The 576,716-nt window shown below is 39.8% G+C and overlaps 1 protein-coding gene across 1 annotated transcript; it reads right to left on the bottom strand.

Annotated features, from left to right (window-relative positions):
- Positions 1–107,137: 107,137 nt before the first annotated feature.
- On the bottom strand, positions 107,138–536,876 carry FBXL7 (F-box and leucine rich repeat protein 7). Its single transcript, XM_033178823.1, has 4 exons — positions 536,342–536,876; positions 423,311–423,400; positions 118,196–118,807; positions 107,138–110,492 (listed from the first exon to the last, which is right to left on the bottom strand). The coding sequence occupies exons 1-4, from the start codon at positions 536,376–536,378 to the stop codon at positions 109,756–109,758; spliced, it is 1,476 nt and encodes a 491-aa protein (XP_033034714.1). The 5' UTR covers positions 536,379–536,876; the 3' UTR covers positions 107,138–109,755.
- Positions 536,877–576,716: the final 39,840 nt, after the last annotated feature.

The raw sequence follows: 576,716 nt of genomic DNA, 5'->3' as shown, positions 1-576,716 counted from the left end.
TATAGTATGCATCCTCGATAGTAAAAAGTTCCAGATGGGCATGTGAGATCTTACAGGTAATTACAACTATGTTAGGAAAACATCCTCTATAGTAGACTCACACATTTCTGCTCTTACCAGGTGAATTGTCTAATAGTTAGTTCTGAGATCTCTTAATACTAGTTGTCATCACATAATTTAATTATATGTGATAACATATAATTAAAATCTGAATGTGAAAAGAATGCTTTTTTCCCCAGTGAAAACTAGGCCGAATGTATTGGAAGGACAGGACCTGAGCAAGCCATGCAAAGTGGGCACTGGAAAAATGACTATAAAAGATTAGAGAACAGTGAAAGAGAAATCTAGAAGGATTTTGCGTCAGATTTCTTTACACATATCTTCAGGTTTATTTCACATTAAAGGAACTAAAACTAGATAATGGTGAGCGTATGTTATCTGTGTGGTTTATTCCAGAAAAGCAGCGCTGAATTGCAATTAGCAGACCCTCTACTGAAAGAAAATGCCTTGCCAAATTGATGTACATTCATATGTTTTAAAGAAAATAAAATGTTTAAGATTTGCATAAATCAGCTTTTAACAATTCCCAATTTTTATTGGCATTTTCAATTAGTTTATTGTGGATACTTCTTGCTTTCAATAAGAAGGCTACCATCGTACTTGACTCCCTTTTTCTTCCATTTTCTCATCTGTAAAATAGATATCAGAATTATGATACCGACTTCATAGAGTCTTTGAAATAATTAGCTAAAACAATCTACTTAAACATGTGGCATATAGAAAACATTTGATTATTGTAGTTATTATTACTTTGCATTACATGGAGGAGAGACAGGCCTGTGATACTGTAGGTGATAGGAAGTTAACAATGAAGACTTGGGGAGGTGAGGAGGCTCAGAAGACCACCCTCCCATAGTCATTGTCTTGGAGAACTGAAGCAGCATTGCAGATCCTTAGGAATTCTATGTCCTCTTGTCCTCTTTGTCAATAGCACCTATTGGGACCCACTCTAGTGAATTTGTCATTTTCAACCTCTTTTCTAGCTGCTTCTTTTTCTACTCTTGGAGTCTCACTACAACTTCCCTGCCTCTGTTTCTTCTCTCTACTTCTTGTGTCACTCCTTCAACTAGTGCAGAGAGAGGCTGTCATTGGGTTGGCTGCTCTTTGTCCAAAGAAAGGGTTGTGTGTATTTGGCACTTGACCACCTTGTCAATCACGAGACTACCATATACATCATGTGGCCTTTACTTGAGAAGCAAGTATCTGGTACAATCTGTTGTGGCCAAGATATCTGTGTCTAATGACACAGGGAGCAAGACAACACATGAACTTCCCCTCTGACCATAGGTGTAGTAAGGGTATAGAGTCTCTGGAACATCAATTGATGGCTGATGGTCAGCCTGATATCTAGCTACAGTCATGGTGGACATTTATACTGGTGTTCACTCTGTTTGATCAGTGCTGGGGCTCTACCAGTTGTCTTGACATTCACCTCTGCATGGTGATTATTGGAAGATAACCACTTGGAAGAAGGGGCATTATACAGTAAAACATGGGTGGAAATCAGGCTGTAGTTTTTAATCTTGGCTTCATCATCAGTAACTCTCTCTCTTTCTCTCTGTCTCTCACACACACACACACACACACACACCCTACATTTCTCATTCCAGTTCTCCAAAAACTAACTTGAAATAAAAGTCATGTATTACTATCACAAAATATTCTCAAAGTATGCACTTGAGCAAAGGCATAGAAAATTTTTCCTCATTATTCCTCCTGTGGGCTACACTCTGCTAGAGTTACGGTCTTAGATGCCTCATAGAAACACCAAGAAAAATACAAGCATTGACGCCATTTGCCCAAGCGAAACCAGAATGTGACAACATTTGCCATTCCAACTGCTTAATATTTCAGCATCCTTCAATCGTTAGTGAATATGTACATTCTATCTTTAGGACACATCTAGAGAAAACAATTCCAAAAATGATGCAGAGGGAATCCATCTGGAATCAATTGTTTAAAATGCTCAGTAAAAATCTTCTTCTGTTTGGAACACTCCAATCCCCTAAATAAATTTAAGATTAAAATAACTCTCCTAGCTTACCTCTGGCCAGAAAGTTTGGGAAAAGGGGTGTTCCAACATTATGGAGTAAGAATTTCCATAGAAGATTCCGCTATGTTATGCCCAACATCTAGCTGATTTCTTCTGTCCTTACACCTCCCTAGTCTCCCCTACCTTGCATGAGCCTGGCAGTTCATTTCTTGTCTAAATAGAGTAAAGGAATAGTGAGTTCACCCTAAGAGAGAGAAGTTAGCGCCAGGAGGTACAAATAAAATGAATAATCAAATGGGCTATCTGGGCCTCACACCAACCTCAGCTAACAGTATCCAGAGCATTGCTCAGTGATGTGCATTTTATCACTTGGGGCAGAAGGAAAAATGTCTTTCCATACAGCCCAGGCCAAAAAAGTCATTTTTTAATAGGGAGCTAAACTCACTCTTCCCAGCATGGACCCTTAAGGCTCTTCTGGACTGGGTTTCACGGAATGTGGTTTTATCAGAAATATCCTTGGTTCTTACTTCGTGCATATTTCAGGGTATAAGTAATGAACCAGACATTACACGGAGTGATTTTCCAAAACATCAGGAAAAATACATTTCCTCCATCAAATCGCTTCCCCTACCCATAATCCTAAGCTTCACGTCTCCCAGTGTCTCCTTTTATTCATCCTAATTAGCAGTAAGTGAATCCAGTCCCATTCTGTAGTCAGCCAATTTACAATTGGATTTTATGTGCATTTTAGACTCAGCAACCTGCTGTTATCCAGCCCCAGATACCGCTTCATCTATGATCAAGGGAAGTGTCTGTTTTTGATTTATTTCTACTCAGCAAGAAAAGTTGATTCTACGCCTATATCTGACACACTATTACCTTGCACTTTTTGTATATTTCTCATTTTTGAGAAGTTTACAGTGTTAACATGTGATGGCTAATTCGTTGTTTGTTTTACTGCTGAGTTGACTGCACAGGGTGGGCATCAGGATCCATTCTGTAAAGAAAAGCTATCCAAGGTCAAGGTCACAAAGGACAGTGCGGAAGCAGGAGGGGTGTCAAATAACCAGACAGAGACAAGCAAGTTGTCCATTCTCCAAGTTATCGCCTCAGGATGACGTTTCTGAGCTAGGAGTTCTCTCTCCTAGAAGTTTACCTTATTGGCAAACTACTGGAGAACGTTCTCTGTATCCTCCTCTCTGCACTCCCCACCCCCCACCTTAATGCTTGAGGGTCACAAGGACTTTTATGAAAAGGAAGAAATGATCTTCACACACGTAATCCAATTCAGGATCAAAGAACCTCTCGAAACTAATGATTTGCTATCTGATACTCATGGGTCATTTTCCAAAGACATAAGTCAGAACCTGCTCCCTTTGGGGAGCTCTTATTTATCCCATACTGGGCTCAGACTGAGCCCTCTGGGATTTCTTAACTACTCCTTAGAATGAGACGGGCCTGCCTAAAAGTCCACAACACCCCTGATTGGTAGACCCAAGATGTGTGAACAAAAAGCAACCCCAGACTCTCAAAAGGCCATTGCCCTGGGTTCCTTTTGTGCCCGAATGTCCAATTTCATATCCACAATGACATGCTTGAAATTTCTCAGTGTGTCTTTTTATTCAGTTTAAATAGCAATGAGTAAATTTCTTCTAGAAGAAGCTTGAGAGGGAGAGTCTCCCTGTGGCTCGGCCAGAATTTGAACTGAAGGAGCCAATCCTTGTTATACAGCCATTTGGAATCAGCAACCCAGGCAGGCTGCCCGCACCCTAGGCGCGTCTGGTTCATCCTTGGATAGCCAATGTGGCCTTTACAGCATTGGGAATAGTGCCTTTTACTCTGTCCCGGGTACCACATGAAAGCCATGTCCTGCAGCAGCCTCAGGCCAGGACTACCCAAAGCCCTGCTATCTTCACCGAAGGTTTCTACCTACACTGACCACTCACCCCTCTGCACTGAACATAATGTCCATGACTGTCCGTGAAAACTTGTTCAGTCAAAGCCCATGGAAAGGACTCCTGGAACCAACCTTGTATGTTTTTATACTGGCACCTCTAGGGGAGCTCTCTTAGAGCCCTACTTCTCCTCTGTACCCCTCTCTCTGAAGACCTTGCATTACTATCCATTTCACAGTCTAGGCTAGTCATTTCCAAATCATCTGTACTTGAAAACATCTTTGGTAGGAGAAGGGAGGAACTAGATACAGAATTATGCATTTATCCATTCTGGCCGGGCATGGTGGCTCAAGCCTGTCATCCCAGCACTTTGGGAGGCCTAGGTGGGAGGATCTTTTAAGGTCAGGAGTTTGAGACCAGCCTGACCAACATGGGGGAAGCCCCATCTCTACTAAAAATACCAAAAAATTAGCCTAGCGTGGTGGTGCATGCCTGTAGTCCCAGCGACTTGGGAGGCTGAGGCAGGAGAATCACTTGAACTCGGGAGGTAAAGATTGCAGTGAGCCAAGATCATGGCACTGCACTCCAACCTGGGTGAAAGAGCAAGACTCCATCAAAAAAAAAAAAAAAAAACCCAGAAAACAAAAAACTTTGCATTTATCCATTCCAAAAAAATATGTATTGAGCACCTATTATAGGCAAGACATTATGGGTACATGAATTACAGTAATGAAGAAGTTACAGTCCCTGACAGCAAGGACACACCCAGCATGCAGCCTATGTCTAAGACAGTATGAGAAGTCTGGGGAACAATAGGCCCTAGGGCTGTGGAGGCAGAGGCGAGGGGGTCTAACCATATGTTACCAGGATAAGGGAGGCCGTCATAAGACATCCAAACACCCATGTGCTGCTTCACATGTGTTTATTAATTGAATAGCTAAATCCACAGGCGTATTATTTTTTGTCTGTATGAGATGAATTTAAAAGTGTACTAGATGTGTAGAAACCTTCTGTTCTGTGTGACTCATTCTTCGATGAAAGCACTCCTATCATGAGGAGGAACAGCAGGGATTGCGGAGCCGGCCTGCCTGGTGCACACCTCAATTCCCCCTTAACAGCTATGTGATGTTGGGGAAGTTACTTTAACTTCCCTGTGCCTTGGTATCTCATCTGTAAGACAGCATGATATTACTTACCTCTGAGGGATGGGATAAACAGTAATAGAATTAGTATGTAGAAAGGACTTAAGTGGGGCTTGGCACATGATAGGTCTTCTGAAAACATTAGCTATGGTTATAATCATGTGGGGGGGAGACATAAAATATTTTGTGGATTCAAATGGGCTGTGGTCAGAAAAATACAAATCAAAACCACAATGAGATATCATTTCACCTCAGTTAGAATGGCTATCTTGAAAAAGACAACAAATAACATATGTTGCCCAGAGAAAAGGGAACTCTTACACACTGTCGGTGGGAATGTAGATTGGTACAGCCATTACAAAAAAAACAGTAAGAAGATTTCTCAAAAAAACTAAAAATAGAACTACCTTTCAATCCAGCAATCCCGCTACTGGGTATTTATCCAAAGGGAAAGATATCAGTACATCAAAGGGATACCTGCCCTCTGATGTTTATTATAGCATTTCACAATAGCCAAGATACGGAATCAACCAAAGTGTCTATCAACGAGTGAGTGGATAAAGAAAATGTAATATATATATATACACAGACACACACACACACACATACAACGGAATACTATTCAGTCAAAAAAGAATGAAATCTTGTCATTTGCAGCAACATGGGTAGAACTGGAGGTTATTATATTAGGTGAAATAAGCCAGGTGCAGAAAAGCAAATATCCAGACTTGACCACCTTGTCAATCACAGGGCTACCATATACATCGTGTAGCATTCACTTGAGAAGCACATCTCTGGTACAGTCTGTTGTGGCCAAGATATCTGTATCTAACGACACAGGGAGCAAGACAACACATTTTCTCCCACTCTGGCCATAGGTGTAGTAAGGGTATAGAATCTCTGGAACATCAGTTGATAACTGATGGTCAGCCTGATGCCTAGCTACAGTCATGGTGGACATTTATACTGGTGTTCACTCTGTTTTATCAGTGCTGGAGCTCTACCAGTTGTCTTGACATTCATGTCTGCATGGTGATTATTTGAAGACAACCACTTGGAAGAAGGGGCATTATACTGTAAAACATGGGTGGAAATCAGGCTCTAGTTTTTAATCTTGGCTTCATCACCAGCAACTAGAGCTCTCTCTCTCTCTCTCTCTCTCTCTCTCACACACACACACACACACACACACACACATTCTTATTCATATGTGGGTGCTAAAGGTGTTGGTCTCATGAAGATAGAGAATGGAATGACCGTTACCAGAATGGGAAAGGGGGAAGGGAGGAAGAGAGGTTGGTTAAAGGGTGCAAATCTATAGTTAGTTAGAAGGAATATGTTCTAGTGTTCAATAGAACAGTGGAGTGCCTATAGTTAAAAATACCTTATTGTATATTCAAAAATAGCTAGAAGAAAAAATTTGAAATATTTCCAACCCAAAGAAATGATAAATGTTGGAAGTGATGGATATCCTAAATATTCTACTTTGATCTTTACACATTGTATGCATGTATCAAAATATCACATATATCCCAAACATATGTGCAATTATTATGTATCAATTAAAAAATAAATAACAAAAAACAGGCTTAAACACTGAGAAAATTTGGAAATGAAACTTTATTTCTAGGGGTCTGGCTGGAAAGAACTGAGTCAATTACATCAATGGGCATAAATCCTGTAAGCTGTTTTCCCCTGTCCTGAGGCAGCAATGCCTGGGCCAACTCTTCAATCTTGTCATGTTCATTCCTTACCTGGTGCTCCCTATACATTGGTAATAATCAGCGGGGATGCATTGCCTGAGACTCTTCCCTGATAAAGTTGTATGAGGCACAGGCAGATTATTCCAGGACATCCAGTCCTGAGGGACTCTTCTCTCCTATGATCTTTCTTCCAATAACGCTACTTGCTGCAGCCTCTATCTCCATTCACTAAGTTTAAACCTTCACATTCCTAGATTCCTAGATTCCACATCCACAGTAATTTCAGTTTCCTCCCAGCTACACAGTAAAAACTGAGGTCGTGGGCACTTTTGGCAGGGGAGAGGAGGCGTGGAAGTGAGGGGAGGAGGCCTTCCTTGAAGTCATCTCAGAGTTAGGGGGATGAAATTGCACAATTAGAGTGGTGAAAATCTATGTTCGTTGCTCTCCAATTTTTATTTGAGCTTATTTTTAGTATCTGAGTAGGGGTTTACAATTTTTCTCTCTTATCCATGACTTCCATTTTCCTGTGATGTTTCATTACCCAGGAACAAGAAATATAAATAACCAGGACCTGCAGTGAAACCTCCTAAGTCCAAATGTCATTTGCAATTACTCAGGCTTTGGCTTCAGCAAGATTAAATGCTACTGTCTCACAGAGGTCTGGGTGGGTCAAGAATAATACTTCAATTCTCTCTTTCTATATATCTGTCTATTTGACCATCTACCTATCTTTCTGTCTGTCTGTCTATCTAATCTCCAGCCACACATGTATGTATGCATGTATCTAACATCTATCTGTCTGTGCATCTGTATCTATTTATCTCTCTCTCTTTCCCTATCTATTATCATCTATCTATTTGTGTAATTAATGTATTTTGCCTCCAGACTGAAAAAAATGACAATAAGAGTGTTTTCAAGACACCTGGGCTTTGAGGAGCAAGACAATTTTTGGATATGTGTATGTTTACTACAGGCATAAGGGACAGGCATAAGAGTGCATGAAGAACCACTCAGGAAATTACTAGACAACTACTCGATGCCAAACACTGTTCTAGACACCTCACGTAGGTCATCTCATCTATCCTCACCACAATCCTGTGAGGCAGGTTGAAGTCTTTCTGCTTCACAAAAGCAGAAATACGAGGCTCAGATAAATGTTCTATTTCACATAGCCAACAAGTAGTAAATTTGTCCTCATTTAATTAACCTCATTTCCACAAGGAAGTGGATTCAGGAGAAAATAGTTTTCAAACAATTAAATAAATTTTAAAAACCTAGGCATGAATGCAAGTGTTTGTGATCTACATGGTACCCACAGACGCACACAGCAATTTAGTGCCCAGGGCCCAGGAGTTTGACATCACTCAACCCGTGTCTCTGTGGCATCCCCTTCTCTTTCTCCCATTAAGAATCCTTTTACCCACCACTTCTTCCTGGACAAATTTCCTCCTCTTTCAAAACAGAACACCAGTAGCTGCTTACCTAGTCTGGAGGCCCCACCCACAGTGACTGTGGGATTGTTTTCAGGCCCCCTCATTGGGACAGAAAAAGCCAGAAGCTCCCATAGTACTTGCTTCTTATGCCACCTTTATCCCCTCAAATCCTCACAAATGAATGAATGGGGAATATCCATTTGGATGAGATTTCAGTGAGGTAGTATTACTTAAATATTAAATATTTCAGGTAAATTTTTTGTTCCTAACAAAACTATTTCCATAAGTTCCTTAAGCCATGTGAACTAAAATATGAACCAAGTGCAGTTTTAAGAGCTACAGTCAAGTTCAGCAGCATCCATTGCCCTAAACTGGAACTGAGTCATTGAGGTTAAGTCTTTGCCTTTAGTATGCAAACCAGGTCAACCAGCAATTAAAGGGACTGACACCCTGTGAAAAGAGCCCTGAACATGCATCTGCCATTAACTATCTCAACCAGCTACGTGACCTTGGGGAAGACACCTTTCTGCCTTTCTTTCCTCTCTGTAAGATGAGACCCAGGAGGTGGATCCTGCTGGTCCTAAAAGGTGCTGTGTCTGTCATGTGAAATAGTGGCTGTAGAAGAGCTTCTGAAAAAATATTTTATGTAAGAAATATTAAGTACACAATAAACACCACTTCCGTTAAGCCGTGAGCTGAGTCACTTAGACTGGCAAGGAGGTAAATGATGAAGGACAAAAGGTCATGGCTGACTAGATGTCCTCCTGAGCTGAGTCACTCTCCTTGGGCCCTCTTTTCATTGGGGTGAGTCAACAGAGGGTGACAGCAAAGGGCCTGTCAGGTGAGCAGCAGGGGAGGGAGGGGGTTGGACTTTATCTAGGAAGTGATTGATGCAGTAGAAGGTGAGTGAAAAGGTAGGAACAAATAGGCAGCTAAAGACACTCCAGCAGTGAGAATTATGGTTTCATTCCAACAGTCACTCTCCTAATATGCACTGGGCACCTACTATGTGCAAGGCACCAGGCAGGAGGCTGTGGGGGATTCTGGCTGCATGGCATAGTTCTTGCCCTTGGTCATGTAAGTAACGAAGTCTAGCAAAATGCAGGATGAAATGAGTGCCCTTTATGAAGTAGAGTAACCTTTCCCTGGTCATGTATTAATCTGGGTGTACATTTTAGGCATGCTCAAAACACCATCCTTAGAAAGGAAGTAGGGCCGGTCCTTACCGTGCAGGGGAGAGTCAGATAGTCCCATCTGGGAGTTGGGCATGCAATGGAGAGGCAGACCAGGCAGCAATGCCAGAGTCGAGGTTTGCTTGTTTTGAAAGAAGACCTTAGGTGGAATTAGGAAGCTACGGATACTACTTGGTCACCAAATATGGCACAGAACAGCCTTCAAGTTGGTTTAGTGGGAGTCAATGGGACAGTTCAGTTCCTATTTCTGCTTCCAGAGTGCTGACCTATGAATACATGATCACTAATTCACTGACTAATCCATTCAAGCCCTCAGTGTCTCTACATCCCCATTTGTAAATTACAGAGCATGATATCTACCCTTTGGGAGAGCTACGACAATTAATATGGTAATACATGTAGATCACCAATCAGGCACTCAGTAGAATTCATGAACGAACTCCCATGCCAGCTTTTTCCAAAGAGTTGCTACTCCCTCAGTTATTGTCCTCTGGAAGTTAATGTGATTGGAAGGAAATGGATCTTAATAATACTTCCCTACCGAATAGGTTTCATTTTAAAAACCATATCAATATCAAATCCCCCCTCCCCTGGCTTTTTTGGATTTTCTCAATACATAGCAAAGACCCCTTCTTATGGAGACTGAAGTTATTCTTTATCTGGTAGAATGCATGATAGACTGATTTAGTGAACAGGGGGCTGATGTCTTGCTGCCTCTGCATTTATCCAAAGAGGGACAAATTATGTGGAAATATAATTTTCAAGTGTGTTATTTGACTGTTCTCTGAGTCTGCAGCATGCTGCAGTGGATGGAAATAATTTCTCCTGCAATATTAAGAGCTGGAGCTAATGAATCTTCATACTTTTCTAACTCATCTATTTTTATTTAAAGGGATGAATAGTGGCTGTTTGGAAAGGTACAATGTTCATTGGCACAATAAAAAATAGATGGCATTGCAGCACAAAAGTTCTTAATGTCCTTCCCCAAGGGGGAATAATAATTGCTACAAGGAATTAGAATTTAACTCCTTGCTCTTACTCCTTCAACAAGTTCACTATCGCTTTTACTTTTTTCCCTTACAGTTTGCCCAATTTACGTGCAGAACATATTACATTTACCTATACACGTTCATATTTTTATCTATATTTGGCATATTGATAACTAAAGAAACTTTCATTTTTTAAAATTTTTTTCTAAAGAACTCCAAGGGCTTTAGAGACTTAAATTCAACGTGTGGAATTCCGACTTTGGGTTTTACTCTCCTAATCGTACAGGTAAGTAAATAGTGGCAAGAAGCCACACATCTCAGAATTTCCAACATGAAAAGGGCCTCATGAAAAGAGGCTTTTCTAACATGAGAGAAGCCTCAGCAGAAAACATCTCCAAGTAACCGTAAAGTAGACATGCCCTTGAGGGAAGAAGGGGAACACTTGTGTTACGGAAGGAAGAATTTTAGTGCTATTTTCTGGATTACAGTTTCATTAGAGTATGAAGACCAGAATTAGCACCTGGAAAGCAGAATTACATTCTATTTATGTTGCTAGGATTTTTTTTTTTTCAATAGTGTGGTGGAAAGGAGAGTTCGGATGTATTGACTCTGACTTTGGCTTTTTTGTTAACTAATTATGTGATCCTGTGAATATCTTTTAGGTTTTTTTGAGCTCAGTTTTCTCATCTGTAAGAAGAAAGGGTTGGACTTCAATGGAACATCCTCGGCACAGTTTACTGCCTACCATTCCGTAATCTTGTGCCCACTTCAGACATCAACATCAGTCCCAGCATTGTTTCTCGTTGAGCCCACCCTTGACCTTGTCACATTTGTCAGTGTCATGCCCTAGGTAACCACCATCAACTTACCTTCAGTAAGAATTAACAGTTGAAATGAAATCTATTTGCCACCCCTGGCCTGGAAGATTTCAAAAGGTACCATCAAAATCCTAAGATTATCTTCCTTACACAGCCTGCCGATGTTTAGTGGCAATGATTTAAAACAACTGAACATTTGGAAAGCACTCATAATACCTTTTGTTAGATGAGAGCTCTGGGGAACAGGGCACCAGACTAATGAAGTACTTAAAACGTCTCACACATAGCCCTTGGCATTCCAGAACTAACTGATGGGCTGTTGGGGTCTGACCTCCGGATATAGAGATATCATCTGGTTTCTCCTAAATATAAGCTGCACTACGTGATTTTAAAACTATGCCACAAGCAAGGGAAAAAGAGAACATTTAGCAATAAAAAGATCCAGCTATTGGCAGCAATGCACTATTAGATCCCTGTGGAATTTTTGAAGTTATGGTTGTTGAGATGGCACTGCAAAGACATACAGCTCTGAGCATGATCTCCTTTAGCCTCCTGGACCTCACTGGGGAAGGGCACATTAGCAGTCTGGGTCCGTAGCAAGGAATTGCATATTTGCATACATTATCCAGTGTGAGTGATTTACGGGAAGCATATTGTTCATGATTGCACTGATTAGGACGCTATGAATAGATGCTGATACATATTGTCCTGGGTTGCTCTATTTAACTCTGGACTCTAAATTTCTTTGCCTAGAGAAATCAAGACATTCAAAAGAAACAACACATTTTGAAAACACGTTATTGATTTATACCTGCAAAAAAGGACAATAGCTCTAAGGGGAATCAGGGCCCCTTTTGGCTGGTGTGTTCCTTTTGGTATCGTTTGAAACTCAGTGTCCTTTCACACAAAATTCATAAATTAATCCAGATGGAGATGCTCTGCTTTTGTTCTGTCTGCAAGTAGCTGTGATTTTTTCCAGAATTTCCTCCCTGGCTTAAGAAGACAATCTGATGACACTGCTTTGGTACAGCAAAGATAGAGCTATCTAAGGTAGACCAGGGAGGTCCGCCCAAGAAGAAAGCTGCAGCCGTCTGTAATTCATCTGTGGTGTCCTGTGCACATTTTCATTTTTCCCTCCCTGCACTTCTCATCTCTGTGTAGCAAACACATATGAGCACTTGTATTAGTCTGCTAGTGCAGCCATAGCAAAATACCACACACCGGCGGCTTAAAATAACAGAATTAATTTTCTTACAGTTCTTGATGCTCCAAGTCCAACAGCAAGGCACCTGTAAAGTTGGTTCCTCTGAGGACCCTGAAAGAAGGATCTGATCCAGGCCTTTCTCCTTAGCTTGCAGATGGCCACTCTCTTGCTGCCCCTTCACATGGCAATCCTGTGTCTCACTCTGTGTCCTAATTTCCTTTTCTTATAAGGACACCATTCGAATTGGATTAGGGCCCTAATTCTCACAGCAACTCTAGTTCACAGTAAGTTAGGTGCTATTACTGGCAAGAAAACAGAGATACAGAGAGAAGATCTTGCCCACCCAAGATCTGAAACATACATGTATGCAGTTATTTTATTTGACAAAGAGTCATGTCTCATTTACGGCCATACCACCCTGAACATGCTCGACCTCACCTGATCTCAGATGCTAAGCAGGGCTAGGCCTGGTAAGTACTTGGATGGGAGTCATGCCTTAATTCTTTGAAGAATGTTTCATTATATTTGCTAACATCATAATAAATCTTGAACCTATGTGTCAACTTTCAAAATTGTCTTTTTTAAAACACAGGTGTCTACATCAGGTTTCCTTTTGGCATTCAGTATCGTGCATGGAGTAGATGCTCAATATTGAATAATTTGATGTGAAGCTTTTATTTTTATTTATTTGTTTGTTTATTTATTTATTTGAGATGGAGTTTCGCTCTTGTTGCCCAGGCTGGAATGCAATGGCGCAATCTCGGCTCACTGCAACCTCCGCCTCCTGGGTTCAAGTGATTCTCCTGCCTCAGCCTCCTGAGTATCTGGGATTACAGGTACCCCCTCACCACGCCCAGCTAAGTTTTTGTATTTTTAGTAGAGACGGAGTTTCACTATGTTGACCAGACTGGTCTCAAACTCTCGACCTCAGACTGTCCCGACCCGCAGGACAGTCGAACGGGCCCTGGAAGGGGGAGTGGGAATGGAGGAGACAAGAAAACACGAGAAATGAAGACAAGACAAATAGCCTGATCAAGTCTCGTTTATTGAATGCAGGGTCATGCCTTATATAGGCTGGCAGAGGAAGAGGTTGAGCCAGGGCGGTGACGGGGGGCCGGCCTTCTCAAATTACAATCGCGCATGCGCCGTGGGTTTGTACTTTTCCCGGGCGCGGGATCGCGCCTGCGCCCTAGGCTGCATATCTTCCTGGGCGGGAAAATGTTTGCGCACGCGCGGGAAAGGTTGGCGCGCGCGGGAACAGTTTAGGCGCGCCCGGGAAAAACCTAGGCGCGCGCGGGAAAAGCTTTGGGCGCGCGCGGGAACAGTTTTGGGCGCGCGCGGGAACAGTTTAGGCGCGCGCGGGAAGGGTTTATAATAAAGAACCCGGAAATGTGCCGTCTTGTCTCCGCTTTGCGGAGATCAAGCAACAGAGGTCAGCTAATTCCGGGTCTCATGGCTCCGGACATCAGACGATCCGCCCACCTCGGCCTCCCAAAGTGTTGGGATTACAGGCATGAGCCACTGCACCTGGCTTGGGAAGCTTTCTCAAAGGCAGAAATAGAATACAGAAACTTGGAAGAGATCAGGTGAGGGGACTAACTAGATGGTGGTTTAGTGTGCTGTAATAAAGATGCTACATGAATATCAGGATATTGAAACTGTGATCAACATCTATTTTTGAAAGTTTGGTGGATATACGGAGAAGCCATATTTTCCTTATTATGATTTAAAATGTTGATTGGTGGTGTTGGTGATACTCCAAGACCCTGAAGACATAGGCATACTTTTATCATTTTCTCTGGTAATTATCCCTATGCAATTAACAGAAGAGGTGACGTGCAGGAGGAAGGTTATTACTTCCCCAAGGTCATAAAGCAGAAATGAGGTGGGGTTAGAGCTGACACCCAGTGTAGCATGATAGGTCGATAAATGTTAAATATTTTTCACCATGGGGGATTTAGGGCCTAATATCTCAATTTCTTATGCAGTCACTTTCCTGAAATCAAAAGATCAATCAGGGCAGACATTGTTTCCTGTTACCTGCACCTACATAATTTAAGTGGAAAAGGATGTGATAAATCTAGATATGGAATACTTATATAATCAGTATGTAATTGTTATTTTGCTTGTTCAGACAAGGTATAAGGTGCTCAAAGCTGAAGCCTCCATCAGCAGCTCTGTCTATTCACACACAACCCCACAGCAAAATGTTTTTCTCTCTTCCTTACCATAGTCACAGGAAAACCTCTACATCCATTTCAAATACAGACTTTATTTAGATATAACACAAAGGTATCCCTTTGTTCCATATCCACAGTCCTTAGACAGAGACCCCATAATGTCATTCTGTGGACACTCCTTGCTCGGATCTGGCCTCCTCTTAATTCCAGCTGAGGCACAGTGATGAATACCGCCCTTCTTTTTCATTCACAATTTTCATCTCCTGGTCCTGACTCATTAGAAGTGCAAGTCCCCCACAGATGAAGGATTAGAAATTAATGCTGGTTCACTCCTAGACTTAGAACTGACTGCAAGGGATGAGAAAATGAAACCAAAGTTGAGTCTTGAACTCTAGCCTCTGCCTTCCAGATTTCCTGCTCTGGTACTCAAAATGATCAGTGACCAAACAACCCAGTGTAAAGAGCCAGATGAATGGCAGAACGTGGAGCGTTCCAGGGCTGGGAGACTTAGCGTAACCTTGATATTACCCAAACTTTGATAGATGCAAACCAGGCTCTTAATTCTATTTTAATATGTTTTTTGAGCTGGTGACACAAATTTACATATTATTTACAGCTGTGGCTGCTTGCAAAAGCAAATGCTTGTGATAATGACATTTTGTTTTGGAAAGAAATATTGTACTTGTAGTCTTCAATAAACCTCTAGACTTTTTCTCCATGAAACCAGCAGTTTTATCTAGCCTTTGATTCCCAGTTTATGTTCCTAATTTGGCTTTGATGTGAAAGGATGGTTTCTTCAAATGTTATTTCCCTTGAAGTCATCATTTGTCTAATCCCACTGTGAAGAAACAGATAGCTCTGTCTGTGCCTACATTATGCTCCAAAATCTATTTGTAGTTCCAAAACCCAAGTCTATTTGTCTTAAGAACACATATGCCTTTATGACTTGGTATGCTTAGAATTAAATATGAGATTATTTCTCAGGGTAGTGGGTAGAACAGTCCACTCTGAAAGCTGGCTTCTGTATACATCTATGTCATTTTAAGAAATCTAACTGCTAGGCAGGGCTGAGTCAGTTTCCCAGTCTTTGGTTGTGACTGTGTTTCTCTTGTGTTTCAAAAATCTAGAGAAGCCAACAAATCAACAGAACTATTATACTGAAAACCATAGGTTAGCAGGGTAATGCTTTGTAAAACGATTGTATTTCCCTTTTGGATAATCCAAGCTTTCCCCCATTTTCTCAGTCTGTTTTGTGCTTCTGTAATAGAATATCCAAGACTGAGTAATTTGTAAAGAACAGAAATTGATTCCTCATTGTTCTGGAGGCTGGGAAGTACAATATCAAAGTGCTGGCGCCACACAAGGGCCTTCATTGCTGCATCATCTTGTGGCAGAAGGTGAGAAAGAATGAGAGAATGCGAGAGATTAAACTTGCAACCTCCAAACCTTTTCCAATTGACATTAATCCATTGAAACGGTTTGGCTGTGTCACCACCTAAATCTCCTCTTGAATTGTAGCTCCCATAATTCCACATGTGTGGTAGGAGGGACCCAGTGGGAGGTAACTGAATCATGGCGGTGGGTCTTTCTCATGTTGTTCTCATGACAGTGAGTGAGTCCTCATGAGATCTGATGGTTTCATACGGAGGTTTTCCTCATTTTGCTTGGCACTTCTCTCTTGTCTGCCACCATGTAAGATGTGCCTTCTGCCTTCTGCCATAATTGTGAGGCCTCCCTAGCCACGTGGAACCGTGAGTCCATTAAACTTCTTTTTCTTTATAAATTACCCAGGCTTCCATATGTCTTTATCAGTAGCATGAGAACAGACTAATACATCCATTCATGAAGGTGGAGCCCTCAAGATCTAAACACCTCCCATCAGGCCACACATCCCAACAATGCTGCATTGGGAATTAAGTTTCAAGCACATGCTTTTTGGGGGTCATGTTCAAAGCATGGCACCCATTAAGTCTAGGCCAGGATACTGATATTGATTGCTTAAGAGATGAAGGTGGCTATCACTTAAAATAATAGTGATGATAAAAAGAGCAACTAATACATATAGGGTATATCATTATGTTCCTGGCACTGTTTTGTGCAGTTTTATGCATATTGACTATGAATCTAGTCTTTTTTAACACTTTGTGGGCAAACATCTACCTCTAGGCTCACACCTGAACAATCTTAGGGTACTAAAATAGAAAACAAGATGGAAGTTTGGGGTCAAAGTCTTCTTTTCCTGTAAAATACTATACTTCCCTGATGTTTTCTCTGTGCACACACCTGCCAGGAATCTCGTTTGAAAGTGAGAATCTGGTGATATATGTTTCAACAGACAACCTGAATATTTCGTGGGGCATGAATATCCTCAGTTGCATCCTCTTCTGCCCCATCTTTCAGGGCAATCTCCAGGGGTCTGAAAGGTTGTATAGGCATTGGATTTAGGTAAAAAGTCCCTAATTTAAAACACTCTACCTTTCGACAAACTCTGGACCACCAGGTATTCCTACTGACCTCTGTCTATGAACACAGGTTACCCAAGGTAGCTCTAGTGTTGATAGGAAATTCTGTCATTTTTATATTCTGTAATGGAAAGAATGTTCATTTTCTTCACAGAGTGCCTTAACATCTTACATTTATTCCAGTCTAAGATTTGTTCATCTTTCATTCAGCCTGAGCAAATACTGCTGCTAGGTAGAGTACATTTACTAAAATTTAGAAGTAAACTCCTGAGAGTCATCTAACAAGAGGCTGGGATATACAACAAGAGTATGTTTCTTTATCCAAGAAAGGAGTGTTATCTCAGAGGATTTCATGGTGCCAAAACACCTCATTAAGAAAATAAACATTCTCAACCTATTCATCCTCAACCCCTTCTTTGACGCATTTTCCCAAAGCCCCTGTAGATAGCCCTTTGAGAGGGGAGGAAGCAACCCCTTTGGTGAAAGTGACCCATGCCCTCTGGAGGAGGGGATGAGAGTGGGCGCAGGTGTGAGGTGGGGCGAGTCTTGGGGATGTCTCTGATGGACTCTGTCCTTTCTTGCCTCCCCCTGGGTTGGAAGTGAGTGAGTGCTGGGCCTGCCACACCATCCTAGGGAGATGTGGGGAGAGAATGGCCATGCTGAGACAGCAGTCAGAGACTGGAGGCTGGGTCTCTTCGGTATCTTTGCTCTGGGTGATCGGGAGAAGGGTCCGAGGACCTGTGTTTTCCACCGGGGACCAGCTATCACTAGAAGCATTGGAATCCAAGAGGGTGTTCTAGAAACTTCACAGCTGGGCACAGTTGTACAGGCTCCCTCCTATTCTATGGGTCCCAAAACAACCCGCCAGCTGCTTGCTTTAGCTGCATTATAGTTTATCCTGCACTGCCAAAGAACTCAGAGACCTTTCTTCAAAACATACATGTCACTTCTTTAAGAATAAAAATTCATTTTGTTACAACTGCTTCAAATAAAAAGTATTGAAAACATGCTGTATCTTTACCTGACTTGGAAAAAACCTACAGTGAAAAATAATCTTATTTCGATTACTTGCAATCATAATTATGAATGGTGGCCATATACAATATGTGTCACCCAGCCCTGTCAAAGCAAATTCAAGAGGAGAAAAGAGCATATTCTCCAGAGTCAGACAGTCCTGGGTTCAAATCCAGGCTCTCCCACACATAGTGTCTTCATCTAAAAGATGCAGTAGTAATCCCTTGCCATGTTAAGAGATCTACACATCAAGTATGTGCTTTGGTGTTTGGCATATACGAAGCACTCAGTGTATGTTGGCTTCTTTCCTTCAACTACCATTCTCCTTGACCTGTCTTCCCTGCAGTTTTTTCAGAATTTATAGATGTGTGGGGCTATTCCTGAAGTTATTTTATGATACCTCTAGTGAGTAACTGATGTCCAATATTCCAATATGTTCCAGGTGAAGAAGTCCATGTAGAGTGAAGTCCTTTTCTGCTCTGTACCCTAATGAAACATCGTCACTGGCCATCAGAGAAATGCAAATCAAAACCACAATGAGATACCATCTCACACCAGTTAGAATGGCAATCATTAAAAAGTCAGGAAACAACAGGTGCTGGAGAGGATGTGGAGAAATAGGAACACTTTTACACTGTTGGTGGGATTGTAAACTAGTTCAACCATTATGGAAAACAATATGGCGATTCCTCAAGGATCTAGAACTAGATGTACCATATGACCCAGCCATCCCACTACTGGGTATATACCCAAAGGATTATAAATCATGCTGCTATAAAGACACATGCACACGTATGTTTATTGTGGCACTATTCACAATAGCAAAGACTTGGAATCAACCCAAATGTCCATCTGTGACAGACTGGATTAAGAAAATGTGGCAAATATACACCATGGAATATTATGCAGCCATAAAAAAGGACGAGTTTGCATCCTTTGTAGGGACATGGATGCAGCTGGAAACCATCATTCTTAGCAAACTATCACAAGAACAGAAAACCAAACACCGCATGTTCTCACTCATAGGTGGGAACTGAACAATGAGATCACTTGGACTCGGGAAGGGGAACATCACACATCGGGGCCTATCATGGGGAGGGGGGAGGGGGGAGGGATTGCATTGGGAGTTATACCTGATATAAACGACGAATTGATGGGTGCTGACGAGTTGATGGGTGCAGCACACCAACATGGCACAAGTATACATATGTAACAAACCTGCACGTTATGCACATGTACCCTAGAACTTAAAGTATAATAAAAAAAAAATTGAAAAAAAAAAAAAAGCAATGATCTAGGCTTTTGTGAATGGGGTTTACCTGCCACCAGATTCACTCATGTTTCAACCTAAAAATTGGCTAAACTCTCCTGCACAGTCTATAGATGTAAGAGTTCACTTTTTTGTTAATAACTTTGTGTTAAGGAAAAGGAAAACATTTTTTTTTCTTCTGAGACAGAGTCTCGCTCTGTCGCCCAGGCTGGAGTGCAGTGGTGCAATCTCAGTTCACTGCAACCTCTGCCTTCTAGGTTCGAGAGATTCCCCTGACTCAGCCTCCCAAGTAGTTGGGACTACAGGCACGCACCACCATGCCCAGCTATTTTTTTTTTTTTTTTTTTTGGTATTTTTAGTAGAGACGGGGTTTCATCATGTTGGCCAGCATGGTCTCTATCTCCTGGTCTCGTTATCCACCTGACTTGGCCTCCCAAAGTGCTGGGATTACAGGTGTGAGCCACTGCGCCTGGCCAGGAAAACATTTTTAAAGCCATACATAGTTCATCTACACATATGCAAAAAAAAGAACAAAAACTGACACATATGAAGTTCCTGTTGTAAGTACTTTACAAATATTTGCTCACTTAACTCCCACAGTAGTTACATGAAATAGATATCACAGATGAGAAAAACTGAGGTACTGAGAGATGAAGTCCAAAGTCACAGTGCAGACTAGCAAGGGCTAGGGCCAGGATTTGAACCTGGGTTGTCTGGATCCAGAGGCCATGCTTTTAATCCGATGTTACATGTCATAACTTAATAGATATCCATCATAACATCATGAGTAGGGGTTATCATCAAGTAAAATTTGGAAAATACTTTAACTAGTAATGACTTTTCTATTGTATGAAATTCACGTCTTAAGGTAAGAGGTGGTTGGGGAAAAACAAGGCAATATTGGGGATGAGAGACTACATTCTGGTACTATAAATATGACAAGTGCCATACTCAAGGGCAAAAAGCCCCACGTTATTTCATATTAAAAAACATTATTTCAAATTAAAATTTGGGGGATTCTGTAAGAAAAATATAACCCTCTTTGTCTTCCCTTGAAGGTGCCACCTATTTGTGGATGACTCCTGTAGAGCAAGGACCCCTCCTTGCCCACACCTTCAGCAACGATCAAGGAAGTCAGCTCTGGAGACCAATGAGCAACATGTGTCAAAAGTAGGCAACCTTCATGTATGTCCATGTAAATCATGACTCTGCCCATATTCGCCCTCCATGAAAAGATTTTCTGGATAGAGGAAAAGGAAGGGTAACTAAATCTCAGGGCAGTGATATTCAACTAATAATTTTGCCTCAACTGTATAGAACCTTTAACGCCAAAGTCGGGTGAACTGGTCCAGCCTGGCCCAGAAGCAGGTACCAGGGAGCTTGGAGTTCTGCTTCTGAGTGTCTGAATTGGATTCAATATCTGTATGTTAAAGACTTCCCCACTAGTTTTTCTACCAATGATGTCTTGATCCATCCAAAAGCTTTGAGTTGACTATTGGATTTCTGCACCCAGACACAGACTCCCATACAGAGAACTCCGGGAGGCTCAGTACATTAAAAATCCTAACATGCTAATAAGGGTGTTATCATTAATTTTACATGTCAACATGACTGAACCATGGGATGCCCAGATAGCTGGTTAAACTGTATTTCTGGAGTGTGTCTATGAGGGGTTTCTGGAAGGGATTAGCATTTGAATGGATAGACTGAATAAAGCAGATGGTCCTCCCCAATGTGGGTGAGCACCATCCTACAACTGAGGCCTGGAATAGAACACGCAGGCTAGAAAGGTTGAATTTGCTCTCTCCCTCACCACTCATGCTGGGACATCAATCTTCTGCCCTTGACCCCCCTCGTTCTTGGGCCTTCAGACTTTGACTAGAATATATGCCATCAGCTTTCTTGTTCTCAGGCTTTCAAACTATGTTGCTGCTTTCCTGGATCTCCAGTTTGCAGACAGCAGATCGTGGCACTTCTCAGCTTCCATAATCATGTGAGGCAATTACTTATAATAAATCTCATTTATATATACCTCCTATTGGTTCTGTTTCTCTGGAGAACTCTGACTAATGCAAAGGGCAATGCTTCCACTAAGTGAACATTTTGCTTAATCTGTTCATTTAAAATAGAGACACACTATGCATCTGACAAGCTCCATAAACACACTAGAAAATCATGAAGTTTCTCCTCTTTTCACATCTGGCGTTGAGCTCTGCTCACTTCCCCTGATTTCTGGCTCTCCTGGCTGCATAAAGAACCTCTCAGGGTCTTGCCCAAGGCAAAGGGTCTATGGAGACAAGAGCCAGAGCACCAGAAGAGCATTAGTGTCTCATTGGTCAACTGTGACATCATGTTTTAAATATTTGACTCTGGGGATAAGGATAATTGAAAACATGTTTCCATTCTCAAACACCCTGTATAACACTAATTGACTCTTACGCTGTAAAATTTTTCTCCAAGTGATATCGTCAGTGTATCCATGTTTTTCCAAATGTAAGGTTTTACTTTACCCTGTTCATATGCAAGGACGGTGTTCAGTAACTAACTGATCAACCGACTTCTCCCTATTTTATGCTTGCCAAATGTCTTTGTATTCACTAGCTATTTCAGGAAAAACACGCATGAGCATGAGTATGGGCATGTGAGTGTGTGTGTGTGTGTGTCCATGTGAATGTACTGATCCTGGTTTTATTAGCTTAAATGTCTCAATTTAAATCCAGAACGAAGAGTGAAATGTTGCTGAAACTTTTTTATTGCTGTTTAAAATAATATATCATGACATGGCTAGTTTGAAATTCACAGAGGATCTTAGACTTGGAAGAAATAGGAGAGATCGTCTAGTTCAAAACCTTACACTGACTTTCACGTTACCAGATGAAAAGCAATTTTTAAAACTCTCAGATCTGAACCTGACGGTACCTTAGTTTGAAAAAAGCCTGCCCTGTTTGCTAGTGCTCTGTCTGTAGCTCTTTCTTTATGTTATTAAGCTTTTAAAATCTCACCTGCATATATTATACTTTGCATGTCCTTATTTCCTCTGCTTGACTGTTGCTATATCTGACAACTGTTCCTATTTTAAAGGCATCTTTTTTTCTTGTAGACTTTTATTTTGTTCCACACTATCCATGTTCTCTTTCCCTTTTAAAGAATACTATACACCCTAATTAATTTGAATCAGAAGAAAAAAGAGAACCACAGATTCTGGCCACCCTCATGCCAACCTCACCCCTGGTAGAATGTCAAATACTTTTGTATTAGGCCACTCTTGCATTGCTATAAAGAAATACCTGGCTGGGTGCAGTGGCTCACGCCTGTCATCCCAGCACTTTGGGAGGCCGAGGTGGGCAGATCACGAGGTCAGGAGTTCAAAATCAGCCTGTCCAACATGGCGAAACCCCATCTCTACTAAAAATACAAAACTTAGCCGCGTGTGGTGGTGCTCACCTGTAATCCCAGCTACTCAGGAGGCTGAGGTAGGAGAATCACTTGAACCTGGGAGGCAGAGGTTGCAGTGAGCTGAGATTGTGCCACTGCACTCCAGAGTGGGCAACAGAGTAAGACTCGGTCTCAAAAGAAAAGAAAAGAAAAGAAAAAAGAAATACCTGAGACTAGGTAATTTATAAGAGAAGAGATTATTTAATTGGCTTATGGTTCCACTAGTTGTTCAGGGAGCATCCTAGCATCATCTGCTTCTGGGGAGGCCTCAGGGAGCTTTTACTCATGTCAGAAGGTAAAGCAGGAGCAGGCGTATCACATGGTCATGGCCAGAGCAGGAGCAAGGCAGCGAGGGTGGCAGGGAAGAGAAAGAGAGAGAGAGAGACAGAGAGAGGGAGAGATGGAGAGAGAGAGAGAGAGAGAGAGAGTGGGAGGTGCTGCACACTTTAAAATGACCAGATGTCACAAGAACTCAGAGCTAGAGCTCACTTATTACCAAAGAGATGGTTCAAACTATTCATGAGGGATCCACCCCCATGATCCAAACACCTCCCACCAGGACCCACCTCCAACACTGGGAATTACATTTCCACATACGATTTGGGTGGGGACAAATCTCCTAACTATATCAGCTTTTCATGACTATTGGATGCTATCATGAGATAATTAAGTTTATCATTTACCAGGGTATCCAATGATGACCACATTTAGCCTTAGACTCATTATTTTCCCTAAGGAGCATCAAGGGAAAAAAGTCCCAGTGCAGTGGCTTGCAAATGGAAGGCGAAGTAACCCTGTAGTTAGCTGGGACTTTGTCACCAAACCCCCATGAGAAGTGCTAATAATATAGTTAAGCCATATGGAGAACTCCTAACAAGCCGCTTTACCTTCAAAGCCCAACCCAAATCTGCAATTCCATGTTTATAGGAAAAGGACTATCCAATGTGCATGAAGTAGGCCCAAGAGGCATAGAACCTGAAGCAGATATTGAGATCCAGGCCTATCTTACCTGTCTAGGTGGGAGTGGGGATGTCCACACATTTGAATTTAGCTCCTGAAAAGGGCCACTTCTAGAAACAGAAAGAGAATTCACGAATGTCCTGGAAACTTATAATACCGGTTAATATTCTCTTTGGAGATAGAAAAAAATGTCTAATTCTGGGAGTTAGAGTAATGCAGTGGGGGCTAGGGAAGTATTGGAGAAAGCGAGGCCTATATCAACATTTTAAGCTACTTTTAGGTCCTTTTAATGCTAAAATACAAAAACCAGCACAGTTTTAGCGGTAGTGAGCCTTAGACAGTGTCCTATTTAGCTTGTCACTGGGTGGATAGTATCAGTTCTGAATATAAAGTATACTTTTTTTTAACTTAATTTGTTTCCTAATTTTTTAAAACGATTTTTTTCAAAATTACAAAAACCACACAAGCCTGTATAATCAAATAGAAAGATATCAAAAAGCAAAGCAAATTATTCCCCAGTAACCCACCCACACAAATGGCATTCCTTTCCAATCTGCTTCTGCAAATACTTCACATATGCCCAGATTTTACTGATTGATTGATTTCTACTAAAGTGGGGTCATGCTACATACAGACTTGGCAATTTGCCAGTTAATAATAGTCTGTTATTTAGCAATATTTCATGGTTACCTCTCCAAATGGGTAGCTTTAGTTCTAACTTTATCTTTTTTCCCCAATATCTCTATGAGTTTACATACACAAATGTAAGTAAATACCTAAATGTGATTGCATGTATGTGCTATTTTCTTCTTTTTTGTTCACCTCACGTCTGCCTTCTTCCTTTTCCACTCTACCTACAACACCCCCACGGCCTGCCAAGCCACTGCAGTATCCACCTGATGTACATCTTTTGGTACAGCTTCCATATTTATAAAACTAGATCATAAAGTGTGCTTGATAAATAGACATGTATGTGCATGATTTTATTTAAACAATTTTGGTGTCATTAAGGAACAAGTTCATTTTTAAGGCAACATTGTGGTGATGGAATAACTTGGTGAATTAGAAAGAGGAATTCTGTATGTTCATAAAATCCATGTTTCTCTTAGGTTAAAAATTCGAATACAAGATTGCTAAGAACTTGGCTTATTTAAGGTGAAACAGGAAGGACTCTATTCTGATGTAAGAATACATAATATGTTTCATGAGTTGCCAGGAAAGAGAAGCTGCCATGACATCGGTCCTCAAAGCAGGTCATTTGCAAACCTCTGCTTTGTGGGAGAAAATCCTTCCTCATCAGCCAATTAGCTCCAATTAGGAACTTTGGATGGTAGTGAGGGGAGTGTGAAAAAAAGTTAATGTGAATTGAGTGTCCACAACATAAAAGGCATTTTGACATATTTTATTTCATTTAACTTTCAAAAACCCTGTGATGTAGACATTTGCATCCTCACTTTATAGACAAAGAAACTGAAGATTAAAAAACTTAAGCAATCTTGTCCAAGATGATATAGCTCGTAAGTGATGGAAATGACATTTCAGTGGGATCTGTCTGGCTCCAAATACCATATTATGTCTGGTACATCATTGCTGTTATCTTCACTGAATAAAATGCCTCTTCTGGTACTACTCTCATCAATATCGGAATGGGGATGAGCAAGCCTTGGCATGAATGCCAGTGAAGGTCATCTGAGGTCATGGTCTTACTGTCTGAGCTCTTTTCCTTTATCTCTCTTCCTTTTCTACATTTCTTTCTTTTTTTCTGCATTGAAGACTATCAGGGGCATCTAAGAGGATTAACAGAGTAAAATAGGAATGCAGGGAAAACTTGTCTTCCTCCATCAATCGTCCTTGTTCCCCACCCCATCATTACTTGACATGTCTCATCTACAGTGATGGAAATGACATTTCAGTGGGGTCTGTCTGGCTCCAAATACCAGGTTCTGTCTGGTACATCATTGCTGTTATAAAAATGCCTCTTCTGGTACTACTCTCATCAATATCGGAATGGGGATGAGCAAGCCTTGGCATGAATGCCAGTGAAGGTCATTGGGGTCATGGTCTTACTGTCCAAGCTCTTTTCCTTTATCTCTCTTCCTTTTCTACATTTCTTTTTTTTTTTTTTCTGCATTGAAGACTACCAGGGGCATCTAAGAGGATTCACAGAATAAAAGAATAATACAGGGAAAACTTGTCTTCCTCCAGCAATCGTCCTTGTTCCCCATCCCACCATTACTTGACAGGTCTCATCCACAGATGGCTGGCTGGACACATAATCCACATTATCACACTAAATGAGAAGGTTAGAAAAGTGCCCTCTCTCTCTGGGACTCATTTGATGACTGTTTTCTGTAGAATATGACGGAGCAACGCTAGTGATGGTGACTTCTAACTAGACTAGATAAAAGGGCTAGAAGAGGGGAAGTATTTTGGGAGGACAGTTCCAGGGAAACTCACTCCTGGGCTCCACCATACTGCCAAATTGTAATTGTGAGTAAGGACCACTTTAGGCTTAGCCTCAATCCTGACAGCCAGGTCAAAAACAAGATCTTTGGAGCTACTCTTCAGACATTGATGGTGCAACAGAGACGGCCAGCTGGTCACCAGAGCAGACAGCACTTTTCTCCAGTCCTCTTGCAGTTCAGTATGTCCACATGTGGTAAATGTAGGGAATTTGGGGCTTTGAGTTGATGCAGTAATGGGTTAAGACTTTGCAAGGTGTTTGGGTAGAGTGAATGTTTTTGTATGTGGGATATATGTGAATTTTGGGGACCAGAGAACAGACTATGGTAGACTGAATAATAGCCCCCAAAGATATCCAGGCCCTAATTTATGAAATCTGTAACTGTTATGTAGCAACAGAAACTCTGCAGATACAACAAATTTAAAAATCTTTAGGTGGAAGGTTTATCCTGTGTTGTCACAGTAGACACTAAATGCAATCACAAGTGTCTTATAAGAGAAAGGTTAAAAAAGATTTGCCAAAGAAGAAGAAAGCATGGTGACCACCAAAGAAAGAGGCTTACATCACTGGCTTTGAAGACAGAGGTGGGGGCAGGAACAAGGAGGGGTCAGCAATGCAGCTCTAGCAGCTGGTGAAGGCTGAGCACAAGTTTTCCTCCGTCCCTCTAGGGTGAACGTGGTTCTGCCAGCATCTTGATTTCAGCCCATAGAAAGTGATTTCGGATTTCTGACCTCCAAAATTGTAAAAGAATAGATGCATATTGTTTTAATCCATGGTATTTGTGGCAATTTCCAACAGCAGCAACATGAAATTGATACACCATGTGACTGAGTGTTAGCGAAGGAATTGTGTCCAGATTGTGCAGACTTTCAGGTCAGATCTGTAAAAACTACCCCAATGGTCTTCTAAAACCCTTTTTGACTGGATGCAGGAAACCCCAGTGACTGTAGAAATCACACATTGAAGATGGCAGAGCTTCCTGAGCCCTGAAATTCCTGTGTGAAGAACAGGACTTTTTGACTTAGAACTACTCAGCAAGAAATAAACTGCCACTACATGTGAGCTATTACTCCTTTTGTGGTTGATTTGGTACAATGGTTTGTGTGACCCTAACTAGTACAGCCGATGCATGCTTTCTTCAACCCACGGTATCGCTCTTTTACTGATTGATAGATTTACTTGCGTCCTTCCTGGGCAAAGCCAGGCATGGCCCTCGCTGAGCAAAATTCTTGAGATAGCTGATCTTACCAGGGATGCACACAAAATTGTGTTTTGTGTTATTTTTACCTATGCTGGCACTGCTCCTGAGAATATACACGCAGAGGAGGCTGATGGTCTGAAGAAGCATTATGGCATTTTATAATTGTCAGTTGGATGTTTACTATGGGGCATTTCATATTCCACAGGGAAATGGCAAAAAGTGCAAGACTATCTATTATCTATCTATCTATCTATCTATCTATCCATCCATCCACCTACCTCCCTACCTATCTACCTACCTACCTACATACCTATTTATCTGTTTATCTATTCCATTGCTGCTATGTACTCATTTGATCCTCAACTGAACCTAGATAGTTAGATACATATATAGACATGTAGGTATATGAATATGTGTGTTGTGTATGAGTGTGTGCAGGTTCTTAGAGCAGTGTCTAGCACCCTGTGTTGTATGAGTGTTCACCATTATTCTGATGAAGACAAAGAACATTGAAGGTGCTATAAAATTGCATAGCAAGAGAATATAATTTTATCTAGGGTTGAAAAATGCCTCCCACAGAAAATTTTCTTCCAAGCTGATACCTGAAGATCAGAGGGAGGGAAGGCTACAGCTAGATAAAACAGAATATGCAAAATCTCTGAGACAGGAAGGAGCGCAGTGTTGTAGAAAGAAAAACCAGTTCATTGTGTCTGGTGCAGCATGAAGGGAAGGGGAAAAGGCAAGAAGAAGCCAGAGGGTAAGTGAAGACCAAAGGTAGAGTAAAAGCCACATGGTATTTATATATACTATTCGCAGTCACCAAGACAGGCTACAACAAACCACAAAACTGATTAAAAAAAAAAAATAATAACAATAATTGATAAACCAGTATCTTCAGAACTGTTATGTCGAATGATATACATAGAAAATTTGGTGGACTCAATTTGTCTTTCTGGTTTGTTTTTGGCATTTCTAAATTAAACATGACAAACTAAAAGTTACTGAAAAAAGAAAGGAAGAGCAAGACCAGCCTCCCACAGCATTTCCCTTCCCCGCCACCTCCTGATGTGAGTGCGAGGGAGCAGCCCTGTCCATCTAGCAGCACCTCTGTGGCTGAGAGACTGTTCTGGACCAGGAGAGAACTGTCCATCATGTCAACCATGCAAAGAAGGAAACTTCAGCTAGTGTCGATTTACTTGTCCTCCAAACCCCATCTCTCTTCAGTGAGTTCCTGGGTTGCACAGTGCACAGTGCACTCCAGGAAATGGCTCATTGACCTGAGCTAACCCCAGCTTAGGAACTCAAAGATGTAAAAAGCACTTTGCTGGTCTAAAAGCCAGCAGAAAGGCTTTGCAATGTCATGCAGAGCAGTATCTGAGAGGAGCTGGCCTTGTTTTTCCTATGGGAACTGAATTGCCCCCCATGGTCTTGCAAACACCTGCTTAGACACACAGCTGCAACCCACACGCACTCCTGACCGTGGCCATGGTTGCTTTACGTTTCCCAGCTAGAGCATCACGTGTTATCTCAGTATTGGGAGCCTGTGTTCTGCCTCAAAAAAAAAAAAAAAAAAAAAAATCAATGCTTTCGATTTTCATAGCATCCCCATTGTGTAATTTTGTCTGCTCAGTCTATAATTTGGGTTAGTTTGATTTCTGTCAAGAAGACCTGGAGCTATTTTCCCTTTTTTCTTTAAGAACAATTGCTGAACTTCTACTGAGACTGCTGTAGAATTGATTTTTCTGTTAAAGAAAAATATTGTAATAATCATTGTAATAATCATTATTTGCTCCAGGTTGACATTTGGGCTGGATGAAGCAACTCCAAAGTGGGCTGGAAGATTTAGGTTTTTTTTTGTTCATAAAAAAACACTTTGAAATTGTCCAAGTGTTTTTGCGAATAGTAATTGTTATTGCTGTTGTTCACATGATGACCATTTATCAGACCTTCCACAGACTGGGGAAGTTGCAATTACTGAAATGTGCCATGATTTTAACACTTACGTGTCAACCTTGACCAGCCAATGTCAAAGGAAAAAAATCAAACAAAACATTCTTTATGTGTTCAAAGAGGTGGGAATCCTGCTTTTTAAGATGATAGACGTCAGTGTAGATTTCATAGCTTAAAGGAATTGCTTTCAGAATCTGAAGGAGGAAAGATAATTAAAAGTTAGAGTGTCTGTTCTGGATACAGGATAGCATCAGTAATAAACCTATTCAAAAGAATGCTTTTTATAATTACCATGTGTATGCATTGCAGTGAGAGAGAGAATGTAGCCTATTACAAAATACTGGTTACTACCATGGGTCTCCCTGCTTGTTTGAATTGGTGATCACTGAGCAAATGAAGAAAGAGTTGAAGATGATTAGTAGGTGAAATCTTGGCTTTGCGAGATGTTAAATAATGTTCCTCCTTTTTATAGATGAGATCCTTTATTTCTCTGGGGACTTTTGTGACATTGATTATGGAATAAATTTTGATGATTCTCAAGAGGAATAAAGGCCAGGCTAGTCACAATTCATCCTCTACTTAAGAAAAATGATGCAATCATTTTATCTGATCAGATATTAAATTCAGCTGGAAAAGTTCAAGCTGAAAGCTTCCATCTCCTGGCACTGTGGCATCTGTGACCAGCATTTGCCACAGAAGAGGCATATCTATGCTGCCCATGTGGACATCACTCTGAGGGAGGACTTTGTTTTCACCTTAGCTTGATAACTTTAACTGAGAGGTGACTTTGCCTCTCCAAAGGACGTCACCCACTGTTGTTGCCAGGCAGGGTCAGAGTTGCACAGTAGGTGCTGATGGAGACCAGCCCCCACCAGACCCTCTGTAAAAACCTAGAATAACGTCCACTCAAATTTTTGACATTGGCGTGCGGAAGAATTTTAGCAAGTGTCTGCATGCTTCTTTTTTTTTTTAAAAAAAAAAAAGCTGGATGGTAAACACATTCTGCTTTGCAGGCCTTGTGTCTGAAACCGTATGTTGATCACAACACTTAGCACTGAGGGTGAAGGAGAAATAAGAGGAAAAGAGCCTGGATCTCCAACAGCCTGGAGCCCCCTGCACTCTGCACCACTCTAGTTTATGGGAAAGAGAAACACTCTTCTAAATTTCTTAGGTCATGGATATTTTGAGTTTAAGGTCCCTCTTTGTCTAATCTATTCTCACTAATACAGGCCCCTAAATTTTTACTTACTGTACAGTGAATGCCTATATTAGTGAGAAATGTAAACTGATCATATATTCTATCTTACTTTGTTTATTCCTTCACTTTGAATGTAGCGAAAAGGCAAAGATATTATAGCATTTCCCAGCAAAAAGTAGAGAATAAGATGAGAAAAGACATTAATATAAAAAGAGCAAGGTTGGTGCCCTGAGTAAATCACACAGGGCTAAGGTTTAAGTAGCCCCAGCCCCAGCTCTGCTACAAGAGCCTATTGATTATTTCTACCCAGTGAACCACATATAGTTAGAGGTCTGGGATGCAAGAAACTAAAAACCAAAACAAAAGCATAAGAACAAAAAAACTAAAACTTTGACTGACTTAAGCAGATAAAGATTTTATTAAGAAGACATGAGGTAGCTCTCGGGACAACCAGGAAGGGCATAGAACAAGGCTTGGAAAATGCTCAGGAACATGAGGTCCTGGCAACAACTAGGACCGAAACCAAACCATGCAACAAAACCAGTCAGGGAGGACACCATTGCTGCTGCCAGAACTGAGCAGGAATACTGCGTTGCAGCATCAAGCCTGGAGCTCCTGAAATCACAACTGTCACCGCCCACCATCAGAAGGGAATCTCCCTGCCTCTTGACTCCTCAAGCTCCCAATTCAGAGTTTGGGACAGGTACCTCTGATTAGTGCTGCCTTGGTCATGTGCCCATACTTAGCTGCAAGGGAGGCTGAGAAGGTGAAAGTTTGAGGTTTTCAGCATCTAGAGTGAAAATCAAGCTTTGCTTCCTGCTGAGACTCATGAGCTGAGGAATCTCCCATTTGTAAGGGGGCTTCAGATGCCCAATAGCTACAGAGAGAGAGAGAGAGAGAGAAACTTTACCATAAGAGTCAACTTCCTCTTCTGCAAAATGAACAGGTCTCCAAAGTTGTTCTAACTTTTCAGACGTTCTGATTCGATAGCAGTAACACCTAGATGCTTATGCATATCGTGAATATGTTTCTTGTCATATTTTTTAAAATGTGGGAGGAAAAAAATATGGGAGGAAGCAGCTCATAGAGCTTATGCTTTCTGAACTCCTTGGATCTGGCCAAGAATCTTGATAGCAAGTAGGTTTCATTTTGCATGCTAACACCTATTGATTGATTGCAGTTTCCAAAACTATTATGCAAAAATAATTTAGAGAATGACTCTATGTTCACCAGGAAAGACAGTCTGGATCAATTAGCAGGGACTTCCATGCAGGGGTAAGAGTGAGGGAGGGCACCACCTGTGTGACCCATCTACAAATTATAGCCAAACTCAGAAATATTAAGGGCCAGAGCCTCTCCTCACATTGTTCTTTCTCACCAAAGAGGGAGCTACAAGTGTGAACCAGTCCCTGAGGAGAGCTTCAGATCGAGGTTGAAAGTAGCCAGGACTCTGCCCAACAGGGACAGAGGGCCAGTACTCAGCCAGACCAATCGCCTCACAGTTCTGCAGCCAGCCTCCAGGCCGTCAGTCATAGTGTAGACACTTGTCCAGACAAGTGACCTTAAGCGACCTCAGCAGAGACATTTTAGAAGACCTTAGTATCATGATCAAGGCCAGCTTTGCTTGCACTGGGGAGTTCTTTACCAAGAACACAAGTCCTGAGGTGATACCACTCTGTGGTGGATTTCAGAGAAAATGTGAATCTGCTGAGGTGGAGGGAGGCTGGAGAAGCAGATCCAAAAAAAAAAAAAAAGGATAAAATTCTTGGCTTAGAAAACTTTGGGGACTCTCCACACAATTTTTTTTGCTCTTGGTGAATTCTGTATTCCCTTCCAATTCGTCTGCCTAATTCACTCTTGGGTTTGGTCCCTCTGGGATGAACTAACTTGGTTCATCAGAATGGCAGGCACACCAATGATGCAGAGGACAGCTAGCATCCTGTGATTTGGCACATGGATCAGTCATTAGTATTCATCTAAATACCCAGCAGGAATGTGAGTGTGTCCTGTGGCAGTTGGTTGGAAATGTGAGATTCTGGTAGCAAAGGCAGTGGAAGCTTTAATCATTGGCAATCCTCACTAGATAAGGCTCCCCGCTAATCAGGTGTGAGTCTTAAATAGATGGAATCCATCTGTTAAGGGAGATTAGAAATATTTCCCAATAAATAGGCTCTGGATGTGACCACATCATGAGGGAGTTAGGGAAGCAAATTACGAGATTCTGGAAGCAGTTAAGAAGGAGTGGCTTTTGGGGAATCCAGATTCCCAATGGTTTTTGGCTTCAAAAATTAGTCGCTTAAAAAGACTTTTTATTATATTTCAGGCTCGCCACAAAGGATAGAGAACATTATAAACAATTGTGTGTCAACTATCCAAGAAAAAAAACACACAGGTTCCAGGGCATTTGCAGGTAAAGCATCATATATAAGATGTAAAGTTCTTCTCATTTCTAATCTCTTCATATAAAGAATGCATGAATGCAAATCTCAGTGCAAGTATTTGAGCTACACAAGATTCTTTCTCATTGTATAGTCCCCTCTCTTTACTGGTTTTGAATGACTTTTGCTTGTTTCTAAAAGTCACATCAGCTCTGAGAAGATGATGGTTTTACTCTATAAAGGGATGTTGAAGGGAAAACATTACATGCTCTGAAGGCCATTTTAGTGATGAGATACCAAAGAAAGTTTGCTCAAAAGCAATATCATTGGAATCAGGGTATAAATCTCCAAGGTGGTGACTTTGAGGGGATGACAGCCACTTACTCGACTGTGTAAATTCTTGAGTGGCCAGAAACAACCATCACATAATTTTATAGTCAGTATTATTGTCAAAGCCTCCATGGAAGGAGTTTCTATAATTTTTCACAGTAATATTTGTAACTCTTCCTGCAGGGGCATTCCTTTTTATGTCAACTTTAAACCTATTCTCCTGCAATTCAGCTGATTACATTCTGCTTGACCCTGAAGCATAACAATAGCTATCATTCGAATCTCAAAATGGCTCTCCACCTATGAGGTGGGTACTATTATAGGCCTTGTTTACAGATTAGCAGCATCAGGTTTAGTGAGATTAAGCACTTTTCCCAAAGTCAAACAATTAGGAATGAAGAAAGCTGAAGATTCACACCCCTGACTGAGCCCCTTAACCATTGTTCTTCAGAGTCCCATGGCAAGAAATGACTTCTCAGACACAAAAGCTTATTTTTCATGGAGGTGAAATGGATACACATTTCTCCAACACATAAATTGAGCCCATTTTTGATTGGGTTGCTATGGTCTCAGATTCCACCAGGTCTTCCAAATCTTATAAAAGTGAGTGGTCTAGGGCAGAGCTGTACATAGAATATGTGTCACATATTCAGAGTGAGCTGTCATCTCTAACCATGGCTTCCCTAGAGAAGCTTAACTCCATCTCCTTGGAAATAGGTGGATTTGGTTCCTTGGCATCAGTTGCTAGGTGACTCATTGCATCAGTCAGCCAGAATTACAGATGCAAGGCAGAATACAGGCATACGTCGTTTGACTGCACTTTGCTTTATTTTTTTTTTAATAATTGAAGGTTTAGGACAACCCTGTGTCAAGCAAGTCTACTGATGCCATTTTTCCAACAGCATGGACTCACTTCACGTCTCTGTGTCACATTTTAGTCATTCTCATAAAATTTCAAACTTTTTCATTATTACTATATTTGTCATGATGATCTGTGACCAGCGATCTTTAGTGCTCCTATTGTAGTTGCTTTGGGGCATTATGAATCATACCCATATGAAACAGAAAATTTAACCCATAAATGTGTGTTCTGACTGCTCCACTGACCAACTGTTTTCCCCATCTCTCTCCCTCTTCTCAGTCATCCCTATCCCCTGAGACACAAAATATTGAAATTATACCAATCAATAAGGCTACAATAGCCTCTAAATGTTTAGGTGAAAGGATGAGTGGCATGTCTCTCACTTTAAATCAAAAGCTAGAAATGACTAAGCTTAGTGAGAAAAGTATGTTGAAAGCCAAGATAGGCTGAAAGCTAGGCCTCTTGAGTCAAATAGTTAGGTGAATTGTGAATGCAAAGAAAATGTTCCTGAAGGAAATTAAAAGACCCATTCCAGTGAGCACACAAATGATATGAAGGAAAACAGCTTTCCTGCTAATACAGGGGAAGTTTTAGTGGTCTAGAAAGAAGATCAAACTGGCAACACTCCCTTAAGTCAGAGCCCAATCCAGAGCATGGCCCTAACTGTCTTCAATTCTTTGAAGGCTGAGGAGAGATGAGGGAGTTGCAGTAGAAAAGTTTGAAGCTAGCAGTGGATGGATCATGAGGTTTAAGGAAATAAGTGACTTCCAGAACATGAAAGTACAAGGTGAAGCTGTAGGTGCTAATGCAGAAGGTGTAGCACGTTACTGAGAACATCTAGCTAAGATCACTGGTGAAGGTGGCTACATTAAACAACAGATTTTCCATGTAGATAAAACAGTCAATGCCTGGCTTCAAAGCTTGAGAAGACAGGCTAACTCTCTTGTTAGCGGCTAATGCAGCTGAGGACTTTAAGTTGAAGCTAATGCACATTTATAATTCCCAAAATCCTAAGGTTCTTAAGAGTTATATTAAATGTATTCTGCCTTTGCTCTATAAATGGAACAACAAAACCTGGATGACAGCTTATCTGTTTACGATATGGTTTTTTTGAATATTTTAAGTCCACTGGTAAGACCCACTGTTTAGAAAAGAAGATTATTTTCCAAATTCTATTCCTTATTAGCAATGCACCTGGTCACTCAAGAGCTCTGATGGAGATATAAAAGGAGATTAATTGCTGTTTTCATGCCTATTAACACAACATCCATCCTAAAGCCCATGGATCAAGGAATAATTTCAAATATCTAGTCTTATTATTTAAGAAATACTTTTTGTAAAGCTACAGCTGCCATAAATAATGATTTCTCTGATGGATCTGGGTAAAGTAAATTGAAAACCTTCTGGAAAAGATTTACTATTCTAGATGCCATTTTAAGAACAGGCATGATTCATGAGATTAGGTTAAAATAACAACATGAATAAGAGTTTGGAAGAAGTTGATTCCAACTCTCATGATGGCTTTGAGGGATTCAAGACTTCAGTGTGGAGGAAGTCACTGCAGCTGTGGTGGAAAAAAGCAAGATAACTAGAGTTAAAAGTGGACTGTGAAGCTGGGACTGAATTGCTGCAATCTCATGGTAAAATTTGAGTAGGTAAGTAGTTACTTCTAGGTAAGCAAAGAAAGTGGTTTCTTGAGACGGAAACTACTCCCGATGAAGATGCTATGAACACTGTTGAAATGAAAACAAAGGACTTAGAATATTCAATAACCATATTTAATAAAGCAGTGGCAGGGTTGAAGAAGACTGACTTCAATTTTGAAGGAAGTTCTACTGTGGGTAAAATGCTACCAAATATCATCACCTGTTACAGAGAAATCTTTTGTGAAAGAAGAAGTCAACAAATGTGGCTAAACCTTATTTTAAGAAATTGCCACAGCCACCTCAGCTTCCAGCAACCACCACACTAATTAGTCAGCAGCCATCAACATCAAGGTAAGACCCTTTACTAGCAAAAAGATGATCATTTGCTGAAGGCTCAGGTGATCACTGACATTTTTCATTTAAAGATATTTTAAATTAATATTTGTACATTTTATGCATAATGCTATTGCACACTTAAACTACAGTATAGCGTAAATGTAACTTTTATAGGCACTGGGAAACCAAAGAATTTGTGTAATCACTTTATTGCTATATTTGCTTTATTGTGGTATTCTTAATCCGAACTCACAGTATCGCTGCAGTATGCCTGTAGGGTCTAGATTTTCTGTCATGCATATTTAGAATCTGCCCCTGGAATACAACAAGCTTGCATTAATAATTTGCTGAGAAAATCTCAAAGGACAAACTACAAAGGTCAATAAATGACAGAGCCTTAATTGGTTGGGATTTCACCCAACATTATCAATTTTACAACATTAACAGCTACTCCCTATCAGCACCATAAACACGCTCTCATTTTTGGGGAAATATACAAACCTGACTTTCCAACCCTACCTTTCCATCCCCGCCCCAGTTTCAGATGAAAACCAAAAAGCACTTGGAAACTTCTCTGGTTTGATAGCTTATTTAAATATCTCTTGTTTCTAGGCTTTTGTATTTTGAGAAAGGTTTTTCTAACAGCCTCCCCACATCCCAGTCATTTTAACTAAACTTCCTCTGGACAGGAGTGTTCTCCTTTCAATTCAGTTTGATGGAGAAGTTTGAAGTGTTGGTCCAAATTTTTCACTATCCTGCTGTATGACAATCAACATTGGCCATGGCCAAACATTAGGCGGAAAGGCTTTCCTTGACCCTGGTCTTTGGAATTGGTCATGTGACTTTCATTGTCTGTATTTTTTTTATTGCTGTCATAACAAATTATCACAAAGATATTAGCTTAAAACAACTTCCATTTATTATCTCATAGTTTCTGTAGGTCGGAAGTTCAGTGGTCTCTACTGCATCCTCTGCTTAGGATCTCATAAGGTCTAAATCAGCAGAGCTGGATCTTTTATGTAGGTTCAAGGATATGAATCCACTTCCAACCTCACTCTAATTGCTGGTTGAGTTCAGTTCTTTGTAATGTTAAGACTGATCTCCCTTTCTTGCTAGCTGTCACCAGGAAGCCAGTCTTTGGTCCTACAGGCTATGTGCATTTCTTCCCATGCTTTCCATGTGGCCTCTTCCAACAATGGTGGGTTGTGTTCCTTTCACACTTCAAATCTCTTTGACTTCTCTATGGCTGCATCTTTCTCATTCAAGCTGGAAAAAGTTCTCTGCTTTTAAGGACACGTGATTAAATTGAGTCCACTCAGGTAATCCTAGATAATTCCCCTATTTTAAGGTTTACAATATTAAATACATAATATTAATTACATCTGTAAAGTCCCGTTTGCCATAAAATATGACATACTCACAGGTTTTGGGAATTAAGGTATGGACATCTTCGGAGGTCATTCTGACTACCACATTGACCAATGGGGCATTAGCACAGGACATGCAGGCAGAGGCTTGAAATATGAGTGCAAGGATGGTTTGATCTCTGGTTCCTCACTCATCACCATAAGAATAACTTCCCCAGGTAGCTGATGACCCTTCTCTATGGGTCCCAGAATAAATACATTTGGAAGAATTCTGAGCCCAACATGTAAGAAGGAAGCAAAGGCAACTCAATCAGCAGCTAGAACCAGAGCCACCCAGCTGAGCCCAGTTTGTATTAATCCATCTGCTCTGAGTTGACCTACAGACCTGTTATCCTAAAAAGAAACACTTATTATTGTCTGCCACTGAATCTGAGGGACTCAGACTTATTGTGGCAATTGCTCACTGATACAACAATTGACCTTAAAAAGTAAGGCAAAGTATCTCTTTTTTTGTTTTATTTTCTACACCCAATATAAGTTTCATTTCAAGATCCATTCCAATCCTAAGTTATCCAAGAATCTGAACTTTGTTACCATAAAAAGGCCCTGGCTAAGGACAGAAAACTTGGACTGAAATTCTGGCTCTACTTTTGGCTCATGTGATTTTGCATAAGTTATTTACTCTGTATATGTCTTGAAATCTTCATATATTAAACCAAGATAATAAATCCAAGCTCATAGAATTATAGTAAAAATTAAATAAAATAGTAAATTTAGTCACTCAACTCTTTAGTATAGTCATGAAACTAATACTTGTTGATTTACTACCATTAGTTAGGCATTATGTTAAGAATTGAGGAACCAAAGATAATTAAGACAAATTTGTGTATATTCTAGTGATAAGAGCATTTTATAAATGTTAAAGCAGCCTACAAACCCAGGGCATCATTGTGGTGGCGGTTCTTTCTTGCCACCCCATACCTCTTCCTCGTCTGCCACCTTCTTCTTCTCCTTCTTCTTCTCCTTCTTCTTCTCCTTCTCCTCCTCCTCCTCCTCCTTCTCCTCCTCCTTTCTCTCCTCCTCCTCTTCTCCTCCTTCCTCTTCTTCTTCTTCTTCTCTTCCTTTTCTTCCTTCTCATCAGTCATAAACCACTTTTCCATATCTCCTGTCCCATTTTCTTCTAACTTTTCAATCAACCATTGGCTTATTAAAAACATTAACATCTCTCAAATCCTACCTTCACATTATTTACATGAAATAAAAGATAATTATCTTTATGCATTGGAGAAACAGCATTTGATTTCAGGAAGACTCAAATTCACTAATCCCTTTAGGTAAGCACAGTGGCTTTTCAGTTGAAAAGTGTTAATCATTCTTAAATCTATTCAAAATCCTCTTTTTTATTTTCTTCACTCAAAAAATGTATCTCAGGGTATATATGTCTCTGTACCAAAACCCAACAATAACACAAATGAGTTACATGAACTCCATAGAAAATATAATAATGGAAATGGTCCAACTGCCTTTGTTCCTTTAATCTTCGAAAATCCGTTCCAACTAGTCATCTTTTCCTCTGGATGGGAGCATTTCCATAAATACATATGGCCCTTGATAGTTCTCTTTCCCAGACACAGTTATTATTATTATTATTATTTTTTGAGATGGAGTCTCGCTCTGTGGCCCAGGCTGGAGTGCAATGGCCGGATCTCTGCTCACTGCAAGCTCCGCCTCCCGGGTTTACGCCATTCTCCTGACTCAGCCTCCCGAGTAGCTGGAACTACAGGCACCCGCCACCTTGCCCAGCTAGTTTTTTGTATTTCTTAGTAGAGACGGGGTTTCATCATGTTAGCCAGAATGGTCTTAATCTCCTGACCTCGTGATCCACCCATCTTGGCCTCCCAAAGTGCTGGGATTACAGGCTTGAGCCACCGTGCCCAGCTACACAGTTATTATTTAAAGTATATAACCCAAGAGAGTGTTTTTGGAGATTTGTGTTCTTGTCATTCGCCATGGTACTGGAGCTGTTGGTTTGCTTCTCTACCTCTTTCTGTCTTCTTTTCCCCTTGTATTGTGTCCCTGGATGAGAGAAAATTTTCTTTTTGTTGGGTTACTCCTAATAGTAAAAAATAATGCTAAGTGTGCGTAGCTTGACCTGCTCTGGAACAATTCACCAACAGCCCAACTGACAGAATATTGGCATTGAAATTCACCTCAGGGACACATTAACACCCTCCTAAGAGCTGCCAGGAGGGCTGCTACACTGTGATAAAATTCTTCTTCTCTCCAATATGAAAATTAGACAGTGTTTCCATGGAGCCCTCTTAACTCTGTCTCCAGGGGGGCCTCTGGTCTAGGCTCAAAGTTCACTCAAAAGCCACTGGGATGGTCAATCATTCATGTCCCTCACTGCTCTCAAAGACTTTCTTACTATGAAGATATTTCTATACAGAATGATTGATTAGATGGTAACAGGCACTCAGCACCATCATGCTTTCAGAGGAGACAGTCAAGAGAGTATAATTTGCAGCCATGCTCAGTGAAGGGAGAGGTCACTCGTTGTTCAGGTAGGGTCCTCTGAGAAGTGCAATGTATTTTTGTCATTCTGGTCATCACTTGTACCAGAATATAACATCCAACCTTTGGGCATAAGATCCAGAAAAGATAAGATGCATTTGGGAATGGGAAATGCTGTTTACTGGTCCTGGGGGACATTGTGAGGCATGTCAAAGAGGCACAGCACCCAAATGAGTCTCAAACACCTTGAGTCAAGAAAAGAAAACACTTTTTGTGCAAGGCAACAAGAACAGGAAAGGTCAGAATCTGAAGGGATAAGTAAGCAAAGAAAACCAGGATGCAAAGGGAAGCTTGCAGAGATAAAGAGAAAGCAAAGATGAAATAAAATGTGAGTTTATAATAAGGCAGTTTGGCTGCACTGTACTCTGGCTGTCCCATTTCCCCTGAAGCTTGGTGTACAGTGTCTTCATCAGTCAAGGATAGGAGGTCCTGAATTGGCAGACTTTGAACAAATCCCACATCCTAGTTCTTCTGTAGCTCAAACAAGTGGGTTCAGTAAAAGTAAGACTCCTTCAGACTCCTTCAGCTTCCTTCTCACCCAAGTGCATGATGAAACTTCAGAGGATTGATTTGTCTGTCAATGCCTTACAACATTACGTTTAAAAGAGACCTTAAAGGCCATGTGGATTAATCTTGTGCCTTCAGGCAGGTTTCTCTTGGCCATCCAAGAATATTCTTCATATTAATATGAAGCTATTAGTACACAAATCAAACCAGAGAAGTTATGGCCCTCACAGATATGTGGTCAAGGCCTTACGTCTTCTTGAGGAAGGTCTAACTAGTCAGCTTTAATCTAATGGCATAAACCCCAGTTGGTAGCATTTCCAAGATGGATTATCATCACCTATTCTTACCTCTATCTTCTATTGGGCTTTCCAGTGCTTGGCACATAGTAGGTACTTCAGAAATATTTGTGGCATGAATAAAAGCCTCAGGTCCAGATCCTTGGTTCCCACATAGCTGACAAGGTCAATTAAGAGGGGTTATAAAGCAGGGCACAGTGGCTCATGCCTGTATTCCCAGAACTTTGGGAGGCTAAGGTGGGTGGATTGCTTGAGTCCAGGAGTTTGAGGTCAGCCTGGACAACACGGAGAAGCCCATCTCTCCTAAAAATACAAAAATTAGCTGGGTGTGGTGGCATATGCCTGTAAACCCAGCTACCGGGGAGGCTAAGGCACAAGAATCACTTGAATCTGGGAGGCGGAGGTTGCTTTGAGCTGGGATCATGCCACCGCACTCCAGCCTGGGTGACAGAGGTAGACTCCCTCTTTAAAAATAAAACAAAAAAGATAATCAGACTAGGCCAACCAGGCATGAAAATCCTCACTGTGAAGTTTCCACTACTGGGAAACGAAAACCTGTCTGGCTCTTATTAGAAGGGAATATGGTTTACATTTCAAAAACATTGCATAGATAAGCTGTGGTGGATAAGCAGGTGTGCAAGCAAAGAGGAAATACTTATTGTTTAAATCTCAACGCACATTGTGATGAATAACAATTGGCAAATTGTGTCTATGAAATTGGATTCCCAACAAAAAACCTGTATGACCATCTCGATGCTGCTCACAAGCAGAATGGAGACTGGACACAAGGAAGCTGGCTTTCTGGACTGAGTTGAGATTCCAGTGCCATGCCTTGAACCTGCAGGGAGCCATTTGGGAGTAAGCTGAGCTGGGGTTTTTTGCTTTGGGGAATGGGGGACTTTTATCCATAGGTCATTTCTTTTTTTTTTTTTTTTTGAGACGGAGCCTTGCTCTGTCCCCCCGGCCGGAGTGCAGTGGCCGGATCTCACTCAGCTCACTGCAAGCTCCGCCTCCCGGGTTTACGCCATTCTCCTGCCTCAGCCTCCGGAGTAGCTGGGACTACAGGCGCCCGCCACCTCACCCGGCTAGTTTTTTGCATTTTTAGTAGAGACGGGGTTTCACCGTGTTAGCCAGGATGGTCTCGATCTCCTGACCTCGTGATCCGCCCGTCTCGGCCTCCCAAAGTGCTGGGATTACAGGCTTGAACCACGGCGCCCAGCCTCCATAGGTCATTTCTGCCTGTAACATGGTACGGGGATAGATGTCATGGAGGACACTGATCCATACACAAACTCCTTTCTGCAAATTAGGAAACACACTCACTCTTGGTGAATGTAGCCCAACTTAGCAGTGGGCTGGCAAGCAGGACATGAGCTGGACTCCAGTTCCTTCTCATCTCCCTGGTGAGCCACACTTGCGCAGAGCTCCAATTGCATGCCTGAATGTGGTGGCTTTGGTGATGTGGCTGGGGCTTCCCGGTATTCATTCTGAGAAGTCAAGGAGATGGAGCCAGGAGAAGATGTTTCTTTGGTTTCTGAGTCTTTCATTTCTGGTGTTTGCTGAATACAAGGGAGGAATCTGAATTTATTTGACCAAAGTAGAAGTATGTAATATGGGTTCCTCAGATTCTTAAACTTCACAGACAGGCTTCTTCTGTAAATCTTCCAACATTCATATATTAATAGCTTTTCTGATCATGTGGATATAAAGATTTTTCTAGAAAAAGAGTTCAAAGGTTTCACTAGTCTCTAAGGGATGAGTAACCCCAAAAAGGTTAAAGTGACTGGTCTAAGTATCTGTAGTAGTTCAAGCATAAAATCAATCAACATGAAAGAGAAGGAAACAGAATCTGACAAGGACCTACTCTCTATTTCGGTTTAACTGTCATGGTCCAATGAGCATAACATAAACATGAACCACATTGTGAACCTATTCAAGGAAACTTGCCCTCCTTACCGTACACAGCCTGGACTGTAACTCTCAGCCCTCTAATGAATATGTTATTAAATTAATGGAGCTGAAAGCCTTCCAAACACAGAAAAAAAAAGCCCTTTTAATATGCAATCCCTTAGAAAAGCTGGCAAACAAACCGTGTGCCCTGGGAAGGCAAAAGAAAGCCCAACTTGTGATGACTAGGGGCTCCTGTTTGGAGTCAAGTTTAATTCCTGTTCCTGCTATTAACTAACTGAGGTTGGGAGGCAGGGACTTAGGCACTTAGTTAATTTCTCACATGCAAAATGAGGCTGAGTAAAAGATCTACCCACCACAGAGGGCTGTTTTAAGGGAACAATGCAATAATACATGGGAAGTGCTTTATACAATCCTTGATACATAATAAGGACTGTAAATGTAAGGTGTTTAATATTTTTATTTTTATTGTTGAAAAAGTTAACTTATCGGAGGCAGTTGGGAAGTTCTATAATTTGTGGTGGCATTTTCTTTTTCTTTCTCCTGCTTTTCTCAGAGCTGGTCTCATTTTATGTAATTTTAGGAGGAAACGACCAAATTTCCTTTCAAATAAGGTAAGAGATATATCCCCTTTATTATGCTTTTGAGATCTGTTAAAGTAAATTTACTTTTTAAATAATTTAGCAGCGATTAATAACGTACACTGCATGGGATTCAGAAGTGCGGACTTTGACAAATGGGCAGAGAGAGTAAGGATCAGTTGGCGGAAGGAATGTATCCACTGAGTGAAACGATGCTCAGTACATTGAGGACTGAATGTCCAGAGAACGTGATGGCCGGCTTAGTCCTAAAACTCTCCTCAGTCCCAGTTGACATTCTTGTGTGGACAGCGCACTTTCAATATCAAAGAGTCTCTTAAGCCTATTTTCCTGGTCTTTTGGCTAGTGATAGTTAAGAGATTGTGTGCCTAGGTCCTGGACATATTTATTGGGAAAGATTTTGGGACATAGTCTAGCTAAACTCTGAGGGGTAGTTGAAAATTTACAATAATAATTAGACACATGGGACCAGGAAGCAGTAAGGCAGTCATTCCTAATTCAGGTTGCCCGTCACCACCAAGGGGCACATATTTACAAATAAACATTCGTGGGCCTGTCCCAAGGTTGGTCTGTGTAGTAAGTCTATGGTGAGACCTCGGACATCTTCAAAAGGAAAGGAAAAATATATTATCTTACTAGTACCATATCATGAAAATGAAATTCCCATACCTTTTGAGGAATGACTAATAAATATGCACCTGCATGGGAGGGAATGTATGCCTATGGCTAACAAGCAGCATGAGCTTGAAAATAGAGAGCTATGGTCACCTACACTCTGGGTAGAATAGGACTCAAGATTTAAATGTGGTTATAGAAGGGGGCACCTATTAAACAGAAACTGGGGTATAGAAAAGGAGGCAGAACAGTGTTAGGCTCCCATGGGTCCTGCCAGGGCCATTTCTGTGCCATTTTTCTTACTTATTATAGAGAACCATTTCTCCCAACTCCAACTCTAATACAAACGGGAGTTACAGTTTGCTCTTCCTGCCTAAACATACTGGGATAAAGGCGGACACCTACCTCTGGGTTAGCCAATCATAATTTCTCAGACCCCAAGCCACAATGATTGGCCCATAGTTGTGCTTTCCAATATGGCCGCCCTGACACAGGGGGTCCTCAGGCCGCAAACTTGAACCGCGCTCCAGTCGAAGGAGAGTCTTTTTTCAGGATTTGTTGAAACAGAGTTGGCAAATAGATGCACCTTTCTTCACAGCTGTCAAAGATGGGAAGATGGAAGCTATTGAAGGTTGAAGACCCTGGGAAGTAGATTTTGAGACAGACACTGGCTATAAGTTTGTTTGTTTGTTTTGTTTTGTTTTGGAATCCTTTTGCAATTAAGAGTTGTGGAAGAAAGGGATGAAAGCAGGACTGGGAAGTGAACAATGTTGGGCTGAAATGTCTTCTCAGCGATGGCTTTGGCTGACCACACAGGGGGCTCAGAATGAGGAAGGCTAAGAGAATTAATCTTTATACCATTGCACTGGCCAGTGATTGACTGTGGGTTGTGCTGGAAGGTGGGCATAGACTTGGGCTAGGTGACTGTATTTAGTCAAAGAAATTCCTAAAGATGGCTGACAGTTGGGCATCTGGAGAAATAAGTGTTTTTGACCTAGAGGTGGCATGTCACAAAAGTCATTACAGAGTCCCAGTGCTACTGATAAAGGAAGAAATGAAACCCAAAAAGAGTTCTGATAGCATGATTCTATACACCCTTGTACTTCCTGTGGTTTGCTTACAAAAGCCAATTAGGCCTTTTTATCTCTAACCTAGTTCAAATTGGGTTTTTCTCATCTTCTACCAAAAGAATCACGTCTAATATACTTGCTTGGAATCTATAAAATGGAAGTATATCAGAAAAAAACATGGGACTAGATAAAGGGAGAGAATAATAAAACTATTAGTGTTTTAGCATACTAGACATAGCTTTACTAGGTGAAAGAAATAGAAGGTCTTTTGCAGGCATGGGTAGCTGAGTAGGGATTAGAGGAGAATTCTTTGAGGGAATTCAACCTAAGACTGTCTGCCGGAATATTACTGGGCTTAAAGCAGAATGTCTGATTTCTCCAAAGAAGACATAAAATTTCCTAGCGAGTATCTGAAAAAATGCTCAATGTCACTAATCATTAAGTAAATGCAAATTAAAACCACAATGAGACATCACCTCACACCTGTGAGGATGGATGTTATAAAAAAGGAGCAAGTATTGACAAGGGTATGGAGAAAAAGGAGCTCTTGAACATTGTTGGTGGGAATATAGATTAGTGCAACCACTGTGGAAAACAGTATGGAGATTCCTAAAGAAATTAAAAATAGAACCATCACACGAGCCAGCAATTCCTCTTTTGGATAAACCAAAGGAAGTGAAATCACTATCAGAAAGATAGCTGCACTCTCATGTTTATTGGAGCACCATTCACAGTAGCCAAGATCTGGACTCAACCTAACTGTCCATCAATGAATAAATAGATAAAGGAAATGTGGTATATATACACAATGAAATACTATTCAGCCATAAAATAGAATGAAATCCTGTTATTTGCAGCAACATAAATGGAACTGGGAGACATTATGTGAAGTAAAATAAGCCAGGCACAGAGAGAAAAATATTGCATGTTCTTATTTATATGTGGGAGCTAAAAAAGTTGATCTCATGGAAGTAAAGAGTAAAATGATAGTTACCAGGGAATGATTGGGGGAGGGGAATGAAGAGGGATAGGTTAATGGGCACAAACACGTAGTTAGGTAGAAGAAGTAGGTTTTTGTGTTCAACAATGCAGTAGGGTGACTATAGTTAGCAACAATTTATTGTACATTTCAAAATCGCTGAAAGATTTGAAATGCTCCCAATCCGAAGAAATGATAAATGGGAGGTAACTACTCTGATTTTATCATTACACATTATACACATGTATCAAAATTTCACATTTGCTCCCTAAATATGCACAATTATTGTATACCAATAAAACTTAAGAAAATGAAAACACAGAAATTGAGAATAAAATGGTTATTACCAGGAGTGGAAGGGCTGGAGAAAAAATGGGAAAATGTAGGTCAAAGCATACAATGTTGCAGATATGTAGGGTGAACAAGTCTAGAGATTTAATCTACCACACGAAAACTCGTTAATAATATTGTGTTGTATTTGTTATTTTTGCCAAAAGAGTAGATTTAAGGTGCTCTTGCCACAAAATAACACAGAGTAATTGTGTGAAATGACAGACATGTTGATTTGCTTGACAATAGTGACCATTTCACTATGTATATGTATATCAAAACATCATATTGTGTGCCTTAAATACATAAAATACTGTAAAATATTTTTTTTTTTTTTTTTTTTGAGATGGAGTCTCGCTCTGTCACCAGGCCGGAATACAGTGGCGTGATCTCAGCTCACTGCAACTTCTGCCTTCTGGGTTCAAGTGATTCTCCTGCCTCAGCCTCCCGAGTGGCTGGGACTACAGGTGTGCACCACTATGCCCAGATAACTTTTGTATTTTTAGTAGAGACGGATTTTCACCATGTTGACCAGGATGGTCTCGATCTCTTGACCTCATGATCTGCCCACCTTGCCCTCCCAAAGTGCTGGGATTACAGGTATGAGCCATCGCGCCCAGCCAAAAGATTTTTTTTTAAGAGACACTGGAGAGCATGCTTTTTCTCTCCAGCATGGAAGAACATAACAAGAATGTCTGCAAGCCTGGAAGAGAAACTACCAGGAACCACACCCTGCTAGAACCTTGACCTTGGACTTTTCAGCTTCCAGAAATGTAAGAAAATAAATTTCTGTAGTTTAAGTCAAAAAAAAAAAAAAAAAGGGCAAGAGGGCAAGATGTCTGATACACTCTGGATCAGCCTTTCTTCCAAGTTGATTTTCCCCAAGAGAGAAGAAACAAATAGAATTGCTCCGATGGCCTCAATTCTGATGAACAAGGGGAGTTTAATTGCAGAGGAGGAAGTTAGAGGAATCTTTGAATAAAGTGTCTATATCACTTTGGAAAATTTTTGATTGCTTGGGAAGATAAGGCTTGGCAGATGTGGGATCTATATTTAAAGAAATGTATAATTGCATGCTATGAGAATTGAATGGGGAAAGGGCTCAAGGGAGTTGGAGAACTCTTAAAACTCAAATTCTGAGCATTTAGCCCCAACACAGAGGGAAATCGAGAGGAAGCAAAGCTGTATTCCCAAGACAGAAAAAAGCTTTAAGAATTGTGCCAATGAGACTAAAACCCTAAAGACAGTAACACTGGCTTTCTAAATTCTCTTTGAAAGAAAATGATCATTGATTCATTGTTTGAGCACACCTAGTATAATTGTGTTATATTACTAGGTGGCAGTTAAATCAAGACCATCAATGGCAATTTTTTGTTGTTTTATTTGCATTTTAAACATAGGGAACCCCCATTGGTAGATGAGGATTGAAATATAGGATGTATGAAGAAATGAAAATGAGACTTTGGCTGTTCTACTTTCTTGGCTTGGTCTGCTGGCTTCCAGGGACCAGAAGTAATAATAACTATGATTTGTTAGATTCCTACAAAGTTCCAGGAATTGTGTTAAGTGTTTTATGTGAACTATCTCATGTAATCTTTACAGAAATGCTTTGGGAATTGGTATTCTTTAATATCCTCATTTTACATATGATAAAAGTCAGGCTCAGAGAGGTCATATGACCTGTTCCAAGGGGCAAAGATAAAAGTTAAGACAAAACCAATGTTTCCAACTGTTATACAGAAAAAAACTGCAAAAGAAAATGGTAAATCATTTTCCATGATCTTCAAGGACGTGCAAAGAAAAGGAATTGCACTCCTTAGGAGGGACACAGAGCACAAGGGTGGTAGACAGAGGGTGTCTAGTGAGGGTTGACACGTGACCAACTCTGTCACTGCCCTGCAGTGACATTCCAGATGAAAGGAATCCTCTGGTCTATTTTGAAGGTCTTCTACCTGAAAGTGGAAACATTCTAACTCTTGCAGAAGTCTTTTGAGGTCCTGGACAAAAGGCAGAATAAATGAATCAATGAATGAATATGAGAAGATTAAAGAGGAGAGAAAATGTTAATGCAATTTGCAACAAGATGAATAAGGTAGATTTTGAAAACTAGCAGCCAGTGCAATTGACTTCCATCCTGGGCAAGATTCCTGGAAAGACTCATTAAGGAAATGATTTGTAATGCAGTCTTCCACTGCCCTACTTGTCCGAAGGTAATTTCTGAACTAATAAAGTCAAGAGCGGGGATTTTGTTATGTTATACGTCTATCCCAGTAGAGGGAGTCTTACATGAAGCTTAGCATGTATATTTAAAACACTTATCTGTGTATGTTTGTATGTATTTATTTCAAGAATAATACGAGAATGAGATCAAAGTGAATCCAAATATTGATATAGATGTCCTCAAAATTTATTTAGTCTTAGGATATATTAATCAACATAGTTACAACAATAATCTCATTCATTTTTCTGGTCTTAGATTCAATGTTCCTTCCTTAGAGAAACCTTCCGTGACCTCAAAATCTAAATCATATCTCTGCTCATTGTTTTCATTTAAAGCATCTACATTTTTGTCTTCACTTCCCTTCATGAGCTGTCATTTATTTCTACCATCGTACGTTCATTCAAAGCTGTTCACCACAGCAGGGGCTGTGTCTTGTGGTTCATGTTGAACCTCCAACACCCTGCATGGAGTTCAGCACACAGTAGCTGCCCAATAAAATTTTAGTGAATTAAAAATATGACTAAAAGAGGAGGTAACATCACTGCTCACTAGATCAGAAGACTACTGGGATATTGCTGTCATTCTGGATGTCACACTTTGCACAAAGAGTTTGTAGAGAAGAGAGGAAGCAACTCATTGCCAAAGTTAATCCTGAGCTACAGAGGAGATTTGATTCTCAGTTGTATGAAGAAAAGGAGTCATTTAGCCCATTGAGAAAGTCTCAAACTGAGGAATGGAACCGTGGGCAATGACCGCTGGCTAGCTGCCTACAGGTGTTGCAAGGGTTGTCTGTGAGGAAGTCAGTATTCACACACACACACATTTTTTGTTTGTTTTTGAGATGGAGTCTCGCTCTGTCACCCAGGCTGGAATGCAATGGCACAATCTTGGCTCACTGCAAGCTCTGCCTCCCGTGTTCACGCCATTCTCCTGCCTCAGCCTCCTAAGTAGCTGGGACTACAGGCGCCCGCCACCAAGTCCGGCTAATTTTTTTTTTTTGTATTTTTAGTAGAGACGGGGTTTCACCATGTTAGCCAGGATGGTCTCCATCTCCTGACCTCGTGATCCGCCCGCCTCAGCCTCCCAAAGTGCTGGGATTACGATGTGAGCCACCGCGCCCGGCCACATTTTTTAATATAGTCATAAGGGATGGTCTAGGACCAAAGTTGATAATAATCATTGCTAGAAGATAAACAGTTGGGCTCAATGTAAAAAACATTGGTTTTAGTATTTAAATCTGCCCTCCAAATAGAATGAACATCCTAAGGAAATCCCCAAATCTTCAATGAGATAAGCCATTAGTGGGCACATTAAAACAGAGACAATTAAGAAACGGCATGGGTGTTGGACAAGTAGGATATGCACAGCATGGAGGACTCCCATCTGGTAATAGCTGCCTTGACCTTGTCTGTGCTGGTCACATTATCTTTGACTTCTTCTACCTCTAAAATTCTGCAAAACTATCATAAAACTCATGATTTCTTAGAACTTAGAACTATGTCTTTCTTGAAAGAGACTAAGCAGAAATTCTGGCCTTTTATATTTGAAGTATATAGGTATGGCACTGAAACTGTAGCACTTTATAAACTCATAACAAATGGGTTATGATTTAATAAATTTCACTTTTTTAAATGGAACATGAGAAATCTAAGCAATTGCCCCAAACTGCATAACTGTTAACCTTGATTTATTGGTAACAAAAGCAATTATGTATTCTTGGTAATATAAGCATGATCTAGACACAGTATTAATATTTATTAAAACATTTTTCTCCGTACAGAAAAAACAAGTGAACTATTTTTTTCTAGCAACCCAAAATTTCCAGCCATTTTGAGCAAATAATATTGTTACAAACAACTATGGGTGTCATTCAGACTTTTTATCATTTTCAAATTCCATCATCTTTGATTAAATGGTTGTGAACTGATCTTCTAGGAATAGACACAGCCCTACCCGGTTGTCTTAGTTCTTCATCTTTGTTTACTATGTTTTGGTAGTAGAATTTGTGTTTCAATATGCTGGAAAGTTCCTGTCCTTGGAACTAATATGATAATATGTTTCAATATTTCATTTTCTTTATATATCTATATCATTTACATTAATTTTCCCCTATCATTTCACCCTCCTTCAACCATTTCGCCGAGTCCTACTTGGGAAGAGAGTCAATACCTTTCACAGTTTATGGTGTTAGTAGGCATTGCGTTATTTTTTTCTGTCTTATATTTTTACACTTACAATTACTGAGACTATCATTTTAGAATTTGCTACTCATCAGATCCATGTGCTTGAAAGCAATGCTCATGCATCTGGTAGTTTGAAGGGTACTAGTTTCATCAGTGCTTATGGTGCATAAATATGCCTTGGATTCAGCAAAGACGTTCCCTTCTCAATTACAATTAATACTGCACAAGCTCTGTTGCCAATTTTTCTCAACTCATTTTTCCCTTCAAATTTATTTTTAATCTTGTTTCTTTCCTACAAATTATGAGGCAAAGTGGCTTGCTGTGGCAATATTCAGTACCAATAAATCAAGGGTTCCCATAAAACTGTACAATTTCTTGCTGATGGCACTTGAAGAGGAAAGTTATTAAATCATTACTCATTTAATACAAATTTCCAGGATGCTGAAATACTTCTCACTATGCACTTTGCTTACTATGTAGTGTAGAAATTTAGATGTTGTGTAGAAAACTTGGACAAGATCTTAACAACTTTTAGGGTTGAATAATTGGTCTGCTGTTGCTAATGACAAAATACATGAGGAGACAATGTTCGAGGATGTCTGCTTTCCTTAACTGCAATGTGCAAGGCCTTATGCCATACTACAATGGAAAAAAGGGCTGGAGTCAGGAAGTGCAGGTACAACACCCTTGCTTGGATATCCCACGTAGTGGGACTCTCATTCAGCTCTGCATTCTCATAGGTTGGTGCTATGCACATCACACTGAAGGTGCTCATTGTTTAATGAGATGAATTAATGCATAGTCATTAGAAATGACAGCTGTGACACAAACCCATATAAAGAAAGATGGTCATATTTCCAGGCACATGTGCTGATCATTTGCTTTTCTCGGTGTGGCTGCAGTGGGGTTGCAATGGACTATGCAGCTGAAACAAAGATTCCTCTTCAGGGGGCTGGACTTTGTCCCTGAGAAAGAGCACCTGAGGTTGTGATAATCTTGGATCTTGAGTCTTCAAAGTTTTACTCATAGTTCACAATTAGGGGACCACAGTTGACAAAAAATCCTGGCTCAGGGCTGTATTTTTAATAAAAGTCTCCTCTATTATAAACTCCAGGGGATATACCTGCCTCTGAGTGGACAGAAATAAAACCTCTTAGAAGCTGACTTAGTCTTTCGTCTTCTACAATGCTGTTTAGTAAACTGCTGCCCATTGCACTGAATGGAGACTTGCTGAACAGTATGTGTTAAGTGAAGTGTCTGAGGAAGCTGTATTTTTTTCCCACTGTTGTGTACGTATTATAAGGACCTTTACAACAATAACATCAACTACAATGGCTTGAACACCAGGTGATACAGTTTTATTTATATAGCCAGCCACAAGGGTAGGACCAACCTCTTGGAAGGCAAAGTATTGGTCCCATTTAGGGACTGGTACCTAAAACTCTACCAGTATAAATTCATCTCTTTGCCTTGAATATTCTCCTCTTTCTTTAATTCTCCTTCCCAAGTAGCAAAAATAAAGATAAATACGTGAAATCATTAACACCAAATCTATGGTCAATAGGTAAAGTTAGGGAGATGAGAAGCTTAAAGTGGTGGTGAGGGAATATGGAATGATTTAAATAAAATTTTTTTGCCTTGGATGGCAGAATCAGAGACATCTGTAAGCATAAATCCTACCAATTCTCTTGTTCACAAGCAGAGTTTCTCAGTCTTGTCCTTACCATTGGAAAACTCTCTATTGTAGGGCCTCTCATGTGCATTGTAGGATGTTGAGCAGCATCACTGCCCTCTACCTACCAGATCGTACCTGCATCCCTAATCTAGTTATGACAACCAAAAGTGTTCCCGGACATTGCCAAATGCCCCCTGGGCAGCAAAATCACCCTCAGTTGAGAACCACAATCTTTGATGTGTTAAGGGCAGAAGTCCATATAATTGATTTCTCCCGTAGATGGAGCTCTTGTTCAACAAAGTGCTCTTTTAAAAGGATAAAGGCAAGTTTAAACAAAGGGAATAACAACAGTTCATCAGCCACTTAATCAACTGTAAATTAGCCCTAGGTTTTGCCCCCTTCTGAATCAGCAGGAAATCGACAGAACTGGGGAGCTCTGGTTTGTGATGGCTGCCTTGTCCCCTCTATGAGCCGTCAGAAAACCTGATTTTGAAGACGAAGGTGCTGCTATCTAAGCCTGCTCTCATCCAGAGGGGCTCCCAGGAGGGGCTGGGTGGACGCCAAAGTTTACAGAGCATTGCCCAAAGCAGCAAGTCACTCATATGCTTTCAATATTGCCAGACTGTTTCTCTTACTCTGAAAGTTTTGTCTTTAAATTGTTTTTATTGTTTCATGTGGTCTGTGGCACACACCTCATTTCTTTCCCTTTGCAGCCATAGTATTTCTAGCAGTTAGCTCATTTAACAGAACTTCCCTGTATTTTTAGGGCAAGGAGTCAACATTAAGTTAAGTGGTGAAGGTGAAAGTTTTGAATAGACCTGAGATAAGGGGTAACTACTTCCAATAAAATGTGCCATTTCCCAAAGACATAAGGAATGTTCTTTGAGCACCCAAAGCAATGCTTAAAAATCTCTTTGAGATTTTGTTGAGATTACATGGGACTGGTTATGCATTAGACAAGTCGAAGTTCTCACGAACTGGCTTGGGGCAGGTTATGCTACTGAGAAGCAACAGTGATACTTCTTCCAAGCTGAAACACAGCGTAATCCTAATGCTTTCCCCCTTCTACCTGTTAAGTGAATGAGTTGACAGGTACCCAATAGAGTGAACACTCAGGCTGACATTCTCTTAATTTGTCACTAACAGCAGAGTACTCAGTGTCAAAACTGAGATTCATTGTAACCGGAAACTGCCGGCCTAGCCCGTTTATGACCAGTAAACTCTTTTTAATAAATTCCATAAGGAGTTGTGTTGCTCAGACACATGCAACAGAAGCCAGAGGTTCAGGTCCGTAGGAAACTTTCTTTTAAGATTAATTCAACAAGTCCTTTCTGAGGGTCTACCATGTGTAGATGCGAACTTTGTCCCATCTTAGGCAATTATGTCACTCGCAGACATGAGCACTACACATAGGCCCACCTTGGGGCACATCAACCCATGTGCAGGACACCATCTGCTTTTCAACACTCCAGAGTTTCCTCAGAAACTTGCTGGGGATCTTTTTTTCCTCTCTTCACAGCAGCAGGAGCTCCACGTGACAGAATGCTCTACCTTTAATGGGGTGTGAAGATTTCAAGAAAGCAAACCTAGTAGACTGCTCCCATGAATGCTGTCCTCTAAGGCCAGTAGCAGATGGAAGTGGGAGTTTTGCAAAGTAAAGAACCTGATTTAAGTCCAGGGTGCTACCTGAATTTGTACTTTTACAAATCTCCTTGAGTGTTTCTTGGATGTGCAACTGGCCTGGAACCACTGCTGTGATGCAGAGATTCTCAATCGAGGCTCTACATTGTAGTCACCAGGGGGATCTGGCCAGTGCACTCCAGCTTGGGTGACAGAGCAAGACTCCGTCTCAAAAAAAAAAAAAAAAAAAAAAATACTACTGCCTGGGCCTCATCCCTAGAGACTCTCATTTCATTAGTCTGAGTGGAGTTTTCTCCATGGAAAAGTAGTAAATTTTACATCAGTAATTCTCAATCCTAGCTACACATTAATGTCACCTGGGGACAATATAAGTATCCTGATGCCTGAATCTCATCTCAAACCAATTAAAAATAAATCTCTGGGCTTGAGCAATGGCATCGTAGCATTTTTAAAGTTCCTCAATGTATGTACATAGGCTAATTTTAGCCTATTGATGAAAACTATAGGATTTTCACATCAAAATAGTCTATACCAACAATAAAAAATGCAGAAAGAGTCAGTAAAAATATAAATACAAATTGGGGTGGTTCGTTGTGCACCATGAGTCAAGAACTGGGCATTCTGCTGGAACTCATGAGGAGTGTGTGTATGTGTGCATGTGTTTATGAAAACTGGCAGGACAGGTTTTGTACAGCTGCAAGTAGGAGTAGGATGCTCATGATTAAGAAACAGTAAATCTTACACCACAAACAACTCTTAACACCTCTTGTATGCCATGTGCTGTCAGGAAACATAAGATGAGTAAGATTTAATCCTTTTGCATGATTCAGAAGCTTGCAATCTCAGAGGAATATATCCTTTTGACAGACCTAGTAGAGAGGGAGGAAAGATAGAGCAAAGTCCTATATTCGAACTTGTGTCTCCAAAATATGTCACTTGTGTGACCTTGGAGGAAGTTTAATATCTTTCTGAGCCCCTGCTGGTCACCTGCTGATGATCTCATTTAGATTGGTGACGCTGATTTTCTGTATCCTCCTTTTTTTTTCTATAATTCTTCTTCCTCGGAGCAGCTTCGTACTGCTTGTACATCATACACCTGTGTTCATCCATGTCCCCTGCTACAGGCATATTCCTGAACCCACCTTCCACTGCTCCCAAATGACTCACTCTGACTTATATTTCCTCTTCCCAGAGGACACTGTCGTCTGAAGTTCTCAGTGACATTGATGAGTCATGAAATTCTCTAGAGGTGAGGTGCTGGTTAATAAACAGGATACTTTGTTTCCCTTTCAAGGATGTGCAGTTGGAAGCAAAATATCCAGAAAGCGTATTTCCTGGTGGAAATTGATGAGATGTTTTGGAAAATGTGAGCTACTTGATCTGCTTGGAATCTGCCTCTGTAAGGGAGCATTCAACGAGCATGTCCGCTAGTTCCCTAACTCCAGAAAACTGAGGTCCTGCAGTAAGAAAAGAATTAGTGTTCTTCACTCTGCTGGGATTTGTTAATGTAGAAAGTTTAGTAAGGTTAAAGGGCCAGAATTTTATAACTTTGTGAATAGTAACTAATTTCAAATAACTATATTTTTAATTGAAAAGAATCCAAGGTGTAATGTGAAGGTAACATTTTTAGAAATAGATAGCAATATTATATCTTTCTAAGGAGAGGGAAATATTACTTGACTCAGTTTGCACATAAAACCAAGGAGTTAAGGAATGAGGGGAATGTTAGTATCATAAAATTGACTATGGAGGAGAATTTATACTTTGAAAATAGCAAACACTACAGTTAGGACTTTTTAAACAGATAGTTGTCAAATATTTACCAACACAACAATGCTGCAGGAACTACCCTTTGGGGTTCCAAAGGCAACTGCCTACGTTAAATTTTTTGTGTTCATAAAATGCTAGGTCCATAGGACACAAATAGACAACTCAACAAAATCAGTAAAACAATATGTGAACAAAACTAGAAGAGATAGAAATTATGTAAAGGAAGCAAACAAATCTAGAGTTAAAAATACAGTAGATACAATGAAAATGCAATAGAGAACTTCTACGACAGGTGCGATTAAGCAGAATAAAGAACCTGTGACCTCAAAGACAGGTCATTTGAAAGTATCTAGTCAGTGGAAGAAAAACAAGAAAAGAGTGAAGAAAACCTATAGGATTTATAGGACACCATTAAGTGATGGAGCATGATTGAAGTCCCAGAGGAGAAACAGAGAGAGAAAGAGGCAGAAAGTTTATTTAAAGAAAGAGTGGCTGAAAACTTTTAAAATCTTAGGTGGAAAATGGACATCTAGATTCATGAAGTTGAAAGAACTCTGAAACAGATCGATCCAAAGAAGATTACACCAAGACATATTATAACCAAACTCTCAAAGTCAAAGAGAGAAGAGAATTTTGAAAGCATCAGGAACAAAGCAACTCATCACACACAAGGGAAGCCATCTGACACTATCAGTGGATTGCTCAGCAGAAACCTTGCAGGCCAGGAAACAGTGGCATGATATATTCAAATTACTGAAAGAGAAAAAACTGCCAACAAAGAATACTATACCAAGCAAAATTGACCTTTCAAAATGAAGGTGAAATAAAGCTTTTGTCAGACAAACAAAAACTGAGGGAGTTCATCACCACTAGACCTGCCTTGCAAGAAATACTTAAGAGAGTTATTCAAATTGCAGTGAAAACATGCTAAATAGCAATGTGAAAGCATATGGTATCATAACTCTCACTGGTAATGGTAAATATGTAAACAAATACAGAATAATATAACACAGTAATAGAGGTATGTAAACTACTTTTAACTCTAATGTAAAAGTTAGAAAATAAAGATTTATTAATAGATATACAATGTAAAAGTAGCAAACTGGCTACAAGAACACAAAGTATGTGTTGGGGTGAGGGGTGCAAAAGTATAGAGGTTTTGTACATAAATGAAGTTAAGTTATTATGAACTTAAAATAGGTGGTTATAACTACAAGATACTTTACTCAAGCCTTGAGCTAGCCACAAAAAAAAAATCTGTAATAGATACACACTGGAAAAAGAAAAAGGAATCAAAGCAAAGCACTCCAAAAGTTATCAAATTAAAAAGAAAGCAAAAGAGGAAAAGAAGGCCAAAACAATGGCAAATCAGACAGAAAACAATTAACAAAATGGCAGTAGTAAGTCTCCACCTGTCAATTATTGCTTTAAATGTAAATGGCTTAAAATCTCTAACCAAAAGACAACGTGACTGAATGAAAAAAAAACAAACAAGATCTAGTGACATGCTGAATTAAAGTGATTCACTTTATGTTTAAAGTTATACATAGGCTGAAAGGAAAGGGATGGAAAAAGATATTTCATGCAAATGGTAACCAAAAGAAAGCAGAGGTGGCTATACTTAGACAAACTAGACTTTAAATCAAACAGCATCTGTTGAGACAAGGAAGATCACTCTGCAATAATAAAATGGCCAATTTAACAGAAAGATGTAAAAATTATAAATATATGCACACCTAGCACCAGAAGATCAAAATATATAAAGCAAATGCTAATATATCTGAAGGGAGAAATTGACAGTGATACAATAATAGTAGGGGACATTAATATGCCATTTATATTAATGGATAGAAGAACATCCAGACAGAAAATGAAAAAAGAAATAGCTGACTTCAACAACACTATCAAATGGACCTAACAAAGACATACAGAACTTTCCACAGATAGCATAAGATAACATATTCTTCTCAAGCACACACAGAACATTCTCTAGGATGGATCACATGTTAGGTCTTAACTGATTTGTGAAGTTTTGACCACGATGGAATGAAACTAAAAATGATAAAAAGAAACAGAATTCATCAATGTGTGTAAGCAAAATAAAACATTCCTGAACAACTATTGGGTCTTCATGCTCATGTGTTTGGTGTAGTATTATTCACAATAACCAAGATCTAGAAACAATCAAAATGACCAGTGATGGATGAATGGATAAAGTAACACACACACATACACACACAAATGGAATATTATTCAACTTTAAAAAAGGAAACCCTGCCTTTTACAATAACATGGATAAACCTGAAGGACATTATGCTAAGTGAAATAGCCAGATGCAGAAAGAAAAATACTGCATTATCTCATCTATACGTGGAATGTAACCTAGTCAAACTCACAGAAGCAGAGAGTAGTATGGTGGTTAACAGGCTGAGGGTAGGGGGAAAATAGGGTGGTGTTCAAGGTGCACAAAGCTTCAACTATTCAAGAAGAATAAATTCTGGAGACCCCAAGTATAGCAATGTGAATATAGTTAACAATACTGTACTGTATACTTGAAATATACTATGAGAATAGATCTTAAGCATGATACCCACTGAAAAGAAAATAAAAATATAACTATGTGAGGTGATGAATTTGCTAATTAGTTTGTGGAGATTATTTCAGAATGTATATGTAAATCAAAACATTAAGTTGTACATCTTAAGTATATACAATTCTAATTTTTCAATTAAAACTCAGTAAAGATAGGGGGAAGGGGATAAGGGCATCTGGCTAAATTCCAGTTAAAATAAGCATAATTTACCAAAAGGTACCTGAAGTCATCAGGACATTCAACTCTCATACCAATTATAAATACATCGCTAGGAAAGTGATCCTTTAAATGAGGCCTAAGGAGCAGCTTATCACTCTCCTTTTTCCACAAAACAAGTTTTTTGCCTCAGAAATCCAAACATGAGGATCAATCATCATTCATGATACTAGGAGTGTCTGAGATGCTGAGGCAAACATTGGTAAATAATAAAAAAGTTTCTTTCCTTCCTTCCTTTCTTCTTTTTTGCAGTATGTGCATTTTTAAGAGGGATGTGATGTTAGAACTTGTACTAGAAAGTCAGGAAAAGGTAGAAGAAAAAAATTGAACTAGAAATGCAGTGGGATGAGCCACAAAGAGGAAGCAAAATAAGCAAAGAATATTATTAAAAAACTGTTAGAAACATTAATCTAATATCCAAAGAAGAAATGTTTCCAATGAGGAAATTAATTAAAGCCCATAGATCCTTTGGTAATTTTTAAGTTGCCAATTGTCTTCCTAAAATCGATAAGGTATAATTCACATTTTGATGCTTTGTTCAAAGTTGTGATCCTTCAGTGCCCAAATATTTAGGAGACAATATGCAGTTGGAGCTAATTTCAGGAACAGGCACTGACAAGATCTCTTGATGGGCAACAAGACACCCTTGCTACCCTACCAAGTCTTCTGTCACTCCCATTCTCATCTGCTTCAAGCAGCCTTCTAAGGGGAGAATATTAACAATTAAGTCAAAGGAAGGCCAAAGCAGGCAAAACATGAACAAATCTTGACTTATGAACATTATTTTAGCCCAAGGTTATTTGTAATAAAGGAAAATATTAGAAAATATGACAAATAAGATTTGGCATTATCATTGGCACTTGAACTATTCAAAAGATTCAGGGTCTTTTCTTTCCATCTGAAACAGTTACCATTTAGTGATTATTTTAGTCTTGCTGGAGACATTAACATAAAAAATGACAATATAAAAATAAATTTTATCTTTTTATTGGTCTACCTCTTGCATTCAGCCTTAATGTCATCTTAGATCTAAGCCAGCCAGGAGAGTAAGGGCCTAAAGGAAATGGCTACATGGCAGGAGGGAAGCATATTGTTAATTTCTCCCTTTGCTAAAGTTATTGGCCTTGGCCTTCCTTGCTCAAAGGACTTTGGGACAGTAACTCAGAAGTACCATGAAAAATAAATTTGGATTCTGTCCAGTTCCTAAATTCAGTCTTGTTTGGTGGACTCTCTCCCCTCAGCTGATGCATAAAATGCTTCACCAATGTTCCCAAAAGTCACCATGTATCAAAACTCAACAAATGTGTCCAAGTATGATGCTCCAGTGGTTGTATAAATTAAAGTTCAGTCAGGATTCCAGATAAATTAAAAAATACTAAGATTTCCTTTTCTGTAAGTCTGTGGCTCTGTACAATTGGATCTCCATAAGCAACTTGTTATACTAGTCTCATGACATTTTGAAAAACTTCATGTATGCCCAAGGAGACAGACTACCAAATCACAGATTCCTCAATTTGCTTTTCCAAAAAAGCCTTAGTGGTTCTTTGAACCAAGAGATTATTTAATCTCCAACATTTTAAGTCATGGAAAAAGTTGAATTTTAAAATTAAGTTAGAGTAAGTGTTGAATAATATATAATTTCAAGGTTCCAAATTACTGGTGATTTTAAGATAATTCTGTATATAAATACAAGCTCAAAACATTAATGTAATAGCAACTATTTGCTTTAACTGAAGACATGTTAAAAATGGAAAAAGTAGTGGATAATAGTTTTAAAATCATTCAATAACTGTAAAAAAGATAATAAAAATCATTCTTCATTCTACTACTTAGAGATTACCACTAAAGTCTTTATTTAGACATGTTGTATCAGTCAGTTGTTACTGTAATAATGTTGTGTAACAAAAGCCATAAAATTTCAGTGCATTATGAAAATAAACATTTATTTTTATCACTCACGAGTGTACAGGTTGATGATTTGGCTGGAATTGGCTTGCTGGGCTCAGCAACTTCACCTGACCAGGCTGCAGGCCATAGGTAGGTTTGGATGTAAACCACATGCCTCATTCTGTGAATACCTGAAGCCTATTTCTAGCTTGGTGATGGCAGAAGCAAAGAAAGCAAGCCTAAACCATGCAAACTCATTGGTAGTGTCTGCTCACATCACATCTACTAGTGGTTCATTAAACTAAAGCTACTTACATGATCTATCAGAGTCCATGGGGCAGGGAGTATACTTCTCTCACGAAGAGGGGACCATAGCAAGGTGAGGGGTAAATTATATAGGGTAAAATATATAATTGTGAATAAATTATATAATTTTATTTGTACCTACATATGTATACATATGTAGTACATAGAACGTGTATGTATATACAGAGACATGTATATAAATATGTAAACACGTGTATATATGTGTATGTGTGTATATAAGTATGTATATATTCTGTATATACATGCTCACTAATCGCATCTATTTCATTTGGCAGTTTGGAGATTTAGATAGATTAATACATGTAAAACTTTTTTAAATTAACTTGCAGTAAACACTCAGTAAATGTTCAGAATTGTTATGAACTAAACGTTTGTGTCCCCCCAAAATTTATACGTTGAAACTATAACCCCCAATGTGATAGTATTTGGACCTGGGTTCTCGGGGAAGTAATTAGGTTTAGATAAAGTCATAAGGTAGGGCCCCATGATGGGATTATTGTCCTTATTAGGAAAGGAAGGCAGAGCTCACTCACTTGACATCTGCCATGTGAGTACACAGTGAGAAGGTGGCTGTCTACAAGCCAGGGAGAGAGCCTTCACCAGAAACCGAATCTGAAAGCACTTTCATTTTGGCCTTTCCACTCTCTAGGATTATGGGAAGTAAATATCTGTTGTGTAAGCCACCCAGTCTATGGTATTTTATTATAACAGCCCAGCTAAGACCATATTATCACATATTTAAGGAAATAGAGTCCCATTCAGCCCATTTATATGAGCAATTATTATATTTCACAAATCATTAAGATTTACCATTTTAATGTTATATATTATTGTACAGATATGTCAACTCATTTAACATTTTCTATTGTTTGCACATTGACATTGTTACCTTTTTTTGCTAATACAAATAATGCTGTGATGACCACCCTCAGGTTCCCATGTGTAAACCTTTGAACATCCAGTGATCCATTCCTAAAAGAGGATTCCTAACTCAAACACTACAGACATTTTAAAACTCTCATCAAAGTGATCTTCTGCCCAAGGAGACTAGCCCAGTACCTTTCAACTTCAAGTCTGTGAACAGCATAACTGCCTCGGCCGCCTGCTCTCAGCTGTACTTTTACATGGTCAGGATTAATCAGATTTACATTTTGTTTTGTTTTCATTAGTAAGCATTTCATGATTGATTCACCATTGTTCCTAAAAATTGAAAATCAATATTTATATTACTTGACTACATTTAATATTATTTACAAAATCATCAAATAGTAGTAATAGAGTTGTTTTAGTTTTTGTTTTTAAGAGCCGTAGTCTTCCTGTGTTGCCAAGGATGGATTAAAATCTCTGGCTTCAAGCAATTGTCTCACCTCAGTCTCCTGAGTAGCTGGGACTCAGTATCATGTCACTGCGCCTGACCTTAGTTTTGTAGTTTTAAAGCCACAATCTATTGGCCAATGAAAGAAGAATGCCAAAACAAATTCTGATTTTTATTCTTCACAATTGATCAAAATAATGTAATGTTTTGATCTAGTTTATATTTTGTTCATTCCTTTCTTGTACACATTTTGATGGGTTTTTAAAAAATTATTTCTCTGGCATTCTGGTTGTCTTTTTTTGTATGTGAAGTGCAAGATATGTGCAAACCCCAGCATATTGCAAATAATGTTCTAACTTTCCACTACGTTTTCTGTTACATAAAATATGACTTAGAATCCACTATATTTGTTTTGAAAATCCACTGACCTTCTATTCTAGTTTTTACTTGTTATCTCATAGCTGTACTACAACTATTTTGTAACTCTCTTCCATCCAAGAGTTTCTAGTTACCTTTCATTTCTGTGCTTCAATCGGGACTGATGGCTCTGCAGCAGAATGAGAGAACAATCAACACAAAACTGTTTTTCACTACTTTTTTGGATTTGTTGAATATTTTTTGAATTGCTTTTTTTTGTTTGTTTGTTTATACCGTTTTGCCAAAGTATATTCTGATGCGACTTCTAAGGAAGGTTATACGAAATATAAACTTTCTAAATCCGTGTATGTCTGAAAATGTTTTATTGGACATTCTGGCTAAAATTTCTAGTTTAAAATTTTTCTTCAATTTTATTTTTATATTTGTCTGTATTACTTGGTGTTTTTTTCCTCCCCCTGTCCTCTCCTGGGACCTTTTAAGATGATCTCTTGTTTTCTTGTTGTACAAAATATGGAGATGTGATGAACTGTGCCAGCACTTGGGACACTTTTCCAAATATAAGACACTTGCATCCCTTTATCTTTTGGAAATTGTTTTTATTGTTTTTTGAGAGTCCCTCATCTCTATTTCCTCTCTCCCTCCCTTTCCCCCTTTCTTCCCTCTTTATTCATTTCTTTTCTCTTAGTTGGATCTTGTATGTTGTATCAGATGGCATTATTTTAAGATAATATCTGATTATTCTAGATACCATTATTTCTGCTTCCAGACAAACAGAAATATGACTGAAGTGGCTCATTCAACAAAATACGGTCTTAAATTTTCATGTAATTAGAAATCTATAGGGGAGAAGTCTTGGTCTGGTGTGGCGATTCCATGATGTTATAAAAATCCAGGGTCAGTCCCTCTTCCGGAGTCATCATCTTTAGCATGTAGCTTTCACCCTCAGATCCCAATCTGGTTATTCTTTCTCCATCTGTGTTTCCTGTGGCCCAGTCAGAGAGTGGAGGGAAGGGTGAAGGGGATAAGGAGAAACCATCAGAGGTCCCTAAATATTAACAAGAAGGAGGCAGAGAGTTGATGTTGAGTAGGCAGCCACCCATTTTTGCTGGATACCTTCTGATTTCATATCTATGCCTCTTATCACATCTTCCATAATCATGGTCTCAGGTTTTTTTTTGGTTGTTGTTGTTTTTGTTCTTATAGATTCCCTTAAATGTATTTTTCCAACTCTTCATTTGAACCTTTTAGAATCTGAGCAACCTTGATTTTGTGAAAGTTCACCTATTCTTGCTTTATGAATGCAAAAAATCTTTTTGTGTTTTTCAGAGGGACTAATCGGAGGGTTGAAGTGTCCTTAAGTTACTGGAATTATCTTTCTTTGCTGTGGGATAGAAGTTTGTATCTTGAGCTTTCTGTTTCCCATTTCAGATTTCCTCCAGTGTCTGGTTATTTTGGTTGTTCCTTAGAACAAACTGTGGTTGAGAGCTCTGCACAAAGCTGAGGTATTTCAATCAGCTTGCTATTCTAAATATAGAATAATATTTCTGTAATCCAGGTTTCACTCCTCCAACCCATGCAGGCAACACATACATACTTACATACACACACCTGGAGTTTACTCTCTTTTCCTGTATTTGGTGTTCACTTCTGTCCAGGGCTAGATATGAGAAGAATTGGGAAGTGAATGAAAAATAGGTTAGGAAACCTAATACTAATATATTTGAGAAATGCTATATAGTATTTGATTTCACTTTCTAAGCATAGGTTCCTTCCTATCCTTCTTCATCTTTATGACCTTTGTTGATCAGACTCTCTCTGAGCTAAATTAGAGGTAATTCAACTAAGGAAGTCAATAGCAAAATAAAACAAAAGTAACAGTTTGCATCCCCCAACGAAGGTATTTAGGATGACAGCCAGATTTTGAAAGTGCTCAAGCCCCACTTGAAATTAATTTTTTAAATAAATTATGGGGCAGCTAACTCAGGGAGCACCTCTTGTCTGTCTAATCTGTACCATATTAGCAATCAATATATATTTTTTTTTCTGAAAATGTAGTGGAGATGGAGAAGGAAATGTAACATAATTTGATTAACTCTTCTATTGCAAGTAAAAATTGTGCTCTTCTATGAAAAAGAATGATCAAATTTTGAAATTACTCCTATTTTAACTGGCCATCTATATATTGTATTACCTTGCACCATGATTATGAACAAGAAGGTAAAAACTGAATTGATTTACAATGTTAAAGAATAAAATCTCTGTGTGCTGTGTGCTGTTAGTTTTTTTTTTTTTTGTCTATTTCAAAGCATCACATGAAAATACATTCTGATAGCATCATTCTGAATGGACTTCTAAGATTTTTGCCAGAGAAAAGAAAACATTTCCTACCAAGAGCCAGTAATCTCACACATGCTATATCAATTTAAGACTTACATGGAAGAACAATCACCATAATGCAGCTTTAGCTTTTTATTTTGGAAGACAGAAACTTTTTAAAAGCTTCAGTAGAGAAGCTCTGGGACTTGATAGCAATATCAGTTACTTAAAAATATACTTCAGTTCTATACTGTATATGATCATAATTCTGAAGTATGAGTAAAAGTAGAGGAGGAGAGAAAGAGAGAGACAGATGGAAAGAAAGAGAGAGAGAGAACAACAGATTTGGAGACCAGAGAGAAACAGAGAGGAGTTCCATAGATTATGAAGTGTGAAAATATTTTCGTTACATGATGCTGTCTCCTTGGGTTGTTATGCATTACCAGCACCATCTGAGTTATTAACTTATTACCATCTATTCACACATCCTTAATTATTCTTTATTCTTAAACGCAGTGAATAGTCACAGTAGCCCACCATGGGGGCTTCATTCTTAGACATTACAGTAACTAGGGGAATTTTATTAAGGAGCCAGCACCCAAACCATTATTGTTATTATTATTATTATTATTCTTTAAACCAAACTACAGACTTACTCAGATTCATCAGTCTTCCCACCAGTGTTCTCTTTCTGGTCCATGACCCAATGTAGGATTCCACATCACAGTGAGTTTTTACATCTCCATGTCCTCTCCCACTCTGTGATGGTTCCTCAGTATCTCTTTGTGTTCCAGGACCTGACACTTTTGAAGAGCATTGGACAGCTATTTTGAAGAATGTGCTGCAATTTGGATCTGCCTAATTTTTTTTTTCATGAATAAATGTTAATTGTGCATTGTTAGCCAAGAGTACCACAGAAATGATAGGCCCTTCTTAGTGTATCAAATCAGGAAGTGTGGGGTGTCAATATGTCTTATTACTGATGATGTTAATCTTGATCACTTGGCTAAGATGGCATCTGCCAGGTGTTTCCATTTTTAAAATTACTGTTTTTCCTTTAGCAATTAATGGATATCTTGAGGGTGATAATTTTGCACTAGGCAAATATAATCTTTCTTCTCAAAGTTTTACCCTTCACTTTTCGCTTTCATTGGTACATTTTGCCTGCAACAATTATTACTGTGGTATTCTACTGGTGAATTCATATTTCCGTCTTCTTTCTACATTTATTCATTGTGAGAACTGTTATCTCCCATTCATTCATTCATTTCTTTACGTCATAGACTCATGGATGCTTATTCTATTCTCTTGGTAATAAATAATCTATCGTTAACTTGCTCAAGCTTGGGACATTGGGAGCTCTTTCATGTTGGCTCCTGTGAGCTTTTGACATGCCCCCATTCTGTTTTGACCACTTTCTTACTTTCTAGCACCACAAGATGCTCTAGGCTTATCTTAAGTTTTCCCTGTCCTATCCTGGGATTCAACTAATTCTACAAGGAGGTCTGGTTTTTTCTATTGGAAAATGGCATTTAGAAACAAATACCTGGGCTGTAGGTTTGTTCATTATTATTGGGAAGTCACTGAGTCTAGACCCATCAGTTTGATTCATGCGTTCACCAACACCATGCTGTCTTGATTAATGTGGCTTTATATTAAGTCTTGAAATTAGGTAGTGTGAGGGTTCTATCTTTATTATTTTATCAAAATTGCTTTGGCTATTGAGGTTTCTTCGCATTTAAATATGAGTTTTAGAATCAGCTTGTCATTATCCACAAAAAAACTTACTGAGATTTTTATTGTTTGCATTGAATGTGTACATAAATTAATTTGGAGTAAATTGACATTTTAACAAGACTGAGTCTTCCAGATCTTTAATATTTTACAACTCTGATTTCTTTGTTTGTTTGTTTGTTTTTGAGGCAGAGTCTTGCTCTGTCACCCAGGCTGGAGTGCAGTGGCCTGATCTCAGCTCACTGCAAGCTCCGCCTCCCAGGCCCACGCCATTCTCCTGCCTCAGCCTCCGGAGTAGCTGGGAACACAGGCGCCCGCTACCGCGCCCGGCTAATTTTTTTGTATTTTTAGTAGAGACGGGGTTTCACCGTGTCAGCCAGGATGGTCTCGATCTCCTGACCTTGTGATCCACCTGCCTCAGCCTCCCAAAGTGCTGGGATTACAGGCGTAAGCCACCGCGCCCGGCTACAACTCTGATTTCTATAAAATTCAAGCCAATACATGGAAACATATTTATAGAGGCTAATTCAAGAACTGGGTCTCTATACAAAAAATAGGCCACAATGTTAGGCAACCAAGAGTTGGGTGACAAGCAGTTCACACATCATTTTTAACTTGATTTTGTCTCTCCCAAGTCAACAATGAATTAAACTGAGGGGAAAAATAAAAATATTTCCATGTGGATGGTAGAATAGTAACAGAACTCATAACAGAATTTAGCTATTTACTTCTAATGCCCTTGATAGCATCTACACCAGATGTCCTGCAAAATCGGAAATATTGTCAAAACATTTTGCATTCACAGAACCAAAAAATTTTCCTTTTTGCTTTGTCAACATTGCAAACATCCCTCCTGCTTCTTTTTTTTTTTATTGCCCCCTCTCCCAAACTATGTATTTTTTGGAGAGAAAACAAAACATAGGATAAGACAGCAAATGAGTGAAATTATTTTTCCACCATGAATTCATCATTTGTTGGAACTACCTCAGATTTCATTTATTGCAGGGACCTCAGAATAATCATGCCTAGTACATCTATTGTGGTTTGGAAACTAAATAAGACTTACATATGGTCTTTTAAAGCCTGTTTTGTTTTTGATGTTTAAAAAATAATATGTTCATTGACATCTTCTTTCATCTTCATCTCCTTATTATACACAAGTTGGAAGGATGCTCGGTGGGGAGAATGTAATGAGGCCTATGTGGTGGTTTAGAAATCAGCCATGTAAGTCAGGATGGCCCAGAGCAGGGGATAAATTGATATCTTTCACTTCTAGAAGCCCCTGTTTCCAGTGCCAGCTTTGTGGAAAACTTTCTAATGAAGTAAATTATGTTGTGGGGTGGTAGATAAGTTTTTGTGATTTCAGCTGCTGGTTACCCTGGGCTAGAACATAAAAGAGATAGAATTAGATTTAGAAGGAAAATGGCTTTTTGACAGTGAACTTTACTATTAGTTTATAAAGTTTTTTTCTCAATTTTTAAAACATTGTGGTAAAATCCAATTAATATAAAATTTACCATCTTAAGCATTTTAAGTGTACAGATCAGTGGTATGAAGTACATCCATATTGCCTACCCTATACCTTCATCCATCTCCAAAACTCTTCATCTTTCAAAACTGAAATTCTATATCCACAAAACAATAACTACTCATTCCTGTCTCCTCCCAGCCCAAGTAGCCATCATTCTATTTTCTGCCTCTGTAATTTTGAGTACTCTAAGCACCTCATGTAAGTGGAATTATATAGTATTTAGCTTTTTTCAACTGGCTGATTTCACTTTTCACTTATTTTACCCTTCAAAGTTCATCCATATTATAGCTTGAGCATGGGTAGAAGGATTTTATTCTTTCAAAAGGCTAAATAATATTTCATTGTAGGTATATATCACATTTTACTGATTCACTCCACCATTGATGGACACTTGAATTGCTCCTACATTTTAGCTATTAAGAATAATACTGCTGGCGGAGCATGTTGGCTCACGCCTGTACTCCCAGCAGTTTGGGAGGCCGAGATGGGCAGATCACCAGAGGTCAGGAGTTCAAGACCAGCCTGGCCAACATGGTGAAAACCAGTCTCTACTAAAAATACAAAACTTAGCCAGGTGTGGTGGTGAGTGCCTGTAATCCCAGCTACTTAGGAGGCTGAGGGAGGAGAATCACTGGAACCAGGGAGGCAGAGGTTGCAGTGAGCCAAGGTCGCACAACTGCACTCCAGCCTGGGTGGCAGAGTGATACTCCATCACAAAAAAAAAAAAAAAATTATACTGCCATGAAAATGGGTATTCAAAGCAACGATATCTCCTTGAGACACTACTTTCAATTCTTTTGGGTACATACCTATAAGTAGAATTATTGGATCATATGGTAATTCTCTTTTAAGTTTTTCGAGGACTCACCACACCATCTTCCACAGCAGCTATACCATTTAACATTCCCACCCACAGTGTACAAATGTTCTTATTTCCTGGAAAATGCCCCATGTGCATTTAAACATGTGAATTCTGTGTCTGTTTCACAGAGTGTTCCTTATATGTCTGTTAGAGCTAGCTGGCTTATTGTGTTGTTTAAGTCCTCTATTTCTTTACCTATCTTCTTTCTGCCTAGTTATTCTATCTATTATTGAGAGTGAGGCACTAAATCTCCCAATATTATTGTAGAACTATCTATTTATCCATTTAAGTTTGTTAATTTTTGCTACGTGTATGTCAAGAGTCTGTTATTAGGTCTGAAAAATGTTTAAAAAAGCAATATATTCTTGCTATAGTATGTTGTATTAGTATATAAATTAGTATATAGGATCCTTCTTTGTCTCTTGTAATCTTTTTAAATTTGAAATTTTTTTTGTCTGAAATTAGTATATCCACCCTTACTGTCTTTTATAACTATTTGCTTAAAATACCTTCTTTCATGCTTTTGCTTTCAACCTATTTTTGTATTTGGATCCCAAGTGAGTTTCTTGTAGACAGCATGTAGTTAGATTGTGTGTGTGTGTGTGTGTGTGTGTTTTGAAATTCATAGTGTCAATATCTGTCTTTTGATCGCAGAGTTTAGTCCAGTTACATTTAAAATAATTACTAATAAAAAGGGACTTCTGTCATTTTGCTCTGTTTTCTATAATCCGTATGGCTTTTTTTTGTCCCTCATTTCCTGTATTACTGTCTTCTTTTATATTTAGTTGATTTTTGGTAGTGAAATGATAACATTTCTTTCTCATTTCCTTTTGTGTATATTCTATAGCTATTTTCTTTGTGGTTACCATGGAATTACATTAAACATACTAACTATAAATAAGTTATAAAACTCGAATTTGAATTTAGGACAGTTTAATAACATACAAAATCTCTGCTCCTTAACAGCTTCGCCCTCACCTGTCGGTGGTTGATATCGCGGAATTGCATCATCATACATTGTGTGTCCAAAAGCGTAAGTTAATCATTTTTAATACATTAGTCACTTCAGTTATGTAGAAAACAAAGTGCGGAATCACAAACCAAAGTTAAAATAACACTGGCTTTTAAACTGGTAATTTTATAAAATGTATTACTCTCAAATCATGTAGAAAACAAAAAGTGAAGTTACAATAAAAAGTTTTTATCATTTTCGTGTATTTACCTGTACTGAGGTTTTTTTATTTCTTCATATAGTTTCTAGTTACTGTCTAGTCCTTTCAGTTTTTCCTTTCAGGACTCCCTTGAGCATTCCTACAGAGCAGGCCTATTGGTAATAAACCTCTTCAGTTTTTGCTTACTGAAAATGTATGTCTTAATTTCTCCTTCACTGTGAAAGGACAGTTTTGCTGGATATAAGATTCTTGCTTGACTATTTTTTTTTTCTTTTAGAACTTCTATGAGCTCTAAAGAGAAAGTCTGCTGCATTCTGGCCTCAAAAGTTTTTAATCAGAAGTATGCTGATAATCTTATTGAAGATCTTTTGTATGTGATGAATCCTCTCTTTTGCCACTTTCAAGATTCTCTTTGTCTTTTGGCAGTTTATGATGTGTTTCAGTGTGGGTCTCTTTGAGTTCATCTTCTTTGGAGTTTGTCAAGCTTCTTATACACTTATATGTATGTCTTTTATTACATTTCGGAAGTATGGAGGATCTGGAACTTTCATATACTTCTGGTAGGAATTCTAAATGCTCTAGCCACTTTGAAAAACTGTTAGGCAGTTTCTTAACAAGTTAATCATGCACTTACCTTATGATGCGGTCATTCACTCCTAGGTATTTATCCAAGAGAAAAGGAACTCTCTCTCTATATATATACACAAAGATTTATATGTTCATGTTTATAGCAACTTTATTTGTATGTTGCTTTTTGAGTTTGGCATCTGTATTTGAGATTCACACAATGAGAGTTTTAAAATGAACTTTATATTCTCTACTCAGTTGTTTTGTCAATTCCTTAACGTGATCAATGTAACTTTGAAGCGAATGTGCTCTATGGTAGACAAACCTGTGGTTCCTGACCTTGAAGGAGCTTACAGTCTAGCAGAGACTGTGGGCTGTATGCAAATGTTATGGAGAACACCAAGAAATTCAGGTTTCAAGATAAACTCAAAATTGGAGAATCACCTCTAGTGTGGGAATATGAGACTTCTCTGAAAATGAGTCATGTAAAAGTAAGCATTTACTCAGATAGTGGTTTCTACATGCATGCTTGTCCATGAACTAGTGCTGTTCCATAATGAAGTGTTTTACTAGTCCATGATAAAATAACAAAATGTAAGAACAATATTGTGAAGTTATTAAAAATATGGGATTTGCTTAATTCTGAGATTTGTTCACCTTCTAATTTTGTGTTAAAATTTTTATTTCAATAATAAATATATCAATTTTGCATATATATATTAAGAGAGAGAGAAGGATAAAGTTAAATATAGGTGAATCTGGATATATTGTATATGAGAGTTCTTTATTCTTGTAAGTCTTCTGTAAATTTGATTATTTCAAAATAAAAAGTGAAAAGTTCTTTCTTTCATGAAAATCAGGATATAATGGTAATTATTTTTATTTTAAAAAGTAGAAAGTAGATAGCATCTTGCCAGTTTGGGAATTTTACTGCTGGCAGGAATTCCCAATTGTAGATATAATAGTTTCCTTTTGCTGTTCTAACAATTACTACAGACTTTGGTAGCTTAAAATGCTCAAATTTATTATCCTAAAATTTTAGAGGTCAGAAGTCTAAAATAGATCTCACTGGGCTAAAATTAAAATGTTTGCAGGATTGTTTTCCTTTTGAAGGCTGAGTAAAAGAATCTAGTTTTTGGGCTTTTCCAGCATTTAGAGATCATCTTTATTCTTTGGATCATGGCCCCTTCCTCTATCTCCAAAGCCAGCAGTGTAATATCTTCAAATCTCTCTTGTACTCTGACTCTAACTCTCCTGCTTCCTCATTCACTAGTAAGTACACTTGTAACAGCATTGGGACCACCCACATAGTCCAGGATCATCTCCTTGTGCAAAGATCAGTTGATTAGCATCAGCAACCTTGGTTCTACCTCGCCATATCACAGAACATACTCGGAGTTTCCAGAGATTAGGACATGGACATCTTCAGAAGACTATTATTCTGCCTACCCTGTGGAGAATGTTGGAAGAACTTTTAGGGTACTGAATGGAAAGGCAGAGTGAGGATGAAAGAAGACTGGAGTGGTGGGAAAAGACCAGGCAGTGCAGAAGCTTTTAGGGTATGTTTGAGATCTGAGACTTCACCCAGTGGGAAACCACAGATTGGTTTTAAGTGGGGGCTCACATGTTCAGATTTGTATTTATGGAAGTTTACCCTCTAGCCAACAAGGAATATAGGTTGGATATCAATGGCTTGCTGAGTACAGGAAAGAAGGCCCTTCTAATCATTCTGGTAAAAGCTGATGGCATCTGGTCTTTGCTATTGACAGTGGGAACAGGCAGAAATAAATTGCTCTATATTAGCACCAGGAGAAGTAAAAATTGGAATTGGATTCCCCAGGTGGCAGTGTCATCTCTAGTGACAGTAAGATACTACTTTAGAAGGGAGAATTCTCAGAACTTGGAGAATGACTGGACAATGGGCTTTGACAGGGAGTATACCAGGGTTCAACAGAGAAGCAGAATCAGTAGGAGATATGGTTTTTACATGCAGATTTATTACGAGGAATTGCCTTCACAATTGTGCAGTTGGTTAAGCAGCCATGAAGACAAGAAGACAGGCAGTTAGGAAAGCAAGATCATGAACAGGCAAGGAAACACAAGGTAAAAGGGGAACAACGGCAGACTCAGCTGCTGTTTGGAGTCTCTGGGCTCACGGAAGATCTAATGTCACTGTTAAAGGCTTATTTTGATAAAGTCAACTGATCAAGGACTTTAATTACATCTGAAAAATCCCTTCACTTCACAGGAACACAGTAGTGTTTGATCAAATATTTGCGAGGTGTGTGAATGCTACAAATTGGCTGCTGCCTTTCTTCTCTCCTTTATCTCTTCTGAGAGATTATCCCTTGTAGCTCCTCCCAACCAGAAACATACTATTAAATAGAAAGAAAATGGTGGGGACTGTAGTTCAGTTTAGCTAAGTTAACTGACACATCACAAAGCTGTCACAAGGAGGAAGGTGTGCAGGATGAAAGATTCCTGGTTGGAGTCACTAGGAGCAGGCTTTGTGGAGACATTCATACATGCGAGTCTCAGAGTTACACAGTGTGGTGGGGGAGACTTCTATTTAATGTCTTTTGTTGCTATCATGATCCTACACAGAAAGATGGGGATGGGAGAGTCCGAGCATGGAAAGAACAGCACTTCCAGATCACTTCGCCTCATTCTGGACTCCCCTTTTCCAGGGTGTGCTGTGACTCCACCTCATGTCTGCAGAAACCCGGAGGCATTCACCCCAGTGAGCTGACAGATAACACCATGACTAACAGTTTCATCTGGGACTTTAGGGCCTGGTAGTATCTTCAAACCTCTTGAATTCTTGACCTCCTGGCTATGCTATAAAAATGGCATCTACTCTACTTATTGTTTGGGTGAGGGAGAAGGGACAAGATGGAGGAAGGTGAACAAGATGGAGCAGTCCCTGTTGTTTCCGGGTTCTGCATCACAGATTTTCCGGCGCCCGGGAAAAGAACCAAATCAACTGAGCATGCGCAGAGAGACGTCAAGCCGGGGACACCGAAATTCAAGAAGCCACTCCTGCACACATGCCCCAAACTCCTCCCCTTCCAGCTCCCAGGCATAAAAGTCCGCCACTGGTAAGCGCTGGTGTGACTTCTTCGGACCCCGCATTCGTGGACGGGGAACCTCACCCGAGAGCGCCGGCATGACTTCCCTGACCCCCCACACCTGAGGGCCAGAGAACCTCACCCGAGAGTGTGTGCATATTTGCAATAAAGGGCTGCCGCTTTCTTATGTACTTTGGCCTCATGTTTAATTACTTAGCTCTCCTAAATTAAGTTACATTAAATTAAATTAAGACACTTATCTCTCTGCGGTGTGCTCACAGGAAGCTGGAGCAGGAATTTGAAAAGGGTGGTGATGGTGTGGATGAAAAGTTATTGTCTTGGCTCCCTATTGCATGGGAGTGCACATATTGATGGCGCAAGACAGCCACTCACTCTCAGCCACAGAGACCTCTTGGCATCCTGTGAAAGGGCAGGGTTTTCTCTTTGATGTCACATTAGAAAGTTAGACGTGTATCTACCCCAAGCATCCCTTGCTTCCTGAAACATACTTAACTTAATATCCTAGCATTTAAAAGTGTCCCCAAGGTGCTTTCTAATGTATTTACTCCAAGTTATAAAGTTTCATGATTTTTAAAATTAATGAATTTAGTGTGAAAATTAGGAAAAAATGTTTCAAATAATCATGAATTGAGTGTGGACTGTGTGCTGTTTTTCACATGCCTTTTATTTTTTTTCTTCACGGCCAATCCAAGACATGAGTGTTATTATCCACACTGGAAATGAGGATTTGCAAAGTCACACTCTTAGTAAATGGGAGAACACATGTCTGCCTAAAATAATGAAAATATTTTATCCACTATGACACACCGTGCATCTAACCCCTCACTGGCAGCTTAATAACTTTACCCTATAATAAGGTAACACATTTGACATCAATGATGTTCTTTTAAAAATTAATAGGAAAAACTTATTTTTAAGGGTTCCATTACTGAAAAGTGGGATTAAATATAAGGAAGTCATAAACTCCTAGGGAAAACATAACATAATGGCTAGAGCAGTAATGAAATTGAATTGTCAAGCAATGGAAAGATCCTCAAATTTATTGCTTGATATATTCAAGAATACTTAGCAGATATCTATGATAAATAAAAAGATAAGTCTGATACAAACTCTGAGCTAAAGGAAGTTTATATCTGAGTGGAGAGAGAAGATACGACATAGATTATCACGGCATATGATAGCAAAGGCTGGATATCAGAAGAGAAGAGCAGATGAGGTGCTTTGGTAAGACAAAGAATGAAGAAAGGAGATTTATAGAACATGGACCAAATGTCATAACATCAGCAGTCTGTGTTGATGAGACAGAGAGTTTCATCTTACAGAGACAAAGTGGGACAGATTATTTCCTCTCTAGAAAATTCTCCTAGAGAATTTTTATATTTGTATATTTGTAAATACAACTGTCCCAAACTTGGATCAATCAAGTGTGATCCTGGTAGTTTATGCAGTCAAACTGCCTGGCATACAGTGGGACAAGTAGATGCAATATGGTAAATCAAAGTGTCATCAATAGTCTTACAGAGGCAGGGCACCCTCAAATGGCTTTTATTGGGTGGAAGCATGTATTTGGCTCAATATGGTATGGGTTGGTTTGTTGACTATCTTATTCTATTCTCAGATTCTGCATCAACATTTAAATAATGATGTGTGTGTTGCTGGAGGGAAGGGAGAGATAAAGAGACAGACAGAGATAAGCAAGAGAGAGATAAAGAGACAGAGAGAAGAGAGAGAGATAAAGAGAAAAAGAGAGAGAGAGAAATGAGGGAGAAAGAGAAGAACATGATAGACACAGAGAAAGACAGGGACAGAGAGGGATCAAGATCACAACAGGCCCTACGGATAGAGGAAGACAGCAGCAGACAATAAATCCAGATGCTATGCCTGAATTGCAGCTCCTACACCTTGTTGCTATCACAAATTGTACCCATATTTTTGAACTCTCACTTGTTCTCAGTTGGTCATTGTAACTTCCTGTCTATGTGATTTTGAATACAACTTCATGGCCACACATTCTTAATAATACATTTGCCGATCAAATCGTCATCTGTGCTGTGCTGTCTGGCTCTCTCCTGCATGTTTGTGTACCGGTTTTGGTTCTCCCCACCCAATGCTAACTGGATATCTGAAAGTATGGCCAAGGAAAGGTTGGGTGGACATTTCTTATGATCTGATGATCTAAAGTTTGGCAGCTTTAACCAGGACTGGGATCCCTAAAGACACAGTGCCTGCGCTTCTTGATTTCAATCCCTAGAAGTTGATTAAAAACTTAAGAATTATTTTCCCTCCCTATTGATAAAAGCAGTATTTACACGGTGATTAGGCACCCCAAAACACTTGCAGAAACATTCAGGTACTACAGTGTAAGCATAATTTTGATCCCACCATCATAAGTGTAAGGGTTTGTTTTCTTTTCCAGGAGAAGTACTGCCCTCCTAAGCCTCAGTCCTTTTCCTCAATTAAACCTTGCAAGGTAAACAGGAACAATAATGAAGGTTTGGGTACACGAAGAACATGAACAAATATTGCTTTCTTTTTCAGAGACAAGCTCAGAATTGGAACCAGTCACTCGGGACATTTCATCTTAGGACCAGATGCAGGACCATTTGAGAAGCCTGTGAAATACCGAGGCAGACCAAGAGTGCCACAGATAAAAGGAGTAATGTACATGCAAGGACAGAGGGACAGAGGAAAGACATGTGGGTTTGTGCTATGTCAACTTGGTTATACAAAAACCCTGTGTTCCAGATTCCAATTCCCTGCATGGTCTTGAGGTATCTTGAGCAGAGATGAACTGATGTGAACTTTGGAAGCAATAGTGAACTCCCAGCCGTCATTCTCTGGAGGTTGTGGGGACCCCCCCATGCTTGCCATGAGCTTCCCTTTATGGTCTCACTTTAGCGATGACACACTCGTGGCTTCACAGCTTGAACAAGTCCCTTAGTCACCCAATCTTTCCTAGACCTTCACTTCCCAGCTTCTTCCACAGTTGTGTGAGATTTATTTCTCCTGTTAAATACCCAATCCCAGGTCAGATGTGGTGGCTCATGCCCATAATCCCAGCACTTGGGGAGGCCAAGGCGGGTGGATCACGTGAAGTCAGGAGTTTGAGACCAGCTTGGCCAACATGGTGAAACCCCATCTCTACTAAAAATACAAAAATTAGCCAAGTGCGGTGGCAGGTGCCTGTGATCCCAGCTACTCATTAGGCTGAGGCAGGAGAATGGTTTGAACCCAGGAGGGGGAAGTTGCAGTGAGCCGAGATTGGGCCACTGGACTCCAGCCTGGGTAACAGAGCAAGACTCCATCTCAAAAAATAAATAAATGAAAGAATAAATAAATAAATACATGATCCCATAATTTTAAATCGTTGTGCTTTCCGGGTTGAGCCCTGACAAGTACTGGATGTGACAAGGGGGCTAGATGTCTCATTTCAATTCACCATCATGACAACTAACTCAACAAAACCTTCCTATGGAAAGCTCTCGCTTAGCACTGGAAACAATGACCAATTGGAACCTGAGTTCCCAGGTGGCAGTGGACAGGAGTGGGAATCTTCATTCATTAGTTCATCCATTCAACGTATGTGTAGATAGCTCCCCAAATGTGCCGGGTACCCTAGGCAGTGAAGATACTCTTAAGCCAAAACAGACTTACCATCTAATTCATTATCCAAACCACATCTGTTTGAGAGTGAAAGGGGAGACTATTAATAAATATACCAGAAAACCACGCATAAAAACTGGGGCTGTGCTAGACCCACCAGGATACAGAAGTGGGGTCAGCCAGGATTGCCAAGTGTGTAATCCTGTGGGGAGTCTGTGGGCAGCAAAGACCATGTGAAAGTGTAAAAGTCAGACATTGATGAGTTGGGCTATGCCCACCCTGGAAGATGAGCCTTGCCCTTGGAAGCTAATCTGGCTTAGGGAAACAAGTCTTGACCTTGGTGGGAGAAAGCCTTTTCCACATACTGAATTTTAATCTTTATCCTTTTGCTTTTAGATCAGAGATTTTGGTCTAAACATTGGGCTCACTCTTCACCAGCTGTGGGACAAGTTATTTACTCCCATTTGCTCCCTTTGAGCCTGAATTCTCATCTGTGAAATGTTTATCAAACTAGTAACACACCTCATAAGATTGTTTCAGTGATAAAATAAGGCTAAGAATGTAAATGCTTAGACAATGCTTGGCACAGAACACTGCATATATGGTACTTCTTCCTATAAATGGTACTTCTTGTCATTGTGTTTATGAGTGTAATTATTATTATTATTAGGTCATAAAACTCCTCAGTGAAACACATGGGATATTCTTTCATATAGTTGTTCCTTGAAGAACAAAGATAAATCATGGTTAAAATGCTTCCAGGTTTCCTTCATTTATTCCCTTATAAATCTAAAACATGATTATTATCAAAATGTCTAAAACATTGCAAAAATGAAAAAAAAGTATATATTTCTACAACTTAGAGATATATGCTATTAACACTTTGATTTATTTTCTTTCCATGTTGTGCTGTGAATATGTGGTTGTGTTAAATTATATAACGTATTGTATATGCTGAATTTTTCAAGTTTTCAGATTTAAAAATTATAAATGTTCATTATAGAAACAGTAGAAATGCTTACAAAATCCATACTCAAAGCCTTGAAAGTACACATCTGTTAATATTTTGAGTTTATTTTCTTATGACCCGCTTCTATGCTTCTTAAGAGACAGTTGAAATTATACAATGTGCACGAATTGTTAAGCATCACTAACAAGAAGACATTTATAGATCCCATATATGAAAAATTTTGTAAAGAACTGTTTGGTCACAGCTAATGTCAGCCTCTGAGTGGATTTATTAGGATTCCCTAACTTAAAATCTCCAATCACTGCTGTCTTCAACATGAATTTTAGAGAGGCCCAAAATGATTACTCAAGTAACTTGCAGTGCATTTGGGCGTCATATTATTCATACATTTTTTCTTTTAAAGGAAACAAACAAAACTTATAGTACTCCTTCTAATTCAATGTCCCAAATACCCAAAAGTTTTGCCATTTGGCAGTGGCCAGTACAAAATTAAAACAGTTATTGTTTCAGGTATCGTCAACCATGACTTTAAGATGATGATAAAAACACACTTCTGTTTCTAAATGAGTTAAAACTGAGAGGACGCTTTAGGGTCAAGCTTCACTCTGAGCTGCAGCATGGACTGATAACACACAAACCTTCTCAATTCTAAATTTAGGATGAATGCTGAGGAAGGGAAACCTTAACAAAATTTTTATACCCTTCACTTCCATGCCCAGTTGTCTGTAAGTGATGGGATAAAAAAGATGAGTCAGACAAATGTGTTTGAGGTTATTTTGTAAAGAACATTAGAGTTTGCTGACTACATGTTAGATTTAAATTTTGAGTCATCTCTCATCCAATTAAAACTATTCAAAATGCAAGGGTAATTTTCTGAGCAACTAGATGTATAAGTCTTTCTCTTTAACTTGACTACGTTAAAATTGTCAAGTAATAAAATGCTCACGCTGCATATTTTGCTCTATGTACGTGGCAAGTTGTCTTCTGGTACTTAGAGTTGCAGAGGAGAAGATCAACTTCCAAACACAACTTTCATAAAATCTTTTCCAAAGGCTTATGAAATTTTTCTTCACTTTTAAGACTCAAAACTTCTGCTATGATGTAGGTACTTTTTGCCCTTGATTTTTTTTTTTTTTTTTCCTGGAAAGCAGTAAACCCTTTAAATTTGTATCCTCACAATTTAAAACTGAAACTCAGCAAAGTGTATAAGATAAAAAGTTGTTTTCTCAAATATGCCGTTGATCTTTGCTTTCAGAGTTTCTCGAGATTCTCTCCCATATCACTTTTATTTTATTTATTTTATTTTTATTTATTTATTTGAGACAGAGTTTCTGCTCTGTCACCCAGGCTAGAGTGCAGTAGTGCAGTCTCGGCTCACTGCAACTTCCACCTCCTGGATTGAAGTGATTCTCATGCCTCAACCTCGGGATTACAGGCATGCACCACCACAATGGGTTAATTTTTGTATTTTTAGTAGAGGTGAGGTTTCACCATGATGGCCAGGCTGGTCTCGAACTCTGGCCTCAAGTGATCCACCTGCCTCGGGCTCCCAAAGTGCTGGGATTACAGGCATGAGCCACTGCGCCCAGCCCACTTTTATTTTTTACTACATTTTCAATTCTGTATTTTACTGCCTCCAGTAGAAAATTTAACTTTGCAATTATGTTGGTAACTTCCTTGTAATAATTCCCCATCCACTTCATCTGCTGTACATATTACTGTGTTATCTTTTTTTCTCAGTCTTTTTACCCCGTCTAATTTTTTCATTTTTTTCTGTCAGGATCACATTTGCATACATCCATTAGGTGACACCAGATTTCTAAAGTTTTCTTGTGGCTCCCAGAGCAAATAAAAAAAGAATTTGTTTTGGTCTCTCTGAGTCTTCAGGATGATGTTCCCTTTATCTAAGTCTGCTTCATTTAATCACGGGTTTAATGTTAGCACATCCTCCAGCAACTTGAGGCATAATCAGATCCATTGTGAAATTACAGGAGGGATGTAGATTGTTTTCTGGCTCTGCCAGTGTGTTTTCTGGCCAAAGACTTGCAAACATTTTCCGTGTCACCTCCTGCTGCTCTGAAGTTCTTGGGGCATCGTTGGCTTCTGGTTTTCTGGCCTCAGCTAATAGGAATCTCCATCGAGATTAGAGGAGGGGAGAAGAGAATGGTTGGGGTATTCCTGCTCTGACTCCCTTCCTGAGGTTGCTGGGCTCTTTACTCAACACCATGATTCTCCTAAGGCACCCCTATCACACGATTCTCTCTGCCCAGATTCTAGTAACTCCAAACCTTCCCCTTTCAGGCCTACAGGTAATGATAGCCCCACTGTTTTTAACCCTTATTGTCATTTTCGGATTACCCATGTCTTAGTCTGTTTCTGCTCCTATAAAAAATACATGAGACTGGGTAATTTATAAGGAACAGAAATGTATTTCTCACAGTTTTAGAGGGTGGAAGTGGAAGACCAGGGCACTGGTGGGTTTGGTGTCTAGTGAGAGCCTGCTCACTGCTTCCAAGATGGAACCTTGCTTGCTGCTGGTCCCTCCGGAGGGAACAAATGTTGTGTCCTGACATGGCAAATGGGTGGAAGTGAAAAGGGGGCTGAGCTAGTTCTCTCTAGTCCTTTTATAAGAGCACTAATGAGGGCAGAGCCTTCATGACCAAATCAACTCTCAAAGGCCACACTTCTTAATAGTGTTGCATTGGGGATTAAGTTTCAACACGGATTTCAGAGGGACACAAATATTCAAACCATAGTGCCTTACTCTGTCCACATATATATAAATACAGGCACACCTTGGAGATAACTGTAGTCTTAATTCCATACCACTACAATAAAGTGAATATATCCACAAAGTGAGTCACATAAATTTCTGGTTTCTCAGTGCATATAGAAGCTATGGTTACAATTTACTAGAGATCAAGTGTACAGTGGCATTATGTCTAAGTAAACAATGTAAATACCTCAATTAGAAGAACATTATACCAAAATAAAAATACCCACTAACAATCATCTGAGCCTTCAGCAAAGTCGTAATCTTTTTTTTGGTGAAAGATCGTGTCTTGATGTTGATGGCTGCTAACTGATGTGGGTGGTGGTTGCTGAAAGTTGGGGTGGCTGTAGCAATTTCTTAAAATAAGACAACAATAAAGTTTGCTGTATTGATTGACTCTTTCAGGAAAGAGATTTCTCTGTGGGATGTGATGCTAGTTGATCGCATTTTACCACAGTAGAACTTCTTTCTAAATTACATTGGATATTCTTCAAACATGCCATTGCTTTATCAAATAAACTTATGTAATATTCCAAATTATTTGCTGTCATTTCAACAATGTTCACAACATCTTCTCCAGGAGTAGATTCCAACACAAGAAACTACTTTCTTGGCTAGTTCATAAGAAGCAACTCCTCAACTGTTAATTCTTTGTCATGAGATCAGAGAAACTCCGCTCCACCTTCAGGGTCCACTTCTAATCCCAGTTCTCTTGCTATTTTCACCACATCTGCAGTGACTTCCTCCAAAGAGGTCTTGAATCCCTCAATATCATCCATGAAGGATGGAACCAGCTTCTTCCAAATTCTTATTCATGTTGATATTTTGACCTTGTCCCATTAATCACAAATGTTCTTAATGGCATCTTGAATTATGAATTCTTTCCAGGAGGTTTTCAATTTACTTTAACCAGATCTATCAGAGAAATCACTACTTATGGCAGCTATAGAGTTACAGAAAGGTGTTGCTTAAATATACAATTAGAGAGCTGAAATTACTCCTTGATCCAAGAGCTTTATGTTGGATGTTGTGTTAGCAGGCAGGAACACAACATTAATTGGCTGGTTGCAGTGGCTCACGCCTATAATCCCAGCACTTTGGGAAGTCGACGCAGGTGGATCATCTGAGGTCAGGAGTTCAAGGCCAGCCTGGCCAACATGGTGAAACCCCATCTCTACTAAAAATACAAAAAACCTAGCTGAGTGTGGTGGTGGGCACCTGTAATTCCAGCTACTCAAGAGGCTGAGGCAGGAGAATTGCCTGAACCTGGGAGGCGGAGGTTGCAGTGAGAGAGCCAAAATTTCACCATTGCACTCTAGTCTAGTTAACAGAGTTAAACTCCATCTCAAACAAATGAACAAAATCAATCAAACAAACAAACAAAAACCCCACTGATCTCTTTTTATATTGCCATTAGAGTTTTTTCTAAGCGGTAGGTCCCACTAGTGGGTTTAAAATATTCAGCAAACCATGTTGTAAACAGATGTTCTGTCATCTAGGCTTTATTGTTCTATTTATAGAGCACAGGCAGAGTAGATTTAGCATAATTCTTAAGGACTCTAGAATTTTTGAATGATGAATGGTTATAAATGGACTGGTGACTTATACCCACTAGCTACATTACCCCCAATGAGAGAGTCAGCTTGTCCTTTGATGTTTGAAGTCAGGCATTTGTCTCCCCCTCTCTAGCTATGAAAGTCCTAGATGACATCTTCTTTGAATAGAACAGTGTTTAGTCTGTATTAAAAATCTGTTGTGTAGTGTGGCCACCTTTATCAATCATCTTAGTTAGCTGTTCTTGATAACTTTCTGCAGCTTCTATATCAGGACTTCTTTCTTGACCTTGCAATTTTATGTTAGGGAGATGGCTTCTTTCTGTATACCTCATGAATCATCCTCGGCCAGCTTCAAACTTTTCTTCTGCAGATTCCTCATCTCTCTCAGGCCTCATAGAATTGAAGAGTTAGGGCCTTGTTCTTAAGTTCTTGGCTTAAGGGAATGTTGTGGCTGGTTTGATCTTCTATCCAGACCACTAAAACTTTTTCCCTATCAGTAATAAGGTTGTTTTGCGTTCTTATCATTTGTGTGTTCACTGGAGTAGCACTTTTAATTTCCTTCAAGAACTTTTTCTTTGCATTCACAAGTTAGCTATTTTGTGCAAGAAGCCTAGTGTTTGGTCTATCTTAGCTTTCAATGTACTTTCCTCACTAAACTTCATCATTTTGATTTAAAGTAAGATACATACTACTCTTCACTTGAACACTTAGAAGCCATTATAAGGTTATTAATGAATCTAATTTCAATATTGTGTCTTAGGAAATAGGGAAGCTGGAGGAGAGGAGGACAGATGGGGGAATGACCAATGTTGATGAAGGAGTCAGAAGACACACAACACTTATTAGTTAAGTTCTTAGTCTTATTATGGTGTGGTTTAAGGTGTCCCAAAACAATTACCATAGTAATAGTAAAGATCACTGGTCACAGATCATCAGTACAGGTATAATGATAGTAAAAAAGCTTGAAATATTGCAAGAATTACCAGAATGGGACACAGAGACACAAAGCGAGCATTTGTATTTGAAAAAATAGGACCAAGAGACTTGTTAGACACAGGGTTGCTACAAACCTTCAATTTGTGAAAAACAATATTTGCAAAATGAAATAAAGTGAAGCACAATGAAACACAGTATGTCGGTAGTCCCTTTACTAACCCTCCTTTGATAGTTAATTTTATGTCAAGTTGGCAAGGCTGTGATGTTGCTGTGAAGACATTTTGTAGGCGTGATGAGCATCTACAATCAGTTGACTTTAAGTAAAGCAGATTTTCCTCCATAATGTGAGTGGGCCTCATCTAATCAGTTGAAGTCCTTAAGAGCTGAATTAGGTTTCTTAGAGGAGAAGGAATTATCTCTTAAGACTGTAGTATAGAAATCATAGCTGAGTTTTCACCTGCCAACCTTCCCTACAGCCTTGGCAGCCCTATACTTGTGTAAGCCAGTTCCCTAAATCTCTTAAATCTCTTAAATCACTCATTCTCTCTCCCTCTTTCTTTCTCTCTCTCTCTCTTTCTCTCTCTCTCTATATGTATAATATATATATACATATAAAATATGTGTGTATATGTATACACACACATACAATCTCATATATATGTACATGTATACTTATGTGTGTGTATGTGTGTGTATGAGTATCTATATGTACTCATATACATACATATGAGTAGATTTCTTCTGGGAATTGGCTCATTTGATTAAGGACGCCCAGACATCTCATGATATGTCAAATGCAAGACGGAGTATCAGGAAAGCCAGTAGTGTATTTTAGTCCTAGTTTGAAACTCTGAGAACCAGGGAAGCTGATGTTGTAACTCCTAGACCAAGAACAAACCCTGAGAACTAAGTGGTGAGGACTGCTGGTTTAAGTCCTGGAGTTGCAAAATCTGACAACCAGGAGCTCCAGTGTTTGAGGGTGGGAGAACTTGACGTCCCAACTCAAGAAAAGAGAGAAGTCACTCTTCCTCTGCCTTTTTGTTTTATTCAGGCAGGCCCTTGATGGATTGGAAAATGCCCCCCGCCCCATGTTAATAAAAGTGGATCTTGTTAGTCTATTGATTCGAATGTGAACCTCTTCTGAAAACACCTTCATAGGCACATCCAGAAATAATGCTCTATCAGTTATCTGGGTATTCCTTAATCCCGTCAAGTTGACACATAAAATTAACCATCACATTGTGTAAATATAAACATGTAGCAGATGCTACATGTTTATGCTTATTTTCCCAATCTTTTCTCCCTGGCTCTCTGAAACTTTACAAAAAGATAGACCACAGGAGAAACCATACCCTTGAGTAGGCCCTGCTTCCTGGGCAGTTTGGTTTTCTGTGCCCAGAGCACTTTACTCAGGTGACCTCCCCTCCCAGGGTGCTCACCTTCAACCCTCCCTTTGTTGCTCAGAAGTCTGTGGGGAATTTCAGGCACCAACTAATCTAAGCATAAAGTAACTACCAAGTCTACACAATCGTATCGAGTGCCTCAGCTGGCATTTCCATGTAGATGGGAAACTATGGGCCAGTTTTCTGACTGGTATCATCCCTGCCTTTCTGAGTCAGAAGCGGACATGACACCAGTTTCCCTCAGTTTTATAGTCATTGGAAATTCCCTCAAATTATGGAAAACCTTAACCATCAGTTTTTGTTTTCAGAGGTGTTTTGAGTCTTTATTAATTGATTAATGATTGGATTAATTAATTGTTGGCAACAACCTTACAAAAAGTGAAACAAAATTTTAGAGGATAGTGGGGGATGCTTTTTCAAAAGATGCCAGCCAGATGTCACTTTCAGACAAGAAGTCTAGGCCCCTCTTCTTCGATAAGGGGATGAGATACAATTCCGTTTATATAAATTGTATCTGTCTACTAAAGCAGACGCTTGATTGAATCAAAGAGGACTTTTCTTGGACATTCTGAATAATTGCCCAGTTCTCCATTTAGCACACGTATATTGTAGTAATGGTGTTCAGTGGTGGGGGGATGGTAGGTCTAGTTGGCGACTCTGGTTTATAAGCAGGCTGCTTTCATCTTGCTCTTCTTTGGAAATAATGAGGTTTGTAAAATTACTGTAAATATATGTCTGAACACGTAACCCCCCTCACCTCTCTCTCCTCATAATTTCATAAGCAGCTGGTGTTGCCGTGGCAGTTGAACAGAACAAACTTGCTCCTTTCGGGACATCTGTATCCAATATAGATATCTGGCATGTCTGTGTCCCTTCTCTGTGTGTAACATGATGGAAAGCAGGCTTAGAGTTTTGGGTTCTTGCCCCATGTACTCCTCTGTATCATGAAGTGAACAGCCACTTCCTCTCCAAGTCTCATAAATGCTACAGGGATTTTCATTTTCCATAAAGGGGATGAGATTTTCTTTCTCCCTGTGATCTCAGAAGTCCTTGCAGCTGGTACTCCGCAGAAAGTGAAGAAAAGCCCGCTAGGCCCTTGATCAGACCATCTGTTCCACAGTCTCATAATTCCAAAAACACAGCAAGTCCCAGCTTTTCATTTTGGCTTTGTAAATAAAAACAATAGACATAAAATAAGCCATAATTGATACCCAAAGTTCAGCAAGATTGGGTGATGGCTATGTATAAAGACCAAATTCATATCCATATCCTAAATTTGTTACCCATTTTCTTTCTCGAATTTCCCATTCAAAAGAGTTGACTGCTAAAAGAGCCTTGGAAAGTATATTTTTGCTTATACATTCAAATGAGTTATTTGAATGAAGTCATAAATAGATTAATACACTTTAACCTGATCTTAACTTATTTAGAACAAAGGAGTTTATCTAAGAGAGATAATATTTAACAAAGCTAATCATCTATAACAGTCGATCTCAATGTGTGGTCCCCAAACCAGCAACATCAGAGTTCCCTGGAAACTTCCTAGAAAGCAAGTTCTCAGGCCCCATTAAAATCAGAAAATCCAGAGATGGGGATCATCAATCTGTGTTTTAAGAAACGCTCCAGGCTGGGCGTGGTGGCTCACGCCTGTAATCCCAGCACTTTGGGAGGCCGAGGCGGGAGGATCGCAAGGTCAGGAGATCGAGACTATCCTGGTTAACACAGTGAAAGCCCGTCTTTACTAAAAATACAAAAAATTAGCCGGGCGTGGTGGTGGGCGTCTGTAGTCCCAGCCACTCGGGAGGCTGAGGCAGGAGAATGGCCTGAATCCAGGAGGCGGAGCTTGCAGAAAAAAAAAAAAAAGAAACGCTCCAGGTAATTCTGATGCATTCTAAAATTTGAGAAGCTCTGGTCTCTAAAAGGTGGCTGATGAAGCAGAATTAAAAATAAAACAAATAAACAAATAAAATAAAACAAAAAAATAAAAAACAAAACAAAACAAACCTTTACAATGTGTTTGTTTAGGTAGTGACTAAGTAACTTTGGAGTGGATCCACCTTCTCTGTGAGGACTCACTTGAATGATTTTCTGACTTACCTGTATCAGTGTAATGAATCCTTACAACAATCCTATGTGGTAGGTCCTATTACTCTTATTTACAAGATGAGGAAAGAAGGTTAGGTGCCTTGTACAAGGTCACCGAGCTGACTCAGTAGTGGATGTGCAATTCAACACAGGAAATCTGAGGTTAAGCAATGGTCACTCTTCCCTGGTTTTGTAGGGTTCTCAAAGGAGTTGGAGTCTTCTCGATAAGAAACTAGGGGCTCTCTAGGTGTGAGTATGAGCCCAGACCTGCTCCCAGAAGTGTGGAGATAGGGAAGCTTCTTAGGAAAAGTAGGATCCAACTTCACATTGAATGGCACAGAACTTGGCTCTCTGATGTATAAGCATCTTTGTCCCTAGAATCACACGCAGGCAAGTCCATTTCTCTATGCTACAGCTCACACTGATGAAATACCTTTTATATTTTACTCTTACTGGAACTCTTTTCAGTAGTTCCCATTGCTCAGATTTGGTGTCACAGATGGCTAGAAAGTTCTGCATCACTGTGGATGGAGAATAAAGCCCCCCTGGTGGTTTGGTTTTCCTGGGGACTATTTTAAGGGTGTCAGCTCAATTTCAATCTACTTATGAGTATTCGGAGGGGCCTGCTTATGTACTCTTTAAATGGTAGTTTGCTTTCCTTCTGCCTTGACCATGTGCTATGGTCTAAATGTGTCCCCAAAATTCATATGTTAAAACTTAATCACCAATGTATATTAAGAGATGGGGCTTTCAGTAGATAACTAAGTCACCAGGAGCCCTCATGAGTGGGATTAAGGTGCTTATAAAAGGGCTTGAGGGAGTGAATTCCTTGTCTTCTTCTCTTTCACCATGTTAGAACATAATGTTCACCCCCTCCAGATAACGCCCCAACAAGGCGCCGTCTTGGAAGCAGAGAGCAGCCGTCATCAGACACTGAACCAGCTGCCTCCTTTATCTTGGACTTTCCAGTCCCCAGAACAGCAAGAAACAAATTTCTATTGCTAATAAATTACCCAATCTATGGTTTTTCTGGTCACAGCAGCACAAATGGACTAAGACACAATAAACTTTTGTTTGTCTAGAATGAAAGCAAATGGAAAGTTCTAATCTTATAATCCCTCCTGGATTGTCACCATAAGGTAACATCACATTGTTTGAAGTATTATTGATAAGAGCATTTTATTGCATTATTTTGTGCACCTATAAAAATTTCCAGAAATGGTTCAGTATGGGGAAACTGTGGAGTAATGATTTAATGGAGATCTATTATTTTCTTCTGTCTGTTTATAGCCATCATTTGGATAGTTCTTTCTTGGCGCCTTACTTGGACAGCTCAAGTCATGAATGCTCTTCTCAACCTTTCTAGGACAGGTGAGCAGCACCCAGGTTCCTGGAATCCCCTTTGTATCCAGCACCCACCTTCTCCTCCACAAACCCTAGCCAGGTTTTGGATGCTTCTTCCATAGATGGGTGTGGTCTACCCTGCTCACGAACTCACCACAGCTGGGGCTGCTCAAGTGTCCAGTGCTGCTGGATAAACACAGTCCTGCAGGGTGGCTGCTGGGGTCACCTTCTGTCCTCATAGGCGAACGTGGCCAGTGCTATCTGCAGTGGTCAGGCCCTCTGTCAGTGTTGCCCAGGCCCTCTCAGTCGCTGCCACTTCTCTTTCCTCTGGGCTTCCTGTTGCCACCATGACACTGCTCTCTCCTGTCTTTTATTTTTCTTTCCCATGGGTCAACACAGAACAGAACAGGACTTGGGGTACAGTTAGTTATTTAGGGCTGAGAATACAAAGGTACTTGATTCCCTGTCTTCCCATTCTCCACCATGAGCCTGTTGACCTCCTTTGTCCCCCGGTAACATTACAGTGTCTATTTCTAAGCCAGCTTCTTCGAGTAGGAGAGTGATAGGTTACCAAGTGGGAAAGGAAGACCAAATTCAGAACAATTTGGCATTGTTACAAACTCAATCCCAAAAGACTAAGTTAACTCTGAATGTTTTTAAAACTGCACCAGCCTAGGTATTTGCTTACTCAGTAGGTGAAGAATTGCCATAACAGAATTAAGCAGCAAAGTTCATTCTCGAATCATAAAGATGTTACAATTAGACTTATGGGTTTGTTGGTATTGTTGTTTGTAAGAATATCACCTTGGTGTTCAGAAATGCAGATTATAAATTGCTTTAAAATAGAAAAGAAATGGAAAGAATTCTTACAAAGTTTTCTGACACAACTATTTTCCTTTGTGGAAGGTTATTTGGATGTCAAAAGTATTACATTTTTAGAAACTTTTCAGGAAATAGGCTACAATGAACTGACTTTATACCTCATGTAGGTAAGGTAAGTTTGGGGTCCTACATGCACCAAGAAATGTATTGCAGCAGGAAAGTTAATAAATCAATACTCCATCAGTACTTAAATTCAAATCTCACCATTTTTGAGTTATAGTCAGTGTTCTTCAATTCAGTCATGATATCTGAAGGTGGCTGCAGCTATACTACATGATTATGCAGCCAGAAATCTATCCAAATAAAGACAAGTGAGCAGAGTATTCCTGAAGACAACCATGGACAGCTTGGTGGAGCAGAGTGTGAAAACAGATACAAGAGCCTTCTGGATTTGCAGGCTGAAGACTTTGGTGGCTGTGCACATGCATTCCTTAGTCCTTACACTTTCACAGGGTTTTGAGGTTAACAAAACACTTTTGTTTATCATCTCTTACATTTCTCACCTTATCACTTAGGGAAGAGACCTGGCTCAAATTCCATAAGTGAGAGATGAGGTTGTAGGGGAGAAAAAATTCTTTTTCCCATGATTCTCTTAGGTTCTCTACCTGGGATCTTGTAAATTAGTCTGACAAAAGACAGATGAACATGAGAATAAGAAACAGAAGTCTATTAACATGTGCATGATGCACACACATGGGAGTTTTCAGAGAGGAGGAACTCCAAGAGGTAGTGAGAATGTGGGGTCCATGTACCTAACTTGATGGGGAAGTGCCAGGGGGTAAAGTTCACTTATGGAAAGAAAAATGACTATTCAGAAAGACAAATGGTCACTTAGGAAAATAAATGGGAAATGTGACAGTTTGTGACTATGTCTGTCTCGATGTGGTGCTGACTTCTCTCTGAGAAGAGAAGGTTAGAGTTGCTCTCAGGGAGGACATTTATGGACATTGAGTTGTTTGGGGAGGCTTTGTTTTTAGGCACATAAAAAGATTTCAGAAGCCAGATGCCTTCAGCACAAAATAAATCATTATGCAACAGTGGCATATGTTGAGGTGACATATTCTGATCCCCTTGATCCTCTTCAAGGCCACTGAGGATAGAAAGATTAAGTGGTCTGTTCCTCGTCATATAGCTAATTAGGCATAGAGCTGGTACTTCTTCCCCAAGCCTATTGGTGTCTCCATGATTCCAGCCCTCTCAGGAGGTGGCAGTGAGTGCCATGCATTGACCATCACTTCTTTATCCTAATAAATGATGAAGGAAGCAGTTATAGGAAGCAGCCAGTCATGCTATAGGAGTTGAGTGATGGTGATGTGGAATGGCATTTTCACAGCCACTATTCATACTTCCTGATCCCTCTAGCTAAAAAGTGGTGGCTGATGACCTGCACTTATTAGTCCTGCTGTCATAACAGATACTGAGGAAGGAACACTCCTGTCATCAACGCTTTAGAGGTATATATGTCTGACACCTGTGTACTTGAGTCAGCAGATAAACATTCCATTTTCTTCACTGAAAGGTTTGTATCCTTTCATGGATGGGTTCAACTGATGTCTTGTGAAAAAAATATCACCATGTACCTTTAGGAGAAATCAGAAAAGAATAGATCCAGGGTCTCATTTGTCAAAGTTGGCCATTGGCATAACAGCATGGAAATATTTGGAAGGACTCTGTCTGCAGCACATTCTGAAGATGATAATAGAAGCTGAGTGTCACCAGCAACACCATCATGTGATGCATAAATATTCACATCCCTTTTCTGGAAAGAAAATATTACTGTAGTTTTTTTTAAGAGTAAGAAGAGAAGAAAATGAAATATTTTTGTGTCTTCTAACGTATCTACAGGGTACTTTTTTTTCCTGGTCTTGAATTTCTAGTCATTACTTGTCCTCACCCACTCCCTGACAGTCCTCACGTTGCTAAATTCTGATATCAAATTAGATACTGGAAATATTATCCAGCTATGATTTCAGCAGATCTGTACTACTGTAAAAATCCTCTGGGTCAAAAAGTGCTCCTCTGTCTCTCCTTGGGGAAGCAAGAAGGATGTGTCATTGGGTTCTTAATGTGAAGATCAGCCTGTGACGTCCAACTTTCAGAGTGTCTCCGCATCCCTTTCCCCAGAAGGCCTTATGCCTCCCTACCAGTCTGCAGGTTTAGAAAAGCAATTTAACACATGCAGTGATTTAAAGTAATGTCAAAAAATGAAAAGAAGATAACTACAGGTGGGTTCAAGCCATAAAGGACACAGCCAACTGTGGTATTTCAGCATCACATGGAGAAATAAGACCTTTGGGCCTTAGAGAAAAGAATATTCTCTTGGATATTTGTCCCGCATCCCAACCTCTCACCCTCCATTAGTGTTACCTTACCTCAGTGGAGTTCAGAGGAGTGAGCTGTTGATCAGGCTGATGGTGTCTTTGACACTTTCAGAAGTTCACTTGGGATGTAATTGACACCTGCTAGTCTGATTGGTTTCTGCTATTCTATTCCCTGTGTCCAGCTTCTATATGATTTTATATCTTCAAACCAAATTGTGGCCAATTATAGTTTGACCCTGATTATAAAAATAATTGACAACTTCAGCTTTTACTCCTCTGCGGGAGGACATGACAGCGTGTTAGTTTGCAAGGGCCACCACTACAAAGTAGCAGAGACTGGGTAGCTGAAACAACAGAAATTTATGTTTTCACAGTTTGGAAGTTAAATGTTCAAGATCAAGGTGTCTTCAGGGTAGTTTCTCCTAAGGCCTCTTTTCTTGAGTTGTAGATAGCTGTCTTCTTGTGTGTCTTCACGTGGTCTTCTCTCTGTACAAGTCTGTGTCCAAATTTCCTCTTCGTAAAATGACACCAATCATACTGAACTAGGGCGCACCTGAATGAACTCATTTTAACTTAATTACCTCTTTAAAGACCCTATCACTAAACATAGTGACATTCTAAAGTACTAGGCATTAGAATTTCACCATGTGAATTTGGGAAAGTGGGGAGATACAATTTATCCCTTAATAAACAGTACCCGTGTTGACACAGAACTCAGAAAAGGCACTAATCTGAATCATCGCATGCTGGTTCCATGAATGTCAAGAAGGAATACAGGTAAAAGACAGTATTCTCAAGATAGTAGCGGGATCTACTAGGAGTTTTTCATATTCAGCAGCATCACTGGAACTATTGATGATGAGGATGACGATGATGATGATGATGATTTAAAGCAGCACGGCTCTTCCTCACAGCGATAGTCCTTGTGAGTGTGGATCTAAGCTTTGGAGCCGGAGTCAAGAATTGTTTACTGTGGGTTGAAACTATCATCATTTACTATTTAATTGAAATATAAAGAAATGCAAAAGCACTGGAGGTGGTATACAACCTTAAACATAATGAAAAAGGATAACAGTCAAACGAAATTCAGCGGCAGGAATAGACTCTACTAGTTATCTGGGAAAGAGCTAAAGATTATACTGTTTGGCCTTTAATTTTTTAAATATATTTCCTGGAAACAAAGGAAGATAAAAATATAATGAGATATGTCATTTGCATGGATTGCTAAAGGAAAGCAGGCAAACTTGTCTGCAGGGTAAATTTTTTCCCTGGAACTAAACCCAAAGAGAAATTTATTGTGTGAGACATTTTGCAGAGAACTAAGTGAGTTAAAAGTGTCAGATGTTGAATAAAGGATAATGGATCATAAAATAGATAATGTCTTCAAATAGGTTTAATGAAAATGTTTTTTTTTTTTTTTTGAGACGGAGTTTCACTCTTGTAGCCCAGACTGGAGTGCAATGGCATGATCTTGGCTCACTGCAACCTCCGCCACTCAGGTTCAAGTGATCCTGCGGTCTCAGCCTCCTGAGTAGCTGAGATTACAGGTGTGCACCACCACACCTGGCTAGTTTTTGTATTTTTATTTTTTTAGTAGAGATGGGGTTTCACCATATTGACCAGGCTGGTTTTGAACTCCTGGCCTCAGGTGATCTGTCCTCCTCGGCCTCCCAAAGCGCTGGGATTACAGAAATGAGCCCCAGTACCCAGCCAAAAGTAATTATTTATAATAAAAACTATCTTATATCTAACTTTAGTCTCATAAAGGGAACATTTGGCATAATTTGTATATTTGAGAGAACAAAATTCTTAGAAAATGCACTTATCCTTGTGATGTCTGGCATGACAGTTAGTGGGAGAAAGAAACCTTGAGATACTGAGTAAGCCACCTCATTGCAGCAAAGTCCAATAATGGGTCCTTGGACACGCAACAGCATGTCTAGAAATGATCTGGGCTTAGGAGTTGACAGAATTGAACGGATTTTCAAAAGAAAATGCAAACATTTTTCTGTCATTTTTTCCTTTTCATTTTATATCTCTTCCTTCTCCTTCTCCAATCTTCCTCCTTTTCTTCTCTTAGCCTCTGAGAGACAGAGGGATTAAAGAGCCAGTCAGTGGCGTGACTGAGTGACAAAAAGCTGAATGTCTCTCAAGAATGGGATGCTCTGTATTTGATACAGCCAGTCTCCAAGATCTTTCCCCAGTGATCTTCAACTCTTAGAATTCATGCCTTTTATAGTTTTCTCCACATTGCATCAGGGACAGTTTGTGGGACCTTTAGGATACAGCAGAAGTGATATATCTTAGTGCTCATTCCATGAAAGGGTCGTAAAAGACCAATGGCTTCCAGCTTGCCATCTCTTGGCCACTTGTCTGGATCACTCACTCTGGGGGAAACTGTCAGCAGCCAATGAATGAGACTGAAAGTGGGTTCTCCAGCCCCTCAAGCCTTCACACAATGACTGCCTGGGTCAGTATCTTCACTGAGAGACTCTCAACCAGAAGCACCCAGCTAAACTGCTGCCAATTCCTGACCTACAGAAACTGTCAGATAATAAATGTTTGTTGTTTCAAATTGCCAAATGTTGGGACAATGTGTAATCTGTAACAGGAAACTAATAACAGCATTCAATTGCAAAATTGTTTGCATTGCTATAATGCAAATACATTCTCTCTCCTGATGAAATATCATCTTCAGAGAAGCCTTCCCTGAGCATCCTGTCAGAAATAGGCCCTTCACATCCTTGGGCACACAGTCTTCCCTTAACCTCTTTAGTTCTCCTCATAGTCCTCATCACTACCTGCTATTATGGTATGCTTTTGTTTGTTTATTATTTGTCTTTACTTCAGCAAAGTAAATTTCACAGGGCTATGGAATCGTCTGTTCTGTTCACAATTTTAGAACCTAAAAAAGTGCTTGGTCTACAGCTGGTACTTAGTAAATATTAGCTGAATAAGTTAAATGATTGACCAAGTCTTTCAAAACTGTTGGCTTACAAGAACTGAATTCTGAGCAGAGCAGGGCAACCAGGAGAAGCCAATGAGGAGATGGTCAGAGGGGATTTGATGAGTGCAGGATTGGCCAGGACCCAATGGAGGATGGCAGATGGAGGTGTCAAGCAGTCTCCGTGTTGCTTTCCAGAAATTTCCTTGGTAGGAGAACTGGTAGACACTGGTGACTAATAATTTCTGTAAGGGTTGGGAGGTAATCTGGCCGAAGATGAGCTTCCATAGGTTCTTCTATGAAAGACAGAAAACTCAAGTGTCCATATCAAAGAAAGCAGTGTGATGGAGGCTTGGCTACAGTCCTTCTATGTGTTATCTGCTTAGATTGCCAATAGGGATAGATTAGTGGACTTCCTCTCAGGAACAGGACAGAGCCTTGAAGCTTTTGTCATGTAGATAGTGCAGGAAATGATGTCTGACTCTATTTTGTAGTCTATTGATAAAGCCAGAAAATGTGTCAGCTAGCTTGGAGTCATCCTTGTTCTCTTTGTCTCCCAATCTGTAAGCAAATCCTATTTGGTATTATCTTAAAAACATACCCAGAATCTGACCACTTCTCATCACTTCCATCGTCACCAACGTGGTCCAAAGTACCCTTATCTCTCACTTGGATTGCTGCAATAGTTTCCTAGCTAGTCCCTGCTTTTTCCCTGGTGCCACTCAAGACTGTTTCAGCACAAAGTCAGAGGGTGCACAATTAAATGTAAGTCAAATCATACTATTCATTTTGTTTATGATCCCCCTACTCACTGGGGGTAAATGCCAAATTCCTTACAATGACACCAGCCTCTCACAAGCTGCTCCTATTACTTCTGTACTCCCATCATCTACCACAGTGTCCCCAGGCACCCTGCCCCAGCTTTGTGGCCTCCTGCCAGTTCCTGGAACACGCCAGGCGGTCTTTGCTCCTGCCTCAAGGTCTTTGTTTTTGCTGCTTTAGCTGTCTGGAATGCTCTTCCAGAAGATATCCACTTGTCTGTTCCCTCATCATGTGGTTTTGCTGTGTCCCCACCCAAATCTCATCTTGAATTATAGTTCCCATAATCTCCATGTGTCCTGGGAGGTACCCTGTGGGAGGTAATTGAATCACGGGGATGGTTACCCTTATGCTGTTCTCGTGACAGTAAGTGAGTTCTCATGAGATCCAATGGTTTTATAAGGGGCGTTCCCCCTCCTTCACTCTCATTCTCCTTCCTGCCACCATGTGAAGAAGGATGTGTTTGCTTCCCCTTCTGCCATGGTTGTAAGCTTCCTGAGGTCTCCCCAGCACTGTGGAACTGTGAGTCAATTAAACCTCTTTCCTTTATAAATTACCCAGTCTCTGCTATGTCTTTATTAGCAGCATGAGAATGGATTAATACATCTCATCTCCTGCAAGTCTTTTCTCCATGGTTACCTTTTCAGTGAAAACTTTTCTGAATGTCTTCTAAACATTAAAGTTTCTTCACACTATACTCCTTGTCCTCCTTCCTTGCTTTATTTTGTATCATAGAATGTTCTCATCATCGTCCATACACATGCATATTCTCATACATACCATGTTCTCACCCATACATGCAGATATACCTGCATGTATGTATACACACACATATAATTCATTTACTTTGTTTTATGCCTTATCTTTCTCTAACTGACAAGTGCTTTTCACACTTTAATCTGAGGTCCCTGCTAAAATGCAGGGGCTGAATTTTTTTTTTTTTTGAGACAGACTCTTGCTCTGTTGCCCAGGTTGGAGAGCAGTGGCGTGATCTCAGCTCACTGCAAGCTCCACCTCCCAGGTTCACACCATTCTCCTGCCTCAGCCTCCCAAGTAGCTGGGACTATAGGCACCCACCACTACGCCTGGCTAATTTTTTGTATTTTTTAGTACAGACGGGGTTTCACTGTGTTAGCCAGGATGGTCTCGATCTCCTGACCTCGTGATCCACCTGCCTTGGCCTCCCAGAGTGCTGGGATTACAGGCGTGAGCCACCGTGCCCGGCCAGGGGCTCAATTTTTAACATGCAGATGTTGCTGGTTCATGGACCACACTTTGAGAAGCAAGTCTCCAGAACTGTGCTAATGCAGCAGTCACTAGTCACATGTGTTTTCATAAATTTAGATTAATTAAAATGCAATAAAATTTAATATTCAGTTCCTCAGCCACCATAGCCACATTTCAGGTGGTCACTAACCACACATGACTTGTGGCTACCCTGTTGGGCGGCACAGGTACAGAACATTTCATTATCACTGAAAGTACAATGAGTGCTTCTCTAACCATGTGTGACTACTTAAATTGAAATTAATTAAAATTAAAAGAAATTTAAGAGGTCAGTTCTTCATTCACACTAGCCACATTCCAAGTGCTCAGTAACCACACATGGCAAGTGGCTTCTGTATTGGACAGTGGACGTACAGAACCTTTCTACCATCATAGAAAGTTCTGTTGGACAGGATTGAAATTGCTGTGGAATATAAACTCCAGGAGGGCATGATCTTCTGTCTGTCTTGTTCTCTGTGATCTCTAGTGCCTAAAGCAGTAGAACCCTTCAGTGGACCCTCAAGAAGTATTTGTTGATTTGAATCAAAATGCCATTTACATTTTGGTCTTTCCCCAATAGGTGGGTGTCTCAAAGGCAGAAATTGTGTTTGCTTTTTGTTATATCTCCAACAGCTAGCACAAGGAAGACCATCAATAAACACTTGCTGGATTGAATGTTCAGAACACTTTCAATTTTAAAGGCTACTGAGAGATCAATGTGTGGCAGAATCATATGCAAGCTGAATACCTGGCACAGGTAGAGCCTTTAGACTCTCATCTATGGCTCTAGTCCTCCTTTTTTGTCAGATAGAGACAGGGTTCAGGAACTGCTGCATTTGACACTTTAAGAGAAAAATTGCACAAGTCAACCATAGAAATCAATCCTCCTTATGTCTGAGAGATGCCTGAGATCTCTGATGTGAACAAGTTATCCATGAACAGTCCTTTCCCTTTTCTGAACAGCACTCCACACTTCCAGGTATGCCATTTCATATAAATACCCTTCGTTCTGAGATAGCAGCAATGTGAGACTTACATGACCGTGTTTCTTTCACATCTTTAGAATATTCATCTCCAGCACTTTAATTATGTCTTTCCATAGTCAGCTCTAACTGCTCTATCAAAAAGAAAACACTAAGAGGCAGCACATGCAAAAGTTTGGTTGTGTTCTTTGGACATTGTTTCCCTAGAAGGCTGGCTACTTCTGAATTATCAATGGTACTCATCCTGCTATATTTTTCCGGAAAAAAAAAAGTCTGGCTAGAAAATTTTAAGTCAATACAAAAGACACATTTCTCTACTACCACATTGGAAAAAATATTGTGTTTGGCAAAGGGGAGACGTCTGAATGCCATCAATAAATACCCTCATCTTTGGTCTCAGTAACTAGAACTGAGAAAAAAATTTAGGCCATGAAGTCCTGTCTGTTTCCTAATTCAGATGGGTTATTTATCCCCTTGGCTGCCTCCTATAGCATTTCAATTTACTGGCTGAGTCAAACATCTTTTTTGTCCTTATTCCAGCATCAGTAGAATATCTTATTATTTTACTCTTTTTAGTTGGACAGACTGGCAAGATTTAGAGTGATTTCAATAAAAATTGAGGGCAGATGCAGCACTCAATATTTTTGATAGACAGGGCTCCATTCCCGTTTTGTTCTGTGTCCCAAAGCTAATGTGTTTTTTTTTTTTTTCTTTTGAGACAGAGTCTCGCTCTGTCACCCAGGCTGGAGTGCAGTGGTGCGATCTTGGCTCACTGCAAGCTCTGCCTCCCGGGTTCACACCATTCTCCTGCCTCAGCCTCCCGAGTAGCTGGGACTACAGTCACCTGCCACCATGCTCGGCTAATATTTTTGTATTTTTAGTAGAGACGGGGTTTCACTGTGTTAGCCAGGATGGTCTTGATCTCCTGACCTCGTGATCCACCCGCCTCAACCTCCCAAAGTGCTGGGATTGCTAATGTGTCTTTTAAAGCTAAATAAAACACCAATTAAGCGAGAATTTCAGGAACACCAGAAGCTTTTGTGAAATGGCATTAACGCTGGGTACTCCTCTACCAAATATTTATATATGTACATATGTATATGTCTATCAATTAACCTATCATCCACCTACCTACTATCATCTATCTATCTATCTATCTATCTATCTATCTATCTATCTATCTATCATCTATCTATCTCTATCATGTTTTTTATATAAAAACCAGCCCCCAATATAAAATATAAATTATGGTAATACTTCCAAAGAACTTGATTCCTTAATCACTGTTGTTGTCATATCCTCTTATATAGAAGTTAAATAATTCTTCCAAATCCTAATAATAATTAGTTAACCAGATCTGATCATATTATAAAGCTAAAGACAACTCTTTTGCTTTGTGTGTGTAACATGTATGAGGGGAAGAGTTGGTCCCTATTTCTTGGTTAGCTCTTTTGTGATCTGTGATGACTTAGGGTGAAAATTTAACCTAGTACAAGGCCATATCGAGGCCCGGCTATCATAGACTTCTAATTTCAAGAGGAATACTAATGAGAGACATGAAGTTATTATTTTAGAAAGTCCCCGGGAGACAATCTGATTCCTGAGCCATGGGAAATTCGGGGACATTTGGAAGTTGTTATTAAAGAAGTAGAGAATGAGGCCGGGCGCGGTGGCTCAAGCCTGTAATCCCAGCACTTTGGGAGGCCGAGACGGGCGGATCACGAGGTCAGGAGATCGAGACCATCCTGGCTAACACTGTGAAACCCCGTCTCTACTAAAAAAATACAAAAAATTAGCTGGGCGAGATGGCGGGCGCCTGTAGTCCCAGCTACTCGGGAGGCTGAGGCGAGAGAATGGCGTAAACCCAGGAGGCGGAGCTTGCAGTGAGCTGAGATCCGGCCACTGCACTCCAGCCTGGGCGACAGAGCGAGACTCCGTCTCAAAAAAAAAAAAAAAAAAAGAAGTAGAGAATGAATGAACTGTTTGTTCTGAAACTTCTGGTCCATCCTTTGCTCTCAGGTTGGAGTGGTGGTAGGAGTTTATAGGAAGCTTGGGAAATGGGCCCTAAATACGTTCTATTATTTATTCTGATTCTGCTAAGACAGAAGAATGGTGGCTAAAAGTAGTTTTCTGGAGGATTAGGTGTTCAGATGTGCATAAATCCTGCTGAAGTGAGCTGCTTGATCCTAACTTGAAGCAGATTCAAACTTATTCATATACTATGGTATCTTGGAATAAGATAGAGATAATATCTAGAGCTCTTCCACTACATTATCCCTGTGTATTTTATTCATTAAAACTCAACAAAAAGACACACAAGGTTTTTCAGTTATATAAAGCAGTGAGATCAGCAGGTAATCCCATGTCATATGCAAACCGAAATGTGAAGTTTCTAATTACAATCTTTTCAACCAAATTGGATCACTTCTAAAATGCAAGTTAATGTTTTCAAAGTTCAGCTATACGTATTTCTAGTTCATTGCCGGACATATGGAAAGAATATGTTTGGGCATAAAAACAAAACAAAATACCCACAAATCTCTCGTTGTTGTGATATTCTCCTTCTAACAAGTGTCATAAAGAACTTCGACACATTTCCCTACGCGGCTTTTTGAAATTATTGGACCACATCTATCACAGGGCTGATCTGTAGTTTAGCAACAGTTTTCAAGACAAGCTGATCGCCACTAATAGTTTACATGAGGGGCCTTGGATTCTAACAGAAATAAAATTTAACCTTCTAAATGCCACACAAGGAGCAGGAAAATTAGGAGGAAATTATGAGTAACGAATAAACATCTACAAACAGATCACAAAGTTTCTGGAGCTAAAATACCCCTACAAATTTGTTAAACACAGTTTATAGTTATGGGGTAATTAAGTCTCTGCATACAGTTTGGAATTCACCTGCCAGGAATGGAGTGGAATATTTCTGTGGCTTTCCATATTGAGGCTGGTTATCTTTCCAGGATTAACTCCAAAAATGTTCTGTGCTCCTGACAAATTAACCTTCATGTTCTGACAGTGGTATTTTCTGCTGGACATTGAGCAATCTATATGTAGTACTGTTGCCTGAGGAGCTCTTTGACACTATCATAGACCCGTATGGAGACACATCTTCTGAAAACGGTGTACAATGTAAGGAGCCAATCTCAGCTAGCACAACTAGTTATTCATCTCCATCAGAAAGAAAGAAAAATAGGACCAAAATATAAAGCACCAAAACCCCAAAATATGGGACTAAAAATCTAGATTGAAACATGAATTTGGGTTTCGTCAGTCGCCAAAGGGTACTCTATTGGCAGCACTATACACATGGAAATAAATACATGAAATTTATGCGACTAAAATAAGAAATAACCTTTAAAAAACGTTTTAAAAGATGCATTTGTTATCCCCATGAGAATTAACAATGCCTCTTAGTTTCAGCCAAAGGAAATTTCCAGGCTTTGCTTGGATCCATGCTACCCACAAGGCTTAGCATTGGGTTCCCAAGCACACGAGAGAGGAGCTTTGCTATGGAGCTGCCGATATAAAACTTTTGCATGGGTGGGCGTGGTGGCTCACACCTGTAATCCCAGCACTTTGGGAGGCCCAGGTGGGCAGATCACCTGAGGTCAGGAGTTCAAGACAAGCCTGGCCAACAAGGTGAAACCCCATCTCTACTAAAAATACAAAAATTAGCCAGGCATGGTGGCACGTGCCTGTAATCCCAGCTACTCAGGAGGGTGAGGCAGGAGAATCGCGTGAATCCGGAGTCAGAGATTGCAGTGAGCTGAGATAGCACCATTGTACTCCAGCCTGGGCAACATAGTGAGACTTCATCTCAACAAACAAACAAACAAAAACTTTTGCATCATTCAGAAAATCTGATAGAAAGGGTTACTTGTCTTCTTGGCCAGAACAAGTTATTGGCTGTGAAGAATTAGTTATCAGCCTGGGCATGGTGCTTCACACCTATAATCCTAGCACTTTGGGAGGCCAAGGTAGTTGGATTGCCTGAGCTCAGGAGTTTGAGACCAGCCTGGGCAACATGGCAAAAACCCATCTCTACTAAAAATACAAAAAATTAGGTGGGTGTGGTGGTGCACTCCTGTAGTCCCAGCTACTCAGGAGGTTGAGGCATGAGAATCGCTTGAACCTGGGAGGCGGAGGAGGTTGCATTGAACCAAGACCACGCCACTGCACTCCAGCCTGGACAACAGAGTGAGACTCCGTCTCAAAAAAAAAAAAAAAAAAAATTAGTCACCGGTGCTCTTAACCCATAAGGCCAGTGAGTGAAGTTAAAGAAACAGAAATACTCAATGCTCGACACCTAAGAATGTGTGGCTTTTCTTTTGTAAATGCAAAAGGAGTCGTTACATAATATGATCACCTTTAAGATTATTTTGCCACTTGCTTTTGGGACTAAGCACAAGTTTTAAAAGAAAAGGAGATTAATGCTCTCCCGTGGCAGTGTTTGTATTTCTCATTGCCTTCCTGCATGTGATATTTTCAAAAGAAACATTACACACAGGAGCCCCCAGGCGAAGGTACCAGGGAAACAATGCCAGCTTGGAAATCCGGAGGAGATTCTGTTTCTCATTATGTGAGTGAGAGGTCATTACTTGAATGTTTCTTTCTCTCTCGTTTTTTTTTTTTTTCTTTATATCTACAACCTCTTGATCTTTAGCCCTCCAGCACATCCATGGTCATTATTATTTGCGTGTTTAAAAATTGGGAAAGTAGAGAAGAGCCAACTGGACTCCCATATCCCTGACTAGCTAATGGAAAGATCTGTTGCTTGGGCACCATTCACACAGATCCACCATTTCATAAATCACATATTTGCCTGTGTGGTTGTAAAGAGAACAAGAGAAATAGTCTGAATTCTTCCTCTCTAGTTCTTCTACTCAAGCAAGGATTTGCTGAGCAAAATGATGTCTTCAGGGACTTTGCTAAGTGGCAGTGGAGTATGAAAAACCAACATCTGCCTATTGTTAAGGGGTGAGATTGCGAAATGAGGAATTGTACAGTTGAAATCTGGGGCATTTGTGTAGTCACTCTGGAAGTGTGGAAAATGTAAAATTGTACCAAGGTAATTATATCTACTTGGTCTCCATGTCCAAAAGAAAGGCTTTGAGAAGAAATAGAGAAGGCTATTCGTCAGTTGTGACCATTTTCTCCCATTATCTACTTTCTTATAAATGAAAAGGGCCTTGGTAAGTTTGTTTAAATTTTAAATGTAAACACCCATGAAGAATGCATTCATGATGTAAAACCTGTATTTTTAAAAAGTTTTATGTATAGAGGGTGGCTGTGTTCATTAGTGGTTGGAAGAAGACTGGAGAAAAAGGAAGAACCAATTATTGGCTCATCTTTGTAATTAGGAATCCTCTCTCCTGTATCTTTTGCATGTCTCTCTGGAAATGGGCTTAATGAGCTTACTCAGATTCTGGGAGACTCTTGGGGCCCTGAAAAGTCACAAGGACTGTCGGCTTTGACTGCAGAGAATGGGATTTAAAAGCCTTCCTCTCTCTTTCTCTCTCACTTCCTAATGGCTGTTACTGTTTAGTTTATTATTACTGTGGACAGATACTTTCACATTCATAACCCTGATGGAATTTGAGGTTTCAAAGAACTTTTCCTCAGTGAGTTGGCAAGTAAAATTCATTTCTTGGCAACTTTAAAGGCTATTTAATTAATCTCACTTGAGCCACAGTGTATTTTGAAAATTATTGACATAGTCTAGTTTTTAGTAAAGGAGTATGTTAAATTCAGAAATCTCAGTTATTCTGATCATTCCCGTTACAGGTGTGTAGCAATTAGAGTGACGTCAAAGAGTGCCCATGTGGGCTGAAAAATCCCAAGATTATTGAGGGAGGGAGTTCCTATACATTTCTCTTTGAGCAAGATTCTGGAGAATCATGACTGCCGGTTCATGTACACACACGTGTACACGGTATGTGTCTGTGCATGTATGTACACACAGGGATTAATCTTTGGGAATGCTGGGCAGGGTGCCTCACACTTTAAATCCCAGCACTTTAGGAAGTCAAGATGGGGAGATGGCTTGAGCTCAGCAGTTTGAGACTAGCCTGGGTAATATGAGGAAACTCTGACGCTACCAAAAAAAATGAAAAAAAAAAAAAAAAAAAACCTGGTGTGGTGGCAAGTGTTGGTGGCCCTAGCTACTCAAGAGGCTGAGGCAGGAGGATTACTTGAGCCTAGGAGGTAGAGGCTGCTGTGAGCTGTGATTGTGCCACTGCCCTCTAGCCTGGCCAAAAGAGTGAGACCCTGTCTCTCACACACACAAAAATCTGTGAAGACACTAGAACAAAAGAACTTGCCATGTTTCCACATGACCAACCTAAAGCAATGACCATGTTAACCTATAGTTGGTATAGTTAATGTTTTGATAATATCAAACAGTAGAGATACATTATTTTACTAACCTTATTAAATATTTTTTTCCCGAGTGGGCTCCATGTACTGTTTTGGATGTTAAAGAGCGTCATTCCTCCAAGCCCACCTTGTCTGAGTATATAAAACCCTGCTCAAGGATCTTCTCTAAGAGGTGAGCCTAAGCCTTGTTCTTCTCTCCCAATAATGTGCTGGACATTATTTCCTTAGTAAGTTCCATCAGGGCAGAACTCCCAGTGATGAAACAGTATCTGCCATCTCTTAAGTTATTAATAAATACTTGTTGGATGAATGAATGAATGCTGTCATATTCTTTTTTATATTCCACTCTTCCATCCTACCTTACTATATAACATTACTCTTATTTGATTGGAGTTTCTTTGGGATAAGGATATTGTATTTGTTCACTCAGAACTTATCATAAAACTTGGCATAGAGTAAATGGTCAATACATCATTGTTAAAGGTTTTTTTTTTTTTTTTTTTTTTTTTTTGATGGAGTCTCGCTCCGTTGCCAGGCTGGAGTGCAATGGCGTGATCTCGGCTCACTGCAACCTCTGCCTCCTGAGTTCAAGCGATTCTCCTGCCTCAGCCTCCCAAGTAGCTGGGACTACAGGTGCACGCCACCATGCCCAGCTGATTTTTTGTATTTTTAGTAGAGACGAGGTTTCACAACATTGGCCAGGATGGTCTCAATCTCTTGAACTCGTGATCTGCCTGTCTCAGCCTCCCAAAGTGCTGAGATTACAGGTGTGAGCCACCGCACCCGGCCTGTTAAAGGTTTTTAAAAACATAATTGGTACTTCTTGGGCATCTTTTGTATGTGAAGAATGTTGCCACTTCCAGTCACAATCATATGTTGATCATCACATGGGGCAGGATAAAATTTGGATCTACTGATCTCATCAGAGTAAAATACAGTGGTTGAAGGGCTGCAAAGACAAACATTCCATAACACAGAAATGACTGGTTTGGAAATATTTAAGTCAAGAATTTTTTAAAATGACCCTTCCAGGCTTTCCTGTGACACCTGGATGATGCTGATTGCTTATACTTGAATAATAATCTAGAGCTCGAAGGCTTCCTTCCTGAGTAGTCTATGTGATCAGCATCTGAGATGCAGGCACTTCCTGGGACAGCTCTGCAGGAGATGCCACAACTGTTCTGTTGACACGCAGGGACTGTACCTTGTCCTGTTCCCAAATGGAGATGTTTTTGCATCCTGTGTGGTTTAAAATGCAAACTGATCTACTAACTTGAGAGGATAAAAAGGATCTTACAAGATGGACCTGTGACTTTAGGAGATAATGATGCTCTCAAAGAAAAAAGGAGGAATAATCATATCCTGGGTGATTCCTGGATGTGGTGCCCCCAATTCAAGTGTCTATGAGAGTATTTCTTATTTTGGGTAAATGTCTTTTGCCCACCTGGTGGTCATCTGAATGAGACTTGCCCGAGTTGCTCTTTAGCAAAGTGGAGCTGTGTTTAGGCAAGTTTGGTGACAACATGGACATCGACTGTGGACAAATAATGATGGGCACTCCTCCTACCCCCACACCCCTCCCCGCTGCAGAAGGACGGCTTCTGGTGTAAAGACCAAAAAGCAGAAAAGCAAGAGAAAAACTAATTTTGTGTTACAGATTTTCAGTGTGAACCTTCTAACTGCAACATTTACCTAGTCTTTCAATATTCTTTCTCCCTATTCCACTGTCTAGTCAGCATTTCTTCCAATTAGCTTCTCTCTAATCATGATTGCCAGCTATTGAACAAATGCACTACTTTTGGTGACTTCCTTGTGATAATTTAGACACAATAAGCACTTTTATTATATTACTTTTCCCTTGAAAATACTCAATCCTTTCTTTTTATTTTGTATGCTCTAGATATCAAACTTCCTGAAAACTTTTTCTAATGAAGTCTGAACAAATGTCAATTTAAGAAGTCATGAACCTCAAGGGTGAATGCATTTTACTTACTTCTAGACTTATTCCAGGATCTTGACAAGAATGGCATGGGGCATCCTCAAATTAATGTTGCAAGGTATTCAAGGGTCCTATTGGTTTATGTGAGAGTTGTTTAGGCAGCTAACACAGGACGAGAAGGTCAAAGAAAAATACAGTTAAAATTAGTATCCCTTAACACCTTTTCAGTTGCTAAGAATGAAGTTTCCCATTCATCTATCAGTACTTGCTTTTTGCCATATTGATTTCTCAGATGGAAAGGTCTGGGTGGGGAAGAAGGGATTTGGCATTTCACTTTTTCTAACTGACTTAGATCAGGTTTCCATCTTCTCCTTTCAGGTTCTGTTAGGATGGTGCAAAAGCAATTGCAATTTTGCTATTAAAAGTAATGGCAAAAATAATTACTTTTGTACCAATCTAATAGTACTCTAAGACACTTAAAAAAATTATAACAAGGAATGGTCAGCATAATTTTGAAGTTTCTTCCAATGTTTGTAACCAGTGCCAAGGTAAATCTATTCATGTCCTTAGCTCTTCATAATTCTGAAATCCCAGCTCTGAACAAAATAGAAGTTTTTTTTGTTGTTGTTATTTATGGTATAAATTAATTTCCTGACAAAACTGGATCTCAACTGATGCAAGGCTATTTATAGTCTATAATAATCTCATGTCATGTGACTGTTCAGATCTACTGCTGAAGAAATATTAATATGACTGGTTAAGGGTGATGTCCCAGTGGTTGATGTAGTTACAAAACCCACCATAGATAAATTTTGTATTTTTTGGAGACAGAGTCTCACAGGGTTTGGGTTAAGGAACTGAAGACCTGAACTATACTGTGAAAGTAATGTTTTTTCACTTACCTGCCAATTTTAAGCCACAATCATTGGTCCAAAGGAGATGAGAAAACCATTGATGTATCTTCAAGCAGGCAACAGTGGCAATGACCCGGCTTGCTCTGTCCTTCAAAGAAAGTTTTCTGCATACTTTTGAGTGCCCCCCAACCAAACAGCACTCTCCTCTGGCAAGGTTATTAAAAATGAAGCTGAGGCTGATTAAGAACATATTGCTTTATTTCTTGGTGGTAGTAATTTAAGGCTTTCTAGATTCATACAGCACGCAGTGATTTGAACATTAGAATTAAAAAAAAAAAAAAAACAGAAACAAACAAAAAAAAAACAATGAGCATTCAATTTAGCAGAGCCAGGAAGGAAGCAATGTTTTAAAACAGATAAATTTCCCACTGAGGCCTTTGGTTTGGTCTCTAAAAATCTGCTGGGCTGTTTCCCCAGTAACCTCCACCATAGATTCCCACCCCAAGGGAGAACAGAATGGATGAAAAGGAGACTGGGAGAAAAGGAGAAACTGGCAAGATGGTATGTGTTGGGCAATCAGTGTGAACAGTCAACTTTGTCTCATGCTTGAAGACAGTTTAGGCGATGTGGTCAGGGGTTCATTATCTGGATCTGCCTGCTCATTCTCAGAGTATTAAACTAGCTCACTCGGAAAACCCCAGGGCCAAGGATTAGAGACAATTATTTGTGACACCCAAATCCTGAAACTTCAAATAGGGTCACAAGTCACAGAGCTGAAGAATGCTACCTTCAACTTCTTTCATGGTTCTAAACTCTGTGGCTGTCACTAGATCCTGGCCTAGCTAAATGACTCATTTCCCCCATGGCACAGAGCCTTAATTACACATGTAAGTTGATGATGTTGATTGGATGGGAGGCCATGATGTATGAAAGAAACCTCCTGGGCAGATGCCACCTCATCACACTAACCTCTCCATCCCCCACAGAAGACGCCAGTATGCACAGGAGCCTACAGTAGGAGTGCAGTTGTCAAGGATGTCTAAGTTTGACAAATTCAGCATAACTGGCTTGGAGATGCAGAGGTTCTGCGTTTGGATAATGGGCACTTTGAGAAGGAAATAAATGAGAGGTTTCAACAGTAATGAAGGCGGGACTTGGCTAGAGAATAATTTGGGAAAGGCCCTGTGTTAATTAACAAAAGACAAGTGAATTTCGTGAAAACGAGCAATGGAATTTCTTCTGGCTATCTGACTTCAGGCAAATGAGGCTAGAATATAGACTTCCATCCAAATAAGATAATTTGAAATTTCATCCATTCAAAATTCATACCTTGTAATGATTTTAATATTCCATTCGAAGGGTCTGGTTGGTGGACCAGAGTCTAAGTCATCTCAGTGTGTTCCCTCTTCCATTCATCTGGTATTTTTGAGTGAACAGAATTTAAACACCTGGAAGTCTGCTTTGCATTCTTTGATGGAAAACACGCAGACAGCCATGGAGGAGGCACACAGGGTGGCAAGTCGCAAAACTAAACACTTACAAACTTAACCCCAATAGGCTTCATGTGATGAACTCTGGATGTATAAAGAAATAAATAGATGAGAAGAGGCCAAATGCAATCTGAATGACAAAGAACCGAGGCATCTGTCTCTGCCAGCTGTAGGACAGATGTGCCTGAAGCATGCCAGGTGTGCAAGGCGAGGGATTAGAAAAACTTTTGAAGATATGTGTTCCCTTGGGCCTTGCTTGTTAATTAGAAATTGCAAGGGCCTTTACTCCTATTTGAAAACGCTGAGTAAAAGCAACTGAGGGAGGATCTGGGCTTTGCTGTGATTAGGCGTGCTGGTGCCTCACTAGGATGGTGTGGAGGGGGGAATGCAGAAAGTATTTGTGTACAGAAATGACAGCATCCAGCCTGGCAAAAGAGGATGTGAGGAGGTGGGAGAGGAAATTCTCCCACTGAAACACACAGGGAAGTGGGTGATTTGCAGCCAAAGGACATACAGGACCCTTTGTGCACTGATGTTGGCCCTGCACAATCTCCTGAAATCACGCCTATCCTCAGAATCAATTCTCCTGGAAGAGGAAGATGCCTGGGTGCTTCTATGCCAAGGTGGTTCTGTGTATGGGCATCTCTGTTCCCTCAATGCTATAATGGACATGAAGCTAATCTTTGGGCTGTGTGGCTTCTGACTCGGTGCTGGAAGCTGCAGCCCAGAGCAGTGAATTGCTCTGGCCAAGGTCACAGTCATTGGCAGAGCCGGGGGTAGACTGCATGTCTTTCCCCAGTTGTTTGCCGTAATGAATTTTTAAAAAAGACCTGAAAAGTATTTTGCGTATGCAAAGTGCTATGATATTGAGTTGACCAGAATGCCCATGGTTGTGGGATTGAAGAGGGTGACTTAGGTCAATGAAGCAGTTTAGAAAGGAGGTCTGGAGAGCACTGTGATTCTGATGATGGGTCCTGGCTGCTGCTTTAGGAAGGGAGGGTGTGGCCTTAGAGAGGGGTTTGGAACTGGGGGTGTGTGGCCTGTGTGTGAGGGACAAGGCGGCCTCGGGGGCCTGAGCGGAGGAGAGTAGGAACCGTGATCAGCCTGCTGAAGTACATCTTTCGTGAGAAGAGAAACTTCCTACAAATGACCTGACCAAAATGCCTGTTCACTGTTTGCCTTGCTTCGTTTCTTTGGCCTCTGTTGCCCATGAGAAATGAGGAAAAATAAAGGCCAGATTCCTAATAACCTTCCTGGAAGAAAGAGCTGCTATGACTCGGTGTCGGTGCTTACATAAGCTGCTTTTAAAAAACATTTGCTTTGTTCAGGTTTGTGTGAATACAACGCCGGATGAACTCTGTCCCTTCAGAAGAAAGCCGGGTTGGTGTGCTCGATGACACAGCGCTTGCAGTGGCGTTTGACAAAGCGCAGGGCCTCCACGGAGACCTCGCAGTCCTGGACATTCAGCGTCTGGAGGTCAAAGCAGTTGGCGGCCACGATCTGCAAGCCCTGGCCGGTGATGCTCTCGCAGGACTTGAGGCTGAGCCGCTTGAGGTTGAAGCAGTTCAGGGCCAGGCACTCCAGGCCCGTGTCGGATACCAAAGGGCATTTGCCGATATCCAGGGACTTGAGTTTGGTGCAGTTCTTGGCGAGGTACTCCACGCCGTGGTCCGTGATGCCCTCGCAGCCCCTCGCGTTGAGGTAGCGCAGCTTGCTGCAGTACTTGGCCACGTAGCGGATGCCCACGTCTGTGACCCGGCCGCAGTGCGCGATGCTCAGGTACCGCAGGCGGGACTCCAGTTTGGCGATCTCCCGCAGGCCGAAGTCGCTGACGAAGCGGCAGTCGCTGACGCTCAGCTCCTTGATAGAGGCGCAATAGATCATCAGGTAGCGCAGTCCCTCGTCGGTCAGGCGGACGCAGCGGCGCAGGTAGAGGTGGGTGAGCTGCGTGCAGTGTGCCGCGATGGTGTGCAGGCCTTCGTCCTCCAGCACGAAGCAGTCCGTCATGTCCAGGTAGCGGATGGAAATCTGTTTGCCATGTAAGGGGGACAGTTTAATGGAGGCCTCCCGGGTCAAGCTGATGCAGGTCACTTTGGAGCACCCTGCACAAAGAGACAGAACACAGGCTCAGAGCAACCTGCGAGCAAGGGAGCCACGCCCGGGGATTCCCTGGGGGATTCCTGACCCTCGCCCAAGTCTGGGTCCGAGGCTGACGTTACCCCTTCCTGTCTTGGTCTCTAAGAGAAGAAAAGCAAGAATGGGTTCCCCATATTTATCTGATTATTTAACTACATTATTTCTATTATCTGGGCTTAAGGGGATTGGATCAGAAAAACCACGGTTCCAATTTTCCAATTCCTGATCTGTCGTCTGTCCCTGCTTGCCTGACATTTAGCAAATCAATCCTTCTGAGTATTTCCTTTGTCTTAAAATAGGAAGGATCACATTCCCTGGGAGGCAGCTGGGATGGAGAAATGAGAGGATGTGTGTAAATATCTTGCCTTGGCCCTGGAAAGTTCCAGGAGCTCAGTAAAAGTGAGTTCTCGCACTGCCGTGGTTTGGAAGCTCCCTGGTCCAAAGTGAGGTATCAAAGACAAAGCTCGGGCATGTACCTTGGTTTAGCAGAAAGAGCACTGGGTTGGGAGTCACACCTGGTTCAGGCAGGAGGCTTAACGTTGCTGCTTCTCAGAACTGTCCTTTATGCAATGGGAATGAATAGGTGGTGAGCCGACATTTCAGATATAATGAGGATGCAACGAGAGAACAGATATGCATGTGCTCTGAAAACGCTATGGGAAGTGAATATATTAGTCTAGCAAGGTGACCTTCTGTCAATTGAACAGGCCTTCTGAGTCAATTCAACCCTCTTTAGCTGAGAAAGAACAACTGTGTTATCTGGATTGTTGCTGTAGCCCTTGAACCAGACTCCCTTCCCTGCCCTTAGCTCCTGCAGTCAATTCCCCACACCCCTATCTGCCAGAGGCGTCTTGGAAAACGGAACTGGAAGCTTGCCCCTGTGCAAAGCCTCAGGATGGCGCCCGTTCACTCCAAGTGTCCTTGAACCAGACTCCCTCCCCTGCCCTTAGCTCCTACAGTCAATTCCCCACACACCTATCTGCCAGAGGCGTCTTGGAAAATGGAACTCGAAGCTTGCCCCTGTGCAAAGCCTCGGGATGGCGCCCGTTCACTCCAAGTGTAAAATCCAGAGTCTAACAGGGCTCCCAAGGATCTGCATCCCGGGGCTCTCTGACGGCATCTTTTACCTCATTCTTCCAACCCCACTGGCCTGCTTGCCATTTCCCGGACACCACAAATGCTCTCCAGCCTCTGAACACTGGAAATGGCTTCCCTTAGCCCTCCCCACTTCCCTAGGTCTCAGAGCCAATCTCAGCTTATTGAAAAATTTTCCCCAACCATGCTTGTGTAAAGTAGCATCCCCTGCTTCCCTCCCCTTTATTTTCAGGAGTCTTGAACCCTGGGTGGCATTATAGATTTATTTATTCACTTATTTATTTGCTGTCTTCTCACTCTGGAATGTAAGTTTTGAGAAAAGGGACTTGGGGCTGTTGACTGCTGTCTCTTTCATTCATGGTTCATAGCTGGTGCTAAGTATCTGCTGAATGAATGAGTGGTTTATAGAGGGAAAAGAGTCTTCCATAAGAGAATCAGATGAGATCATCCAATTTCCAACATTTAAGTGTCTTCAGGACTTTGACCTTGGCTGAAGTATACCTACATTGAAAAACAGTTGTCTGTTTTATAGTTAATGATAATGTCTTTTATTTGTATTGAAACACGAAGTTCACAAAGGGCTTTTATAAACATTTTCTTACCTGATTGTTAGAACAATATTTATGCTCAGGAAGGTATCTTTAGATGCCTCTCTAAACATCGTTTCTAATCTCCTAAAAAATATGTGTGCATAAGTTATATATGTACATACTATATGTTATAATTTATATATTTATATATAATAAATGAAACACTCATTTCATGTATATTTAAGTTCTCTATACATTACTTTATAAAAACATGTACAGCATATTTATAGTATATTAATATAACTAATACCCATAGTCTATATTAGGTTAGTGTAAAAGTAACTGCGATTTTTGCAATTAAAATAGCAAAAACCGACTGGGTGTGTTGGCTAATGCCTGTAATCCCAGCACTTTGGGAGGCCCAGTCGGGTGGACTGCTTGAGCCCAGGAGTTCAAGACCACCCTGGGCCACATGGCAAAACCCTGTCTCTACTGAAAACACAAAAATTAGATGGGCATGGTGGCGCGTGCCTATAATCCCAGCTATTCAGGAGGCTGAGGCATGAGAATCGCTTCAACTTGAGAGGCGGAGGTTGCAGAAAACCAAGACCGCACCACTGCACTCCAGCCTTGGTGACAGAGCAAGACTTGATCTCAAAATAAATAAATAAATAAAAGACAAAAACTGCGATTACTTTTGTACCAACCTAATACTTTATAAATAAATGTATATTTTTATGTATTTCATTCTACTACCGAGGCTGTATGTATATTTTTCATTTTCTCTCTGCTCTTCTCCAATCTCTTGGGCAGTTCTACAGCTAGGTGCCTCATTTCCGACACTTCTGCACCTTGGCTGTTTCACGCAATATCCAAGGCTTCCCAGCAGCCTCATAATAGTGCTAACAAGGACCTTCCTCCCACCTCCTGGTAGGCTGCCCAGGAAACTCTTAGGCACTCAGGCCCTGGGAATAATGAGGTTCAAAAGCCACGTGCTACCAAGTCAAAGAATTTCAGGAAGGAGTGAAGCACACACTCCAAAAATGGAGAAGAAAAACAGCTTGTCAGAGGCAGGTCACACTGTTCCAGTGGGCTTTGTGGTTTTGCAAAAGGTCCCTTTTAGCTTTGCAATTTCCCTTTGTTTCGAGTTTCTTTCTTGAGGCTGACTGTAATCCTGCTTGCACTGAATTTGTTTGTCTATAGTAGTGATTGGCCATCTGTGACGTCTGTGACACCCATAAAGCCACTTTGTTTTTCAAGATCATATGATAACCTTCGCTCCTAAACTTTTGGTTCTAGTTTCCTTTCTTTAAAAACAAGATTAGCAAAATCTGCTACACTCCAGGGAAGATAATATATTCAGTCCAGGAAAATGTATACTTTGCTTTTGAAACTGAATTCCAAATTTCATGAAATACTTGTTCAGTTCAGTTTTGGTAAAGAGACTATTTTATAGGCTTGTATTATTTTAGATCAATAATTTTAGATTTTAAATTTTGCCCAAACTCTTACAGATTTGCTAGGTTTGGGTTGAAAAGAAAGTAAATTGGTTCATGGCTCAGCAGGTATTATTTATGATTAGTTCACACATTCAAACATTATAGACATGGAGAGAACCTTAGAAATCATCTAAAATAAACATCATTTTTTAAAGATGAAGCATTGCAGGCTCAGTGAGATTATATGACTTGTACAACCAGACTACAGATAAGTTTCTTGGCTCCTCATTCCAAGACTTCAATTTAGAAAGGGAGGTAAGAAATGACTATGATGTACCATAGAGCTGATAAATTACACAAGAGATATACAGTAGAAAATGAAGTGAACATTCAGACACTGGGCATCCAGGGGTCTTTGGAAACTTGGAAGCCACCAAGGCATGATTTCCAAAGGGGTCCTTGAAAGAGAGAAATAATTTGGATGCATAGATGTGGAGTGAAAAACAATTTGTATATACATTAATAGATATGGGGTCCAGGTAGTAAGATAATAGACAAATTCCAGAGAAAGGAAAGCAAGGGGCAAGTCCATGGGGGGCTTAGGGTATCCATGAGGTGAAATTTAGGGTGTCTGAAAGGATTTAATCAAAACCAAGGCAAGAATCGTCTCTTGGGATGAGATCAGGGGCCTGCTTTGACATCTAGGGTAAGTATATAAATATTATTCAATAGGGAATAGACAACATAGGTTGAACAAATCTGTGCGGTTTCTTCAATTAGTCCCAGATTTCATTTAGCTTTCACAAATATGCTCTTTATTACCACTTCCTCTCATTATTAGGGTGATATCTCTACCTCTTCTGGGGTGTAAGATGATTAAATCAATGAGGAGCAACTACTGACTTCCAGGCAGGTTAATAACAAGGACAATACGACAATGACAATGACAGCTGTGATTTATTGAGTGCCTACTACATGGTTCTCATCAGAGCATGTGTTTGAGAACTTAACAAGTCTTAACTCACTTAATCCTCCCAACCACCTCATTTTTACTGATGAGGAATTTTTAACTGTTGCACTGCAGCTTCCTAAATGCCTGCTTACAGTATTAACCAAAGGGAACTTTAAACCTTTTAGAAGCCAAAATGACCATTTAAAACTTTGAGACGACTCTGTTCACTTAATTACAATGTCATAAAAGTGCAAAAATGAAATATGACATATTTCCGCCCTTATAAAGCTCAAAGCTCATCATGAGTTGAGAATTGCAAGTCCATCAGTGCTCTAGCTTTCCGTACCCAAAAGGCAGACACCCAGAAAAAAAACCCTTAGCTCACTGGGGGCGAGGCAGGGAAGGCTACATTCAGGGGATGCCTGACTGGAGGTTAAGCAATGAAAAGTCTGTTCAGAGAGTTCTCAAGGAGGGGCAGTAGGCAGAGGAGGAAGAGGCACACAAGCCAGAGAGGCATGCACACATCATTGTATGCAGAGACAGGATGTGTTTGGGGACATGCAGATAAGATGGTTCCACAGAAGGGATCATTGAGTGTATGCAGGAAAGAGATGAAGTTTGCACCTAAGAAGAGCATCTTATGAAGGCCGTTACATGCTCTGTGAAGGAACTTGAATTTTTCCTGTAGGTCATAGGGAGCAATTATTGGAGGTTTCATGCAGGACAGTGAATGGTTAGACTTGTAGTTTGAAACAATTCCTCTGGAGGCAATGGAGATGGGTATAAGAAGGAATGGTTGGGGAAGCCTGCATCCAGGCAGTCAGACAGAGATGGACTCAAGGCACTGGGGAAATAGAGTCACCGGAACAGGATTCTACTGATTGGGTAGGATTAGAAGGAGAAACAAGGATGATTCCAGGTCTCCAGTTAGAGAGGTTCTTTCTGAAGCAATATTATTTTTAACACTTATGACATTTTATATTTTGAAAACTGGTTGAACAAACCTATGGGGTTTCTTCAGTTAATTCCAGATTTCATACAGCTTTCACAAATATGTTATTATCCATTCCTCTCGTTATTGCAATATATTCATCAATATAGTGCATTGATGTTTAATGCTACCATCAATAAAAGGTAATATGTGATAATGACAAAACAATACAGTTGTAGTCATTTTCAGTGACTTTAAAGATAGCTTCCCAGATAAACATTTTCTGCATGCTAGGGATGGGATAGGCAGTCTCATCTCCTTTGGGAGAATTAAGCTCTAGACCAGTGATGAGTCTTCCAAAGTCAAGTTTACTGCCACTGAGAACATGGCCACTATCAGAGCCCAGCTGTAAAACTAAAGAGAACCAGGCATAATGAAATCAACTGTGGTAGCTCTCTGGCCTCTCTGCATCAACATAACAATTTCCAGATGCCCCCAGAACAGGAGGGCACCCTTAGTAGGTGCTGATGACAAATCCATCCTCATGGCCTGTTGAGTCTTTCAAGATCATCTATCTGAAACTTTCTCCCATATGTGGGATTCTGTGTTCTTAACCTGGTGAGCTGCAGATTCCTGTCACTTTTATCTCTATGTATACAGATCACTATTGTCATCAGGAGACATGAGGGGAGGCTACACAAATATATTTGAACTTTCAAAATAAGCAGGTTAACATACAGGACAGATATCAAGGCTTAACAATGGTTAGTCAAGGGGCCAGGCAGGATCACACAGGCTAGAAATGCAAGAATTTCCATCCCAAATAGCAAAAGTGGTTTCTGCATTTCTGAACTTCAAAAGGACCCTCCAAAAGAGGGTACAATTAGTTGCAGTCTGTATTAAGAGTGCATAGGAAGCACCTTTAACAAAGATAGGGATTCCAAAACTGAATCATTTTCTAATCTAAGAAAATAAAATAAAATGAAATGTTTATAAAATGCTCCAATTCTTAGATGTTAAAGAACCCAGTCCTTTGTCATTTTTTTTTTAAATGAAGAGGAAACACATCTAGAAAAAGCTGTGAATTTTCCTAAATCACAAAGTTTTGAAACTTGTTTCCGCCACATCACAACATTTTCTCTTTCCAGAATTCCTTGGAGGAAAAATGTAAGAAAACCTCGTGGTTTCCTGCTTCTTGATGCCACTGGCTACTCATGACTAACTGAACATATGGCTGCTATGGTTTTGTCTTGAAGCCAGCTGAAGTAGAGGAGCAGCGAGTTGCTCTCTAGCACGGAAAACAATCTGCAAAAAGTAATGGGCTGTCATCTGAAATATTTTCAGATGTTGGCTTTTGAAAGAGAGAGCAAGCTGAGAGCCGGCTTTAGCTCGGATTTTGTTGGAGGGCATCACTGGCCTCAGATGCTTGTAAATCCCAGATTCTGTTTATTCACCCATCATAGTGGTTTTTACTTCTTGACCCTTCCCCCAAACTCCCTGAGGTTGCTGGTCGTGCTGTTGGTTTTTTTTTTTTTAAGTCCCTGATGCATCTTACATATTGCAGCCTCTCGAATGTCCATTTTGTGACTAGGCAGCAAATGAGATAAGAAGGGGCTGTTAGTCCAGCCAGATCATGTCTGGCGCCTAAGTGTGAGTCTGGGCTTTAATTCTTCCTGCCTGAGAGAGGTTTCCAAGCAAAGCAGCCATGCTGGGATTTCCTTCGACTTTTTTATTTTTATTTTTTCCAGAGACAGGGTCTCACTCTGTCCTCCAGGCTGGAGTGCAGTGGTATGATCATAGTTCACTGCAGCCTCAAACTCCCGGGCTCAAGTAATCCTCCTGCCTCAGTCTCTGAGCAGAATAGCTGGGACCACAGTCTCATACCACTGTGCCCGGCTAATAATTCCAGTTTTTGTGGAGAGAGGGGTCTCACTTTGTTGCTCAGGCTGGTCTCTAACTCCTAGTTTCAAGTAATCCTCACGCCTCAGCCTCCCAAAGTGCTGGGATTACAGGCGTGGGCCTCTGCGCCCGACTTCCTTCAGTTTTTAAAAGAACTAAAGATTTAATTCAATGGACCTTGCCCTTGCACTATGTAATTGAGAATTTGTTTGAGAAAAGATGCAGGATTAACCCAGAGGTAAGGAGAATGCTGGTGAAATCTAAGGAGACACTACAAAATGGCAAGTGATTGTGAGCACAGCCCACAGCTGAGTGTTTTACCACCCACAGTGTGCACCGTCTGGCCCATGGTATGAAAACACATGAGGTCATATTTACAGCTTGGACACAGATTCCAGGCTCCAGGGACCAACAGTAAGCGGGTGCAAGAGTAGTTTCTAAGCTAACTGTGCTTGAGTTAGCCCTTTGTTTCCTATTTCTCCACAATTAGATACCCTGTTTGTGTTATTTATGGTTGCTGTGAAGTAACTGTGAGAGTTATGAAGAGTAAAGACATTTAAAAGTCATACTAACCTCAACTCCCAGGCAAAATGTGCTAGAATTCCCCTAAGAACTCCCCTAAGAAGTGGACATTATTTGATGAAAGGGGAACTTGTGGCCTGCAGGGTCATGATTCCATAGAGACAGTTTCTCTGCAAAAGCCAGCCTCCCTACCACCCCCTCCCTCATCTCTGATGGCTTGCAAGAAGAGGACCTTCCGGTGGTGGCATTGTAGGATGGTGCACCAGGAGGGCCCATAGCTGGTAGGTCAGTGTCCATTTACCTGACACATCCAGGTGCTCCAGATTGGGGCAGAGGGACACCACGTCAAAGACGGCCTCGTTGGAGATATTGTAACAGCCTGAGACTTCCAGTCGCCTCAGTTCGGGGCAGCACTGGGCGATGGTGTACAGCCCTCGGTCTGTGAGCCGCCTGCAGCCACTGACAGTAACGGTTTCCAGCATGAGACACACGTTGGGGGTGTCCTGGCAGAGCCTGCGGGTCAGCACCTTGAGGGCGCGGTCCACGTGGATGGTCTCGCCCGTCAGGCGGATAGTCCTCCAGAGCCGCGGGTCCCAGGCTAGGTTGTACCAGCGGCGGCACACGCGCGCGCAGCGGCACAGCTGGTTGGTGGGCAGGAAGGAGAAGATCTGCACCATGGAGTGGTCTGGGAGCCGGTCTATGCTGGCCTGCTCCTTCTGGGGTCTGGAGGCGAGCCGGATGAGCGGGTGTGTGAGGCGGGTCGGGGGCGGGGAGTGGACCATGGCCACCGTCTCCCCAGTGATGGAGGACGAGGAGGTGGACGAGCCCCTTCCATTCTGAAATCCTGGCAGATTCGGTGGACATATCAGGGCTGGGCTGGGCGTGCTCAGTGTGCGCATGCTCAGGTCGGAGTCTGGCAAAGGACAGAGAACAAAGGGTTAAGGATGACGGCCTCAGCAGAGCCCCAGGGAGGCAGCAAAAGCACGGGTTTCTTTTTTCTTTTCTTTTTTTAAAAGATCTTTTGCCCAGGCTTTAGTGCAATGGCGTGATCTCGGCTCACGGCAACCTCTGCCTCCTGGGTTCAAGCGATTCTCCTGACTCAGCCTCCGGAGTAGCTGGAATTACAGGCATGCGCCATCACGCCCGGCTTTTTTTTTTTTCTTTTTTTTTTCTTTCTATTTTTAGTAGAGACGGGGTTTCACCATGTTGGCCAGGTTGGTCTCAAACTCCTGACCTCAGGTCATCCGCCCACCTTGGCCTACTAAAATGCTGATATTATAGGCGTGAGCCACCGCGCCCGGCCAGCACCGGTTTCTTTCTTAGAGAAAACATTCATGGGGGCAACATTCTCATTCCACAGATGTCCTCCCCGGCCGACTCCTGTCAATGCCATCCCAGAGGACCAAGCACATGCACGAGTCGCCCATTCCAGAAAGCGCCAATTCCCCGTGGTCTACACCAGGAGTAGGCAGACTGCAATGAACAGGGTCAGATATTAAATACTGAGGCTTTGCAGGCCATGGGCTCTGTCCCCCTTGCAACGACAAGCCCTGCCATTGTTGTGCAAAAGCTACCATGAACAATGTGTAAACAAAGGAGAGTGGCTGTTTTAATAAAACCTAATTTATAAAAGCAGACCAGCTGGACCAGTCCCTGTCCAGACCAGGGAACAAATCCCATCAGGTCATAGTTCGACCACTTCCAGTCTACACAAACTGGGATTATGGAAAGGAAACAACTTCAAAGTTTCATTGTTTCTATTCTGGAGAAACCTCATATATTAGATACACAAACTGGTTTACCTCCCTAATTATATTTTGGTTAAACGGGTGATTACGTTGTATTTACAAATGAGGGGAGTGAATTTCAGAAGACAGGAAGACTAGTGAGTCGGCACAGAGGACACCTGCTGCCCTGGCGCACTTCTCCCAGTGTCTGTTCCCCTTTTTGCTGATAACAGTGCCCCAGACTAGGGGAGCCAATGAAAGGCCTCCGCTAGATCAGGCATTACACAGGGCATTTCCAGTCCTTGGGTAACTGAAAACATAGTTATTTTTTCTTCTTATTAACAACCTCCCCTATGCATTTGAATAGTATGAGCCATATTGCATTCCTTGGAACTAGAAAGATCGCTGATAAGGACACAGAAGTTTTAAAATTTGTGAGGAATTAAGAATTCTTTAGAATACCACTTCAAGAAGACTCATTTCCCCTCTCTTTTTCTCAATATACACAGAAGAAGAATTTAGTCTTTCTCTCTAAATACAGTTATATAGTATATATTTTGGATATATATGATATCCAATGTATATTATATATAACCATATACATGGTATTATTAGCATATATATCCAATGTACATATTAGATTCAATATAAATTTTATATCTACATAATATACATTGATATTATATAATATATATTAAATAATATACTTAATACACATTTGATATATACAATATACATTGGATATAGTAATACATTTATACATTGGATATATGTGGTAATAATACAATGTATATTATATATAACTACATACATGGTATTATTACCATATATATCCAATGTATATATGCATTATTAGATTCAATATAATATAAATTTTATATCTACATAATGTACATTGATATATATTATATAAATAATATACTTAATAATACAGATTGGATATTATATACAATATACATTGGATATATGTGGTAATAATACAATGTATATTATATATAACCATATACATGGTATTATTACCATATATATCCAATGTATATATGCATTATTAGATTCAATATAAATTTTATATCTACATAATGTACATTGATATATATTATATAAATAATATACTTAATACACATTTGATATATACAATATACATTGGATATAGTAATACATTTATACATTGGATATATGTGGTAATAATACAATGTATATTATATATAACTACATACATGGTATTATTAGCATATATATCCAATGTACATATTAGATTCAATATAATATAAATTTTATATCTACATAATATACATTGATATTATATAATATATATTAAATAATATACTTAATAATACAGATTGGATATTATATACAATATACATTGGATATATGTGGTAATAATACAATGTATATTATATAACCATATACATGGTATTATTAGCATATATATCCAATGTATATATGCATTATTAGATTCAATATAAATTTTATATCTACATAATGTACATTGATATATATTATATAAATAATATACTTAATACACATTTGATATATACAATATACATTGGATATAGTAATACATTTATACATTGGATATAGTAATACATTTATACATTGGATATAGTAATACATTTATACATTGGATATATATGGTAATAATACCACATCTATGGTTTTATTTAGGAGTAAATGTATTTTCTCTGTTAATATATTTATATATTTTATATATTTTACACACATACATATACCCACACACATGAAGATGCTCCTCAACTTACCATGGGGTTTTTGGGCCATAAGCCCATCATAAATTTAAAATATCCCAGGTTGAAAATGCATTTAAAACATCTAATCTGCCAAACGTCATTGCTTATCCTAGCCTACCTTAAATGTGCTCAGAAGGCTTACAATAGCCTACAGTAACAAAGTCATTTAACACAAAGCCTATTTTATAATGAAGTGTTGAATATCTCATGTGACTTATTGAATACTGTACTGAAGGTAAAAAACAGGATGGTTGAACGGGTACTCGAAGTACAGTTTTTACTGAATGTGTATCACTTTTGTACCATCATAAAGTCTGAAAATTATACTTAAGCCATAGTAAAATCAGGAACTATCTGTATAGGTATGTATCTATATAGATATACATACATATCCACACACAGAGAATTTATCTTCAAAATACATATTTCCTCATCTATAAACTGAGCTGAGCTAAACAATTTCTAAGTCATTTCCAGCTCTAATTATAGTTCTCAAGATTTAAACAAAAGCTCTATGCTTATATGCTTTTGCATATTTCATACCCTGGAAATTAACACTCATACCATCTTCTCAAAGAACTTCCAGCAATAACACACAAGACAAAAATTTCTGAGACCTGAAGTCTCCCCCTGCTTGTAGTTTTCTTACAGATTTCCTTTTTCTATTGCTGCAATTTTTCTCTTCAGTTACTTCTTTATAACCTAACACTGAGAATGGCTTATGTGTGTCCACACTCTGCTCATGGAGCATCTTTGAATTATGTGCTGCCCCAACCTCCCATGTTAGCCAAGTCTTGAAATACAAACACCTTTCCTGAGTGGCTGCAAGTGTCATCTCCTTTAAGAAGTTTTCTTCCTGTCTTTGAGATAGGATCCCTTCCCTTGTGAAGCCCCCACATTTGTGAATTTATCTTTTCCTAATGTGGTTGATTGTATTATTTTTGACATATTAGCATTTCTATTCAATTCAAGACATTTGCGCACCTGCTATATATTTTCCTAATTTTGCATCCCTCCCTGTGTCCCCATATCCTTTGTCATATACTTTGCAGTTCACCTCAGAAAGAGTATATTTCCTTATTCTAGTGACATAGGGCTTGTCCATGTGACTTGCTTTGGCAGAAAATGTTAGAGGAAAGCCATTTGTGCAGTTGGGCTTGACCTCTCAATCTTCTACCATCACAATGAGGAGAACATGCCTCACTAGCCCCTTCCAGGTGTAGTGGCTCATGCCTATAATCCCAGTACTTTGGGAGGCTGAGGCGGGTTGATCACTTGAGGCCAAGAGTTTGAGACCAGCCTGGCCAGAATGGCAAAAACTTGTCTCTACTAAAAATACAAAAATTAGTCAGGTGTGGTGGCACACCTCTATGATCCCAGCTACTCAGGAGGGTGAGGCACGTGAATTTTTGCTTGAACCCAGGAGGCAGAGGTTGGAGGTTGCAGTGAGCTGAAATCACATCACTGCACAGTGAAATTGTAAAATAATAATAATAATGATGAGAGACCCGTGAAGTAGACAGAACTTCCTCCAATCTGTACCTTACAGACAAGCTCAACCAAGGCCAGCTTGGTTCAGCCAATACCCAAATGAACCACAGATGCATAAACAATGTTTTTAAACCACTGAATTTGGGGGTGATTTTTTTACACAGTATTACTGTGGCAACAGATGATGGACCTACCTTCTATGACACTAAAAACTCCTTTGAGACAAGGATTGCATCCTTTCCTTGTTTCTGTCCCGGCAGCACCTGTCATTGTTTATGATATATAGTAGGTGCACAACAAACATCTTGAATTGAATGGAAGCATATGTTAAAAAAAAATTCTAGCTTGGCATGTATTTTTCTATCCCAGGTGGTACACATGCTGCATTTTAAATCATTCATAAGAAATCGTACTTCCCTTTGGTAATCATCTAGAATGAAGAGCAAATCTTTAAGGAAAATCTCAAATATAAAACAATTTTGGACTTCAAAACTGCCATCCAAGTTACCACGGTACCCACCTTCATTATTATGGGTACTCAGAGAATTATCGCGGAAGCCAGTGTTTCTCAGAGGCAGGTGAACAACTTATTTCGGGCCAGGAGGGAAAGACAATCCTAGGCTCTCAGCTCTCACATTTTAGCAGCTGTGAGGGTGCTGAACTCCCTCTGCTGCCTGCCTAGGTTGTATTCATCTGGAAGGAGAAGACACTACCTGCCTAGAGGTGGGCCCTGAGGAATGAAAGATACTTACCTGGTGCGTGGGGGCAGAGGGGAGAGGGTGAAGTGGATTTCTAAAACCCGCCGCTCTTTCATACTCCAAGCACTTAGGAAAGCTGGATGCTGCTTTTACCAGAAGACACACCAAGAGTCTCTGATTCCTTCCTGCTATTCCTACAGCAGGCCAACAACCTCAGAGAACTTTTGAAAAGATGATACAATTTGTCTCAATTAAATAAATAGCACTTGATAATTAAAAAAAAGAATGACAAATAAAAACTACAGAGATGTATACCTAGAAGCTGTCACAAAATATATTTTCTTGATATTTTCCACAAACACATTAAATGTATTTCCAAATTAAAAATATACATATATATATGTATTTACATTTGAAAATAAATTTTATTATGGATAAACTATGCACAGCTTGTCATACAATGTATTTTATCCTTTGATATCAGCAGCTATTTACTGTCACGAGATACTATTATAAAGAGTACCAGAATATGTCTCTATAGCAGGAAAATAAAGCATGGCTTCAAATTCAAAACAAGGACTAATCTGCCTCCCACATAGTATATTTCGTTTACAGAAGAGGATGTAGAAAGACCAAGTGTACTCTTTGTATACAATTCTTTTCTCCTGTGTTTCTTTCAGAAGACTGGTAGCTAAATGGACATTGGCAATAGCTGCTAATTCTTTTGAGAGTAGAAACAGGGACCCTGATGCAGGGGTACCAGCACACACACTCAGAGAGGAGAACATCAGAGGCAAATATTAAGATGACAGAGGTAGAAGAATGCTGTAACCCTCCTCCTGGTCTTATGACGCTGCAATACAAACAGACGCAGAGAGAAAGCTGACTATATTTGAACTTAGATTATGGATTTAGAATATTTTGTAGGTATGAACACTTTCATGCCTGAATATCTATTCCAAGTGAATTTCTACCTATCTGATGCCTTGGGGCAAAACTGTCATTTATCGTAGTAGTAAGGATATGCATTGGGCTAAAATACAGTTTAGCAGTAACACTAAGGGGATATTATTGTTCATTTTAATATATTTTATATTTTTATGTAAATTTATATGAAAATCAGCTGTTTAGACTACATCTTCCTTTACTTTTCCCTTAGGCAAGATGGTGAGATGCATGAGTGGTATTTGGAAGAACACTACAACATTCCAGGAATTATTCTGAACAGGGAAAGTGAGATTTGCAAAAATGCCAAGTGAAATATACATGGCCAAAAGCTTCTATCTGGAATTAAATTAATTGCTGCCTGCTTTGAGCATCCTTAAATTCTGAGAAGACCTTTTGGTAATTGAAAATGGGGATCATGATGAAACTGTAGCATAGTTCCTCGAAATGCCTCCCTTCCCTGCAGCTTCTGTTCTCCGAGGTGGTATCCTTATCACTGAGGAGCAGATATCACCCACAGCATCCTTGGCAAGAAACAATGCAAAGCAGTATACATAAAAAGCTCTTGATCATTTCACTTGAAGATAAGATATTCCCTGAAATATCAGGAAAAAAATGTCCCAATTTTTAAGAGAGCAGTACATTTTCATAACACATAAAAAACTTCCAGAACATACATAGAGCAGGTGGCTTTTTAAAATCCACCAAGACCTCTGGATCCATCTATATTGTGGAAAATGGCAGGATCTCCTCCTTTTTAATGGCAGAATAGTATTTCATATATATAACATATGATGTGTATATATATTAAATATAACAATATTTCATAAATATAAAATAGTTTCTTTACCCATTCATCTATTGATGAACCCTAGGTTGTTTCAGTATCTTGGCTGCTGTGAGCAGTGCTGTAATGAACATGAGAATGCACATATATTTACAAGCTGGTGATTTCATCTCTTTTGGGTATGTGCCCAAAAGAGGGATTGCTGGGACATACGGTATTCTACTTTCAATTTATTTAGAAAGCTCCATACTGTTTTCCATAATGGCCGCAACAATCTAGATTTCAAGGATTCTCTTTTCTTTACACCCTCCGTCACATTTATTATCTTGTCTTTTTGATAATAGATATCCTAACAGATGTGACATGATATTTCACAGTAGTTTTAATTTGCATCTCCCTGATGATTAGTGATATTGAGCACCTTTTCATGTACTTGTTGGCCATTTTCATGACATCTTTAGAAAAATTTCTATTTAAGTCTTTTGTTCATTTTAAATATTGGATTATATGTTTTCTTGCTATTGAGTTGCATGAGTTCTTTATCAATCTTAGATATTAGCCCCTTATCTTCCAGCAGGCAGTCTTTGAGCAAACTTTTTCCCTGGGAACAACTGCATGAATTGATAATGAAATCTGTTAAAGGTGAACTCAATGAGTTACTGTGTATTAGCGCGGATGGGTGGATGGATGAATGGAGATATGGACAGACAAATCTGAAAAGAGAAAAATTATAAAATCTGCAAAGTAAAAGGGATACTGCTGATTAATTTATTTTATTTCTTTCTTTCTTTTATTTATTTATTTATTTATTTATGATGGAGTCTTGCTCTGTCACCCAGGCTGGACTGCAATGGTGCCATCTCAGCTCACTGCAACCTCCACCTCCCCGGTTGAAGTGACTCACCTGCCTCAGTCTCCTGAGTAGCTGGGACTACAGGCACACACCTCCACGCCTGGCTAATCTTTGTATTTTTAGTAGAGAGAGGGTTTCAGCATTTTGGCCAGGCTGGTCTTGAACTCCTGACCTCAAGTCATCTGCCTGCCTCGGCCTCCCAAATTGCTGAGATTACAGGCGTGAGCCACCGTTCCCAGCTAATTTCAAATATAAGACTTGAAAAAGGTAGCAATTATAAAATTGTAAAATTTTATTAAAATTATAAAATTTCCTCTCGAGGAAAGACAGATGAGCACACTAAAAGTGTCATGAAAGTACAATGGGGAATTTAAAGGAGAAATGACTGCATACTTTTGCAATAGGATGTATATTTTGTGGATTGTCTCCTAATAATATCTAGTGTATTTTGTGATTTAACTGTCACTCAATGGTATCAGAAAGCTGAATACAACCAAAAGACACAAAAAGAACCAAAGAGGCTGAGCACAGTGGCTCACGCCTGTAATCCCAGCACTTTGGGCAGCCGAGGCGGATCACCTGAGGTCAGGAGTTTGAGACCAGCCTGGCCAACACAGTGAAACCCCATCTCTACTAAAAATACAGAAATTAGCTGGCATGGTGGCAGGTGCCTGTAATCCCAGCTACTCAGGTGGCTGAGGCAGAAGAATTGCTTGAACCCAGGAGGTGGAGGTTGAAGTGAGCCGAGATTGAGCCACGGCACTCCAGCCTGGGTGGCAGAGTGAGACTCTGTTTCAAAACAAAAAACAAAAAAAAACAGACCCACACTGATGCCTGCAGGAAGATATACAGAGTAGATGGCAAGGAATATACAGCGATAGACATTTGGCATTAAAATTCAGTAAACTGCACTGCTACATACTTTTGCATTACAGATTGATAGGCAAAAGAGACCATTCATTTATTGGATCATTTAATACACATTGTAACTGCTGCCCAAGTGCCCAGTTGGGTCTAGAAAGGGAGGAGTTATTGCATTTAACTAGATTATAAAGCAATTTTTTCTTTTTTTGAGATGGAGTCTCGCTCTGTCATTTAGGCTGGAGTGCAGTGGCATGATCTCGGCTCACTGCAACCTCTGCCTCCTGGGTTCAAGCGATTCTCCTGCCTCAGCCTCTCGAGTAGCTGGGATTACAGGCACCTGCCAGCATGCCCAGCTAATTTTTGTATTTTCAGTAGAGACGGGATTTCACCATGTTGGTCAGGCCGGTCTGGAACTCCTGACCTCGTGATCTGCCCACCTTAGCCTCCCAAAGTCCTCGGACTACAGGCGTGAGCTACCACCCTCGGCCTAAAGCAAATATTTTTACCCCACCTCCTTTCTGCACCACAGTCCCATTAAAGTACCTGCACACCACTGTTCTTACATCTCTAATTTCTTTCTTGAGTCCTTCAGGGTGAGAGAAAAATGGCTCTATGTTGAGAACGCCACCAAATCATGCAAAACCCAGCATGGTAAAGAACAGAAAAGTTTGTGCAAGTCTGAGAAAAAGTCAGTTTTCAGAAGTCAAAGATGAAGACAATAAATATAACGTTTGAATTAAACAATATTTTTAGTGAACTTTTGGATTTTCTCAATATAAATGTAATCTTTGTTTGACACAATGATGATCCTTAACTCAAATATATATATATATAACTGTACTTTTTAATGTTGATATAATCATCTGTTGGCTAAACTAAGAGACAGAGGATTCTTTAAAGATTACGAACTTGTGGTCCCATTAATAATTTAAAATACTTTCAAGTACATAATTTGTGTGGGAACAGTATGCTTTTTATTCTTAAATTACTTTAAATGTGTAAAGAGTACCAAAAGAGTATAGCTGTCTTTTTCTTGGGAAAGAAAATCCTAAAAACTTTCTCATGGCTTCAAAAGTCTTGGAAATTTTATATCGTTAGTAATTACAGTATAGTATCAAAATATTCAAGACATCTCAGACACACATGCTTATTAGACACATTTTCTTTTAACTAGATAGCTGCCTGTTTTGTACAAATTTTTATTTTCAAACCACTGCTGTTTACATTCTAGGAAGTCATATTTACATTACACTCATCTTTCAAAGTCAAAATTTACAAAGCTCCTCTTCATCTCTCCCCTCTGATTACCAAAACTTTTGTGCAAGATGCTTTCTATTATAAGTTGTCTTTTTTCTCAAGAACTCTTACCATAAAAAGCAAGGTTTCTTTTCTTAGCTTAAACTCAAGCTTAAAAAAATATATCAATAAAACCTAGTTAGTGAGAAAAGAACACAATCTAAAATATCATTTTTCTTCGTTTCACTTAAAAATATTTTCTTTTCATGTGGTTCAGATCATCTATACAACCTAGAACCTACTTAAGGCATTAGTTGTGATAAAGTAGAAATGTATGCAGATGTTAATCTTGCATTTCACCTGGAGGGAGTTAGCTTTAGGGCTCAAGAGTTCTTGTTGAGAATATCGTCCAGAAGTTGGTACCCGCAGGATCAGATGATGGCGGAGACTCCTGTCCAAGGACAAAAGACCTGCTCTGTTGGTCACATGGACCAGTCTGATAAGGGTAGCATTGAGGTGAGTGATGTGTGGGAACTTGACGAGGATGGTGGAAGTCATCTATTATCAGTCACACGGGCCAGTCCACTGTCCAGCTCTTTGCTGAGGCACAAACCCCGGTTTTCCAGTGTTGCCCAGTTTCTGAGTCTGATCCGAACTGAGCATGGGTTTTGCTTTTCCTTTAGCTCTTCTAGAAGGGAATATTCATACAGCTAAGGAAACGTTTAAGCCACATTGTTCTAAAATCCATAAATATATCGATGAAATGTACAGACTGCACTTTTGAAATCTATGATACAGTTTGATTTTTGCCTCCAATTTGAGTATCTAGAAAGTATCTCAAGAAATTTCTGTGTGAATAAAGATCAGGTGGCCTCAGAAAGTGTGTGAGTCCTAGATTATAATTCATCAGACTCTTTATGGTTTTATCAAACAACTTCTTAGCACCCTCTTTTTCCTTAAATGGCAGAGGGACTTTATTCTTTTCTTTTTTTCTTTTGAGACAGAGTCTCACCCTGTTACCCAGGTTGGAGTGCAGTGGTGCGATCGCGGCTTATTGCAACTTCTGCCTCCAAGGTTCCAGCGATTCTCCTGCCTCAGCCTCCTGAGTAGCTGGGATTATAGGCCCGCGCCACCACACCCAGCTAATTTTTGTATTTTTTGTAGAGATGGGGTTTCACCATATTGGCCAGGCTGGCTTCGAACTCCTGACCTCCAGTGATCTCCCACGTCAGCCTCCCAACGTGCTGGGATTACAGGCATGAGCCACTGCGTCTGGCCTATACTATTTACTCTTTAATGGAAAGCAGGAAGTTTCATTTTCATCCCTGGGCTAGAGTAGCATTGCTATTAGAGGTCACTTTTTTCATGAGGCAAGGGGTTAATCTCCCATGGTAGAGAATGTTTCTAGAATATCTTTAAACATTTGCTGATCTCCCTTTTCAATGGAAAAAAAAAAAAAAGGCATAAACCTCTGATTTAAAGTCTTTGGCAGGCAGTAGTATTTAAATAGCTCCCTCCCTCCCTCCCTCCCTCCCTTTACTTGCTTTACTTGCTTTCATTTTGTTTTATTCTTGAGACAGGGTCTTACTCTGTCACCCTGGCTGGAGTGCAGTGACATGATCAAAGCTCACTGCAACCTTGAACCCCTGGACTCAAGGGATCCTCCTGCTTCAGCTTCCCGAGTAGCTGGGACTACAGGCACATGCCACCATGCCTGGCTCATTTTTAAAATTTTCTGTAGAGACGAGATCTTGCTATATTGCCCATGTCTTGAACTCCTGGGCTCAAGTGATCTTCCCACCTTAGCCTCCATAAAGTGTTGGGATTATTACAGGTGTGATTTTTTTAAATTTCAAAATCACCATATATTTATGGCAAGCAATACTGGTTTTCCAAGTAAAACTATAATATTCAGCTTTTAAATAATAATTTGTTTACTTTAAAGAATATTAAGTGAATATCAGTTGAAGTGGTGAGCACATATGGAAAAAATCATGAGAGCAGAATGTCAATGTCTTAAGTTTAGAAAACATTGTTGAGGTGGAAAGAGCATGGACAGATAAACCTGGATTCCTAACTCTATTATGTGCAGCTTGTATCATCTGCGGCAAGACACTGAAACTTCATGAGTCACAGATTCCTCTTATGTAAACTGGAAATAAGTCTACCCACTTCACAGAGTATTTAGGCAGAGTCTATGAAAAGTGAGGCCTTAAAACAATTACACGACTTGTATTGAGGACTTCATGGGAAATGCATTCTGGGCCATCCTGCTATAGGGCAATGTTTTTAGGGGTATGTTATTCTGGATTCCCTGGAATAGTCCCATCTTTATAAATTCCTTATTGTTGTCTCAATAAACCTTTGGCTGGAAATGGAAGGAAGATAAAAATAAATTCCATGGTTAGAGCACAACGTACTTACTCTTTGTTAACAAAATATGGCTATTTCATTATTGGTTTAAAAAATATTGTAATTGTGAAAGTCCTTTTTCATAGTTTATTAAATGAAATTTGTTTTTCTCGGACATGGTGAACTGCTTTCTCCTTGAAATTTTTCCTCTGCCTTCTGCAACACTGTCCTCTCTTCTGCTTTTCCTTTCTCCTTCTCAGGTGTCGTTTGCTCACTCTCTTTTGTGGTGTACAACTTACACATTGGTGTTCCCCAAGGGTTGCATTCTTAACTCATCTCTGTATCTGGATCCCTGCTTGATGGGCTTATGGCCCACAAGCCTTCAGCAATTGCCAATAAGCTAATGACTCCCCAAATTCGACTTTCAATCCAGATCATGCTCCTACTATCTCTGCATCTCTCTCAAATATCAAACACACATGTCTAAGTACCTAGGTCAGTGCTCTCTAATATGGTAACCACTAGACACAGGTAGCAACTAGAAATTAAATTTATTGCATTAAGCTGAAAGTTCAGCTCCTCAGGTGTACTAGCCACATTTCAAGGGCTCAGCAGTCACAAAACAGTATTTTACACAGCACAGGCACAGAATGATTCCATCAAACGAGAGAGTTCTATGGACAACTAGTCCTCTCCCCACAAGTGTATTTGATGTATCTCCAATACAGTGTGTACAAGGGTGAACTCATCAACATCCTTTGCAAAACAAACATTCTATATTATCATTAGTGGCATCACCATTCATCGAGTCAGCCTCCCAGGACGGAACCCTAGGAATCATCTTGAATCCTCCCTGACCTTCATCTACCTATATCTAATCAGTCCCCAAGTCCCTCACTCTGAATGAGTGATTTCAGGTCTCTTTCCCTTCTCTCTCTACGGCTCCCACCTCTGCTCAAGAGCTCATCATCTCTCGTCTCCTTTCAACAACTCGTTAACTGAGACTCCTGATTCTGGTCTTCCTTCCCGCCCTCCACCTTACTAATATGGACTCCATCCTACATTCAGGGTTCACTTTCTAAAATATGGACCATTTTCCCTGGCATCAAAACCTTGACGAGCTCATTCATTCTGTTGTGGGTTGCACTGTGTCCCCTGCAAAAGATATGATGAAGTCTTAACCACCCCTGTGTCTGTGAAAGTGACCTGATTTGGAAATACGGTCTATTGATATATTAGGTTAAGATGAGGTCATGCTTGATTAGAGTAGACTCTTCATCCAATATGACTAGTGTCTTCATAAGCAGGCAAGAGAGAGACACAGGGTAGAGACACAGAAAGACTCAGATGCAGAGGGAGATGGCAGTGTGAAGACGGAGGCTGAAACTAGAGTTATACTGCGGCACTCCAGAAACATCTGGGGCTACCAGAAGCTGCAAGAGGCAAGAAAGGATCCTACCCCACATCTCTGTCAACACCTTGGTTTGGGAATTCCAACCTCTAGAACTGTGAGACAATAAATTCTGTTGCTTTACGCCACCTGTTTGCAGTACTTGGTTACAGCAGCCCCAGGAAGCCATACAGCTCTTTCCACACTTCTGTATTGAATGCTTACTATATGCCAGGCATTGTATGGAACACTACCCAGGGAACAAAATCCATTTTTTTAGAGTGTGTATGAGATTCTTCCCCAAAATTTACATCTCAGAGCACATGTTCATATTCTTCCAGCCCTGTTTCTCCAGATTAACTGCTGAATTTTCAGTCATCACTCAAGTTCCTGGTCAGAAGTCAGCTTTTCTGCCAAGCCTTCCCAGATCCAGTAAGGCCGAATTATTAATTGTAGCTACGTTTAGTGTTTCCACTGAATTCAAATATATCTGCATCATAGCCCTTTGCACAGAGTGCCTCTCCATTCAGTAGACTGGGAGCACTTCGAGGCCAGGAGATGCCTCCTTCATCTCTTGAGTCAGTCCAAAGTCTTATTTGGTTTCAACCACCCAGAAGCTCCTCAACTAATGCACCAAGGGGAGAATGTGCTCACTCGCTCCTACAACAAATCACTTTCATTTTCTTTTTGGTTGCAGCTGGAAATATTTATAGGAATTACTTGGAGGAACCAGATGTTTCAGATTGAAGAAGTTGGAACATTTCCGTGATTTATCAACATTTCATTTTTAGGTATTTTGTTTTTGCCCCTCCACTTAATTTAGGCTGAGCTAGTACATACAGGTAGTTCAATAGAATTAATCTATGCAGAAGATATTTAAAAAGACACATGTACACCCAAAAACAATCTCATGCAGCCCACATGACCTAAAGCATCTCAGAGCCAAATGTTTAGTGCTTTTTTCTTCACAATACCTGCTATCATAGACTATCCAGATTCCCTGCTCATTTATTTTTCTCTCTTTCTTTTGTATGTGTGTGTGTGTGTGTGTGTGTGTGTGTGTGTGTGTGTGTGACGGAGTCTCGCTCTGTCGCCCAGGCTGGAAGTGTAGCGGCAAGATCTCAGCTCACTGCAAGCTCCGCCTCCCAGGTTCATGCCATTCTCCTGCCTCAGCCTCCCGAGTAGCTGGAATTACCGGCGCCCGCCACCATGTCTGGCTAGTTTTTTGTATTTTTAGTAGAGATGGGGTTTCGCGGTGTTAGCCAGGATGGTCTTCATCTCCTGACCTCGTGATCTGCCCGCCTCAGCCTCCCAAAGTGCTGGAATTACAGGTGTGAGCCACTGCGCCCGGCCCCCTGCTCAGAAAACTCACAATAAATAAAAATGAGTAACGCTTTTATACTGGCCCAGAATTTTAAGATTTATACCGTTGAAATTTAGTTACCTAAGATGTAACAGAAACTTTTGTTTGTATTCCTGCCCCCACACCCCCTCACCCCCGAACTAAGTCACAGATCAACTGTAATAACTGGAACTGGCTTCTCTTTGACAGTGTGGCAGCCACAGTATTTCTAATTCCCCATCTTCCAGAGAGCTCACAATAGTTTTGCAACGCTTGGGAAAGGAGCCAGCTCTTGTCTTGACAAGAGAAGAAATACATATTTTCATGCAAAGGTTTGCAATCCATAATTTTCAACCTTCGAGTTGCACTTTATATAGCAGCCTTAATTATTTTCTATCTTCCACTGTCAGATAATTCTTTAGTCTCATTTCCCCATGAATAGTTACAAAATCCCAACGTTTGCATCTTTACAATAGATGGTATAGTATTGAATTCAGAGTCTAGTAAAAGGATACTAACACATTTCCAGTTCACCGCAGAAAACAAGCCCCACAGGGAGCAATAGTCTAGCTCACAAATTCAACTTTCGATGAGAAAAAAAGAGAAATCTCCACTAAACTTACGACCATGTAAAAGATCAATAATTAATTAGAATACTTTCATAGCATAGTGAATCCTTGAATTTCCTTAGTCATTTGAAAATACGATCCACTGTTGTTGAAAATCTTTACAACAATTTCTTTTAACATAAAGACTTGTGTAAAACACTGACTATATCCAAGGCACTGTTCTAAGTGCTAAACGAACATAAACTCATAAATATCACATTCCCATTAACATTTTTAAATGCTTGGAAAAACCAGTGACCCGAGGATAGACAGAAACATTTTATTCTTTCTATATTACCAAATATAGACAGAAAGAACAAATATAGACAGAAAGAGACTTAGTACAATTAAACACTGTTTAATTTCTCTGCTAAGGGTCTCTCTGCAGCATGGTGGGCTCTGATTCTAAAGGCCACCTTATACTGACCTGGGATAAATTTTGCATGGGTAGTTCCCTGGGCCTACTACAGTCTAAGTTCATAACCTCTTCTTTAAAGACCCCATAGCCTCGTTCTAGGGCAGGGCTTTTCCAGTGAATGGACCCAACATTAAGTGGCACAAAGAGTGGCATTTCAATGGGTCCCTGAGTGTGGGAGGCAGGACTTTCAAGGCAGAGTAACATGGACCTAATTATAGACTGACCATCTTAGTTTTCAGAACTTGTCATATATATATATTTTTTTATAGAACGTCCCATTTTAACGCAAAGTGAATAATAATGTTCTGGAAATTCAGTTGTGGAGTAGAATTCAAGCAAACTGAAATACTTCTGGAAAATCCTTCTACGTCAACTCCATAAAATAGCTCTATAGAATGGCGACCTATCATAAACTCTGCAAAGCACCCATATCTCAACAGCCTATAATTTCTGAGTCATGCTTCTCTTTAGAAAGATACTTTGAAGTTTATATTTAGTGGCTATATTTCTTAACAGCATTTAGATCAAGTTCGAAAAAAATAAATTTAAATGTAACTAGCAATAACATAGCACCGACCAATGTGTAAAGCTGCCCAATAAAATTTTGCAATATCATTAAAAAAAAAAAAAGTGCTTGAGGTGGAGGTTTGGAACCAGGAGGGAAGGAAGTATATATCTGATACGTTGGTGATGATCTTTATTTAGAATCACTTTTCTAGGCAACCTTTGCTTTTAGTTCCCTTTTAAGCAAATTCAAGGCTTATAACTCAATCATACAATAAACAGAATGGTGGATTCTGGCTCATCATTTATGTTGATATTTTACATACTAGGATGTTGCATATTCAGCATCCTAGTATGGTAACATCCTAGTTGGTTACAGCTCCAGTTCCCTCTAGGAAGTTAGGATTTTACATTGTGACATGGATGGGGTCGGGGTTGGGGTCAGAGAGGAAGTAAAAGGGTAGATTGGGTATATTAATTGTGACCCATCCCCTCCATCCCTGCCTTCTGTTTTCTTTCCTGTGCGTCCCCCAACCCATATCACAATATTCACACTTTTCTGATGGGCGGAACACTTTGTTTATCTTCATAAGTTTAGAACTGAACTGAAAATACTTAATTTTTGCCAGCAAATGTTAACAGTCTGACATTATATTCCAGGCTGGTGGCCTGAGCTTTCTTCAAGATTTTGTTGTTGTTACTTTTGTTTGTTTGGTTTTTAAACATCTCTCTGTTAAATTAGTAAAATTAGTAAAAGCAAAGAGGACTGAAGATACAAAACAACAACAACAACAACAACAACAAAAAACCACTTTTCCATATTAATTATTTGTGGGACTGAACAGAAGTTGACCAGATGGAAGCCTCAGGGTGGAAATTGTTTTGGTTCATTCAGTACAAACTATCTTTAAAAGGATTCCTCACTCTAGGCCAGATTATTTACAGGCTGGCCTCCAAGCAATAGGTTAGTCCTCTTTGGTAAAAAGACCACATCTTTTAAAATGGTTTGAAAAGAGAAAATAAAATGAAAATAACACCTTAATTTTAGCTTAAAAAGAGAAATTTCAGTGTTTTATTGTCTTAGAATTAATTTTAAGTTCATTTGAAGGAAGCAAGCATGGCTTATAGCTAAAAGATTGCTTCATGTTGCTTTATGGATCAGGAAAATAAAAAGTTGATTAAAACAGCATCTTGCAAAATGGCCAAGTTGGCTCTTTTGGCCATGTCAAGAGCCTTGTGAAATAACAGAGCTGAATATCCAGTGATTGACTACGGTGATGCTTAAATGTAGTGCAGAGAACCACAGGCCACAAAGAACAACCTTTGCTTTCAGTTCCCTTTTAAGCAAATTCAAGGCTTATAACTCAATCATACAATAAACAGAATGGTGGATTCTGGTTCATCATTTATGTTGATATTTTACATACTAGGATGTTGCATATTCAGCATCCTCGTATGGTAACATCCTAGTTGGTGTACAGCTCTAGTTCCCTCTAGGAAGTTAGGATTTTACATTGTGACATGGGTGGCCAGATATTAGTACTTTTAACATTTTTCTTAGGTACTAATGTCAACTAAAGGGCACACATTATCATTATTATTAAAAATTAACTCATATAAATACAGCCAAATATATATGAAATAGATATTTTTTAAGGGAAAATTTTAGGAACATCTTGACAAAGATTAATGTGCAAGATATCAAATAGTTATTAATATGACTGCTCTTTGTGGGTGTCTTGCATTCCTGACAAATAATTTTGACTTTTGACCACAGTTGTTCTTTATCCTTGGAAACGGTTTTTATCCTTATGATGTGAATTGCGTAAAGACCAACATAAAATTAGAAGCAACCCATTCCAACCATAATCTATCTAATACTCAATCACAGCAAGGAATCTCTGTTTTTGCCACAAAATCCACAAAGAGTTTATAATTATCCCTCTTTAGAGTCTGGCATTGCCCTGTAATCAAAAGAGGGAGCAAAGTGTACTGTGTATTCACATGAAGGTTATGAGTTTTGCATTGTTTCACTGTATATGAGTACACAAGATGTTAGAAAGGGTCTGTTGCTGTTTCCATTTGATTAACAGGTAATCGAGTAGGAACAAATCCGGCTCAAATCTTGAAAACCTATCAAAACACAAGAGTACATCTTTAAATTAGAGTTGCTAAGAAAAATAATGCTTGCAGTAGTCTTATGACTTTACTGATAAAAATTAAGACAAATAGAAAAATGTATCTATGAAGATTTAGAGACACTATTATATTGTGCCTCAAAATGCAGTAACTATTGTAAGGTGTACTAACAGTGCTGTATTTCACAGTGTCAACCTTACACTTAGATCCCTAAAATAACCATTGTTTCTTCCCTTCCCTTACCACGGGCTATAAAAAAGTACTCTCCAAAAGTTACATCAAAAGAAGGCTTAACTACAATTCTGATTTTTATCTTGGGAAAGGGCAGGAGATATAAAGATAAAAGAGTTCTGCCACCCCTGTACTGGACTTCCTTGAATGAATTAATGGCACTGTCCTCTAACCTGTTTGTTTTAATTTAATTTAATAAAAATCCTTAAGTTGACAAATAATAATCATTTATATTCATGGGGTACATAGGGATCTTTTGATACATATAATGTATAATGATCAGATCAGGGTGATTAGAACAGCCATCACAATCTGAGTTGGGTGAGAAAAAGAAACATTAAGTTGTTACACTGTCAAGTTTTCTAACCTCCTTTAAAGGATATTCCAAAAAAGAAATCGCTATTAAAATTAAGAACTAAAAGCAAAAAAATGTCAAAGTTGGAATAAATTGTGGGTTTCCCTACTCCTTCTCAATTTCTGTATGAAGGAAGGAATAATTATTGCTAGTCAGAAAGACTTTACACATTTATACATAGGCCACGGGTCAGAAGACAGTAAAACCATGGTAATCCAGAGGGTGCTGGTCTTTCTGGAGAGAATGTGCCAGAATTTGGAAAGATGGCGAGAACCTTAGTTAGATTTCATGGTGCTTACTCTAAACCCCTTCCCCCAACCCCTGAATCAGAGTGAACTCCAGGCAGGCAGGATTTATTTGTCAGAATCCTTCAATGAAAGAGTTTAGAGTCTGATCTTTTAACAAACATTTTCTTCCCTCGATGGGTCCCATTTTCCACTTGATCATTCCTGAAATGTTATACACGAAGTTTAATATCAACTTTGAAATGGCCTCTACCCCTCAGTGTAGTCACTTAGCTTGCTTGGCCTTCAACCCAATGGATTTTCTGCAAGTGGCTCCCAGTGGTCCTCACAGTGGTGATGCTCTATCTTTCCCACCCAAGCACTTTTGTAGAAGAGCTCTGGAGCCCAGACCCGTGGGTTGGACACTAGTCAATCCCACAGGGCTTGCCCCGCTCTGACTGCCTAGAGCTACTGCTCAAAGCCTTCATCATTAACATCATTGCAACTGTGCCAAGAGGCTGTGCTGTGCTCACCTAGAAATCCCGAGGTGAAAATACTGAATTCACCCCAAAAGACTGACAATGACAACATGATCTTGGATTTCTGAGTACAGCTCTATTATTTCTTTCAATTTGAAGGACTTGCTGAACAAACTCTATTGCTATTTCCTGAATGGTTCCAAGCCAACTTGAAATCTACTTAAGTGGCCTCAAAAAAGCAGCTAGCAAATTCTCTCATCAAGAGTAAGCTTTCCACACAAACATAGGCAAATGTTGAAAGCCACTGTCACCAATGGAGCCATACACTGGGATTATAAGAGCAGACAAAAGTATATCACATGTGAAATCTGGATTGTACCAACTTCCTCAAGTCATCTGGACACTTTTTTCTTTTAATCAAAGCCTCTGAGTTCTTCTTTGTATATTATTCAGTTGTCTTCATTACGTCAACATAATGGCAGCAAATGGCAAAAAGATGCTGGCTGAAAACATCAGCCCATTTAGATAATAATAGTAATGACTGTGTGGACACGGATGCAATGTTGGGCGCTCTGTACTATGGAGACAGGAAGAACTCTAGGGCTTCACAGTTGGGGCTTCTGAGCCTTCTAAAGGAAACAAACTAATAACTCCATAGCTGTAAACATCCCGTTCCAACCCAAATATTAAACATGCTGTGGGGGAAGGGGAAAACAGCCATGTGGAAGCAAGACAACCAATATAAAACCATCACTGTGTACTCCCCGGTACACAGAGAAGGTTAAGAGCAACAAGATGGGAGGCAGCTGCATGGAACCTGTCCCACTGAGGAAGAAAAACAGGTAATGGGGTGGCAGCGTGATAGCAGTGGAGTGTTTATGGGGCCTATTATATGCAAGTTTTCTGGCCATATAATCATCACATCACTTTTGCTAGTCTGAACAATGTAAGTTAAATGTTGAAGAATGCAGTTAAATTTCCTAGGTCCTTGCATTCTGAAATAGGTATTTACCTGAAAAATAAACCTATACAATATACACCAAGACATGGCAATCATATCCAGATTAAAACTCTTCAAGAAAGAAAAACCAAGTATTTACACTCATGAATGAGTATTTAGTGCACTGTGCTATGTATGAATCAAAAATCTTCTTGAAGTGAGAGAAATTATCCAGGCCTTCGTCCCACTCAGAAGGGTAATACTTTGTGAAAAATTTAGCAATAAGATCTACCTTTAGCTTCATCCCATTTTTGTTTGTTCTGGTGTCTTGTGGGTCACTTAGAATCTTGTGGGGAAATAAATTATGGATTATTAATTTAAAAACATGACAACAAGGGAAGGAAATTTTGGTCCTCCCAGCATTCATCATTTAGTGCAATAGACTGAATGTGTTTATATCCTTGCAAAATTCATGTGTTGAAACCTGATCCCTGATGTGCTGATATTTGCAGGTGGGGTCTTTGGGATGTGATTAGGTCATGTGGGCAGAGCTTTCATGAATGGGATTCGTGCTCTTATAAAAGGGACCTTAGAGAGTTCTCTTGCGCTTCTTCTTTCATGTGAAGACACAGTGAGAAGATGGTCATCCATGACTCTAAAAGCAGGTCCCCACCAGGCACTGAATCTGCAGAGGCTTGATTTTTGGACACCTCATCCTCCAGCTGTGATAAATACATTTCTGTTGTTTATAAGCCATCTAGTCTGTGGTATTTTTGTTACAGCATCCTGAACAGACTAAGACATTGAGCGAAATGTAGTGGTGGAGTATACATGAATAGCTTTTAGAAATTGGGGTAGTCACTGAAGAATCAATTTTTAGAGTGGCTACTAAAGAATTTACTGTCTAATTTTTCCACATGTGTTTTTGAGGTTAAGTAGGTTTCTACTTGATACTTTTGAAGAATTTAGGTTTCAACAAGAGTCCAGAGTACTCTAAAGATTCTTAATTTCAATGAAGCACTTTTTAAGAGTTATCTAATTTTTCTTCAGATTGTAAAGTAAACTTGTTCTGAAGAAAACTGGAAGTCTGAAAATCAGGCCAATGAGTACATGCTCTTCTAAATATTACCAGAAGTTAGAGTAGCAATGATTTTCTTTGTCCTTCAACCAAACTGTTTACATTTCAGACAGTCCATACTACTTCAGTTTTTATAATCATCATTTTTAGTTTTATTATTCATTTGTTATTTGGAGATATTTATGATGCACTATGATGTTTGTTCATAAGGTTATAAAGTTTATACATTTGATTTGCTTTTATATGCTGCCTTGACTTCTAAAGGAATCCACAATAATATGTTTGCTGGGAATTATAAAGTATTTCATTGAGAAAGTAAAAGATAAAAATCTATGCAAAAGAAGTGACTCTCTTGTTTAATGCCATCACCCGTCATTCTGTCTCTTACCATGGCTGGCTTGGCTAATAGCACCACAAACAGATCCTACAGACCCCAACACCAAGAAAAGTAGGTTTTTCTTCTTTCTTTGCAGTTCTTTGGTATAATTGATCTTACTAGGGTGGTGGAAGGCCATTGTGTGAGAAAAGATGACACTTAGTATTGAGGAATGTGGGGAGGATGACTTCCTTTTTCTTACCCCAATAATGGACTTTGGTTTTTAGAGATGCTCTCCTGTGACCTCAGGTTTAAGATGAGGATATTTCTGGATCCAGTGTTTGTAAAGTACTATTAATCATTTATTTCTTCATGTAAAAAATAAATTGATTATATTCTTGTGAGTTTAGACAACAGAAGGCTGCCCCAAGTAGGATCATTCCCTATATGCTGGAAGAAAAAAAAAACTTGAGCTGACTAGGCTGAGAACCGGAGCTGTATCATAGCGCGCTTACCATGTAGACTTCCCCAACAGATATTCTAATGGCCAGTTAATCTTGATACTAATTCTTAGTACCAAGGGCAAATTTCTGCATCAAAGACCCTGAAGAAATACTTGGTGATGTTTTCTTAGGTGTATATCTTTAAAAAGCATGAAAGATAAGTCTCATATCTTTGGTCATTACCACCAACATTCTTATAAGTCTGTTGAAAGCTCCTTCCCTTCTCAGTTATTTGCAGAAACATCTTTCTGGGCTCCTGCAATTTTTTCTTCCCATTAATGATTTAGGTTATGGGTCTTTTTGTTTCAGGTTGCCCTTTCAGGCCTCTGAATAGTTCCTGACTGTGGAGACTGCATGACGTCACCCTTCTGAGTTTCTCTAAGGCATTGACATGGTTGTTCCCCAGGTTTTAAGCACTGCTGGGGCAAAACTAGGGTTTTTTGGTTTGGTTTGGTTTCTTGAATTATTTTCTGAAGTTATTCAGACCAAAGTGTATAAAAAAATCTTATAAAACTTTGCTTTTCAAATCTGTTGATCTCAATGACAACTCCTTTTTCATAGAAGTGATCTCACACGTTATCATTTCAATCAGCAGAACACTTGAATCATTACAGTGTTTCAGAATTAAAGAGTTAAAAATATTGTAATGATTGGCCAGGCGCAGTGGCTCACACCTGTTAACCCCAGCACTTTGGGAGGACGAGGTGGGCAGATCACCTGAGGTTGGGAGCTCAAGACCAGCCTGACCAACATGGAGAAATCCCGTCTCTACTAAAAATACAAAATTAGCCGGGCATGGCTGCACATGCCTGTAATCCCAGCTACTTGGGAGGCTGAGGCCGGAGAATCGCTTGAACCAAGGAGGCGGAGGTTGCGGTGAGCCGAGATCACGTCATTGCACTCCAACCTGGGCAACAAGAGCAAAACTCCATCTCTCTCTCTCTCTCTCTCTCTCTCTCTCTCTCTATGTATATATATATATACACATATATAATAGAATTTGTGTATATATATGTGTATATGTGTGTGTGTATATATATAAAACACACATTTATATTACACACAGATAATCTTGGTTTTGAAAGCTCTGTGACTTATTCAGTCGTTTCAAAAAGAAAGGAGAAAAACAAATCCCTGTAATTTGCTGGCCAAAAAATAAGTACTTGGCAGAGGCTGAGCAAGTGCAATGAAGTGACTTCCCGGATGAAAGGGAATAGAAACTGAGGAAACGGCACTGCAAATGCATGTGGTATTGAACGGGTTCATAATACAGCTCTGAGCTGCCATTTTTCTACGGACATAATGGATTAGTTTAGCTGAGAATACATTGAGTTTTCTCCATGTGTCTATGGCAACTATTTCAGGTGAAGAACTGTATCCTGCAACACATATTTTTAGCTTGAGGCTAAAATCTAAATTTTACCATAAAAACACTCTTCACATTTCTGTGCTTAAGAACAATTTTGTTGGAATCAATGCACAAATCTCCTTTGAGAAGGATGAGTGCTCAAGTCAATCTCTTCATTCTCTCTTTTAATGCTGACTGATAGGCAGGATATCCCTTCTGCTCTCTCCCTTTTTCTCTCTCACACACATAAATGTTATGTGTCCATCAATCAGTCTAGCTGTTGGCTGGCATTGCACTACCCTATATATCACTACCAGGTTTTTGGTGACCATTGCTTAGGCCTTTTCATCATGTTTTCAAGTAAATTAACAGAATTTTGAACGTGGTTGGGGAGAAGGAGGCTCAGACATTTTCGCTCCACCAGAAATAAGTAGCTGATGGAGAGTTGCTGGCTGAACAAATGTTCTAGCTCATGAAGTCCCTGGCTGGGGATGAGTTTACTTTCCGAGTATCTTCACTCTGCCTGTAGGTGAAATCCTGGTTTCTCTTACTTTGGATGCAATAGCTATACTAAACAAGGCTGAAGACAGATCTTCATAGTCATAAATTTGGAAAACATGGGATTTCTGTTGAGGAGGAGGTGGAAGTGAATGGGAAACTCTGGCTATATACATCGCTAAGTCTATCACATTTGCATGCTGGCTTTGCAATGTGTCTCATTATTTTATTAGTCACAGTCTCATTATTTTATTAGTCACAGTCTCATTATTTTATTAGTCACATTATTTTATTAGACATTATGAAATATATTGATTGATAGTGATGACCTCCCAATGGGTTTCACATCCTCTACTCTTTTCCAACTCTAGTCCATTCCATTGGATTAATTTTTTAAAAACACAGCTGCTAGCTATCCACTGATCCCTTACACGACATCTTTCATTGCCTGCTGAATTCCAAACAAACTTCTTGCCTATCCACATAAGGCAGGCCTGGCTGGGGCTTCGACACAATTTTTCATCCTCTTCTCCTATACCTTTCTGACCTCTAGAAAAACTAGACTATTCCCTATTTCCTGGAGCATGATCTAAACTCGCCCACCCTTCAGACATTACTCATGTTGTCCCCTCTTCCTTCTCATCCTTGGGAATTTATGTTTTTACTTTAAAATCTTTTCACATCTGACTCAATTGGTATCTTCTTCATAAAGTATTTCCTGGGATCTTCAGCATCTGATGTGCACCTCATTTAAACTATTACAGCATGTTCTATGTTAATTAAGACATTTATTCATCAGCCTACTACCAGACTGTAAACTCCATGATCATGCATGCCCTGATGATCCTGTTCAAAACTATTTTCCAGCATCTACAGAAGTGCCTCACACTTAAGAGGCAAATACAATAAGTATTTGTTGAACAAATGAGTGAGATGAATAAAGGTTTTAGATTTAGTTCCTTAAAATCTTTCTTTTTATCTCTTGTAGCATCAAGGTGAGTGATTGCATAGAAGACTGGATACATATTTGTTAAATTTAGAAGACACTTCAAAATTTTGTTTAATTAGGAAAAACTATGTTTATGAAAAAAATATATATAGAGAGAGAGACAGAGATAGGGTCTCACTCCATCACCCAGGCTGGAGTGCAGTGGTACAATTTCAGTTCACTGCAACCTCTGCTTCCAGGTTCAAGCAATTCTTGTGCCTCACCCTCCGGAGCAGCTGGGATTACAGGCACATGCCACCACGTCTGGCTAATTTTTATGTCTTTAGTAGAGATGGGGTTTTGCCATGTTGGCTAAACTGATCTTGAACTCCTGGCCTCAAGTGATTTGCCCACCTGAGCCTTCCAAAATGCCAGGATTACAGGCAAGGCCCACCATGCCAGGTCATCCTATTACGTATTAGAAAGTACCTTTAAATAGTTACCTTTCTTCAGACTTAAGGCCTTAAGTTGGGCAAATATGTTTTTTTTTCTTCCCATATTCAGATTGAGTTATTAAGGTATACACAGAAATGGAAACAGTAGCCCTGGGATAGGACTGCTGGTTTTCTGATGCTTGTCAATAACAACAGATGCCTGAGTAACCCATCCAGATAATCTCCATTTCAAAGTGGCAGAGGAAGGAGAAACTGGCAGGAGTTATTCTCCTAGGCCTGTGATCTGGGCTTTCCAGCTGGAGAACTGGCGGCACAAGCCACTTGTGGTCCGCCAGAACCACAATATACAGATTAGCTTAAAGACCATCATCTTCACACCCAGTGAGATTCTCCCACACCCTAGCTGGAACTACGAGATAGGTCATTTTAGAGGCTTTTCTGAATGTTCTGATAGCTTATTCATTTGGAGTAGGTTTCAGAAATGAGGAATAGATGACTGATCAACAATTTTAGTATCCATGTCCCTCTACCTAAACTCTGACATTTCTGACCAAAACAACTAAGGTCAAAAGTAGACAAGATGGTTGGATCACCTGAGGTCAGGAGTTCTAGACCAGGCTGGCTAACCTGGTGAAACCCTATCTCTATAAAAATACAAAAAATTAGCCAGGCATGGTGGCATATGCCTGTAATCCCAGATACTTGGGAGGCTGAGGCAGGAGAATTGTTTGAGGAGGCAGAGGTTGCAGTGAGCTGAGATCGTGCCATTGCACTGCAGCCTGGGCAACAGATTGAGACTCTGTCTCAAAAAAAAAAAAGGGAGACTCAGTCATTCAGCTGACTCTGAGCTCATGTCTTAAATTCCAATTTTACAGCTGGCCTTGGGTTTAAAAGTATGAAAAATGGCCCTATGCATCAAAAATGGATGATCATTTCTAAGGCAACAGAGTTTAAAGAATTGGAGATGTTCAAGTTGTAATGTTTGCAAATGCAACATTCACTAAATGCAATATATCTAGCTTATAGCACCTTCTTTACTTATGATATTTTAATCTCACATTCTTTTCTGGAAAGAAAATTTTAAAGGACTTTTAAGGATTTCTATAAGAGTGCCAATTATGACCTATTCCATATATTTTATGCTAAGCATGATGCTTGGTTTCCTTGCCTTCAAAATTAACTAGATTAAAAAAAGGTTTAAATAGCTTTATGGAATGCCAGTTTTAGAAATAATACATGCACAATGCTAAAAATTCAGGAAATAATATCAAAAAGAAGAAAAATGATTACCTATAATCCCCTCACTCATCGGTAATCATTTTAACTTTTTGATATGCATCTTTCCAAATGTAGGTAGGTAATTGCGGTTTTTGCCACTACTTTTAATGGCAAAAACCACAATTACTTTTGCGCCAACCTAATAGATTAACTAGTAGAACAGACAGGACAAATGTATTTTAGAATACTGACAGTTTTGAACTATTTTTGAAACACTTTCATTTGGTAATTTGTTTTATAGATATTAATGAGTCAATACCTGAAACATCACACAATGAAATCCAAATTCTTAAAACCATTAAACTGTTTAGAAGGCTTATTTTTTCTTCTGTGAAGCAATTTGCTGTCACCTTTTTAAAAATTAGCATTCACTCTGTCCAATTCTAACACTAAAAAAAAATAATAATAATAACTTTAAAAAAAGATTTAAATTTCTCACTAGGCCTGATGGCACAGCTAGAATTGAGTTGGGTGTTAGCTGTTGGGCCAAATCCAGATATTCTCTTCTATGAATCGACCTTTTTTTGAGGCTTAATAACAGTAAAAATCTACCTCATAAATATTGTGTCAAGATTTGACATTCCATACATACCTACACCTACTGAAAATGTGGCAGAATGTTCTCCTTAGAAGGAATCTTTTAGGTAACTCCCATAGACCTCAGTAAAACTTCATCTAAACCCTAAAAAGAAAATGCAATAGAAAATACAATTTCATATGTAAAGGTGATATGTCATTGCTATCAATCAGTAACTTCTCTATAGTTCTTATAACCTGCGTGATATCTGTCATTGAAATTTACTGTTTGTGCTTCCATAAGGATTTGGTTAGATAAGTCTCATATATCAATACGCCCTGAAATAAAAATGGTATCAGCTTTTATTTTTGTTATTAGAACATTCTTTATGAGCTGTGTGTTGCAATAACCAGCTACATATTCCAGGAGTCCATTTGGCACTTCTGTTACTGGGACTGATATTCTTTTATTTATTTATGTTTTTTTGAGGTGAAGTTTCACTCTTGTTGCCCAGGCTGGAGTGCAATGGTGCAATCTCAGCTCACTGCAACCTCTGCCTCCCGGGTTCAAGTGATTCTCCTGCCTCAGCCTCCTGAGTAGCTGGGACTACAGGCGCCCGCCACCACGCTTGGCTAATTTTTTGTATTTTTAGTAGAGACGGGGTTTCACCGTGTTAGCCAGGATGGTCTCCATCTCCTGACCTCGTGATCCGTCCACCTTGGCCTCCCAAAGTGCTGGGATTACAGGCGCCACCACACCTGGCCTAAGCCTTGACTTCTTAATCTGTAAAATGAGGAAAATAGTTTCCACCTCACAGTATTGTTAAAAAATGAAACAGAAAACAAATGGGCCCAGGTGAAATACTTAATGAAGGGTCAGGCACACTGCATTCCCTTCCTCTTTCGCTTGAGCTGAGGAACTGTCTGAATTTCCTGCCTTGCACATAGTAGTTGCTTAATCAATGTCTTTAAAATGAATGAGAATATGATATAATATGTTTTCAGATGTAATAAGTTGCGAACCCAAAGCACAGTAGAATCAATTTCATCAACCCTGCTCATAACTTCTGCCGCTACCACCTTATTTCAAACTACCACAATCTCCCATCTGACCTTCCACTGTGACTTCTGAGTTCCTGCAGCCATTGCCATTGTAGCCCCCTGAGGATTTGTCTTCCACATAGCTGCCATGTCCTGCCTCTGCTCTAAACTCTCCAGCAACATCTTCAACTCACCTCTTAGCATAAGAGCCACAGTCTTTGTAGAATGCACCTGGTTCCACGTCATCACGTCATCTGCCCCTACATATGTCAATCACCTGGCTTTCTACATGCCTTCCTCTTGCTCACAGGGATCCCCTTGCTGTTCCCAGAATGTGCCATGCACACTTCCCTCAGGACCTGCCCTCTGGTTGGAGTGTTGTCTTCAGATATGGGAGGGTTCACTCCATTTGTTCCCCTCTCCTGCAGGCTTTCTCTGTGCTCTGCTCTTTGTGCTGCAGGAGGCTAACCTCCACGAACTGCTTCTTCTGGCTCCCTAGTGCTGTGGCTCCCAGGGAGCACTGGCAGGAGGCTGGTGAGCAGGAGGAGGCAGGGAGCACTAATCTCCCCTGCAACCTGGGGCTGTTCCCTCCTGCCTGGTGCTTTGGGCAGTGGCTGAGTTCCTTTACTTCTGGCCCCACTGCAGTCAAGCAGACTTTTCCTCTTGGCTACAGCTCTTGCTAAGTCCCAACACCTCCACTCTCTTCCTCTGCCCCTTCAGGACTGTGGGTGGTAACGGCTTCCCACTGTAGCTAGTCCCTGGGTACTGTCTATACCTGTGTAAATAGCACCTTAATTCAGTTCTCTTCGATTTCTCCTTTGAATGCACCATCTGTTCCTGCTGGGATCTAAACAGGGCTCAGAGGTCACCTCCAGAGGGAAGCCTTCCACAATAACCTCTTTAAAATAATAATCCTCTCACTCATTTATGATACTTTATCCCGGTGGTACTTACCACCATCTGATATATAATATACTCATTTATATTTGCTAATTGTGTCTCCCTCTACTAGACTGTAAGCTCAAAGGACATCATCTTTCGTTTCCTGATGTGTCTCCAGTTCCTATAACAGAGTCTAGTTTACATAAAATGTGTACTTTAATAAATGTTTGTTGAGTGGAAGGATTCTAAAATGTAGACAATTACATTGGGGATTTCATTTCTTTCCAAGATGTTAAATGGTAAGGGCAGTGAACCAATAGACACAGAAACTACTCTGATCCATGCAGAGCAGAATGTAAGGAGAGGATGGGATATAAAATCACTGAAAACCTGACTGTCCCTAGGTTAGGCTTGTAGTAAAAGTAACTGGTACATCTCTGACTTGAGCAAGAACTTGAAGATATTTAAAGAGTCTACTCTCTTGACATATCTGAGTGCCTACAGTAGAATTAGCAAGTGATGCATTAGATGCTTTCACTGGAGGCCTTTTAAAAGTACTCCATCTCAGTATTTCTCATCGTGAGTATCTACATGATAATAGGTTATGGCACCAACAATACCACAAAAAAGGTACATTATGCAGAGAAAACAGCAAGGATAATATGGCCATCAGTAAGCTAGAATCTCTCTGAACAGAAAATAGATTTTCAAGGTTTTTTTTTTTTTTCTAATTATCTAGATTACCTTTTTAAATGTATGACTATTCAAGTAATTGTATTTTATACTAAATATCACCAAATTTATGATCAGAAATTAGTTAATAAACTCTTGATCTCCTTCTGAATTTGTTTATGGCATTTCGAATATACATGTTAAAAGGTAGGGCTAATCTCAAGACTTCAATCACGTAGATCTTCATTTTCAGATCAGCCTTAGAGCAGCGGTCCCCAAACTTTTCGGCACCAGAGGCTAGTTGCATGGAAGACAATTTTTCCACAGATGTGGGGAAGGGCAGAGAATGGTTTCAGGATGAAGCTTTTCCATCTCAGATCATCAGGAATTAGAGTTTCATAAAGGGTGTGCAACCTAGGTCCATTGCATGTGCAGTTCACAATAGGGTTCACACTCCTGTAAGAATTGAAAGCCATCAGGGCGTGGTGACTCCCACCTGTAATCCCAGCACTTCGAGAGGCTAAGGTGGGTGGATCACCTGAGGTCAGGAGTTCAAGACTAGCCTGACCAACATGGAGAAACTCCATCTCTACCAAAAATACAAAATTAGCTGGGCATGGTGGCGCATGCCTGTAATCCCAGCTACTTGGGAGGCTGAGGCAGGAGAACTGCTTGAACCTGGGAGGCGGAGGTTGTGGTGAGCAGAGATAGTGCTGAGATTCAGCCTGGGCAACAAGAGCAAAACTATCTCAAAAATAAATAAATAAATACATAAATAAATAAAATAAAAGAATCGAATGCCTCGCTGATCTGACAGGTGGTGGAGCTCAGACTGTAATGCTCCCTCACCTGCTACTCACCTCCTGCTGTGTGGCCCAGGTCCTAACTGGCCACAGACTGGTAGTGGTCCGCGGCCCAGGGGCTAGGGGACCTCTGCCTTACAAGATACCAAAGTTGAGTTCTGTCAATGTTCTGTTCTTCATTTGAAGTGAGAGAATGAAGCCTGATAGGCCCAAGAACTTTTTATTCATTCTAAAGTCGGCGCTATCAGAAATCTCCCTCAGGTTAGGAATGGTCCACCTCCTCCCATCTCACTTTTTTTAAAGTTGGCCTGGGTTATAGCACCTGGTTTTTTTGTTTGTGTATTGTTTGTATCTTACAAGTCTTGTCCTGGTTTTTAGTTGGGAATAGCTGTTGAACGATCATATGTCTGTGGAAGAAAAGAATAAATGGACCCCGGAGACAGAAATGTTCAAAGCACAGTGCCGTATGCCTGCAGTCATTTACAAATGCACCTATTCTCAGACTTGGCTGTATGTTGAAATCACCTGGGGGCGTTTTAGAACAACACTGATGCCTGGATCCTATCCCTAGAGATCATGATTTAATTGATATGGGGTACATCACGGACACTGGAGGTTTTCAAAGCTCCTGGGTGTTCTAATATGGCAGGGAGTTGGTGAACTGCTGATTTAGGCCATCAGAACGTCACTGGCATATTTTTAATGCAGGTTTTGCTGAATCTAGTCACAAGTAGCTTCTGCTGTTTTAACTCTAGAGACACTACAGTTCCTCCTGCATTCTCCCACTTTGGTTCAATAGGAAATTCTCTGCTGCTCGGTGATTTTCCAAGAAACACGAGCTTTTGCCTTTCAACGAGGAAGACACTCAGAAAGTAATGTTCGAGCACGCCGATAAGTCACACAGGAAGGAATCTCAATCCCAGGTAGGGATGTCTGGGGTGTATCAGAAGAACGGATAATCACTCCCTGAGAAAAATAACCTCTCAGCCTGTGAATCTTTAACCACTGAAGCCCAGACAGGAGTGTTTGCATTAGCTTGTGGCCAGTCATTGGTAAGATCTGGGCACGTACCAGTTCCCTTCACAGTGGGTTATACCATTCCTCGTCTCTGAGAGGTTGTGAATGTCCCTTCTTACCCTGCCGTCCCACTTTTTTCTCCTTGTTTCTCTGCTTCCTTGACTATTTATGATGTGGAGAGACCAAGGTCCAGATATTTCTACAGGGACTCAGAAAGAACAAACTCTTAGAGGAACCACAGTACTGGTAGTGCCAAGGATAATACAGCTCTACATAAGCTAGAATTCTCTCTGCACAGATAATAGATTTTTGAAGATTCTTTTTTTGGTTCTTCTAATTGTCTAGATTACCTTTTTAAATATATCACTATTCAAGTAATTTTAATTTATCCAAAATATTTTCAGAATTTAGTTAATCAACTCTTGATCGAAGGCAAAAGACCAACTTTACCATTTTTTTGTAAAGTAGAGGGAAATATGCAAGAGTGGCAGAGTGGGCCCTGAGAGGGAAGTGCAGAAGGTTATTGCTCTTAGACCTCATTTCCTTGGAAGATTTTTTTCTAAACCTGACCAAATGGTCTACTCAAGTACTTACGTGGTTTAAAAAATCACTTTACAAAAATTAAAATCAATGGGGAAAAAGCTCAGTGGCTTCTGGAAGGCATTTGTACTAGCATTTAGGGTGGTGTTTATAGCTCACACCTGTAATCCCAGCACTTTGGGAGGCCGAGGTGGGCAGATCACTTGAGGTCAGAAGTTCGAGACCAACCTGGCCAACACGGCGAAATCCCATCTCTACTAAAAAATACAAAAATTAGCCGGGCGTGGTGGTACTTATCTGTGATTCCTGCTACTCAGGAGGCTGAGGCAGGAGAATCGTTTGAACCCGGGAGGCGGAGGTTGCAGTGAGCTGAGATTGCGCCATTGCACTGCAGCCTGGGTGACAGAGCGAATCTCCATCTCAAAAATAAATAAATAAATAAATAAATAAATAAATAAGTGGTGTTTATAAAGGGATCAGTAATAATCAGTTCATCAGAATTTGGAGGGCAAAATTGATTCTTATTGACAATTTCCTGGATGATAGTGCAATATGAATTAGTTACTATAAAAGGACTTTATAAAATCTCCTTTAATTTAATTTGCTGTCTCAGATTGTCCATCAGGGGATTTTTGAGGAAAAGTGTTCAAGGATATTCTGAATTTTGGTTCTGTTATGATGTCAGACACAGGAGACCCAGTCAGGTGTTTGGACTCTGGAAGAGCAGGTCTATGCTGAGACAGAGAACATGGGAGCCACTGGCGGAGCAAAGAATCCAAAAAATTTATTGTTTTTTAACATTGGCGTTTCCTCCCCACTCCACTGGAAACAACATGTATGTATTTAAAATAGTTTCACATATACTAATGCACAGCCAAGCTTCTAGAGTGTACCAAAAGATACTGTCTAGTTCCCATAAAAGGGCTTTATTATGCCTGGATAACACCTAGACTGTGGAGTGACAACCCTCATGAGTAGCAGAGTTAATATTCTAATACTCTACATGTCTACTGAGGTACTTGTTAGCTCCCTATCTTCAGAGATACCCCTTAGCAATGCCTAGAAGCACACATGGCCAATATTTATACTTGTTAGACATGCCTCGAGGGTTTGGAGCCATTTCCAACAACTGCTGTACAAATGGTTGATGTTTTGGTGCTTTCTCAGACTTAAATCCCATTTGACAATTCCTATGTATGTGCAAACACTGAAAATATTTTCATTTTTGACATGTAGGGGAATTCAATTTGGGATTTAAATGTTAACCCAAAAGGGATCATCCATTCTCCTGCTTGCCCTTCCACATATGTTCCTCCCTTGCTCTCCCTCTCAGTGACACTGCTGACTGCCATGATTTCCCCTCAAGAAATTCCCAGAGCCTGCTCTTTTGTGCTGTCATAAACATAAGGAGTGAAACACTGGCTGGAAATGTAAACTTGGATCAAGTTTCCAAAACACAACAGAACAATTGGTGGTCTTGTCAAGTCCAGTCCTTTAATTGGACAAAACCATAGCCTTGACTATTCTGTTGTTTATAAGGTTCATCTCATATATAAACTATTTTTTAAAATTATGGGAGATACACGTTTATAAGTGCAATGAGTCTTTGTTTAGAAAAAGCAATTTATCTGTCTCTTGAATTGGTAAGCTTTTTCTCTTTCCTTTTTCCAGCCCAAAGTAAAACAAAGCACTGTTTGGCTTTGTAATTGAGGGTGAGCCACAATGAACTTGCTCAATGTAAAGAAATCTTCATGGCACTTTAAATCAACTTGGGGAGAATATAGTTGTTAGATCAGAGGTGTTGCCTTGTGAGCCACGATTCTTGGAAAATGTCCTTCTGAGACTTAGGCACACACATGTGCACATGCAAACACTTGGGCAAACACATAATGCAGCTTCCAAAGTTTTATCAGATTTTATTAGAAGAGGATTTTCTCCTTGGCTCCGTATACACTGCTTGTACCCTGCTAGTTAAGGGAAGTGCAAGATCCTTGGTTTATAGAGTGAAAAGCCTAACTGGCAGGATAACCATCCATAAGCCAGCCTCAGGAAGGGGCCACGTAGGGGTAACTGAAATTAGCCACTAACCGATGATAATGAGGATTATCTGGGGGTAACTTTGGAGATGCACTAAGCAATATACATTGGGGTTGCTTTTTAAAGAAAAAACAGTGTACTTGTGAGAAAAGAAATGCTTTTTGGAGTCAGGACAAATTTAGGCCTCTCTAACCTAAAAAGTCCCTTTGCCCGATTTTACAGCCACAGTTGAGAAAAGAGGATGGTAAATATTCAAGGCCACCCACAGGGACACAGAGCCTTTCCCCTGCCTGTGTCCTCACTGTGAAAATATGCATGGCCACACGCACACAGACACACACACGTGCATTCACGGACACACACAGGTATGCACATATACGTTCGCATGCACATACACACCTCAAAATTATTTCTTGATACTGCTTTGTAGAAACAGAAACAGGAACACACCATATCCAGGCTACGTTTGGTACACAACATTCCAGCTTTTTGCCTCAGTTGATTTCCTTCTCTCTTCCTCTTGCTCTCTTTTGGTAATTTATTCACATACATATCAAACAAGAGAATATCATTTAAAAAAATGTGACTAGGCTGGGCCCAGCGGCTCATGCCTGTAATCCCAGCACTTTGAGAGGCTGAGTCAGGCAGATCACTTGAGCTTAGGCATTCGAGACCAGCCTGGGCAACATGGTGAAACCTCATCTCTATAAAAAATAAAATTAAAAAAATTAAAAAATTCTGGTGAGGTGGTACACACCTGTATTCCCAGCTACTCAGGAGGCTGAGGTAGGAGGATTGCTTAAACCTGGGAGGTTGAGGCTGTGGTGAGCCGTGATCACACTACTGCCTGCCTGGGTGGAAGAGCAAGACCTGTCTCAAAAAATAAAAAAAAAAGTGACTAACAATAATATGGATATCTTGCCAGTGTGACTTATAAATATGGCCACAGATATAGAACCAAGCATTAGAAAGAGAATTATCTGTATGTTTTGAACATTCTGCAGGAAAATATTCTTGGAGTTTCAACATTTCTTTAGTCTTCCACATTTCATTTTGTCCTGATTAAAGAGGAAGCCAGTTGCTGTGTGTGGCAGGTGCTCCCTGACGTGGGTGCCAGTGGAATCTCACCTCCTGGAATTTATATACTTGTGTAATCGCCTCCCCTGGAGTGTGTGGATTGGATGTAGTGGTGTGTCTCTAATAAATGAAATTTGGAAAAAGTGGTAAGATGTTACTTCCAAGATTAGATTATGAAAGACGACTACTTCCTTCTTGGTTGCACCCTCTCTCTCGTCCTCTCATTTGCTCACTCTGATGAAGCAAGATGCCATGCTGGGACCTGCCTGTGGAGAGGCACATGTGGTGAAAAATCAGGGAAGGCCTCTGAGCAACAGCTCTTGAGAAACTAAAGCCCTAAACCCATCACCTCGCAAGGAAGTGCATCTTGCCACCAACTGTGTGAAAGAGGTCAGGTGGATCTTTCTCTGGTCCAGCCTTGAGATCACTGCAGTCCCAGACAACACCTTGACTGCTGCCTTGTGATGCAGCTGGCGCCAAGTGGTGCCAATTCCTGACCCTCAAAAACTGTGAGATAATGAATGTTGTTGCTGTAGGTCACCCAAGTTTGTGGTAATTTGTTATTCAGCAGTAGATAGCCAATACGTCAAACTAGAAACATTCTCCATCATTGATGGGAAGACTTTGGATTTTTAAAAAGGGTAAACACATATACACAGCTTATTATATTTCCTTCCACATTTATTTTGGAGGGTAAATGTTTTATTTTATCCCACCACTTTTCCCTTTCTCAAAGAATGTGTTAGGATTACTGTGATTCAAATGGTAAAAATTTTCCCAGTGAAATAAAGACTTTATGCCACCTGGATTTCTTACTTAGAAAGCTGTATTTTCTCCACTAACATCTTGAATTTGATATTTTCAACTATCTCGATTGAATTCACTTGTCAATGAATTGTGTTTTTCCCTCTGTTATGAACTGAATGTTTGTATCTCTTCAGCGTTCATATGTTGAGGCTGTAATTCCCAGTGTGGCTCTATTTAAAGATGGGGCCTCTAAGGAAGTAATTCTGGTTAAATTTGGCCATAAGATTCCCTGATCCCATAGTAGTAGTGTCCTCCTAAGAAGAGAAACCAGGGGAGCTCACTCTTTCTCTCCCAGTGGTCATGTGAGCATGCAGGGAGATGGTGGCTGCCTAGAAGCCAAGAGAAGTGGCCTCAAGATGAAACAGAACTTGCTGGTACTTTGATCTTGGACTTGCAGCCTCCAGAACTGTGAGGTAAGTTTCTGTTAAGTATGTGGGATTTTGTTACAGCAGCCTAAGTTGACTTCTGTACCCTCTCAGTCTGGTTTTGTTTGATCACTTCAGCAATAGAATATAGAGAAGACAAATGCAGTTATTTAGAGGAAAGATTATAATTTTAATTATACAAAATTAATCCCATAGTATTTATTAGGCAGTTATCCATGTTTGAAATTGTACTAGACACTTTAGGAAATAGTTTGGTATTTACAGATTATCTCTACTTGGAATGGTCTGTCAAAAATAGGTTTTAGAATTTAATTAGGTTGAATGGCTCAGCCACATATTCTTGTCCACTACCACCCACTGAAAAAATTGTCTCCAGATGTTCAACAAGGCTGAGTGATCAATAGAACTGGCAATTTGACCAGCAGATCCGGGACTTAAGGGAATATACCTACAATCACATTTTGGAATTTCTGCCTCAATTTTTCCAACAAAAATGATGCATATCTCACTACCTGAAGAATGGTGAGTGAATTTGTGGTGCCCAACTTGGGGTTCTAAAACCCATTTCTTCTAACACCAAACAACTGTTATGCATAAAACTTGTGATGAGAAACCAATGTGTGGGAAATCTAGTTTGGTGAATCACAGTTTTTCTACACATGGGTTTAGAAACCATTGAGTATCTCATGGTCTATTTTTCAATAAGAGTGGGGCAAACTGGTAGTATTTTATCTTCCAGAAAAACCAAAAATTAAAGAAAAACAAATCAAACCTTAAAACTTCTCTATCTAAAATAAATGTACATTCCTCTGAATTCCCTGCCCCAACACATAATTTTAAAAATCTCCCCAGCTTTCTGATACTAATGCAAAATGATGGAGAACCATTGCTTTCTGGTTTCTGGTGGAGACTCTGGGTTCTGCTTTCCCTTCTTGGGGGAGATGCAGCCAGAGTTCAGGTCAGCCAAGGGCAGCTTGAAAAGTGAGGAGGAGGCTAGGAAAGAATATATGAAAAGGATAAGCTCATTTAATCTCCTTCAAAATGTAGTGTATGGATAGAAAAATTCAGCCTGGCTGCGTCTCCATTTTTCTCTAGCTTCCATCACATTCTTTAATTGACTGTATGAGCTGTGCTTTAGTATGGATGAAAGGCAGTGCGGTTTAATAAAAAGGGTCATCATTAGAAAGGGTTCCAGATTTTCTGTAGGAAATACATATGTCCAAACATTAGAGAATTCCTCAAGGAGTTGGAGATCTGGAAACTAGATCACAACTTGAGAATTAATTATAAATAGTTTGAAGATCAGTTCCAGGCTCTCTCTCCTGGGTTGTGAAGATTAAATCCAGAGCCCAAACTGGTCTATCTTCATGCAGAGTTGCTGGAGACCATGGAGATAGATTTGGCGGGAAAGAAGCCATCAGTGGGTATTTGGTTAACGGCTCAAAAAGGCATTATTTGTAGGGCATCACTTTGAGTTTATTGCGTGTTTCCGTATGTATAAGTATCAGGAGTTTATCGACAGAAATATTGACATCTCCTTAAACAGCTTCCATTATAGCTACTGTGGGAGTGACTTCAGTTCTCCATAATCCCCAACCCCCTGCAACTTCTGCAGTGTTCTTTGTTCAAAAAGATGTGGCTGACCTTGAGGGTGGGGTGCTCTGTGAAGTGCCTGCCAGGACAACTGAAGGATTTACATAGCCTTTTCACACTCACATTGTCCTCAGAGTCCAGCACTTTTGGGAGCTCACTGATCTGGGATCTGGTCTGCATTTGTAGCCAAGCTACACTCCCAGAGGCCTGAAAGTCCGGTAAGGCCAGAAGGTCATGCGAGAAACTGTATGAAGAGACACAGAGTAAGGATGGACCTTGAGAGATGAACATGAACAAGTGTGGAAGATCAGAATTTTTTCAGAGGGTAACTGGTTATAAGTGCTATGTTTCTCTTTTGAAACATATTAAATATTAATGTTTATTAATATTAAAAATATAGTAATATTAAAAATATAATAATATAGTAAATATAAACATAATAAAATATAGTAAACATTTTATAATATAGTAAAAATATAAATAAAAATATAAAAATATAGTAAAATATAGGAATATTAAAAATATAGTAATTTCTTTAGCAAACAGGTGATTAGATCAGCAGAAATTTAGAAAGCGTTACAAGTTATTTTTAAAAGAGAAACTCAGTACCACAGATAGGCTTGGTAATGCAGAGACTAACAGTAGACTAAAAATTAATGATATTACTAATTTTCTCTCTTTGCTTTATTAATTTCCTCTATTACAGAAACTGTCTTTTGCTACTTACAGAGAGATGACTCCACAGAATCATTTTACATTATTTTATTATTCAGTGTTATTTACCTTACCAAGTGCACAGATCTAAACAGCAAAAAATTACAATGACAAAGATAGATTGTTCGTGTCTTCCCAATTGCATCTCTTCAATCTCTATGGGATTGAAATACGATTAAATGAATCCTTCACATACATTAACAGGCAACAAGAAGGAAATTATTATTTCTGCTACCATTTCACATTAGTCTAACTTTTCTTTGAATCGTGCATTATAAAGTCAATAGAAACTATGCAAAGTGACTGAGCAAGAGTTTTCCATTCAAATTCTCAAACAGGCTCATTCATTTTCATAACCCAAATATAATCATGGAATAAGTCGGAGGATTTCTGGAGACTTGAAACAATTTTTACATGTTACTGAAAACTGCTGCAAATGTCAAGAGTTGCAGATACGCTGTGAAGCTAGCAACAGCTTTTCAGGAAAAATGGGATGCTATATGCCGGAGGTTTGATTTGTCTTTGGTAGTAACTAGCTATGTGATCAGATATAAGCCAGCTGACCTTTCTGAATTTGCAATAAATTCTGATATCTAGAAAAAGCAAATTCACAGTGATGTTAAATATTTAAAATCTCTGCTCTTTGACATATAAAACTTTCGAGGAATGAACCCAGGTTTAGAATGCCTTTCCAGTTCTTCATTCATCAATTCACAAAATACTTAGTAACCATCTCCCACCAGTAGGGTTCAGTGCCTCACACTGATAAATTTGTTTCATTCTGCAAACTATCAGGCACCATGTTATGAAAACACTTTCTAAAAGGCATTGCCTGACTTTAGTCTTCTAACTGTTTATTTTAAACAAATAGAAATAAGAGCTCCCATAAGTGGAACTTAGATGACAAATATACCTAACTATAACATAGAACGGTTAGAAAACGGATACAGGTTAATAGTTTCTTACTGTAAGAAGTAAAGTCAGTTTCTTATTTTGATGTTCATGTGCAGAAACTGGTAGAGTTTCTAGGTTCCATGTGTCTAATACTCAAATGAAGAGAAATCTTTGAACGTGGAGCTTAAAAGCAATGCCCTTGCTGAGTGCAAAATCAACAGATTAGCTATAAATTAATCAACTAAAATGGTCATATTTTCAAACTAACTTTAAATGCAACATAATAAGTATCTAGTTTAAAATAACGGGAGTGCTTTTCTTTAATTATTATACTTTAAGTTCTGTGATACATGTGCAGAACGTTCAGGTTACATAGATATACACGTGCCATGGTGGTTTGCTGCACCCATCAACCCATCATCTACATTAGGTATCTCTCCTAATGCTATCCTTCCCCTAATCCCCCACCCTCTGACAGGCCCTGGTGTGTGATGTTCCCCTCCCTATGTCCATGTGTTCTCATTGTTCAACTCCCACTTATGAGTGAGAACATGCGGTGTTGGGTTTTCTGTTCTTCTGTTGGTTTGCTGAGAATGATGATTTCCAGCCTCATCCGTGTCCCTGCAAAGGACATGAACTCACTCTGTTTTATGGCTGCATATTATTCCACGGCATATATGTGCTACATTTTCTTTATCCAGTTTATCACTGATGGGCATTTGGGTTGGTTCCAATCTTTAATACTGTGAATAGTGCTTTAATAAACATACATGTGCATCTGTCTTTATAGTAGAATGATTCATAATCCTTTGAGTATGTACCCAGTAATGGGATTGCTGGGTCAAATGGTATTTCTAGTTTCAGATCCTTGAGGAATCACCACACTGTCTTCCACAGTGGTCAAACTAATTTACACTCCCACCAGCAGTGTAAAAGCTTTCTTATTTCTCCACATCCTCTCCAGGACCTGTTGTTTCCTGACTTTTTAATGATTGCCATTCTAACTGGCATGAGATGGTATCCCACTGTGGTTTTGATTTGCATTTCTCTAATGACCAGCAATGATGAGCTTTTTTTTTTTTTTTTTTTTTTTTTTTGAGGCGGAGTCTCGCTCTGTCGCCCGGACTGGAGTGCACTGGCCAGATCTCAGCTCACTGCAAGCTCCGCCTCCCGGGTTTACGCCATTCTCCTGCCTCAGCCTCCCGAGTAGCTGGGACTACAGGTGCCCACCACCTCGCCCGGCTAGTTTTTGTATTTTTAGTAGAGACGGGGTTTCACCGTGTTAGCCAGGATGGTCTCGATCTCCTGACCTCGTGATCCGCCCGTCTCAGCCTCCCAAAGTGCTGGGATTACAGGCTTGAGCCACCGCGCCCGGCCATGATGAGCTTTTATTTCATGTTTGTTGGCCATATAAATGTCTTCTTTTGAAACGTGTCTGTTCATGTACTCTGCCCACTTTTTGATGGGGTTGTTTTTTTCTTGTAAATTTGCTTAAGTTCCTTGTAGATTCTGGATATTAGCCCTTTGTCAGATGGATAGATTGCAAAAATTTTCTCCCATTCTGTAGGTTGCCTGTTCACTCTGATGATAGTTTCTTTTGCTGTGCAGAAGCTCTTTAGTTTAATTAGATCCCGTTTGTCAATTATGGCTTTTGTTGCAATTGCTTTGGTGTTTTAGTCATGAAGTCTTTGCACAAGCAATGGTATTGTCTAGGTTTTCTTCGAGGGTTTTTATGGTTTTAGAGCTCACGTTTACATCTTTAATCCATCTGGAGTTAATTTTTGCATAGTGGTGTAAGGAAGAGGTCCAGTGTCAGCTTTCTGCATATGGCTAGCCAATTTTCCTAGCACCATTTATTAAATAGGGAATCCTTTCCCCATTTCTTGTTTTTGTCAGGTTTGTCAAAGATCAGACGTGTGTAGATGTGTGATGTTATTTCTGAGGCCTCTATTCTGTTTCATTGGTCAATATATCTGTTTTGGTACCAGTACTATGCTGTTTTGGTTACCGTAGCCTTGTAGTATAGTTTGAAGTCAGGTAGCATGATACCTCCAGCTTTGTTCCTTTTGCTTAGGATTGTCTTGACTATATGGGCTCTTTTTACATTCCATATGAAATTTAAAGTAGTTTTTTCTAATTCTTTGAAGAAAGTCAATGGTAGCTTGATGGGGATAGCATTGAATCTATAAATTACTTTGGGCAGTATGGCCATTTTCACGATATTGATTCTTCCTATCCATGAGCATGCAATGTTCTTCCATTTGTTTATGTCCTCTCTGATTTCCTTGAGCAGTGGTTTGTAGTTCTCCTTGAAGAGGTCCTTCACATCCCTTGTAAGTTGTATTCCTAGGTATTTTATTCTCTTTGTAGCAATCGTGAATGGGAGTTCTGCTTTAATCTTCATTACTTCTTGTCTTCTGCTAGCTTTTGAATTTGTTTGCTCTTGCTTCTCTAGTTCTTTTAATTGTGATGTTAGGGTGTCAATTTTAGATCTTGCCCGCTTTCTCCTGTGGGCATTTAGTGCTATAAATTTCCCTCTAAACACTGCTTTAGCTGTGTCCCACAGATTCTGGTACATTGTGTCTTTGTTCTCATTGGTTTCAAAGAACTTATTCATTTCTGCCTTAACGTCATTCAGGAGCAGGTTGTTCAGTTTCCATGTAGTTGTGTGATTTTGAGTGAGTTTCTTAATCCTGAGTTCTAATTTGATTGCACTGTGGTCTGAGAGACTCTTTCGTATGATTTCTGTTCTTTTGCATTTGCCGAGGAGTGTTTCACTTCCAATTATGTGGTCGATTTTAGAATAAGTGCTATGTGGTGCTGAGAAGAATGTATATTCTGTTGATTTGGGGTGGAGAGTTCTCTAGATGTCTATTAGGTCCACTTGGTACAGAGTTGAGTTCAAGTCCTAAATATCCTTCTTAATTTTCTGTCTTGTTGATATGTCTAATATTGATAGTGGGGTGTTAAGGTCTCCCACTATTATTGTGTGGGAGTCTATGTCTCTATGCAGGTCTCTAAGAACTTGCTTTATGAATCTGGGTGCTTCTGTATTGGGTGCATATATATTTAGGATAGTTAATTCTTCTTGTTGCAGTGATCCCTTTACCAATACGTGATGACCTTCTTTGTCTTCTTTGATCTTTGTTGGTTTAAAGTCTGTTTTATCAGAGACTAGGATTGCAACCCCTGGTTTTTTTTCTTGCATTACATTTGCTCAGTAAATCTTCCTCTATCCCCTTATTTTGAGCCTGTGTGTCTCTGCGCATGAGATGGGTCTCCTGAATACAGCACAGCGATGGGCCTTGACTCTTTATCCAATTTGCCAGTCTGTATCTTTTAATTGGGGCATTTAGCACATTTACATTTAAGGTTAATATTGTTATGTGTGAACTTGATCCTGTCATTATGATGCTAGTTGGTTAATTGATGCAGCTTCTTCATAGTGTTGATTGTCTTTACAAGTTGGTATGTTTTTGCAATGGCTGGTACCAGTTTTTCCTTTCCGTATTTAGTACTTCCTTCAGGAGCTCTTGTAAGGCAGGCCTGGTGGTGACAAAATCCCTCAGTGTTTGCTTGTCTGGAAAGCATTTTATTTCTCCTTTGCTTATGAAGCTTAGTTTGGCTGGATATGAAATTCTAGGTTGAAAATTCTTTTAAGAATGTTGAATATTGTCCCCTACTGTCTTCTGGGTTGTAGGGTTTCTGCAGAGAAATCTGCTGTTAGTCTGATGGGCTTCCCTTTGTGGGTAACCTGACCTTTCCCTTTGGCTGCCCTTAACATTTTTTCCTTCATTTCAGCTTTGGGGAATCTGATGATTATGTGTCTTGGGGTTGCTTTTCTTGAGGATTATCTTTGTGGCGTTCTCTGTGTTTCATAAATTTGAATGTTGGCCTATCTTGGTATGGTGAGTAAGTTCTCTTGGATAATATCCTGAAGTGTGTTGTCCAACTTGGTTCCATTCTCCCCATCACTTTCAGGTACATCAATCAAATGTTGGTGTTTTCACACAGTCCCATATTTCTTGGAGGCTTTTTTTGTTCCTTTTCAGTCTTTTTTGTCTAATCTTGTCTTCATGCTTTATTGATCTTCAATCTCTGATATCCTTTCTTCCACTTGATCAGTTCAGCTATTGATACTTGTATATGCTCCATGAAGTTCTCGTGCTGTTTTTCAGCTCCATCAGATCATTTAAGTTCTTCTGTAAACTGGTTATTCTAGTTAGCAATTCCTCTAACCTTTTATCAAGGTTCTTAGCTTCCTTGCATTGGGTTAGAACATGCTCCTTTAGCTTGGAGGAGTTTATTATTATCCACCTTCTGAAGCCTAGTTCTGTCAATTCATCAAATTCATTCTCCATCCAGTTTTGTTCCCTTGCTGGCAAGGAGCTATGATCTTTTGGAGGAGAAGAGGCATCAGGGTTTTTGCAATTTTCAACCTTTTTGTGCTGGTTTTTCCTCATCTTCATGGATTTATCTACCTTTGGTCTTTTGTGTTGGTAACCTTTGGATGGAGCTTTTGCATGGTCATCCTTTTTGTTGATGTTGATGCTATTGCTTTCCATTTGTTAGTTTTCCTTCTAACAGGCCCCTTTTCTGCAGGTCTGCTGCAGTTTGCTGGGGGTCCACTCCAGACCCTGTTTGCCTGGGTATTACCAGTAGAGGCTGCAGAACAGCAGATATTGCTGCCTGCTCCTTCCTTTGGAAGCTTCATCCCACAGGGGCACCTGCCAGATAGCAGCCGGAGCTCTCCCATATGAGGTGTCTGTCAGCTCCTGCTGGGAGATGTCTCCCCATCAGGAGGCACATGGGTCAGGGACACACTTGAAGAGGAAGTCTGTCCCTTAGCAGAGCTTGAGCACTGTGCTGGGAGATCTCCTGCTCTCTTCAGAGCTGGCAGGAAGGAACATTTAAGTCTGCTGAAGCTATGCCCACAGCCACCCCTTCCCCCAGGTGCTTGCCCAAGTGAGATGGGAGTTTTATCTATAAACCCCTGATTGAGGCTGCTGCCTTTCTTTCAGAGATGCCCTGCTCAGAGAGGAGGAATCTAGAGAGGCTGTCTGGCTACAGTGACTCTCCGGCGCTGTGGTGGGCTCCACCCAGTCCAAACTTAGTGGGAACAGTTTTAATATAACCTCTTTAATTTTGCAAGTGATATAACTACATCATAAAAATGTAATAGAAAAACTAATTTATAGTCACTATACCCAGTAAAACCAGCACGAACATGTTTGAGCAATCCACCCCCGCCCCCATCTTTTTCTTACTATATTTCCCTCTACCCTAACTGACACTCCAAAAAACCCCTAATCTTTTCCTTCCTTCCAGGTGTACCTAACTTCATCCTCTCTCCTGCTGTGAAAGGGGCTTTTCTGTTCCATGCATTTGATTCTCCATTCTCCCTCTTCAAATGCTCCAGCAGTGCCTTGGAGTCTTTGGGATAAGTCCACACTCCATAGCATGGTCTTTAAACCTCTTGATTTTGTCTGTGCCACCTCACCAACCTCTTCTCTTCATACATCACTACACCCCCATCTCCATGCAACCCCTGAATGCCTGCTTATGATTTTAAACTCAACTCTGGCTCACCAACTCCAAAACATCATCCCCATCCCACCCTCATTGATCATTTCGGCTGGTAGGGTCCCTTCTTCTGCCCCCTCACCATACCTTGACACTAGCAACTAACTTATTATTGACACAGGGTCTCACGCTGTCACCCATCCTGGAGTACAGTGGCGCAATCACAGATCCTATATCCCGGGTTCAAGTGATCCTTCCACCTCAGCCCCCTGAGTAGCTGATACTACAGGAGTGTGCCACTACATCCAGTTAATTTTTGTATTTTTTGTACAGACAGAGTTTCATCATGTTGCCCAGGCTGGTCTGGAACTTCTGGACTCAAGTGATCTCAGTCTCCCAAAGTGTTGGGATTACAGGTGTGAGCCACCATGGCCAGCTTAATTATTATTTTGATGATTCCCCAAAACAGTATTGATGAAAACTGTGAGATTACATAGCAACAATATGTATTTCCAAAACACCAATTTTACTCAGTGGTGTAGTTTTAAACACTTCATGACAAAATATACGCTCAAAATATGTTTTGAAGATCAGCTACTAATCTGGGCACTGGGGATACAGCAACAAACAAAACATACAAAAATCTCCATTTAGGGATCCGTAAATCCTACTTAGGAATCTGCTATTTAGGGAAGGATTTGGATAAGATACCAAAACAAATTAGTAAATTCTATATTATATTGGAAAGCATTAAGAGGGAAGATGATGTAATTTATTGTCTAAGCCTGGGCAACTCTTGCGTGAAAGAAATGCCCCTGATAATTACACCAGGGCCACATATGTCGGCTGGAAGTACAGCTGATAATTACATTAAAGCAGTGTTTGTAAATAGGGACTCTCCCATTTGGCCTAGGGAGCATGATGTGGTAGGCAGCTTCTGACAAGGCTCCCCCAAATGCCTGCTTCCTGGTATTCACACCCTTGTGTAATCACCTCTAAATATGGGCTAGACCTAGTGACTTCCTTCTAACAAAGAAAATATAGGCAAAGTGAAGGGATAGCACTTCCAAGATTAGGCTACAAAGTCTGTGACTCCCGTCTTACTAGCACTCTCTCTTGCCTTCTAGACTTGTACATTTTAATGAGAAAGCTTATGTGGCATGAAACTGAGGTCAGCTCCCAACTAGCAGCTGGTGAGGAATGGGGCTCTTTGTTCAATGACTCAAAATGAGCTCTGAGACAACCAAAGCCCCCTAGCTAATCTGTGCCTGGATTCCTGACCCACAAAGGCAGTGAGAGAGTAAGTGCGTATTGTTTGAAGTCCCTTAGTTTTGGGGTGATTTGTTACACAGTGATAGTTAACTCATATACAATTACTCTAGTGATAAGTACTACGGGGAAAAATGAAGCAGGGAAGAGAACTAGAATGTGATGAGGTTGGGGGTGAGGGATGAGTTAAAATTTTAAGTAGCGTGACCAAGGAAGGACTTCAAGGAGGAGGTTCCATTGAATGGAAACTTAACGAAGGTGAGATTGTGTCATGTAGACATCTGCAGGGAGATCCTTCCAGGCTGAGGGGCATAGATTTGTAATGAGGTGGAGGTAAAAATTCATATATGCCAACCATCTTCTGAGTGCTTTACCTATACTTTCACATGCTGTCCACACAGAAGCCTAAGAGACAGGTTCTGGATTCTATCCATGTACAGAATGTGGCCACTCAGGTTTAGTTCCCCAAATCGCACTGCAGTAGCATTGGTGCTGGGACTCAACACAATTCTGTTGAGTCCAAGTCCATGCCTGAGAAGGTATCTTAGTTTCCTTTTGCTGTTGTAATGAACTATCATGGACTTAGTGGCTTAAAACATGCAAATTTATAATCCTACAGTTTTGTAGGTCAGAATTCTGGCATGGATCTCACCAGACTAAGATCAAGGCATCAGGAGAGCAACAGCTGCATTCTTTTCTGCAGGTTCCAGGGGCAAACTCATTTCTCTGCTTATTCAGACTGTTGGCAGAATTCCATTATAGGCCTTGGCTTTGCAAGTTGTAGGTTCCTGTTGCCTTGCTGGCTTGCCAGCCAGGGGCTGCTCCCGGATTCTAGAGGACACCCACATTCCTTGGTCCATGGTCCCTTTCCTTTTTTTTTTTTTTTTTTTTTTTTGAGACGGAGTCTTGCTCTGTCGCCAGGCTGGAGTGCAGTGGTACGATCTCGGCTCACTGCAACCTCTGCCTCCCGGGTTCAAGTGATTCTCCCGCCTCAGCCTCCCAAGTAGCTGGGACTACAGGTGCACACCACCACACCCAGCTAATTTTTGTATTTTTACCAGAGAAGGGGGGTTTCACTATGTTGGCCAGGATGGTCTTGATCTCTTGACCTTGTGATCCACCAGCCTCAGCCTCCCAAAGTGCTGGAATTACAGGTGTGAGCCACTGAGCCCAGCCCTTTTCCTCCATTTTAAAAGCCAGCAATAGTGGGTAGAGTCCCTCTCACACTTTGAATCTTTCCTGCCTCTTTTTTGTGGTTGTGTTGCTTCTGCCTGTCTCTTCCACTTTAAGGACCCAGGTGATCAGACCGAGCCCACTTAAGTAATCAAGGTTAATCTCCCTCTATTAAGTTCAGTAATCTTAATTCAATCTGCAAAATCCTTTTTGCCATTTAATAGAACATATTCACAGATTCCAGAGATTGGCATACAGACATTTTGGGGCTTCCCAGAGGGGCATTTTGGGAAAACAATATCAGAATTACTGAAGATAACAAGGATGCTCTGTTGGAGTTGAAACACAAGTAAACCAGTCACTGCTAGGACAGGTCTATGTGATAGATGTTATTTATGGGACTGACACCATCTTCCTTAGACTGAAGGACTGTCAAGACAGGCTTTCTATAGGATGTGTGTTTGAGTTAAGTCTTAAGGATAGTGAGGAGAAGGTGGAGATGACAGGTAGTCTTCTAGAGAGAGGAAGCCTGAAGCAAAGTCACTACGTTGATGAACAGCATGCCCAGTTTAAAGAACTGCATGCTAAGAACTGAAAGCCACCTGCTCTAGGGAAGGGAAGACTGTGAGTGATTCCAAGTCTGAGAGAACAGGGGATTTTAGTGCATAGTGAGTGCTGAAACTTTATCCTGAAGGATATGGATTTGAATTTACAAGGTCTTCTAATTAAAGAGATTTGAATATCAGGATTTAAATGTAGAGTGGAAAAAACGTGCTGCTCTATGCCTCACCTCCAAATTTATTTCCTACCATAATGTATCTTTCTCAAGTTTCTAACTTAACTCTCAAGTTAGACATGGACAAAAGTTGATTCATTGTACCCCATTCCATAGAAGTGATGGGCATTAATAGACTGGGTTAAAAAAATGTGGTACATATACACCATGGAATACTATGCAGCCATAAAAAGGAATGAGATTGTGTCTTTTGCAGGGATATGGATAAAGCTGGAAGCCATCATCCTCAGCAAACTAACACAGTAACAGAAAACCAAATACCGCATGTTCTCACCCATAAGTGGGAGTTGAACCATGAAAACACATGGACACACGGGGGGAACAACACACACCAGGGCCTGTTGGGGGGTGGCGGGTGAGGGGAGGGAACTTAGAGGATGGGTCAATAGGTGCAGCAAACCACCATGGCACACATATGCCTATGTAACAAACCTGCACGTTCTGCACATGTATCCTGATTTTTTAAAGAAGAAATAAAAAAAATGATGGGCATTAGCTACAGATAAAATTAACAGAAAAAATACAGGAACAATTTCTCAGAAGTATCATTTGAAAACGTCTGATCATGAGTGGCTGTCTGTCTGCACATATGTGTTATATTACTGTATTCACAACCTGTAAATGTTTTGGTGGTTTTCTCTGATATGTACATTATACATTAGACATTGATGTCAGTGGCTTAACTAATTCTAGCAATGGTTAGGAAAACATCTTGGTCCAGTAACATTTTTCACTCAGCTAATAATTCCTCAGTTGCAGGGCTCATTCCTGTGTCTACACGTGACAAATAACATGTAGAACTGCAGCCATAATTGAAAACAAAATCCACCTCTGTCTCATTTGCACACAATTTCTAGGGAAAAGGAAACATTTTTTTCCAGTAACAAAATTATCATATAGATTTTATCCTAGGAGAAAAAATACACACAATTGTATTTCTGTGAGAATTGTTTGGCTATGGTGGGCCTTCTGGTCTAAGGGGTCCCATTGTTGTCATCTTTAAAGATAATAAGAATGGGTAGGAGATCTATTCTTAACGTAAAGTAGAGAATTACATGTTCTGGTGTCAGGAAGGGAGCAGTTACTTTACACGGGCATTTTCCCTGTAGCTGTTATTTAGGGGATTGTTTTCTCTGACCTTTGAAGCACTTTTAATTTTCTCAACATGTAAAGAAAGGTCAGCATTTCATCTCAGCAACAATTACAATGAAAATAGCTCTAAGTAAAAGTGGGTTGAAAGGAACTGTCCTCACTGCATGGTTCTATTGTATATTGTTTTCAAGAGGGTATTTTAAGGAGAGAGAAGGGAGGAGGGAAGAAGAAAGGAAAAGAAAGGGAGAGAGAAATAGAAGTAGGGCTGCGGGGAGAGACAGAGAGACCCAGAGACCAAGAACGGAGTAAGCAAAACGCTGAGTGAAGATGTAAAGGGATAGGAGAGAGGGTGCTAAGAGTAAGAGGCTTGCTGTCAATTCTTTGCTTCTTCCATGGGTCTGTGAAGCGTGATGGAGAGGCAGAATTACGCAGTGCAGGAGTTAAGTCTAAGTTATAGAAGTATCTTTGCTTCTGGATCCTTCTGATATATATAATCTCAATTCGAATCTTTCTCTCTTTAAAGCCCTCTTCCAAAATCCAGGTAAGCTCCAATTTGCTTTTAAGCTGTTTTTCTCCCTGTGGGACCAGGATCTAATCAGTCTCATTATAGATAGCTATGGTACTCATTCATCCTCCTTGAAACCTTTCCTTTGGGATCAGCTCTTCCTTCAGCTCACAGCATTTAGATGGAGCTGTCAGTCAGGGCGTTACTCCTCTCCTACAGAAGCTGGACAAATGATGCTTACTTACCCATCAGAGACCTTTTGGGGGCTGGAATGGATGTTTGGAGCCAGAGATGGTTTCTCTCCTTATGAAGTTTTGAATTATAAGGACCACTTAAGTTTAAAATGGTAATCTTTCCCATCATGTAAAGAGAATCCTTCAGCAAATGAAAGCAGCACTGCCAGAAATCAGAGTCAAGTCTTGGAGGGAGAATCATTCCTGAGATCATTCATAGAATGTCTGAATTTAGCCAGCCTAAAGGAAGACAATACCAGACCTTTTTATTTGCACCAGCCAATAGACTCCATTTTAAGTTGAGGCTACTTTGAGCTTGCATTCTATTTCTTGCAATGAAAAAGGCCTTAGATATAATAATATTTCTTTAATATTTTCTTGTCAGATTTTGATAGAAATTAGAATCTACTGATATTGCTGAACCTTCTGACTTATTCTACTGCAACGTAAACTATGTGTCTTAGCTACATTTCAGCATTAAAAAATCTGCACTACTTTTCTGGTTCCTACCAGTGAGTTTATTCAACTTGTTCTGTGACACTCGTGTTAAGCGATTTCTGCCAAGTTTGGTTACTTTTCTCTGAGAGACCTGACAGATAATCTTATTTTCATCCATTCTTAGCACCTCGCAGTCCTCAATACCCATCCCTAACTCTAGTTAATAGACCATCAGTGATAGGGAACCATCTACAACTCAAGAATATCAATGACAGAGCTTCTAGAAATGGTATCTCAGTCCACTTGGTTTGCTATAAAGGAATACCTGAGACTGAATAATTCAGAATGAAAAAAAGTTTGTTTGATTTACAATTCTAATGGCTGCCAAGATCAAGGTTGGGCATCTAGTGAGGGCCTATAGCTGCTTCCACTCATGGCTGAAGGCAAGGGGGACCCTGCATGGGCAGAGAGCATACAGAGAAAGAGGAAGCATGAGAGAGTGAGGACGTACCAGGTTCTTTTTAACAACCAGCTCTCTTGGTGAATTAATAGGGTGAGAACTCACTCATCACTAAAAGAGAGCATTATTCTATTCATGAGGGGTATGTCTCCATGACTCAAATACCCCCTACTAGGCCCCACCTCCCAGGACTGCCACACTGATGAAATTTCAACATGAGATTTGGTGGGGACAAATAAACCATATCCAAACTATAGGAGATAGCAATAGGAACAAAGAAATGGTGCCAGACAGTAAAGGGAATTTTGTCACCAATGTGAGGTCACATCAACCATTCTCCATGGCTCCCATGTAGCTATTTTATGACTCTAGCCCATGTGGATCACACCAGACTGGTACCAAATTCCTGCCTTGATTTATGTGAATATAACCCTATATTCTCTTCTTGCAATGAAATGCAAAAGCACAAACATCAAGACATTTTCTTCTTAAATAAAAATGGGCCCTTAAAAAGAAAATGATGATCAGAAAGCACATGTTCCAAGTGGAAAAGGTTAATACTGGAAATCTTTAATTATTAGGGATTTTCTCAGTTCTTCTCTAAAGCTTCTATTTCTGGCTTTCCATCCTTGGGTTTTTACTACTTATTGTTACCTGCACTAGAGAGCAAATAAAATGAGATCTAATTTAGAGTGGACAGTCTGCTACCTGGCAGTGCCCTTTGGGAAATTTTAGTACAAGAGGTCACTGTTTAAACAGTTTGCTATACATCATGTGTGGGGACTGCAGTCAACCAAGATACCCCTGTGCAGTGTAAACACACCTATACATAAGACACACCAACACGCTCTCAATACACACAGATGTGCACATGCAGTAAAATGTTCGAGGTCCCCAGGGGCTTTCTTAGATGGGAATGAGCAGCCCTGCTGGCCTCAGGTTTTGGAGTTGGCATAGGATGGGGAGTATGGGACACAATCCCTTTCCTCTATGTCAGTAAGGACGAGGCTCCACCCCAGCTGAACTCAAAGGGAGTTGAGGTTCCTTTCTGCTGCACATCAGCACTCCCTGCTTATGCCCCAAATCAGCCTTGCCCACCTTCCCGCTGCTACATCATACAGTTGCTTCAGTGGCATGTTCCTGTTCTGCATGGCAGGGGGCCCAACTCAGCCCCTGAAGCCACTGAAGTAAAGAAAAGAACATTCTTCATTGAAGCCGCTGGAGCATGGGAAAGAGCACCACCAGCTCTCTGCTCACTAGCTGTGAACCTCAGGCACTCTCCAGATCTTTGAGTTTGTTAATTGAGAATAAAAATGACTGCCTAATAAGAGTCTTGTGAGGACTCAGTGCAGTAATATACATAAAATGCCCGGTTTTTGTGGATGTTCAATAAAGGTCTGTATTAGTCTGTTTTTCATGCTGCATACCCCAGACAGGGCAATTTACAAATGAAAGGGGTTTAATGGACTCACAGTTCCACGTAGCTGGAGAGGCCTTACAATCATGGTGGAAGGTGAAAGGCACATCTCACATGGTGGCAGACAAGAGAAGAATGAGAGCCAAGTGAAAGGGGTTTCCCCTTATAAAACCATCAGCTCTTGTGGGACTTACTCACTACCATGAGAACAGTATGGGGGAAACTGCCCCCATGATTCAATTATCTTCCACAGAGTCCCTCCCACAACACAAGGGAATTATGGGAGCTACAACTCAAGATGAGATTTGGGTGGGGACACAGCCAAACCATATCAAGGTAATTTCTCCATTCTTTTCTTTCCATTCTCAAAGACAGTGTTAAAACTCTATCCATAAGTTTAATTTTCCATGTTATCTTATACCACTAATTATACCTGGCCTATAGTAGATACTCCATAAATAAATGTTTAATAATTAAATGAAGTCTGGCTGATCATATATTAAAATATGTATCTGTAGAAGATTAATGCAACCTCCGTCCTTAGACAAATGGAGTTGGAATGTGGTGGATATAACAGGGTAAACACGAGCCTCATTTTTCAGGAGGACCCCAACAATGTGCCACATTGTAGAGGATGACCTAAAGAGGGCTGCTGATTTTCTGTGGTCCACAACCCACCACTTCAGGACACCAGCAGGGCTGATTATGTTAATAGGACTATGCTACCGGCTCTCTCTCTTCTGTTCTTATCCCTGCTGCTGTATTCTAGAGAAGCCTGTGTTTCTATCTTTACTTGGTCTTAAAATCAGAGGTTGGGAAGAATGGGTAATGAAGTCTGCTCCACGCAGTCCTCTGTGCTCAGTGGCTCTGAGAATCACCAAGTACAGTGTACTTTCCCACTGAGTCAGTATAGATGTCCTGTGTTGGGTGTCCATGCAGCTGTCACTACCTTATGCCCCATCACTCTGCGCCATAGCAAAGATGCCTTTTGCCTTCAACTATGTAGGTGGCTGAGCAAGGGAGGGCTTTGGCTTGACAGAATATCTCAAGGATTTGCTTTCTGCCTTCTAGTTTGAGTGGCTGTTGTTACTCTTTTCAAAGACCTCAGATACATGGACAATGTAAATGTCAGTCATTCTGGTAACACCCTTGCATATGTGGTCTATGAGGCAGCTGTCCTTGGGAGCTTGTGCCTGTGTCTGACTTATAAGAAAGTGTGATGACAATGGCACTCCTGTTTCAAGTTCTAGGTATCAGCACTACCATGGTCACACCTGGGCCTAAGAAACCACCTATTATCTTGGTAAGGCCAATGAAGCCACAAAACATGCAGCGTTAAAGAATACACAGTGGATACCGACATACCACCGTGGAATGCCACGTAGCAAATATTATCTTGAAGCACATTCTAGTGTATCAAAAAGTGTGGTGTAGACAGCCTAGAAATGAGAATCAGCAGATAAGAACTGTGGTTCCACCATAACTGCTAACCAGCTGTTTGACCTCGGCAAAGATACTTAACCTCTTTGGACCTTAGCTTCTCTAAGTATATAATTAGACGTCTGGTCTAGACACTTAGTTTCTAAATCTCCTGTCAGCTCTAACACTCTATGATTATTTCGGCCCATAGTCCAGTAATTTTCCAAGACAAGTCCAATAATAAGAACCATACCACCCCTAAGTATCTAATTGGTTAAAGAAGGCTTGGATTTGTTGACAACTATGAAAATGAGGAACTAAAAAGCCAGGTTAAGGGAAACTAATACACTGATGAGGATGAATGTGAGAAGACAACAAAGACTGGAATAAGTGTTTTGCAAGGACTGGCTCCAAGGGACCTGAATTTGCATAAGCTTACCAGACACTAAAATACGCCCACCTTCCCAAAGAATTAAATATTATCTCTGCAACTAGGATTTTTCAATATGATGTGCAAGACTTGGGTCAGAATTCCTTATTGGTAGCCTGGATGCACTGGACTTCTTTGACTAGAGATATAAAGAATAAACTAAATCAAGCAGGACAGCCAGAGGGCATTTCTCAATATTTACAAACTAAAAACGAAGAGTTCTGGAAATAATATTGAATATAAAATATCTGACTCAATTTCCTCATACTTAATAAATTTTGGTAACTCTAGGCTGTCAGATAGGAGAATATGTGTCCACATAAATAGAAGAGTACAAGGAATGAAATGTTCTTACCAATAAATTGTTCGAAAACTGGAAATCTATGTATGCCTATATATTTTCCCAAGCCTTCTCATGTGAACTTTGATTTCCTAGAAGTATTTACTTTTAATAGTTCTGGATATAAATATTCAATGGATCTAAAATCTCTATGATGTATTGTCCCTTAATATTTAAAACTGTCTGCAACTTGATGTTGATCTGCATTTTCTGATTATATTTCTAACTATCCATGAAGGAATGAGTTTTATTGATAAAGAGGGTAAACTTATGAGTTAAGCCTGGGTTTGATGCTAGCTCTGCCATTCACAAATTGTGGGCCTTGGTCAACTTACTAAAATTTTTATATCCTCAGGGTCCTTATCTGTAAAATGGGGCAGGGTTTCTCAGCCTTGGCACTATTGATATCTTTTTTTTTTTTTTTTTTGAGACGGAGTCTCGCTCTGTCGCCCAGGCTGGAGTGCAGTGGCCGGATCTCAGCTCACTGCAAGCTCCACCTCCCAGGTTCACGCCCGAGTAGCTGGGACTACAGGCGCCCGCCACCTCACCCGGCTAGTTTTTTGTATTTTTTAGTAGAGACGGGGTTTCAACGGGTTAGCCAGGATGGTCTTGATCTCCTGACCTTGTGATTCGCCCGTCTCGGCCTCCCAAAGCGCTGGGATTACAGGCGAGGGCCACCGCGCCCGGCCAGCGCTATTGATATCTTGAGTGGTGACATGGTTTGGCTGTGTCCTCACCCAAATCTCATCTTGAATTGTAGTTTCTGTAATCCCCACATGTCGTGGGAAGGACCCAATGGGAGGTAATTGAATAATGGGGGCAGGTCTTTCCTGTGCTGTTCTCATGATAGTGAATAAGACTCATGAGATCTCATTGTTTTTATAAAGGGGAGTTCCTCTGCACACACTCTCCTGTCTGCCTCCATGCGAGACGTGACTTTGCTCCTCCTGTGCCTTCTGCCATGATTGTGAGACCTCCCGAGCCATGTGGAACTGTGAGTTAATTAAACCCCTTTCCTTTATAAGTTACCTTGTCTGGGGTATGTCTTTATTATCAGCACAGAAGAAACTAATACAGGTGAGATAATTTGTCAGCATCCCTTATCTTTACTCTGTAGATATCAGTTGTATACCAGCAGTTGTGACAACCAACAATGTCTCTAGACATTGTTCCATGTCCCCTGTGGGGCAAAATCACCCTAGCTTGAGGATCTCTGATGCTCGTCTCAACTGGGGTAATCATGCTTATCTTATTGTGTCACTGGGAAGATGGAATAAAAGATGGATAAAAAGCTTCTGCTGCAGCCTGGGCCCAGTTCACTTTCTCTCTTGGCTCCAATCCTGGTGGACACAGTAGGGGCTCCTCAAAAGCTCCACCCATCACCACCTTGAGTCACTGCATCATCTATTTCACACTGGGGCATAGACAATTGGATGGCTTCTTTGATCTCTGTCCAGCACTTGAGCATAAGGATTGGATTTGAAAACCTAACTTTAAGTAATGTGAGGAAGAGGATTCAAAGTATGTTTTATCTCAGGATATTAAAAATGGATATCAGATATAAAAATATTGGTTAAGTTATATTAGTAGGATTGTTTCCAGACCATATTGTGTATTAATTATATTCTAGTTCATAGCCATAAAACAATACTTTATTATATTACATTTCTGGTGATCGTTGAGTATAGTAAGTGAAAAAATGGTAAAATCTTCAAAATGGTTCTATATTAGATTTTACTAAATAAGAGAAGCAACAACTTAAATCAGATATAAAAAATCAAAATAATTGGGCTCTTTTAAAAAGCAAAGAAAGATCAACAAAAACTAACATCTGGCTGAGGTAGCTTGCTCCCTGGTGGATTTAGAGCTGAAAGTTACTGAAGACATATGAGTACAAATGTGCACATTAGATAATTCCCACCAAAGCATCTCTTGCAAATAAAATTTATGGACATCTGACAGTATTTATTGCCTGTCCTTTATAAACACAGTACTTAACAACAAATGCCCTCAAAGAATTCTCCAGTTCTCAGATCCCACTACAAAAGGCCTTAAGCTTCAAAACTACTGACTTTCTTCTGAAAACCTTTTTTTCATCCAATAAATACCAAAAGAACCTCTTTCCTGAATAAAATATAAGCTGAATGGTTTACTGTAGAATAATCCTTTATCTTAGGTATCAATGCTGATGTGTCATTTATGTTTATTTGTTATATGATAGACAAAATGTTTGAATGTTTGACAAATCCTAAATAAGTTTGAGTATGTATTATATATAATCTGCATATATTATATATTATGTAAAGTATATATACTTTTTCCTCCCTGCTCCATTTTTTCCCATCTCTAATAATAAAATTTCCAACAATTCTTTTACAGTGTTACAGAATTCTAGTGTGAATAAGAAAAAAAAGAATAAGACTGGAATACCAAGCCATGAACTTGGAAAGACATCCAAACTGGCATACTGGTGAATACTACATTTTCTTGAAGCAGTGTGCCAATTTAGAACAATTGTTTAACTTATCTGTTTCTATTTTCTCAACTTATATCTATTGGTCCTCACAATAGAGACATGTCAAACATACACATTCAATAATTATACACATATACGCATACATCAGCTGCTGTAACATTTACAATGAAGTCACCCTTTGCAAATCATTTTCACATATATCCGCTAGTAGTTAAAAAGATACCTAACTTTATTAGAGGAAAAATAAATCATCTATTTCTGTATAATTAAGCTAAGCTCAAATATGTTTTCTGATCTCAATCTAATTGTATTGATTGCTCACTTTGCCTAAGACCACAAGAAAACATTCACTACTTTTGCCACCTTTAAAATCTTTGATCCTGATCTTCTCATGTGTTTGATGGTACCTACAACTCTCTTATGCTCACAACATTTCAGTGAACTTCGCTAGGTGACTTTGTTGGAATGCCTCTTGGAAACAACTTACTTTATAGAAAATAAGTATAACATAGAAATACAGCATGCGAGTGAAGAGCATGGACTCTGGGAACATATCGCCTGATTCTAATGGTGCCTCAGCCTCTCAGGAGATGTGCTGATGGGAAAAGTCATTTAGGCTCCCTCTCTGTTCTTCAGCTTCCTTATCTGCAATCTGGGTATAGTAATTGTACCCAACTCACAGAGTTGACATGAGAATTAAATGAGTTTAAAATTAGAGCAGTGCTTGGAACTCTTAAGTGTTGGCTGTTTATTATTATACTTTACATAGTTAATACTATAAGTCAGCTGGGCTTGACCCCAGTACTTTCTACAGGTGTAAGGATGAGGAAACCCCTACTCCTCTCAAGCTCAGTGTTTTGATAAGTAAAATTGAGGTGGGATGAATGATCTTCTCTATATCTGTCATTTGGTTAGGGTTTACTGATAATGCCTGGGGCAGTGCCATGGGAGTATAAATTGCTAAGATGTTATGGAAGGCAATGTTACAGTATGGTTTATAATGTAATGTGTTCAGGCCGGGCGCGGTGGCTCAAGCCTGTAATCCCAGCACTTTGGGAGGCCGAGACAGGCGGATCACGAGGTCAGGAGATCGAGACCATCCTGGCTAACACGGTGAAACCCCGTCTCTACTAAAAAATACAAAAATCTAGCCGGGCGAGGTGGCGGGCGCCTGTAGTCCCAGCTACTCGGGAGGCTGAGGCAGGAGAATGGTGTAAACCCGGGAGGCGGAGCTTGCAGTGAGCTGAGATCCGGCCACTGCACTCTAGCCCGGGCGACAGAGCGAGACTCTGTCTCAAAAAAAAAAAAAAAAAAAAAAAAAAAATGTAATATGTTCATACTTTTAGTCTTGGAAATTTGTAGTGTAGGTAATTTATCTTACAAAAATATGTGCATACATACATAAAGATAAATATATATGAATGCTTATGAAAACATTATTTAAAATTACCCCAATATGCATTTATTAGTAAGTGGCTAACTATGATAAATAATGCTACTTTAATTTATAGCCATTCAAAAGGAGTTTGGAAGGAGTCATGGAAGTAAACAGCCAAGTGGAAAAACACAAGTTGCAAAATAGTGTGTATATCATGGTCACATTTTGAAAAGAAAGAAAAAAAAGGAAGGAAAGAAGGAACGAAGGAAGGAAGGAATGAAGGAAGGAAGGAAAGAAAAAAGGAAGGAAGGAAGGAACGAAGGAAGGAAGGAAAAGTGAATAAGTAAAAAAATACATGTGTATCTTAGCATATGGGCAGAACACAGATTTTAAAAACATATGCCAGATAATTAACAGTAGTTAATCCGGAGTGGATTTACTGATGTCTTTATCTTTTTTGTCATGTATTTCTTTATTCTGTAAATAGTTTTTTAAATTTTACTTTGAGTTCAGGGGTACATGTGCAGGTTTGTTATACAGGTTAAGCTGGGTGGTGGGTGTTTGTTGTGCAGATTATTTCAATCACCCAGGTATTAAGCCTAGCACCCATTAGTTATTTCTCCTGATCCTCTCCTACCTCCCACCCTCCACCCTCTGATAGGCCCCAGAGTGTGCTTTTCCCCTGGTGGTGTCCCCACTCAAATCTCATCTTGAATTGTAGCTCCCATAATTCCCATGCGTTGTGGGAGGGACCAGGTGGGAAACAACTTGAATTATGGGGCGGTTTTCCCCATGCTGTTCTTGTGATAGTGAATAAGTCTCACAAGATCTGATGGTTTTATCAGGGGTTTCCGCTTTTGCATCTTCTTCATTTTCTCTTGCCACCACCATGTAAGAAGTGCCTTTCACCTCCCGTCATGATTCTGAGATCTCCCCAGCCACGTGGAAGTGTATGTCCAATGAAACCTCTTTTTCTTCCCAGTCTCGGGTGTGTCTTTATCAGCAGTGTGAAAATGGACTAATACATCCCCTCCATTTGTCCGTAAGTAAATATTACTTTGGTAGTTTGAAACAAAAAAGCTATTAAGTTTTTCTTTTTAAGAACAATCATAGACTTTGGAATCAGACAAGCTTGGGTTCAAATTGTATCTTTATAGCTTTAAAGCAGTGTGATCAAGTTTAAATTATTTAAACTCTGTTCTTACTTTCCTTAGTTGTAAAATGGATAACACTGAACTCTCCTTGTTACGTAAAAATTAGTTTAGAAAGTACATTTAAATTTACTATCACAAAGCCTGGCAAATTGTAAATGTTCCATAAATGTTGGTTCTCTTCCCTCCACTCCCTGCTAATTACAAAATATCTGCATATGAAGCTGGTTATAGTTTAAAAATAGAAATATATTTCTCTACAAAGATTTTTATTTAGCTCTAGGTGTGATACAAATTTAACACATTAAATTTTTTGTGATAACTTTTACCTTAAATGTGTCACTTTGCCTACAATCAGTGTTATTTTAGGAGGAATAAGAAAATATACAACCTAAGATCTGAAAAAAATGGTTAACATTTAGCACTATTTTACAGTAGGTCCATCCAGAATAAAGTATAGGTGTCTACTGTCTCAATCCATCTATAAAACAGTAAAGCACCACATAGTGAAGTGAGAGTTATTTCATTTTATATATATGTATGTGTGTGTATATATATACACATATATATATGCAGAAAAACATCTGAAAAGGTAAGCACCTCAGCTTCAAGTGTCTATTTTTCAGAGGTAAATTTACAAGTAAATTTCTTTTGAGCTTTTTTATATTTTACATATTAATAAAATTTATGTTTTTTGAAATAAAAATGCACAAAATTTTGTTTATACCTAAAATATGTAGAGTTATGCAATGATGAAAAATAAACCATGGCCCTTGATAATGATTTTGCTTTAATTTTCTATGAAAATTAGCAGGGCAAACTTTCAAGCTAAGTGTTTTCTTAATTTGGATGAGGTCAACTAAACTCTGCAAAGGAAGTAGAGACAATGGATTTTGACTTGTTTCTAATATTAGGAAATACCCTGGTCTTATCATTACGACAGTAGATTGTTACTTTTGTTTTATTGTAAACAATTCAAAAACACATTAATGAAGAAATTGATGGGTATTATTTAGGGAATAACATCTGTTTTTTCGGTTTGACTGAGTCTGTTAAGATTGAATAGTTTAGTATATTTGTGAGAAGGGAATAACCATCAAAAATGCTTACTCAAAATAGGACTTGACTCAAAAATTTGGGTAACTTAATGCAATGGGAAATTGTCAAAAATGGGTGAAGGATGTTTGTCACTGGCTTCAGCCAGAATGACTTGTTTCAAGCTGAAAGTATGAGCCTGAAACAGGTGGGAGAGTGCGTGAGAAAGTATGAAGTATTATACTCTTAGTATGTTCAAATTCAAAAGCATGTTCAAATTAAAAAAGGATTTAAAAATCATGCAGTTTAATTTCTCCTGTTTCTAGAAAAGCACTTGAGTTGAACTTGAACTGGTTCTGGAACTGACATCTCCCATTTCAAATTTCTTCCTTCTTTCCTTTCCACTAAAGCATGCTAATGTAATTAACATTCAGGTAAAGTCACATGGCACATAGGCTGAAGATTACCCAGACAGACTTCAGATCCTACTGAAAGATAGGATAATTAACATGATGTCTAACAGGAGATTTGTTAAAATTATATTTTTGGAATTTGATTTTTTTTTCACCTTTAGGCTGACCTATTAATTACAGTCAATTACCACATGTACACACTTAAGAGGAAAAAAACACATCTTAGTGTTGCATGTCCAAATGAATCCACCGTGCCAAGGCCCTATATAAATATGTGTCTGATAAATTATTAATAGATGGTTGTTTATTATATGGATTTCACAGCTCCTTTGCCTTTCTCTCTTATTTCTGCTGAGTATTCTGGTAACAGAACCATTTCTCTCTAAACACAGAAAGATGAAATCAGAGTAAGGAAACTCCCAAGTGGTCCACTTTATTCTACTGAATATTTTGGTCCAACGGCTTGGCAGAGAGGACCTTTGTAGATGTTGATGAAAACAATCTGTTACATCGCTGTCACTGTTCATTAAGAGATTACAAAGATCAAATATCCATATGTCATTCAAGAAGATAGCCAATTATTATAAATGTGGAATTTAGAGCTGTGTACTGAACAAATTCAAACTCCACATAGCTACTGCATAGATTTTTCTAAAACCATCACTATAAGGAAAATTCATATTCCTGGTCACAAACACAAAACTCTTTAGATCTTACCCTTGCCCATGCTTTGCCCCTTCTTGCCTTGTATTAATACTTAAAAATCCAGCCCTGTGAATGGCGTTTCTTAAGTCAGAGCATGCATCCACCTGCCTGCTTGGGGCATGAAGGGCTTGGACTGAAAGGACAATGTGATATGTTCCTCAACAACATCTCCTCCCAGTTATTCCACGTTGAACATCCCCATCACAAGGATACTTGTCCAGGATTGAGTCTCATTACTAAGTCCCAGGAATAGATGTTCCCCACTCATCTCTTGCTATCTCTGCCACTAGCCCCAAGTACCATCTCTCAACTCGAGGTCTCTGCCCAGCCATGCCTTCTCCATGGCAGGCTCCTCAGATCTCTTCATTCAACTAGCAACCCCTTTCTCATCCTATAAATTTCCCTTCGAGATATCACCTCCTTGAAAAGACAAAGCACAGCCAGAGATTGCTCATGGACCCCCTATCTCAAACCCCACTTCACTGAATCGGCCCTGGGGTGTGCTGGCTGACTCTTCTCCATGCCCTATGGCACCTAGTGCTTGCATGTTCAACACATTTGCTGTGTTCCACTGTAGCACAGTGGTTCTGAGTATGGACTCTGGAACAAGTGCACCGGGTCTTGAATTCTGGCTCTTCATTTGCCAGCAGGATTACATAAGACAAGTGACTTGCTTCACCTTCCTTATTTGTAAATCAGATATAAATAGCATGATCTGCCTCATAGAGAAGAGGATTAAATAAACCAATATATCTAAAGCTTACAGTAGTGAGCCCTCCATGAGTCACAGCCCTCCATGAGTAACTATATTTGTGCTTTACCCTTGATGTCAGGATTTAGTTTTCCCAGGAAAGTCTTACTTATTTGAACATCCATTGCCCCTCACAGAGTGCTTGGCATCTATAAGCTCCATATGTACAGTGGCCAAACTGAACCAGTGAGAACAAGGAGAATAAACTCAGGGTGAGAAAATCCTAGAACTGGAATTATCTAAACACCTAGGTTTAGTTCCAAATTCATGAAGCAAGGAGGAGATCTATGTAGGCATATATGGCCATGTATTTTTTTCCAGGGGAAACTATTTCAGATGATTCTACCCTTGACTGTAAACGTAGTCTTCTCCAACAGCAGTCAGTACGTAGCTTCTAATACCCAAAGGTTTCATGTCTATGCAGGGTATTCTATTATAGTTTTCAACAGAAAGTGTAAATTACCGGATGCCTGATAAATTCATCCAGAAACCCTAAGAAAAACAGATGCTATTTTCCAAACCTTATCAAATGATTCCCTTTCTCCTCACTCACCAGGGTAGTTTAGGGCCAAATATTATGGAAAAGTAATTTGCTGACTTCTGACCACACCACTTGCACACTCCAGAGGGAGGGGCTGGGGGAGTAAGGCAGATGTATCCATTTCCCACACTCTACTCTCTTCCTTCTCTGCGTGGTTAAAAACAAAACAAAGTATTTGATTTCCCCATTTTTTCTGCTAATGAAAGATGACAGATCCAATGGTTGAGCTCACAAATGAAAATCTTTATTTTGTATGATCAGAATCTTTGTTTCCACTGTAACCAATCCAATACCAGAGAGATATTCCAAAGTTTGCAAGGATAGTGCAAGTGAGCTACGATCTAGCATGTACTGAAGGACTTTTCACCAAGATACCAGCTCCCTACACACTCAAAGACTTAGCTAGCTTTGACCTTGAAGACATTGACAGGGCATGCAAAAGAGAGATAATGGGTTGTTCCTGCTTAGTGGTTTGTATTCTAGATATACCTTTATTATATTATAGACATTCTTCACTAGTAAAAAGTAAACTGGTTACCTTAGGGGGAGGCCACAGGGTAGCTACACATAGGAAATATATATATATTACAAAAAAACTAGTCAAGGAACTTCTTTTATATATATACATATATGTGTGTGTGTGTGTGTGTATTAGTTTGCAGAATTATTTTTTATTTGCTATTTATTTGCATGAGAATAGCAATACACAGGCTTATATTTATCCTTAGCCCTCCCTAGCTCTCCCAAACTACATTGACTACCTGACTCTTAAAAAGAACTATGAAGGAACTAAAACAATAATGCAAAGAGACATGGAAAATAATATTTATTTAATTTATATGGATTTAGCCTTGAGAATTACCGTATGCTAAGAGACTCAGTGTGACAACAGCCCCCACTCATGGACAGAACAAGAGGCTAAACATGTCCTTATGCTGCAGAGTATATTTCAAGCTATTAGAGTGACCCATTATTTCTTAATTTAAGTAGATTTCTGGTTGCTGATAAAATGAATTCTAGCCTGTTAGAGGACAAGAAGAGAAGAACAAGGCTTTACTCCTATGGTTAGGTGCCGTTGCGACCTGAGGCACATGCTATTGTAGGAGTGATTCTGACAAAGAGAATATCTGTTTTCAACTTGCACTCCATTTTGCACACAGGCTAAAATAGGAAAAGAGGCCACTTATGCATCGCTTTCAAACACAAAGTGCTTGATAGAGGAAAAAAAGTTCTCTGAACAGTGGTCAGACTCTCTTAATAGACAAGCTGATGCCAAATAAAAGGAATGATTGTGAACGAACCTGGCAGCACGTTCTTCAGGAAATGACTGAGTGTGTGTATCCTTGCTGATTACACATATAATAGCTCCACAAGCAATGCTGTCTATCAAGAAAGGCTGCATCTCAGAGTCGTGTTTTCGAAAGGAAAGAGAATGAGCACTCAGCTGAGCCTGTCTGGAAAGAGGCAAAGCGGTTCTAGGAGAGGGGAAGGAGTTGGGAGTTCTTACATGCTGGTGATAGCCAAGCCGCAAGAGATGAGCAGGGCACACAGCACACGTTCAAAGGAAAATCCAGTGTTGACTTTTACCACTACAGGATGTTTGAAAAAGGATTCAGGAAAATAAAAAGTCACAGATCAGCCTGTGGAAAGTCCAGCATGTCTTTCCACTTTGTAGATGAACTCTTTGGAACAAAAAGTGACATTCAGATTTCAAGTCACAACTAGGATATCTGAGCCCTGTGGGTAATGGGAACATATCCGGACAGCATTGGGAAATGAGTGGGCTGCTGCCCTGCAAGAACGGAATGAGACCCAATGCTGGAACATACTTGCCACAATGCCTAGCAGTAAATTCTATGAAAACATTATTCCCAACATTAATACTAATCATTATAACAAACATCTAAATTTTAAGAGGTCCTTCTACCTTTGTTACCCTGTAAATGACATGGATAAAGTCATAGTTTATGTGGCTGGGCTGATTTACCTTGGGTTACCCCCTTTCTCTGTGGAAGCTGTGGTTCAAAGGGACCATAGATAGAAGCTACTCTGCAAGGCAGGCCATGAGCTTAGCTCTTAGAGCCCAACTGGGAAAGAATATTGTACAATAATGTCTCTACAGAATGACTGCTTTTCAGCCTGGAATCACATTTGTGATTTTCTTTTGAACTTACCAATGCAAAGCTTCATAATAACGGAATGTTTTCCTATTGTTGCTTGGATTGCCTTAATCTTTTACCATAACTTTTTCACCCCCCAACATTTAAAGTTTTTGTAAACTAAAAAGTAATAGCTATTTATTTAATTTAAAATATTTTACCAACTTTGAAGTTACAGTGTGTGGATATCTAAGATATCAATCTAAGCTCTAATCTATACAGGCAGAAGTGCTGGTGCTTGTGAAAGCAGGACCTGGAAATAGACTGGGTTCAAGTCCTAAGTCCACCCCCACTAGCTCATATGTCAGAGGAGTTGATTAATCATTCCATGCTTCAGTTTTCTCATCTATATAATGGAAAAAATGAGAGTGCTTCACTCATAGGAGAATTGAAGGAGTTCTTTTTTTTTTTTTTTGTTGAGACGGAGTCTCGCTCTGTCACCCAGGCTGGAGTGCAGTGGCCGAATCTCAGCTCACTGCAAGCTCCACCTCCCGGGTTTACGCCATTCTCCTGCCTCAGCCTCCCGAGTAGCTGGGACTACAGGCGCCCACCACCTCGCCGGGCTAGTTTTTTGTATTTTTTAGTAGAGACGGGGTTTCACCGTGTTAGCCAGGATGGTCTCGATCTCCTGACCTCGTGATCCGCCCATCTCGGCCTCCCAAAGTGAAGGAGTTCTTAGTAATTATCAAGCTCTAAAAACAGATGAGGCAGAAGCTGAAAGATTTTAATGAATCTCACATTTTTACAGGTACGAATTTAGGTAAACCGTCATAATAGTATGAATCATTTCAAGAGGTAAAACAAACATGAAAATTTGCATTTTCAATTTGTAGGGATGTCAGTCCGTTTTCATGCTGCTAGTAAAGACACACCTGAGACTGGATAATTTATAAAGAAAAAGAAGTTTAATGGACTCACAGTTCCACATGGCTAGGGAGGCCTCATGATCATGGCAGAAGGTGAAAGACACGTCCTACGTGGTGGCAGACAAGAGAGAACTTGTGCAAGGAAACTTCCCCTTATAAAACCATCAGATCTTGTGAGACTTATTCACTACCACGAGAACAGTATGGGGGAAACCACTCCCACAATTCAATTATCTCCCATCAAGTCCCTCCTACAACAGGTGGTAATTATGGGAGCTAAAATTCAAGATGGGATTTGGTTGGGGGCACAGCCAAACCATATCAAGAAATTTGTTTCTAATTCACTAATTCTATTCATCCATTCACCAAAGACTATTAGCCTCTCCTAGAGGGTCCCTTTCAGATATAATGAAAAGAAAAAACAAACTGACACTAAACTGTAATAGGCAGATCAAGAGAGGAGTCACACACTGCATTCACTGCACAGTTGGCTTTAATTAAATTTGGCTTCGAGTTTGCAAATATTAAAATCACAATCCAAAGGATAAAAGGAGTAGGTGAAGGCGATTAAGATTTTAATGTGTGGAAGAATCACCTGCACAAACCATGTATCAGTGGAGTTCATGAAACTGCACATTACTAGAGCAATCGTTTATACACTAAGCGCTAAGAACACCCAAAGAAACATTCCATCTTAGCAGCTGCCATCTTGGATTTACTTTTCCAAAAGAGACAATAATCCAGACCACAGCATTTGAAAACATTCACTCGGGCTTTGTTTCCTTTTAAACAGTCAAAAATTAAGTGCTCCTGAAAAATATTGTTGGAAATAACTGAGGCCCTTAAAGTTTCTGCAGAAAGAACAGCGGCTCTTCCTTTTTCATGAAATAAATTTTGGGCTCTCAGCCACAACAAAATACCACAGTTACTTTAGTTACATTAGAAAGGTTTACTTTTGACTTAAAGTTCTTAGTTAAATAATTCCATTAAAACATGCGGCCGGGGACGGTGGCTCAAGCTTGTAATCCCAGCACTTTGGGAGGCCGAGGCAAGCAGATCATGAGGTCAGGATTTCAAGACCAGCCTGGCTAACATGGTGAAACCCCATCTCTACTAAAAATACAAATATTAGTTGGGCGTGGTGGCAGGCACCAGTAATCCCAGCTACTCGGCAGGCTGAGGCAGGAGAATCACTTGAACCTGGGATGTGGAGGTTTCAGTGAGCCGAAATCACGCCACTGCACTCCAGCCTGGGTGACAGAGCGAGACTCCGTCTCAAAAAAACAAAAACGAAATGCATGCATGCATATGCACTCAGAAAACTGTTTAAGCTTCAAAGAATGTTGTGTCTGCCATATATATATATATTTTTTTTAAGAAAGGAGAATCAAGCAATTGAGGTAGCCCTGATGACACAAAGCATCAGAAAAGCCTTCCAAATTATCGTGGAAAGAAGAGATTATTATAAATAATTCTTCAAAGAACATAATTGTACATACAACATTGTACACTTTGACTATTATTGTCCAATACATTTCTAGCAATACAACTGCTGGATGGAGTAGCTGCCTGTTGCTGTGTAAAAAATTATCATAAACTCAATGGCTTTAAACAAAGCCATTTATTTTCCCACAGTTTTTGTGGGGTCAGGAATATTGTTTGGGCACTCAGCAAGGGCCTCACAAGACTGCAATCAGTGTTAGCTGGGCTGTGTTCTTCTCCAGTGCTAAGAGTACCCCTTCAAACTTAGGTGTTGTTAGAATTCAGGTCCTTCTGGCAGTAAAACTATAGCCCGTGTTTTCTTGCTGTCTGCCCACTGAGGGCTGCTCTCTGCTCCAAGAGGCTCCCAAAACCTCTCCTACAACATGGCAGTTTACTTCTTAAAGGCCAGCAGGAGGATTTTTCTCTTTAGCAAGGCCCCAGTCTCTCTTCTGAGGGCTTTCACCTGATTAGCTCAGGCCCACTTTGGATAATCTCCCTTTCAATTAAATCAAAATCAACTGGTTTGAAAGCTTTCTTATAGCTGCAAGGTCCCCTCACCTTTTCTATATAATGAAACCTAATCAAGAGAGTGAAATTCTTTCATATGCATAGGTCTTACTTGCCCTAAAAGGGGTGAATTATATACAGGATGTACACAGAGGACAGATATTTTGGGGGCCGATATGGTTTGGCTCGTTCCCACTCAAATCTCATCTTGAATGGTAGTTCCCATAATCCCCATGTGTCATGGGAGGGACCCAGTGAGAGGTAATCAAATCATAGGGGTGGTTACCCTCATGCTGCTGTTCTTGTTATAGTGGACGAGTTCTCATGAAATCTGTTGGTTTTATAAGGGGCTTTCCCCGCTTTTGCTTGGCATTTCTTGCTGCTGCCACGTGAAGAAGGACGTGTTTGCTTCCCCTTCCATCATGACTGTAAGTTTCCTGAGGCCTCCTCAGCCATGTTGAACTGTGAGTCAATTAAACCTCTTCCCTTTATAAATTACCCAGTCTTGGGTATGTCTTTACTAGTAGCATGAGAATGGATTAATACAGGGACCATCTGGGAATTCTGCCTACCACACTGGGTAAAGCAGTGTTTACTTTAAAACTCCGGATCAGTACGCTACATTGTCCTCTAAAGAGGATGGGATAATTACAAGTTCACCAAGAGTGTATGATTTATATTTTCTCATACTTCATCAATTCAAGATTATTGGTTCTTTAATTTTCCCCCCAATCTAGTAGAAAAAAAATATTTTCTTATAATTTTAATTTCTATATCTTTGAAAAAAAGATTGAGCATAATTTCATGTGTTCACAATTCTGTGAATTGACTTTTTATAGCATTTGCTTTCATTTTAAATGGATCATTTATTTTTTGTTTTTACTGATAAAAGCTATCTGAATATAACAGATGACAACCTTCTCTTTTTCATCTGCTGCAACTATTCTCTCTCTCTCTCCCTCCCCCAAGAATGTAACTTGACCTGTGTCTTGTAAATGCCACTTTTAAAGAAAAATCAGATTTTAAGCTCAACCAATCAGAAGAGCCAACAACCTGTATAATTATGGACTTTTCAACAACATGGACCAAATAAGACAACGGTATAACTGTAACAAATCAAATATTTTCTTGGCTTTCCTTTGCAGTTCATCCTACCCTTGCATTCTTTTGGTGAAACTCCAGAACCACTTCTGGTTTGCAGCTACCTGGATTCATAAATTGCTGTTTGCTCAGATAAACTCTTGAAAATTTTATTGTGCCTCAGTTCACATATTTAAGAGATTCTATGACATATATTCCTTTTTCTCTTTTTGCCATGGAGAGATTTTTATAACAAATATATAACAGTGAAATAAAAACAATGTAAACATCCATTAATTTGTTAAAAAACTGACATAGTAATACTCTTCAAACATTAGAAAATGAGATGAATTTATAAGATATGGACATGGAAAGAACTCAATATTACAATCAGTAGAAAAGCAAGTTATAAAAAAGGATTCATTAATTGTGATACCCTGCTTGATCAAATGCTATCTACATATTTGAATAATTGTGTATTCATTAAAAAATGTCCGGAATGGCACATGCCAAGATATACCCACACACCATAGTGGATATATTTGGAAAATTGGACTTGGTGGCTTTGGCTTTTTACTTTATTCATTTTTGTATTTTTAAATTCAATTTGTAATAAATAATCTTTGATTTTATCATTAAAAATATGTAATGACAGAATGTTTATCTACTTTTAATATGAAATGGCATTTTGCTGTATCTTAATTATCCAAATAATGTCATATTTAATATTTAACAGATATTTATTTAGCAATATGAGCTTCTTCCAATTATTTATACTAGATGGGTTAGTCCTAATTTTCTCAGCTTGTAAGAGGAGGTGAAAGTATGTTACTCGGCTATGGTTCAGGGGCTGGTTAGTAGGTAAAGGGGAACTATAACCCAGACACTTATCTATAGACACCTATCAGAATATCTATTCTACATGTCACCCACCAATGGGAACTTATTGAATGCATTCAAGTTGTATTTGGCTGGTATGTGCAGAAAGACAAACTAGAAACACTCAGTCAATTCACCGCATTAGAAGAGTACACAGAAATAACCATTACCAGCATAAGGAAATTGTCCAAATGTGTGCTTCAAGTTGAAAGAAACCATTTCTCAGAAGGAAGAATTTTCACCTAGCAGTTAAATCAGAGGGATAAACACAATTAGGTACTAACTTGTGCAAGGCAGAAGAGAAAGTGGGAAGCAGTCCCAGGCTGCTGGATGGTTTCATGTCTGGAAGCACAGCACAGAAGGCCGATGGCTAAGCTGAAGGCTGAGATGTGTCGTATGCAAAGAAGGACAGATTTGGAGGCTACAGTGGCTTAAGGGAAAGTTGTTTCTTACAGGGTCCTTGGCCATTGAGCTTTCTTATATTCATGACTTAGCTATTTCTGAAGTCTTTTTTTAGGGAGAGGATGCAGGAGGAGTCTGTAAATGACTGAGATTTATCCCTTGTACAGAAATATTGTCATTTTTTTTCTGCTGAAGCATTGGTTCTCTGTCAAGCACACCTGCCTTGGCTTCCTCCCCGAGGCTCTATCATGTTTCCAAAGGTAGACACTCCCTTCATGGTGTTGGGTTTTCTCTCACACTCCCACCTGTATCCTCTTCTTGGGTTTGAGTGACGCTGTCCAGAGGGGTAAGACACTCGGGGCTGTGGCCCCATAATCCTTCCTGACTTCTGACCATTCCTCTTCATGTGGCTCCGTTATCCTTCATACTCTATACTCAGCTATGCTCTAGTGTTCATAAGAGATGGCCTGGCCACCCCACCTGGTTTTCTTTCCCTGCTCCACAGGAAGAATTGGAAAGAAGCCTGAGGAACTGTCCAGCAGTGCCAAGAGCTGCCATGCAGTCTTAGGAACAGGGCAGGTTTCAGAATATTACTGCTGTGTATTTGGAGCCACTCAAGCCCAACTCCTCTCACAGTGGGTTTTCACGGGAGGGCATCTCTGGAAAGAAAGCGAGGCTTGCTTCAGCAGCTAAGTGGAAGCAGACCTCCGGTGTGAGCAGTGGAGGTAATACTTCCCCTTCCCTGGCACTTGAACGGAAAAGACTAAAGCAAAATCAAAGGCCAATCTGTGTGCAATTAAATGCTTCTACTGGCAATTGCTTTTCCTTCCCCTGTTAAAAAAGCAGAAATCCAGATTTCCCACCTTCTTGGCCTGTCCCCGCTCCTGTGCTAAATTGCCACAGTTGGGAGTAGTGTCTTCAGGCAGTTACTGGCAAGAGTAGATGCATCAAAAGAATGAAGATTTTTGTTTTTGCTTTTAATTAAAAAAAAACAGAACTTCTCTAGAGATGTAGTTACCAAGCTTTTTAGCTTAGTCTTTAGAAACTACACATATATATTTTTTGGAAACTATGTATATTCAAAACTATATATAGTTCTAAATATATTAAGAAACTATATATATCCTATTTAGAAACTATATATATTCTAAACTATATATAGTTTCTAAATATATAGCTTAATATATACATATAAAGCTTAAATATATATAGTATAGCTTAATATACATATTAAGCTATATATTTAAGAACTATATATATAGTTTAATGTATACATAGCTACATGTATATTGCTGCTCCTGTGTGTAGATTCTTCATTAAAGATTATTCATCTGACACCCCTTTTAAGGGTTTTAAATTAGCTTTAAGATGTTAAAATTTTGATGAAACCTGACAATAAAATCACATCAATTATTCAGTAATTTGTAATGTGTCTCGAATTCTTAGAAATTTTAGAGATTTTGAAGTCCTCTTTTAAACTGCATTCATCAGATATGGCAATTAGAGAAGAGCAATTTACGGACATTTATTGTCTTCTGAACACTACTGTTCTTTGCATTCTTAGACTATGGTGCTTTATGCATAGTTTTAATTCCATGATCACTTAACCAAATAGAATGAAAGATTCATATTTTCAATTGTATTCATTCGAATATTTACTAAATTCATACTGTGTGGCAGGAATACAGCACTGAAAAAGAGGCAAAATCTATGACTTTGAAGCTTTCATCTAGACAAGAAAGACAGAAAGACTACAGGTCAATAAGCAAATGTGTGTGTGTGCTGTGGTGAAAAGGGTTATGAAGAACCAAAGGGGGTAATAAGGACAGAAAAATGGGAGTTTATTTTATACTATGTATGTTAAAAGAAGAGAAGAATACACTTTGACAAAGGCAAAAGCTTATATGACTCATCATTTTATATTAGCATATAGAAATATCTTAACCCTATACATATGTAGAAAATTTGAGGAAATAAACAAGAGATAGATGTTTCCTGAAAATTATATAGAGAATCACCTAAAAACATAAGCCTGATATAAAGATGTTTCAAAATATAACCTGTTATTTGTATATAACCTTGTATTTGTACATTTGTATATAACCTTATATTTGTAGCAAAGGTAAAACTTTGCTAATGATAGGTAGTAATAAAATGTGGTACAGCTTTGTATTATTCTGTTCTCCTGCTGCTAATAAAGACATAATCAAGACTGGGTAATTTGAATTTATAAAGAAAGGAGATTTAATTGACTCACAGTTCCACATAGCTGGGAGGCCTCACAATCATGGTGGAAGGCAAATGAGCAAAATAACGTCTTACATAGTGGCAGAGAAGAGCTTGTGCAGGGAAACTTACATTTATAAAACCATCAGATATTGTGAGATTTAATCACTATGATGAGAACAATATGTGGGAAACTGCCTCCATGATTCAATTATCTCCACCTGTCCCCACCCTTAACACATGGGCATTACTACAATTCAAGGCAAGATTTGGGTGGGGACACATCCAAACCATATCATTACACCCTAGGACCTTCCCAAATCTCATGTCCTCACATTTCAAAACCAATCATGCTTTTCTAACAGTCTCCCAAAGTCTTAACTCATTTCAGTATTAACTCAAAAGTGCACAGTCAAAAGTCTCATCTGAGACAAGGCAAGTCCCTTCCACCTATGAGCCTGTAAGTTCAAAAGCAAGTTAGTTACTTCCTAGGTAAAATGTGGGTACAGGTATTGGGTGAATACACCCTTTCCAAACGGGAGAAATTGGCCAAAATGAAGGGGCTACACGTCCCATGCAAGTCTGATATCCAGTAGGGTAGTCATTAAATCTTCAAGTTCCAAAATGATCTCCTTTGACTCCATATTCCACATCCAGGTCATGCTGATGCAAGAGGTGGGCTCCCACAGCCTTGGGCAGATTGGTCTCTGTGGTCCCTTGGGCACACTGGTCCCAGGGTTCAGCCTGCCTCCCCCACCCCCCACCAGCTGCTTTCATGGATGGCATTGAGTGTCTGTGGCTTTTCCATGCACACGGTGCAAGCTGTTGGTGGATCTACCATTCTGGGTTCTGGAGGATGGTTGCCCTTTTATCACAGCTCCACTAAGCAGTGCCCCAGTGGGGATGTGGTGTGGGGTCTCCAATCCCACATTTCTCTTTTGCACTGCCCTAGCAAAGGTTCTCTATGAGGGCTCCACCCCGAAACAGACCTCTGCTTGGACATCCAGGTGTTTCCATATATCCTCTGAAATCTAGACAAAGGTTCCCAAACCTCAATTCTTGATATCTGTGCACCTGCAGGACCAACACCATGTGGAATCTGCAAAGGCTTGGGGCTTGCATCCTCTGAAGCCATGGCCCCAGCCTTATATTGGCCCCTTTCAGCTATAGCTGGAGTGGCTGGGACACTGGACACCAAGTCCCTAGGCTGCACACAGCAAGGGGTCTCTGGACCTGGAGTCCTTGTAGGCCTCAGGGCCTGTGATGGAAGGGGCTGCCACAAAGGTCTCTGATATGCTCGGGAGACATTTTCCCCATTGACTTGGTGATTAGCCTTTGGCTCTTTATTATATATGCAAATTTCTGCACCTGGCTTGAATTTCACCCCAGAAATTTTTTTTGTACTGCATCATTAGGCTGCACATTTTTCAAACTTTTATGCTGTGCTTCCTCTTGAACACGTTGCTGCTTAGAAATTTCTTCTGCCAAATACCCTAAATCATCTCTCTCAAGTTCAAAGTTCCACAGATCCCTAGGGCAGGGGGAAAATGCTGCCAGTCTCTTTGCATAGCAAGAGTGACCTTTACTCCAGTTCCTAACAAGTTCCTCATCTCCATCTGAGACCACCTCATCCTGGACTTTATTGTCCATATCACCATCAGCATTTTGGTCAAAGCCATTCAACAAGTCTTCAGAAGTTCCAAACCTTCCTAAATCTTCCTGTCTTCTGAGCACTCCACATCTCTAGGAAGTTCCAAACTTTCCCATATTTTCCCATCCTCTTTTGAGCCCTCCAAACTGTTCCAGCCTCTGCCTCTTACCCAGTTCCAATGTCACTTCCACATTTCCAGGAATCTTTACAGCAGCACCCCACTACTGAGTACCAATTTACGGTATTAGTCTGTCATCATGTTGCTAATAAAGACATACCCAAGACTGGGTAATTTATAAAGGAAAGAGGTTTAATTGACTCAGAGTTCCACATGGCTGGGGAGGCCTCACAATCATGGCAGAAGGTGAATGAGGAGCAAAGTCATATCTTACATTGTGTCAGGCAAGAGCTTGTGTAGGAGAACTCCCATTTATAAAACCATCAGATCTCATGAGACTTATTCACTACACTGAGAACAGTATGGGGAAAACTACCCCCCCATGATTTAATTATCTCCACCTGGCCCCACCCTTTTTACATGGGGATTATTACAATTTAAGGTGATATTGGAAGCTAAGGGTTTTTTTGTCCTTGTTACAGTGACAAGCACCAATTCGTAAAATAAATTTTTCTTTATCAGAATTAATCATGAATACACAATGAATTTGCTACAACATTATTCAAAAGAGTTGTGGAAAATGAAGCTATTCTCACTGGCTTCCTGAAGCTACTACTCATTCCACACTGGCTGTTCCACTTAAAAAGAAGCTTCCCTTTATCCACACTCCATCTAAACCTCCACTTAGCAAGTTATATTGATTTCAGCAGAGCTGAATGAGACTTTCATTCATTGAATAAATATCATCCATTGACTTTCATTGAATAAATTTCATTGAAAAGAGGGTCTGTAACATAGTTTGACTTTTTGATAGAACTTACTGCAAGATCTTGCACCGCTTTCGTGTGCCAATGTATACCATGGATTGCCATGGAAGTGACATGTGCAAAACTTTTCAAAATTATTGAAACACACAATCATTTCTGGTTGCATATTTTAAGCAATAAATATTCACACAAAAATATTTTGAGAAATCATGGATTGACATAAGTCCCATAAACAGGCTTTTATACATTTAACTCTTTGCAGTTTTTGTGCCCCCCACAAAAAAGTATTGGCATTCTCCAAAAATCTCTAACTAGGGATATTTATTAAAAAATTATGCTTGATCCGGAGGACCTTCAAATGCCTTGTTACTATTACTATTCTAAGGTATCTCCTCCAAGACTATATGTAATCTCAGTAGGAAATAAAATACACAGAATCAGCTCTGTCCCCTAAATACCGACCTTTGCCCCCCCATTTATACTACTCTACATGTACATATAGACGTATCTGCAAGTGTGCCAACACACACACGCACAACTTTGTAAGCAATTTTGTATCCTATGAGATTTGAATAAAATAGTTATTGTTTGAAGAAAGTATGATTTGACCTGTATGTGTAGTGAGTGTGTGTATGTGTTGCTATAAAAGTAAAAGATAATTCTCTCAGGTAGAGTCAGGGAATGTTTTCTGGATATGATTTCTGAGTCTAATCTTGAATATTAAATAAGAGTCACTCAAGGTAGTAGGAAGTGGAGATGAGGGAAGGAGAATGTGTTCCTACAAGGAGAAATTATGTAAGTAGCTATATCAACTGCTGATACATACAATGTGGATGTGAATTACAAAAAATGGATAATATTTGTGTGTAAAATACAAAGTAGTTCAAGCAATTTATAGAAACTTTAATATATTATGATAATGTTGGGACATGTTTCAGGAATGCAAGAAGGTGGTTCAACATCAGAAAATCAACCACTGCAATCTACCAGAAAAAAAAAAAAATAGAACATCTTTCTGGATTCTGCTGAAGGATTCAACAAAATTCAACACTCATTCATAATAGAAACTCGTAGCAAACGATAAAGGGAGGGACATTTTATAACTGAGATTTATGTGCAACTGCTAACAAAGGTCAAATTTAGTAGGGAAACTTTGGCATTTCTATGAATCAGAAACAAAAATGATTCTTATATCATTCTGACTATACAACATTATACTAGAAATTCCAACCACTACCAAAACAACCAACCAACAAAACAAAAAATAAATTAAAAAAGAAGTTAATAGTATAAGAATTGGGAAAAAAGAGCAAAGTTATACTAATTGATAAATGTCATTACACAAAAAAATTTCAAGGGGAACTATAGATAAACTTTTGGAACTAATGGGAAAGTTCTATAGTGTTGTCAGATACAAGACACACAAAAGCCAGTGACATTGCTATATGCCTTAATTGACTAGTGTGATAAAAAGTATAAACACATGATAATAAAATTGACTAAATGACTACAAGTATTTATATTAAAAATGTTACAAAATGTTCCTGAACAATCTATTACTTTTTTTTTTTTTTTTTTTGAGACAGAGTCTTGCTCTGTTGCCAGGCTGGAGTGCAGTGGCGTGATCTCAGCTCACTGCAACCTCCACCTCCTGGGTTCAAGTGATTCTCCTGCCTCAGCCTCCTGAGTAGCTGGGACTACATGCGTGTGCCACCATGCCCAGCTAATTTTTGTATTTTTAGTAGAGACGGGGTTTCACCATGCTGGCCAGGATGGTCTTGATCTCTTGACCATTCTCCTCGGCCTCCCAAAGTGCTGGGATTACAGGCCACTGTGCCCAGTCAATAATCTATTATTAAATAGCAATATTTATCATATTCAAGGCAGAAAATGTTCAATATCATAACGGTGTTAATCTTCTCCAAATTATTCCATAAATTCAATTGACCACAAATCAAAATCCCAATGGAATTACATGTGGAACTTGATAAACTGATTCCAAAATTGATATGAAAGAGCAAAACTAAGCTCTATTCTTAACTTGGAAAATAATGAGGAGGAAGGGTTTTTATTAATAGATGTCATAATTACTATTGAGTTTGAGTAAATAAGACTGTGTGATATTGGCACAGGGAGAGAAAAATAGATCAGTGAGACAGAATAAAAAGCACATAAACAAGACTTTTCAAGGCACACTTGAAGGATCTTCCTTTGCAGCCTCAGGTCTTCTAGGACATTTACATTATGACACTCTTTCTCTGAGGAAAGAATGGGGTGGAACAAATGTCAGTATTGCTCCTACAGCATGTACTTCAAGGCTTAGGCCATTTCACCCTAAGAAATAATTTATAAAAATGGAACAAGAAAAGGACATAAAGACACAAGATATCCTGCAGAAATTTCATCTTTTACTCTGGAAAAAAAATGGTTTATTCGTAGCCCATGTAATAAAATAAAAGTTGTAACTGAAAGTAATCAATGTAATCATTTAGTTGTAAAAGAGTAAGCAGATTTTTTCTTCTTTTGTTAAGCAGTCGCCTTGTTAGGGTAAAACACTGCAACTCTCCTTCCAAAAGCGGGGGGCTTGGATCTACTTGAGCATTGGGAGAAAAAGAAGGACAGGGAGGGGAGGTAGGAGTAAGAGGAAGAGGAAGAGAAGAAAAAGAAAAGGAGGAAGAAGAGAGATAAGAGAAATGATCTTATTAAGTAAATATTAAATTTAGTGTGGCCCAAATGTAATTTGTCTTTTATTATTATTTTGTTAGTAAATAAAAAAGAACTAATATCAACAACAAAAATATCCTTTTGGTTGTTCTTAGTGCATTAAATATTCATTTCGCTATTCATTAGAATGAACCAATACATTGATCAGGGCACATACAGAAATTTGGAATAAAATAAAAGAAGCAATAGAATTCAATTGAAAAAAAAACAGGACATATTCAATATTTAGTAATGACAAACTGGTTCCCCATTTAAAAAAAAATCTGATAGATTGCTACATTTTATCATACAGTGAATAAACTCTAGACTAAAGACCTAAATACAAATAACAAAATTTTATAATTTTAGAATAAAATACATGAGAGTATCTCCTTGATGTCAGGGAAGAGAATTATTTTTAAAAGGAACACAAAAAGCAGAAATCACAAAATGATAGATAAATTTGACTACATGAAAATTAAAATCTTTATATGACAAATAACCTGAATGAAAGATAAATTATAAAACGGAGAAAGAAATTAGAAAATTGTATGATAGTCAAAAAATTAGTACTCAGAATCTGAGTATTAACAGTAGGATTCCTACGAATTAGAAAAACCAAAAAAAGATGACTCAACACAAAAATGGGTACAGTGTACGAAGAAGCAGTCCATAGCAGAGGAAACTTGAGTGGCACTGCAATGCATGAAAAGCTTTTAGAAACAAACAAGCAAAACCAAATACAAAATTATAGTAATTTAGTGGTAGTTACTGTTATAAATACATCTGTGGATAGAGCCATACTTAGAATTTAGGGCAAAAAATAATGTAAAGATAACAACTTTAAAGTCATTAATTTTCAAGTAGTTCAAACTCTCAGTGTGCAGTAGAAAGGGATGTGTGAGATAAACACAGGGCCCAGGGAGATTCCCCAAGGAAGAAGAGCATTTTGAATGTGTAGTTGAAGAGGAAGAGATGTCAATAAAGGAAGACTGGGAGTTGAGAAAGACCAAGAAATCAAGGGTAAAAGAAGGAGGAGGTCAGGTCATCAGTGCCAAATACAGCCGAAATACGCATTGACATAAAGATACAAATCCTTGTAGATCTTTTACATTCAGCATTGAGGATGGTCTCGATATCCATCTAGGGTGTGCTTATCTAAATCCCTAATGTGGTGCTATAGACTGAATGTTGTGTCCCCACAAAAATTCGTATGTTGAAATCCTAACCCCCAATGTTATGGCATTAGGAGGTGGGGTGCCTGGGAGGTGATTAGGTCATGAGGGTGGAGCCTTCATGAGTGGGATTAGTGCTCTTATAAAAGAGACCCCTTGCACCTTCCACTATGTGAGGTCACAATGAAATGATGGCCATCTATGAGGAATTGAGCTGTTACCAGGCACTGAACCTGCCAGCACTTCGATCTAGGATTCTCCAGCCTCTAGAACTGTACAAAGTAAATTTCTGTTGTTTATAAGTCACCCAATCTATGGCACTTTGTTATAGCAGCTTGAATGGACTAAGACAGAGGAGTGAGCTGCCTGGGACAACCTGGAGCCTCATCCATCCACATCTCCCACTTGGACGCCAACATACTGAACTCTGACTAGAGTAAGGCGACAGTCCTGCAGTATGACACCACACCAGACAACAGCTCTCTTGCTCCATGGCCTAACAACCCAATTCCACAGAAGTAGCTTCAAAATATCAGGAGAAATGATTATATCTCTTTTGCTCCTGAACACAACTTATTTATCCATTTATAGTTCTGTATTGTGCTGAGTGATTAAGTTTCAAAACTCTCTAAAAATAAATGCTACTGCTGATCTGACAGAAACATAAACACCACTGAGAACAGAGTTTCAACGAGCCCTGAGAACTGAAGCTGTCAGATGCAGACCTCACATTCCTTTCTCTCCACCAAGTTATTTTCAAGGACAACGAACTACGTTCATGGTCTTTGACTAACTTGACCTCTGGCTGCCATCTGTGGCTCTCATAATATCTTAACACTAAACACACTAAGATTTTTTAAAAATAGGAAGTGATTAGATAATAAATTATCTACAGAGGGTGGTCTAAATGAGCTCTATCTAGAATTTGGCTCAATTTCACTTTGCTGGATTCAATCTAAGCATGCTTTTCCTAAATGCCAATTGTAACCAGACATAAATGTCTTGTTAAAACAAGTTTATCATCACTAAACTTAACTGTAGTCTCTGATTAGCTCTTTAGAGCCTAAATAAGGCATATTTATGGTTGCTTTTTTTCCTCTTGATGGTATGTCAGCTACATATGGGAAAAACTGTATGGCTCAGATCCCTTAAAATGCTTTAGAATTTTCTGTGAACTTTGAAAGAACAAGTGTCATATTTAATTTTATCCTCCATATGCAGTTAAAGACCAATTAAAAGTATTTACCTGCTCTATGAAAGGACTAAGATTCTCTTTAAGTTTCTAATATAAAGCAAGTATCCAACTTCATGAGAGACTATCATTTACATTTCAATTAATGTTGGCTTTTTACATTTGAGTGTTATGATGGCTTTAGTCTGAATTGGTCAAGTGCTCTAGATTTGTCACTAAAGTATTAGGGACCTTGCTGTCATAGATTAATGAGTGACACAACATTTCAGCTGTAGGCTATGTAATTCTATCTAATTCTGGATATTTATCTGGTGGACACAAGGGAGGGGACTAAAAACACAAAGTCTGGATGCTTCATTGCTTTCTTATAAGTGAAGTAGCAGAAGATGCCAACAGCTAACAAGACGGGTCTTGCCTGGAGAAAGGGTGAGGACACAGCTGATGGCTAATTTATCCCATTTCTCTTGATAAAGTTTGTCACTAAGCTTCCATCATAATATACGATGTGGATGGCCACAGCATTTGGCTGACAGAAGGCTGAAACCTGACACAGGCCAGTCACATTGCCCTCTGCTCCTAAACTTGAAGAGTACCCCTGACTAAATGGGGCATACTGCATCACACATTCTGGCCTCCTATTGCCTCCCGAACTCAGTTCTTATTACTGTTCTTTTCCAACTTGTTCTAGTGAATTGCTCCTCACTGTTCTTCAAACAGATGAGGCACACTCCCACTTAGAAGTTTGGGACTATCTGTCTAGGCTGTTCTGATCACAAACATCTACAAGGCTCACTCCCTCACCTCATGCAAATCTTTATTCCAACATGACCTCCTAATGAGGTTAACCTAGGGCATCTTATTTCAAGCTGCAAACTGGTTCCCTGCTACCCTGATCTTCCCAATCTCTCTTAACATGATCTAGTTTTTCTTTTTCTTCTTGTTCTGTATAGCTCTCATCACCTTCCAAAATACTATATAATTTGTCTCATTTTTCATGCCTATTTCTTATTGTCCATCTTCCTTTGTTAGAGCCTAGAAAAGCAGATCTTTTGCTCACTGATATATTCCAAAGCTTTTAAAACAATATCTGGCATGTAGTAAGTGTAAAATAAATATTTGACAGATGAATAAAGGAGTGAATGAAGGAACTTGATAGAATATTGTACAATGATAAGACACAAGAACCATGAAAGGCAGAGACCATCTGAATTTTGTTTACCCTGACATCCTCAACACCTAGGACAGTGCCCAGGAAGACTATTTTTTGAACGAGTAAAAAAGCAAATAAATGTTATTGGGAAGGAGGAGGGTTCCTATAACCTATCTAAGTATCAGTGGAAAAATAAATTATTTTGACCAGGCTGGAGGTACTTCTGTGTCTAAAATCCTGCCCACAGTTCTTTAGCTTCCTGCAGATCATAAAATTACCCAGGATGCCACAAGACAGATATATATATATATATATATATATATATTTTTTTTAGTTACTTGAGAACTCCAAAGGACTACAACTGAACAGAAAGTCCTAACACAAGTGACAGTGCCTCTTATGCAAAGCAAAAGCATATGAAGATGATTTTTGTCCTGTAACAGAAATGCTTGGGATTCCGCTGCAGTATGAAACTGTCCAGTGCTATTTTCTTGAGTGGTAATAGGAGATGCCCAACTTTAGAGTCAGACCTGCATCAAATGGCCTCCATGTTCTACAGTGCGTGACCCTCAGAAAGTCACTTACATTCTCCGGGCCTCTATTTATCATATTTTAAAGTAATATCCATTCTTCCAGGATACTGTGAGGCTGAGAAGCATGTGTCAAGTATAGCGCTTAGTAGACATTCAAAAAAAGTCACTCTGCTCTGCCCTCTGTGTCCTTTCTAAACATGCTTCTAATGGTTCCATTCTAATATTGGTTCTTAAAAATTCTATCGCATACCATAATTGCATAATAATGCATAATTACATATTATAATTCTAAGTAAGATTTTGTTTTTCTCATTCAAGGTCTAATTATCAGACCACTTTCTTCTCTTAATTTCTTCTTGCACTTTGCATTGGTGCTACATAGCAGAAAAATGCCACAAGAAATGGAGCTAAAGTACAGGCCATTTCATTTCTTTCCTCAATTCAAATCCTGCTGGTGATAGCCAAGAGTGGTTATTCATGCTGAGTTCCTTAAAAATTACAGCATTCATCAGAATATTTACTAAAAGGGCAGAACAATGATTCACAAATCACCCACTATTTACATTTGCAAGAAGCTAATGGTGTATATCCCTGATAAGTCATGACTTGATTACTAGCAAAAGTGACCATTAAAATATGAAACTGTAGTTTACAATAGTAGCCCAGCTCATTACTTGGAAGGATTTCCTACTGAAATGTGATTAACACATAGCTTCTGGAATTAAAGGATAAGCAATTCAGCAACCAATGAATTTGCTAATTTTTTTGTTGCCAACTTAGGTTTTTAACAATACCATTTGCAGGATGTAAATCTTACGGAGAAAGGAGCACTTCTGTAATCTGCATACTCGCAGAAGTCTAGGTTTTCAGCCTCAAGGCTACAAAACAGGCACGTTGAAAGAAAAGGAAATGAGAGCACCAAAGCATTAAGAACTTTGTCAGGTTCATACAGCTTCTAAGTGGCAGACTTGTGATATGAACTTCTTAAAGAGAAGCCAGTTAAGGCCACAGGATTTATAATCAGAAAGATGTGCATTTAAGATTGTTTGGAGAGCTTCTCCTCCATCGGGTTCAGAGAAACAATACTTTTATCCCTTTTATGTATGTGTCTTTCATGGAAGATGGAGATGTGAAAAAAATAAAGCTACCTGTGCCAAAGAATAATTTTCAAAGTTTAAAAACATGGCCCTCATATAAGCAGAGAATGAACTGATGTAAAAATACTCTTTAACTCTTTATGAGGGAGCCAACCCGATGAATATGCTGATTCAAAAGTGCATAAGAAGAATATATAGGCAGAGAAGAAAAAAATTTGGAATACAGTTGCTGGGCCAGATACAAAATTGGACAAAAATCTGCATAGTAACATGTAACATCCTAAAATCTAGGCTTTTAGTTAATAGTTCGTGATTAAAACAAAGTTATGTTTCCTAAATAAGCATACAGTTCTTGTGTGGATTTGTTAACCAATGCTCCACCTATAAGATACCGAAATGACATGCTGCCCTCTGTTTGCCTTATTTCCAAGTTTTGGATAACTTTTCTTAACTCCTGGTAAACATTTTCCTGGAAACTGAAAATAGACTAACAAGTACAATAAAGATACTAACGTTTTATTTACAGATGGCTCTACAGTTCAACATTTTGTAATTTATACAATTGCCTAGATGGTAAAAAGAGCATCTGGATGTTTCTGATGCGATTTCTTATGACTTATATTCTAAGAGTAGAAATCAGACCTTCCCTATAAAAGTGTTACTTAAATATGTGTTTCAAATGAAAATGCTTATTTTTGTCAAAGTAGTCACTATCATCATGAAAATTTTAGAATGTCCATGCCCTTCCTCTCAAACAGTACCAAAAAGCCAATGCAAGAAAGGGAAAGTGATGGATTTAAGGTGATATTCCCCATCTGGATAGAAAGACAAGCCTCCTTCCAGTGTTACAACCTCTCTTAGCTTGAATATGGGTCTCTGTGCATTATAGAGAAAAATGGCAAAGCCCTGCCTCATCAGCTAATAACAAGGTTGAGGGTAAATCTGGAAAGACTTGTCTTGTGTGACTACTGCTTTAGAGAGGAGAGTCTTGTTCCATGCTCGCTGAAATTCAAGCATCAGGGAAGATACTGGAGCTGTTCTGCCTCAGCAAAGCTGAGTCAATAACACACTCTGGGACTGCTCTCATCTCAATGTTTGTGTCCCCCTAAAATTCATATGCTGAAACTTCACTAATCGGTGATGGTATTAGAAAATGGGGCCTTTGGGAAGTGATTAGGTTATGAGGGCTCTGACCTCATGAATGAGATGAGTGCCCTTATCAAAGGGACCCCAGAGAGCTTCCCGTCCTTCCACCATGTGAGGACACAGCAAGAAGGTGCCATCTCTCAGCCAGAGACTGAGCCCTACTGGGGCCTTGATCATGGACTCCCCGCCTTCTAGAACTGTAAGAAGTAGATTTCTGTTGTTGTATTGGTCTGCTTTCATTCTGCTGATAAAGACATACCTGAGACTTGGCAATTTACAAAAGAAAGCGGTTTAATGGATTCACAGTTCCACATGGCTGGGGAGGCTTCACAATCATGGTGGAAGGTGAAAGGCATGTCTCATATGAGGGCAGACAAGAGAAGAGAACTTGTGCAGGAAAACTGTCCTTTATAAAACCATCAGATCTCATGAGGCTTATTCACTATCACGAGAATAGCATGGGAAAGACCTGCCCCCATGATTCAAATACCTTCTACTGGGTCCCTTCCACAACATGTGGGAATTGTGGGAGCTACAATTCAAGATGAGATTTGGGTGGGGACCCAGCCAAATGATATCAACAGGCCACCTAGTTTATGGTATTTTGTTACAGGCAGCCCAAAAGGACTAAGACAGGGACTGTCTTTGAATTTCTGTCTCAATCGTCCCGACGTGCAGAACGAAGCCCTCTGAGATCTCTTATTGCCTTGGTTCCTCTCTGTCTTTGGATAAAGAGAGTTTCTACAAACTCAGTGTTGTTTGTCACCAAAGTGTCTGCCTTAGCTTTCCTTGTTCTACTGATAGCCACTTGCAAAACCTCCTTAAACTAGCTGTTTTCAAGATGGTTAACTCAAATGCCTTGTATTAAGAAGGTTCAATTGAACCTGACATGAAATCAAGATGTTTTTAGTCATATTTCTGATAATTATTCCAAAGTCTGTTACCTTTGAATATGTAACTTCACACGGAGGTCTAACAAACTGGTATTTGTTAAGGAACAAATGACTCCCTTACTTGATTTATTCCCTAGTGTCATTTCTAGGATTTGAAAAACAAGCTTTAAACAGATGTAACAAAATAATATTTCATGATATTACAAGGCTGCTATTCTCAAAGATTACTTGCTCCTATTATCTTTTTTCTTCACTGCTGAGGCAGCATAAATAGCTTCCTCCATGTACTGCCCTTAGGGAAAGGGTGATACAAGGAGAGCTTCAAAACAAGCTCTCGAAAGTCTTAGTAGAAATAAGACTCTTTAAAGCCAGAATAATCTAAATTCATTAGAAAGGTCCAGGACTTCCCAGAAAGAAAAAGATGTGTAGGTTCCATTAACCAGAGTCTAAAGTATTTAGAGTAGAGAGTTTATAGCATAAATGCTGGAGATCAGGGGGAAGCAGTTAAGACCAGGGGCTGCTTTCTTATCCTGAAGGCCAGGGATGGGAAGGACTTCCCATCCTTGGAAGAGGGCTTGAGGGGTGTGGACAGAGCAAGGGCCATGGGCAATGGCAAGGCATGGTGGTTTTACCAAGGGGCAAGTCACAACCTGGGGCTGCCATGGGTTCAGATAGGTGTCTACTGTCTTCATTCCTAATGTAAAGATGTTGTCCATGTCCCCTTCTCATATCCTGCCCCTTCCCTCCCCTCCACTATCCCTCCAGAATTTACACCTATGAAGGGAAATTTCTCTATAAAGGGGAATTTTCTCTCCATGTTCCACGAGAGCAGCCTGGAGTTCTCCAACAATGTTTCCCAGAGTGCGTTTCACAGAACACGGTCTGTGGAAAACAGAATTCTTGGCTCACCCTGCACATTAGCCAATTAAAGCTTTTATTAGAGTTCTGTGCTTAACAGGGTCATGTCCTAGTGTTTTCCCCCAGTGTTGGACCACAGAAATCCATTAAAACACAGACACCTCTTTCCCGGGAATTGTACTGACACCCTGTGAGGCTAGCTGTTGTTTGAATGGCACTTTGGAGACCACCGGGCCAGGTCCCTGGCTATGCAGTCAGTGTGCCCTGGGTTTGCCTCCTCTTCCAGGTCTTCCCCAAATAGGGAGAATACCACTTAGTATTACTGGAGCTATCAGGAGAGACTGTGCCATGTAAAATGCACGAACTGGCATGTGGTAAGGTCTGAAAAATGCCCTGTCTCCTCCCTTTCCTACCTCTTCTCAGATACCTGAGAACAAAACAATCACAAATTCCCTTCACAAGCTACTTATTCCATCATGCAAGGGGTGAGATTATAGGCAGTTTGAGAAGACTGTTGCAGTACCAAGAGTCACAATGATAGCAGCAGCAGTTCATGAGTGATGCCAGTTAACCCTGTAACTGCTGTATTTTCAGCAAAGGCATGGATGATAAGGATGCCACTGGGTTTCACATTTTGTCCACAGATTCAGAGAAGAGCTAGACTCCAGGACCGAGGCCTCACTGCTTGAGACTCTCCAGATACAGTAAATGGAGGAAAGTAGACTCTAAGGGTAAAAACAACAAGGGGAGGGAATCTGCCCTGGGGTGGGCAGTGGGCAGCTCCAGGGAGAGGACTGGGCATTGAGCCTGAGTGCTGGGCCTGGGTGCTCCACTGGCATCCCCCCTCCCCTCCACCATCTTCTCTCCCTTTGGGCAAAGGAGATAGGGAGCAAAACTGGCCTCAAGGTCAACATATGACTAATAAACATAAATCAGAAAAGGTTCAACCTCACTAGTAATGCAGGATATGTGTGATAATTAAAACAATAAGCTGCACTTTGGGAACAGTGGTGGACCCCAGTCTGGTGGGGCCTGAGGTTTGTACGACTTGAGGGTCTCCTTTAACGTTGGAGAAGAAAGAGATTGAAGTCTTACCTGATTGTGTTAAAAATGTCTAACCTTTGCAAAATTTTCCTTTTTGTTTTGTTTTGCTTTGTTTAGATGGAGTCTCACTCTGTGATCCAGACTGGAGTGCAGTGGCATGATCTTGGCTTACTGCAACCTCTGCCTCCCAGGTTCAAGTGATTCTCCTGCCTCAACCTCCTGAGTAGCTGGGATTACAGGTATGTGCCACCATGCCCCATTAATTTTTGTATTTTTAGTAGAGATGGGGTTTCACCATGTGGGCCAGGCTGGTCTCGAACTCCTGACCTCAAGTGATCTGCCCGCCTTGGCCTCCCAAAGTGCTGGGGTTACAGGTATGAGCCACCACACCCAGCCACCTTTGCTAAATTTTCAAAAACCTATGTGAATACACTCCCAAGACTGTGGAAGGACCCAGGTTTGGAGAAGGGATGAGGCTGGGAAGCTGAAGTGTAAGTCTCACTGGCTTCAGAATAAATGCAGCTTTGCTGGGGAGAGTTTGAAACAGGGGGAGATGTGGGCAAAAAACGTGCTAAATGGGTTTTTCTTTGCTCATTTGTCATCATAACATATAATTCTCTGGGTATGTCTCCAGATGTAAATGATTCAGATTTCAGTTTTATTTTAAATTACCCAAATTATTATACTATACTAGAGAAGACAGAAAACGTGAAGGCAATCACTTTTCAGGATCTTTACAAAGGAAATATCCAAGTGTCGCACCTTATTATTTTAATAATAAAATGGTGATATATTAAAAGCAAATTTTGATGTTCAACTTTTCAAAGTTATGATCCCACTGCAGAATAATAATTAATATTCTTTACTTTCAGGAGCACTTTTAGGAAAATACAGACTGAGTGAGGACAGGCAAACTTATATGCTGGTGAATTTTAAAGCAAAGAAAGTCAGTGCTATTAAGATGAAAATAATTGCATACGATTTTGAATCTTAAACCATTACCATATGTTACTTGGGTAACTCCCAACATTAGAAAAAATGTAGGAATGGAAAAAAATCTGTTTCATTTTTAACCATTGATTTCTTGAGATGATGTTGGACCATGCTTCTGTTTGTTTGTTTTATAATTTCAACTTTTATTTTACATGCAGAGGGTACATATAGAACATTTAAATGCACATCAACAGCAGCTGCAGCTTTTCATAATTATAAGAAGACTTATTTAAAAATTCTACAGTATTTTTGCAGTTACCAATTTCTAGGGACTAATGGCAAACAAACAGTACAACAAGCAAAAACAAAAGAAGTGGTAACCAATGAGTTGCAAAAACAACAGCAGCAACAACAACAAAGACAATGACTGTAGCAGACAAGGATAAAAATGAAGACTTAAGATGACTCTGAAGGTTGAATGGTTAATTCAGGGTCACCATTAAATAAGAATATGAAAATCCATTGTCATTTAATTATCTGGTTAATGCAACCTGAAAACCCAAGCTATATTAAACACCTAATAATGCGGGGCAGTGACCTGGGCTTCAGTAGGTCATGAATCTTTCACCATTCAAATTAAGGGTGCATGACTAACACTGATCTTTGTGCATGCTTCACTTCAGCTATTTAATTAAAAATGCTAATAGCCTAAAGGTCAGATAACTTTTCAGAAATCAAAAAGTGTTAGCATTTGTGGCCTTGTCTTCAATCTGTTTCTCAGATCCACTGAAGCTGTTTCCTGTAAGTTGACAAATGATTTGGCAAACACTATGTATGAATTATATCCAGACTGGCCATATTCTGGTTATCAACTATATCTAAGATTTCTACCAAATTCTGTTCAGCCTTTCCAACATAACATGGCAAGTCAGGGAGAGACTAAACCTAAAAGTCCTTCCTTGGCACTGAAGGTCTGCTGGATCCCCAGAACTTTAAGTCCTTGGGTCTCCCAGAGTTCTTGATGCATTTTCTGGTGCCTCCCACCTTGTTACCTGAGTCTACAGTGCAGACAGTCGAGAAGCCATCTCAGAAGGTGTTCAATTAATAGAGAAGGTTCCCAGCTGGAGGGGATTTATATGTTTTATTCAGTTAACGAAAACAACCCTTTAAAGCTATATTTAAAAAATTCAACTAGGGTTCATTCATTCATTCAACCTAAGATTGCTAGATTAAATACAAGACACTCAGTTAAACCCGAATTTCATGTAATAAATTATTTCTTAGTACATGTGTGTCCCAAATAATGCATGAGATATATTTATACTAAACAAATACTATGTCATTTTCTTAAAAATCAAATCTATCTGGGTGTTTTATATCTTTATTTGCTAAGTCTGGCAATTCTAACTCAATCTTAGTCAGCAACAACTATTATGACAATCTAATAACAGTCAGCAACAACACCTACATAGTACTGACTACACTTGGCACTTAAAATGTTTTATGTGTTCTTAATTCTTGCAATAACCTCATAAGATAGGTATTATTTCCATTTTTCAGGTATGATGTGAAATTGGAAGCACAGAGGAATCGAACAAACATTGTCTTATGAAATTCGGTATCTTCCACCCGAATGCCTAAAGCCTGGATGGTTGCCTCTCTTGCAGAGATGGGCAGGGCCAAGGTTTTCCACAGAAAACAGTTCTGAGCTGCTTGAACATAAGGACAAATGCTTGATCAAGGTCCTTAACAATTTTTGGCATGGAGTGTTGTTGTATAATTGTAGTCTGGAAAATATTCACAGCAGGTGTTACCAATTGCCCTCATAAGGATATTGAATTTTAAGAAATTAAATTCTGGGTGAGCCTTCCAAGATAAACTGGCTGCAATGCATGCCTCTTAGTAGCAGCCATGGTTTGAATGTTTGCCTCCTCCCAGACTCATGGTGAGATTTGATTGCCATTGTAATGGTATACGGAGGGGAGACCTCTGAGTGGTGATTGGGCTGTGAGGGCTCTGTCCTCCGGAATGGATTAACGTCGTTATCGTGGAGTGGATTCACTGGTAAGTTCAGACCCATTCCTCTCTTTCTCTCACTCTGTTGCCTTTCACCATGTGATGACATACCAAGAAGGCCCTCACCAGATACTGATACCTTGATATTGAGCTTCCCAGCCTAAAGAACTTTGAACCAATAAATTTCTGTTTATTATAAATTACTATTTTTTAAGCATTCTGTTATAGAAGAACAAAATCAACTAAAACAATAGCTGATGATTTGACCTGCTATTTTTTTGGTATAAGCTATTCAATTGAGCTCCAATGACCCCAAAAATGAAGATTTCTGTTTTAACATAATTTCATTTATTATACACTTCCCATATATCAGGTCTAGGAAAACCAAAGATACCTAAGGAATTTTAATGTAATATACTGAATGTTAGGATAGAGATACACACAGAATCTATACAAAGGCAGAGCAGAGCAGGGTGATGCATCTCCAGATTAGGGGACTGTAAGGACGTCTTTGTGGAGGAGATGATGGCTGAACTAAACCATAAGGAATGAGGAAGAGTTCATGGGGCAGGAAGTGGGGAAGGTGATTATAGGTGAAGAAGACAGAAAAATGGAGAGAACCTTGTCTCTCATCATTATTAGGCAGCTAGATCCATCATCCTTTGTGCACATTTCTCATAGGAAAAAAAAGAAAAAAAGCCACAGGTACAGCCCAGAGGAGAATATCTCATTCTGTGCAATGGCAGGAGACTATGAGAAGAAGCACAGTTTTACTCTGGTATTTCAAAAGTCTCCTCATTTTAACATTATTTTTGATGGTGCTGAAATAGCCTAAGGCACACTACTAGGTCTCAGGGTATGTTGCACGAATCAAAGACAAAGTCACAGAAAATGTTAGTGCTGGCTGGGTGCAGTGGATCACGTGTGTAATCCCAGCACTTAGGGAGACTGAGGCGGGCAGATCACTTGAGGACAGGAGTTCGGGACAGGAGTTCGGGGCCAACATGGTGAAACTCCGTCTTTACTGAAAATACAAAAATTAGCTGGGCGTGGTGGCAGGTGCCTGTAATCTCAGCTACCCAAGAGGCTGAGGCACAAGAATTGCTAGAACCTGGGAGATGGAGGTTGCAGTGGGCAGAGATTGAAACATTGCACTCCAGCCTGGGTGACAGAGTGAGACTGTCTCAACAAAATAAAAGAAAAAGGAAAAAGAAAATGTTGGTGCTATCTTTCCTCACTCTGTACTTAAAAGATTGAACTCTACACCCTATAGATGTTATTTTCTCAAAGTACAAACGTTTTTAAAGCTAAATACTTTAAGAGTTTCTCAACTTTAGACATTTAGCATTAGATATGGACTCTTTTAAAATGTTTTCAAATGTGAACTCTCTCTAGCATTTTCATATTAAGCTGTCGCTAAGGAGTGAAAGTAAAGACTTCGAAAAGAACTGGAGCTGATGTTGGTTAGACATCCCAAAATATCACAAAAATGTTGGCTTCAATGTATTTAATTTTGCCCCTTAAAAGAAGTCTTATTCTAGGCCTGGTGCCTGCTACCTAGCAAAGAAATGTTGGCTGTGTCCTCAAAACTTCCAACTCCCATCTCATAATTTTAAGTTTACAAAAAAATCTCCTTAAGGAAGCTTATAGGATATACTTCAGGCATAGTGCAGTGAGCACTAGCCAGGGAATCAGTGGAACCTGGGTTTGCTCCTGGTTTTGTTTCTTACTTGGGCAAATCAAACCGTTGAGGTTCTCCTTTTCTTCCTCTCTTAAATAAGACAACTGAAGTCGACACTTACTCTAAATAATTCTAATGCTATAACTTGAGCTGTTAGATGGAATTACTTTTACCTGGTTGTATTTCAAATCTTTTGGCAATTTAGAAAAACCATACAAGAACTGGGATAGTATCCAGGAAACAGATGACAATGCCTTCCACCCATCCTACTGTGTAGGAATTCAGAAATTAAGAAACACTTCAAATAAAATTTCCACAGTTTTATATATTACAACAGAATTGAGAATAATTAATTCCTTTGATACAAATATGACAGGTCTACTTTATTCAAATGCACAGGTGAGTTCTTTCTGCTGGCTAGAAGCTGGTGAAAACCTCTAACAATTCTAAATAAGCAAATTACAAAGTTGTTCTACTAATGAGTTGTAAGATCTATTTGATATTTTACAACAAGGTATATGGTGTTTAATGAATTGAGACCTTATATTCCATATAAAGTTTTTTTCTTTTTCCCAAATAAAGATGGTTTCACTGGACCAAGTTCAGATAATATTAACATTCCTGGACAAATTCCAAACTTTCTTTGGTTTTTAGTAATCATACAGGAATAAGAATGACTACAACAGTTCTATTAATACATTTACTTCTGTCAGAAGCCATATTAGCAAGCATAACACGAAAACATAAGAAAATAAACACTGAAAATTGGACTTTTAAGGCATCCATCATAGCTTATGGATTTTATTAACTAAATGCCAAAATAATTAAATTAGTGTGAAATTTTAACTAAATGTTTATTATTTACTTTGGCTTAAAATAAAAAACCCAGAAAGTTTATAATATCTCATGTTCCAAAATTAATATATTTGATTTATGAAAATAAAAACATATCACAATGAATTAGGTTCACATCTAAAACTCACAGACTGGCTTTGACACTGCTTGTGCATTTTGGAAACTCTTCTAGCTTCTCAGAATCTTGGTTTCAAAACTGAAAAAATTGGCCTAACAATTTTAAAACTGTCTTCAAGCTATGAAAGTTTATGATTCAGGAAACAGCTTTCAAAAACTACTGAGAGGACCCTGAAACTCTTCTGCTAGATCAATTCCAAATATCTAGTGTAAAAAATGTAAAAAACACCCAGTGTTTTCCAACATGACTCAGTGGATGAGACTGGATTATTTTAGACCAAGCAATATCGATAAAGGAAACTTAGAAGGTTTGTCTTCCATGAGAAAGAAAATTGCTATTGTTTTAAATCAAGTCTTAGACGGTACATTTTCCTTTGAATTGCACTTAGCTTTTTAATAGTTAATTTAAGCTATAGAAAACCTTTTAACTTTTTTTTCTATTTTAAAAGTTTTCAATCTGGAACTTTCTTTTTTTTTTTTTTTTTTTTTTTGAGGCGGAGTCTCGCTCTGTCGCCCGGACTGGAGTGCAGTGGCCGGATCTCAGCTCACTGCAAGCTCCGCCTCCCGGGTTTCCGCCATTCTCCTGCCTCAGCCTCCCGAGTAGCTGGGACTACAGGCGCCCGCCACCTCGCCCGGCTAGTTTTTGTATTTTTTAGTAGAGACGGGGTTTCACCGTATTAGCCAGGATGGTCTCGATCTCCTGACCTCGTGATCCGCCCGTCTCGGCCTCCCAAAGTGCTGGGATTACAGGCTTGAGCCACCGCGCCCGGCCCAATCTGGAACTTTCTTGAGAAAGGCACTTTAGCAACTCTGGAGAACAGTAGAGGGTGCCATGGTCACAAGCAAAACAAACAAACAAAAACCTTGGCATCATAGAGGGGGCCGGGAAGTGCCAGGACCGCATCTGAGCAAATAAGCGACAGTCAGGTGGGAGCAACACATTTTCTTTTTTCTTTTTTCTTTTTTTTGAGACGGAGTCTCGCTCTGTGGCCCAGGCTGGAGTGCAGTGGCGCGATCTCGGCTCACTGCAAGCTCCGCCTCCCGGGTTTACGCCATTCTCCTGCCTCAGCCTCCCGAGTAACTGGGACTACAGGCGCCTGCCATCTCGCCTGGCTAATTTTTTGTATTTTTTAGTAGAGACGGGGTTTCACCGTGTTAGCCAGGATGGTCTCGATCTCCTGACCTCGTGATCTACCTGTCTTGGCCTCCCAAAGTGCTGGGATTACAGGCTTGAGCCACCGCACCCGGCCGAGAGCAACACATTTTCAAAATGCATTTAAGAAACTGCCAGTGAAAATTGTCTACTTTTTTTTTTTTTGAGATGGAGTCTTGCTCTGTCGCCCAGGCTGGAGTGCAGTGGCATGATCTCTGCTCACTGCAACCTCCGCCTCTCAGGTTCAAGAGATTCTCCTGCCTCAGCCTCCCGAGTAACTGGGATTACAGCTGCACGCCACCACGCCTGGCTAATTTTTATATTTTTAGTAGAGGCAGGGTTTCAACATGTTGGTCAGGCTGGTCTCGTTGGTCAGGCTGGTCTCGAACTCCTGATCTCATGTGATCTGCCCGTGCCTCAGCCTCCCAAAGTGCTGGGATTACAGGTGTGAGCCACCGTGCCCGGCTAAAATGGTCTACGTTTAATCTCAGTATCCATTTCCAGATCAAGTGTTAGGATTCTCATTCTTGGATATTTGCTGGAACATTTCATTCACTTTGGGACACTGTATTTGAAAGGGGAGACAATGCCAGGTTGAAGTGTGTTCAGGGCAGGTGGAACTGGAGGCAGAAAGAGGGTGTGGGTCTCTGAGGAGTCACTGAAGACACAGGCTGGGTCATTGAAGGCTAGAATCCTTGGGGTGGCATCTTTGTACACTTGAGATGGTTTCATGTGAGACATCAGTACGGCTTGCTGGAGGGCACAGGTTTAGGGCAGATGAAACTCACAGGAAGGCAGGTCTGGGTTAACTGAGCGAAAGAGCTTTCAAGCCACTAGAGCAGCAGAGCTGCCCACAAGTGACTCAGATAACTTGGGAAGCCTCCAAGCAATGGCTACCAGCACCACATTCACAGATCTCAAAATTTATGAATCTGATGAGAGGCTGAATTTGATAACTAAGAGTCTACAAATCTACAGCATTAATTACACTTGTCATTAGGTCAAATTATAGAGTCTGATTTTCTTCTAGGAAGTATGTGTGAGATTATACATGCTTTTAAACATAAACCCATTATTTCCAAATGACAGGTTATAATGACTGTGATGAGCTCAGAGATCTGTTATTGAAACAAACTAATGATTATACTTGTTAAATTAAGTATGGGAATGATTAAAGAATTTGCTAATAGATATTCTCTGTTGACACACATTGGACTCAGTGGAATGTCTGGTTATAATGTAAATGTGTCTACTCATCCGCAAATAAGCACATACACCCACAAAGACATGCACATTTATATGCAGAAAAATAGAAAACGGTTTATATGGCAACAGGCATTCTTCTTGTGAGGCATATTAGACCTGTCTAGTTATCACAAGAGGTAATGCAAACACATTTAAAGGTTGATTCCTTGGGTTTGAATCCAGCCTTTATGTTTTATTGACTGCGTGGCCCTGGACAACTTAATCTATCTCAAGGGTCCCTGGAATGGTAGGATGGTCATAAGCATCACCTGGGCACCTGCTAGAAATACAAATTCTCAGGCCCCACTGTGGCCCTCCCAAATCAGAAACCCTGGTGGTGAGACCCAGAGATCTATTTCAACAAGTCTTCTAGGTGACTTACTATGCACACTAACATCTGGGAACCGCTATTCTATCTCTGTGTGCCTCAGTGTCCTCATCATAAAATGGGGGCAAATAGGGTTATTTTGAGATATGAGCTAATGCACATCTACAGTGATGAGAACAGTGTATGGTACCTGGTAAGCCATATGAAAGGGTGGGATAATATTACTATACTAACACCCTGCAAGAAAAAGAAAAAGAAAAAAAAAGAGCAACCAGCTCAAATGTTCATCCTGTTTAGAATAGAAAAATGGGGGAAAACTGCTATTGTGCTAAGTACGATAATTAAAATAATGAGACCCACTGGAATGTGGAATGGAGAAATATCCAGGCTTCTTAATCCAGGGCTTACAGGAATTTCTAGGGAGGAAAGGCTGGTCAAGCTGCCCTGGAAAGCAGCCTCTTGCCCTCATTGCCTGGGTCTGCACACTCCACTTTTGCATGTTTCTTTCTTTTTTTCTTTTTTTTGTTTTGTTTTGTTTTGTTTTTGAGACGGAGTCGTGCTGTCACCCAGGCCAGAGTGCAATGGTGCGATCTCGGTTCACTGCAACCTCTGCTCCTGGGTTCAAGCGATTCTCCTGCCTCAGCCTCCTGCGTAGCTGGGACTACAGGCATGCGCCACCATGCCCAGCTATTTTTTTTTTGTATTTCTAGTAGAGACAGCTTTCACTATGTTGGCTGGGATGGTCTCGGTCTCCTGACCTTGTGATCTGCCTGACTCAGCCTCCCAAAGTGCTGGGTTTACAGGCATGAGCCACCACACTGGGTCATACTTTTCCATGTTTTCGGGGACATGATTTGGTTGAAAGCTAGTCCACACCAAACCCTACAGAAAGTGGTTTTTACTGAGGCAGCAAACAGAGCTTGGTCTAAAATGTTAGGCTCTCGTGTCCACTCCCAAGATAGAGGTTAATTGGGAGCTTGGCAGTTCTTGTAACTAAGAAATTAGAGATCAGCTAATTCAGGCACCATAAGGATAAGGGGGAAATGAGGACCTTGGAGATGTTCAGTTCATACTCCCGACAGCTCAGATAAGTCCCTGCTGCTTTCTCCTTTGAGAGGAAGTAGAGCTTGGTGGGGATGAGTGAGGGCTCTGGAATTTCTTTACTCTTAAAATCTGGAAAGTCTTTCGTCTCAGAAACGTGTAAACCATGGAAAGTGGTGACGGTGACAATTATATTACTTCCTCATAGATCTGAGAAAGAATAAACTGACAACCACCAAGCAAGTCCTTAATAGGCATTCACTGTTGCTGAATTATTAATTTTCACAGCTAAGGAAAACGATACTTAGAGGTTTCTTCTGAGAGGTTAAGTAAATCACCCAATATCCAACTGCCTAACAGTGGCAGGGGTGGAATTCCAAGCTGGGGCTGTCGGACTCTAGAATTCATGTTCTTCTCCCTGTGCGACGGGTTTTTGAGAGCTGTCATGCTACGGCAACCTGAGATTGGGCTCTCTCAGTGTAACTCACACACAATGATGTAATTAAAAAGAAATCTTTTTTTTTTTTTTTTTTTTTTGAGACGGAGTCTGGCTCTGTCGCCCAGGCTGGAGTGCAGTGGCGCGATCTCGGCTCACTGCAAGCTCCGCCTCCCGGGTTTATGCCATTCTCCTGCCTCAGCCTCCCGAGTAGCTGGGACTACAGGCGCCCGCCATCTCGCCCGGCTAATTTTTTTGTATTTTTTAGTAGAGACGGGGTTTCACCGTGTTAGCCAGGATGGTCTCGATCTCCTGACCTCGTGATCCACCCGTCTCGGCCTCCCAAAGTGCTGGGATTACAGGCTTGAGCCACCGCGCCCGGCCAAAAAGAAATCTTTACAACAGGAAGACTGATGCTAATAACCTAAAAAATTATTTTATGAAAAGATATTTCTAAAAAAATTATGTTATGAAATTTTTCTAAAAAATTATTTTAGGAAAAAATAAAAAATTGTTTTATGAAAAGATATGAAAAGATATTTCTATACTACATTTTATGAAAAGGTAGTATAAGTAAAATAACTCCAATTTGTGAAATTCCCAGTGATTTGTTACCTTTGGAAATAAACTCACAATGAAGCTATGTAACAAACCATTTACTGAGGACCTACCATGTGTCCGACCCTATTCAGTGGGATGGGGAAGCAAAGTTGAGTAAGGGGTATCCTTGCCATCAGGGAGACAGTACTGCAGCAGGATGGCAGCCCAGTTCAACAACAGCACTTAATACCCGAGACCATGACATTGGGATTTGCAGGGTGGGGGAGGGGTGTGTAGGCATCTGTATTTTCTAAAAGCTCTTTAGATGACAAGGACAGCCAGAGCAAGGGTGGAGTTTGGGGGTGCAGGGTGAGTGTACCCAGGTTGCTGTAACATGACAGCTCTCAAGAACGCATCTCACAGGGAGGAGAACATTCATTCTAGAGTCAGGGTTCAGAACCATGATAGGGGAAAGGAGCTGAATCCTTCCTGGAACCCATTCAAGTTCTGGTATACATCCTTTCTTCACTGGTCTGTGTGGAGCCAGGCATCCCCTTTCCTAACCAGTCATTTTTTTGATGGGGAGAAATCCAGAACTACCACTAGATCTTGGGGTGTGGTCAAATCCTCAAAAAGAAAAGCATAAATAAGGCTCAGAGGAGATAATTCAGTTGAAAGGAAACAGGAAAACTGAAATTGGATGCTGTGGAGGAAATCCACAAACATCCAGGAGACAAGGAGGAGCCTGCGAGGTGTCCTGCCTGGGGCTTGACCTAGAGGGGAGGGGAGAAAGAGAGATGGGAGAGGCTGCACCGAGTTTAAGTGATTATATAAGAAAAGTGAAAGGGAGGGTAAGACAGGAGAATTAACGGAGCCCTCTCGGAAGACAGGATGGGATGGGATCCAGATCAGTTTCTGGGAGGACCCTCCAGGGAAAAAGGGGTCCCTCCCAATGACAGTACCTGAGGAGATGAGGACATACACAGACAAGAACAGACCCAGAGCAAGGGCGGAGTGTTGGAGTGCATAGTCAGCGTAGCTCTATAAGGAATGGCGCAGGTGCCCACAAGAGGCCTGGGTAGTCAACAGCTTTCTTCTACCATAAAATCATGGGAAAGAAGCTTCTAATGTTAAGTGTGAGGGGCTGGAGTTCATCCCACCAGCATACAAACAAGGACTCTGTGTTATTGCATTTGCAAAATGCAAATGCAAGGCAATCCTCATATTTCTTTTCCCTAGACTCTGAATAACAGAGCTGGTCAGTTTTCATTCTAGAATTCAATACGGAGGCAGCCTGGCCTCCCAATATTGTTTTGAAAAGGAGGATAAATCACCGGAAGAACTTTGCTGAAGGGCATAGTTTCCATATTCTACCACTGAAGACTAACAACCACCACTCAAGCTGGAACAACGTGACTCAGCTCACCCCTCCTTCTGGAGTAGCTATTTTCTTTGAAGGTTTCCTTTCCAGCATCAGAACTCAGACTGGGCTTGCGCAGTGAAGGACAGGGCTGGTGGCCACAGGTGTGTCCTCTTGGGGCTGCTTAGATGTCCTAACGAATAATCTGTAATTTGCAAACTGGTTGATATCAAACGCACTCCGTGCTTTTATGGTTTTCACTGTGATGATTTTAAGAGAGTATCTGATATTAAGAAATATATTGTCTTTTACTAGAAACACTCTCCCCCTCCATTGCCCTTTGTTTTCAAATATCAGATTCAAAGGGAATAGAAAAAAGGTATTCTTTTATTGTGTCTCCAGTTTTTTAAATATGTTGAGATCACTCTTGGAATGCAGTACACAAATGCTTAGCAGTAATCATAATGATAACATAATAGGTTGTTTTCAAATTTTAGTTTAGATTTCCAAACACCCAGATGTTTGGCCTTTGCTCACAGTATCCAGATGACTGATTACATTATTTTTCAGTTTTCATACATATATGAAATGTCCATATAAAGTATACTGATTTATGATAACTTCCAAAAGACAATCATAGGGAAGCCAATTAGCTGAGGAAAGGAGATGACCTACATAAAGGATTGGCCAACTTTTTCTGCAAAGGGCCAAATAGTAAATAGTGTAAAAATACAGCTACAGACCTTTACGGAGCCATAGCTCTTTCAGGTGCAACAGTGTCATTAGAAATTAAAATTATTCACCTATCTTACAGGACCCCTGAGAGCAAACTAAGGCTTGCAGGCCAACTCCAACCCAGGCCATTTCTGTACCTATAGTCTTTGGCTATTTTCACGCTATAAGGCAGAGCTGATGGAGTAGCTGCGACAGAGATACTATGGTTTGCAATGCAGGACATTATTTACTACTTGGCCCTTTGCAGAAATGTTGGCCAATCCTTTATGTAGGTCATCTCCTTTCCTCAGCTAATTGGCTTCCCTATGATTGTCTTTTGGAAGTTATCATAAATCAGTATACTTTATATGGACATTAACGATAAACAACTCTAGAGGATGCACTCATGACGGTGGCCATTGCTCAGAGGCAAGCTTAATGGAGTTTAGTATTTAGGAGGCCATTGGGTTAACTGCTCTTCACCTTGGAAATTGTTATGTATTCGGTGAGGAAAATGGCTAATTTCAGATGCACAGGTATATGAATAACTAATATGTTCTTCTTCGTTTCTATTTTTATAATTTATCCCATGGGAATTTTAAATAACACACACACACACACACACACACACACACACACACACACGAAATAATGGGACATTCAGATTAACTCCAATATAAAAATTTAAGTCCCATAAAATTTTATTATGTAGATTTTACTAATATGCTTATTTAATTACCAATGTTAAATTGACATGTAGATACAGGAAGCTAAGAAATAAGAAACACATTTAAAAATACTTATTTTATTATTTTTCCTATATCACTTAAAACTTTAAATTTTATAAAAGTTACCTTTTTAAATGGTTACTAAATGATTTTTTTAAAAGAAAGGATTCATTTGGCTACATTAATACTCAAAATTTCTAACTAATCTGATCACTATTTGCCAAAAAACTTAGAAATGGGCTTCCCCAGGAAGACATATGGATAAGAACAGATGGCACAATGTTTTCTCTTCTGTTTTAATGTCTCGTAGTTTAAAGTGATCCTTTCTCACTCGTTTGAAAAACAGGAGGAAAAAGCCACTGTATATCTAGTGTCTACAGGTTCTTATTTCTCTTTGGAGGATGGCCTGGGAATCTCTTCTAGTAAAGAAAGTGTTTTCTCAGATTTTACCCACACACACACACACGTACAAAAAGACATATGCACACATGCATACACAAAACTTACTAGATTAATATGATACTAACATTTTACATATAGGTCAAAATGCATCCTGTACTGGAGATGAAGAATGACAGCAATGCCTGCCAATATCCCCAGTTCCTAAAAGTCATGGACTCACTCCATGCCTCCTGAGCGCTAGGTGACCCTACTTTGTATGGAATTGCTCTAAGGGAAGCACACACATCTGAGGCTGGATCACGGAGACACATGATTTCCTTCGCCCTTGTATTAGTTCATTTTCATACTGCTATAAAGAAATACCTGAGACTGGGTAATCTGTAAAGAAAAAGAGGTTTAATGGACTCGCAGTTCCACATGGCTGGGGAGGCCTCACAATCATGGAGAAAGGTGAAGGAGGTGCAAAGGCAAGCTTTACATGGTGGCAGGCAAGAGGGCGTGTGCAGGGGAACTGCCCTTTATGAAACCATCAGATCTCGTGAGACTTATTCACTGTCACGAGAGCAGCATGGGAAAAACCAGCCCCATGATTTAGTTACCTCCCACTGGGACCCTTCCATGACACGTGGGGATAATAGGAACTACAATTCAAGATGAGATTTGGATTGGACACAGCCAAACCATATCAGCCCTTACTTCTCAGACGACTCTGTCAGTATCCAATCTCTAAATCCCAGTCTAGAATTTCTCACCTATTTGATCATCACTCTTATATCCTAACTCTAAACTCTCCTTATCTATTACTAAGCTAGGAAACTTGATCAGTTAGTCAGGGATTGTGATTCAGATATAAGTGAAATATCATTGCCTTTTATTTATTTTTTTTTAAGTTAGCAAGTCATGCATTTAGGAAAGAAGGTTTCCATTGCATTGTTTGTCTTTAAAAGACTATTTGTCTGCTTCTTGGGACCTGTCCATCCGTCCTCAAGAAAGCCTCAGACATTTCCTCTTACTATGTTTTGAAAGTTGTAAGGGATGTCATTCTCATTACACAGTGAGAAAAACTGGGGTTCAGTCAGAGTAAATGATTTGTTCAAAGTTTATAGTAGAATCTGGGCCTGCTCCCAGGTCTTTGGGCTCTAAGCTCCACAAACTTACTATTGTCTCATCATCAGCCACATAACTTCGCATGGAGCTAAGGAACAAAAACAACCTACACAGAAATTGAGAGGTGTGTTTGTACTTTTAAATAGAGATTGATTTGTTTCTGACAAAAGTAGATTTGTTTTGTTGACAAAAGTGGAATTATATTTTATTTTCTGACAAAATTCTTAATATGATTAATTTATTCTGAAAATGTGTATAGATTATCAACACTGTTGCCATCACAATAAAAAATTAGGTAGCTTTTCAAATTTACAGTTACAAAAAGTTCAGAGGTTAAATACTTTTTATTTGTATTCCAAAGAACAGAACAGAGTAGTAGACAGATTAAAAGGAACATAAGATATTTTAATTATTTGTTTCCACCAGTTATTTTTTTTTATTTCAGTAGCTTTAGGGGTACAAGTGTTTTTATACGGATGAATTGTATAGTGGCGAAATCTGAAATTTTACTGCACCTGTCACTGGAGTCATGTACACTGTACCCAATATGTAGTTTTTAACCCTTCCCCACTTCACCTCCCCACTTCTGGTCTCCAATGTCCATTATACCACTCTGTATGCTTTTGCATGCCAATAGCTTAGCTCCCACTTATAAGTCAGAACTTAGGGTATTTGGTTTTCCATTCTTGAGTTACTTCTCTTCGAATAATGGCCTCCAGCTCCATCCAAGTTGCTGCAAAAGACTTATTTTGTTCTTTTCTATGGCTGAGTACTAATCCATGGCATATATATACCAGATTTTTTTCTATCCACTCATGGGCTGATGGGCACTTTGGTTCATTTCATATCTCCGCAATTGTGAATTGTGCTGTGATAAACATACAGGTGCAGGTGTCTTTTTCATATAGTAACTTGTTTTCCTTTTCCATCAGTCAATTTCTGAGTACTTTCTAACAGTGATGAGATCAAGCATAAAGAAATGATAATAATAACTTGTATTATAATAATTTATTTTTGAGCATCCAAACATTTTCTAACACCTAATGTATTTTAATTATGACTTCTATCTAAATCATTAGGTAGCTGTGGAAATTCTGCATCACGTTGGTGAGAATGCTGCAGCATGTTTCACATATAAACATATTTCCATAGCTCTCTCTAGACAGTTTGAAATGAAACATACTATAAATTAATCTAAAATAAATTTTCTCAAATATAGCCATTGGCTATCACCCTACTAAAAACACCCTTCAGCCAAAACTCAGCATCTAGCCATTTGATTTAGTACAGGCTACTGGGGTCTGATGAAAGCAAGAAAGTGTGAAAATTTAAAACTCTTAAAGCAAATACAGGACATTTTATAGGTGATGAAAATAATTGAGTATAAATCCTGTATTTTATTTCAATTTCTCACAAAATTGTCCTGTCCTAAATAGTCAAGTCTCTTGATTGAGTAGATTCTTTAATGTTCCAAAAATAATCTATCAAGGCAGAATTTTCCCATCAGCAGCAGATGACTCTCATCACCTTCAAATATTTCTCATTAAATAGGGATTAATTCACGATGCCCCCACTCTGCTAAGGACCCGCTGTACATATGCAATAGTTGAGGAAAAGTTGCTAACATCATTATTAAAGGCACTAATGTCCCAAAGAGCTTAGCGAGTTTGCCTGCATAATGAGTCCATACAGAACTCTTTCCATGGAGGCTGGACAGCTATTTTACGTGGAAACTCTATTCACAGGTGTACATTTGTGTTTCCTTGTCTCCAAGAAGCATCTCATTGGATCCCTTCCTTCATTCCTTTCAATCAATGAGATAATTAGCTGCAAAAAATGTTATCAAATGCCAGTAGTTACAGAGAAAGAGAAATATTCCAATAGTACTTCCAAAACTGGAGAAAGCTGCTGGAAAAATTGGTACCAACTGGTTGGTATGACACACAAATGTAAAGTCATGATTTAATAAAGAATTATTAAATACAGAAAGAAAAGTCTTACCTCAATTAAGAGCGCATTTTGGACATGGGTATGGAGTTGGAAATAATTGCTTACCGGGGGGCTGCTTAGGATCCGGCAGAAGTCAATCAGCAGCCCTCAAACAACACTAGTGAAATGCAGGGCCATTCGCACAGCGCCAGGCCACCGCTGTGCTCTACCCAGCCGGTGCTCCAAGAAAAATCTGCTGGGATGTTAAAGGTGTTAGCAATTGGGGTGGGGAAGAAGTTTTTCAGTTTTTGTTTTCAGCAAAGCCAGAATCCTGTAGTCTTTTCTTGGAGATTCCTAATGCATAGTGGCATATTAAAGCAATTACTAAATTTGGTATCACGAAGTATTTCTCAAACCAATCTGATCATGGAACTTTTTTTTAATTCTACCATTTGAAAAACATTTTTACAATGCAAAAATTGTTTTTATTTCCATGTCATAAAAACCAAGTTTTATTCTTTTAATATATATATGCTTTAAGTTCTGGGATACATATGCAGAACGTGCAGGTTTGTTACATAGGTAGACATGTGCCATGTTAGTTTGATGCACCCATCAACCCATATTCTACATTAGGTATTTCTCCTAATGCTATCCCTCCCCTAGCCGCCCACCCCAACAGGCCCCAGTGTGTGATGTTCCCCTCCCTGTGTCCATGTGTTCTCATTGTTCAACTCCCACTTATGAGTGAGAACATGTGGTGTTTGGTTTTCTGTTCCTGTGTTAGTCTGCTGAGAATCATGGTTTCCAGCTTCATCCATGTCCCCGCAAAGGACATGAACTCATCCTTTTTTATGGCTGCATAGTATTCCATGGTGTATATGTGCTACATTTTTTATCCAGTTTATCACTGATGAGCATTTGGGTTGGTTCCAAATCTTTGCTCTTGTGAATAGTGCTGCAATAAACATAGGTGTGCATGTGTCTTTAGAGTGGAATGATTTATAATCCTTTGGGTATACACCCAGTAATGGGATTGCTGGGTCAAACAGTATTTCTGGTTCTAGATCCTTGAGGAATTGCCACACTGTCTTCCACAATGGCTGAACTAATTTACACTCTCACCAACAGTGTAAAAGCGTTCCTATTTCTCCATATCCTCTCCAGCATCTGTTGTTTCCTGACTTTTTAATGATTGCCATTCTAACTGGTGTGAGATGGTATCTCATTGTGGTTTTGATTTGCATTTCTCTAATAACTAGTGATGAGCTTTTTTTCATACGTTTGTTGACCGTATAAATGTCTTCTTTTGAGAAGTGTCTGTTCATATCCTTTGCCCATTTTTTGATGGGGTTGTTTATTTTTTTCGTGTAAATCTGTTCTTTGTAGATTCTAGATATTAGCCCTTTGTCAGATGGGTACATTGCAAAAATTTTCTCCCATTCTGTAGGTTGCCTGTTCACTCTGACGATAGTTTCTTTTGCTGTGCAGAAGCTCTTTAGTTTAATTAGATCCCGTTTGTCAATTTTGGCTTTTGTTGCCATTGCTTTTGGTGTTTTAGTCATGAAGTCTTTGCCCATGCCTATGTCCTGAATGGTATTGCCTAGGTTTTGTTCTAGGAATTTTTATGGTTTTAGGTCTTATGTGTAAGTCTTTAATCCATCTTGAATTAATTTTTTTTATAAGGTGTAAGGAAGGGGTCCAGTTTCAGTTTTCTGCATATGGCTAGCCAGTTTTCCCAACACCATTTATTAAATAGGGAATCCTTTCCCCATTTCTTGTTTTTGTCAGGTTGGTCAAAGAGCAGACAGCTGTAGATGTGTGGCGTTATTTCTGAGGCCTCTGTTCTGTTCCACTGCTCTATATATCTGTTTTGCTACCAGTACCACGCAAGACGAGGATGCCCTCCCTCGCCACTCCTATTCAACGTAGCATTGGAAGTTCTGGCCAGGGCAATCCAGCAAGAGAAAGAAATAAAGGTAGTCAAATGGGAAGAGATGAAGTCAAAGTGTCTCTGTTTGCAGATGACATGATTGTATGTTTAGAAAACTCCATCATCTCAGCCCAAAATCTCCTTAAGCTGATAAGCATCTTCAGCAAAGTCTCAGGATACAAAACCAATGTGAAAAAATCACAGGGATTCCTATACACCAATAATAGACAAACAGAGAGGCAAATCATGAGTGAACTTCCATTCACAATTGCCACAAAGAGAATAAAATACCTAGGAATACAACTTACAAGGATGTGAAGGACCTCTTCAAGGAGAACTACAAATCACTGCTCAAGGAAATAAGAGAGGACACAAATAAATGGAAAAACATTCCATGTTCATGGAGAGGAAGAATCAATATCGTGAAAATGGCCATACTGCCCAAAGTAATTTATACATTCAATGCTATCCCCATCAAGCTACCACTGACATTCTTCACAGAATTAGAAGAACTACTTTAAATTTCATATGGAACCAAAAAAGACCCCGTATAGCCAAGACAATCCTAAGCAAAAAGAACGAAGCTGGAGGCATCATGCCACCTGACTTCAAACTATACTACAAGGCCACAGTAATTTTTAAAAATTTTTAAAAATTTTACTTTACGTTCTGGGATACATGTGCAGAATGTGCAGGTTTCATAGGTATACATGTGCCACGGTGGTTTAATGAACCTATCAACTCATCATCTAGGTTTTAAGCCCTATATACTTGAGGTATTTGTCCTAATGCTCTCCTCCCACTTGTCCCCCATTTCCCCACAGGCCCCGGTGTGTGATGTTCCCCTCCCTCTGTCCATGTGTTCTCATTGTTCAACTCCCACTTATGAGTGAGAATATGTGGTGGTTTGTTTTTCCGTTCCTATGTTAGTTTGCTGAGAATGATGGTTTCCAGCTTCACCCATGTACCTGCAAAAAACATGAACTCATTCCTTTTTATGACTGCATAGTATTCCATGGTATATGTGTGCCACATTTTCTTTATCCAGTGTATCACTGATAGGCATTTGGGGTTGTTCCAAGTCTTTACTATTGTGAATAATGGTGCAATAAACATAAGTGTGCATGTGTCTTTAGAGTAGAATGATTTATAATCCTTTGGGTATATACCCAGTAATGGGATTGCGGGGTCAAATGGTATATCTGGGTCTAGGTCCTTGAGGAATTGCCACACTGTCTTCCACAATGGTTGAACTAATTTACACCCCCACCAACAATGTAAAAGTGTCCCTATTTCTCCACAGTCTCACCAGCATCTATTGTTTCCTGACTTTTTAATAACTGCCATTCTGATTGGTGTGAGATGGTATTTCATTGTGGTTTTGATTTGCATTTCTCTAGTGATCACTGATGATCAGCTTTTTTTCAAGTTTTTTGGCCACATAAATGTCTTCTTTTAAGAAGTGTCTGCTCATGTCCTTTGCCCACTTCTTGATAGGGTCATTTTTTTTCTTGTAAATTTGTTTAAGCATGGAACACTGTTACTGGCTGAATTGTATCCTTTCCCCAAAATCATATGTTAAAGTCTTATCCCCCAGGACCTCAGAATATGACTGTACTTGGATATAAGCTCTTGAAAAAGGTAAGTAACTTAAAGTGAGGTGTTCGGGTGGGCCCTAATCCAATATGACTGGTGTTCTTATAAAAAGAGATTAGGACACAGGCGCGCACACACACACCACACACACACACACACACACACAGAGAGAGAGAGAGGAGAGAGAGAGAGAGAGAGAAAGAAGAGCACATGAAAATACTGGGAGAAGAGGACCATTTCCAAGTCAAGGAAAGACTTCAGAGGAAACCAACTCTGCTGACACCTTCATCTTGGACTTCTCGACTCCAGAGCTGTGAGAAAATATATTTCCATTGTTTAAACACACAATCTTTGGTGCTTTGTTGTGGCAGCCTGAGAGACTAATAGACACACTTTAAAGATTCATCAGAACTGAATATGATCTCACAGCAAAAGTTTCCATAATCATAGAAAACTGTGGAGAGGAGTACATCAAGCCCATGCCTATTTTACTTTTGCATCTGACCACAGGAGTTACTGATACCAGCAGGATAGTTAATAAGTGTAAAGGTCATAATTTCTCATAGGCTTGTGAGCTATAAATTTAGAGATCCTTCTGCAGTTTCTTTTAACTTTGCTCAAGCATCAATTTGTGTGTTTGCCTTTGTTAGGAAAGATAGAAAGGGTAAAAACGCAGATATGTTTCTGTGTCTACATTGTCTTTGATTATTTACTTGAGAGATATGTGTTAAGTGTCTACTGGGAATCAAGAACTATGCTAAACAATGAAAATACAAAATAAATAAGAGAGATCTGTCCCTTGGATTTTAGAGTTGGGGAGAGAAGGAATGTATTAAACAAACACTATTACAATTTATTATTTCATTTCAGTTTTGATAAGTATTATAAAAGAAAAATATGGTGGCAGCTGAATTATAACTAACAACATAACAGCTTTCAGTGAACAAATCCAAGGCAAATAAAATAAAGATGCAAATTAAAAATTTACAATTGTGGCATTCAATATTAATAGGTTCAAATCTGTAATTCATGTTTTATACTTTTTTTTTTGAGACGGAGTTTTGCTCTTGTCGCCCAGGCTGGAGTGCAATGGCAGGATCTCAGCTCATTGTAACCTCTGCCTCCTGGGTTCAAGTGATTCTCCTGCCTCAGCCTCCCAAGTACCTGAGATTACAGGTATGTACCACCATGTCTTTTAGTAGAGACGGTGTTTCACCATGTTGGCCAGGCTGGTGTTGAACTCTTAACCTCAGGTGATCTGCCCACCACTTCGGCCTCCCAAAGTGCTGGGATTACAGGCATGAGCCACCATGCCTGCCTGTATACTTCTTAATATTAAATATGGTTCACTGATGATTATTCAATGGCACATGTTTATTCACCTTCTTAATATTATTTATGGTAAGACAGAACTAGAAAAAAATAAAAATAAGCAATAGACTTCAATTTTGAATATTTTAACCTCTATTATTTTTCACATAAATTGAAAAAAAGATCACTGTTGTCTGATTTTATTACTCATATGTATTTAAAGTTTAAAGAAATGAATACCCCACCAAAATAGATTAGAGTTATACTTGCTGAAATATTGAGCAAAATATTTTGTGTTTTCCAAAGAAATTCTAGGAATCTGGATTCACACATGAATGTTGCACATATAAATGACATCTGCCATTTATACATTAGGGAGAAATGTCAGAATTTGCAGCTTTGGTTGATAAAATATCATAACACTCAGATACTGTGTTTCAAACAGGCATGTTAACATTTATTAATTTATGCAAAATCAAAGTTATTTTCAAGTTGTCTTTCCTCATCCTTTGTTGTTCCATTTAGCCTAACGCCTCAGTTCTGTTTACTGTTTAACTAAATAATCTTACTCCCTCTTCTGCTGTAAACTGACTACCAGTGGTCTATCAAAATGTTTAAAGCTATTTTTTTCTTTAAATTGATTTGCGCTTTCCAGGAGTATAAAGCATTTATGTGCATGAATGATTATTTTAATAATGATTAGTTCTTCGAGACTCTAGCAATAATGCTGAGGCTAATAGTTATTGAATGTCCACTCTATATTAGGCTCAGTGCCGAAAACTTTATGTATCACCTATCAAATTTATTCCATCTAACAATCGTATGAAGTTAATTCTATTATTGGTCTTCTCTCTTACTTTTTGTAGAAGGAAATACATTTTAGGGAGAGAAAGCCATTGGGATTTCAATCCAGTTCTGTTGGGTCCCAGGTTCTGTGCTTTTAACCACAGCGATCATTTCCTAATTAAGCAAGTGGAACGATAACCCACGAAGGAGTCTGTAAGTTCAAAGGCATGGGGATTTCCCACAGGCAATCCCAAAGTTCAACATTCAAATAACCATCCGGGTAAGGTATCCAAAACATATGCACACACCGTCCTGCTTGAGAACAGGCAGGTCCATAGATGTTTGCGATATGCATACTCTGATGCACCACCTTTTTTTTTAGGTTTAGCAACTTCTCATGATGATGATTGGTGGAGATCACTAGCACGAAAATATTCCTGCATAGTTAAATCTATGACATTGGTTTAATATCAAAGTTGAGCAGTTCCTTCTGCTGAGTCCCACTTAAGGAAAATGACTGGGGTTTGGTTTATTGGGTAAAAATAATAGTCAGTTGTCTTCGGAAATTCAGGATGGGCGAAATGATATAATTAGTGCAAGTAGACTTTTAAAAAGGTGCCCGTATGAGGCCTGAAGGACAGTTATTTACAAACAAGAACAGGCATACATGAGTTCACGAGTCCTGCTGTATTTACATTGCACACCCCGCGTCCCTGCTGTGTGTCAGGAACTGTGCAAACACTGGCAGTCTAGCAGTGCGCAAGCGCCTGCCTGTGTGCAGAGTGCACGCTTTCACTTAAAAGGGAAACTCAAGAGAAGGAGGTCACCACTGGAAACTAGCCACTTGGGATAAACCTCTTTATACTTTATGAAGCTATAATGTGATCTTTACGTGTTTGGTTCTGGCTAGGGGAAGAGAAAGGGACAGAGGTCACCGTCGTTTACTCGACTAGGTACTCAAAAACTTGGTATCAGGATAGAGTGAGAAATACACAGTCATGCCCACGGTGTCGCCTGAAGATGAGAACAGGGTAAGTTCAGGCTGAGTGTGTGGAAGAGGTTCTAGGAAAAAACCCTCATTGGCTATCGCAAGTCCATGGCTAGATATGGAAGGATTTACAACTGGAAATATATGGTTTTATATATGAAGTTTTTACAGGGGCCCTTCTTATTCCACTTAAATATGAAGGCAGATTAATGTAAAAAAACATTTGACCTCGAAGAGATCTGTGGAATCTGATACGACACTGAGAAAGACAATGAAGGAAATCGGAAAAATGCCCATTGCTGTCTCAACAGGAAGCAGGCAGTGGGTTAGATCACTGCCACGTACATATTTCAGCTTATTTGGAAGAAAAAAAAAATCATAAATTAGCCAGGCCTCAGGAGCATGTGAGTAATTTCCCGCACAGATGTGCCCCCTGCTGCTGACAGACCTGGAAAGCCAATGTTGTCTCAACTGCCAAATCCTGGTCTACAGTCACGGGGGAAGACAGTGGACAGGCAGAGTCCTGTCTGCCTCAGAGCTCAAGCTTCACTTTACCATCTCGGAGAAGCTGCACGATTTTCAGCTCAGGACAGAGAAGCTGCACGATTTTCAGCTTGGGACAACCTGTAGATTTAGACCGGATTGTGTTGTAATGTTTATTTGTTCAGACTCAGGTGTTACTTGTAACCACGGGCAAAAATATCAACCCCGAATTGCTTCTGGGGGTGCCCTGCTGCTAGAAATCTGTGTAATTTGTGATTAGAGGACGTAAGCGAGAGCTATTTCTGGAAATGATGTTTGAGAATGTGGATGGATGTTCAATGTATAATAACTTCCTCAGCAATGTAAAAAAAAAGAAAAGAAAAACAACCCAAACAAACAAATATTGGGGCAAAAGTATCTGCAGTTAGGGAGGATTTGATTAGAAACAGTTTGCAATTAAGTTCTAATCAGGAGTGCTGAGTATTTAGTATTGCCAGAAATCTCAATTTCTAATACTCTGACCTACATATCATGATCATGTGCTGGGCTTTGTCCCCGGCTGATCTCTCCAGTCAGCGGGGATGGCTTCTGGCTTCTCCACAAGCTCTCTGGGATTTCTAGAACACAGTTCTTCCCTCCCCATGGTCATCTCCTTCCCAGTGCACACAGCACAATGGGTCAGAAGAGGCATGTGGAGGATCTCTAAGAGGCAGGGTGGCCTAACTCCAAGTACCAGTGTGGTGTATCTCACCATGTAGAAAGGGTCACTGTTTCTCATTAGGAAATATATTACTTACTGTTTAGAAATGCAATCAGGCTGGTCATGGTGGCTCACACCTGTAATCCCAGTACTTTGGGAGGCCAAGGAGGGTGGGTCACCTGAGGTCCAGAGTTCGAGACCAGCCTGACCAACGTGATGAAATATGAAAATACAGATATTAGCTAGGCGTGGTGGTATGCTTCTATAATCTCAGCTACTTGGGAGGCTGAGGCAGGAGAAACCCTTGAACCCAGGAGGCAGAGGTTGCAGTGAGCTGAGATTGTGCCGTTTGCACTCCAGCCTGGGTAACAAGAGTAAAACTCCGTCTCAAAAAAAAAAAAAAAAAAAGGGAAAAGAAAAGAAAAATGCAATTGTACCATAGATTTCAGAAATGCAAGAAGCCACAGGGACAGTGCACATTTGACAACAGGGCAGCTGTCACAGCGAGTCACAGAGGGAGAGGAGAAGGCGGAGCTCAGCTGTCCACCTCGCTCTGGGCTGCTTGTGCGGCATTCCCGAGGAAAGTGCTGCTTCCAACTATACGTGGGCCCCCTGTCTCTCCTGCGGCATATTCATCAGTCCCTGATCGGGCCAGTCTATCCCACTGCTTTCTGCTGGGTTAACCTTCCTAAAGAACAGGATGACCATATATCCAAGTTGGACAGGAAAAGCTCTGTTTTAAACCTGTTGTCCCAACCTGATAATTATCAGAGAACCCACACTCTACACTGTGCCCCAGTGTGGAAGATGAATCCATGCTGTTGCCCTAAGGTCACCTCCCCACTTGAAATCTTTTAAATGCCTTCCCATACACTTCTGACTCCTTAATTTTGCAAACAATTTTAAAACAATAATTTATTTTTAGGTTATTGATACTATTTTTTTTTCAGGCCATACGAGAGATTTATTTTGTTTTGTTGTTTTTACACTTGACAAAGTTAATTGCAGCAGATACATGGGAAGGTAATTTTGAGATGAATCATCCACAAATTAATGCACTGAGTGCTAGCATTTGGGGAGTTAATTTTTCTACTTTGACTAAAAAAAAAAAAAAAAAAAGAGTCCAAAGTGACAGTCTTTAAATTATTTGAAATAATAAAAACAACTGGCTTGCACAACCTCTAAACAAGCATACTGAAGTAGTGTAACAAAAGAGTTAAGTTTTAAATATTTCTGTTAAATTGTTCCATGTGTAGTTTAAGCCATTTTGTATTCCTCAGTCTTATTTACTACTTTTATAAATTATAGGGTTGGATTAGATGATCTTAAAGAGCCCTATCACTTGTAAAATTTTATTCTGTGATTACGAGGTTTTTTAAGTAGGTTAAACTTTGAGAAATGTAAAGGACTATACAACAAAAATCAATCTTCACTTTTTTCTTCCTCTTTATTCATAGCCTGAGAAAGGAAGATAAGCCTCTCATCTACTTCAATGCCCAAAGAATTCTGCAAGTTAAAATAAATTAGTAAACTTGAAGAAATCTATTTTATATCCACAGAAGTTATTATTGTAAACAGATTATTAAATAAATCCCATTAACTACTTAAGTTATCATAAAGAACTTAGCTTTCTTTTTAAAATCTGGTGATTAAATACACCCCTTTTTTCTGAATAGATTACCTCTCTCCTGGAATTTATTAGGCTGATATTCAGTGACCTTAGGGGTTGTATAGAGCCTTTGGGTCCCTGTGTGGACTAGTTATAAGAAGGAAGTTTTTATAGACTTCTAAATAGGTTTTCTCAAAGAACTTTGTAACTAGATATCATTATATGCGTCTATAGTGTTGACTTGGCCCTTAGGTAGATCTTAGGTTAAATCCATTAAAAAAAATTAAAATTCCACAAAATCAGAAAGTTAGGTTTCAACAAGATATTTTAAGATAAACTCCAAATTCACAGTTAACCCAATTTAAAGAGTGTGGATATCTATTTGGGAAGAGTGAAATTTGAGGATATAAAAGAGGTAACCTCCTTCCTCACTGGCCTAGAGAGAACAAGCCACATTGTGGAATCCAGCACAAAACCCTTCTCTATTCTGTCTCTATAAAGCTGTTGTGGGCAGAACTGTGCTCCCAGAAAATTCATACACTGCAGTCCTAACTTCCAGTACCTCAGAATGTGACTGTCATTGGAGACAGGGTCTTGAAAGAGGTAATTAAGGTTATAATCTCTAAGGCACTCATTAGTGTGGCCCCTGATCTAATGTGACTGGTGTCCTTATAAGAAGAGATGATTAAAACAGACACATACAGAGAGCAGGCGAGGTGAAGACACAGGGAGAAGAAGATGGCCATCCACAAGTCAAAGAGAGAGTTCTCAGAATAGGCCAGTCCTGCTGACATCTTGATCTTGGCCCTCTGGCACCCAGAGCTGTGAGAAAATATGTTTCTGTTATGTAAGCCAATGGTCCCCAATCGTTTTGGCACCAGGGGCTGGTTTCATGGAAGGCAGTTTTTCCACGGTTTGGCGGAAGGGTGCAGGGGGATGGTTTTGCGATGAAACAGTTTCATCTCAGATCATCAGGCATTAGATTCTCACAAGAAACACGCAACCTAGATCCCTCACATGTGCAGTTCACAATCTGGTGCTCACTCCTGCGAGAATCTAATGCTGCCGCTGATCTGACAGGAGGCAGAGCTCAGGCTGTAATGCTCCCTCACCAGAGCTCCCCTACTGTGTAGCTCTGTTCCTAACAGGTCATGGATGGGTACCAGTCTGCAGCCTGGGGGCTGGGGACCCCTGATGTAAGCTACGTAGTGTGGGGCACTTCGTTGGGTAATCTCAAAACTATTAATCATATAATGGTCAACTGTAAACATTTTATTTATTCTTTATTTATTTATTTATTATTTATTTTAGAGACAGGGTCTCATTTTGTTGTCCAGACTGGCCTGCAGTGGCATGATCATAGCTCACTGCAGCCTCTGACTCCTGGGCTCAAGGGATCCTCCTACCTCGGCCTCCAGAGTAGCTGGGACTATAGTTGTATGCCACCATGCCTGGATAGTTTTTAAATTTTTTTGTAAAGATTGGGTCTCTCTATGTTGTCCAGGCTGTTCTCAAACTCCTGGCCTCCAGAGATCCTCCCTCCTGGGCCTCCCAAAATGTTGGGATTATATGTGTGAGTCATTGTGCCTGGCTTATTTTAAATATGGAGAAGTAGAATAAGAATGCTGCAGTAAAAATATATTGCAAAATGTAAAATGTCCTGGAATTAACAAATACTATTAAGGTGTAAGATTAATTATTTTAATATTTGCGTCAGGAGGGACAGTCGTACATAACAGTATGTGGTTGTAAGAATCCTGTGATGTCGGGCTCAGGCAGAAGAGCAATAGCACTTGTATGGACGTGGCTGACTGGTGCTTCTTTGAATGACACAAAGGACCTGTATGGAGTGTTCTGATGGCTGGCCATGGAACACCAGGGCCTGTCCCTCAAACATGGTGGTTCTCAGGTATGTGACCCCCTACACATCTACTGGAGTGCCTGATTTCCTCACTTGCACAGAGTCCTTGCCCTGGTAAAGGGACAAGTTTGTGAATGCAGATATCAAACAAATACAGGACGAGGGGGAAAAGATGCTATCAAAATTTATCATCCCTATTTATTTCCAAAGAAAATAATCAAGCCTTTGGCGAAAGGGCTAGGTAGGTCATCTAATAAATTTTTACATCTGAGGTTGCATGAAATGTGTCACATTATAAAACATTAGAAGGAGCACAGAGAGAAAGAGAGAGAGGGAAGAAAAGAAGAAGGGAGGGAGAATGAAAGAGGGGGATGAGAAGGAGGAGGGAGGGAGAAAGAAAGAGAGAGGGGAAAATAAAAGTAACAAAGAATATTTAATTTGGCATAATATGTAATTTCAATCTCCAAATTCAATATGAAATTTATAGCAAGATAATCTATGCTTGGATTCATGCAAATTAACTGTGACCTCCCTTCAATTACTCATTTCCTGAAGCTTTTCTTTTTGATTTTTAAATGCATGTAGAAGACAATGTTATACTGAAGAAGAAGACAAAGTCCTGTGGGTAATACTAAGGTTGATTATGGGTGATACCAAACAGTGACTCAAACCCATTGTTCCATAGGTAAGTATTATAAGATTAGGGGGTCAAGGTTATACTTACGTTATATTTAGGAACAAACTATTGGCAAAATACTTATATTTTTGTGGCTGATTTCTCAATCAGCTGGTTCACAGATATTCAGCAACTGTTGCTATGTGTTATGTACAGATTAAAGCATTGAAGGGATGGGGAAAAACTAGATGGTGCCTGTCCTCGTGGGTATCATTTTCTCCAGAGGAATGATAAATAGACATGAAATTTGTCAACAGATAAAGAAAACAACAGAGGGTAATTGGTAAAGAATGACATGGTGGGGCCGGGTGCGGTGGCTCATGCCTGTAATCCCAGCACTTCAGGAGGCCGAGGCAGGCGAATCATCTGAGGTTGGGAGTTTGAAACCAGCCTGGCCAACATGGTGAAACCCTGTCTCTACTAAAATACAGAAATAGCCAGACACTGTGGTGCGCGCCTGCAATCCCAGCTACTTGGGAGGCTGAGGCAGGAGAATCACTGGAACCTGGGAGGCGGAGGTTGCAGTGAGCCAAGATCACGCTACTGTACTCCAGCCTGGACAACAGAGTGAGACTCTGTCTAAAAATTTAAAAAAAAAAAAAAAAGGATGATGTGGCGGTGCTGAGAGAGAGAGCAGTGCTAGTTTATCAGGGAGGGTGGAGGAAGTCACTTTGAGGAGATGACATTTAAGCTGAGATGGAAAGGAGAGAGCCAAGTCTGGAGAAAAAGTGTTCAAGAAAAAAGAGCCAGTGCCACTGTCGTGAGGCGGGGCTAAGCTAGCATGGTCCAGGGAGAGAGACACACGGCTAGACACTGTTTAGCAGTGAACAAACACAACATACACAAGGGTAGACATCTGGAATCAGAGGGGCAGGGGAAGTCATACAGACCCTACTTGGCCATGCAGAGAAACATGGACTTTACCTTAATTTGACTGAATTTTAAGCAGGGACCTGACGTGATCTGGGTCATGCTTCTCAAAGGTCACACTGGCTACTGGGTGGAAAGTGGATTGTTTAGGGGAGAAATAGAGGCAGGAAGATCCAAAGGAGGAAAAGGATGATGGTCTCTCAGTGTGATTGTCACAGAGGAGATGGTGAGAAGTACTAAGATCCAAGATAGATTTTGGAAGTAGAGCCAAGTGGGCTTGTTGATGAACCGGATGGGAGGTGTGAGGAAAAGGTGAGAATTGGGGATGCTTAACCACAAGTGTGGGGCCTTCTCTCATTTTGAAGGCTTTCTTTGTTCTACTGAGGTGAAAAATACCCCATCAGATTAAGTATGCCCTGTTAACTTGAAGTCCCTAACATCTCTTGAATTTCATCGATGAAATGGAGATAAATAAACATCTCTCAAAAAGTTCATCAAATGCAATAGAGTACTAGTAATCATGCTGACAAACTAACCCCCCCCCAAATATGGAATGAAATTATTACTGTAGACTATTTAGGGTTAGAACTTTAGTACTGTTAAGTAGATACAATGAAAGACACTTTCAGAGAAGACAGCCAAAGGTAGGAGGGCCAACCTGTCCCATGTTGATGTGCATCACACACACACACACACACACACACACACACACTGACTCCTCCTTCAATGAATATCTATAAGATCATAAGAGAATATTCAAAACTCTGGCTTTCTTATTTCACCAGATACCAAGATGAAGGATTCTGCATCAGTTGATAAAAGCCTACACTGCAGAAAAATTTTAACACTTTTCTAGACAAGCCATGTCTTGGCTTTTCTTGTCAAAATGAAACCTACACTTTTGACCCAATGATTTTTTTTATTACACATCATTTACAATTAGCTTTCCACTAAAAGCTCTCCATATGTGTGGCTCCCTTTGTAATCCTTTTAAATATAGTAGCCCTATGGACTTAACCTGTAAGTTACCATTGTCCCTCAACCAACTAAGAGTCAATGCCCCAATGAATCCCTTGTAATGATTAGTCTTATGTGTCAGCTTGGCCAGCCTATAGTATCCAGTTATTTAATCAAACATTAACCCAGGTATTATTGCAAAGGTATTTTGTAGATGTGGTTAACAAACACAATCAGTTGACTTTTGTAAGGAGATTACCCTTGATCACACAGGCAGGCCTTATGCAATCAGTTGAAAGTCGTAAGAGCAAAAGCTAAGGCTTCCCAGAGAAGAGTAAATTCTGCCTTTAGACCGTAACATCAGTTCTCGCCTGACTTTGCAAACTGCTATCCTGCCATTTGGATTTTAGATTTGACAACTTCCACATGAACCCTATTGGTTACGCGTGTAATACAAACAGAACTGTATTGTTTCTGTTTCTCTGGAGAATCCTGACTGACACATTCCCCAAAACAGTTGTGTTTATGTGCACCTTCTAATAAGGTCTGTCTGACCCTGAGATCTGGATGCAGGAACTTCCAAGGGGACTGGTCTTATGGCCTCCTGAGAGTTCTGTGATAACACCCTGGACATGCCTCCATCAAGCACAGTGATCTATATGCACCTCCAGATGCTGAAATATGGTCTCCCCCATCCACTTTCAGCATTTACTGCCCACTGGCAATGGTGATATGTTTCACCTTACTGAGTTGTCATTTTCTCATGTACAAAATAAAGATAAAATACCTGCCTTTTCAGGTTGTTGTGAAGATTAAATGAAATAATTTACATCAAGTGTCTGGCTTGCAGGAGTTCAGTCAACATTAGTGACCATTTTCCTCCCACTCTATTTTGGGAAGACTTGGTTTGTTTCTTTCATGAATTCCCTAAGCCTAGGCCTGTCTGTCATTCGATATAAATTTATTATTTTGTGTTCTTCTGTCCTTCATTTATGAAGACAGAACGTGCAATAGGAGTAGCCTTGCCTTTAGCAGTGCTGTGCTCCTATGTTTACAGCTTGGATGGTGTCTCCCTTCATCATGTAGCTGAGAAGCAAGATGAGCCTTCAGACGTGAAGCCTATTGAGACGAGGTGTGAGTTCCTGCTGCCCACCAGCCATCTGCTTTCATATCCATCGTTCTGCAGCAGATAAAACCAATCTACTTCCACTCTTAATATTCAGCGTGATGATATCTACATCACAACTGATATAGTCGCTGTTTTATTGTGTGTTCCTCCCTGTATTTCAAGGAATCTACGGAAATGGATAAGATATTGTTATTAAAATGATTCTTCTTTTGCTCACTCCAAAGCAGAAAACCCTTCCCAAAATCACTGTTTCCTGACCGATTCAAAAAGAAGCTTGCGTAAAATTGCTGGACTGTGATTTCAGTAATTAAAACAATAAAATTTTAAAAAACCCGAAACACTTTATGACAGTATACATTTTCAACTGCTGAGAATGATCATTGGGAAGAAACACTGTGACCTGGTTGGAACTGGTCAACCTTCTCATGACCTACCAATGAAACCCCAAGAGAGTACATTTTGCCAGACAATGGAACAGACTTTCTGAGGAGTTGCTGCTAATCCGTGTAGTGCTCTGTGATGATGTACTCAATATTTTCCTCAAGCTTTTGAATTAAGATACCCTCAGCGTTGTGATCTTTTTTCTTTTTTAGAAAGAGGTTTGGCAGGGCGCGGTGGTTCACTTTGGGAGGATGAGGCTGGTGGATCACCTGAGGTTGGGAGTTGGAGACCAGCCTCACCAACATGGAGAAACCCTGTCTCTACTAAAAATACAAAATTAGCCGGGCATGGTGGCACATGCCTGTAATCCCAGCTACTCAGGAGGCTGAGGTAGGAGAATCGCTTGAACCCAGGAGACTGAGGTTGCAGTGAGCCAAGATCATACCATTGCACTCCAGCCTGGGGAACAAATGTGAAACTCTGTCTCAAAAACAAAAGCGGGGTGGGGGAGGGGTTTAGGGCAGGCACCTAAAAGATCTTTTACAGCCATTCCAATGGGAATAAGATGCAGGCATGCATTCTTCTTACATCTGTCTCAAAGGAGGTCAGTCACTCCTGTCTATCCACAGAACCCTAGAGTCAGCTGTCTCATATTGCAACATGCATTCTACTTGTGACAGTGCATGGACATTGTGCATTTAGATTACTGTCTCCTCAATTACACTGACAGCTCCACTCAGCAGAGTAAAGCTCTTGTTCACTCTTACATTCAATCGCCTGGTCAGTGCTGAGCACCTGCCACCCATTTACAACTTATTTCTTGGTTGTCAGTACATAGAAAAATGTGTGATTATTTGCAATCGACTCCTGCAAAGGGGGCTGTATCAATGCACCATGTGATACCACAACTGCTTGGATATCATTACACTGAATTTTTCGTCTAAGTCAGAATCCTCATTTGCAAACAGGGAATTTCATCTTCCTCAAGGCTGACCAAAGTTAGAAAAAAAAATGAATCTACAACTTCTATTATAACAGTGACCACATTCTCTCAGAAATGTGGATATCTGCTGGACCTTCAAGGTTCTACTCAGGAGAGAAGGTTGATGAAGCATTTGTTCAGGTCACTGTTGTCTTTTTACTTGTGTTTTGATTTTTGAAATGTTTTGACTTAATTTTCTTGAAGAGGTAACATATTCATTTAGATCATAAATGAAAAAACAAGATACACAGTGAGAAGTCTTCTTCCAATTCCATCTCTTGTCTGATCAGCAAACGCCTTCCAAGTTCACCTCTCTTATTAGTTTTGTGCACCCTACAGACTTTTTTACATGCACAAATATAAACATAAATTATTTCTGCTCCCTTTTTTGGGAAAATGTTACTTAATTTTAAAAATGTTAATTCTTCAGTGCTAAAGGAAATTCAGAACAACGTGGAAGAACTATCAGATTCATAAGCAGAAGAAGTTAAATTAATCCAAAGGAAAGGGGAAACTGGAGGAAAAGAATGCATAGAGTAGAGTGCATAAGTGGCTTTTATTTGCTTTTCCAACATCCTTGAGCAAAAAGAAGACAGTCTCAGGTCAGCAGAGCGGTGGAGGGGCTTGGCAAGCCTGTGGGTGACCGTGTGCCTCAAGGCAGATACGTTTGCTGATCAGTCTTTCCAAATAGAAAGTGTAGAGTTTGCCAGGAACAGGAAGAACAATAGCAGACTAAGTGGTTTGCTACAGCTGTGGTCAGAAGAACTACGTGAAATGGCACCAATGCTCTTAATACGATGGCCATCTTGTGTTATTCCTCCCTCTCCAAGTTCACATTTTTCTTTGCTACCTCTCTTCTGTCATCTGGGCTATATTAATGGAGAAACGGGGAGGAACCACAGCAATTATCTGGAAAATTAAGTGGAAAAAAGTCCAAATTACTTTCCCCTGAAAGGTCCAGGCAAATCTAAAAGCCAGTATTTCCTATGATTGAGATGACTTCAAGTTTTCAGAACATATAATTTCTTTCAGGAGCATAAACGTGCATTTTTAAAAACACAGACATCACAAATTTCTTGTCTAAATTGTAGGCTATTACTGAAATCTGTCTTAATTTGTTTTTATTAAAATCTAGTCATTTCCAACTATTCACTATGTAACCATTCAACGAATACTGATTTTAGATCAAGGTTAAAATGCTGCATATTTTGAACAACATACATTCCCACAAACCTATTTTCAATATCATTACCACTGTCTGGTGCCAAGCCGAAAAGCCACATATGGTTGTGCCCTGCCAGACATTTGGCCAGGAGGCCCAACTGGGGAATCGAGATTCATTCTACCACTCTGTGAGCTATGTCCTATGGAACAGGAGAGCATCAGCCCAGAAGATGGGAGATCCTATTGCTAACTGGTCTCAGAAAGCAGTACCTTCTTCCAATTCTCACAAAGGTTCTGTATGTTCCAGCCCAGTTCTGAAGTCAAGCACTTTCAAACCATGGGCAGAAACAGGTATCACATGTTTACATAGAGAAACTACACATCACGTTTCTCTGGGAGAATCCTACATTACAGCTGTTGACCTGGTTTAATTAGTTCTAGTGGTACTTTCATAGTTAAGCATGTTGGGACTTGATGACCTATTTTATTGGTCACCCTAGTCTTGCATGCTGCGCCCAACCTGTTTTCATAGCAAGGAGATTAACCAACAAGGCAAAACTAAATCACTTTCAAAGCTATACACATGGCAAGAGCCAAGATGGTCAGTCAGCTAAGTCACATTTTTTTGAAACTTACGTTGTTGTGCAGACTATCTACAAATAATTGGTATTTTTTAAAACCAGCAAAAATAAATACTGGTTTATGATAATTATGATAAATGTGCTGTCCCTTCAACTACCACTTGTATGTATGTAAAAATAAAACTCAGTTACAGTAAAGCAACCATTCTGCAGTGCTTCTCTGAATCTCCCACTGAGTAGCTATGGATCTCATTATGCACATTCTAAAATCCATTCCATGCCTCCTAGTCTGTGCCTAATTTTAGCATTGACTTGGCCAACCTAATCAATACCTCAGGTTGTGGAAGGAATTCTGTAATCCTTATTGGCCTCACACAGTGGATCCCGGTGAGTCCTGGATGGTGCCAAAGAGAGGGAAAATATTCCCTGCTGAGGTGCTGTAAGCTCTGGATGCTTCTCTCACTTGTAAAGCATATGAGAAATGGACCTCACGGCAGGGTACAAAACTTGACTGCTTTGACGTTTTTCTCTCCTGCAATTACCTGTTTCTGTACCCAGGATTCTACTTTCATTTTGGAAGTTTGGATCAGGAACTGATGCCAATTCTAAACAGAGATAAAATTATTGAACAAGGTTTGGAAATTTTTTTTCTGTAACAAGATGGGTGGTAAATATTTTAGGTTTTGCAGGCCAAATGGTCTCTGTTGCAACTACTCAATTCTGCCATTTAGTGCAGAAGCAGCCATAGATGATGTATAAACAAATGTGCATGGCTATGTTCCAATAACATTTTCTTTATAAAAGTAGGGAAAGGACAGATTTGGCCCAAGGGCTGCAGTTTTCCAACCTTTAATGTTAGAGGACTCACCTGCCCCTTGGGATGAGTCCAGTGGGTCTTTCCTATTGACTATTTATTGGAAATTGTGCTCTTATCATCGTTACAATTCATAGAAAAAGATCTGTTTATTTTTCCTTAGCTAACAAGGCATTGCTGGTTTCTATGTCAGAAAATCATTCTGAAATTTCTTTTTTTTTTTTTTTTTTTTTTTGAGACGGAGTCTTGCTCTGCCACCAGGCTGGAGTGCAGTGGCCGGATCTCAGCTCACTGCAAGCTCCGCCTCGGGTTTATGCCATTCTCCTGCCTCAGCCTCCCGAGTAGCTGGGACTACAGGCGCCCGCCTCGTCGCCCGGCTAGTTTTTTGTATTTTAAGTAGAGACGGGGTTTCACCGTATTAGCCAGGATGGTCTCGATCTCTGACCTCGTGATCCGCCCGTCTCGGCCTCCCAAAGTGCTGGGATTACAGGCTTGAGCCACCGCGCCCGGCCTGAAATTTTCAAAGTTGATTCTGAGAATCCTATTACATCTCAAGATTTATTCGCAATTTAACAATTTACTCTGCAGGCAATCAATTCAAGAGAGAATATATAGCACTGAAATATACAGCAGAAAATAGATTATGTATTATTAGGAAAACATTTAAGAATAAGAAATTTGATAGTTTTTGGACCGCTATTATTCCCAGTTTTAAGATGTAGCTCCCTTTTCTCTTGTTCTGTTATGTTTATAGTGACAACTGGATGAGTGTGCCTCTGAAATCAATGAGATACTCAGGTATATGTGGATCTCTGAATAGGCAAACATATGTAAGGTGTGTGCTTACTTTCTTCCAAACTGAAATAAACATATTACCTTCTACCTATTTTGTCCCACCTCCCCACCTAAAGAACAATGTGGCATCCATACTTGCTTCCTGAAAAACCCATGAAGCAAATCCATAAGCTGATTTTAATGATCAAACACATCATTAGTTGGCAGATAATGTTGAGGCTGGGTCCTTAAAGAAGGCTTTTTTTTTTTCAAATTAGTCATGCTATGAGATATAAATTTGCAAGTTTACATCATTAAAAAGGTGCATAGATGACAACTGCAATATCTGGCTGGTAGGCATACCTTCTTTACAATTCCTACCTAGAAATTACATCAGCTTTTGATAATTACATTAGACTTCCAGAATTGATACACATTTAAAATGCCGGTGTAAACAAATGAATCCGCTTTTAGTTACATCGCTCTGAACTGCAAACAATCATATATTTAGAAAAAATCCAGTCAAACGATGATATACGGAAAACATCTTTCTAGTTCTGTGAGTGTAAATATCTATCACTTCCTCTCCCAGCCCTAACCCGCCATCATTTCTCAGAGGTCTTCTATTCTCTCAAGTAAGAGCCATGAATTCTCTCCCCCTGAATTGCTTTTGAGGGATGTCTGGAGGAAGAGAAGGCTATAGCAAAACAAAACATACAACCAGATACCAGACTGGGCATAGGGTATAGCCAACAAAGAGGAACTGCAGAATCACACAGAAGGCTTCCTCTGGCTGAGCTTCTTGTCCACCTGCCTGAATCTTATATCTTTAAAAGTTTCACAAGCAGTTCATGCTAAGGCATCACACTACGCAATAAAGCTAAAACAAAACAAAGCAAAACAGTTGAAAAGTATTTCCCACAGGAAATGCACCCTGCTTGCTCTCTGGCCTGTACTGAAACCAAATTTCTAACTATAGAGGAAAAATCTTTTGTGTTGTTTTTTTCCCCTCTCCCCTCTTACATTATTATTAGGTTGCAAACAATAGCCTTTTTGTTGTAAGGCAGGAACAGAGGAGCCTAACGTCAGCATACAATTGTGTGATCACGGGTTAGCCTTGTATCCCAAAGCTGTTAAGATAAAATGAAATATACTGTTCACAAAGCTGCTCACCCAACTCACGCTCAAAGATAAGAGAAAGCCCCAGAATCTGTGAGCAAAAAATCTTCACTATCCCATTTATAAGGCTCTGGCAGTATTTCCCACAAAGGTTCGCCAATTTTAAAACACTTCTTCCTGTTTTATTTACTCATCTTAAGTCAAGGGAGATATTATTAATTCTAACCTTCTAAAATTTCAGTCATCCATTGCTCTGAATTTGGGGGTACCTAGAATATGAGCCTATAAAATGCTGATGGCCTTAAAACAAAAACATTTGGCAAACATAATTTTCTTTTATTTCTTTAACATTGTTGTAATTTTCTATTCCCTTACAAAATGTCTACCAGTAATCTCTCATCTCAGCCAGGAGATGTCACTGCAGTTGATTAAATGATTAACAACGTAAAATACTATGGAAACAGTCTGAGTGTTAAAAACTTTCTATGGAACTGGTGCAAATGTACAGAAAGGCATTCTGGAGTACAAGTACACTGTCTGTCTATTCCGCTTTTAGCCAACAGAGATAACATTTATGTTATACTCCATAGAAGAGAATGCTTATCCCCTTGCTGTGGCTCCTTGCTAAGATGCAAATATGCTTAAACGAGATGGCATCATAAATCTAGTGACTGATTTATCTGGATGAGAACAGGTTTTGGCAGTCACAGGCATGAGAGAACTTTGCTTCCAAAAATGCGTTGCCACTGAAATGAAAACAGGATGAAGTGTGTGTGCATAGTGTGGGCAGGATAAAATGGGAGAGGCGCAGCATGGCTAGGGATTTAAAGTCGTTCAAGTTTCATGCTGTAGTTGTGTTGTTGCTGTGTTTTTATGTAAGACAACAGACTGCAGAAACTCTAACTCTGCCACAATCAGGGCAGATATCAAATTCATCTTCTTCACTGTTCGTTACCCAGTGTCTGTTAGAACCTGGCTTAAGAGGCACTCAAATATTTGTTGAATAAATGAACAAATTATTATCAAAAGAAATCAGTCTAGGCATGTCTGAACTTAAAGTTACTCTACAGTGCACTTAACTCCTAAAACACCTTCACACCCAGGGCTTTTGTGTTCCTACCCACAGTGGTTGCCTCCGTAAAGATATGTTGATGTTCTAACCCCTTGAACCTAGCAACATCACCTTATTTGGAAAATGTCTTTTGCAGCTATAATTAAAATGATGATCTTGGAATACGGTCATCCAGATTATCCAAATGGGCCCCAAATCCAATAAAAAGCCTCCTTATAACAGACACCAGAGGACAGACACGGAGGAGAAAACGTACGAGGACAAGGCAATGATAGGAGCCATGAAGTTTTCAGCCAGGAACTCCCGCAGTCCCCAGAATCTGGGAGATGTGAGGGAGTCTCCCCAGAGCCTTCCAAGGGAGCACCGCCCTGCTGACACCTGATTTCAGACTTCTGGCTTCCAGAACCATGAAAAAATAAACTTCTGTTGTAAGCCACTACATTTGCAGTAATTTGGTACAGCAGCCCTAGGAGAGGAAGACACTTCCTCACTTGGGGATCCAGGACTTCCAGTTACAACATGGTGGCACCACACTGCACCGGGGGAAGGCTCCTCCACCTGCCGGCTGCAGAGGGCACTGCAGCTCGCCTCCCTTCCCTGTCCCCAGAGGCCTGCAGCTTGCACACACAGGAGGGTCGAAGGTCGGTTGGCTTGGAAGTAGACTTTCTCCTACCTAATCTTTCCCTTCCTCCACCACAGTTCCTAGTCTGACTCCCCGTCTCCTCCATTCTTCCCTTTTGTCATCCAGCTAGACTACACGTGCTGCAGAAGATAGACTATAGGGTTGGGAACCCCACTGGTGTAAGCATCAGGGTACTGTCAGCTAAGGGACACTTGGTCTATGCTACTGTGGCAGGAGAGGGGGCCCTCATCCCTCCACCGCTTCTCTGCATGCACCAAGGACACAGTCCCATGCATCCGTCCAGCCAGGTTCCTGTAGCTGAGTTGAGGACAGGGAGGTGGTGCTATAGACCATGAACAAAGCAGGGTCTTGAGTCAGTTTTCCAGACCGCTGGAGAAATCTGGAGGCCTCTGTCCAGGTGTCATTGGAACCCTGTCAAAGTCTTTATCTTCCTGAAAGGTAACTCCAACATCACTGCTTTTAGGAATTTCATCATACTGTTTAAGTCCCTGGGAATGAAAATACCGCCTACCCTCACCCCATATGAATAATACAAAATCAATTGCTTGACGTTCAGACACTGAGCTTAAAAATGTTTTCCAGGATGCATTATGGATGTAAAAGGCACAGTCTTACCTTTGAAAGGATGGGCTGGAATGAGGAGGAATACATCTTGCTGGGTTGTCCACCAGCACATGAGTAACTTGGTACACAATGAATCCATGGTGAATCAAACAGAAAGGACAAATAATGTGAAAATGCCCTCGTTTCTGCTTCCTCTTAAACCCCTGGGAAGACACTCCATGGCATCGTTTAATCATGAGGTCCAGAAGAGTTTGCTTTAACACATAATGCTTGACAGCTACGCCTTCATGTGCATTATAATACCATTTCTCGGTTATTTTTCCTGCCTTTAGGAATATATAAAATCGAGTAGGCTCTGGTCATTATTATAATATCACAGTGGTTTGCTATTAGTAAAGCTCCAAGATGACACAGTGATTCACTCCTTAAGGATTAAATAAAAATACTTGTTGTGCTTGCAAAGTGGGTATTAAACGGATGTTTTTCATGGGACACTTTGGGATCAGCTTCTGTGATTGTTCCAGCAGATCCACTTTGGAATCTTCTGTACCCTGTTTGGAGCCCAGCAGCCAGATCTCTAAGGCCTACATTAATATATACAACTAAGCCTCCTTTGCTCTCTGGCTCCTATTTGGAACTGAGTAATGGGCAGCCCAGCAGAAACAGGCTGGGAAGGAGAAGAGAGAAGTCAGGATATTTACTATCCAGCACCTCCCAGGTCAGCTGTTCCTCTGCCACACAGTCTTCTCCCCAGACACAGTGACCACCCTCTCCCAGTTCTGGCTAGTGTCCCAGGAGTACCTCTCCTTTTGTCCTGTCAGGCCCTGGGGCTACCCACCAGGAACTTCCCATCTCTTTTAGGGTCCTTCTTAACTCTGTCTTCAACTTTGTAAAAGTCCCTAGTAAACTCTTCCTAATCACCCTGTTTAAGTGTTCTATACCTGCGCATCATTTCTGGACCCTAGGTGGCACCCGAAGCTTGAAATATGTAATATTTCCTTCTTGGATACATGATTACATATACACCCCATGTAGCTGCCATACAGTGGACATGAAACAGTTTTTATTTGAGTTATCAAAACCAAGTTCTTCAGGGAGAGAAGATAATGCATTAAGACAACAGAAAATTTGAAACAAAGAACCACAGAATTAAACTTGGTAGGTTCAATCATAGGTTTATTTGAAATCCTGATTGTAGTTTAGAATACTAAGTTTACCTACCATATATAGAACACCTACTAAGTAAGAGCTTGACACTGTGCTCAGGTTTAACATAAGTCATCTGTAATCCACAGGAGAATCTTGCAAAGCAGATACTATACCCAATTTAGGGTGGAGGACAATGAGGCTTAGATACATGCAATAACCCACCCCCACTTACACACCTCACTGAACTAGCAAGGAGGCTAGAACAGGCGTACCTGGCTACACAGCCCATACTCTGTCCACCCTACCAGGCCACCCCATTCAGAAGGACACTGGTACTCATGGACTTCCCATGACCAAAAGGACTTTAAGAAGCTTGACTGCAAGCCTGTTTAATTGTATCTAATCTTATCTTCCAGACAGATATCTTCAGAGAACCATTCTCATAGAAAGCTCATTAACATCTTGAGTCCATGACTCACATTTGGAAAGTGCAGTGTCTCCCTTTTGTGTCCCCATTTCCTGACTTTTGTCTCTTAGAGACAAGACCAATGCCCATCATTCCACCTGGGGTCAGTGAATAAACGTCAGGGAAGCTGCTCTAGACATCAGGTACATTGCAGATTCTCAACCACTACATTGTTTTTAAAAGGATGTACCATATTTGTAAGATTTTCAAAGCATGTTAGAATTTGATATTGATAAGGAAAGGGAAAGAGGAATCTTCGTAACAGTTTTCTTTAGCACCTAATATTTGGCCAACGACTAGGTTTGCAGTCATCTGACAAAATGATTTGCTGAGAAAAATGCTGGCATGGGTGGCTTTAATAATAAACGGTGGCCAGAATAATGGCTCACATTTACTTAGCACAAAGAATGTGCCAGGCACTTCACTAAGCTCTTTACCTGGGTTACCTCATTAAAGCTCATGACAACTCTACTCTCTAATTTTACACTTGCAAAACCGCGTCACAAAGAGGTTGAACAAGGGATCAACATCAGAGAAGTAAAGTGGAGGAAGCATCACTGAGCTCCAGGTGGTCAGACTCCAGATTCTATGCTCAGAGGAAAGCTTCTGTCTACTTAAGAGACACCAGCATCCTTATAGCTAGATAGACTCCAATATTTTCTTTAAAAATCATGTACAAAAAATCATGTACAACTTACTGCAAGGATAGACTGACTGTAACAACATAAAATGTAGTAGGGTTAAGTTTTAAAATCAAGTCGTATATTTAAAAATACCCAGCTTCATGAGTTTGGGGAGAATTATAATTTAGCATCAGTGTGGAAATGATTTGGAGGTTTTAGTGAAAGGTAACCTAAATAGGAACAAGCAGTGTTGGAAGGCTGGCCATAGGGGCCTATGAAGCAGCAGCGCAAGTTCAAGGTCCAGAATCTGCCCCTCACTAATTCACCCAGGTAGGTCACACGCATTTTATTGTAAACATCATGCTTTAGAAGGCCTTCGTTGAGAGGTGAGTCATCAGCCCACGGAAGCAATTCATAGCCTGGTGTGATGATCTTCCTACAGCACCCGTGGTCCACTCTGCCTCCCACACTATCTGCCCTAGAGCTGGCCACAGTCATAGGAACAGAACGCGGGAACTGGCTCCAAACTGAAGTGATGGGAAGAAGATTGGAATGAAAGGAGTGGGTTACGCTGGGGTCTACAGAGCACTGGAGAGCCTTGAAGGATGGGGAAAGTGCAAGCCTACAGGAGGGTGCAAAGCTGTGATCGCAAGGCAGAGGCAGGAGCTCACAAATGATGGAATCAGAGCACAAACAGCCTGAACACCAGCCCGTGTGGTCGTGGGTGACTGCCTTGAATGCTGGCCTCTGTCTGTGCTTCACCTTTATGCTCAGTAGACAATGGAATATGAGAAACAATCTTCCGTTGTCTTCTCTTCCATGTTTTATTTTTTAGCAATGCCACATCATTCATGGGCACTGCAGATCCGCTTCTGTATTCAGCAAGCATGGAGAGGTTACAATTTTATGTCAAATTCCAGGCAGGCTCTACGGGTTAAAACATAAACCAGCTAAGTGGTGGGTAGAATAGTGCTCCCCCAAAATTCATGTCCACTCAGAGCCTCAGGATGTGACCTTCTTTGGAAACAGGGTCTTTGGAGATATAATTAGCTAGCTTGAGATGAGGACATACTCCATTGTGTTGGGCCCTCCATCCAATAACAGGTGTTCTAAGAAGAAGAGGAGAGGACACAGAGACACACCGGGAAGAAGGCCATGTGGAGGCAGAGACAGAGATTGGAGTAAAGGATCTGCAAGTCAAGGAATGCCATGAATTGCCAGGAGTCACCAGAAGCCAGGAAGAAGCAGAGATCTCCTCTAGAGCATTCAAAGGGAGCACAGCCCTGTTCATTTTTAGTTCAGACCTCCAGCCTCCAGAACTGTGAGAAATACATTTCTGTCATAGTAAGTCACCCAGTTGCTGGTAACATGTTGTGGCAGCCCTAAGAAATTAACACAGGATGCATTTCCTGCTCAGGTAGGCCACTAGGAATGAAGACAGTCACACAAATAGAAATGACTGCGTGTTAAATACTACAAACCAGGGCATGTCCAAGGCATCACAGAGTTTTCAGAACATCCCTGAAATTATTTCTTTCCTCTCTAAATTTAATTTCTTTCCTTGCAGTAGTTCTTCAGGAATTTATCTCTTAAATGTAAGTTTAGATGGAGGAAGATGGAAAGAGTAAGTTTCTCCATAATCTAAAGCTAACAACAGAGTACCTCTCTATTTGACAGAATTCAGGCTCTCTGCGTTTCTGACCACAATCAAGCTTCTCGTGATATTAGACGTTGTTTTGATTATATCTTCTTCTTTCTCAGGACTAGATTCACTCCAATGGTATCCCTGAATCTTCCTCTGTTGTGACTCTACTGACCTCCCTGAAATCTCCTCCTGGCCCATCTCTGCACAGCTTGTGTTCATCTTCTTTAAAGCCCTGATCAAGGCATACCTCCTTAAAAGACCTTTCCAGCCAGCTCTGTTTGAAATTAACTCACCTTCACGTCTATATTTTTAATACTTTCACCTCAGCACGTGCACAGTTTATCACATATTATATATTACAAGCTCTTCAGTGCCGGCTGATTTTTACTTACTTTGTCAATTTTCTAGGGCTGCCATAACAAATTATATTGAGCTTGGTGCCTTAAAAACAACAGAAACGTACTCTCTCACAGTTTCCGGAGGCCAGAAGTCTGGAGTCAAGGTGGGGTGACACTCCCTGGGAAGGCTCTAGGGAAGAATCCATCCTGGCCTCTTCCAGCTGCTGGTGGCCCCAGCTGTTCCTTGATTTGTGGCTGCATCACTCTGATCTCTGCCCTGTCTTCACATGGACTTCTCTTCCATGTGTTTCTCCTCTGTGTGGGTCTCATAAGGACACATACCATTGGATTTAGGGACCACTTGGATAATCCAAGATGATCTCATTTTGAGATCCTTTATTTAATTTCATCTGTAAATAACCTTTTTGCAAATAAGGTCATAGTCATGGGTTCTGGTGATAAGACTATGGACATAACTTTGGAAGGAGGAGGCATCGTTCACTCATTACACTCATCTTAGAATTCACCTGTACCTGTAAGTCCCTTACCTATTATATAAGTAATTAATTTTTTATTAAATTTAATCAAATAATACCTTTGAGCACAGGTTTAAAAGTACCTACAAACTATTCTAATTCAGTTTTTACTAACCATATCAAACTCATGTTAAGCCACAATCCCTCCCTGGTGTACTATTCACATTTCTGCCAATTGACTTTATTCTACATTGAATGAGCCTCCCAGAAAAGAACAGGCAGTTGGGACTGCAAGTATATCAAGGACTGACAGGGTTTCGAATACTCTCAAGGCATTTCTGCCAGGAAACAGGTAATGAAAGAAATAGAAAACATCAAAAAATATAATGAACAATGATACTCTAAAATTTCTTAAGTGAAATCCAGGCAGTGGTAGACCTAGGTTGAATTCCAGTTCTACTTACTGGTTTCCCAATCATGGCAAGTTCTATAATATTTCACTTTTATTTTGTTCTGTGGAGGAATGAAAGAAGGAAGGGAGGGAGGGAGAGACGGAGGGAGGGAGGGAGGAAACACCCCCCCTCCACCAACGCTCTCTAATGCCATCTAATTTTAATTTCAAAACAGTACAATGATTGTTGAGAATTCACTCACCGGTAGAAATGCCTATCCAGGAGTGTAGAACTTGTGGCGACCCAATCTATTTAGCAGCACTTGCACTAGCAGAAGAAATGATTTAGAAAATTAGGTCACCAGCAGAAGCCATTTTTGTGTGTTGCTTTTTTCTGCTCAAGGACTCACTTTATGATGACAGTCTAGCCCAATTAGTCAGATAAATGGAGCCATTCCAACTTGAATATTGTTTTCATAAAGTATTTTCTGTTTATTATGAAAATTAAGAAGTGCCATTGCTTTACAGATGCCACTCAGAGCCACATGCTGCTGCAGTCAAAGCCAGGGATTTCACTGTGTTGCAAAGTTATAGCAGACAACAGGCACAATGCGTGCCAGATGCAGCTGAACGGCGAGGGGGCTTAAAAGGATTTGATGGAAAATGTCCTAACTCTGCTTTGTCCAAGAATTATCACTGGGACAGTAGGCTCTTTGATACGTTCATGCAACCAGCTGCTAGTTCATCTCCGTTTCTAATGGGGTAGTCCACATTGCTTTTCATCTTATTTCCATCACACATGTGACTTTTAATATTAGGAGAATTCAAGCATCCATGTATGGGGCTGATTTTTTCCCTTTAATTGGGGATGGAGGAGCGAGGTGATTGGTTTACATGCTTGAAAGCACAGAAAGGTCGAAGGCACCATTCTCCTATTATTGCTATCTTCTTCTATGTGTAAAACACTTCAAAGTATCTTGTCTGAGTTTATAGCCACCAACTGGATGCAAAGGTGACCCAGTTGTTGCTGAAAGCCTGTCCTATATTGTGAGATGTCCACAGTGGGGTGTGTGTGTCTGTGTGTATGTGTGCACACGTGAATGTGGATCACAGTCACATTAACCAAGTGCTCCTGAAACCTGCAAAGAAAATAGCTCTTCTGAAGACCTGCTGCAGGAGATCACTCCCGGCTTGACTCGCTTCCTGTGTTGCCTTGACAGCCATTTGGTCAGAGCATGCAACGTCTGTATACATGTGGCAACGGGAAGTTATGAAGACCAGGCAGTGATTCTTTTTAACCTTGTAATCATAAACTGTTTTTCTAAAATTCTGATAACTGCACAGAGTCTTGTGCTAGTAAGACAGAAGTTTGGCTCATGATGCCCAAGGCTGCAGTACAGACCTGATTCATGAAAATAGCTACACCCAACCCTGAGATGAATGGAGACACAAAAGGAGCATCTTTAAAAATGATGGCAGTGGCTGGCAGTGGCATATAAACACACACATACACATATAATCTTGCGCTAGTGAAATAGAAGCTATTTTGTGTGTGTGTGTGTGTGTGTGTGTGTTAGGCTGTTCTTGCACTGCTATAAAGAAGTATCTGAGACTGGGTCATTTATAAAGAAGAGGTTTAATTGGCTCATGGTTCTGCAGGCTGTACGAGCATGGTGCCAGCATCTGCTCGGCTTCTAGGAGGCCTCAGGGAGCTTTTACATATGGCAGAAGGTGAAGCAGGATCTGGCATGGTACATGGTGAGAGCAGGAGCTGGGGGGTGGGGAGGTGCCACACACTTTTAAGCAATGGGATCTCTTGAGAACTCACCCCCTATCTCAATACGTGACAGCATCAATCCATGTGGGATCCGCACCCCCCAACCCACCTCCCACCAGGTGCCATCCCCAACACTGGGGATTACATTTCAACGTGAGATTTGGGCAGGACAAATATCCAAACCATATCAATATTCTTATATATTTTCTAAATTATTAATTTCAACATAATACATCTGTCAAAAATGGAAGTCCATCAAATGTGCTTCTTTATAAATCCAATCTCCTTAAGCATCTCCATGTAATATGGGCCCAAATCCTTCATTTAAAAGTGCTACAAAACCTAAGAGCATATATTTAATGTCATAATAACAAAAATTCAAACCCGAAGAGGACCTATGGGGCTAATTTTTTTCTCTAATGGGGAATCTGATACTCACAGAGTTGCCTGACTTACCCCAGGTGACCAACAAGAGTCGTGATAGCCCTTCCTCTCATGTTCACTACCCTGCTACCCTCTTTAACGTAATCTTGACCAAAGCAACAGCAATAACTACTGTGAGAGACAGAGAATGTGGCCACGAAGAACTACTGCAACATAGGCTGCCAGAGAAACAGTCACTGCCACATCACCACGCTCACTCCCTGGGGCCACCATGCTAGACCTGAGTGTTCACCTGCTGATAAGAAACTCTCAGAAGTCATTCATCAGGCCCCACATCCATGTTTACCTGGGCCATTGCCAAAGGTGCAAGTTTCCTGTGAGATCTGTGATAGCATAGCCCTCATTCCCATTCCCATACATCCTGACCCAAAACTCCATTCTTCTTTTCCCCTCTAAGGCTTCCCATTATGCTTTCTGGTGCTCTCAATAATATCAATAATCCAGCATCCATCCTTACTTCCCTAACTACTTGCCTGAATGTCCCCTTCACCTCTATGCCTTAACTGAGACCTATCCTCTGAGCACACTCATACCTCTACAGCCCTCTCCAGGAGCAGTGTATTTTCTTCAGTATTCCCTGAACCTCAGGGCTTGGGGTTGGATAGGTACCCTCCTTGGTTTTCTTGCTACCCCTTCTGACCTCCTGTTCTCCTTGCTTTTGCAATATCTTACTCTTTTGAGGCTCTGATGCACCATTTATACCACCCTCTCTCCTCCTTATTGCTGTCATATTGGTTATCTCATTCATGGGTGGCTTACAATGATCATTCTCCAACATGTCAATATCCAGTGTCCTGACCTTGATGTCACCTTCAACAGCCCTTTCTTCCACTCTGCCTTAGGCATCTCCTCTCAGTGTCACACCCAGGACCTTTTCATTTCCAGGAACTGCACCATGCAGGTCCCTACCTCCCCCCAGAGCTGTCCAGTGCACTTGCTGGAAATGATGACAGTGCCATGGTTCCCATTCTTCATTGCTGCTGACACTCTCGGGTCTTCACCCTGCCACTTTCTATTTCTCCGCCACCTGTTTTCAGTTCCTCTTTTTCCAGCCTAACTTCCATGTCCACCATCAAAGTCATTCTCATGCAAAAATCTTCAACTTCCTTGCTTCTCTCTTCTGCTGTGGGTTCACCTGTCAAACCCCCAAATTTCATAGCTCCAACTTCCTACCCGCTCTCTGCTTGCACAATGGCCAGTTGGTGTTGCTGGAGAAAATCACACAGCTGTTTGGTGTCACTTTATATTTATTATTGCAACTGTCAAATAAAGTCTCAAACTGCCTGGCCATTCTATTAAATAAATTTAGGAAAATTCATTTCCTAGATTTACTTTTCCACTATTTGTGCCCTTTCTCCTCAAACATCTCCCACCCCTTGGCCACTCTCACAATCCCAACCTCTGCTATCAAAATGGAGAAAACATTCCGCAACTTTTCAGGAGAAAATGCCTTCACTTGGGCTGTGGATTTCATCCCTCCTTCCTGTCTCAAAAAATTGCTCCTTGGATCTTTCTCTGTCACTCCTGCATTATCAATAGCTCCATTTCCACTCTTCCTTCCTGTCACCAAGAAACACAGTCTCCAAGCTCTTCACTTAAGAAAACAACAAACATATGAAAAAAGGCTCATCATCACTGGTCATTAGAGAAATGCAAATCAAAACCACAAGGAGATACCACCTCATGCCAGTTAGAATGGCGATCATTAAAAAGTCAGGAAACAACAGATGCTAGAGAGGATGTGGAGAAATAGGAACGCTTTTACACTGTTTGTGGGAGTATAAATTAATTCAACCATTGTGGAAGACAGTGTGGCAATTCCTCAAGGATCTAGAACTAGAAATACCATTTGGCCCAGCAATCCAATTACTGGGTATATACCCAAAAGATTACAAATCATTCTACTATAAAGACACATGCACATGTATGTTTACTGCAGCACTACTTACCATAGCAAAGACTTGGAAAAAACCCAAATGCCTATCAATGATAGACTGGATAAAGAAAATGTGGCACATATACACCATGGAATACTATGCAGCCATAAAAAAAATAAGTTCATGTCCTTTGCAGGGACATGGATGAAGCTGGAAACCCTCATTCTCAGCAAACTAACACAGGAGCAGAAAACCAAACACCGCATATTTTCACTAATAAATGGGAGTTTAACAATGAGAACATATGGACACAGGGAGGGGAACACCACACATGGGGCCTGTCAGTGGGTGGGTGGCATGGGGAGGGATAGCATTAGCAGGAATACCTAATGTGGATGATGGGTTGATAGGTGCAGCAAACTACCATGGCACATGTATATCTATGTAAAAAACCTGCACAGTCTGCAAGTGTATCCCAGAACTTAAAATATATTAAAAAAAAAAAGTTGAAAAGGTCTTCTCTCAACTCTTCAGCTCTCTTCAACATCTGCCCCAGTTGTACACTCTCCTTTATAGCAATACTCGTCAAGAGAGGTCTAGCTATGCATATTGCTTCCACTTCCTGGTTTCTCATTTGCATTTAAAGTATTTTTTATTAAAAAAAAAATCAAAGTATGGTACAAATGTTTTAAAAGCTTGAATGCTCCCTTTTCTCCCCAGAGGCAGCCACTTGAAACTCTTCTAAAGAAATCTCCTGATTCATCCCTAAAGAACATGCTCAGAAAGTACATCTCCTTCCCTACACAAGCTCAGTGTGTAGGGAAGGACAGAAGAAAGGGATAACAGAGGGCATGAAGACATTATAAGGGTGCTAGATGTGTTCACTATTTTGATTCTAGGGGTGGTTTCATGGGTGTATACAATGGAAAATTCATCAAATTTTATACTTTAAGTATGTGTAGTTTATTCATGTTAATTACACCTCAATAAAACTGTCAAAAACTTCAAAAAAAAAAAAGATTACATCTCCATTTCTCAATATCAGGCACTGACACTGGTGTCTTACTACTGAATTTACTATTTTACTCTTATACTACCCACCCCCCACACACACACACACACACACACACACACACACACACATTTCTCCTTTCCCCATCCTCCCAGTGTACTTAGATCTTTTTTTTGGGGGGGGGTGGGGATGGTTAAACTAATATCCAATGGTATGCAAGTCTTATTCATAAATACGACTGTGGTGTACCATGACTGATTTTTACCTTTTGAATGCTTAAAAAATTTCCCTCTCGTTATCACTTGCTTCAGTTTTCTGATTATTTTTCTATTTATCACAAATTCAATCTCCTTTAGAGCAGTAGAACCTCTCTTAATATATTCAAGCATGACAGGTAAACTCTAAGTTCCAATTTCTATTGGACAAATCCTTCCACATGTCCTCTGTCTTCTTCCTCAAACTGGACCATGGTAGTACTAGGGAGAGCGATGATAGCAGAGGGCCTTGGGAATCACTGTCACACCTGTACCTGCAGCTTATCTTAGAAATAGCACCTGGCCAAGAAGTTTAAGGCAGTGATGATGAGATCACAAACTTTACAATCAGAATCTCAAGATAAATGGAATCAGAATGCTCCTACTTTTTACAGCTATTTGCACCAGAAAGAACAGAATTTTCCTGGCTGTGTGGTGTGGCATGGCAAAGGCAAACCCAGCTTTCGGTGGTGGTCAAATATCTGACTAAATGCCTGCTCTGGTTTGTTCATTTGTATGCTAACTCTCAGGTCACACATTTCTATCTTTAATTCTTCAGAATAGTAAAACTGCATTAATTTAGGTTAAGTAAAGGGTAAAGTTTTTGAAAAGGTTGAATTTAAACATCATGCTAATTTTCTGTAGAGAATTCCAACCACTCCCAGAGGTTCCCAGAACCTTTACTCCACTTGCCTTGATAAGCACACAGGACTCCCTGAGCTCATATCTTAGAAATGCCTATTGACTAAACAATATGGTTGTGTCAAGCCTCTAACAAATTGTTTTCTGTTTTTTCCCCACCCCCCAAAATACAGTCAGTAATCTTTGGGCAATTTCAATTCAAATTATGACATATTCTCATTTGGTGGAGTTTGATCCACTTGCAAAGTAATATATATATTTTACATGTGATATTTCGATACATGTATAAATATATATGGGGTTTTTTTGTTTGTTTTTCTTTTTTCTGGATGCTACCTAAGGTTCCTTTCAGTAACACAAATGTGGTTTCCTTCAGTTCAGGAAATGTAAACAAGCTGCCACAGGCAACTTTTAGTCTTTTACTTCAAATGAGTGATTATATACTGGATATTTACCACTAATCTTGCTCTTTTCTTAGTGAAAAAATAATATATAGACACAGCCGTGCAAACTGTGGTCCAGTTACTGCCCTTTCCCTTCAGCTCCCTTTGTAGACTCAGACTTCCTTTGCCCCTTCATGTTTCAAAGGAGGACTGGCCAGAAAAATCACTTAACATATTCAATATCTACATGATGTGGCAATTCGTTTTCAAATCCATTTTTGACAAACACAAGTTGGACATCTGGAATGAGGTAAAGGTGATTAGGTTTGGAGAGAGCAGAGTGATAAATGGAAATTTCAGAAATCTTTGCTGAAAAGCAAGTATTCCAAGAGTAAGTGGTTCTATCTCAAAAACGAAATTGCTTTTTGAAATAAAATGTTCGTTGAGTTCTGCCACAGAATAAACAGATTTTCCATCATGACTTTTAGGCCAAAGCTCTAAATCAAAAACTTACTAAATTGCCATTAATTTGTTGATTGTATCTAAAAGAGTTTAAACTGCCCAAAAATATGCTCAAAATTATTTTAATCCATGTACAATTTTATCAAAGTGATATGAAGGGTTTTTTAATGGGCCATGGCTTATTTTCCTTAGAACTCAGAATGACATGGAAACCAACGATGGAACCAAATCACAACTCTGAAGACGCAGTCTCTGAGACAAGATAATAACTGCTGCTAAGCCACTCTTTCCCGTTGCTTTTTTTGATAGCTTTTAAAAAAAACTGACTTATATACATGCGTTGTACCTATTTTGGGGTACATGTGATATTTCGATACATGTATACAATATGTAATAATCAAATTAGGGTAACTGGAATAGTCATTACTTCGAACATTTTCTTTGTCTTGGGAACATTATAATTCTTGTTCTAGCTACCTTGAAATATATAATAAATTATATTTAATCATCATTGTTCTACTGTGCTATTAAGTACTAGAACTTTCCTTCTACCTATTTTTGTGCTCCTTAACTAAAGCCCTTATCTTCAGCCCTCCTTCCCCACCTCCCCTCCCAGCCTCTGGTAACCATCATTCTGAAACTCTCCACCTTCATGAGATCCACTTTTCTTTAAAGCCACTCTTTTACATATTTAATGGCATGGCTTGTCTACTCTGCTCAAGATGAAATACCCATCCTAAGCGTATATGTCTTCTACTATAATGACAATTATCAGTAAATAAGTTGTTATTCACTAGCTAAGAGAGAAGCAACAAAGTTGACTAAAGAGAATTTCTGACAGTGAATCTCCTATCACATAAATGTAGTAAGAAATCACGTTTTTGATCTTGAGAGAAGGTGTTCTGCTATTAAACACATTATCCCTAGCAAGATTATCTTTTCATGATCAATTTCATGATCATTTTGTATTTCCAGCGAATGCATCCTTGGTTTTATTTGGCTTCTGGAAGTATGACTTTGTTAAGCCATTACAACTGGATGAGAAGGCTCATTGGAGCGTCGACAACTACCTATGTTCTATGAAGGGGGATTCTCTCTCCCTTAAAGATCCTTCTTGGACTAATTTTTGAGGATGTGATGAAATGAGCTGCCTGGTAGCATGAGAAAAAGCGGAAAGGAAAAATGATGGAGATGAGAAAGAGTGGTGAATCAATGCCTTCTCACTTAGGCCCTTGACCACAGGCGAATAACTGGATTTGACAGGTAGAAGGGACATTTCTTCTAGTGGAAAAGATCAGGTCAGTGGCCCTCCAATCATATTCTTAACTAATCAGTCTAGAGAGTGCCTAACCACGGTATTTGTTTTCAAAGCTCTCCAGGTTTTAATTTGATTGTGCACCCAGAGTTCAGAACTATGGGACCACAAATGAAGAGAAAGAAGGCCCAAGCCAGAGATGTTGAGAAGCAGGAAGCTTGAGATAGAAAGGATGGAGTCCATTCTCTCAGTAAAATAAGAGATGGAGTCATATCTTTAGATAGGAACAAGGTTGGGGATTTAAAGAAAGTGAAGAATATTTGCAAGGGGGAGTTCAAAATGCAACAGGACTTTAACTAGAAATAGCCTTTGATGATATCTTATTATAGAGAAAGTACACACTTTCTGAGCATCATAGATACCCATGAATTTACTTTATACCATGATGTCTTCCCATTAATAAGGTATAAAATAGAGGAAATGTGCTTATTTGTTGATAGCTCTTATGAATTCTGACTAACTTTGAATAAAGGTAACCAAAATACATCCTTTTTCCAAAATACATATTTTGGGAAATAAACAAATTTGATAATATAAAAATACTCTTTTGCAGGTTTATTATGTTTAATTGATTCCTGGTGTTCATGTGGAGAGTGGGACTGTGTGATTTGTTTTCCACTTTCCTCAACGTGGACGTAGAGAAGATAAATTAGTGTTGTCCTAGATTACACGTAATAGCAGTGCTTTCTGCTCAAATGAGTACCATTCCAATCTTGAAAAAAGTTATTCAACCTTGGAACTGGAATTTACTTTTTTTTTTTTTTTCCAGAATAGGGGCTTGCAAACTATACATAGCCAATTTCCTTAAAAGGGAAATTCTTGTGTGTCTCCTAGGACCCAAAAGTTCTATGCACTGAGCTTTTAAATTTTGATGCAACTTCTCTTTCACTGTTCAAAACTGTGCCATGTGGATAATATTTTATAAGTCTGACAATCTCATAACAGGAAGATTTGAACATAGCAGCTGTTTACCATTTCATGCTAATTAAATGTGATTTCCATCATTGTCAATTTCACTCTTTTGCCTTCCAGTCACTTAATACAAATAAGAGAAAGACACAGGAAGATGATAGAGAATACATTATCCATATATTACCAATTGATTAGTCTCAAGCATAAATACCTTTTGCAGTTAAGATTCAAATGCTACATTATTTGATATAATAAAGTTTGATATCCAGGTGCATTTAATTTTGAGCGAGTGGAGGAGTCATATTATAGAGTGAAAACAATCCCGGATCTAGAGGTCCACCAAGGTGGGGGTTTGCCCCTAGTTCCATCACTAACAAAGTGTGACTCTCAGTAAGTCCTTAACTTTTCCATTTCTTTATATAAATGGAAATGAAAACATCCCCTCTCCCTAGGTTGTTAATAAGATGCATGGAATAATGAATGTGAAATACATTTTAACATGAATTATCTTCGATTTAATTCATCTATTTTGGAAATGCCTTATGTGTGCATATTGAGCTTCCTGAAAACAAAGCACAATAATATACAGAGGGATTACGAAGAAGATATTAAGATATATATGTAATCAGAGTGTTATATTAAGATATATATGTAATCAGGGATACATATGTTAAACATTAAAACTCCCAATTGATGGGTAACATTTTATTTAAGTTCTATAATTATTATCGCCATAAATATTATCATTATCCATTGTTATGTATAAACAATGAACATAAGAATATTTAAGGTAAAACTTATGAATATACTTCTGAAAAAAGCTAGCCCACTTAAGGTTCTTTTCTCTCTATAGTGTTGATGTTGGTGCCATGAAGTTGTAAGAAACATATGTAAGAAATTACACCAAAAAAAGTGAGAATTTTTTCCTGCCTCACCATCACATATGTTGAGCCCCAGACACAATTATCCTTTTAGAATGTATTACAGATGCAGTGCTTAGAAAATGGGTGCAAGATGTTTGTTCAGATATAAACTTGCAGGCCAATGCTAGGGGAAGCTGGCAAAAGCCCTTAGCAAGCAACATTTCTTGTGGGTTGCCAACCCAGATCATGTTTTTTTTCCTTAAGAGTTTTGGCAGCTTCCTTCCATCTCTTCAGATTGCACTTATAATTGGTTGTTACCATAGAAACATGGACTTTAAATCATAGTATTCTTTATTAACTAGTTATAAAATGGAGGTGTGCCCTGACAAAACAGGATTTGGGAGGGTAACAGCAAATGGGTTAAAACTTACTATACTCATCTATATGACTGCTAATTCTTGCTAATTCTGCATGCAAGAGTGGTACGCGCACAATTTATTAATCTGAATGTTGGCAGGCATCTATTCTGATTTCTTTTTGTAATGTTCTACTTAACAAAGGGCTCTGGATTCAGATTTATTATTAATTTACTGCCCAGTTATATTATTATTATCACTATTATTTTTAAAAATAAGAACAAAACTTTGGTTCCCACTTTGTATTAATGAAACTCATGACATGTTGCCGCTATCTATTCTTAATCTTGAGAATTAATAAAAACTGAAATCTGTTTTAAGCCTTACTAGTTAAAAACCTAGTCTTTTCAAGTAGAAAAACACATAATCAGGTTATAGTTGCACCTGTAGGTCCAGAATCTCCTGTGTTCAAAGCAAAGATTCACAATGAATGGAGTCCAGGAGAATGATCAGGATTTTTTGACAATTGCAACGAGGTTGCCTTGATTAAACTTATCAACATGTAAAAGGACTGCTATCCTTGTTTTTAATTATCAAAAGTATGTGCAGCAGACATTCTTGGCCCATATTCCATTCTCATGTCCCATCGAAATTCTGAATTAGCTGAAACAAAAATGTGTAATCACTGGTTTTGGTGAAATCTGTAGTTTTTCCTACACAATTATGTAAATCACTGACATATGATACCCCAAATTCATTCCTAATTCCCATTCCATTCCATCCCTTAGAAAATGAAGAACTAATGCATTATAAATACTACAGATAAGGGCAGGTATCAAAAGTATAGTCTGTGTTTCATGGGATGGGATGAAGCTTGGGGAGAAATTAATGAAATGGCATATTCCCCACCAGCTTCCCATGATGTGTGGTGATGGTATTTGTGTGTGTGTGTGTGTGTGTGTGTGTGTATGTGCATGTGTATGGTGGGGTAGGAGTAGACAGTGACACTAACTTCTAAAAACATGACAGAACTGTCAAAAATGAATAACATAAAATACATGTAATAAATTACATATGGTAGTATTTTCCAACAAATAACAAAAAACAACTCTAAATGTTTTTCTGCTATTCAACTAATAATGATCCTTTTATTACTACATCTTCCCTATCTTTCTTGCTCAATGCATGTGTTTTGGTTGCACACCCTTTGCATTGTTCGATGCACACATATCCTGCACTGCTTATTTATTTGATGTTTACAACATGGTAAACCATGAAATATTTTTACAGTTTCAATTATTTAAAAATCATGTCAGAAATGTTTTCTGTTTTTCTACCTGGTAATCTGTCAAGGGCTATGCCTTTCCAACAGTCTGTATCCATTTAATGCTCAGGCACTAAGCTCTGTTCACAGACTTACCTACTTTTCTCACCTACTTTGGATTTTTTTTTTTTTTTTTTGAGACGAAGCCTTGCTCTGTCGCCCAGGCTGGGGTGCAGTGGCCAGATCTCAGCTCACTGCAAGCTCCGCCTCCCGGGTTCACGCCATTCTCCTGCCTCAGCCTCCCAAGTAGCTGGGACTACAGGCGCCCGCCACCTCGCCCAGCTAGTTTTTTGTATTTTTAGTAGAGACGGGGTTTCACCGTGTTAGCCAGGATGGTCTCGATCTCCTGACCTCGTGATCCGCCCGTCTCGGCCTCCCAAAGTGCTGGGATTACAGGCTTGAGCCACCGCGCCCGGCCCTACTTTGGAATTTCTAAACAAGACAGAGAAACTGAACAGCAGTTCCTGGTGTCTCAGGGGTCAAGAGAAACCACCTTAGTATCTGGGGTACTTCAGGACCATGGACAACAACCAAAGCTGCACCCACTTTCCCCTCCAAATTTAAGAGTGAGAATCACAAAAGGCAAGGAAAAACTGTCATTCTCACTACTTTGAAATTAGTTTGTGCCATTATTAAACTATTATTGTTTTAATTTTAAGCTTATATCAAGATTCTTCTTCAATTAGGTTAATATGGTTTCATTAAAGGGGCATACCCTTTGCAAAACAATGGACTGGCCAATTTATCAGGACAGGACAGAAATCTGGAGTCCACATTATGGTGGGAATATGCCAAGCTCAAAGGTGGGATTCTCAAAGGTGGGAACAGATTCTAAGGATCAAGGCCATAGCCAGGACAACAGAAACTCAGAGGGAGGCAGTACAACCTGAAATATAAAACCATATCTACATCAATATATACGGCAGCCCTCCTCCCACCCCAGCAAAGATGTCTACGTCTGAATTTCTGAAACTTGGGAATATGTCTCTTTCCCTGGTAAAATGGAACATGTAGATCAAGTTAAGAGTATTGAGATGAGAAAGTTATCTTGAATTATCCCGGTAGACCCAATGTAATCACAAAAGTCTTCGTTTGAGGGGAGTAGGAGGGTCAGTCAGTAGTAGAAGATGGAATGACAAGGTGAGAAAAGGATCATAGGAAAGGAATACAGGTAGCCTCTGGAAGCTGAAAAAAAAAATCAAAGAAACAGATTCTCTTCTCAAAGCCTCAAGAGGAGAACAGTCCTGCTGACACCTTGATTTAGACTTCTGACCTTCAGATCTGTAAAAAAAAAAAAAATACGCTTGTGGATCTTTTTTGTCATTAAATTTGTGATAATTTTCTACAGCAGTAGTAAAAAATGTAATAAAATATATGCAAATAGGATCCATGTGCAAAAGAAGGAAAGGGAATCTAGGAACACGGAACCACAGTGAATATTTATGCTCTCCAGATCTTTCCTTTCTTCTATTCATTTGCTTAAGTTGACCGGGGCATCCAGTGAATATATTCTCCTTTCACTCATCCTCCTGTTCCAAGTAGAGTAGTTTATATAGAACCACATCAACCACACACTTTATTTATATGCCCCCTCCCTACTGTATTATAAACAGCAGCAATCCGGTATGGAATTCCGTAGTTTGCACTCTAGGCCACTGATAATTTCTTTCATTATTAAAAAATTCTCTGAGTTTTGGAAAAAAAGTTTTTTGAGACAGGGTCTGTCACCCAGGCTGGAGTGCAGTGACACAGTCACAAATCACTGTAGCCTCAAACTTCTAGGCTCAAGCGATCCTCCCATCTCAGCCTCCCTTGAGCAGCTGGGACCATGTACACACAACACCTTGCCTAGATATTAAAAAAAAATTAGTAGAGATGGGGTTTTGCTATGTTGCCCTGGCTGGTCTTGAACTCCTAGGCTAAAGCAATCCTCCTGTCTCAGCCTCCCAAAGCGCTGGGATTACAGGTATGAACCACCATGCCTGGCCAGGAAAATGTTTTTAAAATAAAATATTTAAAGTGAAGCCCAACTCACTAAGATTGCTTGGAATTGAATGAGTGTAATGCAAGTTAAAAAACATTAACTGGGCCTTTCCTTTCTATCTCTATGTCAGACACAGTAGACCTTGAAAAGAAGGGTCACAGCCAGGCTTGTTTGCTCAGGTCAGTGATCCCAGGATTTGGGGAGGCCAAAGCAGGAGGATCAGTTGAGCCTCAGACTTTAAAACAACCAGCCTGGGCAACACAGCAAGACCTTGCCTCTAAAAAAACTGTTTAAAAAATTAGCCAGGTGTGGTGTGTACTTGAGGTTGCAGCTGCTCGGGAGGCTCAGGAGGGAGGATCGCTTGAGCCCTGGAGGTTGAAGCTGAAGTGAGCTGCAATCTCACTACTGCATTCCAGCCTGGGTGACACAGCAAGACTCTGTTGCCAAAAAAAAAAAAAAAACCTCACAATTTTCATAGCTCTGGGTCACTATGAAGGTCTTCAGAGAACTTAAGAAGAACTGAAAGACTGTATGTCAAGCTACAGATAGAAACAATACGGAAATAAAAAAGGGTATAATAGAGGATATTTGAGGAGAGTGAGCAGAGGATTAGTGAAAATTAGCTCTTCCCTCCACTAATTCCAATAATTTATTGAACCTGGCAAGGCACTGTGCTATATAATCTATGTCATTTTTTTTTTAAATTCTTGCAATCACACCATGAAGAGGGTATTATTATTTCCATTTTAATAGACTTAGAGATCTAAGTAACTAGCCCGAGTTGACATAGCTTGTGTGGCTGTACCAGGGGGTCTGATTGTAAAATATCTGACTCCAAAGCCTTGCTATTTCAATCATGCCTTCCAGTGATGACAGTAGAAAAAGCGTTTGACTTTAACTATTTGTCTTCTATGCCATGGAAAGAGAGGGTTTTGTCTGTTCTCCAACCAAGGGACGAGGATTTGTATTGAATTTGGACAGTGATTCATAAATCTTATAAGCTGCCTTCCCCTTTCTTGCTGACACATAAAATATTCCACAGTTCAGTTTCCAGAAACATGAGGGATGCGAGCACCTGTAAACTGTGCCTGGCATCTCCCTCAGGTTGAACTATCCTGCACCATTAAGTGGAGCAGAGGAGGAAGTGGATGTTGCTGGAAAGATAGGTGTTTAGCTGTTTAGAGCATGTGTGCTTATAATATTCCTGTTCTTTTGGTGCACAGTTATCAATTATTTGAGGCTTTTGGATCACTTACAGTTTCTTTATTAAAAATCAGTTAATCCGGCTGGGCATGGTGGCTCATGCCTGTAATCCCAGCACTTTGGGAGACCCAGGCGGGTGGATCACTTGAGGTCAGGAGTTCCAGACCAGCCTGATTAACATGGTGAAACTCTGTTTCTACTAAAAAAAAATACAAAAATTAGCCAGGCGTGGTGGCACATGCCTGTAATCCCAGCTACTTGAGAGGCTGAGGCAGGAGAATTGCTTGAACCCAGCAGGCAGACATTGCAGTGAGCCAAGATCGCAATCCAGCCTGAGCAACAAGAGCAAAACTCCGCCTCAAAAAAAAAAAAAAAAAAAAAAAAAAATCTGTTAATCCTTGACCTTCTATTAGTCCAGACAGCTGTGGTTTTGGAACCAGGGAAGGTCTGGTTAAAAGGGTTAGCAAACATTTTTGAATAGTACTATGTCAGACTCTTCCTCAGTAATGACCTACATTGAGTAGCACCCAACTTTCTTACAAGCAGAGCTGGCCTGGACTTCAGATCTCCAGATTCCCAGCCAGAGGGTATCCCATTTACAACATTCTGATACCTCTCCCTTTCCCAAGCTTCAATACAAACTCCAAGGTACTGATGATTACATCTCAGATTTCCTATACATATGCTCATGGCACCACGGACTCAGTAAGTTTGTACTGAATAAAGTGATATCACACATGAAGGTGTGCTGGATAATATTTTTCTAACTAAAAAGACAATGAAAACTAGTGTCCCACTAAAAACATTCAGAACTGTGTTCTTCCACTGTTGTGAGCCATCTGATTTCCATTTCAAGGCAAGCAAGGCTATATTTATTAGAGAAGGGAAGAGTGAAAGTGTCAATAAGACGTATGGTGAGGGAAAGGCTAACAGGGATGAAAAGGTAGAAGCAAATGTCCTGCATTAGAGGGGACTTGAAAAGTACTGAAAAGCTGACTTCCCTTCTCAGGTCCACCAATGACCGACTATGTGACCTTAGGCTGGTCACACAACTTTAGTCGCAGAGAAGGCTTAACTGCAAAACAGGGAAGAAAGCTAGTTCTAACTTTAACAGGAGGATGGGATGAGCAAAGTGGATTAGAGATGTGGAAATTCTGTTACAAGGCTTAACTTGCTGAGCTATATTAAAAAAAAGACTGGAGTCTTGTCTTGATATAACCCCAAGCTAGGTAACTCTGCATGTTTCCTAATCGAGCATCGTGACTGCCTCATGATGGGTACAAAGAATCATACAGAGGCTGTGTGGTGTAGCGAGAAAAGAAGGGGATTAGAGCTAGGCATGCTTAGATTCCAACACCAGACCCACTCATTCCTGTATGATGGTGGGGAAGTGAATTAATCTCCTTAAGCCTCAACCTCCCAATCTGAATAATGGGACACTGATAATTATACCTATAAGAATAATATGAAATGGTTCATGTAAAATTCTTGGATAAATGGGAAACGTTTTTGGCTTCAAGTAACAGAAAACATAACGTAGGCTTAAACTAGTAAGAGTTTAAATTCATCTCATATTAAAAAGTCTGGAGGTAGTAGCTACTGGTTCATTTTATTGCCTCGCCACTGGCATCTCTGCAGCTTTCCTGGGCTCTGCCTCATGGTCTTAAGTCAGCTGCCAGAAATCCACTCACCATAGTCGTATTCAAGGTAGGTAAAAATGGGTGGATAGGGAGGCAGCAGATGCAATTGTTACTTTTATCAGGAAAGCAAAGTTTTTCTAGAAATACTTTTTGCATCCTCATTTTATCTTGTTGGCAAGAACTGGCTGACATGGCCCTCCCCAGCTGCAACAGCGAGTGGGAAATCAGAGACCAGGATGATCCATCACCCAGGCTGGGCACACAGAAAATCAGAGTTTGGATGGCAAGAAATAACAGGCAAGTGAATACCAGGACACAACTAACACAGTTGGCTGCAGCTTGGCACCTAGTGACTAATTGCTAAATATTCGTTTCTTCTTCCCTCCTCCACCAATCAACAGAGCAAATCCATCTGGCTTTAATAGTCTGTGATTCCATATGGATCATTAAATTATAATCAAAAGTCAATACTATAGTAAAAATTCTCTAAACTGACCACAGAAGATAAATAAGGCAGTAAAAAATGAGATTCATGAAATATTCTTATCTCTACTTTGAGATAACTCCAGATTTACAAAAAAAGTTTCAAAGGCAGCACAATTGGGTCTCGCGTACCCTTCAGCCTGCTTCCCTAAATGTTAAAATATTATATGATGATAGTAAGATTCTCAAAATCGGGAAAAAAAAACGCTGATATGATATTATTAATAAATCTACAAATCTTTATCCAAATTTAACCAGCTGCTCACTAATGTTTTTTTTTTCATGTCCAGAAACCCATCCAGGATCCTACTGAATTTATTTGTCATGTCTCCTTCATGTCCTCCAGTCTAGATATGGCGTATTTTTAAAGCTAAACATTTTTCTTATTTTGATATAATTACCACAGAGTCATTTACTTTAGTCTTTTGTGTGTGCATTTTGAATTGAAAAATTACACTACTATGTGGTGCCAGGAGGATGATATTGTTGATTTGCTCTTGCTGATTTGCTTTAACAGTCATTTGCGTGGAGACTAAATGTACATTTCAGAAGCAAAAGTTTAGAAAATAAAGTTTCAGATGAGTAGCGCATGGATTAGTGAAGAATTTCTGCATCTCATCCTGGGTAATGCTAAATTTCTCCTACGGAGGATTTTCCTGCCCACAACACACACATTCATCACACCATAGAGGGTCAATTTTGAACGTTCCAGATGGGCGCACTCAAGTTGCATGCTCAAATAATGATAATTAGCTACACTGATATGGCATTACTTGTTAGAGGATTCCAATGCAGAATACTGGGCAGTTCCTGGAACTGCAGTCTTCTCCACTCCCCCGGGAGGAGGCAGCTGGTGGCAGGGGGAGCTGTGTGCCAAAGGCCACGTGGGAAGAGAGCGGACAATGCAGTGAGGGATCTCCAATCAGCATCCGTGCCTCTATGCCCTGCTGCCTGTTCACAGAATTAGGATAATGTATGACTTTGGCAAAGAGATGTAAATATCATGCCAATATTTTGGATCAATACCTAGGAACATTTCCCTATGGGATATGTCTTACTGACTCAATTACTGTTTGTTTTGATAAATTGAGCACTGACTGCCCTGAAAGGGAAGTCAAATGAATCAAAATGTCCACATTTCTGGACTTTGATATATGTCTCCATCTCTATTGTGTAGTCCACAGCAAATCTCCCAGCTGTTGCCTGCACAGCACTGTGGCCGCTATGCACAGAGAGGCAGGGCTGAGTGGAGCCCTGCCTGGCCCAGCACTAGTGGAGAAATGCACCACACCATGAGTGGACCATGCTCTGTGTGTACTATCACGACCAGCCCCATCTTAGAAGAAGGCAGTTCACCCACACTCAAACTTCTCAATAACCTTCTTTTCTTTCCACTGGTGGTTCTGTAGTAAATTGCTATTTTAAAGGATGTCTGTATATCAGTGGCAATGTTACTCTTTTTTTTTTTTTTTTTTTTTTGAGACGTGGTGTCTTGCTCTGTTGCCCAGGCTGGAGTGCAGTGGCTTGATCTCAGCTCACTGCAACCTCTGCCTTCCAGGTTCAAGCAGTTCTCCTGCCTTAGCCTCCTGAGTAGCTGGGACTACAGGCGCCTGCCACCACACCAGGCTAATTTTTTGTATTGTTAGTAGGGATGGGGTTTCACCATGTTAGCCAGGATGGTCTCGATCTCCTGACCTCATGATCTGCCCGCCTCGGCCTCCCAAAGTGCTGGGATTATACATGTGAGTCACTGTGCCCAGCTGGCAATGTCACTCTTTAGGCAAATGATAGGTATCTACCTGCTTTTAGAATTCACTCTACCTATAAAGTAGTAAGGTATCCAAACACCTGGGGAAAAAACATCACTTCAAGGTATTCATTTCCCTCTACATCAGTGTAAAAACAAACAACAACCATTTCTACTGCTGACACTAAACTGTGGACGTGTTAACCAAAGCAGTGGGATCTATTGTGTATTTCAAATACTATTATTATGAAGTTGAAGAGATAAAATCATGACAAATTTACTACATGACAAAAGTAGTAAATTTTTCTTGAAGCAAACATAACAAAAAGTATTAAAAATGTATGACTATTAAGAAATTTCTTGCTACATCACACACCCATTCCTTCTGTTTTAGGTTCTAAAGACATTTATGAACAGTCATGAAGTGTATTTAAATATAATCTGTGTGTATGCTTTGCCAAGGGCATTTGTTTTTGTCATCAAATATTTATCTTCCCAGTTTCATGATATTAGAGTCTAATTATTATACATATTACTAATAAAAGATTGTCAAAAATAATAGCAAATTAGTTAGCAAAGGCGTGAAATAAGAAATAAAAACAGGGCCGGGCGCGGTGGCTCAAGCCTGTAATCCCAGCACTTTGGGAGGCCGAGACGGGCGGATCACGAGGTCAGGAGATCGAGACCATCCTGGCTAACACAGTGAAACCCCATCTCTACTAAAAATACAAAAAAAAATTAGCCGGGCGAGGTGGCGGGCGCCTGTAGTCCCAGCTACTCCGGAGGCGGAGGCAGGAGAATGGCGTAAACCCGGGAGGCGGAACTTGCAGTGAGCTGAGATCCGGCCACTGTACTCAAGCCCGGGCGACAGAGCGAGACTCCGTCTCAAAAAAAAAAAAAAAAAAAGAAATAAAAACAGAAGTTCTCCAGGAAATTGTTTAAATTTTTCTTTTGCTATAATGAACCTCTAAATGTTTTATCTTATTTTTCCATGTATGTTTGCTGGTTTTATTGTCTCCACTTTTCCTTACTTCTAGAGTAGCCCTGGACATTTACAATCAAGATGCACACACAAAGTACCCATGGTGGTTCTGGGTCTTGGGGAGGCAGTTCCACTGAGCTGTAGCCTTCCTCACACTGGAAAGACTATGCCTCCTGGAGGCAGGCGCAATCTCCAGATTAGCAAATCTGAGCGCAGTCTTAACTTTGGTTCTGTGATGTGCTGTGGATATTAACCTTAGGGTAAAATTGTGTTAAACTGTTTCATAGTTGCTTAAGGCAGTCTTTTGAATAAAAATTACAGATTTTTTTTCATCACATATTCTCACAAGTGAGAGCTGAACAATGAGAACCCACGGACACATGGGGGTGTCACACTCGGGGCTGTCGGGGGCAATGCAGGAGAAGGGAGAGCATCAGGAAGGATAGCTAAAGGCTGCTGGGCTGAATATCTAGTTGAAGGGTTGATCTGTGCAGCAAATCACCATGGCACATGGCACATGTTTGCCTATATAACAAACCTACACGTCCTGCACACGTACCTTGGAACTTAAAATAAAAGTTGAAGAAATAGAAACAGGAAAAAAAAGAGAAAATTATAGATTTTTATAACAGAATTGTTTATTAGTGGTGTGACAAGGAAAACCAAGGCTGTTTAGAGGAAAAAAAACTGTATTCTTCTCAGGTTGTTCTGCTCCTCACGGTAGAACATAGTGGTGGGTTTACAGTGTATCAAGTTTCTTTATTAGAGCCTAATGATCAGAAAAGTTCAATTACTCTGCCTATTATTTCTTTGGTTTTGTGAAGACAGAGAAAAATCAAAATCAAATCTGAGACAAAATTAGACAGGAAAGTCATGAATTACTCTTTCTATTTGGGAAGAGCAAATATGTTTTAAAGAAGAATATGCCAGAGATAGTGAAAGTCAAGTTTAAAATCCTAACAAGTTTTATCTCAAAACAATCATGAACTTGTACATGACAATAGAAATGAAATCTCCAAAGCCGCCTTTTAAATATTAGATTTGGCTCCTGGCTACTCACTTGTGTTCACTCCCTCTGCCTCGTGGTGATAAAGCTCAGATAAACACAGTGGCCGCAGGCCAGTTCTGCAGAGCTAATTAAATCAGTCAGCCTTGACTAGGTGCTTTCTTTATATAAGAATCCCCGTCTAGGGATACAAAAATGAAGACAAACTCCTAGTTCTCGAGATTCTCAGTGTGCAGGTGGGAAGACAGAGATATCAAAGCACTACTACATTCAATATAGTGGGTATAACTTATGCTTAAGACATACTGGGAATACAGAGGAGCAGACTCAAACTCTGCCTTTGGGATGAGGGAAAAAAAGTTTCATGGAAGGCTGGGAGGCAGATGTAACGCATTCCATATTTGGGGACTGGGAAGATTATCTGCAAAGGGGAAAGCAGGAGCAAAGAAGCAGCTAAGAAACAATATGGTGTTTGCAGAGAATACCAGGCAATTCTATGGTGCTGTTAGGTAGAGAGAGAGAGAGAGAGAGAGAGAGAGAGAGAGATGAGAGAGAGATGAGAGACATGAGAGATGAAGCTGGAGTGTTGGTTCAGGTCCCAAAGACCATGGGAACTAACTTTGACTTATCTGAAACCTGGAAGCTACTGTACACTGTAAGCATGGTCGTGTAAGAGATGCTGGACGAGGAAATGAGAGTGGGGTTGGAGTGCAAGGTACAGATATAAGACCTATTGGGGATGGGGCTTGATGATGAATTCAGTGTTACACCGTGAGTTTGAGATACCCAAAGGTGATCCAGGCAGAGATTCCCAGCAGGCGGATGGATTCACACTCCTGGAACTCAGGAACGAGCCATCAATTGGTACATAATTGGGCATTGTTGTGGTGGGAGGAAGCTCGGTGCCACTTACCCTAGAGCTCAGCTCTCTATTTTATCATTCCCCGCACATGAAAGAGAAAGAAGAATCTCTCTTTGCTTGTACTACAATACAACCTCCTTCTTTCGAAAGTTTCTTGCAGATATGAATTGTCACTTTAGGTTGTTAATGGGAGGACTTGTTCTGAATAGTACAACTATTCAGAGAACCTGGTGTCATAATACACTGGCTAGGTATGATCAGTTGTGATGCACATCTTGGGCATCTGTTACTATATTAATCGTAACACTAAAGTCTCTGCTTTAAGTGCTTGTTCTTTTCTGTCAGACAAAAGTGTGTGGTTGCAGCTACTGTGCTGGGGATTGGATAAATCTTGGTATGGTCTTGGGAGTGGGTAACATTTGTGAATGTCATCCATGTTCACTGATGTATGTCTCAGTACCAAGATCATAAAGGAAAAATTGAGAACCACTGTTCTGGAGACAGCGAATCACAGCTCTCAGGTCAAATCTGGCTGCCATTGGCTGTTTGTATATAGCTCACTGTGCACCAAGAAGGGTTTTTACAGATGAACACTTTTGGAAAAATTGGTGTTAGAGAACAGTAACTTTGAATCTCATTCAAGGGAAATGTCATCTCCTCCTCAAAAGAATTCCATTCTTCTCATTAGTGAATCTATAATATGATAATTTTTATTTAATTACTTTATTATATTTTGAATTTCATCAATAAAAATTTTGTAGAAATTTGTCTTATCTCTTATTATGTAAAGACATACATAATATTTGCAATTTGCCTCTTGGCTTCCAAAGACTAAAATATTTACAATCTGGCCCTTTAGAGGAAAAGCTTGTAAACTTCTGCTCTAGATTATGGTAAGCAAAATACACAGACAATTTACGATATGCCCAGCATTCTGCTAAGAGTAATTTTCCCAATTTCTACTTCAGTGCTCCTAATACCCTGTGGCGTGAATGCTATAGTGGTCTTCATCACAGATGAGGAAACTAAAATGCAGGGATGGTCAATCACTTGTCTAAGCCCAAGCATTAATAAATGAAAAGGCTGGGATTTGAAACTAACTGGTCTGACATCAGGGCTGATGGTCCTGTTCTTAAGCCCCCCTCGGAACTTCTGAGGTACTAACTTCTATCCCTCCGCATCACAGGCACATACTCTAACCTTTATGGATCCTAGAGGCCTCTGTACTTTTCCTCATTTCCTTTTCCCTTCTTAGTTCTTTACACTTGTCTGCTTATAACGTTCACTTCTACAATGCTTATCTCTTAGCCAAAAGGTGACACTCATCTCAGTTATGAGAAAATGATGAGAAAACACATCTCTCTATACTTATATTTTCATTTAATCTAACTGATATGTATTCAAATAGTAATAGTATCTTGTGGTTAAAATACAGGAAATGTTCCTCATTCACATCATGTTGTCCTGCTTCTGATCTATGGAACCTGAAATATGAGGTCAGTCTCCATTTTATGAAACACTTTCCAACAACATATTGATACTCTTTGGTTTATGTGATAGATAATTTTAGGTGTCAACTTAATTGGACCAGGAGATACCCAGATAGCTGGTAAAGCGTTTCTCAGTCTGTCTGTGAGAGTGTTTCCGGAAGAGAGGCGCATTTCAATCAAGGGAGTGAGGAAGGAAGATCCACCCTTTCCCAGCGTGAATGGGTACCCTCCGATCCACTGAGGGCCCAAACAGAACAGAAAGGCAGACAAAAGGTGAATTTGCTTTATTTCTCTTCTGGAACTGGGACACCTCTTCTCCTGCCCTTGGATATTAGAACTCCAAACTGTAGAGCCTTCAGGCTCTGGGGCTTACACCAGCAGTCCTCTAAGTTCTCAGGCCTCCATTCAGCCTTAGACTAAAAGTTATGCCATCTGTTCCCCTGGTTCTCAGGCCTTTGATTCAGACTAAATTATATCACCAGTGCTCCTGGCCCTGCAGCTTGCAGACAGTATATTGTGGGACTAGCCACCATAATTGCAGGAGCCTATTCCCATAATAAATCCCTACTCACACATCTCTATCTATATGTTTTTTGTTGGTTCTTTCTCTCAGGATAACTCTGCCCAATACAGTTTATAATTGTTATTAATTATAATAATTGGATTATTACAATAATTATGATGATTAGATTAAATTGAACATCATGCATTTTGTTTTCAACTCAAAAGTGAGTTCAAATACCTTCCTCAGAATAGAAACCTATAAAACCGAGATAAAAATAATGCTCTGATGTAGAGAAAGAAAATCATTCTATGTAACCTATGTAGTATTATGAGATTACTATTATGGATGTCCTTTCATCAAAGGATTTCCTATGGGACTTACCACAAATTATATTAGATGTAGTCTCTCAACAAAAGACCAATAACCTAGAACTCGCCAAAAATTTTACAGATGCCAATGTACTCTGGTCCAAAAAGAGGGCCAAATTTGCAGCCTGTATCTTCTTATATTTCAGAAAATTCTAACATACTTATTTATGTAAATTGTTAAGTAACAATCGCTGACTTTATCACATGTCTACCATATACTACTCATTATATAAACAGGATTTTTTTTTTTTTTTGAGACGGAGTCTCGCTCTGTCGCCCAGGCTGGAGTGCAGTGGCTGGATCTCAGCTCACTGCAAGCTCCGCCTCCCGGGTTTACGCCATTCTCCTGCCTCAGCCTCCCGAGTAGCTGGGACTACAGGTGCCCGCCACCTCGCCCGGCTAGTTTTAGGTATTTTTTAGTAGAGACGAGGTTTCACAGTGTTAGCCAGGATGGTCTCCATCTCCTGACCTCGTGATCCGCCCGTCTCGGCCTCCCAAAGTGCTGGGATTACAGGCTTGAGCCACCACGCCTGGCCATAAGCAGGATTTAACTTACTGTAAATAAAAACAGCATCCTATTTCATGGATGATATACACTAAGGCACAGGGGGATTACATCCTATTTCATGGATGATATACACTAAGGCACAGGGTGATTAAGCACTTAGTTAAGTAGTATCCACAGGTAGCAAGTGGGAAGGACTGGGATTTACACCTAGGATTATTTTATGCTCTTAAGTACTATATTGCCTCTCCATTTTAAGTCCACAAGAGATTAGAAACCAAAATTTTGGGAGATGGAAGCGTGGCTAGAGATAGCCCAGTGATAAAAATGAAATGTACTTGACAGCAGTATTAGAGCAAGAAAGAAAAAGCAAATTAAAACAAGGACTCAAAAGTCAGAGCAATTTGGGGCCGTTTAAGAAGGCAGATAACTTCAAACATCTCAAAAGCCACTGTACATCATGGTATATCAGCATAAAGCAATAATTAGATTTTACACGAGGGTCATAAATTACCAAGGTTCAATTCAATTAGCATAAACTGTTTAGGAAGACACTATGTAATGCATTTCAGATACATTTCAACCAAAATGCTAAATTAAAAATTACTTAGAGACAAGTTTATAAGCCTTTCAGCATTCTGAAAAACTTAGACAACTGAAAATATTTCATTCTCTGAGCAGTATGCTAATTGTTTCGCAAGAATTAATTAACTTTCAAAACAACTCTAAGAGAGAGCATTGCTTTTATCCTCATTTTACAGATTTATGTTTACAAATGAAGAAAGTGAGGCTTAGGGGAGGTTAAATAATACACCCAAGGTCACAAAGCTAATAATATTAAGTAGTCCAGCTGGGATATGAATACAGAACCTTAAATCTACTCTGAGTAAATTAAAAACCTAGAGTGGAACTACTCATTAAGAAAATGACGGTGCTATGTGGAATTCCAACATGGATCTTAGTGATTCCTTCATCCTGCTCCCAGGCATTCCCCAACCCTACAATGGTGCTTCCAACCAACAGAATCTGGCAAAGGTGAAGAGGTGTTACTTCTGTGGTTAGGTTATAAAAGGCTACAACTTCCGTCTTGCTAGCAGACACTCTTTCTGGCTTTGACGAAGCAAGCTGCCATGTTGGAGAGGTCCAATGACAAGGAATTGAGGATGGTCTCTGGCCAACAGAGAAGACCTTCAGCTTTCATCCCCACAAAACTGAAAAACTGTGAAAAACTGAATCCTGCCATCAGCAATGTGAGTATAGACGCAGATCCCCTCCCAGTCAAATCTTGGGTGTCCACAGCCCTAGTCCACACCTTAAGACCCTGAAGCCGACCACCCAACTCAGCCTCACCTGGATTCACAGAAACTGTAAGATAATGAAGGTGTGTTGCATTATGCTGCTGTTTTTTGGGGTTAGTTGTTACACAGCAATTGAAAACTTGATATAGTGACATTTTAGTATTGAGAACCCACAATTTCAAAAGAAGATGAAGCACTTTTATTCAAAAAAGCAATTCAATTTCCGGCCTGACATGGTGGCTCACACCTGTAATCTCAACACTTTGAGAGGCCAAAGTGGGCAGATCACTTGAGTCCAGGAGTTTGAGACCCAGCCTGGGCAACACAGCAAAACTCCATCTCTACTAAAAATACAAAAAATTAGCTGGGTGTGGTGGTGTGCACCTACAGTCCCAGCTCCTTGGGAGGCTGAGGTGGGAGAATCACCTGAGCCCAGGAGATGGAGGCTGCAGTGAGCAGAGATTGTGCTTTTGCACTCCAACCTGGACAACCGGAGTAAGACCCTGTCTCAAAAAAATAAATAATAATTTCCAACTAGGATTGACTTTTAAATATTTTTAGGAAAAAAGGCAAATGAATAAAGGTGTCGTTCTGGAAGTGAAGAGATTCAATGGACTGAAACTAATAAATCTTTTGTTTCCAACCTTCTCCAAGTTCAAGATTGTAAAGAATCAGGAAGCCCAGACACAGGGCAGGAGAACATCTTTGGGAGTCCACAGTCCCTGTTCATGGCAATCTCCTTCCTGAACATGGGATTGTGATATTTTTGGCACCAAGACAGCCATAAACAATTATTTTTAAAGAGAGGAAAAAGGAAATTACCTACTCAAAAAATTAATGCAGTAGATTACTTAGAAAGCAATGCTGAAACAATGGAAAGGAAATGGAAAGAACAGACTCCCCCTCATGTCAACCCAATGCTACCTTTTAAACAATCCTCTGTTCACAGGCACATATGTTGTACCTGCCCCAGACAACAGGATAAAATGGTGGTTGTCCCAAAGAAAAATAAATGACTGTCATGGCTGTCCTGTTTCTTACTCTTTCATTTTCCCATTCATGAAATATTTGTGTAATTATCTAATTTTCATGATCACTCTGAAATATGGAACTGCTTTTTTTTTTTCCTGTTCATTCTTTAATTTTTGTTAGCCTATTTCAGGTTTCTGCAATATTTCCCATTTGACATTTTGCTAAGTGGGAGTTAATTATTTTGCTCAATATACTTACTGATCCAAACAATCAATGACTTAAGAGTTAAGTCTGTCCTCATTACTACTAGTTCTGCCATTCTATTCCATCCACCACTTTATCTCAACAGAGACAATTGTTGCAGTGAGTTCCTGGATGATGCTTTGGTCTCTACCTTCTTGACTTAATCTGTGACTCCAGGGGATGGCATCTTTGTACTGCAAACATGGTCCTAGGTCCAGAGGGCTTCATCCCTTACTTTTCACATCTCACCTTTATTATTTGAAATCCAAACAAGAAGTCAAAAAGAGTTTATTTCCTAAGTAAAGCTCAATGTGTTAAGCAATGATGAGCCTGTGAAAAACCTCAGCAGGTATACAGTTGAAGCATGACGGATCTGAATACTTTCATCTAGGACTTTTTCAACTATTTTATTTTATTTTATTTTTTGCTTTTCCAAAATGCAAATAACTCAAGTGAACTTTGTGTTATATATGGTAGATGAGTGCCTGAAGTGAATATATAATCAATGTATTGTAAAGTAAAATATATTTTCACTACCTCATATAAGGGTATACCACAGCTAACCTTTTATCTATGATATGAATAACTGCAGAATGATCAGCTGTGGTGTGTGCATGCTTTGTAGGTGTGCATAATGGGCATACAACTCTTCAGACAATTTAGGGAGAACTGCTGATTCTTTCCCCAATAGGGGAGTGGAGGCTTCTCCCTGCAACGCCTCAAATCTGCTTTGTGACTTTCTGGACCTTCATTTTTTCACTCTAACAAAAAAAACAACAAGGATTAAAGCAAATAATTGAAACAAAAACGAAATAATCTCAAAGATGCCTTCTGGCTTTGAAATGGAATGGATCTAGGGCAGTCACTGGTTCATTCACTGATACCACTTCGTAAAATGTTAAATACCTTGTTTTACTTATATTTCATTTTCCAGGTGAAAGTCAGTTGTAGGAGGTACTACATTGTTCTGAAAGAATTTTGGTCATAACTGCCTCCTCACTAACTAGACATTCAGCTCCTATGGCCAGAGACCAGCATACAGTGGAATTTAATCTCTATGGGGGCAGAGACTTTGTTTTGTTCACTGTCATTTTCACAGTACCCAATACACAGTGATAGATAAACATTTTCTGAACAAAAGATAAGTGAATGCATGAATGAATATCTATTGAAATTAATGTCATCTATACCTCAGAGAACAAGGTATCATAAACATATCACAAATGATTGTGGATCTTAACAGATAATTTACATTTCCTGAATATACATGACTGAGTCCAGAAATTAAAAAATATATATTTTACAAACATAATTTCAGTGAGTGACTATTTTGTTAATAAGTACAAGTAAGGATGTTTCTTCAAATTTAAAAGCATTGTCAACATCACGGACTAAGTTATTTCAAATGCAGTCAATAGGAAATCTGGGAAAATTACATCTAAAAAAGATGAAAAATGATTTCATTATCATAATCATCTTCCAAGTTTACAGTTCAGTTGTGATTAAAAAAGCAGTGAGAAAAGTTAAAATGAAATTATTTAATAGGACTGGATTCCATGTTAATTGTGGATTCCATACTATTTACAATTTTTCATTTTAAATAGTCTTTAAAAATGTGGCTTGCCATTGATAGAATTATATTAACAACACCAGCATTCTGACACAATCTTATTGCAATTTCAAGAGTAGGAGAAGCCAAAGGAACTAATTGCTACTACATAAAATATAGCTTCACCTTTGCGGACACTTTACTGGTTAATCCATGGCTCATAGTATGTGCCTCAGGCTTATGTGTGGCCACGATTATTTTAACAAATCCAAGAAAGCATAATAACCTCTTGGCAGATACATATGCTAGTATATTTCAAACGTGTGTAGTTGCTATTCTAAAGATAGATATTTTAAAGATTTAATAAAATGATAATAGCTGCTTGTCATATGTTTTCTTAATCAATGGACACTAAAATTATAACTACTTTAAAGTGTAAATCCATAGCATGACTTTTCAAAACCTTACCATAATTAGTTTTATTATTATTTTTCTTAATAGAGAAGCAATTCGAGTTAATTGCACAATTAAAGTAAATAAAAATAATACAATCACACACAACAAGACAGAGATAATCCCTTAATCACCTTGCTCTGGGTACATTTTATTAAGTCCATGTTAAGCAAAAATGAAATCACAAGCTTTGTAAGTGGCTTTTAAAACAAACATGTTGTGAAAAGTTTTCTATATAAATGGGTGAATTTTTTTTAACATGTTAATTGTTGCAAAATGGTCCATTATGTACAAGCACCACAATATGCCTATCCAGCCCTTTGCTTTTGTATATTTGGCACTTTAGAAAACATTCATTTACAACAGAGTATTCTGATCTCAATACTATTGACACTTTGGGCGGGATAAAAACCTTCCTATTTGGTATTATGTTCACTACTTGAGTGACAGGGTCATTAGAAACCCAAATTTCAGCATCAGGCAATATAACCGTATACCAAAACTGCACATGTACCTGCTGGTTCTAAAATTAAAAAAAAAAAAAAAAAGGAATTGTTTATAAAGTCCTTTCTCTCCTTAAGATTATATAAAGATTAAATTATATCTCCTTAAAGTATGTTTTTTCTCTCTGATTTTTAGAAATTTGAGTATTTTAAGCATTTGATACTTATTTCTTTTTTAGTAAGATGTGAGGTGATTTTTAAAATATTCTGATGGTGAAGAGAGAGGCCCCAATCTTTGGAAAAATGGGACACCCTGGACTTGGTGGTCACTAGTTTCCTGTCTGCCAGCTCTACTTGGCTGTCTGATTGCATGACGCTACCTGTTATCTCCTTCATCTTTATCGTAATTTCACCGTGAATGTGTGCCAAGACAAAGAGAATGTAACAGGAGAACACAGGAAGAGAAGGGAACCATTTGGGCTCATCTGTAAACTGGAAAATAGGAATCATCTAGCTGTGGGGAGGAAATGGATATGCCATACAGAGAGGCTGACTGCGCTTGCTTGACGTTGGCATGAATTACGCCTCCTTCCCACTTAGCTGCATCCTTCAGCCCTTTGAGATTTCTGGAGTACCTTAAGTGCACAAAACGTTTCCACATATGTAACCAACTTCTATCCTCAAAAGAACTGTCATGGAAATTCTAGTCATTCTCAGTTTACAAATGAGAGAACAGCAGTTCAGTAGTTCACAGCCATCCTGCAGCTACTGGGTGACAGAGCTGGAAGGCAGAGAAAATCCGAGATTCTTTGATGTATCACCTCTAGCTCTATCACAATTTGAAAGAAAGCACCTGGAAACAAATTTTTTTTTTTTTTTAAGAAAATAAAATCTACATAGAGCTTCAACAGAAATGTAAATCAGCTTTCTGTTTGTCACAGGGAATTGATGTCTTCCAGACTCCTTGACTCTCTTTGAGATTAGTATCTGAAGTCCGAGAGCCTCCTAGGAGTAGAATGAGAATTCAAAGCATTCTTCAAGAAATGCAAAGGAATGTAAGTGCCCAGGTCTCAGGGTCTGTACAGCTTTAGTCAATTTCCTTTCAACTGAGGCAAAGCCTTCTCTGGTTCAATTTCTTTGAACTGAGGCAAAGGCTTCTCTGGTTTTGAGTTGTTCCCGCATTATTTCAATAACTTTTCTTACCCACAAATCTTGCCTTTAAAGAAATCTCTCTCTCTCTCTCCGCACCCCCACCCCCTCTCCTAGGAAAGGATTGTGAAATAGGAGTAAGACACAGAACTTGGAATGACAAGGCAGCTGTTGCTCATTTACCCCAATTCCGACATCCACCCACTGATTTACCTTCTGAGGTTCACAGAAACACCATTTTTTTTGTAGGCACTGTGGCTGAATAAAGGAGAACTTCCTACCTCCAACCCTCTCCTCCAGAGAAAACTGTTTAGAAAACCTTCATATTTACCCTTCCGCTCAAACTATTGGTCCTGACTTTTACAGATAAACAGAAGTCAGGCTGGCAAACTTATTTTCTTTGAATTTGGAAAATCTTTTAAAATTTGCCTTTTTCTTTCTTATTATTAGTCCATAAAGGCTATTTCTAGTATTAAACAATGCTTAAGAATAACTTGGATCCATGAAAACTTTTGAGAAGGAGGAAAAAGCAGACTGGACCCTAATCTCTTAACAATTTCAATTACACCTTTTACAAGTGGCTGTTGGCAAGTCATTAAAAATGAGACATTCACACTTGTGGACACCTTTTTTGCCATGCGGACTTGACTTGCAAAGCCTTTATTATTCCTGGTTAAGAACAGCACAGCTAGTAAAAAAAAAATCATACGGCTTTAAACTACTTGCATCCAATGGTGGTATCTTAAAAATGGTCCGGATAGTGACTTCATGACCATTTAGGCTGCAAGTGCCATTATTATTACTAAGAGCAGATATTTCCAAATGAGGCAATAGATTATGAAAATGGAGAAAGGAAAGAGAGTAATTTACTTTCAGCTAACACTGAAATGCTTAAAACGATGAGGTAAGTAAGATTTTTAAAACAAGTCTGTTACCATAAAACTAACTAAAGTATTCCCATTTACATGAAGTTAGAAAGAAATATGGAGAGTAAAAACATTTTTCCTAGCTGCTTTTTTTGCTTCCTCTTAATATAAGGAATGTTAAATGTCATGTATAAAGTTTACATTTTTACAGTGAAATATATTTATGTAAAATATCTGAAAACACCACCTAGACTTAGTGAAAAAAAAATCTGAGCAGGGTCTTGGGAAAATTTTTTAGATTTCAGAAACACATAAATCAGTAACTAGATTGAATTGCTTTCAGGCTAATCCTAGAACTGTGAAAATTCTTAGTATAGCTGGAAATACCAATTTATGTGTTACTTAGTAATAATAAACAAATTTGGCAAACTCTTATTAAGCAGATGCTTTTAATGCAACCAGCCAGTAGGGCAGTAGGGGAAGTCTAGAAGCTGATCTGTCTCTTCTCTCTCTGACTTCTCCTCTACTGCTATGGAGAATTGGAAGCAGTTGATGCAACAGACGTAAGTATTTTCTGTGCTAGGCACTGGATTGCCACAAACTTCTTCAGTGCCAGCCTTTCTCACGTTATTTTACAGCATTCTGATTGGCTGATAAAATGTCTGGTTAGTTTCTATTGCCCAAGAATTAGTACTGCCCAGTGATTTTTACCGGCTACTTCTAGAATGAAAAGTATTCACCTTGATGGAGAAAGAAGGTAAGGGGCCAAGGATATTTCTACTGTATGTGCTTTTTGAAAACTGTTTTTGGTTAAATTACAAACTGAGGCTTCCTTGGCTTTGTTGCCCAAGCAAAATATAGCTATTCGCAGAGTGCATTATAATTGCTGGTGTGCAGAAACTGCCTTTCTAATGAACCACTGATCTAACCTACCCATTAGATACATGAGACAACACAATTTATATCTGGATATGAGAGACACAGAGAAAGACAGAGAGAGAAAATCATACACATATACACACACACACACACATACACACACACACACAGAGCAAAGCTAGCTGGTCTTAGGAAATCCATCTTTCATGCCTATTCACTCATGTTTTCAATTCTTCTACCCTCTCTTTTGATAAGAGAAGTTCTTGGATGGAATATATTGATTCTCCCTAATTACATTATTTTTGCTAATGCCCACAGTACCATATTATCCACTAAAATGCAAAATACAATTTAATTTCTCCTGAGCTGAGCCTTTCTTAAGACTTACAGAGTTTATATTTACAAACTTGTTTTCAGGCAATAGTCTAGTATACAAATTTGAGAGGCATGAGGTTTTGGAAAGTGTTTCAATAATTTGGAAGTTGAACAACAGAGGCAGAAGGGATTTCCTAAATGAAGAAATAAACTCAAGCCATTCCCCTTTACTTTCCCATCACAGAGTATTCAAGAAACACATCACAACTAAAAATCGTTTCAATCAGTCTCTCTCTCATTTCCAAGCCTGCATCTAGAAGTCAGGTACTTTGGTCATCGTAGTGAGCAAGTGTTGTCCTGTGTTGAGCAGGAACGGAAATGTACTTGAAAACCTTGTGGGTGAGGTTTGAAAAAACAAGGATTTAGTGATTTCCAGAATCACTAAAAGAGACTATTAGAGTCTAGACAACAAAGAAAAATGCCACCACTGTTCTTAGTTAATACTGTACATGCTTGTGCTTGTATAGTTACTTCACTATTCCTGAAGGACAGTAGAGATACAGATACAACTAGAGCCTATTTAATTTCATTTTACTTTTAGAATATTACAGGTTTCTCACTGGTATTAAAAGCTACATTAATGGTAGCAATACAAGTGCCATTTATTGGTTGCCCAGTGTCTAACTTGTGAAATCAATCAAAATCTTCTTTTTCCCGTATCCAATAGTACTTAAGCCTATTGAAATGTGTCACATCATTTACACCAAACTCATCAGTCGAAACAAATGCTCAGCTTGCTCTAGCCACCACCATCTGATCCCCCTGCTGCTGGACTCCAACACATCAACTCTTGGTTCAGAGGGTCTTTGACCACTCAGAGATACTGTTACTATTTGGGCCATCCTAAAACCATATGACTCTATTGATTCAAATTTCTGCTCTTATTCAGTTCTATTTGTAGCACTTCCCCAATTGGACCCATCACAGCCAATGCATTCAGTAGCTTTAAACAGATCATTCTAGCCACAGAGCATAAAAGTCACCCAATGTTAATACCAGAAGTAGTCAGAGAAATCATCCAATCCAGTGATTCTCAAATGTGCTCCCCACACCAACATCATTATCACCTAGGACCATGTTAGACAGGCAAATTTGCAGATCTCCACCTAAGCTTTACTGAATATGGTAATGAGGTCCAATGATTCTGTTGCACATTCAAATTTGAGAACCACTGATCGAATTAATCCAACTCTTTTTGTAGATGAGAATAATGAGAGTCATGAAAGTTAAATGAGTTATCCATGGCCCCACGCCTAGTTGCTGGTGAAGTCAAGGCTATAGCCTATATCTGATGACCAGTCCAGGACTTTCCATGTTCCAGAACAGCATTATTGTTTATCATGCCATCGTTTGTGGACTTCTGTACTAAAAAAAATAAACATATGCTAATAAATGTAAGACTTTTGAAGGGGGATGATCCCACTGGTTAATTCCATTATTTTTACTCCCCCTGCAGACAGCTAAGTCTTCTAAGAAACAACAAATATAGCCACTAGAACTACATCAAAGTACCTCACTATGTCTGAGAAATACTGTTCAATAACAAGACCAGTAATGAATTTATACTAACTAAAGTTCTGAAAGGAGAAAAACAATACAATGTAGATCTATGAATTTGATCTGTAGAAAAAATAACCATGAGCATCTCCTGTCCACACCTTCTTCACTCCCAATTAAAATAAAAATCACAAGAAATTTTCACAATGATGAGGGCTTTTCAACTTGTTTTGTGTGCATATTTTGGAGCTTTTGATGTATGCTCACAGACTAGGAAGAAAGAAGGCCAGTTATGATCTATCGCTCTGCTAAGTCACAAATACTAACATTAAAAATGTAGATTATCTAAAGTAGAGGTCAAATATTCCCCTTGATCGTCCTTGAGCTCATTCGGATAGCTGATTATTCATTTGCCAAAACAAGCTCTCAAAGACACAAATGGTCTGCTGAAAGAACAAAGCAGGATAACTGAAGTGCTCATTGAATTCATCAGTCACAAGCACTACAGGGGGGAAAAAAAGAGAGTGTGTGTCCTAGAGAGCATGTGTCTGGCAGACTGTCCAGTCCCTGCCTGCTCCCTCGGGAGGTTCCAGCCCTCCCTGCAAGAGGAGTTACAATCCTCAGGGTTCAGAACAGCCAAGTGCTACTTGAATTGCAGTGACGAAAATGTTCAAGGTCTTATCACAACAGCCACAAAAACAACTTTGCCCTAAAGTCAACATTTTGCTGAAAACGAAGATTAATTAAACCAAGGACAAATCCCTGGACACACCACTGAAATAAAAACAAACAATGATAGTGAAAAGTACAGTGGTCCCCGAAGTAGTTTACAGTTCCCCAAGAACCTTCTAGAAGGATAGCTTGTGGTTGATGAATTTGAGATGTGACTTTAAAAGAAACCTTGAGGAACTGAGGTTAGGGGTGAATTTATACAAGTCTATATAAACATTCATATATTTACCAAAATGAAGTAATAAAAAGGTACAGTAAACAATGCGCTGCTGATTCAATGAGAAGTTTCCAAAGTCCTTTATTGCATATCAAGATGCATATTGTTTCTGGACTTCAAAAAAATTACAACTCTTAATGCTTTTGAAATCCTATATTCTCACCTCCTGTTACTTTCCTTGGTCCTGGTGGGTCAGAGAAACCCAATGGCTTGAGATAAAAATAAAATGTGTTGAGAAACTGAGGTCTGTTGACTATTTCTCAATCTGGGTTTATTTTACCCGACATGTTCTCCCCATGAAAACTACCTGACAAAGCACAGGCCCCCAGCCTTTCTCACCAAGTTAGCTCTGTCCACTGAAAATAGAGATCATCTTAAGCATATGTCTCCTTCCATTTTTTCCCCTAAGATTTTAATTCAAAAGCCTGTAACCCCTTCCCTGCAATTTTATTTATTTTTATTATTATACTTTAAGTTCTGGGTTACATGTGCAGAATGTGTAGTTTTGTTACATAGGTATACATCACTTACATTAGTTATTTCTTCTAATGTTATCCCTCCCTTAGTCCCCTGCAATTTTATTAAACATTCTATTTTGTGTTTTCACCAGTATATACACTTCCATGTGAAGCAATGTGTAAATTCAGCACACTAGAAACTAAAATTCTGAAGATGAACAAGAAATAAACTCCTTTGCGAAAGGAGTCATGAAACTTTTAATTCCTTAGTGAGATAAAATGATTTTTCTATTACTTCATTCTGTGGTATTTCCAGAGGGATATTGGGTATCCCTTTTTCATACTGACTCTGTGGAGTCTCCATTCTTAATCTGTTACCAGATTCCTGCTGCTGGATAATTATTATGCACCCAGTTTAATACTAGTCTGAGAAAAACAAACATGACTTCAAATGTTAACCTGCTACAAAAGTAATGAGAGCAAATCCTCCAAACACCAAACACAAATGCATTTTTAAGATGAGCCATTGTTTCAGATCTTGCCCCTTGCACTCCTCCCTTTGACATATATTATTAAAAATTGACAATGTATCATAAGCTTCACTTGCTTTGACTATGGAGGTTCACTCTCCAAAATGACAGGAAAAGAATGTGATTCCCTTCTATTTGTGTGATCTCTAATACTCACTATTCTTATAAATGAGTCAAAACTCACTGAGAAGATATCAAAATCATTAGATTTCAAACAAACATAGTCAAGGGTTTTCTGAATCAAAACCATTTATAGATGTAAGTCTATAAATGACTCCCGTGGGCAGCCTGAAATCTGGCCTGGTCTTCAAATCAACTAAGTTCTCATCTAAACTTCCATGCTTACAGAATCCCTCTTTTTAAACTTTATCAACCACATCATATCCTTCAGTCCCCTAATGGTCCACTTTATGCAACCCAAATTCCAGTTACCCTCTGACCACTGATCAAAGAAAAAGTGAAAAGAAAAATTTTTACCATTGGGCTAGAGCCTTACGGGAGCAAAAGGCAAGTGTTCAATAGTGTAACAATTATGTTAGCCCAATTTATACGGAAGTCTAGCTTCACTGAACATCATGGAAATATCTCTGAAAGCACACAATGGTCAGAAATCATAGCACCTTGGAACCACAACACAGAAACAGAAATGTGTTTGATGCATTATGTCTTTTTGAAGAAAAAAAAAAATCACCATTCTTTTTCAATGGAACAGGTATCAAGCTGCCACATTCCTAGAATAGGAATGACTGGATTCAGTAATTTATGTCAGGTAGGTTTGTGTGCTGTGTCTTTCCAGATGTCAAAGGTAGACTGAGTGTGAGTCCCACTTATGCCAATAAACTTCAGATCTGCCGTCCACCTACCTACATGAGCTTCTCACTGCTGTTTTAGAAGCTTTATTTTTGGTTTTCTGTGCTCTTGGATGCTTTGCTCCAGAACTACAGTTAAAAGGATGGTGATGGTGGTATACAGAAATTGGAGTAAGGCAAGCCGCTCATGACGTTAGGCCAATAGTGATCCAAAACCCCCAAAACAGGAAAAAAAAATGCACAAGAAACCTTTTGACTAACAGGGCCCAAGACACAGGCTTTAGGTACCTAAAGGCAAGAAAAGCAAAATAAAACAAAAATAAGTAGGAAACATCTCATAAATTCAGAGTGGAGCTTTTAGATTAAATGTTCAATCAGAGACTTGTTAGAAACTGCAGGTGTGGCTACAGGAAGTGCTGAGTCATACAGGGAGTAACAGCTTCCCTTTACACTAAACCAACCTACTAGCAAAGACTCCAGGTCAGAGGATACTGTGATAGCAAGTAATACAAGAAGGCACATGTCCTCCTCCCCAGTGTGAGGCCAGCTGCAGCATTCTGCAAGAGGAAGAAAGCCTAGTTCAAGGCACTGGTACTGCTTAAACCAGGTCACTACTATCTGCATCTAAGGAAGAAATCTTCAGTAATTTATTAGTTTTCACTTACAATGTACAGTTATTATTAGCTTTACATCATCAACTTTAAACATGCAAACTCCACTAGATTATAAGCACCACTATATAAATTCTTTGAGGGAAGGGATCTTTACTTATTTTATTCCTTGGTGTACTCAAGCACCTAAAATACAAAGTAGGCTCTTAGAATATGTTTCTTCAGTAAATAAAAACTAAACAGAATCCTCATCTCAAAGATATTACTCAAGCCAGGCTGAAGCATATATCTGTGCAGGTCGTGCCTCAAACAAAAATGCCTAGCCCAGAGGGCAGGGTAAGGCTGGAATCCAGCCAATGTCCCCACCAAAACCTGTCCCTTAACTGCAAGTACATAGCTCAGAAAAAGGTGTCATCTGCCTAATGAGGAAGACTTTTTTTTTGTAGACAGAGTCTCCTGGGCTCTTCAAGGCCCAGGGCTCTGGGCTCTGTCAAGGCAAGTTTCCCCAGGAGAGTATTTTGGTGAGCTGTGTAGGTCAAGCCACAGGGCACTCAGATGTAATCCAATGCATTCCATGGAAACCATTCTACAATTCAGACATCCCATCAGCTATTTTCATTACTGATGTCTTCCTGCATCAACACTGCTGTGCAGTTTTGTTTTTATTTTTTAGACGGAGCCTCACTCTGTCCCCCAGGCTGGAGTGCAGTGGCGCAACCTCAGCTCACTGCAAGCTCCGCCTCCCGGGTTCACGCCATTCTCCTGCCTCAGCCTCCCGAGTAGCTGGGACTACAGGCGCCTGCCACCACACCCAGCTAATTTATTGTATTTTTTAGTAGAGACGGGGTTTCTTTGTGTTAGCCAGGATGGTCTTGATCTCCTGACCTCATGATCCACCCACCTCAGCCTCACAAAGTGTTGGGATTACAGGCGTGAGCCACTGTGCCCAACTGAGGATAGCCCAACCAAGAATACACACTTTTAACAACTGTGCCAATAAATCCTTCTAAGTGTAACTCACAAGTTGAATTTGGATTGTTGAATTTTTTTTTTGTTTTTTTTTTTTACAGAGTCTCACTTTGTTGGCCAGGCTAGAGTGTAGTGGCACGATCTTCGCTCAGTGTAACCTCTGTCTCCCAGGCTCAAGCAATTCTCCTGCCTCAGCCTCCCAAGTAGCTAGGACTACAGGCATGTGCCACCACACCCAGCTAATTTTTATATTTTTAGTAGAGATGGGGTTTCACCACGTTGGCCAGGCTGGTCTCAAACTCCCGACCTCAGGTAATCTGCCCCCCTCAGCCTCCCAAAGTGCTGGGATTACTGGCATAAGCCACTGTGCCAGGCTGACTCTTGAAATCTTAAAGACATGTTAGCCATGGCAACGCTTTAGGGGGCTGAGGAAGGACAATCACTTGAGCCCAGCAGTTTGAGAAAAAAATTAGCCAAGTATAGTAGTACATGCTTATAGTCCCAGCTACTTGGGAGGCTGAAGTGGGAATATCACCTGAGTCCTTGAGTTTGAGGCTGCAGTGAGCTATGATTGCATCACTGCATTCTAGCCTGGATGACAGAGCGAGACCCTGTCTCAAAAAAAAAAAAAAAAAACCCTTTTATTAGTCTGTTCTTATGCTGCTAATAAAGACATACTCGAGACTGGGTAATTTATGAAGGAAAGAGGTTTAACGGACTCACAGTTCCACATGGCTGGGGAGGCCTCACAATCACGACAGAAGGTAAAAGAGAAGCAAATGCACGTCTTACATGGTGTCAGGCAAGGAAGCTTATGTGGGGGAACTCCCATTTACAAAATCATCAGATCTCGTAAGATTTATTCACTACCAGGAGAACAATATGGGGGAAACTGCCCCCATGATTCAATCATCTCCACCTGGCCCCACCATTGACACATGGGGATTATTATAATTCAAGGTGAGATTTGGGTGGGGACACAACCAACCTGAAAACATCTACAATATTTAAGTGGTGAGAAACATTAGCATGGAGGACACAATAATGAAGTACAAGGCAAGGTTCTTTAACTCTGGCACTGTTGGCATCTGGGGCAGGATAACTGTTTGTTGTCAGGGGCTGTCCTGTGCATTGCAGGATGTTAAACGGCATCCCTACTCTCTACCCACAAGATGCCAGTATATCAAATTCTTCCCAGTTTTATCAAAATTCCTGTAGACTTTTCCAAGTGTTTCCTGGAGAGCAAAATCACCCCTGATTGAGAACCACTAGAGTAGGTAAAGCTGCCAGATTTGGACTGGGTAAGGGCCAGAAAATGTTTAGACATTTGTTGATAATTAAAAAGAATTACCAGCAAAGTACTAGAATGGGCCTTCATCCTAACATCTAGCTGGGCAATAGTCCAAGTTCAGCTGCCCCCAGGTGGGGAACAGAGGTGGACGGATGAGCAGAGACAAGCAGCAGCCTAAGCAAGAAAGATGGGGTAATATTTATAAGTGGGAGGATGAGTTACAGACGGAAAACCTGGATCGCATGATTCCCTTATGGCTCTACATCAGGTAGTCATCTTATGTTGGGTCCATATGTGTGCATTTGAACCAACTAACCATTGCGCAGAGGTATTTTTTCCTTTGCCCAAAGAAATCACCTTTGCTGAGAATCAAGTGTATTCCTATATTGCTGGCATGGTTTGGGTAGGTGTTGGCTGAAATAATAGCTACTGCTGATAATAAAGAAGGATAACCCTAATATACAGAAATGGTTGGTGTGGTAATGACTTTAATGGCCAGGTTGACTCCCTACAGCATCCAATCTAAGAGTTGAGACACTTGGCTTGTACTTTTAAATTGGACCCTGATCCAACTCTTACTTTGGCAATCCTGTTGCTCTTTTGGGAGACTTCCTCATTCAGGTGTGTCCCCAGATGATCTTAGAATAGGCCATGCATAAACAAAGCTTAAGATTGGTAGAACCATACCGCCACAAGAGCTTGGGGAAGGAAGGAGTAAAAGCAAAATAACATCTTTCCATTCACTCTGGTATTTCATTATTACAGTTAATGCCTGGGGATCTATTTTGCATATACTGTGTAATTGCCTCATTTTTCTTGAAACATCTTCATCTGGATTCTAGGAACCACAGTCTGCTGAATTCCCACCTCCCTACTCATCTTTCTGAGGGCAAAGTTGTGGCTCAGGGTCCCTTTTCCCTCCACACTCATTGCCAGGTTGGCATGACTAACATCATGATCCATGAACAAGCACTCTCTGTGAACTGTTTGTTCTCAGTCCACAGCAAGATAAGTACAGGAAGCCAGAGTGAGTGTTAAGAAACTTTTACAGCAATTTAACGGAATAATTTTATGTCTATTAACTCTATTGGCAAAAAAAAAAAAAAAGTGGCACTTGTATTTAGTGTGTATTTATTTCACTTTTCCTTACATTTTGTTTTCCCTTGGATTTATTTTTATTGTATTTAAAAGCATCAGTCTACAGCAAATTAGAAAAAACAAAGGACATTCACTATGATACATTTTGAAAAGCACTGTCTTATATGGTCTCATCTAGCCCATAGCTTTAAATACTGCCAGAAACTGAATGTTTTATGTTCCCAGCAAATTCATATGTTGAGACCTGATCTCCAATGCAATGGCTTTACACAGTGGGACCCTTGGGAGGTGATTAGGTCATGAGAGTAGAGGTTTCATGAATGAGATTAGTGACCAGAGAGAAATCCCTCACTCCTGCCATGTGAGGACAGAATGAGAACAAAGCTGTCTATGAGGAACTGGGCCCTCACCAGACACTAAATCTGCCAGGACCTTGATCTTGGACTTCTCAGCCTCCAGAACTGTGAGAAATACATTTCCATGGTATATAAGCCATCCAGTCTATGGTACTAAAATTACAAATATTGATCAACAAACTCAAAGTGTGTCTATGTGACTGTGAGGACTATTGTGAAAACATGCAATGTCCTAAGTACAATGTCATAAAATACACAAGATTAGACAGTCTAAAGCAAGATTACCGACATTTCTATCTATATAAAGATTTTCTATAATGAATTTTCTATAATGAATTTTAATAAAATCACCTTTAGCCTTGTGCCACCTGTTTGCACTGAGAAATATTCAAAGAAAGAGCATCAGGCTGTTATTTATTTGGGTATATTGTGTTTCAGTCCACAATATGCTTACTATAAGAACACACAGGAGACAATATTTCTCTTAGGAAAATTTATAATTGTCCTAAGCAACTACATCTTTTATGTCATATAAATACATAAAATTGTGAAACTGATTGTGTTCTTCTCTTTGATCAATGAGGGAATTCAGATACATCTGTGACTACCTCTGAAAACTGTGCCTATGTCTAGCATTTGCAAATATTACTTATTCCTTAGTAATATTTTCATTTTTTCTATCCTTTCTTTCCCTTTGCCTGATTTCTTCCCTATTGGTTTTATCCTGTTCTAGCATACGTATTTTGGTTAGCCAGCTCAAATCCATTTTTTAAAAAAGGTAAGGATTTAAGAGGACTGGAAAAAACACAACCATTTGCCAGCAACAAAAATTTCTCATTGAATATATAAATACCCTCATTGTGATTCACGACTGTGTGCAACAGTCTGTTTCTTTTCCTTCAAAGGAGCCAGTTGCATCAAATGTAGTTAATTTTAAAGAGGAAAACACTTCAAATGAAATCTGAAGAGGTCTGTGCCTGAATGGGGGCGCTGTGGATATATTATAAATGGAAGATCTGTTTTTATAGATAATTCATTTGTAACATGACATTAAATGGAGATTTCAGCTGAAGCCTGAAGACTCTAGGCCAGGTATGTTAAAGTGAAAGGGCATACCCCACCATCCATAACTTGCAGGAAAGGAAGTGGGGGAAACCAAGGGTAATGAGTCCTAAATTCCTTGCCATCTCAGAGATAGAAGGTTCCATAGGTTAGAAGTTAGAAAATGATCTTCACATACATTTTCTCTAGAGAGAGCTTTGCTGTGAGTGCCTCATCTCCATGACCTAAGAAAGCAGTTATGGGGTATTCTTCCCACACTTTGGACTTAAAAATGGGGCTTAGAAACCACAGTGAGATACCACTTCACACCCACTAAGATGGCTATCATCAAAAAGATAATAAAAAGCGTTGGTGATGATGTAGAGAAACTAGAACTCTTACACAATGCAGAAAGGAATATAAAATTGAGCAGCCTTTGTGGTGAACAGTCTGGAAGTTACTCAAAAAGACAAATATAAGAGTTATCACACAACCCAGCATTCCTAGGTATATTCCACTCCTAGGTATATACCTAAGAGAAATGAAAACATATGTGCACACAAAAAATTGTACACAAATGTTCATAGCAGTATTATTCATTAAAGCCAAAAAATAAAAGCAATCCAAATGTCTACCAACTGATGAATGGGTAAATAATACATTGTAAATCTATAAATGGAATATTCTATAACAATAAAGATATTAAGTATTGATACATGCTGCAACATAAATGAACCTTGTAAAGAACCTCATTCACAACAAATCATATATTCCATGATTCTCTTTACAGGAAATGTCCACAATAGGCAAATCTACAGAGACAAAAAGAGATTATAGGTTGCCCAGGGCTAGGGGGATAGGGACAAATAAGGAATAAATACTAATGGGAGTGAGATTTCTTGCTGTGATGAAAAAAAAAAAAGTTCTAAAATAGATTGTGGTGACGATTGTACAATTTTGTGAATACACTAAAACCCATTGAACTGTACACTTAAAAATGGGTGAAATCTACGGTATGTGAATTATAGCTCCATAAAGCTGTTGTAGGAAAATACCTTTTAAATAGCTTAATATCTGGTTGGGGTGACAGATGTTGAGTTACAGCTGGAAAGGAGGTGGGTGGAACCTGAAGGGCCAGGGCATCTGAATGGCAAGAGGCAGAATCAAGGGCTGCAGGTGGCTAAAAGTCAGCAGCAAGGACTATCCTTCAGGCCTGGCTGGAGATGCAGGTAGGAACCCTCAGAGGAACCCGAAGTAGATGCCAAGATGCTAGGTGACTGTGGAAGGACTTGCAGGCAGCTGGTATAGAGATGCATCTGCCCAGATGAGAGAAACCAATGTTACATAATGATCACTTCACTCAAACCAAATGAACACCTCATATCATGAAATCAGCATGTACGTTCAATGTGTAAGGGACATTCCTTTTCTGTGGATCATCTTCAGTGCTGGTGACAATGTGGTGTTGCTTTCAGATGTGTGTGGATGGGCATCAGCTCTGCATGGGTACCCAGGCACCACTCATACTTTAGTTTTCCTCAAGGAAAATCACAGATCTGAACAGAGCATTGTTAGTTGTCTTCTTTCTCTACCGAACGTTTGATTCAGACATTCGCCAAAGTCTTGAATAACGACACTGCCATTTATGGAGAAAGACACAAAGGTGCAACATAAGGTCTCCCTTTCTAGCAGATCTGTGGGGGACTCCTCAGCTTCCTCCCTAAGATGGTAGGTACCACAGAGATATGACGCAGCAGCTGTACGCTTTGCTCTTTTGGAGAAAGTAAGCAGGTCTTATCACAAAATTCAAGGAAGAGAGTGAAAAGGGAAGATTTTCTTGAGCAAGGGAGCTGTTTTCCTTTAAATAAACATCCTGAGGCATGTGAAAGAAGAGCCAACACGTTCTTCCCACCCTCCAGTAGATAACAAGAAGGCAAACTGCCTGTATGCTAAGGTCTTCCAGCAAAGCTAACATACCACATCAAAACCTCTGGGAAACCACCCACTGAAACATCAGGGCTTACAACTAGGTATGCTAGGTTCCTAATTATATATTTTTTGGAAAATAGTTACAAACATTTGGATAGCATTGTGTTGTTCATAAAGCATTTTCTTTATTATATTATTTTACTTCTCATCATAAGCACTTCTCATATTACCCTAATTTCACATGTAAGGAAAGCAAAACTCCGAAAGCCATGATTTAAATAAAGTCATACAACTTAAACAGAGCCAGACTTCATCCAGGCCATGTGACTCTGTAGAGTAGGTGTTAATTATCATACTATGCCTTCTCCCTTGTAGAATGTGTTCTAAGGTGGCTCCCAAACAAGTGTTTGGAATATCTCATTGGCACCAGTCCTGGGAGCAGATTTCCAACAGGCAAGTCATTCAGGAACACATGTTGATGCTCATTTTCAGCATCCTGATTTTACAAAAAGGGAAACTTGCTTTTACATACAAAAAACAATCAGAGCAGCTCTCTGGGGTCCCATGATGCCAGAATGAACAAAGATGGTAACACAGAAGTCCAGAACTGATGGGTACCAGGATGCTTTGGTAATTATAGGAAGTAGAAAATATTTCTGTCAATCTTTGCAATGTTAAGCTTCTCTATGGTCAAAGTCCTAAGTATAAAAGAAATTGAGAACCAGGGCACTTGTCCTCTCGAACTCTGCTCTAATGTATACAGACAAAGTGATAAAAATGTATTACTGAAGGATATGGCCACATCTCCACGATTATCATGAAGCACAGGGTATTTCTCAAGCATCCTGGTTTCCTTCCACCGTATTGTGCAATTAACAAAATACATTTTAAAAAGATCTTTCTCTTAGCCTGAAACATCTCCTGAAGCAATGTCCTTCCAACATTCCCAAGTCCTCAGATCATGCAAAGTGACACTCTATGGAGTAAAAGAGTCACTATTCTACCGGTTTACTTCTTTTTAATTTCAAATAATTATTTGGTTTGGTAGATTGAGTTTTTGCAGTAAGTCTATCTACGGCATTCGTAATTTTACAGATCTGAAGTCACTTCTTCATGAAAATACTTGTTGAACATCTGTAGGGAGACTGTGGCTGCGACTGGAGATATAAAGAAGCGCGCTGGGGCTGGGACTCAAATCTTAAATGCTGTCATTTACTGGCTGTGTGACTCTGGGCAAGTAACTGACCTCTCTGTGCTACCATTTCCTCAGCGATGAAATACAAGGATAATTGCATCTACCTCATGAGTTGTTATAGGTGTTATAGTTATCCCATAGAAGGCACAGAAGACGGCTTCTGGAATATAGTGAGGGTTATAGAGGCATCAGATATTATGATAATTCTAGGTCCAACTCTCTGTAGTAATGAGTGGATATGTGGTCCCCTATTATCTGCAACATAAAATACAGAGGAACTCCTGTCTATATGACATCAGACAGCAGTGTATCAAGTGGCCTCCTCCTGCTGCAAGACAGGCTGAGAATTTGAGTATCTCACTTTTCAGGTTTTCAATTGGAGGAAGACAAAAGGAATAGGAGCTGAGGAAACCAGACTCCGACTGGTAGAATTGTTTTCCTAGTGTATAAACTTCCTTAAAATCAGCCAAATGGAGAAAAAGGGACAAAGACGCAGAAGCAACAAGCCGAGTGCTTCAATCCTTTTGCACTTAGAAATAATTTGTGTATATTTGCTATTTTACGTATTTATCAAATATAAGATTGGGTGATTTATGTGGATTTGTTATTTTAATTTGAAACTTACAAGAAAAATTTACTGTTGCACAAACAATATTGTAACGTTTATGAGAACTTAAGGGCCACCATACTTACATATTCAACCTATTATATTTATGTAGATTTCTCTACAACTTGGGGCCATCTAGGTTGTTGCAGTATTGAAAAGCTTCAAAAGAGAAACGAATATGTTAAATTTATGAATGCTGTTTAATATTTAATAGAATTTAATTAACTAAGTTGTAAAGGTCCTTTTGAAAGTGGTTGCTAAACTATATCACATTTGTAAATAGAATAAATTGGAGTTAAGCTTTAGAGCTCAAGAAGAAGGGTTTTGAAATTTGCAACTTAAATGCGTTGAATATTCATTTAAAAATACAAAAGTTGGCATAAATTATCTTTTCTTTACATGAAACACCCAGAAAGACACTAAATCTTACATTCAACGCAACTAGTAGAAAACAAGCCTTGATTTAAAACCATCAAATCCAATTCCAGGGCTTACTATGAACCACTATTTATTCTGTTCTCGCTTTAACAAATATCACCCTGTAAAACCGTTTTCCAAAAGTCTCCAGTGACCTCTAAGTTGATAAACCCAACAGCCTTTAATCCTCCATCTTCCTCAAACTCAGTGCACCACACTATTCAAAACACCCCAGTATTCTCTTCTTCTCTGAACACTATCCCAACCTTGTAAGCAGTTCAGCTTCCGATGATGTTTTCTCTGGATCATCATTCACCATTCACAAAATAAATCTCACTTCCCTCAGGTCATCTGCTCTATGCCCTTCTCTCCTGACATTCATTATCCTTGAAAGTGTCTACCTCTTACATCTAACCTCTATTCTAAAATCCCTGGAAGTGGAGTTTAAATAGCTGTGTAATTCAAGGCTTGTGCTTCCGATCACTTTCTAAACACATTTTCCCAAATTTCCAGCTGAAATCTCAAACGTGTAATTGTTCATTATCCTCCTAGTCAAACATATTTCTGTTGATGCTTCCTCTCCATGATCATGGCACCTTTGTCCCTCCAATGACCAAGCTTATCACCCCGATCATTACAGCTTACACACCTAGAAGCACTTGGCTGGAAGTCCCAGTGACACTGCAATTCATTCCTCAACAGCCTTTTCCATTTCATTTATTACCACTTTGATTCACCTCTTTTGAAATGGTCTCTCCACTTCTCTTCTCTACCTAGTCAATTAATCATGAATACTGTTTTCAGAATCAGTCCTTTGAAGAATACCTAGAACATGATTTTAAAAAATAAACTTCACAGTGGCTCACGCCTATAATCCCAGCACTCTGGGAGACCGAGGCAGGCTGATCACCTGAGGTCAGGAGTTCGAGACTAGGCTGGCTAAAACAGTGAAACCCTGTTTCTACCAAAACTACAAAAAATTAGCTGGGCATGGTGGCATGTGCCTGTAATCCCACCTACTTGGGAGGCTGAGGCAGGAGAATCGCTTGAACCTGGGAGGCGGAGGTTGCAGTGAGCTGAGATCACGCCATTGTACTCCAGCTTGAGCAACAAGAGAAAAACTTTATCTCAAAAAAATAAATAAACTTCAGAGCCTCCATGTTTTCTAATACAGCACAAAGGAGGCAAGGCCCTCCATGATGGCGCTAACTTTACATCAACCTGTCTGGACATGCTTTCTCTCTTTGGTATATACATAAGGTCTATTCTCACTTCAAGACCTACAAGAGTGCTCCTTGAATACTTCTCTCATGCTTTCACTTGTAAAATTCTCTTTCCTTTTCTGAACTACCTGAACATATTATCATAAGTCCTTCTTTTGTGATTACTACATCACAGAAAAGAGAAGGAGGAGATTAAAGAATTTTAAAGAAAAAGGCAAGCAAGAAATAGAGAAAGGAAGAAGGATGGAAGGAGGGAGCCAGAAAAAGAGACAGGGAAGGGTTAATGGACATGACTGATGGTTTGCCTGAGACAGGCCCTGGGAGGATCTTTCCCATTTGTTAGCCCACTTAATACTTACAATAACCACTCCTATAGGTCTTACAATAATCCATATTGTTCAGAAGAGGGCACAGATCAGAGAAATTAAATGTCTTGCCCAAAGTCCAATCAGCTAGTAACATTCAGAGCAGGGATTAAATCCATGACTTGCGATCGCCAGCCCCAGAGAAACAGTATGTGCCTCACTGAGGTCCCACAGAGAAGAGACAGTGTGCAGCATTGGAAGCATCTGAACGGCATCCGTGGGGAAGGGGCATGGCTTTGGAGGGAATGAGGAAGAGGCCCGTGCAACAGGATCTGTGGAAAGCTGTGTGCTCAGAGCAGCTGAGGACAGCAAGGCCAGGGACTGGGTGGCAGCAAAAGCATTAACAAGTCTTTTTTTTTTTTTTGAGACCCAGTCTCCCTCTGTAGCCCAGGCTGGGGTGCAGTGGCGCAACCTCAGTGCACTGCAACCCTCCGCCTCGCAGATCCCGGGTTCAAGAGAGTCTCCTGCCCCAGTCTCCCGAGTAGCTGGGATTACAGGCACATGCCACCATGCCCAGGTAATCTGTGTACTTTTAGTAGAGACACGGTTTCACCATGTTGGCCAGGCTGGTCTTGAACTCCTGACCTCGTGATCCACCCGCCTCGATCTCCCAAAGTGTTGGGATTACAGGTGTGAGCCACTGCACCCGGCCCATTAACAAGCTATTTTATAGGAAAAGAAAATTTTTATTAAAATAAAAAATAAATATTTGCAAAACATTAACCTGCAATTTATCACAAAGCTTTTTGCTTCTTTTAGTTTAGTAAATAAATGACAATTCCTGGAGAAGCTTGCTGCTACCACTGCATTCGCCCTCTGCAACATTTCAGTCACGTTATATTTATGTCAGACCAAATTCTGGCCTTTGCCCCTTTTATAGGCCTACGGTTGTATTAGGACAGTTATGTTTGAGTCATTTTTGTTGCATTAACTCTTCTCAGTACAGTGCTCCATTCATGGCATACTAAATGAATATTTGTTGGATTCATTAATTTTATTTGGACTCCATCAATCATTTTAGAAAAAAATTATAATATACTACTTTCTTCCTGTAATTGTGTTCATATTAAAAATGATTTCTGGCCAGGGGCGGTGGCTCACACCTGTAATCCCAGCACTTTGGGAGGCCAAGGCGGGTAGATCATGAGGTCAGGAGTTCAAGACCAGCCTGGCCAAGATGGTGAAACCCCATCTCTACTAAAAATACAAAAATTAGCCAAGCATGGTGGCAGGTGCCTGTAATCCCAGCTACTTGGGAGGCTGAGGCAGATAATTGCTTGAACTGTGGAGGTTGTAGTGAGCCGAGATCTCCAGCCTGGGTGACAGAGCGAGACTCTGTCTCAAAAACAAACAAACAACATGATTTCTAATATTTATGATTTATGCTTGGTCCAAGGCAATGGGTACTATTTTAGCAATCACGATCATGCTTGTTAGAGTGTGACCATTTCTGTAATGTCTGGATAGTTTGACTTCTTTTGAATATAAACCATATTATAAAACATATAAATATATAACGTATAATATAATATTAAATGAATAGTGAAGCGAACATCACTTTATCTCAAGAAAGAGGAAGTCCTGAAGGTGCAAAGCTTTTCTGCCCTTTCTAGATTAAAGTGCAGGGGCAATGTTATTACCTTTGATGGTATTTTGTTTTCTATATCTGACTTTAGCAAGTTGAAGAAGAAAATTGCCCATGCAAATAAATTCTTTTTAACATCAGTCATAGTTCCAAATAGGAGGATATTGCAGTTTAGACAAGTGGGGGTTCTATAGATCGTAGTCTTAACATATATGAACTATGTACCATCATTATGACTTTAAACCATCCCACCTTTAAAATAGAATTTCCTAAACTAGTATCACACATGCATCTGCAAATAAATAAATGCAGACGTTCTGCATCCTGCATGCTGGAGTTTCTTAATTCTACCTAAAATATAAAATGCCATGCAGCAAATGACAATATAAATAAAAGAGAGGGAAAAAAAAAGAACACTGAAAGCCATCTTTTAATTACTAAAAACAGCTGTTACATTAAATGTTACACATTGCTGTCATGTTATTCAGTGCATCCAGTAGTAAAAATTATAAACCACTAATACTCCTTTTGTATGGATCGAGCTTCTCCAGTTTTATTTTGCTTATTTTTTTTAACAATAGAGTGACGCTTAAGATGTGAAAGAAGAGTTAATTATTGGCATGGCCACATTATAAAGAACAGTAATTTGAGGACAGAAAGTATTCTAGACATGAATAAATAAGCACATCTGTGGAATTAGCATAAGAGCTATTTGGTTAACTTTGCCAGAACTAACCTTCAAATACTAAATTTTATACAGTATCTGAGGAAAAACATGTAAAAGTATGGAAAACAAACATATCATGGGCAAAATAGCTCCTAAGATTCACCAAAGGAAAATGGAACAAGTGAATTCCTCCATCTGTTCATACATTTTTTTTTTCATTGTATTTGGATACGTGCTGGACAGAGATAACTTTGTTCAGTCCTGAAGTGAGACTTGATGTGGTTGTTGTTTCTGGCACCTGACAGCACCATTCAGGGTCCATGCAGTCCAAGGAATCAGCCAGGAAAAGCCAACTGCCAGTTGCTTCGAGGGAATCAGAGCCCCGAATACAGCCTCCTCTACCTCTCTCCTCTAAGCACACTTGGGGATTCATCAAGAAAATTCATCATCTTGATTTACTAACAGAACTCTTGGCATGAAGAGATAATCCATGTATTATGTGACACATCACACATCACAGAGATTATGAAAGAAAGACTTTCAGGAAGCTTATACTGTGCATGGACTTCCCTCAGTCACCTCTGTCCTCTGCCCTCTGCACATTCATTTTCTTTTTTCATCCCAAAGCAATATTTCCCCTTGATCTGGTTTTTCCCCTTGATATGGTTTGGCTCTGTGTCCCTACCCAAATCTCATCTTGCAGCTCTCATAATTCCCATGAGTTTTGGGAGGTCCCCAGTGGGAGATGACTGAATCATGGGGACCGGTCTTTCCCATGCTGTTCCTGTGATAGTGAATGGGTCTCAGGAGATCTGATGGTTTTAAAAATGGGAGCTTCTCTGCACAAGCTTTCTCTTTGCCTGCCGCTGTCCATGTAAGATGTGACTTATGCCTCCCTGCCTTCACCAGGATTGTGAGGCTTCTCCAGTCACATGGAACTGTGAGTTCACCATTAAGCCTCTTTCCTTTGTAAATTGCCCAGTCTCGGGTGTGTCTTTATCAGCAGCGTGGAAACAGACTAACACACCCATTGAGGATCCTTCCTCCCTCTTCCCTGGAACACTTGAATGATATTTTTCCAATCGTCCATTTTCTCTCTTGCTAACAAGAGTGTACTCAGATGGTTATGTCTCTGGGGTCCAAACTGCCTAGAAAAATCATGCCCTACTGGTTGCATTAAAAATAAGATGCTCCCAGACATCAGTAATAAGAGAGCTTAACAACCTAGTTTAAAACACCTGTTAACATCTTCATGCTAGGCATGGAGTTTCAATCTCTGTTTTATAGGCAACAGAACATTAGAGTAATGAATTCTGTTGTCACTAAAGGTTGTGGCGTGTTACATTTGTTACTAGGTCATCCATGATAACAATATTTTATAAGCCCTGGAATAAATCTGGAGAAATTCACCTTTAACATTTGTTATCAGGAAGTAGAAAACTGTCCCTTTGTATCATATAACTAATTGTGCATGGCAAAAATATGCCCTAGAAATAAATAGCTTCTCCAAAATAGAACAAAACATATGTTCACAGTAGGATACATGGTTTCATGCAATGATATGATTATATCTATACTCCTAAAACCAAACCAAACCTAACCCTTTCTCTTATTTTAACAGAAAATCTCAGTAGTCCACATTTACAGAAATTCTAAGTCTTTAAATAAAACAATATATTTTGAATTTTTATCATACCCATTTTACTTTTGGTATATTTAGTCCATATCTCAGTAAGATATTGTGGGACCTTGAAGGAATTTTTATAATGTAACAGAATGAAGAAAAATGACTCAAGAAACCAGAACCCCTGAAAAATAGGGTAAGAAAATGATATGAAGTCAAGACATGATTAAGAAATTCAATTATTATAGGTGGGCTGTACATTTTCTTCTAAGCTTCCTAGTAGCCAAAGAAAATAGGCAAACATGATCAGTTATGAGATTTACAGTACCTATGTAAGAGAAAAATACATGAAACTTTGAGATAAATTTCTTCCAAATTTCTGTCCTCATAAACTGGAGACTGAATGAAACAGGAAAAAAAATCTGTAAAGTTTATTATCCTTCTACATTTTGTGGTTCAAGAGAATTCTGTTAATATGGGCATATATCTTCCTAGCCACTGAACTTGTTAACTCAGTAGCAGAACAAGCTAGTGGTCTAGATGTTTTGCAGTTGTTTTGTAAAGCATGTATTTGTTTCTCATGGAAACTCGGCTTTTATTCTTCAGTCATATGTCATATCGTAGGATAGCATACAGTAAAGAATGTGAAATATGGAACTGACAGATTTAACTAGAAGCATTACCCCATTGACTTGCTTCACTTCTTTGAAAAGCATTTTTCTTATTTGTAAAATGGGGATAATACCAGTATCAGCCTTTTAAATTTGTAGTGAGGATCAAATTAAATCACATATGATGCTGCCTGACACACAGTAAGCACTAAAAAGTCAGTTATGATGAAAATTATCATTACTACTTATGGTTCACATTTATTTCCATACATCATGTGTAACTTTTTATTAACACTTAATTAAAAATTTTTGTCTATATATAACAACAGTCTACACTTATAATGCCAACACTGCCTTAAAAAAAGATAGACATCATTATTGATATACTATGCAACAGAGTTTTTCCAAATTGAAGTTTGTGCATGAAGTTTTATTAAATTTATTTAGTGCTGGTTTGAAATAACAGCATTGTTTTCTTTTTTATAAGGTAGTCATAGTCAAAGAAAGAGGCTAATAACAGAAATTGTACATGTCATTATTTGGAATATGGGTCATAAAAAGAAAAAGTCATTGGGTTGATAGGCCTCTGTGAAATAGAAACATCAAAAGACTATCAGAAGTCAGCCATCCATGCACAAGTTCCCTGCTACTGTCAAAAGAAAAAGGGAATGCTAAATTATTCAGAAAATGCAAAATAAACTTTCAAAAACTGACACCCAAATATATGAAGGCACAGATAATGTGGAAATAGTCCACGAAAAACAAAACACAAAAATGTCTGTCATCCTTCCTGACTTGCTACGTTTAGAGGGGAAACCAATTTCTTTATTGCATGTGTTCCAGTTCCCATTTCAGTGCATTTGCATCATATATTAACTGTGTAAAGTTCCTTTTCTCATTTAATTAAATTAGATCCAAAAATGCATTAAATATTGCAGTCTTCTAAGACACCAATAAGTCAGTCATCATCCAATCCTTAATTATATGATACGGAACTAAATCAGATTATGTAAGGGTGAAGTCATTTGGCTAGCTCAGGAAGGAATTCATGAAATGCCTGATCCATGCTGTACTGGAAGAGTCCTGCAAGAAAAGTCAAAAGACCTTTAATTTACATCCAAGTTTCACAAACCATTTCATTTCAATTGACTTACCTCTAAAAAGGAAAAAGAAAGTATCAGTAGTTCAAGGACATATTATGAGGATGACATGAGATGTCTGCACAAGCCTTTGAAAATAAGAAAATATACAGAAGTAGAAGCAGAGTTTACGGTTTGTTCCTCACTTAGTTGCATTCAGAAATATAATTTTAGTAGTTTAGGCAAGAAACAATTTCACAGGATGAATTACAAACCAGAATCTCAGTTTTTTAAAATTGTAGAACATAATTGACCCAGGCTTTCTCCACAGACTATTTCTTTCCAATAGCCATATCTTATTAAGTTAAATTGTGCATTAAAAGTTTGCTTTGTGAGAACAGACTTAGAGAAAAAGTAGCAAAGAATTCAGAAGTTAAGGGTGAAACTCTGGAATCAAAATATTGGACATTCAAATCCCAGTCCCCTATTATCCCTAAGCCTATCAATTTATCCAAGTCTTAATTTATCTGCAAAAATAGAGGCAAAGGTATTATTAGATTCAGATGTATAATTTTAATAAAAAATAATAAGGCATACAAACAAACATGAAAGTATGGCCCATTCAGAGGAAAAAACCAAATCAACAGAAATTGTCCCTGAAAAAGACATCGTGGCAGATATACTAGGCAAAGACTTTAAAATAGTTATCATAAAGTGCTGATAGACATAGAGAAATATAGGGAGAAAGTCAAAAAAGTGATGAATGAACAAAATGAAAATGTCAACAAAGATACTGAAAATCTGAAAAGAAATTCGGGAGCTGAAAAGTACAGTAAGTGAAATGAAAAATTCACTAAATGAATTCAAGGACAGATTTGAACCGGCAGAAGAAAGAATGAGCAAACTTGAAGAGAGAGCAATGGAAATGATTTAATCTGAGGAACAACCACAACAGCAACAAAAAAGGATTGAAGTAACCAGATCCCAAAGAACTCATGAGTCAACATCAAGCAAACCAACACATGCATTGCAGCAGTCCTAGAAGACGACAAACAGAAAGAATCCGCGAGAATATTTACAGAAATAATGTCTCGAAACTTCCAAATTTGATGAAAGACATGAATATAAATATCTAAGAATCTCAAAGAACTCCAAATAAGGTGACGTCAAAGTGACCCATACCAAGATTCATTATTATTAAACTTTAGAAAGACAAAGACAAAGAGAAAAACCTTGAAAGTAGCAAGAGAGAAGAAATCTGTCACATACATGGGATTCCCTAAAGATGATCAGCAGATTTCTCATCAGAAACTTTAGAGGATGGACATTGGCCAGTATATTCAAAGATCTAAAAAACGGAAAACCAAAACAAAACAAAAAAACCTTGCCAACCCAAGAATCCAATATTTGGCAAAACTGCCCTTCAAAAGAGAGGAAGAAATTAAGACATTCCCCCCCAAAAAAACAAAGCTAAGAAAATTTATTACCAACAGAACAGTTCCACAAGAAATGCTCAAGGAGGCCCTGAAGGGTGAAATAAAAGAACACTGAACAATAATTCAAAGCCACATGAAGAAATAAAGATCTCAATGAATACAAATACACAGGCAATTTATAAAGCTACTATTACAATAACAATTAATATAACTCCATATTTTATTTTTTTGATACAGATTCTCGCTCTGTCACCCAGGCTGGAGTGCAGTGGCATGATCTCCGCTCACTGCAAGCTCTGCCTCCTGGGTTCATGCCATTCTCCTGCCTCAGCCTCCCGAGTAGCAGGCACTACAGGGGCCCACCACCATGCTCAGCTAATTTTTTGTATTTTTAGTAGAGACAGGGTTTCACCGTGTTAGCCAGGATGGTCTCAATCTTCTGACCTCATGATCCACCCACCTCAACATCCCAAACTGCTGGGATTATAGGCATGAGCCACCATGCCTGGCCTGTTTTTCTTCTTAATTTAACACATGCATTTAAAATAATACTACCTTATGTTTTAAGAAACAAATGTATAAAGAGGTAATTTTATGACATCAACAACCAAGAGGGGTGAAGATGGAGCTGTAAAGGAGTAGAGTTTTTGTATGTTATTGAAGTCAAGCTGATATAAATTCAAATTAGAATGGCATAACTTCAGGATGTTAAATGTAATCCTTATGGTAATAACAAAATACCTATAGAATACACAGCAAAAGGAGATGACAGAAAGTAAACACTGCACCACAAAAAATCAACTAAACACAAAAGAAGACATTAATGCAATAAAAGAAGACAGTAATGCAATAAATGAAGTACAAAAAAAGCTATATGGTATGTAGAAAACAAATAGCAAAATAGCACAAGTAAGTTTCTCATGATCAGTAATCACTTAAATGTAAATAGATTAAACTCTCCAGTCAAAAAACAGATTTTAAGAATGGATTAAAAGACATGACCAACTACATGCTATTCACAAGACTCATTTCATTTATTTATTTATTTTGAGATGTAGCCTTGCTCTGTCACCCAGGCTGGAGTGCAGTGGCATGATCTTGGCTCATTGCAACCTCCGCCTCCCAGATTCAAGTGATTCTTCTGCCTCAGTCTCCCTAGTAGCTGGGATTACAGGCGCACCACCATGCCTGGCTAATTTTTGTATTTTTAGTAGAGATGGGGTTTCACCATATTAGCCTGGCTGGTCTTGAACTCCTGATCTCGTGATCTGCCTGCCTCAGCCTCTCAAAGTGTTTTGTTTTTTTTTTTTTAAGAGGAGATGTCTCACTATGTTGCCCAGGATGAAGTGCAGCGGCTATTCACAGATACTATCATAGCACTCTACAATCTGGAACTCCTTGCTCCAAGCAATCCTCCTACCTCAGCCTCTTGAGTAGCTGGGACAATAGCCATGTGCCACCATGGGCAGCAAGAAACTTATTTTAGATCCAAAAATATAAACAGATTGAAAGTAAGAAAGCTATGAAAAGATATTCTATGCAAATAGTAACCATAAAAGAGTGGGGGTGACTATACTAATATAAGACAAAATATACTTTAAATCAAAGGTTATCAGAGACAAAGGATATTACATATTAATAAAAAATTTAGCAAGGCAAGAAGACATAATAATTATAAACTTTCATACATTTAATATCAGACCATCAAACTATATGAAGCAAAAACTTTAAGAATTGAAGAGAGAAATGCACAGTTTTACAATAACAGTTGCAGACTTCCACACCCTACTCTCAATAATGGATAAAACAACCAGACAGAAGACAAGTCAGTAAACAGAGAATTTAAGCAACACAATAAATCAAGTAGATTTAATAAACATAGAAATAACAGTCTACAGCCTGCCCAAAGTGGTGAAACCCCATCTCTATTAAAAATACAAAAAAAAAAAAAAAAAAAAATAGCCGGCTGTGGCGGCGAGCACCTGTAACCTCAGCTGCTCGGGAGGCTGAGGCAGGAGAATTGCTTGAACCAGGGAGGTGAAGGTTGCAGTGAGCCTAGATAAGTGCCACCGTACTCCAGCCTGGGTAACAAACTGAGCCCCTGTCTCAAAAGCCACAACAACAACAACAACAAAACAATCTACCTAATAATAACAGTATACACATTCTTCTCAGGTACACATGGGACATTTTGCAGGATAGACCATATGATAGACCATAAACTAAATATCAATAGATTTAAAATGACAGATATCATACAATGTCTGTACTCTGACCACAATGGGATGAACTTAGAAATCAACAACAGAAAAATTCTATAACTGAAAAGTGAACAAAGCTGTGAAAATTAACACTCTTAAAGAACCCAGTGGATCACAACAGAAATCACAAAGGAAATTAGAAAATGCTTAGAGATGAATAAAAATGAAAAATCAACACAGCAAAATGTATGCGATATGGAGAAAGCAGTGGTAAAGTGGAAATCTCCAGCTATAATGCTTATATCAAAAAATAAGAAAGATCTCAAATCAACAACCTGACTTTACAATTTAAAGAGCTAGGGAAAGAAGTACAAACTAAACCCAAAGCTAACAGAAAGAAGAAAATAATAAAGATTAGAAAAGAGATAAAATGGAAAAAATACTAGAAAATATGAATTAATAAATCTTACCCAAGAAGACACAGAAAGTACAAATAGTCCTAATATCATAAGTATATGAATTGTTTTACTGACAGGCATCAGGAAAATAGTCTGGGGGCTGCCTGCCTATATTTTTAAATAATGTTTTATTGGAACACAGCCATGCCTCTTTGTTTATATATACTAAATGGCTGCTGTCACAATACTCAACAGAGTTGAATAATTGCTACTGAGTCTGTATGACCCAAAAGCTGAAAATAGTTATCATTTGACTTTATGAAAGTTTTCTAACCACTGCCCTATTAATCCAAGCTCATTTATAAATATATTTGCCAAGAGAATATCAAAGGGAACAATTGATTAGCAAAAGTTACAGTAAATAGCATTCAATAACATCCAATATTCATTAATAATTTTTTAAATATTAGCATATTTTAAAATGCTATAAATCACCAGAAAATTCCTAAATTTGATAGATGAAAACAGCATTATGCTCAGCAAAAATTTCAGACCCCAAAAAAGCACATATGTATGATTCTATATTTATGAAATTCTGGGACATTTAAAACTAACCTATTGTGAAAAAAAGTGAATTCATGGTTTCCTGGGTCTTGGGAGGGAGGGTTTCACCAAAATAGAGCAATAAGGAACTTACTACAGTGATAGGAATGTTTTGAATCCTTATTATGGTGGCAGTGGTTACAGGGGTGTAAACATATGTCAAAATTTATCATGCTATACATGCAAAATTGGTGCATTCCATTGTATGTAAATTACACCTCAATAAAGTTAACTTAGTAAAAAGAAATATTAAAAACTCTTTATACTAGCAACCAAAAATATAAAGTATTTTAAATTAAACATTTTTTTTAAAAGGAAGTTTTAGCATTATAAGATTACACCTCTGTGAGCATGAAAGAAACTTAGAGAGTTACACAATATTAATACATAGCAAAAATCAGTATCATAAAAGTGTCTCTTCTCACCAAACTGACCTAAAAGTCAATGAAGTTGCATTCAAACTTTCAAGAGGTTTTTGGGTGAAATTTACAAAATAATTTTAAAATGTATACAGAAGAGGGAAGTGCTAAGATATCCCTCAATAAGACCAGCCAACACATTCCTGAAGAAGAAAACTGAGGGGACTGCCCTTCCAAATATGAAGCCGAAGTTTAAAGCTGTATCAATTAATACAGTGTTATCTTGCATCAGAAATCAACAAATAGAAAAACAAAATAGAAAGAAACAAAACACAGAAACTACCCAACATTGACCATTCAGTCATTTGGACAATATTGTGCTGAAGCTAGTTTGAACCAGCTTATAATAGCTGGTTGTTAAATTCTCTAAATTTTTCCAAGCCAGTTGTTAAACACAGACATTATAAAAAAAGTAAATTATGTACACTTAAAATTAAGCAAATTATATTAATAACCAAAGAAAGACACAAAACTCATCATTCTCCAATTATGTTACTACATTTTACTCAAATCCATGTTCTTGAGGCTGTGTCCTTTCCCTGAATGCTGGAAACACTATGTCATGCATATTACTGCCTATCTTTTCTCAGCTTTATGTCAGCAGTGCCATGTCACTAGCTTGAAATTAGCAAGAGGGGAGTATTTATACCAAGAAAATTTGCAGTGCTGGAAGTCAGGACTTGATCTATTGTTTTGTGGATTACCTAGACTTAATGTAGTCGTAGAAAATATGTTAATAACGCAGATGAAACTTAAAACTGTGTTATGTCTATAGCCATTTTATCATGTCTATAGCTTCAAAAGAATGAAAAAGTGCTCTTCTAGTATTCAAGTTATTTTTTTTCTATTTTTTATTATACTTTATGTTCTAGGGTACATGTGCACAATGTGCAGGTTTGTTACATATGTATACATGTGCCATGTTGGTGTGCTGCACCCATTAACTCATCATTTATATTAGATATATCTCCTAATGCTATCCCTCCCCCAATCCCCCACGCCACCACAGGCCCCAGTGTGTGATGTTCCCCTTCTTGTGTCCGAGTGTTCTCATTGTTCAATTCCCACCTATGAGTGAGGACAGGTGGTGTTTGGTTTTCTCTTGTGATAGTTTGCAGAGAAGGATGGTTTCCAGCTGTATCCATGTCCCCACAAAGGACATGAACTCAACCTTTTTTATGGCTGCATAGTATTCCATGGTGCATATATGCCACATTTTCTTAATCCAGTCTGTCATTGATGGACATTTAGGTTGGTTCCAAGTCTTTGCTATTGTGAATAGTGCCGCAATAAAAACATGTGTGCATGTGTCTTCATAGAAGCATGATTTATAATCCTTTGGGTACATGCCCAGAAATGGGATGGCTGGGTCAAATGATATTTCTAGTTCTAGATCCTTGAGGAATCACCACACTGTCTTACACAATGGTTGAAATAGTTTACAGTCCCACCAACAGTGCAAAAATATTCCTATTTCTCCACATCCTCTCCAGCACCTGTTGTTTCCTGACTTTTTAAAGATTACCATTCTAACTGGTGTGAGATGGTATCTCATTATGGTTTTGATTTGTATTTCTCTGATGGGTAGTGATGAGGAGCATTTTTTTACGTGTCTGTTTTCAAATGTCTTCTTTTGAGAAGTGACTGTTCATGTGCTTTGCACACTTTTTGATAGGGTTGTCTTTTTCTTGTAAATTTGTTTGAATTCTTTGTAGGTTCTGGATATTAGCCCTTTGTCAGATGAGTGCAAAAATTTTCTCCCATTCTGTAAGTTGGTTATCATATTAATAACCAAAGAAAGACACAAAACTCATCATTCTCCAATTACGTTATGACATTATTGGAGTAGTAACATCATCATCAGTTCACTCTGATAATAGTTTCTGTTGCTGTGCAGAAGCTCTTTAGTTTAATTAGATCCTATTTGACAATATTGGCTTTTGTTGCCATTGCTTTTAGTGTTTTAGACATGAAGTCCTTGCCCATGACTATATCCTGAATGGTATTGCCTAGGTTTTCTTCTAGGGTTTTTATGGTTTTAGGTCTAAAAATTTGAGTCTCTAATCCATCCTGAATTAATTTTTATATAAGGTGTAAGGAAGGGATCCAGTTTCAGCTTTCTACTTATGGCTAGCCAGTTTTCCCAGTGCCATTCATTAAATAGGGAATCCTTTCCCCATTTCTTGTTTTTGTCAGGTTTGTCAAAGATCAGATGGTTGTAGATGTGTGGTATTATTTCTGAGGGCTCTGTTCTGTTCCATTGGTCTATATCTCTGTTTTGGTACCAGTACCATGCTGTTTTGGTTACTGTAGCCTTGTAGTATAGTTTGAAGTCAGGTAGCATGATGCCTCCAGCTTTGTTCTTTTGGCTTAGGATTGTCTTGGCAATGTGGGCTCTTTTTTGGTTCCATATGAACTTTAAATCAGTTTTTTCCAATTCTGTGAAGAAAGTCATTGGTAGCTTAATGGGGATGGCATTGAATCTATAAATTATCTTGAGCAGTATGGCCATTTTCATGATATTGATTCGTCCTATCCATCAGCATGGAATGTTCTTCCATTTGTGTCCTCTTTTCTCTCATTGAGCAGTGGTTTGTAGTTCTCCTTGAAGAGGTCCTTCACATCCCTTGTAAGTTGGATTCCTAGGTATTTTATTCTCTTTGAAGCAATTGTGAATGGGAGTTCACTCATGATTTGGCTCTCTGTGTGTCTGTTATTGATGTATAAGAATGCCTGTGATGTTTGCACATTGATTTTGTATCCTGAGACTTTGCTGAAGTTGCTTATCAGTTTAAGGAGATTTTCGAGCTGAGATGATGGGGTTTTCTAAATATACAGTCATGTCATCTGCAAACAGGGACAATGTGACTTCCTCTTTGCCTAACTGAATACCCTTTATTTCTTTCTCTTGTCTGATTGCCCTGGGCAGAACTTCCAACACTATGTTGAACAGGAGTGGTGAGAGAGGGCATCCCTGTCTTGTGCCAGTTTTCAAAGGGAATGCTTCTATTTTTTGCCATCGAGTATGATATTGGCTGTAGATCTGTCATAAATAGCTCTTATTATTATTTTGAGATACATTCCATCAATACTGTATTTATTGAGAGTTTTTAGCATGAAGGGCTGTTGAATTTTGTCAAAGGCCTTTTCTGCATCTATTGAGATAATCATGTGGTTTTTGTAATTGGTTCTGTTTATTTGCTGGATTATGTTTATTGATTTGTGTACATTAAACAGCCTTGCATCCCAGGGATGAAGTCTCCTTGATTACGGTGGATAAGCTTTTTCACGTGCTGCTGGATTCGGTTTGCCAATATTTTGTTGAGGATTTTTGCATCAATGTTCATCAGGGATATTGGTCTAAAATTCTCTTTTTTTGTTGTGTCTCTGCCAGGCTTTGGTATCAGGATGACGTTGGCCTCATAAAATGAGTTAGAGAGGATTCCTTCTTTTTCTATTGATTGGAATAGTTTCAAAAGGAATGGTACCAGCTCCTCCTTGTACCTCTGGTAGCATTCGGCTGTGAATCCGTCTGGTCTCGGACTTTTTTTGGTTGGTAGGCTATTAATTATTGCCTCAATTTCAGAGGCTGTTATTGGTCTATTCAGGGATTCAACTTCTTCTTGGTTTTGTCTTGGGAGAGTGTGTGTGTCCAGGAATTTATCCATTTCTTCTGAGTTTTCCAGTTTATTTGTATAGAAGTGTTTATAGTATTCTCTGATGGTAGTTTGTATTTCGGTGGGGTCAGTGGTGATATCCTCTTTTTCATTTTTTATTGCATCTATTTGATTCTTCTCTCTTTTCTTCTTTATTAGTATTTCTAGCGGTCTATCAATTTTGTTGATCTTTTTTTTTAAAAACAAAAAACCAGCTCCTGGATTCATTGATTTTTTGAAGGGTTTTTGTGTCTTTATCTCCTTCAGTTCCGCTCTGATCTTCGTTATTTCTTGCCTTCTGCTAGCTTTTGAATGTGTTTTGTCCCGCTTCTCTAGTTCTTTTAATTGTGATGTTAGGGTGTCAAATTTAGATCTTTCCTGCTTTCTCTTATGGGCATTTAGTGCTATAAATTTCCCTCGACACATTGCTTTAAATGTGTCCCAGAGATACTGGTATGTTGTGTCTTTGTTCTCACTGGTTTCAAATAATATCTTTATTTCTGCATTCATTTCGTTATGTACCCAGTAGTCATTCAGGAGCAGGTTGTTCAGTTTCCATGTAGTTGAGCGGTTTTGATTGAGTTTCTTAATGCTGAGTTCTAATTTGATTGCACTGTGATCTGAGAGACGGTTTGTTATAATTTCTGTTCTTTTACATTTGCTGAGGAGTGCTTTACTTCCAACTATGTGGTCAATTTTGGAAAAAGTGTGATGTGGTGCTGAAAAGAATGTACATTCTGTTGATTTGGGGTGGAGAGTTCTGTAGATGTCTATTAGGTCTGCTTGGTGCAGAGTTGAGTTTAATTCCTGGATATCCTTGTTAACTTTCTGTCTCGTTGATCTGTCTAATGTTGACAGTGGGCTGTTAAGGTCTCCCATTATTTTTGTGTGGGAGTCTAAGTCTCTCTGTAGGTCTCTAAAGACTTGCTTTATGAATCTGGGTGCTCCTGTATTGGGTGCATATATATTTAGGTTAGCTCTTCTTTTTGAATTGATCCCTTTACCATTATGTAATGGCCTTTGTCTCTTTTGATCTTTGTTGGTTTAAAGTCTGTTTCATCGGAGACTGGGATTGCAACCCCTGCCTTTTTTTTTTTTTTTCATTTGTTTGGTAGATCTTCCTCCATCCCTTTTTGAGCCTATGTGTGTCTCTGCACGTGAGATGGGTCTCCTGAATACAGCAAACTGATGGGTCTTGATTCTTTATCCAATCTGCCAGTCTGTGTCTTTTAATTGGAGCATTTAGCCCATTTACATTTAAGGTTAATATTGTTATGTGAGAACTTGATCCTGTCATTATGATGTTAGTTGGTTATTTTGCTCATTAGTTGATGCAGTTTCTTCCTAGCATTGATGGTCTTTACATTTTGGCATGTTTTTGCAGTGGCTGGTACCGGTTGTTCCTTTCTATATTTAGTGCTTCCTTCAGGAGCTCTTGAAGGGCAGGCCTGGTGGTGACAAAATCTCTCAGCATTTGCTTATCTGTAAAGGATTTTATTTATCTTTCAGTTATGAAACTTAGTTTGGCTGGATATGAAATTCTGGGTTGAAAATTCTTTTCTTTAAGAATGTTGAATGTTGGCCCCCACTCTCTTCTGGCTTGTAGAGTTTCTGCCGAGAGATCTGCTGTTAGTCTGATGGGCTTCCCTTTGTGGGTAACCCGACCTTTCTCTCTGGCTGCCCTTAACAGTTTTTCCTTCATTTCAACTTTGTTGAATCTGACAATTATGTGGCTTGGAGTTGCTCTGCTCGAGGAGTATCTTTGTGGCATTCTATGCATTTCCTAAATTTGAAAGTTGGCCTGCCTTGCTAGGTTGGGGAAGTTCTCCTGGATAACAACCTGCAGAGTATTTTCCAACTTGGTTCCATTCTCCCCGTCACTTTCAGGCACACCAATCAGACGTAGAGTTGGTCTTTTCACATAGTCCCATATTTCTTGGAGGTTTTGTTCATTTCTTTTTACTCTTTTTTATCTAAACTTCTCTTCTCACTTCATTTCATTCATTTGATCTTCAATCACTGATACTCTTTCTTCCAGTTGATCAAGTCAGTTACTAAAGCTTGTGCATTTGTCACGTAGTTCTTGTGTCATGGTTTTCATCTCTATCAGGTCGTTTAAGGACTTCTCTGCATTGGTTATTCTAGTTAGTCATTCGTCAAATCTTTTTTCAAGGTTTTTAGTTTCTTTGCGCTGGGTTCGTAATTCCTTCTTTAGCTTGGAGAAGTTTGATCATCTGAAGTCTTGTTCTCTCAGCTCGTCAAAGTCATTCTTCATCTAGCTTTGTTCCATTGCTGGCAAGGAGCTGCATTCCTTTAGAGTGGGAGAGGCACTGTGATTTTTAGAATTTCCAGCTTTTCTGTACTGCTTTTTCCCCATCTTTGTGGTTTTATCTACCTTTGGTTTTTGATGATGGTGACACACAGATGGAGTTTTGGTATGGATGTCCTTTCTGTTTGTTAGTTTTCCTTCTAACAGTCAGGACGCTCAGCTGCAGGTCTGTTGGAGTTTTCTCGAGGTCCACTCCAGACCCTGTTTGCCTGGGTATCAGCAGCGGAGGCTGCAGAAGAGTGAATATTGCTGAACAGCAAATGTTGCTCTCTGAATGTTCCTCTGGAAGCTTCATCTGAGAGGTGTACCTGACTGTGTGAGGTATGAGGTGGTAGTCTGCCCCTAGTGGGGGATGTCTCCCAGTTAGGCTACTCAGGGGTCAGGGACCCACTTGAGCAGACAGTCTGTCCGTTCTCAGATCTCAAACTCCGTGCTGGGAAAATCACTACTCTCTTCAAAGCTGTCACACAGGGACATTTACATCTGCAGAGGTTTCTGCTGCCTTTTGTTTGGCTATGCCCTGTCCCCAGAGGTGGAGTCTACAGAGGCAGGCAGGCCTCCTTGAGCTGCAGTGGGCTCCACCCAGTTGGAGCTTCCAGGCTGCTTTGTTTACCTACTTAAGCCTCAGCAATGGCGGGCGCCCCGCCCCCAGCCTAGCTGCTGCCTTGCAGTTAGATCTCAGACTGCTGTGCTAGCAATGAGGGAGGCTCCATGGACATGGGACCCTCCGAGTCAGGCATGGGATATAATCTCCTGGTGTGCCGTTTGCTAAGACACTTGGTAAAGTGTAGTATTAGGGTGGGAGTGACCAGATTTTCCAGGTGTTTTGTGTCATGGTTTCCCTAGGCTAGGAAAGGGAATTCCCCTCCCCCTCATGCTTCCCAGGAGAGGCGATGCCTAGCCTTGCTTTGGCTTTTGCATGTTGGGCTGCACCCACTTTCTTGCACCCACTGTCCGACACGCCCCAGTGAGATGAACCCGGTACCTCAGTTGGAAATGCAGAAATCACCCGTCTTCTGTGTCGCTCACACTGGGAGCTGGGGGCTGGAGCTGTTCCTATTTGGCCACCTTGGAACCGCCCCCTCAAAAGTTATTATCTCATTGAACAAAGTACAGTAGTTACTAATGTCTCTGACAAACAGTGAATTTCCAACACATCTCTGTTGTTTCACTTTTGCATTAATTGTTAACATAAACAAAAATATTATCTAATATTCACCCCACACTGAATCATAATTTCACAGCTTGGCTACTCATACAAAACTCACCAAAAATCAGTAAAAGCATTATGTGATATTCAGTTACATACAATTTACTATAATATTTATAAAATATTTATAATGTGTGCATATGTCTTTTCATTACTTTATAGTATGTGATTGTGTAACATGAATTATCCATTCCCTTGTCAAAAACCAAATGAGATTTTTTTCCAGGTTGTTTCTCTTTTTCTTTTTTGAGATGAAGTCTTGCTCTGTCACCAGGCTGAATTGTGGTGGCATGATCTCGGCTCACTGCAACCTCCACCTCTCAGGTTCAAGTGATTCTCCTGCCTCAGCCTTCAGAGTAGCTGGGACTACAGGCGTGCACCACCACGTCGAGCTAATTTTTGTATTTTCAGTAGATATGGGGTTTCACCACACTGGCCAGGCTGCTCTTGAACTCCTGACCTCAGGTGATCCACCCAACTCGGCCTCCCAATGGGCTGGGATTACAGACATGAGCAATGGCGTTCAGCCTGTTTTCTGCTTACAAATGCTGGTATGAACATTTCTGTGAATTTCTCCTAGTGCACATAAGCAGGAAATGAGCTGGCCAAAGGGATGTGTTCCACTGCACTTCATTCCAACCCACACTTAGATCTCAGGAACCCTGGAATGCCCTGCCAAAACAGCCAAACTATGCAATTACTGTGTGTACCAAGCCAAGGTTAACTACTTGTGGTGGCTGGAGGGTGCAGCCTGGACATGCAGGCTGTTATGTCCAGGTATATATGTGCAAGTTTCCTGTTAGTATAGGACAATATAGGTGGTCAGACAGGAGTAAGTGAGCTTCCACGAATCCCAGAATTCTAAGTTCAAACCTGGCCTTCTGGGTGGTTATGAATTCTTAGACAGTACTTGCTATTTTTGTAATAGTAAAAATATGATATCAATAATTTTACAGTATATTTTTGAATGATTGGCTAGTTAAAAAAATTAGTATATAATGCAATCCTACTTAAAAGTATTCTTGGCCGGGCACGATGGCTCACGCCTGTAATTCCTGCACTTTAAGAGGCTGAGGCAGGTGGATCACAAGGTCAGGAGTTCTAGACCATCCTGGCCAATATGATGAAACCCCATCTCTACTACAAACAGAAAAATTAGCCGGGTGTAGTGGCGGGTGAATGTAGTCCCAGCTACTCAGGAGGCTGGGGCAGGAGAATCGCTTGAGTCTGGGAGGCAGAGGTTGCAGTGAGCTGAGATTGTGCCACTGCACTACAGCCTGGGTGGCGAGACTCCATCAGAAAAGGGGAGGGGAGGGGAGGGGAGGAAAAGAAAAGAAAGCAAGAAAGCAAGAAAAGGATTCTTATCTGGGCTGAGAAATATGCCTGGGAAAATATCACAGCAAGGCTAACAACTAAAAAACCAGACACTAAAAACGAGAGGAAATAGAGGCAATATGAAAAGAAAGTATTTTAAGAAGTTAAACTATAAAGGAGAGCTGAGAAATGGCATAGTAGGAAGGGCATAATTTCAAAAATTAAAAAAGATTACGTCTCTTGTAAGTTGAGGAATATTTCTATTTTTATCATCTTGGGGATAAACTAATAGAGAATCAAGGATGATGCAGAGAGAGGAGAAAGGGGAAGGGAAGGAGGGAAAAAGAAAGAATATGAATAACTTCATATGAAATACAGATAAGAAGATATGCCTTATGAAGACTAAAATTTTCCTTAGTGTTTGAAACCTTGTTTGCTATCATTTTTGGCAGGGCACTTCCCACATATTATGGGGGATGTAACCTTCAGATCTCATAACTCTGCAACCTTGAGACTAAGTCCTTCATGGATTTAATATTCACAGATCTCTGTAAATCAAAGGCCTAAAGGAATTTAGAAAGGGATTGTTTTGCTTGATAGCATAGGTTTTACACACACAAAAAAACTTTGAAAATACAAAAAATGGTCCATAAGCCAGAAATAAAATGAAAATTTGCCTGGTCCCTATACTGAAATAAAATATTGAGCTTCAAAGATGTATATGAATGAGCATTATACCTTATACGTATATTCTTTATCAAGTATTTACAACTTTTGTACATATTCTATTACAAGAGCAAAATTGCATAACTGAAATTTAAGATGTGATCTTTTTAAAGAGTAGAATATTCCAGAATTAAAGTCAAACATCACTATTGTGCAGAGTAAGTTGTACTATGAATATAACCTCATAGAAGAAACATTACTATATTTAAAAATTATCACTTTCAAATATATTTCTCTCGTAACCCATTGTTACCTTTATTTAACAAATAATTCGCACTACCAAAACACCCAGTTTGTTATATAATATGCTGTATGTTCTAATACAATATAAAAATAATATTATACTCTAATAATGATAATATTTATCATAATATCATATTCTTTTCAGTAAACCAGTTTGAAAGGAAACAGTCTAATACATACGGTAGCTGAAGATGTCATTGTTACAAAGCTGTTACCCACATGTTATGGCCCACATATTAGAAGAAATAACTGTTGGCCAACATATTTCAGATGGTGAATATTGCTCAAGTTAATAAATGGGGACAGAAATAAAATTAGCTAGGTATAAATGCAAAATTAGATACAATTTAAACACATAAAGTTTTAATAAGTTATTAAATATTTACAACCAGTATGCATGCTTCTAAGGGCTTACAATAGAAGTGAATCCATGTAATCAGGCACAATATGGTTTTATATGACATTTTAAGAATGGAGAAAAGCCAAGTAATTTACTCAGTCATCCAAGATAAATACAATCAAAGCTGAAAGTTGACAATGTGGAAGTTTCTAATTGGTTGTATAATTTACCCTCAGTCCTTTCCACTATCATCTTCCACCTGATCCTTGAATAATGTTTTCAGAGAAAAACCCACAGGAAGACTGCAAGGAAAATGTCCCGGGGCATCCATAATGTGGGCTCATTACTACTATGCTCAGAAGATAAAGCTAATAGTCATGATTGCTAATGAATGACTGGTTTACTGTTTGTTGGTATTATGGTTTATTGCTAACATCCTATTTTATGCACAGCAATTCAACCAAGATTGCAAATTCAGACACGCAGGCAATTGTGGCCATTCCTTTGAATGACTTCTGCTCACAGTCCAATGGCTGGCACAGAACTGGTGATCTTGTTGAATCAACAGGATGCAGTACCTACGGATAGGGAACATGCAGACTTCTCTTCTGGCAAGTCTCTACAAGTCAGTGAATGGCTATCAGCTAATAGGCCTTATGACTTCCAAATCTGTCTCATGGTTGTTCTCTCTCCTTTCCAAGGTCACTCTTTGAGAACTCAGCTGAATGTTTTATTGATCTTAGGCCTAAATCATGGCAAGCTACCTTGACCTTAATGATTCCTACAGAATGTCTGATGTTTCCTTTAGTCAGCCATATAGATTTTAATTGACAAGTAAGTGCCCATCCTTGTCAAGATTTAGAAAGATAAACACACTCATAAAAGAACTAACCAGCTGCTTGAGAAAAGTAATAACATTGCCACCCTCATAGGAATTTGTTTGAATCTATTTGATTGTTTTCTGTATGCTATCTGTCACAATTCTTAAATGGATGATAGAATAAAGAAAACTAATTGTCCTTCATATATTGTAGTATCAGGAGCAAGACTTTATTCCCAGACTGGCGATCACCCGCTAATTTACCTGTAAAATTTCCCTTCTTTGTAAAATAACATGATAACTGTCTTATAGGCTATCTTGTTTGTATCAAATAACGTTTTATATATAGGTCACTTAGCATGATATCAGAAACATCAGAGATACTCATTAAATGATACTGCAGTTCTTGATAAACATGTCAGTGAAAGAAAAAGAAAAAAATGGTATTAGGATATAGAACAACAGGAGAATACTTACTTAATCTGGGCAAAGGATTTGCCATGTTAAGACAGAGAGGTCTCAGGAACAAGGCCTGAACTTGCTATTATTTTTTTCATAAGGAAAAAAAAACGAGGGTGTAAAAATCCCACTAAGAAGCTGCCTTCAAACCTTTTGCTATTCCCTGAAGAAATGTATGAATTCTTTTAAAACCGGCCTCCCAATACCTGTAACTGTACTATGAGTCTGGTAGTATACCGGTTTGAGTCAGTTCCTAGGATGCAAAGAGTGACAACCCTGAGTTTATAATTCCACTGTGAATTGTGTTCAACAGGCAGATCCCAGATTGCAATGAGAAAGTGTAGCCAACATACTTGGAGAAGAGTCTGGGCTTATCTTTGGGCAAAGGCCACAAATAAAAGGGGGTTTCGGCACCACTTAAAACGATGGTGAAGGCCTTTTGTAACCAGTCACCTCTTAGTTGAAATTCGTTCTCCCTGAACACAAATTCTGTCTCCTGGAAGCTCCAGGAGATTTTAATGTTTAAAAAAAAAGAAAAAAGGTCATTTAGGTTTTTTCAACAGTGCAGAATTGTACTGATATTTATTTATTTTAAATACCACGTATTTTTTCCTTAGCGGAAAAGCCCGTTATTATCACAGCTGAAAGCAATAACTCCCAAGTTGGGAAACATTTCCAAATCAAAAACTTGTGATTATCACGATGTCTGCATGTCTAGTTACGCTATTTTATTTTCTTGCTTATTTAACAGGCAGAGGTATCCCTACAAGGGTCAAATATTGATGAAGACATATTTATTTAGTGAGTCTACAGCTGCCCTTGTCTATAAGTAAAAAGATATCCAAATCTTATAAAAGATTAGAGCAGCGTATTTATTTTAGTAGCTTGGGGATTTTCCACTACTGTTTAGCTGAACTTTGACTAATATCTAAAGAAAGATAAAGGGAAATACCCTTTGGAATTTGCCATTTTCTCCTCAACCTTTTATTTTGAAAAATGTCAAGCCTACAAAAAATAATGCAAGAGTACAATAAACACCTATATATCAAGATTTACCAATTGTTTAACATTTAACCACATTCTCTCTCTCTCTCTCTCTCTCTCCTCTCTTACATATATACACGGCTGTATGTGCACAGGTAAGTATATGGAACATATATACATTTTCCTATTCTGAATTACTTGAGAGCCATTTGTAGATCTTGTAACTGACTCTGAGTCCCTGTAATACTTCAGCATGTACCTTCTATGAAGGATATTATCCCACATCCCATCAATACAATTATTACATGTAGAAAAGTTAATAATTTGACACTAACATATAATAATTCAACATTAACATAGAGTCCATGTTTAAATGTTACCTACTGACTCAATAATTATTGATAAAGCTGGGAATTTTTGCTTTATTTTATTTTATATTTGTATCCAGAATCTGATCAAAGATCCTTTATTCTAGAACATTTCCCCAGGCTCTTCTTTCATGACATTGGTATTTTTTAAGAGCTCAGGGCAATTATTTTGTATAAAGTTCCCCCATCTGAAGTTGTGAGTTTTCTCACACTTAGATTCAGACTATGTATCTTTGGCCAGTATACAACACAGCAATATTTTTTCTATTTTTATATAATCATTTGCTCTCAACTTTTTGCTCAGTTTTTCTTATTCATCCAAACATTATAATATGCAAGGGAGCAATCAAGAACTTTTAGTGCAGTTTCTTATTATTCAAATGTCCTGATCCCTGGTCTTCAATACCTATGAGCATCAGAATATCTGCTTCACTGATAAATTCTGGTAACTTCCAGTGGAGTGGGTGCAGACAGACAATTTCAAACATGAGTGGTTTAAGTGGCTGATGCTTATTTCTTTTAACCGAACATCTTTAGAACTGTTTTGGGTGGAGTCTCAGAGCAGTTCTCCTTTTGAAACCTGCTTGGTTGATGGAAGCATGCACTGCCAAACCAGACTGACAATGTGGATATCATACCTAGGAGACATCGCAATATGAGCAGCGGGGGTCTCAAGGACCCAGGAACATTTCCAAACACACCTCTTTGGATCAAGTGCTATGACTCACTGAGGACTGGCAAATGCATAGGATCTTCCCTGGCAAATACTTTTAAATGAAATCAAACCCTGTCAGGAGACTCTGGACTTGCTTTCTCTGTAAGTCTTTGAAGATAATAAGATCTTTAATCATCTGGAATGGTTTAGGTAAAGTCATACCAATGCTGAAAATATGCGGGAATACATCCTAATTATTCTTTGCTTCTAAGATCTTAATTAAATGTCATCAAGTAGGATTTTTTAACATAAATTATAACCACTAAGCAAATTTAGAAAGAAGACTAGACCGCTTTTTCTAAATTATTAAGAAGGGAGTGAACAGTTGCTTTATCTTAGAGTATAAAATAAACATAATGATTACATTCTATACTCCACTAAGATATTTCTTAATATAATGACATATACCCAAACTTAAAATCCAAAAAGGACACAAATAATGAAATCAACAATCAATAAGCCAGCAAATATTTACTGAATATTGTGCTTAAATATTATGAATTGCAGACAAATTAGAAGGCAGCTTCCGAATATAAGGATCTATAATTTAACATGATGCATGCAAAAATCATATGAATGCTAGAACTTGGTGTGACTTTAATTAACTAGCCCACATATAGACCAGAAAGATGTCAGGAGAAGTTGCAGAGGAAGACTGGTGAGAAAGGCTTGACCACAGAGGAGGCAGAATTGAGTCTGGTCTTGAAGGCTCAAGGGCAACTTAATAGGCCAGGAGTACCAAGGAGAAAGTCAGCTGAGACACAGAGGGGCAGCAATGTTACCTAATCTTGTTATAAAAAATGATGAGGGCAGAATTGTGTTTGGCAAGCCAGGTATAAGCAGGCATGTTAAACTTGCCACCTTCATACAGATGTTAGGGGTCAGATACACAAAACAAAGGCAAGTATGACAGAGAGCTGAGGAAGAATCCCTGCATACATACAGAGATTTCCTTGGCTAAAAATCACATTGTCTGTACAGCATCTCATCTGCTAAGCAAATCTTCATTTCAAGAGAGATGCCCCAGGGAGCAAGGATAAACAAAAGAGCATTAGCAATCCTGAAAGCTGTACACAAAAACATGGTTTTATAGTCCAGTTTAATCCTCTGTAGACATTGTTTGATGGAATACACTTTTATGAGAAGTACATACTCTTAGCATTAAAAACACTGACAGCTTTATGAAAATACAGTAGGGTTTTCTCTGGACCACATCAAGCCAATGTTATTTAGCATTACCATTTACACCTCTAGGACACAGCTTTTGCAAATGTGCAAATACTGATGCATTAAACATATCTGTAGTGTTAATTATGGGCTTGATGTTTACAGGTAAAAACCTTAAGGTTTCTGGCTGAAGAATCAACCACAGGCCATTCTGTTGTTCTGTTTCTAGTTTGGTGGACATGTGGCATGCTTAGATAGGAATCAGATTCCAGGCTATGATGAAGCACAAATTAAGACAATAAATGATGAGGCACTGGTTTATACTATGTGTCAGCAAACTATAGCCTGAAGGATGAATCCAGTCTACTGCCTATTTTTGCAAATAAAATTTTATTGAAACACAGCCAAACCTATTTATTTTGGTATTGTCTATGGCAGAGTTGAGTAATGGTGACAGAGATCACATGATCCACAAAGCCTAACATATTCACTATCTGGTCCTAGACAGAAAGGGGTGCCAATCCTTGGTCTCTGCTTTTTTTTTTTTTTTTTTTTTTGAGATGCAGTCTCCCTCTGTTGCCAACCTGGAGTGCAGTGGCGTGATCTTGGCCCACTGCAACCTCCGACTCCCTGGTTCAAGCAATTCTCCTGCCTCAGCCTCCTGAGTAGCTGGGATTACAGGCACATGCCACCATGCCCAGCTAATGCTTGTATTTTTAGTAGAGACGGGGTTTCACCATGTTGGCCAGGATGGTCTTGATCTCCTGACCTTGTGATCTGCCTGCCTTGGCCTCCCAAAGTGCTGGGATTACAGGCATGAGCCACCACACCAGGCCTGGTCTCTACTTTTAATTGTCAGAGCCTTAATTCCTCTTCCTGTAAATATATGTATTAGTTTCCTATTGACAATGTAATACACTGCCACAAATTATATAACTTAAAACAACACAGATTTACTTTCTGACAGTTTTGGAGGTCAGACATCCTAAAATCAAGGTGTTGGCAGGACTGTGCTCCCTCTGGAGGCTCAGGGGAGAATCTGTGTAATCTGTGTGCTGTATTTTCCAGCTTCTAGAGACCACCTGCATTCTTTGGCTTATGGCCCCTGTTCCATCTTCAAAGCCAGCACCTCCAATCTCTCTCTCTCTACTTCTGTCATCAAGATGTCTTCTTTTATCATTACATCTTCTTCTATGACTCCAACCCTCCTGCTTTTTTTTTTTTTTTTTTTTTTTTGAGACGGAGTCTCGCTCTGTAGCCCAGGCTGGAGTGTGGTGGCCAGATCTCAGCTCACTGCAAGCTCCGCCTCCCGGGTTTACACCATTCTCCTGCCTCAGCCTCCCGAGTAACTGGGACTACAGGCGCCCGCCACATCGCCCGGCTAGTTTTTTTGTATTTTTTTAGTAGAGACGGGGTTTCACTGTGTTAGCCAGGATGGTCTCGATCTCCTGACCTCGTGATCCACCTGTCTCGGCCTCCCAAAGTGCTGGGATTACAGGCTTGAGCCACCGCGCCTGGCCTTCCTCTCTAAGGACTCTTGTGATTACCTTGTGTATGCCATATTGTACACTGTGTATTCCACATTGTATACTCTACATTACATCGTGTAGTCTGTTCTCATAGTGCTATGAAGAACTACCTGAGACTGGCTAATTTATAAAGAAAAGAGGTTTCATTGGATCACACTGCTGCAGGCTGTACTGGAAGCACGGCTGTGGAGGCCTCAGGAATCTCACAGTCATGGAAGAAGGCAAAGGTGAAGCAGGCACATCTTACATGGCCAGAGAAAGAGAAAGAGAGAAAAGGGGAAGGTGCCACATACTTTTAAACAACAAGGTCTCATAAGAGCTCACTTACTATTAGGAGAACAGCAAGAGGAAAATCGCCCCCATGATCCACTCACCTCCCACCAGATCCCTCCTCTAACACTGAGGATTACAATTCGACAGGAGATTTGGGCCGGGAAACACATCCAAACCATATCACATTGGGTCCACCCAAACAATCCAGAATATTCTCCCCATCTCAAGGTCCATAACTTAATCACATCTGCAAAGTCCCATTTGCCATGTAACTTAACATAGTCACACAGATTCTAGGAATTAGCACAGAGCTATTTGGGGGGCACATTATTCAGCCTTCCACAGTATGTTAAATAATTTATTTCCCAAGGACAGTGTCAGACAGCTAAGTGTAATATGATAGAGATTTTTTATCATCCACCAATTTTTCTCCACATTTCCTAATTATTTCTCCAACCCTACCCTCTGAATCTTAACCTGTTTTCATTATTGTGCACTGCTGTCTCAGAAGACAACTGAGAAACATTAATTTCTTGTATTTGAAATTTCACATTCTTTGACTCAGAAACCCAAAGATTTTATTAAGATTTAAATCTACAATCATCTAAAAGTTTTACTAACAAAAAATCATGCTACTGACATGTTTATCTCTCTAATTTATAGGAGACAAGACCTTTACCCATATAAACCTATAAGACAGGGTATCATAAATACCATCAAAAAGGTAAGGGTAAAGTTGTTATATGTGTTTTGATGATAAGGAAGTTAGATTTGGAAGGAAGACGGCAATAAAGGTAATAGCTACATTTGAGAGGGGGTCAAAGGAGAAGCATAAGAAGGGATGATATGGTTTGGCTGTGTCCCCACCCAAATCTCATCTTGAATTGTAGCTCCGATAATTCCCACGTGTTGTGGGAGGGACCTAGTGGGAGACAGTTGAATCATGGGGGTGGTTTCCCCATACTGTTCTTGTGGTGGTGAATAAGTTTCACGAGATCTGATGGTTTCATAAGGAGTTTCCCTTTCATTTGATTCTCATTCTCTCTTGCCTGCCGCCATGTAAGACATAACTTTCACCTTCTGCCATGATTGTGAAGCCTCCCCAGCCAAGTGGAACTGTAAGTCCCTTAAACCTCTCTTTCTTCATAAATTACCCAGTCTCAGGTACGTCTTTATCAGAAGCAAGAAAACAGACTAATACAAGGGACATATGTGTTGGGAATCCACAAGGGTACCTAAGGGAGGAGCAAGTCCTACAAGGTAGATGGGTCACAAGGTATGTAAGGGAAGGTGATAGATGTGGGCGGCCTCAAATTCTAGACCAGAGCATTTAGACAACTTATAGATGCTATAGTTTTTTGGTTTGAGTAGATGCTGGACCACAGCTCTGTTGGTGGGCTATTAGTCTGGTCAAGTTTTAGAGGAGAAGGGGAGACAAGTTGATACATAAACGAAATACCTGTCCTTCCACCCATCCCATGTTTCCAGACAGCAATGCTGCCCTCAATATTAGACTTCCTCTCTGTCCTCCTTCCTTCCTTTTTTCCTTTCTTTCTTTCCTTCCTTTTTTTTTCTTTTTTTTTAAATTTTATTGCCAGTAGCTAGTATTAAATGATATCTAGGCTCCACAGAATTTTTCTTCTAAATTTTGAGAAAAGAAAATATAAATTGGAGCTCTTACTAAGAAAAATATGGACCACATATTGCCTTTCCTGCCTTCCAATAACAGACTGATAATATTTTGATGCAACACTTCAAAATATAGTTAATGACAGTGAAAATCAACCAGCTTTTTAGGACTACTTCTGTGCCATTGCCCATAATCTATCGCTATAACATATCTTTTCATATGTCTGGTTTTTTAGTTTCTTTGGGTGTTGCTGCTGTTGTTTTAGGTTTTTTGGTTTTTGTTTTTTGTTTTCACTATTTTAAATTGTCAGAATCATTTTTTGCAATTTGCTATGCTATGTATTTAATCTTTTCCAATACTGGAGATATAAATTCTATAAAGACTTTTAGAGAGTTCTAATTCACCTTATGCATATTTTGCAAATTTGACTCCAGGAAAGTGCATTATCACAGTATTGACTTTGTATGTAAGCATTGTGCATGTACATAAAAACACTGAAACTTTTTCAGTAGATGAAAAGACATCCCCTCTGTATATCTGCTTCTGTGAAAGATAACATAAGCTCTGGGCTCTCTGGGTGACTGCATGTGCCGTGGTGATGCAGCGGTGATCCATCAAGGTTTTTGATCAAAAGACTTGGATTGTTCATAATAGTATTTCAGAGGAGTGCATTTATATAAGCCATTTCTTTTTGAATATGGTTCGTCTGCTCAAAAATGTTGTACCTATATTACTGCTGTTAATATACCTGTTTTGTGCTTGAAAAATATGTATGTCATTACTGCCTATATTCTATCATATTTTTATCTTTCTCAACTCTCCTTTTAAAAATAATTATATTTTTGGAATTTTGGTTATTTGAGATTGTAGTCTTGGGGATTTTATACTTTAGGGATTTCAATCTTTCAGCATCCTCACTTAGGGATTATGGTATTCAGGATGGTGTCTTTTGGGATTATTCCCCAAACCCCCATTACAGGGATCCCATTCATTCTTCGTTCAGATTCTCATGCCAACTATTAGCCTTCAATGTTCTTAATGCCATAATCGCCACTTAATTCAGGCCCTGACCACCTGTTATGGACTGAATTGTATCCCCCATAAAGTTATGTTGAAGTGCTAACTCCCAGAATCTCAGAATGTGACCTTATTCAGAAATAGGGTTGTAATAAATGAATTCGTTAAGATGAAGTTTTACTGGATGAAAGTGAGCTCTTGATCCAACATGACTTATGTCTATGTAACAAGACATTAACACATGGAGGTATCTTCATTTCTTCATACTATATGAAGTCACATACAAATGACAGAATGCCATGCAATCATGGAGGCTGAGCTTGAAGAGTTGCAGCTGCAGGCCAGGAATGCCCAGAGCTACTACAAGCTGGATGAGGCAAGTAAGGATTCTCCCTGTATTAGTCCATTCTCATGCTGCTGATAAAGACATAATGGAGACTGGAGAATTTACAAAAGAAATAAGTTTAATGGACTTACAGTTCCATGCGGCTAGGAAGGCCACACAATCATGGCAGAAGGCGAAAGGCATGTCTCACATGGCAGCAGACAAAAGCAGCAGCTTGTGTAGGAAAACTCCCATTTTTTTTTAAACCATCAGATCTCGTGAAACTTATTCAATATCAAGAGAACAGTACTTCTTGAAAAAGACTCACCCCCATAACTCAAGTATCTTCCATCAGGTTCCTCCCATGACAAAGTGGGAATTATGGGAATTACAATTCAGGATGAGATTTGGGTGGGGACACAGCCAAACCATACCACTCCCCTACAGGTTTGAGAGAGAGAGAGAGAAGCTCTACAGATATCTTGATTTGGGGCTTCAAGCTTCCACAGCTGTCTGATAAATTTCTTTGTTTTAAGCTACCCAGTTTGTGGTACTTCGTGTGTTTTTTTTGTTTTTTGTTTTCTTTTGTTGTTGTTGTTGTTGTTTTGAGATGGAGTCTTACTCTGTCACCCAGGTTGGAGTGCAGTGATGTGATCTCAGCTCACTGCAACCTCCGCCCCCTGGTTCAAGTGATTCACCTGCCTCAGCCCCTTGAGTAGGTGGGATTACAGGCACCTGCCACTGCGTCCAGCTAATTTTCATATTTTTTAGTAGAGACGGGGTTTCACCATCTTGGCCAGGCTGGTCTCGAACTCTGACCTCAGGTGATCCTCCCACCTCGGCCTCCCAAAATGTTAGGATTACAGGCGTGAGCCACTGCGCCCAGCCCTGTGGTATCTTGTTATGGCAGCCCTAGAAAATCACCTCACGCTTAAAATAATAACAATAATCATTCAATAAATACTTATTAGCCACCCACTATGGGCCAGGTACTATTCTAGGTGTTAAAGATACAGCACACAAAATAAAATGCATGCATTCATGGAGCTTACCTCCTACTGGGGAAGAGAGAGACATTAGTCAAAATATTATGGCATCATACAGTGATAGCTGTACGAAAAAAATTAAAGTAAGCAAGAGTGTGTTTTTTTGTGCATGTGCACGTATGAGTCTAACTTAAGATAATGTGGCCTTGGAATGTCTCAATGTGGGTAAAGACCTAAATGTATGAGAGTAAGTCATCCGAGGGAAAGAGCATTCCACACAGATGTAGCAGCAAATGCAGAGGCCTTGAGGTGGTCACGTTTCTGGTGTACTCCAGGAAGAGCAAGGAGATGACAGTGGAAGGAGCAGAGTGTGCAAGAGAACATGTGGCAGACATTGACAGAAGAGAGTCAATGAGGGTGTGTGTGGCTCAGCCATATGTAGAATCTTATCTGTATTGCAAGAACACTGCCTCTACTCTGAGGCATCAGGGAGCCCACAGGGGCTTTTGGCAGCAGAGAACTAACATGACCTGACTTACTTTTAACTAGATCTTCCTGCTTGCTATGTTGAGAAAAGGCTAAAAGAGACAAGAGTGGAAGTACCAGGCACAGCAATTAGGAGATCTTAAAGTAGAAAGTATTTGTCCCATCAAAATTTATATGTTGCAACCTAAGACCCAGTGTGACAGTTTAAACAGGTGGAGGCTTTAGGAGGTGATTAAGTCATACAGGCTCTGCTTTCATGAATAGAATTAGTGTTCTTACAGAAGGGCTCCAGGGAATTAGGCCCCTTTTACCTTCCCAACTCTTCCATTATCTGAAGACACAGAAAGATGCTGTATGAAGAATAAGCTTTCAGCAGACACCAAATCTGCCAGCACCTTGATCTTGGACTTCCCAGCCTCCAGAATGGTGAGGAAATAAATTTCTGTTCTTTATAAATTTCCTAGTCTCAGGTATTTTGTTACCACAGCATAAACAAACTAAGACAGAAGGTTATAGCAATAATCAAGATGAGCGATAATGTTGTCTAAGACAAGAGTAATAGCCACAGACATAATAACAAGTGGCCTGATTCTATCTGTGTTTGAAGGTGGGGCAAACAGGATTTGCTTTTTTTTTTTAGTTTTTTTGAGACGGAGTCCTGCTCTGTCACCCAGGGTGGAGTGTAGTGGCACAGTCTCAGCTCACTGCAACCTCCACCTCCCAGGTTCAAGTAATTCTCCTGCCTCAGCCTCCCTAGGAGCTGGGATTACAGGCGTGCACCACCATACCCAGCTAATTTTTGTATTTTTAGTACAGACAGGTTTTCACCAAGTTGGCCAGGCTGGTCTCAAACTCCTGACCTCAGGTGATCCAAACACCTCCGCCTCCCAAACTGCTGGGATTACAGGCGTGAACCACCACACCCAGTCAGGATTTGCATTTTTAATGGCCACAATGTAACGTCTTAACTTCTCAACTAGACTGTATGTTCCTTGTGAGTAGAGCCCAGGTCTTATGTGTCCACGATACTTGTCCCACCTTGCTCCCAGTATCTTAACTGAAAGCAGGTGCTCCTGTTTTCAGTGAAGAATGTGCTCTCAGTGGAACCCACTCTTGATCATTCAATGCAAAGGAACTAAACGGTGTTCAGAGACCCAACAATGTCATGCAAGTATGATTCCAGGACACTCCTCATTTAAGTCAATGACCAGCTACGTGAAAAAACATTTTCTGGGACAATTCCTAACCTGTATTCCTTGCCAAACACCCTAAAGTACATCACCTCATTGCTGCAAATATAGCTGTATTCAAATATTCCAAGAGTGTATTATCAAGTACTGAGCACTTTTGTGATTCTACAAACTTTACTTAACATGCTCTTCTGGTTTGAAAACAAACAAAACTCCAAAGAAAAAGACACAACTTGGATCATTCAAGCAAATAGAACTGAGAATAAAAGCACTTTGGATTATTGGCTTAAGTTCCCTTAAATGAAAAATGAAAAAAAGGAATTTTTTCCTCTGAGGATAATGTCTCAGAGATTTACAAATGGTTAAGAGATCTGAGAGTTGATTATTCATTCCCTGAAGCAAAAATCAACCAGCAAAGAGAATTCTTCAACACTAGGATGCCAGGCAATGTGGTGTTTGGCATCAGCAATGAAGTGCTGGCACTCAAGTTCAGCTTCTTGCATGCCAGAGGTTATATTTCTAGCTATGGTAACTAAAAGTTTGTTTGGATCACAAATTTTTTTGGGTAAAGGAACCTGGGAGTGGATTAGTAGGGAAAATTAAGTAAGGGTACCCCTTTACACCTGCTAAGACATATAGGTAGAAAGTGGACCAGGCACTACAATGAGATTCTATACATTTGGTTTTCATCTGGAAACAAACCTTCTTGTTTTACAGTTTTGTGCCTCTCTGTCCCATTCACTGAGAAATGGGAATCCAGTCAGAGACCCAATTCCTTTCCATCTCTAAAGATGGGCTACTTGAGTTGCCAATGCAGTGCGCAGACAATATTGGGAAAGGATGGACGGCCCTGTGACTCATCTTCGGAAATCAGATTTATGTTTTTTGTATAAAAATCAAGGTAGCCAGATACCATCCATGATTGTATACCAACCTAGTCCTGGTATAAAAAGATCTAGGGCTGAAGGAGAAATGGTAAGAAGAGAAGCGGAAAATACATCATCAATGCCTGGCATAGAAATACAAATAAAAATAGCTGTCAGTCACTTTAAGAAGAGAGTAAGATAAAGCATTGAGGAGGAAAGAGAGATGTTTTTATAAAGGTGGGATAGAAAATAAAGGTAAATGGGAGAAGAGGTAAAGGAGACAAAAGATACAGGGTGGTGGGAAGACTGGAGATATAGAGAGGAACAAATCCCCATCCTAGCTTTGGCTACTTGTACATTCTCAGGTGGCCACGCAGGATCTCCAATGAATACTGGAGAACACCCAGATGCTGCAAGAAACTTTGAAATTATTTGGAGCATACACACAGGCTGGATCAGGAGGTTATGCCCAGAATCAGATGGAAAAACCTCCCTGTGGTCTGCACCTTGCCCTCCTATCATCTGCAGGACGTTCAGAGTGGGTGCTTAATTAATATGTTCTGTATGTACACTGCCTTCCAGGCTTCTGCTCCTCCTCTGATTCCAAAGGGGTTTTGAGTTTCTTATTCCTCACAAAGTTCCTGGCTTCAACCAGGCAGATGCAAACATCTGTCATCTCTCTGTGTTTCAGATGCCTTGGTACAGAAATAGAGCCAAATCACAAAAGCCCTGGCCAGGTTAGGTATCATAAATATGTAATGTGCTTATCCTGATTATGTTCAGTTTAAAAATTTGGGGTCTTTAGATTTTTCTAACTATATAGTTTCTTTACTGAAAATGAGAGATACCTGTAACAAGATGTGTGCACAGAAGAATCGAGTATATGGGTAGTCTAGAAACACTACCTTAAAAATGGGCAACCAGCAGCCCTCAGGGCTGTTCTGTCTATGGAGTAACCATTCTTTTATTCCTTTACTTTCTTAATAAACTTCCTTTCACGTTTCAAAAAAAAAAAAAAAGCTACCTTAACATACTTTTTTTAATGTAGCAAAATATTAACTAACAGATGATATCCTTGTCCCAATGTTAAATATATATGTTAAAGAAGAATTCACTCACAGTTCCAGATAGGCGTTCTGTAAAGTGAAGGCTTAAATTTTAATATGACCGGCTGACTCTCCACTGCTGTCCATCAACATACTGAGGACTTTCACATTTATATCATTAGTTAGGCCCTTTTCTCTGATATGTACTTTTACACATTCAGTTCCCTAGTCTTACCTGGCATCTCTGAGTTTGTCGGGAAGACATCTCAAAGACAACCTGCCCACCACAGCCTCCACGCTTCTCCACCCCAGATTTGTCTCTTCCCAACGCCATTTTCCACTTTGGTAAAAAGCAGTACTATCCACCCATTATTTATATCAGACACTTAGGGAAAATCCTCTATTCTCACTTTTAACCCACTTCCAGGTTTAGTTGTTGTTCTTTTGTTTTTTGGTTTTCTCCAACAGCAAATCCTTTTATTTTACAAATCTTTCCATAACCGGCCTTCTTCACTGCTACTACCTTAGTTACGTTCTCCATCATTCCTTTGATGAACTATTAAAACAAACTGAACCACTTCCGTTCTTGCTTTCTCTACACATGGTAATCCATCTCACCTGTATTAGCTTGCGTTGTTAAAAACGGAATATCTGAGACTGTGTCATTGACAAGGAAAAGAGGTTTAGTTGGCTCATGGTTCTGCAGCCTCTGCAGGAAGCACAGCACTCACATCGCTCAGCTTCTGGGGAGGCCTCAGGGAGCTTCTCTGAGGCCATGGTAGAGAATCATGGTAGAAAGCAAAGGGGGAGCAGGCACATCACATGGCAAAAGCAGGAGCAAGAGAGTTGGTGGTGAGGGGGTGCCACACACTTTTAAATAACCATAGTTTTTGAAAATTCACTATTATCAAGGCAACATCAAGCTATGAAGGATCAGCCCCCATGATGCAAACACCTCCCCCTAGGCCCCACCTCCAGCACTGAGGAATACAATCCAACATAAGATTTAGGCAGAGACAAATATACAAACTGTATCATCCTTGATTAAAATCCTTCAGAACCTACCTCCTTATTCACACTCAGGTAGAAGAGGTCTCACGACTGCATTCCTTATTGCCTTAGGGCCTCCGGGCCTCTGCATACCTCCTTCTCTAACTAGAATATTCTTTACAGAGCTTAACAGTTAGATCCTTAGAAGTCACCCTTTCTAGTATAATACCCTGTTACTCTTTATTTCAATGTTCCATTTTTTCCCTTCAAAAATAAACACTTATTTTTTTTTATTGTTAAAAAACAAGATTATCAATGGAACCCATTAGATTATGAGTTCAATTTGGGCAGGAAATACAACTATCTTACTATTGACTCCCCACCAATATATTGCCTGGAATGTAGAGGCACTCAAAGATCCATTCAATCCATCAATTGCACAATCAATCAATATCCAACAATGTCAAAATGTGCGGGATGATTTATGTTGTACATTATTTTCCTACTTTGAACATCTAGAACAATTGTTTATATCATTACTTTGACAATCAAACTATGACTTTCTAGTGATAATTTTTCATTACAATCCCAAACTGCTACTGCTCTTCAATATTTTGCCAATCTGTCTTCCAAACCAGATTCAAGCTCTTTAATGGCAAGAACCGAGTCTTGAAGTACATTCACTCATTCAACAAATGGGAGGCAAACACTGTTCTAGGGATTGCAGACACAGAGTTGTACAAAACAGGTGGGATTCTCGTCCTCAGGAGAGTATGGATTACCCTCACATTCATTACTTAATCTATTTAGCAAGCTTATGTGCCAAGCACTGTTGTAGACAAAAGGGATATAACAGTAAACAAAGAGAAATCCCGGCCCTTGTAAACTCTCATTCCTTTGTGAACTTACATGTGTACATCACAGTGCTAAGCCTCTAACACCGAGGCTGTCTATACATACCTATGATGTCAAAACATAAAATCGGGAAGTTTTGTGCTTATAAAAATTCACTCCTTTAAACCAGAGAGAATTGTGAAAATGCAAAATCAGAAGACAGGGCATCTCTGAAGCTTCGAGTACCATGGTTCTTTCAAGCCATTTAAACCAGATAAAAATTGCTTAAGTATATATATTTTTTTACCTAGCCCATTTTACCAATCTAAATCAACTGTCTATGCATCGAAATCTGCTTTATGCCTAAGATAATTACTGGGATTTAAGAAAGTGAGGAAAAAGAATAGGTGGGATTGAGAAATTAGGTAAAACAGAAGAGGCCAACTAAACCCAAGTGCTGCCCTTCAAGGGCTCTAGTAACTTAAACCACATTTCACACATGTGATTTCACTCACGAAGTATTTTAAGTAGTTTAGTATGCTGCACTGTCAAATGACAAAGAGCATTCTGGGTTTTAAAAATAAATAAAAACATCCACCCTAGAATGCAGTAGTATTTAACTCTAACAAAAGAATGAAACAGAAGAAATGCAGTATGTCCTGACTTGGATCCTGCCAATAGGAGATAGGAAATTTTTACAGGATTTTAATTGAATTATTGGATTTGACATCACCACGTGGAGCTCTGCACCATAGTGCTTTTCTGTAATCATGTTTCAGAATCCCTACATTGAATGGTAAAGTTCTACCTGAATAATCTTAGATGAGAATATTTTTACCTCAACAAGTTTTCCTATACTCAAAGCTCAAAATAAATAGGCTACACTTTTAGTAACTAACACCCCTCACAAAAAAAGTTCTATCATTGAATTATAGAGCCTATAGTCTTTGAATTTCCAAGGCAGGGAGGTCTTTGTGGCAATTTCTCATTTTATTAATAGATGAGGGAACTGGAATCCTGAAAGAGTCAAGGATTTCCCAACATGTTAATGAGCAGCACAAGCAACATTTAAATTTGGTGACTTGAAGAGTGGCCTCTGCACTCATCTAAAGCTGCTGTCTTTCTCAACTTCCTCCACCCTCCTCCTCCTCAGCACTCTCCCTTCACATCTTGCTACTGACCCTGAACCACTGGGAGGAGCAGAAGGAGCAGAAACCCATGCCACTGGAGGACAGAGAACAGGAAGAGTCAGTCTCCGTGCAATTACCAGCCCTCTGCTAAGGACGCAGCTGAGAAACGAGGACCTGCCACTGCTGAGTGTGACTCTGCCTAGATGCTCTGCATGACATACGTTGATCGTATCTTTACATTCTGGGAAAATACAATTGTATTTATTATTTTGTGTCTTCATTAATGCTATGTGCTTTTTCAGCTAAAGTAAGGTCATTATTACTTAGGAGACTGAATTGGACATTATAATTTTATTTTAAAAAGTAAAATTTTAACACTCCATTTTGAATCAGAGATGTCACACCCTTCAGAATTAGCACTTACTTATCATCTAGCTTCTGGCTTTCACTCTCCCAAAACTTTTCTGACTTCATGAAATTCTCAGGACACATAATCTGTTTAAAAATAATTAATATCTTCTATCAAAAGTTAATGACTTTTCACCGAGATCAATCAGTGCTTTGCTAAATTAATTTTGTTTATTTTTGGTTCCAAGTTGTTTTATGCATGCACAAAAAAGTGAAGCAGTAACTGTCAATATTTGTGCTTCATTAGCAGAAGAATTTCACGCCAGATTAAGTGATCTTAATTTTATTTCAGTATTACCAGACACTTCAAATGAAAAATAAAGTTAATTCCAGAAAAATTTGGTTTTCTTCATGTGCATCATAGAATCAAAGCAAATTTTTGGAAATTCATTCCGTTGGAGGTGAAACATGTAACATTATTTTGAATGCCCATTGTAACCTCAGTTTACAAATATAACATTGTAAATAGAATGTAAAAATATTCAGGCTGAACGAGTTATTTATTTCAATACTAAAAGTAGAATCAGTAAGCTCTATTTAGCAGTATTTACTCCAAATTTAGCATTTATGTAAGTAACTGTAGAAAGTATTTTCTCAATTAAAAACATTTTGATCTACAGAGAAGAGTCAACTGGAAATGTCAGCAATTTCCAGTGTGTTAGTCATAAAGCGCAATCTTGAAGACTTTAGGTAATTTTATTTTTTTAAATAAGGAGATGATAACAAGGAATCTATTGAAAAAAATATATTGTTCAATAAAATACCGGTGACTCAGTATAGAAAAAAGCATAGGCAGAAAGAAGCAGAATGAGACTACTTACAGATTCAGAAAGAGGCAGACACCGTGTGGCTCCTGACGGCTAGTTCTCCCAGAGACTCAATACTGGCTCCATTACGTTTGCGTGACAACTTCGTTGTTCTTCAATGCCGCCATTTTTATTTGAGCTCATTTGAGTGGACTGGGTCTTTGCAAACCAAAAAGTCTCACTTTACTTTTCAAGCAATACTTCCTGTATGAGCCATGACAGCCTTCAGTTCTGAGTCAGCACTTTCACAGCGCTGTGACCCTTTTTTTTTTTAGACGGAGTCTCGCTCTGTCTCCAGGCTGGAGTGCGGTGGCGCAATCTTGGCTCACTGCAAGCTCCGCCTCCCGGGTTCAAGCGATTCTCCTGCCTCAGCCTCCCGAGTAGCTAGGATTACAAGAACCTGCCAGCACGCCTGGCTAATTTTTGTATTTTTAGTAGAGAGGGGGTTTCACCATGTTGGCCATTCTGGTCTGGAATTCCTGACCGCAGGTGATCTGCCCGCCTCGGTCTCCCAAAGTGCTGGATTACAGGCCTGAGCCACCGTACCCGAATAGAGCCATGTTTCTTCATTCACTTAGCTGTCTTCCTCTTAATCTGGGAGTCTTTAAGGCAAGAATCATGTACTTCACAGTCATCTTTAGCACAGTGGCCAGTACTTTGTTAATATTTCGTAAATATTTGGAAAATAAATTAGTGAAGATTTATGAAGATCAAGAGTACTTTATCTTTACAATTACAGACAAAAGACCTCATTCCATGAAGAGTGTCTTACTATCCTGAATTTCATGTTATGTTCTTCATGCATTTTTTATTGCATTTTGTTTTTCTATTACATTCCATTCCAAGATTTATCATGTTTCCATGTTGGAATTTTTTTTTATATGTCTATCTCTTCAATTCAACTGAGAGGTTCTCTTAAGGCATTTAATCCCCAGTATATGCATCCAGTAAATGTCCAATAAATATTTAAGTATTAATTAATTAATTAGTACACAAATGAAAGAACTGAAGCATGACAATGACGATGCTCTCTGGCCAAAAAGAAACCACCTCAAGAAAAGGGAGAAACCTCAATGACTTAATGCTGATGAATAGCTGGTAAATTCTGAGACTGACCTGCATATACTACTCTTTGCTTAAATCTAATGTTTTCTTTTTTTTTTTTTGAGACGGAGTCTCGCTCTGTCGCCCGGGCTGGAGTGCAGTGGCCAGATCTCAGCTCACTGCAAGCTCCGCCTCCCGGGTTCCCACCATTCTCCTGCCTCAGCCTCCCTAGTAGCTGGGACTACAGGCGCCCACCACCTCGCCCAGGTAGTTTTTTTTTTTTGTATTTTTAGTAGAGACGGGGTTTCACCATGTTAGCCAGGATGGTCTCGATCTCCTGACCTCGTGATCCGCCCGTCTCGGCCTCCCAAAGTGCTGGGATTACAGCACCAATCTAATGTTTTCTAATGAAGGTCTAAATATTTATGTGAAAAGCCATAAATAGCCGTTGGACTATTTGAAGTGTTATTTTGGTTTAGATTTTCTTGCTTCTTTTTGATAACTTTTGACCCAGAGACACAGAGAGTAGTCGGTCTTTCAAGAGCTACGTGACTCCTAGAAACCTGGAAATCATGAGTTCAGTGGTGAGTGGAAAAACCAAAAATATCAATAGAAAATTTTCTCTAATTCTGCCTCCAACCTGACTCAAAAAATTCACAAACGTCCTCTGCATTGAATCACCCTTCCTCAATTCTCAGCAACACACAATATGCATATAAGAACAGATTAAAGCATTTGGCTAATTCAGATTTTGTAAATTAAAAAAAAACACACACACTTTTTCTGAAATAATTTGAGGCAAAATGTTTTATGTACCCAACTTAAGAATATCAAAAATCTATACTTCACTTTATATACAACCTCACCAGGGAAGACAAATATACTGCAGAGTATATGGCAAACTAAATGCAGATCAGTAACAATGACGCTGTAGAAAAAAAGAAAGTCCCATTGGAACATAATTGTAACTAAAAATACTCAAAGAAAAATAAGAATTGACCATAAATTATCCAAAAAGTATCAACCAAGTTTGCTTACTGAAAATGTGACATTTGAAACAACAATTATGTAATAATAATAATTAACTCCACTCTATCGGCAACTCAGTGATTCTGTGAGACACTTCTAAATACTTAGATTGGCATGACTCCATTTGCTAAGGAAAGGGCTAAAGAGAAAACTATAGTTTGTAAGACATATGAAGGCCCAATTCTTTCCTCCAGCATGACCGGCTCACACAAGCAACCACTGGCAGACTCCACTTATTATCATAGTTAAGGACATGCAATTTGAATTATCTTAGTCTCCAAAAATCAGAAAATTGGTTCCATGCAGAAGCCTACAATTACTTTGAAACAGCCAGGGATTAACAATGTACGTATTATTGAGTGTGTCTGCAGCAAGGAACGCTTTTGGCTTCAGTCTATCTGTATTTTATCTGTATTCTATCATGAAAGGAGGATTTAGAACATGTCATTTTGATCAAATGCATGGCCTCTTGAAGTCTTTAGAGACCAGGGTGAACTCATGTTTACATTTTAGTTCCACTTCAAGAAGAGCCTTTGTCTCTATTAATGAGAAGAAATCGGTCATAATGGGAGGGAACAACCCAATTTTCATCATCTTTCTGATAATTAAAATGGTGGAAAAATCAAACATCAACAACACCTTTAATTTTATAAAGACAATTCTTAGAATGAGCTTTAGTTTTCCTTAAAAGCACGAGCTATGAGTTAAGCAAGTGTAAGCTGAGAACCTCACGTCCCCACTCCTGCCAAAATAGATGAACATATGGTCAAAGTGCATCGTGAAGACAGTATAATACATGTAGTTATATGGGATTATTGCATACGTTCTATGTAGTCATAACTTATCTTTTACCCAATACATTCAGCAAAACATCAATTAGGGGTGTGATCTGGCAGGGTTACTCAGAGTGGGGATTTCCTACAGAAGGATAATGCACATTCTAAGGCGCAATCTCCTACCTACTGAGTCAGGACCTGGTGGTCAGGTTAGTGAAACCTGTAATTGTAGTGTGTTTCCTAAGAGACCGTTAGAGAGTCTGGCTGGATCAGCTTCTGACTCTGATGTGGGAACCCCTAACCTGTTCTAGGCACATACTCCTTCTTTCTGTATTATGGGTTTGTGTCTTTCAAAAAGAACCTCAGAAGGTGACCCCCCCACTTGAAATAGGGTTGCTGCTGATGTAATTATTTAAGTAAGTGTTAGGTCATGTTGGGATAGGGTGGGCCTAATCCAATACGACAGGTTCTCTTATAGAAAGAGGAGTGGAGCACACAGAAGGAGCACAACCGGATGGCAAAGGAAGAGACTGGAGCGATGCAGCTGCAACCTGGGAATGCAGAGGGTTGACAGTCACCACTAGAAGCTAAAAGCTAGGAAGAGGCAGGGAAGGTCGCTACCCACAGTCTCAGAGGGACCTTGGCCCTGTGCTCATTTTAATGCTGAACTTCTAGCCTCCAGAACAGTGAGATAATACATTTATTTTGTTTTAAGTCACCCAGTTTATGGTACTTTGTTTCGGTAGCCCCCAGAAAACGAACATAGTCCCCAATTATAATACAACAGGAAACCAGATTCATGGAGTGAATGGTAGAACCAGACCTTGAACCTGGGCTGTGTACCTTCCACTAGAGCAGCAGTCCCCAAACGTTTTGGTGCCAGGGACTGCTTTTGTGGGAGACAGTTTTTCCAGAGAACCAGGGGGGCTGCGTTATGGGGATGGTTTCAAGATGATTCAAGCGCATTTATTGCATACTTTATTTCTATTATTATTACATTGTAATATATAATAAAATAATTATACAACTCACCATAATGTAGAATCAGAATCCTGAGCTTGTTTTCCTGTAACTAGGCATCCCATCTGGGGATGACGAGAGACAGTGATAGATTACAAGGCATTAGAATCTCATAAGGAGTGTGCAGCCTAGATCCTTCACATGTGCAGCTCACAGTAGGATCTGCACTTCTATGAGACTCTAATGCCACCACTGATCTGACAGGAGGCAGAGCTCAGGTGGTAATGAGAGTGATGGGGGAAGGTTGTAAATACAGATGAATCTTCGCTTACTCACCTGCCACTCAACTCCTGCTGTGTGGCCCAGTTTCTAACAGGCCACAGACCAATACAGGTCCACGGCCAGGGAGTTAGGGACCCCTGCACTAGAGGACTGTTCCAAAACCTCACACAGACCTGAATGCTGATTCTCTTCTCACCTGAAGTACCACAGTTGCCTTCTTGTTGTGTGATGATCAAAATGTGCTCTGAAGACACCTACCTCACAAAGAATTGGGGGGTGCTTGAGAAAGAAAAGAAAAGAAAAAAAAAGGAAAGGAAAGGAAAGAAAAGAAAAAAGAAGGACAAGTTCCTGAGTTGCATATATGACCTAGTGTCTCAGGGTCTATGGCAGGCAGGGAATGAGCATCTGCATAGCTAAGAGACGTCTAGGCTATACCAGCACTTATAATTAGTTTGCAAACCTTGTCTAAAAGAATAGGTTTCCTGATTAATTTGATTTGGAGTTAATTAAGCATCATTTAAGCTATCCTTTGATTTTAACCTTTGTTATGGAAAATTGTTCTACACTTATAGTCCAAATTCTTTTTTAAGCAAGTGGACTCAATAATGCTAATTGTAAGTCTTTTGAGCTCTGTGGCTCTTACAAAAAGAGAAAAAGAAACAGAGAAAAGACAGAGAGAATTCTTTTTAAATTGGAGACAACCTAAGACTGTCAACTAGTATCCATCATCACTGTTTTAAATAAAAACTAGGAAGAAAATACAGTGGTCTATATTACAAAAATGGATATACCACACCACCCCTATCTAGTTCATTTCATTATTGAGTGGTCAAAATAAAAGGTCTTTAGATGAGCTCTTGGGCGTCATTACTCTAGTTCTGAGATTTTTCTTCTTTTTCGGTATCAGGACTCCTTAAAGTACTGAAATTTTTGTCAACATGCCCCTCCAATGCCCACGTGCATATGCTCAATTTGTATGCAACTTGGTAAACACAGGGTTAAAGACACGTGACTTACGTTAGGTGGTGGCTACTGGGTTGGAATGTGTACCGATTCGCCTATGTTCTGGAAGTTATTATGCTTTCATAAAAATTCTGTACAGCCATCAGTTATTTTTTAAAAGATTACAGATTATCTGGTTGGTTTTTTCTTGTTGATTTTTCTAAAAGAACTCCTCTATCCCTCTTTCCCTGACTTATATTCATACTCCCTGTGCCCCAACCTCTGGAAGATGCATTAAAAATCAGAAAAAAAGCCCGGCACAGTGGCTCAAGCCTGTAATCCCAGCACTTTGGGAGGCCGAGACGGGCGGATCACAAGGTCAGGAGATCGAGACCATCCTGGCTAACACCGTGAAACCCCGTCTCTACTAAAAAATACAAAAAACTAGCCGGGCGAGGTGGCGGGCGCCTGTAGTCCCAGCTACTGGGGAGGCTGAGGCAGGAGAATGGCATAAACCCGGGAGGTGGAGCTTGCAGTGAGCTGAGATCCGGCCACTGCCCTCCAGCCTGGGCCATAGAGCGAGACTCCGTCTCAAAAAAAAAAAAAAAAAATCAGAAAAAAAATGTGCTTTCCATTGCACATTGCAACTTGCTACATTATTATAAGGATTGTGAATCATCACCAAATTTCCCTCTACACAATGAGTGAGTAGGTGGGTCTCACTAGGAATATTTCTATTCTACTGTAATAACAAGTTGGAAGCATTCACTAATTTTGGAAAATAACATTTCTTTAGCTCTTAGCTCTAGGATACTGGTTGGTTTTGGCAAAATTCAAAACAGCATTAGTGTTAAAGTTGAAAGTCAGTTTATTTGCTCATGTTTAAGCAGAGTCAGGGCAAAAGAAAAAGACAACATCTCACAATTTTGCTTTTCAGACAAATTTTTTAAATATCCAAAAGAGAGAAGCAAATGAGTTCCTGTGATAGCTCAGTTAAGCTGTGTGTGCAGACGGTCTGTCAACTCTTCAGAAAAATGTCTTTGTCACCTCCATCATTCTGTTCTCACTCCTTCCACTCCCAATTTGTCTCCTTGAATCTAGAATGCAGAAATAGTCTCTCTGTCCATTCAATGTATTATCCCTACACACTATGGTCATATTAATCTCATAGCACTTATTCAATCTTATCATGCTTTGGCTCAAAACTCTACCTATGCTCTCTAGCTGTCTTCAAAATTAAACATAATTTTTGGTCAGACATTTAGATCCTTCAAAATGTGTCCCCAAAATGTGTCGTTCTCTCATTCTTCCTATATGAGTCTCTGTCTTCTACCATGCTGTATTCTCGATTATAAATTTTGTGCTTTTAGACTTTCTAGACCTTGCAATTTTATAATCCCTTATTCCTGGAATGCTTTCTTGGAAAATCTTCACCTAACCAGAGAGAATCTATTCCTTAAGGCCCAACAAAAACACCAAACTCCCCGAGAAATCGCTATGATCTCCAAAAGGATGCAATTTTACATGTATAAAAACCTTGATAACATGGTACCTGCAAATATCAGAACTTCCCATAATCTATTTGGTGTTAGGTTACCTGCATACTCTGCTTTTTTGTAAAAGCACTCACTCACTCCACAGCCTCATTTATTGATCACCTACTTTGTGCTAAACAATGGGGATATAAAACTACTTAAGCAAACCTTTACATGATGAAGATGAACTTGTGAGGATAAAGACACAAAGACACTAAGGGAAAGGGTGAGGAGGGGCATTTACACCACTCAGGGTGTGAAGGCCTGCACAGAAGATACCCCTAAACTGAACTGGCATTTCCCTATAAGTAACTGTGAAAGAATGATGAGGTTCCAGGGAGAGGATGTTGTTCCACAGGTTCTCAATGCCTACCTTGGAATTAATTGAGATCGTATCCCGATGAAAATCAGCACTGAAACTATTTTGGAAAGAAAAGTCTGCCCTAGTTATAAAGCAGCATTATTAAAATAGATTGAGCATTTACTTAATACGAGGCTCCATTTAAACCTCCAATAGTGAGAAAAACTTACCATAAGCAATAGTGCAAGGAAGCTGGGGAAGGCTGGGTGGGATGATTATAATGGGAGAATTCATTTTTACACAAAGGCACACACAGGATAAAGTCTTAATTAACAAGAATTTAGGTCGAGGTTCAGCTTACAGCACAAGACATTGAAAAATTTAAAAATCAGGTTACATTCCACTTCTATTTATTTTAAATCCTAGGATATGTCTAGAAACCCTTCCAATTCAAACTAATCCTCTCCCTTTCCCTGAAGCCGAGGTGTAATATGAGGGTGAGAAGATGGACATTTAGAAAGACAACTTTAAAGCATGACAATGTTGTTTTACATTGAAGAAATCCTAAATGGTGTTTACTTAATTTCTGGGTGGCTAAATGTACTATTGCTTTCTGAAATGAGAGGAGACTGTGAAATTGCAGTTAGCCACACCATGCCATATGTATTCCAGTAAAGCACTGTTTCACTCCCAGAAAGGAAGAGCTTTTGGCCAAATGTATTCAGCAGGACAAGGATAAGCAAGAAAGACACAAAGGAAAAGAAGTGACAAAAAGTAGCAAAGGGAACCTCATGTTTGGCCTGCAGACTCAGTGGGCATGCCTCTTCTGCAAAGATACAAATTTTTTGAAAATTCTTCCCTGCAACTGCATCAGGCCTAAGCAAAGGAAGAAAGTACACCTGGTATTTCACAGAACAGAGAAAGTAACTGCAGCCAGAAACAGGAGAACTCAACTCTCGAACCTGGGTGTTTTTTCAGTACAACCCCTTTCTTGGCATAAGGGTTAAGAGCTTGATCTCTGGATTCAGACAGGCCATGGTTGAATTCCAGCTCTAACTTTCATGTATTGTGTGATAATCTTTCTGGGTATGCTCTGTCCCCACTATAAAATGGAGATAATAAAGCCTACTTCAGAGAGTCTGTTGGGAGACACAGAGACAATCCGTATAAAGTCCTCTACATGGTGACTGACACACAGGGAGAAATCCATAGATCATGGCTGTTGTGACTAACCACTAAGAAATTACCCCAGTGATGAACAGATGTGCAGCATTTTAGTTGCTTTTTCCATATCCAGCCAATGGACCTCTTCAGACTAACTTAGAAGGGGCACGTGTTTTCAAAAGAACTGTTGATGGGAACTGAGTGAGGCTCTGGCCACAGACCTTCCCAGTGCAGGGCTATTAGTGCAGACTTGTCACAGAGCAAGCAGTGAGGGACTGCCAAGGGCAGGGGGCTGGGAGACTTGGAGCTTTAAACACTTTCCCCTCCTGAGGCCCTGGACGCCTGCTGGCTTCTATTTCCTTCCATCCTGGGTGTCCAGGGAGGGTCTGACACAGAGAGCTGTTTTGGGGGAGGATTCCTATTCATGCTTTACAACTGTGCAAGCTGAAGAGAGCCTTAGAGGAGAGGCAGACTGAAGTCATTTGCAAAGTTCAAGGTCATCTTTCCTTTTCCTTTCTTTTGACTCTAAAAGTAAAAAGTTATTAATTATATCACAAGCCTAAAAAAATTCTCCTAAATCCTGATCTTTATGGAGTTGGGTTAGACACGCAAGCAGCAATATCTGTTTTTGTTTATTTTTGAGCAGGTCTGTTGCCTATGCTTAAATGCTCTTGTTAAAGCTCTCTGTTTTATAGCTAATCACATTTTTATAGCAGGCATGAAGCTCTCTACAAGGCCCTTGCTGAGCTGTTCCTGTAAATCAAAACCTTACTCGGCTGTTCTTCTAGCTGGCAGTGGAACCGGGTTAGTTTTACCATTTATGGTCGCAAAGTCCATCCAGAATCTTTTTTTTGTTCCCTTTAGCTTTTTGGTTTTTTCCATTCAACCTCCCCCCCAGCTCCTGCCTTAAAAATGTATATTCCAGGCTTAAAGCACGTATGAATAGGTTATTTCATTTCCTACCACGGCACATTAATAAAGGTGTCAAAATGACAGAGGACGCTTGGCTTACATTCCTCTGTCCTAGAGCTATTCCTCGAGGGCAGCCTGTAGCTATTTGGGAAAAGATGATCTGTTTTGTGCTCCTGGAAGCTGACTTCCAAGGTCTAGTTAAAGGATTAAAACACTTTCTAGTAAAATCTATTTATAAGGTACAGAGGATACTTACATGCATCTTGTCTTCTTAGGCCACTCACATCTCAGCATTGTCATTACCTTAAAGCCTGTGTCAGGCTAGGGACAAAGGAAGCCCAGGCATTTGACCCTTTTTGCTCAGCATCTGTATTAACACTGGTGTTAACTGCCCCACCTGCTTTGCTAGTTATGACAAGTCTAAGACAAAATAAAGGAATGTAAGTTTATGAAAAGTCAAAAGAAGACCTATACTTATGCACAGGTGAAACGGGAGTATTCCCTTATCCCTTTGCAGGGCATGCAACAAGGGTGTGGCTCATGTCTTTGGTGCACCATTACTCAGACCCCTAGAGGAAGTATGCAGACGGGCATGTCAGGGGGAGTATGGGCTCCGACCCCGCAGCAGCATCTAGGGTTGAGTGTTTACAGCTCCCAAAGCCCACTGGGCGCGTGTTACAGTGTGTTCTTTCAGCTTAGCCATCCTCAGGCGGCTTGTGTTAATCAGTTCAATTAAACTCTCTGCCTTATTGTAAGGACAGAGGGCTTTCGGTATACTGGGTTCTTGCCCTAGTGTACTGGAAAAATTGGATCACATGTGGGCTTGGAAAATGAGTGCAAGGTTTAATTGAATGCTGGAAGTAGCACTCAGTAGATGGATGGGGAGCCAGAAGGGGGATGGAGTGGGAAGGTGGTCTTCCCCTGGAGTCGGGCTGCTCAGTGGCCAGGCTCTTCTCCAACCACCCTCTGCCAAATTTCCCTCAGTGTCTGCGTCATTCCACCACTGTTGGCCTGCTGACATCTGTCAGTGCGTTCTTCTGCCGGTGTGTTCCTCTTGACGTCCAGCTGCTTATGTGTATGCTCGCTAGGGTCTTGGGGTTTTTACTGGCACAGGATGGGGGGCATGGCGGACCAGAGCGGTCTTGGAAAATGCAACATTTGGGCACGAAAACAGGAGTGCCTATTCTCACTTAGGTCCATGGGCACAGGCCTGGGGGTGGAGCCCTCGCCAGAGACCCCGCCCTTCTCTACACAGCACTTCCCTGCCCACCTCCTGTATCACAGGGAAGCCACTTCTTAAAAGCAAGTTAAAAGGAAGCAAGGGAATAAGGGAATATGGATCCTGTCCAATATTTCCAAAGGAAAAGAGTCCTCCCAGGCACCAGGGGGCGCTTGTGCCTGTGGGAATAAGAGAAGGGGGCAGTGTCCACAGGGCTTTGGGCTGTCTGTAAGTCCCGTGTCTGGTGGCATCCACCGTCGCCCATTCCAGTGGCCCAGGCTCTGCAAATGCCAGGCAGACAGCTCACAGGACATAAGGAGATGCTTTTTGGCCCAAGTCACTTGCCAAAGTAAGACCCCATGAGAAGGCAGTTCTAACTCTGACATTTGGAGCTCTACTTCTCCAAATGTAGACCACATAGTTCCTTTGACCAAGCTTGGCACTAGGCAAGGCACAGGCATCATAGAAATGAGTAAAATCCCATCACTGCCCTGGTCCTGATGGAACGCATTTTGTTTAAGCAGCATTACTCCAACTGGTTCAGAGGCTCAGGGCCCAATTCAAACAGGACTAAGCAGAAAGGGAATGAGTCTAGGAAGGATGGGTGGTGAGTGACAGAAATGAAGGCGGAGCCAGCACTCACCATAGTCACCACTCTCTCCCTTCCTTATTCCTTGTATCTTCTTATATCTGTTTTCAGCCTCATGTGCTTGGATGGCTGAGAGCAGACTTCATGCAGGCACCACCTGCTTAGCAACTCCAGCAGAAAGAACATTTTTAGCCCTATGTACGAATAACACAACCCCTAGAAGAGCTGTGACACCAAGATCATTTGCACGATCCTTGGAACATCTTTATTTGCAACCTGATGGCCGTTTCAGAACAGGCCTGGATGAAGTCCCTGTTTCTATAGCCGGGGTAAAAACTTTGTCATCAGAAGAAAGGGGATAGGAAAGTTCACTGGCTTTCCCAGTTAATTCAGTAGAACAAGCTTAATAGTGCCATGACATTCATTTGAGAGAAAAACTGAGAGGCAAGCAAAGATACTCAATGAATAGCTTGTAAAAGACAACAGAGGGAGATACAGAATGGGCCAAGGTCTGCTGCAGATGTTAGTGTCTAAGTGGGGAGAATGGGCAGTCAACGTGATTAGAAAGGTCCATTTTTTGTAGCCGTTTTGTAGTTTTGTTAATAACAAGGGCTAATACATAGTATTATTGGGTGCCAATCACTATTCCAAATAATTTAAATGCATTACCTCAGTTAATTCCCATCTCTATGAAGTAGGTACTCTTATTATTCCCATTTTACAGAGCAGGAAACTGAGGCACAGGGGGATTCAACAGCTGGTAGGATCTTTCAATTAGAAAAGAGAAGTGACCCCAGATTCCAATCGAGGCAGCCTACTCCAAGGGCTCAGGCTCTCACTTCCATTCTCCAGCCCTGGCTCTCACCCTATCATGGCTGGTACAGTCTCTGCCATATCCACAGCAGACGCTCAGCCACGGCACACTCCCAGAACCAAAGTCCTGCCTCACCACACACCAGTCTTATCTGATCGCTGTTTATCAGAAACCTAAACCAGCCACCTCTCATCTGAACTGTGCTTCTACCATCCAAATCCAGCGATGTGGGAGTCACTGTGCATAGGTTCCATCCTCAAAGGTACCATTGACTTTCCAGACTTCCCTTTTCTCAGTTGACTTCATCTCAGAAGATGATGAAATGATAAGGAAATATTTGGATTTCCCTGAGTCAGGCTAAGAGAATTAGGCCAAGCCAATACCTGTCAGTGATCTTAACACTCTGGGGTAAATCATAACAGTTAGACTCAAACAGCTCTTCTCCCCTGCTGTGACAGTGCTTGGAATTTAAATATACTCAAAAGAAGAAAAGTGGGCAAAACGAAACAGGTATCAGAGGAAAATGTCAGCCCCAGAAGCACATTGAGCAGCATCTGGATCCTCTTGGGTTGAGTAACCTCCAAAGCAACAGGAAAACCCACCAGAGAAAACAACTGCATTGGTTGCCTACAACAGAAAAGGGAGGGCAGGAGAAACAGCCAAATGATGGCAGGTTAGCACTTTACAGCAAAGGCTTGGAGGAGCAACTGGAATGGGAATAATTCGAGCTTTAGATGCAAAGGTCCGAATATGAAAATTGGTGCATTCTCACTGTTGGTTGCAATTACGTGAAACATCAAGTTGATTCATGATGTTCCCTTTAAAGGCAAAGAATACCACTGAGTGATGCTAGGCCAACCCTTGGTGTGTCTGTTATGTGATGCCCTGATGAAAGATGGTGGGGAAACCTGCCCATCAAGCGGGATGTCCACTCCAGTGCCTCAATACTGACAAGCACAGAAGTCAGTTGTCACTCTAGGTTATCATCCTGGGGGCCGAGTGGCAGGAAAACGGTGACACCACCAGATAGGAAAGCTCATTAAGAGGGATGGGGAGGCCACGTCACATACAGGAAACATTCCACTTTTCAAAGTACAAATTGAGTATTTTAAATGAAGATGAAAAGGGAATCCTTTCCCTTAACTTAAAGAAGAGTGCCAACGTCCTCAAACACTGATAACACTCCAAGCACAGAAAACCACTCATTTTCCTCTAACTTCTAAATCCATTCCTACAATTACTGCAGTACTGAACCCCCTGTGGCTCACACCTGAAGAATTCAGCATCTGTTGATCGACCAATCTGTCCCCACCCTCCATCCCCACAGCATTCCCAGCCTCTGGGAACCATCATTCTACCCAATGCTTCCACGAGATCCACTATTTCAGATTTCACATATGGGTAAGATCATCCAGTATTTATCCTTTTGTGTTTGGCTTATTTCACTTAACATAATGTCTTCTAGGTTCATCCATGTTGAGAATTACAGTAAGATAGAAGAAATAAGTTCTGGGGTTCTACTGTTAACAATAATGTACTGCATATTTCATAATAGCTACAATGGAGTATTTTGAATGTTCTCACCACAAAGAAATGATAAATATTTGAGGTGATGAATATAATTGCCCTGATCTGATCATCACACAAAGTATACATGTACTGAAACATCATACTGTAACTCACAAATATGTACAATTACTATGTGTCAACTAAGAATAGAATTTAAAAAATAAATATTTCCTCAGGACTGCTTTCACATCTATAGTGTTAACTGGAGAGTTTTGAAGAACAATGTGTATTTATTCTAATCACTGACCAAAGGGACAGTTTTCTAGCTGGGGATTATTTATTTTAATTGAATTGGGTTTTGGTTATACACATAAAGCTGATTATTTTAAGTAACTGCTTAGTTTTGAAAGTTGGAAAGCAAAAGTTTGTTTCCTAACATAAAGAAATGCCTCATTACTTAGCTCATTTGTTTAAAAAAATATAGAAAAGGATCCTCCTACATAATGAGGATAGCAAAAAGGGCAGAAAACTATTGGTTTACACCAGTGGTTCTCAACAAGAAACAATTTTGCACATAACTCTCATCCCTGGGGATATTTGGCAATGTCTGGAGATATTTTTGGTTGTTATACTTGGGGTGTGCAATTGGCATGTAGATGGTAAAAGCCAAAGGCGCTGCAAAATATCTTTCAATGCACAGCACAGCTCCCCACCATGAAGAATTATGAAGATCAAAATTTCAGTTATGCCAAGGTCGAGAACCCCTGGTTTGGACAAACCTGGATTCAGTTATATTCATTATTAGTTGAATGGGACAGCCATTTAAATTCTTTTAGACAGTTTCCTCATCTGCAAAATTGTAAAAGACTGTTGTGAGCAACTATGATTAATCTACTTGTACAACCACTACTACTTCTACAAGTTCAATTTATGAGCATTTACTATGTGCTAGGTATTATTCTAAGTGTTTTTGTTTATCTTAGCCAGTGCGACGTACCTTTGGAGGCACTATTATTATTTTTCTATTTTATAGATAAGAAACTAAGGCATACAGTTGGTAAGTATCTTGCCCAAGGTCAAGAGCAGATAAGAGGAGGAACACAGTGCCTGAAACATAATGTGTACACCACAGGTAGCAGCTATTTTTACATGTCATCCCATTGATATTGGTTTTAGATGCTTAATGAAATACTTAAGAGACAGTGAACTAGGACGTCCCAAGAAGCTCTCCATCAAGACCTATTATATAACCTAAGGAGGTAGAAATCACCTATCATTTTCTCCTTTTATCACACTGGAAAATATTACCTTGTGTATTTTTCTAAAAAAAAAAAACCTGAAAATAAACTGATGACAAGCAGCAAAAGATAATAATATGTAGAACAGAGAAAAGAGTTGGAACAAGAAGGAAGAAAACTCCTCAATGTCAGTGTGACATGCAGGTGAGTTCAGCAAGCAGCAATAGTAGCCATCGCATTGCCCATGATGTGCAGCGTTGGAGTTCCCACCAGGTGCCAGGGCAAGGGGAAGCAGATGGCGGTGATGTCCTGCCCATGGCCTCACAACTCTGGGGAGATGGAGGATGAGGCCTGATTCACTGGCTCTGTCCTTGGCAGTTGAGGATGATAAGGACCTTTCTTTCTGGACCAATTACCCAGTATGGATTCTAGAGGGTTCCTCCTCTCCCACCCCTCTGTGTGGTGATCTTTCTGAGCATTGTCAGTCCTGTTACTACTTCATTAAACAAAACTCTCAGGCATTGCCTACATAAACATACTGGATTACGGAGTCAGCCCCACTGTCATCTGGCTTTGAATGTTATTACAAGAGGAAACCAGGAATGTTCTGGTCTTGCTGATGGTCAGAAACCTTCAGCCTTGGGGACACAACACTATTGCCCAAGTTTCCCATGCATGTTTCCTCAACCGGGGCATTTAGAGGCAAATGCTGAGCCCTTGGATATAGACTAGGTACTCTTCAAATGGGACAAGCACATGGCCTGACTGGAGGCGACCATGGAGTGGTCAAGAGCATGGTTTGAGTTACCGGACAGTTAAGAGAATGGTTGGAGTTACCAGATGGTTAACAGAATGGTTTGTGTTACCGGATGGTTAAGTGAATGTTTTGAGTTACTAGACCGAAACAAGCAGGAATGCCAGTTCCCAAATCCAGAAATGTTTTTGACGCTCACCAAGCAAACCTCAGTCTTCCAAATTATACACTGGGATAATACTACATGCCACCTATGGTGACTAGGAATTAATCATAATACCCTTATCTTTGTACTGGAGCTATGATAAGCACTTGATCAATCGTTTTCAAAAGAAATCATATAATGCCTTGTGTAAAAAAAGAGAACTAGAAGAAAAGTAAATTATATTAAAATGTTATACATTTAAATATATAATTGGTTAGGTTCTTCTATCCAGGAAGATGCAATAGCTAGTTGCATCTTTGCTCTGAAGGCAGAAGCTGCAAATGCAGATACACACATGCAGAGTTGCTGCCTGTTACACCACAAGCAACATGGCCACCATGATGTGACTGAGATGGTGAACAGTTCCTGGAAAAGCTCCAGTTCTTATTACTATCACCCTTCAATGCACATGCTAGTTTCCTTCTTGGAAAATTTAATACATATTCAATCTGTGCAAAAAAAAATACCTATTTCCATTGACATAGGTGCTAGACCTGAGACCTAAATAACTACTGATCTTATTTTTTAAATCTACATGGATGTCCAATGAGCTGCAGTGTCAAGTGGAACACAAGCATTTCCTCACTGTCCTCACTGTGCAAGACCGTTCTATGCCTTGCATGTCATTAGCATCCCTTCCTATTTCCCACTGAATTCGCACAGCCTTGAGGGCAGTGCCACACCTGTTAAGAACAATGGTAGTTATTGTTATTATAACTAATGCAAAAGGTCCTACAGTTCTATGACATGATCATTATCCACTTCTCTTCTCCCAGAGCACTAACTGCATTTAGAATTAGCACTCACTGGGAACAGTGAGTGCATATGGGCCTCTTTGATGGAGAACAAAGGTGTGAAAGGAACAGGGGCAGGTTCTGAGTAGGGAGTGAGCTCACACAGGCTCCCACCTCAAATGCCTTTTGCTGCTGCCACAATTTGGATTCTGTAAGACTACCACCAGGATGCCAAGAGTTAAGCTCAGATGTCTGAAAAGGAAAAGGCAGTAGTTATTCTCAGGGCTTTTGAATTACAATCAGCCATGTGGATTTCTGATGATTCCCCAAATACAGGGTTTCCTATAAAGGGGTTTTGCTGTTATTATAACCACTTATTCTAATCCAGCAAGCTTGGGGTTGCGATTCCCTCAAATGTTTTCACTTGTAATGCTTTTTAATGGGAGCAGGAGAAAACTTTATTATGGGAGAAGACAAAGTGGTCTTAAACATGTAGGATCCACAACCTGCCAGCCCTTCAGTTCAGGATATGGGGATGGGTTTGCTTGAAACATTACATAGATGCTAAACCCACAAGACAGGTTCTAGAATTTCTCTGGCCCAGAGAGAGACTGTCTTCACTTCATTCTAACTAGCCTCGGCCAGGCGTTTGACAATCACGGCACCATGCTTGAAGCCCCCGTGGGTGGTCAGCATACTTCTTGGCTCAGTGGTCCAATCCATTGAAACCTAAGTAGGTCACAATTTCTGGTACATTTTCCTTCCAGAAAGTTATATTTTCAAGCATCACTGCACTTCCAAGCTATCAAAAATCTAGTAACTAAAGATACAGGAACAAAAACAGTCCATTTCACCCCTAAATTACATTGAAAATTATATAAATTGAGGTTTCTTTCTCATTATGTATGTTTTAAGTCTTGGATAAAATGCAGCAATTAAAATAATATCCCTAGAGGTCACTATATTTTTTTCAGGGCTATACAGAGAGAGGTTCCGGAATAAGAAGGAACACAAGTAGAGTGGGAATAAGGTCCCTAACTCAGATAAGAGGGTTTCCAAACAAGATGGGGTGATTTAGACAGAAAGATCAGGAAGACATTGCTTGGTTTGATATGGAGCCTATTTAGTGTGATGCTAGATTACTTAAGTGCTGTCAAATTAATCTAACAACAGTTAATCCTGTAAAGGAATGGGATCTACCAAATGCAGGGATTTCTAAACCTGAATGCACAATGAACAACAAAAGAAAAAGATAAATTTATTCCTTTATGATCTTAAAGGACCTCAATGAAGTCAATCCCATCTACAGATCAAGGGCAGGACAGCAAGTCTGGGTGAAACTGCCAAGGATTTAAAGGCCTGAGAGTGACTGAATGAACAGTAAACAGAGTTATCCAGACAGCTAACTGGATGCATTTGGAACTAGCATCCAATGGAGGTTTCGGTACATCAAGTGCATAGGCCCTGAAGTCCAAACCTCTCATAAAGGCATTTCTAAAAAAACATACCTGGTCGCTGTTCTATAGCAAAAGAGGCAACGGGGCCTTACTGGAGTTGTTCCCACCACGGGACTGTTGTTCTATGTTTGCGCATCTGCTCTGCTTTCAGCTAGTTAATTCAAAGACCAGGTTGGTGACTGCAGATTTGAGAAGAGATCATGGCAAGACATTCCAAGTTGTAATGCAGTAGGTACTCATAATAATAACTAAGTTTATTGAGAGCTTCCAATGTGCCAGGCATACTGCTAAGCTCTATACATCTATTCTTTCACTGAATCCTGGTAACTAACAACACTGTGAGGAAGGCATTGTTACCCTATTTTACAGACGACAACTGAAGCACAGTAAGGTTCAGGGAAGTGGCATAAAGTTATACACGTGGTAAGTAGCAAAGCTGGGACCTGAACTCAGTTCTGCCTGTCTTAAAAAGCCTACACTTTTCTCTGCCGCCTCCCATCAGCCTTTATATTTTGCCAGCATTGTAGAAATAGATGGAATATTCCACCATCCCCTACACACATTTCTTTTTGACATCTGAACTATACTAGGTCCCATTCATTCGCCTGAAATAGTCTCCCCATGTCTTTCAGGTAAAACTGTTTCCTCTGTGGGTTTTGAGGTGTTGCCTATGGTTTTCTTCTCCCTCATACAATCTTGAGATCACTTCCATTCCACTGCAGTAACTGCAGTTGCTTCCAAGTCCTTTATTATACCCTCTCTATACAAATCCTGTATTCAAAAACATCTGTAAGATGCATTTGTATATTTTAGGTGCTTAATGTCATGTTCAAAGACTGCATCCCAGTGTATATTCACACTATGAACATAATTAAGAACTTGGAAAAATTATTTCCCCAACTGCATTCATGAGTTTCACTATTTGTTCATGCTCAAGAAAAAGGCAATTCTGTTGTGAAAGAGATACTTCTGTCTATCAGGTGGATGGACACCACTATCAGGTAAAATTTTAGATAAGCAGGGATTCGACTTACTAAATGTCATAAGCAGAAACAAAAAACCCTCTTTATTCAGAGAAACGTTTAGTCCTATGAATGGAATATGTGAAGAATTTCAAAAATTTTCTCCCCAACAACATATAGTGGTTATTTCTGCTTTAACTAGCACATGATTATTTGACATTACATGGTACGATTTCTGAGGGCAGAAGTATCTTCTCATCTTCTCTAACTTTCTACTGAGTTCCTGCTGGAGGCTCTAGCAGATAATCCATGTCCTTTACATTTTCCACTTCTGGAGACCACTTGCATTTGTTGATTTGTAGCGCCTTCTCAATTTTTAAAGCCAGAAGTAAAGCATTTTCCAATGAGCCTATCCCTAACTTTGACAACTCTTTGCCTTGTATATGTCTTTCTTGGATTCTGACTCTGACCCTTCTCCTCCTCTCTTATAAGGACACCAATGATTATACTGGATTTCCCTGAATAATCCAGGTCAATCTCTATATCTCAAGATCTGTAATCACATCAGCAAAGTCCCTTTTGCCTGGTAAGATAACACATTCAAACATTCTAGGAAGCAGGACATGCACGTTCTTAGAGGCCATTTTTCTACCTAACACATTTTCCCACTGCTGCTTCATTTTCTTAAAATTGGTCTCACTCTCTGCCTGAAATACTCCTATTTACCCTTTAATACCCAAATCATCCAAGTCTATTGTCCCTCATACCCTACAGAGGTAGAGGGACCACATACCTCTTCCCTAGATACCATGCACACACCTTTCTCATGTCATGTATTGTATTATAATATTCACTTTCCTCCTTTACCAGATCATTTCTAAGTTCATTGAGAGCAGGTGCATAGGCTTATTCATTCATGTACCCTGATAAATTTGCACAAATGATTAATGAGGACCATATCAGCAATTACTGTTTGAGAAATGAATGGGTGGATTAAAGGAGAAATAGATAAGCGGGTGGGTAGATGGACTAATGGGAGCATGTTAAAATTAGAATTTAAACCATATTGAAATTTATCTAAATCATCATCTCAATCAATGTGGGAAAATTATTAAAATATTTTAATTTACTTTTTAAAAGGCCTTTGTATGATTAAATTTTACTCTCTATATATGGTCCTTGAGAGGCACCACACATAATATTCAATTTTCATATAAGGAAATGGAAATTTAAGGACATGAAAGGAATCCAAACATGTAGAGGAAGGTAAAAGAAGTGATAAACTTCCATTTCCCATCTATGAACCGCAGAAATATCATTAAAGGGAAGGCTTTCAGTAATATTATGTGCTGAACAATTTTTGCTCTAACTTGGATTATTGAAGAGAAGGGTCATTTTCCGAGGTCTAAACTATTTAGTTCTCTTAAAGTCCATGCCTCGTCCTGGAGTAGAGGGGTGGGGAGCATTACATGTCATTGCTGTGGCTGCCTTTTCACAGATATGCTTTGAAGAAGAAATCTATTGTGAAATAAATTTCCTTTCTTCCTAGGTACATTAAAATTTCCACCCTCTTTATGGTGTCCCAGAATACATAGTTTGTATCTCCCTAACGGGGAACTTACTCATGGAACCTAGGGCCAGATGCAGTGTATCAAGAGGACTTAGGCAGAAATCTTGGCAGAGCTCCTCCTAGGGGTGATGGAGAGCACGGCCCCAGAAGGGTTAGGTGACTCCCTGACACAGGTCCTGGTCCCTGCTCAGCCCTCATACAACCCAGCCTCACTTTCCCACAAAATTCCTAAAATAAAGTCACATGACCCAAGAGAATCTAAATACACTCACAACATTTTGAACACACATTTTTAGTTGATTAATTAAAAATAACAATAAACAATTTCCTGGGAGTTGAGGGCTTGAATAAACACACAAGACAAGTTTTAGGTCTCCAGAGACTACTTCTAGTTGCTCTGAAGCCACGGTTGATTAATTCTGCATTTGAAATGGAAACATCCTCCCTCCGTTTCAAACAAATAAGCAACACACCTTCAGCTTTCATCTCGCTCTCTTATTCTATGTACCACCTTCCCTTAGCTTTTGTAAACATTACAGGGGATAATTAGGGCTACAGTTTATTTATTATGACCGCACATTACCTAAAGCTCTGCATGTGAAAAATGAGAACAGGTGATTGCATGCTCCAACTTTTTTACTGTCATCTTCAACAAAGAGAAAATCTCAGACAATAAAGTGTTTTTCCAGTGTCTGATACAAGCTGAAGAATTTCCAATCAGACATAAATACTTCAGAAGCCATGTGACAACAGGCTGATTCCATCAGTTAAGATGCAGCCTGTACACACGTGTCGTTACAAGCAGCTTTCCCCTTAACCAAGAGCCCTTTGGGAGTTCTATTGAGGAAATATGTTATCATTTGGGCATCAATTACTCCTTGATCAATACAGTTGGACTTTTTTACCTGTATGTAAAGATTTTAGAACAATGTGCTATAAAAATAAAATATTAAACAAGTGATTTAGAATAAAACTTAAAAGCTGAAATAAAGAAAATTTAAAATATTTTTAAATTTTCAGGAGATCAAGACCATGGGGTTTCACCATGGTCTCGATCTCCTGACCTTGTGATCCGCCTGCCTCGGCCTCCCAAAGTGCTGGGATTACAGGCATGAGCCACTGCGCCCGGCCTATCAGCATAATTTTAAAGTGAATAAACTTGTAAGGAAATATTTGCTAACCTTTTAATTACATACTTTGGATGAATTCCTCACATTGAGGTTGAAAATTAGAAGGTATGTCTTTTTATAAAGCTTTTGACACTAGCTGTCAAATTGTCCTCCAGAAAGGTTATAGCAGTTTATATAACTACCAGATTTGTCGTGTTCTACACATGATCTGTACAGTTCTTGACATATCTGTTCTTAAACGCTATGCACACTCATTTGTTTGTATCTTTTAATAATTATATTTTCTATCCTGATTCTTGCTGGCATACTAAAAAGCTACTCATCATTTTGTAATTTACATGCTCATCAATGGCATGAACTCAGAGGTCAGCATTGAAGTAGTGTCTTCCTCCTGCTCTAAACTTCATTTTCCTCATTTAGGCAGTGAGAATAATTAAAACCATAACCCACATGGAATTATCATGGCCATTTACAAAGAGAGAAAGCACTTAGCACAATGTCAAAGTAGCTAATGAGCAACAAATAAAATTGAACAACATAGTACACTGGCAGAGCATCCTAAAACTTTTCTCAGAAATTCACACATTTGGAGCCATGTTATTGACATAGATTAAAGCCCACTCATGACGTAACTGGGCTTCAGCAAACATTTATGGAACGCCAATTACCTGCCTAACTATTTCTGGCTGACATCTCACCTTTACAGTTGTAAAATCCTACTATGGATGTGTTAATTAATAGCCTACTGACATCCAAACACTTAACCAACTGATAAAAGGCCATATCATTTATTTAAAACTGGTTCTTTCCTCTCTATTTGGTTATAAATCAGGTGGAGAACTAGATAAATTTACAACTCCTAGAATAATTTCTCCCCTGAAATAGCTGCCCAGTATAGTTGTTCAGGTTGCACATTGCACAAGTGCACCAAATCTCAGGGGCTCAACTTACGTGTAAGACATCTGTTTTTGATTATAATTTTAGCACCTTCTCGGGCCGGGTGCGGTGGCTCAGGCCTGTAATCCCAGCACTTTGGGAGGCTGAGCCATCCTGGCTAACACGCTGAAACCCCGTCTCTACTAAAAAATACGAAAAATTAGCCGAGCGTGGTGGCTGGCGCCTGTAGTCCCAGCTACTCGGGAGGCTGAGGCAAGAGAATGGTGCAAACCCAGGAGGCGGAGCTTGCAGTGAGCCGAGATTGCGCCATTGCACTCCAGCCTGGGTGACAGTGAGACTTCGTGTCAAAAAAAACAAAATAAAATAAAAATAATTTTAGCACCTTCTTATATACTAAAATAATTTTTCCAAAAAATTCCCAATGAGGTTTATTTTTCTAACAAATGATATTTAGAATAATTTACTGAAAACTGAAAATAAAATGTCTTTGGGAAGAACTGCCTTTTTAATGTACACGAAAACACCACGTAAGGTAGCAACAGCCTTGCCTTAGGTCGTTTTAATGATTCGCAGAAGTGAATATGTAAAGTACTGGAAAAAAACTACATTGAATTCTGAATGTAGATACTTGTTTCATAGACAAAAGCTCAACTAAAACTTGTGTCACCGCTTAACTTTGGTGATCTAACCTTTTGCTCCTCCAATCATTTAATGAGGAAACTTGGCCAAATGTTTATGAAATGGAAATAAACCTACTTCCAATTTGCCTCTCAATTCCATAAATGGTACAAATGTCTATTTTTTACTCACGTCTTAGTGTTATCATTATCTCATTTTATCCCATGGCTGAATTGTTAGATGTGATTGACAGATGCTTATTCTATAAGGACTAGTACAAAGTTCTCCAGGACTTCACCACAAACAGGGAGCCAGTTGGCTGTTACCACCTAAAAATGTCATCCAGTGCTTGAGGGGAATATTTCAGTGGATATTTTTTCGGGGGAGTACTCCAGTATTTACTGTTCTTTTTAAGGAAAAATGTAATTTTCCACAACTTTAGTCAACAAATACATTTTGGCATTTGTATTTGAGTGTGCGAGAGACACCATTCTGGAAAAAAAAAAAAACAATGAAGTATATTATGGCTGCTAATATTCCCCAAATATAAATTAATGTAGAGACAGTCTCCCAGCAAAGTCACCAGAATGGTGTGTGGTATGTAACTTAGTCAATAAACAAACGGAGAAAACATAATTAAGGATTGAAATCACATCTGAAATAAGGATGTCAGAAGCATTGCAGCTGGAAGGCAAAAGCACGATTCATAAAAGCCCAATCACTGTTAAGCTAGGTTTCAACATAGAGTGCATTTTATCAGCACTGAGTAAAACCAAATGAGGTTTCTCTTCGGTCTTGTCTTTGAGGGAGGATTGTTGAAAAAATAACCAAGTTTCAAGTAAGCTGGTCAAAAATAACTCAGTTTCTCCAAGCAGAGGAGTAGGTAGCTGGAGTTTGTCTATAATGGCCTGGCAGAGGTTGATCAAAAAGCTAGAGTCAGGACGCTAGTCAGAATCATTTCAGGTGATCATCAAAATTAAAAAAGACAATGGGATTTTCAGCTGTGTGGTGGCAGAGAGTCTGCAGAAAAGCTGAGTTTCCTCCTCTGCTCCAATTTTCATAATCCATAAAAATGAAGACTAGAAGTCAAAGCCTTTTGTATCTGCCTGAAATGTTGATATTCAAATGCACTTTTGTTCTTTGACATTTGTATTAGTCCATTTTCACAGTGCTGATAAGGGCATATCTGAGACTGGGTAATTTGTGTAGAAAAAGAGATTTAATGGACTCCCAGTCCCACGTGGCCGAGGAGGTCTCACAATCATGGTGGAAGGCAGAAGGCACGTCTTACATGGTGGCAGACAAGAAAGAATGAGAGCGCCAAGGGAAAAGAGAAACCCCTTAGAAAAGCATCAGATCTCATGAGATTTATTCACTACCACGAGAACAGTACGGGGGAAACCAGCCCCCGATTCAATTATCTCCCACCAGGTCCCTCCCACAATACATGGGAATTATAGGAGCTACAATTCAAGATGAGATTTAGGTGGGGACACAGCCAAATTATGATATGATCGTATGATCAAAGAAAGAGTTTGATTCCTCTCAAGACATCAGCTGTTTTCATAGGACAGCTTTCTACTGCTAACCCACATACACCATCTTGAAGATGTCCATAAATCTCAACTATCGAGGCATGCTTTCTTACATATATGACACTGGTAAGGAACTTAGATTTTTATAGCTCTATATAGCACTTCTATTTTCTGGGCTGAATAATCAGGAATCTGAACATGGGTATCACTGAAGCCCAGGCAAAGGGGTCTTTCCGATTTCCACCCTGTCAGCCCGAGAGGAACACATCCATACTTTATTTATCCTTGGAGAGGATTAATTTAATTTTGATTTCCTCTCTCTGTGTTTGCTTTGGAGGTTTTCACATGTATTGCTGAAACTAACTAGAACTTGGCAGTATGAAGGTTGTAATGTGATGTATATCCCTCCAGCCTCCCTTGGCCAACTCAGAAGGGCCCTCAGCAGAGGCAGCAAAGACAGCTTCATTTCCCATGCAGGATACAGAAGGACAAATGGGAAACAAAGTCAGAGTGTTGGTCAAGACATTGCAGAGAAGTTGACAAATATAATGTTCCAGCTGAAAGGTGCCCTTTCTTAGGAAGGTGAAAGGTGATTTAAGAAAGGTGTCACCTTTTTTTAGGACATGAAGCTATAGAGAAAGAGGAGTTAGGGCAATAATCAGACTTTAAAAAGACTAAAAGTTCACAATTTACCACTGTCCTTTACCTCCACCACTAATGTTGGTATTTTTTAAATGGCTGACCAGAGTGGTAGTTCAGAAACTAAATACACCCAGGAGCCTGAGATATTCCCTGAGACATGTTATTTTACTGAAAAACTTTGTTTTTGATTCTGATCAATGATTTTAATAAAATTCTCCCCAAACTAAAAAAGATTTCACTGAGAAATTACAGTTAGTGCTCACACCTTTTAAAACTTCTGTTGACAGGTTCACTTTCTCTCCTGTCCAGAAATTTCTTAATTTCTAATTTTTTTATTTTTTAATTTTTTGAGATGGAGTCTTGCTGCGATTTCCTGGCTGGAGGTCAATGGCGCAATCTTGGCTCACTGCAACCTCCACTTCCTGGGTTCAAGCGATTCTCCTTCCTCAGCCTCCTGAGTAGCTGGGACTACAGGCGCACTCCACCACGCCCAGCTAATTTTTGTTTTAGCAGACATAGGGTTTCACCATGCTAACCAGGCTGGTCTCTAACTCCTATCCTCAAGAGATCTGCCCGCCTTGGCCTCCCAAAGTGTTGGGATTACAGGTGTGAGCCACTGTGCCCAGCCTAGAAATTTCTTGAAGACAGGAATTACATTTCATATCTACTTCTCTACCTCAAAAAGAACAGCAGGGTTACTGGTGAGAGAGAAATTTTTCCTATTGCTATTGATGATATTAAGAACGATGATGATTTGGTCAACATGGAAGAGGTTTGTTTGTATTTTCATTTTTACCAATGAGCACTTAATGTCTGCATTAGAAAGTGCTGCTTTTAAAGTTCAGAACCATATTTAATGTGTGGCTTTCCAATCCAAGAATATAAAAAGGCAGTTATGGAGTGTTTGACTGGAGATTTCCCAGGTAGCATACTTAATGACAAGCTGCTTCCACTGCAGTCAGGATTTAGCACATGGAACATTTACTTGGGGACACGTTCATGAGCTCTTTCCTAGCTAAAAAGCATCTGTTTCATCTTCTGCTTCAAATGCTCAAGAAAGTGTTTTCCTTGGCCAGCCCCCTCTGAACAGCAGTGCCCTGCAGCATGGCCACCGATGGCCCTGTTCTTGTAATTGGAGCTCAAAGCTAGATGCCCTCTCAACACTCAGATGAGCTCCTTGCAGGACAAATCACAGAAGAGGAAACATTTAACTGGGTGGGAGTCTTTTCTGTCTCTATAAGAAATATTTTCCATAAAACTGTCTGAGATGGCTACTAAGAACCAGAAAGTTATTGTTTCGAAAAGCTTGAGTAAGATTTTTAAAAATATGAAAACAAAAAGCTTTGCAGTTGTTTCTGAAAGGCATAACCATATCTTCTGCTTCTGAAATTACAAAGTCCAGTGAAAACCCTGGCATCAATATCATGCTGCATTTTAAAGATCAAAAAGTCAGGTCAAGAAAAACTTTTAGACCAATCGGATATGACAGCAGAAAAGTGAGGAAGAAAAATTTCTCAGTCTTCCCTTGTTCACTTTTAAACCAACTCATTACTTAAAAAAACATCTACAAAGATGGTTTAGACAGAATTTTAGAGCTGAAAAGTGCCCCCTGGATAATTACAGGTGTGAGCCACCATTCTCAGCCAAGTTGGTGAATGGTTTTAAGGAGAGGACACTAGAGGCGGTTAAGACCTAAGAAAGAAAAAATGAGGCCTAAGCAGAGCAGTTTAATTTCCAGATCGGGAGAAGAGATCCAGGAAGCAGAAGTGATATAATTTAGAGGTTATCAATAATATGGAGGACATGATTTATGGAGAGCACATACAGCAGTTAGTTGGAAGCAGTGAGAACTCTACTGACAATGACCCTGTCTCCATTAATGTTACTTTGTGTTCTTAGGATGCCACTTCCAGACTCCATTCTAGTGGCCAATTTCTACCACTCAAAAAGAGATGAAAAATAATTAAGAAATAACACAATTATACAGTCCTTCTCTTTGGTGTCGAAAGAAATCTAACTCAAACCAGGGAATGAAAATTCGCATGATAAAATGAATGGTCCTATTAAAAGCATTCAAAATACATTCAGAATCTTTCAAATTGCACCCTTAGTAAGACAATAGACTGCTCAGAACCTAGAGAAGGGGAATTTTATAAATTGCATATTAGCAGGTATTTAATCCAACAAATCTGTGATCAGTGGTGGGAATGGAAGCCCCCCTGAGAGAGGGCAAAGCTGCATGGTCAATAGCTTTCCTGCTGCGCATTTCTTCCCAATCTGTGCAAAATAAGACATTGTATCTCAGTTCAGTATGTAGATAAAATTAGCTGAGACTTATGTAAGCTCATTGAAATGGTGAATGGAAGCAAGTCAACAGACTTTTCAGGCCTTCAAAAGGCCAACACTTTGTTCCCATATATCGAGAAAATTAGATGATATAAGATTGTGTTATATGTTAAAGCTTATCAGACAGTAAGTTGTATATCTTCCATTATTTATTTCAGATAATGCCTAGATTCAGGACAAAACCTTTCATATACAGGATTTCTTAACAGTCAGGGGATACAAGTATATTTCATAAAAAGAAATCTGATTCTAAAAGCTCAGCTACAGCAAAAAATACTTTCAATTAATAAACGAGTAAGATAAAACAGAACATTTTGAAGATAAAGTGTATTTTGGCTCAGTCACATTTTTTAGGGAGCTGGCATCCCATTCCAGGCACTACAACTGATACATTATTCATCTGATTGCTGATTTAGTTTGGATTCCAAAATAAATGCAGATAATCTATTTGACCTCGCCTGTGGCAGTTCAAGGAGGTCTTGGGGGAAAGTCTGTCGATATCAGGTTCATTCACATAACACAGACTGACCACTGACATGTCTGCAGTGCTGTGAATTCCAGAGAGTCTTCTTGAGGCCAGTCCTGGAATCTTAATGATCTAGCTGGAAGAAAGGCTGTGAGTTTATCAGGTCAAACAACAATTTTCCAGTTAACTAAGACAACTTCTTAACTCTTTCTGATAACACGGGGAAACACTAAAATACACAGATGGCAAAATATCAGAATTACCTGAGATAATTATCAGTTGAGTTTTTGTGAGTAGGAGAGATTGGGCTAAATTCTAACCCAATTTTAGGGGGAGGAAGGATTCTGTTATAGCCCTGAAATTTAGTAATTGTCTCCGTTTTTTTAAGTTAAAACCAAGAAACTCCTAACCAAAACAGTAAAATGCCAAAGCCTATGAGCTACGATAGTGAACTCTGTAGAATGCCGCTATTCTCCAAAGGAAGAGGGTAATTGATAATGTGAGTTTGCGTTCTGAATAGAAACCCTATAGCCAACCTGGTTGGATCTGCTATGTTAATTCAACTATCTCTGCAGATCTTTTCTCAATCTGATCATTGCTATCAGTGTCTTTCATTCAAAACCTTTTGAGCAATCAGTATTAGTCAGGCCTGGCCCTTTGTAAAACCTTTCGTGAAACTTCATCCTACATCTACATCCTTCTATAATGTAAGAATTGATATTCAATAATACAGCTATTATCAGCAGCTAAATAAACTGTTCTATGAACTATGTACAGATATTGTGATAACATTAACATCATACATGTGTCATTTATTGAGCCTGGAGTGATCCCCGGCATTGTAATGAATTATCACTAGTTCTTAACCTAGTCTCTGAGGTTGCTATCACACTTCTGATTCAAAGCTAAGGAAATGCTGGTTCAGAAAGACACCTGATACCACATGGTAAGTAGTGGAGCTCTTTTTGAACTAACCTGAATGGTTCTAAAACCTATACTTAGTTTTCCCCTCTGTAACAGTAGAACACAATGTGACTGATTTTCCCAACATTGCAGATTTACATCTAAATGCACGTTCTCACTTGCAAGATAATCTGCTCAGGGAATCACATGCTTTTTCCAGTAGGCTTCATTGATTTACATATTTTTTGGGATCTTTCCCTTTTGGAGTTAACTGAGGTTTAAAACATAAATGGCAGAAAACCCCTGTTCTTTAAAGATGTGTTGGCTGAATACTAAAAAAAATAATAATAATTAAGAGCCAAGAGTACAAATAAAGTAGGTGATCGGGCTTGGGGATACTCATAGAGGTCAAAAATGAGGTCTAACTAAAAGGACAAGATTAATTTTTTTCTGTGGCTCAGAGACTCTGAAGACAATCCCAGGGAGACCCAAAAATGTTTAAGTAATGGTAACACTGTTGGAATCTGTACACATTCTTACCATGTGACCACTCCAAAGGACAAAATTCATTTGGAAGAATAACGCCTGCTTAAAAATGTGTCTCTATGTTCCATGGTGAATGTTTACAATCAGTTTATACACCAAGACTCAGTTCCAAAACTTTATTGTAGCAACTACTACTAGATGGCCTTAATTATAAAGTACTATAAGCCATCCATGGAGTTGAGAGTATTACTTTCAATCTGATTATTTAGCATTTTTCTCTAACTTTAATGGCTGTTGTTTTTATTTTATTTTATTTTATTTTATTTTATTTTTTTTGAGATGGAGTCTCACTCTTGTCGTCCAGGCTGGAGTGTAGTAGCGCGATCTCAACTCACTGCAACCTCTGGCTCCCGGGTTCAAGCAATTCTCCTGTCTCAGCCTCCTGAGTAGCTGGGATTACAGGCATCCACCACCACATCTGGCTAATTTTTTTTTCTTTTTTCTTTTTTTTGAGAAGGAGTCTTGCTCTGTCGCCCAGGCTGGAGTGCAATGGAGCGATCTCGGCTCACTGCAAGCTCCACCTCCCAATGCCCAGCTAATTTTTATACTTTTAGTAGAGACAGGGTGTTGCCACGTTGGCCAGGCTGGTCTCAAACTCCTGACCTCAGGTGATCAGCCCACTTTGGCCTCTCAAAGTGCTGGGATTACAGGGGTGAGCCACCTCACCTGGCCACTATATGGGTTTTAAGGGCCCAAGGACACTCCATGGAATACCATTCAGATCAAGCACTTTCACTCATCTGGAAAATCTGGTGGAACGGTCAAATAACGCTAAAAATAGCACCGAAATACATTTTGCAAAAGAGAAGAAGAAAGGACAGGTGGACAATTGACAGACATTAAATTTAGAAAAACAAATTACAGGCCGGGCGTGATGGCTCATGCCTATAATCCCAGCACTTTGGGAGGCCAAGGTGGGCGGATCACTTGAGGACAGAAATTAAGAGATCAGCCTGGCCAATATGGTGAAACCCCGTCTCTACTAAAAATAAAAAATTAGCCATGTGGGGTGGCACGCGCCTGTAGTCCCAGCTACTTGGGAGGCTGAGGCAGGAGAACTGCTTGAACCCAGGAGGCAGAGGTTGTAGTGAGCCGAGATCGTGTCACTGCACTCCAGTCTGAGCGACAGAGTGAGACTCCGTCTCAAAGAAAAAAAAGAAAGAAAAAGAAATTACAAAATCATATTTGAATGTACAACTTCAGATTTTAAAAGACTTCCTTGAATGTTATTTCCAACGTAAAATCTATGAAAACAGAAACGTTTTTAGAAACTAAATGAAAACACTGTTAATATAGCTAACTTTAAATAGGAGGAAAAAGAGATGCAATACCAGCCAAAGGTGTTTTAACCACATAAAATAAACGTCGAGGATATTTTGAGGAGTTAAAGATCTTTAACATAATACCTCTTTCAAGTAGTTTAAAGACATTACTTGCTAATGTTCCTGGAAGGAATCCATTTAGAGACATTAAGATGTCTTGCAAATATCCCTCCTTGCTGTATTCTTATATGGTCAAACAATACCTACAAAGACACAGAGAGTAAGTACCATGGCTTTTTCTTTCCCTAAAAGGCAGGCAAAATAAAGCAGAGGCTCCTTTCATTGACACAACCCAGAGTATAGTCATAGGATGAGTTCAGGTTGCTTTTATCTAATTTTGAGAGGATTTTTACAGTAACTAGCATTATTAGCATTAGAAGCTCCCAGGAAGAGGGATAGTTTCAGACCTACTATAAACATTTACATTTAACATTTAACATTCTTCTGTTAATAAGATGCCACTTTCACCCAAGGAACCCAAAATGTCTTTCAAAGGTTGTATATTTCTCTCTGCCCATATCCCATTTATGAGATCAATCAGACCGAGCCTTCAAGATGACAAAGAAAATCAAAGTTGGACCTTGACATTCTTAAATGAACGAAAAATCATCTAATTTTTTGGTTTCAATGCAACATTGAGCCTCTAAATTGTGCCACCATTGACAAAATTCTGAAATTGTTAGCCTTTATTACACCTATAACCATAGTCATTGATCATAACCACTAATATCTTTGTGGTAACTAAACCAAAATAGAATCATCCTGAGGCAGAGAGGAATTAGTTTCATCTCAAAAACAAAGTCATCGCTTCTCAGCCTTTTGGCTAAGATCAAGTGTAAAAACAAAATCAGAGTTAGGGATTATTAATTATGAGTCCTAAAAACTAGGAATATTTATTAGCCTAAGCTGATATTTATTTCTTAAAAAAGAAAAAAAAAACAATTGTTTAACTTACCTAGCATAAGAAGGTAAATTTTTACCTATCATAGCAGAGGCCTTATTGAATGAACAAAACTGTTAGAGAAAATATCCAATGCTCAGTGTGGCATTATTGATTCAAGTGGAATTGATTTACATTGAAGAAGAAGGGATAAGAGTTAGCTAGTTGAAATTAAAGGGATACAGTGAAGGAGCGTAGGAACCAGTATATCGTTCTACACGACCTTGTAAAAAAAAAGCAGGCAAAATATAGAGTACAGAACTATAGCAACTTTGCATTCCTCCCACTACAAAAGTGAGAGGAGCTGAGCACATACCTGAAATTGTTCAAATGGAGCAAAGGTACAGCTCAAGTGGAATGCAGCATGCACCACCCTCGGTTACCTTGACTTCAGGCCTTCCTTCTCACATAATAATGAAAGAAGATCTGTGCAATGAAGTCAGAGAATAATTAAAGGAGAAGGCAAAGTAACTCATGCTTCACTTAGCTCCACCAGGGGATAAGAGCTGAGGATGAGTTTGGAAACATGATGCAGCAGATAACTAGATAGTGAGGAAAGGGCTGTGAGTGTGTAAAGAGGGGAAATGAGTTGTTTATTCCACTAACTGACTTGTGTCTTTTTTTTTTTTTTTTTTAGCTGGAGTCTCAGGCTGAAGTGTCACCCAGGCTGAAGTGCAGTGGCATGATCTCAGCTCACTGCAACCTCCACCTCTCAGGTTCAAGCGATTCTCCTGTCTCAGCCTCCCAAGTAACTGGGAATACAGGCACATGTCACCACATCAGACTAAGTTTTGTATTTTTAGTAGAGAAAGGGTTTCACCATATTGGCCAGGCTGGTCTCGAACTCCTGACCTCAGATGATTTGCCTGCCTTGACCTCCCAAAGTGCTGGGATTACAGGTATGAGCCACCACGCCTGGTTTATTCCACTAACTTTGACTTTGGTTAAGTATAGACAATAAACTAAACATCTGAGCTATGTATTGTGCCTCCTGACGAGTGGGATAGCTCTGCTGTAATGAAGGAAAAGTTAGAGGGGGCAGGTAGGTGATCCAATGCCAGCACAAACACAAATGTAACCATATGGAGAAAGACTTCTAATTTTAAATAAAAGAGAGGAACAATGATTCAGTCATATGGTCGATGATGAAGTTAGAAGTTTTATTAGTATTTTTACTTTACAAGAAACTTAATTTCTGTGCTTCAGATGGAAGAAAGAGCTTTTAGCTCTTAAGATAGACTTTTTCTGGTCAGTTGATTGCTCTATGCAATTAAATTTCAACATATTTATCAGTCTACTCAACCAAGGTAATGCTGCAGTAACAAATAATCCCCAAAACAACAAACCAGCTTTCCCTTACTTATGTTATACATCTGCTACAGACAGTATCTTGATGGTACAGTCTCCATATCAATACTCTGTGGTCTTTGTGGCAAAGAAAAAGAGAATGAGACAAACCAAATGATGTCTCTTAAAGCTTCCACCTGGAAGTGACACATCATTTCCACTCACATTTCATTGCAGGAGAAGTGACATGAAGGAGCCTGACATCAATGAAATGGAGATATATGCTCTTCCCTCAAGAAGGGGCAGTAAATATTTTGAAACAATACTATGATTTACTGCAACATTTAAGTTCCTGTAAAGAGGAAGTGACATGAAGAAGCCTGACATCAATGAAATGGAGATATACGCTCTTCCCTCTAGAAGGGGCAGCAAATATTTTGAAACAATACTATAATTTACTGCAACATTTAAGTTCCTGTAAAGAGGCTTCCTGTATTAATCCACATTAATATTAATAATGATCATTGTATGTGTTAGTTTGGGTCCTCTGAGAAACTTACCATGACAGGATTAGATGTTCAAGTAACTTATGGGTGGGAGGGAACACGGGTGATACCTATTAGGAGGAATAGGCAAGGAGCTGCAGAGGGCTTAGAGCTGTCAGAACAAGATGCAGGGCTGACCCCTGCAGTGGAGAGGTACGAGGAAGGAAGGCAGGGGGAGTCTTAGATGGGAATGTAGTTCTAAGAGAGTTTTGGCAAAGCTGATGAGGCGTCACTGAGCCTAAGAATGTATGTAAGAGCAGTCCTGCATCCCACGCTAGTGTCTCCTCCATGATCAATCATTGGCCATGCTCAGCACAGCTCTGGGATAAATGCACTGGTGGGTCAGGGCACAGCACCTGGGGCCATCAGTCAATTATCCCCCCTCAGTAAGAGTCTGAGAAGTGCATTTACTTGGTCACCACATTGTGCTTAACATTCCTGAAACTATCTTCAAACTCACTTAAGTGTAGACATTAAGTATGTACACCTTTTAGTAGGTCAGTCATACCCCAATATGAAAACATCCTACACTTGGATGCTTTTGAAAAGTTCCATTCCTTTTTTAGTTAGCATCTGCTCAATATGTCAAATTCGAGCACAAACACTGGGAAGAACCACAAAGATGAGTAACACAGAGACCCGGATTTTGAAACACTCACTGTGTAATATGTGACACAGAAGTACCAACAGCAGCAGCAGCAGAAACAATAAGGCCTATATATTTACTGATCCCCCACTCTAAGCATTTTATATGTATTATCTCATTTACTCATGGTAACTAACAGTCCTCACACAGAGGCTTTCATTTTTCATATTCATTTTACAAATGTAAAAACTAAAATGCAGACATGTAATTTGATAAGAAATATTATTTCATGGTATACAAATTATGTTAGGAGCAGAGATGAAGGATACCTCCTGACCTAGGTCTTTATATAAGTTAGAACTGAGTTCTGCTGCACCTAGCAGAAATCCAAAATAACAGTATAAACTTGATGAGTTTTACTTTTCCTCATATAAAAAGCCTGGAGGTTAGCAGGCCAGAGCAAATGGAGATCCAAGTTCTTTCTATCTTGCTGTACTGCTGTGTCCCAAATAATATGGCTTTCTACCTCATGGCCCAAAGTGGCTGCTCAAGATCCAGCCATCAGTCAATAATATGTGAGGAGAGGAAGGAAAAATGGGCATGCTCCCTCTACCTACTGATATTTCCCAGAAGGCACATGTACAGTATCCACTTATTAACATTGGACACAATTTAGTCAAATGGCCATGCTCCGCTTCTGGGAAATGTACTCTTTATTCCAGGAAAACAAGAGCCAGGAAACACAGACACACACACACACACACACACACACACACACACACACACACACAAATTTAGAAGTTCTACCACCAAAGGAGTAGGAGGAATGGATCCTAGGAAGCAAATAGAGGTTTTGACATGATCTTGAGGAAGAACGTAGAAGCTGGTCAGTATAGGACTTTTCAGTTAACAGTGCAAAGATAGAGACTTAGGGAGCAGTTCAACATAGTCAGGGATGTGGCTTTCAGGGGAGCTGAGAGTCAGAAGGGCATTTGTGCCTAACTAAGGAGTTAGGATCAGTTTTCGAGGCTGATTAGAGCCCCCGCTAGATTAGATGGCTCATCAGGTTGGATCTGCAGTATGGGTGGCAATGTGTTGGCAATGGTAGTAGTTTGATACAGACAATGAATCTTTTTTTTTTTTTTTTTTTTGAGACGGAGTCTTGCTCTATCACCCGGGCTGGAGTGCAGTGGCGGGATCTCAGCTCACTGCAAGCTCCGCCTCCCGGGTTCACGCCATTCTCCTGCCTCTGCCTCCCCTGTAGCTGGGACTACAGGCGCCCGCCACCTCGCCCTGCTAGTTTTTTGTATTTTTTAGTAGAGACAGGGTTTCACCGTGTTAGCCAGGATGGTCTCAATCTCCTGACCTCGTGATCCGCCCGTCTCGGCCTCCCAAAGTGCTGGGATTACAGGCTTGAGCCACCGCGCCTGGCCAGACAATGAATCTTTACTAGTCTGCATACTGTGCTCACTTAATGTTTCCAGCAACCTATGAAGGGATAACATCACTGTCAACATTTCTAAGATGCACAAACAGAGGATCAAAGAGGTGATTCAAGACCACACAATTGCAGGGCAGAAATTTGAATCCAAGATGGTTAATACCAGCAAAAATAAATGAGGGCCCAAATCAAAGTTTCTAGTGACTAGAAAGAAAAAAATATGGAGCACATCGCAGGACCGGATATTACCTGAATGTTGGCACACAGGAGGGAAGAATGAAGACCCAGCAAGATTTTAAGCCTATAAGATAGGGTGAATGAACAGAAGAGAAGTAGGCTTGGAGAAGAAAATAAAGGATGTGTGTGATGTCAAAGTAGAATTAGCAGCTATATTGCTGGGCCTGCCAAAAACAGATAATGCCAAAAGAAAATGAACTGGCCCGCCAACTTTCTTAGAGAGAATCAAAATAGGTGGGTATTCGAATGAAATTTACACCCCACAGTGCAAACTTAGGGTGATCCTCACCTTAACTTCCCAGAAACTCTTCTTAGGTTTACCAAGCATAGTCTTGTTTTCCAAGAATAAGACATTCAAGTCTTTTCCAAGAGTAAGAGGTTAAAGTTTTAGAAAGTAGTGCCTCACAGGTAGTGCACTATTATTTGATGGTGTTTTCTTTCCTGCTGCTGTCTGCCTACTTCAGACAGTAAAGTCTGATTCCATCAGATGAAACTGGCCTGAAAGAAATGAATTTAAGTTTGAGATCAATGTTCTGGCAGGCATTATCACCATAAAAAGAAAAGAACATACTCCAAATGAAAGTGTGTCTGCTTCAATTAATTTGAATGTGAAATGTTAGCCTAGGATTGCTATTGGCACATACTTACTATCATTCATTTTCTAAAGTTCCAATGTTATGCACTAGTGACTACAATTTACCATCAATATATCCCCATAAAGTTTCTCTTTTATTTCTTAAAAAGTTAAAGTACAGGAAGTCTCCAATCTTCACCATATACTAATCCCACAAACAAAGTTATAATACTTAAAATTCTTGTAAAAGATTACTGATGTTAAAATAAAAACTTGATGTCACATTAACAAATGATCAACTAAGACAAAGGCAAGGCTAAAAGCTCTTCTTGGAGCCAAGAGATAATAAGAAGTGACAAATATGAGAGCTCTCTCACTTTATTTTTTGTTTTCTCTAACAATGCAGATGAGTCACCATTGAAAACGGTGGGACAAAAATAGGCAAATATTGCAAATCCAAAAGTGAATAAAGAAAGTCAGAGAATAGCTGCGATATGATCCAAGTGAGTTCCAGTTTTCTGCCTCAGGCTAAAATTGTTCTAGAGTACCAACAGAACGTTTACCTAAAATCACTGAATATAACATTTGAAAAGTTGTGGAAAATGGGAATGATGCCAGAAGAATAAGACAATATTATGATATGATTTTCAAAAAATAAGCAACTACACTCCCCAAACTGTAGCTATTACTATGGATTCTTAAGGGATGGTGTGAAAGTGTCTATAAGTTGAAACAGTGATCATTAATAGCTAGCATGGCTTTACTATGTGCAGCAGACACCATTTTCTTCTTGCACAAAGTTGTTGTGGAAATAAATACAGTTTGTAAATATGGTAGATAGTGGAGATAAATGATGGTGATGACTGCATAATATTATGACTGTATTTACCACTTAAAAATAATTAAGACAGTAAATTTCATGCTATGTGTATTTTGTCACAATAGAAATATAATAAACATTTAAAAATATATATGTGGTCCTCCAAAAACACAACTCAGAACTCTTATGTGATCAGTATTACAGCCAAAAATAATAATAAATAAAAACAAGATTAAGTGAATTTTATCAAGTTAAATATATCAATTTATGAATCAGTATCAAATTTAGGAGGAGCTATTTTGGGCAGAACTATCTCTGGACTCAGTTGTGACTTATTCAATAGTTTTATCAATGACTAATGGAAGGGACAGCAACTCTGCTGAGTGACAGACTAGGATCCTGATTATATTATTCTCTTTGTATAGATAGAGATCCTGATTCTATAGTTCACTTTATAAAGATACAGATCCTGAGCTAAAAAGATTACATAGTTCTAAAACGATCATTTAAAATGATATAAAACTTTACTCAGGGGATTAAAAAAGCAACCCAAAGTGCAAGGTTGGGAACAAATGGCTGAGCAATGATGGAATATGTGAAAATGACTTGGCAGATACTTTGAGCGTAAATACATTATCATCCAATAATTCATAAGACCCAGTAAAAGTTGAATTCACAAGCTGTGGATATGAACTACTCTACTCTGTTCATCTGAAGGATTATTTTTATTTCGGGCTAATTTAAATGGGCTATAAACGAACTGTTATCTGTTCATAAAACTGCATCTAAGATGGTAAACAACTTCAAGATCATAACAATTTAGGGTGTAGAAAGTTTCAACTGTTCCCACTTTGGTGATGAGAGAAAGCCAAGAAATTGTAAGCCCCATCTAAGAATTGAGCTCATAAAGCAACCTAAACTTAATTCCAAGGAAAGACAGGAGACAAGAATCCTTTTAGCTTTGGCAGAGCACAGGAAGAAGTGGATCAGAAACCACCTAAAACCGTATACAGAAATCACCTAAAAGTGTCATGGTTTTTTAAAGACCAACTTTGTTAGTTTACAAAGCTAAAGGTCCAAGAGAGAAGAGTTTCAGTCATTAGTAAGTTTCTTCAGTGGCCTCCCCCAGGGGATCATGATAAAAATTGGGGGGCATGGAAGGAGAATGACAGAACCTATTTCAGTGGTGCTGGTATTCAAGAAATGATAACTACTGCTGGGAGCAAGCATGAAAAATCACCCATTTCCCTGAATCCCTCTTTTATTTAAAGCGTAAGGCTTAAGGCACTAAGGAGAGAAAAGTACCTCAACATACTGAAGAAAAAAGAGAGGAATGACAGCAAACTTCTTTATAAGATACAGTGTAAGCCTGAAGACAATTAACATCTTTACGGTATTAAAGAAAAACAAAAAACTGCCAACCCAGAATCCTACACCTGTGAAAACATCTTTCAAAAATGACATCAAGATAAAGATTTTATTAGACCAAAAAAAAAACAAAAACAAAAACCAAAAAACTCCGAAAAAATTTATTACCAAAGGCCAAAGCAAAAAAAGCAAAACGACGACAATATCTTAAAGGAATTTCTTCAGAAAGGAATAGGATGCTTGAAGAAAATCTGAATCTTCTCAAGGTAATGGTAAACTCCAGAAAAGATAAAAGTGAAGATGAATACTAAAGATACTTTTCTGATTTTAGTCATTTCTAAAGATAATTGTATGTCTAGGTAACATAGTAACACAGATTATAGAATTTACAATATGTGTGAAATAAAATACATGACCACAAAGCACAAAGGTTGAGAAAGAGAAAACTGGGTGTATACTGCTGTGAGTTTCTCATGCTATAAGGTAAAATCTTGTAATACTACCTGAAGGTAGATTGTGGTAATTATGTATACTATACAGCTTAGAGAACCCCCATGTAAAGAAATGTAAAAGAGATATAACTAAAAAGCAAGAGTGGAGATAAAATGTAATCATAAAAACAACAACAAAATAATCCAAAGCAAGGCAAGAAAAGAAGAACAAAGGAAAACAGGACAGGATTATGAGAAAGCAAGTAGCCAGATGATAGATTAGAATCTAACCATATCAACAATTACAATATAATACTACCTGAAGGTAGATTGTGGTAATTATGTATACTATACAGCTTAGAGAACCCCCATGTAAAGAAATGTAAAAGAGATATAACTAAAAAGCAAGAGTGGAGATAAAATGTAATCATAAAAACAACAACAAAATAATCCAAAGCAAGGCAAGAAAAGAAGAACAAAGGAAAACAGGACAGGATTATGAGAAAGCAAGTAGCCAGATGATAGATTAGAATCTAACCATATCAACAATTACAATAGATGTAAATGGTACAAACACCCCAATTAGAAAAAAAAGACATCAAAGATATAATAACTGACTTTCAAAAAGCAAGACCTGCCTATAAATAGCAATATTGTATGGTATACTTAAAATTTACTAAGAGGGTAGATCTTATATTAAGTTTTCTTAACACAAACACTTACACAATAATAAAGGAGCAGGCCAATATTCTTGATAAACACTGATGCAAAAACCCTCAACAAAATACTTGCAAACCAAATCCAGCAGCACATCAAAAAGCTAATCCACCATGATCAAGTAGGCTTCATCCCAGGATGCCAGGTTGGTTCAACATATGCAAACCAATAAATGTGATTCATCACATACACAGAACTAAAGACAAAACCCACATCATTACCTCAATAGACAGGGTAAAGGCTTTTGATAAAATTCAATCGACTTCATATTAAAACCTCTCAATAAATGAGGTATCAAAGGAATATACCTCAAAATAATAAGAACCATCTATGACAAACCTACAGACAGCATTATACTGAATGGGCAAAAGTGGGAAGCATTCCCCATGAAAACTGGCCCCAAAGCTTCTTCAGCTGATAAAAACTTCAGTAAAGTTCAGGATACAAAATCTATGTACAAAAATCACTAGCATTCCTATACACCAACAACAGCCAAGCCAAGAGCCAAATCAGAAAAGCAATCCCATTTACAATTGCCACAAAAAGAATAAAATACTTAGGAATACAGCTAACAGGGAGGTGGAAGATCTCTACAGTGAGAATTACAAAACACTGCTCAAAGAAATTAGAGAAGACACAAACAAATGGAAAAACATCCCATGCTCATGAACAGAAAGAATCAATATCATTAAAATGGCCATGCAGTCCAAACCAATTTACAGATCCAATGCTATTTGTATCAAACTACCAAAAACATTCTTCACACACCTAGAAAAAATGATTTTAAAATTCATATGGAACCAAAAAAAGAGCCCAAACAGCCAAGGCCATCCTAAGCAAAAGGTACAAAACCAGAGGCATAACGTTACCTGACTTCAAACTATGCTACAGGGTTACAGTAACCAAAACAGCATGGTACTGGTACAAAAACAGACACACAGACCAATGGAACAGCACAGAGAGCCCAGAAATAAGGTCACACACCTATGACCATCTGATCTTTGACAAAGCTGACAAAAACAAACAATAAAGATTCCACATTCAATAAATGGTGCTGGGATAACTGGCTAGCCACATGCAGAAGATTGAAGCTAGTTTCCTCCCTGACACCACATACAAAAATCATTTGAAGATGAATTAAAGACTTCAAGTAAAGCCCAAAACTGTAAAAACCCTGGAAGGCAACCTAGGAAATACTATTCTGGACACAGGAACAGGCAAAACTTTCATGACAAAGACACTAAAAGCAATAGTTACACAGCAAAAATTTAAATCCAATTAAACTTTAGAGCTCTGCACAGAAAAATAAACTGTCAATACCATAAACAGACAACCTACAGAATGGGAGAAAACATTTGAAAACTATGCATCTGACAAAGGTATGATATCAAGCATTTATAAGGAACTTAAACACACTTACAGAAGAAAAACAACCCCTTTACATTTAAAAGTGAGCAAAGAACATGAATGGACACTTTCAAAAGAAGACATACATGCAGCTGATAAACATATGGAAAAAAGCACAATATCACTGATCATTAGAGAAATGCAAATCAAAAACCAAAATGAGATACCATCTCACACCAGTTAGAATGGCCAATACTAAAAAGTCAAAAAATAACAGATGCTGGTGAGGTTGCAGAGAAAAGGGAACACTTATACACTGTTGGGGTGGGAGTGTAAATTATTTCAACCATTAAGGAAAGTAGTAAGGTGATTCCTAAATGCAGAACTACCATTCAACCCAGCAATCCCATTACTGGGTTTATACCCAGAGGAATATAAATCATTCTAGTATAAAGATACATGCATGCAAATGTTCACTGTAGTACTATTCTGATAGCAATGAAATGGAATCAACCTAAATGCCCATCAATGACAGACTGGAGAAAGAAAATGTGGTACATATATACCATGGAATATTATGCAGCCATAAAAAAGGACAGGATCATGTCTTTTCTGGAAATATGGATGGAGGTGGAAGCATAATATATCCTTAGCAAACTAATGAAGGAACAGAAATCCAAATACTGCATGTTCTCACTTATAGTGGGAGCTAAATAATGAGGACTTATGAACACAGAGCTTGGACCTCTTTAAGGATGAGGGTTGGGAGGAGGGACAGGAGCAGAAAAGATAACTAATGGGTACGAGGTTTCACACATGGGTGATAAAATAATCTGTACAACAAACCCCATGACACGAGTTTGCCTATGTAACAAACCTTCACATGTAACCTCAAAATAAATGTCGTTAAATAAACAAATAAAAGAATATCTTTCAAAAAGACTTACAGCTAACAATATATTATTTGAAGACAATGCAAGACAATGCTTTGCTTCCTGAAACTGGGAACAAGGAAAGACAATGCTTTGCTTCCTGAAATTGGGAACAAGTGACTAGAAGTCACTACTTCTAGTCAATATTATGCAGAAGTTTCAGATAACCATAAAGCAAAGCAAAAAAAAAAACAAGATACAAATTAGAAAGGAAGAACTAAAATTGCTTTTATTTGCAGATGACATGATCATCTACATAGAATATATCAAATAACTGACAAAAAAACCAATTAGAACTAATAAATTACTTTAGCATGGACACAGGATACAAGTCAATCCATAAAATTCAATTGTGTTTCTATATACTAGAAATAAACATTTATAATTTGATATTATTTGAATTTGTGTCATCCTAAAACCAACAGAAAAAAGGTAGAAATAAATGAATGCCTTTCTCAGTATAAAAGACTGCTTCCTAACAGTCAGATATATGGAAAAATTACATGGACTGTCTAGCAGCTTCAAGAAACTATAGGTGGTTCACCTTGGAATGGTGAATTACTTGAAAGGAATTTGAAATGCTCAATCTTAGACAAAGCCACAATATGTCATAGGAAATGCTGCAGAAACAAAGGAAGAGGAACCAGAATCATTAAAAAATTGTTAGATTACACTCCAAGTTCTGTAAAATGGGCTGTGTGGTTAGATTACTGGAAGGACTTCATGAAGTGTACTATGAAGTGCACATATGTCATCTAACAGCCCACCTTGGCTATGTCATAAATATAACCTCATGCTAATATGTGGGGAGTAATAACATTAAATTAACAATGAACTTATATGCCTTCTTATGATTCAGTGGGAGTCTGGAGAGATAAATTGGATAGCTATACATGCTTTAGAAAATCCACAATGGGCCGGGAACGGTGTCTCACACCTGTAATCCCAGCACTTTGGGAGGCCAAGAAGGGCAGATCACTTGAGGTCAGGAGTTTGAGACCAGCCTAACCAACATGGTGAAACCCCGTCTCTACCAAAATTAGCCGCATGGTGGCAGACGCCTGTAATCCCAGCAACTCAGGAGGCTGAGCCAGGAGAATCATTTGAACCCAGGAGGTGGAGGCTGTAGTGAGCCGAGATCACGCCATTGCACGCCAGCCTGGGCAAGAAGAGCGAAGCTCCATCTCAAAAGAAAATCTAAAATGAAGCTAAAGTAGGGGCCTTTTTTTCTCCCAAGAAATTTCTCTTTTGCAACTGAACTTTGAGCTGCTTCAGTGATTGGTAATGATAAGTATCCACTTTCTTTGAGAAAAAGTCAAAACTGAGAAAGCAAGCGAGTCACGAAGCAGGAAACTTACAGAGGGCATGGGAGTGGGAAGAATCAAGATGTTTCTAGCAGAGCTGGCCTAGGAATGAGTATCCCTGAGTATCCCTGCCTAAAGGGGATACCCTTGCTGATAGAAATGTGGCTCATTCCTCAAGGAATGAGGAAAAATAAAGTGAAATCAGGAAAATAAATAAAATAAAGTGAATAAGCAGACCTCTCCATGTTACAAATAACAAGCTGTTGGATGAAACTGTGATGGTGGTATGGAATTCACTATCATGCATTTTTCATAGTCATTTGGTTTACAAAAGTAAAAGTGCCAAATGTAAACGATAAAGAAATATCTAAAATAAAGTTTATAGTTTCTCCCTCCCACATTCAATCTCTCCTCCACAATGTAAGCACTATTTGGTGCATATCTTCTATAATATTAACTTTGCTTAGATTATACATATAATCTTTTATATGGTGACAACATTGTCATTTGATGTTTTCCTTTAATAATATATCTAGAAAATAAAGCTGATACAGATTGCCCTATTTTAACAGTGCTTTAGAATTCAACTGTGGGCATTATAATCCTTATACCATCGTTCTCCTTCTGATGGTCACTTGAGTTGTTTCCAGATGTTTTCTATTCCACAGAGAACTGTGATAAACATCCTTGTTTGTATTTATGTGTGGATGCATTTGTGCATCTTTAAATCCCCATGTTTTTGTTTATATTTCTTAAATAAGTCCTTATGAATGAAACTAATAAATCAATGAATAGTCACATTGTAATTGTAAAGAGTATTATCAGGTCACAGGGCCCTAAGCCTGTACATTTCCACCAACACACTATAAGACAAGTTATTTTCCTACCTTCATACAAGCCCTGAAACTAACTATATTTTTAGTTTCAGCAACTTTGATAGTTAAAACTTTTTAAAAATTATTGTTTTTCTAATTATCTGTGAGGTTATGTAGCTTTCTACTTGCATTTTTTTTCCCTTCACTGCATTGCCTGTTTAGATCATTTGCATAATTTTTCTTCTTTAGCTGTTTTCACTCTTTGTTATTTGGATTGTAATTATCTTCTCCCAGTTAATAATTTGCCATTTAACTTTTTATAAGGGTAACTCAGTGTATCAGTCCATTCTCACACTGCTAATAAAGACATACCCGAGACTGTGTAATTTATAAAGGAAAGAGGTTTAATTGATTCACAGTTCAGCATGACTCGGCAGGCCTCAGGAAACTTAAAGTCAGGATGGAATGGGAAGCAAACATGTCCTTCACATGGCAGCAGCAAGGAGAAGTCCCAGTGAAGAGGAGTAAGACATAAGACAATATGAGGAGACCACCCCTCATATTGTCTTATGCCCAATTTCTGCCTCCAAAGAAAGAAGTAAAAACCAAAACGCAGAAATGGAATCCACAGGCAGACAGCCCAGCACCCCGTCCTGGGCCTGGTAGTTAAAACTCAACCCCTGACCTGACTGCTTGTGTTATCTATAGATTTCAGACATCGTATGGAAAAGCATCATGAAAATCCCTGTCCTGTTCTGTTCTGTTCTGTTCTGATTACTGGTGCATTCAACCCCTAGTCGCCTACCCCCTGCCTGCTCAATCAATCACGACCCTCTCACACGGACCCCCTTAGAGTTGTAAGCCCTTAAAAAGGACAGGAATTGCTCACGTGGGGAGCTCGGTTTTTGGAGACATGAGTCAAACAATGCTCCCAGCTGAATAAAGCCTTTCCTTCTACAGCTCAGTGTCTGAGGTCTGCAGGTCTGCAGCTCGTCCTGCTACAAAGGGTGAAGCCCCTTATAAAACCATCAGATCTCGTGAGAACTCACTATCACAAGAACACGATGGGGGAAACCGAGTCCATTATTCAATTATGTCCACCTGGCCCCTCCCATGACAAGTGGGGATAATGGGAACTACAATTCAAGATGGTATTTGGCGGGGACACAAACAGCCAAACCATATCACTCAATCAAAATTCTTAGTTTCAAACACAACTAATTGCCACTAGTTAGAGCAAAAAATAAATTTATTAAAGAGTATTAGACGGCAAAAGTTTCAAGAAGAAGCACTCAGTGGCTCTCTGGATCTAAAGCTGGAGAAAATATTCCTATTCTGATGCTTCTTGTTCCACAGGACACTGTACTCCTTCCAAACCCCCAGTGTCATTCCATCGCTGATTCCCACAGCTGGATGCTTTTCTGCCACCCTCAACAAAATTAATTCCATAAAGCACTTCCTAGTTCTCATCACGCCTTCCTCAAAGTTTACAGGGTACATCTTAATCTTGGGGCCAAAGTCACAGAGGCTCATAAAGTGGATTTTTGGCTTCCACCTTAGGCAGAATTTATGAAGTGGAGAATTCCCCAAGCATATGAAAGGATTCAAAAGTTGCTCTCCAGTCAGCAAATATTTTAAATGTCCATTACGCTTTTTTTTTTTTTTTAATTTAGACGGAGTTTCACTCTTGTCGCCCAAGCTGGACTGCAATGGCATGATCTCGGCTTACTACAACCTTCGCCTTCTGGGTTCAAGCGATTCTCCTGCCTCAGCCTCCCAGGTACCCGGGATTATAGGCACCCACCACCACACCCAGGTAATTTTTGTATTTTTAATAGGGACAGGGTTTCACCATGTTGGCCAGGCTGGTCTCGAACTCCTGACCTCAGGTGATCCACCCCTCTTGGCCTCCCAAAGTGCTGAGTTTACAGGAATGAGCCACTGTGCCAGGCTGGAAATAAAATTTTAATCTCTTCCAAAAGTTCAGCTGGTTCTCTCAGTTTCATTAACTGAATAATGAATAATTTATTCACTGACTTATAATGGCCTCATTAATTATGTGCTAAATGATCTCGATGTGTTCTATAGAATTATTTGTTTATAGGAGGCCGGTACTGTGTTTTTATGTTTAAAGTAGTTTTATGTAAGATTTTAACATCAAGTAGGGCAAATTGCCTTGCTATTGCTCCATTTCAACATTTTCTGGGCAATTTTCATGTGTTTATTCTTCCATATAAACTTTATAATCACTTTATATATTCCAAAAGAAAAAAAAAAACTTAAATTCTGATTGGAACTGCATTAAATTTATATGTTAATTTCAAAATAAGTGACATTTTTATAACATTAAGTTTTCCTATCCAGGAACGTGGTCTGTCTCTCCATCTATTTGGGTTTTGTTTTATGTCCTTCAATATAATTTTATAGTTCTCTTCAGAGAGTCTTTCTCAGTAAATTCATTCCTAGGTATTTCAAGACTTTTTATTTCAATACCATTATGAATGGGATCTTTCTCATTTCCATTTTTATTGTGTCAATTTAGCCAATTTTCCTAACTGCATTTGATTCTACTATATAGGCTACCATTTACATAAGTAGTTCCCAGAGTGATTTATATTACTAAATTAATCATTTTATATAAAATGAGTTTGATAGGGCATATGACCATCTCCTAATTAAAATTCTCATTTATTAGCTGTATTTTGTTATTCAAATTATACACGGCTATTAGATATTCATCATCTAGGGTTTCTAGTTCCCATTTGTCTTTACTATAACAACCTACTATTCATAAAACAATGTTTTCTTGTGATATGGTTTGGCTCTGTGTCCCCACCCAAATCATATCTTGAATTAGAGCTCCCATAATTCCCATAATTGTTGTGGGAGGGACCTGGAGGGAGATAACTGAATCATGGAGGCAGTTTCCACCATACTATTCTCATGGTAGTGAATAAACCTCACAAGATCTGATGGTTTTATCAGGGGTTTCCGTTTTGCGTCTTCCTCATTCTCTCTTTGCCTGCTGTCATCCATGTAAGACAGGACTTGCTCCTCCTTGCCTTCCGTGATGACTGTGAGGCTTCCCCAGCCATGTGGAAATGTAAGTCCAATTAAACCTCTTTCTTTTGTAAATTGCCCAGTCTCAGGTATGTCTTTACCAGCAGCATGAAAATGAACTAATACATCTTGCAACTGACATGTTCATAAATTACTATGATTCACATGACATCAGGCATTCACAACTTCACAAAGTTTATTTTGAACAAGGCCTAAACATGTAAGGCTTTAGCAAGCATTGTGAACATATCTGTTTCTCTGTATGGAGCAGATAGTTCCAGTTTCTATTGCAAACCAAGAGCTAAAAATTTCAGAAGATCATGAGCTCAACAGTAAGCACATAAACAAAGAAATGTTTTATGTAAAATAAATGCTCATAGTATTTTAAACAAACATGGATTACACACATGGCAGCACACAAAAATAATTCTCATCCTATGCACAAAATGATCAAGACTAAAGGTCCGGGCACCAACAGTGCAGAGTTCTGGCAGGCAAAGTACTTTGTAAGGACTAGAGCACTCCAGATACAATAACAGTACTGCTGTTTGCAGCAATAACCTGAGTCAAATGGCCAGCGTTTGGGTTGAGGCTTTGTGAGTCACTTACCTTCTTGATATACAGTTAGTATGAAATGAGTGGGTTAGTCTAATGGACATGTAGGTCTCTCTCAGTTTTCATGTTCTAAGTGTCTCTGCTGCTCTCCTAAGACCATGAGAAATGGCTGACACATCTGAATCCACATAAACAGAATTATTTCAGGCACAGTGAAACTTTCAGGCAAACTAATCAACAATAGTTTGTTTACAAAGACATTCTACTGTAGTCTGGATCTTGGCTTATTATGCTAACATACATATGGAAGTACTAATTTAGTCAAAAATTATATTTCTTTTTTTTTCTTTTTTTTTTTTTGAGACAGAGTCTTACTCTGTCACCCAGGCTGGAGTGCAGTGACACGATCTCGGCTCACTGCAACCTCAACCTCCCGGGTTCAAGCGATTCTCCTGCCTCAGCCTTCCACGTAGCTGACCACAGGTGTGTGCCACCATGCCCGATTAATTTTTGTATTTTTAGTAGACACAGGGTTTCACTATGCTGGCCAGGCTGGTCTCAAACTCCTGACCTCAAGTGATCCACTTGCCACGGCCTCCCAAAGTAGTGGGATTACAGGCGTGAGCCACCGCACCCAGCCAGAAGTTATATTTCTATATCATTTCTGATTCCACAGAAAGAAGTGTAACCTTTGCTTATTTTCGTACCTTCAACTGGTAGACACAAGGATGTTCAAATGTGCTAGACTAAGATGTGTGCAGAGACTGGTAGCTACCTTAATATGGCCATACCAGAAAGATGAGTGTTTCTGAAGCTAGGACTCTGTATATGCCAGGGCAAATTAACCATATCCCCATTTGGCATAAGAGTCACATGAGCCACAGTCACTCTGAGAAATTTTCTAGCATGTACATACTATGCAAACATAAAAATGAATATTCATAATTTTCAACATGTAGTTTATATTCTAGAGACTTATAATCACAGAACCCACATGTATATTACAAATAAAGTAAGACTTATAGTAGAATCCTATTACATGATTTTTTAAAAATCTAAAATAAAATTTTAGCCCCACTCATCCAAAATTTATCCAATATACACAGAGAAAAACCACCAAAAATGTTGGACAATATCTCTCATAGTTCAGTGCTACAGGAGGCCAAACCAGGCGCCTGTTTTTCTAATCAGGAAGTTTCTCTGTTTCAGAGATTAAAGCTTTAGGGAATAGTTAGAGGTTTTGAATACTTTAAAAAACCTTGAATCCTTCAGGTACTAAATTCGAGACAAATATGACCCATACGTAATAGACATCAAACACATTAAAACAGAGAGATGGCTTCCGAATATGCATCAGGCATCCAAACTGTAACAAAGGCAATCCATGGCTAGTGGTAAGCAGATTGTTAGAAAAAAGTTTTGCCTTTTTTTTTTTTCAGTTTTTTATGAATTTTCCTCCCATACAGAATCAAAAGGCAGACCATCCTCTTTTAAAATCATCCTTGCACACATGCATTCCCTGGCTTCTTTCTCAATTATATAAATGAACCTAATTAAAGACCCAACCATTGGTACATCAAGGTAGCTATTCCATCAATTGTCAACTTTATCTGTGCTGATTTGAAGAACTATTCAGGAGTATTACAAGAAGTTATGCACCTTTGCCCTAGAGTAAAAACAAGCAAACCCTTCTTTAAGAAATAATTGGTTTCACAGTCTATGGGAATTTAAGCCACTCTAATTAGTTTACTGTTATGTTTATTTGGCTCAAACAAAGTTAAATGGACATTTGCATGACCATAAACCTTAGTTCCATGTGTTGACAGGTCATTGCTGCTAAATGATGTTTATTAGTTTTCCAAGTTTGAGTCAAAGTCTTTAATGTTTTCAGTAAATGGGCAAGTTTCTGTAAATAAACATCACACTGAAGAAAAACAAAATCAGTTTGGTCATGCAAAGTTAGGAAAACTGAAGGTGCAGGTATTTACTGGTAGCTTCTGTGCAGAGCTCCCCAAGGGAAATGATGAGATTACTGTAGATAAATGCAGTGAGGACAAATGAATAAAACAAGCTCTTTCATTTCATTAACTTTTTCCATTAAAGGCAACATTTTAACAGAGCTGGAATTGGTTTCACATTTTATCATTCTCTTTTCACTGGTCAATGGCTTTCACATATCGTCTTTAATTTTATCATGCTCCTCAAAAGCTTAAGTGGTTTTGCAGCATATTGCACCAGATGGATGAAGTAACTGGTAAACATTTGATAACTGATAACTAGTAGTTACCTTGATAAATAACTGGTAAATTTTGCTAGTCTTGCTATCGGAAACATAATTCCTATCAGGAAAATCAGGCCCACAAATAAGTTATTTGACAGCAGCATCTGAATAAAGATTATCAGTAATTCAGATATACTGTGAAGTCTTAGGGGGTTTCTTTCCTGTGGGTAATAGTAGAAACTTCCACATACAAAACTAAACAAGGACATACTTCATTTTACTGTAACTTTGCTTTATTGTGCTTCAAAAATAATGCATTTTTTACAAATTGAAGATTTGTGGCAACCCTGCATTGAGCAAGTCTACTGGCACCATTTTTTCAACAGCAGGAATTCACTTTGTGCTTTTCTCTTATATTTTCATAATTTCACAATATGTCAAAGTTTTTCATTATTGTTTTATCTATCTGATACAGTGATCAATGACCAATGAGCTTTGATGCTACTATTGTAACTGTTTTGCAGCACCACAAACTGTACTTACATGAGATAGCAAACAATCAATAAAGGTTTGGGATTTTGTTTTTGTTTTAATTTTTAATTTTTGTGCATACATAGTAGGTGTATATATTTATAAAGCACATGAGATACTTTGAAACAGGCAAACAATGTATAATAATCACATCAGGATAAATGGAATATCTATCACCTCATGCATTTATCCTTTTGTTGCAAACAATATACTTATTTAGTTTTTTTAAAATATACAATTAAATTATTTTTGACTATAGTCACCCTGTTGGGTTATCAAATACCAGATCTTAATCAATAAATGTGTGTGTTCTGATTGCTCCACTAGCCAGCCATCTTAGTTCTCTCTGTTGCCTGAGACACACCAGTATTGAATTCAGGCCAATTAATAACCCTATCATGGCTTCTAAGTATTCAAGTGAGGGGAAGAGTCACACATCTTTCACTTGAAGACATGTCAAAAGCTGGGACAGGCCAAAAGGTAGGCCTCCTGTGCTAAACAGCCAAGTTGTAAATGAAAAAGAAAAAGTTCTTGAAGGAAACTAAAAATGCTACTCCAGTGAACACACAAATGGTAAGATAGTGAAATAGCCTAATTGCTGATATGGAGAAAGAAGTTCTAGTGATCTTAAGAGGAGATCAAACCAGCCATAACATTCCCTCAAACTAAAGCCTAATCCAGAGCACGGCCCTAACTCTCTTTAATTCTATGAAGATTGAGAGAAGTGAGAATGCTGCAGAAGAAAAGTTGGAAGCTAAGGGAGGTTGGATCATAAAGTTTAAAGAAAGAAGCTGTCTCTATAAGATAAAAGTGCAAGAGGAGGCAGCAAATGCTGTTTTAGAAGCTGCAGTAAATTCTCCAGTGGATCTAGCTAAGATCAATGATGAAGATGGCCACATTAAACCAAAGATTTTCAATGCATATGAAGTAACCTTTTATTAGAAGAAGGTGCCATCCAGAACTTTCACAGCTAGAGAGAAGTCAATGACTGACTTCAAAACTTCTAAGTTTTAAAGGCTAACTCTCTTGATAGAGGCTAACGTAGCTGGTGGCTTTAAGTTGAAGCCAATGCTATCTGCCATTCTGAAAATCTTAGGGCTCTGAAGAATTATGCTAAATCTACTCTGTCTGTGCTCTAAAAATGGAACAAAGCCTGGATAACAGCACATCTGTTTACCATATAGTTTACTGAATATTTTAACCCCATTGTTGAGACCTACCGCTCAGTAAAAATATTCCTTTGAAAATATTACTGTTCACTGACAATGCACCTGGTCCTCCGAGAGGTCTGATGGAGATGCACAAGTAGATTAATGTTGTTTCCATGCCTGCTAACACAACATCCATCCAACAGCCCACTAATCAAGAAATAATTTTGACTTTCAAGTCTTATGAAGAAATATGTTTTGTAAGGCTGTAGCTGCCATAGAGAGTGATTTCTCTGATGAATCTGTGCAAAGTAAATTGAAAATTTTCTAGAAAGAATTAATCACTCTGGATGCCATTAAGAACAGGACTCAAGAAGCGGGTCAAAATACCAACATTAATAGGAGTTTGGAAGAAGTTGATTCCACACCTCATGGATGGCTTTGAGGTGTTCTAGCATTTATCAGAGTAAGTTGTGGCAGATGTGGTGGAAATAGCAAGAGAACTAGAATTAGAATGAAGATGTGACTGAATTGCTGCAATCTCATGATCAAACTTGAAAAGAAGAGGAGTTGCTTCTTACGGATGAGCAAAGAAAGTGGTTTCTTGACATGGAATTTACTCCTGGTGAAGATTCTGTGGACATTGTTGAAATGACAACAAAACATTTAGAATATTCCATAAACTTAGTTGATAAAGCAGTGGCAGGGTTCAAGAGGATTGACCACAATTTTGAAAGAAGTTCTACTGTGGATAATGTGCTTTCACACAGCATCTCCTGCTATAGGGGAAACTTTCATGAAAGGAAGAGTCAACCAATGTGGTAAACTTTACTGCTGTCTTACTCTAAGAAATTGCCACAGCCACCCCAAGCTTCAGCAACCATCACCCTGATGAGTCAGCAGCCATCAACGATGAAGTGAAACAGACCCTCTACCAGCAAAAAGATGTGACTCACTGATGCCTCACATGATCGTCAGCATTTTTTAGCAATAAAGTATTTTTAAATTAAGGTCTATACATTGTTTTTAGACATAATACTGTCCACTGAATAGACTACAGTATAGTATGGACATAACTTTTATGTGCACTGGGAAACCAAAAATTTCATGTGACTTGCTTTATTGTGGTCGTCTGGAACCGAACCTGCAGTATCTCTAAGATATCCCTGTAAGCTCATACAATTGTGCGTGAAGCAGTAGGTTGAGATATTGGTCTGTGGCTTAGTTAAAATCCTCTATATTCCAGAAAGCATGATAGACATGTGGAGAAAAGATGAGCCCAAAGGCAGTGCGCTGAAGTGACTTTTAGCATAGCTGTATCTACAGGACTGAGAAATATCTGATCAAAGAGCCGCAAAAACAAAAACACTATCTATCAATGCAAACACTGCTTCATAGAAATATTACTACATTTAGATAATGTAGAAAAAGCTTACCACCTGAAGTGGATGATTTATCACTTTTTACTCAGCCATTTGGTGTCAAAGTAATGCACAAGCTACTTCTACCAAAGTCAAAGAAATGAGAGAATATCAGAAGTGAGTGAGAGGACAGAGACAAGTGAATGAGCAATGAACAAGTAAAAACAGAAAGACAGGTACAAGATGGGCACTGAGGTGACATAGTGAGGTACAAAAAGAAAAAGAAAAGAAAGATTTGCAGATCAGTAGATCAGTCATGTGAAAAGGACAAGTTATATCTTGCTGCCTTCATTAGCGATGATGGCATACCATACAAATATACTTGCCTAATACACAAATGGGATGGCTGAGATGAGTTTAGTCAGCCTAGAGTTATCCTGCCACAAGACGGTGGCCTCTTTTGTTCCCTGCTCTGCAGACCTCACAGCATTACTGTCCTCACTGCCCATGACTCTTATTAGTTCTTCTATGTTTTCTCGGTATATGCATAGGCTTTATAACTACAGGACTTGTCTACATTAATAACTTGAACCAGTAATATACTATTTCAGCAACCAATAAGGAAGGCATATTAGATTTCCAATGTCAAAGTATATATTTACTGTGTTAAAAACAAAATAAGTATATATCGGCAGGGCTCAGTGGCTCGCGCCTGTAATCCCAGCATTTTGGGAGGCCAAGGTGGGTGGATCACCTGAGGTCAGGAGTTCAAGACAGCCTGGCCAACATGGTGAAACCCCACCTCTCCTAAAAATACAAAAGTTAGCTGGGTGTGGCGGCTTATGCCTGTAGTCACAGCTACTCGGGAGGCTGAGGCACAAGAATGATGGTGGTCTGGAACCAAACCTGCAGTATCTCTAAGATATCCCTGTAAGCTCATGCAGGGTTATGAGCTTGAACCAGGGAAGCAGAGGATGCAGTGAGGCGAGATCACGCCGCTGCACTCCAGCCTGGGCAACAGAGTGAGACTCAGTCTCAAAAAACAAACAAACAAACAAAACAGAAAATAAGTAGATCGGGAAAGGAAATGAAAATATTGGCCATTTTCCTAAAAGCGTAAGAACAAATCTGGCTCCAAAAAAAAAAAAAAGTTGAAATTGACTTGGCTAGGACTCTGAAGCACACAGTCTGAGACAATAGAACAGTTTTGAGTCTGAGTTCAAGTGGTCACTTCTCCATAGTTTCTGAGGAAGATCATTTCAGCTGGAGTTCATCATTCAACTGAGGTCTTCAAGACAGCATAAGGCTAGAGGATGGGAGGCATGGAAAATTACTGTGGCTAAAAGAGCCTGAATGAAAAAATAAGCTTTGCACAAACGCATGGGGAAGTTGGTAACAGAGACTTTATCTTGCAGCAGTGCGGCCCCTTCAATTGGCCAAGTTCAAGCCATCATGGGGTCTGATCCGCTTGGCACAGTGAATACTGAACTGTTCAGCTGGGCTTTAGTTCAGACAGGGAAAAGAAATGATTACCACAGGAATGTTTCAGAGATTTTAAAATGTAGAAATGGCCATGTTATGCTACTGGAAGAAAAAACAAAAAACAAAAAAAACCTTCATGGTAGAATTTGGTGTCCCTTGATAAGCAACTATCAATCTCTTTCATTTTCTGTGTCTCAAAAGGTTTTCACACACACCCTTCCACCTTTACTTAAAAATGCAGACTTCAGTGACAAGCAGGTGCAGTCACTTCCAATTCACATGTAAATTAAAAATGAGGCATAAGCTTTAAGGAGACACTATGTAAGATCCATGAAACTAATAAATTTAGTATCTCCTTTTCAATTCTTGGATGAGTTCAATATTAGTGGAAACACATTTTCAACGTGTACTCAAGACAAATTAGATGCAGAGCAGGTAGTAGTGAGAAAATGAAGAGACCTGATTCAAAAAGTGGCCATTCATTCTATCCACTTCATGTCACGTTTCCATTATTGAAGTTTTCATCACATATGTGTGCTGGCAGCAAGTGTTTATAAGGTGTCATGAGACACAGGCATTCCCCTGAAGCATTCCAGTGCCTACTGGCACCTACTCTCACCCCCAGGCTTCACAGAGGCAGTGTGAGAAAAGAGAAGCAACAGATGCTCCAGTTTCAAATTCTGGTGTAGACACTGTCAGCTGCATGAGCTTGGGCAAAGTACTTCTGCCTCTTAACCTACGTTTACTTATCTGTAAAATGAGAAACTATTGCCTACTTGAGTTGTAGTAAAGACGAAGAAATACAATCTTTATATATCATCCATGACATGCCAAAATACTCCAATAAATGTTAATGCTCCTCTATTTCCTCTTCCTCTATTACTGGTCCAAAAGAAATTAGACTAAAAAGTGTTCTTCTCTCTGGGACTCTGTTGACTAGTATATAATATTGAAAAGAAATAAGTATGAAAGGGTAAATTATATTAATTCACTACATTCACCACAACCCCCTGCCATTCATTCCTTATTAGTCCTGGATTAGCACTCCATTCCCCTAGCCATCAAGCCTTTTTGTCTCCTGGATTGTAGACATTGCTGTGGTCTATTTGGATTTCTACTATTTGAGACAGCATGGAACTCTGACAGTGGCCTGTAAAGTATTGAGAGAGAATAAGAAATAAGAGATGCTACATGGGATGGCAAGAAGAGCACTGGACTTGGTGTCTGCAGCTTGTGCTAAAGTCCACAGCAGAACACTCACTGCCTTGATTTTGCTATGTCTTATTTACCACGTTAGAAATGTGAATAATTATTAGGCTTATCCAATTTAAACCATAAGAATTTGTGAGGATCAAATGCACTTATTCATGATATTTCTTTACAAGTGCTAAATAAATTGTAATGACTGACACTATTCTTGTCATTATAAGGTTATACAGATACACTGGAATTATTTTCTTCACATCACAGTCTTGCTTTCTTCCTAAAGTTAACCAAATCTAATATAAGAGTTCCACAGTCCCTGAGCTTACCAGAAATGGTAATCAGACAACTTTAGCTGATGCCATTTAATACTTGAAGACCAGACTAAATTAGGTGTTTTCCTGTGATTTGGGCCAACACACAGTGAGCACACATTATCTCTGGCCAGTCTACTTCCTCAAAAAGTGATCTGAACCGTCAATACATTCTAGAATCAACCAGGCCACTCCGGGTTTCTGTTTCTTCTGGAGTATCCCTTGGTCATACACTCTCCACGTGACTGTCACCATACACATTCTAAATCTCTGAGACTCATATAGTCCAGAACATAAGGTCTCAACCTGTGAGAGTGACAGTCCTCCATTAGTATCACATGGTAACACGCCATTAACATTAACATAGAGAATTTAGGGGATTGCAAAACAACAAAATAAGCTAAATCAACAGTGTGGTGTTTAAACATTTCCAGCAATCCCAAGGCTCCAAAACAGCTGTAAACAATTTGGGGAATAAGATCAGCCAAAGAGAACGTCTAATTTCCATTAATGTAGGAGTATCTATTCAGGCCCCGCTGTAGCCATAGAGGCAGTATGTGAGACAGTTTTCAAGCCTGGTTCCAGCTCAACTTGGTGAAAATTATTTCCTGGCATTCTTTCAAGTTCTTCATTGTGGAGCCAGACTGTCTGGGTTCAATTCATAAGTTGACCACTTACTAGCAATATAACCCTAAGGTTAGAACCCCAAGCAAGATCCTTAACTTCTTTGCCTCAGTTTCCTCATCTGTAAAATTGAGTAATAACAAAGCTACCTCATTAGGGTATTGTCAGGATTATACTGGAAACTAGAATAATTCCAAAAAGGAAGTACTTATTATGTATTAACTATTATTATTAAGTGATATGTAAATGCTTAAAAACAAGTAATTTTTATTCTTTATATGTTCTTTATAGTGTGCCAAACTAATATATTCAATTTGCATGGGATGTGAAGCATATACTATTATCCCCACTTTACAAGCAAAGAGACTGAGAATCAGAGAGGTTGGTGGCTTAACCATGTTGGTGGGTTAATTGTGGTTTCAAACATAGTCCCCTCCTCCAACTCTATCCACCCACATTAAACCTCAATGCCTCCAAGAGTTGCTTTAGAAACACAAATGAAGCATCTGGCTGCACATGATTGTTAGAACAGAGAGCAAGCTCTCAACAAGCCAAAATTCAATCTTCAACAGGAAGGTTAGGCAACAACGTTGTCATTTTCAAGTGAACAACACAGCCAAGTCATTTTGTTATTGGCAGAACTTTCGACCTGAAAAACTTCATATAGAACTGAACCAAATAAGCCTATTGCAAAGAGGATGAAGAGTTATAATGATACTCTTTAGAAACAATCTAAGAAATCACGAAATAGCTTTCATATCATGTAGGTCTTGTAAACCCAAAAAATTTGAGACAGGTCTCAGTTACTTTAGAAAGTTTATTTTGCCTAGGTTGAGGACATGTACCCGTGACTCAGCCTCAGGAAATCATGATGACATGTGTCCAAGGTGATTGGGGCACAGCTCAGTTTTATACATTTTAGGGAGCCACGAAATATCAATCAATATATGTAAGAAGTACATTTGTTGGTTCGGTCTGGAAAGGCAGCGCAACTTGAAGCAAAGTCAGGAAAACTCCAAGCAGGGAAGGGGCTTCTACGTCACAGATAAATGAGAGAACAGGTACATTCTTTTGAGTTTCTTATTAGCCTTTCCAAAGGAGGCAACCAGATATGCAGTTATCTCAGTGAGCAGACAGGTGACTTTGAGTAGAATGGGAGGCAGGTTGGCCCTAAGCAGTTCCCAGCTTGACCTTTCCCTTTAGCTTAGTGATTCTGGGGTCCCGAGATTTACTTTCCTTTCATGGTCCATACCAAGGAAGGAAAGTGTCAATTGACATAAGGGTGTAATTATGAATATACATATTGGGTTAATGAAAAGGAAACAACAAAAACAGAAAATGATTTTCCAAAATCAAACATCCACATAAGGAAATGTGCCCAGATTGTGGTTAAAACTGCCTGGCTCATATTAGCCTTGTATATCCTTTAGCCCATGAAAATTGCTAAATATCAGGTCAGTCAACATGCAACCAGGGAAGGGGACAAGGTGAATATAAAGTCCCGGGGGTGCTGCAGGGAGCTTGTGGGCTTCCAGTCTCTTTTGCTCTGCCATTGTCCTGGGTCCATCTAAAGGCAAAGGTGCTATGACCAATCAGGGTACTGGTGGGTGGCAACTGCTCTCCTCCTTCCAGTGAAGGAAGGGAGGAGATTTACTTTCTCATGCATATACTAGGTTCTCTGTATCTGAAAACCATATACTGAGGAGCACCTCAATGATAGCATGTAATCCCATTAAAACAGCATGATTCATTAAGGCTCCAATCGTCTCATACACCTATAATATAATAAAATCCAGTTCCCTAAAAGCAAAAGTCAAACTGAAGGCATCTTGAGACTGAAGGAGTGTTTCCCTAGAAATACAGCATTCTTCAAATGGGCAAAAGTGATGAATAAGTACCTCTTCTCTCTCTCTCTCTCTGTGCCCCCACCACCTACGTCCCACCTTTGACGTGGCAAGAGAGAAGTCATTACCATTTTTTTTTGAGACAACTTTCGCTCTTGTTGCCCAGGCTGGAGTGCAGTGGCGTGATCTCAGCTCACTGCAACCTCCACCTCCCGGGTTCAAGTGATTCTCCTGCCTCAGCCTCCCGAGTAGCAGGGATTACAGGTATGCACTACCATGCCTGGTTTTTTTTTTATTTTTTATTTTTATTTGAGACAGGGTTTCTCCGTGTTGGCCAGGCTGCTCTTGAATGCCTGACCTCAGGTGATCCACCCGCCTCAGCCTCCCAAAGTGCTGGGATTAGAGGCATGAGCCACTGCGCCTGGCGTCATTATCATTTTAACACTGCTGCTGTATCATTTCCCTTGTAGAGACAAATAATATGACTATTTTCTACCTCCTTGCTCCAAATCATCAGCATAAATAGCAAACTACCAAGGAGGACAGACTTGGCAAGGAAAATTCCAGGCTAGCTATTATGACCTGACAAGTTCATTATCCCTCTTAATGAATGAAAGTGCAAAGTGCCAAAACAATGTTTAATTCAAAAACCATTTATCTTGGCTTTATAAAGGAGGAAAACACTGAGTCAGACACATATCTAAGCATGAATTTGGACACAATTTCTCCCTGTTTTTGTTTGACACGGCCTCACATGAACCCCAAGGAGCCACCTCTACAGCCAAGAGACAGATGATCAAGGTCTTCTAGCAAGAGATGCTTTTTTCCAATGTTCCCAAAGCACTTCCCATCAACTGCACGGCAGAAACTGTCTCTTCTTCCTTGACCACATTAGTCATCTGCATCAACCTTGTATTGAGAGAAGCAGATGTTTCCTTCAACCTCTCTGAGCACAGCCTTCAATTCTTGCTAAATCCAGAAAAGACGGAGCATGGTTCAAAGTTCCACACTTAACATTTCAAAGAATTAAACCCATCATCCACCCACCTTTCCAACCCTGGCCACAGTGAAAGAAGTAAAGAAGATAAAAAGGAGGGCAAGGAGGGTTTCCACGTGTTGTTCCATCCAGGATCAAGTGGTCTTTCTACGCCCTTGCCTTGGACTTCACCATGAGAAATCCAGTGTGTGTTTCTTATAAGCACTACATTGAGGATCTGAACTTCAAATCCAAGTACGGTACAGGAGACAAGGTGATTCCTGGCTCTATTTTGTTGGCTCTTAAATACTAGAATGCATACATGTGTCTAGCTAGGATTTAGCCAGTTCCTTCCTCCTAAAATACTGCAGCAAGGGGAAAAGAAGATGTTGGCTAGACCAATAATTCAAATACAGTGACAGAGAAGTGGCTCCATGATGAAGCCTGAGGATTGAGACTCTTGTTGCTAGAGAGTTCATTGAGATTTACATAACTCGAGCTGTCTTTGTATGGTTCATAAAAAATCATTACGTGAAAACCTTGGCTGCTCACAGCATTATGCAATGCAGACCCTCTGAAACAAATAACTGTTAAACACAAAAAGCGTTCATGTATTAAGCGGGAAAGGCAAATGAAACCTGTTAAACAAATTATAACTGAGATGAGTCAACTGGTTCTCTGGTCACAAGAAGAAAGGCAGAAAGCAGAGTTTTGCGCTTAATTTATGACAGCTCATTTTTAAATTAAGATCATGAAATCAATTGAACAGGTATGCAAATTGTTGTTGTGGGATGTAAGAATTTCAGGAGACTAGGACATGCGAGACAAACACCAGATGAAGGCTCTGATATGGATTCCTTCTCCCCTCTTCCCACCTACCCTGCTTCCCCGTTGGCCTATCCGGGTCTGTCTCCTTCTAAGAGTACAAAGGTTAGCCTAGTTTCCTCCATGGCAACCCACTGAGTCTAGTTAATCCAAGTCTCCCCTTACTTAGCATCACTTGAAAGGTTCAGTTAGTTCTCACATCATGTGGGGTTTGGGTTTGGTGTAAAGAAGAGCAGGTTTCATGGACTATAAATTTTTACTTTTCAAATATCGACAAATTCTTGGTCATGCCAACCACTGCAAGCTTCTGTGTTTTAGAAACTGAGTGTAAGGCATAACATTCTTAGTCTGGTTTTGAGTTGAACAGGTGCATGAGCCCTAAAATCTGGAACTCTTGGAAATTGCTCAAGTTGACTCTGTGTGTGTGGTACCCTTGGAGAGTTACATATCCTGGCCACTTACCAAGAGGCTTAATTTTCTTATTTTTAAAACAAACAGAAAACATTGGAAAAATACATAAGAAGTCATCCTTTTGTTAATTTTTCCACACATAAGGACATAAAAGCAGAGGGAGGAGTGGAAAGAGATCACTGCACCAGGGATGGGTTAGAATGTCCCTGAGATTTCTCGGAAATCATAAAATACCAAGTGTTTTCATCGATAAACTTCTCAAAATCATGTGTTGGGAATTATGTTCTTTTAAAGTCTCATTGAATCCTAAAATATGCCAGAGATCACATCACATTTACTAATGTATTGGGGTTTTGCAGAGAAATAGAATCAATGGGACACACACACACACACGCAAGGTTTTATGTTAAGTTACGATATACTATGTTATATATCTACAATCTAAAATGTATTCTAACATGTAGGCTGAGAAGTCCCAAGGTCTGCAGTCAGAAAACTAGAGGAGACCCAGCCAAGCCAATGGTGCAAGTTCCAGTTCAAGGCCAACTTCAAAGACAGACTGATGTCCCAGATCAAAGACAGTCAGGCAAACAGAAAGAATTCTTTTTCATTCAGCCTTTTATTCCATTCAGGCTTTCCACAGATTGGATGAGACTCGCCCACACTGGGAGAGACAATCTGCCTTACGTAGTCTACTGATTCAAATGTTCCTGCCATCCAGAAATACACTCACAGACACACCCTGACATAATATTTAACCCAGTGCCTGAGCACTCTATGACTTGGTCAAGTTGACACATAACATGAATCACCACCACCAAAAAAAAAAAAAAGAAATGGCAGTCATAACTGTTATGAGGGATACGTCTGTCTTCCCCATTGCTCTTGGTTTCCCTGTGGAGGAATTTCCATGCACCAAGAACTTCCTGCCTATCTCTACTGCCTCCTGTGTTCATACCAGGGGAAAAGAAGTGAATTAATTAGGTGTACAGTCTGGAAGAAGGAATTGGGTGTGCAGGATTCCATCTTGTTTGGGTTCTCTACACAAATGTACCCGACTATAAGATAAGCATTCATCCTTTTCAGGTTTCAGTCACATGGAATGGTTTTGGTGGGACTAGGTCAACTCCAGGAGTCCCTAAAAGTCTAACATTTGGTTCACTGGCCAGGAACCTAAACAGATAATGGATTTCTGGATATAAAATACCTAGAGAGTGTAGCAATACTGTTGGAGGCTTGCCTTGAGTGTCTTCACTCTGGGGTGTATTAGCAAGCTCAGGCCACAAGAAACTCAGTAAATCCCAGCTGTGAGACTATTCACAATTGTGGCCGGGCTGTCCCAGCTCTAGTATGTGAGATGCTGCAGCCTGTCCTTAAACTTCACAGGCTCCTCTTACCCCGGTGATGCAGGTGAGGAAGGCAAAGGATGCGAAGAGAGCAGACCAACTCCCAAGGCTCTTTTATGGATTGAATTGTGTCCCCCAGAAAGATATGTTAAAGCCCTCACCCCGGCCAGGTACGGTGGCTATCACCTGTAATCCCAACACTTTGGGTGGCCAAGGCAGGTGGATCACTTGAGGTCAGGAGTTCGAGAACAGTCTGGCCAAAAGGGTGAAACCCCATCTCTATTAAAATCACAAACATTAGCCGGGTGTGCTGGCGAGCACCTGTAATCCCAGCTACTCCAGTAGCTGAGGCAGGAAAATCGCTTGAACTCAGGAGGTTCAAATTAGCTGGGCATGGTGGCAGGCACTTGTAATTCCAGCTACTTGGAAGGGTGAGGCAGGAGAACTGCTTGAACCCAGGAGGCAGAGGTTTCAGTGAGACCAGATTGCACCACTGCACTCCAGCCTGGGAGACAGAGCAAGATTCCCTCTCAGAGAAAAAAAAAAAAAAAAAAAAGCCCTCACCTCCAGTACCTCAGAATGTGACCTTATTTGGAGACAGGGTCATTGCAGATGTCATTAGTTAAGATGAGATCATACTGCAGCAGAGTGGGCCCTCAATTCCATAACTGCTGTCCTTACAAGAGGAGAAGAGTCACAGAGACACAGACATGCGGGGAGAATGCCATGTGATGAAGGACACAGGGACTGGAGTGATGCAGCTGCAAGCCAAAGAATGCCAAAGACTGTCAGGAATCAAAAGAGGCTGAGAAAGGCAAGAAAGGATTCTTCCCTACAGATCCTCAAAGGGAACATGGCTGCTGCCACCTTGATTTCTGACTTCTAGAATCCATTGCCGCAAAACAGTAAGTTGCTATTGTCTTAAGCTACCCAGTGTGTGGTATTATACTTTGTTATGGCAGTGCTAGGAAATGAATACAGACTAATACAACAATCTTTACCACCCCAGACAAGCACATGCACAGAGGTTCCTTAAGATATTGTGAAATGCAATCCAAAGAAAAATAAGCCTTTTTCTAAATATCCTAGGATAACTGCCCCTGCCCCAATTAGGGACAAGACCCTTCTACAGTCTACAGCTGGGTGAAAAGAACAAGCAGAACAGAGCTGGCCAAGGATGCAAGAACAATAGAACTCAGCAACCCAGCACTGTCTGTGTTCCCCTGGCCCCAGCTTCCAGATCCTTCTACTTGCTGACCTAGGGTACTTCAACAGACTTAAATTTGTAACTTATTAAGAATAATATTCATTAAGCATTTTCCAAGTGTCTGGCAGTGATCTAGTAGCCCTTACATGTATTATATTCGAATCCTTGCAATAACTTGAGAGAGAAGTATTTTATCTCCATTTTCTCCAATGAGAGACTGAGTTTTGTATGCGTCTGTATTGGTCCATTTTCATGCTGCTAATAAAGACACACCCGAGACTGGGAAGAAGAATAGGGTTAACGGACTCACAGTTCCATGTGACTGGGGAAGCCTCACAATCATGGTGGAAGGCAAGGAGGAGCAAGTCACATCTTTCACGGATGGCAGCAGACAGAGAGAGAACTTGTGCAGGGAAACTCCCTCTTATATAACTATCAGATCTTTTGAGACTCATTCACTATCACGAGAACAGCATGGGAAAGACCCATCCCCATGATTCAATGATTACCTGCCAGGTCCCTCCCACAACACCTGGGAATCATGAGAGCTACAAGATGAGATTTGGGTGGGGACACAGAGCCAAACCATATCAGCATCCAATAAATCAAGAAGCCTGATTTTAAGCCCAGGGCTGTCTATGAGTCTAAAGCCCCAGCTCAGTCTTGAAGATATTTCTGGATACAAAGATCCAGGTGTACTATGCAATTTGGGAACCTAAGAATAAATCACCGTGCCAGAGATGAACAAAAAGTATAAGCTTTCCTCAACAGCTATTCATCAAAATGTTTCTCAGACATGAGAGATCCCCAAAATACAAAATAACACTCCTTACTGAGAAGATCCCACTGAAGGCTCATTTTCTAATTCCACCAGGAAAAAAACAGACTAGGTAGAGAATTCCAACTATGGTTTAGATTGCTCTGACTGAATTTCAGAGTTGAGCTCGGTAAAAAAGGAAAGTTCTGGAGGGTCATTGCTATTTTCAATGTAGTCTCTAGTATCACAAAGTCTGAAATATTGCTTGCTACTAACATTGTTTGGCAGCATTTACTCTTGGTAGCCTGGAAATTCCTAGCAATCAACATATTCATTTCTGGAAACCACAAACAGGTTGATATATGGACCGATGGTTTGCAAGGACCAGGTGTACAAACTGCTTACTAAGCTTGCAATAGGATTTTGTGACAGATCATTATTGCTCTGGGGATAAAGTTCAAAGTCAGCATCCCCCGACCCTACCTACCCACCCCCCACCCCAAACGTGCAAGAAACTTTGTCCTCTGTTCCATCACTTACTGCATGCACTCAACACTGGAATTATGCAATGGGTCAACAACAGCACATCTCAAACCTCAGTTTGCATCCAAGTCACTTGGAGAAGTTATATTTACATACCGATTCTGATTAGACAGACCTAGGGTGGAGCTTGGATTTTGTGTCTCTAACAACTTCTAGGGATGGGATGCTGCTGATCCCAGATCCCACACTGGGGATAGCCTGGGGATAAATGACCAATGTTCACAAACTCCCTGGCCCTTTCGCACTTCTGAGCCTTCCTCACACACAGGAACAACCCTGTGTTCCAATTCCCCCTGGTGACTCCACTACACCTGAAAGTCTGGATCAGACATCAGCTCCTCTGTGAAGCCTCTACAAGATGCCCCTCATTCCCAGGCATGGCACTTTCCTTTGGGTCCACTGTGGTTTTTAAGTATCATCTTAAATTGAATTATGGTTCTCCTTCCTTTGTCTTTGTCATAGACAGACTGATCACCTGGGGGTGGTGACATTGGCATCAAATGCATCTTCTTATCTTTGACACCTTGCAAGGGGCCTGACCTAGGGTAGGTGTTAAACTAGGTTAGCTGAATAATGAATCAGACTTAACAGGTTGTGTTGTAAGGAGCTTATACTTACCCCAGTTTCCAAAGATAATAGGCTAATCTCCAGTTCTTTCAGTCCCTTGCATAGTGATTGGTCCATGTTTGTTGACTTATACTTGTTTTAGAAATTCTTTTTAAAATATTACATCTTTTTTTCTGGGCTGCAATTTTAAATCATAGATCTTTACTATGAGTCGAAAGAATGATGCCTTAGTAAAAGGCACTTTTTACTGTATGATTATGTGCAAATTATCTGCATTCTCTATTCCAGTCCTTCTTTTTCTAAACTGGTTATTGCCTCATTGGTTCTGGGGTTAAATGAATGAATATATGTAATGCACTTAAAACCATGCCTGGCACAAAGTAAGCAATATAGAATGGTTAGCTGTTGTTATCCTCATGCCTTTCACATAAAGCCATGTGCTTTGCCATTGAAAGAACTGAAGACAATTGTTTGTGCTGCTCTGTCATTCCTCTGTCGTGTGTTTTGTCATTTGCCTTCTGCTTTCTTTGACATGCTTCCCACATTACTTGCCTACATAATTTCAAAAAATATGCTTTTCTACAGTTTTCTGCTTTTTCATTCTTGTTTGTCTCAGATCATTTGTGATTTCCTCCTACTGACACTATCCCAGAGATGTGGTATTCCGGCCCCTGGAGTCTATGCCTGCCATTCCCCTTGTATATGTGCTTTTACATCTGAGCTCACGGGAGAAACTTTCACACTGGCTCCAATTTCTGCCCATTGACTAGAATTTCATTTTTTATATTTTTTTATTTTAAACTCTTTTCCATCACTACTTTTTCTAACTTCTGAGAGATAAAACCATGAGCAAAAAATGTCTGAATTTCACAGATGATCTTTACTAGCATATAAGAATGGAGACTTTGGAGGAGCTGGGCTGCCCATCACTCATCTTTCCTCTCTGCCAAAATACAAGGCTGTGTCATTCATCGACTCGATACCCACAAAACAAAACAAAAAACATTTCTGCTTCTTTCTCCTTCTTTCATCCTGATGAAAATGCACTACTTCCAATATCAAATATGTGAATTTCTGATCATTTTATTGTATTTCTGATCATTTTATTGTATTTTCCCAATTCTTTCCATTAGATCTGTTACTTCTGAAAAAATAAAAGCATATTTTAATCTTATGGAGTTCAAAGACATCCAAACTAAAAATCACAAAGGATATTCTGCTCTGTGATTTACGAAAGAAAAAGCCAACACAATCAGCAACCACATATTCAAAAAAAAAGCTTTTAGCCCTTCTTCACATGATAGAGGAATGAACACAAAATGATACGACTGAGGTAAAAGAACAGGCTCACAGTATACATATTAAACTATAAATGATTTAATCTACTTTTTCTAAACATTAGCCAAATTGGCTGTTACTGTGACTAGGAGGTCTTGCACGGTTAATGCAATCAGAGAACACTTAATTCTAAAATGCAAATGTGAAGGTTACAATGAGTAAAATACTGGCAAGATGTTACGAAAGAGCAGTCATGTAAGAGGTGTTAACAGACGACTAAAAAAAAGCTCCATCCAGGTCTTCAACAGCCATATACTAAATGAGCAAATAAGAATAAATGTGGCCGGGCGCGGTGGCTCAAGCCTGTAATCCCAGCACTTTGGGAGGCCGAGTCGGGTGGATCACGAGGTCAGGAGATCGAGACCATCCTGGCTAACACGGTGAAACCCCGTCTCTACTAAAAAATACAAAAAACTAGCCGGGCGAGGTGGTGGGCGCCTGTAGTCCCAGCTGCTCGGGAGGCTGAGGCAGGAGAATGGCGTGAACCCGGGAGGCGGAGCTTGCAGTGAGCCGAGATCCGGCCACAGCACTCCAGCCTGGGCGACAGAGCGAGACTCTGTCTCAAAAAAAAAAAAAAAAAAAAGAATAAATGTGACCAGCAATTCCGTCTGAAAAACTCAGCACATGCAGCTGTAGATGAGGAGAGTCGAGGGCACACAAGGGAGACACAGGGGAAAGATACAGTATGTGGTAATATAAGAGATTGTGTTCTAGAAGACAACTTTTTGATCTGCAAAGAACCTGTACTTTAAAAACTTCCAATTTATACAAATATTTTATAAAATGCAACAAAAATGAAGAGAAAATAAAAAAAAAACAGATATACAAAGCCAAGCCCATTGCTCACCCGTGTATGGATGGTGCAGTAATGTTAACTTGTTATATAGGATTATAATCACTCTCAAATTCTCTACTAAACTTGCTGTAGACAAATAGTTCAGAGACCCTTACTGACCTCACTTTGATTATTGCTGCTCTATTATAAGCTGCCAGAAAAAAAAAAAAAAAAAAAAAAACATGGCTAAAAATGGGTCAGAACCACAGTAGCCCAAAGTATATTTCTCTCACATGGTCCCAAGGCAGCTCCGAAGGAGCTGGCAGGCACCCTCACTGCCCATTCCCAGGGCCACACAGAAGTCTGAGCAGGTTTGTCCTCGCTCGAAGTATCGTGTTGGCTCTTAGAATAAATCCACATCCTTATTATGTCCTAGAAGGTCCTATAGGAACTGTCCCTGCCTACTTCTCCATATTCATCACTATGTTGTAAATACACATGGACATTTCTCGAAAAAGCCCTAAGCTCCCTCCAGCTCTAGGGCTACCCCTGTGTTGCTTCCTCTTCATGGGCTCCTGCCCCACCCATCCATTCTATAAATTAAAAATAGCTGAAACACATCAGCATTCATCCCATGGAGCAAGGGGGTCAATTCCTCCTCCGTGAAATCAGGGTCACTCTGGGACTGCTGTGACTAATAGAACATGGCAGAAGTGATGCTGTGTCAATTTCAGAGCCCAGGCTTTAAGAAACCAGCAGCTTCCACTTTTGGTCTCTTAGAAGACTCTTTCTGGAGCCCTGAGCAACCACATATAGGGTCCATTTACCTAGAGACCATCCTGCTGGAGTCCCGGAAGTCCCTGCGAGCTCTCAGCAATAGTTCCAGCTGAGTTCAGCTATCCAGCCCTCCCAGGAAGGGTGCATCAGTGGCCCTCCAGACCAGCCTGTCCACCAGCCACAAACCAGCAGTGACCTCAGTCATGCCACAAGCAGCAGAAGAATCGCAGTCAAGCCCAGCCCAAATTTCTCACTGAAAAAACTTGTGAGCTATTATATAATTCAATGGTTGCTATTTTAAGTAACTGCATGGTAGGCAGAATAACGCCCCCCTCCAAAAAAAAAAAATTGTCCACATTCTAATATCATGAACCTATGAATGAATATGTTACTTTATGTGGTAAAGGAACTTGCAGATGTGATTCAAGAGCATGAGGTGGTAAGATTATCCCGGGTTATCTGAGAGGGCTCAAAGTAATCACAAGGCTTTTTATGAAAAGGAGGAGAGTCAGAGAGACTTGTGCTATGCTGCTGACTTTAAAGATGCAGGAGAGGGTCATGAAACTAGATGGAAAAGACAAGGAATGAATTCTCTTCTAGAGCCTCCAGAAGAAACAGATTTCCGAACACATCAATGTTAGTCCTCTAAGATTCGCTTCAGCCTTCTGACTTCCCAAACTGTCAGACAGATTTGTGACATATTAGGACTAAGTTAGCCATCATTTGTTATAGTAGCATCAGGAAACTAATGTACAAGGCCAGGAGCAGTGGCTCACACCTATAATCTCAGCACCTTGGGAGGCCGAGGCGGGCAGATCACTTGAGGTCAGGAGTTCGAGACCAGCCTGGCCCTAGGGTAAAACCCCCATTGTACTAAAAACACAAAAATTAGCCAGGCATGGTGGTGGGCACCTGTAATCCCAACTGCTCGGGAGGCTGAGGCAGGAGAATTGCTTGAACCCCAGAGGCAGAGGTTGCAGTGAGCTGAGATCGCACTGCTGCACTCCAGCCTGGACAACAGACCAAGACTCTGTCTTAAAAAAAAAAGAAAAGAAAAGAATGTATAAAGTTTTAGGTTGATTCGTTATGTAATAACAGAAAATGAAGACAGACCTTTTCCTCCCATCCCACCTCCCCACACAGGTGTGTGCACACAAATATTACTTTGCTAATTCTTGTTTGTTATTCAGAATTCAGCTTAAATTTTTACTTGTTAGCATGTGTTAAATAATGTATTCTTAGTAGACTCTTAGTATCATGTAATTTATTTTTGAGATTACATAATATCTGTGTCCTGGCTGGGTGTGGTGGCTCATGCCTATAATCCTAGCACTTTGGGAGGCTTGAGGCAGGTGGATCACCTGAGGTCAGGAGTTTGAGACCAGCCTGGCCAACATGGTGAAACTCCATCTCTACTAAAAATATAAAAATTAGCTGGGTGTGGTGGCAGGTACCTGTAATCCCAGGTACTCGGGAGGCTGAGGCAGGAGAACTGCTTGTACCTGGGAGGTGGAGGCTGCAGCAAGCCAAGATCATGCCACTGCACTCCAGCCTGGGCGACAAGAGCAAAACTCCGTCTCAAAATACTAATACTACTACTACTACTACTAATAACTGTGTCCCTACATGATTAAAAGTTGCAGAAGGTCAGGCCTGAGTCTATTTGTCTGATCAGTGAATCCCTATTACCCAAGTACAATACCTGACATTTAGGAAGTATTTGATGAGTGAGAACATGACTGGTTAAATAAATGCAGATGCATCCGAATATAAACCTTGTGTTGGAACTTTAGTTTGTAAATGTATATAAAACAGAAAACAATTATGTTGGAAGTATGTGCATCTAATGGCAAAAAATTTTAAGACTAAAACTTTTTTTTTAGATTGGTGATTTTTTTAGAATGAAAGCAAGTGACTGCTATACAGGTTGGAATGGAATATCTGAGTATGAGGGACGGGAAATAGAAACACTGATTATCATTCAAAAATCTAAACTGATGGTGAAAAAAATCAAATAATTGAATTTTGATCAAGTCACATTCAACAAAATTCTAAGAACAACTGACCAAAGAGGTATTTTCAGACCCTGAATATGAGCCAACTTGAATTTTCTATATTAGACAATACTGGAAAACACAAAATAAAAATAACCTATAATCCTAACACTCATAGGATTATAACTACTGATAACATCATGAAATATGTCCTTCTCATCTTTTTCCTCTTCAAATATAGTCCTGTGCACAATTGGGATCATGTAGGAAATACCGCTTCACAATCTGCATTTCTCAGAAATATTTTCCCACATCATTAAACATTGTTCTTTAACTTTTTTTTTTTTATAATTTCAACTTTTATTTTAGCTTCAGGGAGTACATGTAGAGGTTTGTTACTTGGGTATATTGTGTGATATTGAGGTTTGAGGTACGATTGATCTTAGTATATTGAGCATAGTACCTCAGAGTTTCTCAACTCTTGCTCCCTTCCCCATCTAATATTCCGCATTGTCTATTGCTCCCATCTTTATGTCCATGAGTACTCAACGTTTAGCTCCCACTTATGATAACACACAGTATTTGGTTTTCTGATCCTGTGTTAATTAGCTTAGGATAACGGCCTTCAGTTGCATCCATATTACTGCAAAGGACATAATTTTGTTATTTTTTATGGCTGTAATATTCCAGGGTGTATATATACCACATTTTCTTTATCCATTCCACCACTGATGGACAACTAGGTTGAGTCTACATCTTTGCTACTATGAATAGTGCTATGATGTACATATGAGTGTCTTTTCAGTAGATCAATTTGTTTAGTTTTGGACATACACTCAGTAATGGGATTGCTGGGTTGAATAGTGGGTCTGTTTTAAATTCTTTGAGAAATCTCCAAACTGCTTTACATAGTGGCTGAACTAGTCCACATTCCCACAAACGGTGTGTAAGAATCTAACATGTTTTTAGTGGCTACATACAACTTTGACATGTAGATGTTTCAATAAAATATTTTACCAACATCTTTATGCTATAAAAATAAGAAGCATATATCTATAAATAAAATTCAGGTTTTTAAAGTTAATTTTCTAGAGTGAAATTCCTAGGTCCTCTGAATTCACATTTCTTAGCATTTCCTAGTTGTAAGGTATAATAAAGGACGTTTGAGAAACAAAACATACTATATCACCATTTGATGATTAACAACACACAGTAACATACTTAAAAAGCTCTGAAAAGTCTAGTAATAGAAAAGAAACCTATGTTTAGCTTTGTGTAATGGAAAAATAAACATATTTGACAACAGAAAGATCTTTCTGTACCTCCTAGAGCATGCACTGCATGCATGTGTAGGCAGCCTTTAGCTTTACGGTAACTCTGTCGTTATGCTTTGAAAGGTTTTCTACCTCAAGTTCTTAAAACTACTAATCTATATTCAATTTGAATATTTAAATATTTCATCCGTTAAAAATTTATTTTGGCATCAGGAACATGTTAGGTCCTCCATTTTAATTTTCCTTTAAAACCAGAAGTTGGTTTCCCACCAAGATGTGTTATAAAGGTTTCTCTCCTGTATCCATTTAAAATGCCATCTTTATCCCACCTTACATTCCCATACACAACTCAGTCTGTCTCTGAACTCTCTTTTTCACTGTGCTAAGCTGTACGACACCACATTTTTGTTTTGTTGTTGTTGTTTGTTTGTTTAAATGGATTCTCACTCTTGTTGCCCAGGCTGGAGTGCAATGGCACAATCTCAGCTCACTGTAAACTCCACCTCCCAGGTTCAAGCGATTGTCCTGCCTCAGCCTCCCATCACTGTGCCTAGCTAATTTTTTGTATTTTTAGTAGAGACGGGGTTTCACCATGTTGGCCAGTCTGGTCTCGAACTCCTGACCTCAGGTGATCCACCCACCTCAGCTTCCCAAAGTGCTGGGATTACAGGCATGAGCCACCACGCCCAGCCCATACTTCTTCAATATTTAATAAATGTATAATATATTTTCACGACACTAAGGAAATGTTATTCTCATTTCAAAATTGTCCTGGACATCCTCACACGTACATGTATCATTTTACAAATGAATTCAACATACACATATAATTCAACATATATACTGTCATACATATATAACTGAATTGAATTCAGTGCCCATATAGGCTAAGTACTGATAGATGTTGGATTTATTATTCCAGGTAAAGAAAGTAAATTTGGTTAAGTTTCAACATGAAAACCCTGTTGGGATTTCAATAGGAATTGTGTTGAATTCATTTAAGGAAGACTTTGCCATGGGAATGAAGTCTACTCACTGAACAAGTTAAAGATACACTGTTTACATGAAGTGGCTGTGATTACGTTATAAAAGTAAATGAGCTAAATGCATATGGAGAAGAACTAGATATAATTTCTTAATTCAATCCTCACAAAAAACACAGGAAATAGGTAATTTTATTATTCTTTGTTTACAGAGAAAAAAATTACTTGTATCACACATAAATGAGAGTAAACAAATCTCAAAATTTTTGTCTCACAGCTTTTGTTTTCTCATCCAGATTAAATGATGAATTCAACCTCCTACTTCATTTTTTGATGCATCCATTAACCAGATTTAGACCTTTGTAAATTTCTGAGATTTGATGAATTCATTTCCCAATTTCTGTCCTGTCCAGTTCCAATCCAGCTAAACAAAACATGAGCTTTACACTTCCCAGTTTCTAGGAAACAGAATATAACTTGCAAAAGATAATCTGAAGCCCAGGTGGGTTCTAGGATAATGTTAAAAAGTAAAATAAAACAAGGAAAGAATAGTATTATTTTCTTCTCTAAGAATATTTCTTTTAACTTTTTCCCCATAACAAATCAGTGAACCAAAAAAAAAAAAAAAAAAAAATCTGAGCACACATATTAAACTAACCAATTCAGCCATATTTTGTGCCAATAAAATGAAAGTTACTTCTCCAATTTCATCAGTTAAAAAATTATAAGCTCTAATTTGCTACTTTGAGATATCAGCAGATGAAGAATTAAAACAATTAGCTGTATTGAGGTTAAAAGACACTGAGAAAGGATTTAAAATTAAATTGCTGAGGAAGGAATAATATTTTTCTTCTGCCTTTGAAATTGATGTGGGAGGACTGAATAGCCCTAGAATTTTAGATTTCTAAATACATCTCATTTGGTGATCCAGAATGTTAAAAACATTTCTGAGAGGAACTGATTATTTATAGAGCTACAGACAGTTCATAGACAATAAATTGTCTTTTGCTTTTAAAATGTTAAATGACAATGTAAAATAGAAATGGTATCTTCTGTTCCACCTTCCTTTTAACGTATCTGTTCTGCTTAAAGTTGTATGTTCCCTTAACGTAAAAGACAACTAAGAGTAAACAACTGCCAAATATTCCCATGGTATATCTCAAGTTTCCATAAGCAGTAACATTAAGTTTTTTTTTTTTTAATAAAAAGTAGCTACATCTCTCATATATTATCTTGATATTGCATAGCTTTTGAGGTCATAGTCTTTATGATTATAGTTGGAAAAGCTAATCAAGAGGGTTATTCCATCTTAAAATCTTGAATAAAAACACATTCATCCATTAAATAAATATTTATCAAATGTTTATTAAATGATAAATACTTCAGTAGCCACCAGGAATACAGAGCTGAATAAAACACAATTCCTTCCTCAAAAGATTTCAACCAAGTGCAGGAATGATACCATGGAGGCATCTCAGGAAGCATACACAGACCTCTCATGCAGGGACATGTTGATTGGCTGTGGCCTAGTACTGGCATTGCTGTGGATCGTGCATCTCTGGGCATATTTGCAGATCTAGTAAGGAAGACCCAGTGTAAGTTATATGTTTGGTTTCTGCGTAGTAGAAAGCCTTGTACCCATGAAGCTTCATAATAAAAGAATAAAAGTGTCATATAAGAATTTATGGTACCCAATATTAGAAATTGATAAAATCAATGTATACTGCTTCCTTAAATCAGCACATATTATCCAGCTCTAACTTTACTAAATGTGAGCCCACAGCGGCAGGAACCCTTTGCTTGACTCCCATACTTATGTCTCAAGTATATTTCTGTTCCTTCTGAGTATGGATCTCACTCTGTTTCCCAAGGTGAAGTGCAGTGGTGCAATCATAGCTCACTAAAGCCTCAAACTCCTGGGCTCAAGAGATCCTCATGTTTCAGTCTCCTGAGTAGCTGGGACAACAGGTGTGTGCCAGCACACCCAGCTAATTTTCTCAATTTTTTTTGTAGAGGTGAGGTCTCACCCCGTTGCCCAGGCTGGTCTTGAACTCCTGGCCTCAAGACCAGGAGTTTCCACTTCAGCCTCCCAAAGTACAGGGATTACATGCGTGAGCCAACGTGCCTGGTCCATATTTCCCTACTAAAAGAACCAGATGCTCTGAGGACATGACTCATTCTGTCTTCAGCAGAAAAATATATCTAGGGTGGGTCTAGAGCATTCTTTTGTGGCCAAAAGGAAGAGTGGTTTCACAGCAGGAAATATAATGTTGGAGGTTCAGAGGAGAAGCTTAAAAGTTATCCACAGAAGAAGTTGTAAAAAGCCAAGCATCAAAAAGAATAGTAATTTTTAATAATGGGAATAACGTAAGTTCAAAATTATACTCAAAAGAGAACAGTTAATATGGATTGCATAAATTAATGTTATAGAAAATACTGCTATGTATGATGGAAGAAAAGGCATAATTCAACATGCTTAAATGTATTCACATTGAATATTAAGGATGTGTTAATGGATGGATTCTTCAGAAGTTGGCTTTACTTGTGTCTGTGAAAGTCAGGTGATGACACAAAAGGCAAACGAACAATCTCAAAATCCAGCCCTAAACTGATTTCCACAGTAAATCCATGCCCACCAAGCATGTTGTGAGTTTCACAGACTTAAATAAAGATTTTGAGGGACACAGGAACATGTCACCTTATGGGCCACTACCCTCAAGATACTGGAAACATCTTCGCTCCACCATCCATCTTCTTTGGGTCCATCTCCTTCTTCGCTCTCCTGGATACCTCCTACGCCTTCTTGCTTTGCAGCTCAGAATCTCTCTACTGGGCAGAGAAATCTGGTTTTCTATAGCCCACATCTGAATATTCACATAACCAAACGTGTCTCATTATTTAGAAGAATAAATGTCCCTCAGTGTAACAGGCACCCTACCCCATCTTGAAAAACAGTAGCCATTATAAACAACAGAAAGTTTCTTTGTTATATATATATATATAGAGAGAGAGAGAGAGAGAGAGAGATAATAATAATTAACTACGTTGCCACCTAATTCCCATAGACTTCACCCCTTACAATTCTTCAACCATCTCTAAATGATTTACAAGCAATTTTTAAACTACTTATATATTATTCCCTCCATGGTGTGAACTTGCTACCTTTTTTTTAAGTATATAGAATGCAAAGATACCCTTTACAACTAAAGTGCTTCTCTCTGCTGATTTGTTAATTAGTCTAACAGCCTAGGGAAGTTGGAGACTTCCTGAGGAAGTTAGTTTATCCACCAGAAGTTATTTCCTAGTCAAAGAGGAAGTAAACAGACATGTTAACTAGATTGTTAAGGTCAAGCTGTGTCCATGTAAAGGGCAAATATTTCCAATATCAGATTATTTGTCCTAAAATGTTGGAACCCAAGTTCCTCTGTAATCTCTCTTCCCTGTAGAAGACTTCAGAAGATGGTGCTTCAGTGTAAAATCTCCCCAATACACTAAAGAAAGGCTGTCGGTACAGAATGGCCCATTTGTCACTGACATCACCAAAAATATGGGCTCCACTGAAATCCTAGTACAAAGAATGTTGTGGCCATGCAATCTGTAACTGCATGTTTTAGTTAAAGACTGTACCATATTCATTGTTGCCATAGAGGTGGATGTTTTGAAGCTTCCATTTTCCCTACATGGACCCAGTGAGATTTCTCCCAGCTCTTCACACCCTAACACATCATGCTATCTTCCTCTCCATGCTTCCACTGACTACTCACACAGCAAAAAGCCAGGTCCCAGGCTTCCATGAGGGTGTCCCAATTCCTCCAACCCACACCCACTCCCTTCTGCTTTAGACCACCTGTTGGGACATAATTTTATCCCACCCCGAATGGCTATTTAACTGCTACACAAGTGTTTACTTGCCCCAGTAATTGCTCCAGTTCTGGAAGTAGTAGATCTTGCCATAAAATCAAATTCCCTCAGGAGCCAAACAGCTAACAGAAATATTTAGATGAAAGTTTAAGACAATTGGGAATGGCGGGGATTCAGGCATAGTAGGGTGCATGCTCCACCAAAATCATGATTAAACCCAGAATTATTTTTGAAAATTATTTAAAGAGAAGAAACCACATCTAAGGGAAGGAATCATCCTCTGTGCTACCAGTTGGTGACCCCTGACTGACATATTGTGTGCTCTCCGTAAGAGACTACATACATGTATTTGAACTATATTCTTTAATAAGTTCCCACTGAATTAAGATACTGAAATTACTGATAAAAAATCTTAGGAATGATGCAAGCTTTCATTACAAATATACTTAGATGTACTTAGATGAACCATAAGGTCTATGGCTGAAATATACTGATTACTTTTTTGGTGCTTTTTCGGAAATGGCAAACTAGGTGAAAGAAATAAACATAGAATTATTTTGGACATGAAATTAAAATATTAAATACCTAAAACTGTCTCTCTCTAAAATCTGCATAAAGGCACTGAGAGCTCTGGACATCCCGATTAAATATTACTTTACAATTTCCTTAAGTGCATGGCATACACACACACACACACACACACACACACAACTAATTTTCTTCTAAGACTATCATATTCTGGCTATTCTGGATGATGCATTTTGGAAGATAATTCCCTCAAGAAATTAAACTTATTACTTGCGTCTGAAATAGTATTTAGCATTTTATTGTACATTTGTAGGCTTACATACCAATTTTCTGGACACTGAGATGATGAGCTTTCCACTGCTTAAAAGATTCTTGGATGCAAATTTGACTTCTTTATTAAATTGGACACACCGAAACATTAACATGCTCAAATCACCAGATGTAAGTGGTGCAGTTTTTCAAAAGTTACCTAACTCATAATTGGGCAGTAGCTTAAACAATAAAAGAAACTTGGTCATAAAGCAGTGAATTGCTCATTGAATCACCAAAACACATTAAGCTTCAAAGGCTAAAGTCTTGCAAAGCTTTCCTAAATGATTCTGAGAATTCCAAAGATAGTTAAGTTTAAAAGGTAATTTTTAAAGACGAAAACAAACATTTATAGTAATCAGTCATCACCTTCCTCTTACACAAACTAAAAGCTCGTAATACCACATTTCTGACTTCAGAATATCTTCCTCTCCTTAAGGCCCCCCATGCAATAGTTATCATTTTAGAACTATTTGTTAAGAGATTTCTTCAGCATCATTTTCTTTCTCTCATTCTTTGCTTTTTATTCCTATTCCTGTGTTACATGTTTTTACTCTTTTTTTTTTGGTGTCATAGACTGAATTTCATTCTATTGTAATAGACAGCTTCAAGGTATATTTCCAGTCTCCTAAGGTACCTGCTGAAATTAATATCTTCCACTTTCATATATTTCCAATTAAAGAAAAATTCCATGGCTCAGTTGGGTTTTTGTTTTGGTTTGGTTTTTGTTTGTTTGTCTGGTTGGCTGGTTGGTTTTTTTGAGACAAGAGTCTCACTCCATCACCCAGGTGTGAGGTGCTGGTGTACAGTGGTGCGATGTTGGCTCACTGCAATCTCTGCCTCCTGGGTTCAAGGGATTCTGGGGCCTCAGCCACCTGAATAGCTGAAATTACAGACGCACACCACCACACTCAGCTAATTTTTTGTATTTTTAGTCAAGACGGGATTTCACCGTGTTGGCCAAGCTGGCCTCAAACTCCTGACCTCAAGTGATCTGCCCACCTTGGCTTCCAAAATTGCTGGGATTACAGGTGTGAGTCACTGTGCCCAGCCCATGGCTCAGGTTTTTCAAAGGGAAAATCAGTAAAATAACTATTCAGTAATTTTTTATTACATATACTTTAGATCCTATATAAATAAATATTAATTTTACTAAGTCTGACTGCCATGTGTTAAGAGTACAGTTCTGGTAACCTGCAGACTAAACTTCAACAGTTCAAGTATAAAGGCAGCTTAGAATACTGTTTGCTTTCCATAACTGTCTTAGTCCATTTTGTTTTGCTATAACAGAATGTCTAAGGCTGGGTAATTTATAAAGAAAAGAGACTTATTGGGCTCATAATTCTGGTCACCGAAAAGTCCAAAATTGAATGGCAGCTGTATCTGGTGAGGACCTCTGGATATTTCAATTCATGGGAGAAAGCAGGAGGGGAGGGGGCATGTGCAAAGAGATCACGTGGCAAGAGAGGACGCAAGAGAGAGAGATCAAGAAGCCAGACTCTTTTTAATGCTTTTCTCGTTTAGGAAAAAAAAAAAAAAATACATGTAGCTCACTGCCAGCACTCATTTAATTTTACATAAACACGTTCTTTGAGGCTGACGCAAATCTGACTGATTTTCAATGTGAAAATAAAATATAAAAACTGTTCTTGGAGTTATTTCTACACAAAACTAACATCAGAAACATCTGAATCATCAGAATCATCTATTTCAGAAAAACTGAATTCATCAGATGAATCTTTGGCCAACAACTGCTCGAAAAACGATGTTAACTTCACGTGTAGGAATGCTACATTTTCTAGGATTTAACACTTTTGGCAATCAAGGATTACTATGTTTTGTAAGTGTAAATACCATTACTAAAAACAGAATCCTGTAAATAGAATGTTATCTATTGTTTCCAAAGTCAATACACTAGAGTGATGCGAAAATAATAATAAAAGCAAAAGCTATTTTGTGGCAAAGTTATCTTGGGGTAAATGCTACAGCAACAAAGGTAGGCAAGTATTCTCAGGACAAATGGGAAAACAGTTAAAATATCTGTTCTCATGGGAACTAATCCATTTTCAAGAGAACTCACTCCTGAGAGAGGGCATGAATGTAATCATGAGGGATCTGCCCCAGGACCCAAACACAGCCCATTAGGCCCCACCTCTCAACACTGCCATATTGGAAGCCAAATTTCAACATGAGTTTTGGTGGGGACAAACCACATCCAAACCATAGCAATAACTAAGGATTTAAAGTCAATTTCTAGACACTATATGAATCACAAAGGTATTTGCATATATAATATTGACAAGCTAAACACAATTATGAGTTGAAATTGGAAAACACACTTCTCCTAAGTACATTCAAAATATACTTTGATAGGAACTTATAAAAAGGATTAGCATGAAATTCACAGTAGTTTTGCTGACAATGACAGAATAAGCATTAAGTACACATCTTACATCTATGAGGCTCATAGTCTTGAGCCCTGATATAATCTTTGCCACTTAAGCCCAACTGGTCCTTTCTGAGTTTCCCTGTTTTATCTGCAAAATGAAAACATTTATGTCTTCTTCTCAAGAGAAGTGTAGTGTTGAAACAATACTGAATGCAATAATGCTCACAAAAACCTGCAATAATAATTGTCCCAAAAACGTTTGTTGAATTTGTTGTAGAGTTTAAAAAGGCTTTTTGGGAAACAGAATTCAACTACAGTTAAAAGAAGCATCATTTTTACTTTCCTAGATAATTCATGTAAATTTTGTTGGAAGAGTATATTCAAGAAGAAGTAGAAAGAAGACAATATAAAGATATAAGGACAGTAGAACGAAAGCAAAGCCAGATGTCTGGGCATTTTCAAAATAATCCTACTTAGAATTGATCGAATTTGGGCACTGAAAGCATGAGAACTCATGACTTCAAATTGATGATTCTAGATTCCATGGAACAAATATCACCATAAATTCTTTAGAAATCAAATAATTTCACAAGCCTCCAATGACACATTTAAAGTGACTTTCTTGCAAGGACTTAGACAATATATCACAAAGCAGTATTAACTGAATCTACTGAAAGGCTATTAAAAAATCATGAGTTGATTTAAACATAAATGTTTCCAACCCTAGGTAACCAGCTAATCTACTCAAGGAAGTTAAGAACCTTTTACCTATGGAGCAGATCCTTTCCTCCTACTGGGAATAATGATCTTGGGCCAAAGGATTTGGGCTTAACAACCTCTCTCAAACTACTCTGAATAGCCTGCATCAGCTCTGCAACCAGCTCAGAACAGACAGCTAGAACTCAGGCAGGCGAAAGATAATTAAATAGTGAAGGTTATGTTTTTTCTAATTTGATCAAAGCAATGCTGCAACAAACTCCTGCCTGACCAGTTATTAGGTGTGTAATCACAAGCAAACCCTTGCTGGGCATGCTGGCTCACGCCTATAATCCCAGCACTTTGGGAGGCCAAGGCAGGGGCATCACTTGAGAGCATGAGTTCGAGATCAGCCTCGCCAACATGGCAAAACCCCATCTCTACTAAAAATATAAAAATTAGCAGGGCACAGTGGCACATGCCTGTAGTCCCAACTACTAGGGAGGCTGAAGCAGGAGAATCACTTGAACCCAACAGGCAGAGGTTGCAGTGAGCCGAGATCATGCCACTGCACCCCAGCCTGGATGACAGAGTGAGACTCCATCTCAAAAAAATAAAAGGAAAACAAACAAATCCCTTCATTTCTCTGTGCTACAGATATTTGTAAAAATGAGTGTATTGGATCTGAAAACTGACAAGGCCCTTTGTAACTTTGAAAATCCTTTGGCTGCATGGTTGTCTGGTTTGATAATCAATGTGCAGATTGGTTATTCAAGCTATCATATGAATAACCCGTGCTATCAATGGGTTCAATATTTGAATTTGTGTCCTGTTTAAAGAGCAGCTGGCTGAAGCCGACTCTTCATCAGCCAATCAAATTTGACCTTTAAACTGACAGTTTTGCCTTCCCCCAGCTCCAGAAAAGACTGAGCCGCCTGCCTGTAGAGCCATAGGCTCATGCCTTTCAGTTCTATGAAAGAAACTGAGGCTCAGCTTGCTATTTTCCTATTTTCAGGAAGCTTCTTCCTAATTAACCTAATCCAACTGATTCTACCCAACGAGCTCTGCTGTGTGCTCTATTCCAACCATGGGCTGGATGTGACTTTCATAACTGAAGGTCAGAAGCCCCTCTTTCCAGTATAGGAGAGAATACCCCATGAATGAGAAAGACTGAAAAATACGAAAGAGAAAGAATAGTAACACAACTGGAAAGAATTAAGCTGTGTCTTACAATGTTGGAATGTAGATTATGTTGGGAAAAATGGAAAATTTCCAGCCTTCTATACTTGAACCCAACCCCTGCCCCACACAGTGTCAGGAAATTAGAAAGTTAAACTGTCACAAGAAATACAATAGGCTGTAAAGAACGTCTACACCACTTATCAGGGAGAAAGCCCTGCTGGCTGCCAGTTCTTTACAAGGGCTGTGGCTTTAGAGTCTCAAAATTAAGATGCCCTGAACTTTGGCACGAGACTTGGGAATGGAACACTCCCAGTGGATCAAAAATGCCATGCTCTCATGAATTAAAACCAAAATGTGCCCACTGTGCCTAGGGGAACAGCCTTACGACCCAGAGTGGATTAGTTAGAATACTGGACAGACAGGAAGATCACAAGTCATTAGCAAAGAAACAGACTTACTGGAGTGGATAAATTCAATGTCTTTACCATTAGGGTTGGGTGCTAGAACACATAAAATCGGAGTTGAGGTGAGAGACTATGCAGGAAAAGCCAAGAAAAAAAAAAAACACAAAACCAGTGTTTGGGAAACCCATGACTCTACAATCTCACATTTCTTCCAGAACTTTCCAGGAAATAATTTACTATGATGAGTCAGTTCTAACCAGGCACAACGTGCCGGGCTGGGAACACTAGTCCAGGAACTCACTATGAGTTTCAGGCCAGCTCTGCCCCAGATCTGGAGCATCTGAGAAGTTTTGGGGCCAGCATGCAACCCTGCTCTGTGCACCAGCCAAACCTCCCCTCGGAATGGGTCTGCTAGCCTGATCTCTCCCCAAAGTTGCAAGCATTTTCAAAGAATAGTTTCTGGGCCGGGCGCAGTAGTTCACGCCAGTAATAACGGCACTTTGGGAGGCCAAGGCAGCCGAATCCACCTAAGGTCAGGAGTTCGAGAGCAGCCTGGCTAACGTGGTAAAACTCCATTTCTACTAAAAATACAAAAAATTAGCTGGGCGTGGTGGTGTGCGTCTGTAATCCCAGCTACTTGGGAGGCTGAGGAAGGAGAATCACTTGAACCTGGGAGGAGGTGGTTGCAGTCAGCCAAGATCACGCCATTGCACTCCAGCTTGGGCAACAAGAGCAAAACTCTGTCTCAAAAAAAACAATAATTAAAAATAAAAATAAAAAAGAATAGTTTGTGATGACTCAGATATAAGTCTAAAGATCATGCAGAAGTGGTACCTGGCTCCAGTACTCTTTTTTAAGAGTGCTTTTTAATTCAATGCTTTTTACTAAATTTACTGAGGTGTGCTGCTATCATCACTATTCAATTTCAGAACATTGTCATCTCCCCAGTAAGATTCTTCCTGTCCATTTACAGTTAATTCCCATTCCCAGCTGCAGCTGAGGTAAAGTGCAGGTTATGTGAGGGCCCTCTGTTTCCTCTATCCCCATGTCCTCACTTTATTTACCAGCACAATTGCATGGAGTAGTTAGTTAGCTATGTGTTTCCTACTAAGTGACAACACCTGTGTGGTTAGTGCCCATGTAGATGTCAGATACAAATGCACACACACACACACACACCACCAACCAGGGAAGCAATGTGAACCCTCCCTATCTATCCCATCAGGGAAAAGGCCAACACTTCTGCAAAATGCTTCCAACCTGGCTATTGCAGGTATAGCCATGGTTTTCAAAGACTGCAGGAAAACTGAATATTATCCTTTACAATACATGTCATTATAAAAAATCAATACCATTCAGACCTTTAAACTAAGAATCTTGCCTGTGCTCCCTGAAGGTGATATTGGTGAATCCAGAGGTGAAAAATCATGAGAACATCAAGGAATTGAAGAAAATAACCATAATCAACTGGCTCCTGGAAAGCCAATTACATCCAATATTTTCTCAACATCAAAGGTTAAACATAGTTCTGGAAAACAGTGGGAAGAGAATCCAAGAAGCAGTTTTAGCTTGGCTCCTCTGCAGTCTTGTTACAGGTAGTTAGGTAGGCATGAGCAGGGCAGGAGAAGGCTTCCCACCCCACCCCAACTAGCAATGTCAGTGATGGTTTGGCCTAGTCTTTTTAAAAAGTGTAATTCCACAACCAGAGAGAGACAAGCTCCTGATGGCCCACACCTGTTAATATTAAAAGTTGTTAACTGAATGCAGACTCCAGGGATAAACCGCTTCCTGGGCATGTACATTAAGAGACAAAAATGGCAAAGTATGATCTTCCAGGTACACTCCACCGGAAAAAGGAATACTCAGATGGGCATGGACAGGCACACAACTTCCTATACACACTGCACATGCTCAGTTCCCAAGGGTAAGGAAGGCTCTGCGCATGTGGGAAGACCACCCTAAGGGAAAAACCATGGGAAAGAGGTGAGCTTATAACAGTCCCAGGATTCCCATTAAACAGGGCACATGACCTTCAGGTGCCCACTTGAGTCTCTTCCAAGCACACCTTCTTTCTTTTCTTTTCTAAGGCTTTTATAAATAAACTTCCATTCCTGCTCTGAAACATGCTTCAGTTTATTTTTCTGTTTTATGTCCCTCAGTCGAATTCTTTCTTCTGGGGAGGCAAGGACTGAAGTTGCTATAGACCCGTCCGGATAGGCCGCCGGTAATCTGGGGTAACTCAGATCTCTTCCAGTGCTAAGAGTCTGAGGGAGAAGTCGGTGTCTGCCTTCTGCTTCTTCCTCAGTGGTTTCCTAGGTGTTTCCCAGTGAGAAGAAACTTATGCACCATAGTTGAGATCCACCCTCTGGAGGTCAGAGAATGCTGCCCTAATGACTCATCATGAACAGTCTCCTCCTGGGACTCTGTCTCCTGTGCGTGGAGGAAATTAGCACTGGCTACTCTAGATCCGTATTGAAAAAGCAGCCTGATGAGAGGAAACTAATCATACCTGCAAATATCCCTGAAATACATTTTAATGTAATGTGTGCCCACATCTATTCTATTTTTTTAATATTTTAAGTTTAAATTGATTTAAAAAACTACAGCAAAAAGGATTCAGACACACAAATAGCAGAACTTAATACTTTCTTCATAAATGTTTCAGTTATGCAAGGGAATGGACAGCATTTTTTTCATGGGGACAAGGCTCTTCTACTTAAAAGCTAGAAGGAAATTCCTCACTAATTTAGCCCAGTTGCTTAAAACTCTGTTCCATATGAACATAACATTTTCCTATTTTTCTCTCCTTTCTACCCTCAGAATAACACAAAATACACTGTGACAAAATATATACAACATTGGCTGGGCCTGCACCTCCTCATAAGGGAAACGCACAAGAAAATGAAAATTTAAAGTCCCTACAGAGTTTTTTTCCCCCTTTGGAAGCATAAAAAGCAGACACTGTTAAATGCATGAGGTCCCACAATACCCTCCCGCAACCCCTGCAACACAGCTCATATAGTTTTGTATTTTCTATATTTGAAAAGGAGAAAAAATAAGAGAGCTTTAAAAACACAGATTATTTAACCTGCTTTTAACTTTCTATTTGGATAGCCATTCAAATTAGACAAATTATGGGGACAAGAGTGACTGTAAAATAATGGTAGAAAACATTGATAATCTCGCAAAACAGATTTCTGACTAGAGAGGATTGCACTATATTAAACTGAAATGATTTCCACTATGGCTCCTAAGAATGAAAGCTTCAAAAGTAAATGTCAGGTCGAGTGCGGTGGCTCATGCCTGTAATTCCAGCACTTTGGGAGGCTGAGGTGGGTGGATCAACTGAAGTCAGGAGTTTGAGACCAGCCTGGCCAACGTAGTAAAACTCCATCTCTACTAAAAGTACAAAAATTAGCTGGGTATGGTGGCAGGTGCCTGTAGGCAGGAGAATCGCTTGAACCCAGGAGGCAGAGGTTGCAGTGAGCCACGGCACTCCACTCTAGCCTGGGCGAAAGAGCAAGACTCCGTCTCAATAAATAAATAAATAAATGTCTAGAATCAGTTAACGAGATTTGTACATTACCTTAACTGAATTTCATTAATGATCTAATGCCCACACCTGAATTAACAGGCAGAAAATTAAAACTGGATTGCTACCTGGTGCTTCTGTACACTGAAGAGAACACTCCAATCTGCCAGCCTTACGATGGGGAAACGCATCAAACAATGCTAAGGTTTTAAGCACGGAGAATATAATCCAGTTATAAAAGCTATTAACCCAGAGAAGTTAATTCTTTGCTACTTGAAGCACACTAAGACAAAACATATCAAAGAGAAGACATACACCAGCAAATGTAAACCACATACAATTACAATACATAAATCATAACGCAGATAGAAATCATGGATCTCAGATGGCCAATGTCAGCCCATGGGTACATGTCCAATATTACGACCAACAGAAATTAAATCTCTGAAACAAAAAACTACAAGTGTGCATCCACAACATCCCACACACTTTAGGAAAACAGGCACTACACAATGTCATGAAAATTAGCTGACAGCTCAAGGGCTCTCATTATCAATGGCATGGATGTTTAAACTGGATTTTCATCTGACAATTAGTTTAATAAGAACGCATTTTCAGACAGAAAGTCATTTAATCATGTTTAACATTAAATCAAAAGAGCCGATTCTATAATTGGGTCAACTTTCCACTAAATAATTACCAGAGAAACAATTAATTCCACACTCAAACAAGTAAGTAGTAACTCCAAAGCTTCCATATTGAAAAGCAGTGGAATTCTAACATGTATTACCACATACAAATTCTTATCAAGAATATCACTGCGACCAATCTTTGTCCTGACAGGGAGGACCTCTTACATATTCTTTAAATAATAATAATCAAGAAACCTCCTTTTTTCCTACTCCCAAATTTTGGAGATTAACTCAAGTTATACAAATAACATGACTATGATAACCCACTGTCAAAATCTCGAATTCCAGGTGTGCCTATTTTGAAAGCTCCTCTAGGAATATTCAACTGCAGCACAAGGATTTTAAAATAATACCATTTTTTATACTGAAAGACAAGGTATATGATATTGTAAAGCCTTCCCCTAATTCAGCCTATTCCATTTTCACAAAACAACAACATTTGCCTTATAATTGTGGCACTTTAATCCCATCAAATCAATTCTCATGAACAGTAACTGCAGTGCAACAACAGCAACAAAAAAACTTAGGAGACTCTGAACATTCTAATTTTTAAGGATCTCATATGCTCCCACTCAGGAGAATAGAACTAATGCTCCCACACTTTATTTCTCTTCCAAAAATAGCCAGCCCTGTGAAGAAAAAAAGAGAGATAATGAAGACCAGCTGCCTACCTTCGCTGGTAGCCACATTCTTCTGGGCTTTGGTGGGTGTGTGATCTGTACTTGAACTCACGTCAGATGAGATGCTCGAGCTGCCTTTGCCTGGAAGAAACAGGAATGAGCAGCTTTTGAGATTTGTAATTTCAGACCTGGACCATGCCTTCTACACGGTCCCACACCAAGCCATATCACTAATTTCCAAGAAAGCAGCTATAATACAAAGAATGGAGTTTATTAAGTTTTTTGCCTTATGCATTAAATATCTTTTGGGAAATATGATCCATGTTATAGTAGAAGTAAAGTCCTCTTATAATATAGCTTGACTATAAACTCAGACAAGATTATAAAACATAGTCAAATATGATAACATAATCTCTTTTTGGCATAGATGTGAATAAGAAAGTACATGTGGGGAACACATCTCCTGCATTAATTTTTTATTTGCAACTATAAATTATGCATTTTTCAATAAAGGAAACAAGCAAAGAATAAGGCATAATCAGAGGAGCAAGAGCCTGCTAACTCCAAATAGCTGCATCACATCAAAAAACGAATTCCCTGCTTAATAGGTCCTCCTTCAAAAACAAAACACAACAAAAAAATTTCATTTTTCTAACACAGTGGTTCTCAACTGGAGATGATTTTTCATTCAAGGGGACATTTAGCAATATCTGATATCATTTTTGGTTGTCACAAATGAGTGGAAGGTACTACTAGCATCTAGTGGGTAGAGGCCAAGCATGTTGCTAAACATCTTAGAATGCACAGGGCGGTCCCCACAAGAAAGAATTATCCAGCCCAAATCTCAATAGTACCAAGGGTGAGAAGCCCTGGTCTAAATAATCTTAGCTCAAGGCTGAGTTCCCTTCTAACCTTTAATATAGTCATATACATTAATATTACTAAACATTTTTCAAATATCACATGAAACATTCTTCAAATATCACATGAAAGTCTGTAAATATGAACCACACTTTATGGAGAAACCTACTGACTGTGGTGGGAAGATTCCTAAGACGCCCTCACGGTAGCCAGGTCCGCATCATCTCCTCCACCTTGAGAGTGGGTTGAACCTGTGACTGGCCTCTAACCAATAGGCTGTGGTGAAGGTAAGGCATTTTGCAGATGTAAAGTCCCTAAGAAGTTAACTGAATTAATGACAAGGGAGATAATTCTGGGTGGGCCCGACCTAATTAGGTGAATACTTTAAAAGACGGCCTGAAGGAGACAGACCCTTCCTGCTGTCTTCAAAGCAGCAAGCCCCCCCGTCAGTTCTATAGCGACAAGAAAATGAGTTCTGGCAACAACCAAGTGAGCACTGAAGAGGACTGTGAGCATCAGAGGACAGCCCAGCCCTGGCCAGTGGCTTCACTGCAGCACCGTGAGACCCAAACAAAAGATCCAGCTAATGCAGGTTCAGAACTCTGATTCCAGGAAACTGTGGAATAATAAGTGCTCCTATGTTAAGCTGCTAAGTTTGTGGTAATGTTTTTATTCAGCAATAGAAAGCTATTGCTGGACGGGCACGGTGGCTCGCGCCTGTAATCCCAGCACTTGGGAGGCTGAGATGCATGGATCACTTAAGGTCAAAAGTTCAAAACTAGCCTGGCCAACATCATGAAACCCCATCGCTACTAAAAATAGAAAAATTAGCCAGGCGTGGGGGCACATGCCTGTAATTCTAGCTACGTGGGAGTCTGCGGCAGGAGAATCGCTTGAACTCGGGAGGCGGAGATTGTAGTGAGCCAAGATTGTGCCATTGCACTCCAGCCTGGACAACAGAGTGAGAGCCCGTCTCAAAACCAAACCAAAACAAAACAAAACAAAAGAAAGCTATCGCTAATGACCAACTAGTTATATCACAGATGAATTCTTTTTGCTCCACAAGTGATGATCAAAACTCTTACGTGCAGCTGAGAAACATCATTTTCCAACAGTCTTTTCTTCCCCGTGGTAAATGCAATGAACTGAATGTTTATGTCCTTCCAGAATTCACATGATGAAATCCTAACGCCCAAGGTGATGGCATAAGGAGGCGGGGCCTTTGGGAAGTGGTTAGGTCATGAGGACTCTGCTTAGTGCCCTTATGAGACATCCCACAGAGCTTCCTTGCTTTCTGCCACATGAGGACACAGTAGAAGACTGTTTATAAAGCAGGAAGTGCATCCTCACCAGACACTAAATCTGCCGGCACCTTGATCTTTGACTTATCTCCAGAACTGTGAGAAATACATTTCTGTTGTTTATAAGCCCCCCAGTCTATGGTGTTTGGTCATAGCAGCCCGAATGGACTAAGACAGTACAGAACTCTAGTTAAGTAGCATAATAAGCTTACAGTCTAAATTCATACAGAGGAGAACTCCTCAGACTTTGGAGTTTTGTTTGCTTATGATGAAAGTCACAGAACAATCCAGGCTGATGGTTAATATCACTTGAGGAGGGAATGGCTCAGGTGATATTACTGATGGGAGTATCAGGGAACTTAGAAACATGGCCATCATTTCCTCTCACTATCGCCCATTGCTCATTGGGACTTAGGCTCTGAACAAATCCGTTATTCCCTTTGTCCCCACCCCTTCCACAACCTCTGCCCTCAGAATTAACCAAAACAATGCAGTAATTGTCCATTTGTTTTTGCCTAACCAGCCTTTGTGGTCTGGCAGCTGTGGCCATCTATCTGCCATGGTTCATCTTTGGAAGTTGGTTGATATGGCAGACTGGGCACCTAGTTAGAAGTATGTCCACCTGGCCTCTGACCCCAGTCTACCACTCTCTGGCTTTCTGACCTTTGACATTCACTTCTCTCCCTGCAGCCTCAGTGTCCATATCTGGTAGGGGAAACTGCTGGAAAACCGATTCCTAAGCAGCTCAATCTATAATTCTTTGAGTTCATTACTTCACTTCTCAAACCTCTATAATCCAAACCACTCCATTTAATAAGGCAAATAACATTATTGTGCAACATCAATACGTAGACTTAAATTATTTTTATGATATTGTTGCTTAGTGATGTGCAAATGGAAAACTAGAAATAAACTCCATATGCTCTAGCTCTGACTCAACAATAAAACTAAAACAAAATAACAAATTAAATGTAAAAACAATAAAATCCATAACATTCAAATTAACGGCATTAGTTTAACACGATGGATGATGTTATTTTGCTGAGATTAAACTGTCGTTCAAAATTTAAATAGAGTACTCGCTGCTAAAGCCAATGTTCTCTTGGTTTTGGCATGCATGTCCCCACTCCAGGCTGCGTGAGGACTCACTTGCATACCACTTTCCTCAACTCAGGGAACCCTTCCCTCCTACAAACAGATGGCATCGGGTGGCTTTCATTGAATCTGACTGTATCAGCCACACTTTTAAGACTGCTCTTTTATTGCTTATTCATCTACAACCACTGGAATAAAGCACCTTCCTTTAAACATGGGGAAACCTGGACAACATAACTCATGGCAGGACTCTCTCATAAAGGGGAACCAATACACAGCTATTCATTATTTTTAAGATTATCATGAAAATGAAAGCACAAAATAAAACTACAAATTTCAGAGAAAATTCTCAGACACACATGAGAACATGTGTGCTGATCCCTCAAAGGGCTACAAACTCCAATTTAAAAATTGCTTGTTTATGAAAAAAGAGTATAACGTTGAGGAAACAAATAATAATGTTATTTATAATAATAGCTAACAATAAGTGTATATGTTTCATTGAGCACTCTAATAAATGCTTTACATGCTTTCTCTTATTAAATAGTCATTATGCCCTACGACAGTATTTCTCAATCATTTTCCCTTTATTTAACCCTCCAAGGAAACTGTTTAGACTTTTTTTTCCTAAGTACCCCACCCCCAATGAAATCGCACCACCACAGATATACTGTATATCTCTTATGTACTATGTATGTGATTCTGCTTAATACAGTGTTTCTTGCGGGGCTGTATTGTGTCCCCTTAGGAGCAATATCACCACCATTGAAAATCTATGTCCTTTGATAAGTAAAACATTTTAAAATACCTGAGAATTTAATTAAGTAAATAAGTAAATCAATATTTTGTTTTTATTTTTTTCTTTTTTTTTTTTGAAATGTGTCTCACTCTGTTGCCCAAGCTGGAGTGTAGTGGCACCATCACAGCTCACTGTAGACTAAACCTCCTGGGCTCAAGTGATCCTCCTGACTCAGCTTCCCAAGTAACTGGAACTACAGGCACACCACCACACCCAGCTTTTTTTTTTTTTTTTTTGTAGAAATGAGGTCTCATTATGTTGCCCAGGCTGGTCTCAAATTCCTGGCCTCAAGCAATCCTCCCACCTTGGCCTTCCAAAGTGCTGGGATTACATGCAAGAGACATCATGCGTGGCCAATACAGTTGATTCTCATAACTTGAAATATTTTAGTTCTCTCAAGTAACCATAAACACTAAATTAGCAAATCATTGCCCCAAAGGGAAACAGAGTTAGGTTCCTGTGAGCCTCTGCTCACATTTTTATCAACTGATCAACACATCAATTTGGTTTTTGTGTGTTTCTAAAGATATCTTATTTAATACATATTGTTGATGCATTGTCATGGAACTCAATGCCAATGGCACTGTAATTCATGTCTGAGCAAAGCTTATCTGACACATATTGGTAACATCACAGCCCTCTTACACTTAGGAACAATATACAGCTCTTCAACACTACACTTGGGGGTCGTCTTAATGAAAACAGCAACAAAAAGTACAAAAAGCAAAAAAAAAAAAAAGGCAACAAATGGACCCCAAAAAGAACACTGTGCATAGTAGGAGAGCTGAAACAGGAAGGCAGAGTGTCACTGTGTTCAGCCTTATCTGGGAACGTGTGCATTGCACAACACAAATCTCATCTGGGAAGGTATGCATCGCACAACACAAATTTTTCACCGCTCTGCATGTATTTGTGAGTGACCCTAAAGTGCCTCAAGAGTTGATGTGGTGATTACGCATAAATTTTAGCAAGTAGGCAAATTCTGAAACATGAAATCCACAAATAATGAGGACTGACACTGCGTCATCTTGTATTACATATGATGTTGCAGCTTGCGGCCCACTTCCATGTAGACGGGGATAGGTAGCATAGAGGATCTGGAGTGAAGAGGCCTGGGTTTATATCTGGATTGGCCAATTATTAGTTTTGGGCAAATTATTAGACCCTCTCTATTGTAGTTTCTTTAGTTTCTTCAGCTGCAAATGGGATGAGGTGGAGGGTCAATTCCTGCCTCATAGGGTTATTGTGAAAATTAAATAAAATAATTCAGTTTGAGTACTTAGGATAGAGTGAGCACCTACCAAATACCCAACAAATCTTTGTAGAAAAATAATTCAGTTTCTGTACTTAGGATATTGTGAGCACCTAGGAAATACCCAACAATCTTTGTAGGATCCTATGTTGAGATACTATGATATGCTCTTCTGCCCTGCTTCTGGAAGCAATAATCATCTCCTTGTTGAGTTCAAGTGGAGAGGGAGGCGGGGAGGGTGGTGCTCAGAGAAGAAATGTTACAGAAGGAATTCACAGGGAAAAAACAAGGGGAATATTCAGTTTCTAATATTCAAAAGCAGAAGTCTGCAGTATGACGATGTTCTTGCAAGTCAAGCTATTGTCTCAGGATGGAACTGCCTACATTCTCAGCCCCTTTAGAAAATCAAGAGTGAGAATGTCAGATTAGACCCTAGAGTTGTACATACGGAAAGTCCAGATAAGAGGGAGGTGGTGTGAAGAGCACAGGAAGCCACCCTATAGTGACACTGGAAAAGACCGGGGCAAGAGAGGCACAGGAGGGGAGCAGCCAGATTGGACTTTGGTTTCCCTCTCTGGGATTCTTCTGAGAAAAAAGAAGGTGTGTTGGATAAGGGAGAGTGATATGGTTTGGCTGGGTCCCCATCCAAATCTCACCTTGAATTTTAGCTCCCAAAATTCCCACGTGTTCTGAGAAGGACTCCCTGGTGGTAGATAACTGAATCATGGGGGCGGTTTCCCCCACACGGTTCTCGTGGCAATGAATAAGTCTCACAGGATCTGATGGTTTTACAAGGGTTTCCCCCTTTCATTTGACTTTCATTCTCTCTCTTGCCCACTGCCATGTAAGATGTGCCTTTTGCCTTCCACCATGTTGTGAGGCCTACCCAGCCATGTGGAACTGTGAGTCCATTAAACCTCTTTTTCTTTGTAAATTACCCAGTCTCAGGTATGTCTTTATCAGCAGCGCGAAAACAGACTAACATAGACAGCAACTCCGGAGGCTGTAGAATTGCTGTCACCTCACTCCCTATGCTAAGGATGCTGCAGAGCAGCTGCTCTCAGACTGCTCAGCCAGCAGCTAGAACCATGGCTACATCAAGCTGCTGGGTAGCACAGTCCAGCTCAGGGCAGTCTTCGCTGCAGCTTCTGGAGTCACCTGGGTTTCATGGGGGCACTGACATGATCACAAGTCAAGGAAAGTTTGTTGGGGGCTTGCCTTAGGGAGTCAACACAGTGGAGTGAGATGCTTCTATTAGCCACAGCGAGAGAGCAGACTGTCACGTCAGGGCCAACTGGGAGGCACACTCAGACCTTGGCATTAGGAAACAATAACAAACACTGGCACAGTGATAGACCACATGAAAGGATGCTTGACTAGAATAAAAGACCAGCACATTCACTCGCAAAAGACACTCTACTACCAGCAATAACTAAGCTGTGTTGGTTTTAGAATATGTCCACAAATTCTTTGGCATTCCCACTTCAAAGGCTGAAGCCTCATCTCCCTCCCCTTAAATGGAGAAAACTCTGGGGGTTGAACCTGTGCCTCAACCTGCCCTTCAGATGGCTCTGATTCATCAAGTGTGAGAAGCAGGCAGTGGCTTGACCTCTCCATTAGCTGTATTGAGAACCCGGGATGATGCAGGTGAAATGAGCAGCCCAGTGAGTAGCATACTAAGGAGTGTGTAATAAACATCAGCCACTGTTACATCACCCATCAGGGCTGCCTGCTTCGTGTGAAATTGGAGTGATGCAACATGCCCAGGTGAACATCTCTCAAACTTTCTAAGCACTCTTGTCTCAACCATAAAATAAAGATACACACATGCAAACAAAAGACAGCCATTACCTCTACCAAAAATGGGGAGGACAGTACCCACCCTGCAGGGTTTGGGAGAGGCTGCTATGAGAAAAAAATGAGCCCTGGCAGGTAAAGCATGAAACTATGACCGATGCCTGTGAGAACCCACCCTGTGAGTTATTAATATTGACCCATTTGTTCAATTTATATCAGAAATTAAGAAAGGAAAAGTAAAATAATTATTTTACTGTTACATAAAAAAAAATTATATATGACATAAATTATACATAATTTAAATATCCAGGAAAAATCCGCTCTTTCTAACTGCTTTACATAAATGAAAGTTTATTTGTTTATTTGACCAACAGCTAAACCCCCACTAGGGGCCATTAGTACATTGGAACTGTGCTGGTTGGATTCGGTAAAGTAAAATTTTGCACTTTCTTTAATTTCCTTGCAAGTGGGCTAAAGGCCCAAAGGAAGACAAATGAACAAACAATCAGGTATCAAATACAAATAAACATCAAAGCAAGGGGAAATGAACACACTAAGTTTGGTAAATGTTATCTGTAATAGGCTAACATACACACACACAATTCTGAGCCACTGAAATCAGCTGGTGGATCGATAATTTTGGTCAAATGGGACACACTATTAACTCAGCAATGTTAGCAGAAGAATGTCCTGGTCTTGTCTTCCTATCACGCATTCCTCTGGGCTGTCTGTTAGAGCGTGCCAGGTTTTCCTACTGTTTGAAGACAATGTTCATTTAATGGGGAGTCCTTTCAGTGAGGGACTTTAAGTTCCTTTTAACTTAAGAATTCCCATAGGTACCATGCAAAATGAAGTTTCTTCTCTTTTCTCATTTCTAGTGCTCATGCTGATTTTGCAAATGCAGCTATTTAAAACAAGACAGTTAATTTATTAATATTATGACACAACCAAAATAAAGAGTGTAATAGAAAACAAATCAATGGGGTCGTATGGTTACCAACACTCTTAAGAATCTAAGACATCTCTTGCAAAACCAATTCATGATATCTATTCCAGATCATATGCACTGCATTGATCACACGGATTACAGCGGCTGACTTCTAACACGAAATCCACACACAAGTACACAGACCCACGTGGAGGCCTCAGCCCCTTATTTTCTGCTTCTCTCCACTGTCTTATTTTCAGTGCTGCTGGTGCACCATGAAAACCTGATTTAATACTAAATGTCCATACCAAAGGTAAGGGAATTTTTTTTCAAGATCTCAGGATCAGATCAAGGGAATAGTGGGTCATATTTGTGCGCTGAATTCTTGAATTCACTTTTATTTTCCTGACTGGTCTCTTGAAATAATTTCTTATCTTCTTTGATCCACAGTTCAATGTCTGTCCCTACAGAATAATATAACATCAGTTATCTCAAACAATGATCTGGCTTAATTCCTGGCCCAGGTGCATATTATTTTTTGGAAAGAAACTGAATACCTATTGTAAAAGTGTACTAGCTCTTTCAAGCCAAAGGGGACTGATTAAATAGATGACTTCTCCAGGGGTGGAGGCCTTCAAGTGGGGCGAGATGAGAAGGCAGAGAATCCTGAGCACTCTGCTTCATTTTTTTGTGAGAAAAAAACATGGGACAGTGTCCTTTGTTTTTGCGTCTGGTATTCTTTGTTCCACCTGGCAAAGATTAGAAGCAGTGGCTGAGGAAGGAGAGGGCAGGAAAGGAAACTACTAAAGTCATGTCTTCCTTTCTTCCTTTCAAGCCATTGAATGTTCTAACTGGTACTTTCTTTACACTGAATGACCTAACGAGTACTTTCTTTACACTGAATGTCCTAACTGGTACTTCCTTTAAACCAAACCGCCTAATAAGTGGTCTCAGGGCCACTGAGCAAGATACCCATGTCTTTAACTGGAGTGATCCAGGACACAGTCTACAGATGAATTCTTTAAAATTGCTATAAGCCATGACCTCAATGCCTACACATAGAGTGGAGAATTCCCGCCACAGCTGCTGTCTTGCTACGTCACTGTGCTTATGCAAGCATGAGAATATACATAATCATACACACATACATGTACATTGTGTGTGTGTGTGCACGTGCGTGTGTGTTCTGCTAGAGTCACAGCATGAAGACACGATAAAGGCCTTCTAGGATAACGGGTCAGAGTTAACCTCTAAAAACAAAACTGATCAAAAAAACCTATAAAATAGAAAAAAAAAAGATAGTCCTCTAGTGAGGTAGTATACTTCAAAGGATGAACTATGAAACCTTCATAAGATTAACCATGCCCGGTTACATGGGACCAGCTGAGTCAATTCTATCAGCCTCTTCTTTTTGTAATTTTAAAACAATTAATTGACAGATAAAAATTTAAGATGTAGTATGTGATAATCAGATACACACATATATTTTACAATAATTGAGCATGTACTTCACATCAGCACTTGACTTGGGACAGGGTCTCTTCCCCTAAGATGCTGTTATTCTACTGGGTTTACGTCCAGTCTAAGAAGGCCAAGGACATATTTTAGCATTTGCTCCATTGCCAAATGACAAAGTAAAGCCACCATTCAGAAGCAAGATCTGGTTTAGGGTGCTTGCTATTTTTAATTTTTTTTAAATTGTGGTAAAATGTACATAACACAAAATTTGCCATTGTAATTGTTGTAAGGATATAATTCAATGGCATTAATTACATTCATAATGTACGCAACCATCTTCACTATTTCCAAAATGTTTTCATCACCCCAAACAGAAGCTCTCTGTAACCATTAAATAATAACTGCTTATTCCTCCCTCCCCTAGCCCCTAGTAATGTCTAATCTGCTTTTGATCTCTATGAATTTGCCTGTTCTAGATATTTCATACAAGTGGAATTACACAATATTAGTTTTTCTGTGTCTAATTTATTCTACCTAGCATAATGTCTTCAAGGTTCACCCACATTGTTTCATATATCCATGTTTCATTCCTTTACATGGCTAAATAATATTCCACTCTGTGTGTATACCATATTTTGTTTATTCATTCATCTGCTGATGAACACTTGGGTTGCTTCCATCTTTGGGCTATTGTGAGTGCTGCTGCAGTGACGGAGTGCTGGAATTTGACTGCTTGTGGTTTTTCACTTTTGAACTACTACTGCTTGTTGTTTCCAGCTGGAATCAGACCCAGCTCTGTGGCTGGAGCAGAGGAACAAGGCACACAGCAGTCTTCCAGGAGAGAAAGAAGACAGTCCCACTGATGAGTCAGCAACTCCTCGAGGGCCATTTACAGCCCTGTTGCAGCCCCAGGACAGGCAGAGAGCTTGGGTTTAGCGAAAGGATTCCACCGAGTATAGTGTTACCTCTGGGCAGGGCTGTACGGCCGGTGCTACTGGCCACAGTGAATTCAGAACAGCAAAGCAGCAGATGTCACAAATGCTAACAGAGCAGATGCAGATCACAGGATCTCCGCACACACCTGCTGCAAAGCCCCCCTCTTCAACAGCCAGTGGATGCCTGGGGGATTCCCCTTCTTGCCTGAATGGGGACTCATCACTTTCTCTGTGGGAAAGGCCAGAGCTGCAGCCTCAACTGAGATGGATACAGCCGGAAGGACTGTCCCACTCAGCACCACACAAGCAAAATGATAACGTGAAATGGAAATTCCTACTTTAACACACACAGGGCCCTGAAGGATAGAAATCATTTCAGTCGAGTTAGCTAAAGGGTAAACAGAGGAAGAATAGAAGTCATCTGTCGGGTGTGGTGGCTCACACCTGTAATCCCAGCACTTTGGGAGGCCGAGGTGGGTGGATCACTTGAGGTCACGAGTTCGAGATCAGCCTGGCCAACATGGCAAAACCTTGTCTGTACTAAAAATCCAAAAATTAGGTGGGTGTGGTGGCACACGCCTGTAGTCTTAGCTACTTCAGAGGCTGTGGTATAAGAATCTCTTTAGCTCGGGAGGTAGAGGTTGCAGTGAGCCAAGATCATGGCATTGCACTCTAGCCTGAGTGACAGGGCAGGACTCTGTCTCAAAAAAAAAAATAGAAGTCATCTAAGTTGATCAGCAATCATTCCACATACCAACTTTTTCTTGGTGGAGAAGGATTTTCTTAGACAAAAATCTCAATTAAAATCAATCCATTGTGCATTATTCCTAGAGGATGTAATAGCTAATAACAAAAAGAGGAAAAGAACATGACTTTCACAGAGTCCTCCCTTTTATTTTTGCTGAGATAGAGTATCACTCTGTCGCCCAGGCTGCAGGGCAGTGGTACAATCTCGGCTCACTGCCACCTCTACTTTCTGGATCTCAGCTTACCTCTGCCTTCTGAGTTCAAATGCTTCTTGTGCCTCAGCCTCCTGAGAAGCTGGGATTACAGGCATGTGCCATTATGCCCAGCTAACTTGAATTTTTAGTAGAGACAGGGTTTCACTATGTTGGCCAGCCTGGTCTCGAACTTTTGGCCTCAAGTGACCAACTCGCCTCAGCCTCCCAAAATGCTGGGGTTACAGGCATGAGCCACCGCACCTGGCCCCATATAGTCCTCTTAAACCCAGAGAAGGTAGCAGGAGGCTGAAAGTCTTTGGCATGCCTCATGCAGCACCCTGGAGGGCATGGAGCCAGAAGTAAGGCTTGGGCCTGAATTCTGGCTTTAACAACTGGCTAGTTGAGCTTCAGGAAGTTCCTTACATTTTCCATATCTCAGTTTCTTCATCTGTAAAATGGGTAATAGTCAAGATAGCCTCATAGAAGTATCAAGGGAAAAAAAATTAAGTAAATAAGTAAATTGCTTGGGATGGTACACACATATAATAAATAATGAATTAGCTATTAATCATCCTCTCTAATAATATTCTTAATCAATAATTCAATTTAATTCAACGAATACAGGCTAAACTTATTGTATGCAAAGGATTATGGTTAGCACTAAAAAAAAACAAGACACAGTTCATATTAGGCTAGGGAGATAAAACACAGACAGAAAAATAGAATGAAGCATAAATGCAGTATGACGTTGGGCAGTGGCTCCTGCCTGTAATCTCAACACTTTGGGAGGCTGAGGCAGGGAGATCATTTGAGGCTAGGAGTTCAAGATCAACCTGGACAATATAGCGAGATCATGTCTTGACAAAAACCACAACTTAAAAAAGTAGCCGGGTGTGACGGTGTGCACCTGTAGTCCTAGCTAGTTGGGAGGCTGAGGCCAGAGGATCACCTGAGCCCCCGTGTCTGAGGCTGCAGTGAGCCATGATGGTGCCACTGCACTCCAGCCTAGGTGACAGAGAGACCCTGTCTCTAAAAAATAAAAATAAATTTTTAAAAATCCAGTACGTTTAAGTTTCAAAATGGGATCCTTAAGTGACATTCTCAAACACTGTTTTATTTTCTTTTTTAAGAGTATTTTCTTCTTCTTTTGGCAGGGAGGGTAAAGGTACTTGGGATCTGAAGATACTTGTTCAAGGTCAAAGGGTTGACCAACATCCAAATACTACTTTGTTCACAAAACTTCATTATTGCTTCATATGACTGCTTTTTACAACACTGGTAATAAAAATATTTAGGTTGATTGGAAACAATCAATCCTGTCTTCTGCACTTGATGGTCAACTCCATGAGGGTAGGCTCCATGTCTGCCTTGTCCCCTCCCACATCCTCAAAAGTAGGACTGTGCTGGGTATGTTAACTGTGTTGAAATAAGAGAAGTAACTGCATGAATAAACTAGAAATGTATTCCTAATGGAATATCCCTGGTCCATAACATTTTCTAATAAGCACTATCCCTTCCTTACCAGCACCATTCAAATCTGTGCCACCCACCAAGAAACGAGAGTTTTTACACAATGGCTATGTGTAGAGCCTCCAAACTACCTACAGAGTCCCCGTGGTGACATGCTGTAATGTACTCCGTATTTGTTTCCACTAACTGGGTGGTTGAAAATAATAAAAATTTATTATCTCACAGTTTTGAAAGCTAAAGTCTGAAATCAAGGTGTCATCAGGGTCATGCTCCCTGCAAGGACTCCATGGAGACTCTGATCCATGCCTCTGTCTTCACTTCTTGTAGTTGCCAGCAATCCTTGGCATTTGTTGGTTTGCGCCAGCAGAACTCCAGGTGCAGTCTCAGTCATTACATGGCTGTCTTCCCTCTGTGTGCCTCTGTGTCTCTTTTCATAAGGACATCAGTCATATTAGATCAGGGGTCACCCTACTCAGTATGCCCCCATCTTAAAATTAATTTTATGTGCAACAACCCTATTTCCAAATAAGGTCACATGCTGATGTTCCAGGAAGGACATACATTGCGGAGTGAGGAAGAGGACACTCTTCAACCCAGTAGATACTCCAACATTATTTTCTACATAATTAAATAGCAGAAAATCCTACCCTGAGTCTCTCAAATGATCATTTGTTCAAGTTTCATTGTATGGCAGTATTATTACGGGTGGAAAAGAAAGATGAGCAAGTAAGATTGAATGTATCATGGAATGCTAGAAATCTCAAAGAGTCCCCCAGCTTGTGAAAAAGCAGGCACTTGGCACCCCAGCACGGGTGGTTTCAAGTCTAAAAGAGCAGGCAATATGTCACTAAAGGCACCAGGGCAGAGCCTCCCCTTCTCACACACCCACCTACAGGCCTTTAGGCAATTGTGCAAGAGTTAACACAGATGCCAGCTGACACAGACACAGATGCTGCTGCGGCTGCTGACACATGGTGCTTCACAGCTGGGTTTCTGAAGAGAGTAATGAGAAGATCGGAGCGCTGGACAGGCTAAGGGTACATGCACTAACACAAGAATTTCCATTGTAATACAAGTCAATCAAAAGTAATTTTTATGCTAATAACATCACTACAATTTGTACCACTCCCAGATCTCAGATCTGCACCAATAACTTCCAGATCTCACAGATCATGAAAAGACTTGTGCCTTACATAATCTGGACATATAATAAAAGACCAGTGTTCTTTCTAAAGTTCATTGGTGGTTCTACACAATCTGGGAGCACCTTAGAAGCCATGTGTTCACTTCTTGGTATCAAGAGCCTCTGGTGTCAATAAATCCATAACTGCTTCTTCTGAGTCACTCATTCATTCATTCAACGTCCCATGTTACACACAATTCCATGACCAAGCCATCTCGGCCATAAAGGTTATTTCCTGCAGGATTTTGGGAGCAGGGAAAGAGTGGAGAAAACATGAGTATCGCCTTTCAACAGAGAATGTAGTGAAAAGAGAGGCGGCACTATCCTTTGAGTCTGTGTGGCTTTATGTGGCTCAACCACAGGCAAAAGACAGACAGACAGCTATAGACCTTTGTGCCTTACTGTCGCTCATTGGTTTTTAGGGTTTTCATACAAAGCATATTTACCTTAATTATCACTGAAGATCAGTCTAAATTAGTGAAAATTCTGAATAATAAATTTTAAAAGGCATTGATTCTCCTCCTTATATGCATAGCATAATCCTACCAACAGTACAAGAAAAAAAGGGATTATATATTTAAGATCTTAATCTTATTTAATGCAAAACAATTTTAAGATCCCGCTATGTTTCCCACCTCCCATTGCCCATTTATCAAAGAATCATAAGCAAAGGTTGACTGTCAAAATTCTGTATCAAGAAATGAGAAGATTCAAATAGCCCTTTTTGTTAAAGAGAATTATAACTGAAAAATAAAAGTAAAATTCTAAGACTCCCTACCAAATGAACAGACCCGCCCTCTTGGTCAAGGGGACTCCAGAAAAACCTTGGAAGCTGATTTCCCAGCCATGACAGGAAAGGAGGGTGGGCGTGCCTTGTTATACCCCTCCCTCACTTTCTTCCACAAGGGTTAAAGAGAAATAAGCCTTTTCAAAAGACTGCACCACTGATATCAACCAAGTGCCTGACGCTGCCCCTCCTTTCTGTGGTTCTGACAATTCAATCCACCAGCATTCCTTCCTGATAAGAGACCACTGACCACAGAGTGGTTCTGGCCAGTCTACAGAGGATACACAGTGAAGGTTTTCATGTCCTCTACTTCACCTTTTGACAGCAGATGACTGAAAACACCACCCTTGGATCATCCTAATGCTGCCATTTTTTGAACATGGGTCCTATGAGGCAGCATGAAGCTCATTTGAGCATGCGCATGTTTCTCCTTTCATAAATATTCATGACTGCTCCTATAGCTTACTGAATATGTGTATTTGGCCACCTCATTCAGTATAAATCCCTGTGTTATTCTTCCTACCCTTGACATGTCTGTTTCTGGCTTCTAACCAGAGGCTACGCTTCCCCACCTGTCAGAATGGCCACCCTGCAGGCTGCAACCCTTTCTGAGAAATAAAGTTCTCTGTTGCAAATTTATGAACCTCATCATTTTTCAGCTGACATAACAAACACATTTTCCTACCACAGAAAACTAAATATAGCTAAGCGCTGAAATGGAGAAAGTAGAATCTGCAGTTCAATTTCACACTTACTCCCTTAATAACTGGGGAGCCCTGAGTAAGCTACCTTAACGCTTCTCAGCATCTATTCCTGTACCTCTGACTGGGGAAAGGAAAACTGGAGGAGATCATCTTCAAGACCCATTTCAGCTTTCCACACTCACATTCTTCACTTCTCTCTGTCCAAAATGTCATCAACCTTCTAGCAAAACTACAAACCACTTTACAATCCCAAACCATGATCCAAAAAGACCTAAAAGTTAAGTGGAAGGATGGATAAGATAGGGTTTTTAACCAACTTTCTCTTCCTAAATTGAAATTTTCTGTGTGTTTGTAACATGTACACACACACACATAAAAATATATATATATATGCATACATATATACGCACACAAACACACACATATATATCCACATATGTGTATTTCAGCCACCAAAGCATAGCTAGATTATTTCACTGCTGTCTCTTCTCTTTGGAGATGTGACTTTTAAATTTGAGAATCTAATATGATCTTCTTAGTCCCCAAATGAAGGTCCCAATTTTATTACCTGCTGTGTCCCCTAAAAGCATCATTATTTTCCTCCCTGTCTCCTCCACTGTCCTTGCAGCAGGAGGCTTCCTTTGGCCCATCTTGGAAAGCTGCAATTCTATTTAACAGGAGTAGAAGTGATCACTTCCACCAGCCGGCCTCTCTGAGCACAGAGCAACAGAGAAAGTATAAATGGCAGCTACAGAGTACCTCACAGATAACCAGAATCTTTCTACTACTACAATTTGTAGGAAGGAGAAGCTACAAGAGTACATTGAATACAGCGATTGCCCTCACTTCTGTATCCATTTCATCCCTAACTTTGTGTTGCTGCCACATGGTTGGGTGAGACTGATGTCACCTCTATTCTATCAAGGAGCTCTATTTACCCTAAGCCCATCAACACAGACCCATCCTCATTGCCCAGTGATTGCTCAGGAAGACAAGGAGGGGGAGTGAGGGACAGATAAATGATCAAAGTTGTTCACTGGTAAAGAAAGAGATGCATGCTCTCTTTCTCTCTCTCTGGATATAACCATAGGCCTTGTTGGACGCCATACTGTATTACAAAGGAGAGTCAACAATTTCATTAAAAATGCACATGGCAAAACAATGACAAAAAAATATCAGGTAAGGATATCACTGAGCCATTACCAGTTCAACAGTCCCAACACCCACCCTACCACTGGACTTCTCAGTTATGTGAACCAAGAAAAGACAATCTGTCTGCTGCACGTGGTGGTAAACGTTGGAACTGCAGCAATTTTATGCTTACTGAAGCTGTATCTCAAATTCAAGGGGGGAAAAAAAAAATCCTCATCCTAAAGGTAAGACACTTTTTTCCACATGAGAAGAGCATTTTTTAATTTTAGAGACTGACTCTATGAAAGGTTGAATAAGTATAAAGTAATAATTTTGAGAGTGATGGATTGTAACGTTTAAAATAAGCACAACCAAGTAGAAATAAGAAGCATACTTAGCCACATGATGAATCTGATAAGGCTGGAAAATAGTTTAATGTACTCTGGGTAATAAACAGATGACCTGGTAAGTCTCTTTCCTCTTTGAAAAACTTTAATTCAGCTTCCACCTATAATCTATGATGTATTTTTCAAAGCTTTATGCATTTTTTAAAAAATCACTCCCCCTAAATTTTGCATTTACAGCCCTTTTATCATATAAATTGCGGTCATAACCTAAGTTAAGGTTTGCAGCAGCCAGTGAAGGGAAAGGTCTGGCTTCTATAAAAGGAGAAACATTAAGCAAAATAAATCTTGCCTGAAACTGGAATAGTTCTTGAATATAACAACTTAGGAGCTAATCTCTCTTCTCTTTTGAAAATATAATAGCTTTGCCTTTGAGCCAGAATAGATCAAATAATCCAGGGATAGCTGTTATTCCTTTTCTCATTCTTTTTCTTGATGTACTGACACTTGATTAATAATTGTACAATTCCTGCCGGGCGCGGTGGCTCAAGCCTGTAATCCCAGCACTTTGGGAGGCCGAGACGGGCGGATCACGAGGTCAGTAGATCGAGATCATCCCGGCGAACATGGTGAAACCCCGTCTCTACTAAAAAATACAAAAAACTAGCCGGGTGAGGTGGCAGGCGCCTGTAGTCCCAGCCACTCGGGAGGCTGAGGCAGGAGAATGGCGTGAACCTGGGAGGCGGAGCTTGTAGTGAGCTGAGATCCGGCCACTGCACTCCAGCCTGGGCGAAAGAGCGAGACTCCGTCTCAAAAATAATAATAATAATAATAATAATTGTACAATTCCTGAGAATTCTTTTCCCAAACTCTTCTAGCATGAAGGCATCACTTCATCCATAAAGGTGACGAGAACATTCGGACTTCTCTTCCCTCTAGTCTAAAGGAAGAACAGGGCCAGGGATTGAAGCTTTCAATCTACACATTAAAATCTTCCCCTGCTCTAGGCCTTCACCCACCTTCTTGCAAAACTTTGTTGGAACGTAATTTATAAGCCTTCAACTCATTGAAATTAAAAGTAAGAATTTCAGGCATTTGAGATTTTTTTTTTTTTTTTTCCAAATGATATTACCTAGAGAGATATTTTCACCTATATGGTTTGGGACAGGCAGAATAAGCTTACTGGCTTCAAGGTTTATATATCTTTTATAAAAATGAGATGCAATCAAGTATTTGGGTCTAAGTATTTTCCCTCCTATCCCTGGCACTCATTTTTACATACAGGAAATAGAGGCGAAACCAAAATGCTGTATTTTTATTCTCTGCTCTCAATACAACACAGTTGCTTCTGTGACTTCTGGTCACCAAAATGTGTATGGATACTGGTTTCTCCCCACCAACAAGCAAGCAATCAATCAATTCTGCAGCAGATTCTCCAGCTGGGTATCCTATAATTCAATTCAATTCTGACGCTATCTACCTAAAGGTAGTGTCAGATTTCACAGGTTGAGGGCTCAGTCCCACAAGGCTGGCCCCACTTAGATGCCAATCACATGTCCAGCCCACTCATACTTCTGATCAACTGGCTACAAAATGAGGTTTCCATGATCTCCTCCGTGGGTTTGATTAATTTGCTAGGATAGTTCACAGAACTTAGGCAAACACTTAGGTTTACTATAAGTGTATGGCTTACTATAAAAGATATTGCAAAGGATAGAGATGAAGAGATGCACAAGACAAGGTATGTGGGAAGGGGCATGGAGCTTCCATGCCCTCTCTCGGGGCATCACCCTCCAGGAAGTTCCATGCATTCAGCTATCTCGAAGCTCTCTTAGCTCTGTCCTTTTGAGTTTTATGGAGGCTTCATTACACAGGCATGATTGATTTCATCATGAGCCATTAGGCTCAACCTTCAGCCTTCTCCCCGACTTGGGGTACTCTGTGCCCAGAATGCAGGGGAAATAAAGTCAGTCTTTTACTCTGGTTCAGGCAGGCACTGCCCTTGTGGGTTTGGAATAGGAATAATGGTATGCACAACTTTGTAAATTTTTTTCTTAATTGAAGCGTTTCTTTTTCAATTGCCTTACCAAATTCTTATTTATTTATTTTTGTGGAGACGGGGTCCCGCTATGTTACCCAGGCTTGTCTTGAACTCCTGGGCTCAAGCAATCCTCCTGCCTTGGCCTACCTAAATTCTGAGTTGACATTTATTTTTATTTTAATATAAGGAAAAGTCATATAAAAATGGAGACAAGAATTAGTGCTGAATACTTACTCATCTATTAAAAACAAAAAAGACTCTATACATCCCACATAAAAAAGAATTACACCATGCTTTTTTAGTCTAAAGGCAGAATGTACTTTAAAAAATGCCTTTTTCTTAGTTATTTCAGAAGCATACCTTAGCCTGGTTTTGGCATGACCTTTCATTCTGATTTAACTGGTTTCATGCGGTAGAGTCAAGAGTCTTTGTTTTTACAGACGAGTGCTTCATTCTAATTCCAACTGTGTACTTGAACAAATCCCTTAATATCTGTAAGTCCCCATTTTTCCCTTCTGTCATGCAAGACAATTAAGACTGCGATGTCCCCTTAACTCTTACAGCAGCCCCAATGAGTGTGTTCTGCAATCTTGTTATTTCACCAAATCCCCAGGTACCCACTGAGATAGGACCCATGGGACTATTCTCATTGACCTCAGGAAGAAACTAAGGTAAGGACTGTATAACTATTCCAGAGCTTGTAAGAAAAAGCTCCAGGCATCAGAGACCTCACCACCATGCCACATTATCTCTTTAGATTTTTAGTGGAGCCTTGGATGAAAAGCCCAGATGCTGGAGTCAGTGCACTTTGATTTAAATCTTTTTGCTACTATCCATCTGCTTGACTTTGGAAAGATGCTTAACTCTTTGCCTCAGTGTTCTTATTTATAAAATGGTGTCTCATATTTTCTACGAATTAACACATGCAAAGCACCTACTTGGAGGCTTGACACATAGTAAGTGCTCAATAAATGTTACCTAGTTAAACGTTGCAAGAGTGCAGATTAATACAGTTGTATAATACTTCAAAATTAAACAAAATTAAATCCCTACATCAGCACTGCAATCTAAATAAATTATTCTGAATTAATTATCCAATTAAAGAATTCAAACCAGATCTTTCCAGGTGCTTCTTTCCTCCCTGTACATCAACCGATCTGGTCTGCCTGCAATTCCCCACACTCGTCACATGCAGCACTGCCTCATACCCCTGTTCCAACTCTTCCAAGCTTAGAATGACATCTCTTCCCCTCCCGATCCATTTTCAACTCCTCCACAGCAGCCTTTCTGGGTCTCTGAGATCCCTTCCCCACTTGGAATGTTGTACCATTTACAGTCATTTGGCACTTAACATAGTAATAATCACAACTGACACTTATAGTACTCTTGGGATTATACCAATTTGTTTTTATGTATATTTTCTCACTGCATTGCATTCCTATCTTCTTACATGCCCTGGGATCATAGCCTTGTACACACTGCAGCTGGCGAAAAGACGACACGTGCCCATGGGATAAGTTTACTGCTGCTGATGGCAATGCTCTAGATACTGGGAAACAAAAGCAAGGTGAGGGTGAACCTCTTGTCACATACAGGAATATATTTTTAAATGTAAGCCTGACTAGGATTCCACATCACTATGACAGATGCACAGAGGATCATAGCAAGGCAACTAAACTTAGCATTGGGAATGGACACACAGAGAATTAGAGAGGAGACAGCGCTTCTCCTGCAATCAAGAACTTTTGCAACATGCAAAGAAAAGAGGTTGTCCTGATACTGTTGTCTGCAATAGCTGGAGTATGGTATGTCACTAGTACGGGTTATATGCAAAGAGCCAGTCTACAACTCCGAAAACCTGATTCCCGGAACATTTCCAGAGCAGTCTGTGAGTCTCTATCTTGGACTGGCCCCTTTTCTAGCAGCAGCCTCTTCAGGTCCCTGAAGCCGTACTGCAGCTCCAATACCAAGGACAAGGCCACTGTCTCCCATCTCCATCCCCAGTGTGAGCTGGGAGTAGCAATCATGCTCCTGTTCCTAGCCCTGGGTGACACGCATCAGGAATTTAGACTGTCTGGTGATAGGCCAGTGGGTACTCCCATCATTCACACAAAACATACCTCCCTTACCACTGCGTAAGAAACGGAAACACCATTTCAAAGATTAGTTTTCTGGCCTGGACCGCCCAAGATCAGAAGAGATACACTTTTAACCTTTTCAACTGTTTGCTTTTCAAATGCCTTACCAAATTCTTGACCTCTCTGACCCACCATCTGTCCGCCCTTCACATTCGATGAAAAGCCTACAAAACCAAGATGTGAAACCTCCTGTTTAGCCTTCTCAACCTCATTCAAAAGGACAATATTTCCCTTTCATTGCATAGTGTAGCAGTGGAGGCAAATGCCTTACAAACTTACCTAATTAATCACTCAAACTCCAGCAACAAATAAATACTAAGTGTCTAATGTATACAGAACATATTGTGAGCACTGGACAGTCATTTAGTCTAAGGAAAGAAATGAGTAGACTGAATCTTTAGTATTACGTTGAACCATAAGAAATTATCATTTTCACAGGTTAAAAAGGTTCAAAATCAACACTGTCATATGGTTCACACTAATTATAAACATTTCTTTGGGATTACCTTCCAAGTTGGTATTGAGTATGAAAATAACTAAACTTCACTGGATAGTGCCCAAGACGTAGTTACATACACTGAATTTTTCTCTAGAGTACATAGTGCCATCCATACTGAGTTGCCAATTGGCATATTTAGAGAAATAGCATATATTCAGCATAAAGAGAGCAAATTCACCAACTCCAAAAAGGGATAAAAAATACTTGTTACACAAATTAAACAAGTTTAAAAAAAAAAAAAAAACCCTGTACATTTTTATGTCTATCTCTTAAAACTATTTAGCTTTATACAAAAGCTAGGAAAATCAGCTATGAAGTGCTAATCTAAATCTTTGCACCAGAAATCTTAATGAGAATTCCACACCAAGCGGAGGAAGACTAAGGCCTGCTTATTTCTTTTTTGAGATGGAATCTACCTCTATCGCCTGGACTGGAGTGCAGTGGGGCGATCTAAGATCACTGCAGCCTCCGCCTCCTGGGTTCAAGCAATTCTCCTGCCTCAGCCTCCCTAGAAGCTGGGATTACAGGCGTGTGCCACCACAGCTGGCTAGTTTTTGTATTTTTAGTAGAGATGGAGTCTCACAGTGTTGGCCAGGCTGGTCTTGAACTCCTGACAGGTGATCCACCCACCTTGGCCTCCCAAAGTACTGAGATTATAGGTGTCAGCCACCACGCCCGGCCCAGGCCTGCTTATTTCTAAAGGAGAGGCAACTAGCAGAAACAATCTAGAGGAAGTGAGAGGAGGAAGGGGCACATGCGGAACAAAATGGCAAGCAAATATTCACCAGCTGATCCCCGTAAAGCTAACCGGCTTCAGTCTGTCCACTTTTCACTTCAAAGGCTCTAAAATTTCAAATGTTTTCTAGGACTGGTACTCTACCAGGAGAATGGTTTCACTGCCTCTCCCTAAGTATTTCCCAGTATTCAACCAAATGCCTAACCATACAGCAGCCGACAGCAGATCACACTTCCTTTGTGTGTGATACGCATATCTGATCCTGGACTCTGTCTTTCATCACTACTCCTTTTGCTTTTCATTTATAAGCACAAACAAAATTTTAGCTCGAGGCTAAAATCTGAGGTAAACAGACTATCCATTATACACTTCGAATAATGACCTCTCACTAATAAAACTTCTTTTCTCTTTGTGACCTAAAGGTTAGGAGCATAATTTTCAGTATTTTTTTTTTTTTTTTTTTGAGATGGAGTCTCGCTCTGTCGCCCAGGCTGGAGTGCAGTGTCTGGATCTCAGCTCACTACAAGCTCCGCCTCCCGGGTTTACGCCATTCTCCTGCCTTAGTCTCTCGAGTAGCTGGGACTACAGGCGCCTGCCACCTCGCCCAGCTAGTTTTTTGTATTTTTTAGTAGAGACGGGGTTTCACGTGTTAGCCAGGATGGTCTCGATCTCCTGACCTCGTGATCTGCCTGCCTCGGCCTCCCAAAGTGCTGGGATTACAGGCTTGAGCCACTGCGCCCAGCCAATTTTCAGTTTTTAATTTATATAGAAAACAGACAACAACTCCAAAAACTAAAGGTTTGGACAAGATGTGTAGACAAATCTCCTCCTCCCTCTGATGAGCCAGGTCTTCAAATCTGTTATTATAAAACACACTTACGGGCAAATGGCACAACATTTCCATGAGGCTCTCAGGGGTACTCACAGTTTAAATGGAGAGCCTGAACTTAAACTGCAAAACAGTGTAGGTTTCAGGCACTCTATAGAAAAAAAGAATATTTGTGATAGCGTTAGGCTGTGTAGTTGGCACTTTATATACAAAATCTGACATATAATCTTCACAACAAGCTTATGGCCTAAGCATTATTATCTCTATTTTCAAGGTGAGAGATCTGGAGCACAGAAATTTAAATTGCCCACGATCACTGGGCAACTGTATCCCAGAGCCAGGTCCATCTCCCTCCAAAACTCATCTCCATGCTGCTGCTATTCCATCAAAAGTTAAATAGATGACCAGCAAGTTTGTGGGTGAAGAATATAAAACTGGGGCAGAGGATGGACAGACAGAAGGCCTAAATTCTAGGCTATATTCTAAAATTTTTCAGGTAAGAGATTTAAGTTCTCTGAGTCTCATTTCCTCAGAGCATGAACACAGTAGGTGTCCAATGTAGACTTGTTCAGCTCAGAGGTTATTATGCGTCCCTGAGATGCTTCAGTGTAGTGGGCTTTAGGTGACCCTCCTACCATAGTAGGCAGATGGCTAAAGATGTGGCCAACCTCGGGCACGGTGGCTCACATCTGTAATCCCAGCACTTCGGGAGGCCGAGGCAGGCAGATCACAAGGTCAAGAGGTTGAGACCATCCTGGCCAACATGGTGAAACCCCGTCTCTACTAAAAATACAAAGAATTAGCTGGGTGTGGTATGGTGCGTGCCTGTAGTCCCAGCTACTCGGGAGGCTGAGGCAGGACAATCACTTGAACTCAGGAGATGGAGGCTGCAGTGAGCCAAGGTCGCACCACTGCACTCCAGCCTGGTGACAGAGTGAGACTCCATCTCAAAAATAAATAAATAAATAAATATGAGGCCAACCTTATTCCTCACAAATTTCAAGACTCACATCACAAGATCTGGGGCAGAGGGGACTGATGTTATTTGAGCTCCTGTCCCTGTCAAGTGCGGGAGAGAAATGGAAGCTAACACTTCTCAACTCGGGCTTTGGTCCTAGGCCTTTCATTTACCCTTAGCCTTCCTATGTGCCCAAGCCCTTAACAAGAATATTATTTTCATTTTATAAGGTGCAATTGCTACTTGAATGCCTAGCTCCATGACCTGTAAAATTCTCATCTTAATGAAAAACTGTCACAGTCTGCTACCACCCATGGGCATAATGGAATTGTAACCATGCAAGTCGGAGGAGATGCTGGGCCCCAGGAAAACCAGATCTGAATTTCTGAAATGCTATGGGAATAAAAAGGGCAAGCTATGGTCCTTGTGGTCCTAGGCTTGTTATTTACACAATTAAAAATCTGCCTTCTTTATAAAGAATTCCTCATCCTATAAAAATAGAAAGGAAAAAGAGACAGAACATAAAATAATAATACAAGTTTTAGTTTAACTAGAAGCATTTTCCTCAATAAAGTTATGTGACTCAGTAATTTATATTGATCTGGTTCCTGCTTTAACAAGCAGGACTTAGGAGCTGGGAACCTAACAGTGGCATCATCTCTGCTCTCAACACATCCACAGTCCAGGGAGGACTAATCTGATGACCGTAATCACCACTACAGTGGCTATAAATAAAGGCAAGTTGCTCAAACCTGGTTGGGGGCAGTAAGATGATCTGGAAAGTTAGACAATGGAAAATGTGCATCCCAAGGAGAATAAGAGGCCCAGAAGCAAAAGAGAATATTGAGCATTCAGCAACCACAGATTATTTACTGGGGCTAGAGAAGACAAATAAAAGAGAAAAAGGAGGTGGGAGGCAGTGATGAAACTTGAAGTCTTGCAGACCATGGTAGGGAACTTGAACTTTATCCAGAGAGCAGTGAGGAACCTCTGAAGGATTATAACAAGCAGACTGGCATATCAGATTGCAGAAAGCTAGGTCGAGCTTAGAGAAGGGACTGGAGGTAGTAAAAGTAGAGGCAGTGAGTCTGGTTAGAAAGCTGTTATGGAGGTAGCGATGATGGTTGAAAATAAATGAATAAATCCAAGAGATGTAAATCCAGGAGAAACACCAGGAATTTGTGATTGGACAGATGAGGCAGCAGAGAAAGCCCAGATAGCACCTAGGATGATTTTCTCAAGTGTTCAGAGGAGTAAACGTGGCCCAGTCTGTCCAGTACTCCACAGCTCTCCTCTCTCCCACTTGCCTCTTCCAAGCATATCTTCCTAACACCATTTACTCTCAAGGTCAAAGATATCTTAAGAGAGGTTGAAAACAAAGATCATTGTTTTAAGAAAAACCATGGTAGGAACATGGGACGGTGAATGAAGTCCCAATCTTCATCGTTTTTGGAAACACAGAGGACCAAGTGTAAGCCAATTATTCACAGCAACATTCGTTAGCTGCAGAGCAGATGGAGAAGCCACTGAAGCACATGGACCCACAGTGTTCCACAGTCACTGCCTGAATCTGATTTGCGCATCATCACCTCTGATGATGACACTGAGGACATGCTGGCTGTCCCATGGCTGGCTTTGGAAACCAACAGGGGAATCCAGAAAACAAAGACAGCTACTCAGGCCATGCATTGGCCTGATGTTACCCCACCAAGGTACCTTCTCTTTTAGGCTTCTTAAGATAATAACTTCCAAAGCCTTTTCTTCTGATTTGAAAAACTAATAGGAAAATAAATCATGCAATTCATCAAGGCTTTTTATGCACAAATACTGTATTAGTCCCTTCTCGCACTACTATAAAGAAATACTTGAAGCTGGGTAACTTATAAAGAAAATAGGTTTAATGGGTTCACAGTTCTGCAGGCTGTACAGGAAGCATAATCGGGGAAGCCTTAGGAAACTTACAATCATGGTGGAAGGCAAAAGGCAAGCAGGCACAACTTGCATGGCTGGAGAAGGAGGAAGAAAAAGGAGGAGGCGGCACTACACACTTTTAAACAACCAGATCCTGTAAGACCTCACTATCATGAGAAAAGCCAGGGGAAATCTGTCCCCAAGATTCAATCACCTCCCACCAGGCTCCTCCTCCAACATTGGGGATTACAAATCAACATGAGATTTGGGTGGGAACGTAAATCCAAACCATATCAAATACACAGCATGATATACCCCTCACTGCATCCAAAGTGTCCAGGCAGAAATACAGACAACTAATGGTTTGCTTGCTAATATCCAAGATATTAGGTATTGACTCTGTGTCAGAAGCATGGAGTTTCTTGCTATTCTTCCTCTTGTATATCCACCTTTCTTTCTCAGTTAATACACTTTGTAGGTCATTCTATTAGTTACAACAACAAGAAATCATCTGAAATTTCTCAGGAAAAGCGCTTCTGTGATCTACAGTATTTCTATATAAAGAAAACAGATTAGCTGTGTTAGAAAGAACACAAAAATGAGTTGAGTTTTTAAAAAAGAAAATAGGTTGCATTAAAATCTTCACAGTTTGAACAAAGTAAGGATCTAATTGTACAGACCTTCAAAAACTCATAGTTTAATAATTTTACCATAACCTGCATGGAGACAGATCATCTAGAGAGGTCAGAGATACACATTACAATTGGGAAGAAAGTTAAATCCAAATATCCCGATTTCATACAACCTGTTAATGAGTCAAAATTACAACATGGCAGGCAAGCGTGGTGGCTCACACCTACAATCCCAGCACTTTGGGAAGCCAAGGTGGGCTGATCCCTTGAGGTCAGGAGTTCGAGATCAGCCTGGGCAACATGGTGAAACCCCGTCTCTACTAAAAATACAAAAATTATCTGGACATGGTGGCGGGCGCCTGTAGTCCCAGCTACTCGGGAGGCTGAGACAGGAGAATCGCTTGAACCTGGGAGGCGGAGGTTGCAGTGAGCTGAGATCGCGCCACTGCACTCCAGCTTGGGCAATGAGGAGCGAAACTCCGTCTCAAAAAAAAAAAAAAATTACAACATAGCTTTTGTTGTGTGCCACAGTTTCTCTGTGTGATGAGTGAAGTCACTGATTTACACATCAATAATTTACAATGTGCAGTAAAACCAGCCTAAAATATTTCAAAGTGATAGCTTATTTTGGGAATAACAGCATTCACATTAAAAACGTGACCATTCAGTTCTGACAGTAAATAAATCACCGGACAGTGTCTCCACAATCTACCACCATTGAGCAATAAATCTTTGGATTCAACTGTACACCAGACATAATGCTGTAAAGTAAAAGTCTAGTTTTACCTCAGTGACCTCAGTTTTGCCTCTGCTGGACAGTAAATCTGATGCAAAATGTGCAAATAAGGGTGGCTGAGTTTCAACCTGGCATAACAGTGAGGCTTTGTCAAGGATCCCAGAATTCAGAGAGTTTTTAGGAACAACAACCAAAATAAGTTTGAAAAACAAAAACATATGCTAAACAGCTGGGGATGGAGAAATTAAAGGATGTGAAGAGCTTTTACCTTAGCTAGAAAAATATCCTATTTAATGACTTTTTCTTTTACTTGACCCATTGTAAGATTTTTCTTTTTTAATCTTTAAAACTATTATCTCTAGAGGGCAAATGTTGGATGAATAAAAATACATTCATCAATTCATTCACTGTTTCATTCAATCTATGTTAAACAAATACTGTTTTCGTCTCTTAATAGCTTTGGGACCCTATGAAAATTATTTAAATTTGAGGTACCTTAGTTTCTTCATCTATAAAAGAGGAACAAGACTCATACATAACTCACAGGACACTTGAACGATAACTACACATACTCTGTCTCAGACACAGTGCCCAAGCTGAGGTTTGCAATAATGAGCAAAGGAAACCAGATTCCCGCCTTCAGAGACACGGAGTTCATAATTAGGAAACAAAAATAAATAAATGTGGAATTTCAAATCCTGCCTGGTGCCTGGAGCAAATGCATAGGATACTACTCAATGAAAGAGAGGCCTCCTTAGATAAAGGGGTCATAGTAAAAGACTTTGCTGAGTTGTGGACCTTTGGGTTGAAACCTAAGGAACGAGAAGGAGTCAGCCCTGCAGAGTGAAGAAGCAAGCCCATTCTAGGCCAAGGATTTGAAATACACAAAGGTCCTGACCTTAGCATCAGCCCGGTGCGTTTCAGTAAGTGGGGAGATACTGGGAAGGGATGAATCATGCAAGACCCAAAAGGATCACAGAGATTTTGTCTGTGGTCCATGTGAATGTAGAAGTCACAGGCTGATTTTCCAGCAGGCAAATGGCAGGTTTTAATTCTGAAAGACGAAGCTAGCTACTGAGTAATGAACAGACCACTGAGGTTCATTCAGAAGGAAATATCAGGGAGGTGAAAGAAGCCATTCCAGTGGGAGATGATGGTGGCTTGGCACAGATAATGACTGTGGAGATGGAGAGAAACCAGATAGAGCTTGAGATACCTCTCAAAATCTCCCTAAAGGTCTGTCTTGGCAACCTATTCTCAGGTGGAAACACTAACCAGATAAACGGCTAAAAAGAAAATTTAAACGGTCTCTATTCTATTAAAATTCTCCAGATAGCTCTCTTCATGAAATTTTTTAAGTGTTTTTACCAGGATGATTTACAGTCATGAACTGATTTGACAGTTTAGCCTGACTTCTACGTGTAGTTTAGATTGAGAGCTGCAAGACTCAGTTATTTAGAAAGTAAATTCAATATGTGTAATGGTGCTATCCCTGGACTGTAGACAATTCTTCATTGTTTTCACTTTAGATGGAATTCTGAGTAGTTTTTTTGAAACATGAGCTAGAGATCTGGTTCAACCAGGGGTAGTAATAAGAGGTTTCTCCATCATAGCTTCTTGGTAAAGTGTCCAAAAGTAATAACCTTATTTTCAGCTTTCCACCCAGAGGTTAAAGTAGGGAACACTTCATGAAAGTTATGTGTTTCCATTCCAACCCATCACTTTGTGCTTTGGGAAAGAAAAGGAGGGAGCGAGAGATATTGAGAGAGATTGAGAAAGGGAGGGGAAGAGAAAGAGAGAGGGAGAAAGAGAGAGACGGAGAGGGAGTTGGGGGGGAGATGAGGGGGGAGAGAGAGAAAGAAGGGGGAGGGGAAGGAAGGGAAAGGGAGGGGAGGGGAGAAAATCTAAAAAAGGGAGGGAGTTAAGACATGATTTGTCATCACCCAGAAGTGCTAACGCTGGCTCCCAAACCTCAAGCTCTGATTCCCTCATCAATCTTAATACCCCCCAGATTCTGTGTAGAGCAAACATGGAAAGAAAAGAAAGTTCTTTGCCAAATATTGGAGCCCAACTTGGAAAAATGAGCTTTGCAATGACAGCACATATTTTTAAGGGCTTATTGGGATCTTACTAAGGAGACTGGCTCCAGGCCTTGTAGTTTCACATATTTTCTTGATTCCTAAGTTAATCATTTTTACATCATCTACTTTAAAATAAGCCAAAGGGAAGCTTCCTCCAGGAATAGCCATTCACTGGCATTTAATAATTAAAAACAAGATCACATTTGTGTGACCAGCCTTGAAGAAGAATTTGACTTGTATTTAATAAGATACATGCTCATGTGTAATGCATACCAATGGGTCTGAAAAAAATATTTAATATGATACAACTCTTACATAAAACTATATCACTTTTAACAAGGCATCAGGATTTATTAGGCACAGCTAGCAACTTGATGGAGTTAGAGTTAATGGTATCTGAGCCTTGGATAGAAGAAAAATGAGTATAAATTTCCCTTCTTCCTATAAACATAGCTCAGGCATACAATCATGGGTTTCTCTACTAAAACCCCAAAGAAAAATAAGATTGAAAATGTAATTTACACTACTACGTTTGTAGTAAAGTAAGTTAGCTAACGATGACTGTTGGCACTTTTGAAATTTAACTTTTAATTTTGAACAGTTCACTCTCTTTGCTCTGCAAAATACCTTCGAGGTGTGTTAGGTGATAAATTTTCCATATAAGCAGGTAGCTCCTCTATCCCTGGAACAAACACGACTCTTATTTGTCATCATTTCTAAATCTTATCTTTTATACAACTCATTTAATTGGATTCATCTCTCCCTACAAGCATGGACAATGAGTAACCATACATTACAATTAGGTTAATGGTTTGGTCTCAGTGTACATTTCTGTCTTTCCTTTCATCTAATGCAAATTACAAATGTGTCCCCTTCTTATAGAATGTGTTGGAGGCTCTCAACTTCACAGAGGGCAATCCTTCTATCTCCCAAACTGCACTGCTTAAACAGATCTGCATTTCAAGTTAAGGAGAAGTTAACAGAAATTTTAATTCTTAATATTATTACTCATAAATCATTTGCAGTACCAGGCAGCAGAGTAGTTGAAAGGGATCTCAATTGAAGCTTTGCTGCACCTGTGTTAACAACTCCACAAAACTAATCTGTACTAGTGGTATGTAATTGGCAGTTTCCCCTGCTCTCTCTTTCCTGCTGCCATGTAAGACATGCCTGCTTACCCTTCCACCATGACTGTAAGTTTCCTGAGGCCTCTACAGCCATACCAAAGTGTGAGTCAATAAAAACTCTTTCCTCTGTAAATTACATAGTCTCAGGGAATTTCTTTATAGCAATGTGAAAACGGACTAATACAGTAAACTGGTACCAGGAGTGGGGTACTTTTACAAAGGTAACCTGAAAATGTGGAAGTAGCTTTGAAATTGGGTAATGGGCAGAGGATTGGAACAGTTTGGAGGGCCCAGAAAGAGAAAGAAAGATGTGATCACGTGTGGAACTTGCTAGAGACTTGAATTGTTTTGATCAAAATGCTGATAGTGATATGGACAATGAAGTCCAGGCTGAGGTGGTCTCAGATGAAGATGAGAGAGCTTACTTAGGAACTACAGCAAAGGTCACACTTGCTATGCTTCAGCAAAGAGACTGGTGGCACTTTGCCCCTGCCCTAAAGATCTGTGGAACTTTGAACTCGAGAGAAATGGTCTGAAATTGAAACTTATGTTTAAAAGGGAAGCAGAGCATAAAAGTTTGGAAAATTTGCAGCCTGGCCATATGGTAGAAAAGAAAAACCCATTTTCTGGGGAGAAATTCATACGTAACAAGAAGCCAAATGTTAATCTCCAAGACAATGGGGAAAATGTCTTCAGAGCATATCGAGGACTTTCATGGCAGTCCCTCCCATCACAGGCCTGGAGGACTAGGAGGAAAACATGATTTTGTGGACCAGGCCCAGGGCCCAGCTGCTCTGTGCAGCCTCGAGATTTGGTGCCCTGCATACCAGCCACTCCAGCTCCAACTGTGGCAAGAAGGCATCAAGGTACAGCTCAAGCCACTGCTTCAGAGAGTGCAAGCCCCAGGCCTTGTAGGCTTCCATACAATACTGAGCCTGTGGGTGCACAGAAGCAAAGAAGTGAAGTTTGGGATCCTCTGCTTAGATTTTAGAGGATGTATGGAAATGCCTGGATGTCCAGAGAGAAGTTTGCTGTAGGAGTGAAGCCCTCATGGAGAACCTCAGCTAGGGCAATGTGAAAGGGAAATGTGGATTCAGAACCCCCACACAGAGTCCCCACTGGGGCACTGCGTAGTAGAGCTGTGAGAAGAGGACCATCATCCTCCAGAGCCCAGAATGGTAGATCCACCAACAGCTTGCATCATGTACCTGGAAATGCTGCAGGCACTCAATGACAGCCTGTGAAGCAGCTGCCCAAGGCCGTAGGAGCCCACCCCTTGCATTAGCATGCCCCAGATATGAGGACGGAGTCAAAGGAGATCATTTTGGAGCTTTAAGATTTAATGACTCCCCTGATGGAATTTGGACTGCATGAGGACCATAGCCCCTTTGTTTTGGTCAATTTCTCCCATTTGGAACCAGTACGTTTACCCAATGCTTACACCCCCATTGTATCTTGGAAGGAACTAACTTGTGTTTTATTTTACCAGTTCGTAGGTAGAAGGCACTTTCCTTGTCTCAGATGAGACTTTGGATTGTGGACTTTCGAGTTAATGCTGAAATGGGTTAAGACTTTGGGGGAATGTTGGGAAGAGATTTGGGAGGGGCCAGGAGCAGAATGATATGGTTTGGTTCTGTGTCCCCACCCAAATCTCATCTCAATTGTAATCCCCAGGTGTCAAGGGAGAGACCTGCTGGGAGGTGACTGAATCATGCGGGCAGTTTCCCCCAGGTTGTTCTTGTGATAATGAGTGAGTTCTCACAAGATCTGATGGTTTTATAAGTGGCAGTTTCCCCTTCTCTCTCTCGCCTGCCACCATGTGAGATATGCCTGCTTCCCCTTCTGCCATGACTGTAAGTTTCCTGAGGCCTCTCCAGCCATACTGAAGTGTGAGTCAATTAAACCTCTTTCCTTTGTAAATTACCCAGTCTCAGGGAAGTTCTTTATAGTAGTATGAAAATAAACTAATACAACATCCCCACAAACAAACAAAAAAATGAGCCAAGGACAGTGAGTCACCAATATTCTGTCTTGATAATGATAACAATGAATATAAAAGGAAATTATTTTGTTAGTGAGACTATAAAAGATTTGGAAAGATTGACTGAAACTTCATTAGTAGGCTGAGGGGGCTCAAGCACCTGGTAGCCTCTAGTAGCATGGAAACGAAGGGCAATTGCACATCATGTATTGAATGTAAACCCAGCAGAGTCTTTGACCTAAGACTTCCCAGAATTTAACCTAAGAAACTGCACACATTCTAAAGGTGTTATACTCAGAGCTGTTTATCTAATCATTTATATGAGTGAAGAAATGAGGAAAAATAACATGGAACTGGTCAAGTAAACTGTCACTGACATCTCGAGGAAGTCCTGATGCTCTCATTGGCATGGCAGTGTTGTCTATGATATTGCTGAATGAAACAAGGTCACAGATGGCATAACTCCACATGTATGGAGTGACATACATGTAGTTATCCTTGTATGAACATATAGGAAATTTCTCTTTCCTTTTTTCCATCACACAAGAACAGAGAAGATCAAATTGATCCATCGTTTCCTATTATTCAGCATATCCTAGTATTAGGCAGATTTCTCTTATCCAGAGTAGAAAAAAGTCTCTGCTTATGTTCTTCTAGTACCTCTTCAATTTTCAGTGCATGCATTTCAATCTTTCATCTATTTGGACTGGGCGTGGTGGCTCACACCCGTAATCCTAATCCCAGCAATTTGGGAGGTCAAGGTGGGTGGATCACTTGAGGTCAGGAGTTTGAGACTGGCCTGGCCAACATGGCAAAGCACCATCTCTACTAAAAACACAAAAATTAGCCAGGCGTGATAGTGCATGCCTGTAATCCCAGCTACTCAGGAGGCTGAGGCAGAAGAATCGCCTGAACCTGGGAGATGGAGGTTGCAATGAGTTAAGATCATGCCACCGCTCTCCAGTCTGGGACACAGAGTGTGATGCTGTTTCAAAAAAAAAAAAAAAATCTTTCACCTATCCGGAATGTATTTTAGTTCAAAGAATGTGGTCAGAGCAAGCCCACGTCCAGATTGTGGGGTCTGGACTTTTAGGAGGGAGCCAAGTGTCTGACAGAAACCAGCTTGCTTTCCCACTCTCATCCATGTTCCCCACCCCACAAATTCGCACACAACTGTGTAGCACCCATTAATGCTTGCGCAAGCACATAAACAAGCAGAGGGAAAGAGGGAAAGAAGGAGACAGACCAAAAGACAAGAGAGTCTAACTTATGAGACCAAAGTCTGAGAATCTTGCAGCTGCATCAGGATAGTCTGCTGAGTAGAACTTAAGTGTTTCAACTCTAGGAGAAATTTCCACAGCAAAGAGAGAAGATTCCATAAAACAAGCAAAATCTGCTACAATTTTCCCCCATTGCTATGGTTCTAGTTGACCTTAATGGTCATTTTCTCTCTGAGAGGCAGCATGCTGAACACATGACAGAAGAAAAGCAGAGGGTTCCACTAGCAAACATTAGCAGCACTGTATGGCAGAAGCACCAGGCTAAGTAAGGCAGGACTAGCCTGACTGTGGCACAGCCCAGTGGTGAAGGGTGGGGAGATGGAGGATGGGTGGTGGGCATCAGCCAGTGGTTATTTAAATTTAGTCTTCCATGTATTTTCAAGTTCCTGGGAAAGGGTTTCATTTGAAATCGGTTGATTTTTTAAATGACATAATAAAAATAGCCAGTAAATCTGCCAGTAGGAGAATGGCTGATCTGATCATTAAAAATGATATTTGACATGCCTAATGTGATACTCAGTAGGCTTCGAGGTAAAATGGATCAATATATTGAACTGGCTTCCCATATGACTTTTGTGAACTGTTCAAATATGATGCCCATTTAAGTGTGACCTCAATTATTTGTGAGCAAGCAAGTGGGCTCGACTCATCAGCTAGCAGCATCTGTCCCCAGGTACTGGAACCCATCAGCCATGACTGGTGTTGGCATAACTCCTCATCCCTGCATCTAGAGAGAGGCCTCTGCTGGGTCACCGGGCTAGCTCAGAGTGGATCACAGGATTCCAATCTTCTGACTGCCATGCCCCTTCCAGCCATGCGTCAACCAGTGTTGCTGGGATAGTCTCCAGGCCCATGACTCTGCTCACCTGGGCAACTAAGATAGACCATGAGCAGCCAGGACCCTTCACGGTCTGGAAACACACACCAGGAAGGAAGCTTGTGAGATCTTCAAGCTCTCCACCTCCCTTCCTGTTCCAGCACCTTCAGCACTCCCGGACCCAGAGGTTTATTTTCATGTTGCCTTTGATATTTTCTCCCAGGCAGGCACGTCCTGGGGATCTGCCTGTTACAAAAGAAAGGAGTCAAATAGTGCAAGATTTGTTTAAAGACTAAAAGAGAGTGGCTTATTGGTTTGCTCATCCAGGAACAGAGACTAAAACTCTGTTTTTAAGTAATTATAAACCAATGTGTGGCATACTGACCAAAGGTGACCACACACGATCCCTCTTCCACATGGCCCCTAGACCTTGCCATGCCCCTATCCAGAGAGGGAGTCTGATTCTCCTCCCTGGATCCAGGCAGGCTCCTCACTCACTTCTAACTAGCATCTTTATTTCACTTGGGCTATAACAAAATACCATAGACTGGGAGGCTTAAACAACAAACATTCATTTCTTGCAGTACTAGAGGCTGGAAGTTAAAGATCAGGGTGCCAGTAGGGTCAGATTCTTAGTGAGGGCCCTCCTCCTGGTTTACAGGAGCCCATCTTCTTGCTGTATCCTCACATGGCAGAGAGAGGGGAGCTCTGGTCTCCTGATAAGTACACTGATTCCATCATGGGGGCTACACCCTCATGAACGTTTTTAACGCTAATTACCTCCCAAAGACCCCACCTCCTATTATTATCCTGTTGGGGGTTAGAGCTTAAACACATGAATTGGGGGGACACAAACACTCAGTCTAGAGGAACCAATGAAATGCCCTGAAGTGACACTGCATGACCTCCCAGGCTGTCATAAAAGCCAAAGCTGCTTTACTGGAATAAGCAACTCTTGAAAGCTTCTCCTACCATGTAAGCAGCTTGGCTGTCCTGAGACAGTAATTCTGTGAGGAAGCCCAAGTAGCCCAGGCAGAAAGACCCCATGGAGAGGCCTTACACCCTAACAAGAGCCAGACAGGGAGGACGAAAGAGAGGGAAAGCCGGTCGTGTCCAGTTCTGGCACTTTTAGCTCCAGCCACCGACTGGCCCCAGATCCACTCCACCAAGACCTTCCAAAATTCTTGACCCACAAAAACTGAAAGAGATCATAAAACTACGGCTGTTGCTTAAGTCACTAACTTTTAAGGTTGTCTGGAATGTGGCAAAAGTAACTAGAACACGCTGCCACACAAGGATAAACAGACCAGAATCGTCTTATTTGGAAAGAGGATTTCTTGCACTTTTGTAAAGCAATATTGTTTAGTTGAGGGAAGCATCTGTGTTTCGTAACTTTCATTATTTCTTCTCAGACATACTGATTTTCTGGATAAGGAATTATGGACTATACTCTAAAGCCACATACTCATGGACAAATTATGGCCTGTGGGAGAAGTAGCATCTGGCGCCCCAGGTCCCTCTAGGATGCCAATTATTCACAGAGCCCAACAGTAATACATTCAAATTCCCCTCCAGAAATCCACGTCCCACACTGTCTATGGCCAAATACTGCCTGGGGGAGTAAGTCTTAAATGTGGTTACAAATAAGCAAGAAGGTAGAAAACCTCTTCCTTCATGTTTCCATGAAGGTAAGAAACAGCACTGCTTTCCTCCCTTGCCTTGTCAGCCTCCCACCTGTGTTTAGGAACCTGTAAGTCTAAAGGCATTGAGACCAAGAGATCTGGAAAGATGAAAGTTAAATAACATGACACTGCTAAATCTCACCCAAATAGCACATTAATGTCCACCAAAAAGCAATGCATGTTGGCCAAGGCTGTGTATCTACATGTATCTATCGGATGGCAAACGTGCAGGCTCACTTGGAATCCATGAATGACTAAAACAGTCAAATAATTTATTTTTCATCAAGATGTTCCATGTCACGGATGACAAAACCATATATAAACACTTACCCAATCCAAAGATATTCCATCTCAAGTTAATTTAGCCACCAAACTGTTTTATTTTGGAGGGGCATGGGACGAGACAAGAGAAGTTTAACATTTTTATTTTGCAGAATTAGTACACCTGTGTTTGCTTCAGAAAGGACTGGAATTGTGTCAACTTTCCTTTTAAACACATGGTGATTGGGCTATTTCCTGCTCACGTTATGAAAGTGTTTTGGATCCCTTATAGCATCGGGGGGGTCACGAAAATCTCATGAGGGATCCAATACTAAACACACTGGACGATGCAGACACTTCTTAGTTCACTCATGCTTCCAGAACCACACGTGAGGCCATATCGATGCGTTAGTGTGTGGAGGCTTTCTCTAAGGAAATTCATAAGTTTCAAAACCCACCACCTGATACAAAACCACAAGGCTTACCTGTCAGACTCCCAATGTCCTTTTGCTATTTGGTGCCATGAAAAAAGCACCACTGTTTTTCTTTGAGATCATGTCTCTGCCTATGGGGAACGACATCCTAATTGTTACCCAAAGGGGATTTTTTTTTTCAAGACATTGCTATGTCTCATCTCAAGAAATCCATTAGTTATTTCAAAACATGAACCACATACTGTTCTCCACTCCTCTCTTTTGTATAAGATTGTTTTTGGCAGAAAGTTGCAGAAATTTCTCTATTCTCCCAAGAATATCTCTAGGCACTTTCCCAGTATAATAAAGAAGCATTTTATGTTATGGGTGATGGCCAGTTAACATCTATATTTCTCTGGACGAACTGCGGCCTTCCTATCAGCCAAGGGAAACACCTGCATAGCCCTGTATTCCCATGTTACATCCACGACCACACATCCCATAAATAAGGACTCAGAATCCAAAGAACAAAGCCCACAGGTGCTGCAGAAAAACAGTTCCATGTCAATCTGCAATATGCAACCATCTTTTCATAACAAACAAGATTACAAGGGTATAATTATAGCTAGGAAACAGGGACATCAACCCCAATAACCTATGATTATTTTTATAATGTATGGGGTTTGGATGAAACATGACCACAGATTAAAGCAGGAAGGCAGAGTTCCTTGGAGACGAACAGTGGCAGACAAATACAATGGACTGCATTTGCAAAATATGTACCCAGACCCTCTGGGTTCATTTTTCTTAACAACTTTAGAACACAAATTTAATCAAAAGGTATCTTTAGACCTCAAGACCTCCAAATTACCATCTCCTTAATCTATAAATAGACACACACACACACACCACACACACACACACTGCATTATATAGTAACAGTAATGATTCATTATAGGAATCAGAACAAAAGCAACTAGAATATATTTTAATTCACTTAAAAATGATTGTGTCCTGCAGAACATATCCCTTCCAGAAGCCGCAATGAATGATGATGCAATGCAGCTAGCTAAATAGAAAGCAGTCACTCTCCGTCACGTAGACACTTTCCGCAATTACCTGACTTTTCTAATAAGACAGTGGCAAGAACTCAAACAAATATACAAGAAAAAAGCAAACAACCCCATCAAAAAGTGGGGAAAGGATATGAACAGACATTTCTCAAAAGAAGACATCCATACAGCCAACAGACACATGAAAAAATGCTCATCATCACTGGCCATCAGAGAAATGCAAATCAAAACCACAATGAGATACCATCTCACACCAGTTAGAATGGCAATCATTAAGAAGTCAGGAAACAACAGGTGTTGGAGAGGATGTGGAGAAATAGGAACACTTTTACACTGTTGGTGGGATTGTAAACTAGTTCAACCATTATGGAAAACAGTATGGCGATTCCTCAAGGATCTAGAACTAGATGTACCATATGACCCAGCCATCCCACTACTGGGTATATACCCAAAGGATTATAAATTACTCTACTACAAAGACACATGCACACGTATGTTTATTGCGGCACTATTCACAATAGCAAAGACTTGGAATCAACCCAAATGTCCATCTGTGACAGACTGGATTAAGAAAATGTGGCACATATACACCATGGAATACTATGCAGCCATCAAAAAGGATGAGTTTGCGTCCTTTGTAGGGACATGGATGCAGCTGGAAACCATCATTCTTAGCAAACTATCACAAGAAGAGAAAACCAAACACCGCATGTTCTCACTCATAGGTGGGAACTGAACAATGAGATCACTTGGACTCGGGAAGGGGAACATCACACACTGGGGCCTATCATGGGGAGGGGGGAGGAGGGAGGGATTGCATTGGGGAGTTATACATGATATAAACATCATGCACATGTACCCTAGAACTTAAAGTATAATAAAAAAAAAAAAAAAAAAGAAAAAAAAAAAAAAAAAAAGACAGTGGCACTCACAGGAAGCTCACACTCACATGGGGAAGAAAATAAATGCCCCCCTGCCCCTGGGGACAATGGAGGCCAATCTCTGAAGAACCTGGATACCATGGTATAGATAATTAACGCCACGTGGCCGTGGATGACATCGTCAGAGGCCACGCTGACCCAGAGGTCTCAGGATGGGACACAGCTAGTCACCGGACCATAAAGAATCAGTGAGTGAGCCATGCTTGTCAGAAGTCATTTCATGGTAGGCAGTTTAAAAGGAAGCCAGGCTCCTAGGAGGCACTGTTATCCAGGCTGCTTCTCAGAAGATTTCACATAAAATCGCAGGACACTGGCATCTTCATGTTTAATAATGCCTTTATGGCGAAAGAATTGATACTATTTTCTTTCAATTCAACTCAGCTTTTACTTTAAAAACAATTATAATCTTCACTATATTGACACCACGGTGTTAGGGAATACACAGGATACCAAGATGATCAGAAAATGTCTCCTCCCTTAGAGCAGCTACAAAATAACGGGAAAGACAGATACATAAATAGATAATCGGAGTAGCAGAAAAATGGCAGATCACTGTTGTAATGAGATGTATGAACACCTGGGAATGATCATTCAAGCTAATGACCCAAACCTCAGGCGGCCAACTACCTCATCTAAACTTTATGGTTTCATCGAGTTATTAAGGACCAAAAAAAAAAAAAAATCAATCTTTTTAAAGGTATCTTCAATGTCAGCGATCCACACCAGCTGTTAAGTTAAGCAAACCTTTAATATCAACTATTTCTTTGCTTGGTGAATTTTGCCATATGCTGAGCAGTAACAACATAAATATTATTCTTACTTTCCAAAGATATAGCTTCTTGCTCATTAATAAACTCTAGCTACTTGAATATTATCATTCCACTATAAAACTTTGTTCAGATTCATAAGGCACCTCCCTTCATATTCTGTGAAACTGGTTCACTATAAATTCTGCCTAATGCTAAAACAGATACAACATTAAGAATGAGATTCTCAGCCGGGCACGGAGGTTCATGCCTGTAATCCCAGCAGTTTGGGAGGCCGAGGCAGGCGGATCACCTGAGGTCGGGAGTTCGAGACCAGCCAGACTAACATGGAGAAACCCCACCTCTACTAAAACGACAATTAGCTGGGCGTGGTGGCTCATGCCTGTAATCCCAGCTACTCGAGAGGCTGAGGCAGGAGAATTGCTTGAACCCAGGAGGTGGAGGTTGCAGTGAGCCGAGATCACACCACTGCACTCCAGCCTGGGCAACAAGAGCAAAACTCCATCTCAAAAAAAAAAAAAAAAAAAAAAGAATGAGATTCTCTGGCAACCATTACTTTTGACATTATTTAATGAATCACTAAACTCACCATTTACAAATATAAATCAAACACAAAAAAACACAGTGCAGACTAAAGCAGGGAATGGAGAATGTAGTTCTGAAGGCCAGGAATGTCAATTGCCAATAATTTACCTCTATGGTGATATGTTTCTTGTTCTTTGTGGAAACTACAGTTACTTGCTCCCTAGAACAGTGGGCAATGAGACAGACATATTGTGCTAAAACAAAAGAGGAATAAGTAGCTACAGATTACACCACATTTCCCAATAGACATAAACACACACTTAATACATTTCATTCTGCTTATGTTATTGCATGCCAGCTTGAAAATAGTTGAAGTATAAGATGTAAGAAAAAGCTACAGTTACCAGTTATTCTTCATAGGAAATTGAAATGTTCTGCTAAGCAGTCCAAAAACTAAGGACAAAGAAACAAAAACATGTTTTAAAGTAAAGGAACATTCATTTATTATCACAGACTTATAATATGAAGCCACCAGAAGGGGAATATCTCATCCAAAATAATATGGCCATCCATTTATGCCTCTAACACAACAGAACTCACAGGGATATGTCTTTTCTGATCACTAGAAACAGAAAGCTATTATAACCGAAAATAACCAAGAAAACACTCTCGTTCACGTGATTTTCAATTCCCTGTTGGGCTCATCAAAGAATCAAACTCTAGAGTTGTTTCACATTTACAGGAAAAGACAAAGCAAGCAAACACAAACGATAAAAGTCAATAAATAAGTCCATAAGAAGAGGTAAGTTTATATGAAAACACATCTCCATGGCAGAATAAGTTAAAGACAAACCTGGACTACTCTGTAATTCAGGTTGAAAGAAACAAAATGTGATTTGTTGGAGCTGGCTTTTACTAACCCAGGGATTCTCAGCTGTAACATTTTAAACTGGATGATTCTTTGTTGTGGAGGCTGTCCTGTGTATTTTAGGATATTTAGCATCATCCCTGACTTCTACTCACTAGACACCAGATGCCAGCAGCACTCCCCCTTTTTCTCCCGCAATTGTAAAAACAAAAAATGTCTCCAGATAGCCAGATGTCCCGGGAAGGCAAAACTGCACTGGCTGAGAACTAATGCCAAGAATCAAAAATGACTACAACGATTTCAAGTCAGAATGGCTAAGAGACATGAGCAACTAGTTGAGTACCCATCATGCTTCCAATAGATTGATTTCATTTTTGTTGTTTTCTTACTTTCCATAATTCCAATGCCTACATCAACAAGCACTAGTATTTCATGTAAAGCAAACGACCTAAGGTTGGTAGCTACCAGAACATTCCAGCCCATAGCCCAAATGCAATACTTAATACAGGCTTACAAGCACCTCACACAGGCAGGCTTACTCTCTCACTCTCTCCATTAAATATTAAATACCAGCATACAGCGAAATGTTACCTTGAAGCAAACAGAACTATATTCATGTATAAATGTCCAGTATACCCATGAATAATGAAGCTCCTGGCTTATTTCAATTCTTCACTGTTTATGAATGTTTAAAAATGGTTTATTTTTAGTCTTAATCTAATTTCAATAGCACAGAAATATTTGCACTTACTATCTGTAAATTTCTACGTAAAATAATGAAGTACATATCCAAAGTCTGCTAGGATTTACATTTATTTCATCCTAAAAATACCTTTCTCTTACATTGAATATTAGGTTGAACCCAAGTTATTTTATAGAACCTGGTAAATTCCTACTTAATAAGCATTTCTATTGTTAAAGCATATTTTATCCCTTTGCACTTTTACGGTGGAGGCATTAAATTTTATTTTTAAGTCAAAACTGTTATATTATAAACAATTCTGGAGATGGCAGAGTTTATTCATTCATAAAATATTTCTGAATTTTAGAAAACATATATTATTACAGATTTTGCACCTGCAAGAGTTGCCAGATATTTATAATGGTTTTGAATTTATAATAATGACAGGTATAGACAATAGAAAGCTACCAAAGGACTTCTGGGAAAATGAACTGCATTCAGAAGTCTTAAAGAGTTAAGTAAGAAGAACTTAGGGGTTTTGTTCTGGCTCAGCAACATATTGAATGTGAGAACAATGCTCAGTTCTATATATCAACTTTATGATATGTTTATGTGACTCAAAAGTTTCCAGCTATTACCTTTTTTGTTTTTGGTGGGGGAGCTGAGGGAAGTGGTACAGATGTTCATTAACACTTATCTATATTTATGACAGTATAAGTCAAGGACCACATGATAAACTATTAATTTGTACCAATGACCTCACATTCATGCTCTGCAGAGATCTGAGGCACATTGACATTACTCCTGAGTACTGACTGGCTGAAGCAGAGTATCTGATTAGGTGACCCAAGCATTCCCTAACAACAGAAACTGTCTGCTTGACGTTGGCAGAAGTTCCTGCTTAACAAAAACATCTTTTTTTCTGAGGAAGACAAAGAAAATTCCAAACTGTGACTTCTACGCTGCCTTCCTTTGTAAAACTGAGTGATGCCTCCCATAAAGATCCCTTCTTCGGCCAACATCACCATCATTAAGACTTGTTATAGCTTCCCCCTTCTTTTCTTTTACCAAACTAAACCTATCATTTCCTTGTGATTCAAAAGTTCATTAAAAAAGGGAAAAAAATCCGGGTCTTTTTAGCTGGTTTGACCACCTTATTGGCAAGATTCTTTGAAACTTTGTATTCCTTGCCTCCTCCTCTCCCTAATTCTCTAAACAGGAATGTACATGCTTTTGTAGACACTCTACATTCTCCTGAGACTCAAAGACATGGAAGGCTCAGTGTCTCTCAGTGGAACTGAGCCAGCATTTATTGAGCTGCTTACTAGGCCTCAGAATTAAAAATAAATAACATTTATATGGTCTCCCTTTGAAGATTTTACAGTCTATTATGGACGACAAACACCTGCAGTAAACAAAAAAGTGAAATCACAGAGATGTGCCCAGATACTGCAGGACACAATTTGGGGGAAGGGGAGGTGATTAACCTTGCCTGATGAGTTTGGGATCTGGCAGGGCTTCTCTAAAGTCCAGAGTGAGAAATATTCCCTGCAAACCTTCCTGATTCTCCTCCCAACAAAGAAAAATGATATGCGTACAGGGGTAAACTTGGTTTAACATAAATCAAGAGAGGTCTTCCTTTAACTATGGAAAAGCAGTCAAAAAGGGTGAGGCGTATACTGGTATCTTGGGGGAGTACGGGGCAGTGGGAGAGTTGATGGTTTATGCTGCTTGGCCGCGGACATGAAGGGAGAAGACAGACTATAGGTTGCAGCCGCCAGGTCCTCTTCCTAATCCTTCTTTTAGCAACCTGCTTTCTGAGTCAATGTTTCACAATAGAAAGCCAGCATGACACGGGCCCATTTCTACCCCATCAAAGCCCAGAACTGGCGTCACGGCTCGAAATTCCCACACAGAGGCACACACCGGCCCTTATGTCTGCTGGCCCACAATCTAGATACAACCTGCTTTTTCAAAGTCAAAGATGACAGGAGCTGCTGGTGAGTAGCCTCCGCTTGATATTTCAGTGGAAGAGCTAGGTGGGTTCCTGCACATTTGAGGGCAGTGCACCATTCAGTCAGTGGAACACATCTGTAAAGCATGTGATGAGAACCCTGAACAAGAGTTTTTTTTTTTTTTTTTTAGCAGAAACCAGTTGGGTATTTCTACTAAAGCTCCTCCATACCTGAGCATGATTTATCCTTGCATGTAGCATTTTAAACCACCAAAGGACTTGGCAATTACAAATCGTTTCCATTTTCCCTCTCTGACTTTGTCCTCATAATTTTCTAGAGCAAGTATCATTATTTCGACTCTGAAAAATAAAAACTAAGCCTCAGGAAGATTAAATGACTATGCCAAATATACTCAGATAGTAAATGCTCAAGGCTTCTGGGTGGACCCAGGAGCTCTGATACCCAAAGTCAAAAACCTGGTGACTTACAGACACTTTTGGTTAAGCCCAATGGATGTCTTTTAAAAAATTAAATATTTAAAGGTTAGATATTTCACATACAGATACAGATTAATAGATCTGCTTGAAAAATTGGAACCTGGAAGCTCTGATAATTCTGGGCTAATTCCGTGCATTAATAACCGGGTAAGAAATGGGGCGTGTGCAGGCTAGTTTGCCACAGTCTGAACCACCCCACTGCCACCCAGATGATGTACGCAGTCACTTTATCTGCTCCATGAGGGCACTGGCATCTGTGACAGCACGGCTAAAACCCTCTGCAATGGAAGCAAGCATCATGGAGAAGGCACATGTCCACCAGTGACTGACAATACCTCACCCAAAAGGCTCCAAGCACTCTTCCCTTATGGCATTGAGGTGGACCCAGGGCAACTCCAGACCCACCCACAGCAACTCCGTCAAAATGTCATCTGCTCAACAATGCCAGGCTACCACCTCATATGAATTTAAACAGTGATTTAAATTCATTAAACAATGATATTTTCTTGGGAAAATATTTACCAAGAAAATGTCTCTCACTTGGTCAAATCATTTTAGTTTACACATTTGTAAAGGGGAAAAGTCATTGGATTCAAATCACTTTCTATAACTCTATTTCCACCTGCCTATCTTAAAGCAAACACCTTCATCTTTTGACATCCTACATCTCTTCATTTTCCCAGGACCCTGGAGGGTCAAGGTTTAGAAGTTTTTGGAGATTCCTAACAAAAGCCCCTTTCATTGTTGCTAGTATAATTTTAAAGAAAGGATGACTAACTGAGGCTATTTATCATAGTTTCTTTTTTGCTAGTGAGGAGGCATTGTTGAGAAAATAATAATAAAAAAATTTAAAGGGCAGAGTCAAATTCTTGGTTAGGTTTTATGATTTCAGAATCCAGTTGTAGAATATGGATGTTTAGCTGCTCAGACAATGACATTTTAAAGTTGTTGTTTTGTTTTGCTTTTCTGAGATAGAATCTTGCTCTGTTGCCCAGGTTGGAGTGCAATGGCGTGATCTCAGCTCACTGCAACCTCCGCCTCCCAGGTTCAAGGATTCTCCTGCCTCAGCCTCCCGAGTAGCTGGTATTACAGGCATACGCCACCATGCCTGGCTAATTTTGTATTTTTAGTAGAGACAGGGTTTCTCCATGTTGGTCAGGCTGGTCTCGAACTCCCAAGCTCAGGTGATCTGCCTGCCCTGGCCTCCCAAAGTGCTGGGATTACAGGCGTGAGACACAGTTTCAATTCATAAAAATTAAAGCACAGTTGTAAACCAGAAGAGGAACCAGCACACAGAGTTCAGTCAGCTGAGGGGCAACTGGGCTCCCAAGTCCAGGCTGAGGCATCTGTGGAGCTGCAGAAAACCACCCTGGAAGGTACTTCTGTTAATGCTGGCACACACACGGGCTGCTACAGGCTGAGGTGGCCCAGGTCTGTACCTTGCGTAGACCCTGGCTACCTCCTTTATCTCAGACTTGCTCGTTGTATATTCAGCAGAAAAGCACAATTCTCACAACAAGAACAAACAGACAGGCTTAAGGGCAAAAGGTTCTCAGTGAAAATTATCTAGATTCCCAAGTAACGGTCACTGAATGCTGATGTGCAAGCAGACACCCACTCTTCCAATTGTTAATTCAACTCACATTGTTTCACTGTGAAGAAGAATATAGGCAGAGAAAGGCAAAATTTCAAAAATATTTAACATTCTACTCTATAGCTTGGAAGAAAAAAACAAATATCTTTTTATATTGCTAAAATTTATGACCTAAGTAGAAATCTAGAAGTACAGCTGTCATTAATTATCTACAAAATCATAGCATAGGATTGGAAGGGAAGTTAATGAGTACTAAAATAACTCCCTTCATCTTACACATCAGGAAACGGGGGCCAGGAAAATTAGGTGGTTTGCCCAAATATGAATGAAACATGTCTAAAAATGTCTTTTGGTGGTCTGTAGGAAAAAAAAAACTCCAGTAAATGATGCTGATGAGCTGCTAGAAGAGTTAAAATTCAGGGTGCTGGTGCTCTCCCAGTGCATCAGGTCCAGAATTGTTGTGAGTGTGGTAATATTATATGAAGCAGATAAGCAGTCATAGATGCACATCCCTTTGACAAAAATGATTGTTCTCTCAGATCCCCCATTGAAAGAACCCTGTGTGACTCACTGTCTAACTTGGAGGAATAAATGGCTCTGCAATAAACCTTCACTGACAATCTTTCTACAGGTACAAATGCAACATTTTATTTCAAAAGTGATTTGCAAGTCCCCAACAGGAAGGCAAGTCACCATAAATAGGTCCAGAAAGGCATTAAATACAATGTAGGACGCTGCATTTCACACAACTCAGGTTAAGAAGTCTGCGCCATCTGAATCTTTCAAAGGTTGCAGAAAAGTAATCATTTGCTTTTTCAAATGCTTTTAGTATTATTTATTCATTTGTGATAAAATATGCTTCTTAAAAAGTTGCTTCTTGTATGAAATGTGTAATTTCTGGTGTCGGAAATGGAGTTTAGGCCCCAAAATTCATTTTCACATTAAAAAACACAAGGTCCTTTTCTCCCAGTGTCTGCTCTGAGTCATGTCCCCTGCAATCACGCCTAGCTCAGTGCACTGCACGTGGTAGTTACTCAAGTTGACTGAACTGAATTAAATGCTTTACAGACATCCTTGGGGAAGTTGGCTTGCCTAAATACAACAGACGAAGACAGTGCTTCTTTGCCAGCCGAACTTATAATTGAAAGGCAGGTTGTCCAGTTTTACTACTTCAGTTCCAATAAAAAAGGCAGCGGAGCACAGGCGGGGGAAAACCCACTCAATTTCGGTCCTATGCCTGTCCAAATTGTCTTTCAAGACAACAGCAAGCTTGAACCCCACCCTCTTCTCTCTCTAAAACCTGAAAGTGTCTAATATCTAAAGCATTTTCCTCCATCTTTTATCTATTTTCAATACAGGACTTAGAAGAGATGTGGATTTTCCAGGACAGACTCCTGTAAATGTCATTAATCTCCTGTCATCTATGTTTTATTCTTCCTATCCTTAAAAAAAAGAAAAAAAAAAGGAAAGCTTTTTTTTTACATGTGTGATGATTCACTTTATGTCACATATTGGGCCATGGAGTGCCCTGAGGTTTGGTCAGACATTATGTGGATGTTCCTGTGAGGATGTTTTTGGATGAGATTCACATTTGAATCAGTAGACTGAGTAAGTAGATTGTCATCCCTCACATGGGTCACCCTCAACCAATGAGTTGAAGGCCGGAATAGAAGAAAAAGAATGAGCTTCCTGTGAGTAAAAGAAACTCCTCTTGCTTGACTATCTTAAACTGAGACACTATTTCTTTTGGGCCTTCACGCTTGAACTGAAACATTGGCTCTTCCTGGGTCTGAAGCCTGTTGGCCTTTCCAACTAAAACTACCAGCTCTCCTGGGTTTCAGGCTGACTGGAGATATTGGGACTTAGCCCCCATACTTGTGCAATATATATACACACATATATATATAATGTGAGAGACAGAGAGAAAGAGAGAGGGAGAAAGAGACAGCAAGATTTATTTTAAGAAATTGGCACAAACAATTATAAATTTGTATATTTAAAGAATTATAATAAAGAATAAACACACAGAGGATTATATATATCCTAGTTTTATTATATATATTTTATATACATATATCTCCTATTGGTTCTGTTTCTCCAGAGAACGCTGACTAATACGACATGACCTGGAGGGTCTCTAACAAAGACCCCATTTTCTCTTTTCTCCTTTAACAAATACTTAGAACCCAACCGTGAGTTAGTTTGGCTGAATGAGGATGAAGGTTTCCTTTCATTTGAGTATTTCCTTTCCTCACATTTTTACTGTAAAAACATGGTGTTATGTTAGAAACAGTCTAGGTTTCGATGGATATTTTCTTCACGGAGACTTGACAAACTTTTTTTAAGCACAAGCTAATCATATTTTTATGGCATGGAAAAATTGTATCAGAAAGACAGGAAAATGCAGCCAACTGCCATTCATTTCAGTGGGAATGATCATATGCCTTTTTCTTTCTAAAATAGGAAAATCTACTTTTATTACTGTTATTTTAATAGCAGCATATTGAAAACACCTATAAATGTTTGGTTTTATTTAGTATTCTAAAACCTTATCTTAATACTAAAAAAAAGACACACAAATACATTGCAGTATTTTTACTAGCTGAACGATGTAAAATGTTTTATTCATTTTAAAACAAAAACCACATAACTGTTAGTGGAGCTTTTAATATCGGTGCTGTGCATCATTAGTGCAGAAGCCAAAATAGCAAACCTCATAACATTTTGAACGTGTTTCAGGCATATTGTGCACAAAATTATATATCCATCCACACAACTCTGGCTAAATGGACTTCTGTGGATTTAGTGTCAGAAACCTTCCTGAAAGTCATTTGGCATCTGGGATACTGGACCAGATTCAAACTAAGAGGAGAGAAGAAGAAACTGAAATCACAGAGCAGTTAAATAATAAATAAGATTTTCTTTCTTTACTGAACTGCAGTCCAAGGTTTTGTTGCTGTTTTTTTTTTTTTTTTTTTCTCTTTTACTCCTTTTTCATTTCCTGCTATTGCTAATATTGGGTGTGTATATCTACTTGAAATACATTTACTCAATAAATCCCATGAACACTACCATTTAGTTTTACTGTCCTGTTTGATAAAATCTAGAATGGGGTTGACTAAACATATTGTACACACACACACATAGATATTACTGACATCGTAATTGGCCTATCCACTCAACTGATGGCAAAAATTATTTTTAAAAGCTAGAAACAAAATGTAAGGATAACTATACTAAAATGGCAAAAATCATAAAACCTGTTCTGTTGTTTTGCATTAACATAACACCAATGTAAATTATGAATTTTTTAATAATGGAGGAGAAAGGGAAACAGGAATCTCATAATAGACACTCAAGAGCCCTTTGTTAGGAAGAATAGTTTATCCTAATTTTTAATAAAGTTAGCTGGTAACTAAATGGTTCAGTATACACCAGAAAGAAGGACTGCAGAAAACACACTCCCAAATCGTCTGTTACATGTGCGAACCAGGAAGAATGGTTTCCAATGATAAAAGGGCTTCATAAGACATGAATTTATTTTCAATGCTGAGGCTGGACATCTGAAAACCTGATGAGACACTCATACACAAAGTGACTGGATACAAACACCCATTTTTATTTGAAATATTTAGAAAGTAAAGGCACAACTCTGGAGCTTGACGTATTTCAACAGTATTTCAGCCCAGAGCTTCATTTTACGAGGCATCAAGCCTTCCCAAGCCCAAATAATTCCCTAAGTACCTTAGATGCATTTTCTACAAGCAAGGAAGGATCAATTTTAAGTGCAACATTCTGCTTGCCAAAACATCAGCCCAACAGGAACTTTCAAAGGGGCAAGTTCAAGTGGAGACTTCTGACTCCACAGAGGAAGCTGGAAAGAGCAAGCTCTTCAGGCAAGTATTAGGAGCCAGAAGCAGAGAAGAAAGGAGGGAAGACATCCTCTAAAGAACACTCGGCTTCCTTGAGGATCATTTCAAACAGGAGAGTGAGAAATACTTGCAATAAACAGCTAGACGCTACCTCCAGTGTTCCTCTACTGAGAAAGACGCTTTAGCAGCCCCAGTGGTCGCAGTCAGCACGAACTCAACAAATGTCAGAAGGCATTTCCTAAGAGAACTTCTGCACAGAAAATAAAAGAAAGGCTGGTTTCTGCTTTCCATGCAAGGTCAATGTATAAATAGCAGAGCACAATTAATGTGATGAAGTAGGTATAGAGTGCCAGCCTCTACTCTTGTTTCGACAACAAAGTTCCACTTGCCCAAGCAAGTGTTAGCCCAACTTGGTGCCAAGCACTATACTAAGTACTGAAGATGCAAAGAGGAATAAATCATTATCACTGAAAAACAACTTGGCTTTTTCTAGGAAATTCAAAAATTCCACTCCTAGGAACATACACCTCAGAGATACTTCTGCACCTTTCCAGCAGAAGACATATGAAAGCATTGTTCATGATAGCCCCAGAAGGAAACAACTAAGTGTCTATCAGCAGACGAAAAGATAAATAAGTTCTTCTATATTCCCCAACCATCCTTTCTAATGTTGAAAGCCATCCTTGTATACCAGTCTCCACTAATCCCTTTTCACTCTTACTTTCTGCATAACAATTCGTAACGGTTAATGTATGAATACTGCAATAATTTTGTTTAACATCTGTGTCTCCACCTGGAACTTAAGTCCCATGAAGGCAGGGATTTTCATGTTGTTTTATTTACTACTGTGTCTGTCCTCAGAACCTAGAACAGTGTCTGGCACATGGAAAGAATGCAATAAATACGTGTGAAAGGAAGAGGGAAGGAGGAAGGGAAAGGGATGAAGGGAGAGGGGAAGGGAGGAGCAGAAGAATGGATGGAGAGAGAGACTGAGGGAGAGAGATACAGGGAGGAAGAAGACAGACAGGCAAGCAATTGCTAAAAGTAATGAAAATGGAAGAACTATAGCTACAGGCTTCAACATGGGCAATTCTCATGAATATTAATGACAACTAAAAAAAGTGAGGTATAAAATAGTGCATCGTAATATTGAGCACCTTTTCATATACCTGTTGGCCATTTTTCTGTTTTCTTTGGAGAAATGTTCGTTTAGGTCACTTACCAATTTTTTATCAGGTTTTTTGTTTTTATTTTTGTTTTTGCCATTGAGTTACATAAGTTCGTTATATATTTTGGATATCAATCCTTTATCTGACATAATGTCTGCAAATATTTTCTCCCATTCCACTGGCTGTCTTCTCCTTTTGTTGATTGCTTCCTTTGGTGTGCACAGCTTTTTAATTTCATGTAACCCCACTGTTTATTCTTCCTTTTATTGCCTGTGCTTTGGGAGTCATAGCCATGAAATCATTGCTGGAGCCAATATCAAGGAGATTTTCCCCTATATTTTATTCTAAGAATGTTATATTTTCACATCTTAAATTTAAGTATTTAATCCATTCTGAGCTGATGTTTGTTTATAGTGTAAGATAAGGCCCAGATTCATTCTTTTGCAGGTTAATATCCAATTTTCCCAGCACCATTTATTGAAGAGACTATTCTTATCTGCATTATATTTTCTTGGTGGCCTTATCCAAGATTAGTTGACTGGTTAGGCTTGGATTTATTTCTAGGCTCTATTATATTCCATTGGCTTATGTATCTGCTTTTATGCTAGTATCATACTGTTTTGATTACTACTGCTTTGTAATATAATTTGAAATCAGGAAATGTGATGCCTCCAACTTTATTTGTCTTTCTCAAGGTTGTTTTGGCTACTTGGGATCTTTTGTGATCAGTTAAATGCAAATCAAAACGGCAATGAGATAACATCTCATACCTGTTAGGATGGCTGTTATCAGAAAGGTGTAAGTGTTGGTGAGGGTGAGAAGTAAAGGGAACCTCTGTACAGTCTTGCTAGGAATACAGATTGGTGCAGCCACTGCAAAAAAATTGCATGGTGATTCCTAAAGAAATTAAAAATAGGACTGCTACATGACACAGTAGTCCCTGCTGGGTATATACCCAAAAGGAAATGAAATCGCCTCCTAGTAAAGATATTTGCATTCCTATGTTCATTGCAGCTATTGACAATAGCCAAGATATGGAAACAACCTAAATATCCATCAATGGATGAATGCATAAAGAAGATATGGTATGCATTTATACAATGGAATATGATTCGGCCTTAAAAAAGAAGGGGATCCTGACATTTGCAACAACATGTATGAATCCAGAGGACATTATTTAAATGAAATAACCCATACAGAGAAAGACAAATACTGCATGATCTCACTTATATGCAGAATCTTAAAAATAATAATACATAGCAACACAGAGTAGAAACATGGTTAACAAAAGTGGAGGAAGAAGGAATAGATAGAGGTCAAGAGGTACAAAGATGCAGTTACAGCAGATGAAGTCTAGAGATCTAACCACAGCGTGTGGACTACAGTTAATAATATTGTATTGAACTCTTTACTTCAGAACTCCTTAGATCTCTTAACTCTTTACTTTAAAACTCTTTGCTTTAGAAATTCTTATCACAAAAAAAGGAAATATGTGAGAGAATGGATATGTTAATGTACTTGACCCTAGTAATCACTACACTATGTATACACATATAATGAAACATCATATTGTACACCTTAAATATATAATATAAAATTCTTTGATAACCAAAAAGAATACAGTATGAGAAACTTGCATTAGACTCCAAATTTGCAACATTAATATTATAATACATATATAAGTAGCAAAACTGGAACGAGCACAACAAAACCATGATGGAGAAGTCCCAGTGGGGACAACAAAATTGCAGAAGAACAGAGGGGAGTTGAAAGAGACTGCTAACATTCCATTCTTTAAGCTGGGTCGTGGGCACATAGTTTTGCATTTTATTATTATTCCTCATACTTGATATGTGTAATAAACATGCTTCTGAATTTCATAATTCACTTAAGCAGTCTATTATCTGGTTGGGAAGTTGCACCTGAAAAGAGATTAATTCAGCAGGTAGGAAGGAACTCTGAGACAGAGACACAAGCATGAGCTGTTGGGAGCCCAGGAGGCTGGTCAATCTGGAACCATGTGTATTTCTGAATGCTTCCTCCTTCTTGCAGTGGTTGAGGGAACCAGTTTCCAAGCGTCACTTGATTTATGTATTTTTTAACTTATAGTTCAAAGTTAATTGGCTTTGAACTATAAGTTAAATTATAGTTGAACTGTAAGTTAAACTGAACTATAAGTTAAATTATATTGGCTACTGTCAATTATCAAGATAAGCATTTTAACTAATTATTATAGCATTTTTAAAAGAAATCTCACCCTACTTAAGCAGAATCAGTAAGGTCAATAGGAATCAGCAAGAACAAGAATAAATATTAAGTATTATTAAGGTCATTTGGGTAGACGCTATTAAGGATCAACTGCCTATAACTGTATGGATCAACCTGTTCTCAAAGTTTGTTTACTGCATGTTCATTCATTGTGCATTCACAAAGTATTATTGAGTAAAAACAATATGCAAGATATTGTCTAGGTCCAAGGGAAGGTACAAATATTTGTAAGATGCCTTCAATGTGCTTATAATGCTAGTGTTGAGGCATGTACCTAACAATCATACTGTAAGTGTAGGTTCAAACAATGAAAATGATTGCATGTAACTGGATTCTGCATGAAATCACAATGAGCAGAGACCGTTCATTCCCAAGCAAAGTAAAAAGAAACACGTAACACTTAATGTGCATTGCTAAATGGTGCCTTGCCTTACACTATTCGGCACTGATTCTGATTATTAATATCAATGCACAGAGTAATCAATCATGCCTACAGGTGTCTTATTGCCAAAGCAATTACACACATGCTACAAATCTTTGCCCTAACTCCACTAATCTGCTTTGTCTTTTTTGTTTGTTTGTTTGTTTTACAGATGTTTTGCTTCATCAAATACTAGGTATATTCTCGCCGCTTAGGAACTTGGCAAAATAATTTTTTTGTCCCTTGTTCATCAAACATGTGGAATAGAATAGTGAAAACGGTCTTGGCTTTGTCCCTTAGACAGAGTTGCTGTCACACAAACTATCCATAGAACAGTGAAAATGGTCTTCTGTAAGAGATTTTAGGATCGTTTTTAGAAAATATTACTCAGGGCAAGTCATGTCAGTTCTCTGATGTCATTTCTCCATTTATAAATTATAAATGTAGTATAAAGAAATTGTACTACACATTCAGGGACCTTTTTAAACAAAGCACACACACACTCATACAGATACATGTGCACATCCATATATATGCACACAATTGTGAGATTCTATCACATTATTATTTTTCATTGTGAGCTCCATGACGCTTAGTCTTCAAATGGTTACGTTATCTGAATGGGACCATAACTCCTTCACAAGCTGACTTTAGATTAAAATGAATGGAATTGGTTGAAGAGTTTCCAGTTATTTCAGACATATGTCTCCTCTTGACAGTCTCTAAAAAATGCTTCATGTCTTCCTGATATGTCCTTAGATTCTATCTTTTATGTTCCTGTGCATTCTTCTCCCCAAAACGCAACTTGCTTCTTATACAGTGTCTAAACAAACGTACTACTGCTATTAGTGGTAATAATGGTTCATATTGATTGTGCACTTAATCTCTGCCAGGCACATTACTTGTATTAACTGATGAGATTCCTGTGACGACTCACGATGAGCTGAGTACCTTGTGGTGATCACATGGCTCCACAGAAAGCACCCGGGACTTTACACTAACAGCCCAGCTACAGAGTGCATGCTCCTGGCTTACCATGATAACTGCCAGAACTCTGGATGCTTTCATGGGCACACACAAATTTGACTGATGTATGAGACTCCATAGAATAGAAAAGCAACCTCAGTATGAGAGGAGAAAATAATTCTCTATAAAATGAATCTTACTTGGACACTATTCAATGTGGGTTTAATTCCAAATACCCAAAAGGCTTCATATGTGGCCTCACCTACAAGAAGTTGCCATTGCTCGGATTTTGATGAGCAGTTCCAGTTTATTTAGGAACCTCAGGTTTATTTTTGAATCCAGAGGCAGAGAACTGCCTATTTCCAAATTAAATCCCTTGGGATCAGTGAGCTGGGTACTCAGAAACCACATATGGCATTTAGAGTCAAATGTGGCCTGGCACCTGTGTGATTCCTTTGGCTGGTTCCCCTTGGCCCAGCAGCACTAAATGACAGGCATGGGCCAGAATCCATGCCCTGTGCTCTAAGGTTTGAAAGAGAAATTGGGCTTGAGTGATGATTCTTTCTGTGTTAAGGGAAGTACAGATTAATCCTCTTGGAAAGCAAAGGAAAAATCAACCCAATCCTCTCTGGTTCCAAAGGAGAACAGCTAAGGCCCTGCAAACCACTCATGGTGCTGTTAATAAGATCGTCACTGAGTAAAATATTCCACTGTGGTTTCTTTTCCTTTGTATTTCTTTCTTTTTAAAAATTTTGGTAAAATATATATAACAAAACATGATTCTAGCCATCCGGTGGTATTCATCACATTCACAAAATTATGCAAGATCACCACTACTTCCAAAATTTGCCATCACCCCAAACAGAAGCTCTGTATCCATAAACCAATAACTTTCCTTCTCCCCCTCCACTTAGCCCCTAGTAGCTTGTATCTGCTTTTTGTCTCTATGAATTCGCCTATTTTTGGTACTTCCTATAAGTGAAATCATACAATTTGTGTCACACTATCTTAAGATTTTTATGATAATCTATTCATAGCACAATTAAATATAAGCACTATCCACCAGGTGGTCAGAGAGCAGTGAGAACTGAGGAGGACCCCAGTTCTCTCCCACTGCCTTACCACCAGAAAGTCATCTCACCCCCTAGGGGTCCCTGGGTTTCCACTGATCCAACAAGAAGAGCAATCCCAAGAGCCTGCTCCACTAGGCTGAAATACAAGGCTCTCTGGCAACTTGCCTTCATTTATCTCTGCAGTCTTCAGGCCTCCTTACCATTTGCAAAGCATGCCAAACAACTCTTATGTCCAAAGCGCTAATGGAGCAGCTAATATAAAGTAAAATAAGGCTCTTTTATATGAAACAGTATAATGGGGTCATTGTAACATCTTCATTAGCCTTGCATATCTTACTTTTAGAAGCCTTATGCCATAGGATAGCACATTAAAATGATGCACAGCTCACTTTAAATATAATTATATACAAATGTTACTACATGATGAGTTGAGGATACAGTTTGGAGACTCTTAATTAAACATTTATTAATTATAATATTACAGTCTCACTTCTGTATTTAACATTTTTGTAGCGCTTAGCAGCAAGGCCAATAAAGCCTAATAAATACAAGGTCCTTGTGCATGAATCTATTTCAGGCTGAATTAACAATCTGGCTCTGCAAGGCACGGTGGGTCACGCCTGTAATCCCAGCACTCTGGGAGGCCGAGGCGGGTGGATCACGAGGTCAGGAGATTAAGACCATCCTGGCTAACATGGTGAAACTCCATATCTACTGAAAATACAAAAAAATTAGCTGGGCATGGTGGCGGGTGCCTGTAGCCCCAGCTACTCAGGAGGCTGAGGCGGGAGAATGGCGTTAACCCAGGAGGTGGAGCTTGCAGTGAGCCGAGATCACACCACTGCTCTCCAGCCTGGGCGACAGAGCGAGACTCCCTCTCAAAAAAAAAACAAAAAATAAAAAACAAAAAACACAATCTGGCTCCTTTAGTCACTTCTCACCCTGATTATTGGTTCTGGCTTTAAAACACCACTTAAATTCTAGCTCTAAACAAAAGAGATAGTGGCTGTTCCTTGATATCATCAAAAACAGAGAAAGTTCCAAAACCAGGTTAATAAATATACCTTACCTCCTTTTTCACTTGCCACAGTTAAATGTCAATATTCTCAGCTTATGATTTATTAAGAGATTTATCCTGAACGAGGCACAGTTTTGAAAACAGAAGATGAAGAGGAGTCTAAAAATTGATTGAATTAAATATAAATTATTAATTCTGTTCTGAGTACTCCCATATATGTATGTTATGACAGTCATAAATACAGCATTAATTACCCTTTCTCTTCTACTATTCTGGATTCATCCCAAACCTGGTGTTATGGTTAATTCTACGGTCAACTTGACTGGACCACAGGATGCCCAGATAACTGGTAAAACTTTATTTCTGGGCATGTCTGTGAGGGTGTTCCTGGAAAAGATCAGCCTTTGAATTGGTGACTGAGTAAAGCAGGTGGACCTCCTCATGTGGATGGGAGCCATCCAACTGGGGGAGGGCCTGAAATGAACAAAAGGGAGAAGATGGAATTGAATTCTCACTCTATGCGTGGCTGCCTGGGCTCAAACACACACGTCTTCTGCCTTTGGACTGGGAGTTACACCATTAGGATTCCTGGTTCTCAGGCCTTTGACTGACACAGCCAGCTTTCCTGGGCCTCCAACTCCCAGATGGCAGATTGTGGGACTTCCCAGCCTCCACAGGCACACAAGCCAATACCTCAGAGTAAAGCTCCTTCTATATGTTGATCGATCGATCAATAGATAGACAGATAATGATAGATAATAGACAGATGAAGACAGATAATGATAGATAACAGATGATTAATAATAGATTATAGATAGATGATAGATAATAGATGATAGACTGATAGATAATAGATAGATGATAGATGATAAATAGATGATTGATTGATAGATAGATAGATAGATAAATAGATAGATAGATGATAGACAGATGCTAGATAGATTGACAGATGACATATAGACAGATGGATCCTACTGATTGTTTCTCTGGAGAACCCTGACTAAAATGCCTAGAGATTATACTATATCAAGTACAAAGGAATCTCCCCGTCTGTGGGTGCTGTTGTGTCTTTCATCTCTCTATCACCTCTCTATCTATCTCATCTACCCTTCTCCACTAACCAATCCCCAATTTTGTCAGGTACCAGTAGAGAGCTCTTAAGACTGTGACCAGACCTAACCAGAGGACCACAATGGGACAAAGGAGAAAGGAAGCGCAGGGTTTGGGGAGCAATGTTTTCTTCTTGATAAAAAGGGTACAAAATTTCCTTTCCTGACTCTTTCTCCTGAGCACAATTGTGTGACAGCAACTGTGTCTCAGGGGCAAAGCCAAGAAAATCAGAGAGGGACCTACACCTTCAGCCAGGCAACAACTGTGCTGTCACTGCCCAACCCAGAATGCCGGGTAAGGTCCACAGAAAAGCCCCACTGTGTTGAAGACTGCAAGCCCAGCTACTGCTTGTAGCCAAAGTGATCCCACCTGTTCCACAGCTAGCGGCTTTGATGACTGCTCCCACACACCCACAGCATTAGACAGCTGTGTTTTGCTATATGGCCGGGTCTACAACACAGGCCTTTGATTTCTAAGAAACAGGGGAGGCCTCTGTACCGGAAGTAAGAAACTGGTATTTTTCCTTTAACAGGATGTTCTGTGGGGTGTGTGTGTGTCTGTCTGTCTGTATGTGTGTCTGTGCGTGCACACACATGCGAGTTTGTGTGTACAACTTTCAGAAGAACCAGTGGAAAGTTTATTTACTATAAGTTAAATTTGGATGAATGGAAAATATTCTGTTGTCACTATTCCAGAGTCTGACACCCTCAAAAGCAAGAATACAAGGAGAATATATTTTGAAATGTCTATGCTGTCCAATTGCTTTGAGTCATATCTAAGCTAAAACAATATTCATTTTTACCAAGGACTTACATATTCCACAGCGTGACTCTGACTTTTTCTCTAAATGTGCTTTACTGACTCAACTTCCCCTTTAAGAACACGTACTAGGCACTAGATACTTTTGCGTGCATTTGTTCATATTCCTCTTTATCACCTTTCTACAGATGAGTGAAAGGGGATGATATGATGTCAAACATCTTCCCCGTGACAGTCTCACTCGGATCACAATTAGAATCTGACCCCAGGAATTCTAACCCAGTGCTCTTCCACCTTGAATACGCAGACGGGTCGGCTGGAGGTCTGGTAGAAATGCTGATTCTCACCCACGTGTTCTCAGGTAGGGTCTGAGGCTCTCCCTTTATAAAAAACTCTCAGGCAAGGCTGACATTTTATTTGCAACTACAAGGTTTAAAGTTAGCCAAATTTTTTCAGCAAATTATCTTTCTTTTATTCTCAGTTTTCTCATCTGACAAAAGGGATATAAACACAGTACCTACACTTCCCCGGGTTGTTTTTAAGTCTAATGACAGAAAGCATTTAAATGCATTTAGAATGACTGGCAAATAAGGAGTGTTTACAACTGGTAGTTACGACTGTTCTAAACTGAAGCACAGGTTTCACTGGGGACTTCAATGTTCACCAGTGAATGAGACAGGGATCTGCTTGAACTGGGGAGACATACAGTGAGGAAGGATATGAAGACCATGAACTTCCCATTCCAGCTCTGCCACCTGAGAACCCCATGACCTTGAGACAGAAGATGCCTCAGGGATGGCTGCCCAGCCATGCCTACCACCTCAACAAACCCATTCTCAAGAGGGGAACCAGGAGGCTCTGGCTCCCTAAGGGCAGACTGGATATGGAGTGGGTCTGGGATTGACACCTAATAGGCAGAAATGATTCAGAGGCAATATCAAGCCAATTCTCTCTCTCTCTCCCAGGAATTGAATTGGACGATCACTTTTCTGCACTCTTCCTGGTGACTCCTGGATCAGTGGCTCCTTTGAGCATAATAGGGCTTTAAGGCCATTTCAACCAAGCAGAACTGTGAAGACAAACATAAACAAAGATGAGAGTCCCACTCACTGAGGAAGAGGAAGAGCTGAAGATCAGGAGCAGAGGGAAAGGACAGAGACACACTAAGCCTCCCTCCAGGTGGCCGAGAGATTTTTTGTCTTGGTTCAAGTCCTTTGTAAAGCTTAGCTATAACTCCTCCCCTTGCATGCTGCATAATTACCCTGTGTACCTTTTTTTTCCCTTTGCTTTGGATTTTTTATATTTACAACTAAACAATGCATGTCTAAGAAGCCTGAGTGTTGAGTGAACCTCTTTAAGCCTCAGCTTGCTCATCTGTAAAACAGATTAATTCATTTGTAAAACAGAGATTAACTCAATAAATACCTATTGAGTGCTTGCTATTTGCCAAGCACTAGCTAGATAGTAGGAAAACTCTGGTTAGAAATTCCCGATAGTATCCCTACCTTCATGGAGCTTCTGGTCGAGTAGAAGATATAAGCCTTCATGAAAAAATTAATCCTAAGAATAAATGTAAAATTACAACTTGGGTAAATAACTGGAGAAGTTGAAGATACAATACGAACATATTCAAGAGGTAATGACTTAACATTAGGTCTAAGAGGGAATCTAAGTAGAGGCCAACAAGGCAAAGAGGGAAGAGAAAAAGCATTCTCCACAAAGAATGCATCATTTGCAAAGACTCCTAGGAGAGAAGGCACATGGTAAATAAAACAAGTGGGCCAGGTGTTGCAGAGAGAAGGAAAACCACGATAGGCAATGAAGCTGGACAAGAGGGCTGGGGTCAAAATGACCAGGGCTGTGTGGGTCAGGATTGATTATTTTGTTTTTTGCGGGTTTTTTGTTTGTTTGTTTGGTTTTTTTGGTCTTTTTTTTTTTTTTTGGTGGGCGGGGGTTGACATGGAGTCTCACTCTGTCACCAGGCTGGAGTGCAGTGGCACGATCTTGGCTCACTGCAACCTCCACCTCCAGAGTTCCAGCGATTCTCCCGCCTCAGCCTCCTGAGTAGCTGGGACTATAGGTGCGCACCATCATGTCCAGCTAATTTTTGTATTTTTAGCAGAGATAGGGTTACATCATGTTGGCCAGGATGGTCTCGATCTCTTGACCTCGTGATCTGCCCACCTCAGCCCCCCAAAGTGCTAGGATTATAGGCGTGAGCCATTGCGCCTGGCCAGGATTGATTATTTTGATCATTATGGTACTTATTCTAAGATCGGTGATGAGTTTTAAATAAAAAGACGTCATATTCAGATCTGCCTTTGAAAATACCATGCCTGCCACAGTGTGGAAAATGAACTGTGGGAGGCAAGAGTGGAGATGGGTGGATCAGGCAGAAGGTGGCTGCAATATCCCAGGGTTAAAGGTCAGATACCAGATACAGAGGAGAAAAATATGAGTCTGATTTAGGATGTACTGAGTGAGTTGTCTCTGAAACGGCCAGGATGAGACTGACATCTTGAGTATATGAGGATAGAACCCATCGGGGAAATCCAGGTCACAGATATAAATGTGTGAGTCAATGAGACCAATTTGTAGCCTTCCTGAAAGACATGAGAACAGGTGAGTTTGCCAAGGGAGAGATGATGGCATGAGAAAAAGAGGGTGTCCAGTCATCAGTGACTGGCACAGAGGAGTATGAGCCGCAAAACAGGTAGAGGCAAGACCAGGAAACTGTTGTGTCATGGGCCAGAGGATAAAAGTGTTTCTACCAGGACAGGAAGAAGTGGCCAATAGCATTCATCAAATGAGATGATTAACGATGGCATTAAACTGAATATCTGACAAAACTCCTCTAAGACAATATACAGCATAGTGTAGTATTCCCTGAAAAAATGGTGATTACTGTTATTAATGGCTCACAAACTTTTGTGAACATCAAACTAGACAATCTGTATGTCAGAGTGCCTGACAAGGAGACCTTCAACAAATGTAAGTAGTAATCCTTCTTCCCTTTGGAAAACAGGATGCATTATTTTATGTTTATAAATTCCTCCAAAACCATTAAATACGCAAGACCATATAAGAACAAGACAGAGGAGAACAGAAGGAAAGGGACTCTTAAAATTAAAGAAAGAAGAGTGTTTCCTGGAGACATAAGTCAAGAGTAAAGTGGACTTGCAAGCATCTCCCAGTGTCAGCCTATGACAGAAGCAGAGATCAAAAGCACTGTATCCACACATGCATTCAGAAACAGATACACACAAAAATATACCACCACCTCCAGATACAGAAACAATGTAGAGGCATAAAATGGATTTCTTTTGAAAAACTTCCTTAATATGTTTTATACATTTCTAAAGATTTATCCCATATCAAAAACAGTTAAAATTATTTAAATAAATGAATAAAGATCCACAGGAGTCCCAACCAGGAGTGTCCATCTCCATGCTGCCATGAAGGCACAGTGTGAGACGGGCTGTCATTGAATGACGTCAGGCACTGGTTTCCTCTTGTGCCTGCTAAAAATCCCTTCCAAGTCTGAAAGAGGAAAATTCTTGCTCTTGATAATACCCCACATAATAAATACACTACAGACTCCCAGGGTTACTACCAGTTGGATAATTATGCAGAAATAATGCAGTGTTCCAATTCTTTGTAGAAAGAACTTTACACAGCACAGAGGCTTTCTAAGGCCTTGAAAGGGCAACGATTCAAACATTGCTGCCTAACAGCTAAAGTAAAGGGGTTCCATGGCAACGCAGATGCTCCCGGGTCAAGTACGTGTTCTGAGAAAGCAAAGGACATGTAAAGAACACAAACCCATGAGCACAAACCAACAGAGGCCTACACAGGCAGTGTTTTCTCTAATAAAGCACTTGTCATCTCGTAACATGACAATTCTGTGGCAGGGCTGAATACAACACAAACACTGAGGGGCAAAAGGAAGGGTCTTCCTACTAGGAGGTTTTCTGCCTCATTCGCCCAATCCAAAAAAAAGTGGATTTTCATTTACTTCAAATTGGCAAAAAATAATAACTCCCACCCTGTTTTGCATGGCCAGAAGCCCAGATTTAGATTTCAACATTTGCTCATATGCTACTGTTTAAGTCAAGTCTTGAACTATTTCAGCTGCTCCAAAGGGGAGGTCAGAAATAGGCGGGGTGGGCAGGCCCATGGCCCAGTGGACTCAGGACTCACACTGGAGTCAGGATCAAGTGAGGGATGAGACGACAGAGGTCTCATTACCTTTGGGCAGTACCCAAATGAGCAAGGCATTTTCAGCCAAGAGTTCGGGAGAACTTGGGTTGCCACAAAGAGATCTGAACTTGTTTTAACTTGTTAGGTCAGTTTTAGAAACACAAAGGTTTAAAGCAATTTGATAGCTATGAAATTAAGAAAGTCTGCAAAGAACCTGGGTCTACCTCTGACTGTTCAGCAGCTTGGCAAGAGACGACCTGAGTTCTAGGAGTCCCCATCTTTGCATCTGTGAAATAAAAGAGGATGACACAGCTCACAGTTCTCCTGGGTTCTTTTCAGGCCTAAGTTTTGAGTGCCTCAATAGCACCTTCCCAACAGCGCCTTCCAGAAGTCTATCCTTTGGCCTATTTTTATTTGGCAAAAATCAAAATCTCCATGGTTCCTTGTCACCCATCACACCATCTCAGCTACCAATCACACCATCTCAGCTACCTGCGCCTGTTAAATATGTCCCAGAAGCCATTTGTGACATGATTTTCATTCCAGCCACCAGCTATCTCCCCACAGCTTAGTGATGTAAATGAGTTTTCCAAGCCTCCTTCAAGGGAAAATAAAAATACTTAAAGTTGCTTTCTAAAAGTCCTGCCAAGTTTCTAGGCTTACATTCTTCAAGGACATTTTTATTTAGCGCACCCCTGAGAGGTGGAAAGAAAAGCGTAATCTGGGAGAATGTTAGTATTTCAACATAGTTAGCCAATATTCTCTAGCACAAGAGGTCTTCAGCAACATACTGTCTGAAGCCTTTTTGTACACAAGTTTCTCCTGGGCTCAGGTTTCTACCCAAATCTCTGCAGGTGCCTTGCATGCAGCAGTACCATGACTGCCCACAGGCCTACGTTTGTAAGCATCCCGTTCCAACTGCCTTGCCTATCCAGTTTCTGTCCCCTACACCCCAATTGCAATGGCCAGATTTCTGGTTTCAAAAGGTTCTCCATAGGGATCACCCTAGCATCTAACAGAAATGGAGGCAATATGCAGGGTGGTTAGAGTGGCATCATGCAAAAAATTTTTGAAAGAGCCAGAGAGTATTTTAGTCTTTGCAGGCCTAGAGTCAGAATCAAGGATATTATGTAGCTACTTATATAACAAGAGAGAAAACAAGTTCCTACATTTGTATTCATAAAATTCAAATACAATAATAATTGACTACAATCGCTTGTAACTACAAGTTGACTAATGAGAGATGTGAATATTTTTTGGTGAGGGGATAACATTTTCCTTAATGGAGATTCAAAATTAGTGTTTCCTCTCATCAACAGGATTTTAGTGTTCACGCAAAGAAACACTTTTAGCTCCCTGGCCTTACGAAGAAAGGCAAGGGGCAGGATTTGGCCCACATGACGTAATTTACTAAATCAAGGTGGTTTCGGTCACAAGCCTGAGATTCTGGCTATGCTTGGGTTGATGCTAGTGCTACAACTCATCTGCCAGCTTCTGACTTCACTTCTCCAAGACATACTTTTCTCCTCTTTCCAAAGAGGCCAACTGTACGTGTTCCACAAATGAATGATCGACATCTGTTGAACCCTACTTTGTGCTGGGAATTATTCAATGCTATGTGTGGAATATGCTATGCCTCATGTATTAGCTTGTTTAGTGATGTGAAAGGAAATTAAATCTTGGGACCCCAACCTCATTAAGCCAAAGGGAAAAGTTAAGCTGGGAACAGGGTCACACAAACCTGCCTCCCCTTTTTGGTTCCTAAATAATATGGCTACAAGATGAAATGCTACAAGCCTCCCCCATATTTTGCCCACAAGGAAATTCCTAGCGACCCGCAAGATCTTTACCGTAAGGTGTTTCTGCTTTCACCCTAAGATTTCACCATGCCAATGTAAATTGATAGCTTATCTTTACAGGTGCAGTCACCCCCCTGCCCAGCAAAGACAAATGCATATCTGATTGTTCCCCTGCCCCATTTCCTTTGTTATTTTATGTAAAGATGTAGATTCTCTGCATTTTTCCTCTACCCCATTTGTCTACGCCATCTTATGTTAAAAAATAAAATAAAATAAAAGGCAGATTCTCTGAGTCAAACGAGTAAATGACTATTTTTCCCTACCCACCTCTTACATGAAAATTGTGTAGTTCTCAATATCTCACCCTTTCCACTTTAAATTTGGAGCCCTCAAAATCACCTTCGGAAAGAGGCATAGACCTGTCTCCTGGGTACGTGTCCTAAACTTTGGCAAATAAACCTCCTAAAATGATTGAGACTTGCCTTGTCATTTTTCTCTACTGACAGTGATCAATACATTTCTACAAATAAAGTACCATTTTTGTCCCCAATTTAAAGATAAGAAGACTGAGGAACAGTGAGGTTAAGCAAAATGCTTCTGGTTAAATAGCTAGGTACAGAAAGAGACAGACTGAGAGCACCTCCTTACTATCCAGGACCTGTAAGAAGTGTTTGATGAATGTTAACTATTATCATTTTATTCTTGTTAATGAGGTATGTCAATGAAGTAATCAGGATGAACTTTACTGTACATTCCAGAACATAAACATCAAAATGAATTTTGTCCTTCAAAGGAGTTTGCCTTGGAAGGTTTTGTGCATTCCAAATAAAGCATCATTGTTCAAAATGCTTTTGGTTTCACCCTTCAAAGCTATGTTCTATTAACTCCACGGAGGGCTTTTAATCTCATTACTCCATTGCTCCTAATTTCCCTTTGTAAATTATAAAGTAATATATCAGTTAATGAAATATTAGACCACTCCTAAGAGAGTCTATTGTTGACTTAAGAAAAGAAGAGTTTCTAGTATCCTTTCATGTAAATGGGAAATAAGAATGCCAGTGGAGGATGTTTCCCAATTTCAGGATCTGCCACCTACATCTTCTTATCTGGGATCATCCCCATTCTCATCTTTCTGCAGTGCTAGACAGCCCAGGTCAGGAAACTAACCATGCCTGCAGGTGGTACCACTCATGTTGCCTGACTTCAAGTTCCCCAGCAAAGGACAATCCTCCAGGTAGCTGCGGACTTAGTTCTACCCCCTTCTTTGCTTGTAGTTGACAAGAATAACTGTAGGATGTGCTGGGGATGCACCATCCTGAGGCAAGGAGGGACTGGCCAGAACATCCTGGGCTCTTTCCAATCTCCCTCTGGAAACAGGATGTCCTTCAGTGCTTAGCCCAGCAGGCCCAATTACCCTGGGGTATAAAATCAAGGGCAGGCTGCTTTCTGAGGTCCCTGAGCAGCAGTGGAAGTGGAGAGTGTGCAGATGAGACTCTACTGAGCCCAGGACCCTTTCTGGAGCAACCAGCTCACAATGAATCCCAGGCATCTGAAATTCCTGGCTGCCTCTCTCTAAGTAATAAACTGCTTCAAGTAACTTGTGTGTGGGGGTGTCCTGTCTCACCAGACTCAGACAAGTCAGTAATCAGTGCACAATGAAACTGCTTCACACCTTGCACTGCTGCACACTGGTCCCTTCAGTCATCCGTCACACCCACAGCTGCTAGGCGTGGCTCCCCAGACATCAGCTTAGTTGTCTGCTAAAATGAAAGGGAAATTTTCCCAAGAGGTAATCAGTTTTCTTCATTTTCTCTAAACACTTAGGAGGTATCCCCAAGAGTGCAAACATAAGCAGAACAGGAGGCACAGGTATGCAGATGCAAACCTCCTGGGAAGGAGCTCACAAAGGGAGAGCACTGTGGGGCCTTCTCCAAGGCACCTCTCCTCAGGCAACCTCAAATGCACTCCAGAACTTTAACTGCAAAAATCACATCTCCCAAATCCACACCTCTGATCCAGGTCTCATCTCTGAATCAAGGATATGGGTAATCTGTTCAACCATGGCCCACTGGAAAAATCCACCTGGCTTTTAAATACTGGTGTGTCAACTATGATGTGCTCAAAAAGTTTCTTCTTCCCGACTTTCAATTTGTTTTGTGATTACATCCCCATATCACAGGCCTCTATCCACTCTCCCTTACCTTATGTTCCCCTCCACCCAATTAATTTGCAATGACCCATGAATCTGCATATGTATCTATCCAACAGAAATCTGATGTGAGCAAAGAATATGAGACCCACATGTAATTTTAAGTTTTCTAGAAGCAATATTTTTTTTGTTTGAGACAGAGCTTGCTCTGTAGCCCAGGCTGGAGTGCAGTGACGTGATCTCAGCTCACTGCAACTTCCACCTCATAGGTTCAAGCGATTCTCCTGCCTCAGCCTCCCAAGTAGCTGGAATTACAGGTGCCCACCACCACACCCGGCTAAGTTTTATATATATGTATTTTTTTTTTTTTTTTGGCTTTTTTTGGAGACAGAATCTCGCTCTGTCACCTAGGCTGGAGTGCAATGGCACCATCTCAGCTCACTGCAACCTCCACCTCCCGGGTTCAAGCAATTCTCCTGCCTCAGCCTCCTCAGTAGCTGGGATTACAGGCGTGAGTCATGCATCTGTCCTAGAAACAATATTTTAAAAGTATAAAAGGGTAAATTTAATTATAATATATATCATTTAATATAACACGTGCATGCTATAATTTTAATATGTAATCAAGATAAAAATACTAAGAAGATATTTTACATTACCTTTTTCATACTATGTTTTGAAAATCCAGTGTGTATATTACACTTACAGCACATCTTGATTCTAATTAGGCATATCTCAAATGTTCAGTAGCCACCTGTGGCTAGCAGCTACCGTAGTGGACAGTGCAGATATCAGCTCTACCCAACATTCAAAGAGTAGCTCAACTCCTCCACTTTGCAAGAAGGTTTCACTAGTTTTTGTAGCCCTTATACATCTTTTCCTTCTTTGAATTGCCATTAACTTGATACCCAAACACACTGTCACACAATTAGCTAATTCCATGTATTCCATGATTATAAATTTTGTCTTCACAACCAGGCTACAAACATATAAAGAACAACATCTGTTTTGTTCCCAGCATATCTGTCATGATTCCAGATATATCCATTCAATAAATATAAACTAATTTTTTGATGACAAATCAATACACCAACAAATTATACATCAGTATTAAAGAAAGGGGGAAATTGAGGGTGAAATCATTAAAAACTGTAAGAAGACACGGTGACATTCAGTTGAAGAAAATAATGATCTGTATGAAAATATATCATTGTCATTCCAAATGTCACTATTATTCAATTTCACCTGTATTTTTAGTGTGTGTAAGTTTCAAATGCTGTCATAGTAAAACTGTGCCTGCAATCTTCACCAAACATGAAGGAATAACTCTAGAGGAAAATTAGAAAGAATAACTTGAACCAAAATGACACATTCAGCAGAAGCTCTCGCTCACAGTTTCAGTTGTTCCCTGATTATTTAGCAAAGTCACCCACTGGACTGTGGTGTGTCCAGAAGGAATTGTCCGTCTTGTTCATGTTGAATCCCCAGCCCATGGTGCTCGGTCTCATTACCCCATTGCTCCTAATTTTCTTTTCTAAATTATAAGCAGATAGATACACTAATAAAATATCAGACAACCTCAAAGACAGTCTTATGTTAACTTAGGAGAAGAACTAGTAAAGTGTCTGGCACAGAGCCAATATTCAGTTAAGGTTTGTCATCTGAACTGGTAGCAGATAGATCTGGGATGTGAATCACAATGATAAAAAAGAAGCATGGCAGGTGTGTTGGGAAATACGGGTCCAATGTGAGCACTGAGGATGGAGTTAGAAGAAATAAGCTTGAGTCTTCCTAATTGTGCTAAGGAGATTCCCATTGATCAGAAACAATAAGGCAGGGAGACAGCACCTCCACTTGCAAAGAAAGTGCAGAATATGGGATCTGTGCCTCTAGAAAGATTCACTTCTTTCTTTCTCTGTGTATACAGAAGCCCAATAAATCTTCATAGTAAAATATCAGAAGATCTTACCTTGGTACACTAAAGGAGATATGTAGTGATCTGCTGATCCAAAACTCAATGAATAAGATGGCTAAAAAGAATGAAGTCAGATGAAGACGAAATTCACATGATTCATGGAGCAAGCCAAACTGTGCTGAGCAGTCAACGGGATACTATTCCACGCTCCCAAACAATATGGGCCACAATGAATGTGCCCAGGCTAGAAATGACCTCCACTGGGCTGTTTAATCTCCCTACTCACAAGCAAACTCTGTATCCATACTCTACTCTGAGATTAATCATGAGCATCAGCCTAGGCCCAAAACTTAAAGTTAATATATTTTTCCTTCTTTTCTATCTCTATTTGGTGGCACATGTGTTGGGTTGGGGTGTGGGGGGGGGTGTGTGTGTGTGATGTACAGGCTACCCTAAAAATGGGTGAGCTTGCATTACCAGATATCTCAATGACACACAGCAACTGCAAAATCAAACCAGACAAAGAAAAACAATTTGTCAAAATGGCCATATGAAATGATTCTTAAAAAGGATGCCTTTGACCATCACATAACGCTATGCCAGTTGTATTTCCAGTGAGTTCTCATGTGAGAACTGAACATACTGAAATAAGGGAGGGGCCTGGATGGATAAGCAAGGGCAATCTAACTGATGCAGGACAGGTGAGCCCCAGAATTGAGGCTTAGCCCAGGTGGGTTCTTGGCTTTGCCCAGAAAATAATTCAAAGGGAAGTTGGTTGTGTTAGACAGCAACTTTTATTGAAGCAGCAGTGTTAGAGCAGCAGCAGAGGTACTGCTCCTTGCAGAGCAAGGCTACCCCATAGGCAATGTGTCCAGAGTAGGTTCTCAGAGGCAGCTCTGCACTCATATTTATACCTACTTTTAATTACACGCAAATTAAGGGGTAACTTAGGCAGAAATTTCCAGGAAAAGGGTGGTAAATTCCAGCTTGTCCTTACCATGGAAAGTGGCAATAACTTCTGGATGTTGCCATGGCAATGGTAAATTGACATGGCACACCGGTCGGCGTGACTTACAGAAAACTGCTTCTCCACCTCACACCCTGTTTTAGCTGGTCCTACATTTGTTATGGTGCCCCAGTCCCACCTCCGGAGTTGAGTCTTGTCTCCTACCTCATCAACTGCTGACAGAGCACAGAGAAAATGCAAAATTGGCAGAACAGGACATTTATGTCCTAGGCCCATTTAGCTTTGAGAACCATTTCAAAACAGTTGGAAGACTTTAAAAGAAATGCATATAACATCTATAGTTCAATGGCCAAACAACTGTTGCTACCCGATGCCCTTCATACTGAGGTTGGCTTGATCCTTAGCTAACTTTTAGAGTTTAGGGCATGCGACTGATAACCAGACTCTGACTTGTCAATTCCCATTGATTAACCAGTAGTTTCTCCCTGCATGTTTCCCGTATCATGGAGATACAAATTTGAGTGCCTAATTTAGCCCTTGCTGGACTCTTAGGAATAGAGAATGCTGTGTATCAACAACAGCATATATGATTGTTGAACCAAACTGGGGTTGCCAATTGAGATGGACTGGCCAAAATCTCACCCAAATCTCATCTCGAATTGTAATAATCCCCAAGTGTCAAGGGTGGAGTCGGGTGGAGCCAGGTGGAGATAATTAAATCATGAGGGCAGTTTCCCCCATACTGTTTTTGTAGCAGTAAGTCTCACGAATCTGATGGTTTTATAAAGGGGAGTTCCCTGCACGTGCCCTCTTGTCTGCCACCATGTAAGATGTACCTTTGCTTCTCCTTTGCCTTCTGCCATGATTGTGAGGCCTCCCCAGCCATGTGGAACCATGAGTCCATTAAACCTCTTTTCTTTATAAATTACCCAGTCTCAGGTATGTCTTTATTAGCAGCATAAGAACAGACTAACACATTGATCTTTTGGAAATGTGGAAGAAAATTACTTTCTTCCAAGGACAACTCTTCTCTGTATTACTCACAAATGGACATCCATTAAATCTATATTTGTAACTTCACTACTCAGGAACCTTAAATTTCCTTTCAGCATGGAAAGGGCAACTGGTGGATCACCCCATTCCCTGCCTGATCACCCAACCTGCTTTTAGCTCAGGAAACCAGCTCTTCTGGACTCTGAAAGCAAAACTCTGCTCTTGTTTGTGTAAAGGGGCATAAAAATCATAGGAACATCAATATAAAACAGAGTAACTTTGTTCACGTTTTAGTGTATCTTATGATTTTAAAAGCAGGAAAGGAATTTCCCATTTAGAATGCTTTAGATCTGTCTCAACCAAACCATGCAAAAGGTCTTATAGATTCTGAAGTTTATCTCTCCACTCCATGTCTACTGACATCATAAAAGGTCATTTGTGATTTAGGGAATTCAAAATTTGAAGTTTAGAATTTCTGGCTCTTCACACACGTTGAAATTGTGCCAAAGGAATAATGACAGTTATACTTGTAATGTACAGAAGATCATATGAATGTAGTAGTTATAGTAATTATACTGGAAAAAATATGAAATTATAGAATGTGTGATCACTTATGACTGAAAATCATTTGTTATTGCAGGCTTATAGAAGAATGCTCATAGGAAAGTCTGATGGGTGTTGGCAAGAAAAAAATCTCCTATGCATTCTGTACCTCCATTCATTCATCAGCTAAAATGGGATAACCAAGAAAATGTGGTATGTGCATACTCACACTGTATCACATTTAGAATTATGTGAAAAGCGAAGGAAACAAATCTGCAAGAAACTTATTTGGAAATAAATAAAGAACCAAAATGTTTCATTACTAACTGAAAATAAACATTTAAATGAATTGGTATTTAAAAAAAAAAAAAACTTTCAGTGACACATCACCGGTATAAAGTGTAATAATGCATCAATTCTGGTTTCTGACTCAAATATACCATTTCCTAAAGAGTATTATCTGACAACAAATGAGTCTTCATTTACAGAAAGATCTCCAGGAACTGACAGTGATTTTCAGGATGTATTTTTAAGAACATAAAAATAAAAAGCTTCATCTAAAGAGTATATATAATATGGTCCTTTTGTGTAATTAAAAAAAAAAAGAGAGAGAGAAAAGGAATCCACACTTTACGCATGTATTTTTACAAAAAGAAACAGGGGTTAAGTAATGTAAACCAGAAAGTAATGACAAGGGCTACCAAGAGAGGTGAGTGGGCGCCAGGCATGGTGGCTCATACCTGTAATCCCAGCACTTTGGGAGGCCAAGGCAGGTGGATCACTTGAGGCCAGGAGTTCAAGACCAGCCTGGCCAACATGGTGAAACCCCATCTCTACTAAAAATACAAAAATCAGCCAAGTGTGGTGGCGGGCGCCTGTCATCCCAGCCACTTGGGAGGCTGAGGCACGAGAATTGCTTGAACCTGGAAGGCAGAGGTTGCAGTAAGTCAAGATTGTGCCACTGCACTTCAGCCTGGAAAATGGAGTGAGATTCTGTCTCAAAAAAAAAAAAAAAAAAGAGGGGTGAGTGGGAATAGGCATGGGGGTAAGATGGGAATGATACTTCTGTGGCCATATATATATATATTATATATATATATATATATATACACACATATATATATACATATATATATATATATACACACACACATATATATATATACACACATATATATACATATATATATATATACACATATATATATATACAGTTTTGACTTTTGAACCATGTGTTTCTCATATTCAAAAATACAATTAAATTAGAACAAAATGAAGAGAAAAAATAAACTCCATCTTTGAATGTAAGCAGTATTGGATGGGATACTGGTTGTGTGATGAGTTATAGGAATGTCTTATTCTTAAGAGATTCATGCAGGAGGATTTGGGAGTGAGGTGTCATTATATGTGAAACGTATTTGCAAATAGTTTAGCCAAAAGAAAATGTATATGCACATACATACTTCTTTTTTTTTCTATTATACTTTAAGTTCTAGGGTACATGTGCACAACGTGCAGGTTTGTTGCATATGTATACATGTGCCATGTTGGTGTGCTGCACCCATTAACTCGTCATTTACATTAGGTTTATCTCCTAATGCTATCCCTCCCCCCTCCCCCCACCTCACAACAGGCCCTTCCTGTATCCAACAGGTGTGTGATGTTCCCCTTCCTGTGCCCAAGTGATCTCATTGTTCAATTCCCACTTATTAGTGAGAACATGCGGTGTATGGTTTTTTGTCCTTGCAATGGTTTGCTGAGAATGATGGTTTCCACCAGCTTCATCCATATCCCTACAAAGGACATGAACTCATCCTTTCTCATGGTTGCATAGTATTCCATGGTGTATATGTGCCACATTTTCTTAATCCAGTCTATCATTGATGGACATATGGGTTGGTTCCAAGTCTTTGCTATTGTGAATAGTGCCGCAATAAACATACATGTGCAGTATATACATACTGCTATGTGCACACATAAATATCCACACACAAATTCCCACACATACACATATGTGGATAGGGAGGGAAAAGAAAGATAAAGTAAATGAAAGAAAATCTTAAAACGTAATAAACCTAGGGTCAATGGCCTGAAGGTTTGTATCTTTCCAAAATTCATTTGTCAAAATCCTAACCCTGAAAGTGATATTATCAGGAAATGGGGTTTCTAGGAGGTAATTAGCTCACGATGGATGGTGGAGCCCTCATGAATGGGATCAGTGCCCTTATAAAAGGGACCCAGAGAGCTCTCTCTCGTCCTATTTCCACCACATGCAGATACAAGGAGAAAATAGTAATCTGCAACCTGGCAGAGGGCTCTCAGCAGAACCTGACCATGCTGGTTCCCCTGATATTAGACGTTCAGCCCCCAGAACTATGAGAAATAAATGTCTTTTCTTTATAAGTCACCCAGGCTATGGTACTTTGTTATAGCATCTTGAATGGACTAAGATTCAAAATCTTAGGTGAATATTATCAAAAATAATTTTACCATTATTCTTTTTCTTCTACCACTGCATAGAATTTTACCCCAAGCTTAGAAGAACTTCTGGGGACTTGCTGGCCTCACCGGTAGGGGATGGGAGAACAAGAAGTTAGACAGGCAGGTAGGAGTTCGCACCTTGATACATGAAATTGGGTTGTAGAGATTTTAAATCTAAAAAGACACCTGTAGACTCTCTCTTAGAAGAATGAACAAACAAACAAACTCAGAACAAGTCTTCCTGCAGGTCAGATTCTTAGTAAAGTGGCTGAGTAAAAGACACATGAATTTAAACTTCTGATGGACAATACCAAACTGTACTACAAAAGAATAACATAACTGATCAGTGAGATACACCTCGGGTATTTTATTCTTAATTTAAACAAATATTTGATTAGAGGGCCAAGAACAGAAGGTAAACAATGACCCTGATTCATGAGCTTTTGAATGATATTGTCCTTGTTGATGAAGCTAAAGGTACTTCTACCCTGGGATTCGCATCACCCCAAAACTGTCCTACATCCTGCTCCAGTGACCACTGTCAAATTGGGCAGAATGATTTTACATGTGAAAAATGAAGAATAAAGTCATTTTGAAAAAGCCATTATCATAAAATAATGAGAAATACAACCAGGAAAGCAGATTGTCGCTTAACTTTGTATTTCCTAAAATCCCATAAACAAAAAAATAAAATGCAAGATTCTTATAAAAAATTGTGTCATCTTTAAAAAGAGTTTTAAGAAGAAGAATCCTGAGTTAAACGCAGAGTGCCACTGTAATAAATACAGTATTTGTATGATACTTTTTAATTAGGGCGGAAAAAAAAGCCTAGGAGATTTAGCTGGGAAAGTGGCTCCTTTCACAAATGCCCCTCAGCAGGAGGGATCCAGCAGTGTGAACTATGGGAGGAATATTCAGCTCATACCCTCTTAAAATAATGTTGTAGAATATCCAGTAACATCTCTCTTCTAGGGGACCAGGAGTCCTCAGTCTGCCTCCGTCATCAACAGAAGCTTCTACTGAAGACAAAACCAGCTAAAAAGCAACACAGCCCAAATGGAAAACTCACAGATGACTTACAATCAGCTTAAAAAGAGGAAGCAAGTAAGCCAAGTACAGTGTAGACCATTAAGAGTTACTCAGTCTTAGAAAGCCCTTATATGAAATCTAAGATTTTCCAGCATCCTCAACCTGGGCTTTCCGTTTGTGTATAGGTAAGGAGAAACTTGAAAGCAGAGTACCATTTTAAAAAGATGTGCCATTTAACTATGAATCCCTATTGACGTCATTCCTGCAGTCATCGGAGCTTAACCCTACAAACCAAGTTAAGATGCTGTCTAAGTCATTGGCTCTTGGGCATAATGAGATGGTACTGTTGCATTTTTATTGCCATTAGAATAAATTGTTCACCAGAGAAGGATGCTTCAGCTATTAAAATAAGTGAGCAGAAAAAAGCTCAGGTATATAAGTATGTTTTATGTGAAACACTCAGCCAACCATCTGCAAATCATTTTAGTTCTGTAAGCTAATAAAAAGTGCATGTGTTTTTTTCTCCTATTTATCTTCTAGAAGTTTTTTCTTCTGTCTACCACTCATCAGAATAGATTTTTATTTTCTCCTCCATCTACATTATTTCACAGGCTCCTTTAATAGATGCTGTCTCTAAAGCTGTGCGGAAGAATTGCCCAGACATGTTTTCTGAGTTTGTATAAATCTCAGAATAAGCAAACAAACTGATTTCTCCCACGGTTTGGCTGGAATCACATGAAAACAATTCCATTGATCCACTGCTACCCACCAACCCTCCAAGTGCACACAGGCCTGAGCAGGGCCTTTCATAATCAGAACAGATGCATTTAAATAGCTTTCAATAGAAGGCTCTGCCAGGAGACAAGGAAGACAGAGTATCAGGTTCCCAAAGCACATTTGCCATTAATATTCTGAGCTCATGAATGCCAGTAACTTCTTGAAAACTTGATTTCCAATGTCAACTTAAATCTGTTGATTTCTGTCCTAAGATTTAGCAAAAAAAAAAAACAATTATTCTACCTCCTTAAGTCCTACCAATACAATTTTGTTGTGTACAAGACACCAAAAGGGGCTTATTGGCATTTTCTGTTCACCCCGTGAAGATACTAGTCCTCACTTGAATATTCTAAGAATAACACATGACTGAAAAGCAAAATTTGGCATATTTCTACTCGCTGTTAGCAGATGAAGAATAGCATCATATCAGTTACTTATTTCCAAAAGAAAATCATATTCTCAGGATTAAATGGGATCAGGAACTTTTTCCTGTAGGTCGTTATAAACTTCAAACTGGTTTTCTCATTGGGTCACTATTTCAATGTGTAGCTGGCATATTGAATAAGCAGGACTCACAAGGTGTAATTTATTTTGGTCCTCCGCTACCCCCTTAGAATGTGTTTAATAGGGGGAAATTTATCTCCTGCTCCTGGATAAAAATTTAAGGAACTAAGTCCCACAGGGAAGAGATACAAGATGTGCAGAAGATATCTGATTTGACTGGTACTGATGAAACCTGGATCTAGTTGATATTTAAGGCACTTTTCTGGATTCTCTGGGGTACCCTCCCCAGAGCTCAGGACCTTTCATGACAGCTCTCTTGATGCAAATGAGGCCCTTTTCTCTAGCTGGCCACTAACTCTTTCCACAGCCCAAGGATCCAATGATACCAGCTTTTCTCTGATGAGAGCTGGTCAAATCCAGGCAAACCTATTTGACACCATCTAAAACCAGTGGCCCCTGGCTCCTGCTCATGGCGGATTTACATCAGGTCTTTGAGAAATAATCAACACCTTTTTGCCACACACTCTCTCCTTTGATTTGCACACTGAAGTAGCTAGCCAGAAAGGAGATTTACAGCTAGGGAATAAACTCCATACTTCTATGAGCCCTCCCTCTTCGGGGAATACAACAATTTGTCCTGTTGGAGCCTTCTCAATGGCCTTGATGGAAAGGAGAGGCATCTGCATCTGCATACCCTCTTGCTTCACCAACCCCATCCTCTAGGCAATGGGGAAGAATGGCTCTCCCTAACAATATCCACTTTCATAGTCTCTCTTTTAATCTTCAATAATGCAATCCTTTTTAGCTTCTATGCAGTGAATGGTTTAAAGGTTTATATAAAACTGGCTTTTCAAATTTCATTAAAAACTTTGTATTTGGTCTGGAGACTTAGTGTTATCTACTGTGTTTTCCTGCCTCAGACAAAAACTTCTTAAAAATGCTGCTCCTCCAAAAAAAATATAAAGATGGAAAATAAGCATATGAAAAGATATGTCACGTCACATGCCATCAGGAAAACACAAAATAAAAAGAAAACTGTGATACACTTTTATCAGTCTATCTTCACACTGCTATAAAGAATAGATGAGACTGGGTAATTTACAAACAAAAGAGGTTTGTTACAAACAAAGCAGTTCCACACGGCTGGGAAGTCCTCAGGAAACTTCTCATGATGGCAGAAGATGAAGAGGAAGCAAAGCACAACTTACAAGGCAGCAGGAGGTAGACAAAGAGAGATGAACTGCCAAACACTTTTAAACCTTCAGATCTCATGAGAACTCACTCACTATCACAAGGACAGCATGGGAGATCACCCCCATGATTCATTCACTTCCCACCAGGTCCCTCCCTCAACACATGGGATTACCATTGAAGACGAGATTTGGGTGGACACACAGAGTCAAACCATATCATTCTGCCCTTGGCCCCTCCCAAATCTCATATCCCTCTCATATTTCAAAACACAATCATGTCTTCCCAACAGTCCCCCAAAGTCTAAACTCATTGCACTATTAACCCAAAAGTTCAAGACCAAGGACTTATCTGAGACAAGGCAAGTCCCTTTCGCCTATGAGCCTGTAAAATCAAAAGCAAGTTAGCTACTTCCAAGATACAATGAGGATATAGGCATTGGTTAGATGCTCCCGTCCCAAATAAGAGAAACTGGACAAAACAAAGGGGCTACAGGCCCCATGAAAGTCCAAACCCCAGCAGGGCAGTCATTAAATCTTAAAGCTTCAAAATGATCTCCTTTGACTCCATGTCTCACATCTAGGGCACACTGATACAAGAGGTGGGCTCTGAAGGCATTGGGCATCTCCACCCCTGTCGCTCTGCAGGGCACAGACCCCACAGAAGCTTTCATGGGCTGGCACTGAGTGCTTGCAGCTTTTCCAAGGGCACAGTGCAAGCTGTTGGTGATTCTACCACTCTGGGGTCTGGAGGATGGTGTCCCTCTTCTCACAGCTCCATTAGGCAGTACCCCAGGGGGACCCTACATGTAGGCTCCAACCCCACATTTCTCTTCCACATTGCCCTAGCAGAGGCTCTCCATGAGGGCTCCACAGCAGACTTGTGTCTGGACATCCAGACGTTTCCATACATACTCTGAAATCTAGGTGGAAGTTCCCAGACCCCAACTCTTAGCTTCTGCATCCCTGCAGGCCCAACACCACGTGGAAGCTGCCAGGGCTTGGGGCTTGCACCCTCTGAAGCCACAGCCTGAGCCGGAGCAGGTGGGAGGTAAGATGCCCAGTCCCAAGGCTGCACAGAGCAGCAAGGCCCTGGGCCTGTCTCACAAAACCATTTTTCTCTACTAGGCCTCTGGGCCTGTGATAGGAGGGGCTGTCTTGAAGATATCTGAAATGCCCTGGAGACATTTTTCCCATCATCTTGGCAATTAACATTCAGCTCCTCACTACTTATGCAAATTTCTGCAGCTGGCTTGAATTTCTCCCCAGAAAATGAGTTTTTCTTTTCTATCACATGGATGGGCTTCCCATTTTTCAAACTTTTATGTTCTGTTTCCCTCTTAAACAGAAGATACAATTTCAGATTATCTCTTTGCTAACACATATAAGCATACTATTTTAGAAATAACCAGATCACCTCTTGAATGCTTTGCTGCTTAGAAATTTCAGCTCCTTAGAAATTTTTTCCACCAAATAGCCTAAATTATCTCTCTCAAGCTCAAAGTTCCACAGATCTCTAGGGCAGGGGCAAAATGCTGCCAGTCTCTTTGCTAAAGCATAGCAAGAATGGCCTTTACTCCAGTTCACAATAAGTTCCTCATCTCCATCTGAGATCATCTCAGCCTGGACTTCATTGTCTATGTCACTATCAGCATTTTGGTCAAAACCATTGAACAAGTCTCTAGGAAATTCCAAACTTTCCCATATTTTCCTGTCTTCTTCTGAGCCCTCCAAACTGTTCCAGCCTCTGCCCGCTGCCCAATTCCAATGTTGCTTCCACATTTTCAGGTTATCTTTATAGCAGTATCCCATTCCTTGTACCAATTTTCTGTATTAGTTCGTTTTTTCACTGCTATAAAGAATACCTGAGAATGGGTAGTTTATAAACAGAAGAGGTTAATTGACTCACAGTTCTGCATGGCTAGGGAGGCCTCAGGAAACTTACAATCATGGCAGAAGGCGAAGGGGAAGCAAGGCACATCTTCTTACATGGTCACAGCAGGGTTAGGGAGAGAGAGTGAGGGGTAAACTGCCAAACACTTTTAAACTATCAGATCTCATGAGAACTCACTCACTATCAGGAGAATAGCATGAGTGAAACTGCCCTCACGATCCAATCACTTTCCACCAGGTCCCTCCCCTGACATGTGGGGATTACAATTCAAGATGAGATTTGGATGAGGACACAGAGCCAAACCATATCACAACCAGACACTTGTTAGAATGGCCATATCCAGAACACTGACAACACCAAACGCTGGCAAGGATGTAGAGCAACAAGAACCCTCATTCACTGCTGGTGGAAATGCAAAATTGTATATAGCCACTTGGAAGGCAGTTTTGCAGTTTCTTACAAAACTAAGTATACCTAATTACACAATCCAGAAATAATACTCCTTGGTATTTACCTAAAGGAGGTGAAAATCAAGTCTACACAAAAATCTGCACACAGATTTTATAACTGCTTTATTCATAACTGCCAATACTTGGAAGCAACCAAGATTTCCGTCAGTAGATGCATTAATAAATAAATTGTAGTACTTCCAGATATTGGAATATTATTCAACTCTAAAAAGAAATGAGCTATCAAATCATGAAAAGACATCAAGAAACCTTAAATGCATACTATTAAGTGAAAGAAGCCAATCTGAAAAGGCTACATACTACATGATTTGAACTACACGACACTCTGAAAAAGGCAAAACAATGGAAAGAGTAGAAAGACTGGTGGTTGCCAAGGAGTTAGGGAGAGGATACGCAAAGCACAGAGGATTTTTAGGGCAGGGAAACTATTCTGTAGGATACTCTAATGGTGGATTCATGTCACTGTACATTTGTCAAGACCCATAGAATGTATATCATCACCACGAGTGAACCCTAATGTAAAGTATGGAATTTGAGTGATAATGATGTGTCAGTGTAGGTTTACTGATTGTAACAAACATACCACCCTGGTGGGTGTAACAAACATAGCATCCTCACAGTGCAGGATGCTGTGCCCGTATGGGGACTCGAATGTACAGAAACACTGTACCTTCTGCTCAATTTTGCTGTTAACCTAAAACTGCTCTAAAATTTAAAGTCTACTTAAATATTAAACAGATTTAAGTAATAAACAGACTTAATAATAAAGAAACAAAAAGGGGGGGAAGGTGCTGTTTCTACTTTAAGTAATTAGGAATGTTTTGTTCAATATTCCCCAAAGCATCCTTCTTTGCCTCATTATCTATACTGTACAAGAAAGTGAACCTACTGGCTTAGAAAGCAGCCAGATTTAGGAAAAAACCCGAATCCTCCCTATATTCCTTATCCTTCCAAGATTATCCACATCAAGCATTAATCACATTTTGGCCTTTGATTCTGCCAAGCCACAATATGAAACTCTTGACCCCAAATTCTTCCCATCTTATACAACACTGGCACAGGAAGGAAAAGCAAAGCCCGCAGGAACTGGGATCCCTCATCATTTTCTGGCTTTCTCCATTATTCTGATGTGATTTTTGTTCCCCTTATTTGCCTTCAGGATAACAGGCATTGATTCAATCAGTTCTTTTTTTTTATAAAGTACCTTGACTCTCTTTGAGAATCTGATGAAAATTACGGCTCCTTTACCCATTTCTGTATCTAATTTCAAGTCTCTGTGTGCTCTCTGAAACTCATTCATAAATCCCCTCAGCTCCCCACCAAGTAAACAATGCTTAATATCACTCATAACCACACGCCATGCCCTCTTCATCATACCACAAAAATGTTTTGTAGTTTCTATGGAGCCAAAATAAGAAAACAATTTGCCCCCATGAGTCAATCAGTTTTTCATCGTTTTTACCAAATGTTTATGGAACAGCCACAGTACACAGAGCATTAAGAGTGTGGTTTGATTAGACACACAGTGTGATTCACCAAGAAATGCTCCCTTTGGCCAATGTCATGTAATCTAGTGATTTCCAACAAGATGATGCTCCCAAACCTCTCTGGCCCAGATTTCTCCCCAAGCTTCAGACCTGAATGTCCACTGGATATACCCATTCGGGTCTCCCACAGTCACCCCAAACTCAACAAGTCTGCAACACATTAGCCTGGCCCAAATCTTGATCATCTCCCTGCATTTCCTCTCTCAGTAGCTGACAACTCCACTCACCATTCAACCACATCAAAAATGTGGAAGGCATCTTTGACTCTTCCCCGTCTTCATCCTGATATCCCATTTGTCAGCAAAACTCTGCCAATGTGAAGCCCTAGTGGTTCTTGAATACATCCACCACTACAGCCACTGCTCGGGTTGCACAGGATTCATGACGTTGATGTGAAATCAGTGTTCTTCAACTCGGATTTTCCCCCTTAAAGTCATGGAAGCCAAAGTTCTCTGTTCTCTGGCTAGGGATCTAGAAGGTATAGCCAAAGATCAGAGCAGATTCTGTGGGATGATGCTAGAAACAGAGTCCATAAGGCAGGATGCCAGTCACTGACATTTTATTTCTGGCCACCAGGCAGCTTTGGTCTCAGTTGGTCAGTAAAGTTTTTGAAGGGATGATTTCTATCTGGCCTTAATTAAATTTTTTTACCCTTCAACTTAGTCAAGGAAATAATCTGATGAATACAGACAATCATTTGTCCATCAGAATACAATCTCATGGAATCATCTTAGACATGTGGTCTTTATCCAAGTGCTAGATTCAGAATAACAGATGGGGTTGAAAGAGCTTTCAGTCACGTCACAGCTTCTTCCTCTTAACAACCAATATCTGGTCCAGGTTATTCAGGAAGTATTAATTTTCACTTCAAAATAGTTTTTAAAGGGTGTAGGGCAATCTTATTAAAAATTAAAATGGGAACGCCATTAATAGGCTATGCATGTTCAGGGAATCAAAGCTCTCCATTTCTAGTGTATATGAGAAATAGGCACTGCAAAAAGATGTAAATGACTACACAGTTAATGACAGACATTCAGTAAAAATATATTCAGGCACACATGGTTTCATTTCATTAACAACAAGAGATAACTTATCCAGCACTCACAATGTACCAAGCATGCTGTTAACATTTTACACATAGCATGTGACACCTTCATAGAAGCCTATGATATTCTCACTAAAATTACCTCCATTTTATACCTGAAGATACTACGGTTCAAAGAGGTTAGTAATTCAACAGTGATCACACACTCTTAACCCTGAACCAGCAAAGGGTTTCTTTAAGCATAAACTCATACTGCAGAGGAACGGCAAGAAGAGGAAGCATATAAATTAAATTGGACATACTTCATGTCCTAGAAAAGGCAGGAGAGGGAGAGAAAAATGGCAGTGTACAAGGATGGATTTAGTGCCAGGTACACAGTAGGCTTCGTTAAACTATGAGTAAGCTGAATATGTAATTAAAGGAAATTAGATTAAATGGGGTAAAATCCTGAGCAAAACTTTTACAAAACTGAAATTAAAATTACATTATAAGAAACCACTCAGAGTAATAGGATTTACTGACATCTGACCAGTTGCATCTTCAACATGCCCTCTTATGGCCAGAGTCAGCCTGCTCCCATCCCAGTCGGTCAGGCCATATGGCCAGACCAAATAACCAGCCATTCCTGAAACACTCAGCTTGCTATCTCTCAAGGGTTCTATTAGCAAAATTTGACATTAAATTTTAGAGTTGTCTTTCATGTAAATATAAAGTCTCTATATCATCCTACATTATACATAATAATCTTTTTTATTATAATAGTCCTTTATTTTAATGAGAAGTTTTGAAAAATTGTAAAAAGCATGATGAAGAAAATATAAATCACCTATCTTGCTACTCAGAGGTAGCTCTTTTTTGTGTGTTTGTATGTTTGTTTTGCATATAGATCTAGTTTATTCATTTTAATCTCTCTATTGTCTTCCATGGTATTACTGTAGTATACTATACAATACAATACTATACTATACAGAATTTACAAATTCTTTCTTTTTTGGACATACATATTGTTTGAAGCTTTGCTAGTAGTGCATGTTTGCATCAGGGACAGCTCTTGATAATATTTTTATGCACTTGCTTTTGATTCTTTTCCAATGTGTATGTTTTATAGATCTACAGCATATCTGTGCCTAAGACCTTAAGCTATCCTGTCTCACTGTGATCAGGTAAGTTTATTCTAAGAATGTGATTTATGGTCAATGCCAGTGTTTTCTTTGCAAGACTGCAATATAAGTAGCTAAGGTCAGTTCTATGGGTGCTACATGCCTGCATGACAGACCTGCAAAAAATTGCAGGGTCATGGGAGCTTCCCCAGCTGACCCCAAAGCATGGGCTGCTTTCCCAGTTGCCAATACTTTGTACCTGTTGTCACACATCACTGTTTAGGGAATTAAACACATTTTTCCCATGCAACTCCACTGGAAGAGGTCACCCAGAAGCTTATACCTCATTTCTCCTGAACTTTGTCCCATACATGTTTTCCCTTTGCTGATTTTAACCTGTGTCTTTTCACTATAATAAACCATAACCATAACAGCTATTCTGAGCCCTATGAGTCCTTCCAGTGAATCACCAAACATTAGGGTGGTCTCAGGGATCCCTAACATATCTACTTATCTGGGAATCTGTAAGCTTTAGTTGACCAAAACTCCAATACAATCTAATTATGCACCAAACTAAGAACAAGATCTAGGATCCCTTAATGAACAACTAAGTCTCATTTATTAATTCACTAGACAAAAAATGTACTAAGCCTCATTATGTAGCAGTCACTAATAATAAATAGTGTCTTATTCTATCTTTGTATTCCAAAGACATTAACAATATGGAGTTTGTATAGAGAAGGGTAACCAGGATGGTTGATAGTTTTTTAAACCATCTGCATCAGTCAGAATATAAAGGCAAACCTCACGAAAAATGACTCAAACTAACAAGCTAATTTTTCTCACTTAATGTAAAGTATGGAGGTAAGGAATTGTTGACATTAGTTCAACTACTCAATGTTACCATCAGGGAACAAAGATGTTTCTATCATTCTGCTGTATCTTCTCCAGCATGCTAGATTTCATCATCAAGGGTATTATCTAAGAGATGCCAAATGCCTGCTACAGTTCCAAACACTACAATGTCAGCTAAGTTTTCCCAGAACTCCCACAGATATCAATAGACATTTCCTTGGTTACAGCTGCCATGAAGCCACCCCTAGTTATGGGGAAACTATTTTACTTGGCATACTACCACCCCAATTTGGGTTTCTTCTAGCAAGATGGCAGGGGATATGGACGTTGTAGGCAACAAGAGTATATACAACGCCATCTGTGGAAGGGATACTTCAACATATTGGTGCAAGTTAAGAAAAAGAGGAAAGTGAGCATTAAGAAGGAAGGCAACAAAAACATAAAAAAGATAATACTTTTGCAACTATGCCTTTAAAAAACTGTAAAAAGTTAGGTTCCAACACTTAGCTTTCATTATTCACAACAGCTAGATATGGAATCAGCCCAGGTATCTATCATTGGATGAATGGGTAAAGAGAATGTGCCATATACACAATGGAATACCCTTCAGCCTTTCAAAAGAATGCAATCCTATCATTTGTGACAACATGAATAAACTTGGAGAATATTACATTAAGGGCAATAAACCAGGCACATAAAGGCAAATATTGCATGATCTCACTTACATGTGGAATCTAGAAAATTTGAACTCATAGAAGTAGGGAGTAGAATGGTGGCTACCAGGGCCTGGGGGTAGAAGGATGGGGGAGATGCTGGTCAGAGCACACAAAATTTCATTTAGAAAGGAAGAGGTCTAGTGTACAACATGGTGACTACAGTTAATAACAATGTATTGTACACTTAAAAATTGCTAAGAGAGTAGATTTTATATTCTTATAACAGAAAAATAAGTATTTGAGGTCATGCACGTTAATTAGCTTGATTTAGCCATTCCACAGCTTACACATATTTCAAAACATGCTGTAAGCAACAAATATATATAATTTTGTGAATTAAAGGCTAAATAAATAAATAATTTTTAAAAAACAGCCTTGAGACTTCAATATTTCCAGTTAGGAATGTGATATGGTTTGGCTGTGTCTCCACCCAAATCTCATCTTGAATTGTAGCACTCATAATTACCACGTGATGTGGGAGGGACCCAGTGGGAGGTAATTGAATAATGGCAGCAATTTCCCCCATACTGTTCTTGTGGTAGTGGATAAGTCTCATAAGATCTGATGGTTTTATAAGGGGTTTCCTTTTGCATTTGGCTCTCATTCTCTTTTGCCTGCCACCATGTAAGATGTGCCTTTTACCTTCTGCCATGATTGTGAAGCCACCTCAGCCACATGGAACTATGTGAGTCTATTAAACCTATTTTTCTTTATAAGTTACCCAGTCTCCAGTATGTCTTTATCAGCGGCATGAAAATGGACCAATACAGAATGTGAGAACCAAGATGTGAGGAAAGGAAAGAAGTCAAGTCACAAATGTCCTACTAGATTCCACCAAACTAGGCCATGAGATATTCTGGGGAAAATAAAAGCTAAAGGGACTTATATCCTATGTAAATGAGCTGAAGAGAAACTCCTGGGTCCATAGGAGAAGTTTCCCTGTAGATAATCTTAGTAGATTAGGGAGGGTCCCCGACACTTTTCCTATCCAATGTCTGCCATGTATTCTGGGGCTTCAAAGCCAGAAAGAGGATACAGGAACAAAGAAGAGGAAAGGGAAACATCTACTCGAAGAAGGAACCAAGTAGAAACTTGAAATGCATATTCAAATAATTAGGACTTGTAATATATGAAAATTATAAACATGTTAGATATTGTTTCTGATGGTCAGCCAGTGAAATGTCAAGAGAACAGCTTTTATCTCAGTGAAGAATACGTGAAGAATTAAAAAACATTCCACCCTTAAAAGAGGTCTGTCTGACACAAGAAGAATCTTGAAACAGGAGAAATATGAGAGTCCAGATACTGGGTATGTATCAGTTAAGGCAGTATTATGGAAGATACTCCTTCTTGGATAAGAGGTTGTACCAGATGACCTACAGTTCCCTGCGACTTTACAATTCTATGACACTCCTTTTTAATATATACTAAAAGCAATTCTATGAGTAAAGCTTACGAACCATATAATTGGAAGGAAATGGATTAAGATGTTGACAGTGACTATTACGGGGTAGTGAGATTACAGAGATTATAGCTGTATACTTTTGGCTCACCTATGTCCTCTAAATGTTTTACAGTAAATATTTTAGAACATTTTAGAGAAAACTCTTTAAAGTAAAAGGAGAAATTCTGTCTCCATGTACTCCACCAGTTGGCTGTAGATAAGCCACAAGTCTTTTAAAACACATTCGTTTTAATCTTTGATGAACTGATTTAAAAAATCATCATGGCATAATAATATTGAAAAGGTAATTTCTGGTATTTGCTAACTCTTGGAGACAAATATTTTATCATTTCTCAAGCTAATAATAAGAAAAAAATCACCATCACAGATACTTCATTTTCTTCCTCAGTTGACTGTTTCAGCTGTTTTAAATTAAATTTAGGCATTGTGATACTCAACTATAATAATTAAATGTAGGGCAGTGAAAAGACCTAATAGTCTTATAATACCTGACACTGCTGATGAATGCTTACTTAGCAAGAATCTCACTTCATGTTTAGTTACTTTAAGCTCAAGTTAGCTTAAAAGCAAAACAAAACAAAAGCTGAAAATGGAGAGAAACAAAACAGTGTAAGTTTTCTATTCCAGGTGTACTGGTCTAAAAGGACAAGTCACCACGGGTGAAGGTCCACAAACCAACTGAACTTACTACAATGTGAACAGTTAGCAAGATTTAGGCCAACTCCACCTAACCTTGAAAGAATGGAGTTTCATTTTGAAATAAACCCACGAATGACGCAGAGAGCCCGGCATTGTAAGCACTCCAGGAAGTTTACAACAGCTTCAAGGACTTTCTAGGAAGGCCAAAATCCATCCTTGGCATAGACGATCCTCACAGGCACCAGGAAGCAACTAGTTGTGCTCAGAACAGTTAAAAATGAGGTATAAACTTTTAGATCCCTTAATTCTCTCAGTCCAGGTTTAATGACTATGAGGCTTCCCCTTCCAGAGGATGATGTGCTCATACTCTCTTCATTTAGCTGGAGTTTCCTTTTATGCAGGCACTCTCCTCTTGTATTTGTGGACTTTTGTTTTTCAGCAGGCTTCCCTCTAGTGGAACAGCAAGCACGTGCCATGTTCCTTTGAGTACCCCCGGTTTTGAATAACGGCGCTAATTGTTTTGAGATTCTGACATGAGATACTCATGTTTTACACTGATTAAATGGCTTCTCGATGGTTGCTCCCAGGACTGGATGCTAACCAAAGCTTTAAGGGCAACCGAAAGACGCCTTTGGAATTCTTCTTGTTCCCCACAAACAGGCACTCTCCTTTTCTTCCCAGACAAGGTGTATGTGAATGGGCTACCGTAACACAGAATCCTCAGGAGAGTTTCTGTTGAGAAGCGAGTGAGGTAATCTGTGTGGACTCTTCTCATATCCTCCATGCCCAGGATCACTGCACCAGCCCACCAACCCTGCCAGCCATTCCTGACACTTGGAACTTACCCCCACCCGGCCTCCCGCATCACACACTGCATCCCACTGGCAGGAACAGGAAATGTTGCCCATCCTCTCTGCCAAGCCAAAGTCCCTCTGACCTCACACATTAACTCAAAACCCAGGCTTCCCTCACAGAAGTCCGTCTTTCACCCCCCCCCCCCACCACTGCAGATGACCTCATTCATTCCCCTGTGTCTTTCATCACTCCCACATCATTTTCAACAAGGACACAGAACAGTATGTTACTTTTTGGTGGGTGACTTCATGCTCAGAACTGGTCCCGTCTCGGTGCAGGATTGTGTGTCCTCTGCAAAACCAAGAGCTCTTTAACAGCAGGGGGTGTTATGTAGTGCTTGCATAATACTTCAAATAATCTTGAGCAATGCTTTTTTGTAGGGAAGAGGCTGCTCATTTTTCAGAGGTGAGTCAGAGAGATGCCATAGGCTGGAATCTTTAACGTGGGATCCATATTGACAAAGCTCAAATTGTTCAAAAGTCTCTTTTTACCATATTTTGCAGACTCCTCTTAAACATAAGAATATCATCATTTTTGTCCCCTCTGCCTTCTCTCATACAATAGAGTCCTTGACTACAGATGCATGCATGTGTGTGTATGGATGGATGGATGCATGGATGGATATGTATATGTGTATTTATACCATCCCTCCCCACACACACACAGAGCAATGCAGACATGTGGAGGGAAACGCCCTATCCTGGAAAGCAAGGTAAGTTGGCTAAGGTACAACTCAACCACTTAACCCGTGTACCCTTGCATAGGTGATTGCACTTCTCCAGCTTCAATGTCCTCATTTGCAAAACAGAAAAACATGACCAAGACATCCTAGAGAAGGTGGAGTCTAGGACTAAGGTATCACGATAAAACGAAACCATTGTTAGGGATTTTTTAAATGGAAAAGTTCAGATTCGTATTCATTAATAACTATAAGAAAAAGAAAAAGATTTTAAGACAGGCGCCTTCCCAGTATTGTCCAAGAGAAATAGTTCCATGACTTTTTGACATAAAGATGTACCAAAATGAATAAAAATAAAGAACTCCTAACACTTATAAAACTTCAGAGGTGCCAGGAACTTTCAATTCACTTTGGGAATGTTTAATCCATTTAAAAATCTCACCATTGCTCTATGAGCTAGGTACTCTTCTTCTCATTTTAAAGATGGGGAAACTGAGGCACAGGGAGGTTACTGCTCTGGCTCAAGGTCACATCGCTCATAAGTGACAAAGCCAGGATTCTGACTCTGCAATGATAAACACATGTGACGGAGACAGGCTTCTGTGGACGCCCTGGGAACTTTGAACTTAGTGGGGTGGATGATGAATTGGAACAGGTGCAGCCATCAGCATGGGTCCACCAATCATCTCAGCCAAGCATCTTCCCTTTCCACAGGCCAGAGGCCACTGCTTGCTCCTTCAGCATGGGACAGGACATTATGTTTCAATGTACAATAGTTGCAGAAAGATTAATGTAGGCAAGTTGTGGGTTACTCACATTATAATTTAATCTCCTATGATAAATGGATAAAATGGAGTCTAACACACCATCTAAGAAGAGATAAAATTCAGTGTGTCAGTAACAATAAGAAAAAGAGGGAACTTACTGACCCACAACAATTAATGTAATAGCATGATTTATTGTTCCAAGCTATCACCAATGAATAAAAAACTAACTCTGTAACATATATCCCAACACTTTGCAATCCTAAGTTTGTGTTAAGAGAGGTCAGGGTCAGCAGCAGCAAGTAGCCGAGAAATTACACACACAGATATGCAATGCCCATTACCATTTTGATTCAAAAGAGAAAAAGGAAATGTAAAATGGAATTCCACTAATTTGAAATGAATGAATGAGGTTTCTTTGAAAGACATCTGTTTATTATAGAAAGGAGCCCTTCGGCCCCCCAAGAAGTAAGTGTCATTTACTCACACAAACGGACGGTAAAATCCATTCCTTTAAAGTATACCTGGCTGCTTTTGTCAAGTTTTGTTCTTAGAGCAGAGAGATTGTCAATGTCATCAACCCTAAAGTCTATCTAACACCAGAAAGCATTCAGGGGAGTCACAGCCCGGTGCTATCTATATTGAACCACTATACGCACAGGCTTGTTAGTGGACAGATGGGAAAAAAAAAAGGGTGTAAAATTTTCTATTGTTATTTAGTAACATTTTATGTCCTTATTTTGTTAGATGATAACATAATAAAAGCTAGGTACTACCTAAATTAAACCCCTATATCATCTCCCCAGCACCCAAATTAACTATGGCAAATGAACTGTCATCTTAAAGATCACATCTCTATATGCAACATCTTCCACAAGGCTAGTTTAAGCTGCACACACGCTGCCAGCAGAAGGCCGCATTTCCCAGACTCACCTGCAGCTGGGTGTGGACACATGACTCCGTCTGGGACAAGAGGATGTGAATGGAAATGATGTTTATATCTGGGTCATTGTCAACCTATAGTGCTGCAGTTCTTTTGTTCTCCCTGTAAACTGGGATACATATGTGCAGAAAGCGCCATGGAGGGTGACCGGCCAAGAAGACAGACGCAGCCTTGACCCTGGATGACGTATGGAGAGGAGCCCCACATGAAATCCGGACTGCTCACCTCCAAGCTACTATGTGAATTTTTAAAAATCCTTTCATTTACTGTATTTCTATGGTCTCTTGTTAAAGCAGCTGTTTTACTCTAACTAATAAACTCAGTGAAAGCTGGCATTAGTTAGTGCCATTTACCCTAACTTAAATCCTCCGTAACGGCACGGTCCAATAGGACCTTCTCAATGATGGAATGTTCTATCTGTGCCACCCAACAGGTGATCACATGTAGTGGTGGAGTCCTTGAAATGTAGCCAGTGTCCTGGAGAGTCCAAAGTGAAATTTCATTTACACATAGCTAATTTAAATTTAAAAGCCAAATGTAGCTAGTTGCTAGTTGCCACCATATGGGACATTGCAGTGCTCTGAAACATCTAAAATTATGAATGTTAAACAACGATGAAGGCCCATTATTGTCACTGGAACATCCATATTTCATATCTTAGAGCTTTTGCTAGAATGTTGTAAGAATTATATAGAATTTTCTCAAAGTAGAAAGAGATTTTGGGCTGAGACTAAAGTATGAAGTGTTTAGAGTTGCACTGGCATTTTAAAGCTGACAGTAGCTTATATTTCAACAAGAAGGACACCTGGGGTTCTTTCACACGATCATCATAAAACTATACTCAGCAGATTGCTTTTGTTGAGGAGATCAGTGCAACACAGCCAGCAGCGATCAGGCTAACTAATAAGTTACTATTTTTATTCTATTACACAGAGACCTGGGGCAGTAAAACCTAAGTCAAGGATATCTGGAATATTTTCTGAACAGTTTGGGGGCTCCTTTTGTAAAACTTCACATTAGAGAGGTCGAGTATACATTTGCATTTTAAAACACTACAAAATTCCAGGAAGCCTCTTATGTTAGAAGGGAGACAAATGTCATTTGGAGCATCGATCTGAAACATGCAACTGAAGCTCTGAATACAATTATGAGAAACAAATAAACCACACTGGGCACACTGCCCAGAAACACCCATCAAATACATACAGATTTTGGAGACAGACAGAAGATGGTGGGGCAGGGGTTGTGGGGGACAAAAGAGGACTAACAGGGAGGATAAGGAAAAGGGAGAAGGGGGAATTATGGTGAGGGCAAGGGAGGGGCAGGAGAGACCAACTAGAGCTGGAAGAATAATAAAATAGTAATGAAGGAGCCAATCAAACTGAGAAGTCATGCCCAAAGTTTTAAATGTATTCACAAAAGCCCTCATTTAGGCATTCCCATGGGGGATTTACATAAACACGTATAAAATGTACATGGCACTTGCCCCAGAGTGAGTGTACTCGTAATCTTAACAAATGGACACCCAGGCCTCCACTTTTGGATGAAATATAACAGCAATGAAAACAGTATTTTCTAATTACTATTAAAAGCTTCAGATGAATCTGCATCTTTGCTCAGTACAAAGAAATGTATAGTAGTTTAAGGATTTAATTTATCCAACATAAAACAAGAACAAATCAAGGAAAATAAATGCAGCTCCATCAGCCCCCTTAGGCTGTGGGTACACACAGACGAAGAGGCACATTCTTTCAAGGGAATTTGGGAGTTTCTTTACCCTTCTTTTTCCAACAAGAGCATTGCACTTACTCATCTTCACGTCTTGGATCTACAATACTTCAGTGTCTCGATAGTTTTAAGTTAAATGATATAATCCAAAGAGGAGTAGGCTCTGTGTTCTCACAATAGACAGCTAAAGTTTCTGCTTCCCAAAGTGAAAGCATCTAAATCTATATAACCACTGCCCAAATACACAATGCAGAGTAATGGACAAGGGCTAGACTAGACAATGCAGCTTCCAGTTCAACTCTGACCTAAGTAACTTAAATCATGACAACACCAGTAACATCCTATTTAATCAACGCCAAGCTCCACCATCTCTCATTGCTTATTTAATACCTTCATTTTACAATCAATAATCTTACAATCACTAAGACAATTCTGCCATAATGTGTGAAACCTTCCAGTCATGCTTCTAACAAGAAAGCAACAGCATCAAAGCATGTTAGATTTGCTGAATTGCAGATCATAGTAGACCAATAAGCAGTGTTTGTTATGTGTCAGGCATTATAATTTTGTATTTATTAATTCAATTCACCCCCCTGACAACTCTTGGAGGGAAGAACTGCTTTTGACTCCCTTTTCCAGATGCAAAAATTGAGGCACAGACAGGCTAAGAAATTTGCACAAGATCGGGCAACTAGCAATCAGTTCAGGTAGTTTGAATCCTGGGAAGCTGGCATCCAAGTCTGCTCTTAGCAACTACGCTCTCTGTCGTAACTCATAAGGGATTCTGCAAAACTCTTTCATGCCTTCGGTACCTGGGCTTCTTGTTAGTCCCCAAAACAAGAGTACTGAACTAAGTCATTTATAGATGTTTTTCCTGCTTTAAAACTTAGGTTTCTTTAATATAAATGAAAGCATGCCATATCCCCTGGAGGACAGGACCAGATTATTAAAGAAACAAATGACACTTTAATTGTAATTGTATTTTTAAAATTCCTTGCAGAAGGATATTGTATTTCTTTCGACTTACAGAAAAAAAATATAACTGGTAGGAAAAAACTGAGGCATTTTTGTTCTTTGCTAAATAAAGGTAACTTTAAATAAAGCAAGTATCAGAAATATTTCCCATTAGGAAACTTGATCACTATTTATGTACCACCTTTTAATTCAGCTTTTAATTCTTTTTCAATTTTGGAAGTGTTGGATTTAGGGAACTAAAACTACAGCAAATAAATGTGCCAGAATCTGGCATACAGCATGTAATTTGATCTTGTGACTACTGAAATAGTGCACATATACATATAAACCATACACACACATACCCACAATCTAAATACAATTCTATTTCCCACTGAATTGAGGACTCTCCGAACAATGAAATTCTCCCCCACCAACTTTAGAACTATTGAAAAGTTCATTATGGTATGAAACTGTCACAGGCGTGTGAACAAAAGCAACTTCATCTTGAATAGGAGCTGGGTAAAATAAGGCCGAAACCTACTGGGCTGCATTCCTAGATGGTTAAGACATTCTAAGTCACAGGATGAGACAGAAGGTGGGCACAAGATACAGGTCACAAAGGCCTTACTGATAAAACAGCTTGCAGTAAAGAAGCCGGCCAAAACCCACCAAAACCAACACGGCCACAAGAGTGACCTCTGGTCGTCCTCACTGCTACACTCCCACCAGTCATGCTACACTCCCACCACCAGGACAGTTTACAAATGCCATAGCAACAACAGGAAGTTACCCTATATGGACTAAAAAGGGGAAGCATGAATAATCCACTGCTTGTTTAACATATCATCAATAAATAACCATAAAAATAGGCAACCAGGAGCCCTCAGGGCTGCTCTATGGAGTAGCCATTCTTTTACTCATCTACTTTCTTAATAAATTTGCTTTCACTTGACTGTATGGACTTGTCCTGAATTCTTTCTTGTGTGAGATCCAAGAACCTTCTCTTAGGGTCTGGATCCTGACTCCTTTCCTGTAACAAAATGGGATAGAAAGCTAATAACCAGAGTGCTACTTCCATTACCACCAGGTCTGTCTTCAAATCACACCAATACACTATTTCTCCTCCTTCTAGGAATGTCCAAATTTGCCATAACATAAGGGTAGCTCAAACTCTTTCTCAGATCTTTCATGCAATTAGTACCCACAAAGGGAAACTTCACAAAAAATAAGTCACATTCTAACTTCCTTCCATCAAATGGTGATCTGAAGGGATTCTCCAAAACAGGAAGAAATAGAGCATAACTTTGCTCTCCTGTGACAACTTCTTTGAGCTATAGACAGTAAGTTCCTGTCTCAAAAATTAATTTCAAAAAGAATTCTTTTTTTTTTTCAGTTTTCTAAGTCTCTGGCAGAATACATTCATAAGTCAACTCAGTAGTTTACTGGACCACATCAGGAGAATTTTAAAATAATGCAAAGTAAGTATTTGAGGTTGATACCAACTTCACTACTTTACAAAGGAGACTTTGGTGAGATAACCAGTCTTGGAAGTAGCAGGGCCAAGACTCTTTTTTTTTTTTTTTTTTTGAGATGGAGTCTCGCTCTGTCACCCAGGCTGGAGTGCAGTGGCATGATCTTGGCTCACTGTAGCCTCCACCTCCTGGGTTCCAGCAATTCTCCAGCCTCAGCCTCCCAGGTAGCTGAGATTACAGGCACACGCCACCACGCCCAGCTAATGTTTGTTTTTTTTTTTTTTTTTTTTTTTTGAGGCGGAGTCTCGCTCTGTCGCCCGGGCTGGAGTGCAGTGGCCGGATCTCAGCTCACTGCAAGCTCCGCCTCCGGGTTCACGCCATTCTCCTGCCTCAGCCTCCCGAGTAGCTGGGACTACAGGCGCCCGCCACCTCGCCCGGCTAGTTTTTTTGTATTTTTAGTAGAGACGGGGTTTCACCGTGTTAGGCAGGATGGTCTTGATCTCCTGACCTCGTGATCCGCCCGTCTCGGCCTCCCAAAGTGCTGGGATTACAGGCTTGAGCCACCGCGCCCGGCCATGTTTGTATTTTTAGTAGAGACAGGGTTTCACCATGTTGGCCAAGTAGGTCTCGAACTACTGACCTCAAGTGATTTGCCTGTCTCAACCTCCCAAAGTGCCGAGATTACAGGCATGAGCCACGGCCCAGATTCTAACTCATGTTGGTTGGCTCTGAAGTTGCTTAAACAGCAACTCCCACTGTATCCTTTTCTGGCTTCCTCACCGGACTGCAAGTTCCTAGGGACAAGTAAATGTTTCATTCATCATTGTTTCTCGTGGATGGGCCAAACAAGCGCTAACACATAGAAGGAGATTAATAAATATGTGCAAGCCAAAGGAATTAAGAAAGGAATGAACGATTTAGATGAACAAATGCCCAACTGTATCGGTCCCTGAAAAATCCTCTCAGATACTGGGTGGGATGTCTCAAGGAGAGATGAAGGTCCTGATTCACTCTCCCGGCCTCAACAACCAACTCAAGGGAAACTCAAGTCAAACAGAAAGTTAAGGTGCAGGAGTCAATGTGGCACCCAATTGCCCAAACTAAAGCCCTCTACAGGAGGATTGAGACCTCTAGAATCTTCCATCTTCTCAACCCCTTCAACCAATTCGTCACCAAGTCCCGTAGCGTCTACCATCATTTCTTCTCTGAAAGCCATACCCTCCTCTTCAGGCATTGTATCCCAGCCACAATTCAAATGTTCCCCTGCTCTCCATGAGCTGCCCTGTCTACCTGCCATTGCACGTCACTGCTAGGGTGTCGAGGGGGCTCACGAATAGCATCTCCCTTCCCCTGCCAGGTCCAAAACAAACTGAGGAAATAATAAAAAGAAGTGGCAGGTAGAAAGAATAACGGCACCTTCACTTCTGGTGAGTCTAGTATGAAGGTTGTGGTTTTAGGTCTACAGCAAAGTAGCTAAAACTGAACCTGTGGCTGGGCACGGTGGCTCTTGTCTATAATACCAGCATTTTGGGAGGCTGAGGCAGGTAGATCACTTGAGGTCAGGAATTCGAGACTACCCTGGCCAACATGCTGAAACCCCATCTCTACTAAAAATACAAAAATTAGCCAGGCATGGTGGTGTGGGCCTACAATCCCAGCTACTCAGGCGGCTGAGGCAGAATCACTTGAACTCAGGAGGCAGAGAGGTTGCAGTGAGCCGAGATCACACCACTACACTCCAGCCTGGGTGACAGAGTGAGACCCTGTCTCAAAAGCAACAACAACAACAAAAAAAACAAACACACACACACACAAACTGAACCTGTATCAGCAGCAAGACGCCAATACTAGTCTACCCATGGGCAGAAGAGCTCCCCCAAGATAAGGGTGCTTCCTGAGGGCAGCTCTCTCCCAAGAGGAAAACAGGATGCAGCTGAGATGTCAATTTTCTTTCTCCCAAATTCACAAATCAGGTAAGTACTCCAGGCTGTGAGTTAAATTAACGATGGTCCTTCATGTGGAAGTAAACATAAAGAGTGGAGAAGGGTCCCCCAAAACTCCGGTAATCCACCTGCCTCGTCAGTGACCTTTCTAAATCGATTCAAGGCTCCCCCTGCTAAACATTTGACAATGGACTCTCCTGCCATCCACCTGCCTTCATGTTGCTTTCATCATCACTTGAACCTGCCTGCCTCTCCAGGTGTGAAGCTCAGCTCACATCACCCTTTCCTCCCCACAGAGCCTACGACTGGTTCCTGCCTCCTCATCTGACCTCATGTTTTTCCCCCACTGCCTTCCCAGCCACACCTGGCAAGCTCTTACTCTTCCCAGATTCAGTTCTAGGTACACTCAGATAGCAAGTCCTTGTAAACACCCACAGCCAAAGCTCACCACGGCCAGGCTGGTGTCTCTCACTGAATGCTTTAGTTTACCTTCTACGGTTCCTCCAGTACTTTATTATTTTCTGCCCACCTGACTGTGGGTCCCTTAAGTCAAAAACAACTCCTTATTTTATAAAACTCTCAATATCTATGTATTAGTCCGTTCTCATGCTGCTAATAAAGACATACCCGAGACCAGGTAATTTATAAAGGAAAGAGGTTTGACTAACTCAAGGTTCAGCATAGCTGGGGAGGCTTCAGGAAACTCACGATCGTGGCAGAACGGGAAGCAAACGCGTCCTTCCTCACATGGCAGCAGCAAGTAGAAGTGCCGAGCAAAAGAGGGGAAAATCTCCTTATAAAACCATCAGATCTCATGAGAACTCACTCACTACCACGAGACCAGCAGCATGAGGGTAACCACCCACATGATTCAATTACCTCCCACGAGGTCCCTCCCACAACATGTGGGGGAATTATGGGAACTACAATTCAATATGAGATTTGGGTGGGGACACAGTCAAACCATATCAATCTAGAATAGACTCTGGTACATGGATACCTACAAATATATTGAATTAAAGACATGCAAGTAACTATATGCAAAGTAAGACATAAAAGTCCCATACGAATAAACTGCCATGGTAGTTCAGAGGGAAGACATAGTGAATGCAGTTAGGAGCACCGGATATATTTTCTCAAAGTACAGAGTTTAGTATTTTAAACAGACACATCTCAGGGAAACCAAAGAAAATTTCATTTTAAAGAGTTAACATTGAATTGGGTTTGAACCGAGTAGATCATGACGGGTAATTACATGGGAAGAATATTCCAAGAAGAAATACAGCATGATACAGGACATAAACTTGGGAAAATAAAAGGTATGTTTAGGGAACACTGAGTTTCCTGATTTGACCAGAGTATAGAATAAATATAGAAGAGCGGACTGAAAGAAAGAGAATCTGGCTCACAGAACGCTGTGTATCAAATAAAATAAATTTTGAGTTAATTTACAGACAATTTTGAGTTAATTTACAGAAATGGGAGTCTAAGAATGTTTTCTAAGGAGTCGCTGGTTAATTATGCCAGCGAAACTATATAAAATCTGGATCCCTGTAGTAGTGATAATAATAAACTAATCATCCGTTTTTCAATTAATTCCAAATTTCTCAGTATCATAGTGATTCTGAGCTTACAGTAATTTGATAATCTCAGTGGAATGTTTTTGAGCATAATAAAATGACTAATAAACTAATATAATCATGAGAGTACACATTAATTTTTAGTCATTTTTCATCTTGCTTATGATTCAACTCACTCCTGTATGTTTCCTTTACCTAATGAATGTGTACTTGCCTTTGATCCCTCATTTAGTAAGCATTGCATATTCCCCAATACTCTTAATAAGCAGTAACACGAAATGCTGATTTCGGACAATAACAACTAGAACCATCTGCTGCTTCTTCACTATTTTTTCTTCAGTATTCTACTGAATACTCACCAACTATTGTGAGCTTCAGAGATCACTCTTCAAAGCACAGCAGACAATCAGTAAAACAGGACCATGGAGGAATGATTGAGATATGTTTTCCACACCAGAGTTGAGCAAATGGATCAGGCAAATGGTCTCTAGACCCATCTGCAGTCAATTCTGAGTTATAGCAGCAGAACAACTCTGAAAATATTCCATGATGGCTCTTCAAAAACAGAATCAATGGCAGTAGCCAGAAACTGTAAGCTTGTTTTTTGTTCTTTTGTGTGTGCTATTGGTCAAGTCACTCGAGTGCACAGAATTTGACTTCTTCATCTATAAGATGAAAGAATTAGACGAGGTCCCCAAACAGAAAACCAGTGCATGTCTCTTAACTGTCAGCTGAAGGCTACCCTTTAAGAATGGCTGAGATTCCCAGGAAGAAGATGACTTGCCTAACAGCGGCATCCTGTCCATCTGTGGCCACTGCCAAAACAGCATCCTATCCCAGTTTCTTTGCTGTCTTATGTTGGGTTCCCTGGTAAACAGCCTCTGAGATGGTCTGAGTGCAGGTGGTTTATTGGAAAATATCCTTGGGATCACCTTACGAAAGGCAAGGGGAGAATGCAAACTGGACAGGGAGAAGGTGGTCTATGACGTAGTTGCAACATGGGACTCTGCAAACTCCATGGGGCGCTCTGGATACAAAATGACCCTTCAGAATTGTCCCAAATTGTACCTTCCTCAACTAGTCATTGCATGTGGCTCTCCGCTCCCTCAACCTCCCTGTCTTGGATAAGAGTAATTTCTGGAGAGGCACTGGGCTGTGAACCTTCAGTGGCTAACACACGGCAGCCGGGGGCAGAGGCATGTCAGTCCTGAAGGGGCCATCGGGACAGACAAGTAGGGTAGCCACTCCATCCATCTCAAATCTTCTGAAAGTAAGGAAAAAAGGGAAGAAGTATGATGAGGAAGAGAGAAATGGATTACAATGGAACACAGCTAGACTAAGAAAATCAATTTTAGTATCCCAAAGCCTTGCTATCTGTATGACCTTAGTAAAGCTGTTTTATTTCTTTGTGCCTCAAACTCTTTGTCTGGAAGGTGCTCTGAGGTCATCTTCACCACTATAACATCCATAATTCTGCTCAGTATTTCATTCTTGGTCAGTGTCCCATTTTGTTACCTACCACAAAGCTTACAAGTATTCCTAACGGGGGAGGGGCATCAAAAATCTCCAGTAGCATTTGTAAGTTCATCTTCGTTGAATGCAAAGAGATGATTTTCGGCGACAGCAAAATTTAAATCTACATGCTACAGTGAACGCACAGCTATCCCAAGATTAAATTAGACTTGCAGGCAGCAACTTGGGAATTTCAACATTAGATTGAATACAATTATTCAGTTAGTTGTATCTTTATTACCCATGCTCCCCCTTGTGAGGCAATTTTCCTTATTGGAAGTAAGGAAACCCCAACCAAAGCATTTAAAAATGATCCTTTTCCTGTTTTTATTATCCTGTATCAAAGAAATGACTATTTGAAGCACAACCAAGGGGAGGGAATTGGTTTTTTATTGCTCGGTTCATGTTGTTATGGCTTTAGGAGTGCAGAAAGACTCCCCAAGGAAATACTGCCTCTCCAAACAAGCTTGCAGGGTAATCAACAGGAGAGGTCTTTCAAGAGAGAGAAAAAACAGAAAGAAAAGTATTAAAATATAATTCAATAAGTAAAGTGGATGCAAAATAAAATGTGAAAAGTATGTTATTCAGAACAGAAATGTCATTTCTTAAAATTTATTTCAGAGCAGTATGCACAATATACATTATCCAAATGAGGCTACATAAATCTTTTTGAGCAGCGGAGCAGCTGTTGATCTTTAAAAAATAAAAACTAAAACAACAAATATGAATGTTGCCTATGAATCTGCATTGACATCTGGCACTTCAAAATGAAGGTCACCCAGGCTCGTGTCATGCAGAGTAAAATCCCCTCTACCAGTGAGACATCACATCCATCCATCTGATCTGAACACACATGCAGGAAACAAACTAAAACATACAGCTGCAGGCAGATATCACATCACAAAATGATTCCTTCAATGCAACCACTCCAAGTCCTTTGTTCACAAGGCAGTTGCCTTCACCTCAAGTTCCAACTCCAAAGGCTCACATCTTGGGCTATTTTCTTCTTCTCTAGCTTGATTATTATGGTGATCCTTTATCTGAAGCTGCTCCTCTAACGGATATCATGTTATTAAACATTTTAATTGTACTTCTTAAATTCCTTGTAGAAGGATACTGTATTTCTTACCACAAGAAAAAAAAAAAATAGAAACAATGGAGTTTGCTCGATTTCTAGGAAAGGGTTATTTAAATCTATTCTCATGTACATATGCATATCCATACACATTACAGGTCAACATTGTTCTTTTTTTTTTTCTTATATTGGTTACTTTGCTTCTGATTTTAGCAATGTGGGCAGCTGCAGCTAGAGGCAGAAGATCTACTAGACATCATTCCAATCACACCAGACACACACAATATTTTTCTGTATTTTGTAAAACAAAAGGAGAAAACTAGAGCTACAAAGCCACGAGTGATCAATATGAATCTAAAAGGATTCATAAGCCTAAGACTCTTTAACACAGAGACAGAACATTAAGCCAAAGAAATAATTTATTAATTTAAAGAACAAATGTTTTCTAGATTAATGATTGACTGAAGTTTTCATATAAACCCAATTTCCAAGTCAGATAAAACAAATACTACAAAACAACATAATTTTCAATAAAAAAAATACATAGTAGATTCTACTCAATACTAATCACTGAAAATAGTTAAGTCAACAATACTGTAAATGGGTGAAGCTGAAGAGTCTTCAGCAACTGTCTTTGGCAATGCTTAAAAATACGTATTTCATTTTTCCTTAAACAGACAAGCAAAACTATTTTCATCTATAAGAAAGTGTAATTATGTTGATAAAAATAAAGTTCCAAACTAGAATATCCTCAGAAAAAGACGTAGGTCCATCCAGAGAAACTTATTTTTACGAAGGTAAAATGTCCAAGTTTAAGAAAGGTTCCCAGAAAATATGACACGGCGATTCACAGGGTTTTTTCCTAGACTCAGTAAAGATCATGGCTATAGATCCATCCTTATTTATTCGTTTAACAAAACTGTATTGAAGACCTACAGTGTGAGGGGGGTTATAATCACGTGAGTGTGCATATATGGAAAGACCGGCAATGAATAAACACAAAGGAATAGAAAACAGTAAAAGAAATAGAGATTAAACTAGAGGATAGTGAATGGAAAGTAAAGCAATTAAAGACTAAATGAGTAAGATGGATTTCTATTCAACAATTATAGAAAAGCAATGAGTTCTGATAAGAACTTATCCTAAAGGGCTTACTCCAGAACCTAAACACTTCCAAAGACCTCTGTGAAATGCAGTTATTCAACAACAAAGGATAGGAGAAGACTGAAGAGAACAAAGACTCTCATGAGGCTGCGGGTCCCCAGTTTTAGAGCTGATTCTCTGATCTTCCCAATAGTAAAATAACTTTCTCTTAACGTCCCAAACAGAGTTTTGCAGAGGAGTGAGGCCCTGCTGAGTTGTTTAAACCAGGAAGTGTACTCTAATGAATAATGTCACTTTGTCATGATCCTTTGTCTTACAGTAATTCACTCTGCATTCTCATAATTTACCATTTCAAAGCTGCACTTCTGGGTTGTGGCTCTGTGTTTTAAGACGACCAACAAGGACCCAGACTTCTCTATTCCTAATAGAGCTGCAAAAGTGATGAAAGGCTCCTCATTTTTCTTTGCAGGTCCCTATTTTCATCTGCCAAGACCTCAGTTTCCTCATCTATAAACTGACAATAATGATTAATACCCCTCCCACCAGTCCTGTGATGATAAATGAGATTAATTCCTGAAATGCCTTATAATTTACAAAGCAATTTCACAGACATAATCATGGAGAAGGCTGGGCCAGGGACTGGTGAGAAAGAAGGACAAATTCTCCAATATATATTGGGATAATTCCCCATAACACCTGCTGTTTTAAATTTATAGCTTTGAAACCAGAGGAAAATATAAGGTATAAACTCTCAGGTATTTAGAACAGAAGTTAAATGTGTACACTCTTCTCAGCCCTCCATGAGCCTTTGCTTGTGTGTAGGCACAAAGGCTACCCCAGGTAAAGGGTTGTCCCAGTGCAAAGATCAATTAAAAGTTACTAATGTCCTGGAGAACCTGGAGGACAGCCTCTCAGCTCTACTTTCACTCTGTGGACTCTAAAGAATGTGCTCATCATTTTATATGCTAGAGTTATTACAGACATTGGATAGCCTGGCAGTTTGCCAGCAGATTGCTGCCTAAGAAGCAGTTAATTTTTCCTCTGGAAAGGGAGCAAAACGAGTTAAAAGATTCCCTTAGAAGATGCCTTTCATTTTTGATCACCTAGTCCATAAAACTGTCATTTGGAGGGGCCACTTCTCAGTCGCTGCAACTCTTTTAAACACACAAACAAAACAAAGATTGGGAAAGACTGGGAAAGATTGGGGCTGCAACCAAAGAGAGGGTGATGGGCAGGGTGAGGAGGGGTGTGGTCTCCAGAGCAAACATGGGGAAATCGGGTGTGACTCAGCCACACACCAGCTGTGTGCCCTGGGTAGGGAGCCGGCATCTAAGCTTCTGTGTGGGTAACTGTAACGTGGGATCGATCATCAGTGCCAGCCTCAATGGTTGTCCTTAGCACTACCTGAATGACTTAAGGTGCTCTGGGAGGAAGTGGCACCAAGTAAGAGCTCAATAACTGCTGGCTATGATTACTAAAATGATTGAAAATGGAATAAACTTGGCAATAACCAAGCCTACCAAATATCTATTAATAATCATTTTTGTCCTGTAAGTTTTCTTCTTAAGAGTTAAGGAGAACATCAATTTTGTTCTTTTTACATTAGAAGGCAATTGGTGCTCTAATTCCCAATCTCGCTGAATTTGTCCTGTTCTCTCCTCTCCTTATTTTTATGTTCTTTCTTCCTCCCCTCCCTGAGCTGCATACCTTCTTCTTCTTCCTGGGGTCTGAGTTACCACTGACAGCTGGAATGTGTGAGACCTGCCCTTGGTCTTGGACTTAACCAAGATGCTTCCACTACTTGACCCCAGTACTCAATAGAACCAAAAGGTTCAACTTCACACATAAGCAGACTTTTCCTGACGTCTCCACCTTGCCAAAAAGTGGCTTACTTACAGCAAAAGGGCCAATCCACAAATATCAGAGAAATTCCTGAAATTTTTCTCCAGAAATTTTGACTCCCTTTTCACTGCTACATCTGCATGGAAATTGCAGCAAAGGAATTTACCACAGAAAGGGTAGCAAACAAAAAATGTTTTAATAACATTTCTGCACATTGCTCAAGGCTTCTACAGTTACAATTATGAGTTCATGCAGTGTTAACAACTGTTTTTCATTTTGTTACTGGTTTAAGAATTTAAAGAGGAATTGATAGAACGAGTACATGTAATTCACAACCTAATAGAGATTTGCAGTTCCAGAAACAGTCTACACTTCTTCAACTACGGAACGGGGAAAATGCTGACCATGTGCTTATTCTTCACTACCCAGGAAAATTCAGAGATGGTCAGTGATTATTCATGTCAAAAGTTTTAAAGCTGTCCCTCTCTGGGGTTTTAACTAGCAAGTTTTAGAAGTATCTGCCCATCAGCGTCCACTGTCACTCACTGTGGTACACAGGCTGGGGAAGCACTCAGGCAGGTCAGGTTTTTCTGCCCCTTTGCTGAAGCATACCATGGTCTTCACTTACACAGAACCCACAGGAATCACCTTCCATGAACTAAGCCATATGAGAAATGGAACATGATGGTTTTGGGGATAACCAGGGAGAATCTCTAAACAAAATATTTAGCTTTTCCCAAGAGCCTGTGCTCTACTTCCTCCCTCCCAGTTACTCACTTTTTTTTTTTTTTTTTTTTTTTTTTTTTGGTTTTGGGGTTTTGTTTTTAGAAAACAGGCGCATCTTTTAGACATTTCAGGAATTAAAGACATTGTCCAGGGTTGTCATTATTTAGAGGGTAACTCAATTCTTAGGCACACTTCCCACTTCTCACTCATGTCCACATTTAGCACACTGGGGAAGCAGAGTCTTTCTGGGAATCAGGAAGATTATCTTGTTCAGAAATCACTGGCCTCCATGCCTAGCTTCTCAGTTAGACTCTGAACTTCCTTGGAGCACATCTTATTGTATCTAGAGATTAATGCAGTAAGATATGAAAGAAGAGGTCTGAATTTCTGTAGCTACAGCAGGAATAAAAAAGAAAAAAAAAAAAGAAGCTACATTCTGAGGAAGTTCCACCACCACTGATTTTATTACCAGGAGGAAGAACTGCCACTCTGCGTCTCCCAGCAGACCCTGTGCTATACAAAAGTGCCTCAGAGCTCCCTGAGAAAGATGCTCTTTTTGTGTGATTCTAGTCAATGTGTAGCTTCCGATCAAATATCACTGACCAATAACATCAATTAAAAGTCTTATCTCGAAGTGAAAAAACTTATTCAAGTCATTCACCATAAACACAATTAAGGGTCTTGCTTCAGGTTTAGTAGATCTACGTGTTTTAGGGCAGTAATAAAAGTAACAATAACACTGTAAGTTTAGTTGGTATCCATTACTGCACTGAAAATAGGATATCATTTATCAAATCCAATTTTGGGTGCAGGTTATATCCCACCAAAGGCAAGGAAATAAAGAAAATTGGTAGATGTTCAAATTAATATCTAAATATATTTAGATAGACATGAATACATATGTATAATACACTCACATGCATAATTAGCCCAGAAAAAGTGAAGGAAGTATTTTCTAATCACTAACTAATATCACAGAGAAGGACTGATGAGAAAAAGTAGCAGCATGACTTACAACTAATAACCCTTCATCAAACATAATCACATGTGACAGAATGTTTCCTAGGGAACGTGGTTCAGGGTCAGATAGTTGATCCCCTTACTCAATGCAGAAATCTCTAGCACAATCTCCTCCGCTGTAATGACCACCTTTCTGTTTGAGAGGGCTCACTCTTTCCTTAGGTAGCCCACCTACGATTTTGGCAGCTCTAATCATTAGACAGATCTTCCTTAGACTGAGCCAAATACAACTTCTTGTAACTTACATATATTCTTTGTTCAGCACTCTGAAGTCTAACTTTCTTCATGATAGCGCTTCAAATGTTATTTTCTAAGGTACAGATAATGTCCCAACTTACGATTTTTTTTAACTTTACCACCGTGCAAAAGTCATGCATTGAGTAGAACCTGTACTGTGAGTACCCATACAACCATTCTGTTTATCATTTTCAGCACAGCATTCAATAAATTACAGAAGATATTCAGTATTTCATTACAAAACAGGCTTGATGTTGTATGTTTTACCCAAGTGAAGACTAATGTAAGTCTTCTGGGAATATTTAAGGTAGGCTAGGCTAAGGTATGCTGTTGGGTGGGTTAGGTGTATTAAATGCATTTTTTGACTTAAGATATATATGTTTTTTGGGATGGAGTCTCGTTCTCGTTGCCCAGGTTGGAGGGCAACGGTGTGATCTCGGCTCACTGCAACCTCCACCTCACAGGTTCAAGCCATTCTCCTGCCTCAGCCTCCCGAGTAGCTGGGATTACAGGCACCCATCACCACACCTGGCTAATTTTTGTATTTTTTAGTAGAGACGGGGTTCACCATGTTGGCCATGCTGGTCTCAAACTGCTGACCTCAGGTGATCCCCCCGCCTCGACCTCCCAAAGTGCTGGGATTATAGGAGTGAGCTACCGCACCCTGTCTGACTTAAGACTTTTTTTTTTAATTGGGACGTAAGCCTGTCATAAGTCAAGAAGCATCTGTATATAAGTATCTAAACTTCATTTATTCCCTTCATCATTCAAGAAATTTATTCACTCTAGATTTTATTCCAGATGTTGTCACATATGTTATTATATCCCTAAGGCCATCTTAAAATGTGTAATACCTAGACACTTCTACCAAACAGCTAGCCAAAGTTATCTAAGCAGCTTTCAGACATACCAGTGGATATGGCCTCAGGACAAAAGTGAATCTTAATACTCAAAATCAATCCAGAATCCATTCTATTTCAAAAGGCAAAGAGAGTTAAGACAGTTTATGTCAGTTGATTTCCAAGTGAAAAGAAAAGCTACCTCTACTTTCTGTTTTGTTTTAAATGTGCAAAAAGATTCCCCAAATCTCGAAAAATACCTTCTCATTGTTAGACCAAAGATGGTATTGTTAGCTGCACTAATAATTTATTTGAAACTAATAGTGGAACAGTATCACTTATCTCTGACTTGCATCAGAATGAAATGAGTCGCTAGAGGCAAAAGATGAACACATACCTCTACTCAGAACTAGGGTGATTTTTTGAGATATCTTAGGCCAATACCCACATATCCAATAAGTCAGGCAGCATTCACTAGTCAAAGCAATAATAGGATATCACCTTTGAAGAGCACACCCTGGGCCTCCTCCTTCCTTCCCTTCAATGAAGTCACAAATCATCTGTTATAAGTGGATGAAACATATTAGCAAAGAATCTAGTATGCCCAGTGGCCAGACTGACCCTGTTGCATTGTATTACTGGCTGACTACAGAAGACTGATAATGTTGTACTTTGCGCAAAATGATAAATGTATGCCCTCACACTTTGCAAAGGAGTGAATGATTATGCCCTCCCAAAATTCACATGCTGAATCTCTAATCCCAATGTGATAGCATCTGGAGGTGGGGCCTGTAGGAGGTAATTAGGTCATAAGGGTAGAACCCTGATGAATGAGATTAGTGCCCTTAAAAGAAGAGGCCAGAGAGTTAGCTTGCTCTCTTTCCCTCACAGCCGTGCAAGAATACAATGAGAAGACGGCAATCTGCAACTCAGTAGAGGGCCCTCACCAGAACCTGTCCGTGCTGGAACCCCAATCTCAGAACTCCAGCCTCTAGAACTGTAAGAAACAAATTTCTGTTGTTAATAAGTCACCTGGTCATGGTACTTTGTAATAGCAGCTTGAACTGTCTAAGACAAGCATAAACTGCACAGAAGGCCCCCTTATCCACAGTTTTACTGTTCAGTGTCAGCAACCCATGGTTGTAGTTCAAAACTAGTAAATAAACATTTCCAGAAATAGACAATCCCTGCGTTTTAAATTTTGAGTTCTTTCCAAGCAGCGTGATGAAATCTCACACCATCCTGGGAGGTCCAGCATCTCCACAATGTAGACGCTTCCTGCCCTGAAGTCACGGAATAGCCATCTCGGTGATCAAATGGACCGTGGAGGTATTGCAGGGCTTGTGTCCACGTCGCCCTTATTCTACCTCATAATGGCCCCCAAAGTGCAAGAGGAATAATGCAGGCAATTAAAATATGCCAAGAAGCCGTAAAGGGCTTCCTTTAAGTGAAAAGTTGAAAATTCTTAAGGAAACAAACAAACAAAAAAATGTATGCTAAGGCTGCTAACATCTACAGTAAGAATGAATATTCTATCCGTAAAACTGTGAAGGAAAAAGAAATCCCTGCTAGCTTTGCGGTCCTACCTCAAACTGTAAAAGTTAGAGCCACCATGCATGATAAATGCTTAATTAAGACAGAATTAAATTTGAGGGTGGAAGAACTGCACAGAAACATTCCGAATGACTGCAATCAGGTTCGGTACTCTCCAAGTTTTAGGCATTCACTGGGGTTTTTAGAATTCATCCCCAGCGGATGTGGGGGACACTTCTCTGCCCCTCGGTTTATCACAGTGATTAAAAGTAGCAGCCAGCATGCTACCTGGATCCTCAAAGCTCAGCCCATCATGTCCTTCAGGTCTTGGTGTAAAAGGCAACTTTCAGTAAGGCTCATGGTGCCTGCTCTAATTAAAATGTAATACCCTCCACCCACATTCCCAATCATCTTAACCTGACAATTTTCTTTATTCAGGGACCTGAGCCCCTTGTAATGTACCACATGGTTGACTGAATTACTGTGTGTGGGTGTTCACTGCTCCAGTTCCCCTTCCTTCCAACACATAAGCTCACACACACACAAGCGTTTATGAATGACAAGGACAGGATCTTCATCTGTTTACTGACTTATCCCAAGAATCTAAGAGTCCTGGGCCCATAGCAGGAAGTTAAAAGTTAACATATATTTAAGTTGAATGAATGAATAAATGACTCTGGGCTTAGATAGAGCTGGCCCCGGGTCCCCATTCAGCCTACACTGACTGAATGACCTTGGGAAAATAATCATCCTCTCTGGTACTGTGTTCCTCATCAGTAAAATGTAGAATCTACAAGTAATTACCCCATAAGATCCTTGCAGGGATGAAGCGGGTCGCTGCATGGCAAGTGGCTTAGAATTATGCCTGGACATAGAAAGCTTTCAATAAATGTTAGCTGCCATTGTTATTATAATTTCAAGATATGTTTCCTGAGGTGGCAATGGATTTGTGAAGATTTATGCTCTCAAGCAACTGGCTCTCCTCTTATCTGACAGCACCGATCTGAGATGGTGACAGGAACTCACTGCCCTTGGTGGAGCAGCAGAGTTACCAAGGATCTCGCCCCTTCCCTACGGCCTCTCATCAGTCCCAATTTAACAATATCCTCAGCTTTGCAAAGAAGCTGTTAACAGTGCAAGTGGTACTGCCTCTGACCTGCTGAAGCAGAATAAACAAAACATTGAAACCACCGAGTAAGTGATGGTGAGGCTCAGAAACCTTAAAAGGCAGGGAGAGCAGCTTCTCTTTTCCTACTTGAACTGAGATTTATTTGGCTTAACTGGAGTCAAAGCTAATGGTTCTAATGACTTTGAAGCACCCCAACTTATTCTCCAGATTTCTACACATGGACGTACACTTCATGGAAGAAGATATATACACACACACGAAAATCCCTCCATAAAAGAATTTACCAGACCATACTAATCACGTAGACATTAGCTTCATCCCTGGAGTAAAATCCAAGTCTCTCTAATAGCAACAGGAGACGGGGCTGCAAATTAGACCAATAACCTGAATATTCACTAAGGATTTAGGAAAACAAAACACTTTGGAAACACCCATTATCGATTCACACATACCTTTGATCTATGGAGAAAAGCAAGGATTTCAGGACCGGTTGAGTTAGAAGAGGAGGAGGAGGTTCGTGAGGAAGATAGACACAAGAGATCAAAAAGGATGACAAAAGTGGGAGGCGTATTTACTGATTTCTTGGCAATAATAGTCTTAACTTCCCTGTTAGTTATGTCTCTCCAAAGTTAATCTCTATGAAGTGGTCCCTTACGGCGTTATAAGAGCAAAATGAAATGAATGACTACACATTCAAGGAATAGTAATAAGTCATGTCAATAAGAAATTTCTCTCTTCACTTCAGGGAACAAACACCCCAGAGTTGATGCTGGAATTAAATTTGTAGACTCCCAAGTTAATGCTCTGTACTCTACACAATAAGTTCTCTCAGCTTTAACGTGCATGTGATAAATGATGGAGTAGTGTTGCATTTTTGACAAGCTCCCCGGTAATGCGGATAGCGCTAGTCCTTGGAATACACTGAGTTGGAAGCCTCTGCCCCATTACATCTGCTAAGGTAAGCCTCGTGAATAATTGTTTTCAATGAAAAGGTATTTTCCAAGAGCAGAAGAAAATGAGATTACCAACAGAATACTGACGTGTTAAAAGTTCTAATAATTCAACAATATTTGTAATATTCAACAAACATTTGCATAGCAATGTCAACTGTCATTATTAAGTATATTAAAATATACTTAAGTTGCAGATTTTTGAAACATACACAAACACCAATATTTTGGAGTCAAGCAATCTATTAAAAGAAAAACTTCAGCTGAATTAAATCTAAAGGAATTTAACTGAGCAATGAACAATTCGCAAATCAGGCAGCCCCCAGAATCACAGTGGATTCGGAGAGACTCCAGCACACCCACATGGTGAAAGAAGATTTATAGACAAAAAAAAAAGGAAAATGGCATACAGAACTTGGAAGTAAGGTACAGAAACAGCTGGACTGGTTACAGGTTGGCGTTTGCCTTATTTAAACACAGTTTGAACACTCAGCAATGTATGACTGGTTTAAGTATGGCTGCTGGGATTGGCCAAGACTCAGCTATTTTTTTGTTTGTTTGTTTTCTTTTGTTTTTTGACACTGAGTCCTGCCCTGTTGCCCAGGCTGGAGTGCAGTTGCATGATCTCGGCTCACTGCAACCTCCATCTCTCGGGTTCAAGAGATTCTCCTGCCTCAGCTTCCCGGGTAGGTGGGATTACAGGCATAAGCCACCAGGCCTGGATACTTTTTGTATTTTTAGTAGAGAAACGGGGTTTCACCATGTTGGTCAACCAGGTCTTGAACTCCTGACCTCAAGTAATCTGCCCACCTAGGCCTTCCAAAATGGCGGGATTACAGGTGTGGGCCACCGCGCCCGACCTGTTTTCAATCTTGCCTACCTATTAAGTTAGGTTGCAGTTCATCCACAAGGGCTCAAATATAGAAGTACAGAGTACTTCTCAAGCCATATTTATTTTGCTTTAATAAATCTCTCACTGTATTTTATTGGTATGCACTCATGGATAATTTCCTCCTTATGTTTCAGATACACTATACAGAAAATCCACTAATTCTATAAAACTGTCTTAATTTTCAGTCAGCTTTGATAATGAAGATACTATGTCTAGGGGTTGCTTTTACTTTCTTTGAAATGTTAACATTTTAGATAAGAAAGATGGCACTGCCACACCTGAGCCCAGCAGATTATTTGCAATCTACCATGGAATAACAAAGTTGACCATAACCCATTACATATATTACATCCCTACTTAGGAGGAGCCACAGTATAGCTGGGGGTTAAAGAAGAAAAAAGAAGGTCATGTTACTTCTATTTCTGTTTTCCTAACAGAGGAATCTCGATGCATTTGAAGAAAGCTGATGAAAACTAAACACAGTGTGTACCTCTAGCAAAAACTCACAGTTACCTTGTAAAGCTTCCTATTGGTCCTCTTGAATCAGCTGAGCACAAGAGGTTTTTCCTATAAAAAGTCCACAGTGCATCTAAATCTGATCCCAGTAAAATTTCACTTCGGCTGAAGTGAAAATGCAGAGGTAGCATTTAAGGATAACAGCTGGAGAACATTAGTTCCCTGTCTCTCCTTTTCTCTCCCAAGGGTTGAAAATTCTGCTGTTCAGACAGGAAGTTGTCATATACCACACACTGCACAATACGAGAATGCTGGGATATAAGAACAAGTTGCAGAGGATTAGAAGGGCTGGGGCGGGAGGCGGGTGGGAGTGGCGGGGGGACTGTTCAAGAAAGAACTCATAGCAGTGATTCTATGTATCTCTTGGGTTGTCTTTTTCCTGCGACAGTGTTCGACTAGCATATACCTAGACAAGCACATGCTACAATTATGTCCTGAAAGCTTTTTAATAACTCAGAGTAAGAAGGCTTAATCACTTACTTTTCCGTAAATTTGTATAATATTAACTCTAAGACGCTTTGGGGAGTGGCCCAGATTCTGCAATAATCTTTTTTGGCATACTTTCACATTTGCTATCTAAAAAGGCAGCCTTTAACTTAAAAAAAAAAATAGTCAAAAAAAAAAAACCCTCAAATCACTGCCTAAGATAAGGAAATATACATAGATACACACACACACACACACACACACATACACACGCACATATGGAAGTCAAAACATGATGATCTGGAAAAAGAATGACTTAAACAAAAGGTTCTTGTGGATATGGTTTTCGTAGGGTCGGTTTCTGCTGTAATTTCACAAAACTGCTGAGAAACGAGGAGAGACACCCACATTCTGTGGCCACAGCTCAAAGTTTCGAACAGGATGATAAGAGTTTCCTCCAGGCCACATGCTGAATAGCTAGCCTGCATTCCTACCAGTCTGCAAGCGCTGGCCCCTCCTTTGCAACCAACTGTCCTCTGGGGGCGGGCTGTAAAACTGACCCAGTCTCTTCCACTCCTCTTCAGTCAAGCCCACTAGACACAAACCTTCTTAACTTTTGAACGGCAGAAAAATGCCTTTGCCTTATGCATATCAGGGGCTAGCTGTTAATTGGGATACAACGCTACGGTTTTATGCAGAGTGGGAGGAGGGAGGAGAAAGGAAGGAGAAGCCAACCCAGACATCCATCATCCTTTTAGGAGTAGGTGGAGTTTAAAGTTTCCCCAACTTCCAAGTTCCCACTTGACAGGCAATATTTCTGTGCAATTTCCAGCCCCACGTAACAGATGGTCCTTTGCCCGTCTCGAGCCCCGAGAGAGCCCAGACAAAGACCCCAGCCATTCCATGCCTCGCAGGACTGATAGGTGCTTAGTTTCATGAAGCTGTCAGAGCAGGGGCAGCGAGCAAAGAATGGAAACTTAACTTCTCCTTCCAGAAGTTTTTCCTGCTACAGTAGAGTCCAGGGGGCTGGAGCACAAAGGCCCGGTAAACTTTTCACTGAGTTATTTTTCAAAAACGTCTTCCGCCATCTGCCAAACCATCATCTCCTAAACCCCAGATGCCCAGGGAAGGAAGATTGAGGCACATGTGCTCAGAAACACAGCAGAGATGCAACTTGAGCCTTCCCAAAGCCAAACTGGGAAGTTGCTTAGAGACCCCCACGGTGGAAAAGCATCCTCGGGGCGCCTGACCTACTCATTGGTCACTCTCTGCCAAAGACGAAGGTGGTGACCCAGACAGGGTGCCAAATGGGGTGCGTCACGGCCACGGGCGAGAACCTCCCTTCCCAGCGGGGAGGGCGAGGGAAAGGGGAGGAGGGACGCGATCCGGGAGTCTGAGGACGGGCGGCCCACTCACCCTCACTGCCGTACTGTTTGCCATTGTTCGCGCCCATCCTGTCGCCGTCATGCCCGCCGTCTCCCGGGACACTCCATAGCTGCGGCGCACCTCCTGCGCGCTCGGCCCGAGGAAAGCCCGCCCGACGGGACCGTTAGCTGCACATCCCCCCCCACGCTCCGGGGCCGACCTCCGGCCTGGGGAGGTCCCCGCACTCCAGTGGGAGGGGGTGCTCCGTCCCCTCCTGGCACCCCCGGTGGCTCCAGGCGGGGCCAGGCACAGCCGTAGCACTTAGAATCCGCCCTGGGGGCTGGCGGGCGCAGCGCCGCGCACAGCCCGCGTCCAAGGGCCGCCCAGAGGCTCGCCGCGCCGCCGCCGCCGGGTCCCCATCCGCCCGCCCCGATACCCTCCGGTGGGCGCGGAGCCGGGCGGGCCCCGGGGCTCCGCGGCTTGGCCGCCTCCTTCGGCTGCCCCTGCGCGCCCGCGGCTTCCCCGGGGAGGGCGCGGCGGCCACTTGTTGCGGGTGCCCGGAGCGAGCGAAGACTGGCGACCCGGCGCAGCTCGCCCGCGGGCCGGACTTTTGTTAGCGCCAGGCGCCTCCTCTCGCCGCCCAGCGTCAATCACAGCTGGAGCCCCGGGGAGGAAGGCCGGCCCGGAGATGCGCGGCCTTTTAAAGGGGCAGCGCGCCTTTTCGGGGCTCCGGCTCTTGGCCCCAGCATGGGCACCGGCTCTGTGCGCCACGCGCGAACCCTTCGGAGCGAAGCGACGTCCTGCTGGCTCTGTTTTACTGTTGTTCTTTTATAGGCTTGGCACCCAATCTATAAGATGAACTTCTAGGCGTCATTTGGAATCCCTTGGGTTTGTCTGCAAGTATAGCCCATTTTAAGTGCGTGGGCATTTAAAATAAACACGCATCCGTGTCTGACTCTGACACCTTTCAGGTGTATGCGTTGGCATTCTCCTGTGACTTCCCTGTTTGGAGACTGGGGCAGAGAATGGAGGAGAGAGAGAGGGAAACTTGTGGCGACTTAGCAGGGAATCGGTCCCAGGAGAGCCAGACTTTCCCTGCCCCGTCCCGGTGAAGGAGGTTTCCTGGCTCAGAATGTTGAACAGCTTCAGAGCCAGGAAGTGTATTTTCTCCTCGTTTCTGTGATTTTTTTTTCTTGTGGTTGGTGTTATCCTTTGTTTAAAACATTATAACCTCTTTTGGAAATTTATTTAGCACTTGTAGAGCTTTAAAATGGCCCATTGGTGTTCCCTGCATTAAACAGAAAAAGGAAATTCTCCTTAATGTTTTATTCTCTTTTCATGTAAATACCTAGAATTTTATAACATTACATCCTAATAAAGACCGTGCAAATGTCTTTGTAGTGAGGCAAGCACACAGCAGTTTTTCCTTATAGATGTTAGATGTTGCGAATTAAATTAAATGTGTATATTGATGAATACATACATAAATATGCGTATACAGAGATATACATATATGGATATATGCATATGATGCGTGAATACAGAACCAGGCGTTTTGTAATTACGTATTTCTTAAAAGGCTTGTGACCACATGCGGAAATTGTTAGTGACTTAGCTTCTTATAGATACTGTTTGGGTAATTTCCTTTATTTGCTACAATTTTCTTTTGTAACGACAGGATAAAACATCATGTTTCAAGATTTTTTAATCTAGATATCATGTATTGAAAGAAAAAATAATAATGTAATCTATTTTCGAGAAAATTATCAAATGTTTTGTATCGTGCTGATGTTTCCACTGTCCGGGAAGAGATGAAAGACTGTATTTTAATTCATCTTTAAATATCTAGAATCCAGCACTATGTGCTTCCTAAATGTCTGTCAAATTATATCTAAAACCTGTGTCATAGGCCCTAAAGAAGGTAGAGATATCAAAAATTTGGAAGAGTGAGTTATCTCAAATTCTACCTGAAAGCGTAAATCCAATCTAGAAAGGAGCCGACATCTACTTTATCTTCATGCAAAAGGGAATTTCTGCTCACCTGGTCTGTATTAGTTTTCTGTAGCTTGTAACAGAATTCCTGAAACTGGGTAATTTATAAAGAAAAGAAATTTTTTGTTTTGGAGGCTGAAAGATCCAAGCTCAAGGGGCACATCTGGCGGGAGCCTTCCTGCTGGTGGAGGCAGCACACAAGGCAGAACACGAGGCACCACACGGTGAGGTGGCTGAGCATGCTAGCTCAGGTCTCTCTTCCTCTTCTTCTAAAGCCACCAGCCCCACTCCCGTGATAACCCATAAATCCATTAACCCATTAATCCATTAATCCATGAATAGATTCATCCATTCAGGAGGCAGAGCCCTCATGACCCAATCGCCTCTTAAAGGTCTTAACTATCAAAATTGCCACATTGGGGATCTCAACATGAGTTTTGGGGGGTGGACAAATATTAAAATTATAGCTTGGTCTTTGTGATTCTTCTGTCAGCATGCAGGGAACTTACCCTGGATCTGATCATTTTGGAGGCGTATTTGAAGATAAACTGGGTGTAAAGTAGTAGAACAAAGGAAGCTCTTCTTGATGTTTGATGTACAGTTGACAACTTGCTTTTTATATGCTGTTATTTCCCTGATGGTCTCAGTCTCCCCTTTGCAATTTACAAATCGGAAAAAGGACAGCAGGAACTGAGGCCTGAAGAGTTAAATGTCTAGAGTCACCAGGTAGTAAGTGCCAGATTATTTCAGTTTCTCAGTTTCTCTTCTCCCCACACCACTGCCTCTCTGGACCTGGCCATTATTCAACTGGGAGCCACTGTCCCTTTTCGATTGGGTCTCTTTTCAAAGTCTTTAATATCAAGTTAAAGCCAACAGTAAAAAGTAAATTATGATGACCAACTACATGTATATTTTTTGAAATTAAATTCTGTAAATATTTTTCAAAGCTTTATTGCCTACTGTAATGGGAAATAGAGATAACCCATTTTATGAAATTCCAGCTTAAAATAGAAAGCATACTTGATTTTTAAACATCCTTCTGATCATAGAAGTTGATAAAAATGCATGCTGCCTATTCAGTGTAAGAGGCAAACACAATTAAGCAAAAGAAAAAGAAAAGCACTATTTCAACTACAAATACAGGCCTATTCATGTTTATATATTTTAATTTTCGAAATTAAGGTATTGTACCAATGTCTTAACCCAAAATTCCAAGTTTTTTACCTAGCTTCCAAACCTACTCGCCAACTTTCAATACAGTATGGCAAGCTCCTTAAGACAAGGTGGTATGTTTTTCACCAGTGTGTTCCCAGTACCTAGCACAGCTGCTAACACAAAGTACTCACTCAGTCAGCAGTAGCAGAATGAGTGAATGTTGAACAAAGAGATGATGTGACTTGAATGTTATTCTACCTTCTCTGTCATTGCCTTTTTAAAGAGGCCTCAATCACCAAAAAGATTTTTTTTAAGAAACATTCAAAATTACCTAAAAACGAAATAGGAATATACTAGGTATCTCATGTTTTTTTCCATCCAGGACCTTTTCCTGTAAGGAAGTCTGGTAACACCAGCTCCTGTACTTTGGGAAATGGTTTCATCCAAATTTCAACCATGGGCTTCCTATGAAAGCTTGTCAATCATAGTAATGGTGGTAAACGTCCTGCACCCGTAAGGGCCAGGCTGACCCAGTCCAACACCCACCCCCCACCTGGCTGTAAGGACAGAAGCAAATGCTTCTCTGCTTCTTTGCTAGGGGGTGTCAGGGGAGACCTGGTGCAGAGTCAGGAGTTTCACCATCCCTCAAGGGTAGCAGTGTAGTCCCCACCGCACTGTCAGTGGAGACCACGTGGAGAGGTGGAACTCTCACAGTGGACATCCAGCAGTAAGGAGGAACTCCCTCGGGTCAGGAAACAACAGAGATCAAGGGGGAATCTGGGGTTCTACCTCCATCTGGCAATTATAAGGTGACCTCCCTCCTTTCATTGGCAGAGCAGTATCAGAAAAAGATAGTTAAAAGCTTTCAATAAGATCCAGAGTCTACTAACATAATATGAAAGTGTCCAGGTTTGAATTAAAAATCACACATTATACCAAGAACCACGAAAATTTCAAATTAAATAAAAAAGATAATAAATGGCAACACCAAGATGACAGAGATGTTAGAATTATCTGACAAAGATTTTGCAGCAGCTATGAGAAATATTTCAAGCATGGTACAAACATTTATTATATGAGTAAATTACACACATGCTTATAACAAATGAAAAAACAGAAAGCTTCAGCAAAGAAACAGAAGATATGAACAATAACCAAATAGGCACTTCAGAGCTGAAAAATAGACCTGAAATAAAACGTTCAGCGAATGGGCTGAATATCAGAATGGAAGAGACACAGGAACAAATCATTGAATTGGAGGATAAATCAGTAGATATTATCCATCTGAACAAGAAGAAAAATAGACTGAAAAACATGAATAGAGCCTCAGGGACATGTGAAACTGAAATAAAGATCTAACATCCTTGTCATCAGAATTTCAGAAAGAGAGAAGAAAGAGGGAAGAGCTGAAAATGTACTTGAAGAAATACTGGCTAACAACTTTCCAAATTCTTAAAATAAGAAAATTATAAAAGTAGAGAAAGATTAGTGATTCTCAGGGGTTAATTTGGAGGCCAGAGGAAAATGGGAGTTGTTATAAAAAGGCAACATGAGATATCTTTGTGGTGATGGAAGTGTTCGTATCTTGATGTTATCAGTGTCAATCTCCTGGTCCGGATGTTGCACTACAGTTTTGCAAGATGTTACCATTGGAGATGAAACTGGGCAACTGCATTATTTCTTACAAGTGCATGTGAAATCTGCAATTATCTCAAAACATAAAGTTTCTTTTGAAGAAAGAAACTTCTTTCTCTCCATTAGAACTATTTCTACATATTATTTTTCTGCTATTATTTGCTGTACCTCCCGTTTGCATTTCACACACAGGTACATTCACCTGGGAGAATAAATGTCTTCGGGAGAACTGATTTCTTAGTGTACAACCTATCTACATCCAGGTCTATTGACCACTGCATGATTTAGGCAAAGTAGTCAGCCAAAAATGGTGCCTATTCAAAACCTTGAGCATTGAGCTACCAGAATTTCATACTGCATTGATGAAAGGAACTGGTCATTTGCTAAATAGCTCCCATTTACTTTGCAATGTGTGAACCTGATACAAAACAAAACAAAACAAAACAAAAGAGAGAGAGAGAAAAAAAAAAAACATAAAGGTAGAAAAGTCTAAGTTTCAATTGGTAGTCACATTTTCATTTCTATTTTTTAATGACTAACTCAGTGGCTTTTATGCTACTTTAATAAATATGTCAACACTCTGAGTAATAGGAATGTGTTTTTTTCAGTAGTATTTTTTTTAGGAATATTGATTTCAAAAGCCAGCTTGATTTATAACACATTAGGTCCCCATTTTCTCTGGGGGTGGAGCTGTCGCGGTTCAAGTTAATGTTCTGCGCTTGGCGTTGGTGACAGACAGGCTGTCAGAGCCCGTTAATAAAGCCATAATCCCAAGAGCCAATCAGGGCGCCTCTTCTGTTCGTCTGGTCCCCTTGGCTGCCAGGCACACGCAGGAGCACATCATTAACCACAAGCTTCCTTGGGGATACTGTAGACAAAATAAACTCTCCTGTGAAACGTGTCTTGGGAAACATTCAAAGCTGGAATCCCTGGTTTAACAAAAGTATCAAAAAAAAAAATTAGGAAGAAATATTAGTTTATGAAAGGAAAAAATGAACCAGACCATTGTATGATAAGAGCTTCTGCTTTTAGCTTTTACACATTTATTTTGACTTTCTTCTCTCTTGAGTACACTTGGTTGCCTTCAAAAATCTGAATCACCTGCTTATCTTTAGTTATTTTTATATTTCAGAATATGGTTAATTTGCATATTGTCACTGCAATTAAAGTGGAAAATAGTAGCCCAGTTGTAGAGTTGTGTTTAAATGCATTCAAGTTATCATCTAAAAGAAGAAATACTGGTTTTAATCAATACAGATTTAATATCAAAATATAAAGTTGAATTCTGGGCAAAATTAATGTTTATAGAAAACAAAAAATAAAGGTATAAATTATTATGTCCCACATACCAAACACTGATTCTGTATATTATTAATTAATATGTAAAAATAAAGGAGAATAAAAAACACAGTCTAATTTTATTTTATTATCACCTCTGTGCTGTTTTGAATTACGCACTCTGCATATCTCATTTGATGCTCACAACTTTATCAGGCAGCACTTCTAGACTCCATTTTATGGATAAGGATATCAAAGCTCAGAGAAGCTGAGTAAATTCCATAATGATACACAGCAAGATTGGAAGCAGGTCTGTTTGTAAAGCTTCTGATATTTCTCACTAATGTCTATCACCAATATCATACCTTCACTTACTACCCTGGTTTTGGACCAAGCCCAGCTTTCAGTGGAGAGTGTATATGTTTAACAGAGAGTGAAACATCTTTTGACATCTGTGAAATTGAACTATTTATTATGCAACATAAACCTTTATTACTATCGTAATAATAAATGGCTAGATATTTAATTTAAACATTTTAATAACACAAATAAATAATGTAGTAGGATGGTACATATGTAAGTATATAAGCATGCGTTGTGCTTAGAGCATAGCAAACGTGAGACAGATGATAGATAGCAAAGGTGAGATAGATGATTAGATAGATAGATTGCAAATGTGAGATAGATAGATAGATAGATAGATAGATAGATAGATAGAACATATAGTTAAGCTTTTTGAAATTTTATCTCCTCACCAAGGTTCCTTCCAAGCTCTGGGGAAAAAGTAGCCGTTTGCTCTACTTTTAAATATTGTAATAGTCATACACTTTCCAAACAGTTGCACATCATCCATGACTCTACATTTAACACATAATTCCACATGTTTTTATTACCCCTCCTTCATCAGGCGATTATCCTTTGTCAGAGAATAAACCACCCAATATCCCATAATAGCCCAAATCAGCATCACAAAATGTATGTACTTCGCTCAGAATGCGATAGCATGTATTCAGAGTTGTAGTATGCTTAACTATCTGGATTCTTAGAACACAGCAAATTAAAAGCAAGGCATTAGAAGTATTGCTCAAGATATCTGAGAAGCTATAAGAAGTTCCTGCTGGTTGCCTAATAGGGAGAGGGATGAGAAAAATCTCTACAAGATGATAAAAATCTGCATAAACATAAACAAGAAACAAATGAGGAGTCTGGGATGATGTAAGCATGGGTTATTGCCTGTATTAGTCTGGTCTCATACTGCTATAAAGAAATACCTGAGACTGAGTAATTTATAAAGAAATGAGATTTAATTGGCTCCTAGTTCCACAGGCTGTACAGGAAGCATGGTTGGGGAGGCCTCAGGAAACTTACAATCATGGCGGAAGGTGGAGGGGAAGCAGGAACATCTTTACATGGTCAGAGCAGGAGGAAGAGGGGGTTGTTGGGGAGGTGCCCATTATGCTTTTAAATGAACAGATTTCGTGAGAACTCTATCATGAGAACAGCACTGGGGGATGGTGATAAAACATTAGAAACCACCCCCATGATATAATCACCTCCCACCAGGCCCCAGCTCCAGCATTGAGGATTACATTTTGACATGTGATTTGGGTGTGGACACAGATCCAAACCATATCATTGGGTTAGTTGAGGTAAAGTCAACTCCTGTAACAACAAAAACCCTCCACATTTTAGTGACCTGGCTTCACACAATAGAAATTTATTCCTGGCTCATAAAATCATCCAAACACATGCTATCAGTTCATTAGAGATTATTATCCTCACAGTAATTCAGGGATCCAGGCTTCTTACACTTTATAGCTCCACCAACCATAACATCACTCACACACACTAGCAGAAGGCACAAAACATGAATAGGATGGTCATACCATATCACATCTGCTCACATTCCACTGGTGAGAACAAATTCAATGGCCAAATCTGGATGCAAAGGAGTCTGGGAAATGTAGTCTCTGGCTAGTTGACTATCTTCCAGTCATGACTCCACACCAGGACAAAAGCCAGTGGGTCTCATCACTGGTACTTACAGTCCACCTGCATATGGCGGAGCATGGTGCAGTACACACATCAGAATGCGTTCATCTGTTCAACACTGTTTCAAGTCCTAAAGATACAGCAGTGAATAAAGTAGATGCAGCCCCTGCTCTCTTGGAGATAGAATCATCATGAGTGGAGACAGACAATAAGCAGGTTCATATACAAATAAATAGTTTCAGGTAGTGACAAAAGCCAGGAAGAAAATAAAACAAGATAATGGTGTATAGGAACTGGGTTTTGTGGCAGTGGCTACGTTAGCTGGAATGATCACAGAATGTATTACTGTGGATATGAAATTTGTGCTGAGACTTGAACAATGAAGAAGATATAGCTATGTGGAACTTTGGGGGCACCATATTCCAGAGAAAAGAAAATACAAAGTTCCTGAGACTAGAATGAGCTAGGTATATTCCAAGGCCAGAAAGGGAACCAGGGTATCAGTCAGCTACTGCTATCATGTTATGTAACAGATTGTCCAACAACTCAGTGGCTTAAGATACAAGCAATTGTACTTCTTTTTGTATTTGCTCACAGTTCTGTAGATCACTTGGGGCCACTTTAACTGAGGTTTATGTATGATCTGTGCTTGGCCTAGAATTCAGGTCAAGTTTCCCCCACAAGTCCTTCTGGAGCCCAGGCTAAGATCATGCTACAGCATGATCTTCCATGGCTGGCCATAGAGCTGAGAGATGCCAAGCCAACCCTCATAAGCACATTTGAAAATTCCACGAGCATCACAAACAAAATAAAGACACATGGCCCAATGCAAATCCAATGGAGGAGGGAGATGCTTGGCCCACTTTTGTGCATTGCAAGGTCATGTGACAGAAGGAGGGCGTGAAAAATTAAGAAACTTCTTCTAATTCACTGTAGCCAGCATGGCCAGAATGTTGTGAATAAATGCAAACTTTACAGATTTGTGGAAGAAGGAACAATGGTCAGATTATACAGTGTTTTGTGAGAATGAAAAAATTCATTCTGAATTTTATTTTAATTACAATACAAAATAGGTCGATTTTTAGTAGGGAAGTTATTTGATCTAGTTGATATTTTTTAAAGATCATCAGGATTTAGTGTGAAGAATGGGGAGACAATTGGAAAGCCAGAGACCTGCTAAGAAGTCTACATGCTAGTAGAATAGGTGAACAAAGTTTGACTTCAATTAACACAATAACAGCAGTAGAGAAGTAAAATATGATCTGATTAAAGATGCATTTGAGGGGTAGAGTCAACAAACTCACCTGGTTGTGTTGTAGGAGAAAAGAGGAAAATCAGACCAGTGTGGTGGCTCAAGCCTATAATCCCAGCAATGGGGGAGGCCAAGGCAGGAGGTCACTTGAGGCTAGCCTGGACAACATAGCAAGACACCATCTTAGCAAAAACTTTAAAAAATGAGCCTGGCATAGTGGCATGTGCCTGTAGTCCCAGCTACTCTGGAGGTTGAGGCAGGTCACTTAAGCCCAGAAAGTTGAGGTTGCAGTGAACTATGATCACACCTCTGCCCTCCAGTCTGGGCAATGGAGCAAGACTTTGTCTCTCAAAAAAAAAAAAAAAGAAAAGAAAAGAAAAGTGGAAAATCTAAGATTATGTTTAGGTTTTTTTACTTGAGCAGAGGGTAGAAAGTAGCTGGGAAGGTGAAGGAGAAGCACTGTAGGGTGTTGTCTGGAAGGGATTTTTGTGTCCAAACTCTGTTTGGGACTGCTAACATTGAGAGAACCATCAGACACAAAGCAGAGCTGTTTAGTCAGCAGTTGAATTGATGATTCGGGTATCAAGAGGGAATGTTGCTGGCTGTATCAATTTGAGAGTGTTCAGCTCAAAGGCAGTATTTAATGCTATGGCCCAATATAAGAGAAATTAGGAAGGAAATGTAGATATTGTAGAAAGTTAAGGACAGACCCCAATAAGTGTCAGCATTTAGCCATCTCACAGAGGAGAGGGAACTGGCAAAGAAGATTGAGAAGGAACAGCTAATAAGATGTGAAAAAACACAGAAGAATGGAGTACTGGGAAAGCTAAGAGGAAAATGCTTCAGAAAGGAAGAAGCAGCCCAGTGTGTCAAATGCTACCAACTCTTCAAGTTCAATGAGTAGACCATGGGTTTGGCAGCAGGTGTGAATGGTGAGCTGTTAGGAGACCCATCATAAGCCATTTCAGTGTAGTAGGGTGGACAAGACTGGAGTGCGTTGAAGAGAAACAGACAGGTTTGTGTTGTTTTTTGCTTTTGGATGAGCAGGCTCTATTAGGTGATTTTTGTATATTCATGGGAATAGTCCAGTAGAAAGGAAAGGAAAATATAATAGGATAGAAACAAATTACTTGAAGAGAAGGATTGGAATCTAAAACACAAGAGAAAGGACTGGTCTTGATTAGGAGCAAGAATAGGTATTGCATCAAAACAGAGGGAAGGTAGGCTCTGGAATCAGATGCAGGTAAGTTGGTGGATCTGGCAGAGAAAAGGGAGGCTGTGCTTGTCTAATTACCTTCCTAAGCACCTACCACAGGATGCCTGGAATGCCCAAGCTCGGTGGCCAGGCACAACACCAGAAGGGCATGCTAATCATCCCTGCTTGGGACTCCTACTGTTCCACTCAACCCAGATTGGCTGCCTGTATGCTGGCCCAGTAAGAAAGACCGTTAAGAATTGCAGCAGGGGTTGCTTCCCGGAGCTCAGCTGGTACAGAGCAGTATCATCAAAACCTGTAGAAGTTCTGGCCAACTGCTCAGCTCAGGGGAGAGCCAAACATCTCACGTACAATTAACTTTGAACCTGTTTGGCTGTTCAGCAATCTTCAGCTTCGTTTGTGCACTACAGTCCAGACCTGAGGTCATGTTCTTTCTGGCTCCCTCAGCAACTGGTAGAAATAGATATAGAAAAATCATTCCATTAGCATATGATCATCATGTAGTAGATGACGCACCCTGATCTTTCCCTTTGAGGCTGAGTTCCGCATTCCCCTAGCTGCCAGGAGCATAAACTGCCCACACTCACAGGAGGATCTCACACTGGAAATTTCATTAAGGGTGAGAGAGCTGCCTTGTCCAACACTTTACCTCTCCCTGGGGGCAACCCCAAACCACTGTAAGTGTACAGAGGCTCTGGTCCTTGCTTTGATTAGAGACGTCTATAAATCAGAGTTTCTCCAACTCAACACTATCAGCATTTAGGGCTGGATAATTCTTTGTTGGGAGGGGCTGTCCTGTACACTGAGAATGCTGAGGAGCATCTCTGGCCTCCCTCACTGGATACCAGCAGCACCCCCTCCACTTATATCAATCAAAATTGTCTACAGACATTTCCACAGGTCCCCTAGAAAAGGAAACCACATCCAGTTGAAATCTACTGGTTTAAAGAGTATCAACCGTTGCAGAGCTCTTTCTGGAATTAACTGAAGGCTCTGTCACAAATTAATCTCAGTTCAACGCCTCCCTCTATTCAATCCTGCTTTCATAATTCCCTTGCAAACTGCACACGTATCTCCATCTTGATTTTCTTTCTGGGAGCTCAACCTTGACAGTGGTCCTAAGAAGCAGTCTCTAAAACTGTTTGAACTAGGTCACCCACCAGCCAGCTGAGTCCCATTACTGATAGATAAGAGTACCAATGGACTGTAACATATCACATTAGTAAAACTGTCCAAAAACTTTATTAGTGGTGGACTGGCATGAGAAACAGCTGGAAGGGGATAAACTGGCTTGGACAATAGCTCAGGTGTTTGAGAAGTTGGAGGAAGTCATAATTACAAGGTCTATGAAATCAATTAGTTGACTAGAGGATTTTGATACTTGGAGAAGGATAATAAAAGGCTGAGAGCAACTTATCACAAATTTAGACACTGCGTCTTTGAAAGAATGTAACCACAAACTTATCTCCTTCAGCTGGAGGGCAGAAAGAGCTGAAGATCTGCCTACATCCAATGACTGGTCAATTCAGCACACAAATGCCTGACTTTCTTGCCTCAATTTGAAATATATCTGGAGATCCATCGTAGCCTCAGAGCTCTTTGATCTGCTTCAGTTGCTGTTGTAGCTACATCACCACTCAAATTCTCCCTCTGCCCAATTCTCCTTCCTGTCCCTCCATACAGTAATTGCTGCTAAGAGAACTTCCTAAGAAACCACCTATAAACAAATACCAATCTTGATATAGCTTCCAGGAAACGTGCTCCATGACACCTCTTAAAAATCCCTTGTCATATGTTTTCTTCCACCTCTTACTCTGTTTCTCTTTTCACTTTTATTTCAAACATTATTGAAAACATATCTATATTCACTGTTTTTACTTTGCCACTTCCCATTTTCCCTTGTTGGGTTCTGTCCTAACTATCCCATTAACTGGCTGTTATCAACATCCTCAATGACACCTATTTTGTAAAACTTTCTGAATTGTTTATCCTACCCTCCTTAAACTTCCCCAGTTCTGAATCCTACATCATCAGATGATAACACCCACTACCCCTCCTGCATGTGTTCATTTGTAAACCCCAGAGGTCACTCCTGATCATCTCTTCAATATTTTAGTGACTGGGTTCATTGTCCACTCTCTAGACTCATTCTTCTCAATATTAGCAGTGATTTCAATATACAAGCAGATGATCCCACGTCCTAGCCACTCAATTGCATAATCTCCTTTATGTTCTCTACCCAACTTCAGTTACTCATACCCATCAACATTCCCAAGAGTTTACCCTTACCTATCACTTAAACACATCACTATGGTTTAAATATGTGTCCCCTCCACATCTCATGTGGAAATTTAATCCCCAATATGGTGGTATTGAGAAATGGGGCCTTTGAGAGGAGACTGGGTCATGAGAACTTTGTCCTCATGAGTGGAGAAATCCATTCATGGTTAATCACTTAAGGGGTTAATGAAATAGTGGGCAATCATGGGAACTGAACTGGCTTTATAAGAAGAGGAAGAAAGACCTGAGCTAGCATGCTCATCCCACTCACAATGTGATGCCCTGTGTGCCCCAAGAATCTGCAGAGGGTCTCCACCAACAGGAAAGACCATCACCAGAGGCAGCCTGTTGACCTTGGACTTCTCTGCCTCCATAGCTATGTGACATACATTCCTTTTCTTTATAAATTACCCCATTTCAGGTATTCTGTTATAAGCAACAAAAAAATAGGCTAAGACACCCACTATAAATTCAACCTTAAGATCACATTTCCAGTAGCATCTTATCTTTATAGCTCACTTCCTCTATTACTACACCTCAGTTGGGTTTTTCCTCACCTCACACCACTGAGGTCTGACAATACTCACCACTGAGAACTCACAATCCAGTGATCTGACCAACGCTGCACTGTCTCAAACTGCCCTGATGTTCTCACTTCCCTGCAGTATTAAAAATCATTTTCACTTCTGTGCACAGCTCTTGCGTTATTGTACTTAATCGGCTAAACTATAACTCAGAAAACTGACTCTGTTTACTTAAAGATTGCAGCTACTTCAGCTGAACATGTCTGGGATAAAGTACACAAGCCCCCAACCATGTCTACTAACCTGAACTGGGCCTTTGTTGCTTCCTGGCAACCCTGCTCCATGCCCCTCTCCACATTCTTACCCCTCTCCTAGAGGACTACTCATACATTCTTCTCTCTCCTCTACCTCTACCAGTTCCCCCTAATCCTCATTGTTAGCTGATGACTTTAGTTCTTTACCGAGAAAATAGAAGCAAACAAAGGAGAACATTCCAGGCTCACATCATGACTTATTCACATGCATTTGTGCCTCTTGTTCTTTCCCTGCTCCTATCTGAGGCCAGCCCTCCCAGTTGTATACTAGATGACATTCCCATTGACCTGCATGGCTATAACCATCATGCCTCTTTCTCTTCCATTATCAGTTGTAGTAGGTGCTGGGAGTGCCTGCCTTGACAGTTACACTGATGTATTCTGGTGGATTTCCAACTGCCAGTAAGCATCTGTGCTTGAAGTCTTTCCCCCAAAATGGAAAGACCACTTTACCCTCACATTTGGCAGGCTGAGTATTAACACTGGCTGGGTATTAACACTCCCTCACCCCCAGCTGCCCTCAACCAAAGACAAATGGGAAATTACGCATAAATACCCCTGCTCCTATGTCTGGGTGGGGCCATTCTGAAATGTGTGTTTTATATTGGTTCCCAGCATATGCCCATGGGATTAAGCTCCAGGGATCCACAGCAGTAGCTAGCTTGATAATGCAAGCTTTTGCTTTTCCCACTCCACCTGCCTTTGGTGTTTTCTTACCAAATAAGTTACTTTGCACTCAAACATTAGTTTCAGGGCCTGTTTCTAGAGAATCCTTAATGAATGCATCAATTATTCCCACTTCATTTTATCATGATCTCTTAAATATTTTGCATACTTTTCCTTATATCTGGTTACATCCAGAACCCTCATGAAAGAGTTTCGTGTATTTCTGTTTTCCATTTCTCTCTTCCCATTCTCTCTTGACTTCTCCCTACCTGGGTTCGCCCCTCCACTCTTCCACCAACACTGTTCTAGTCAGTGTCCTTCCTGCTCACTGACCATCAGGCTCAGGCCTCCTCTCACTCATCCTGTTGACTCCATTCAACTCACTGATCTGCTCCATCTTACTGAGGTTCTTTCTTCTCTTGAAGTCCAGATCCCCACAGTGTCTTTATTTTCCAATTACCTTCATGGCAGGTCTTTCTCCGTCTCATCTGTGAGTTCCTACTTATCCCTCAGCCTCTAAGCATTAGGATACTTTGTCCAAGCTTCAGTCTTTGTTGTGTTTTTTCTTCTTCTTTATCTTTGCTTATTCTCTTGGTGATCTCACTCATTTTCATAGATTTAAATACTATCTACAAAATAGGTAATTTTCTTTTTTAATTCTTAATTTTTATAGGTATACAGTAGATGTACATTTTTATGGGATACATGAGATATTTTGATACAGGCATGCAATGCATAATAATCACATCAGGGTCAATAGGGTACCCGTCACCTCAAGGGTTTATTCTTTGTGTTTCAAACAATCCAGTTATACTCTTTTAGTTACAAAATAGTTATTTCCATAATTACACCTACAGCTCAGATCTCTCTCTCTCTTGACTTCCTGATCAGAGTATCTTGCTGTCTCCTTGGTGTTGCCACTTGGAAGTCTAATAATATCCCAAACTTGGCACATCCATAAACAAATTTGTTTTTTCTCTAAAATTCTCAGTAAACAGCAACTCCAACCTCATATTTGCTTAGACTAATATTTTATTGTCATCTTCTCCCCCACTCTCTTTTTCTCACAGTTTGTCAGAATATTATACTAGCTCTACCTTCAAACATGTCAAGAATGTAGTCTCTTGTTATCATCCCCACCTCTCCTATCTGGTCCAAGCCACCATCATCTTGCACCAGGATTATTACCATAGCTTCCTTACTTGTCCCTCTGCTTCTAACATTTGATAGACATTTTTCAGCATAAATTTCCTTAAAATAGCAGCCAGAATGATCTTTTTTAAGCAAGTCAGGCCATGTCCCTTCACTGTCCTAAGCTCTTATCTTCCCATCTCATTCCAAATAACAGTCAAAGTTCTTAAAATCACCATTTCTATATTTGCCCGCCCTTCCTGCTATTCAGTATGGACTTCCTACCTGCTTTGCTCCCAAGCTCCCAGCCTGGATTCTTGACTCTTGCTCTCCAGACTCACAGACTCTGCATTGCTCACTTCCCCAGGCCCAGGGTACCCAGACCCCAGTTGCTTCTCCCCAGTACCACATCTCCTATGACTTGTCCCTTTTCTTGTCTAGGGTCACCCTCTTCCTTTGTGCCTTTGTGCATCTTCCATCTTTCAGGAGTGGTGTTTTTGGCCTCTTTGACTTAGGTAGGGGTTGTCAACCCCTGTCCTATCTATCTATGCTTTTAACTTTGTCTTCTCCTTCTGTTGCTGTTGTTACTGCCTCCCTTCTTACTCTGGGACAATCCTGGTTTACCAACGGAGGAAGATCTGTGTTCTCAGGGACATACAACAAAATTGTAGGGCGATTTTACCTATTGGATCATCTGTCACATCTTCCCACAGACCTGCAAACCCCAGGGGCAGAATACTTCCTGGATATTCACATCTACAAGTTTGAAAGTGGTAATGCAATTCTTAGGAACCCCTTACATTGTAAAGTATTTTGGGTTCCAAAGAGTTGTAAATTACTGTTTCAATCATCCAGTCCCCCAATATTATTCCTAGGTTTCTAAAAGATAGATAAAAGGCCATGCATGGTTGCTTACGCCTGTAATCTCAACATTCTGAGGATGCCAAGGTAGGTGGATTGCTTAAGTCTAGGAGTTTGAGACCAGTCTGGCCAACATGGTGAAATGCCATCTCTACTAAAAATACAAAAAAATGAGCTGCGTGTGGTGGCATGCACCTGTAGTCCCAGCCACTTGGGAGGTGGAGGTGGGAGAATCACCTGAGCCCAGGAGGTCAGGGCTTCAGTGAGCTGAAATCATGCCACTGTACCCCACCCTGGGCAATCAGAGTGAGACCCTATCTCAGAAAAAAATAATAATAAAATAAAAGATAGACAAAATATGTGACAGTTGATCCAATAAATTAAACCACCCTACAATTTGGTTGCGTGTCCCTGAGAATACAGATCTTACTCCTCTGGTAAACCAGAGTTGTCCCAGAGTAAGAAGGAAGGCAGCAATACCAGCAGCAGAAGGAGAAGATAAAGCCAGTTAAGCTAACTTAATTGTCCTGCCCGATTGCTCGAGCATCCCTGTGCTTGTCTTTGTCATTTGCTAAATCAGATACTTAGCATACATCTGATCATTTACAAAGCCAGACACAGAACTGCATAGTTTAATTATGATTGTATCTGGCCTTTTTGCAGAGGCTAAGCTTTGGCAGTTTGCCAACAGGAATTCTTTAGTTAAGTATTTTTGATAATATATACAAAGCAAGTTTGATTGAGTAGCTCTTAATAGCTTCAAATACTGTCAAGTCTCAAAGAATGAGTGCAGCCACTGTTTTTTAACTGCAAAAGTATCCTCATTTTCATATCAGTCCTGTTCCCATCCATCCCACCAAGATTTGCTGCTATTTTCTAATATACGATACACTAAACATTTGCTTTTTGTAAACCAAGTTTTAAAGCTCCAATAAATGTTTCAGTGTAGCCTGGCTCCAATGTGGCAGTGGGCTTTCCAGTTTAGCAAGACTGTAAAATAACAATGGAGTAATTCTGATGAACTAAGCAGCTTATTAAATACTACTAACATTTTCTTTGGGAAATGAGTACTTCTGGCTTTACCAAAACACTTTTTTTAAATTATGCAAAGAGGTTTAATTTTACATTGTCCTGTCTTTTCTTATGAACTCATAATATTCAGAACAAGGACAAAGCACTGCAGAGGGCTTTAGTGGTAAAGAAGAGTCGTTAGAGCAAGAAGAATCTGATATAGTTGACTCCATCTTGCTTCTAACCTCCAAGTTATACTAGTTCATTTTTGGGCATAGACTGAGCTGACTTAGGGAGAAATTTAGTTTATAGTTTAAAGAAAAGGTGACAATAGCCCTTCCCAAAACTAAGCCACCTTTGTAAAACTAATGAAAGACAACAAGGTTAGGATTATGAGAGAGACTTGAATTCTGCTAAAATGTAGGCATAGTTTCTATAACCGCTTACTGCTAAGGAGTCATGTGGCCGGGGTCACAAGATTTGGGACTTCCAAATGGGACTTTCATGGGCTGACGTTGAGTGTCTGTGACTTTTTTCCAGGTGCACGGTGCAAGCTGTCAATGGATCTACCATTCTGGGGTCTGAAGGACCTTGGCCCTCTTCTTACAGCTCTACTAGGCAATGCCCTAGGAGGGACTCTGTGTGGGAGTTTTGACCCTACATTTCCCTCCCACATTGCCCTAGCAGAGGTTCTCCTTAACCCCCACCTCCCCACTCCTACCCCAGCAAACTTCTGCTTGGGCATCCAGGCATTTCCATATATCTTCTGAAATCTAGACAGAGGTTCCCAAACCTCAATTCTTGACTTCTGTGCATTCGCAGGCTCGACACCACATGGATGCTGTCAAGGCTTGGGGCTTCCGCCCTCTGAAGAAACAGTCCAAACTGTACCTTTGCCCTTTTTAGTTTCAACTGGAGCAGCTTGGATGCAGATCACCAAGTCCCTAGACTGCATACAGCAGAGGGACCCTGGTCCTGGCCCACAAAACCATTTTTTCCTCCTAAGCCTCTGGGCCTATGATGGGAGGGGCTGCTGCAAAGGTCTCTGACATACCCTGGAGGCATTTTCTCCATTGTTTGGGGGATTAACATTCGGTTCCTCCTTACGAAAATTTCTGCAGTTGGCTTGAATTTCTCCTGAGAAAATGGGATTTTCTTTTCTATCACATTGTCAGGCTGCAAATTTTCCAAACTTTTATGTTCTATTTCCCCTTTAAAACTGAATGTCTTTAAGAGCACCCAAGTCACATCTTGAATGCTTTGCTGCTTAAAAATTTCTTCTGCCTGATACCCTAAATCATCTCTCTCAAGTTCAAATTTTGACAAATCTCTAGGGCAGGGGTGTAGGGAAAAGAAAGACAGATCAGACTGTTACTGTGTAGAAAGGGAAGACATAAGAAATTCTATTTTGACCTGTACCCTGAACAATTGCTTTGCCCTGAGATGCTGTTAATCTGTAACTTTGCCCCAACCTCTTTGCCCCAACCTTGAGCTCACAAAAACATGTGTTGTATGGAATCAAGGTTTAAGGGATCTAGGGCTGTGCAGGATGTGCCTTGTTAGCAAAATGTTTACAAGCAGTGTGCTTGGTAAAAGTCATCGCCATTCTCTAGTCTTGATAAACCAGGGGCACAATGCACTGTGGAAAGCCTCAGGGACATCTGCCCTGGAAAGCCAGGTATTGTCCAAGGTTTCTCCCCATGTGATAGTCTGAAATATGGCCTTGTGGGATGGGAAAGACCTGCCCATCCCCCAGCCCGACACCTGTGAAGGGCCTGTGCTGAGGGGGATTAGTAAATGAGGAAAGCCTCTTGCAGTTGAGATAGAGGAAGGCCACTGTGGCCTGTCTGCCCCTGGGAACTGAATGTCTTGGTATGAAACCCACATGCACATTTGTTCAATTTTGAGATAGGAGAAAAAACGCCCTATGGTGGGAGGTGAGACATGTTGGCAGCAATGTTGCTTTATTGTTCTTTACTCCACTGAGATGTTTGGGCACAGAGAAATATAAATCTGGCCTACGTGCACATCCGGGCATAGTGCCTCCTCTTGCACTTATTTGTGACACAGATTCCTTTGCTTACATGTTTTCTTGCTGACCTTCTCCCTATTATCACCCTGCTCTCCTACTGCATTCCTCTTGCTGAAATAGTGAAAATAGTAATCAATAAAAACCAAGGGAACTCAGAGACTGGTGCCAGTGCAGGTCCTCCATATGCTGAGTGCCGGTCCCCTGGGCCCATTGTTCTTTCTCTGTACTTTGTCTCTGTGTCTTATATCTTTTTTCAGTCTCTCCTCCCACCTGACAAGATATACCCACAGGTGTGGAGGGGCAGGCCACCCCTTCACAGGGGTAAAACGCTGCCAGTCTCTGTTAAAACAAAACAAGAGTCACTTTTGCTCCAGGTCAAACAAGTTCCTCATTTCCATCTGAGACTACCTCAACCTGGATTTCATTGTCCATATTATTATCAGCAATTCAGTCAAAGCCATTCAACAAGTCTCTAGGGAGTTCCAAACTTTCCCACATTTTCCTGTCTTCTTCTCAGCCCTCCAAACTGTTCTAACCTCTGCTTGTTACCCAGTTCCAAATTTGCTTCCACATTTTCAGGCATACTGATGCAAGAGGTAGGCTCCCAAAGCCTTGGGCAGCTCTGCCCCTGTGGCTTTGCAGGGTATAGCCCCTCTCCTGACTACTTTCATGGGCTGGCATTGAGTGTCTGTGGCTTTTCCAAGCACACTGTGTAAGCTGTCAATTCATCTACCAATCCGGGGTCTGGAGCAGTGCCCCACTCTAGTGGTACCAATTTACTGTATTAATTCATTTTCATGCTACTAATAAAGACATGCCCGAGAATGGGCAATTTACAACAGAAAGAGTTTTAATGGACTTACAGTTCCACATGGCTGGGGAGGCCTCACAATCATGGTGGAAGGCATGGGGGAGCAAGTCACATCTTATGTGGATGGCAGCAGGCAAAGGGAGAGAGAGTTTGTGCAGGGAAACTCCCCCTCATAAAACCGTCAGATCTCATGAGACTTATTCACTATCACAAGAACAACCCAGGAAAGACCTGCCCCGACGATTCTATTACCTCCCACCAGGTTCCTTTCACAACACATGGGAATTCAAGATGAGATTTGGATGGGGACACAGCCAAACCATATTAAATGGCTAAAGAAATCACAGTATAGTTCTTACATGTGATAGACATTATGCATCAATTAAAAACATTTCCAAGAAATCCATGTGGTTGCAGAAGGGTCAACATATTTTTTATCAAACACTAGTGGGTGTAGTAATGGAACTTTATAGTAACAAGATTGTGAGTAATAAAGATTGCCTCCAAAGGTGGTAATTACATGGCTAGAATACAACACCAGGCTCTTGTAGCTCTACATGCGAATTAATGGAACACCAGATGGTATTTGTAGTTGGATAAGCTTATAGCTTAAACATATATAGCTCATATGTGTTTCAATATTTTGTTTACAGTAACTATTTGGTAATTATATGTATTTTTCATTCTACCATGGGCGTCCATCCATCCTCATATTTTTCCTTGTCTTTATGGAGTCTGAAGTTAAGGAAACAACGTAATGGCACATAGCTGACTCTGGTGAACCCTAAAATATTGTTTCACCAAGGTCCTGGTGACCAGAGTGGAAATAACAGCTAGGCAGCAGCCATAGTAGTGTCCATGCTGTTATTCTTACTTGGATGAGCTGTGCATTACATGAGACCATTGATGATCTACCCAAAATTACATCTTAACAGTTGAAAGGAGGGAGAAGGAAAATGGGGAGGGGAAGAAAAAAAGCTATTAATCAGCACTAAATATGACTCTTCCTTCTCCATTCTCTCAGCAGAGAGCCCAAAAACATCTGATTTTCTATGAAAAAGAAAAAAAGTCTGAATAATACAGATGGTAACTTCATACATATCTCCACATTCATACAGGCAGAACTTCAAGAACTACATGATGTAATAATACAGTGTCTTCCTTTTCCTCTCCCAAGAATGCCTCAAACATAGTTTATGTGGTAACTACAGACCATGGACAATGACAGTATCTGGAACATAACAGTTCAATGTGATTCTCAAGTAACCTAGACTTCAAGTAAAAAAGCCTGCTATTATTATTGTTCTCTTTCCCCTTCGTCTAATTCTCACTCTAATTGGCCACTCATGGCATTTTCTTTGGCTGTTTATAAAGTTACTTCTGTCCCCATTGAAGAGTAGAGATTCAGTATTTTTGCTACAGCGACGTGCACTATGAATTTTTTTTTAATTTTTATTTTACTTTAAGTTCTGGGATACATATGCAAAATGTGCAGGTTTGTTCCGTAGGTATATGTGTGTCACTGTGGTTTGCTGCACTTATCAACCCATCATCTAAGTTTTGTTTTGTTTTGTTTTTTAGTATTTTGTAGTTTTTGTTGCAGAAGTTTTTCGCCTTTAAAAAAAATTTATTTTACTTTATGTTCGGGGATATATGTGCAGAATGTGCGGGTTTGTAATGTAGGTATACATGTGCCCTGGTGGCTTGCTGCACCTATCAACCCATTATCTAGGTTTTAAGCGCTGCATGCATTAGGTATTTGTCCTAATGCGCTCGCTCTCCTTGCCCCCACCTCCTGACAGGTCCCGGTGTGTGTTGTTCCCCTCCCTGTGTCCATATGTTCTCAGTTTTCAACACCCACTTGCACTATAAATATTTACAGTAGTTAATTATTATCCTTTTCTGAGAATGGCTTGGTAGTTTTCAGTGAATACAGACAATCAATTGAGCTTAAATTTTTAGGCAACCTGAATACACACAGAGAATCTCCTTCATTTCTTTCCTGCCTTGCACGCTTCTTCCTCTTCCTTTCTTTGTAGAACTTTTCCTTTGGCCCAGAGAAGATCCTCATTAGTGGAGCGATATTAACATTTAGACTTTGGCTTTCCTGATGGTGTCCTGTCTCCAATACTGCCTTAGGTGCCTCTGTCAGTGACTGATCTACTTAGAGAAGAAGGCCAGCCAAAGGAACATTAGGCTAATTATAAAATCCTTAAGAGAGAAAAATAAGTAACTATGATTTTTCAGACCTAAAGTGAATTTGATTTAGTACCATTTTGTTTGTGACTCATTTTTATTCTTAATTAGTCTCAATTTTACCGGTGTTCATCTTTATTCTATTCTAAAGGGCAGTTGGTTCTTTTCATTATTTTAAAGCTGTGCTGACTTCCACACCTTTTGCTTGAATCTATTGCCTATCAATTACATGGGCCCCTTCCTGAAAAAAGTGTGACAAATGTAGCTTCTTACTTGAAAATCATTCTCTTTAATCATCAATGCCTAAATTATAGTGGATCACTGTATCTACTCAGACTTCGATCATACGATCTAAATGTCTAAATTATTCTACATCCTTCACAACATGTTATTACTGTAACAGTGTTCATCTTGTCAGCTTCTAGCCATGGTGTAAGGGAATGTCATCCAAAAGAGAGTACCTGACATGTTAATCGCTAATAAATCTGAAAAACATGTGTTTGATCAAGGCCGTCTTCTCCCTTTGTATAATTCTTTTTTTTTTTTTTTTAACATCGGCGAGTTCTTCTGAAATGTAAGATTGTCTCTCTGAAAGCTCTAAATAACCAGTGTTGATTTCAAAACAGGCACTTGCCAATATTTTGTTATTTATAGTAAATCACTGGTTGGCATTTGCATTGATAATCTATCTTTGTTGCTGAAACCATTCAAAGTTCCTGAGTCATATATGGGCTCATTGAGTAGAAAATTCTGCATGCAGATAAGTATACTTTGGTTATAGAAAGCAGCTGTCAGAACACATTTATATTCCAACAGCAGAATAGAAATTAATCTCATGGTGGCTTCAATTCAAATTGGTATAATATTCCAGTAATAAATTCCCTGCCCAGATGGAATCATTTTCTTTATCATAAATATTTTCAAACACTTGATTTGTATTAAAGTCATACAGGGCTGAAACTAATTTTAGCTATTTTAAATATTTTAAATGAGCCCCAAACAGAAAAAGCATTTTGGTTATATAGAATCCATTTAAAAAAATAGTTTCAAATTTTACAGAAGTATTTCTTATTATGTAAATTATTTAATCAAAAAGAAAATGTTATTTTTGTCTGACTTGAAGAACCAAAGAAAAGCACACCTAGTCAGTATTAACTGTATTTCTATCATATGCGTTAATGACACTACAGTCATTATTTAGTATTGAAAGAAATTCTAGGCCGGGCGCGGTGGCTCAAGCCTGTAATCCCAGCACTTTGGGAGGCCGAGACGGGCGGATCACGAGGTCAGGAGATCGAGACCATCCTGGCTAACACGGTGAAACCCCGTCTCTACTAAAAAAAAATACAAAAAAATTAGCCGGGCGAGGTGGTGGGCACCTGTAGTCCCAGCTACTCGGGAGGCTGAGGCAGGAGAATGGCGTGAACCCGGGAGGCGGAGCTTGCAGTGAGCTGAGATCCGGCCACAGCACTCCAGCCTGGGCGGCAGAGCGAGACTCCGTCTCAAAAAAAAAAAAAAAAAGAAATTCTAAAAATATCTATTATTCTTTTCTTCATTTAAGGACTGAATAAAACTGTATTGCCAATTGGCTTATTGGTTTGACCTTAAAAATTATTTTCTTCATAATGTTAAAATAAAAGTTTTTGTAGTACAGACTCATTACTGGTCATGTACAGAAAATATCTCACTCCCTGCCTCCCCTTAATGATCTCAGTGTGCTCAGAATCACGACCTTAAGGAGAGCAAATATTGGCTTCATCAAACCAATGAGTAGAAGCCAATTCCAGGGTTGAAGTTAATCAGTTAGGAATTGCCAGCTTGCAGGAGGTATGATTCAGTATCCTTTGGCTTACATCAACCATCAAGATGTTGTGGAGGGAGAAAGAGAGAGGCTGTCTTTGGGATTGCCAAAATCTGAATCCCATGTGCTGTTACAGATTAATATCAGCCCTAAAATTGTATCTGGAAGTAAACTGGAAAGTAGCCTGGTGTAGTCAGTATAAGTATTACATAACCAGACAGGCAATCTAGAAATCAATGAGAATTTTGGGGCATGAGCAGATGCTTTGAACTATCTGGAGAAATAATCAATCCCATGCGTAAATCAGGGAAAATGCTTTAATTGCACTGATATACAAGTTTGTCTTTGTTCCAATTCCTTCTCAGCTATTGATCCTTACACCTTGAAGGACAAGGAGGGCAGGGATGCAATTTGCCAAGCAGATCATACCTTGCTGGGCATACATTTTGTTCTGAGGTACTATGATTTATCTCAAGGGAACAAAACAGTGAAATAGTTTCAGAAAAATGAAAGTGCTCACAAAGTCATTACAGTTTGAGATAGTTCTGAAACTTCACTGAGGTTGACTGGGCCGTGCTGTCACCTTCTAGCTGGAGGTCCACCTAGGAATCAGGAAGACCAAATCTTTTAGGAAGCACAAGGTGTCCAGCAACTCAAGAGAAATTATTTGTGCAGAATAATGGGAGTCAAAAAGAGAAATCTGATCCTGAAAAAAAAAAAGCCACAAATATAGTTACAAAGTTTGAAGTAGAATTGAAAATTAATACCAGGATAGTGGCTATTTTAGAGTCAAAATAAAGCTGTATTTTCTTTATGATGATTGAAATTGTTCAAATAATGAGTAGTGCCATTCAAGACTTACACTGATTTTGTTCCTGAATTGACTGGTTGTTCATTTTATTTTATTTGTTTATTTTTTGAAACTGAGTCTAGCTCTGTTCCCCAGGCTGGAGTACAGTGGTGCAATGTCTGCTCACTGCAACCTCCACCTCCTGGGTTCAAGCAATTCTCCTGTCTCCGCCTCCTAAGTAGCTGGGATTACAGGAGTGCGCCACCATGCCCGGCTAATTTTTGTATTTTTAGTAGAGATGGAGTTTGACCATGTTGGCCAGGCTGGTCTCGAACTCCTGACCTCAAGCAATCCGCCTGCCTCAGCCTCTTAAAGTGCTGGGATTACAAGCGTCAGCCACCGTGCCTGGCTGGGTTGTTTATTTTATTTTGAAATCGACAGTAGTTTCAGAGTCACCTAGACTTAGCTTAAGTCACAAAGCAGTAGATGTGTACAGCAGAAAAGAGAAAAATGAAAAGATTTTTTGATCCATTTTATTCCAATTTATCTTTTATCTGCAGAAATCACATGAGACGATTCTCTTCTGGGCAGATGGTTATTTATCCTAATGTAAAAGCTCGTCAGAAAAGGTAGAGGATCCCAAAACTCCAGTAGATCCTTTCTCATATATATAGTTCACAAGGGATTTGAATCACATTTTCTTATTCTGTCTGCTCAGAATAAATAGTCAACCTCTTGTGCATAATAACCTTTATGTGTTGGCTAGAAGATTACTTCTCTATTTCCTTTTTTACTTTATTGCAACATTCCCAGGACCAGTTAAAGGTAATGTCAAGAAAATTGTACAGTTCATCAATTTTGGTTCTAAAACTTCAGAAAATTCACACACCAAGAATCACCAATAACGCTTAACCTTATGGACATTCTATATTTAAAAGAAACTTCATTGTTTCTAAATGAAAGCCAGTTGAGTAGCCTGGAGATGGGGAGGCTGTCATTACATTTAACTTCTTTTCTTATTTTTTGAGATGGAGCCTCACTCTGTTGCCCAGGCTTGAGTACAGTGACACGATCTTGGCTCACTGTAACCTCTGCCTCCCAGGTTCAAGTGATTCTCATGCCTCATCTTCCCCAGTAGCTATGATTACAGGTGCCTCAGCCTCCCCAGTAGCTCTGATTACAGGTGCGTGCCACCCCACCCAGCTAATTTTTGTATTTTTAGTAGAGACGGGGTTTCACCATGTTGGCCAGACTAGTCTTGAACTCCTGACCTCAAGTGATCTGCCTGCCTCGGCCTCCCAAAGTACTGGGATTATAGGCATGAGCCATCACACCCGGTCATTACATTTAACTTCTAACGCTGGAAGTTGCCCACAAACTACTTCCAGTTTAATACACAGTGCTGCCCCTAGGTGGGGCAGATGCTTTGGTGTTTCTCACTAGCCCCAGTGCATAAAGGTCTTTGCCATCAGAGAAATATAGTAAACATGAATGTCCAACTTAAAAGAAGAATTGAATACAAAATATACAGAATTGCCACTCATCCTGATAGGGATTTGTGGAAGAAAAGAAGGGTGGTAAATGATCACAGAATGTATACGCTAAGAGGAACCGAACTGTTCTTACTATTAGATTACAGAGAAGAAAACTGAGGGCCGTGGAGTGACTTTTCCAAATTAAGTAAAGTAGTTAACAGTAGGGCTACTAGTCCTAGGATTTGCACAGTTAACAAACAGCTAGGCAGTCAGTGGAAGCATGCTGATTACACATACATAACTTACAGTTAACAGCAGGGCTATTGAAGTATTTGTAAAGTAGTTAACAGCTAGGCAGCCAGTGGTAAGATGCTGATTACACATATATAACTTGATATAACTATAGTGACAACTGGTGATTCCTCTTCTCTAATTTACCTTGTAAATCACCCAGACATGAGTCTTCTAGGAGTATCATGAGGCAGCGGGTCCATAGAATTGACTCTCTTCCTATCTTTCAGCTTCCCTAGATGATGGATTAAGAATTAGGCACTTTGAGATCCTCTGCTTTTACGTCTAACCATCACTAGAGAAGAGCTGCTTCTCTTCTAGACTGCTTGGAAATGAATGACCCTCATAAAACACCACAGTTATACCTTCCTTCCAAATGGATACCCTCAAATCCTCCAGGTGGTAGCCCAGTGCAAAAACACGCTCCCTGTAAGTTTGCATCTTAGGAGTTTCTTCTTGACCTGCACTCTCCAGCCAAGGGATCATATAGATCTGAATGTTTCAGCCCATTATGACATTCAAATCTGTGGATTTTGAAAATACTTGATGTTGTCACTATTACCATGTGACACTTTGGTTAGTTTATAGTGACTCGTGAAGCTGGGTGTTACCTCCTGACCATTGCTGCTGCTCCTTTTACTGAAATGCAGCAGTCTGATCACTGAAGAACATACCAGGAGTCAAACAGGAGAGTTAAAACTCTAAATTCAATCTTTTTTTTTGAGACAAATTCTTGCTCTGTTGCCCAAGCTGGAGTGTAATGGTATGATCTCGACTCACTGCAACCTCTGCCTCCTAGGTTCAAGCAATTCTCCTGCCTCAGCCTCCCAAGTAGCTGGAACCACAGGTGCATGCCATGTATATAAAAATATATAAAATGTATATAAAATTGTTATAATTTTAGTAGAGACGGAGTTTTGCCATGGCTGGTCTTGAACTCCTGGCCTCAAGTGATCCACCCTGCCTCAGCTTCCCAAAAGGCTGTGATTATAGGCGTGAGCCACTATGCCTTGCATAAATTCAATCTTGAAACATAAGCTCCAAGGTAAGACACTTACTCGATAAACAAGATACCCACACAAAAGAAGAGGAGAACTGTGCATAGACTACAACATGAGAAATGAGCAGGAATTTACCACAGAACTCTTCCTAACCATGGATTGAAAACAAATAGACATTTCACTTATGGATTCAGTCTATGTTTAGGCCCACATCTCAGATTACAGGGTGTTCATCTGCAAAATTGATGACTGGAAAATGCAGCTACTTTTGGAAAATGATACCAGATCCTTTGAAGATCTGAGTCAAAGTTTTATGTTTTTCAGATTGTGAACTATAAGTAAGCATATGCTCTGTTCAATGAAACTGATACAAACAGGAGACAGGGAAATACTGGGAAAAGAGGGCAATTCCCAGGCCAATGTCTTATCCCCAAACCTGGAAACTTGCAGCCCTAAATGGGAACAGGCCTTACTGTTTTTGTGCCCAAATTTTGCCTTTTGGTCCACCATGCCCCCACTATCCTGTACCCATATAAGCCCCAAACCCCAGACTCCAAGACCAGATGAGCAGAGCAGAGGAGCAGAAGAGTGGTACAGCAGAGAAGGAGAGAAGAGAAAGAGCATTTGAACATCAAGAGGAGTTTGGCTTGGGATGGTGGGAGAGGAGATTGGCTGTGGGACAGTCAAGCTCCAGGGAAAGATCATCTTTCCACTCCATCCCCTTACCAGCTCCCATCCATCCCACTGAGAGCCACCTCCATCATCCTTCAAGTCCATGTGTGACCTGATTTTTCCTGGACATTGGACAAGAACTGGGGTACCAAGAGGGCACTAAGCTTTTTTAACACTTAAGCCATCTGCAGATGGCACTGCAGCATGCCCACTGGGGCTTCGGCAGCCACAGGCACCCACCTCTAGATGCCACCATGGGGCCAGAGCCCAAAAGCACTCATCCTGGCTCCCACACCTGCCCATCTGTGTGCTCTCCCTTCCGTAAGAGGTTTGAGCAGCTGCAGTGGCCCAACAGATGAGCCACACCCTGTCACACGTCCTGCAAGGGAGGTCAGGGAATGCTCCCATTTCAAACCTATTTACTATAGAGCCTACACAAGTTTGCTTGCATGGATGTTTAAATACTTTTAGACATTTGCTGGATGTGTCTTTGGCCAAGATCCTTTACATCTGTCATTTGGTTTCCTTATCTGGGAAACAAGGATCTATTCATTCATTTATTCGAAACCTGTCATGAAGTGGTAATTACCTGCCTGACTTTTTACACACTGCAGAGTTGTGTGAGGAAGAAAACAGAACATGTGTAGGAAAGCCCTTAAGAAATAGGAATCATTGCATAAATATGTTATCATAATTATCTATCCTACGCTGAAATGATCTCCAAAGGAGAAAAATGCTTAAATGTAGACAGGTCATATAGGAACCAAAAGTAAAGTATTCAAATAATGCTCTAAGTGATAAATATAAAAGTTTACGAAAATCTGTGTAATGTTCAGTTTTGAAATTTAAAGTTTAGACCAAAGTTTCTGCTGATTCTCCAATGTATAATAGTACATGTAGCCATTTTTTGATATGTAGCCATTTTTTGATAGTCTATTGTGAACTATTATGGATAAGGGCTAAGTATTTTATACATATTCTTATGTTAAATTTTAATTATCAGCACAATCCTATTAAGTAAAGATTATTATTCTCCATTACAGATGAGGACAGAGAGACACAGAAATTAAGTTATTTGCCTGAGGTCACACCCCTGGTTAGTAGAAGAGCTGGGCTTTGAGCCTCCAGTAGCAGACTACAGACTACGGTCTTGTCCACCACACTGCACAACACTTCACTGAAAAGAGACAGCTATACTGGAATGTATTATAATTTTAAAGGTCATTATGGAACCCCTGGTTGAAAGGACTTTGTTATTGAGGGGTCAATGATTTATAGAAAATCTTTATATTTCATCCCTCTTCTCTTTGTGCACCTGGGAGATAATAAGGTACAATTTTAATCTATGTTTTGTTTAAGAATGAGTATTGCTCATGTAAATACTATCAAGGAGATTCCCACTTTAAACTTTCTACCACATTTTTTCCAGGAATAAAGGCTTTCAAGGACAAATATTATCACAGATTGCTACTCAACAGTGAATGTCTCAAAAATCTGCACAGTTATATTTGAAAAGAAGCCAAATATGTGAAAAAAAAGTCCACTTCCAAAACTTAATGAAGGCAATTTGTCAACAATTTCACACATCATTTGTCCACAACCTTTGAATAGAAGGTTTCCCAACATACCCTTTCCCCTTGTGAACTTCTGGTCATACGCATTTTAGTGATTCATTAATCATCATCTTCCCCCAAAACTGAGATGGAGGGAGAATACATCCAAGATAAGAGAACTGTGAAAATATATTCTATGCCTTTTTTTTTTTAACACAATGTCAGAGAAATGCTCACAGAATAATATGAGTCTTTAAGATCAGAGGCTGATCTAAGACTTGGAGTGAATTTGTCATATAAAAGTTTAGAAAAATGTAATGCACTTAAGAATCCCTGGATCTTAGACTCCTAAAATTTCTGTAGAGAGAGAGACAGAAAAGAGAGAATAGCCTAGAATCAGTGATGGGTGAGTGAATATGACTTAACACAGAAAAATAAGCAAAGCCTCCAGGGGCACAGATTCTTTAAATAATTAACCAGAAACTCTTCGCAAAAGACCTACTTATCAAATAACTAACTTAAAACCCTTACTGTTGATTGTCAGCATGCTTTTGTAACCAAAATGCCTGAGGGATAAGTTGATGGAAAGTAATTAATAAGACCAAGAATAAGGTTTACTGCATGTAACTGATACTATTTGTAAATCTGGGACTCATAAAGGATTGTACTGATTGACGGGGGAGACACAGATGTTTCTGCCATTTTAGTAAAGGGAAAAGGTACAAGAACACACCACCCAACAGAGAAGCGGGTGCAAAACATGTGGAGCTGTAGTGCTTACCACAGAAACAATTTTCAGTTACATTTTTAATGTAAGGTACAATTTCCCTATTGCACACTTTGGGCAGCCCACATATGGGAATCAGGTGTGGCATCTACATCGACAAATAAACATAGTTTTAAAAAACTTGTACAAATGTAAGGGGTAAAAGTGCAGTTTTGTTACATGGATTAGTGATGAAGCCTGGGCTTTTCGTATATCCATTACCCGAATAATGTATTTTGTACCTATTAAGTAACTTATCATCCCTCACTCCCCCTCGCTCTTCTCACCCTTCCAAGGCTCCAGTGTCTATCTTTTCACACTCTATGTCCATGTGGCCACTTTATTTAGCTTCCACTTATAAGTGAGAACATGTGGTATCTGACTTTCTGTTTCCGAGCTGTTTAACGTAAGATAATGGCCTCCAGTTCCATCCATGTTGCCACAAGACAGAATTTCATTATTTTTTATGGCTGAAGAGTATTTTATGTTGTGTGTGTGTGTGTGTATGTATATATACATACCATATTTTCTTTATCCAATCAAGTGTTAATGAATACACATTTCTGTACATGAATAATATGATCACACAGAGAAACACATCAAGAAGTCAGTCTCCTTTACAATAACTGTAAAAAATTACCTAGGAAAAAAATATAACCATGGGTTTTAAAGCTCTCTACAAGGAAAACTACAAAGCACTAATGAAAGAAATTGTAGGTGACACAGACAAATGAAAAAATCTTCCATGCTCATGGATCAGAAGAATTAGTGTCATTAAAATGACCATACTGCCCAAAGCAGTCTACAGATTCAATGCAATCTCTATCAAAATACCAATGGCATTTTTCATAAACTTAGAAAAATAAATCTTAAAATTCATGTGAAACAAAAAACAACCCAAATAGCCAAAGCAATCCTAAGCAAAAAGCACAAAGCTTGAAGCATCACATTACGTGACTTCAGATTATACCACAAGGCTATAATAACCAAAGCAGTATGGTACTGACATAAAAATAGACACATAGATCAAGAGAACAGAATAGAGAAACCAGAAACAAAGCCACATATCTAACCAATGGATCTTTCACAAAATTGACAAAAACATACTACACTGGGGAAAGGGTACCCTTTGCAATAAATGGTGCTGGGAAAATTTGATTGCTATAAGCAAAATAATGAAACTGGACCAGCTCTCTCTCATCATATACAAAAATCAATTCAAGATGAATTACAGACTTAAATGTAAGATCTGAAACTATAAAAATACTAGGAAAGTAGTTTGATAAGACAAGGTGAAATGTACACTTGACCTGGCATATTGGGGTTCTACAGAGAAACAGAACACACACACACACATACACATATATATATATACACACACACATACATATGAGGAGGTTTATTATGGGAATTTGCTCACATGATTATGGAAACAGAGAAGTCTCCTAAATCTGCTAAATAACCAGGAAAGTTGGTAGTGTAATTCAGCCCAAGTCCAAAGCCCACCTGAGAACCAGGGAGCTTGCTGGTTGTAAGTCCTAGAGTGCAAATGCTGGATATCCAGGAGCTCCAGTGTTCAAGGACAGGAGAATATGGATGTCTTAGCTCAAAAAGGGAGAGAGAATTTACCTTTCCTCTGACTTTTTTCCCTATTTGGGCCCTCAATGAATTGCATAATGCCCACCCATGCTAGTGAGGGTGGGTGTTTTCTACTCAGTGTACTAATTCAAATTCTAAACTCTTCCTGAAACACCCTCATAGACACTACCAGAAATAATGTTTAATCAGCCATCCAAGCATCCCTTAACTTAGTTTAGTTGACACATAATTAACCGTCATGGCCTGATAGCTAGATAATTCAGCAAAAAGTATTGTGACCGATAAAAATAGGGAAATTGGTCAAAGACTAGGAAACTGGTAGAAGACTTGGAAAAATTATGGAATAAATAATCTAGATGATTTTCTTCCTTTAATCCATTTTCTTAGTATAAGGATGAATTGTGTTTTTGAAATGGTTTGGATCGTAATCATTCATAGCACTGGTGGTATAATACATTTGGCATGTGTTTGTGTATGTATGTGTTTCCATGCACAAACGTTTATATTTATTTTTGTGAGTGCTTTTTCAGAATGAAATTTTTGAGCTACACTTATTACTCACCTGATTTTAGTTCATTTTACTAGGTATTTACTGAAATTATCAAAGATGTTAATGGAAGGATAATTTGGCAAAGGGCAAGTTGTTACTTTTTATATTTAGATAGATGTCAGAAAACACACTGGTATGTAGCAGACAAACCCTAGGTAAGTTCCTATGCTCATGCCCTGGATAACCTGCTCCCCTTGACTGTGGGAGAGACCTGTTACTTGCTTCTATCCAACAGAATATGGCAAAGGTGATGAAATGTCACTCCCATGATTATGTTATGATATATACACATATGCATATACAACATCACATCTACTCATCACATGTGGGAGCTTGTGCCACAGAGGAATTCTCATCTCAGAGTTATAATGCTTTGGTTTTAAGCAATGACCAATCATTGCATCAAAATGAGATACATGAAACAACCTTGAAAAAGAAGAACAGAGTAGAAGGACTCTACTTTCTGACTTCAAAACTTACTACAAAGCAATAGTAATGATGATAGTGTGGTTCTGGCACACAGGTTAGCCATAGAGATTAATAAATTAGAAAGAAGTTTTCAGGAATAAACTCAAATCTCTGGACAACTTATTTTCAGCAAGTGTACCAAGATTATCTAATTGGGAAATATTGATCTTTACAACAGATGGTTTTGTAACAACTGGATAGCAACACACAGAAGAATAAAGTTGGACCCTTACCTCACACCACATACAAATATCAATTTAAAATGAATCAAAGACTTAAATGAGCTAAAACTATAAAACTCTTAGAAGAAAACATAAGGGTAAATCTTCACAAACTTTGATTTGACAAAGGATTATTGGATATGACACCCAAACATAAGCAACAAAAGAAAAAATAGATAAGTTGGATTTCATCAAAGTTAAAAACTTTGTGCTTTGTAGGACATCATCAAGAAAGTTAAATAAGGCCGGGAATAGTGGCTCACACCTGTAATCCCAGGTGTGAGCACTTTGGGAGGCCAAGGTAGGAGGATCGCTTGAGCCCAGGAGTTCAAGGCAGGTGTAGGCTACATAGTGATATCTTACCTCTACTAAGAATAAAAAAATTAGCCAGATGTGGTGGGCACACACCTGTGGTCCCAGCTGCTTGGGAGGCTGAAGCAAGAGGATTGCTTGAGTCCAGGAGGTTGAAGCTGCAGTGAACCATGATTGTGCCACTGCATTCCAGTCTTGGTGACAGAGTGAGACCCTGTCTTAAAAAACAAAAACAAACAAAAAAAGAAAGTGAAATGTCCATCCAAAGAATGGAGGGAAATATTTATAAATCATATCTCTCATAAGGAACTTGTATCCATTTTTAACTCAATAATAAGAAAGAACCTAATTTAAAGATGGACAAAACATCTGAATAGAATTTCTGCAGAAAGCTTTATGCATGACCAATAATCACCTGAAAAGATGTTTGAGGTGGAACCTCTGCTTTCAAAATGGTAGCATAGAAGCTAGCTGGCTTCATTACTCCCACAAAGAAAACCAAAACCAAACATACAACACTGAGATTATCACCAGAAAAATCCTAGGAGACAAATATGAGGATGAGACAGTATTTGGAGCCAAAGAAAAGTGAAAAAACTCTGAGCAGATGGTAAGAGAATCCGACTTTCATATTTGCAGTGCCCCTTCCCCAAGTTGCCAAGCACCAAACACATGGAAAACCCTTTCACATTTTCTACACTGGCAAAAGAGTTAAACAACAAGCTTCTGCACTCTTATTTCCCAGCAGGAAATCTGTCCCTGCTTCTAGCCAGGGGAAGCACTGGAAGTGTCAAAAGAAAGGAATATTTCTGAGGACAGCCAGAGACAGAGCGGGTGGGTGGGACTACCATCCCCAGCCCTGAAAACTGTTATGTAACTTGGCCAAAGGCAGTGCCAAATCAGAGTGGCTGATGAGCAGCACCATGCTGTAAAAGGTTTGTTCCACTGGTCCCCTGGGCACCAACATCTAGCCAGACTTTCACTCTACTGGAATACCCTCTTTGGCACCTCTCTTACTCCAAACAGGCGGCAGTCTGGTTACTAGAAATAGGCAAACCTGGGCTTAAGGCACCATCTACTGCCAAAAAGGAGGCAGTGACCTAGAGTAAAAAAAAAAACAAAAAACAAAAATGGCCGGGCGCGGTTGCTCAGGCCTGTAATCCCAGCACTTTGGGAGGCCGAGACAGGCAGATCATGAGGTCGGGAGATTTGAGACCATCCTGGCTAACACGGTGAAACCCCGTCTCTATTAAAAATACAAAGTTAGCCAGGCGTGGTGGTGTGTACCTGTGGTCCCAGCTCTCGGGAGGCTGAGGCAGGAGAATGGTGTGAACCCGGAAGGCGGAGCTTGCAGTGAGCTGAGATCCGGCCACTGCACTCCAGCCTGGGCGACAGAGCGAGACTGTGTCTCAAAAAAATTTTAAAAGCCTGTAATCCCAGCACTTTGGGAGGCTGAGACGGGCGGATCACGAGGTCAGCAGATCCAAACCATCCTAGCTAACACGTGAAAACCCCGTCTCTACTAAAAAATACAAAAAACTAGCTGGGCGAGATGGCGGGCGCCTGTAGTCCCAGCTCCTCCGGAGGTTGAGGCAGGAGAATAGCGTAAACCCGGGAGGCGGAGCTTGCAGTGAGCTGAGATCCCGCCACTGAACTCCAGCCCGGGTGACAGAGTGAGACTCCGTCTCAAAAAATAAAATAAAATAAAATAAAATAATAAAATAAAATCAACAGATTAATTACAAAGAATCTCTAAGCAAACGTATCCAATAAAGACCGAAACAAGACAAGCAGAAAAGACTGGAATAACTAACGAACTCTTCAATGCAAAAACACAGACATACATCCACAAGACACAACCACAGCTCCACAAGAACCATGAACCTCCTCAAACAGACAAGCAAGGAACCTATGATCAACCCTATGTGAAGTGCCTGAACAATAATTCAAAATAGCACTCTTAAGGAAGTTCATTGATTCCTAAGATAGCATAGAAATTTATCGGGAACATTTAAAGAGATTGAAATAATTTTATAACTGAGAAATACACTTGATAATCTGAAAATTTTATTAGAGGCTCTCAACAGCAGAATGAATCAAACAGAGGAAAGAAGCAGTAAGCTCAAAAACAGTCTATCTGAAAATACACAAAGGAGAAAAATGAAGAAAGAATGGAAAGGAATCAAGATTACCTATAAGGTAAAAAAAATTGCCTGAGAAGACCACTTAGGAAATATTTGTTCTCAAGAGGAGTTGAGCAAGAGCAGAAGGTAGAAAGTTTGTTTAAAGAAATAACAACTGAAACTTTCCCAAAATTTGAGACAGAGATAAACATGCAAGTACAGGAACGCTAGAGAACAGAAGAAATATGTAACCCAAATAAGACTACCCCAAGGCACATAATAATTGAACTCTCAAAGGTCAAGGACAAAGAGAAGATTCTGAAAGCAAAAAGAGAAAAGAGGGAAATAAGATTTAAAGGACATCCAATTTCTCTAGGAACATACTTCTAAATGGAAACCATACAAGCCAAGAGAGAGTGAGATGAGATTTTCAAAGTATGAAAAAAACAAAAAACAAAAAACTCTTCCATTTATGAATACAGCAAAATTATCTTTCAAATATGAAGGATAGATTGTCTTTCCCAGACAAACAAAAGCAGAGATAATTCACCATCTTATAAGAAAGGCTAAAAGGAAATCTTCCACCGAAAGAATAAAAAAACCTCTAACATGCAATAAGTAAACATCTGAAGGTATAAAAACCACTGGTAAAATTAAATACATGGATAAATCTAGGATACTCTAATACCATAATTATGGTGTGCAATCTTCTCATAATCCTAGCATGAAGACCAGTAGATAAGTCTATCAAAACCAATAATACCTATAGCAACCTGTTAAGAGAAAAGACATACAAAATATGTAAATTGAGACAACATAAAGTCAAAATGTGGGGGAAACGGAGTTAAAATGTAGAGGGTTTCTTTTTTACATTCTTTCTTTGTTTCTATTCTTTTCTTTGTGATCTAAGATAAGTGGTCATCTCTTTAAAACAACTTGTTATGTTTATAAGTTGTTTTTTTGTCAGCCTCATGGTAATCACAATAGAGCTATGATAGCTTTGCTAAACATAAACAACAACAAATTAAAACATACCACTAGAGAAAATCACTTAACCACAGAGGAAGACAATAAGAAAGTAGGAAGGGAAAAGAGGAGTTAATTACTCATCAATAAGTATTACTCATCAGTAATAATGCTGAATGTAAATTTGGACTCAATTCTCCAATGAAAAGGCATAGAGTGGCTGAATGGATAAAGAAAGAAGACCTAACTACATGATGCCTGCAAGAAACCCACTTTACCTATAAGGAAAGGATACACATAGGCTGAAAGTGAAGAGGTAAAAAAACATATTCCATGTGACCGAAAACCAAGAAAGAGCAGGAGTAGTTATACTTAAATAGAATGCACTATAAGTAAAAACTGTAAAGAGACAAAGGAGAATACTATATAATAATAAAGGAGTCCATTTATATTTATAACAATTATAAATATCTAGGCAGCAACACCAAAGTTCTCAAGTATATAAAGTAAATATTAATAGATCTAAAGAGAGAGAGACTGCAATACAATAACAGTAGGGAACTTTAACACCCCATTCTCAGTAATGCACAGAGCATCCAGACAGAAAATCAACAAAGAAACTGTGAAATTAAACTATATACTAGATTGAATAGGCCTAACTGACATTTACAGAACATTTCCCTCAACTGCTGCAGAATACACATTCTTTTCATCAGCACGTGGAACATTTTCCAAAACAGGTTATAGTTTGGGTTAGAAAACAAGTCTGTACATGTTAAAAAAATACAGAAATCATATTAATTATCTTCTCTGACTACAATGGAAGAAAACTAGAAATCAATAACAAAAGGAACTTTGGAAAATACACAAACACATGGAAATTAAACATGTTCCTGAACAACAAATGAGTCAATTAAGAAATTAAAAGGGAAATTTAAACATTTCTTAAAACAAACAAAAATGGAAAATACAACATACAGGATTTATGGGATATGGCAAAAACAGTACCGAGAGGAACATTTATAGCAATAAATGCCTACATCAGAAAAGTAGAAAGACTTCGAATAAATAATTCAATGATAGACCTGAAGTAAATAGAAAAGCATGAACAAACTAAACCCAAAATTAGTAGAAGGAAAAAAATAATAAATATCAGAGCAGAAATAAATAAAACTGAAATAAAAATACAGAAACAAAAAATTGATTTTCTGAAAAGATAAACAAAATTGACAAACCTTTAGCTAGACTAAGAAAAAAAGACAGAAAACCCAAATAAACAAAATCAAAAACAAAAATGGAGATATAAGAGAGACCATAGAGATACAAAAAATCACTAGAGACTATTATGAATAACTACATGCCAACAAATAGGAAAACCCAGAAGAAATGGACAAATTCCTGGACACGTATGACCTACCAAGATTGACCAATGAAGAAATAAAAAACCTCAACAAACCAATAATGAATAATGAGATCAAAGCCATAAAAAAAAAAATCTTCCACCAAAGGAAATGCCAGGACCAGATGGCTTCACTGCAGAATTATAGTAAATATTTAAAGAAGAATTAATACCACTTTTCAAACTCTTCAAAAAAATTTAAGAGGAGGGAATACTTCCAGATTCCTTCTATGAGGTCAGCACTACCCTGATAACAAAACCAGACAAGGACATAACCAAAAGAAAGAAAACTACAGGCGAATATCTCTGATGAACAGAGATGCAAAAATCCTCAACAAAATCCTAGCAAGAAGAATTCAACAGCACATTAAAAAGATCATTTTTCATAATCAAGTGAGATTCATCTCAGGAATGCAATGGTAGTTCAACATGTGCAAATCAATAAATGTGATACATTACATTAACAAAACCAAGAACAAAAAGCATATGATCATTTCAATAGATGTTGAAAAATTATTTGATAAAATGTAACATTACTTTATGATTAAAACCCTCAACAAACTAGATCAAGAAGGAACAGACTTCAAACTAACAAAGGCCATCTATGAGAAACCCATAGCTAACATCATACTGAATGGGAAAAATTGAAAGCCTTTCTTTTAAGATATGGAACAAGACAAGATACCCACTGTCATCACTTTTATTCAACATAATACTGGAAGTCCTGGACAGAGCAATCAGAGTAGAGAAGGAAATAAAGGGCATCCAAATTGGTAAGGAAGAAGTCAAATTAGCCTTGTTTGCTGATGACTTGACTTTATACTTAGACAAACATAAAGACTCCACCAATAAAAGGTTAGTTAATTCCATAAAGGAATTCAGCAAAGTTGCAGGATACAAAATCAACCTACAAAAATCAGTGGTTTTTAAATCTGTGAAAAGTTAATACTCCAAAAAAATGAAGATATGAATCCCATGTATAATAGCTACAAAGAAAATAAAATACCTAGAAATCAATTTAATCTAAGAAGAAGAATCTCTATAAAAGGTAAAGTATAAAACATTGATGAAAGAAATTGAAGAGAAGACACAAAGAAATGAAAAGGTATTTTATGCTCGTATCAAAAATTAATGTTGTTAAATGAGAATTCTGCCCAAAGCAACGTGCAGATTCAATGCCATCTCAATATAATAACAATGTCATTTTTCACATAAATAAAATAAATAATCCTAAAATTTATATGGACCCACAAATGTCCCTAAACATTCAAAGCAATTCTGAGCAAACAGAACAAAGCAGGATACATCACACTCTTGACATAGACCAATTGGACAGAATAGAGAAGTTAAATATAAATCCATACATTTACAGCTAATTCATTTTTAACAAAGGCACCAAAACATACAATGAGGAAAGGACAGTCTCTTCAATAAATGGTGTTGGGAAAACTGGTTAACCATATGCAGAAAAATGAAACTGGATCCCTATCTCTCACTGTATGCCAAAATCAAATAAAAATGGATTAAAGACTTCAATCTAAAACTGGAAACTCTGAAACTACTATCAGAAAACATTGAAACAATGCTCTAGGGCATTAGCCTGGACAAAATATTTTGTGTGAGACCTGAAAAACAAAGGTAAACAAAGCAAAAATGGACAAATGAGATTACATCAATTTGAAAAGCTTCTGTTTAGCAAAGGATACAGTGAACAAAGTGAAAAGACAACCTGCAAAGTGGGAGAAAATATTTACAAACTATCCATCTGATAAAGTTTTAATAATCAGAATATATAAGGAACTCAAACAACTCAAGAGCCAAAAAAAAATTATTCTATTAAAAACGGGCAAAATGTCTGAACAGATGTATTAGTCAGGGTTATCTAGAGGGACAGGACTAACAGGATAAATGTATATATGAAAGGGAGTTTATTAAGGAGTATTGACTCACACAATCACAAGGTGAAATCCCACAGTAGGCCATCTGCAAGCTGAGGAGCAAGAAAGCCAGTCTGAATCCCAAACCTCGAAAGTACGAAAGCTGACGGTGCAGCCTTCCATCTGTGGCCAAAGGCCTGAGACTCCCTGGCAAGC

Source organism: Trachypithecus francoisi, unplaced genomic scaffold (genome assembly GCF_009764315.1).
Source record: "Trachypithecus francoisi isolate TF-2019V2 unplaced genomic scaffold, Tfra_2.0 Lachesis_group2, whole genome shotgun sequence".
Lineage (NCBI taxonomy): Eukaryota > Metazoa > Chordata > Mammalia > Primates > Cercopithecidae > Trachypithecus > Trachypithecus francoisi.
Note: the sequence above shows the minus strand (reverse complement) of the source record. Positions and strands in the feature narration are given on the sequence as shown.

Coding starts and splice junctions, on each gene's coding strand:
- FBXL7 (XM_033178823.1), bottom strand. CDS start 536,378: ATGGGCGCGAACAATGGCAAACAGTACGGCAGTGAGG. Junction 423,401..536,341: donor CAAACAGTACGGCAGTGAGG/GTGAGTGGGCCG, acceptor TGTTTCTTCCAG/GCAAAGGCAGCTCGAGCATC. Junction 110,493..118,195: donor GGAGCACCTGGATGTGTCAG/GTAAATGGACAC, acceptor CTCTTTGTGCAG/GGTGCTCCAAAGTGACCTGC.